This window comes from Emydura macquarii, unplaced genomic scaffold, assembly GCF_026122565.2.
Source record: "Emydura macquarii macquarii isolate MOO-44397 ecotype Brisbane River unplaced genomic scaffold, CSIRO-AGI_Emac_v2 contig_480, whole genome shotgun sequence".
Lineage (NCBI taxonomy): Eukaryota > Metazoa > Chordata > Testudines > Chelidae > Emydura > Emydura macquarii.
In genome coordinates this window covers 933,238-1,509,953 of record NW_027130617.1, presented here as the reverse complement: position 1 = coordinate 1,509,953, position 576,716 = coordinate 933,238, and the positions used below count along the sequence as shown (strand labels likewise).

Below are 576,716 nucleotides of genomic sequence, written 5' to 3'. Positions count from 1 at the left end.
GTTTGACTCTGCCAACTACAAGATCTGTGAGTATGAAGGTCTGCCAGGCAAGACATAAATCTTTTGTCAATGAAAGGGGCACAGTATCTGATACACATTTGTTTCTTTCCTAAATAGCTATTTAGGGTTTAAGATAAATAATCAACATTTTTATTTAAAATTAAAAAACCCATAACACTTTCTCTCATTCTTTGAATATTTATTAGCAGGCATCAATCATACATGTCCCAAGTCAATTTAGCCACTCAGTAATACTGTGAAAGGATTTCTATAGTAGAGAAACATGCTGTAATATCACTTTAGTCCTACAATACCATGAACATTTTGATTCAGTCACTCATGGTTAAGGGGTCAGATTCAGTCATGAGGTAAGTGGGAGCAACTTCACCTAGTCAATGGAGTTGTATCAACTTATCCAGGATAGAATGTAGCCCAAATATGGAGTGTGTAGAAGCTGGTGTATGCTAAAATTATAGCCAAACTCTTTATTTTTGTCTCTAAGAGGGAGAAGAAATTAACTTTGTGACCAGTCAGAGACCAGTAGCCTAAAGGTTCCAGGGTTTACTGGTTTCTTCATGAATCAATTTCCACCTCATTCTTGCCCAGTACTGATTTTGAAGTTGGAGATCCAGATTCACTCCTGAAACAAGGTAACTGCAACACAAAGATGGCCTGACAATAGGTAGAGGTAGTACAAAGCCAAAACTGCAAATGGACGTCTAGATTTATGTGCCCCAAACTGCACATTCCAGCACCTTGCTGAGCAATTTGGGGTATGTAAATTTAGAGGCCAGTTAGAGGCACCTTTGGAAAACATAGCATACAATGTTCAACAACTAACGATGGGTCTGAGCCACATGTTTCAAATTTGTATCTAAACATCCCCAGTGTTTAGGGGACAGTGCCATTTCAGCCTGGATCTACTTGTGCTCGAAACTTAAGCAAGAGGAATCTCTCACATGCCCCTTCAGGACAAAATGAAAGCAACTGAGGTGAATAAGGAGCACAACAAGTAAAAGTTATGGGTAGATTAGGACCCTCTTCTTCATGCTGAATACTACTTGACTTCGTGGAGTAAGGCATTAAGCATGAGTCATTGGCCCAGAGTCTAGAACGTGAAACAGGAAAACTAAACTTCAGTTAAATAAGAGAACAGGTTGGGTGGGACAAGTAAGTGCTTATAGTTTATAGAAGAATACAAAGGCTGAGGCCAATACCTGAGTCGATTACGGGTTCACAAATGAGAAGGCACAAACTAGAGTTAATAAAAAGAGAGAGAAATGAGTTTAGGAGAAAATTTCTTTGCATAAGAAGAAGATCACTAAGAAAACAACTTTTATAGAAGCTGCATATAGGTCCTTTGAAGCAAAGAAAAGCATTTCAGTGTAAAAATACCAGCTACAACAATAAAGTGGGTGGACATAGAGTAGATGGGTCTTTTTATGTACAGTTTCTGAAATTGGAGTTATGTGTATATGATTTGTTGCATTTATGTTATAGAAGTTTTTATATCCTGGTTTATGATTTTGGAATTAAAGAACATTATCCAAGGCAAGCATAAAGGAACAGGTGGTACCGATGCAATGTCTTCCTCCTTGTACACTGATTGAGTTGGCTGACTTGTGGGGAGGAATGATAAGACCCCTATGACAGCACTGTATATCTGTGATATGGGTCCAATGGGCTCCAGTAGGGCCAAAATGATGGGTCTACCAGTGGAGTGGACCCCATAGGAAGTGGTACCAGGGCTCTCTGCAGGGAGTCATAGCTGAGCTGGTAAGGGTGCCTTGGCTGTCTGTCTGGGCTCCTGCCTGGTGGCTGAGATATTGTTGGTACTATGTCTTGAGATTCCTCTGAGTCAGATGATGGTTCCGTTGGAAGTGGCAGGGCCATCGGTATGGAGGGGCCCAATCCAATGGATGTGGAAGGGGCCTCGCCTGTAACAGGAGCAATGGCTCATCCTCAGGAGTGGGGACGTCCTGGATAATGGACAGAACTGAGAGGAATGGAGCCTACAGGTAAGGCAGGAACACCTTCGCTGGTTCAAGAATGTCTCTGTACTTCCCAGATTCCCCGGGGTGCCCATGGAGACTCCAGGAGGGACTTGGTTTGGTGGTCAGAGCTGGCCTGTCTGCATATTGGCGAGGCAGCACTGACAGCATATCCGGAGCTTCACTTCGCTGTGTGTCCAGTACCGAGGTCACAGGCGGTACTGACAGATGCTGCTTCTTCTTTGCTGTACCTTCCAGCCAGAGGGCTTTCAGTGCCAGTTCCACAGGATCCACACATGACCTGGGCAGGAGGGGGCTCTTCCTTCGGCTTCAGTGCCAGCAGCTCCACACCGTAGCTTGTGCTCAGGGGGACACTGTCGGTTGGTTGGTGAAGGCTGCTGTACAGGAGGGTCTCCCTGGCCAGGGTCAGAGTGAGTCCAGGGTCTCATAGCCTTTTCCATCAGGGTCTTGCAGAGGCAGAGCTCACAGGCCTCTCCAGTTTTGGGCAGGAAGGACTTACAGATGCTGCAGTTTGCTGAGATATGCACCTCACCCAGACAGTAGAGGCACTGTTGATGCTCGTCACTGATGGAAAAGGAATGAGGGCAAGGGATGCAGTTAGTCCTTGGGTAACAAGGGATTGTGTCCCCAAACAGGCAGGATCTATACTAGCCATATTACACTACACAACACTATACTAAACTATCTTAACTTAAGCTATAAAAACTATCAAAGATCTGTTTACAGGAGCATACAAGAGCGAAGGAGGACTAGGGGTTCCGACTCAGGCCATGTGTCAGTGAGAAGGAACTGGATTAGGGTTGACCTGCACCACCCCTAATACTCTTGGTTGGGAGCATAACGAGCCACACTGCATGTGTGAGTCAATTTACACTGCTTGGTGTGCATGTGCACCCATGTGTGGAATACACAAAGGGACCATCACTCAAAGAAGAATCATTTGAATTTCCAGCACATTTATCACTTTCTGTTGGGAGTAAGATTATAACAATGATTAGGAAACAATATCACAATGAAACTCTTTATTTTAAACATTTGAGTTAAATATAAAAGATTATACCAAATTCTCTGGAATTTTAGGTTTAAAATCTTTCCAAAGTTTTGTTGAAACTTTTGGCAATTCCCTGCAAATTTTGTTCAAGAAGCATAAAAGTTATCTGGAGTTTCCTATGTTCTGTTAACATTTACATCTTGGTGTTTAGGTTTTAACTTTACACAATATCATTATAGATCAAAGCTAAGATGTTATGTGTTTATTTATAGACCCAGGTCCAGTAGTAATGTACATTTGTCAGGGACACTGATTTGTATTTAATTCCAAACCTTGCTTTGGATAAGGGAACTATGAGTTTCATTTTAATCAGCTCTGCTTTTAATTATAAATTGACAAAAGAAATAACCACATTACCTATTTGATTTGCCAGAATTTTATCCGAGCACCACCTGTTGAGCCCTCTGCACTTGAATCCTGACACATAACAGAGAACAAAATTATGCGGTTGGCATACTGACTAGTGGAGATGCCAACAAAAGCATAGTATAGCCTTTGTACTCAAAATACAACAAAAAATACATTAAGCTACCAACTGCAACGGTTTAAGCAAGCCATATTTAATTATACAAGAACATGTCTTTCTAACAAAGAACCCAGCCAAAATATGATATGGGATTTTTCAAAATACACTTTTTGTGTGGTTGCTTTCGTAAATATTGCAAACTTAAAATAAACAAGATTTCACAGTAACATCGTAGGTTTACATTGGAGATGGCAAGGAGGTAGCCCACTTGTTTATTTGAATTGATGGGTTCAATACAATCAACTCCTCAGTTTAAAAACAAAATGGACCATGTACAGTTCTAACTGCACTAGGATCTAATTAGGGGCCAGTTCCTGTGCAGTGCTGAGCACTCTCAGTACCTGCTGAAGCCAATGGAAGAGGGTACTTAGAATCTTGCAGACACAAGGCTTTTGATTACCCCGATGTCTGGGAGACCTATTACAAAGTAGCAGGGGACTAAGTGTTCCCTGAGATCCATGTATGGAATTCACGTTCCATGTGAGAAAGGCTTTATGGTAACAACATCATGCCCTTCCTTTGATCCCAGCGACAATGCTCTGGAGATCTGGGGCATGTGCAGAGGAAGGAGCGCACAGTGAGGACAGGTGGTTTGAGGCTGGTGGGGATACACATTAGACCCCTCCAGAAGTCAGTGTGGATGTGTGTACAGCTAGAGACTTTATTTATCTTCAGTACTCCCCTTCAGAGCAGGGAATTCAACCCTTAAGTAGGATCCAGAGGACTGGCACTGCCTGTGAGTGAGGTTGGGGGAGCTGCCAGGGTCCAAGTATGGAGGTCATATGCGCATCATGTACATTGCCCTAGCCTGAAAGCTAGGCATCTCTGGATGAAATATATACAAAGCCTTTCATGGAAAATGACAAAATACCCTGACATCTGAATGGATCCTTTCTAGCTGACCCAAAGACGATAGAAGCTATATTTCTATTGAATTGCTGAGGAAAGATATTTTAAAAAAATCTTTAGAAAGGTGGTAATGGCACTTTACAATTGCCTTATTTCCAACCATTGACCCAAGAAAGGAAATTAAATGTAAAATTTATACTATAAGATGTTAAGTTTCTGACTTAACTGGAGTATCTGGGAGATCAGCCCCCTCTCCCTTCTATGCATTAAAGAGGGAGGAATAGTAGCAGGTTAAAAGAGAGTGGCATGTGGGGAGGGAAGGGCTGAGGATCTGCACTTGCTCCCATTGACTTCAATGGGAGCTTTGTCAAACAGAACAAGCATAAGAGATATGGCAAAGGATAAATTGGTGACTGGACTATGGGGAAGGAGAGCACAGTTTGGGACATGAAAGGGGGGAAGAGATTGTAAGCTCTTTACGGCAGGGATTCTCTCTTACTATGGACGGTATTTGTACAACGCCTGGCACAATGGGTTCCTGAGATTGGGCAGGGTCCCTAGGCTCTATTCTGATGCAAATAATTAATAAGACAGCAACATATTTTGATAAGTAATCCAAATTCTAGAGGTTAAATGGAAGCTCAGGAGAATCTGAGATATTTGGGAGTGTAGCCTGACAGTTTAACTGTTAAGAACTATTTTATAATACCAACAAACCAGCTAAATAAACCAGTGAGCAGCCAAAGGATTCCACTTTATGTGCAAACGTCTTAAGTCAGCATTACTTGACTGATCAAATACAGAGAAAGGGAGAATCATGGCCAAACCCACGTGCAAAATATGACCCAATTGCTTAATTGGAACTTGGCTAAAGGATGCAAACAAAATTGCAAATAGTGGAAAATGTTGCTTCACAATTTTGTAGAGTTCATACTGAAGAAATCCATGGACAAATAACCACTAGAACTGTGATTGTACCACATCCAGCACAATGGGACCTTGGTCAATGAGAGGGTCTTCTAGACATTACCACAATACACAATAATAATAATAATAGAACTGCAAAGTCTAGTTATAATATGTTTATTGAATGGGTAACCAGCCCTGGTTCTCCATTGTGGACATCCTTACAAAGGAAAAAGTGTTCTTATACATGAGGATTATAAAGCAAAACTCCAAAATTCTGTGCAATAAAAAAAAGAATAGTGGAACAAATCTATGATCAACTACGCTTCATGCCTGTCACTATCCTGAATACTATGGTTACTGTCTCTTCATTGTGGTAGCTGACATAGAGTTTATCATCCTGTTTCAGAGAATGTATATACATGTTAATGGAGGATCTCTGATAGTTGTCATACATATATGCCCATACAAGCAAAACTGCAAGAAAGACCTTCTTATCTAAGCATGATCCTGGAATTAAACCTTGGATAACTGATTCTTGCATTGTTCATGCATAATCCAGGAACTTTCACCACGAGGATGGACCTCAGATTTCTAATTCCAGCCAGTGGAACTGATACTTTCACGTATCAAACAGATCAGTACTAAATACTACAAAATATTATATTCTGATACACAAGATATAAAAAAAATAACTCAACAAATCAAAAATAATTCTGGCCTAGTAATATTTTTTTCTGAATTGAATTTTGCTTTACAAACCATAACATAATTTTTTTAAAAGATAATTTATTTAAAGTGTCTCATTTGAATAGTGAAGGAATAGAGTTACCAAGCCACGAACTGTTCAAATCAGTGTGCTGGGGTTTAGCTGTACAGTTCCCATTAGTCAGGATTGCTTGGCTAAAACACCTTATACCAATTTGACACTTTACCCAATTTCTTTAATATCTCTATTAAAAAAACAAACTGATCATTGTTCCTGTTAATGAAGAAAAGTTCAGTTCAAAGTTGCAACAACAAGAATAATGAACACGTCTTTAAATGATGGACTGCCTTTAGGAAAGCCAAATTTAGTTGATTTCTCCTAGTCAATTCCAAATTCCCTTTGGGGTCTCCTCATTAAATTAAAAAAAAAAAAAAAAAAAAGACTGGAAAAAGTGCACACATGGCTGATAGTCTGGGACTATCCGCTTCCAATTTTCTCAGATGTCTAATTGCCAAGGAAGGGTTCCAGCATTTAAATTCCTTTTCAAATTGCTGATCCCATGTAATCTGTACGCTTGGTGATGGCTTCTGCTGAAATAGTTGAAATATCCAGAGGATCTTTAAATAAGTCCTACAACAGAACGAATTACAACTCCCCCCTGCCTTTTTTTAAATAACTGAGATTCTTAAAATAACTTGGAGTTTTGATAGTGGCTTCTGACAAGCTAATAGGAGACTATAGAACGTCTCAAAGCTGTTTATTGTCTTCCATTGTCCACAGACTATCATACTTGTATTTTGACTGATTTTCAAAGCCCCTTCTCAAAAGACACTGAAAATACTAGAACACTTCCTTGGCTGTCAGACATGCGAGGATGCTGGCGGTTGGTATATCAGCAGTCTGACAGCTCTGTGAGTGGCTTTTTCACCCTTGACTGTGTTTTCTAGAACATAATGAACCCACCATGGAAGATTGAAGCTAAGTGGGACTGACTGCCAGGAACCACCTTTGCGAAAGGTATTTGGTTAGTTATAGGTGGGAACGTGAGGATCTCATATTTCAACTTTAAATTGAACTTTGCACAAGTAAGTCAGCCAGTAAATTAGGCCAGTTAGTGAGGATTTAAGGACAAATACAGTGAATCCTGTACACAAAACTGTCCTTTTCAGGCACCTACCTGTCTTCAAAGACTACCTTAAAGTATCCCAAATGCACTGGGCATCATCCTCATCCACCTTTATTATCACCTCTATTCCTGACTTTTATTAGTCTTGCACGTCATCACCAGGCAGGATTCATGGCAAACTTAATAAGATAGTAACATTTCAGCTGAATTAATTCTAGCTTACGTTTGAATGAATTTAGGAGGTATTGTACCAGAAACAGTACTTCAGCTCAGTGCCACCAATTTGCAATATGTTTCTCTTCCATTTAGGGTCTTCTGATCTCACACACACAAGCAACAGAAGCAAATGTTTGAATGGAATCCTATTCCCTTAAACTTGAATTCACTTGTCTTGGAGAGGTCAGGTGGCTCAGAGTACTTGAACTATCCCCAGATGGAGACATTAAATTCTCCAAAACAGGACTTTCATAATTTCCCGCTGAGATATAAGTCTCAAATACACAGACTTGCCAAAAGTACACAGATTTGGGCCTCTGTCTTAAGTAGCAGGGTCTGAAAATTTTTTGGGTGCAGTACCCACAATGGCCAACAGGTGTTGCTGTACCAAGCGCTGCTGAGCAGCCAGTACTTGCTTCTTCATCTCCCAGGCAATTCTTCATTGCTGGTCCTGCCAGCTTGCACCATGAGTGGAATCCAGCCAGCCAGCAGGCTGAGTGTTCCATATGATACTTGGGTGTAGAGAGAAAAAAGGAGAGTGAGCCCGTGCAGTTGCCTTGCATACATTCACCCCCCAAAACCACCTCCTATATGCCAGCAGGGAAGGAACCTCTGCAGAGCTGGGTTTTGGGTCATGATCAGGGTGGACATCATACTTACGGAAAAGTCCTACTGAATTTAATGGGGTTTTACAGAAATGATTTTAAAGAATGTGGAAAATGAGGCGTTTTTATAGGTTTTCTTTGAACCACTCAATAGAAATTGAAAGCAGGGATAATATTCTTTATTAAACCCTATGGAATTTTGATTGGGCTGTTCCATAAAGGTCATGCAGGTCCCTGGAGTCTCTGCACATCTTAGATGTTGCCTTGAACATCTGAACTACATCAGCTCTTCTTCAGACTGAGCCCTCCACGGCTTTGGAATCTTGTCGAGATTTGCCCAATATTGTTTAATAAACTGAAAGTGCCTTTCTGTTGCCAATAGACCTACACTGTTGCATTTAGAAGATAAAATAAAGAGTTAAATTTCACCATCACTTCCTGATCTAACACTTAATCCATTATGTTTATATAATGGAGTCTGCCAGTGTGGTGCGTGCTTTGGGAGAGGGACTGCACTAAGTGACAATTTCTCTTGGCAGCCCCTAATAATTACAGTTTGCATTGGCACTTATCCATTTAGGAAGCCAGATGAGGGCAGCTTCATGGAATAGGCAACAGAGAAACATGCATGAAATTACTATCATAAATAGCCTTCAGAATATTGTCTTGATCCCTGATTCTTTTAAAATATACAAACGCATTCTACCACAATGATTTAATCCATTCTGAGATTCCTATCCTTAGTGTGTCAGTAGAAAAAATACTGTGCATCTTGCCAAAACCCGTCAGAGTTTGTGTGTATTTGGTGGGTCAAATGTGGTGGAAAATTATATCCAGTGTTGTGAGAACTGGCCCATGCATCCCCTTACATTAGGGTGACCAGATAGCAAGTGTGAAAAATCGGGTTGGGGGTGGGGGGTCATAGGCGTCTATGTAAGACAGCCCCGAATACTGGGACTGTCCCTATAAAATCGGGACATCTGGTCACCCTACCTTGCATATTAACACTACCACCCTTCCATCCTGAAGTCTGCTAGTTAGGTTTGGTTTTGTTTGGTTTTAATATTACAAATCTATCACATGGAGCAAAATGTTACTTTGACCTAGTAAAATGTAGCTCTCGCTATTGCTTGCTTTCAGTTGGAAACAATAGCTGGGGATTTCTGTGCTGCTTTCCAGCATGCTGCTGCTTTAGGGTTATCTGTTACCTGTAAGATTAATTGCTTCTCACATGCTCCCAAAATAGATCATCCCATGATGGAGGTAGAGATGACACAATGTTATAGTGGAAGTATTGGTACAGTGGCAAAAAACATGTGGCTTGTCCTCACTCACTACCAACTTCATTAAATTTCTTTGTGGTAGGTAGTTGAAAAAAATCAATAGGATATTCCGCTGGATTTTTTTAACTGACAGTGACATATGTTATGTATAGTGGTGACGTCCCTGTTTACCAAAGTGAATTATACAGTAAAGGTAAGTTTAACATTTACAAGTACTTTCCTTAAGATTCAGGATGTGGTGGGGAGAAGGGGAAGGATCCTGTTTTTTAACAAGAACTTTTTAATATGATTTTACCTCACAGGTCTACAAACAAAACTGCTATTGGAAATTATTTGAATAAGTAGACCAGTATTTTGCTACAAAGCAAGTTTATGCACAAGTAAAGGCATTTCTTTGTCTTTTTTAGGTCTGTTAGGGCTACTGATTCTCATATTCAGAGTTCCGGGTCTGCAGGTACAAAAGGGACAGCTCACAGGAGTTATAAGCTGAGATCAATTGTAATTCCTAAAGCAGGTCACCAGACGCATAACTTATAGAAGTGGAAGGCTCATTGCCTTTGACCTCTCTGTTACCTTAACAAATAAATCTCCAAATGGGGCAGGCATACCATTGGCTCAAAGGTTCACAGGAAGATTAGAGCTGTTCTGGAAATTTCTCCATTACTGAGCCCTCTGTGGATAGAATTATAATTCATTTGCTAATTTGAAAGGTACAGAATTACTAAAGGACTTGCCAAAATGTGTGTATATGAAGTATTTGTATGCACATGAAGCCAAAGGGTTTTTCTTGGGTTACAGGTTTGGTGCATTTATGAAGATCAGCACTGCTTGTGAAAATTAAGCAAGCGTGAACTGAAGTGGTCCAAACTGCTGGGAAGCTGGCTCCCTCACGCCTCCCCAAGCAACAGCCAACTCTCTCCCCGAAAGGTCCACTACCTTTCTGAAGACATATATTATATTATATGAGGTATAATATATTATATGAGGTATAATTATATAAGGTATATATAGGTATATAAGGTATATTACATAAGGTAAGGGGGAGTGAGGTATATTATATAAGGTAAGGGGGAGTGGGAGATCCTGCTGCTCATTGGAGAAAAGGTCAGGTGACTGCAGAGGGTTCCATTAGAGATGAGGGTCTGACTAACTTAAACCTTCCAGGTAACCTGCAGGGGTGGGTTAGCTTCCAATAACAAGGTTTGTCCACACCTCGTCTGATACCATTAACATCATGATTCGGAGTCACCTATAAGTAGCTTACACCCAGATTTTAAAAGCTATTTAGGTGTTGCTGTGCTCAGTGTCACGCTGCCTAACTGATTTAGGAGCCTAAATCCTATTCTCCAAATGAATTTGGGCATTTAGGATTCTAAATGCCATTGACTGTTAATGGGATTTAGACTGCTCAGTGCCTAAATCCCTTTTAAAAATGAGATTTAGGCTATAAATCAGTTAGGTATTGTGAGGCTTTGCGCAGCAACGCCTAAATAAATACCTTTAAAATCTGAGCCTTACTCCTTATCAGAGGAATGGATACAACCTTGGAAATCAGTCATCATAAACTAAATATACTGTGTGACAAATGTACTGCTATAGAATGTCACAGACACTTGAGGGAACAGATTAGTGTTGTTACAAGAATTTATCTTTCATTTTACAATTATAATTGTCATACTGACCTTTTGGAAAAATAAGGCAACTGTTCGACACAATGGTCCTGGTCCTGGTCCATGACTAGGGCTCATGAGGGGTTGGATAGTACCAATAAATACATAATAATAATTAGGCTTCATATTCAAAGGACATTGCACAGTATTTAAAAATATTATTCTTAAACATCTTCAGATCTACTGTGCTATTGAGTAGTGCCATCCACTAAAAAGTGCTGGGGCTTCTCAACTGCAACAAGACAATAATCTTTATATCAGAAACACCATAGTGTGCTTTGCAGCTGGCTATGTGGAGTTCAGATATTTTTTGACTGGCATCTTTGTACTTTTGTCTCCCTCTCTTGCTAATACTACAACCAAGGCTATGGTTTCTGCTATCAAATCTACATGTGCAGACCCATCTGTCTATTCAGATTTCCAATCAAGTCCATGAAGCTCCTCCGCACAGGTACAAAGGATCACCCACCTGGATCCCTCTGCAGGATCAGCACCAAACTTGTTACCATAAATATAACTAAGTTATTGTGAAACTATTTGCTAGTGTTTTAAAGGTCTGAAACCTGAACAGCTGCCATTTTGGTAACTTTTAACATAGTGAATGTTTAAGAGGATAATATTTTATTTAACTGTTTAGAGCAAAATGCTTCCACTAACTGCAGTAGTGCTATTTGATGGAGTAACCCAATGATTTGGACCCACGAAGACTGGACAAAACACAAATCTGAACTTCGCTGTAAGGAACTAATATCAACTCACCATTCAGTTCAACCAGGATGGGTTGCTTGATTTTAACTGAGTTCCCTATTCGATCACCGGATATTTCGTGTCATTTCAGCTCTGGATCCAGTAGAGGGCATCATTAAACCTGCTTTAACAATTATACAAAAGTTTGGTAATGGAGAGATTCACGCCAATGGAATGGTTTAATATAAGAAACCCAGCACGCTGATAATTAACAATAATGAAAGACATGAAACTTTTTTTTTAAATGGACACAGAAGCAAAATATTTCCAGTGTTCATACTGAAAAAGTGGTGGCTCTGTATTTATCCATGTAAAACTGCCAATATTTATAAATGGATGTTATTTTGTTCATGCTCATACTAAATGTAAGGAGGCATGCAAGAAACAGAAACCACTACTCAGAAAGCGAAAATATTTAAGCAAGTAATATCTTGTGCTGGGTGATCTAGCTGGCTCTGTAGCTGTAGATTTAGAATGACCTTAGAAACATTTTTCTGAGGGTGACCATTAACTGTTGTTCTGAGAAAAGTGAATTTCCAGTCTTGAATTCCTAACATGACTGTGGTAGAGGATAGATGTGCAAAAGCCATCTTTATGCTTTTATCAGTGGTTTTGTTTCCTGGTTTACCTTTGATTCCCCCTTCCCCCTCCTCCCAAATTGAGAGCTTTTGTTTTTATTGAATGCAGTGGACATAATGGGCCGAAAACTTAATCAAGGTTCTTCCTTTTCTTATTATTTGTCCCAGTTCTCCTTAATTTCTTAATTTCTGTTCTATTTTTGACATGTATATGGGGTGGGGGAAGTTTGATCACTATCAAGAATAAGAAAAACATACTAATTGGGTTACCCACTCAAACACTTCCCAGAATTTCATTTTCTTCACTCTCATAAAGAGAATAAAACATTTAACATGTTGCCAGTTTACTGTAATACCAACACTAGACGACTTGGTTGTCCAACTTTTTTATTTAATAAGCTACAGCCTGATTCTGAACTCTTTACTCAAACAAATCTCTCACTGACTTGAGAATTAAAGCTCCATACTTGGGAACAATCCACAAGGAGGAAAGGAAAGTCCATGATTTTTAACCCACAGAATATCCTGCTTATTTTCCTGCTGGTGTTTTGCCTCTCATGTGGAAGTAGCCAGGAATCCCTTCACTCTAGAGATCAGCAAGAAACAAAGGGAACAGACAAGAATTCCTTCCCCCCCACACACTCTGCTGCTTGCCCTACTGGCTTATACCCACCCTTGGATCGTAATGCAGGTGATCCTGGAGTCCCCATTGAAATGGAATATCTGAGAGTTGAGAGAGGAAAGCAGACCAAGTTTATTAACATGTGCTGCTTTCTCTCTAGGTCTGTAAACTATACTATTGTCTCTAGTTTTGCACAAAACTTTGTATCATTAATGCATACATATAATAAAATCAACCACTGAAACCTAAGGTCAGATGTATTATCATACCTGTTCTTGGATGCCTTAATGTGAAAGGATCTGAACCAATCAACTCATTCATTTGGATTTACCTTTCTGTGGTTAAAACAATAATAGAATATGACATTTTATGGCTTTCTGCCTCTGGATGGCAGTAACTCCTTCTTAAATGTTCATGACCCATAACTGCAATATCCTACAGCAAGGGATTTCCTTTTCTTTGTCAGTTTGCTGTCCAAAAGAAACATTTAATTTCATTCACTCCAGTGTTTATTTTAATCCAAATCTGAAAGCTAAGTAAAAATAAGGAATCTGTTTAATGTTAAATCCTGATAGCATAAATCCCATGTATAAAAAAAGAAAAGAAACAAAGGAGAAAAGAACTGATGTATTTCCATACATTTATATCTGATTCTGTATTTTTATATAACTAATGTTGCTGAGCAAATCAAATGCCTTGTCTTGGGACAATGAGGCAATATAAAGGATATTGAAATATCCTGGGCTTGGGATGTACTGTACGAATGTCTGCCACTGAAAAGTGTTCTAGTTGTTACATGGTACATCTGGAGATCTTGACTGTGTTTTTCATTGTAATGCAAAATTTTAAAACAACTTTAAACAATATCATACATATGGTAAAAGTATTTTCTAAAAATTCACTGTGAAACTAAATAAGCTAATATTGAAATGGTTTGACAGGAAGATAAAACAGGCAATCAAAAAAACAGACCACCTGACTAAATAATATTTAGCAATGATATAGCATATTTTTCACCAGTAGATCTCAGCCTATATTATCAAGGGTCACTTTTGTTATCCCCACTTTACTGATAGAGAAACTGAGGCAGAGAGTGCTTAAGACAACATTTTCAAACTTGTGCAATTACATTTAGGTATCTGATCCATATTTAGGGCCTGGAACCAAAACCTGCTGAATGACTTCAATGAGCTTTGGAGCAGACCCTTATGCACCAAAATAATCAGCTTGAATATCAGAGGTGCTGAAGTAATGGGAGCTGTAGATAGAAATCAAAAATCCAATTTTTTTACTGTAACGTGGCTATTACAGATTTCTCTTTTGTACATTCTTACATACATAGCTATTGTTTCGTACATACTTATAAGCCTCCTCAGCTTAACTTCCTTTACAATTCAGTCACAGGCAAATATAGTGCCCGTCTTCCAAAAGAGGAAGGAGGAGGCTCCAGGGAACTTCAGACCAGTCAGCCTCACCTCAGTCCCTGGAAAAATCGTGGAGCAGGTCCTCAAGGAATCTATTTTGAGGGACTTGGAAATGAGGAAGGTGATCAGGAACAGTCAGCATGGATTCACCAAGGACAAGTCATGCCTGACCAACCTGATTGATGAGATGACTGGCTCTGGGGATGCGGGAAAAGTGGTGGATGTGATATACCTTGACTTTAGCAAAGTTTTTGATATGGTCTCCCACTGTATTCTTATCAGCAAGTTAAAGAAGGATGGGTTGGATGAATGGACTATAAGATGGATAGAAGGCTGGCTAGATCATTAGGCTCAACAGGTAGTGATCAATGGCTCAATGTCTAGTTGGCAGCCGGTAACAAGCAGAGTGCACCAGAGGTCGGTGTTGGGGCCAATTTTGTTCAACATCTTCATTAATGACCTGGAGGATGGGGTGGATTGCAGATGACACTAAGCTGGGCGGAGTGGTAGGTAGCCTGGAGGGTAGCAATAGGATACAGAGTGACCTAGACAAATTGGAGGAGTTTGGCCAAACAAAATCTGATGAGGTTCAACAAGGACAAGAGTCCTGCACTTAGGAAGGCAGAATCCCATGCACTGCTACAGATTGGGGACAAACTGGCTAAGCAGAAGTTCTGCAGAAAAGGACCTGGGAGGGTTATAGTGGAGAAAAAGCTGGATATGAGTCAACAGTGTGCTCTTATTGTTGGGAAGGCTAATGGCATATTGGGCTGCATTAGCAGGAGCATAGCCAGCAGATCTAGGGAGGTGATTATTCTCCTCTATTTAGCACTGATGAGGCCACATTTGGAGTACTGTGCCCCAGTTTTGGGCCCCCCACTCTAGAAAGGATGTGGACAAGTTGGAGAGAATCCAGTGGAGGGCAACAAAAATGATTAGTGGGTTGGAGCACATGACTTATGAGAAATGGCTGAGGGAACTAGGCTTGTTTAGTCTTCAGAAGAGAAGAATGAGGAGGGATTTGATAGCAGCCTTTAACTACTTGAAAGGAGGTTTCAGGGAGGATGGAGCTAGGCTGTTCTCAGTGGTAGTAGATGACAGAACTAGGAGCAATGGTCTCAAGTTGCAGTGGGGGAGGTCTAGATTGTATATTAGGAAAAAAATTTCACTAGGAAGGTGGTGATGCACGGGAATGGGTTACCTAGGGAGGTGGTGGAATCTCCATCCTTAGAGGTTTTTAAGGTGTGGTTTGACAAACTCTGGCTGGGATGATTTAATTGGGGTTAGTCCTGCTTTGAGCAGGGGGTTGGACTAGATGACCTCCTGAGGTCCCTTCCAACCCTAATCTTCTATGATTCTTCTTCTATGATATGCTGTCTGGTTAACCAGTGAAGGATCGGTTTATCATGTACTAAATTGTGGCTATGGCCAGAAAAGCGACTATGTAAAATAGTACCTGCTTACTCGGCATATCGATATGCCATAGCGATATGTCTGCTCACTTTATTAATGAAAAATTTTTTTTTGTGATGGTTAACAATGCACATCCAGTATGAGTATGGAATTGTAAGCTGTCTTCTATTGTACACATGAAAAAAAAATCAGGAAATTATAGAATCTTGTGTTATTTATGATTATTGTATTGTTCTAGTTAAGCCCCCTATCCTCCACTTGGATCAGCACAGCCTTCCTCTCCAAGCACATGTCAGCAATAATTTGCCCCATGTTCACCAGCATTTTAATACATGCAGAACACATTTGATTTCTGAAGTGGTTCTCAGGTTAAAATGTCCTCCATCCCTGGAAGCAGTTATAATGGCTCAGTAAATAATATTGCTATTACAGGAGGAAAGAAGAATTTTAGATTTGGGGGAATGTTGAGGGGGAAGGCTTGGGGCAAAAGTGCCATATAAATTGAGGTACTCTTTGCACAATTTAGGTCTAATGAGCTTGTTTGCAGGCCATACTTTTAAATCGTTATATAAATTCATATACTGCAGTAGAAATTGTACTCAGATATCATGGTGGTGGGTGCTTTAAATATACATACATACATTAGATACCATTATAGTTCTAACCCTCTATTTCCCCTGCCTTTGTTTGCAGGGGGAATTCCAATGAACAACACAGAGTTCCTGTTAAAAATACTCCAAATTTCTGTAGGGAAGAAAGACTTAGGTGGACAGTTCAGCATGTTCCTAAGAAAATTCTCCCATACAAATACAAACAAATAGCAAGTCGTGTTAGCTGATCAAGTGCCTGAAAAAAATTGCTGATTGAAGCAGCACTGGTAAAGGACAATGGACAATCAGACTTATTGTTGGGGTGGAAGGAACCAGTGCAGCCTTTGTACAACACAACTGTATAATATCATAATTGTAGTTTGGGACTGATGGCACTGTACAAATGTACTAGTTTATGATGCAATTTCCTCAGATTTGTATTTTTATGTGACTGAGGATATACCATATAAGGGTTCCATCCAACACCTACTGAGGTTAATAGGAGTCTTTCTCTGAAATTAAATTTCTATTAAGGTTAAATAATCCCTAGGAAGTTTTACAAAAGTAATTTAGTACTTATGAAAGATGCCATACTCACAGTCTCAGGCACTCATATCCTTTAGTTATTCATAGTGTGGAGGCAACGTGCACAGTGGCAGTGCAATTTCCTAGTCACCTGGCAATACATTTCAACCCTGTTTTGGTGGAACAGCCTGTTCTAGTCTAGGGGGTAAGAAAGGAGTCAATTCTCCATGCTCATTCAGTCCTTGATCCTTCTGTTAAGACCATCAGCAAGGGTGCAAATCAGTATAATGTCTTGGTTTTTATGATGTGGATGCTTGTCTGCTAAGACCTGATGTCATCAACTCATTTCATATAGACCACCAGGGCTGCTGGGGGTAACAATGACTTTTCACCACTACTGTCCTGGGCTAGAATACTGCGGGTGATTTAGAAGAGGTGAAAGGCTCTGTCCACTGAGCCGGTCATGCTTCCCTGAGGATGATTTACTTAAACAAAACAATTTAGTGCTGAAACAAACCAGTCTTGTTAAGGCATCTAAGAGCTTTCAGGCAAAGCCCTGCACTAGGCTGGGGTGGCATCACTTGTCCCAGCAGAGAACTGGAGGCAAAATGTTAGTGACCCAACTAGGTACATAGCCATGGTCTCTGTCGGGCTTATGCTACCCACTCTGAAGTCTGCGCTGTGCTATCTTGACTGCTATCATTACGTGCATTGGCTGGATGCAGGCTAACTTGGGCAGGCTAACCCATGCACAGCTTTTGCTGTGTAGACAAACCCAATGTCTCCTGGAATTCCTAAGTGTGCAAGGGAAGAAGTTCTGTAGCCTGGGAAGAGGTGGACCTTATGCTCTCCTATGGGTCAACCAGCTCCCAAGTGCAGACAAATGGAAAAGAGCAATGTCTCATCATCTCTAATCCCTTTTCAGATGGCTTGTACCCCACACATTGCCCTGGAGTAGCCTCTATACTCAGCAAGGTGCAGGGCCTTCAACTGTGGCCAGCTTCTGGGTGGAGGAGTGGAGTGGAGTGGAAGGAAAGCTCCAGGAGACCTTTGTGCACTGGTGCAACATCCAGCCCTATATTTTGGTCTATAATGAAAATAACTCTTTGGAAAATCATTGTAATCTACTTTAGCCATTGGCCAGATCAATTTTATGGAATTCCTGAAAAATAACAACCCCATCACAGATAAGAAAGAAATCTCCCCAACTAACCACAAAGCGGAGCTTACCTTAGCCTGTCAAAAGAAAAGCAGAGGAGAAGAAATCTTTGTGAATGATCACTTGTTATACTGAGAGGCAGTACAGTTGTGAACTTTCTGATTTTCTGCTGCTGTGCTTACCTCTAAGAATTTCATTAAGTTATGGACTCGGTACCAGTGGGGAACAGTAGACAAAAGGCTTTTGAAACTTTCCAAAATGTTTTCTCTTTAGCACACCTCTTGAGGTTGCTTATTGTGCAGACTAACTTCTGTTTTGCTCCAAAGAAATCCACAGAGGAAAAATGTTTTGCTAATGAGGGAGTCATTTTCTGTCCTAGTGAATATAGTTTGCCACTTGTGTTACAAGTTTGGGAGTGTTTGGGAGTTGAAGACATGCAGAATTGGAGCTGGACAAATGTTTTGTCTGGAACTTTTTTTTGGCTGAAAAATGTTAAATTTGTTGACACTCAAGTGCTTTGCAAATTTGTCTCTGTTTTGTAAAATTGTGTTGGGGAAAAACATTTCAAAATATAAAAATGTTTTGTTTTGACATTTTCTAAATTAAATGCTCCAATTTTTCTATTTGAAATGACTTTTGGTTTAGAAATTTCATTCAAATTTAATTTAAAAAAAATTAAAGCTGGAAATTGAAACAAAATATTGAATCAATATTTTTCCCATTTTTTTTGTAACTGTCAGCAAACCAAAAATCCACTATCCCCACAGCGCCACTGCATAGCCTTGCAGGCTTAGGTCCCTGGGTAAAATTTTAATATGTGCACTGAAAAGCACTATGCACTTGAATTTCTAATTGGCTAGGTTATATCTAAATCATTCTAGCTCAGAGGTTCCCAAAATTTTTGTCACGATGACCCCATTTTATTTTCTGCTGGGACCCCCAGACAGGATGGAGGACACCATTTTGCACCGTGTGACCTCACATACACCATACATACGTCATGCTGTGCGGAGCAAAATGGCGTCCTCCACATACTAAGGATTGCTGTGTGACCTTATCTGCTGATGACATGACCCACAGTTTGGCAACTGCTCTGCTAACTGACTCTGCTTACCTCAGTTTTGAAGTGAGATTTCAAACAGATTTTAAAGTCCTTTTAATTACAATTTTGTGAGGCCAGAGATTATCTGAAAAATGCCTTTTCTTTCTTTCTGTCATCCTAGTTGTTCCTGAAATTATGCTTAAAGTTTGAGAACTTGCTGGCTTGCTCTACCTGTAATTTAGAAAAGCTTGGGCCTTGGGCTTGCAGTGTTTACATCACATGATTATGGAACCAATTGTCATTCATCATTCAAAAAGCTCAGTCTCTGTTAGCTTTGAAATCAAAAGTGAAAAAGAGCTGTGGGGGGACCACACACCCTAGACCCGGATTGGGGTATATGTCACCCCTATCGGTCCTGATGCCAGTACTGCTGCATAAAGCTTACTTACAAAAGCTTTATGCGGGTGCAGGGAATTGCACCCTAAGATCACCTGGGTTATATAGTACCTGTGTTATTTCTCTGGCATTCTGTGTCTTCCTTCTTTGGCTCCAGTCCTGCAATATGATCTGTACTGGCAGACCCCGATTTATGGGCCTCCCTTCAAGTGCGGGAGTCTGCTCAAACAGATCCAGCTGCAGGATTGGGGCCTGTTTTTATTTATTTCTGTTTTTTATATTCAGGCAATAGGAATTTCACCTAAACAGCCTCCTATTGGTTCCTCTTCATGGGAAGCATCAACATATCTACTCTATCTGTAGGGAATGTAAAGAGGCCTCTCTGCTTGGGACGTAAATTTGTTTTTAAAAGAACTGTCGCATTAAAAATGATGTTCTCTGAAATTTCCTGAGGCTGACTTGTCATTCTCATTAACGCATTACACACAATACATCAGCATGTTACAGACTCAATTGTTGCTGGGTTGACTGTGCACTTTTGCAGAGCACTGAACAGGAATGAGGTAAGGTATAAAAGGGTGCACAGTGGTGATGTATTGTCTGTGAATGATGAATGTAAGGGCATAGGAGACACAAGCACAAGGTCAACACCTACTATGCAAGCCATGCATGAGTGAGCAGGATAAACGTTCAATACAAAGGGCAAGGTGATCAAGGGCACATACAAAGAATTTGCACACATCCAAAACCTCAGCCCAGTGGCCAGTCCAAATTTCTGGGCTGGATACTGGGCAAGTGTCCTCCCTTCAGGCCATGGAGTGATGGACCATTGAAGGATGTTCAGCTAATTGGCACAACTTCTGTGGTTTCTTACCCAGGCTCAGAAGGTTCCACTGGCCTTTCCATAACCTACCCATGCCCCCCTCACCTACTATTGCATGATTTCGTTCCAACTATGCCTGCAGAGCGTCCTGTGCAGCACCCTAAATCTTGACCTCCCCCCCCCCGAGCTAGACAGTTGAACCACGCTGTCCATGGCCAGGGGCTGCAGAAACAGGGGCAATGGTAGGATTAGTCCCTAGTGAGCATACCTCCCCAAAGAGATATCAAAGCCATATGTGAGGCTGCTTTGAATTGGTTTCTTTGTGCTTTTTAATACAATGCCTTCAGTAGAAGAAATATTTTGGGGGATAATCTGCTGGTTTTACAGCTGCATACAGCAAAACAGTTGGAACAAGGGCCAAAATTTGGCCTTATGAGGCAAAGAAAAAGATCTTCGGAATATTATTGTACCCTATCATCTTTTTATACGATTCCTAGCTTTTCTCTAAGATTAAGGACTCTTTTTTGGTAGTCTTTACTGAGGAAGCAGAATTAAAATTGTCATTTTGCATAAACTAGAGAAATGTGTATTTTTGATTGATAGGAACAGTTTGCCATGACAGGAGCTGAACAAGTGACAAAGAGATTTAATTAATAAGAATTAAAGTAGGAGTTTAAAAAAAAATGAAAGGATTGTCTTTGTTTTCAGAATCTTTAAATGACATTAAGGAAAAGCTGTGTCTAGTAAGGAATGAGTATAAAAATCTTGCATGCAGCTTCTTGCTGAAGCCCAGGATCAATCATGCCATCCAAGAGGACATAATTACAGTTCAGCATTACTGCTAAGTCTTGTCCTCACTTCACTTCTTCTGATGTGATTTATTTGCCTGAATCCATTTGCTCTTCACCCTCAATATCCGGGTGATGTGTTTAATTGCAGATAGCATCTGAAAGGCCTTCCAAGGACTCTGCCTTTGTGTGTGCAGCAAAACAAAGAGGCTCAAAGAGCTCTAACTTACTCATGTCAGTGAAGCAGATATAGAGGAAAAAACATGATACCACCTGGCATTTCCTTTGCTGCATCTGTTCGTCATGGCGAGATGGGCATGAGTAGCGAGGGATGACAGGCAGTATTGCTTTGAAGCTTTAAAACTTAGCTCAGAAAAGATTGCTTCCAACAGGTAATGAAATGAAGACAGAATGGGTCTCTTTTCATATTGATAAAGCTACTGTAATCATGAGCATTCATGTGAGTGTGTGAGCTTCAGATAAGACTTCTATTAAGTGCATATGGCATCAACTGGCAACGACACTGCTCCCCTAATCAGCTGGTTTTCCTAGCACCAGTATGTAGACAATGAGAAGAAATCTCTTTAGCAAGCACTTGATTGGCAGGGGAGATGCTGTTACAGTAATTCACCTATGAGATCATCAGTAGTTTGGAGAGAAAGTCAAAGACAGGCCCAAACTAGAACCTCAGATTTGAATATCCCTAGATGTCAATGGACTGAAGATGTTAAAAAACTAGATTAGGTCTGACTTTTGCTGCTTGACCCCTCACATCTCTAAAAGAATGGTAACTTACTGAAACAATTTAGTGTGTGGGATGGGGGAAGGAGTAAAGAGAAAGAACTGATAATTAAACACGAACATCTGAGACAGCCCCTGTTCAGGTAGTCTTTTCTTATAAAACAGGAATGCATAATTCGGTTTTCATAAACTTTCTTCAACTCTATAAGGATCTTGCATAAAATCTCTCCGAGAACACTCTCTTTTCTCTTGAGACACAGTAGAAAAAAATACCGTTCTAGTAGAGAGAGAAAGCTGATGTACACCATACTTTTGTTAAAATGAGATAAAACTTACTTTAAAAAGGGTAGCTACATTTTCTGGGATCATACTGGGGCAAACTTTGGGCGACAATGGACTTTTAAGACTCCAAACATACTGTTGTTCATACCTGGAACAAGCTATCAAATGTCAGATGACCTTTTCTGTGTTAAAGTCCACAGTCTGATTGTCCTATGACTTACCCCAGAGTAACTCAGGATTAATTCCACTAAATCAGTGGAATAACTTGACTTCAAGTGAATTATTCCTGACCACCATAAATCATAACAGAATCAGGACTCACATTGTCTGAAACCCAACATAAACACTGACCCCCTTCAGAGAAAATTGGTGTACGCTGCAATCAATATCCATATACCTCATCTGAAATAAAGTTGATAATTCTTCCTGGGGTCATTCTGAGACAATTGTATCTTTGTGGCTTCTAGTGGCACACACATTTTTATAATCAAGGCAAGGGTCCCACTGGCACCGTTAGGAATAATCCTTTAAGAGTTTTCCAAGGTATCTGTTGCTTAACTTCAACAGGGAGCTAACTAAACACTCTACAGATATTTTTCCCCCTCATGAACAACAAGAGATTCCTGTAAGCTTAAAGCAACGGTCATATACAATCAAATACAGTGGCATGAAAGCAGTCACGCTTTCACTGCAATAAAAATAAATGGCGCCAATAAAGACATGCAAAACATGTAAGAATAAACCTTTTGTTTTAAAACATATATAGCTAAAGAACATTTTATATGTTATTCCTTTTTATTCATCAAGACTCAGGACTTGGCTGTTTTGAAAAGCTTTCTCAGTGACTGGAATCCCATCTTATCCCAGATCTTAAAATTCTCTGGGAGTCTATTTTGGATGAATTTTGCATTTTCATGTTTAGACCAGGGAAAGAGCTTAGTTTGCTTGAAACTGAGTCCCACACTTGTAAAATTGTCATAGCAAGGCAATGGGAATATATCTATCCTGGTCTGTACTTTTAGTATAATCAGATCACTCTATTCCAGCTAGAATCAGGGTTGGCATGCTGCACCTAATGTTTCTTTTTCCTGTCTTGGGCCCAATCCCAATATGGGTAAAAGACCTTAGTAAAAGACTAGATGGGTAAAAGGCCTTAATAAGGCTTTTTTTAAATATTGGACACTGCTTTTTTTATTGTCCTATATAGAGCTTAATTCAGACTGGGGCTGTGTAGGGACATAAGATGCTTTCCCCCACCTTGTAGGTGTAGGTGTCAGCCACAACCATAGCAGTGAGCACAAGTGCTGCCACCACTAGATGCCCTGAAGTGAGAAAGGGCAGGATAGAGCCATGATACCATCTCCCTCCATCCAGTCAGACCTTTGCCATTCATTGTACCTGCTTCTCTGTTCTTTGCCTTGGACCTTTCGTCTCTCCTTTTCCGGTTCCTTTGCTCTTAGAATGAAGTTGTGACACACAAGAAAGCACCTCTTTATATCCTGACCCCCCAGCATCTGAGGGTATGTCTACACTGGTGACGGCAAAGTCGCCGCCCTCAGATCGACCTATCTGGATCGACTGAGTGGTCACTGAAGACCCGCTCAGTCGATCCAGAAGTCGATGTTGTTAATCCACCCCCTCAAGTGGCGTAGCGCTGTGTCGACAGGAACACAGTTTCCGTCGGCGCAGTGCAGTGAAGACGCCGCACAGAAGAGAAGCACAGCTGTGTGTAGCTGGCGTAACTCCCATCGACTGCCACCGAATTGCCTGGTAAGTGTAGATCAGGGCTCACATGGGTCATAGTTACTGAGTTGTGGCTATCTGGTTCTCAACCCCGCTCCTTTGCTTGGGCTCACAGCCCAGCTCACCTTCCTTTTCTGGAGATCCCAGGCCCCCGTGTTAGGGTTCTCTCACCCTTTTTTCCCTGCAGTTGCTCCAGAAGTAGCGAGTGTGATGCTGAGGGACTGGCCTTCCCACATCACTCCTTCAGAGTTGGGGAGGTATCACAGCAGCAACGACGACGTCTCTTCCCTGGCACAATGTGGCAGTACCACAGGAAAATTAGGGGCTTCCATGGGAGGGAGGGGCCTGGTGGAGCATGAGGATTAGAAAGAAGAGCTACCTGAAAAGGAAATGGAGGAGCAGGAGAGGAGCAGCAGTAGAGAAAAACTGCTTTCCAGATGACACTACCAGGTCAAGCTTAAGCAGCACAGCAGGAGCACTAAGCCATTTATTTATATGGAGCAGAAAGGGGTGACCTGTTCACAAATGCTGACCTCACCATTCACTTGATAGGGGCCTGCTTATCCTTTGCACCTTTGCTCAGCTTTCATTGTACACAGAGTACAGGGAGTGGCACTTTATCTGCTGTTTCTGTGGTGTTGGGATATGTGCCTTTAAGGGGCTGAGCTTCCCAGACAAAAGGGGGTGGGATGGGGTTCTGTGAAGCTGTTGTTATTGTTCAGCAGAGTCCCTCTGAACTGGACTCAGGATAAAGCAGAGCTCTTGCAAGCGCTTTGTGTGATCACTAAACACAGCAGTTTCCATGCTAGGAATTGAATCAGTCCCAGTTAAGTTTACTCCATTGACTTCAAGAAAGTATCTTTATTCATTCCTTGATATTCCTTAGTGATCAAGTTAACTTGCCACATAGTAAAAACTAAACAAATCCAAAACAAAGCAAAGAAAAAACCCAACCAACCAACCCTCCCTTTCTATAAAGCAAGAGCCCAACCCCCCTTCCCAACACAATAACTCTTTCTCTATACTGCATGTACGGAAAGTATAAAGTATATGGGAGTGATTGTCTAGGAAATGCAATTATGAAATAAATCACAAATGCCCTATGTGTGGTATGTTTAAATTATGTCTAATGACACACGATGTGTTTCTGGTGATATGAGACCAGTCCAGTTCTGAATACATTAGATGTGTATGGTTTGTGCAAAACAATTGATGAGATCAATGATAATTTACAGGAACTATAGAGCTTCCCTCCAAACAAGGTGAACAAGCTCAGTGGTATGGTTCATATTTTTCTGGTCTCTTGTATTGCTCCACGGGAAATGTTCTAAATAATTTGCGTGAGAGTTACAAAATTATATAGCAAGAAGAGGGATTTTTTCCCCCATCTAGATCATTTTATATATAATACAAATGTCTCTGCTAGGTAAAGTCTGGCTAACCTATTTGCAGCTTTATGCTGGACAAAAAAAAAAGAAGGGATTTTTGAACCTGAAATGTACATGAAAACCTTTTTCTGCTGCAGTGAAAGGTATGTTAAAAATTCATTACATCACCTTCTTGCTGCAGTGGAAGTATCATAGGAATTGCCATACCAGAACACACCAGTAGCCCGTCTAATTTGATATCCTCTCTCTCAGAGCAATCAGTTACAAACAATTCAGAAGAGGAGAGAGAATCATCAATGAGATAAAACTGAGGCACAATTCTTGGATCCAGATCCAACTTTTCCACAGAGTGTTTGGATTTCGGTTTTGCTTGTTTTTAATCTCAATAATTAGGATTCATGAACTATAATATATGGTGGAAATTTCCTCCTGATTATAGGCTTATGCTTGAAAGTATAAAGGAGATTTTCTATACTTTATAGTTAGATACATTTTATAAGGTAATTGAACTCTAGTGTGGATCCCTCTTACTGTACAGAAACTTGAATATAAAACTCTCTTTTAAGGGAAGGAAAATATATATTATATAGTTATATCAGAGGCTTCATCCATGGAACCCATTTGCGCTAAACCTAAGAGCTCGGGAGCTGGGTTTAGCCCTGTAATCCCATTCCATTCTCCATATAAGAAATATAAATCGAATAGCTCTCTTTACATTTGTATCAATTGCATTTTTGCCTTTATTATAAGGCAAATCACATATAGTATACAATATGGGGATGGGACATGGTGAATCTTTTCATGTGTGTTATTAGCATTTTTACTAAGAGCAGGTGGCTTTTTGCCATAGGTATCCATAGTCCATTACGTTTAGGGCTGTGAAAAATCAGCTGTTTGTTTCAGGGAAAAAACCACAAACTCCCACAGCTCAGTGATTTATTGCCCCTATATTTGGACCATCTGCGTTACTCTGAAGCATTTACATTAATATTACATATTTGAAAAGGCCTTTTTATACTAGAAACATTTAGCTCTAATTTCAGTGTGTGAATGAAAACTTCAACTCATCTGAAGCTCTTCAAACAACACGAGCCAGTTTGCATTTTTTTACAAGCATAGTGCCCTGCAGTTTCGTTCTGAGATTCATTCTGAGATTTCAGATTAAAAGAAATGAATGAATAATTTTGTTAATCCTTTCTTACCTTCATTCCAGTATTTGTTTTATGCTTGTAGTGATAGTCTCTCTCTCTGGTGTTAATTGATAGTAGGTTGACTACATGAGGCTGTGATGATTTCTTGGTTCTCTACATAACAAAGAGCATAAAAATGCATATACAGTTGGCAGTAATATGTAGTTGATATATAGATAATATTTGTGGAATTTTTCATGAGAATTTTGTAGGTTGGTTGTATATAATGACCCCCTCATATTGGCACATTTTAGGACTCTATGTTTTTTCCTTCTGGGTCTAATTTTGTGGGGGTGTTCTTTGTTCTGTTAGAATATGTTTACTAAATAGATTTACATCATTCCTCCAGATGCTCTTTCCTGAAATACTACAATTTAGTGACCAGATCTTCAACTGATATAAATCGGCATAGCTCTATTAACGTCAGTGGAAAATTCTTATGGTAGCTTCAACGATCTCAAAATATTTACAACAACAGAGCTACACTAGTTTACGCTAGCTGAAAAACTGGCCCTTAGCATTCAGTCCTGCTATTATTGGATGCAGGATTAAGCCCCATTTTAGTGTAATTATAGCTTATTTGAGAATATTCCTTGCCACCATTCTGTACCATAAAATATGAAAGAACTAAAGTTTAAAATACATTTTTAAGAATACTTTGAATGAAGCTGTCAAAGAATTTTTCTCTTGCAGCAGTTATTTTTGAAAGCCCTCTTTTATCATTCAGTAGCTTTCTTCACCAAGGTATAATGTAACGTACAGCTTGCTCAATTAACATTAATTTCATTCAGCCTCTATATCAGAGGTTCTATCCACAAGCGCAAGTCAACATATCACCATTGATTTGAATGGAGCTATGCTGATTTCATTATCTGAGCATCTAGTCCATTATTTTAAGATGTTTGAGGTTACCCAGGAATGGGAAAGAAAAAATGCTACTTCTTTTCTTCTTCTTCTGTTGAAGAAATGCTCAACTGAGAAGGTAGAGATTAGGAAAAGTAACAATTAGACCTGAAATGTTAATAACTGGGTATCTTTTCCAAACACATAAAAGTTTTTACATTCTTAAAGACACACACATACAAAAGATTTAGGGCAAATGGAAAATTGTCTTTTATGTTGTGAGTGCCTAGCTCACTTAGCCGCTCCACCACGTGACAACAAATAACTAAAGAAAACCATTATTATGCAAACCATTCTGGCACAAAAGGGCATTACATATCTCATACAAAAGGGGATTTCTTTAAAAACACAGCACACTCAGTGTTTGGAGTTTGCAGTAGAAATTCATTGCCTTGCTTGCCAATATTATCATACAGCTGGGTATTATGCTATTGCGTTTCTCTGAGGGGAAAAAAATCACAACAGAGACATTCAAATGGTCTCTGTTGTATTCAATTTAATATGCTGTCATATAACTTTTAGCATCTCTTCTCTCAGTACAAAGGTCACTAGAAATATTACTCACAGAAACTTTGGTTGCAAACAGAATATGTCAAAAATATATTTATTTTGATGAAAGCTAGTGTAAGACAGTATTAGACATTATTTCAGGGCTGGAAACCAAGCCACCTTAGTGGGATTGACTGTATTGTACTTGTCTCATTTGACAAAGAAATAAAGCAAGACATTAAACAGAAGTACCCTGTGCACTGTCCATCTTTAGCTATAGAAGAGATTTCGTAACAGTTTCGCTTACTTTAGTGCTGTCAACAAAACAGGATGTAGGCATATTTCAATTTTCAGTTCAAGGTTATATTTTTCCCTGCCAGAAACACCTTCCCTATTTTAATAAAACAAAAATCAAGCAACCAAAAAGATTTTAGGTGAGTAAAAAAGTCAAATGTAGTTTCTCTCAGACAAATTATACTCTTTAGAATCCAATCCTTCAAATACTGATTTGGATGGGTAAAGTACATACGTGTTTGCAGGATTAGGCCTGTAACACCACATATTTCTAACATTTTCTTATTTTAATGGTTGTTCCTTAGTTTGCATCAATATTTCCTTTATTGTTCCAATTCTCTTTGTATGGAATGGAATTTACAAAATAGAAACATCACAACAGCTTTACAGGAAACTGCTTTTAAAAAAACATTTAAAAAAAGAAAAACTTCTCCCTCTCTTTTGTATTTTTCTTTTCTTTTCTCTCATATATTTATGCCTTTAATTCCATTTTCAAGAAGCCATTCTTGGCAGGGTTTTTCCCTCTGATTTGTCCCAGCATTGGTTCTTCTGTTCAAGGCAGATGGTTGAAAGGCGTGTGCTATGTGGTGATTTTATCTACTGGGAAACAAAGGAATGGCACAAAATGAACATTTCTGTGGGGGGGGGAAAAACATGCTTCTGAAATGGTTTCTTGGCATGGATTAGTACAGAAGCCAGATTTTCAGACACTGAGCACACTGTGGCATTCAAACCCTAATGCAAACTAGCCCGTGGTGCACAATAAAATTAGAAACAGAAATGCAGAGCTTTGGAAAGCTGCAGAGCAATGAGCATGTAGCTTGAATGTAATTCCAAACCCTTCAAATAAATCTGAAGTACAAACGACACCACATAATATTGGTCCAAGCTCACTTGTTTATCAATAAATACTCTGTGAGTTATATGGAAGGTCATTTAATAGTAAACAAGTACATGCTTTTCTGTTTTGATTTGCTAATTATGGTACCTCATGTATCAGTATTAACGGGCAAGCCAATTAGAACAAAAATAATGGTGAAGAATAATGAATAAAATATATTAGTGTACAGATAGGAACAAGTTGTGAGTGTTTAAACTGCACTTTGGTTTCATAATTTGTAGAAACTGGCACTTCATTTGAGCTGATTATGCATAAACCATCATGGAAAAATGTCTCCAAACAAGATATTAGAATAAAACATTTGCAAAAATATAAATGTGAAATACAGATTGAACTTAGATGTGAATGCTTTCCGACCATCAGTGTGCCCCAAACACATATTCTCATGGGTGCACTGTGGTAGGGTTCTCTGAAGTTCCCACTTTTGAGACGTGGGACTGAAAGGAATAATTATCTGGGATCAGTAAATCAGCTTTGTAGATCATGTATCTAAGTTCTCCAAAGAAATACATGCAGGAATAGGACATCTGGGGAGAATGTTAATAATGGTAATATCTGCAGTGTTGTTGTTGTTGTGACCTGAAGAAGACCTCTTGAAGGAGCTCAAGAAAGCTTGTCTGTTTTATCAGCAGAAGTTGGTTCAATAACAGAGATTATCTCAGCTACCTTGTCTGGTAATGCACAGATATAACACTTTCTATCTCAGGGCTCTTAATCTTTCAATCTGAGTGCTTTAAAAGTAGACAACTATTATTATCCCCATTTTGCTGCTGGAGAAACTGCCATAGAAGCATAAAAACAAACAAACAAAACAAAACAAAAAAACAGTCCCAAAAAACCAAAACAAAAACCCCAGGAGACTCACAAGAAGTCTTTGGAATCACAAGAATTGCCAGGATAGATCATGGGCTACCTTAGGGCTGCTTTGCACTATTCTCCTGGTGCAAAGATACCCTAAAACCAGCTTATCTGGCCACTGAAGGATTCCCTTACTAAGGGGATTCTCAGGTGATGCAGAGTCATTGTAATAATTTTCTGCAACCCTCCCTGTCTGATGCCATAGCTGGGCGAGTGGTTGGTGGAAAGAAGATGTGTGGGTCAACCCTATCTCCCAGCATGCTGGGACCCTCAAGCTGCTATAAGTTGCCCTGTGGGGCTGGCTTGGCACAGAGCAGCCCTAGGTGCAGGAAAGCAAAAAGGTAGCTTACAGCAACAGCTGGCTGCAAAACAGGGTTTCCGTTCCATGGGAAATTCTGACATTCCAAAATTTGTTTTTCGTTTTAACAAAAAGTTGTTTAAATAAAAAGCTGAAATTTCGAAACTTCCCATGGAATTACAATGCAGAAAACAATTAATTTGGCATAAAAGAAATGTTTAATTTTGACAAGGTCAAACATTTTGTTTCAATACTGTCAAAGCACTAATATGAACTAGTAAAATGGATAATATAATACATATAAACATACTATTCAAATTATGTTAACATAAAAGTCAAAACTAAATGCATTGAAATGAGAGTCAAAACAAAACGAAACAAAATGTTTTGATGTTATCGACATGAAAGGAAAGAATTGAAAATTATTCATTTTGACTTTTCCCTGACCAAAATATTGGCGAAATTGACATTTTCACAAAATGTTTAGATTTAGATAAAGCTGTATTCTTATGGAAAATGTTCCGTCAAGAAAAATTCAACCAGCTACCTTTGCACCCCATGCCCCTGAGCTTCACTAAGTGCCCTTCAGAGCCACAACTCAGGATCTTGGGCTCTGACTCCCTGCCCTGTGTTCATGAACTCTAATGCACAATGTTTGTTAATTCCACAGCAGCAGCCCCTCAATTCCTCTTAAACATTAATTTGTTCTATCACCATGAAATACCCTCATTCTCTCTCTCTGTCACACACACAACACTTGGTGCATAACTGATAATACCCACTGACATATAGTTAATAAATATTTTTTACAGTGATTATTTCCCATCCCCCCCTTCCCATGATCTGCAGGTGGTTTAGCTGTAGTCCCTGGGCCTCAGCTCCCACAATGCTTTCCATGTGGCCTGTATTAGAACCTTCTTCCTCTTACGTACCTGGGAGGAGGCAAATTTGTAGTCAGTGTCAGGTGCTCCTGTTCTTAGCCCTCACCTCACTGCAGCCTGGGTCAGTGGAAGGGTGCAGGGAACATGCACTGCAATCTAATTAATGCTCTTTTATGGGGGGAGCTACAAGCAGCTAGTGGCAGGGCAACAAAACAAAATATCAGGCTTCTGCAAAATGACACATTCTGTTGCAAAAATGCTGAATTCTCTAAAATCTTGGGAAAAGTGCCACATTCGAACATTGTGAAATCACTGAGCACATGAAGCACTCATTGAGATGAATGAGGCAGTTCATATCTCTCAGACCCATAGTTTCAGACTGTATACAGACTCAGGCAGGCATCACTGCATCAGTTTATTCTCATTTTATGTTTTCAAGGTTATCTCCACAGGTGGGAGTTAATTGGACTCCAGTGCAAGGAGGCAATGGGCTAAGAGTACAAACACAATTTTTAAAAAAATGAAATGCTGAGATACTGTTGCGCAATTATGCACAATTCTTTGGCAAGGAATAAATTCTGCAGCAAATTCGGTGGGTATGGAACTGCAGATTATATGGTGTCCTGATGTTATCTGTTTCTACAACAGTCTTTTAAATTCCATTTCTTCTTCTTTGTTAAATCTTGAATTAGATTACTTCACTTTTTTCATGCATTATGCTATAGTTGAGGAAAGTAAATGTTATCAGGAAACAAATGTTTTATTTGCATATAAAGAAGTGGTATTTCTAGATGCATTACATTTTTGGTAAAGACACAGCATTTGCCCTAGCTGCATTCTGATATCCAAAATCTCCAGTCCCTTTTGTTTAACTATTCCACCATCACTGTTTTGCAAAGAACCCCGTATTCACTTATCTGGAAGACTTCATCATATTTCTTTTGAAGCATTGCTCATTTTTTCCTCCCTTATTTTTTGTTTGTTTAATTCTTGAAATTCTCATATAAATACAAATACAAGCAACAATACAAAATGAAGAAAATGCTTTAAACAAGACAAAACAATTGTTATCTGTCATTAATTAGTAACCATGAGCCTAAGTGGGTGGGCTTAATTGATGATGAGTAATTTATTTCAAAATACTTCCAGGTTTGTTGTTTTAATCCACGGGTTACCTTCTCCATCATCAACATTTCCCAAGCTTTGTTAAACCAGGATGTAGTCACTGGAAGACCTTTTTTAATAAAGTGATCAGCAACAGAAAATCTAGCTGTAGTTAATAAGTGAGATTTTATTCTTTATAGACCAAATTCTACTCTCATTTATGCTGGTTTAAAACTGGAGTAATTCAGGAGGACTTCAGTTGAGTTATTTTGGATTTACACTGGTATAACAGGGACAGAATTTAGCTCTGTGTTTCCAAACATTCCTCATTTTTAGTGACAGGAAATGCATCAGACCCTTTAGAAGTCTGGAAAGTTTGCAAAACCATACTCTGACATGCTTTCCTGGGAACCTGGCCTACTACATTTCCCATCTTAAAGGACCCACAGCTTAAAATCCTCAAGGTTATGCTACTCTTTTGGCATTATTTTAAAGTTCACTTAACTCTTCATCATTGCAATTCCTCTTGCAATTTTTCCAAGGGTCAGTTCTTACAGAAGTATATTTGTATTCAATACTCCACAACTTGAAGCTCACTATAAGACTGGTGAACACAGGTAAATTGTATGGTGTCTTCTTCAGTTAACCCACCAAAACATCTTCAAAACCTTTTCCACATTTCAAAACAGAATTGTTTAGAAATCCCAGAATGTATATAGATCACAAGCTCTTTTAAATGTTTTAGAGGTGATCACTTTCCTGTTCAAAAGCTCTTAGTTTTTACATTCTAAGTCTCTCAAATGAGAAAGCAACTGTGATTGATTTACATTGAACAAAAAAAGCTTTTCTTATTTTTCAGTCCAACTTCCTCTGAGATCCCATGGAGCTCTGAAGCTCAATTCTTTCCAAGAAAGGTTTCTTTAGGATTAACAGCGTATAGCATCAAATCATTGTATCGGTGCCATTAACACTGCTAAGGCTGTATCAGCATTTCCATATAAACTCTTATTTTCAAAGCTTTCTAACTTGGATACAAAAATCTATTTTATTTTGAAACTTGGCAAAGAAGAAACCAGTCTGGGAGTGATTTTATTTTATATTTGAATTTAGAAAAAAACCCCTCCATATGTATATTTAGGCCAGGGTTTTGAAAGAGGCCCTGGCTGTCAATGGGACTTGGGCATCTAGCTTCCACAGGGCCTTTTGAAAAAACCCAGACTTAATTTGTAGGAGCACACCAAATGTCTGGTTTCCGATGCTTTAAGCACTGTCAAAATTCATAAACCCCTGTGTTTTTAGAAACTAGAGTGAAAAGAATGATGTAAAAATGGCATGCCCATTCCAAAGATCCCAAATCAATTCTCATCATTGCAGCCCTGGAAAATATTTTGTTCAAATTAAATTACAAAAATCTTGGAACAGTGTGGTCTTCTCCCATCAATATGTATGATGAACTAGTGTTTGTGTGTGTGTGTGAGAGAGAAAGAGAATGAAAGGTATTTCATGGTGATAGAAGAAATGAACGTTTAAGATGAATTTAGGGGCTGCTGCTGTGGAATTAACAAACATTGTGTCTTAGAGTTCAAGAAACACAGGGCAGGGAGCCAGAGACCAAGATCCTGAATTGTGGCTCTGAGGAGCACTTAGTGGAGCTCAGGGGAACTGAAGTGAATGTTAGAATCCTGATAAAAATTAAAGGAAGAACACATTAGTCCTTCTGCAATTGGGGGTGGGGAGGGGGAATGAAAATGATCCCCGCTGGGAGGCCAGGGAAATGTGAAGGGCAGCCTTTGTGGCATACTTCCCCCTCCCTTACCCAAGTTCCCCAGGAGCTATGGGGGTTCTATGGTGATGTGGATCTGTACCTGAGATGGGGTAGGTCAAGGGTGGGAGTGGGCAAAGCTTGCAGAGCAGCATGTTATCCTCTCCTGCACCCCAAAGTAATTCAAACTGCTTGAAGCAACAATTACTCAAGCACTTCCTGTACTGCTGCACTGTGGAAGCCCCTTTAGGGGAGTTCCGGAGGCACCATCTGGCAGGGAACTATGCCAGGGTAACTCCATGGAGTTTCCAGTTCCCTTCATAGGTAATTTCTGCAGAGGGAGGATTTGGCTCTGAGTCATTGCCACCAGGGACTGAGAAAATAAACATGACACCACACGCCAGTATATTTGGTTCACGGCAACAGACTGCAACTTTAATAGCATCAAAGAAAAATGTAGTAACCCAAAATGATGACCCAGCTGAATAAACTAGTTTCTGTAGTTATTTGCTCATTCCACAGCAACAGCTTTAGCAGCCCAAAGGCAACAACCTTTGCCCGGTTTCCCAAAAGATTTGGCCCCAAACCAAAAAATGATGAACCAGTCCTTTCCCCGTGGGGGGATAAAAAGGGCGCATACATGGGTCTGTGCTCAACAGTAGGCTCAACATTTCTCTTCTTATTTAATGTATGCAAGACCAGCTCTTTAGGAAAAAGGCCCAAATCATCCTACAAACATAACAGGGACTCTTGCCATAGAAATGACAGTAATTATCATGATCACTACTACAAATCAGGTGGGAAGCCATTGAGTCTAGAACCTCATGTCAAGAAGAAAGATATTGGCCCCAGCAACAGACGGACAACAGCCTTTTAGAAGAGACCTGAGCCACTACACACAATTTGCTTGTGTGATCACAGGCCTGTCAAGTTTAGCTATGAACTGTTTTCCTCAGGAATGCTTCGCCCAGCTTGTCTTGGAAAGCATCTCACTAGACGTTTTGTGGGAGCAATTCAATATAACCCTGAACTACTGTAATATAGATTCTGGCCTCTATTGTTCTCTGACTCAAATGCCAGGCATTCCATAAATAACTGAAAATTCTAGGACTGTGCTAGAAAGTCTCATACTAGGCAAAAATCACCATTTTTCAAGTCTCATTATGAACCTGAAACTCAACCAAGGTTCAACAGGTCTGTCTCAGAATCCTTTTATGAACCCCAACTTTCCACCCTCCACTCAACAGGTCATGTTCCCCCTTACGTTTGAAGAAGACTTCTGGAGGCTTCAACACCATTTCTTCTCATGTTTATGGATTAAATTTTGCTGGAGCCTTTCTTGGATCTCTAGGGAGTTCCATCTATCTGTCTTTGGGAGTTGGTTGGTAACTACTGTCCCATCAATCCTGAAAAATGTTTTGTGTGGTGGAGGTGGCTGAAGGTTACCGAGCCCCATTGGGACTAGTGGCCTGATCCTAAGCCTGGGGCCTGAAGGATTTCTCAGACTCCTTTGAATGACTGCAAAAGAGAAAATCCCCAAAGTTTTGATAGCTACAGTGAAGATTTCCTTTCTTGAGAGTGATATTTCGAAGTCGCTAATACCTAAAGGAGACTGATGCTTATTTTAGGAAAAAGCAACAGCCAAGCTCATTTTAAACGGACCATATCCTGCTAACCTACAGTATCACTGCAACAGAAGGAGAAAAAAACTTTCTGCCACAAGCTGGAGACGGTTTCTGAGACTCAAATTTTCAAAGATGTATTTACCTAAGTTACGAGATAGGCAATAGTGAGATACACAGATGATAGCCAAAAATAAAGATTATGCACCACCAAGTATTATGGTTATGATTAGGATGAATAGCTGTCCCAAGTTTATAGGGACAGTCTTGATATTCGGAGCTTTGTCTTATGTAGGCACCTATTACCACCCCATTTTTCATACTTGCTAACTGGTTACCCTAGTTGTGACGTCTTGTCCTAGGGAAAGAATCTAATGTGCCAGTCCTGCAAACACATTTTGCACTTTAGCGCATCTGGGAACTGGGAAGTATTTGCAGGATTGGGGCCCAAATATGTATGTGGTGAGTTAGAACAGAAGATGGTACAGTAAGAGTTAAAGTTAGAGATACTGTCTTTTACATGAACTTATGCAAGAAGAACAGTGAATCTCTTGGGTTTTCCAGTTTGAAATATTGAGAGAAATACTTGCTTTCATGTTTACTATTTTGCTTAATTTGATGAAGATGTAACAGAAGGAGCCATTTTGGCACGCGTCATAGACAATGTCATTTGCCTTAGGAGACTAGTAAGCAGGGACCTGAAGTTGAACTGCTGAATTTGCTTCAGCTCGTACAACATAAAATAAGAACTGAAAAGTGAGGCTGTCTCTGACTCACTGTGTGTTCCCTTTGAAGAAAGAATTGTGATTGTTGGCAGAGGAAGGAAGGAGCTCGGACAAAACAAGGGAAGGAAGAAGTTGTTTTTTCTCTCCACCAGCCAGCTTCTTGGTTCCTGCTGCCAAGAATATAACTTTCATTTACAAAACAAACATAAATCTAATTATATATTATTTTAAATTTAATTTGAATTAGAGAAAATGCCAAGTCTTCAGAGTCAAGCTCTGTGACTGTTGTTTTTTGGGAGCACAGAAAGGAAACGTATACACATAAGACAAAGGAGAACATTCTGATATCAAGAGCAAGTGTTCCCACTTTCATGTAAAAAACAAAAATACATTTATATTTAATATACTTTAGCTCTATACAGAATTGCTTTTCTGTACAGTGCTACTTTTGATTAAAGACTAAACCCACCTACAAATAAAAGGCATTTATTATTTAGTCCCTCTCTAAAAACTAGATACATTTTGAACATGTGCGTACCCACTAGGAGGCGAAGAACTCTGTTAATGATCCTAAGAGAACTGCAAATTGCCCCTCTTCAGTTCAATGGAATGTTAACTCTTAAAACTAACAATAATTATTCTAATGTTGTTAGCTATTTCATGCTGATCTTTTCAGCAGAAATATCCACCTCCCCAACTCTTGTGAGCAGAGCTTGCATGTACAACCACTTTCTGAGCCCCAATTGCTAATATGTAAGGTCTATATAAATTCATCTTCTTCCTATTCCTAACAGAAAGCAAAAAGGAGACAAAGATGGCCCCAATATGAATTTCACTCATTTTATTATTATTTTATTCAAAAAGTGAACTCTGTCTAATATGGGAGAAATGAAAGGAAATAGCTAAAAATAATCTTTTGATTGACACTTTTCTGCCTTCATATTATTGGTATCGGTTTGGGTGGATAACAGCAGAGTTAAGGATGTTAGATGTAAGTGTAGTCTCCAAGACTACTCCATTTCATGGGTAGCCATGACCTACTCTTACTAGAATGACAGAAAGAAACCACATTGATGAAATAAGACTTCCATACAGTAAAGTTACTATATCAGAAAGGACATTGCGGGGGGAGGGGTGGAAGGAAGGGCAAGGGCAAAATCTTTCTTGGGATACCATTAAAAATGTGTAACTATTTAATTTAGCTAAAATCAAAACACCTAAACACAGGAAAGTATTTGGCTCAGTTCCCATAATATCGTTTCTTACTGAAACTTACATTTTAAGAACAATAGAACCTTCCATGCCATATATTTAAGTGTGTCTTTCCATGTCTTGATCAAGGTACTGATTACAAAGCAAATCTCCACTCTGCCTTGCTGGCACATGGATGGAGAAATGGGTCCACACCTAGGAATACTGCTGTGAATTATTAGTAGAAAGAACACAACCTTCCACATACCAAAATCCCTCTTCACTTCTTTGAATTTCAAAAAGAAAGCAACATTTAAAGAAAATACAGAACGAGCCCCAGTCTAAGTCCTTGACACACTGATTTTAGTTATAATATTTAGTTATAATATCTCCGGATTTGGAGTAAGCAAATAAGATGGAAAATTTTTCACATAAGATACATATATAAGCGTAAAGAAAAGCATGTCCCATTCTCACCATCAAAGTGCTAGTCAAATGAATGCTCATTCAGTTGCTGCATGGCCTCTTTGTCACTTTGGGCCCAGTCCTGTGAGTTGCCAAATGGCCTCAATTCCCATCAATTTGAATGGGACTGGAGGGCGTTAGACACCTTGCTGGATTGGCCCTTCATTAGGAGTGTGACAGATCAGGCAATCTCCCGCAATATCTTTGGGAGATTTTACTGTATTAGGTTTATGTATCATTGTGGGCTAGGGATGATATGTAATTCCATGGTGGAGGGTGACCACAGCTCCTCTAGAGAAGTATCACCATCTGGAGACACTCACATATACTAGTCCAAATCGGATTCTCCAGAGACCAAACAAAGAGGACTTTTGGATAAATAATCTAAGTTTCAGCTGACTCAGGGTTTTTTTTTTTTGTTCCAGCAAATGGACAGGACCTTTGACCTGCTGAGGCCCCATGACACTATTGGGTGATCCCAGGTAAGCTTGTAACACGCATATACGAACTTTTATTGCATTTTGTATGTTTTCTCTGTAATGTGCTTTCCCCTTAAGAAATGTGTTAGTTTATAAAGAGCTGTGTGGTAGTTTATAACTGCTAGCAATTACATTGTTCATTAGCCTTTGGAGAGAAAGCAAAGCACAGACGCTGGCCTGTTTAGGCAATCTGACTTGCTGAGAATGTGGCAGTATTTGCAGGAACTGTGCATCCTGGAAAAAAACCTGTCAGGAGAGAGAAAGAAGTGGGTCTCTGCCCAAGAGAAGTGATGGCCGAGGAGCCAGGAGCCTAGAGTCACTGCCCTTGAGGGACCATGGAGGGGGAAATATAGGTACAATTGCCATAGTGTGTGACAAGGAACTGGAAGAAATTTAGCCCTCTACTGCTTCTTCAGTGTGATCCAATTACCTAAGACTCATGATCTTCATTTTAAAGATTGTATTCTCTTTAACGTCTCTGATACCATCAAGTAGTAAGGCTTTCCATGATCTTATTCCTGTTTCAGTTCCGAAAGTGAAGCATTTTATACGATCAACTCTATTTCTGGAGGGGAAGAAAATGGAGGATATTTTGTTTTGTTGTTTTTTCTTTATTGTATTGCATTTCCACTTGACTGAAAAGGACATGAGGACATTTTAGGAGTTTTAAGCTTGATTTTGAAGAAAAGTATTAATGCAAATACTTCTAGGGAGCCTTGCAGACATCCAGATCCAAACTTATACTTTAGGAGTCTCATGACCCCGGTAGGCTCATGGGTGCCCTCTTGGCTTGTGGGCTGTCCAGGAAAGAGTTGCCTACAGCTCCTAGAAGTGTGGTCAACCTCAGTTCATTTTGTTTAAATCCGTGATCTCATGAGAATTTACATATTGTGGAAGTTCAGTTTCCACAACTGAGGACTTCCTTTGTGTGCAAAAATGCAGAAAACCACAATTTTTTCCCTCCTCCAACCAACACAGTCACATTTTGAAACATTTTTAAGGGTGCCAATTTTTTAATGAAAATACTAACTGTTTCCATGTAAGGCCAGGATCTGGTATGCCTTGTAAACTATATAAGCTCAGGGGCAAAGAAATTCTGAAAGGCAGCAATCTCTGAGCGATGTCATGCCTCTTGTTAGCCTGGAGGACTTGCATCCAGTGGCATGTCCTGCAGGTTCCTTTTAGCAGGTAGTTTGTCTGGGAAGGAGTTCACTACAATGACCTTACTTCAAATTACTGGGGAAAGCAGTGTGGGCAAGAGGAAATGGGGTTAGTTAACTGAAAAAGTGGTAGGCTTATTTTAAATTCCTGGTCCATTAAATTTGAAATTCTCTTTTTTTTTTTCTTAAAACATTTCCTAGCTTAGCCATAATCACCATGAAAAATTGTGTTCTCCGTTAACCGTGGCAATTTTTATTTTCCACAAATTCCCAAAATCCCCACAAAGTGAAAAGTGTAACTTTGATGCAGTCTGAGCAGGTTAATAGGGCTGGATATTGGGACTAACACTCATGTTCATTATGGATATTTGAGGGCCAACACTTGAATAAATATTATAAATATTAGCCTCCACTTGGCCAAAATAACATCCATCATCTGGGTTCAGTATAAATCCAATGGACTTTGTGTGCCCAGGCACCTCACTCCTCCAAAAAAGGAAAACCTTTCCAAAGGGGACTTACATCACTCCCTGATTCTGTCTGATGACAAAACATTTCCTGAATCCCTGAAGGCAATTCTTGTTGTAGTCAAATTGAATCCTTCACTTTAAGTTGTGTGAATCTTAGGCCTGGTCTACACTACTTATGTCAGTGTCTACACTACAGCCTTGCTCCTGCCGATGTAAGTATCCTACCACGCAAACATAATAACGCCACCTCCACGAGAGGGGTGGGGCTTATGTTGGTGCAGTTAGGGCAGTATCGGCTGTTGGCTGTCATTCTTGTCAACTTGGAACTTGACAAGAAAGCTGGGCAGCTAGAGCCCAGATCCCCCTACTCCCCTGGAGAGCTGGGCAGCAGGACCCTGCTCCTGACTGGGAGCTGGAGGAAGAAGCCTGAGCAGCCGGAGCTCACTCCTCAGGGGGGAACAGGAGATGGAGGGGTGGAAGCAGCCTGCTGGGAGCTCTGGAGCCCGTGGGGAAGCCGGGGTCCCGGCAGGGAGCTGCAGCAGAGCTGAGAGAATGAGTAGAAGTGCTCCTGGTGAGGGTGCACACCACCGACCCAAGGAAGGTTGTGTGGATATGCCCCACTGCGGTGGCTGTAAATCTACCCAAAAATGGTTGGCTTACATTTCTAGTGTAGACATGCCCATAGAAAGCTTCCTTTCAGGTACACAGACCAGCCAAATGATAAATCAGACAGCCATAACATAAAATCGGAGATTTACTGGTGCACTTATCTGGGGAAAAGGTGGCATCTAGAGACTTTCAGAAACCTTAAACAGAGCCTTTGAATTGGCTTGGGTAGTCAGCTAATAAACATAGCGGCTTAAATTGCAATACATATTAAACCCTGGAGACTCTTATTGTAACCAAGTGCTGATTTACATTGGCTGATAATCTGGCACTGGATAGGCCAGGAACTCCATATCCTATTTGGTTGGGAATGGATTATGATCAAAAGTGCTGTTAAATCAGAAAGAATGGAAATGAGAGTGGCCTACAGAACACTCATGCTAGTTTTACAGCCAGTGGTAAACAACCATTCCCCATTACCCGTGAGGGCCAATAGAAACAACAGCACAGTGGTAGTGCTTCAAGGGAATTCCCTGATAGGGAGTGCCCTCACAGGAAAATATGATTGTTGCCATAAATGAGATGTTTAATCAACTCCATTTCTGATACCAATATTAAATTAATATTTGGACACTCTTTTTTACATGTAGCTGCAGGCTACACATCTTACTGAGCAGCCATGCTATCGTCAGAACTGTAAAAATCAAACAGAATCCAGATAAATGACTATTCTGATATATTTTTGAACTCTCTTTTTTCAATAACTATAAACCATAAGTATTAAATAAGTACCATGTTATTTTCTGTAGGGGGCAGACTGAGCAAAGCTTTTTTACACTGAAACAAATATCAGAAAAAACTACTTGGCCAAACCAGTGTGTTCAACGCTAATCATCAATGTCCAGAATGTTTTCATTGTTGGTTAACTAGAATTATTCTATAATTTATCCAGTGGAGTATCCACAGTGAGTCATTTAGAAATGAATATTTGTGTTCCCTCTGACTTCAAATAGTCAAAACCCTGTCCAGGGTCACATAAGGAAACTATGGAAAACTTCCACGCAATTTATTTGCAGATAATTTCAATCCTTAGTTCAACAAGCTTGGTATGTGATACATGCCATATGGTTACTAGTGAGATTCATAATCTAATTAAGTACTCAGGCAATAGATTTTATAGTAATTTAATTAGGATTTATGATACCTGAAATTATCGAAAAAAGTCTGGGAGAAGGAGACGAATTACAGTAGATGGCATGTTGTCGCTGCTGCTGTTTAGTCTATTTTTAAATCTGGCTGTGATTCAGTTACCACTGCATATTTTGTTTTTCCCAGGCCTGGATTCTGAACACGCTGTACAGTACCAAACTACAGTATCCTGGGTCTGAGTATTTCAGTGAAATGACATGCAAAACCAGCAGCCCATGTCTTGAAATCTGTTATGAATTTTATAAGAAATTGTTTATTTTGGTCACGGTGTCATCTAGAAATATATTTAATGCCTACAAAATAGTACGTGGTATAGAGAGGAAATATCTGAAGAGCATATGTGGTAGATTAATTTATTTATAGATAACTCCAACTACATACATGGCAGTTTTTGACGTCAGTCACAGGCAGAATTTTACTGGCAGCCAAAGGTTCTTCAAAATTGTAATAAGGGAAGTTGAGCTCAGGCTGAATAAATTGTTTGTATTGGGAACTGTCATGCTACATAAGAATGTAGACTAGCAAGCAGAACCTAGTAAGTTGAAACGCCAACAACATAGAACATAGCCAGGTCTGGGATTCTACCTATCAGCAGACAAAAGACCCTACAAAAGATCAGAATTCTCAAGTTTTGTACTATATTTCAAAGGCCAGACTAAAAATCTGATAGGAATAATCCTTCATATTGCAGTATGAATCTTGAAAGACATACCTTTGCCTAAAGTGGGAATAATAGAAGCATCAGCAGACCAAACATTTATGGAGTAACAAAACAAGATGGGCAGTCCTGAAAATTACAGTACTCAGACAAGATTAGATGTATATAGAAAAGGCTGGAAAACACTGGTTCACCATATGTTAGCTTGGAGCACAAATATAAAAATGTTTATTTATTAGGTTCCCTTATGATATTTCCTTTGTTCAGTTAACCTGAGACCAGGACAACATACAGGCCCATTCCTCTTACTACCCCTGGAGTTGACATTGATGGCAATGTATGTTCCAGTGGAAATAAAAATCAACATTTTAAATTCTGACATTCCTGTGTTGAGCTAAAAAGATGTTTTTGGTCAATGGAGCTGTGCCAATTTGCACCAGCAGAGAATTTAGCCCATTGTTCCAATAAACAAGTCAACCAAGACTCTTTTTTAGTATTGGGAAGGTAAAGAAAATTCTATCTTCATATAAACCTCTGCTGGAACAACCTAAAAAAGAGAAACATCAGGAATGCAGTGAATATAAGTTTGATATTTAAATGACGACATCTGACATTACAGTAGGTTACCTATGGCATCAATATGTCACTTTGCAAGTATCCTTCTAGGGGGAGATGAATAAGGCAACGAAGGCCTGAACCCTATTTCTATTGAAGATAATGGCAAAATTCCCATTGGTTTTAGAGTGAGCGGGATCAGGCCCAAATCAGTAAATCAAATTTGGGGAAAGTATCTTTAGTCATAGAGAAAACAGCAAATAGGGGAACTTTAATATTATGTTGGATGGCTCAATTACCTTAAAGACGCCTTTGGGTTTTTATTCTTTCATAAGATCTGAGAACATCTATTATCCAACATCCTGCAGAAATAACTACTTTGTGTCCCAGTGAAGGGGGTCACTCACTTCAGGTGCTGCCTAGTAATCAGGCAAGGGAATAGCAGGCTCTCTTATTTTTTGGCAACCCATTGCCAGCCACTCCAGCTCTGTAGTGGTCTGCCCCTTCCATATCTCAGCCCTCTGGCCAGGCCACGAGCTGTCCATCCCTTTCAGAGTATACAAAGAGTCCACTGAAGGATGGTCCTACTGTCAGGCAAGGGGTTGCAGGCCTCACTGGCCAAGGTCCTAGTGTCATGACTTTCCAGGTTATAGCATCTTCCTAGTCTAAATTCCCTGTATCCGGGGTAGGCTTTTCACCTTCAGTCCTGTCCAGGGATTCACAGAGGAACATGGGTACGCTCTCAAGATGGAACAGGTGCAGACAAGAGCTATTAGGATGATTAGGAGAGTGGAGAGCCTATTTTATGAGAGGAGACTAGAAGAGCTTGGCATGTTTAGTCGAGCAGAAAGAATGCCTAGAGGGGATATGGTTACTTTCTATAAATATATCAGAGGGGTAGATATGACGGCGGGTGAAGAGCTACTTAAGCTAAAGGACAATGTTAGCACAAAACCAATGAATATAAACTATCCATGAACAAATTCAGATGTTTTCTAACCACCAGAGGGGTGAGGTTCTGGAACAGCCTCCCAATAGGAGTTGTGGGGGCAAACAACTTAATTAGTTTTAAGAGACAGCTGGACAAATTTATGAGTGCGATTGTGTGACGGCATTGCTTGTGATGGCAGGGGGAAGCGCTCATCATCCCTGGGGCTCTTGTCTGGTTTTTGTCTTATATTCCTAAAAGCTCATGCTTCAGGGATTCAGTCACTCACCTACAGGGGTCAGGAAGGGATTCTCTCCTTCCCGATCCCCAAACTATACTTGGTTGTTTTGGCGATTTTCCCCCCAATCTCCTTCCACTGAAGCATCAAGGATGATCACAGCTGGAGATGGGACATTGGATAGGGTGGACCTGTGCTCTGATATGGCATCAAGCATTCTCTCTCTCAGGTGCTTGGCTGACTGGTTCTTGCTCACATGCTCAGGGTCTAACTGATCACCATAAGTGGTGTCGGGCAGATATTTTCTCCTGGGTCAGATTGTCAGTGACTGTGGACTGTAATACTTGGATCTCATTTCAGTGGGTGGGTTTAAGTGTGCAGGTGTTGGTGACCTCTGATATACAGGAGGTCAGAGTAGATGATCCAGTGCTCCCTTCTGGCCTTAAACTCTATGGGTGCACCCACACAGTGAGTCTCACAACCCAGATCGATGGGCTCAGCCTATAGCCTGTAAGGAGGGTGCAGATCTCTCTTATCTAGCTTGTCTCGGGCTGCTGGCATTTGCTGGGCAAAGACACCATCCTCTACTGAGAGAACGAAGGTCTGTCCTTTCCTGCGCTTTTTGCTCTGGCCCACTGTAATGCCGCTGGGTTAAGGACCACCCTGCAAGGAGGGTGTAGGTCTCCTTTGCCATGCTGATTCAGCCACAGGTCACTTTGACATGCCAGGCAAAGCGATTGCCTTTCAACCAGGGTGTAAGGTTATACACCTCTCATTCTTAAACTAGAGAAGCCTTTTTCTGCCTGTGGCTGTGTGACCCACCTCCTTTAAGATGGGTTGAGATTCTATTGCTGTTAGTCACCGTAAATTCCCCCACAACGATTTTTATTTGGCTTTTTGGAGATCTGAAGTGAAATCTTATTTGTGACCTGTGTATTTGCTGTCCGGGTCAGATGGCACATGGTGTGGTGAAAGGGCAGCTGTAAGGGGATGGTGGAGGCTGTGAAAAAAATTTGACCCTTTTTTCAAAAAAGCTAAAAAATCACCCAACAATCCAAATGTCACAAAGACTGGAAATGAACAGGTGAGGTAAGGGGCTCCCCTCAGATCCTCACTGCCCATGTAATCCTTCCTCATTGCCTCTTGTCCTGCCCAGTTTACACTGCCCAGCCAACCTCAGCTTTGACCCTTTGTTTTATTCTGCACAAGAAGGACTCTGCTGGAGTTATTAGTGTGAATTGTATAGATTCGGAGAGCTGCGTAAGTTGTGTCTGAATTCCAGGCCTTTTGTGTCTTTGGTGATAGACCGAGGCCATTCCTAGGGCTATGTTTGAAAGGATTGCTGTGGCTCTCCTTTCTGAAATGTGGTAATGCTCAGGTGGCGTAGGTACATGTGGTGGTATTCAGATCCCACATGTGGATGCACTTAACCTTGTTAACAGAACTGTGTCGTTTTTAGTCAAGGTTAGAGGGTGCAAAGTTGCAATTTTTTTGGTGGGGCAGAAGGTAAGTCGGGAAGGGTATTGCTGAGGAATAGAGCATTTAAAGGTAATGGGACACTCAGCAGGATTCCTCCCTTCCCTGTTCATTTCCAGATCTTTTCACATTGGGGACTTTTCCCCTCTCGATGAAAGGAGGAGTATTTTTATAAAGAGAGGGTGACCGCCCTGTAAGCAGGGTTCAGGTCTCTTTCCTTTTTCTCCTCTCTGCATTTGCCCTCTTACTGCCAAAGGCCAAAGTGAGCTCCCTCTAACTAGGGTGTGGGTCTTTCCTTCCCTTTCTCAAGATTACACTCCCATTTGAAAGGCAACCAGCCTCTGGGGAGGGTTAAGGGTTTGTCCTAGCTTGTCCTGTGCCCGTGCCCGTGTCCTCCTCACCCGCTCAGCCATTCAGTGTAGACATTCAGGCTTGGGCTGGAGCTCAAGCTGTGCAGTCTAGGGAGGGGGTGGACTTCAGAGCCTGAGCTCCATCCCTAGCCCAAACATCAACACTGCTGTTTTTAGTGCCATGGCCTGAGCCCTGCGACCCCATGTCTGTTGACCCAGGCTCTGAGACACACTGCCGCTTGCTGTGTAGATGCATCTTTCACCTGGTTCCTGTTGGGCCCTGTGGTGAGCAGTGAGTTTCTGCACCCCCAAGAGGTGCTGAGCTGCTGCTCCCCGGGACTGCTTCCTACCATTTTCCTTACGCAAAAAGGCAGAGCAAACATCTATAAACAAAATAACTCAAGGATAAATCCCAGAGCTTGCAAGTGTACAGAATTCTTTACCCCTGAGCAAGCTGGGTAGATTCTCAGAAATCAGCGACCCCGGGCAGCTAGATCTCCCATAGTGCTTCCTCTGACGAGGTAAGAGTATAAGTCTGCTTACCTCCACCAGTAGCCTGCTCCTGAGCTGTTCTACTCACCTGCTAAGCTCCTCCTTCAGCACATGCATGCTTTGCAGGTGTGGTGGGCTTGGGCTGCCTGGGCACAAGGTAGTTTTTAACCCCTTCTTTTCCAATGCGGGGTTTGTACACTCACTCTCAGTCCCTCATTTTGGGCTTTCGTCACACACTGTGTCCTGTATTTGAGCCTTGGCAGGTTGAAACGTATGTTTACAGGAATACACAGAACTGCAAGAAGAGAGTGGTATATGGCTGGTTATTAATGGCAATCATCTCATCAGCAATAACAACTGTGACCAAAGATCTTCTGGTGCCAACTGGCTGAGGGCATAGGGGTGCAGAAGGGTTACAGGGATCCCCCGGGTCCAGCATCTATCTACTAGTTCATACAAGAATGTCATGTCATGACCCTATTGAAGGCCTATGTCACATTGGTCCTCATAATCTTTGTATGTGCAGATAATATGTACAGAGATATGTGTATATGTATTAGAAAAAATCTTCTTAAAGCCTCGAAGTTAAAGGCAGGTCACGCAGAGGTAACAAGCCTTAAGACAGGTTCCACCAGATAGAAGGTGAGAGATACTTATCTCTCTGGCTGACCACTGTGTATCTTACAATGGAAGTCTATTTTTATACTGAATCAAATGCTAATGAAGAGATCGTGGGGACTTCAGGAAAAGAAATTAACAGAAAGAGGTCCATGGGGCAGGGTATGGGGGAGAAGCGTGCAGAACTCTGTTTACAGGTGAAGAACAAAGGGTTTGTCTAATATATCTAGGAGTGTAGAGAGATGTCCTGACATCCTTCATATGGGGAGACAAGCTGCCAATAGACTTGTTCTTATGAAAGGAGAGTCTCAGCCATCCAAGTTAAAAATGCTGCGAGAAGGATTTTGGGTAGGCAGTACCTTGTTGGACAAAAGGGCACCTTGTTAGTTAAGGTTCAGCTCTAGAATGGGTGTTAGGATTTTATTTTATAGGTTACCCTTTTTTCCATTAATCCTACTTGGTTCTTCTCAAATCTCTATTCTTTGTTAAATAAACCTTTTCTTGTTTTCACTATACACACATCTAAGTGCTGCATGTTAAGCAGTGTGGTGAAATAATAAGCTGGTGTGTACTGTTCCTTTGGAAATAGCTGATCTGTGAATTCTGGGGCTGGACCTTCCAGGAGGATGCCCAGAGGACTCAGGGATTGGAGTGTGCCTACTGCTAATCTGCAAGAGGGTGGCAGAGCCTGCATAGGCTGAGAGGAGAGTGCTTGAATTGCCTGTGGCTGGGCAAGTCAGAGAGCTGACTCTTTGGCAGACACAGACAAGGTTTCTTCATGCTAAGGACAGATGGTAGCAAGTTGCCTCACAACAGGAAATATTATGCAGCTAAAATGCTCCACTGAAACATCCCTATTGAGCTTAACATCATTGCTAGTTATAATGGCCAAGTTCATCCCTGGTATAACTCTAATTTTTAGAAGCTAGGGCTCTACATAAACCTGACTATCTAAGAAGAATGCTATCAGGTGCTGGCCTTCTCCTAGGACACAGCTTTCATTTCCCATAGATTCCCTCAACTCTCAGCACCACCCAACCTTACATATCTTCATGGACACAGGACAGAGCTGAAGTCAAGCCCCCAAATGGAGCCCTCTACTTGCCCTCTAGTGTAAATGCCCTCTTAACATTTGCTGCTCCTTCATAGCAGAGGTCTCAGGGACTGCCAGGCAAGTGCAATGGCTTCTCCCATTTCTAGAAACACTTGGAAAAGTCCTATAGGTTTAGTAGAATTAAACCAGGTGGACACTACACAAATGTCTCTAAAAGCCTATCAGAATTAACAGAACATGCTAATCTTCTAATAGAAGTTTTGACCAGCCCATAAAATTCTAACTGCATATGATGATTAAAAAACCGTATAGGAAAACAGAAATAAAAATATTAAAGGCCATAGTATTTTTCCACAAAAGAAAGTCATCGGAACAAAAGAAAATGTACAAAATGTGCTGACCTAAAACAGCTTTTGGAGCTGGGAAACACTTTCTTCCAATAAAAGCTCAACTAGGACAGTCTCTCCTGCAAACAGGATTCCCAGGACATATGTCACAAATGCAAAACAATTCAGTGATAACCTGAGGAGTTTTCTTGTTTACAAGCTGTTTTCATCCTAGGTTAAGGGTTTGTCTTCACTTACCTCCGAGGTTCGGTGGCAGTCGACCGGAGTTATGCAAGTTACGTAAAAAACGTGTGTAACTCCCGTCGACTTCTCTGCTTCTCTTCTGCGTGCCATCTTCACTGCACTGCGCCGACGGGAACTGTGTTCCAGTCAACGCTGCGCTACACCACTTGAGAAGGTGGTCTTAATCCGTCAATTTCTGGATTGACTGAGTGGGTCTTCACTGACTGCTCAGTCTATCCAGAGAAGTCGATTTGATGGCAGTGAATTTGCCGCCATCAGTAAAGACATAGCCTAAGTGAACTGACAGACTAAAGGCCAAGATTTTTATTTGTCTGGGATATTCTTATTACTAAGTTATCAGGCAGCACAAGTGGTTGTTGTAATACAACCAGATCAGGTCTATTGTGTACATCTTCCAGGAAAAATGGCCATCAGGTGTCAGTAACAGTACTGAGTAGATCTATCAAAGCATGACAGCCATACTTACTCAACATTGATAAACCAAGGAGAGTTGCCGATTCTATCTCGTAAGGAAGGCCATTAAATCACTCATTACTTCAACTGAACAACACCTTTGTGAGAGACTGCAAAATGGGAAACTAAAGACTGGAGTGTACTTGAAGGAAGCTTTCAATCAAAAACGGTGGCACAAAAATCAAACCAAATGGTAAAATCTTTAAAGACCTGCATCTGCCTACTATCAGCCTAGAAGAATTATTATATAGCACAGGCAGGTGAAGAAAAAGCTGAAAGATGAGAGTGTTACACCATTGTCATCAGAGTCCAATGAATATATTTTTCTCTTCTATACTTGTGCTCAACTTTCACTAGCATAAATGGGAGTTTGCATGCATGGTAGCGGTGCAGATGAGATGGCAGTGAAAGATGGGCAATGGTCTCTAAATAATAAGAGTAGGTATCACAGGCAACATGTCTATATGAGCAGTTGGGATCAATTTGCAAAGGGCATGGCAGTCCACCAATATGTAAAGAGAAAATACACTGCTAGACGAAGTCATAATTTGATGAAGGTTATGTGGCATAAACATATTATAGTCCCAGCCACCTCTATTATTAAATATCTCTGTTTACTTTTGTCATCTTTAAGTTAGGTGAAGTACATTGTCTAAATCTACAGCAATCCAGTTTTTCATGTTTTGTGTTTGTGGATCTATAACTACTGAAGCAATTGAATATTTGGAATCAGTTGTAAGTATTTCAGTTGCATTTTAAAAACAGTAAGAAACCTTTCACACATTATTTGGAATTAGAATTCATGCTAATTATACTTTCATTAACTGCATACTTTAAAAAAAAAAATTTGAATGCACTAAGTTTGTTAAATTGGGCTTAGTAGCTCGCTAATTGAAGTTCATTTCATTAATTGGAAGTTGGTATGTGTGTTTACTAAAGGATGCAGTTACTAAGATACTAATTAAATAATTGGAAGTTGACAACACATGTGAGTTAAGGTCATAAGGGTTGCATTCCAGCATGGATTTGTAAGTTTTCAAACCTTTAGGTGAAATGTTTTGAATGGTGATCAGAGAGAAGCTGCATATATTTGCACAGATTTGTCACAGGGCAATGGTGTCATCTAACTTTTTACAATGTTTTAAGTAGTTGTGCTATGAAGTACTCTTTTTAGTAAGGAAAAATTCATCTTTTCAGTTAAAACTCAGATTTATTAAGGCAGCCCCTGGCTTTGCCTTAGCAACTCTTGAATAATACTGCAGGCTACAATTGAGAAGGGTGCATACAAATGTTGAGGTATCAGGTCTTAGGTACCAAACTTTTGTCAATTGGGGAGTTAAATGGACAGATCATTTGGAAAACTGCTTCTCATAGACAGATTTTCTAAATGAAATGGAAAACTCTTAGCTGCTTAAAACCATAAAGGCAAAAAACCTACCAGCTCCACATTTTCCATCCTAACATTTGGGTTTCATTTAGAATATCTGCATCAGACATGTTTAGATGTATCCAGAGTCTTTGAAGTTTCTTTGGTTTAGTTATAGCAACAACTGAAAATGCTTTATCGTTTCATCTCTGGGAGGAAAATATATAAAAAATAAGAAACCAATAGGAAAAGGTCCTTATAAAAGTCACTTAATTAACTCTTCCTATTAGAGTAGCTGAATGCATAACATAAAAGCCTTTAACCCTTTTTCATCTGATTTCCCGAAAATGGCCATGACTCCAGAAAACTTTAAACCTGTGGAAGGTAAGTGAAGACAACACGAATGGAAATTTCATGACTGGTCCCCACAGAACACTGTAGCATCCAGAAATGGCTCATTACTTTTTAAAAATGTGTTGTAAATTTAAATTTTGATATTTTACACTGCTAACATGTTTAATAAAAATAGTTTAGATCAGTTCATCAATTTTCATGCATTAATATCTGCTTCTGCATATGTTGCTGGAATTAAATATTACAACAGGATTAATATTAAATTTCATTCTATATATTATTCAAGATGAGACTGTCTGAATTACTCATGGTCTAATAGCAAGGAAACAATCCTGGGTGCTATTTTCTTTTCCAGGTTTATAGCAGAAATAAGGCTCTTTCCACATGGGGTAAAGAAAGGGATCCTATGTGTTTCAATATAGAGTGTAATCAGGATTAGTATTTTATGTAGTTTGATTAATCATTGGCTTCAGATGGAACAGGAGCAGGCCCCTAAAGCAGAAAAATTGTACAGTTACTCTGTTAAGGGACTCTCCCTGCCCAGAAAAGCTTACGATCTAAATAGGCAAAGAGTGGGAAGAAAGAAATATTACAATCCCCATTTGATGGATGGGGAACTAAGGCAAAGATAGACTAAATGATTTTCCTAAAGCAACACAAGGCATCTCGGGCACAAATGGGAATTTGAACCTATACAGAGTCCAAGTCCAGTGCCTTGACCACAAGACCATCCTCACTCAAAAAGAAGTCTTAATGGCACAGATGAAGCATTATTGTAGCAAGCATTCCACAACGGTATGAGGGGACAAATGGGTGTTTTGCCCACGGATGGGGAACAAGGCCTGTGGGTCTGCACTCAGCATGTCTATGGACCAGATCCTATGTAGGGGGCTGTGTATGTCCTCTGCTCAGACCACTAACTAGTAGCATGGAAACTGCTACATAGGTTCCTTTAGAGCTGCAGAATATTTCTTCCTAACAGGATTTCTTCCCTTTTTGCCACTGTTTAGCAGAACTTTTCCATGGGAGAAAAGTGAATTTGAGGTTTCAAAATACAGGCCCAAATTTAACTTCTTGAGCCAATTTCTATCAAAACTATTAACATTTTCCTAAAACGTTCAGTAAAACAAACATTACTTCTGTGGTGTATTGAAAACTGTGTTAAAATCACAGGCTATCGTTTTAAATGGCAGGGGGCCTCCTGGCCCTGTTTGCAGGCTAGGAGACTCAGAGGGAAGTGTGCAATCTGGGTCTTGCACTGTCAGTCTGTAAAAGAGCCAGACTGGAGCAAAATGGGTTGAATTGTGCCTCTCTGCCTCAGGGAAGAGTCTGCTGTGCCTCTCTCTGTATTTGTTTGTTGCAGGTTAAAGTTCTGGGTTCTAAGAAATAAAGTAGGGTTATGTTGCAGTGATTCAGGAAGAGTATTTTTGGTTCTTTCCTAACACTTTGTGTGTATGCTGTGAACATAAATTCCCTATTGTGTCATGGATATTGCACTGTGTGAAATAACGCCGTACTCTAACAGTGACCTGGAATTATAGCTAATTACATCATGTCACCAGAAGCCAATTAAAAAAGTATGTGTGAAAGCATCCCTTTCTTAAACGTCTTAGACAATTAATGGTTTGGCTGGGATAAAATCTAGGGCCTGGCTCTGCCATGGTTAGTAACGTTAAATGAGTGGGGCTATCGGTACAGTAAAGTGCTACTCATGTGAGTAACTGTGGTAGAACTGGGTGATGAGTACAGTAGATTTACGACCTGGCTTTGGTGTCACTTTATGAACTCCAGATGAAAAATATCAAAGAGCATATTTGCATTATATTATGAGGGATTAAGCCTATAGATTTTATTTCACATCTAACTACAAGCCCTGGGCCTGTCAAAGGATACACTTTGATTTTTGTTTAATATAGAATCTGTGTTACACATTTGTGCCACACTAAAAGCCTTCAGAGCAGAGGGAAGCCAGGCCTTCCTGGGGGAGCTCAGACAGCTCACTGTCATGGGGAAGGGAAGACATCTACTGCTACACCCGTTCAGGGAGCGTGTTTACTCCCCACTGCACCAGTACTAACCCTCAGTCTGATGTAAAAGGGCCATAGCTCTGCCTCCTCCTCACCCCCTGTGCTGCAGGTCTTCATGGTTGGAGTAGGGAAAGAGTGCCAGGACTTCTATTTGCTCTGGCTTTTATGTATATTGTGCTAGTGGGCTAGGGGTGGGAATTTAAGCTTGCTGTCAAACAGTCCAAGAGGTAATGTCAATGAGACAACAGCTATAGGGCTCCATTGGGTTCCCCTTCTTTGGCTGCTTTTTAAATTCCTGCTAAGCAGAAAGAAAGTTATCTTTAATGCCTATTGGAGATTCTCCCAGCTTGAGGAAGTCCAAGGTGGCATAGTGGCTCCTACACTACCATATCTTGGCCCTCATCATAAAGGGTATGGCTGGAGAGTTTCTATATCCAGGTGATCTGCAACTGTTGCAACATTTGGAGGCCGTTACCAGCAAATGCAAGTTAGAACAGCCATGATGTTACTCTAGATTGAGGCACTGGACCAGTCCTTTGTGTTCGCTCCCTATACCCTCTTCTCGAAACAGGTCTGCCCCAAAGAGGCATAGAAAAACCAGTCCTGAGGTCCTAGCCCATACATTTTATATTAATTACATGAAAACAACTATGTTAATTCCATATTGCAGTTTCACAGAAAAATAAGCATGCATGAAATTAATAAATTTAGGTTCTTATGACAATATAAACTCCAATACATTGTATATATGCCACCTTTTCTATTCCTGCTTTTCTGGTTAAATGCATAGCTTAATCTTATTCCTATCATAAAAAATATACACTGCACCCTTTAGGCAATTTTATCTTCAAGTAGGAATCTTAACTTTTGTATGTTTTGATTTCTTGGTCTTTTGGCTAAAATCAAGTGTATTAACCTAGTTATTTCCTAGATTTATTTTAAAAAGAAAAAAAAAGTATATGCTTGATAATGCTAACAGTCAAATGCTCCCAATTAAGCTATGAATTTAACACATTACTGAGACAGAGAGCGCAGGGGCAGAATTCATTCCACTTATAAGTAATAGCCTGGAGTGTGTGCTGATGGGTGATAGTATTTCTGAACTGTGCTGCGGCTATATCTTGTCTGGAGACGGTGTTCACAAGGCTGGGTTAAACAGCAGCAGTTCATTTATTTATGTTGCAATAGTTGTGTCTGGTCAGTAAAACAGAAGCTTAATTGAAGTAAAAGCTTAGTATTTGCAAAATAATTCAAGAAAAAGCAAAAATTCTAGAGAGCTGCTAAAAACTGTGGGGTCTGTAATGTTTCCATGACAGTGATTTTCTCCCTTTTTTGTATAGGAAGGATGATCTTGTGTTTAAGGCACTGGTTTCAGATGCTGGAGATCTGAGTTACTTTCCTGCTCCGCCACAAGCCTCCTGTATTATCTTGCGCAAGTCACTTAATCTCTCAGCATTTCTTAAAAAACAACAACCTCTTCCCCCACCACACACACACACACACACACACGCGAGCGCGCAGAGCAAAATTTCTGAGCATGCTCAGTAGGCATCTCTCTGAGATTACGGGCCATATTCTCAAAAGAGCTGAGTGTCCATAATTGGGGTCAGAATTTCAAACCAGCTCAGAACCCATTTAGAGCAAGGTTAATGGCAGTTTTTCACAAGAGCACAGCACATTATGCGAATATAACAGAATGGTAATTTGTAACAAACTGGGTTGCATCCTTCACTATTGTGGTCACAATCAGGCAATGCCTAAAATAAAAAGGTCAAAAATAAACAGATTCCTTTAGGTGTGGCCCAGCCAGATAACATAAACAGAAATGGATTTTCTATCTGCTCTCCACTAAGCCATACCAAAAAGAGTTTGTGTTTATTTATAGAATTATAAGCAAATCATGGAAAGGAGGACCAGACAGTGTGGTTTCCTAAAGCAATCTGCTGATCACTCCTTTTGGGTAAGTCATCCCTCATACAGAGTTGTTATTTCATTGCACGGTGAGCTCCTTGGCTTTGCTTCTTTTTAGAGGTCAGTAAAATGCTTCTTCATTGGTTTCCAACAAAGAAAACTAACGAACAGGGAGTGCAGATTTGGGTTAGCCCACGACAGAATGCACAAAGCAAAGTCCACCACAGGGAGGATCCTTTGCACTTGCCATGCAGGACCTGTCACAAGTGTCGTCCCTGCACTTTGCTGAGCACCCCCTCCCTTTGGACGCAAGCCACCTCACAAGGGGTGAGGAGGAAGGGGGAGGAAGCAGAGACGTAGCACAGCCTCATCTCCTCTTTGCTATCCCAGCAGAGCTCTAGAAGGTTATGCATCCTCCTCCTAAAGGGTGGTACATCAAGTATGTTCCCTCCTGTATTGTGGAGCTATAGGCGGAACCCCATGCGACTTGGGGTTCCTGCAGGGGCGATGGGGCTCTACACAGCTTCTGACACAGCCAGTAATCAACTGCCACAAAATGCCCCTGAATATTTAGTGCAAAGCCAAACCCACAGAAACAATGAAAATACAATCCTCCAACTCTTCTGCTCACGGAACTCCCATTGAAAGGGCAGGTGTGTTTGTGTATAGAGGACCTGAGACTCCCCAGGTTTGTCACTCACTGAGGAAAGAGATTGGTCAGGTAGTCCCATTGGGAGAAATGAGCTGAGACAATGGGCTGACAGTCACTACTGCCGCTGCAGGGGCTCATCTGTAAAACTGAAAGAAAGCCCGTTGAGACACTGCAGAATTTAAAGAGCAGAGGAAAGCACAGTTATTTTTCTTCGGTTGGTCATGATAAAAATCCTTGTTTGTTCTCCAAGAAAATGAATTTCGTTTCTAAACAGTCAATAGCAATATGAATGTCTTTTTGGCCAACTGCAAGCTAATGTAATGTACCCTTCTAATGTCGTGTACATTTGGGTTATTACTGAGAGTCTCAGTACACAGGCTATCCTAATTTTTTTCCCTCAAAGCAGAAGAAACTATTATCTGTAGTAGACATGGTATTTGTTGAAGGAGAATTCAATAGCTAATAAATAAACCAGGCTACAAAACGAATGAGTCTAGGAGAACAAGTTGAAATAGTGAGTGAGATACATCATGAAATGTGATTAATGACACCACAGGAAATATAAAATAACATGTTGCCCTGGAAATGGGCTGTAAGTGCACAATGTCTGAACAATATTGTGCATATGTAGTTCTGAGTCCTGCCACCTAATATTCAAATTGTCTGCCAGCATAAACACAGCTGCTAAATGTCTTCTACAACTGCAAAAATAATGAATCTCCACTTTCTTCCCAGCTATTGAAATATATATTTTACAGAGACAAATGCTATGTGTACTCTTGTTAAGAAGAAGATGACCTCAATGGCCAATATATGTGTCTTATTAACACATGTTCAGATTCAAATATAGATCAAAGGATGAGAATGGCTATTTTGTAGTATCCAAGGACAATTTGGGTTTTAATGTTTTTTGGCTTGAAGAGGCTCTCTCTTGATCATATACAGACAGTTACCTACTCCTTCAGCCTAAGGCCACTTGTTTTCAGGCAATTCTGACCCTCCTTACAACTTTCCTGGATTGGGAGAGGAGGATATGGGACTTTCTTTATGTGAACACCGCTGTCACATTGTGGATTGGCCTGCAGACTCTGCTTTATAAACACTGTGATCAGTTTCTACCCAGCCTGGAGACATGAGTCAGCACCAGCCTGGGGCATGGGAGACGCCAAGTAACAATTTTCATTGTATTATAATACCAGCCTGTGCTTTAAGAAGTAATTTAATATAATTCACCACAATGCATTCACTTTAACAGTTATTTCAAAAAAGATAAAGTGGAAACTGATTGTCAAAATTTTCAAATATTCTATTCAGCTTGATTTTTGCCTAGCTAAAGAGAGCCTGAGGAGTGAAAATATATATATTAAATATATTTTAAAATATAATATATATTTATAGTTAAAATATATTATATAAATATATATAAGAAAGAGACTTCATAACTTTAGCAAGGATACCAGTCTATTTATATACTTCCTGGAATGCTCAGAATACTTAGTCTTTCTTACTGGTCACTAGAAACCACTGTTGTTGTGCAAAAGGTTTCACATGTGAACTGAAACCAAAACTGGATTTTTTTCTTTCTTTTTTGTTTGTTTGTTTTTAATGGCTCTGTGGGAAGGGAAAACAAATTATGGTACAATGTTGGGAACTTCCAAATAGTCAAAAAAAAAAGTTTGTACCAGCAAATCTGCTTGATGAGGGCAGGAAAGGTGAAAAAAAACCCTCCTTCAAATCACTTCCACAAAACTCACCTTTTCTATAATGCAGAGAGAAAGTTGGCATCTGATGAAGCTGAGGCAACTGTCAAGTTGCAATTACTTTTTCCTGCTTAGCTAAGAACAGTGCATTCCCTATTTCTTTTTCCACCCAGTCTCCCCCAATCCTGGTCTGCTTTATTATGTCACCCATCCATTATGTCTTATCAATCGTAAGTTTTCAGTGGCGGGGGCAGTCATTTTCTATATGTTTGTACAGCCCCTAGAACAATGGGAGCCTGGCCTGATGTGCCTCTGCACACTGCTTACATTATGAAAAACACTCTTATGTTTATTATAATTATTTTTAAATGTATAGTAATCTATAGCACTTCAATAAGAGTACACAAAACATTAACACCTAACTTTTTCATGTAGGTAGATTAGACAGATAGAATAACATGCCTCTCATGAGGATGAGCAAGGTGTAATTGCTCTGATTTTCTTCCTAGTTTCTTTAATCATTTCAAAGGCTGTTTAATTTTAGGGTTATCGTGAGGCAGCATGTGTCCAGAATATATCATTTCACTAATAATCATTAAAGTCTGTGACCCAAATCCATAGCTCGTATCACTCCATGACATGTAGTCAGTGGATTTACACCTGCGGTGAATTTGGCTCTTGGACTTGTTAGAACATATCTGTCTACTTTTAATAGCATTACAGCATGTGAATATGTTACAAGAACGGTAGGCCTAAATCCAAATCCCTGAACTTTGAACTTCTCTATGAGGAGCTGAACTGAAGTCTAGATCCAAGCACTCTCTTGCCACCAAACTCCGAAGAACTTCAGATCTGGCTCTGGACTTTGCAACTCCAGCCCATATCTATATTAAACTAGCGAGTGGTCCATTAGGTAAGAACTTGGAGTTCAGATCTCTGTTTTTCTTAAATAGTTTCACATTTTAAATACATTTCAGAGTTGAAATGAACTGTTGTGCCTGCTGGGAAGCTCAGATTAACTAGGCCCCTTAGTGATTGCAAGATGCTGCAGAGCATGCCTGACCAGAACAGTCAGTAGGAAATGCACAGATTTGTAATAATAAGATATAATTGAAGTAGAATAAGTCCTGAGGCCAGATCCTGCTGCCATTTACATTAAGTAAACACAGTATAATGCCATGGAAGTCAGTGGAGTTACAGAAGTCCACATTTACACTCGTGTAACTGACAACAGGATATATGGAGCATTGTATCAGGATGAGGCAAGAGATTAGAAGCATATGGATACACAGTGCATTGAGTATTTAAATAGTGAAATACACCCTCCTTTTAAAGTGCCCATTCTCCAAAAGTGGTAGAGGGAGGAATGGAGGCTAAATAACTGCCCTCATCAAAATACTGCATGTCAAGCCTCATGAAAAAGAACATTTGAGACAGTTCCAGTATAGACAGGAGAGCAGAATTCACCTCTTTCCCTTTGTACCTAACACGCATCATCATATGGTGTAAAAACAAAAACAAAAAACACAAGGGTCATCAAAATGTAGAAGCCATCCACCTCCCTCACCTTCTTACTACTGCATTTACTTCAATTAACTCTCCAAGGCTCATGGATCTACCATAAATGTAGAACTGTGATGTAAAAAATCAAGTACAACTGCAAGCAGTCAAGGTAACAAACGAGGCTCAGAACAGGACTCATGTCATTGACAAAGCAAATGAAACACAGCATCCTGCTGTATATATGGCAGTCCTTTACTATGAAAGGTCCTTTGATTGAACTGAGGCACAGGCTTGCCAAAAACATTAGAAAGTCAAGGACACTGGCCATCCCCGGAGATTTGTGTATGCAATTCCTCTTGACTTCAATAGGAGTTGCTCATATGCCTCTCCTATGATAGTAGGGCCCAATGGATTTTAAATAACCAAATACAAAGGGATGAATTCTGCACCCATTTATACCTCTTGTGCAATGCCATTGACTTTAGTGGGGCTACAGGGAAGTTGCATAGTTTTCAGCGTATCTATTTTATTTCTGTCCTGTCAACATCTTGCAGGTTGCTAACACAAACCAAAATGAAACAGGAGGCAGAGACAGACACCTCCCAGTAAGCCTGCCCACACAGCTGGTTTAATAAATGTGTAGGTTTGTAGATGATGTTGAATGGGTATCTCAGCTGAAAACATGACAAAGGAATTGCGATGAAAAGGAACCAGGCCTGTATTAAGGGTGAACATAGACAATGCTTTCTGAAAGGTGCAGTATACTTGCCACTGCACAGCATCTGGCTATGGATGTGGAGGAGTGTAAGGGGTTGAAGATAAGACTCTGTCTATTCTCTGCCTCTCCCGCACTTTCCAGGGAGTTGCTCTCCAGATGGGAACCAATATGGCAACAGTTCCAGTCCTCCTCCAGGCATGAGAGTAGAATCCTAGGTCTCCCTTATGCAGGCCATGCAAAGTACAGGCAGCTCCTTCCTCCCCATTAGTCCCTATCTAACCCTTCATCCTCTTAATAAGGCCACTTACACGTGCAGAATTGTAGCGAGGACATCTTTCATAATAGTAAATATAAGTAGCGGTGCTTTTGTGAATTTAGGTCAATGCATCACTCTTAGAGCATATTATAAATTCATCACAGTCACAGCCTGAAGAAAATTTTATTCTCTGGCGTCAGCTGCTCTGAGCCATGTTGCAAATATCTAGCAGAATTTAAATTCCAGATTAAGTATTGATTGAGTTTAAATAAATTATAATATGATACAACTGTATAAGTGGGTTCTGACTGCTTTGGATGATTTCCCTTTTTAACCTCTTTTCTTATGTCAAATATTAGCAGGTTGATTCATTTTGTTGTGACTGGAATGAACAACCAATTCCGAAAAGCACAATACTAAAGAAAATAGTAAATGGCACCCTTCACCTCCTCTATAAAAGCTGGGAAAAGAGTTGTGAAATGGGACCGGACAAGCATATCTACTTCAAAGGATTAAATGAAAAAGAGGGAATTTTTAAAGAATTAGCTACAGTGGAAAAATGGCCAAACTGGAGATTATATTAACCTCTGATTACACATGAAATGTTTTATTCCTGTTTATGAGGTTGTTAAATTTCAAAATATATAAAAGCTATTGAAATAAGGTGTAACACCGCCGTGCATTTTTATGCCATGTTTAGTAGCATCAGCTGTTCATGTATCCAGCACATTATTTTTGGATCACTGACAAATGAACACATCATTTTGAACTATATTTAATAGGAAATGAAATCTTGTATATGAGCAGGTATTCAGCATATAAACAAGATACAGTCAGTGAAGGCAATTAAGAAACAGAACAAGATTAAACTTTATGGAGAAAAAACAACTATGTTCAGTACTGCTAAAAGGGGACAAAAGGATACTTAAGGACATATAGTTCTGTGTTTGACCTATTTTGGTTGATTTAATTTTCAGATTTTGTAAGCCAAGCTCCAGTGAGTTCCTGAGGAAAAAAATTCTAACTGGCATTTTACTGTGAGTCAGACCTCACACAAAAAGTGCTTTGTACATCAATATAACATTAGTAGCTGTCTAGCTGCACGTACCAAAGGGCCAATTTGAAGAAAGCTAAATAAAACTCTAATGGACTTTATAACACTTTACACTTTTATTGCACCTTCCATTTGGGTATCTCTAAGTGGTTTACTGTTCATGAAGTAAGCCTACCAGCTGCCTGATTAGATAGGGAAATGTTATCCCAATTTTACAGATGAAGAAACTGAGGCTCAGAGAGGTTATGTAACTTGCACAAGGTCGCACAGAAAGAAGGTGGCAAAGCCAAGAGCAACACTCTCAAGTCATGACTTTCAGTTCTCTAATTTCATGAGAGGACCAACCTGTGTGTCAGTCAATTATATGCTTGGTTAACTTATATTTTATAATCAATAAAAGAAGAGAAAATCTCACCTAAAACGAACCATTCCTCATTGCCGTCTCTCCAAACCTGAAGACAGGAACTTGTTCCCTTTTAATGTTAGACAGACAGGGTCACATACATTTGGATAAGACCCAGTACACCTTCAGAGAGTGACTAAAATTACACATAGACATGCATGATAATAGCCCTTATTCCAGCTGACATGGTGAACACTTCCCCATTGTAAGGGGAATTCTTACAATTTTAGCACACATATCCTCCCTTCAGGAAGGGCTGAACCATAGGGGAGTCTCTGGACATCATTTCCCAGTTAAATGGCTCACAATGAAAGCAAATATCATATTTTGAGTTTGTCTGGCCTTTCTCACACCAATGGACAGCTAGTATCTTATGCCTCCCTTCCCTCTATCCCACAACACAAAGAGGAAGGATTTGGTATTTTTTTATTCTGAAAAATACAAGCCAAAGCAGGTAACTCATTTTGTTTCCCTAATAGGCCCTCTGTCTTTTGGTCAGCTCTGACACTCCAAGTTAAGTAACCCAGCTTCTCTTTAAGGCACTAACAGAAAGAAGCATCAGCTGTACCTAGTTAGCTGACCGTTTGGAATGCCCCCATTATACGAAGCTGACACTGAATTAACCCCCAAAAACCTAGGCCACTGTCTGGACAGAAACTAGCAGCACCAATGTAGAAGGTGCACAAGAACATGGAGTCTCCTCTAGAGGGAACCAAGAGGGCTGGACAGCCCACAAAGAGGCCATGAAGCATAGCATTTTGCATCTACCCTCATCCTGAAACTTTGCCTGCCTCGTGCTGCTCTCTTGCATGAAACTGACGAGCAGTAGCCGAGGTCTGAGGAATAGGGCTGGAGATCAGGCAGTGTGTAATTCTTACATAGATTGGCAGTGAGCTTGGAGGGTTTTCTCCTTTCTTTGGAGCATGTTGGCGAGGGTCACTTGCCAGGACTAATTGGATATAATTTGCTTAATCATTGACCTGCCATTGTGAAGGCCTGGGGCACTGGTGCCTATTCTCTGCCTGTGGCACATAATGTCTAGTGTGCTGTGTGTTGTGATACTTTGGTCTCATTGTGGTTGTTGGATTAGCATGCGGGTGCTGGGTGGTGTTGGTGGCCTGTGATATATACAGGAGGTCAGACTAGATGATCTAGTAGTCCCTTCTGGCCTTAATCTCTAAGACTCTGATTCCAGCTCAAACCAACATTTACCCTTAAATCTGTAAGTTTTTGCTGCAAGGCTCAGTGGTAAACAAAAGCACAGAATATGGCACAGTCACAATTATGGATGTAATGCAGTAAAACAGGCAGAATTTCTCTATTCATAAAATGATGGAAAGGTAGGTCTGGATGGGAAAGAGTGGAGGGAGGGAGCGTGGTCATCAGTTCAGGACAATTGCTTATTTTTCTTTAGGACCAGGGGCTACTAAGGATATTGGATGCAGCCACTGAATTTTCCAGGTGAAATGGAATCAAACTCAGGCTGCTACCTAAGAAACTAGGCCCTGATTTTTAAAAGTATTTAGACATTGCTGTGCTTAGTGTTACAACTCAAAACATGATTTAGGAGCTTACATCTCATTTTCAAAAGAGATTTAGTTACTTAGGAGTCTAAATCCCATCTCTTAAATACATGATTCCCTTTTGAAAATGATATGCAGGCTCCTAAATCAGTTAGGTGTTGCAACACTGATTTCAGCAACGCCTAAATACCTTTAAAAATCTTGGCCCTTGTGTCTAAGTTACACTACTCCTGTGTTGGCATACTTGAGGGGTAAGAGAGCACAGGAAGCCATAATGTACCTGCAGGCAGTTGGAAATGCAGGGGAAAGAGTAGGTAATGGTGCTGGCAGCATTAGTGAACTAAAAGTAGCATGTCTGAGTGGGGTAAGGGCAAAAGCAATGGCTTCCTTCCATTCAGGCTATCATGGCACTGGCCACACCTCTTCCTTCCCAATCTGCTCCTCCACTGCCAAGAGGCTTTATGTTTTTGAAAATACCTGTGGAGCACTGTACTGCCTCCCCCTTTCCTCAGCATGGCTGAGACTCCTTAGAGGTATAACTGCCTTCTATGGCTGTTACCAGAGAGTGAATGCATATGGTATTCTATGGATATAATCCATGCAGTTCTTGAAAATATATATATGAGATAAGAAATGTCCCGATGCCCATCCTTTCAGGTCTTTCAGGTAGTTTTATATGTATATCCTTTTATATATGTTTTACCTGAAAATAAGTTAGATTTTAGATTAATAAAAAATAATATTGAGACAATGCCGAGAGAGTTATGTAATGATGCTGGCTAGTTTCAAATTAAAATTGTCTAGGCCGGAAATCTGGAGAGGAACTGAGGAAAAGTGTTAAGAAAACCTGACAGAAATCCCCTGCAGTGCTTAAGAGAAAAAAACAAAACAAACCTTGAAACAAGGTCAATGCACTAAAAGGTCTCTGGAAGAAATTTTTTATAACTAAATTTCCAAGGGAATTTCTCAGTGCAGTAAGTAAAAAAGCCACATCCCTAAATAAATGTAGCTGTGAGCATGTAACCATTTCCATTGTCCATTGAGGATGAATCACATCAGTCGATGGAAGACGGCATGCAGTTTGCGTTTGTTGTAATACACTGTGCCACTGCAGAAGGACAATATTTGTCTCTGGGTCAAAATGGTGATCTGAGCCTTGATTTGGCAAGGTACTTATGCACACGGCTATTGTTAAACCTGTGAGTAGACCTGTCTACATCTTTGTCCAGAAGTGGTAGATCGGAGGGAATACATTTTGAGGCCTATCCAGCTGATGCCAATGGGGCTCCATGTGGGAGTCAGAATCCACCCAAGCAGAGCTCATGGCAAGCTAGGCGCTTTGGTTACCATTCTCTTGATAGGATTCTGTTACATCCAATCTCTGGTTATTTGAAATTGTATCATGGATAATTTCCACCTCAATGTCCTTTTTACCCATTTGGCCATATATTGTGTCACTGTGTAGTGATACTTGAAAAAGAAACTAAGGGTCCAAAACTTCTCCCACTGATGACAAAACAAAACTCCCATTAGCTTCAGTGGAAAGAGAATGGTGGACTAGATTACATGAATCTTTCACTCTAAGTCTGACCAAATAAGGATTGGTAGGGCATAACTCCCTTCATCATCCTTCTCTTCGCGGTAGATAATATTATAGGGATTTTACATATTGTTATGTAATAGCCAGGGGAGGCTTTGACATGGCTCAGAATTTCTTTTCTTTTGTGAATTGAAGTTTCACCCTTAATATTATTTAAATGTAACTCCTCTCTCCCTCTATTTTAGTTTTCCACATGGAGATTACTTTTTGCTTGCTTGAAGAAAGGCAATACAGCAGAAAAGAAAGATGACAAAGTCACAAAGCTGTCTATTTTCACTGGATCTGGGCTCTTTCCCCTTAAGTAGTAGAACTTGCCTAAAGGAATTTTTTTTGACTTGCTCATAGGAAAACATGTAACAATTAAGCCAGAAGATGTAAAGCAGTCTAAAAATTTCACAACTGCTCACCCGCCAATAACACCTTCAATTAAATGAAGAGGACATCAATATCTTGATATTTTGAGGGTCATTTTCTAAGGTTTCAACACAGATAAAAGGCTTACAGTGCTATAAAAGCATAACCTGACTTTCAGCTCTGCCACTTCCATTCAATTGGGCTCCTTTCTCTCTTTCTTGGGAAGCTTCAGGGTCTTTACAAGGAAATTATTATTTTGAAAATACAGTAAAGGAATCTCCATGTTCTAATGCGGTTTTCAGAGAGAGACTATGTGGACTATTCCGCAGGAGCAGAATGAGAGGTGGAGGCATCTGGCCAGTTTAAAATGTATTAATAAAAGGCTGTGCCACATATTAATATATGTAAAAAAGAACTCATCTCTCAAATGAGCAAGACCTATTGAGACTCTACTACTTACTCCATATCTACAAAATATATTAGAATAACACTACTTATCTTATAAATTTACTAGGGTTTTTTAACTTACAAAATTCATTAAACCAATAGATCATGAGACCGTAGGGGCAGGCAATATGCACTGCATGTCTACAGCACTTTGCATAATGGAACCTGATCCTTGACCTGAATGGGAGCTGTTGAGTACTCAGCATTTTTTTAAAAACTGCTATTTATTCAGTTGCCTAATTATGGATTTAGGACCCAAAAGCTAGGCTCATATTTTTTTGAAAATCTTGGCCAAATATTGTAAAGTAGGTGAATTATGGAGCTAAATTAATTGATAATGTTCCTTTAAGTGGAATATGCAATTAAGACATTAATGGTTTCCCATGAATTATCAGTGAATACACCTAAAGGTTGAAAGCTGCATAACTTTGTTGTCTAAATCTGAGGATGAATAGCTCCAATTCAGTGACCTAGACCTCGAGAATGGACAAAGAGGCCTCAGAGACATTTTCACAGTGTAAAATATCCTATGGTGCACAGTGTCACAATTCTCATGTTTGGTGTAGTCCCTGGGCATTCTGTCTAAAAGCCACATGCCACATATGGTCAGGGATGATAGGCAAATGCCAGGGGAGAGTTTAGGAGCAAAACAGAGAGCCTGATCTGGTATTTTGTATATATTCCCAGACCTGATTAAGGATTAAACTCTGTGTTAGGACCTGTGGAACCATTTCCCCCACCCCATACAATTAAAATATACAGACTTTTCCCACGTATGTCGTCATACACCTCTCTGAACGGTTCCCTTTTGAAACATAGATTTTTCTGATTAAAATACCTTTAGAAGTTTTAAATTCAGAGGTAAAATATATCAAACCTTTCCTAGTCACATTAAGGGACATTTCACCCATTTCAAATGTTGCTTCTTTCTGTGTTTTGTTTGTTACCAGAAACTGGGTCAACATTTTCAATCTTTGAGGTTAAAAATAATGGATGGGAAAAAGCAAAGTTACTTGTCATGTTACAAACTAAACAGTAAATAATTTACATGGAAGTAAAAAATATTCTCTTTTTTAAATTTTAACAGAGAGCATTGTTAAGCTATGATTTATTATTATTACACTGAAATATGTTCTCCATCTATGACTTCTTTGGGGTTACCTGGAGTGTTCAGGGTGAATTGCTACTACCTGCTTATAACATGAAAGAACTTTCTTTGTGCCCACCTGGGGTAACCCTCTCAAACTTGGTAGCTCAAGAGCTCCACTCTGGGCTCCATCTGCCCTGCTCTCTTCCAGTGCAGGCTAGCAATTTACACATCCCACTCTGTTACACTCGGGTGCCCAGACCTTTGTCTTCCGGACCGCCACAATGTACAACAATTGGCTGCCTCCGTGGAAGCAGTGCACCCCAGTTTACAGGTGTCCCCTCAGCTCAATATTCTCCTTAGCACAAGGAAATCAGATATGTCTACAATAAAACAAGACTGAAGGTTATTTAACAAAGCTTGAGTTAAGGATTGGAATAAAAGCAAGTAAAAAGGATTTGGAAACATAAGATTACATGTAAAAGGAAAACAAACACAATCTATAGCCTATACTTATTAACAAGTTATTTTCCTGTCTAATAAGGTATTTCTCACCCAACAGTCAGTCCTTACTGTGCTTGCCAGTCCAGAAGGCTGGGATGCACCTTTCATGACACACTCCCACTTGCAAAGTGTCTCCTTCATAATGGATAACATCTTGTGCCCTTTGTTCTTCTTTTATATAGTTACAGACTATTGTCTTTTAGCCCAGGGTCCCCTAATCAGAGATTTTTCTTGGGTTCTTTTGTGTTTGTAAACACGCAAACCTACACCTGGAGACAGTAAATGCAGGACTGGTTACATGTATGCTGATTGTTCTCAGAGGCGACTGATTCAGCTCTGAGTTTATCCCACCTGAGGAGACATGTTTCACTTCCAGCTGTTTTGGATCACAATAGTCTACCTGTTACAGAACTCTAAACTTGCTTCCTGCAAACATCTCTCAATAACCCAACAATCAGTAGTTCTTAGCTTTCAGCAGAGAAGACACATGACCCCTATCAGGGAAATATGGAGAAGGTGGTTGGCCGCAAAGGTAATATACCTGCCTGGGCCTGTCTGTGCCACACCATCCTCTCATCCCTTAGCTCTGATCAGCTGCTGTAATTTATTCTAGTCTGACTTGTCACTGTCCTCAGAACACCACATCCAGATAGTCAGAAAAAACATGGCTACCACAATTTTGATTCCTTCTAACCTGTACCATTAACTCCACTTCACCTCAGGCTTCTCAATATAGCATTCAAGCTTCTCCTTGGACTTGGTAGAAAGTCTAGTTTCTGACTCCCTTCTTCCCCCTAGCCACACACAAGGAACATTGTTATTCATGTATTTAATGTCTGGTGTGTTATGGTGAGAGAAGGAAAGTAACAGGGCTGGAAGGGGTTCAGAAGTTGAATTGGGCATGGCTGGAGTATTCCAAGACCAGTAGCCAATAAGAGTGCAGGGATTTACACATTTAGTATACAGTTGTTGAGCAACAGCCATAAAGTGATTAGGCAAATTCTTTGTTCTTTGGTTGCTTATAGATCACTTTTAGCTAATCAGACTCCAGAGATTTTTGTACTGTACAATTTCAGAGACGCAATTGTATATTCATTATGCAAATAAGACCTCAACCAGTAAGAGTATAGGGAATACATAATTGAGAAATAAGTGTAAAGTTTATGGATCAGTAACTGTAATAGCATTCTTGCACTTTGGTTGATAAATTTTATTAATACATTTAATAAAATATGTCTGTAACTGATGTGGCAATTCTCTGAGGTGAGGCAGATCAATATTTAGTATTGAACTCTGTCCCTCCTTTCATAAAATCTTCCTAAAAATCCCTCAAACTATGCCATAAGAACATACGAATAGCCATATTGAGTCAGACCAATGGTCCATCTAGCTCAGTATCCTATCTTCTGATATTGGTCAGTGCCAGTGGGCATGTCTCTATCATGTGCTGACTTCTATTGAGAAACTTCTTCCCAGCATCATCAATAGATGTCTGATCTTTAGGGCCATATTTACTAAGACAAGCACACTAAATTAAAATGAAAAACTGAGTGTTTACCAATTGTCCCTAAAATACATGACATTTGTGTGGGAAAATTAGTACAACGTGTGGCTTTAGTCAGTAGAATCAATGGATCCACACACACCTGTCAGGTGTAAACTTTTATAATCTTGACCCAGGTTATGTAACAAGGCCAGGGGAAAAATTCAGAATTCCTCTGTGTCATGCCTTTATTACACAAATCCCTGATTTACATGCATAAATTCCCATTGGTGCATTCAAATGCAGGGTTTTGGGGTTTTTTTTAAGACGTTGGAGCCAATTAAGACTGTGCTGCCAAATTTATAGTTACAGGGGAACCCAAATCAATAAGGTCCACACCCAAACACTTTTTGAAATGCAAAGTATTCTGCTCATGCTCCAGTGTCACATTGTGTGGTGCCTCAGTTGATTCATGCTAACTCAAAGCTTTGTGGTGATAACTTGAGTCCTAAGGGAATCAGGCTCTCTCTCCTGGCTCATCAGGTTTAGCCAAGGCACATCACAAGTTCCCATGCCTGTTTTAATGCTAAACTTCTATCCACTATTCCCCTAAATCTCTCTAAAAACAACCACTTCTGCACATATTTTCTATGGCCTCCTCCCCCCCCTGGTGGGATGGCAAAGCTGTCTAGGCAAATGGGGGAGGAGGTGGTCATATATTGAATTTTTACTTTGAAGTGTGGTTCCTGACTAAACAACTGCTGTCCTTGAACCAGTCTTCTTTCAGATCATCATATTTTTTGGAGGAACTCTCATTTAAAAATTTGGCCCACTAAATTTTTTAACATCAGCTTCAGGAAAGGCAGAATCTGTGTATAATTCTAAATTTCTCAACAGCCTGGGACTGGAGAAATGTGAAGTGACTGGTCTGTCAATGATTATTTATTAATTATTATTATTTTAACATTTCCTATTACTATTTTTTTGTTCAGTACAACATCATCTCATTTTACTACACCTTGCAGCATGTGAATAGTCTACCAATATAAAATACAGACATCACAAAGTCCCTTCCAGAGTTCAAAAAGTTAAGGTATGTCTACACTACAAGTACTACAGTGCCACAGCTGCAGCTCCCTGCTGTAGTGTAGGCACTTACTACAGTGATATAATGGGTTTTTCTGTCATTGAAGTAAAGCCACGCACTCAAGAGGCAGTAGCTAGGTCAATGTAAGAACTCTTCTGTCAACCTAGCTGCATCTACTGTGGGGTTTAGGTCGATTTAACTATGTTACTCAGGGCATGAAATTTTTCACAGCTCTGAGTGATGTACCTAGTTCGGCCTAATTTTTAGGTATAGACCAGGTCACAGTCCCTTTCCTGAGGAACACAACAAAGTCCTTACTTCAATTTCAAATTAATTTTGTATTAATGTCATGGTGACTTCCTTTGTAGAATGATAACTGGATATCATCTCAAATTGATGTGCTACTAAATGGTTTTACTTTTTTCCAAGAATTGCCCATTCTGCGAGAACCGTACAGAATATGACTGGATTGGCCTTGCCAGGACTACAACAAACACACCATGACATACTATAGAGCAGGGTCAAACTTACCCTTCATTCATCTCCTTCATATTGTATGACAAAAAAAAGAATCTAATTTGCTCCGGTCTGCATGCCTTTAGGAGTTCCTACTGATTTGATATTTCCTAATCTGACCTGGTTTCTATGTCACCAATTAGATTTTTCACTGCTTTACAGTCTTTACCATTCTCAGTAGTTGTATTCCTACATTGGAGAATTCTAGTCCTGTCTTCACTTTTTCTGTTGACCCCTACAAACTAAGCCTCCAGAATTTTTATCCATTCATTAATGTCCAAATGGTGGAGTCAAATCCATCTCTCCCAATGGTGCATAGTTAAAGAGAGATCTCTTTCAAGTTTCCCTTCAAACAAAATTTTGAATCTTTAGAGATTAAAGTTTATTAGCCAAAGGCATTTCTACCAAGAGCTAAAAGTAAATCATCTCCAAGTAGCATGCCTTTAAAAGATATCCAGTATCCTGATTTGACCGTGTAAATCCCTGTCATCAATGATTTCTCTTCTATTTCAAGACCTGTGAGGGTTATATACACTCAAAAGGTCCCCAGCCCTACCCATCAATTAAAAGCACCTTGATGTGGGTGCTGAATATGCCTGTTGTGATTTTCAAAGCCACCAACGTGATTTTAATTCTCAGTTTCCATTAATATTAATTGGCACTATGCATCCAAATCCCCTAGGTGGGATGGAATATATTAGCCACTATGCTGGTACTTCAGAGAATAGGATCCTAGTTATTCATACCTAGCTGCTGCTCTTTCTACAAAAAGGGAGGTTAAAAAAAGAGATACAGAAGGTAAGATCTTGGATTCATACAAAAGCCTTCACCATTTCATATGCATTTTACCCTCCTGTCAACAAAAATAATTCTCTCATCTCACCATCATTCTCTGTAATGTACACATGGCTTAAATATACACATTTCAGGGGTAGGGGGGAAGAGAGTGAGAAAAGGGTGGTGGTGGTAGTGGTGGGGGAAGAAACAAGGCAAGGATGCTACCAAAAGGCACCCATCCATTGCTCATTTCTTTTCTTGTCCTTTAATATATATGAAGGATAATTTGTATTCTGTCTACATGCCCGTTATGATGGTATTCATTAGAAAATGTCAGTGACCTATACTACACCATCTTTGGAAGGCTTTGGCCTTGATCAGAAACTTTGCATATCAAGGTAGCCATTTTTGTTTTCACCATAGTAAGGATCTGCTGTAGACAGACAAAGGGATACATGTTTCATCAACTGACTCAGCTCAGTGTGGTCAGTTATTACAGTGAATACCATTTCGTTTCCTTCTTGAATGTAGGAGAAAAGATTGTGATGGTTAAACATGCTTCTTCTTCAACAGCTTTTTTTGTTGTTCTTGCCATAGATGTTATGGAGCTTGATAATTTGTTTTTTAAAGAAAATATCCATGAATGTTGACATTTGGGGATGTTTACATAAGGGAAGGTGAATGTTATAGTAAACAGCTGCATCAATTTCACATAAACCATTGAGAGCCGCAAACTTTAAACCAAGGCTGCCTGAGAGGCTAAGAAAGAGCAAACGATGTCTTAAATCAGGGTGAGTAGTTTGTGGCACAGGTAAAGAATGAGATCATAAAGTCTTTGATTTCTCTGAATTTTGGGTGAGGAAAAAAGGTGATGGTGCCTGATTCTCGATTATACTATGGTCGCTTTACACCACTCTGGCAGAGCAAAAGGGTCTAGAAATGGATATACATGAGCTTTAACCCCTCTAACGTCCTTGTACACTACTAGAGTGATGCAAAGGGGCCTTGGTTAAAATAAGAATGAGGAGCATGTTGCTTATGTAGCTGGTTCAAACTGCATCTGCGCAGCACGGTTTTATTTGCTGCCTTTTCAGGAAAAGCAGCACTGAAACAGAGGTAGCTATGACTCTTGACTGCCTGTTTTCCTCCACTTCTGCTGCTGAAGGACTAAACTGCCACATGGGTTTGAACAGGTTCAAGTTATGACATGGTTGCTCACTGTGTTTAAACTCTTGCACAAAGAAGATACTTGATTTAAAATAATGTAATCAGTGACTCTTATACGTTTGTGATTTTTACCCAGGAGCAGACTTTAGGTCAGAGCCTCCACTGCTAGCAGCCAGTGTAGTGTGAAGTGTGTGTGTACGTGGGGGGGGGGGAACTGAGTGGAAAATTCAGATTTAGCAGCATTATATGTTCACTTTCCACAAGTTCATAATGTGACACAAGATGCAAGGCAGTGCAGAATGACTAAGAAATTCTATGACTTTCCATATAATTTACCGTAAATTATTAGCCCTAGTGATGATCGTTCACTGGGGGGAAAAGTAATGTAAGAGCTACGAGAGAAAAATGTTATTGTTTTTACATCACAGGCTCCTAGTTTTTGTTTTTGTCCCACTGAGATAATAAAATCTTTTCTTTTCCTGCTTCCTATAATGGACAACTGCCTCATTCCCAGGCCACAGTATTTAGGCGCTTACATATGAAAACCATATTTAAACCAGGAAAATAGTATGAACAAATTTCTGGAAAGTTCAGCTTTCTTGGAATGAGTTTTCGCTGAGCTGTGAGGGGGAGGGAATCTAAAGAGGAGTGCACATTTAAGTAAATGTTAAGAACATTAACTTTTCCTTGTGTAATATCAATGGAGTTGAAAAGGGGTAGAAATGCCCTAATGCCTCTGGCCTGTTATACCTGAAGAAGAGCACTGTGTGGCTTGAAAGCTTGTCTTTTTCACCAACAGAAGTTGGTCCAGTAAAAAGATATTACCTCACCCACTTTGTCTCTCTAATATCCTGGGACCAACATGGCTAAAACACAAACAATAATGCCTATTTTTAATATGAAGATGTTTTGTTTAAGCTCTAGCAGGAAGCCAGCAACAGGGGGTATGGAGAAGGTTCTAGGCAGAAGCTCTGATGTGAAGGAGAGAGAGACAGAGCACATGCAAGCATCTTTAGCGGTAATACTGTTTTCCTTATTCTAATGAAGTTCCTTGTAGAGTAATAGAATAAAGTGATTCTTTCTGCAATTGTCATTGTCACATGACATTCCACACACTTCACTGACTCCCAGTCTGCTTCCAGATGTACTTCAAGGTGTTGGTTACAGAGTTAGTCTACATTGTGCTCTGTTGGCCAATTACAGGATGTGGATGGCATTACCTTCCCAGGAATTTGTATATTAGTATTTAATGCTGCTGAATGGTCATTTTAGTTTTACATTCATTGTTTGGGTGCCTAGAACCTTTTTGTATGATCATGTTGTATCACTGCTTCAACCTAAAGAAATAAAATAAATGTTTCACCTATTTTTTAGAACGATTGTTTTAGAAATTTAAGACAATTTACTGGTACTAAATTCTAGTTCTTTGAATACAAGCTAGGAACATGGAAGTACATTGTAAGAAAACACAGCTTTCAAGTTCATGATGAAGCATGGCCCAAAGTGAAAGCGAGCAGGGACTAGGAGTGGCTCTTTGTGCCAGTCATTCCAATGCTTGGTCTGGAGGGGTATATTTCTGTGTAAGGAACAAAGTTCTGTTTTGTCAAGGCAGCTGATTGGAATCCGCCTACTATGGACTGGGGATGCAGTTGACTAACTGGGCTACACATGAGAACCCCCACGTGCCATTCTCCAGCACTGGGTTTAAAGGGAGAAAACTGATCATCATCCCAAATGAATGAAGTACCCAGAATGAGATCTGTGAAGCACAATACACAGACTGGCAGCGAGCTACAAGAGGAGAGAGAAATATTGCCCCACCAGTAACACTGAGCCATACGGCTGATCACTCCATGTTCTTGTTGACTCCTCGTTGCTGCAGAGGTGAGATTGCCTTGACAACCAGCTTTCTGAACTTGCTGGCTGCTTTCATCTCCCATTTCAGAGAACAGTTTCCCTGCTGCAAAAGTCAACGAAGTGCAACATCCTTAAGAGCTACATAAACACCTTTTCATTGTGTGAACACTTATGTGAGTCATTTTCTACCAGGCCAGACGGCTGATTCATTGGTCATGAAAGAGATGAGAAGCAGCATTGGGGGAGTTGGTTTTGCAGAGTGAAGAACTGGAATGGACTCTGTTGTATCTCAAATCAGGTGTTCCTTGAGTCCATGGTGGTATAGATGTGTGTGCATCTTACTTTTTATGGCAGCTTAGCAGATGAGGGTCTGTTTCAGCAGCCATAAATTAGAGAACACCTGGTATCAGAAAACAAACAGTAATAATAATATATGATTTTTGGGGGGTTTATTATTAGGTCTGTGCGCACACATTTGTGTATTGCAGCCATAGAGTGTATATCCCATAACTAAGATTCCTCTTCCAGCTCAATTATTAATGTCTCAGTGAATGTATGTGCAGGCAATCCTGTGCGAGACAGCAGCAGCAGGGGACAAAGTGAAGCAAAGAAGATTGTATTTGACAGAGCTGTTTAAATAAATTGTTAATTTTCTTGGAATACTGGGGAACCTGTCTACAGCTCCAAACCTCTATAGCTCCTGACAGTTTACTCTCGCCCATCTGTTTTCATGGATATTGGTGAGGGTTGAAGGCTTGGGGAAGATGAAATATTGAGTGCGGTTGGGACATTTGGTGCTTGATCCTGCAGGGTGTTGGGATCCTGAGCCTCCTACTGAAGTCAGCGGGAACTGATGGTGTTCAGCACCTTGCAGGATTGAGCCCTCTCAGACATATATTTGGCAGATTGGTTCAATTTTATTGTCAGTTGGGCTGATTAAATTCTTTTGTATTTGTATATTTTTTATTTTTTCATACGATTTAATATTTGAATTGCTCTGAAGATACACAAGGCAATTTGATTAGGCTCTTTTTGAACAGTAAATCATGATAAACAAATAATCTGCATGGCCACTAATCTGTTGACTTTCCAGGTCATGCTGCAAGACCTCAATCTCTTTACACAAGCTTTCAAGAAGAGGATGGATGAGAGAGGGTGGTATTTATTAATGGTGGTTTATTAATTTTGATATGGAAAGTCAGTTCTGGGTGAGGGGAATTCCTATCTTGTTATTGGATTATTTAGTATATTTCATTCATGTGTTAATGTGCATGCACGCAGGGCAAAGTGAGAGGCCTTGTTTTTAAAAGTATTCACAATATATTAAACCAAAATTAATCATCAAGAACAAGTGAGGCTGGTCTATGGTATTTACATGAGATTGGCTATATCGCTCCTTCCTGAAAAGCACTGAGTTTTGTGACAGATTAATGAATGCCTGTAGTTTAGAAGCTCAGTCTGCTAACCATTGATAGGCTCTGGAATACAGCAGGCTGCAACTAGTTTGGCTTTGCATCTCTAGTGAGTCAGTATGAGTTAGTGGTAAGAAATGAAAACTGGGCATCAGGAGATCTGAGTTAAATTCCCAGTTTAAACCTTGATATTCACTTGCTTGAACTTTTGCAGGTTCAGGGACTAAATCGGGTCTGGCATTGTGACACTTTGTCTCAGTTTCCCCATCTGTAGATTGGGGATAACAACCCTACCTGCCCTTGTATAGCACTGTAAGGATGTTGGATGAAATGTGTTCTATGTATACAAACTGTTATCGTTATACTGAGATCCATTTTACATATTACTTTATTATAAAGTATAGAGTGCGTCTCACAAGCTTTATAAGTTGTTATAAGTCATTAAAATATAACAAATATCAAAATTCAAATCAGAACACAACTAAACATAATGAATTAAAGACAAACAGCTCTTCTCAAACCACAGAGTCCAAGGATAAATGATCCCAAAGCAACAACAGAAATCACTCAATTCATTATCAATAACCCTCGTTGCCCAACATAACCATCTCCTAGCGCATTCTTTGATTGAAAACCTAAGGGGAAAAAATGCTTCTTGTCTTAGCCCAGGCTAGTTAATATTGGTAATATTGATTTGGTTTGACTTTTTTTATGTGCTTCCCACATTTGGCCATCATAATATTTAGCTCTTATACATTTGTCTCTTCCATTTTTACAGTGTGACTGTCAACAAACTTCTATATACAGGAAAAAAGTCAAAAAGCTTTAAGGACACAAGAAATAACCAATTTAACATAATGTCAAAAAGACACAAACAACCTTACTGCAGCTAAAATCTCATCCTTTCAAGCTAGACCCTTAAGACAGGCATCAGTGAAAACATGCCCTGCAGTTTGCCTGGAATGTCATTAGACTATTATTATTATTTATATTATAACAGTGCCCACAACATGCTAGGTGTTGTCCAAGCATAAGGGATCAGAGCCCTGTTTGAGTGGCCTTTCCTTTTCACAAAGCCAAGTAATGCTATTAAACCATCAGAGTGGATTGCCTACAAGAAAACACAAGCTAGTGCACTTGACATTTCAGATCAACAAAAGTCAAAGGATATTGACAAATTCCACCACATGGTGTGTGATACCCTTGCGCTAATGCTTGCTTCCTGAGCACAAAGCGTAGCCAAGTATCAGATTTACTGTAGCCTCCACAAATTCAAAACTGAGTGATGCTAACATTTACAAGGAGTAGGTGTCACACTTTAACATTTTAATTATCTATAGGGCTTGAGTTGTGTGACTGCCATTGGCTAAAACCTTGCACACAGCTTTGAAAAGGTACAAGTAAGTACTTGAGTAGCTTCCAGGGGACACACAACAGAGTTTCCCTAAAGAAAATGTAAAACGGACTTTAGACATTTGTTAGAGAATAAATTACATGCTAATTACTAAACTGTCTGGTTCCCAAGCACTAGCAGAAATATGACAGCAGACTGCAAATGATTCTACTGTACTTCTAAGAAATCCCTCAATTAAAATATCTGTAGGTTACGTGACAGATTAATGTGCACAATCTTTTAGTAAATACAAGATCCCCCTCTCTAAATGGGAGATGGCCAATCTGGAAGAAGTTAACATCTTGTTAGCATTTATGAAACAGTGGACCTTCAGACATATTGTAATGAAGTACAGAAGAACATAGTTCAAGGATCTGTCTTCTCATCTGAATTCAAATGATTGGAAAATGTCCTGAATAATTTTTACTAAAGAAACAAAAACTGGGCACAGTCCAAGAACTGACTAAAGGGACTCTTTTCTCATTTTGAAAAATCCTATACCTTAATACCCTTCCCAGTTGCATGTATGGGGGCTCCTCTTTTCAATGGGAAAACAGAAGAATAAATAGATTGTTTTTAATCATGATATTTCAGCCTTGATTAGCCAATACTTAGCTCCAAGATACACTTCTCAGCTACATTCATGTTATGCTACTGTAGGGAAAAAAAATGCTCATTTACAAAAATATCTGTAAGACTAGACCAGTTGAGATAGGGAATTAAGACCAGGATACATAGTTTAACCTCTTTGTCACTAATTCCAATCTGGTCCATAGTTGACAATCAAGACTTGTGTAAACCTCCCCTGTGCCTCACAATCCTCTTCAGATAAATGAGTCTGTTTGCTTCAGTGAGAGTTTTATGGGTATTAAGGTAAGAAAACTGACATTTTCCACCTGCAGCAGTAAGAAAAACAACCAGCCTAGTTTTAGGCCTACTAACAAGATTGAGAAAAAAATTACTGAACCATTTGGGGCCATTTCTAAAAGAAAGTGTATTCTAAAAGGAACAATCACATATTAAAGTACTTCCCTTGACCAGAGCCAAGAGCATAGAGGATACTATATATGAAACAGTGCTGTCCTTTCTGGGATTTATGGTTTCAGGCAGAACATAGCATATGTCACAAATGTTTTGTTGGTTTACTTTTGATTTTTTTTGCTTTGCCTGTTCTTTATAATAGGCACCTCAGTTATCCAAATGGATGACTGACTGTATCTTTATATTGCTATGCTATAATTCTTTTTTAATTTTTCTTCTTTCCTTACATTTTATAGGTAATTCAGTTTAACCTTTAACAGGTACATCAGCCAGGAATATCGTTATTAGCTTTTGTGGACTGTTATGGAGAAGTTTGGTTTGAAAAGTTGAGGATTATCTTTAGAAAAATGTAGATACTCTCCTTTACTTCCCCACCATATGTACAGTAGGTTCTCTTTTTGATATGTCACTCATTTAGGTTTCGCTTCAGTTAAGACATGAACACTGATGTTACAGTGTATGCATATAAGACTATACAGATATGTAGGAATAAAAAAAAAGATTCAATACATTACACATGGCTTCAGCAAGGTGTCTAGTTGTTTCTTGAATAACCTTCAATATCCTTCACCTCATAAACCATGCCCAGAAAGCCATTCCAAACATCATTTGCAGAGTGAAAAAGTGCTTCCTTATGTCTGTTCCAAATGTATTTTTCTTTAATTTTCATTGAAGGATTCTTATGAAGCATGTGCTGAGCTAAAAAAATTAACCAGCATTATCCACACTTATGATTTTGTACACGTTAATTAGGTCCTAAGCATGTATATCATTTAAGTAAGCTGAATAAATTGGAAATTTTCCTCTTTAACTCATCTTTTCTCCTTTAATCTATAGTTAACTTGGCTTTCCACAGATTATTTTATGTTGCACAAATAGCAGTGTGTCAATTAAAATGCTCCACATAGAATTAAATCTAGTTTGCCATGGAAAATAACGTGATAAAATCTAGACTAGATAGACTAGACCCTAGTCTCTCACAGTTTCAGAATGCACTGAGCCAGTTCCAATAATTTGTTGCTACATGCAAGTGCAGATGCTGCTTTCATCAGCCAATCACATGCACATAATAAAAGGAATAGAACTCATGACCTTCTGTTTCAGAAAAGTGCTACAGAAATGCTAAATATTTTATTACAAATAGAAATATAAGTGAAACTTGTGCAAGACACCCCCCTCATTAAGCAGCCTGCTGTCATAAAAGACTTGCCCCAAAGTATCTCCAAATTTCACAGAATAAAATTTAGCCCCACCTTCTTTAGAAGACCCTTTCTGTTATGCAAACAATTTTTGTCAACCTATTTAATGGTAACCCTTGGTAGGTCTCTCTGTGAAAGATAACATAGGCCTGAGATTGAAACATTTCTGCACAGAAGCTTTGTGCAAAACAACCGAAATATGCCAGCTGACAACACCAGTCTTAAAGAAGCTCAGTGCTAAAGATCATCTACTTTTTAATTGTGCAGGCTGGCCAGAAGTCAGCTTTGCTGACTGGCTTGTAGCAAGGTTTATTTAGAAAGGATAAAACTACAAACAGAAAAAAGAGGGCAGTGGAGCGTGTGGGGGAACTCCAGAGATTCTAGTGGCTGGGAAAACACATACCTATATGTGAAATGACAATGCTGTATCACTAGTTTCCAAATGTCATTTTGTAAAAAAATCCACATTTTTTTAACTTAAGCATTGAAAGATTCTTGTCAACAAAGCAAAAAGGTCAATCTTGTTCACCATCATACTGCCCTTTTAGGCTTGGTCCTGCAATCCTTACACAGTAAAAACACCTGATGGCATCACTCAAAGTTATGGCCTTATAGAGATTCCCTGGTATAACCTTGGTGAAAGGGAAGTCTAGAACACACCTTTCATCCATCAGGAATAGATCATCTTTCAACCCATGCATTTTTTTGTCCAGATTGCCTTAAGCCCCTCCTCAGAACAATTACAGGTAATTATATTCTATTACAACAATTATCTTGAAGTTCTGGCTAGTTCGTGATTTGGATTACTTGCCCATGCAAGGGAGTAAAAAATTCCCTTTCCACTCCTGCTTAGGCTATCTGGGTCAAGATGTTTGGGAATAAATGGGGCACTTACCTGCTTACTCTCTTCTTGGAGCAGGCGGGCTGGGAAAAGGGTGACCAGATGTCCTGATTTATAGGTCCAGATATTCAGGGTTTTGTCTTATCTAGGCGCCTATTCCGCCACCAGCCACGTCCCAGTTTTTCACGCTTGCTATCTGGTCACCTTAGTGGGGAATGGGTAGGACATGGACAGAAGCTTGGTTCTATAGCTCTCTATTCAGCAGTAAATTACTACTCCAGACTGGGGGCAATGAAAAACCAAGGGAGGTCCTGTGACTCACAGGGACTGTCTATAATGCCTCCTGGTGCTTACTTCTGGAGTGTTGCAGCCAACACTCTTTGCTCAAAGCTGTGCCTAAAATCGGAGTCTAGCCTTTAAAATATTCCTGTGAACCATCAAAGCTAATAAAGAAGAGAAAACAATGAACCTTTGTAAAGCCAAAAAACTGTCTTTTATTAACTTAACACAATCATTCATAACGGAAAAAAATTTAGAAAGTTTTATATGAAAAGCTCAGTAAAAACAAGAATTTTGGCAGGCTCCTTAAGATGCTGACAGATGCTGTGAAAGATCTCTAATCATTTTATTCTAATAGAAAGGGTATTTCTGTTTACTTGTCATCATGTTATTGGCACATTGTTTAGTTCACTAGCACACATTTTTTAAATAAAAGGTGCCAAATTTTACAGAGAATGCACATTTTTTATTAATCTCTCTGCCCATGGGCAGACACCATTGATCCTGGCTTGTCTTTTGCTCATGATATTTTTTCTGACAGTTGGGGGATTTGTTTCTACAAGGGAGGCTGAAAGAAATCAGAAACATTTACTCATGTCTCAGATGTAGCTGACCGAAACCTCATGGTGTAAATGAGAGAGAGAGAGAGAGAGAGAGAGAGTACAGATTGGCGTGGGGTGGGTGAATGATGTGCTGTATTTTTTCGGTAATTCAGAAATAAAAGAGATATTTAAAAACAAAAGAAATACATAGGAAAATCTTCTGCAATGTTAATTGGTTAATTCAAAGCAAACTGAAATGTAGGAGATCTGCTGCTGCTTAACCAAGAACTACTGTACCCTGCAGGCAGCAAGCACTCTCTCTTTAGCTCATCTTTCCGGATTAGGCATAAACTACAGCAGATGATATTTTGCACATCCTTGATTCAAGTTATTTCCCCCTGTTGATAGGGATAATGCTTCATTCTTTTCCTTTACTACATTTGTAAGGCTTTTAGTTTTCCGTACTAATTTGCTCTGGAGTTCCAAAAATTTTTGGTAAATAATTTTTCTTTTTTTAAGAAGTAATCACTGTGACAAATCGAATACCATAGATGTTAATCCAAACAAATTGCATTCAGATAATGTTAATGGTCTGATTTACAAGTAATAAAGAAAGGATGAAACCATTCTTAATTCACCCTGCTGTATACAGATATTACCGCACATATGGCAGGGGAGATTAACAGTGGTTCAGAGACCCCGGCAATTCTTCAGTCATAACAGGCTGTGGTTGCATTGGTTTACTCCAGGGTTGAATTTGGCAGAGTTTCATCTTTCGTTCACTGATTTGGGTCACAGACTTAGTGTGTGAGGAAAATGGCAGATTCACAGCCTGGGGGACCAAATTTTTCTTTTTAGTGTGTCCCCTATAGTACAGGTTTAAAATAATAAGAGCCAGTGCATGCTTCTTCACCAGTGTGCCGTAAGCCTTCTCTTGACAGAGAAGCTGGGCCAAAATCTGCCTTACATAATGATGGTGTAAATCTGGAGTAGCTCCACTCAAGGTAACAGAATTACATCGGTGTCAAACTAGTATAATAGTGCTTGCCCTCTCTCTATTATCCACATCTATTCCCAAATAAAATCTTTGATAGAGAGGAAATTTATCTTCTATTTAGAGAAAGTCACAAAAACAGCTGTTAATTCATTGGGATATTTTCACAGAAGTGAAATATCACAATTGTCCTTGTACACAACTGATGGCTTATGTGTCCTCACCACTGGGTACAGACATTTTTGGCTGCTTTCTGACCGAAGATAAATTGTGGTTACATTATAACGAACATAAAACTGGAAGGAACCTTCTGGATCGATGAGTCTTGTCCCCTGCTATCACAGGCAATTCTGTCATATAATCTCCTCAATGCTCTTGTGCAAAGTTTCAATTTCAGTGAATATAATAGAAAACGAAGGGAACGATCTTTAAAAATCTACATTACTCCCATTGAATCGTAACATTTGTAACGCCATCTAAAATGGTAAGTGATCTGTAATTTTATATCTAGTTAGACCTTAATTCAAATAGAAGAAAGGTGATCTTATAGATAAAGTGCAGAACTTGGGGCCAACAGATCTGGTTTCTATTCCTGACTCCACACACAAGTCCTGTGACACTTTGGGCAAGTTACCTGGTTTCTTTGTGACTTAGTTTACCAATCTGCAAAACAAAGAAAAATGTACTTCACTGGGTGATTATGAGGTCAAATTCATTAGTGTTTAAATAGTGCTTTCAGATCCTCATGTGGAAAATGCTATGAAAGTCTAAACTATTATTATTATTTCATAAAAACCCTTCTTGGTTGGATTAAAAGCCTACTTCTAGAGCCCAAACTAAAAAGCATCAGGCAACATTCAAAGAAAAAATACCTAGCTTTAAAGTAGCGGAGGGGCACATCCTCCATTAGCTTCACTGGAGCTCTGTTTATTTACACTAGCTGAGGATCTGGCCCAGAGACTGTACTGTCATCTACTACTCTAGTCTTTCCTCTTGAGACATTTATATTCAGATCTGGCTTAGATGTTCAGCTGATAGGGCATAATACTGGGGTACCCAGTAACTGTGGGTTACCCCCACTGCTGGATAATTACTAAATTGCTTGGAGCTGTCATGTTTTATATCACTCCCATAAACACAGCATCCAGGAGGCACCACTCAGAAGGACATCATAACTGTAGCAAACCACGTGTTATCTGACAATGAACATCAGTCACCTGAAGAAGAGCTCTGTGTAGCTTGAAAGCTTGTTTCTTTCACCAACACACGTCGGTCCAATAAAAGCTATGACCCCATCCATCTTGTCTCACTGAATATCACATTCACATTTGAGTGTGCTATTTTGGAAATGACAGCATCCAGATGGCAAGACCACATCAGTTGAAGATACATTATATTAAACAAAATAGCTCGTAGACCTCTGGAGTTCTACATAATCATATATTCAAGAAACAGGGCTGGGCTAGATCCTCGTCTCATGTCAGCATACCTCTACTGTAGTTGTTACTGTAGAGAAAGATAGCTAGCATGGGCTGATGACCTACTTTTCATCTTAAGAGAATTCCATTAAAATCCACAAATAGACATAGCTTTCAATGACCTCATCCTCATCTCTAGCAATGGATGTACTCCTCCCCCATTAAAATGCTGTTGAGTTTTCATTAAAGAAAAATGCCCATTGTAGACAGACACTGCATGAGAATATATGATGGTCAGGCAGACAACATCTATTCACTGTACAATTCAGGAATGAATCCTGTATAGGACCATAGCTGTCTATCTTATTAATATGTTTTGAGGGAGATCTCGCTTTTCACTATATCTAAAAGGGTAGTAACCCTGGTAATCCAGCAGAATAGCTGCTTTGGCTAACAAGAAGGTGGGGATAGAAAAGATTTCAGGAACAGGAAGGACGTGATGGAGGGAGAAAGTAAGGATGAGGAGGCATATTGAAGCGGAGCAGACAGAATCAGTGAAATATCACTGGCTGTTTCTTAAGCAGTCAGGGTTCTTGGAGAGTTTAACGCAGTTCAAGAGAATTGATGCTACATAGGCTGTGATATCAGGGGTTAAATTTGCAAAGAAGTATGCTGATGACTGACAGGTGCTGCTGCAGAGGTTCTTGTGTGCATAGCTGGGGCAAGGATGAGCACTCATGACTCACTTTGCTTTGCTGCTGGTGAGAGGCTGCTTTTGCAGCAGGATCTCTGTGAAGATTCCATGTTCAAAGAAAGAAAGATTTATCAATCCAGGAGATGAGGATTTCTGCAAAACTCAAAATAAATTAATCTTCATAATTGCACATGGAGAAATCCAAATATTTCAGTGCTGTTTTGTGAAGAAGTTCACAGTCTCTGTGCTTACAGGATAAGAAGTGTTCTTGGGATGGACTATATCTGAGAATCTTGTCTGTGGGTGGTCCCAAGTATCTACAATTTCTTATTGTCACTTCATAACCTGCCATAGGTTGAAGACAGTATTAGAGGGAGGTTGACCTTCAAGAGAAATGTGGTCCTGGAACTAAGGCTTCTTGACATCCTATTTAAACAACTGGAAATTAAGAACTGTTCATGGCAATGTACTGATTAGATCATTTAAGTTTATCATAGCATTTATCTCATAGTGATGATGTGCCTTTTGAAAATGAAAATGCTTTAATCTGTTCATATCCATTTAAATTTTTGTGAGAACAAGGGAAAAGTTGTTTGATATTTTACTCTTCACCAATGGTTTCCAAAAGGCAGACGATTGAAACATGGCATAATGTAAACAGCATGTCTTTTTCAGAGAGTCAGATTTTTTGGGCCCATTCCATTCATCATTCTACTCTAAATCTGTATGGTCACTTGCATCTTCACTGAGAATGCATCCATGGCCAAGAGGAACAGGAAAGGATAAAATGGGTACCCCCGATGATTACCTTTCCTAAAGGGAAATGGTGGAGAACTAACACCATTTATTAGAACAGAAGCCATACGACTGCTATAAGATAATGATGTCCATGAAATAAATTCATTTCCATATTCAGGTGCAGAACAAGCATGCCATCTTACCATCAGGTAGAGAGCAACAAAGGAGATGCCAAGAGATTTGAGCAATGTTAATTAGGAACCTACAGTCATGAGTTGAAATCTAGTTGCTACAAAACCAATTTGCTCTGGATGAATGAGAGAAAGAGCACAACATATAAACTATTTGAAAAAGACTTGGTCTAAGATCTTAAATCATCTACACAGTACATGCTTGTAGCCATAACATTCCACTACTGATATTCCTTTCTTTAGTGTAACAAAAAAGTGAACATTGATTTTATCAGTGGCGGTAGTACACCAACTCCAGGAAGTTTTCAAGTAGAAATTTCAAAATGCTATCGGACAAAAATATCCTCACGAACTCATTGGAGGATTGGGACCCTAGTTTTGTTATTGTCACTTACGTGAACATGGAGGATTGTAATATATTGTCTTGGATTAAATATTTTGCAACATGCTCTAAAGCATTTTGGGATTTTCCTATGAAATAATGCTATAAAATATATTCAAAAAGGCTATTATAAATAGCTGCATTATAATGAAAGAACCAGACTATAAACTAGAATTTATCAAGATTTATGTTTATAGTGTTTAGATTAACAAGTTAAGTTAGGTGCAAGAGAGGCATGTTGTAAATATGACTAAAAAGAAATGTGTATACCATATGTTAGTTATTAATAAATCAGTATCCTTTTTAACAGCTATACAAATACCCTAAGAACAGTTTCAAAGTCACAGCCCCTGGATATGCAAAATCAGTATTTAAGTACTTCTCATCAAAAGAAAGAGAAAAATGCAATATCTAAATACAAAAATATGTTCCTATCCTGATGTAAAAGAAAGTTATGCCAACATGTGCATTAATAAGTAAATATAAACACTTGGAAAACAAGTTTGCATTAGATGCATAAGTCCATTGACTTTCAATGAGATTTAGGCTCTTAAATTCTAAATCACTTTTCTAAATGGGACTTAGGCTCCTATATCACTTAAGCAGTTCTGGAAATTTAACTCTGTCTAAAGGCCTCATCTTGTCACAGATTTATGAAGACAAATGAGAAAGAGCTTGCAGAATAGACTAGAACATTAACGAGCTCAGATACAAAATCTACTCATCTGACCACCTTTACCATGATGATAAAAATACTCCTTGTTAACCATATGCAATAATAATCAGTTGTTCTGATTACAGCTCCTAGGCCCCCCATCTTGCAAGCTACCACAGATGAATGAACACCTGGGCCTGTGTAGAACCCCATTTGCTCTGAAGTGGGTCAACATGGCGTAGGGCTGTCCTAGTTCGGAATAGTTTGTAGATTCAGAGCCATAAGCTCCAGCACTAAATATAAGAAGTGTTAGGGCTGGATAGTAAACCTCCCCTGTCAGAACAGCACATAACTATTTTACATATAAAATCCACATACGTCACTGGCATCATTAATCACTAAGCACTATTTTCCTTCAAATCTAGAGTTTGTTATTTATTGCATCATGCACTGGACATGAAAAAAGGGGGCTGTATTTCATTCCACTCTCTCCCATCAGGTTATACTATCCACACATTTCTGATGTATTGTTTAAAAAGACTTTACATAATCAAATGCAATGGAAATCTGTTGCCTTTAAACTGAAATTTCACATGAAGACATGGGACCAGATCCTCAGCCTCTTTGTGTTGCTGGAGCAGCATAAAGGGACTGTAAGGCTGCCCTAACCACCCACCTGAGGATTCTGCCCCCCCATGCTTGGGGAAACTGTCAGTATCCGCTAACCTCCTTGCAGACCCCCGTGTAGGAACTGTATCAGGAACATGGGCTAGGAAGAGGGACATAGCTGGAAATCTACCCTGGTAGTCTCCAGCTGGCATAACAGCTACCTTTGTACCACTGAGTGCCAACTTTGTGTGCCCTAGGATTGGGGCCATAATGTACTTAATAAAACATTTGCGTCCGTATCACTATTTTGCTGATTTTACTGAATTACTGATCCCCAAAGAGAATATTTCATCATTGTTGCATAGAAAATTTAGTTAATATATTTGGCTGACTTTCTTCGTCTTCCTTGCCACTTCCCTATTTGAGGTCAGTGACTTTAATAGCCTACTTTCAAAACTCAAGCTTGTCTGCCTGGTTGTCATGCAAATTGGATTCTTTAATTAGTCCATACACTGAGTCTTTGGCCTCTCCTTTGGTCATCTTCCATCCATGATTATTGCAAAGGCCATCCTACCAATACAACTCTTGGGTCTCCATTGGACCTGTCCATATCAGTGTAGGTTGGCCTCCCTCAATTCATCTTCATTTGGGACAATCTACATTAAGCCATTCACAATCTCATTTAGTTTCCTATCATGGAGTGTCCAACCATTTGACCGTCTCAACATTTTCATTTTCACAGCAGAGAACATACTGATTTCTTGTCTTGTGGTGGGCAAGTTTCTGTTCCATACAATAGGATGGGTTGAATGATAGTTTATGCACTCTAGCTTGTAACTTTATTAGCATCTTTTTATCACAGAGAACTGGGATCAGCTCCACCATTTGCCCCAAGCATGGTAAGATGCTGGGCTTCATTCATTCTTCAAACAGTAGAGTACCATTGTCGGCAACCATTAATCCTAGGTATTTAAGTTTTTTCACTCTTATAAGCTCTCTGCTTGTGTAATTTTTTATTTGTTCAAACTCGGTTTTCAGGGATATATTTTAACTCTCAACTGTTTATACTTTTTTAAACGATTGAAAATATATTTCTTCCCCACGGATATTTGTCCTTTTACATTTGTTTTAGTTTTTTTCTTCTCCTATGTTTCTAACAGAGCAAAAGCAAAGCAAAAGGCAAAATGGGCACAGCTCTTGTCTGTTAGTTTGCTGCTTGCAGCAGAGGAACTTACCCCTTGCATGTGGCAAGGTGCCAATCTGGCAAAATAACTTTAAAATGTCTCAGAATAGATAAAAGAAAGTATGAAGGCAATTTTAAGCAAATATTAATTTGAAATATAGCATAGATAGTACTTTAAACTATACTAGCTTGCTAGACTCATTGTAAAATGAATTTGCAACCATCTAGTGGAAAATGCTGTAATAAGCCCTGATTTAGGAAGGCAGCATTTAAGCAGATGCTTAACTCTAAGCATGAGCTTAAGTCCAATAGAGTTCAATTAAACTTAAACACATGCTTAAAGGTAAGCACCTGTTTCAATGCCCTTCCTGAATAGGGATGTTTTTTTTAAATCAGGACAATAGTTCACTTTTTCATGCAGTTGGCATTACGTATATTTTCATTTGTTTCTGGTTTTGAACTAAAGTTTTGCACACAGGTAGGCCCATCTCCTCATAATGCTGCTGATCTTCAGCAACTGAATTGCAGCAGACTATGGGCACTTCATGGTTTCCCTCAAATTAGGAAGACTTGATCTAGCCCCAATATCTGAAGCATTTGTGGTTTTTGTTGTTGCTGTCCCTGAAAATAGTACCGTAGAAAGCTACATTGCACAGTAGAAGAAAGGAGAAGTGACATGGGAAAGCAATTATGTGGGAAACATGAATCAAGCATTTCCAGATGGTATATTTCTATTGAGAATAAACTGTAAGAGAGCCAAGTTGGAGATCTGTGAAACTTCCACAATTGTTAAAAGGACACTGTCAACTACTTTGGGGCTCCAAAACTACAAGGGGGTTAAAAATGTAATTATATAAAATTGGATCTGAAATATAAAATATCAGTGAAAATAGTTTTTCTTCCTTTAATAGAAACATCCTCCTACAGCACTGGTTCAGTGCTGAGAACCCAAACAGCAGCATTATGCTAGTACACATGAACCGGAAAATGAAATTGACTAGTGACAAAGAGAAGCTGACCATTCACTAAGGTCATTGTCCAAGCTTTTTAAAATACACAGAAATAAAGAGTGAAAGATACTTTGAGAGAGATTTTAAGAATTCTTTCAGTTTGAATAATCTGTAATATCAAGTTAGGATTTTTATTTATTTTTTAAATCCAAGTTGGATTGACCGCAACCCTTTAAAGAAAATTGTCCATTAGATTAAATGTCATTGAAAAAAACTGAGTAATTGCTCAAAATTAGCCAGCCCAGCAGCAATAGCAACTGCAGCAGACAACAGGCTGGGTAAAGTCTGCTACTAAATCTCAGGCCTATTTACTTCATTATTTTGTAACAAAACATTCTTTTTTTAAAACAAGCAGTCATTCTACTTCATTTAGTTATTTTTGGGGGTTTTGGTATAGTCAGGTGAAAAAATTAAGAAGGAATAATTCTAGCCATTTGATACATTAACAACAATTGACTGGCAGCAGATTGAGTAGTTCAGCAAAATAACATTATAACTATTGATTAAACATTTACCAAAGTCCCAGAATTTTTATCTTGATTTCAACCACCCCACACTTCAGGGATGTTCAGATCCAGGTTTTTGTTAATGCTCATTTCCTTTAGAGATGGGAAACCTATACATTTTTTATCTGGATATGTAACCAAAAACTTGGATGCTTATACAAACCTGTTAGCTATAGAAAACTAGGCTGAAAAACTTTCAAGATCAAGCTCTCATGTGCAGTTTTTGGTACTTTTCACTTCCCCCAATCATAGCTAGAATCAAGAAATGCAGAGATACATGAAAATAAAAAGTAAATAGGGAAAAAATATTTTTTGAGATTTAAAGAAAGATAAATTTCAAGTTTCAAGCCAGTTATTTTAGCTGAACTGGTTGACCATGTCTAGTGAGATCTACTAGCAAGGAGGAAGATTTTAATTTAATGCATTCAAAACTAACAATAAATACACTGTGCAATAAGCTGAATGATTAATATAAAGTGTAACATTAAACTATTAAAGAACAGTGGGGCTTGTAAAAAGTGTCACAGACTTTCCCTTTCACAAAGACAGGTTAGGTTATTGAAATAAGTGCAGGTTTACCAAAGAGAAGCTAATATGAAAAATAAGACAAATTCCTAGAAAGCCTAACTATTACATTTTATTTTTAAAGGCGCACTTTAAGATATGTTAGAAATATCTGTGAGCATCTGCTTCTGCTAAGTTAATGTAAACATAAAACTAATGGTAAGCATGACCACATACAATCTCATGGGGCATCTCTAAGGATTCTGGAACTATTACACTCATTTTACCCAACATAAGGGAGTTGAATCTAGTCTAATTTGCATGATGAGAAGTCAGAAGAAAGTGCAAAAAGGTGTAAGATAGGGGCTACCAGGCATGTATCAAAATTTGGTTGGGGTTCCATTTATTTACATCTTCTTCTGCACTGAAGTTGGACCAAAATACACCCCTTTATAATAAATGGGTAGAATGGGTGTAAGAAGTTCTGCGGGGGAAAAGTGGAAGGGAATCTAAATGGTCTAACTTATATAAACTTATGGAAAACGACTGATTTTCCCCTGAATCTTTGTCATTGAATCTGTGTCATTTTGGAAACTACAGTTCATTATCTCTTAAAATGTTTAGTAAAGATTGAACATAGTGGAGAATATATACTCAAATGAAAATTTGACCAGTCATCAGTGTACCGAAATTTGCTAATACAGAAAGCCAGTTAAGTGTAGAGATAGGTCCAGCCACCTTGGAAAAGCTCCTGGGTAGATATTATTTTCATTCCCATTCAGTAGAGAGAGAGATTTGGAATACCTGGCATATCGGAGCATCTATATATTCTGGTGTAATATGGGTAATATGTCATATGTCCATCCTGGCAACCAAAAGCAGTGACTGAATGGATGGTATTCAAATTTATAACTCAAAATGTATTGCCCAGGGTCAGACCATCAGCATTCAGAACCATTGCCACAGCATAAAGAATAAATAAACCACAAAGCCCTGGAAAGCAGAACTAAAAGGAATTCTACATGGTTTTCTTGTTCTCTTTCTACTGGATGAGCTCCCAAACCATGCTAAATCATACAACCAGCATATCACACGTCTGGCAGATAGTGTAATGGTGGTACATACACAGCTGTATGCTTCTGGCTCTTTGGTGCTTCACTGAGTGTTTTTTGGCTAGATGGACATTTGCCACAGTTGGAGACGGCTCAGCAAGAGTTATATAACGGAGAGCAACACCAGACTATCCATGTGAGATGGCACTACATAGAATAAAATAAAATAATAATAATAGGCCATACCCTACAGTTCTCACTACAGGAGAAATCCCATTGAACTCAATAGCCATTTGTATTACTGAAACTTGAGCGAGGCCTTTGGAATATGGTCCAATAATAATATTTCAGGGAGTGATGTAGGAATAATATTTCAGGGAGTGATGCAGTAAAATTAAAGAAAATATGATAGGAAGGTTTGCTATATTCAGACATTTCCTAAATAAGCGACAGGACTGAACTCATATTTCAAATGGTGAGCTTGAGTCTTCTTCAACTGAAACCGATGAGTATTTGCTATAGACTTCATGGAAGCAGGACCTTTAAAAATGAGCCAGTTAAACAGCAAGAGAAGCTGAGGCATTCATATTTTAACCCAATTATTATTTCCAATATGTATTTCTCAGCATTTAGTTCCATCTGCCATCTGTGCTGCCTAAGTGCCTATGCTGTATTAGTTATCTCAAGAGTTTCTCAAAGTTTCCTCTAGTCTTGGCTAATCTGAATAATTTTGTGACATACGAAAATTTTAATTCAAAACTGTTCTTCCTCATTTCCAGAATCTATTAAACAGGTCCCATTATGAGCACTCTACAATTAATCTTTTGCCATGTTGAATGTTTACCAGTTTTTCCCTACTCTTTCTGTCTTTTAACCAATTTCTAATCCACATCAGCATTTTGCTTCTCACCCTTTGATTAGTTTACTTAACTGCCTCTTTTGAGAGACTTTGTCAAAGGCATTTTAAAAGTTCAAATAAATTAAATCTACCAGTTCTTTTTTTATTCATGATTTTGTTGACATGATCAACAAATTACAATAGAATGAGAGGGTTTTTTTCTTTTACAGAAGTTGCTCTGGTTTATCCCTTTCATATTTTTCTTTAGGTGTTTTATAACTCTCTTTCTCATGATCGTTTCAACCAGTTTACCTGGCTCTGAAATAAAAGTCATTGATCTCCAGATGCTAGCATCAACTCTTGTGCCTTTTCAGCAAAATAGGTACTACATTTATTACCCAAGATAGAATAAATTCAGATAATGGGGCAGTTTATCTGAGAAACCAAAACATCTCTCTGACAACAGAAAATAATATATGCTAAAGCCAATCCTAATCTAATTCAGATGCAGCTAAGGGTATTGATTTTACTATGGTAGTAAAGACACCAAGCCAAAATGGTTACAGTGAAATTTATTAACTATAATGATATTGTGATACTATTCTAGATTTATTTTTAATTATTAAAATAAAGTATCATAATCTACTTCTACTTTTAATTATGATTCGAATTCAGCAAAGTTGTTGAAGTCAATGAGCATGATTCTCATTTACGCTAAAGCCCTTTCACTATGCTCTGTCAGTGGAAGAGCGCCTTAGTTTCCATGAGAGCAAAGCCATTTAGATACACATGTACTTTAAGCTGCACACTTGCTTACATACCATGTTGAATGGGGGCCTATGAGAGAAAGCAGTACATTGTTTACAAGAATTTATAGATCTATCATTACTATAGGAGTTTTGCCTCAGGATTTAGCAAGAAGGCTTAAGAAGCTTCACCTAAAATATTGCTGGCTTGAGTTAATGTGGGTTTGTTAAGGAGGAGCAGCGTTTGACAATATGAGATGTGTATTAGAACAATTCTCGCATTCCAGTTAAGACATTAAGTCTGTTGATATAATTTACTGTAGAACAAGTTTTTGACTGTGTCAGGTAAGGTTCTCTCAGGAATATATTAACCTGAATGGCTGATATTCTCCTAAACCTGTGATATGGTTACCTGTGATTGTGGCAGAATTGAAAATTTTAGATAGGCGAGATCTATATATTGAAAGTGACAGGCAGTAATATAGATCAAGAGAGATTAGTATAACTATAGGTTTGAATCAAAATCCAAATTGGCATCATATTGACTTGCAAAATTAAAAAAAAATGCCAAGATCCTCAAAATGAATGCATCTATGAACTGAAAGTGATGGACATTTAATTTTTTAACCTCTGATTTCCCCTGTCCTTATGTCTCAGCATAAATGGGATGAGCAGACAAAGACTTGTGAAACTTAAAGAGGATGATAGCAACCACACATATCATTTGACAATCATACAAGGTACACTATAACACAGTTAATGAACATGGCAGTTGTACATTCTGTTGTGCCTAAAATATCTTTTGTACATTGAGGGGTAGCCAAGTTTATTGTATCTGAATGGGAATGAATTAAAGAATTTGATCAAGAAGCTCATAAATATGTGTTAAAAACAACAAAGTGACTATGGTATCATCTTAACTCCTATATATTTTCTGGCATAGGCACAATAAAACCAACAATTTTTTCCAGCATAGCTGCCAGCAAGCAAGGAATAGGAACAGTACTAGACTAAACACAGAATGCAAAAGTGCATAGAGAATCAGGGTCTGTGCTAAAAGAAATGTGAAACCCTAATGAACAGAGCAGAATGAATCATAGCCCATTCGCAGAGGAGTTATAGGTTCCCACATGGGTAATAACTGAGAAGTTCCATGAGGCTTTGGCAACAGTGCAATTCACAAATGACAAAAAAAAAAAAAAAAAAAAAAGAGTTTACTGAATTATTTAACCATTAAAAATATATTATAAAAAAAAAATCAGCACAGCTTGGAGAGAAAATAGGTAGCATATTACCAGATATCATTTCAAAACCAAGCATTGACCTGGAAAGCTAACTGTCTAATATCTCTTGGTAAAACAGTCACTGGAGGGGAATGCTAATGAAGCTTAGAAGCACTGAATTAAAAGCATTAGAAACTACAGATTAGAAATCAACAATGCTATACCTTTCTCTCTCTCCTCTCCCTTGCGCCAAGAGTAAAATATCAGTGAAACAAGGCCATAAAAATCAGATTAGCAGTTAACAGACAGAAAAATAATTTAATGGAGACTCCCATCAAAAAAAGAATTCATTCATGCTTGGACTGTTTCTTTCTAAAATACAGGTTTTTGAATGTTAGGAATGAGAAAAAGAACCTGCATTTTATAAAGCCAATGAAATGGAGATCTGGTAGATGACAGTGTTGGTTATCATTTGGGGTAACATCTTCAAAAGCACCTAAATTACTTGGTCTCCTAAATCCAATTCTTTCATTTTTCAAAGGTATTTAGGTGCCTAAAGATGCAGATAATTGCCTGGTGGGATATTTAAAAATGCCTACGCACATTTGTCTTCCCATTGAATCAATGGACTCTGTTGACAATCTCACTGAATCTATTGCATCTTTAGCACCGAAGTACCTTCAATGAACTGACCCTGATGTACTTTGGAGCCAAAATCTCATTGACTTCCAATGGGATTTGGACTCCTAAATTACCTTTGAAAATAAAACTTAGATACTTTTGAAAAATTTACCCCAAATTACCCTAAAGTGATATAATTCCAGCTAGGCAGCTCTGCTTGGTCAGACAACAAGAACAAGCCCCCAAAAAACAAAGCCATGCTTGATAAACAAGGAGGTAGAAAAGTTAACTTCTGGCTAACTATGTTGTTGGATGTACTAGTTCCTGTAAATTGTGGCAGGGTCATTAACTAGAGACCAGCTTCTTAGTTGGTGCAAGTCAGTGTAGCTCCACCAACTTCACTGAAGTCCTTGGAACTATGCTAGTTTATACTAGATGAGAATCTGGCTCCAGATTATTAGTTTCTTTTCAATCAAGTAAACAAACACCAGAAATTATAAGTATTTTGGTACATTACTAAATTAAAATTTACAGAGCTAATTCTTGTCCACTATGTTTCACATGCAGTTGCAAAATGAAATCTAAGATTAGTGAGATGTACATTTCAAAAGATTATGGGATTTAAATTTGGTTTGGATAAACCAACTCAGGAATTGAGATGCTTATCTGAACCTTATCCAAACTATTGTATCTCAACCTGCCATATTTAAAAAACTCTGCTGGAAGTCCCATGAAAGGTACCCTTTCTTGTATGTTAGCATTTTCACTGCTAGTGACAGCTACAACCAAGATGTTCAGATGCACTCAAAAATGAAGGATAGCTCTAAAAACTGCTCTCAGATCTAAATGAGTAAATTGATTCAAGTCCATTCCGAATTTTGGCAAAGGATTGAGTCAGGTTTTACTTGATCTAAATCAGGTCAGCCAATATTCAGCTAAGAATATGAATAAAATAAATCAAAGAACAAAATGCAGTCCTGGCCTAAGAGAACACAACTCCACTGAAGTCAAGGTCAACCTCGGAATTGTTTACTGCTGCCTCATTTCCTGCACAGTATTGCAATCTCAGATTTTTCTTCAGGATGGTGGCCAAGGAAGCAAACTCCACTGGAACAAAAGGATGATTTGCAATGATTTTCCTGAGTCAGGGGGTTGGGCAGGGGAAGGCAATATTCTGCTCATACCCTTGATAATAGGATGCTTTTGAGATGGGGAAGTAAAAGTAGTGGACCAGATTGTTCCAAGTGGATTTATGCAGAGATGGTCCCCATGTGGATCTCCTCTTTCCCACATAAAATTAAGGTAGTGCCACCTCTGCAGCTCTGTTCTCTCCCTTGTATGGAGGTCCAAAGACATCAGGGGTAGGCATGATGTAGAAAAGATGTCATTCTCTGCAGTTTTGTGCCCTCCTTGTTACCTAAAAATCCAGATCAGAGCTTCATTACCAACCTATTACTGCTCAAACAAAGGGGGACCCAATGAATCGCAGTGCATATCCAGCTGTAGTTGTCTTCCTAAGGAAGGAGGGAAGAGATGCTAACAGAGCCAGGACTATGAGCCAGCCCCAAATGGCAGCTCCTGTCTTACCATAAAAAGTAGCTGTGGCTCCTAGAGATCTATAGGCTGTTTCCAAAATCTGTTGTCCTCCAAACTTCTCTCACCAAAGGGGACAATTGTAGAAAAACTCTGCAAGATGAAACTCACGTGTTTTTTTCCCATCTCCCAAGGTTTATCTGTCCATTTCTTTCTGTGCAGCACATAGACCTGGTATTGCTTTATCCTCAACTTATAGAAGAGAAATAGCAGAGATGCCATGGCATCATTTGAAATCATAGAGTACATGTCTCAAATAAAATTTTCACAACACAGTGGAGAGGTTAGAACTAAGTGCCTCTAATGACAGAATGTTAATGAAGTATAAAACGCTAAGATTATAATGTTGGATTAAATAATAATTAGATCACTTTCGCTGCTAGATGATCTGGTGGTCACTTCTGGCCTTAAACTCTGTGATTCTGTTTTGAAATAAATGAGTAAAGTAGTTTCCTACTCGGAGAGAATGATTGTAAAAGGAGAAACATGGATTTGATTTTAAAAATATCTCCCTTTTAAAAATAGATATTAACAATATTTAGAACTCATTAGGGAATATTGAGTTATATAATGAGGAACAGAAAAATATGGTGTGCTTAAACAAATGTCCTGTGCAAATATAAAAATTCCTGTCAATCATAAAACAACCCATCTGACATCAGAAAGTCATATTCCACTGACCTGACAGCCAAACAATGAAAAATGTATTTTTTGGACATTTAGAGAGATCATTGAAACTGTAGCAGTCTGAGTGTCTCCACATGAGAGAACAAAAGGGAAGACAAACTGCAAAGAAGCAGTCAACAGGCAATTTAATAATAATATGAAAATAAGCAGCAACAATAGCACATAAATACTTCCACTTTGTGGAGATCAAAATTCTTTCTTGTGGTTTGTTATGTCACCAGAACATAACAAACACAGAAACTCTATTAAATATCTCTGCGCATACTATACACACATATCATACATACATACATTCAGGCCTACACAATAAACACTCTGAGCCTGACTCTCATTTCTATTGAGGCCAATTCACACTACTGTAGTTCTGTAAAGGGGCCTTAAAGTGGGAAGGGCTCTTCACATGATTAGAGCGGTTTAAAAGTGGCCTAGTGGAAATGATAATCAGGCCTTCACGCTATGCTGGAATCTGTTCTCCCATTCTTCCAGCTGCACAAGTCAGTAGGAGTGGGAAATTGCAGACCAAGAGGCAGACAGTGCCACTGCTATTCCTTAGAGTATTAGGAACATTTTGAATTAGGATCTCTGTAATATGAGCTATCGTTTTTCCACAGCTGCTTCCCCTGAAATCCATGATTGCTATTTAACAGTGTGGGAGGAGGAGAATATGGAAATAAACTGGGGGACCAAGGGCATGAGAAAGGAATCATGCAAGAACATAGTATGTTTTGTTTTGTTTAATTCTGAATGACCGCATGGCCAAGAGTTCCTAGATAAGATACATGGGCTGGGATTTTCAAAGGTGTCTAAAAGAGTGAAGTGACTAACTACCACTGCATTTTTAACTCTCTTAGACGCCTTTGAAAATTCAGACTAGACCTACATTTCTGTGTCTGAGTATGCAGGATAAGTGCCATCATAGGTAATACAGCACATAACTGTAAGACATTGGTCTCGTTTCACTGGGAGGTAAGGTAAGGACCTAATTTTCAAAATCATATTAGGCAATCCTAATAGGAACTATAGGCCAATACTTTATGCTGTCCAGTGTAGTTAAACTCCCCTATCATATTTATACCGTGTCACTAAGAGGTTTATGACCTGAAAGACATTATACACTTATAGAGAAATTGTATAATTTTTATAAATTTTTGAATTTGTTTTCAGTTTAAAAGAGCAAATAAAGTACATACAATTTTAGCATGGTCAAGCATAATTTTGTTTTGATTTAGCCCAAAAGTTGTACATTTAAAAAGCAAGTTCTCACACTCAGTTAAGAGTCTTCTCTTGCAGTATATGTACAATTCCTCTTTCAACACCAGACCATAATGTGAGTTAATTGCTTTTCAGTAATTTTCACCTTTAATTTCCTTACCTATCCTTGCATAACCATTAATCTGTTTTCTGTGATGGCAAGCCCACAACAGCCTCTTTCATTATAGACCTTTCCCAGCATGCTTTTCTTCTTTCAGATGGCCCTTTAATATATTCAACAGCAACAGTCAGCTGTGGTCTTATGGGGACCATCTTGGAAGTAAGTGATGGATGTGTACATTGTAGCTCCTCCCACTCTGTACTACACTGAAAAGTATTTTGGTCCTCTTTGCCATGGTTTTTCCTTTCTAGTCTCAGCGTGTATTTCCAGCAACCTTTAGTAATGTTTGTAATCTTTTAAATGCAGCTTAGCTGAATGGTGTTTGATGGCTGTATAACTCCAGTTTGAATCCAGACTCAGAGGTAGTTCTCTCAGATATTTATCTCAACAGAATATAAAAGAGATTATGAGAAAAGATTTACAGGCATGTTAAAATCCACACTTAGGTCCCATACCTGCATAGGCATATTCAGGTGTTTAATTCTATGTATTCTGAGTAGTCACGTGGAAGTCACGGAAAATATTCACAGTGTACAAAGTTAAACACATAGGTTAAATCTTTGCAGAATCAAGGCCATAGTCAGCACCGTATGCCACACCAAAGATTTATGGGCCTGCTAGATTTTACCACTCACGCTGGGTAACGTCAACTTGTTTCACGAATAGCATAATTGGAGTTAATGGAGCCAAAAGTGAACACCACCACCACACGTTAATATTTAACAGCAACATAAACAAAAAGATCACTGGGCTTAAAAATCAGGAAAGCCAAAACGCAAAAATTTTCCCTCTGCCAAAATTTTCACACGTGGGAACCCACAGGTAGGCACCTAATCCATGTCACTCACTCAAATTTAGATTTTAGGTGCCTAACTGTAGGCTCCCACATGTGAAAATTTTGGCCCTTCTCTTTAATTTTTTATTTCAATTTGCTGAGTATACAGACACCACCTATGGATCTTATGCGCTCCCATCTATTTTCAAGGTATTGCAGTTATTTGGTTAAAGTTTATAAACAAGCAGGCTACCAAGAGAGATTAGTAATCTCGGTCATAATTCAGTGCAAGAATAAAGTTTCAGAAAGACAGAATAAGCTTCAATGTTTCACCACAGCATTGCATTGAAACTTTTTTTTTTTAATATGAAGATCTGAATTCAATTAGCAACTTTTAGGCCATGTCAAATAGAGAAAACTTGGGAAAACTTGTCTGGCAAGCAAGGTCTCTTTAGTTGGGAAGCATCGTCCAACTTTCAGTGTCTGTAACATTGAGAAAAGGGTTATTAAAATAAAAAGCAATGGTACACTTGGGAATAAAAAGAATTTGGAGCTAGACTGTGTCATTTACTCAGTCTGCAGTGGGGGAAGATATGGTGGCTGCACTGTTCCAGGGGAAACAACAGTAGGCAATGTCTCTTTTAACACTCTTCTCTCCCCAACCACTTAAGGGCCAGGAACTATCTGGCCCTAAGGTACTATAAGCAGAGAAATGTAACAGATCTTAAAGCCAGAAGGGCTCACATGTTTGTAGAAAACAATTATTCATATATATATAGCATAGTGTGCTCTTTTTCTTTTGCACCTTGTGGTTTTCTCCATTTATTATTCTTTTAAATAATTTCCTCCTTATACTTGAGCTCCATGTGAACATCCTCATTTTCATTAATATTGGGTTTTTAAGGACCATATAGGGCCTGAGCTTGCATGCCTTCCACACATGAAGCTCACAGGGATTGAATGGGAGTTTACATGTGGAGGGTTTATAAGAGATGGCTTTGAGTAATAGTTCTTGGAAAAGGTCCATTCCTTTTTCCTTTAAAATTCAGATTGACAGTACATCACCTAGTTCTTTCTTCTCTGGAAGATGTAAACAGAAAAGAGCTGGTGACAGGGTAATGTCAGTGATAGGTATTCAGCTCTGGACTGTCCTCCTGTAGTTCCAAGGGAGCCTGAATTTGGTGGACCATGGGTATGTTAAAAGGCTTATCTACTTAAAAGTGTGTTTTTGGCCCTTGTGTCTATGGGGAAGTTGGAGTCTTTTATATACACTGAGCCAATCTGTAAATTGTTCTTTAATTAATATTTCGTAAATATTCTATGTGGACTATAGAGCTGGTTGAAAAATTGTTTTTACCCCCATGAACATTTTTGAATGAAAAATTCTCTTTAGCAATTTTTCATTTTTTTTTTTCGGTGTGAAATTTGAAATTGAAACAAAATATTTCAGTTAGTTCTAAGCTGATTGTTTTTGCTTTTGTAAATCAAAAATGAAGTGAAAAATGCAATTTGAATTGAAAGTATCTGTTTAGTTTCAAATTGTAGGGTTTTTTTTTATTTCAAATTGTGTTTTTAATTTAGTTGAATTTCATATTCCATATTTTGTTTCATTTCAGTTTATGATAACCAAGCAAAAAAAAAAAAAAGAAAAGCAATTAAAAACAACACTTTTTGTGTTTAGAATCTTCCCATAAAAATGGAAAAAATTAACTGTAAATGACAGTGTCTCATGAAAAGTTTCATTTTCCATGAAATCTTTTTTGTCAGGAAATTTTTTAGTTGAAAAGTTTTGGTCAGTTCTAATAGACTAAAAATATTTTGACAAATATGTTTTAGAAATCCAAATAGATAAATCAAATAAAGGTAGTCAAAGACATACTACTATATAAAATAATTTCTTTTGAAGGTGACTGCCCCCCGTTTCCTTTAGAAAGGCTGACTCATCACTCTTAGCAATTATACTTTGCACTTTCACAGTACTTCATGTTTTAAAAGTGCTGTACAAATCTTATGCAATCTTTACAACTTTCATATACTGGAAGAAGAGCTCTGTGTACGCTCAAAAGCTTCTCTCTCTTACCAACGGTTGAGCCAATAAAAGATACTACACCTCACCCACTTTGTCTCTGTAACACTCATATATGGCAAGAAAATATTATCTTCCACATTTTACAAATGGGGATGTCAAGACACAGATACTGGGTGATTTTCCTAAGGCCACAAAGAAAGTTGCTGGCAGAGAAAGAATTAGAATTCAGAATTCCTTGCTTTCAAACATATTCTCAGTGGAGCAGTTCAACTCATTTCACTCATTTCTCATCAGCACTTTGCAGGTTTGAACCTCTGTGAGCATACTTGGATGTGGATGTTATAAGCAGAGGTTCAACATCATATTCCCCCCCGTAGGTTTTCAGTTATTGTTGTCTGAATTCTATTGTTATTTATACATAGAACTATTCCCCCCCACTTTTTGGGGGGAGGGGGTGTTGGTTCTTATTTTTGTTCTTTTACAACATTTCTAAAGAGCCTGTGGGTTCAAACCTGCAAAGTGCTGAGCACAGAAGTGCCAATCTAATTAGGCACTTAAGCAAAAAAATATTCCCTTTTGACTTCATCCACAGTTTAGCAGGGCATTAAGCATGTGACCAAACCCAGAAACGTCAATGGACATACCTTGCTAAATTAGAACCAGAGTGTCCAGCACCCTGCAAGATTAAGCCCTAGTTTCCCCTATCTACTTCCTTTTGTTCAACTCATTTCACTATGTTTCTCTCAGCCCTTCCTGTTCTTCCAGTTTGGCAGCTACAGGCAACCCATTGCATTCTCTGTCTCCTCCAGAGATACATAAGTATCCCCTACACTGAAATGTACTTAATCCAATGAGAAAAAGTAAAAAGGGTGAGTACTGTACTTTTAGAGGGGTTTTTTTTCTAACTACTTAGTCAATAATTTAATTGTTACCATGTCTGCGTTTCAAGTCAGCTGAAATCTGGGCTGCTAAGTGGTGCAAACGTTCCCTGGGATTCATTTACAGAGGAATCCTCTTCACTACAATGTAGTCTCTTATCTTCCACTGATGTTGCTTTACACGTCACTAATTCATTCTCTATATCACAAGCTACATTGACACATGCATCTTCTAGATATGAATTCTCCACATTTTCCCCTTTAAGAATATCTCATTCTGCAGTCCCAATCATAAGCTCTCTCAGTTGTACTGAAAGTGGATTCTAAATAAACATTGGAAGGAAGGAAGCTTAAATATTTGACAGCATTTATAGTCAAGGCAAGTTATGAAGTATTACGTATTTCAGAAAAGAGTATGCAAGGACTATGGTCCAGTGAGGTACTACAAGAGAGGTTCTAATTCTTTTTTTTTTTTTTTTGGTCATGTAAGTAAGCCTCTACTAGGGAAGAGGCCATTAATAACTGGAGGTGAGAAAAGGGGCAGATTTTTTATTGGGATAACATTTTGCTTTTTTCTTCTTCTTCCTTTTGCTTGCTTTTTGCTTATGCATATTTCACATGCCTGAATGTTGGTTATTTTGGAATATTGAGCATATCCAAAATGGACACAGGAACGCATGTTCTACAGCAAAATGGTTATCCTAAAGCACCAAACTAACTGAACTGGTTATCTGAAATTTAGCTCAGCTCTATTATTCACCATGTGGAAGAGATTTAGTTTTATAGTGCAGTAATATAGGAATTGGAGGAGGAGCCAAAGAAAGAAATGGTTGGTTTCTCATTAGAAGTACAGTCCTTTCTATGAGGAACTCTGTATATAATGTTCAGATAAGCATCAATAGAACATGAAGCTGTGTGTTATTCTTAAACTTTGGATTAAGGTAGAAAAAATATAATTGAAGGCTCCCCGTTTTAGGCATTTTTTATCATTGTCATGTCCATTAAAAATAACCACCACCAACTTCTCAGCATTACTCTTTTCAACCTCATGTAAAGGTTTATGGTCTCTCTCTCAGCAGGCTGACAAATAGGAATTGTTTGACTGTTACCAGCCTATTTTACAGTAACTTCAATGTGTTCTCTCTCAACCCATTAAAATAGCGGCACGGTCATGAGTAATTCCTCTGGTATTTATTGTATCAACATCAGCCAGGATAAACTCTCGCGGTCCTATTTTGTATAACTGAATACCATAAATTAACCTATATGATTTCTATTAAGAGGTAGCAGTATTCAACTGGGCTTTTAATAGAAATTCTTACTGGCCACCTCCTAAAGCTTGCAAAATCTGACACAAGTATTCCATATTTAAACTCTGATATATTAGATCCTTACTTTGGACCCATTTAGAATCACCCTTGACTCACCTTATGGTTACAAATCAGCAATTATTTTCTTTTTTATAGAACATATCAGTTCATAAAATGACCTCTAACCTTTTAAAGAACTTGAAGTTAGTTGGAATTTGTAGGTCTCACAGTCCAGGTGGTCAGATTCCTTTGCAGAATCAAAGAAATTGTGCAGCATTTAGAGTCTGTCCTGGGTTCATTGCAAGGGCACATGGAATAAATCCCATCATGTTGTCTAACAGAGCCACTAGTCCCACTTTTGGTGACAATGACCCAGTAAGTCCCATAGGAACCAGCACATTTGCACATGGTTTTACTGTGAAACACAACACAGGGGGAACCAGTTTAATTTCAATCAGTTTAACTTGAATGTTTGTACTGCACAGCTGACAAACCCATTAGAACCTGTTTTGTCACAAAGATTTCAGCAAGAAGTTTTGAATTGAATTTGGAAGGATTCACATGATTCTATGGGTTGTCTCCTCTGGTCTGGGTGACCTGCATTCAGTGCGGAACAGAGGCAGGGGACTAAAACAGGTATTAAGCCATCATTACACTCCCTCTCCCTGATCCTGGGGCTGGCCATGAATTCTGTAAATGAAACCAGGCTGCTACAGATCCAAAGAGTTGCTCTGGCAGTCAGGGTTAGCTAGAGTATCACAGAATTCTGGGGCCATATATTACCTCTCACCCAGGAATACCCTTTATGCTGGGTGTCATGGATTTCCAGGACACAAAGGAAAGCTGCAAGTAGATGGCAGTGAAAGCATTGTGGCTGATTGCACCACAGTATGAGGCCCAAGTATTTAACCAAGTATTTCTGTAGTGTAGAAAATGGAACAATACCTTCTTTCTTGTCTGTGTATAATGGAAGATGTTCTGTAACTGGTCTGACAACCTTTCCAATATGCAACCAGTAGAATTGCATTGAGATGGCACTTCCCTCTTTAATTTTGCATAGGTAGATGGCAATGTCATGCAGTTCTCTAAGAATTTTACCAGATTAGGGCAGGATCCAAATCCCAGTTAAGTCAATTGGAATCTTTCCACTGACTTCAGTGGACTTTGGATCCAGCCCCCAGTGCATAAAAAGACTGCAGATTTTGTAAGCATCTGCCAGAATCTTTTACTGTCATTCTGAAGAAAACGATGGAAAACATGAAACAGGTGAAATTACCATTGCATACTAATGTTAACACAATCAGTTTTCAGCTATACTGAAGTAGGGCGTGAGAGACCCGGGTAACAAACCTGCTTATTTATTTGGTCTGTAAGCTTTGCGAGTCCATTAGAGATTAGATTCTTTGCTCTTCCTACCTCCCACTGAGCAAAGAAGGGGGGCTGTCAGACAGCTGATTATGGCCAATTACTTTCCTTGATCTGCTGGCAATGCGCCTACTAATGCAGCCCAATATGCCTTTAGTCTTCTTGGCAATAAGGGCACACTGTTGACTCATATCCAGCTTCTTGTCCACTTGCCTGGGTCCTTTTCTGCAGAACTCCTGCCCAGCCAGTCGGTCTCCCGACTGTAGCAGTGCATGGGATTCTTCCATCCTAAGTGCAGGACCCTTGTCCTTGTTGAACCTCATCAGAGTCTTTTGGCCCAATCCTCTAATTTGTCTAGGTCACTCTGTATCCTATCCCTGCCCTCCAGCGTATCTACCACTCCCCCCAGCTTAGTGTCATCTGCAAACATGCTGTGGGTACAGTCCATCCCATCCTCCAGATCATTAATGAAGATATTGAACAAAATTGGCCCCAGCACGGACCCCAAGGCACTCCGCTTGCTACTAGCTGTCAAATAGACATTGAGCCATTGATCACTACCCGTTGAGCCAAAAGATCTAGCTACCTTTCTATCCACCTTATAGTGCATTCATCCAACCCATACTTCTTTAACTTGCTGATAAGAATACTGTGGGAAACTGTATCAAAAGCTTTGCTAAAGTCAAGGTATATCATGTCCACTGCTTTCCAGAGCCAGTTATCTCATCATAGAAGGCAATCAGATTGGTCAGACATGACTTGCCCTTGGTGAATCCATGCTGACAGTTCCTGATCACCGTCCTCTCTTCCAAGTGCCTCAAAATGGATTTCTTGAGGACCTGCTCTATGATTACCGCACACAGTTCAGCACAGATTTACATGGCCAATGCATTTATCAATCAGCCTTTTAACGTAATAGGAGTTAACTTATACATTTAAAAAAACATGAATTTCTACCAAAGTCTGAACATATATTCAGTACTGTGGACTCAATGTGTGTGCTTTAAATTCTTCTAATTTAATATAGCGGCTCTAAGTACAAAGCAATAAAAGATGATCAGGCCTCAGAATTGTCACACACTTCAGAACAGAGCTGTCTGTTAAACCCATCAGAAATGGAAAAAAGACCACCACCAGAGTCTTGGGAATTTTTAAATTCCTTTCAAATACCAATATAAAGGCTTAATGCAGAAATAAATACTGTAGCTTCAGTTTTATAATTCCTCTGGATTAAAGACATTCACGCCAGCACTTAAATACAATTTTAGAGATCAATTTATGTCCTAAAATGTCTTTTGGCATTAGCATAGCAAATGCAAACTCTTGACATTTTGGGAGTCACAGTATAGCATGAACTTCTCTCTCAGAAAAAAGGAAGTAGATTATCTGTTTTGGGGGGAAAATAGTTAAATAAGTGTGAACACAATTACAATATAATCTACAATATAATAATAATATATCTGTGTTAAATATGTACAACTGTTACATAGTACTGTGTGCTATTTACCCCTTGCACAACCCTATTAAAACAAGTGGCTTTGCAATCCAGTCAGCCCAGGATTTAGCCAAGTGTGTCACAAAAAAGGAATAGATAGAAGATTTGGAAATTATTTCAAACTTCCTAGGAATTTTTAAATATTTGTGCCTGTAGTTTTTGTAGATCTTTCTGCATGAGCATATACTTTGCTTCATCTTAGACAAATGCTTTTAAGTGGTAACAAATGTCATGCTTCCTGAATATAGGTAAATTTTAATCGAATTTAGCCTGAAATTTCTTATAGGCATTTTGCTCCATTTCAGCTTAATCTTTTGAGAGTATTACTGCAAGAACTCAGATGTCACATATAGGCAGCATCTCCATTTTGATGAGCAAAGTGGTGCAGTGATGTCAATTGCCTTCTCCAGCTTTGAAACTAAGAACATTATTTTTGTCTAATCATCTATTTTATATTTTATACCAAATCCTTCTTGAGGAACCTTAAAATTCAGAGCGAGTAGGAACATAATTTTATACTTACAGATGGGTTTTCAAATGGGGATACAAACTAAGTACATCTTTTACTACCAAGTCCTGGATATACACCTGTAGACATAGCCAATTAATAATACAGATACATTTGTCATAGTGCCAGCCCTAGAGGCATGTAATATGAAGCATTATATTAAACTGGCTGCTATATGTGGATTACTTACTTAGATCTATACATATGACAAATATGTACATGGGATGAAATCCTGGCCCCCAATTTGCTTCTATGACATTAAAACAACAGGTGTTAATGCTGATTGATATTATATCCCATTGTTTCCTTGTAATCCCCAGTTTCTTTTCATCAGTTGTCTCTTTTCTTATACTTCGATTGCAAACTGTTTGAGGCAGAGACCATCTTTTTGGTCTGTGTTTCCATGGTGCATAGGACAATGGGGCCCTGGTCCATGATTGATAAAACAGTTGTAATTATAGACCCTGTTTTTACTAACTTACAATTTATGCAAAATTTTCAGACAAAACTGCTGTTCTTGTGCTCTCCTTAGCTCAGGAACTTCTCTGGGCCCCAAATCCCCGAAGACACGTGTCATTGCCTAGTAGCATGATTTCCTTCCTCTGCACCTGGCCGGCAGACCTGGCCAGTGCTGGAAGGCAGTACATGCTGCACCCTCTAAGACAGGAGTGCAGTGGTGAGGCTCCTCCTGCATATGTGCGAAATTGGGGGGAAAAGAATATCCACATCTCTCACCCAAATTTGCTCCCATAGACATTAATTGGCGAAATAAATACATAAATAAATACCCTTGGACATCACCAAAGAATTGGGCTCATAATTCCTGTTGAAACCATTTGGAGCAATATAAGGCAAACTCTGAGAGAATGTCCACAGGTGGTATATTACAGCACTCTCACAGGCTTCTAGTTCTAACTATATTGATTAGCATTTGCCAGCTATGAACTGCATAATTCCCAGTGCTAATAATAGGCAATGTTGGATCACCACCACTAGATGGGGGACATCATGGTACATTAGAGGCTTCTCCTAGCATCAGCATGATTTCTGTGTTTTAAAATCTCATCCAATGCATTTTCATTTTTGCTCAGAAATTCCAGAATAAATGTTTTAAAAAAATATTTTCACAGCCCAATGACTTTTGAGAAATACATTTTTAATTTGCAGCAGAGTAAATAATACTAAATTATTCAGTAAAATTATACACTTCTTTGTAGTCAAAAGTAAGGGTTAATTATATTTTAAAAAGCGTGCATGCACACACACGCACACAAAGTGCTCATGATGTACAGCAAACTAGAGCTGGGAAAGATTAAACAGAAGTTAAGTTGGGTTTGTTGGGTGGTTGTTCCTCAGTGGAACATCTATCTAACGAAAAGGTGATGATTCATAAAAAGAGCTATAATTGCAGGGTTTCCTAAATTTGCTTTATATAAGGAATGTCAGAAAATGCAATCATTATGCATGAATGGAAGGTTTCCATTAAATATTTCAAGTGGGGTCAGAGAGTTGTCTCCCTGAGCTATGCCAGAAACTGAAATGAATCAGAAAAATTTTAAAGAGTTCTGTTAGCCCTAGGATTTCTAAACAAAGAACTAGATAATGCAGACATTTTAAGGGAAAGAAATTCTAAGTCCTCAAGAAAACATCCTGTTTCTAGATGAGAAACCCTACTGCACCAAAATTAAGGTTATATTCATCATCTATATCTGAGCTGGTTTGTCTAACATAAGAATTGTTTTGAACCTCAGTCCTTTCTCTAAACCAAAGCCAAATCTGGCTTATGACTCATGATAGGTTTAGCTGAGTTATGCAATTCATAAACAAAAAATAAAAACTTACTTTCAAGCTGGATGGTCTTATTTTAGCCTAAAGGGAAACAGCAAGGGAAGAAAGAAGAAATGCATCCATGAGAGAAAGTACAGTGTGTCTCTTTCACTCTAAGATTCTCCATTTCAAACTCATTCACATCACTCCCCACAGCAGATAAGCAGTGGGGCTGATAACACTAAAAGGTGCAGTACACTGTACATTTCAATAGCTACGTAATATTTATCGCTTCTCTAGGATTATTCTATTGGGAGGACTATGGTTACATAGTGGTTAGGGGGGAAAGGAAAGGCTTTCTGTACCTTCCTCATTTATTATTTTGAGAGTCACCTTCTTCAGTAACATTTCCATTTACCTCTTCTGGCCAATCAAATGCATCACATTCTCTTTCCAGGTATTACATTGACATCAGCTTCAGTTTCACTGCCTTTTGCCCCTTCTGAACTTTTATCTCATAAAAAAACTAAAACAAGAGATAATGAAGATCAACTATCAGGTACATCACTAGATCTAATACCGTTGGGAAAACCCCTTTTATCTCCCTCCTCCTTTCCTGGTAATTTTATATCAAAACCTCTCAGGCTACACATAAAACCGGACATGAACATGCTGCACGTTCTTTACCCTGCACTCTTTTCCATCCTTTTCTTTTGTTAAATCAGATCTACTTAAATAAAATTCATGACTGATGATTAGGAAATAACTCTGCTAGATTCTTCTGAGTGCTTGACTGTGGTGTAGACCTAAATGACACCAAAAATATGTGCAACATCGTGTTGTTTTTCTTCCAAACTCTTGACATGTCTGAACAAAGTATTGGGTGATGTCACAGATATAGCAGTCTTTGCTGAATTCCTCCTGATGAATATTTAAAAATACTCTGTACATGTAACTATTTCCATAATAATGCCTAGTACCACTTTTTTCTATTTGATTATTTGGGTTTGGTTTGGAAAAAGAACTGTTCATACTTTAAACAAACTGGTTCTCAGTCTTCGATAATCTGTGCATATGAAATAACAACCCCTACCCCTTCCCAGAGTGGCACTGCATACTAACAGTACAGGAAGTTTTGGATTAAAACTCTTCAATAAACTAACTACTCAGTTTTGCTACCTCAAATGCAACATTTTCCAATTTGGTTCTAACCTATTTTGGGTCTGTTGTCTTGTTAATGTGGATACAATTGGAATAGCAATAGTAGTAAAACCATTAAAGTCACCTCAGCTCTGAAACATTTTGGGATACATCACAAATCTCAATAGTGCATGCTTTCATTTTCAATTACTATATTCCTTCTGAATCTATCTTATATCCAAAATAAGCAGCTTGATTATGGAAGAAAGCTGTCTTTGGTTTTTAAACCCCAGAGCTATGTTTTCCGCAATGTTTTCAAAACCTCTTGGTTTGATGGTTTTCAAGAGTTCCTCTGTATCTCTCCCACTTATCACTAAGACAGATGGCATTTAGCTCCTTGGGAACTTGAACCATTATTCCCTGAAATACTGCAAGTGCACTGGCTGTGTCATATGGTAACCATTAGTATCCTTTGTCTGTATTCATAGTAAAGAATGTTTCTTGAATATTTAAAGCTACCTGCTCAAACACGGACAGGTTGAATTTTGTAAACATAACCCCATCCCTCCTAAGAGTTCCAAAATCTGCTGCATGCAGTTTCTACTGAGCATATTAAGAGGAGGGAGGCACAAGGGAGCCAGTTTACACCATTCTGGCAATACAAAGGGGCCTTAAAACTGGGTGTAAATGACAGTTAGACCCATTTTGATGTTTTATCCATAGCTGTGTTCTCTTATTTACAACAATGACCTGCAACCTCTTTTAAGTCAAGGTTTCTTTCCCATTCTCCCACCACTTCCTGTAACCAAAAACAACAACAAAAACCACCACCATTCTAGGGCCTTCTTGCAAGATGTCTATTGGGAAATAACTGGGCAAGCATGGGGTCTGGAGGGGAGGATTGTAAAGGTCTATCACAGAAAAGGAATCACCCTGGATGTGAAGAGACAGTCAGGTAATCATCAGGTACATGCCTGGATGGGAGACAGCTACACAAATTTTGGAGGAACTGAAATAGGTTGAATAAGCATGTCAGGTTTAAATTTTTTGTGTGAAAGAAAGTGTTCAAGTTTTCCCAGAAGATTCTGTGTGCATAACAAACTGCGTTCCTTTGCTTCCTTCTTTGTAAGATGAAGACAGACATAATAGTATTGACCTATTTCACAATAATTTTGTGAAGTTTAATTAATGTTTGTACCCTACTTTGAGATCCTTGAATGCAAGGCACAATAAAATATTAAGGTTCAGTAGAAATGCAAATTAACAACTAAACTAATCTTACTCAGCAGGATGTATACTATTGAGCATACTGCTGGACACACCTATATTTTCTCTTCTCAAGTTTAGCAACATCTTTGCTATATTTCAAAGAACTGTGTAGACTGATGTAATACTTTCTAGAATGTGCATTAAATCTAGTAACAACAGAATTAGTTTAAATAAAATAGTCTTCAAAATTCTAAGATTCAAAAGAAATGAATAGCTTTTTCTCATAATATTTTGCATTTCCTGGAACACAACTATAATCTAGTGAAATGAGAACATAACTTTGACTCAGAAGTGGATTCTATTCCATGATTCTTCTATAGACTTATTGTCGTCCACAACTTGTCATGTGACCATGACCTAGAATTTTTTTTGTTTTCTTTTCAGATCATTGATATAAATATTAAATAGCAGTAGGCCAAGAAACAATCCCTGCAGAACCCCAGTGGAAACAGACCCACTTGATGACGATTCTTCATTTACAATTACATTCTGAAACCTATCTATTAGCCAGTTTTTAAATTAATTTAATGTGTACCATATTGATTTTGTATTGTTCTAGTTTCTTAATCAAAATATTGTATGGTACCAAGTCAAATGCCTTATAGAAGTCTATGCATATCACAACAACACTATTCCCTTTTTTTCAGCCGAACATGTAATCTCATAAAAAATAAAGTTAGTTTGACGAGACTGATTTTCTGTAAGTCCATGCCAATTGACATTGATCAAGAATTAAAAGAGGATAATACAAACAATCAAGTCTCATATTAACCATTCCATTATTTTGCCTGGGATCAAAGTCAGGCTGACAGGCCTATAATTACTCAGGTCATTCAATTCACCCTTCTTAAATATTGGCATAACAGTAGTTTCTTTCCAGGCCTCTGAAATTTCCCCAGTATCCCAAGACTCATTATAAAAAATCAACATTATTGGTCCAGAGAGCTCCTTCACCAGCTCTTTTAAAACTCATGGATACAAGGTATCTGGACCTGCTGATTTAAAGATGTCTAACATTAGTAGTTGCTGTTTAATAGCCTCATATTTAGGTATTGTTGCAACAGAAAGTATTTCCATCAAATGATATGAATTTTTTTCCTCCAAATACAGAAGAGAAGTATTTATTGAGCACTTCTGCTTTTTCTACTTTTTTTCAGTTCTATATTTCTATCTAGTAATGGACCAATACCATTGCTAGGGTTCCTTTTGTTCCTGTTCTAGTTTATAAATGCCTTCTCATTGTCCTTAATGCTGCAGGCCATGGATTACTCATTGTTTACTTTTGCTTTCCTTATTAATTTTCTGTAATTTCTAGCTTCAGATTTATACTAATTATCAACTTCCCCTCCCCCATTTTTATTGTTGTTTTTTAATGAATGTAGCCTTTTTTTCCTCAGTTGTGGGTCTCACAGTGTCCACTCACTGCAGGTGGCACCTCCTCCTGGCCGCTCCTCAGATTAGTTCCTTCCAGGGTGGGATCCCTTTTTGCTGCTTGCTGCTCACCCTACTGCCATTCTCTCTCTTGGTCTCTACAATTCCAGGTGCTCCTGTCTCATGATTTGGCCCTTCTGCCGGGTCACTATGTGTGTTTTCTCTTCTCTAACAAAAAGGCTCAGGCAGTCTTCCTAGTCACTGTCCAACTGGTGCCACTTCCCCAGTAGCTGCTAGGGGAATTCAGGCCAGCCCTCTACTCTGGGTTCTAGCTTGGGAACCCTCTAGTCAGCAACCAAGGTTTGTTCCTTCTTGGACTTTACTGCCTTTCCCCTGAGCCTGCCCTTATCTTCTCATTCTCCTCTCTTCTCTAGGTTTGCCAGCCTCACAAGTCCCTTCTCCCAGGAAGCAACCATAGGCTACCTGCTTCTATAGCCCCCAAACACACCTTCCTTCTCCTAGGGAGGGACTGCAGCCTACTTCCTTGCAGCCCCTTTCTACTATCAGCTCCTTGGCTTTATAAAAGCTCTGCCTGTTTCCTCACAGGTGAGCTCCCCCTAATTAGGGCTTTCCTCTCAGCCTTAATTCTCAGAGATTGTAGCCTAATAGGTTAATTGGCCCATCTGGCCTCCGTTAACCACTACGGGGTGAGGTGGGGTGAACACCCCATCACAGTGGGATTGTGGCTTTTTGGGCATCTAGTAAAGTGTGTGTTAAACAGGTCCCAATTATCAGAAATGTTTCTGTTTAAATTCTCTCTCCCCGATGATTTGGCTCAGAATTATTTATAAAATTGGTCATTTCAAAGCATCAAGTATATACATTTTCGGTTGGGATTCTGTTCTGTTTACACATAGCATATATAAACAAATAATGATCATTTGCACCCCATAATAATTAACTTTTAGTTCTGTCATCAGTTTCTCTTCATCTGTCAAGATATGGTCTGCTGTAGAATTCCCTCACGTTTGATGAAACACTTTTTCAGTTGGGAAATCATCATCTATAATTTTTAGAAATTCCCAGGATACTCATGTATGTCATGGACAGTTTTCCATTCTATTCAGCCAGCTCGATCTTCAGAGTAATTTTCTGCAGTTTCCACACTGGAAACCTGATAATGATTGGATAATTCTGGCTCTATGGAATTCCTTTTGGTCTTCTTCTCTCTGGGGATCACATCTTCATCTGCCTTCAGCTGTGTAGAATGCTGCCTTGTCCTTTTGCCTCTGGTAATTACAAACTGCCTATCCGCCTCTGTAATTTCCACACTTTCTGGTTCCTTGGTGGGGCATTTCTTTTCTTTCTTGAATCTAGGGTCTAGATGCTTCCCTGAATCTGGCTGTACAAGTACTTCTCAGCCTCTTTGATAATCACAGTGTCAGTACGTGTACTTGGAAACACAACCACCAACTTGCACTTCATATAGTGGTTTCAGGCAGGAAAGAAAACTTGGGAGATCCATCGCATGTGATAACCACTGTTCCATTACTGGCCATTACAGTATCGAGCATAGAACTGTACCTAGAATGCAAGCCTCTCACACTCCCTTTCTAAACTCTCTAATTCCCCTGTTTGCTGCTCCTATAGAGAAGTTATATTACTTGCCTAAGGTTACTTAGGAAATCTGGCAGACATGAGAATAAAATTACTTCATTGGCAGTTGCAGCTGCTTAGAAGCTCAGAAAATCAGGTCATAAACCTTTTTGTGTTTCAATTACCCCATCTGTGTAATAAAACTTTCCTGGCCTTTGAAAAATGCTTTGAGATCTGTGAATCAGAAAGCCCTGTATATGCACAATGTATTGTTATTCTTTCCAGTTTCAGCTAAGATAAGAAGTATTGAATTATATATGACAAGTCTGTTCTCTCACAGAATTTCCACACAGACCAAAGCTGGAGAGTTCTAGAAACCTCTAGAGAAATTTTGGTCTTCTGAGATTTCAACCCTCATTTTCTGAGCACAAAGATTCTGATAAGCATTTGTACTTTGAAGGGAGGATACTTATCCAAGCTGAACCTCTGAACTTTTTGAGCATTGCTCATTTGTAATTGAAACTGTCACTAAGTGGACAACTGGTATCAGATAGCAGTCTACATTGTGTTGGTGTTTGGTCAATGATACAAATTACTAAACTATATCTGTTTTATTACCACTGTCTGCATTTTTCAGTATACCACGTGAAGTCTTTTGTTGCATGGAACGTGGCATTTTCAGATCTTGCCAAATAAGTGTGCACATCATTTCTACTCCAGAAACTCATATCTACATTTGAATATTTCACAGAAACATGCACTCGAAAACTTGTCTGCAGGCTAGTGCTTGCCTGTGTAAGTCATATATTTTTAGAACTAAATATACAATTATGCAGCTCAAGTCATGCAGAAGATCTCTGGCATTTGGCTCATACAAGTTTTTCCCCTCACAGCATATGTGTACGTAAATATATCTGAAACCCAGATAAAAAACAGTGTTAAAATAATAAACAATGGTAATAGAAGTCACGTCAAAGGGCTTTTACCCTGCTCTGGTAAAAGTCAGTAAGGACATAAAATATTAAGTTACAGAGGGTTTTTATTCATCACTAAATTGCTGCATTTCTTCAGCTACCCAGTGATTCGGCAAATATGTTTTTCACATTATGCAATTAAAATGTTTATAGTACTGTTGTCTGGCAACTTTGCAAGCACAACTTTAAAGTCACAAATCAAAACATATCTAGAGTAAAATTTATTTTCTATTTCTTTTGATTTTTTCCACTCACAGATCGAAAGAAGGGATGAATTTTCAGCAGGGAGCCTGGGGGTCATTAAGGGATGTGACTTTGATTAACAATAGCATTCTTGGGACTGTGAAGCCACTTCTCCATTCACCCCAATGAAAACGTACCCCAGACCATTTGTTATCGAAGCAGTGAATTTAAACAAATTCTCAGCAAGTCCTCCTTAGCAGTATTTTGAAGAAAAAAAAGCTGTTCTATAAACCTGTATAAGACAGAGGACATATGAATAATATTCAAATCAAGCCTAAAAAAATGCAACTATTTACAATAGTAGAGAGAGGAGAAATCCTATGCTACCAACACCACTGTGAATTGTTGATAACCTCTAGTCCTGAGCACCTTTTGAGGTTCAGAGTCTGATAAGCCATCACCTCTTCTCCTCTCAAGATAACTTTGAAGGTCCCTGTCTCAGATGGTCTTCTCTGCTGAACCATTTGGCCACTCACTTATTAGCTCCTCATTAATAGTACCCATGTGTTTCTGGTTTCCCTGGAAGCCCCAGAACTAGTGATGAACTAACTGCAGATGGTTTGGATGTTTGGTTAGGATAAGCACCCCGAGAGGTTAGAAACTTAGCTGAACTTTTTGATCAAGATTTTTTAAAAGTGAGAGCCTAAATTTAGCTTCTAAATCCATATTTGGAGATCAAATTAAGTGGCATAATTTTCAAATGTATTGACCACAGTTGGAGCTGTTGGGTGCTCAGAACTTTTGAAGATATAGACAATGATTTTAAGTGCCTAAATATAGATTTTAGGATCTTAACTATAGGTTCTCATTTTTGAAAATCTTGGCCTGAAGCCTAACTTCTGTTGAATATCTCATGAAAACAGACTTTCTCTCACAATTTCTGCAGGTGTCTTCTGTTCCCTATTAAGCTGGAACAATAGCAAAAGTCTCATGGACTTCAATGCTTTTACTCTGGATTTTAACTGGAAACTCAAAAATAAAACCTAAATGACAATATCTATTTTTTCCCCTAAATCAAAAAGATTTGGCTCTGGTTTTGGGTGAAAATTCAAGTCTTATTTTATCCCAATCAGTTGACCCATCCTTACCCAGAACTAGCCAAATCCTGTGCCGTCTCAGTAGATTCCTTGATGCTGCCAATGGGGAATCCCCAGAATGGAGTACAACTTAAGAACATTTGCCGTGGAACCTGGCAGAGAGAGTCTGCTGTGAACTCTGTGACTATGTCAGCTGCACTGCAGCTTGTTCCTGCAGGAGGGAGTACTGTACAGTCTCACATCAGAATCCTTCTCTTGTTGGTGTGGTGTTAGCATCTGTATGGAGAAAGTCCCTGATATGCGGCAAATAGGCAGAACTCAAGTCGATTGCTAAGCTACAGCCATTATTATGAGGTTGCATTTCTTTCATAGCTCATACATTTTCTTCAGCAGCAGCATTAGCTCATCTCAGAGATATCTGTGGAGAATTCTCAGTTTTCACTCTTCAGCTTTTTTCCTTTGCCCCTGCCATCCAGTATACTTTACTTGCTTCCTACGTAGCCTCAGCTCTCACACTCCCTTGCTCCCATGCTACTCTTAATTTCTCTCACCAAGGGTCTATCGCAGAAGCTGCTGCAATAGCCAGAAACTTTCTCTTTTTAATGGGTTCATTGAAGGGCTTGGCCTCCGAATGATTTTTTCCTCTTTCTTGTTTTTAGGTCTGCATAATCCCAATATAAGTCTAATGGGTAAATGTAAGACTGGGTCTGAGTTGTTTTTAAGAGAGCATTGAGGGACTTATTGGCTAGGGTTCAATTCTCTGCAGAACAGTTCTAATAAAGACTTGTGTCTGTGTTTCTGTTTATAGGGCTGGAGTAGAACACAGAGAGAGTATGCATTTTCATTTGAAATCAAATATGGGCATGGGGAAATGCTTTCTTTCCTATAGAAATGTTGAGTATAAATTCACAGCTAGCCTGCAGAAATGTATATGCCAGTCCCCTTTTTGGCTGCGGGTAACACCCTGCACTGCAGACACATCTAATTATAGAGCTTGTACTGTTTCAGACTTCAAACCATATGCTTCCTTTGGAAAGCCTGAGTCAAACTCATTCACTTAGCACACCTCCTACTTTTGATAGGAATAAAGACATTTTGGTCAAGTGATGATAAAACTCCAATAATGTAAATAAAATCTAAATAACAAAGCATAAATTAATGGGCCCAATCATTCTCTGAGGTGTGTGTGTGTGTGTAATCCCCCCCCAACTTCAAAAGGAGTTTAATGACTATATCCACAGGAGAGGGGATGATGGGGCCCAATAAAGCTAGGGAAATATAAATGTGAGAGCTACATTGTCATGTTTTATGCATAAACTCCTGCATATTGCTGTCAACATAAGCTCAAAGGCCTTTCCAAGAGTATTCTGATATGTGTTTTTAACCCTATTTGTTTAAGTGTTTGAATTAGGAGGATATAGGTAGTTACACCTGTTGTATTAAATGAGCTGGAGTATTATAGGACCAAGGAGGTAGAGGTGTTAACACGAGCTTGTCACGGTCCAACATTAAATAGTGCTAAACAAGGTACCATCGCAAATAATTCTTTTTTTTTAAACTCTCTATTCATACAGATTCATACTTTACAATTTCAATGCTTTAAGTAAAGCTTTTAGTTTTACAACATCCCTTGTTCCTTTTCCCTTTTGCTGGAGAGTCTTCAGAAAGAAAAGAAATAAAAACCTTGTTTGACAGCGTTTTAGGTAACATTAAAGATGGTAATAACTGTCCTTTTGGGGAAAGGATAAGTTAGTTGAGATGGGCTAGAACTCTTATTGTTATTATAAAAGTCTGAGCCTGCCTCCTTTAAGACAAAACAACACAAACACCCTGCGATGGTCCTCACTCGGGGGTTGGTTGGTCAGCTAATGTCATCTAGTGGCCAAGGCTAAGGCCCGTGACCTGCAGGGAGGTTGTTGGTAGGGAGAGCCCGGGTTTTCCCACTCCACTGGGCTCTGTCCCAGAACCATTTGAGGGTGATCTGCAATATGACAGCCAAGGCTGCTTAAGGCTTCCCTCCTTGGGTCACTTCCTATCTCCCCCCGCGATTGTCCCCGTCATTGTCCAGGTGAAGGTGATGTGAAAGGTGCTGGCTCACCACAAGACACCTTCTGGAGGCGGCATGCAGCCTGGGAGCTCTCTTTCTTAGGTGACAACTGCCTCTGCCTATGGTATGGCACGCTCTCCTGGGCCAGCTCAGTCCAAGGGCTTTCCTCTGCTGGGGTAGTCCAAACAAAAAATAAAAGGGATTACCAAAGTCCAGAATTCATATGATGGGGAGAGGGGAATACTTCCCTCTCAGGCTGTCTCTTGGCAGGTCCTCCCTTCCCTCAAGGAGGGACCTTTGGACAGTTGTCTTAGGGAAAGATTTCTGCCCTCCCTCCGCTCTCCTCTGCTGGAGCTGCGGGTTGCAAGTCTGCTCTCTTCCCTGGGCTGCCATCAAATGAGCTGTTCCCCCGTCTTTTTATCTCCTCCTCCAGTTAGGGTGACCAGATAGCAAGTGTGAAAGATTGGGACACTTTTCCATGTGTGTGTGTGTGTGTGGGGGGTGGTATATTTGCTTATATAAGACAAAGCCCCTAATATTAGGACATCTGGTCACCCTAACCTACAATTGAAGCCTTTGGTACAGGTGTGGTAGGGCAGGGGTGGCTGGACCCAGAGTAGTTCCTTAACCCCTTGTTGCCCAGCGTGGGATTTGTACACCTCATCACACAGCCACAAAGGGGAAGAAAAAAGAACAGCAAAGAGAGAATATGCATCTTCTGTCTCTGGTGTTGACACTCACTTTCAGTCTTACTGTTGATGAAATATTGGCATAAGCACACGGTCTTATCAGCCACTCTGAGACCTGGCAAACTTGTGCCATGATTGTGCTGTTTGGGACATTGCTTTTAGCTGCCTCTTTCTGGTCACCAGCCCTCAGCAACATTGCAAAATATAATGTCTTGTCTGGCTAAGCCAGACTCATATTAGACAGAAGGAAAAAGGAGAGAGATGAAAAAAAAAAAGATTGGGAAGAAAAAGGACACCTTGAAGGTTTGTGTGACAAAGTTTGACATCCCTGGTGGTGTTTGAAATTCAACCTGAGGTGGTGTAGGTAGCAATGTCATTTGGGCCCCTCTCTCTGGACTAGTCAGGTCAGGACATCTCTCAGGATTAGGATGAAGAAGGTCTAGGGTCTCAGGAGACCACAAGAGTGGAAGCCATGATGCTGAAGCTTGTTCCTTCCACTTCTTTCATCTTTCAGTCAGCCAGCATCACCTGGTAACCAGTTTCCCTCTCTTTCCAAAGTCTCTTTTTGAGGACATAAAAAGGGAGTAATAATCAGAAGAGCTCTCATTATTTTGCCCACGTATTAGGCTTAATTTCCAACACATCCAAATTTGGATCATTGATTTCCAGTCTCACACTGTTCTTATTTACCAGTCATGATCTTAACACAGTCCTTGAATTATATCAGTAGGCCTTTTTGTTTGTTCTAATTCAGTCTTTCTGTCTTCCTTTTGCACTTTTTCCCCAGCAACATTTCTTGTTATAGGTTATTGTGACATTTTCTGAGCTTTCCCTCACTTCTTATAGTTGACCTCATAATTATGGTAAATCTGTAGGCCCCATTATTACAACATACTATATATCCTTACGTCTGTCTGCTGCTGGCTGAAGAAATGAAAGATCAGTTGAGAAACTTGGTGCTTACCATCATTTTCCCGTATAAATAAAACATTGCCTGGTCCTAACAGCAAGATTATGACCCTAAATCAAATTTGATAACAGGAACCAAAAAGGGCCCACTTAGAACCTAACATCAAAAGTGAAATAATATGTACATATTTTCAAAATTACCAGACATAGACATTTTAAGTATTTACAACTCGACTTTCCTATTAACAGGTTTAGTACTTCAAATCCTGCTCAAATTAGACAGAGTCACTGAAAAAAAGTATAACTCCATGGTTTTTCCTAATATTGCTATATCACAGATGAATACTCTTGATTACAACAGTGCCATATAGATAAAGAAGATCACTCAGATCTCCCCAGGGCACAAATTGCAACCAAGAGTCTGATTTTTTCAGTTTGCCCTTGAGGTAGGCTGTTTTCCCCATTATTACCCTGACTAAACAGTGACTGAACAAAATTCCCTGACACATACATGTGTGTCCTGAAACTACCTACAATGGGGATTTACAAGATGTACAATTTAACCTCAATTCAAATGTTCCCCCCCTCATAATCCTGCTTAAATCAGGAGCAAAATAAATCACTGTGTGCATTGTTCTCACTGTTTCTGCATGTGACCCCAGCAGATCCTCCTGGAAGTATAAGGAGGCACATAGTTCTGCATTAGTTAAAGGAGTTCATGTATTCATCAGGGTTTGCATGCTTCAGAGATGAAAACCATTATATGTTAACCAAAACTTGGCTGCATTCTTCTAAGAGCTGGCTGAAAAATCTACTTTCCTTGGGATAAAAGTAATCACACATCCTGTTTCTCTCCCAGCCAATATCTAGTAACATTTGAGACACAAGTAGTGAAACCTTCTCCTTTTACATTTAATCAGAACTGGGTCTGTACTGGAACACGAGCTGCAAAAGCACCAAGCTGTGGGGAAGTTTGCAGCCAAACTTTACGTGGTGGCTAATTTCTAAACTTCATCATAAATATACTGAAAGAAGGTTTGCTCTTGTCCCAAAGTTGGCTGAGTAATTTCTATGTATTGTTTACAACAATAATTGGAACATAGTCCACACAGCCATCAGGTAGCAGTTTCTGTCTCATATGACCTAGCTCTCTCTCTCTTTTTCATCATTATTATTTGTATTGCAGTCATACTCAAATGCCTCAGTCAGGATCAGGATTCCCCCTTGTGTTAGGCACTGTAAAACATACAGAAAGATTGTCAGAACCATTTGGGACATTAGTAATTTGATATCTCCTGAAAGATTTGCTACATAACTGGAAAAACATTCCATTTTCCTCTAACAAAACTGACTGACCAAAGCCCTTTCACTGAGCACAATTGCAAAGCAGTCCCTGAATATGATAATGCAGGGGTCCTTACCCATAAAAGGTTTGCTAAATTAAAGCTTGCATTTGATAATCCTGGGATGCCTGAGAAGCATATGCTAACATAAAGTTTGTTGAGAGAGCCTTCAATTCCTCATATATACTTTCAAAAACTACCTCTTTGTTCCAGTGCCGTTGCTGCATATGTAGGTGGCACATATACTTTTTATCCTTCAAACACAAGTTATAAACACTGTTTGGTACTGGTTAGTCACCATCCCTTTCCCAGGGTTACCATTAAAACCTCCCCAGCAAATTATAGCACTTTGCTACCTCACAGCATGTTGGGAGAATAAATACATTAAAGATTCTGCAGTGCTCAGATGCTATGATAATGGTGGTCATGAACAATTCCACAGGAAGGAAGGATAGATAGCCCACCAAACCAGTTTGGTCATAATTGTAATTGGCCTGAACCTTTATGCACTCCCCCAAATCCAACCTGACCTTAATTTATATTCCAAAATGCAGAGAGTAAAGAGGGGTGAAAAGCCATTTACTTTCCTGTGGCCTGTGACTGCTCACCTCTCTATTCATCTCCCATGATATCTAAAAAAGAATATTATGACCCTCTACTTTTGATGGCAGAAAATCCAACTTTGAAGCCATGAAGTTACCTCTATCCTCTTGTGTCATGAACTCCTTTTCAAGGAAGATCACCTGGCTTTTTCCCCGTCAAGTGGCAAAAGCTGGTTGCCAAGGTTGTTGGATTTTCTTCGGAGCACACCTGATGTGGAACCTGAAGAGTTTCTCCCTTGAAAATCTAACACCAGAGAGAGAAGGGAGTGGGCAACACTTATCAAAAAGGTCCACAGAGTGATGTGAAGGAGTGTGGGGTTCAAAAGGTTCAGAGATATTGTTCAGTAAGCAGCTGAACTTCTTTTTTAACTGAACTTCCAAAACTTTTGAGATTTGCCAGCTATTAATCACAAGATTTCTGTTTTTGTTATGGCTAAGGTGGCAGGGATGGATTGAATGCTCTTTCATAGGACTCCTTCTCTGACTCTGTGGGAAAGTGGTATTTTAGAGCACCCATCGAGACAGATAATTAGCCATGAGGATATTTCACTAAAGGATATTTGTACTTGAACAAAATTAGGGTCAGCCCATTGTTAAAAGTCCACTCTCTATGCACTACCATCATATTCATAGAGGTTCACTGCCTGAATCAGACTCTGGCTCAGTTTCTGTAGGTACTTCCTCCTTGCCATTAATAGAAATGCATCTTCTCATTAGGGAATCACTGGAATGTTATTCTGTGTCAGAATCCTATAGCTAAGAAAAAAATCGCTTTCTAAACCAGAGCCTAATCCCATTATAAGCTCTGAAATAGCTGCTGCAGAAATAAACGGAAAAGCCATTTTAAAAAATTAGGTTGGTTATAATAGCCTAAATTAATCTATTTCTAATTTACTGTGTTTCCTAAGTCCTATCCTAATACAGTGCCTACAGAATTTCATGCCAGATTTTTTTTAAATGTATTATGTGTTAGAGATGAGCTGAAGCTGCTCAGATCTGAGCTTCCAGAATGTTCAAGGTTGTGTTCAGATCCAAAAGCTTTGGTTCGATATTTTAGAGAGAGGGGGGCCAGATGGAAAGTTTATACTGAGATCTGAGCTTTGTTAATATACATAACTTTCCCAGAAATGTAATGAGATTTAAGATGATTTTCTTTACAGTCTCTAGAAATTATTAAAAGAAGAAGAACCCTAACCCCCAAAACTCCCCACCCTCTAAAGCCCACACTCAAATGGTCGCAGCTAGCAGTCTGATCCCTGGCACTTTGCTTCTGTGCTGAGGGATGTCAAATGGAAATGAGCATTCATCTCACTTCCTGTGAGCTACAGTAACACAATGGCAACTGATTCAGTAGGCATGGGACTAGACAAAAGAGGTTCCTAACAAGCCATGGCGACTGAAAACATGAGGGGGTACCCTGTAGTACAGGAAGATTGAGATGCAGCAAGACATGCACATTTCAGGTTCAAGAGAGCAGGACATAGTGGGCCTGATTCTTCATCACCTTGCACATTGAGGTACACCCCTTTGTAAAGAGCAAGTAGAATGCTGCAATTCTTATTCAGTATTGTTACACACACCGTGTACAGGCGTAAATACTTGTCTGCATGAGTGGTGTTGCTACACCTACGCCAGGTGCAGAGCAGTTGAGAATCAAGTACGTTGTGTTTATCCACGTAACAGTGAAGGGTTTATGGTAGAAGTAACTATCTTCTATTAGTCTACTCCCTAAGCACAGAAAGAAAGTGCTTCTTCTGATAGAGTTCAGACTTCCTTTTGCTTCTACCAATCCATCTTTCCTATGTAATCTTTCATACAGCTAAACTTTCATTGAGCCGTTAAAAAAAATTTCCCTCTGTCAAAATTTTTGAAAAAAAGTTATTCATAACTTTACCCACGAAATTTCAAAAAACAATGAATATTTTTGTTTCAATTTTAATCAAATTTTTTATTTTGGTTTGCAAAAAAGGAAACCATACAAAATAGTAATTTAAAACAAAACTTCTCATCAAAAATATAAAATAATCAAAAATTACATTAAAAAAAAACATTTTCAGCAAAACTCCATTTTTTCAACAGTAAAAGTTTTCATTAAAAAAATCCAACCAGGAAATTTATATTTGTACGAAAAAAAGGTAGGGGCATATAAACATAAAAAGTTCACAACAGGAAATATTGTACAGGAATATTTCCCAAACTTTTGAAAGATGAACCCTCCCCACTCCAGGGAAATGAAAAAAATCATGCTGCTCTTCAACTCCACCACATATTGTTAAAAACTTCTTAATTTATACATATTCCATGTCTTCTTGCTAGCCCCATGTGTCACTTCAAAGGGGAGCAGCTCACACTTTGAAAAACCTGCTATATGGTAGCAACACAATAAATGAAATTCAGGTAATGTTAACAGTAGAGGCATTCATCCAAGTGGAGCAGCATTGTAACTTAAGAAGAAAAGATAGGTGAGCTTCATTCCATTTGGAGAAAGGAGGTAGAATGAGGATTTCTATGGCTAGAGGATAATCAATAGTATTAGTAGTAAACCTCTTACTGTTTATTAAAGGGACAATCCTTGTCCTTGTGCTCAAGGGCTGTGCCTAAAAGTACCTCCTCAAATCTGAAAGAATTGCTGCAACCTCAAATATAAGGGCATTTGATAGTCAATCTGGACATTCAGTGGGCCATTGGCCCTAGCTGTGCTCTGCTCTGCTCCTTGTGTTCAAAACCCAGCTTACTCTTGATATGTGGGAAAAATTGTTGAAGAGCAGTTCAACCTTCTGTAAATACTCTTCCCCCCCTTGCTCCTAGTTTTACAGTTTTAATCCAAATCTCTTTTACATAGACACAGCACTGATGAAATTGATTTGCAATTGCAATGGGTTTAACATCAGGAGTCTTCCATTTAGTTCAAAATGTTCTGCTTGTCTGGAAATCTGTGGTGATTAGTTGTCAGTTTCTGCATCAGTGGTACAAGAACTAGGGTGGAATGTGGTGAATTATGTGACATTTCTTTGTTCTGTGCTGACACCACTCAACTGCCTGCCTTTCTACACACACATGCCACTATTATGTATTTTTCAGTTTATAAAGTGTGCCTCATCAACAGGCTCTAAGCACATACAGTAAAAAATTTAGAGCAATACCTAACACTTACTGACAATGTCAAACCAAATACAGTCCGAATCCTAGAATAGGCTTGATTTCCCTCATTCGCCTTTCCTCAGGCAAAAGCTTGAGTGAATAGATAAGCCCTACTCTGTACCTTGAAGGTCAAAAGACTGGCTCTGACAGATCATCAAGAGAAGTAAATTCCAGATCTGATAGTCTTCCACTGAGAACCCTCTGCCTCCAGCACACAGATGTACAAATCTAGGGACTCTTCAGAAAAACAACCCATTTATTATAGATTGTCATGGCACGGCACTACATAAAGACGTAGTTTCCCAAGTAATCAAAGCCCAGACTACACGGGGCTTATAGATTATAACCAACACCTTGAACTACTTTAGTCACAGTTTCAACATCCCTTGCTTATTACAATTCTCTGACTTGAATAGCCACCAGCTATTACATCTGTTAACCCTTTCTGTATATTTTGGTGCACAAACAAACGCAGAACAAACAGAAGTGGCAAACCACAACAAGCAGTAGTCCATAATATTGCACATACTGTAGCTTTGTTTTGTGCTTGTTTTTCAATCTTAATTTAAGGTCTTTATCCTTCACCAGCTTTGCAGAAAGCATTTTAAAATTATACACCAAATTCTCTCTCTTGTGGTTATTTAGAATGAAATTCACCTTTCCCCTAGGTCCCACATACACAAAGTTTGAGAAAACTGACTTTGGATAAGGGACTATGTAGTTTTGTCTGTTCAGCTCTTTACATCAACTCTTAACAGGGAGGACAAAAAGCACCCACCAACTCTCCACAGCCCCATCCACTGACCAATAGAACCACACAGTATTACACTTAGTGGCCTTGCCCTTTAGCCCACATCCAAAATCTCACCTTCATGTCAGGCCACATGCTATGTAGGTCCTGCTGCACACAATAGGTATGGATTTTCCTGCATGTTATTTCTGTGGCCATCCTGTCCCACACAGTGGAACCATGGAGACTCTTTTGCCTTTTGCGGTCCCTATGCTAGTGGAGGGGTTTCATCCTTAGAGTGATCTCAAGACAAAAAAAAGCCAAGACACTGCTCTTCCTGACCCAATTGCTGTAGGTTTCTTTACAATGTGATTTTTAAAAAAGCAGCCCATCTGCAATCATTTGGTTCACAGATAGAATCCCTGATGGCTTGTTTCTCAAAAAGTTTTAAAATAATTTTGTTAAAAATATAGTAACATTTAAAGTTTGGGAAAAAAAATCCCCGTAACCTACCTTCCTCTTCACTCATATTAACTCCATTGTACTTTCTTGACTTATTTCATGCAACCCACCTAAAGGCGACAGTGTCCTAGAATGTGATGTAATTCATGACGTTGACCTTAAGCTTTGGTGGTAAAGAATACAGCCTGTGGTCTAAAGTTGGCACAAGCACCTTTTCTCTCTTCCAACCTCTGTCTGTTGTGTGATTTCACAATTTAGCAAATATACGGCCTTGGAATTCCAGGGACCCTTCTTACACAGCAACCATAAATGAATAAAATAAATACTCTCAATATAAGGCTTTTTTCTGACATATGTTTACGTGCGTCTTAATTTTAAAGGTTCAGTAGAACAAGGAAAGCATGGAAAAGGGTTTTTAATTGTGTTATCAAAAGGTTTAGATGCGTTTGGAAAAGTTTGAAAACTTATCTGAACATTTAGGATTTGCAAAATCAGGCCAGAACTGTACCAAGACCAGGCCTTCTTTTAACACAGGTAAAAAATACACTAAGATATAAAAAAAAAAAAAAAACCCTTTTTTTCCTTTGAAATCTAAGATACTACAGCTCTTGACTCTGGCAGAACCAGGAGGTGTAGAAGTGTACAAAAATTATATAAAATGAATATTTATAAAATAAACATTTTTTAAAAAGCTAGTCACAATTATTTCAAGCATTCTATTCAGGTTTGGACTGGGTTTTCTGTGATGGAGTGCCCTTATTTTTCCCTCCAAACTAGTTCACTCATCGTTAATTGTAATTTATTCTTTGGTGCTGGAGGAACTTTAGTTTTGTTTGTAACTGATTACGTCTGACCTTCTCCTCTTAAGAGCATCTCAGGGCACAGAAATCTACATGTATAAGCCTGTCTTTTCCCTTTTCACATGGAATAATTTCAGTGGTCTCTGATCTAGTGGACTGAGTATAGGACTAACACATGATTTCCTGGCTTTAATCCTTGCCCTGGCATTTTCTCAGGGGTCTTAAGCAAATAAATTTTCTTCTTCAGTTTACCCCAGAGGAACAGGGTTAATTATATAAACTCGAGGGGGGGAGGGGTGCGGAGGATTAGTTCATGATTAATTTGGAGCAGGGACTATCATCTATTATATGTTTGTACAGTGCCTAGAACAATGGGGCCTAATCTGGTTGAGGCCTTTAGCCCCTATGGCAATGTAAATGTTTAATAATAATAGCTGCAGAATGCGCTATACAGTAAGTGCCATGTAACCTTCATTGTGGTGCTTGCTTCTACTTTTAGTAGACTGAAAAATAATTTATTTTAAAACAAAAGATGCTGGTCACATTTAGATAATATTGTTTTCACGTTGCCAGCCAGCCTCTGAGGGGAACACTGCCCTTTGCTAGAAATGTTGATTAATTTTACCTGATTTTTTCCAAATGTACAGATAGCAAGTTGACTTGCTGCAAATTTTCCCAACTCTGCAGCATCTTTGGCAGTATTCTTCAGTAGCTCTATACAAGGTCCCTACTTTTTGCAAACATGGTTAAATGAAGGAAGATTTGCTTGCTATTAGCATTCCTTTTATGTGACTCACATGTCTGTTTCCACATTAGCTGATTTTGGTCTCCTTATTGCAAATGAGGCCAAGGAATTAAGGTTTATATTTTTAGTTCTTGGGTAATGTTGCTTATTTTGGTGCCTCTTGGGGTTATTAAGGATACTTAATTTCAGCTGGAAATGTTGCCAGCAGTGAAGATAGTATCTTCCATAATTAAAAGGGAACCATGCCCTTGTACATGTCAACCAATTGCTGTAAATTTATATTTATTTGGGACTTGTAAACCTATATTCATTCTACTTCATGAATTATCCCGCTCACTTCTCCCCTTCAAGAAGGGAAAATTATTTTTGAGCTATACAGCAGTCTTATGGTTTATTTCCTTTGAAGCAGCCTTAGATGTCACATAAATATCACCACATGGATAAATTAATTGTTTCTAATTGTAATACTAACTAATTATTTGGTTTTTAAAAATATTGTGGTTGAGATTTTGAAAGCAGGCTTGGGAATTTAAACACAGGCTGTGTGTCTATGTCTGCAGCTGCTTTGAAAATCTCAACCTATGTATTTCTTTTAATCCTTGAATATTTGGCAATGTTTGCACAGCTCTAATCATGACAGTCAGTCTGTATTGTGCATGGTTATGACAAACCCAAACCATCAGTTTTAGGTTGTACCCACTGAGGTTTGGTTGGAGTTTTGTATTAATTTCTCTCTGCTCCTCAGGAGCTTAGTGGGCCTACTTGCTACCTCCTAAAGATTACTGATGTAGGGCATGTGGGCTAGCCAGCTGCCCTCTGCAAACCTCTCAATGTATAACATAGGCCAGACAGCTGCTTCTGTAAACCCTGGAAGGTAAGAGACAGAAGAACCCAAACTGCGTAAGGTTCATACAGATGTGTTGCATAACTTTTTGTACCATGTTGCACTCTGAAGCTTAATAGGATTGCACAGGGTGTACTGCAATATACAATTTGCCCCGTTCTTTATAAAATCAATTGGTGTTCAAAAATCTATATTTTTCTTAGTTTTCCCCATAACAATATTTACTCAAGACAAGACACAAACCAAGACAATTTAACCTTCACTCCTGAATTTTATTTAATTAAAAAAAAAGAAAAAAAGTAAGAAAGCCACCTACAACACATGGCTGTTGCTCTTGTTTACTTTCCTACTTTCAGTGATTTATAGATGAATATATAGGAGACTGTTCTGTTTATAACTCTGATGTACTCCACACACAATGTTTTTGGAATTTTTCAGTAAAATATTTTCACTATATGAAATCTAAAGCAAAAAAAATGGGGAATTTCACAGTCTCGCCAATTGATACATTTTCACCAGAGACAGGAAGTGACATCTCCTTTCTTGCCAACTTGTGCACTGCAAAAGACACATTGTGGAATATTTTCCACTGCTGCAACCCCATTGCTGAAACACACAAAGCTGTGCTACAGTAGATCAAAAGAATAGACTTCTGGAACTGGCCTTTCTTAGAGAAGGTGTCCTATTGGGTAGCAAATTGTCAGAACAGTGCTTGCAGGTGGGGCCTTGCTCTGCTAGACTAGTGCCAGTTGTAACAGTCAATGTCACTTAACAACAAAAATTATTCTCAGTCACCATATTCAGTTCCCACTGCCTTCCTGTAGCATATCGCCCAGCTTCTGGAAATACTAGGGTATGCCATGGTCACATACACAAGGCCTTCAGACACCATGTTATTACTATTTAGTTACCAAATCTCCATTTCGGACAATGCCAACGTAAGGTTACAAGCAATAAAAGGAAGTTTTTCTTTGTTTACCAGCACTAATAGTCAAGTAATTGGAATTGTGCTAAGTCCACAAGATATCTGGCACAAAAACAGCCCTCCATAAAGTGACCAGCAACCACTCTGCTGTTTGGTATGGTTAGTTAAAGTTACAGATGAGTAGGTGAAAAAAGCCCAGCAATTCTATTCCTCTTTAACACTGCTTTGAGACAGCTTCACAAATTTATCATAATGGGGAAACGAAGGAGGGTAATGGAATGCATTCCTTTCACCCTTACAGGAGGCCAATAGTTCACTCCTGCCCCCAAACACTACATCAAGGATTATTAGTTTCACTCCTCTGTGCTATAAAATATCAAGAGTGGTCATCCAGTTCACCTCCCCAGGAACTGCTTCACCTCACTTAACCTTTATTTTATGTTCTCAGGCTACACGTTTCCTCCTGCTACAGCATTGATTACTCAGGTAGTCAACCTTGGTCAACAACTGGGTAGTAGGAGAAATTGACAAACTCCTCTTGATTCTGCAATGCTAAGGTTTTTTTGTTATGTGTGTGGGGGTTTGGGTTTTTTCACATATTTTAATGTTGTTGCTTAAAGGTTACCAAATTCAAAGAACAATCATGTAATTAAAGCAAAGTTTCATTTAAAGGATAGTAAGTTAGTGAAAGTGACTGATATTAGGTGATATTTGGCATCTTGGTTGAAGAAATAAAAAATAAATCTTACACAGATTTGTATTAATATCAAGTGCTAGTCCTCTGGGGGGGATGGAGAGGGGGGAAAACCATCAAAACTAGGGCTGAAATTCAATCTCACTCACCTAAATGTGCTTTATTATTCATTATTTATCAAGCTCCAGAACTTTTGCCTGGCATTTTACAGAGATATTACCCAATTCATCTTTCTAGCTATTTTAGCACTTATCAACATGGTATCTAACTGTAATAATGAATATGCAATATACTATGTGAGAATGTTTTGATCAACTTTTAATCTAATGCATATGTCACTGAAAAACAATTCAGACTAAAAGAAAAAGAATTCTGTTGTATAAAAATGTTATATTGTCAACTCTCTGCTGAGTGGGAGCCGATTTTGGGGCCTTGCAGGTTGGTTTCCCACTGAAAGAAAAGTCAGTGATTCTGAGTTGGGGTTTGTTACACTAGAAAAAAACAAACACAATTTTTACATGATATGAAAAGAGGTGGCTTGTAGGTAAATCCTCCCTTTTAGAAATCTCAGCTATAACACCACTGCCTGTTCCAGGGAATAACTCTGCCCCAAGAATTGAGTTTTAATAGATTAAAGCAGAGAGCAAATTTACCGGCTGTTTGCAACAGTTGTCCTGAAAGAATCTCCCATCTCTAACACTGCAGCATTGCTTCATTTTAAACACATGAGTAGCCCTAGTGCAGTCAATGAAATCAACAGGATGCCTGAAATGCATATGCTTAACTTTAATCACATGCTTAAGTGCTTTACTGATCAGGGCCAGAGCTTTCAGCACTCATGCCTCCTAGAGCCCCAAATTAGGCCTAATTGTATCTTCTTTACATTTTTCATTTGAAGGCTTAATTATGGATTCTTATGATGGGAGGGGAGGAGTCTCACTGGCTGAGTGGCGCTGTCAGGGGCCATTACACCTTTGAAAGATCTCTTGGGTGCTGGAGGAAGGGGTGCAGGGCAGAGCAGATCTCATTCCGCTAAACATGGCTGTCCCATCTAGTGGTGGAGCAGCATCATGATACAGCACAAGTCAAAGCTTAAAATCATTCTCTCTGGGGTTGGTCAGTTCTGCCAGTTCCCACCTCATCCACCCCTGGACATTGGAATGTTTGATGATGTGGGCATACATTTGGGACTGCAGGTGGGGAGTTTTCAGCCCTCTCCTCCTCCTCCTTCTCCAGCATTTTGCCCGAAACAGCTAAGCCTTTTCTAAAACTGATGGTTTTGATCCCGTGAAAGTCTACCTCTGATGGGTAAAATTCATTTCCATGCAGAGGGACTGACATTAGGTCCATGCACTAGTGAAGTCTTATTTTGAGATTGATGTGGGATTGGTGTGATGCATAGGACTTGTGCTGGCCTGCTGCACAGGGGTGATTTTTTGCCCATTATGCAGATGGAGAGTGGGCTGACATCTAATTAGAGGCTGTATTACACTGCCCAATATAAAACCCATCTTACTGTAAACATGAAGATAGATCTACTGTAACAAGTTAAAATTGTGTTGTAGTGTGTTTTTTTAAAATGGTGAGGACACCCAAAGAATTGGATGCAGGGAGTTGCATGCAATATAAAAATAATAAATAAATGAAAGAGAGCCAGACTGTACCAAATTAAAATTAGAAAATCTACAGCAGAGATGTGAAAGCATATTATGAAATAAATACTACACACTGATGATCTGAAATCGCTAAAATGTTTTTCATACTTAACAGTTAATGGACAGTTTATGATATTTTTGTGATACAAGAATCTGAACGAAATTAAACTTGGCATCTCTGCATGGCATTTAGGATAGCCATGGCCTATCAATATTTGGCATATTTCTAATCTTTTCAGCTCTGGTAGCATCAATTTTTGCTCCATCCTGTCTATAAATACAATCACTCTCAATTTAGATGCACAACTGTTACAATTAACTTATACTGGGTACATTTTTAATTATCCTCAATTTATTAAAAAGAAAAGACTAGATCAGGCAAAATGGATTACATCAGAACCGCAGAGTTAAGGAACACCAGAGTTATGAACTGACCGGTACTGTTTTACATGTAAACTACCAAAAAAAATAAAGGTAAGTTTAAATAAAAAGATTTGACATGGGTAAGGAAACTGTTTCTGTGCTTATTTCATTTAAATTAAGATGGTTAAAAGCACCATTTTTCTTTTGCATAGTAAAGTCTCAAAGCTGTATTAAGTCAATGTTCAGTTGTAAACTTTTGAAAGAACCACCATAACGTTTTGTTCAGAGTTATGAATGTTTCGGAGTTACGAACAACTTCCATTCCCGAGGGGTTCGTAACTCTGAGGTTCTACTGGACTAATGCCATAAATCATTTCTATGTTAAACCACAAAAGCGTCACTGTGTGTGTGACATCAACAAATCTGCTTGAATCTGTTGCATTTGCTCCCCCTGTGCATATGAACCCTGATTATTAATTACATTACAATATATTATTATACTTTGTAATTGTATTGCAGTAATGTCCAGGGGCCCCATTCAGGGATCAGGGCTACATTGCACTTTAAACACAGAACAAAAACATAATATTTATACAATATAAAGAATACTATCGTTGAGAAGAATAGAAATCTTTATTTTACAACATTTAAATGAATTGCTGTAGATGAGGTTTCACTGCTTCAGATACTATAATAGTTAAGCACCGACAGAGTTTTAAACACTGGACTTAAATGGCTTAGAGCCCAAGAAAGCAAACTTAACTTCTTTGTGGCTAGAGCACATCAAAAATTGCCTTACCCGTATTCATGCTTAGAGGGGAAAATGAGATATCCTTTCTGCTTCCTATTGGCTGGAGATCTTACTACCTGATAAAGAAAAACAGGTGTAGTAAAAAAACCCCTCAAACCCTAACTAGAACATACTCCAAACTACTTAAGAGAAAAGATCAAAGCGGGGTAAATGTCTTTGGAATAAGAGTAATCTAAAAAGGAACATAGTTTTAAAATGTTTTCTAAGTTGAGACACTTTTGTGTGAAACTAAACTGTTGTGATATCATTTATGCTGCAAAGGTTTGGAATTCCATTTGTGCAAAGGGGAAAAAAACCCATTATTCCAGACAATAAAACTCAGGGAGGGTTCACTGAAATTAGTGAGGGCTGAAAGTGTTCAGCACCTTGCAGGATTAAGCCTCAAAGTGCCTGATTATGCAGGGTGCTGAGCACCATCAGCTCCCATTGAGATCTCAGATCTATGCAGGCAGTGCTCAGCAACTTGCAGGATTGCACCTTTTAGGGAAGGGCAGTTATACTTGAAAAAGCTGTACTGGATTTTTATTTTAAACACAGATCATGTCCCAACTTATGTGGCTCCATGGGGCCATAAAATGGAGATAGGTTCCTCTTTCGCTCACAGGTACATTGTCCTGGTGTGATCTCTGCCACAGATGTGAAAACGTAGACAGGGGCTCCACACCTGATACTATCATCCTACACAGGTGAGCATGGAATAAAGTGGGGCAGGGAATGGGCAGAGTCTTATCTCCAGCTCCACCCTCCTCTCCCAAATATACCAGACAGTGCAGCTGAGCCATCTAAAAGAGCCGTGGTAATTTGTTATTGGTATGGGCCAGCCACCTTGAAGAGCATGGAAGGAGCTGTGCCTCTCAAACTATATGGCACCACATCAGATAGTGCTAATAGTGAAAGGGATTATGTAGGTTTTCATTTGTAAGGAATGATGGGGGAAATGTATCCCTGTTTCTCTACTAAAAATAATGCATGATATAAAGTATTTTTACTGTGACTTTTCCTTATCAATATGGAAAATAGAAAAGTTAATTCACCAAAAAGGGATGTCTGTGAAAATTAAATTACTAGACATTTACCTTAAAATAACCACCATATTAAAAAAAGGAAGATGCAATGACAAATGTGTCAAAAAGAAAAGCAATTTACCAATTTTCCTAAGTATTTGTGATTGCTACAAACCGGAGGGATATATTTTCACAGCAGAAAACTATACACACTGTACCTTGAGTGAAATTATTCTGTCAGTTTTGATACCATTAACTCATTTCAGTTAATATTGTTCCTAATAGGCACAACCATCAGTGATTTAAATTAAATAAATAATCTAAGATAACTTGTATTCAATTAACATTCAATATACATAAATAAAGCCAGATCCTGCAGTCTAGAATATGAGCTGATTTCAATGGGAGCTTTGTCTGAGTAAAGACTGCAGGATTGGACCCTAAAACAACTATTAAACATGATGAGTACCTCATAGTTAAACACTGCAGTTAACAATCTAACCTATTTCATCAGACGTGTTTGTTAGATTATGATCGTTCGCAGTAAGCTAAAAATTACGTTCATTTTGTTATCCAAGTATTATTTTGTCTATCAAGGTTAAAAAAAAACAACAAAACAACAGTCAGAGTAGTTTCACCTCTTTTGACCTGCTAGAGTGAAACCACTGAGCATGAATAGAGCTTTTGGAAAGCAGCAAAAGCCCTTTTTTTTTTAATCTTCAGCTTTTCCAGGGGCAGAGAAAGGCACAGGCAAAATACTGAGGGTCATGCATGACAAGCAACTGCAAACAACTGTGAAAAGGAATCTTTGGCATCTGAGATAATGGAATTAGATAAAGACAAAAGAATGAAGGGGGGTCTGGAGAGAGCCTCTTTCAGTAAGACAGTTCCATCCATTCACAACTGAAGTAAATGTTCTTGTGAGAATGTGAAGCAAATCAATATTTTTTATGTTCAATATTCCTCTCAGGGTCAAAGAAAGGCCTGCTTGTTTCTGGGGCATTAGTCACAGATGTTAGCTGAATTATCTTTGTTATTCAAACAATGCCACAATGAGCAATTGTATGAGAAAGTATTTTTTAAAATTTGCACCTACAAATTTGTACACTCATCTCTCATTTGAATGTTTAAAGGGGGGTTTTGGATGGGAGGACAATGGGAAGAGGGTGTTCCCTTTAGACAGAGAGCGAGATGGCAGTTGCAATTTAAGTTTTTATGCTTTGAAAATTATTTACAAATGGGGTGAGCTGATTAGAAAGAAATTTTTTAATCTGGAAAATAAGATGGACAACATCTCAATATGCAGATGCAATCCAGTCTATTTTAGTACTTAAAATGGTTTGGTTAAAATGGTTTCACTAACATGGTTTTAAAAATTGTCTATTTTCCTAGCCTAGACATACCGAGAATGTTTTATCAAACAATGAAAATAGGTTGAGCTATAATACACTTTTAATACACATAATACATAATACCTATGTAACTCCAATGAATTCAACAGAGTAAGTGAAGGACAAGTTTGTCCTAGTATTTTAATATTTTACAATAACTACATTTATTTAATATCTACCTTCCCAGACTTACTCACTCTATTTTAAATCAGGGCCAAGCCAATGTTTTCTAAAACCTATTTAAAATTATTAGCATAAAAATGTCACTCAGAATGAGAATTGTACACACAAAAAAATAAGTGTACAAAACAAGTCACAAAGCATGAACAGACAACTCAGCACACAGCCAGAGAAAATCTCTACATACCATACATACATCTTCAGTATCTCAAGGATTCATATGACATAAAGGGATTGTAGCCAAGTGAAGAACAAATGCATAATTCATGAGAAAAGGCTTTCTAACACACACTGGTGCTTTTGATGGTCTAAAAATAGAACAATTAAAGGAAACATGCAATAAAGTGGTTTCTAAAACATACACATTTTAAACATTGTGTTAAATTGTAAAAACTATAACTCACAGGTTATTGCTAAGTTTTCATACTATATGTAAAGCAGTCATGCAATCATTTTTCTCCTGTTGATTTGTATATTTGGCTAGAATGCGTAGCCCACTTCTTGCCTTTACTTTTACTCTATGTAAATGAGTCAGGAAAGAGTACATTTGCTAAAAGGTTTAAAACATGCCTTTGAGTTAATGTATTTTCTAGCACACGGAATAGTTGACATGAAATCACAAAATGTGGGCAAAGGCGTTTTACCTAGTTTCTAACCTCAGTCAGCAGCACATCATGTACCATAAGAAGCAGTTTGGGAAGTATTTATGTTACAGTAAATTCCCAACAAACTAATCAGCCATTCTCTTTTCCTCCCTTCCCCCCAAATCTTTGTTTCTATTCAGTATAGACATATACCATATAGCTGAAGTATAATGTTACTTAAGCAAGATAATCTGTTACCTTTTTTATTTCCGTAGAACATACTGCATTTTATGTTTACTCTAATACATAGTAATGTTACATTCCTTATATATGTGAGAATGCCTAATATTTAAAACAGAATTTTTCTCATAAAATGGTTAATAAAATACCCTCCAACCTGATGATGACCAAAGTTATATATTAGTATTGATGTGTTGTGAAATACCCTGTACTTTGATTTTTTATGAAGATATTGGAGACGTAGAGAAGGTGCTAATGATGGAGGATATAAATGAATGCAGAAAAAGGGCTGGTGTATTTAAAAAAAAAACAAAAAAAAACCCAACTATAGCATTTTAAACAGCAATCATGATTAATTCAATTAAAACACAATTTTCTTTACTGTATTTATGCTTGTTTCAAGAATATAAATTTCAACTAAATTAATCAGTTTAGAAAAGAAGTCAATTTATATTAAAGATTAACATACCCAGACACTTATATATAATACCACAAACTGCCATCTATATACTAACATGCAAATTCCAGTGCTACAGCGCTATGGACATACAGCAGCTTAACCCCAGAACTGTCAGTCTGTATTATTTTCAGTACTGCAATTATTTCACTGACCTACTTTTCCAGTGACCACTATCCTTCCTTCTCTAGGCAAGAATCAAAGCAGAGAGAATTAAAGTTTATTATTATAGTTGTAGATTCCCTCCTCCTTCCCCCAAGTTAAAGAATTTTTTGTTTTAATCAACAATATACTGAAGGGAAAAGTAGTCTGATATGAGTTTCGTTGTTAAACTTGTATTTCTAGTGAACACTGGAAACAAAAAAATGAAAGCCAGGCAAAAACAATTTTTTTCCTGTAAGAAATATGCGTTTATGGAGCTTTTTTCCATCACCAGCTTCTTCCTGTAACTACATAAAATCAATGTAGAGACCAGATACTTAGTCAGAGTTGGTCAGCATTGATTTCAATGGAGGTATGGTAATTTTCACCAACTGAGGATCTGGCCCATATTTTATTAATATACTTTAACATAGGAAACAATACTGTGTGACCTAATCCAACTCATTGTTTCCATTTTAAAATGGACATTTCCTTTGAAGAGAAATATAATAATGAAAATTGATCTCATCTTGATTTAATCTTCTGAGGATTCAAAAATGTATCAAAGTAATTATTTATGTAGGGCTATATTGAGACCTGTTTTCTTTCTTGCTTCTAGGGGAAATAAATCTGCTGTTGGTACATACCAGTAGCAGATTACTTTTCCGTCATGCTGGCTCAGGTCCACTGGCAAGTGAATTGGGAATCAATGCTCTGTCCATTCTCATTCCCTCTCATGGTGTAGGGGAGAAACGGAGGTCCATTGGAGCTTGCTTTACTCCACCCATGTTTAGACTAGCAATACATATATTTGACCTACTGGAATAGGGGATCATCATACACCCCCTTGCTCCCTTTTGTGGGTGCAGAGGTTAAGTACTAATCTTGCCCATATTGAACTCTGTTATGTGGTCTATCATCACTAGCAAGATTATTTAATTATTGTTTACATTACATTTCAGAGTGAAAAATTCTTCAGTTTTATCCACTTTTGAAAATTGTATCTTTAGTCTTTTTTAGAGCATGATGTGGGGCACGTCTCTTTGTTCACACTTTCTACTAATTGGAGGTGCTGAAATCCACAGCAATAAGACTCCTGGCTGCTATTCCTTGATGCATAGATTTGAAGGCCAGAAGGGACCATTATGATCATTTCATCTGGCTTCTGGCATAATACAGGTCATAGAATTTCCCCAGAAAATCCCATGTGAAGCTATAATTTCCGGTTAAAAAGGTTTCGTAGTGGCTGGCATTGTGGCTAACACCTGGAACTGAATCAAGGATCTCCACAGCTAGAAGCATCAGCCTATACAGTTTAAGCTAAAGAGCCCGACTCTGATGATGACCTTTTAAAAAGTTGGTTTGCCCTTTCGGTGGGAATGCAGAGTATATCCTCTCTTTTTGAAAGCATTGTATTTTAGCAGTTCTAAACATGTGAAGAGCACTCAGGTACTATAGTGAAGGGCACTTTATACATACCTGCTCATAAAGCTCATGATGACACCAAGGCCACAAATTTCAAACTTGAGTGCCTAAATCTAATTGGGTACCTAAATAAAGATTTACCTGAAGATGAAGACTCTGTACCCAGGTCTAAGAACGCGCAACAAATTACCAATGTGACATATGGCCTACCTGGATGACCATCATCATCTTGGACATCCTGGTTCCATTTACAGGTCCCCAGCCTTTTTCTCAGCCCTCTTTTAGGACTGTCCCTACCAACAGGAAGACTTTGGTTTCTCATGTTGGAGGGCTAATATTCCACAGGACATGAGCAATCTTTCAGGTTTGCCCCTCAACCATTTTTGAATAATTCTTACTCTAATAACCCCCTGCTCTTCAGTCCATGTAAAGTGTTCATGAGATGAACACATGGACAACACTTCTCCCTTCTTTGTTCCAGTCTCACTGTCAAGGATTATCAACACAATGAATAAATATTTGAGCAGGAAATAACATGCAAAACTCAAGAGATGTATGCAGCTACCTGGCAAGTACATAGCGCTCTTGACACGAAAGAGTATAATGAAGGGAACACTACCCCAACCTTGTAATTACAATAAAATCTGAATAGTAACAGAGTATCTAAGTGGGATGAATGAACCTAAACATACTGGGAAACTCTGGGTACTAGAAATAAAATGTGATGCTGCATATGGTGTCACTACGTACATTGATGGTGAGAGGGAGAGATTTCCAGGAGAAGAACGGTGCCTTATTTGGCTCATGTCACCTAAAGTGGCCTTCTATCAACTAATAATTTGTATCCATTAAGAATTGCCCCTTCAGCCTGAGAACTGCATCAGTTAACAGTCAATATATCCAGTTCAGAGTGTTTTAATGAAAACAAGCTCTATTGGAAATCTTACAGAGAGGAAATTTTAAATATATATATATATATAAGTAGAAATATGCATGCCTATATTAATATCACTTCACTGGCCTTTAATGAGTTGCAGAATATTGAAATATTACCTAACATACAGCATGGTAGGATAATATTCAATTCCAAAGCCTAGCTTCAGCTCAGAATATCTAGTTCCCACATCACCTAGTGATGGAAAAATCCCCTGCTCCCTCTTCACATTCCCCCAGTTCAGATTTTGAAGTCCAAGCATCAAGTATCCATTAACTTTGGGGTATAACACTTCATCCTTTGTCTTAAACACAGGGGTATTTCCTCTGAACACTCAAAAGATATTACCTGAGCCAGTTCCTGGGCTGACATTTGAACAGACTATTAAGAATATGGGTCAAAAAGTTAGCTGCATTGACTTCAATGCAGCCAGAATTTCACACCTGAAGTATAGCACATGATTCTGTATAAAATCTAATACAAAATTATAACATTTACTTCTTGATACCGTGATCGGCAATGCTCTAACATCTTCACATGTTTACCCAGTACCATGTGAAAAAATAAGTTGTCTATATCTAGGGTTTGGAGTTGTAGATTTATGAAGGTTGAAGCCAGTTTGACCAGCTTCTGGTCAACATTAGTGAGGGTTGCAACTAGAGATAGGACTAAACCATGATATCTGCATCTAAATAATCCCACATTTTGGGTGTATCTCAAAACCTGAATCCAGATCTGTTTTTGGTAAATAGCCACTGTCATTATAATGAATCAAACAAAAACATCAGGTCCAAAGCCGTGAATGAATTTTATTTTAACTAGAAATGGGCTCAGATTGCAAAAGGTTCAAAATCTAGTATATTGCATTAAATATAATTCCCCATTTATTTAAATCTGTTCTGTACTGGAATTGTTTTTGCTTGTTGTTTATAGAATGTTTCCCTGCATATCTGCATTTTTTAAAAAATATCAGTGAGGTCTTTCCCCCCCAAAATCATTATGGCAATAGGATAAATAATGTAATTTTATTTCATTGTAATTTCATTTTAAAACTGAAAGTTTGGCCCAGTATATGGCAATGCCTCTTTGGGCTCTGTTTTGGAATATTGCATTAGAATATAAGCCACTGAATCCTGCACCTACATAGGGTCCCAATGACAATGTGAGGTCTGTGTAATGATCAGATTTATGCTGCACTCTAATAGCATGCTAAAATTCTTATGGTCCTATTTTGATCAATAGGATAACAGCCAATATAGTGTATCGCACACGTTAGTGTAAATGGTAAAAATCTTTATAAAACATTGTTGAAATATTTTGTTGTTTTACATATATTTCCCATAACACAAGTGCATGCTTTCAATAATTGACAAGAAGGAATTAACCCTATTTTACCACATTATTTTGTCAGCAATAAATAAAATATTTTATGTTATTTTGGATGGAGATGTAAAATGTGAATGCTGAATGCCAGAGAACTGAGCATCTAAATCTCTTAGGGTATGTCTACACTGTGACAGGAAGTGTGCTTTCCAGTGTCAGTTGACAGACATGCACTTCCTCTGCCTGAACTAGTGTGCTAGAAATAGCAGTGTAGCCAGGGATAACTAGGGCAGTAGCTTGAGCTAACTGCCCAGTGGTGGACTAATGCACAGACCCACGGAGCCCATGTCTCAGGGCCCCAGCCAATTTGGGTGCCTTGCAGGAGTGACAGAATCTGTATAGAAATGGGGCGGATCACCGGTGCCTGGGTGGGGGGGGGCCCAAGGACAGCCCCTAGCCTGTGTCCCCATCCCCCTGGGGCATGCCACCCTGGGCAGACGGAGGATCCGTGGCTCCCCACAGTGGTCTGGAGTCCCTGGGCGGCTCTTACCACAGCCCAGTTCCAGCTTCCACCCTGGCCAGGGACTCAAGAGGAAGAGGAGGAAAAGGGGGTGGGAGCCCCTGGTGAGGGGGTCGGGGGGACTAATGCCCAGCTCAGTCCCCCACCAGGAAAAGGCTGGTGCCTCTGGCAGTGGCTGCACTTTGTGGTGGGGGAGCTTATCAGCTTATTGTCTGCTCCATGCCTGCCTGAGGCTACTATGCCCATGTTAAAAAGTGGACAGGCTTTTAAAAGTGGTGGGGCCATGGGTCCGCTGACCCACCTATCCCCAGTTCCAGCATCCCTGGGCCCCTGGGCTGTGGGGGGCACAAATGTTTTCTGTGCCCAGGGTGGCAGTAAATCTTAATCTCCCTCAGAAGCTGCCCAAGTATGTACACAGGGCATCCAAAAAGACTTGTACTCAGGCAGCTAGGCCAAGCTGCTGACTGTGCTCCCCCAGCTACACTACTATTTTTAGCACACTAGCTTTGAGCGGAGCTAATGTGTGTCTGTCTACCCATGCCAGGAAGCACACTCCTGCTGCAATGTAGACATATCCTTAGGCTGATTTGAAAACCTTGCCCAAAGTCAGGGGAACCATGCACTGCCATCGCCTCTACGCTATAGTAGTTACCATTGAAACCTTGTAAGACTGAGGCCCTAAATTGAAAAGACTGTGTGCTTAGCTATAATCATGAGTAGTCCCATTGAACTCAACAGGATGGCTTCCACACTTCAAGTTCTGCATGTAGGTACATCTTTACAGGGTCAGAGTCTTGGCTTGCGCAGAATTAATTACAAAGGAAAAGCAATATTTTTCCTCACATAATTCCTTTTATGTAATCAACGGAACACCATTGTAATGCTAAATACTTGCACACCTAATTGTAAAGATGTTAATGGTGACAAGCATAACTGTTCTGTTTAAAAAGGAGGATTTCAGTGGTCAGGGCTCTTAGTCCATATGTTGTTTTAAAAAGATCAACCTGTTATTCTTTGGATGATAGGTTGATTTTTTTTTTTTTTTTTTTTTTTTAGAACCAATGTAGAACCACACTTGGCTGGATGACGGGGCAATGAAACTGGGTGAGTGGATGACAAAATGCCAGATGAAATTCAGTGTTGATAAATGCAAAGTCACGCACTTTGGAAAACAATCCCAACAATACATATAAAATGATGGGGTCTAAATTAGCTGTTACCACTCAAGGAAGAGATCTTGGAGTCATTTTGGACAGTTCTCTGAAAACTTCCACTTAATGTGCAGTAGCAGTCAAAAAAGCTAACAGGAACGTTGGGAATCATTATGAAAGGGATAGATAATAAGACAGAAAATATCGTATTGCTGCTTTATAAATCCATGATATGCCCACATCTTGAATACTGCATGCAGATCTGGTCACTCAATCTCAAAAAAGATATATTAGAATTGGAAAAGGTACAGCAAAGGGCAACTAAAATGATTAGGTGTATGGAAAAGCTTCCGTATGAGGAGAAATTATTAAGACTGGGACTTTTTAGCTTGGAAAAGAGATGACTAAGGGGGGCCATAACAGAGATCTATAAAATCATGACTGATGTGGAGAAAGTAAAAAAGGAAGTGCTCCTTCTCATAACACAAAAACTAGGGATCACCAAATGAAATTAATAGGCAGCAGGTTTAAAATAAACAAAAGGAAGTATTTCTTCACACACTGAACAGTCAATCTGTGGAACTCCTTGCCAGAGGCTATTGTGAAGGCCAAAACTATACTGGGGTTCAAAAAAGAACTAGATAAGTTCATGGAGGTAGGTCCATCAATGGCTATTAGCCAGGAAAGGCAAGAATTGCTACTTGTCAATGGCTGAGAATTGCTGACAGGATGGATCACTTGATGATTACCTGTTCTGTTCATTCCCTCTGAAGCACCTGGCATGGTCTACTGTGGCAAGACAGGATAATGGGCTAGATGAACCATTAGTCTGACCCAGTATGGCCATTCTTTATATTCTTATATTCTTTTATAAAAATCCAAATTTTGTTCACGTGCAATTTGTGGTTTTTTCAGAATTTATGGAGCCATAATATACAAATATATGTTTGTATGTTTATATTTGGAGAATTCATTGTAATTATTCTGAAAGTTTACTATTAAAATACTATATATAAACGTGTATTTACTCAAAAAAAAGATAAGATGACACCTCATTCTCCAAGATAAAGGGGGAAAATCCCCCCAAAATACTGACACACAAATCTTAAGTGTTCAAAGAATTGCATTGTCATCCATTTATTTCAATTCTATTGAACAGTACAAATGATATAGTTACATTTACTTACCAGATCAGTGTCTGGGGATATAAATCACCCCTGTTTTGTGTTCAAATATATTTTCTGCAATAGGTTTCCAAACATTTAAATTCATTGAAAGATTCTATAAATAGCATTTGGAGGGAACACATGAGCAAAATCAATGTTTTAGCTGGATTTCTTGTTTACCAATGTTACGATATATTTCACTGTACAAAATGATAGATATTTGGTAATTTTGAAAAGCTTTTGTTTATAAATGTGCGTTTTAGATACATATCTGCTGTTTCACATAGATCAAGTCTGTCACTTGTAGGAACACAGTGTATTGGAAAATGTGTTGTTTTTTTTTTAAACCAGAGAACAATAATTTTCTATTCGGCTACAATAATCACTTTCCACCCACCACATGCATCAAACAATGGATTATGCATTAGAGTAACATATGCAGGAGCTTCCTTGTATATATTCACATTGTCTTCTGCTTGAAAAGAGTTAAATAGAGCATATAAGTGGCAGAAGCAGAGCATCTTGGAATAGAAAAAAACTAAAATGCGTTAATTAGTGGACAACATGCATCTGAGGAGATGATGATTCAATTGTACATTTTATTTTATTTTTAAACCTATTATGTTTGATGACTGTATTCAGGATTTGGGATGCATGTTAAAGTAAAATGTTAATTTCCAAACTGAATGAAATAAGAGAGTTTATTGCTGATGCTAGAAATATTAATTATCTGTACAATAATTGAAATGTAAGCACATAAACTTACATTAGTGAGCTCATTTCTTCTTCATGTTCATACATAAGCAGAATATGTAACTGATCTAGAAACTACTTCATAGTCAATGGGGAAAAGTCTGAGAAAGAAGTACAATGAGAGTGTTGGTTGAATCCATTAGTTAGTGAATAACAGAAAAATGTCATTTAGACAAGAGTATTTGAGCTGCTGAAATCTCCAAGCAATGGCATCAGACACAACGATCTGTGGCAGGGTCATTGTCAGCATTAAGATTGGGGAAAGGTGTACTTAATTAACAGTATTCACATTGTCTCCAACCTATTTGGCAAGGATATATTTTCATTCTTTCTGAAGTTTTTCGATTAATGTCTACTTAGGCTAGGACTATAGCTTCTGTGGTGCCTTGTCGTGTTTCCTGTACAGAGCTGGCCTCGTTGTCATTTAATATATTTTTTTTAAATGAAGTTTCCAGTAGAATAAGCCTCACACAGGCTACCTGAAAATCTATTTTTTTCCTCTGTTCAAGCAGGGCAATGAGTTCTTTGAGGTCAGGGTTTTGGGTTTTTTTCCTAATCCTCTCTCCCCCCTCCCCCCCTCTTTCAACCTCTCTGGCTTTTAAAGGAGTTAGGTCTGGAAGGCCCATCTCCAGCATACTCAGGGAACTGTCAGTTCCTACAGTAATGACAAAATATAACACAGGAATAAATACTTAATTTGGCCACTCCATTTTTCTCACAAAATTGGTGGGTTTTGTAGGTTGAAAGAAATAGACATTGATAGGCACTTAATGTACACAACCAAAGTTACATGGCCTACTTAAGGATGTCAAGTCCTTTCATTTTCCTCTCTGCTCTTGTCCCCAAAAAGTGCTATTTGGAAATTAGGTTCTGTGAAGTAAGTGCCCACAGTCTATCGAGGCAAAAGACCCTTTACTCAGAGCAAGCAGACTTCAGCAGAAACAATCCTCCCGACTTTTCCAAGGCATAGAGTAGTATTCAAAGGGCCACATAAGATAGCTGCAATACATCCATGAAGTCAAAGGAGATCATATTTGGTGTTTAGAAAATTTTGTGTGATGATGAAGTAAAATGTTTACAATGTAATGTACCATAATATAAATGTGAGGTTCTCATTTACATTAATATGGTCAAACAGCTAAATAGCTCGACATAATTTTTAAAAAAGTACCCATATTGTCTATACTCGGACAGAACCTGAAAAAAGCAGACAGGTGCACTGCTGAAGAATCATAACCCGCTAGTGTGTAGAATATGGAAGCTGCTACAATTTCTGATGGTGATCCTGATGTCTGAATGTAATAAATTTGTGTGTGTTGGGGAGGGTGAGCAAAAGAGAGACTCTGGGAATTAGATTTGGGAGAATTGCAGCTAAGGAACGGGACATCAAAGTTGCTGCCAATAAAAAATAAGTATTATCTAAGTATTTATGAAGCCATTTTGATAGAGTTCCGTCTTAGTTGTCTTTTTAATTTCACTAAATTAATGCAAAATACTGTTGTGAAAGAATATTACACATGCTCATAATACAATATTAAAGTCTATTAAAATATGCATGTTTTCAATTTATCTATGTATTTTGGCCAATAAAAATTCTAAATAATGGTTTGAAGAGGATAAACATTGTAATATAAAAGTGTTCAGAAAATGTCTTATTTTGACTAGGATGAGCTCTAGGAAAAGATTTTAAAGCCAGAAAGTTGGAGTAGATTAATCTTTCCTGAAATATGATCCTGTCATACTTACTTCTTAGACAGGTTAAATATCCACAAATGCACATCAGACAGACTCCTAGCCTGATATGCTTGAGGGGGTCTAGGAATGGAAAGAAAATAGATGATTAAGCTGGTCTGGCATGAAAGGGAGTGATCAATATATGGTGAAACTTTTATCTATTTATTTGAAAAATAAGCTCTGATGTTAGCAGTTCTAAGCCATTAGGTTCCTAATAAGAAGCATATATTGCATGTAGCTCTTTTTATTTTCAAAGTGCTGCACAAACATTGGACTTGATTCAGTTGTGCTAATGCAGCAGTGCATGTTGCACTTCCTTTATCAAGGAAGACCACTGCACCCCAGGGAAATGTATCTGATGGGGAAGATAGACAGTGCTTGCACTGCCACAATTCTTCAGGGACTTCATCAAGTGGAGGCAGGATGCATCTGGGGCTCTGTAAAAGACTGTTTGATGGGTTGTACCAAATCAGCACATCCTCTGGTCATGCCACCTTGCCAGCCATTGCTGTACCTCTGTGGAGTAGGCTTTGCCAGCACCTTTGTGTTACCCATGCTCCCTTCAGATGGACTTTTGCCTCAAAAGGTCCTGCAGCCTGGTAATGCTTAGGGTGAATCAAGCCCATTAATTAATTCCCACACTGCTCCTATGAGGTACATGGGTAGGTATTAGTTTCCTTATCTATAGCTTAGAGTTAATATGGGGGAGACTAAGTCACCTGTTCAGGACCACACTCAGTGAGTCAGTATTAGGACAGGGATCAGAATTTAGGAGTTGCTGACTCTCAGACCTGGACTTGGATCATTGAATCATGCCTCTCCAATGGATGGGGTGGAGTAAGAGACTGTATTTAAACTTGAAAAAAGAAATCTGCCTTTTAAACCAGTTTGTTTCTTTAGTACCAATTAGAGAGTGCTTTTATATTCATTGGTCAGCTGTTAATAGTGACACTAGAAAAAAACAAGTATGGTATTTTCTGTTTCTTCTTTGTAGTCAACTATTCTTTCAAACAATGGGGTGCTTACCATTAGCAGGTATTTTAGGTGGCTCCATATGCACCAGTATAATCTAGGCCAGTTCCTGTAAACCGGGTGGCAAGTATGTAATCAATATACTGGAGAAGCTAGCTAACAGAGTGTTGTATGGCCATACTTGCTTCTCTCAGACTTGATTTATTGTATCTGCTAATGGTGCCAAAATATGTTCTCTAAAAGATGGTGGCAGAACCAACCGGCCACACTTTCCATGATGCTCACATTTGCTATTTACAGACTTCCTGTAAAATGACTAGTAACCTGGTGATGTATTGGTAGTGGAGCATAAGAGCAGCTAATCAGAGGTTGAAAACATTGGAGCAATGCTCCCGATTTATTGTGACTTTTGTGTCAGGCTTTGATGTTGCAGTATTACATTATCTTCTGATCACAGCATGTATATGTGGATGAGAAAGGGGACAAGAAAAGAAAGGTATATAAAAGGAATTGATGTCACTCAAGCAGGCCCATAACCATCCATACAAAATTCTGTGCCTACTCAGATCTAAGTAGTTAAACATCCTGGTGCTCTCGGTATCATTTCTATGAATACCATCATTTTCACTTGACCAAGATGCAGAACCTGTAAAACAAAAAACGTAAATGGGGAGTCTCTTTCCCATGGAAAATGTTTAAATTGCCAGTGCAATTTCCTAGAACTCTACAATGTTATAGGAGGAAGAGTTTGTGTCAAAAATATATATAACTGGACCTGACATTTAACTCTAACTTGCTTGAGGCAAGTTATATTCTGTTATAATATCAACAAATGTGCATCAAGCCACCAGAATCTGTGTTCCGCAGCATGTAAAACCAGAGGAAGTTATCCCCTCTCCTGTTTTGTCACCTCATTTATTCAGCAAGTGAATATGGGCAATGAGGGTGAGCTGAGCTCCCCAAGCCAGGCAGAGTAAGGGGAGCTTTCCCTCTGCTTTTAGGAAGCTTCCCAAGTTTCCTCTTACTTTAACCCCTGTTGCTAATGTCTCACACTTTGTCTCACACACATTTTCAGGGCACAAACCAGTGAATACACAGTGATAAATGCAGACTTGGTGTAAGCAAGGGCAACTCCATCAGTGTTAATGAATCTTGCATTTGAACCAGGTCTCAATGTGACCAAGAATTTATGTGCATATTGTAGCCCTAGGTTTATGTACTATGTTGACATCCCCATGGTCCGTGCATGCTAGTTTTGCCTCTGTAGTGTTATAAGAGATTTAAACTTAAATTGCAAAAGGGCAAATCCTGAGGGATGTACAGATTCCATACTCCCACACAAGGGAGTCTATGCGTTGAGGGACAAACAGGAGGGCAGAGATGGAAAATGCTGTCAGAGCACCACAAAATGTTTTCTGGCAAGTTGGGATGGCTCCATGGGCACTTCTGTTCCCTATTCCCATGTTACTTGGGAGTGGGTGTATCTTTCTTTCTATCGAAGGTACTTAGCGAAGGTTCCCCATCATTGTAATATTTGAGTGCCTCACAATCTTTAATGTGTTTATGTTTACAACGCCCATTTGAGGGAGGGTAGTGTTATTATCCCCCTTTTACTGATGGGAAACTGAGAAACAGAGGGGCTAAGTGACTTGCCCAAGGTCACACAGGAAGTCTGTGGTGGAGGTGGGAGTTGAAGCCATGTCTCTCAAAGTCCTAGACTAGTGCCAAAACCACCAGGCCCTCCTTTTTGTGTGTCCTGGTTAAGACCTAGTCATCCTGGACTTCTAGCCCTACGCTAGAACAGTTAGTCAGATCTGGCATTTCAGGGCCGTTCAGCCCCTTCACTTTCTCCACTCCTAATACATGGCAACATGGGGAGGGAGGAACGTATTTCATTGCTTGAATAGGTGAGAGGGGTGTGTGGCAGCAGAATACTTCCAAAGCCATTGCTGAGAAGGGAATTTTCGCTTGGGATCTGACTAGTAATTCTTCAGTGCAGAACCATGCTAGGTTGTGGAGTGGTATCTAAACTCTGAGCCTACAGAGCAGCAAGGTCAGGATTTGGCTCATTGTTATTACTGTTTGAGCTGACTGATACAGTGGCTGACATTATAAACTGACAAGTAATCCAGAGGCACTTGTGACAAACCAGTCATCAGCTTTTAGCCATGCAATTGCATGGAAATGGAGATGTCCCACGTGACTAAAGTAAACTCCCTAGAGGTTAGCAGTAAATGCAGTTACCCTAATAGGCCAACTGCATATTACAGTGACCTGTGGCTACCACTGTATATATACAGTTTAACATTTGGTTAAACATCAGATAGAGAGGGTACATCTACACAGCAAACGCTCCTTCCTCCCCGCTCCCTTCACTTGCACAAAAATATACAGCAGTGAACCTCAAAGCCTGGTCAACAGACTCAGGCTTGGGCTGCAGGGCTAAAAATTGCAGTGTAGACATGCAGGCTTGGGCTGGGGCCTCGGCTCCAAATCTTTCCTCCCTCACTAGATTCCAGAGCCTGGGCTCCAGCCTGAGTCCAAACGTCTACACTGCTGTTTTTAGCCCTGCACTGAGAGTCCTGTGAGTCCAAGTCAGTTGGCCCAGGCTCTGAGACTCTCTGCAGCAGGGGTTTAGGGTTTGTTTTTGCTTTGTAGATAGACCCACAATGACCACTGTCAATGGTGCAGCTATAATGGATCCGATTTCTAAATATGTGGCCAGTTTAAAATCTAAAGGCATGAGGAACAACTGACTTTCTGTATGAATGGCTTTAGTATTTTTCTATCTCCTAGCTCCTTCAATATGGCTGACCAGCCATCAACTTCCTCTTTGTGGGGTGCCCTTTTCCTCCATCCTGCTCCAGCAGAATTCGTTCAGGCTCTTAGCCCGATAATCCATGTAGAATGTCCTTCCTTTTTTCACACCAAGCAACTCCCTCTTCCTCCCACTGCAATGATTTAACCTGAACAGGCAACTCCAGTTACAGTCACAGACCCGCTCACCTCCCCCTGCCAGTGGCCCACCAGACTGCTGTGAAGGGAATCCAGCCTCTAGATCCCTGGGTGTTTTAAGCTTCTGGAATATGAACAGAGCACTGGCAATATCCTAGTCTAGGGGTCCCCAGGCACACTCTTGGAATACAGACCCTCTGTCTAGTAACCCTTCCTAAGAACTATGATCATGTGGCTCAGCTGCCACAGCCCTGAGTTCAGTACTTACTTCTCAGACGCCCCTCTATTTTACACACACCTTCTCCCACAATCCCACTGAAGGTCTGAGGCTCTAGGCTACAGTTTAACTTTCTCAGCAGGCTAGTGGTAGGTGTAGTATATAACACACAGACACTTTGCAAAGAGTTCTATGGTGCAGTTGCCCTTTACTTGATCACATAAGAAATACACAGATCCTTACAAAAAAATAATCTCTACCTTTTCCCTGCCTCAGTTTCTTCACCACTTCAGAGCATTCTGTGGGGGAGGGGTCAGATTCCCTGGGGTTATCCAAAGTCCATCTGCCCAGTGCATGGCTTGTCCTGGAACATGGAGCCTTGGTAAAGAAGCTTGGCAAACTTCCTCTTTCTCTCTCTCTCTGTCTCTCTGTGGGACTTCCCATTACCCACCCAGTCTCTGTGTTCTTTAAAGGTTAGCATCACCATCTCAGGCTATGATTACATTACAGAGCTTACAGCAGTACTGCTGTGTCGCTGTAGCGCTCCTTGTGCAGATACTCTAAGATGAGAGCTCTCTTGTTGACTTAGTTACTCCAGTCCCGTGTGGGGTGATAACTATGTTGGTGGGAGATGCTCTCCTGCCAACATAGCGCTGTCCACACCAGTGCTTAAGTTGGTGTAATTTACATCACTCAGGAGGGTGGTTTTATTCATACCCTTGAGCTACGTAAATTATACTGATGTAAGCTGTAGTCTGTACATAACCTTAGAGTCTTTGTTCTGCATCTGGGGATTTTCCACTGCTTCAAACACCAGGCCCATGCAGAGGGAAGGTGGATAAAGCTAATTTTTCTGGAGATGTATTTATTCTTTTTCTCTCCCCAGGTCTGACTCATTCAGCTGCTAGCCCTTAATCACCTATTGTCCCTGATCTAGCAGACATGCCTTCCGGTTTGTAAAGCTATGGTAGACACACAGAACTAGGCTTTCCGTGATACACCAATTCCATGACAACCACATAATATCAACCAGAATTAATACATTGTACAGTGCCCCCAGATCATCGCACAAATGCACCCCAAAACGAGGCAGCCCTCTAGGAGCTGAAAGCCTACCAGCCCAAAACCACCATCTACTTCCCATACCTCCTTGGACAGCTTAGCTAAGCCTCAGGATCGGAGAGAGGACCCGCAAGTGGAAACAGGTAAATAGCCAAACTTCATGCTTGGATGAGGACTTTCCATCAGACAACTTTGGATAAGAGGTGCTATATAAGGATAAAGTACCAAATTAAGGAACCATACAAGGTAGGCTAAGGTAAGAGTCTAGCAAAGATATTTTGATTAAAAATTTAGACCAGAAATTACTCATATAGTATTTGAAAAATAATAGTGAACACTATTTAAAGCTTGGGTGGCGGGGGAGGAGGCGTCTAGCTAAACCACATGATCATTATCATCTTAAAGATCTGGTTTTCACCACAAACCTTTTATTCCATTTTAAAAAAAATTTACCATTAAAATAAAAATAATTGATTTGCTACAAACAAAAATTCAATGGCATTAAGTTCTTTTAATAAAACAGAATGCAAGGATCAATATATACCACCAGAAATAAATAAACAAATAAATACCACCAGAAATATGATTAAAAAAATAAAAGGAAACAAGATGAAATGTTAATGGCCATGCAGTGCTGGTCTCAGAGTATAGTTTTCTTGTAGATAATCAGTACTCCTGCAATATATAAATTGAAACATTACAAGTCCTGCCACATGTTCCTTAACTATGCTCTCTGCATATTGAGCATGTTGGCAGGAGAAGGTAATTCTTGGGAATCCTATATTTTAAAGTCAGATGCAAATGAGAGAAGCATTTTAAGTTGGGGTAGATATGTAGTATTTGGGAATTAGTAATGGTCAACCATAATCAAAAGCATAGCCTTAAGATGTGTGTTTTTAATATACAAGAGAATTATAAATCAGATATTTAGATAAATGTTGGTATTCTCAATTTTTATACTTAGTCAAGACAGTACATAAACTACAAGTCTAATAAAACATAATAATACAAAAAAAAAAATCAACTACCAAGACATACACACTAGCCTATCAAGTGGCTGTGTAATCTTCCCCTCATACTATTCCTTCATTAGCCAAGGTGCAGTCTAGAAAGAGGCAGAGGTAAAATTCAAGTAAAAGATTTTGCTTCAGGTCATTAGAGAGAAAAATAGGGATCAGCAACAAAAAAAATGAATCTAGTTTCATGTTCCAATTGCCTTCCAATGTTCAGAGAGGAAGGCTACATCTCAGGTCCTACTGCAGGTTCATCTCTAATAATTATGGCCACTTTTCTTCGGTCATGATCCACAAGCACAGACCCTTGTGTCAATGAAGAGTCCCATTGATTCCAGTGAGCCTCCATATGCGAGGATACTTACCCCAGCATTAATCTGATTGCAGGCTTGGCACCTAAGTATTTCTCAAGGAGATCAGTAGGCATTTCCCCTACCCCGTGTGCATGTCATATGCAACAGCCACTAGCATTCTTGGGGAATATGCACCAGCTTCAAAAGGGAAAATACCCTGCAATGTGTTTTGTATTTGATATACTATGTATTTGATATTCTGTGTAGCCTGCTTGTTTAAATATGGTTGATTAATGATAAACCACCTTTCAGAAAGCTATTTATTACATTGTCATATAAATGAAAATTAAATTAAAAAAGGAAAGGTCATTGATTGCATTTTAACTTTATGAAGTGTGAGAGTTATATAGCTTGACAGTAAATTAGCTGTCTAATAATTTTTTCCCCACTCTTCAAATGAAATTATTTTGCTGCCTAGAACATTGCTGAGGGAACCCCAACCCCCATCACACACTGATTCTGGAAGTATCATTTTCTGTTCAGCTGGGTGAACCACTCCAGAAAAGATAACTAACTGCAGACCAGCTTTTCTACCTGAAACTGACATCTGCAAAGATTTTTTAGCTCTTGCAAACTGACCCCAAAGTAAAACTCCCGGAGATGAGAGAGAAGGTGAAAGCAGGAAACACAGCGAGTATATTTCTCTCTCTTTCTCTCTCCAAATCTATGTCAAACTTTAATTGAAACAGGGGATGGATTCCTATTGTCTTTGGACCTGATTCTCAATGGGAGTCAATCCTATCCCGCAAGGAGGGATTTAGGCCTTGGATATGAGTGCAGCTTACACTGTTATAAAGGAAGAAAGGGATTGTAAAACATACTTTGACAAATTTTGCAGGATATGAGCGTGTCCAGAGGGTTTCCAGTTTTGCTTAGTAATTTCATAATGAACTACAGTGTCTTTTATCTGTACTTTTGTGTGCAGCGAAGTTACATCAAAGGAAAGAGCAGCTCATTTTCATCCATTTGGAGGTTGCTATCTACATGCCTTGGCAAAAGATATTGCAAAATTGCTAAAAAAAACCTTCATTAAGAGTTAAGGTTGTAAGCATATATACATTAAACAAGAAGAGCTGCAGGAAATTCACAATTTGTATCCCTGCCCTCCTCCTGGCCATTCTGGGGATTAGCTTCACGAGGCTGATGCCCCTTCCCATGGTCCATACCATCTCTCTGTCCCGCTCTCCTGGTCTGCAGCCCCTCTTTCATTCCATGAGCTGCTACCACCTCTTCATGACCTGGCTCTCTGGTTAGGTCATCAGACGCATTTCCCCCTTCCAGGGTACCAAAGTCCTCCCTCAGCAATCCTAGGCAGTCTTTCCAGTCACTGTCTCATAGTGCCACTCCCTCAGTGGCTGGCAGGGGAACCCAGGCCCATTCTCTGCTCCAGATTGCAGCTCAGGGACCCTTTAAGTCAGCAACCTTTCCCAAAGCCCCGTCCTTACCATCTGGTACTCCCCCCGCTCTGGGTTTGCCAGCCTCACCACTCCCTCCTCCCAGGGAGCAACTTTACTCTACTTGCCTCAGTAACCCAAAACACTTCTCCCTTCTCCCAGGGAGCCCCTTCAGCCTCCAATTTCCTGTCCTTATAAACCCAGCCCAGCTTGTTCCTCCTCAGCTATGCTCCCTCACTCACTCAGGGGATTACTTAGCCCATTGGTTCCCCTCAGCTGTGACCGGTTGGGTTTTTTAGCCCCTTTCTTTATCCACATTAACCCTTTCTGGGCAAGTGTTGGATGAACACACCATCAAACATGGCAAAAAGGGATTCGTAGATTCCGGGGTCTGAAGGGACCATTATGATAATCTCATCTGACCTTCTGTATATCACAGGCCAGAGAACTTCCTGCAGGAATACGTGCTGTAAGCCCATAACTTCTGTTTGAGCTATAGCTAAGGATAAGATTATGTCACAAAGTCACAGCATCCGTGACCTTCCAGAGACCTCCATGACATTTACTGATTGGTGCAGGGGGGTTGGAATGGTCAAGGGTGGCAGGGGGACCCAGAGATCCCTGCTACTGATGGTGTGGGGGGACCTAGACTTCCCAGCCAGTGCAGGGCTCCATAGATCTGAGCTGCCTCTGGCAGTGGGGGTTCCCCAACAGATCCATGCTGCTGTGGACAGCCCCCCGCAGTTCCTAGCCATGCGGGGGAGGAGGGATGTGGAGCTCCCAGATGCCATGGGCAGTGGGGGGGAACCAGAGTTCCCAGCCACCAGCAGTGGCCCTGCAGCTCTGAGGCCCCTCAGCTCCAAGCCCCAGAAGCAGCAGAAGCCTTTCAAATTTGGAGCTCCCAGCCCTCCATGGCATTCTGAGCCATGTGGGCAGCGGAAGTCCCAGAGCTGTCAGCTGCAGGAAGTTCTTACCCATCGCCCCATTCAACACCATTTTGTCACTGTTATTTTTAGTAAAAGTCAGGGACAGGTCACTGCCTTTGTGAATTTTTGTTTATTGTCTGTAACCTGTCCCTGACTTTTACTAAAAATAACCATGACAAAATCTTAACCTTCACAGTAAAAGATATGCTATAAAGATATCCAGTCATGATTTAAAGAATTCAAGTAATGGAGGAATACATCATGTCACTAGCTAAGTCCTCTTAATGTTCACATAACATGAAACTAAGGAAGGATGTGAGGTAGGAATGGATATCTGTACATGAAAGGATGTCCTATCAATTTATTAAAAGTCTAACCAGTTTTAAACTGGTTATGATTATATGTAATCCTATAAGAATAATAAAGGTTAAATACACATTGTACAAATTGATTATTGGAAAAGATATTTGAGGTGTAACCAGGTTAAATCTCAATGTGTTTTAATGATCATTTATTATTTAATTAATATTATTCCTTTGACTCAGATTTTGTATGTTAAGAATAGGCCAAGACATTACTGGAATAATGTATTTGGATATTTCACACAGTTGCAATTGTGTGGAAAAGATAGAGATCCCACTTAAAATGATAAATAAATAACCAATGGGAACACAAACATTAGATCTAGGCTTAGAGACTTTCTAAAAAGGCACTGGACACAGAATCACAGAAGGGTCCTCAACAAGTCATCTAGTCCAGACCCCTGCAGGGCTTAGTAATAACTAGACCATACCCGACAAGTATTTGTCTAACCTGTTCTTAAAAACCTCCAATGACAGAGATTCCACAACTTCCCTAGATAATTTGTTACAGTGCTTACCTACCCTGACAGTTAGGAAGTTTTTCCTAATGTCCAACCTAAATCTCCCTTGCTGGAATTTAAGCCCATTGCCTCTTGTCCTATCCTCAGAGGTTAACAAGAACAATTTTTCACTCTCCTCTTTGTAGCCACCTTTTATGCAGTTTACAACTGTTATGTCCCCCTCAGTCTTCTCTTCTCTACACTAAACAAACCCAGTTTTTTCAATCTTTTCTCGTAGGTCCTCTTTGCTAGACCTTTAATCACTTTTGTTGCTCTCTTCTTGACTTTCTCCAATTTGTCCACCTTTCCTGAAATGTGGTGCCTAGAACTGGATACTCCAGCTGAGGCCTTATCAGTGCAAGTACAGTGGAAAAATTATTTCTTGTGTCTTGTTTACAACATTCCTGCTAATACATCCCAGAATGATATTTGCTTTTTTTGCAAGAGTGTTGCACTGTTGGCTCATATTTAGCTTGTGATCCATTATGACCCCCAGATCCCATTCTGCAGTATTCCTTCTGAGGCAGTCATTTCCCATTTTGTATGTGGGCAATTGATTGTTCCTTCCAAAGTGGAGTACTTTGCATTTGTCCTTATTGAATTTCTTAATTACTTCAGACCATTTCTCCAGTTTGTCAAGATCATTTTGACATGAAGGCTTAAAATATGTAAGTCATCAACTTTACAACCAAAACCAAAAGAAGCTGTTCTAAATTTCACAGTTTTTAAACTAACTTTCTTTGACACTGGGCATGTGAGCAATAAAGAACTCCTTCCACATCATCAGTGTTAAGTTTTTACAATTTTGGAAAGTAGTCATCAGTCTAACTAAAAAACAGTAAGAGAAGCAGTTTGGGTGGAACAGTGATTGTACTGCACACTGGATGTGTATTGACAAACGACTAATTTGGGATTGCTAGAAACAGTGGCTGACTCTGAACAAGATCACCAGTATTCAAACCTCTCAGAACAAGCTTGTTGAAAGCTAGATAAGAGCACTTGAGTGATTTGCACTAGAGACAATTGAACTGGAAGTGATGTTTTGTACAGAAATAATACATTGGGTGGTAGAGCTGTACTTGCACTGAATAAATCCTCAGTTTTACTCACAGTGCTGGAATTTAATTGAATTTCATACTTGATGGAAGTTTGAAGATGCAAGGCTAACAAACTGGTGATCTCTTTAAAAAAAAATGTTTGGAAATATAGTATGTCAACTGAAGAATAATATGGAAAATAGGAATTTCCTTAAGGCATTTTTTTAAAGTTTAACTTAATACTCAGTGGTCTGGAATATGTTTTATTAGAATAAACAAACAACCAACCCAAAAATTCATATGGAGTAAATGTTTAAAAAAAAATAAAATAAAAAATAATTGAGGTTGCAGCTCTGACCAAAAGCAATGGAGCATTGTGAGCTCCACTTATTTACACCAGCTGGAGGATCTAGCCCTGCAATTCCTATGTGGAGCTGATAATTACTGATTGGCACTTAACTGTTCTTGTTTGACAGATGAGATAAACTGAGGCATGTCTCTCTCCAAAGGTATGAGATCCTGTAAGGAACTAGGTTTGTGCATTATTGTATGCATGTGAGTAATCCCAGAGATGTGAAACTAGTCATATGCATAACAGTGAAGAATGTGTTTGCAGGCTCAGGGACAAGATTTCTGTGTCTGGGGAAACAGTCTTCTCACTTGTCCTTCCCTTGGATGACAGAGGCTGAGTCTGTTGAATTTCAGGGCTTGTTTATCTGGGCTTTTCCCTCCTGAGAAGAGGTAGGTTAAGTAGGTAGTGTTCTGTTCTTGCCAGTGATAAGGGGGAAGGTAGGAGGTTTTTTTAGTATTGTTGAGATGTCAGTTTAGAATAACATGCATTTTTAAATTGAGATTTTTCAAAGGTGTGTAAAGGAATTAGGTGTCCTAATCCCCACTGGGGATTTGGGTTTAACGCCCTTTGGCTCCTTAGAAATTACCAGCCTAAATGTATATGCATATTATATGAATGAAAACAAATAAAGACACATTATATGATGACCTGACAGTACCATCACAAAAGAAGAATTCTATAACTAATGTATTATTTGTGTAGCAACAGTAAAGCCTAACTGTATACAAATTGAGAAATTTGCTTGAAAATGAATTAAATTCTCAGTCCCCACTATGCTGTAAAGAAAAATATGTTTTGCAGTTTGACCTCTAATTATTAAGCTTTTGTGGATAGTGTCCATTGTGTAACTGATACAATAATAGTAATATTTGCATAAACAGGAAAGAAAAGTACATACTTTTCTCAGGGCTCTATTTGATTCAACATGATCAGAAGGGACTGAATCACAACCTTGCATCAGAAAGTTTCACAGAGAGGTTGTAAAAACTGCTCATGGCTTCTTTCTTTTAGTTTCTCAGCCCTTGAGAGTAGAGGTGTCAATTTTCTAGTTGAGGGCCTGATACAAAGTCCATTGAAATCAATGGGATTCCTTACATTCACTTCAAGGTGCTCTGGATCAAGCTGTTAGGTGTGGGTTGAAGGAAAGGAGATGTTACTGTATTCCAGAGACAAAGAAAATTATTAAAAATAAAAGCATTAGCCTTATTTTTGGTCAGAAACTGAGGAAATACAGCATTTGTCAAAAGAATTTGCTAGAGAGTTTATAACCATCTGTGATAGAAGTATCTAACTTTTCTTTGTGTACCTGTTGGCAGCAGAGAAATGTATGTGGAGACCTTTTACATTTAGTATTGCACTTCCGTATAACTGCCAGCAAACTAGTAATAATGCACAAGTGTTTTATATGTCTTTTCCCACTTGTTATATGTAGAGCCCAACTAACTTGAACCAGAAGATAGAATTTTTGGTATTTCCTGTTTAGGGCATGATTGATTGATTTCTGTGACTGTATCAGACTGCACTAATGCTGTGCGGTGAGCTGGAAGTTTGTGCAGTAGGGAGCTAGCCCCAATCTAAAGTGCTTGTCTGAAGAACAAGAGAAGAAACGTCTAATACAAGATAACATCCCTTGTGCTATTTTTGCATCACTGCATTTCTTATTCCCTTCTGGTTTCATACAGGGATTTAATCTTATTCTATATTTTCAGCAGATATTAAATAAGTTATCTGATAGTCACTTTCAATATTAGTGTAAATAATCCAAAGTATTTTATACTAGTCATACAATTTAGCACCAAAAAAGGAACAAATTCATATTTATATTTTTGTGAGTGGTATATCTTATAATATTCACTACCTGGTTATTATAATCTAAAAGGGTCACGATGGCTTTCCAAATAACTCCACCCACAAGCACATTTTCCAAATCATAATCATTTATTTATATATAGAGAGAGCACACGAGCTATATTTGCACATATATAAAGATAGCAAACATAGAATGACCTCATTAAATAAATTTCCACAAGTTTATTGCCATGTATAATAGTGTAATAGAGCCATAAGTGGGTAAAGTGTCCAGTACATTGGAGAGTAAATAAATCTACAACTTCAAGGAAGGTCACTGTGTGTTTGACTTTATCACCCCAGCCTAAGATACAACATCAGACATTTAGTAAGGGAGTGGTGTTTTTTTCAGTCTCTTGAGCAATTACTATTTTAGTTATTAAGGATGTTTTTCATTGCATAGTAGATCTGGGTAGATTGATGACATAACTGGTGGAACAGCATGGAGAAGGTGATAGCATGTTTTTCTCATTATAGCTATTTTCACAGATCTCTAGCTGCATTATGCATGTATTAAACAAATATAATTCATCTGTATAATGTTATATTCACTGGTGAGGTGTAATTGCTATACAGAAAGCGGATTGTAATAAAATAAATCGAGACTGGAGCAGGAAGCCTAATCTGAGCAGTATTTTGAGTGGCTTTTTATTTAGATGTAATATCAACATGATATGCTTTTTTGACTCTCTTCCTATGTTTCATGCCAATTTCCCGTTGTAACTCTAATTTATTTACTCTTATTTGTGGGAATACAGCAACTGACAGTTAATTCATTAATTAGGTCCTACATACAGTTTTTGACAGCTGTAGACCTGAATCATCGCATGTCAGCAAAAAGTGAATGTTCTAGACATGCATCAAACTGCATCCAACCTAAATGAAAATCTGAGAGGACTGCTAGAACTAGATTCTTCAAGCCCCAGGAAAATTTAATGTACAGCATGATTATTTCAAAGTGGTTCTTAAAATGTGTCTCCCATTGAGCTACTGCATTCTGATTTTATTCTGAACTAGAATTTGGTATCAGTGTCAATTTAAAAAAAAAAAGAAAAGATAATGGCATCAGAGGAAGTGCCAAAGAAAGGAGAGCACAAGAATGAAACAATTATGCTGAATAAAAAAACCCTCCTCTATACAGAGATTTTCTTTTTTCAATTAAAAAACTAGGGTCAAATTCATTTCTGCTGTCACTCAGTTGACCCAAGTTGCTTCTGAAGCTCTTATTGATTTAATTGAAACTGTTGACATTACTACTTTTGAAGAATCAGTCCTCAGTGGAGTTACAGTAGGAGTGAAATTGGTCCTAGATTGTAAATTATCTGAATAAACTGAGACAGGAAAACAGAAGACAGAGGTCTGATTTTTCTTACAGCAGACAAAAATCTCAATGACGTGTGAGATTATAATATAATGGGACAATACAAGTGAATGAGAATTGGCCCACTGAAAAAGACTTGCCTATTTCTAGGTCACCAGTCAAATCTGAAAGAAAAGTGGCGTGTCTATCTTCTACTGTTCTATGGCTGTGCACTAATGCATAAGTTCACTGTTAGTGAAGAATATCCATCAAAATGTCATTAACACCTCCATCAGAACAGCATAAGCTCTGCACTCAAATACTAGTCTGGGAACAGCAATTTTCAAAACTGACCACTAATTTGGGTGCCTGACTTGAAACACCTAGGGCTTGATTTTCAGAGCTGCTGAGAACTCAGAACTCCAACAATTGATAAAGTACATGTAGGAACTGAAGAGAAACAGTCAAATGAAAAGGAGTTACATCACATGAAGAAAGACAATTAAATATTGACAAATTTTATAAGTGCTTGTATGTAAATACTTGTATAAGTGCTTATATTTAAATGTTCAAAGTCTAAATGCTAACATGGGTGAACTTCAGTGCATGGTATTAAATGAAGAATTGATATATCGGGCATCACAGTAACTTGGTGAAATGATGATAATCAATGGGACACAGTAATACCAGAGCACAAAATATATAGAAATGACGAAGTACATCATGCCAGTGAGGGAGTGACACTATATGTGAAAGAATGCATAGGGTCAAATATAATATATAATAAAATAATATATTTTAAACTATATAATAAATAAAATATAATAAAACAATATAATATATAATTAATTATATTATGTATTATATACACAATATATATTGTATTATATATAACATAACAATAATAATAATAATAATAATAATAATATAAATTAATCAAACAGGACCATAGAATCTGTATGGCTAGAAATTACATGCTTAAATAATAAGTGTATAGGACAGTGAGGGTGACTATGAAATTCTCAGGCAGATTAAAGAGGTTACAAAAACAGAAAACCCAATAATAATGGATAATTTCAACCATTCCCATACTGACTGAGAACAGGTCACCTCATAATGAGATGCAGAGATAAAATTTCTAAACACCATTAATTTCTAGACACCAAACTTCTTGGAGCAGCTAGCCCTGGAACAGGGTTCTGGGCAGAAATTTGCATTTGAATACTTTTGGAGGAATAAATGGTCAGTTTTCACAGGGGAGAGAGGTGAATAGTGGAGTCTTCCAAGGATCTGTACTGGGACTAGCTCTGTTTAACATATTCTTCAATGCTCTGGTAAAGGGGGTAAACAGTGAGATGGCAAGGTTTGCAAATGATTAAATATTACTCAAAATAATGAAGTCCAAAGCTTACTGCAAAGAGTTACAAAAGGATCTCACAAATCAGGGTGACTGGGCAACAAAATGGCAGATGAAATTGATAAGTGCAAAGCAATGTACATTGGAAAACATTCTCAACTATACATACAAAAATGACAGTGGCATAAATTAGCTGTTACCTCTCAAGAAAGAGATTATGGAGGTATTGTGGATAGTCCTCTGAGAACATCTGCTCAATGTGCAGCAGCAGTCAAAAAAAACTAACAAAATTATTATGTATCCATTAGGAAAGGGATAGATAATAAAACAGAAAATATCATAATACCACTATATAAATCCATGGTATGCCCACACATTGAATACTGCATGCAGTTCTGGTCACCCCATCTAAAAAAGGATATTAGAATTGGAAAAAAAAATACAGAGAAAGTCATAAAAATTATTAGTAGTATGGAACAATATCTATTATGAGGAGAGATTAAAAAGACTGGGACTCCTCACCTTTGAAAATATGATAGAGATCTATAAAATCATGGTGTGGAGAAAGTGACAAAGGAAGTGTTCTTTACCCCTTCACATAACACAAGAACTAGGGGTCACACAATGACAATAATAGGCAGCAGGTTTAAAAACAAACATAAGGAAGTCCTTTTTCACACAATGCACAGTTAACCTATGGAACTCATTGCCAGTAGATGTTGTGAAGGCCAAAAGTATAACTAGGTTAAAAAAATAGATAATTTCATGGAGGATAGGTCTACCAATGGATATTAGTCAAGTCAGGGATCCAACCCCCAATATCTGGGTATTCCTCTGACTGCCAGAAGCTGGGACTCAGCAGCAAGGAATGGATCACTTGATAAATTGTTCTGTTCATTCCCTCTGAAGCATCTTGGACCAGCCACTGTCAAAAGACAGGATAATGGACTAGGTGGACCATTAGTCTGACACAGTATGTCCATTCAAATGTTATGTTCTTAACAGACTTGCTCAGCGCTTCTGAAATTTAAGCCCGAGCTGTATCAAAGCTGGGTATCCAAGAACTGAGGCATCCGAACTTGATGGGCAGTTTTGAAATTTTGGCTTTAGTCCTCGTGTATATGAGGTCTTGTAACAATGTTTTAAACATTTCTTAAATACACTTAGAGGTGTAATATGATTTGTACCACACTCAACACCTTTGTAAACTGTATGGTAATTAGTTCTGAACATAGTTGCAAGCTGGAGGCAAGTATGAACAGAAGCCTCCGTCTGAACATCTTGTAAACTTTGGGAAAGCTCAGATCTGAATCTTCATCTACCCTTAGTAGCTGGCCCATGTCTATAATGTGATTCAAAAAGTAAACTCTAATACCCTCACATGCTATGGGGCAGTTTGGATCCAAAGCTGTGGGGGTTGGGCTTGCATAGTTTGTGCGCTAACAGGGAGAGGGCCTAATATTAACAATAGTTCCAAGATGGTGGTGCCATTGCCCTTTTCTCCACCACCATTAAAAGACTAATTGTTTGAGATGGTGAAAAATTCCATGTTTGAATATAAAACCATTGTGTTATGTAACAACTCAAATGTGGGAGTTCACTAGGATTGGAACCCTGGGAACTTCAGTGTTGCATCACAGATCTATTTTGCTTGAACCTAATGAATATATCCTTTAGCTTGTAGCTGTAATAAACTGTTGTCCTTTAGTAAACAGCACAATAGAGATCAATGCACCACACACTTTGCCAATGTATTACACATATTCCTGGGCCTGTGAAGGACTGTTTTTGTTAAATCCATCAGTGTCTAATAAATCAGACTAATCTAAGATTCCCAGGCTGGAAAATTCATTCAGTTTTTAAGGATAATCATTAATAAAGTCACATGAGGTGTTTTGATTAGAAGTTACAACAGTACTGTTCCTGTTAGTTTATGTGGAAGGCTGGAACTGAGGGGGTTGAATAACATGTTCACTGGAAACTGAAATTAATCTGAAAAATCAACACAACAGGAGAAGCCACTCTCAACATCTTAATGAGGTATTGAAGGAAGTGGGTCACTGCAAATCAAAATAAGGCATGAATCTTCAGCCTTGAATTTATTTCTGCCCATGTAAACTTTTTTTGGACCATCCATAGGAGAGAATCCAGTTAGGTATTGGAAGCAATGGAGAATGAGCAGCTAGAGACTGACAAATTCATCCAACATAAATCAATCAATCAATCGACTTCATGGCCCATAATGCATCAACTCATTTTAGGGGCAGGTTAGAATTGTCTGAGTTTTGAGGAGGGAAGGTCAAAAATCAGTTGAAATGTAACATGCTTTTGTTTTTACTTGGACCAACGAGACTAAAAGTCAGTAAATTCAATAGAAATTTTACAGTAGAACAGACCCTATGAAACATAAACCATGAAGGGAACTATATTGAGGAACTGCTTTGTATGTTAATGCTTAATAGAGAATTTGAAATGAAAAGAAGTGTCAAGTGTAAAAAAAGCTGCTGAATTTTAATGTTAATTCTTCCTAGGTGCAGTTAACAATAGAGAGAAGGTGAACACAATAAACCTAACATTGCATTAAACCTTACTGGGTATTAGAAAATTTAAAGCAGGACTAGTATCTGATCCAATAATAGCCTCATAAGAAAGTATGGTATCAGTTAAAATAAACCAAGATTAGTAATATTGGTCAGGTTAAAGTCTGCTTTATCAAAAATTATTTTGAAAGAAGCTGTCTTAAAAAAAAATCCACAAAGATGAATTAAAAAAATTGTGAATTATAGTTAACAATTTACTTTAGCTTTTTACAGGGAGATTACTGCTGGAAAGGGTACACTGAATAGCCAACTAAACTCATTCAATTACCAACACAATGAAACAAAAACAACACATCACAAAGTGATTCATGCACTTTGCTCTACGGACTCTAAGCCCTTTTGCAGTTCCCCATGCTTCATATTCACAATGGCCAAAACCCAGAGTCCAGCAGCACCTGGCCCAGCTACATGGGCTGGGAATCCTCCTCGCTGGATATGGAGCAATTCACCAAAGCCTACTCTAGCCAGGTTGCTTTCCACTTCATTCTCCTCCCTATGGCTTCTCTCATGCCCTGCTTGCAATGACACGAGGGGACTCCACAGGGCTAAACTCTGTGGTATGAAGAATGCTTGCATGTTCTACATTGTCCCTTCCCCAGATATACACCTTTGTGAAGCAGAATCTTGCTGAGTCCCACTGCCTGAGGACCCTCAACATCCATGGAGGCATCCATGGGCTGGATTTACTCCAGTGTATATAGTTACTCAGACCTTATACCTGTCAACCAGGCATGATCCAAATCAGGGTAAAACCCCAAAGGAAGGACTCTTTGAAGATAAGAGAGCTGGGAGTTTCAAGAGGGACTCCATCAACTTGTAAATGATACTTCTCTCTGAAAATTATGAACCTACCATAGTTACTAGAAGTGGAAAAACAGCTAGTGGGAAAATATTTTTCTGTGTGTTCTCAAGTTTTTACTTTTGCATTTGACAGCGCTTTGTGCAGTCTGTTCACTTTTTCCCCTGTGTAGTCAGTTAGCTAGTCAGTTTCTCCCTTGCTGAAAAGGCTCAAACAGCAACAGGAACAGAAAAACCCTTGCTACATTTTAAAAGGAATTTTTAAAAAGAAGATTTTTCAGGTCATTCTTTTTAAAAGGGTGCCCTATCAGAAATTTTATTTTTAAAAAATCAGTTTGACCTCTTAAATGATTAAAAGGATGGATTTCATAATGTTACCTATAACCTCATTTTCAGAGAACCATAGGAATAGATCATGTAATCTACTGCTCTGGCAATGCAGTTCCCGTACAATGTATTCTTAAGCATTTTTTTCTGGTTTAAACAACATTCATTCTCACTATTTTCTCAGGGAAATTTCATGATGTGAAAGAGGTCACCACTATATTTCCCCCTGATATGCAGTCTGTTTTCCTTTGCTCAAATCTAAGTCTAAATCTAAATCTTTTTGCTCCCAGCGATAACCAGGATTCTGATTTTTTGCTTTAGTAATGACACTAATGTATGTGAAATATCGTTTGTTTTGTGGGGCCAGAATTATCTAAAATGAGGGATAGTTTAGACAGATGACCTTATTACAGGAGATGGGAAAACACAAAGCAGACTGCAAACTTTCCTGTTTGTGATAAAAAGACATACATCAGCAGAAGACCAGAGTTACAGTTTCCTGTTGTTTTTTGTTTTTTTTCTGTAAGTTGAGTAAGTCGTTGATAAATATTTAGAAGTAAAATGTCAACCACCTTCTGTCCATTGAGCACTTTCATGTTGTATATTTCCATCACTGCTGGCATTTTAAGCTTGCAAATTTCAATATACACCCATAAAAAGGATCCTGCTCGGAGTTGGATATTTCAATGCTAACTGAACCTTTTTGTACACATATCCATCACATTTGTTCTGCCTCTGTAATGCATACGTTTCTATATTACAGAGATCATTTGCTTAATAAAATTCAAATATCAATTCACTGAATAATAAAACTATATGACCATGCGCTGAGCAGTAGAGCAGCCACATGAATTCAATTTGTGTAGCACCATTACAAAAGATTAAATCACAGCTGTGTTAGTGGTCTATGAAATTTTATATATAACAACCTTTCTGAAAGTCTTCTGAACTGCAGCCTTTGCAATCATTAAATAGGAAAGAGTCTACTGTTAAGAATTGGCAATGTAAGAATAAAGAATAATTTACTTTCATATGGAAAAATATAACTGGGGGTATATTCTTATATAGATCAAATTAATCTCTGTACATATAACATTGATAAATATGTACTGTATGCGCTATTATTTCTATTATGACTATTACACAATAGTACAGGTTAAATAAAGGTTTTCATTCTAATCCTGTTTTCAGTTGCTCATAATTTCAATTTTCACGTTTTCCATGTTTGTTTCTGCCTGAAGGTGATTTTTATGTTAAAGCAAAAATTATATTTAAAAAAATCTGCACTAGGAAAGTTTAAAAACTCCCACACTTATTCCATTATTATTATTTTTTTTTTAAATTGAAACCTACAGTATTTTTGAACATATCTCCATCTGAACATGCTAAACATCGGAAATTTAAACATGGTATGGAAATAGCCCTCATTTGTTGACCTCTTCCATTCATTTCCTCAGGAACTCAGTAGGACTACAGTCTCATCGCTCAAATTCCTTTATTTGGGATACAACAAAGCCACACTAAGTTGATCAGACTCAAGCGTAGAGGGTGGGTACAGGGCATAGCACACATCCAAAGTCAAACAGCAAACCTCTTCCTTTATGTACATTTGCACATTACACAGCATTTACTCTGATTTACTTATTTTGGGTCTGGCTTGGTCATTTCAGAGGAACCAATCCCTGTACAGCATTTTCAGTCCATGCACAACTTATTCATTACCCCATCTTTTCGTTCCTGACATATCTTGTCCCTTGTTATCTTGTCCATTGTAAATGGTTCCTTGTGTGCGCCCCCTTATCTTACCCAGTACAGACATTCTGTTTCCAGCCTGCTGATTCATTTACCTCCCTAATCCTGTCTCTCAAGAAATAAGGCTTCACCCATGTCCAATAACTCATGTCAAGCCAGGCCTACATTACTGAAGTGTTTTGCTTTCTGCAGAGAAATTATTTTTTTGATTTGATGGAATTACAAACTTTTAAAAATTACATACTGAGCATGTGCAGTAGAATCATTTTAACTAGGCTTGTAAAGTGAACATCTAAAGGACAATTCCCTCTGCATGCCTACATGGCTAAATAAGATACATAGAAGAACATATGTAGTGTGTAAGGGCTATTGATTTTGTATAGTGTGAAGGGTTGAAGGATGACTGCTTCGTACGCATGTATTTTAGTCTTCTCTCATTGGGATACACTACAAGTCACAATACACTGATTTTCTTGCCAGTAACATTCTATTACAGACCCAATGAGCTAGAAATTTGGGGGACAGCAATATAAACCTTCTCTTGGGTAACAAATTAAGGACCAGTTTCTGGCTGGCCCTTCTTGTGAAGGGAAGGGCACCTTGCAAAATCCATGTAAGGACCAGCAAGAAAATCATTTCCTGTACTTGAGACTAATCTATAGCTACTGTAGCATGTGTGTGCTAGGGCCATGAAAAGGGGCCCCTTCTCCCCCTCACCTTCCATGCAGGAGGAAGTCAGGGTCCAATATTTATGTAGTTGGAATTAATGGGAGCTGAAGGGCATCAGCACCTTGCAGGATCTTGCCCTGAAAAGGTAAGGGCAGGGACAGCAGTCCCTCCAGTGCACATTACCTCAGAAGCTGCAAATCAGGGTATAGCACAAGCATATCTATGGTTCTTTCTTCCCCTCCCATCACACATTGATAGAGCAGTAGTAGAGAACCGGATACACCTTTTTATTGGCATAGCAAGTGTCACTGACCAGAGCCCTGTAAGCATTATCAGCTACCCAAGAGTGATGCATCCTTCTTCACTACACAGGAAACAAAGGTGCTCTCTTCCCTTCCTCACCCTGTACTTCTCTGGTTCACAGGGTGGGAATATGCTTGATTTATCCCTGTTTGTCCAGCCTCTTACATTTTCATTTATATTTTCCACACTGCTACTGGAAGTATGATATGATACAGTAGCATTTAATGTCCTTCACAGATTGGTCTCATGATTATTGCCCTGAAATATAAGGTAATATTTTCTAAAGAGAATCTCATGAAGACTATAGAAAGTTATGGGTTAGCTCATGTAACATTTTCTTTTAAATTACCTTCCCCCTTTAATTAATTCACAACTCCAGTAAGCATGCTCAAATATCTTCAGTAAGCCTCCATAACCATATTACTGAAAAAATCCATCAATTTAAATGTAACAGTTAAAAATATCTAAAATATATTGATTGCATTTTAGAAGGGGGATTAAACCCTTAACTCAGATTTAGCATTCTATGGGTATTTATCATTTAAAACTCTTTCCTATATGTATTTCTTCAGGAAATGTGGTTCTAGCAATAGGAAACACAAAGCTTTATCAGAAAAAAAAACAAAAAACCTATGCTACACAATCAGTGCTCAACGAAGACTAAATTTACCATGCTGAACTAGTTTTATATAGCAAGACAAACTTGTGACCAAATGAGACTAAAGAAAAGCCCTTGTGAGGAATTCAGCTCTGATCAAGAGAACTTTCCTTGCCAGAAAAGACAGTTTCATCATGGCAGTTAGGGGTTTTCTGGCTAAAAAATGAAAATTGCATTGGACAAACAATTCTGCTAGAATTATATATATTATATTGTTATGACAGTGACTTAATTTATTTTGTGCTAAAGCTATATCATGTCTCTTCATAACAAAAGAAAATATTATGGGCTATATTTATATTCTAGCACTAAAAGGAAATGACATCTTTACATGAAAAGCTTTTCAAGTTGAATCTATCATATATTTTGATTCCACGTTGATAATCTAATACTATAAATTACCCTTTTATTTGAAAAGACCTTTCATTCCTTAGTGTTAAAATAATGGTTTTAAATAGATCCAGACACAAAAACCCATAAAAATCCAAAGCGACCCAAGCTTTGGGGAAGGAATGCCTCGCCTCCTTCTTGAGATTCATGTTTCAAAGGAAAGTATGAGAAGTGTTGAAGGTTCACCCTACAAGGCTGGAGCAAGCATTTGTAAATATTGCATTATTTAGACTGCTAAAGTTCTTTTTTGGTTTTGGACACCTCAGCTAGCCCAGCAGAACAACTTTCGCTTTCTAAGTTCACAGGTTGCATTCAGTTGGACTAAAAACCATGACCTATGTAAAAGTTCATACATTTTTTTTTTAATTGTGGATCACGTAATGCTTCTAAATTCCAAGTTACTGTTTCGTTATGCCTCTATCTTTTTTCTCATCATGGCATACAGTCATGTTGTTTAGGGCCCTATGAAAAATATTTACAGAACACAGGTGAAATAAATGAAATGCAAAAACAGGTTTTTGATCAAGCTGCTCTTAATGGGCCCAATCCTTCTCCTATCATAAGCAGCAGTGAGAGGGTTATTAGTTCTGTATATAGTTTTCAATTAATATTCAGTTTAACACAAAAAATTGGGTTTCTCTCCTCCTCCCTTTTATTCCTTAAGAAGAGTGATATCCACTGATTCCACCTTCTAGCCATAGCCATCTGCCAAGATTGGCCCAAAGGAAAGTAGAGCACTCAATTGATAGTTATACATGCATGTTCTGGGCGTGAGTATCAGCAGAAATGCTACTGATGGGGCTACTCTGGAATATACCTCTCAAACACAAAATCTCTATAGGGATTTGAACTCCTAGAGACCTCAGAAGCAGTTTTCCTCCTCACAGGGTGAATGTGTAACTTACTGGCTCAGTACGTTGTGTCCCCTTCTACTGTCTAGTTGATATACATAAGAGCCTTCTACTTCTATCAGATATTAGAGTTACTCCTTTAGCTCACATGGTAGAAGTCTGTGGTTTGGCACTGAAGGTCCAGGGCTTTATCTCTGCTGAAGATTTGGTTGGGGAAAGGGGTGCATGAAGGGGAAGGAAAAAGGCTCATTACAAGTACATAGATTACAAATTGTTGAAAGATGGGAGGAATATAGATCCTTATTATGGATTTTATTATGACTCAGGAACTTTTATTCGGTTTATATAAAAAAGGAATAATTCCCAACTTAATTACACAGTTCTCCCTCTGTATAATTAGACTATAAAGCAGAACTTCATTTAGTTTTCCAGTGTGTATCATTCTAAATCATTATGTAGAAGAATGTATAGCTGCCAAATCAATGTTTGCTTATCGTGCAAAGAGTGGGGTAGTTTTCAGAACAAAACGCACCTCCAATTGGAGAATAAAGTGCTTTATTTCTGGTCAGAAGTAATTTTGAAAAAGCTTTGTACTGTACTCATGTTTTTCATTTTTGATAACTTATTTTTTTTAGAAGTTTCTTCATTGAAAAAATAGTAGTAAATGTCCTGTTTTATTGCATCTTACCTCTGTATCATGTGTTAATCATTTAGGGCTAACCTATGGTCCTATTGAGGTCAATAGGAATTTTTTTCATTAATATAAATGAGACTATAATAAAATGTGTACTTTTTTTTATTAAAAGACATGCCAGCTTTGTTATAAGTAGACTCTTTACTTATTGATGAATGAGATTGCTGATATGGACCCTGATTCAGCAAACTATCCCTCTTCAGTAAATCATGTAAGCACAAGCCTAACTTTAAGCTTATATTTCAAGTCCAGTTGAAATTATTGGAACATAAACATATACTTAAAGTGCTTTGCTGAAGAGGGATAGTTTTCTGGTTTTCAAATGGATAATCTAGGGTTTACCATTAATTACCCCTATTGTTACCCCTCCCTCCCCACCTTTCTCACACACTTGCTCTTCCATGATGCTGCTTTCCTCCTATTTTACTAACATCTAAGGGTGAAATATAGGAGATTTTCGTCCTCCTTGTTAGCATATAGATCAGCCACCAAAAAGGGGAAAAAAAACAAAAGACCCTTTACCCTTATTATTGAAACTCTTCCAATAAATTGGTGCTAGCTATCATATAAACTGGAATATCATCTTTGTACAAGGCATTAAAATATTGCTTACATGTTCTAAAGACTCAAAACAAGCCTCTTAGTAGATTAGCAAAGAAGCTTTAAAAACAATCACACATTTGTAGCTCCTGAAATATAGGTTGGGACATTTTATAATTAACTATTTTTAGTATTTACGAAAACCTCTATATATACACCTTTAGCCACAGTTGTCAAAATAAAAAGAATAAACTCCATCTTCTCTTTAAAAAACATCTAATCAAAAGGGCATGATATTCCAATGTGCTAAACACTTTCAAATGCCATTGATTTCAGTGAAGGTGGAGTTTTGTTTAATTTTTTAATTTTAACTTTTAGCACTTTGCAGGTTGGCCTCTAAGGTATGTCTTCCTTGCTCTGAGATCCCATTCATTCAATCCCCTCCACTGCTAGGCTCTCAGAGATATCATCATAGAAATGTTGATTTGGGATACATTCCCTAAAGTATCGGTCTTATTGATATCACACTACACCTTTGCCAGGACGCTGGTTTCAGCTTTCTGCCATACAGCAATGATCTAGGAAGAGGATATATTGGAGAGCATCTCTCTTTAAATACTGTGGAATTCAGCATAAACGCACAGGCAAACATGAGGTTAAAATGCTGAGCCAGGTGACTTCCAGTGCAGAAGAAGGGGGGGAGAGGGGCTGGACAAACAAATACGGTTCAGGTATAATTGTGGGATTAGATTGTAAAACTAACAACTGAATTGTCCTTGCAAAGTAAGCAAGTTGCCAGTCGGGGGTAAAATGAAACTTGATCGTATAGCTATACCCTCAGCTGAGTCTGTTAACATTGGCTTAAAGGACTCTCAAGCCTATTAGAGATTTTCTGTACTGATGGAAGTGGGGTGAGGGGCAACACCTGTGCCATAGCTTGGGATAACTCTGCAGTGAAGACATATCCATAGAAGGTTATTGCCCATAGCATATCCATCCTCTGACTTTTAAAGCTGGTAGTATAGTGGTGGTGAATAGCATTTAACTTCAAGAAAACACTTATGTAATTTTTATTGTTATTGCAAGTGCCAATTTCCATCTTAGAAAAATTGATCAACTATTCAGCGAAGTACTTTAAGCAAAGAAAAGTTTCCATTTTCCAGTTTACTAGGCAAGAATTACTATAAGCAAGACATGTGGGCACCAACAAAAGATTTCCTAATATTTTACATTTAGGGGAGTGGAAGTTCAAGAAAACTATATAAAGTTCTACTGGAGTTCTCAAATTCTTCCCTGTGTCCCCCAACTCTTATTGAATATGAGCGTTCAAAGGCACTTAAGTTCAAGATAGTTTATTACAATATGGAGTCTAATGGTAATTTTATTATATTATGTAATTTTTCAGGTGGTACAACATGATTAATACATTTATATCTAATACTCTCAGTCTCCTATTAACTGATGTACTGATTTCAGTACACACTGGAGGGAAGAAGTCTATAGATTGAAGGAACTAACTGGTAATACAGTTGGAAAAAGACTGTTTTTTAACATGTGCACCATAAAATTCAGCATGTACATGTGTCATATTTTGATACCTTTACTCACAGGCTCATGTTGTAAAATACCTTATTTCACAAATGGTCCCACTGATTTCAGTATGATTGTCTGTAAAGCAACGTGCTGTTCAATATGGGTATCAAACTCTGGCCATTAAAATAGACAGATGGAGAATGGAGCTAAAAGTTAGAAAAATTGTTATCTAGTGGAGTAGATTATACTACCATAGTAATAATGTAGTCTAAACAAATGCCGTTTTGGGAAGACCTTGGAATATGAAAGCTGAAGAGAGCTGATCAAATAATGAAAATAAAGATTAACCAATACATTCACAAGAAAAGTAACTCACATGTGATTCATGGATATTCATGGAGTCGTTCTCCAGTATTTACTAACCATTAAACCATTAATTCACATCCAACCATCACTAACCATTAAAATATTCGCAAATTCAAAAAAATTCACAATTTGTGCTGGAAACACATTATTCATAATTTGCCATTCACTTTCACTATTCAACATTTGTTATTCTCCTGTTTTATCCATCCCATCAGGGAGCAGAAAAATATCTATGTAACCAGTTTCACTCCAAAAATAGCAAATAGATTATGAAGAGTTGACAACTCACAATCTGAAGACTATTTGCTTGATAGACTCAGCAAAAAATCATGAATAATGAATACATGTGCAGAAACCACAAACCAGCCACTTCATTCCAAAAACACCTAAATTTATCTAAATTTTTTTTGGGTTCAGTAACTATTTGACAAGCTGCACCGCTGATACTATTTGAAATAAATTAATATAAATTGCAGAAATTGAGTAATCTGACTGAGACACAAGCTACTGTGCTGATCTTAGCATGACCTGTTTGATAAAACTAAGCTCCAACTACTTTTTTTCCCGCTTCCAAATGACAAAATTAGTGGGAAGGAATTCAAGATAATTACCACATAAGTTAACCAGATGGTTTGTTTGGATTGCCAACAAACATAAGCATTAGATTTCTGTTTTAACTTGCGTTCAATATAGTAAGCAGTTAAAATAGCCAAAATACAGCAAGAAACTCTGCATGTTGTTCTTGCTCTTGTTTTAGCAAATGAAGGTATGCCCATAGACTACCATGTGCAATGGCTGACGTAGCATTTGTAGAAACAGCAGTAACTGCAGGATGACCAGAGTGGTCTATAGCCCTTTCAGATACCTCTTCGGCCATTTGGAGCTCTTGTTCTAAATCTGATAGACATTTTTCCACTGACATGCACAAAATTAGGAATTTTAAATCAAGGTTCCAACAAAATGGCAAGATGTGTTTTTAATCCTGAAAGATGGGATCAAGTCTACTGTGAAGTTTTTTTCTCCAAACATTTTGGCAACAAATGAGATTTCTTTTTTGGATGTCTCCTTTTTTGCTGGAAGTCATTCATCAATCATCACAAAAGAGGAACCGGTGCTCTGACTTGGCTCAACCATCCTGTTTCAGCACTTAGCTCTCTAGTGGCCTGTTCAAACAGTCTCAGCACACTCAGAACGCTTTCCATTAGTGTCTGCTCCAGAAGTGAGAACGATCCATCAATTTCATTTTCAGAATGACATTGCATGTAATGACTGCCTTTTTTCAACCAGCTTCTCTAACACAGAGAATGCAGAAATCCATCTGGTAACCTGCATCCTGAATAAGTTTGTCTTGGGGTACAAGTCATTATTCTTGGCAGAGTTTCAGAAGTTTTCCTGCTTTTACAGGCTGACAGAACCCTGGACTGATATAATCTTTTCTATGGCTAAGGCACAGCTGTCCAATGTTGCCAGCAGTCCTTGCCCTACCACCATTGTGCAGAAAACAGCAAGGTCCCTGGCACTTGTGCTTTCTGAGTAGTGCTATAAAACTCACCTATATTTTGTAACAGTGGATTAAGACATCCCAAATGAAGTGTTGCATGGTGCTGGTAATGAATTTCAGCACCATCTGTCAGTTTGGGAGCAGTGCTAGCACACACTCATCTTTTAAATGACCTAGCGACTGCCACTTCGAAAGAATTTCCTCAGCACTCCAGAAACCTCTGTTCTCCATGGTCAACATGATTGTGCAGTGCCCTCCTGCACAGTAGAGAGTAGGTATTTACATGAGCTCCTCACCACTTTTAATGCATTTATCCTCAGAACACTTCCATGAGGTAGGGCAGTGCTATTATCCCAATTTTACAGATGAGGAAATGAGGCACAGAGAAGCTAACAAGCTAAGCCAAGATCACAGAGGAAGTCTGTATTGGCACAGGAAATTGAACCTGGATCTCCTGGGTCCCAGAGCTAGTGCCCTCATCAGAGGACCACCACCCCCTATGATCAGGATTATCCATAGCAGTTGCTAGCCCCATTGTCCCTGACAATCATTCCCCCTACAAGTTGCTGACATGGATCCACATATTCATTTTATGTCATTTATGCTGTCAGAAAGTTGACACCCACTAGAATCATATGGCATATGAAATTGTTTGCTCTCAGAAGTCATTCTGACCGCTGCATTCTCTTCTAGCTGCTAGTACTGGTTTATATATAGCATTAATCTAAAGTGATAGCTGCCCTTCTGCACTTGTGGTTTAACCTAAAACTAGGATGAATAGCTTTTCTGAAAACTGAAAGAATTCTGAGTCTGGGTTGCATGTATTTTTGTGATATATTAAGTCAGTGTAAGAGTGGTTACAGACAAGGGGGGAAATGTCAAGTGTGCCCAAGGGACTTTGGAGTTTATGGCTCATTTTCTAAAGTGACTTGACACTCATTGACTTTTAATGAGACCTAAACTCCTAACGCACCCAAGTTACTTTTTGAAAATAGGATTTAGGTGCATTTGAAAAGTTTCCCTGCTAGGATTATCACATGGAGTATCAATGTCACTAGCATGAAAGGTCTTAGCAATTGAGAATGCCACAAAAGGAACATAGCTGGCACAGGTAGTAACAGCAAATAGTAATAGTTGTAGCTGGTGTACTAGAAGATTTTCTACTTAACATAAGATTGAGTTCACTGGACAGGGAACAGGTTCTTGGGTACTGGATAAACAAACAAACAATGAAAAAGCTACATCATGTAAAAGTTTTGGTGGTCTGAAATTATCCAACTGCTGCTGGTGTCAGTGCACAAGATGAAGATTATTTGCTCCTAGTAACTTTTACAGTAAGACGATATGGAAAATAGCTATGAAGTCATTTTGTCCATCTCGTTAATCCAGAATTGTTCCCTACAGTTCTTGTTTTAGGTGTTTTGTACTTCCCAATAAGATAAAGAATTTCTACATATTTTTTTTAAAAAAATCAAGTCTTATAAGGTTCGCACCACTTGTCTTTCAGAGACTGTTCCATAGCCTAATACAGTGTTTCTCTACCCTTTTGATACCAGGGACCGACATGTTGCCTCCGTAAACCGTGTTAGGGAGATCTCAGGGACCGGCAATGGTCCACGGACAGGTCACTGAGAAACAAATGCATTTCACTGTCAAATATTTTCCTGATATGCATCCTGAATTTTCCCCTCCTTAATTATATGCCATATCTCATGACTATACTCTTGTATGTGCCAAAATAATGATTTTTCCATCTTACGTGTTTTCCCCCTTCAGATATGTGAATTGCTGTCATGTCTCTCCAAACCCCCTTTGTTGATCTTTTAGCATGAAGAAAATTATTATACAGATTACTCCTACATAAAAACAATGTTAAAAGTTAGTTAGCATTGAGCGTGCATATCAGCAGAGGATGTTGTAATTATCCCCTGACCAAAATTAAGTTATGCAAACACACAATTAATGCACCCAGAAAAACCTAAATTCAGTCCTGAAGTGATGTCATAAAATAATCATTCAGCTACACTCACTGCATGATAGTTAGGGTGGCCATATTTAGCTGAACTGAAAACGGGACGTGTGGGGCTGTCCCGATCTTTGCCCCACCCAAATGTTCCTCCTCACCCCTAGTTCAGACAAATAGCAGAGAGGGCGAAGAGGAGGGTATGGGCTGGGATCTGGGCAGCAAAGCAGGGTGTGAGAACTTTTCATCTCGAAGCCAGGAGGTGAGGCTATTGGACTATTAGCAACACAGCCCAGGGTCCCATGGCAGTAACACCAGAATCCATGATACCTGCTGCTCTCACTGAGGGTTTTTACCTCAAGTCAAGACCCCAAAAGAGGAGGAATCCTCTCTCTAATTCACCTTATTACACAATCCTGTCACTCTTTGTTGCCAGGGAGGGGACAAAAAACTGACAGACCCCTGGTTTGATTCCTCAATTTCTGAGGGACTTTGGAAGAAGGACCTTCCCCCACACCTGGGGTGTTAGAGGCATCAAAGTTGTCCAGAGCTCTTAGAAATCACAAGAACTATATCTCACCCAGACTCCTTGCCCCTCACTAACAATATGCTCCACCGCCTCAGTTGGGCAGCCCTAGGCTGATGAGGTGCTGGAGGCTGAACTCCCCTCTCTCCCAAGAGCTCCTGGCTCTTTTCCACCAGGAATTATTGTTGTTATGGTACAAGGCATCAGATGGCCCTGCTTGCTACACAGGCTGACAGGTTCTTTTTCTTAGCATATGAGCAAATGTTCAGTCTTTGGAAGACAACTGAGTTCAGTGATACCATTCTCCTGGGAGAGAAGCCACGGCAGACAGAAGAGTTTGCACTGCTTTATTCTCTGTATACGGAGGCAATTCTTGGCACAGAGTTGCTTCCTGGGAACCAGGCATTGGTGTGTTCTGAGATTTCTGGAGGAGGGGTTGCCTGTGTGCTATTTGCCTCTCCAGGGCAGGTATATTTGTGTAAATAAAGCAAATCACATTCAGATTTAACCTAGACTCTATTCACTGATTTCTTCTTCACTGGGAAGCCAACCCACAAGACTCAGGCCATCTCTCACTTAGCAGAGAGGCAACTTGGCGTCAGGAGGAGAATAAAATAATAACTAACAATGCCATGATTATTATAACAGTGTACATGAGATTGTGAGGTTTCCACCTCCCCACGCAGATAAATAATGCACTCTCTGCCCCCTAGAGAAGAAAAAATAGTACCAGAGCTGGAATTAGAATCTCGGTCACCTGTTTCTCAGTCCAGTGCACCATACACAATGCCCGTACTGTGTCCCCTAATCTCAACCTTAAAACATTCCATTTATAATTTTGAAATACAGTAGTTATTTGCTTAAATTATCTGCTGGTCTGCTTTCTCGCTAATTATATACTTCAGCAAAAAAAAATACAAGCATTCACTCGAAGGTCCTACCGGCAGACTGTAAAAGATCCAGATGGAGCAGCATATTATATCATATAAGTGTTGCTCCAGTGGCCTACTTAGGGGGAGTTCTGGATACTTGTATGGGAAAATCAGTCTTTTTAGTTCCATAGCTGGCAGAGACTGGAAGCATGATCAACTCACGAGTCTGGGGATAAAGTGCCACAAGTCATTCAACCATAACCCTTCCAAAAAATAGAATGACTCAGAACAAAGGAGAATCCTGTCTAGTCCACAGCCAATAATATGGTAGCTAAAACCCTGAAGGAGAGAGCTAAAGCAGGGAGGAAGAAAGTTTACTTAGTGGTCACAAAGGATTTTAAATAGCTATTCAATGGAGATTTGAGTTGCTGTTACTTTTTTGGCAAAGGGATTAATAATATACTGATGCAATACGTTCTACTATAAAACTAAACCAAAATCCCCCTTTCTTTTATTTGAAGATTTGTAACATTTTATTGTAAAACATGAAGCCCATCCTGTTTATCAGAATTGCATATGTACACATCACTTAGAGTTTCCATGCTCTTAAACCAGTCTTTTCCGTGAAGAGACTATGTGCCTTTCTGAGATCTGTTAAATGACTGCAGCTAATCAGCCTTTTTTCTGGAAGGATGCTCTCAGCTAGAAATGAAGTATAAGATGCGTGACTTTCAAGTTCTACTGTGTAAATGGTTCTTCCGCCACAGCTGGAGAAAATGCTTTCAAGAGTTTTATGCTGCTTCCTGTGTGGCGATGCAGCTTTCCCCTAACGACTATTTCTCATCAATACCCACAGACACCTACCTTCTTAACCACTGTTTTAACGGTTTCTTACCACTTCCACCTTTCTGAAAAACACTTCATATGGAAGAAGGTTTACAAATATTTGTTCACCAAGCTGTTGAGGGAGTAACATCTCAAGAGACTTAAAATTAGGTGTACAATAATGTCTGAAAAAACAGTTCTTGAACATGTGCAGGCAGCAGATGTGACCAACATTAGAATATAAAGTTAATTTTTGCATATGAGGTCTACAATGCAGTAGGACATTATTGCCAATTTTACTATAGCAAAACCAGAAATGTTTCTTTTCCAAGAAACATAATCATTAAATATTATGTAATTAAATTTTTGCTATATTACACACACACAAAATATTACTCTAAATGGTGGTGTACTAATTTTCTTTTTACGTTATAAGAAATCTAGAACTGTTTTTATGAGGGAGTAGGGCTCTAAAGCTCGGATTTTCCAGCCAATATATATATATATATATATAGTGGGAGCCTTAAAATATTTGTTTTGTTTTTAAGATCTTCTATGGGTTTAACATCAACAGCTTAAATACAATACTTAAACTGGCAAAACTGCTTCTACACAAACAAAAATGAGATATACACATCCCCTCACACACACACACAAACACACACACACGACTTACAACATTGTTGCCTCTACATGAACAAAAATTATATATACTACTTACAACATTAAAAGTTATCTAACCAAAAATTACATAAGTTTCTTTTTACAGACATTTTCAAATACTAAACTAACTTATGTATTCTGAAAGCATGATTAAGTATTGATTGACTAGGCAAGCACAATGCAAAATCACATTTTAAATATCGCAAAAGCAGCTATTTTAATATGTATATTTTACAGAATCATTCTTAAGATTTAATTGTTTATGATTTATTCTCTCCAACCAACCAAAGGGAGGAGCAGGGAACACTACAGCAAAATGGTCTGCAAGATTTCATGGCATACATCTAACTGTTCAGGATTAATTCACAAAATTCCTAGGACCTGTGTTACACACGAAATCAGACTAGATGATCATAGCTGTTCCTTCTGGCCTAAAAATCTATTAATCTATTTCACATAGATCTATAAGCAACTTCATTTAAAAACTGAAGTTAGATAATTTAAAAATTCCAAAATATCCCTCCCATAAAAGATTTGCTGTTATCAGTGTCTAGATTCTTGCAGTGTGTACATGAATGAATAAATACTAAATACATTTTATTTAATTTGAAACATGCATGTTGCTAATGACAAAAAGGACAACCTATAAAAGTAACCACTTCATGGACAACCTACAGAACTAACTACTTGTTTCTTCACTTATCAGTGTTGAAGCTATGTGTGCTCTATTTTTATTTTGTTTGGTTTATTTGTTTTTGAAAACACAGTAATACCTTTAGTCTACTTTTAGGCATTTAGGCACTTTTAGCATCCTGAATTTCACCAAATACTAAACATTCTTTTAATAAATATAGCTTGAATGGGCTAAAAAGGAACACAGTGCAGGATCATGAGCTGTGCTTTATTAATTAAAAAACACCAACCAGTAATTAAATTCAAAAGGTACTTTTATTTATTTTAAATTAAATATTGCCTAGCTCTCTGCATCTAAGCTGTGGAAACATTTTGACTTGGCTTTTTTGTGGAGCATATTTACAGGTGTTTAAACTGAGCACCATGGACCCCACAGGTCTCAGAACACAAACAGACATTTTAGTACAATCCTTTCACATTCTGCAGATTTCTAAACAGAGACCAAGATTTTTAAAACTGACTGATTTTGCTTAGCTGTCTATCGAAACACTTTAAATGGACCTGAATCCTGATTGTCAGAAGATGATGGAACACTCACATTCTGAAAAATCATATTCCTTTAAGGTTCTCCTATTGTGCAACCAAAAATCACTAGTCAACTCTGAAAATTTTGACCATATGAGATTGGACATTAGAAATGGCTCTGTCACCTAATACTCCAGTAAGCGTGCCTAGTTTGTTGACATCATCAGCAGGAGAATGACAGCTCTATCACTAAAAAAGCAGTCTTAAAGGAGCTTCCCCATTACCAAAGAGATTAAAAATAACTATTGATCAACATGCATATTGTTTGCAATTAAAGGGAAAAACCATTTAAAACATAGTTTTAACATTTTGCCAGGTGGAAACAGCATCCCACTTAATCAAATTAATCATACAGAAAAGTGGATTAATTTCAGGTTTTTTTTGTTTTTAAAAAGTCTTGTTACCCAGAAGGGTCAGTTTGTGGGCATTCACGAATGAGGCAGCAAGCTGACTAGGATTTGGAGAGAACCACTTAAGCAAAGACTTCATTTTGGATTGCCTATATGGCCCAACGCTCACAAATAAAAAGATTTCTATAACCCAGACCCTTGGCTTCTCTGAGCAAGTTAAGCAGGTGCAGAGCCAAGTTGTGTAATCTTTTGAGGCTTTTGCAGAGTTGAAGGGGGTGGATCATTTTAAATGAATAAAGCCAAAAGAGGATTATTGGAGTGTCTCATCAACAAAATAGTTCAGTTTTATCATCATCCCTTGGTTACTGAAAACTTGTGCCGCTCTTCAAGCAGAGCTGTCCAAGTTTCCCCTCCTCCTACCTTCCAAACACAAAGCAATACAATGTTTTTTCCCTAGTGTCGTTTTGCACCTTTTCTTGTTATGTGAAAAAGAGAATGATAGTTTTAAAAGTAATGTATCCTAGCAGGGAGAGCAAGATACTGAAAGTTCAGATTAATCCAGCTGCAACATTTGCTCTCATATTCATAAACCCACATACTTAGCAGTGCTCACACACAACAGGGAAACTGGGGAGAGGCCAGAAAGGGACGTTGCAAAGGAATAGGACTTGCAATAACGCAAAAAAGACAGGCAGGTAGAAAGAAAGATTAAGAACATCCACCAAGCTAAGTGGAAATCCCCAATTTAATTTAATTCTTGGAAGTTTTTTCTGTTGGGAGAAAAACAACAAAGGCCAAGATGACAGGGATTGTTTGGGTGGTAGTCACTGTGACAGGCCAACATAGTGTTGTGGATCTTGACGGGGAAGTGCTAAAAAGAGACAAAGGGATAATAAATCCACTGCTGGAGCAGAAGAGAAGAACAGCTAGAACTAACTTCCATAAAATCTGCCCAACTATCTTTGCTGAAAGATCGGAGATGATCAGAAGGCAATAGTAGTAGTAAAGATTAGCAGTATTTATATTTCTTTGAGAGGTTAAAAACTTGCCCAATGCTGAAACTTGACCCTTATCTTGGATTCATATTTTTCCACTAAAATAGTATGCAGTAATCCAAAACCACATTTCAGTGACCTATTGGATAACTTTCAGTAAAAATGGCTTTACTCCTACTTTTATTGAATCACTTTATTCCTGCTTAATATGACATATTATTTCTATCTCCTTGTTTATAGAGGTGGTTGAAACTCAGCATTTCCATTTAGCAGGAAATTTTGATATTTTAAAATTTGTTTTTACTTGAATACAAATTGAAACAAATATACATTTTTAATTTCCCACAAAATGGAAAATCTGAACATTTTCATTTCAATTTTTTTCCTTTCCAGGGAATTGTTAAATCTCTATAGAATTTCATGAAAAAAATTCTGTTTAATTGAAACAGCTTTTTCCAACAAAAAATGTTTCAATGAAAATGTTCTTATTTATCTATCCAGATTCTTATACTACACCCATTGTTATGGCATCTGACCTCCTTAGAGTAATTTTAAGGTTTAAGTTTTATTTTCTTTGGACATAAAATACCCTGTGTCTACTACATGAAGGGGCTAACTCATTCTTGTGCACAAAATTCTCAGATAGAATGGTATACTAAGAGTATTAGTGAACCTTTCACCCTCAAAAATCAATAAATCTGTTATCCAATATTTGCTGCTCACAAATAGTCAGTTACAATGGTAGGGTTGGCTAGTTCACTATTATCCTTAGCTTTCACATTAGCCAAAGTTATAGCTGAGACTTGAATTTGACTTCAGTTTTGAACTGTGCTTTCACTCATTCACCTCTCTTTAATCCTCTTTAAGCAAAGTAAGCAGTCATGGATCAAGACAGAAAGTCCTCTCCTGGGTCAGTAACTGGTTAAAAGATAGGAAACAAAGGCTAGGAATAACTGGCAGTTTTCAGACTGGAGAGAAGTCCCACAAGGGTCTGTACCAGGACCAGTACTGTTCAACATATTCATAAATGATCTGGAAAAAGGAGTAAACAGTGAGATGGCAAAACGTGCAGATGATACAAAACTACTCAAGATAGTTAAATCCAAAGCAGACTATGAAGAGTTACAAAGGGATCTTACAAAAATGGGTGAGCGAGCAACAAAATGGCAGATGAAATTCACTGTCGATAAATGCAAAGTAATTTATATTGGAAACCATAATCCCAACTATACATATAAAATGATAGGGTCTAAATTAGCTGTTACCACTCAAGAAAGAGATCTTGGAGTCATTGTGGATAATTCTCTGAAAACATCCACTCAATGTGCAGCAGCAATCAAAAAAGCTAACAAAATGTTGGTAATCATTAGGAAAGGGATAGATAATAAGACAGAAAATATCCTATTGCCCATTAATAAATTCATTGTACGCCCATATCTTGAATTCTGTGTGCAGATCTGGTCACCGCATCTCAAAAAAGATGTATTGGAATTGGAAAAGATACAGACAAGGGCAACTAAAATGATTAGGGGTCTGGAGAGGTTAATAAGACTGCGACGTTTCAGCTTGAAAAAGAGACGACTAAGGGGGATGTGCTAGAGGTGTATAAAATCATGACTGGTGTGGGTGAAAGTAAGTGTTATTTATGCCTTCTCATAACATAAAAACAAGTGCTTGACAATATGAATGTGACTTTCCAACTATCAGCCAAACCATGTGTAATTGTACTGGGGAGGTTCCACAACAAGGTGCCTCATGCCCCACAAGAAAGTGCATAAGTGTGCCATGACTCCAATCCCCATTACACAATGGTACTACAGGTTAGAATAAAACTCTGACTAGTACAAACCACAACCAGCAGTCAAGCAACTGAACCTTTGGCCATGCAAGCTGGCAGATATAACTCTCAACCTACACTGAATGAATGAAGCCAGGACAGAGTTGGGGTATATTTATACCTGTTGCTACCATCAGAAGTTAACTTTCTGCATCGAAGTCATAAGCCTCAAATCCAGGGGCATGTAATCCCCACTAAGGAGGATCACAATATTTTTTGCTACATTACTATATATTTTACATTGACCTTTTAGATCAGGCAATTTATTCTTCTTTGGCAAGGCAAGAGGCCACTGATAATGTTTCTATTAACTGTAATACACCCCAGTTACCAAGTTATCATGCACAGCTGACAAAATGAAAATAAAGCACAAACTAAAGTTATTAACTTTGTTTTATATAAACAATCCCTTCTCTGCATATACCATAGAGAAGCAGGTCTTCCATTAATCTTTTTCATAACCCTCTTAAAGCCACTTCAACATTAAGGAGCTTCATAACTGCTTGGTGACTGGCTGGCTGCCAACCAGTTGCAAAAAAACGCCACCCCCTTTTATGGACATTGGAAGGTTCCTTGATCAAGCTCCATAAAGTGCCTTTGATGTTATCCCTACTGGCTGATACCATCTTACTGGGTTTTTAAGGGAAGATATATTGCATATATAAGGCTGAACTAAAAGCCAGAAAGGACATTCGATTGCTAAAATAAGGATGTTTTATGTCTCCTGATTTCAAATGAGCCTTTATAGGTGGGGTAAGATTAAAAAACGTGCAAATGTTCTATGATTCAGCATTCATATCATGTTGAATAGACCACAGAATTTATCAAGTAAAAATTAAAAAGTGGAATTTTCTTCTTTTAAACACAAGTTTAAATCCTTATATTGGCCTGTGGTGTTTTTAGCAGACATATTGAAGTATTCTATGTATCTCAGTCTGTGTCATGAATGCATGTTCACCACTTTTGTGTGGTGGACCAAAGAGAAAGATTCAAACCAAGCCCACAACATTTAAAAGGTGACTCACTCTACTACTTGCTGGAGCACTGAGACTAAGCACCATCGCCAAATACATGGGACTCTAGCATTTTTGTTCCTTAGGAGTCTGTGTGATGGGGAGCACACTTCTACATCATCTCCCAGCTTGCTAAGGCATGTAACATGTAATTGAATTGGAGTAATAGGGCAGATACTATAATGTAATAAGGTGGACAAATACACTTCTTCCCAGCTGTGAACCATGTACATTATGAAGCTGAATTGATCTGTATCAACATTGAAATGGTCTTGGGAGTGCTGAGTTCCTCCGAGCTAAGTACACCCAAGGAACCAAGTCTTCTGGTTCTCAAGAGCACTTTTCATGTTATTTTTCTCTGGTCCAGGCTACATTCTTCATTTTGCATATACTGCAAGTTCTTGGACAAAAATGTCAATAATAAGATTTTTAAAACTTCACTCTTTCTATAAAATAGAAAGGCACTAAAGTAACAACCAGAAAACAATACAATAAAAATCTGATTCTTTGTTAGAAAAGATCCATCTTCTTTTATCAATTAAGTAATGTTTGTAAATCATGAAAAAATTGATAACTTTTGCAAGTTATGATAAGGCAACGGCACTGAATCAACTGGCTTGCAAAAATACATATTTATTAAATCATCCAAAACTCTTAGTTCCCACTAAGATTCTATTTGGATTTCTGTCAATTATTTACTACTTCTGACAATGGAATGAAATATTGCCAGGCTACAAAAATCATGATTCTAAAAAGAGGAAGCAAAATTAAGCTGCAAACAATATAGTTTCCCATGCACATGAATATATTTTCAGTAATACTATTGTAAAAACCAAACACTAACTCACAGCCCTTATTGTATAGAATTAACATCAATCACCCTTCCTTTGCCACTTGAGATGAGTGAATACAACTAGATATTTTCCATGAATTTCTGCTTGCATTTTTAAATTAACTAATTTTGGCCATTTTCACATCCATCTAGTGGTCACCTTCCCATGAATGTGTGTGAAAGTTTCACTAGCATAAATGTTCATGGAAAGCAAGTTTCAAAGGCACATGATGAAATATACAAGTAAATCAAATTCTAGATTTGCATGCACAAGTACTTATAAGAGAAATACTTATAACTTCATCCAGTTGGGGAAGAGAAGTTCCACCATGTGGCTTATCCGACTAATCAAACTAGGATGACCAGATAGCTAGCATGAAAAATCGGGACGGGGGTGGGGGATAATAGGCACCTATATAAGACAAAGCCCCGAATATTGGGACTGTTCCTATGAAATTGGGATATCTGGCCACCCTAAATGAAATTGATCATCCTAACTCCAACAGTGAATATCAAATAGTTGCACAGAATTGTTTAAGATCAATTCATAGAGATAAGAAATTCCAAGAAAAACTTTAATACTTCAAAATAATGAATATATTCTGGTAAATAATGATCAACTCAAAAGAAGGAAAATATAAATAGAAAAGCAAGATGCAAATTAGAAAAAGCTAATGCAAATTATCTACACAGCTCTATTTAACACGAAGATGGGCTCCTATGTGTGGTTCTACAGCATGCATTTGAAAATCCTCATGTTATCATTTCTAGGAGGACGGATAATAATGCTACAATATTAGGTGAACTTCATGTTACTGGCCTTGCTAGGAAAAGTCTATTAGACTTGCTAGGAAAGCATAACCAGTAGATTTCCAAAAACTGCTCGTTTAAGAGAAATTGTAAGAACTGCTTATACCGATAATTGCAAATAAAATAATAGATGTACTTCATATTCTGTTATTCATAGGCAAACGCCAAAATTAGACCAAATATACATGTGTAACTTTACATTAGGGATGGGCAAACTAGTTTTTAAAAAAAAGAGAAACTCCTGGAACTCCTCTGACCCCTTGTGCGTTTCTAAACCAAAGCTAATTCATTCTTGGGATTCCTATGTACTTGGTTAACTTTTTTCAATTTCTTTCTAATTCATGCACTTCTTGACTCTAGTTGATGCTAAAATACTATCAAGGAGATTGATCTTGTAATAATGCATTTGAATCAAGGACTGAATCAGGAAGTGCTGAAAAGTCTGTACTTACGACATTACTGTTTAAATGTTGTTTCAGGAAGTTCAGGTAGTTCAGATGGATGTCACAAAAGCAGATGTAGCCCAACTGAACCAGAATTCTGAATCCTTTGAGATTTGCCTGTCCCTACAGATGCTACTGTACATATTAGGAGTATAACGTGGCAACTTTCACTTCCCTAACTCTGTTTTTAACAGGAGATTTTGAAAGAAATCGTCATTTTCTCCATGACCCAGGTTTTAGAAAGGTATATATTGGAACCAAGTTCTAATCTGCATAGGGCCACTATTGCTTTGCACTCTGTTTATAAAACTGACAAGTGTTAAGAAACAGAAAATAAATTTAGCATTTAATTGAAAGCAAGATGACTAAAGTGCACTTTGATGCACTGTACTGAGCCTGATTTCAACAACTACACAGTTTCTCAATATGAGAAGCTGGATCCTTCCAAGGCTTCTCAAACTTTTTCTGATGGAATCCCCTTTCAAAATATTTCAGGCTGTGATGACTTCTCCCCCCCAATGGTATGCCACCCTGTCCAGTACCTGTGGGGGCTAACAGCTTGCGACCCCCCCCCCACATAATAACCTTAGGGCCCTCTGAGGGGTCACGACCCCCAGTTTGAGAATTCCTGCTAGCTTGTGTATTGCATTTGAAGTTCCCCTTATATAAAAATGTTTAAACTAACATGTACATTTATGTTTGTGAAGTGCTTTGAGAAATTAAAGTGCTAAGTAACATTACGTGTGATTTTAGAGGCTGTCAAACTTATGTTTATTAACACAACTACATTAAATACAAGGACTTAAGCATCTTCAATGCAAGAGGGCCCTTGATTTCACATAATAAATAGTAAAGGTCAAACAGTGTGGGCTTTCTTCTCAGCCTACCATATATTTTTCTAAAATAACAAATTTAAATGTAAAAGATGTGTATGGCATAAAAGAGTCAGTCAACTGGTAGTTTGCCTTGCTTTTTATAGTTACATTACTCTATATTTTCACTAAATGAGGCCACACATGCTATTTTTAAAGTCTTGATGACTCTGGCCTTTTTAATGTAGCCCTGGACCCCTCCCTGCCTCCTCCCAAATCCTCAGACTGTCTGGTGACTTGTACAAAGTTGTTGCTTTTTCTGTGTAAGTATCTCTGTCTTAAGTCAACATTTGCACACTGATCCAACTACCACAGCACCGCCTGTGCCCTGGCCAATGCAACATGTATTTTCCTGTCACAGGATACCCTGGTAAACTACCTTCCCTTGAGAATTCAACAAATCATGTTTTAAGAAATGGGTATTCTTGTTCCCTTTCTGATTTAAGATGTTAAAAATAAGCAGCCACTCTCCTTGCTAAAGCCAGAATCAGATGAGCATATAATGTATAAGATCAAAGACTGCCAGCGCAAAATTATTATTTTGTCTACCAAGTGCAACAACTTCAGTTTAATGTTTATCTATCTATTAACAGGCATGTTTGTATGGGTATATGGCAGATATAGTAATTCATTTCTCCTGTGTTTAAGATGTGCTGTTAGTATACATTTTTTATTAATAAAAAAACCCAAAACATAAAGTTACAAGTCTGTTACACCTTAGATTTAAACTTCAATAATCTGGAAAGTGTTGAAAGCTTAAAAAAAAGGCAGTTGATGTTAAAGGGGTTCAGAGAAAGATGCTTTATGGAAAAAATCAGAAATTTCTGTGATTGCCACATATGTTGCATAGTTTCCACAACTTTAGTATGATGAAAGTTCAACTTCTAATTCCAACCAGCCAGATCAGGATGCCTCTCAGCCCACATTGCTAACAATTCTCAGAATCCTAAAGGTAAATGTTCAAAAGTGCTTGCGGCACACATTTTTGAAAGTGTTTAGGTATCTAACTCCTGTTGAGGTCTCATTTTCAAAAGTGACTTAGGCACCTGGGAGCTTAAGTCCCACAGTCTGGGAGTCTACAAGGCCTGGGAGCTAGATCAGGTCTGGAAATATCTTCATAACACAAACCTCATTTTCATGAAGGTCTTGAAGTTTTAGGTGGAATTCAAAAATAACATCCTAGAGGATCAGATCACTCCCTCCCTTCCTATGGGTACATCTTGGGGAGGGGAGGGGGGAAAGCTGTGGGGGAGTAAACCAATTTTTCCCTGCAGAGTTTTCCCCAAATTCTTCTCTTGGGGAAGTGAACTGGGGAGGTGGGGAGAGGAAGTTTACCTGTCCTCTCTGCAGAATGAAAAGAATGTTCACCCCTAAGCTTTATGGATTCCCCTCCCCCAACCCTAAGATCTGCACATAAACCCTATGGAGACAATCCATATGGATGCTTTGTGACTCTGCACCATCTCAGAAGAAAACTTTCCACTTCTATTCCACCTCTGCCTCAAGGCACCTGACAGCGTGGCTTCCCTTAATCCAGAGTTCTTCAAAATGGATTGGGGCTATTAACTATCTGATAGCCCATCTCTCTCAAACCCTACCACTTCCTATTGCCAAGTGCATGCAGGTCCTTAGACACACAAGGAGCTGTCTTCAGGTCTAGAGACAAAGTGTCTGATCCCTTTTCTTTGTGCATGCCTTCCAAATATAGATTATGGGGCCATGAATGTCTCACAGTTACTGCAAAAGAACTTGGAAGCTTGTTGTAATGTACATCACTCAACATCACTAGATGGCATGGCAGAGTAGTTTTGCATTGGGCTACTAAAAATGTAACTTTAAGCTTATACAGGTCAGACAGTTTCATATACGTTAGTTAAGTTAACCTAAAATTATGTGGGTTTTAGTTCTCTATTTACATATACTTTTTTTTTTTTTTTTTTTTTTTTTAAGTATAATTTGAGCTGATACTGAACGGAATGGCATTTTCCATGAAACTTGAAGCTGACAGAAACAGCAAAAAAGGCAACAGAGTTATTTGAATGAGGAATATTCAGTATCCAGTCAGAATGCATTTAGGATTTGTGGGGAAAAGAAAGGCAGGACTCCAGTAATAGATGATTCCAAACTTAGGGTAAAATGCTCAAAAGTGCCTAAGTGACTTCAGAGTGTAAGTCTCATTTTCAAAAGTGACTTTGACAGGCTACCAGACTCATGGAGCCGGCCAGCCCACTGGCTTCCCAGGGAGCAGTCAGCCAGTTCCTGAGCTGCTGGGCTCGTGGGTCTCAGAGTATGCCTGGGTTTTGAGGACCAAATACTTTGCCACTTTCCATCCCAAAATAGAAGGAAACTCTGCAAATACAAACTCAGCATCTCTACTTCCTTTCATAGGAACACAAGCACACTAACTGCTTTTGTGGCACTAACTCCTCAGATGGAAAAGAAATATGTGCATCAGGGAATGATGAGAGGATTATTTAAATGGACTTCCATAGGAAATGGAGAACACTTCTCATATGGTTCATTGGGATGTTTAAAATCTGGGTTTTGCTACATTGAAACAGTTCATGATCTAAATTTACCTGTCCATCTGACACTTAACATCAGGCCTCCTTTAAATATGCACAACAAAAAGCACAAGTCTTCACAAAAAAATGTCCTGTTCAGCCATGTTCATTTAGGGCCTGATCCAATATCCATTGAAGTCAGTGGTAAAACTGTCATTAATTTCAAGGATCAGTGTCTGAGCTGTTGACAAAAATTCCTAGTCACAGAAAAGGAGTTTTCTTTGATTTCTTCAAATAATCTCATATATATTATATATAACACTAGAATTTGAGTGCAGGACATTCCTTTCTCTGATACCGGATTTCTTTGTGGCTTTGCCACATGCCCTAATTAAGGGACAGCAAACAGTTGCTCTGCCCGAGCATAAGATCAAAAACTGGTCTCTTCTCCCACCTTGCTCCACAGTGGAAATAATCAGCTCCAGCCAACACGTGATGCAGATTACTTTGCCTTCAATCCCAGCTCACTGGTGCTGTCTGCCACTTTGAGGGCATGAGTAAGAATATACCCACTCCCCACTCACCTGCAAGGCAGGCAGAGTAGGGTTCTGTAGAGGCTGCTGTCCTTGTGCTATGACCCACAACATGGGTAGCCCATACAGGGAGTAAGGAAATATCCAAAATAATTAAACAACTGGTCTGTGTACCTTGTGTTCGGTAGTGTAGAATTTTTATTAATTACTATTTTTATTATTATTAATAAACACTAAACTCTGCCAACCATGGGAAAAATGTAATTGTCCCTTATTTTATTATGAATTGAAGTGAAAGGGAAGCATTGCAGTAAAATATAGCTTGTCCATTAAGTTTTTTCTACCTAGGAAAAATGGTGCTATAAAAATTGCAGCCATCTTCACTAATGCAGTGACTGCTGATTTACAGTCATATCAAAGGTGAGAGAACTACATTACTTGAAAGAGGAGGAAAATGCTTGCAGTGTCTTGGAATCAACTTCTCTGTCTCCCCCGTCTCCTGTCCATCCCCCCTACAATTACTAGATTTCATTCTTGGTATTACTACACAAGACTCATGACAGGACTTTGGGAGTGCTAGAGCCTCCCATTGACTTCAATAGACTTTGGCTCAGCCCTTAAATTGGTGGCAGATGGATGTCTAGCCAGAATAGATGTGTTCAATAAAGCTGGTAGTACTTTGGAATTAACACTGGAATGGCTCAATATTAATGAAGACTCCCAGGGAGCTGGGACATAACAGTGGATACAAGAAGTGATCACTAAACGGTTTCATTGATGGATTAATTACTGAGAAATGCATGCTCTCAATTGATTTGATTTAGAGAGAGGCTGCATTTTTAAACTCAGGGAACCCAAACATTTAAACATTGCAACTGGTGTTTATAAACACAGAAAGTTAAAATCAATACAGTTGCAGTTGCAGAGAGATTTCACTCACCTGGAAAACCTGGGGGCTGAGGCTGTAGTCTTATAATTGACTTTGCACTGAAAACTAATTTGTTGCATGGCAAGCACATCTGATAACTGATAAATAAACTAACATTTAGAACTAAGTCTGTGGTTGGAATACTTCTGACATTTGAAGGCTCCTCGAGGTGGCAGTTCTGCAAGGAAACCTGCCTCAGAAATAGACTCCGATCCAGCAAAACACTAAAGACAGTGCTTAACTTTAGCATGTGAATACCCCATTGATTTTAATTGAACTACTCCTTTGCTTAAAGTTAAGCACATACAAAATGCTTTGCTGGATTGGGGTCATAGTGTGTGATCCAGGAACTATCCACCCAAGTCAAGTCAGCATGGATAACTGACATGTCAAGTTACCTCAAGTCATTTCTCTCTGCCCAGGGATACAAATATTTTATACCCAGCACATCTTTAATGATAAACACTATACATGCATCACACTTTGCTTTTAATTCAAAAGCCGCTTTGTACTCTGGCAACTCTAAATGTCTGCTTATTGTGCTAAAATCTTTTCTAGAATTATGTAGAGAATATTAACAGGTATTGGGTGATTGACAAGAAAAGGATACAGTACATAGCTAGAGTAAGCAGAAGTCTATACCGGCATTTCCTATGAGATAATTCAGGATGTCTGCCTTAAATGCTGCTAGCTACATACCAATAAAATCACTAACACTAGTAGCAAGAGTTTCGCAACCATAAATGCTTTTGCATTAGTGATTATGTAATCCACATTTCTGGTGCCAGCAGTCTGGGGGAAAAAAACAAAACAACCCTACCACTGTACAATGCTTACTGTTAGTAGAATGAAAATCACGTTTGTTTTTCTCACTATTTGTAGGTTGTTGGGATGGGAGACCCTACAGGCAGAAACTAAGGGGTCTTAATTGCCAAAGTGTGTTTGTTTCACAAAGGTCTTGACTCTCCACTGACCTGCACATTGTAGTCATATACACCAATGTAAAGTAAGGTCAACATGCGACCATTCTGCTTTGGCAGTGTTTTAGGACCTCTTTGTGCTGGTGTAAATGACTGTATAAAGTACAAAGCAATGGATAGCCAGTCTCAGAATGTTTTAGAACTTCCCAAAAGAAAACTTTATTCATGGGAAGTTATTTAAAAAGGCTGATCACATTTTAAATGTTATTTGATTTGTTTGTTAAAAAGTAGCCTTTTCCTTAAAAATATAAGCCAGAACAAAACAACAAAAACAAAAACAAAACCACAAACACCAAAACACACCTTAGGCCACATGGATTCAGTTCTAAAGCCTAGACAGATTTCCCTAGGTTAGATTGCTTGCTCATGATCTTTCCCCTTGGTTCCCTTTTTGTTCTCCTGATTTCCCTCTCTACCCTTTTGGTCATGTGCATCTCTTACTTTTCCTCTATTTTTCAGGCCTCCCACCTTTCTTCCTATAATTGCTGTAGCTCTCAGACCTCTGGACAAACTATTTCAAGGCTCTCGTTTTTAACTCAATGACATTCCCATTACCTTTAAGCCTCACTGCTTGCGCACATAGCCTTCCAACAGCTACCCCCCAATACCAGTCAACTGTGCTAATTCCAGACATTCCAGATGCCACAGATACTTGCCCATTGCATTGTCTCCCGTCAGCCCAGCTGCTAAAATCAAATTTGCTGGATCAGGCACTAAGCGAATTGGTACTCAACCCCCTCCCTACCCTGCCTCTGAAAGAATTCAGCCAGCTTAGGGTCAGTGACAACAACAGAACTTTGAACTCAGAACATTTGGTCCTGTCAGGAACTGGTCAACCCAACAAAATTAAAATTAACTCACAATTGATCAAAATGAGTCCTTATGTCTCTATTAAATATGATTAAGCTGATGAAAATCTTTCCAGGAATCCATCTTGGAACTATTTTGGGATTTAAACAGCTGATGTACAAGCCCTAGAATGGAATCAGGATTGGTTAACAAATAAATAGTAGCAGTGGGTATTTATCAATGCAGTCATCTTTAAAGTCTTCACTAACCACATTCCTATTTTATACACACATATACTGCATACCATCTGCTGATGTTTATTTTAATTCACTAGGAAAGGCCTGTGTTTAAGTCAAAATTTAAGTGACAGAATCAGAACAAAAGAAAAAGGACAGCAAAAAAAAAAAAAAAACCCTGAATAAATTCCAAAATATGACGTGCAAAGGCAGACAATATAAAAGCTATAATCTTAGTTTAAAACCCACACTTTTTAAACACAGTAATTACTAGACATCTGCTGGTAACACAGCTTTGCTATTGGATAACCTTAATTACCCTGTAATATTTCCTGACACTCCCCAAAATATGCCCCCTGGATAATAATTCATTCACAGTTCAGCCCCATTATTAGCTACTAATTCAAACAATCAAGACAAAGACAACGAACAGATGACCTTGAACAATTACCCACTCAGTGAACAGAATTTATTTCATGCCTTTCAAAGACTTTACTGCTTTCCTGGCTTCACAAACACTTCAAATTAGCAAAACCCAGCAAGAGAAAAGAGCTGCAAAATAAATGCAGAGGTCTGTTTCCCCCTCCCTTTAAATACTGTTTGCTCAGAATTACAGTGATAAAGGCTCCTTCAAAATGTTTCAATTTCTAAGGTTTAAAAAAAAATCTGGAGAATAAGTATAAATCCAGAAATTGCTAAATTCTTCATTATAATTAACGGAATGGATTTGTCAGTTATTTATTCAGCAGTGAGGGGGAAAAATCAAGCAGTTTGGGATCAGTTTCTTTTTGTTTTAATATTTATTTATTTAGGAAGTATTAACAGGTTTACAAATCCTTGCCATGTAAATATCAGAAACAAAACAATCATTTCAACAGTAAGAATTTGTTTAAAGAGACATTGCACAATAATATAGTTATCAGCTCTCTCTATTTAATAGTGCTACAAGTCAGAAAAAAAATTAATGCTTATAGCTAAAGTGAATGGGCCATACGCAGCCCTCACATAGGCATAGCTGAATTAACTTAGTGTGTGTTTAAATGTTCTCTATGAGGTCCCATGCAAGATGTTTTGAAACCACCAGGTCATATTTTGCCCATAATTAAACTGATGTAATCTCATTACACTCAGTACCTTCACTCAGGGCTTGTGTACACTTGAAACACTACTGAGGCACAGTTATAGCACTTCAAGCGTAGATTCTACCTACGCTGATGGGAAGGGTTCTCACCTTGTGAAGTAACTATAGTCCTTTGAAATGTGTTTCCCTATGGGTGCTCCACTTTGGTGTGCATGTATCTCTTGAGCCCTTGACTGGATATTTTTATTAGCAGTGTCTGTTCAGCTTGCTTAAGCATGCTATGCCTTCTCGTGCTGGACACCAAGGCTATAGAAGTGTGCAAGCAAATTGCCCTCAATGTCCGTATAGGTGCTCCACTTCAAGCGATTCCTGAGCAGTAACCCCACAGGGAGCTTCAGAATCAAGTCCAAGACTGAAGATAGTACAGCAGAACCACATGATGCACCAGATCTGATAGCATAGACCAAGCCAGTGTTTAGAAAAGGCATGCACTGAAGTCAACATGGCAGCTCTGCATATCTCAGGTACTGGGATGTTTTTGAGTAAAGCTGTAGTAGTTGCCTACAATCTGGTAGAGTGTGCTATTATCCTTTGGGGAGGTAAAGTACCAAATACTTTGTAGCAAGCAATTATATATTCCAAGATCCACCTCAAAAGTCTCTGTGAAGAAACTGTGGACCCCATGGATCTTTCTGCAATGGAGACTGTCTAGGTGATTTCCGAAATTGCTTGGTTTATTCACATAAAAGGCCACATCTAATGTGTGAAAGGAGGCCTCATGCTGAGATTTATGTGGTTTAGAGAAAAATGCCAGTAGTTGCCACAAATACACTGGTTAAGATGGAAACCTGACAGCATCTCAAGTAAGAATTTTGGGTGTGGCCATAAGGAGACATTGTCCTTGAATAATACCATAAATGGGAGATCTGACATCAAGGCCCTATTCTACCCAAACCTGCGGGTTGATGTGATAGTTACTGAAAAGGCCATCTTCATAAGATAAGTGAAGCAAGGAGCAAGCTGCCATAGGTTGCTGTCCTTAACCTGGGAGTAAAGGTTCCCCAAACCCTTAATAAATCTAGAGAACTTTGGGGGAGCAAATATAGAAAACACCTCTAGTGGGGAATGAAATGCTGATATCGAGGCCAGGTGAACCCATAGATAGATAATTGATAACCCTGACCTCTTCAAGTCTAGCAGGTAATCCAAAATGGCAGAGAGTGAAGGAGATTCAGTCACAAGGCAGTGATGATGACGTCGGTGGTTGAACTTTTTCCATTTCTGAGGGTGAATAATTTGAGCTGACTCCCTTCTACCATTTGGTAATACCTATTCTCCTGTTGAGCAGATGAATTCTAATCTTATGAACCATCTAGGAACCATGCTTGGAGACAGAGGACCCCTAGATTGGGGTGAAACACATGACCTATATCCTAGGAATGGAGATAAGGGATGACCGGAAGCTTGAATGCTGTTTGGACATACAGTTGAAGCAGGTGATGATACAAAGCTTGCCTCAGCCAGATTGGTGCTATAAAGATAATCCTGGCTTTGTTCTGTCTCATCTTGTTCATCACTTTTAGAATAAGTGGTGTTGGAAAGAACGCATAGAATAGGCCCTTCATCCAGGGAAGGAGAAAGGTGTCTCTCAAAAAGTGGTAGCCAAGGCATCCTCTTGAACAGAATAATGAGCAATTCTTGTTGCTGAATGCGGCAAATACGTCTACCTCTGGAATATCCCAAGAAGAGTTTGAGAGTTCACCTCCCATTCATAGTCCCGAGAGAAGCACATGTTGATCATATTGGCTGTTACCTTCTGGAACTCCAGAATGTAAATGGCTGAAATCTGAATTTGATGGGCTATACACCAGTTCAACAACTTCATAACTTCAGTGCAAAGGGAGGAGGATTTTTCTCCTCTTAGTTGATATAAAACACGCAAGCCACATTGTCCATCATGATCCTGATTGTTTTGCTCCTGATAAGGGCTAGGAACTGAAAGCAGGCATTCCTGAATGCCTTGAGTTCCAGCAGGTTGATACAGAGATTGGCTTCCTGAGGTGACCATCTGCCCTGAATTGAGGGCATTAAGGTGTGCTCCCCATTCTATCAATGATGCGTCCATTGTCACAGATATTGTTGGAGCTGGACAGAGGAAAGGAACACCTGCACAGACATGGAGATGATTTTTCCACCAGTCTAGGGAGCTCTTAACCTGTTTGTCCAAGCTGTCTTTGATTAACAAATACATTCTTCTGAATCAGCCCTGAAAGCAGTGGAATCATAGTCTGGCTTCCTGTGTCACTCTACTCAGCACTGATAAGGTCTCAACTGGAGTGCTGTGTCTAGTTATGGGCACCACACTTCAGGAAAGATGTGGAAAAATTGGAGAAAGTCCAGAGGAGAGCAACAAAAATGATTAAAAGTCTAGAAAACACAAATTGAAAAAATTGAAAAAAATTGTGTTTGTTTAGTCTGGAGAAGAGATGACTAATAGTCTTCAAGACCATTAAAGGTGATTATAAAGAGGAGGGTGATAAATTGTTCTCCTTATCCGCTGAGAATAGGACAAGAAGTGATGGGCTTAAATTGCAGCAAGGGAGATTTAGGGAAAAAAACTTCCTAACTGTAAGAGTAGTTAAAGCACTGGAACAAATTACTTAGAGAGGTTGTGGAATCTCTGTCATTGGAGGTTTTTAAGACCAGTTTAGACAAACACCTGTCAGGGAGGTCTAGATCTGTGTTTCTCAAATGCGGCCACCTGGGGGGTTTCCTGTGGCCATGATAACCTCCTGGGCAGAGATGGAAGAGGGGGCAAAGCAGCAGCCTCTTCCTGCAGTGCCCAGGCACTCTGGTCTGGGCTTCAGCCCAGGGTGGCAGGGCTTCCGCAGGGCTGGCCTTACTGGGCACTGTGGTCAAGAGGCAAGGAGTGGGGTGCTGCTGGGGTGTGAGGCCACAGAAGGGAGCTTGTGGCAATGGGAGTGGGGCAAGCAATGAAGCTCTGGGAGGCAAGAGGGGTGATGTGGAGCTCAGGGGAGGCAGTAGGGGCCAGGGCACCAAAGTACAACTGTACATTATTTTTATTATTGAGTCTTCAAAAAAAAACCCTACATAAATAAACTACAATGATTTTGACATGTATATGTGAATATTTATTTGTTTTTCCTAAACTTAATTAAGCATTTTTGGATAGTTTGTCAGAGTGGCCACCAGCAAGAGTTGGTGACCACACCCTGAGGCCACCAAAAATTTGTTGTGAGAACCCCTTGTCTAGATAATACTTAGCCCTGCCTCAGTGCAAGGGACTCTGCTTGATGGCCTATTTAGTTCCCTTCCAGTCTTACATTTCTATCATTCTATTTCCTGCATGCAGGGTATATCTCTGCATGGAAATAGACATCATGCATGTCAAGAACTGAAAACCAATCTTCTGCCTCTAGAGCAGGAATTATAACTGCCAGAGTCACCATCCTGAATTTCAAGGACTTTATACATTTGTTCAGTTGTCTTAGATCTAAGATTGTTCTCAACCCTTTGTCTTTCTTTAGCATGAGAAAATACATCGAGTAAAATTTTTCCTTGTAAGGGGATGGGACCAGTTTTATCACTCCTAAATGAAGGAGAGGGCGCACCTCTTCATTCAGTGTAGCCTTGTGAGAGTGGTCCTTGAAGAGGATGGGGAAGGGGAATGGGAGGCAGTGAGGAAGGGACATAAAATGGATGGCGAAGCCTGATGTTTCTAACTGCCATGACCCACTTGTCTGTTGTAGTATGTTGCCAAGTCTGTTGGAATGGGAAAGATGGTCTCCAAAAGTGGAAAGATGGACAAAAGTTTGCAGCTTAAGAAGTGGAGGTTAGGGAGCAATTGAGCCCTCAACCAACCCATTAAAATTATTGTTACAGTGACGACTACATAATTGCTGAAGGAAGGTGAAAAACTCTTTGGAATTTGTCTCTCTTTAGTGTGCTTGGTGGTTCTATGAAATCCAGAGAATTGGGCCAGGTGCCATCTTTGGCACTGTGCGACCTACTAAATCTCCCCATGTTTAGGGTCACATTGAGGTCTTTGGGTATATACACTCCTATAAAGTCCTTCAGTGTGAGCAGGGACTCATCTGTAGTCCCCAAGAAGAGTTTCTGAACATCAAACAGGATGTCCTCAACAGTATTCTGAGCCTCTCTCAGGAACTCCAACAGCTGGACCCATGACACCATGTACATACTAGCTGCTGTGGAAATGGATCTAGTGGCAGATGGATCTAGTAACAGCTCTGATGTGGACAAGGTGCCTTATCAAAGTATGAGCTCCTGTAACGATACAGTGGGGAACCACGCACTAAGAAGAATGATTGAATGTCTCCTTCATCCTCCTCCAATAGAGAGGATGGCTGTAGAAGAGGGCAAAAAATCATGTGGTACTGGGAAGCAATGATAATCCAGAGACCGAAGTCTGTACCAAGAGTTGTTCAAGTACCCATAGGTAAGCAGGATTTCTGGCTCGTCTACCACTGACAAGTCTCTGGAGCAGAGGAATTCCTGCTGTACCAAGTGGGTCGGTACCAATGCAATAGTTGAGAAGGATGGTACCATTGATCTGGAGTGTTCAGGTGCCAGTGCTTTGATTTTGCTGGTACCAAGGGAGCAGAGAGTGTGAAGGAACTGTCCGTAAGTCTAATGTAGACTCTGCTGTTCTAGAGAAGTGTACATCCTGGGCCTATTTGTCCTTCACAGGTGGTAGTGGGTGTGTGCTGGAGCCATGCTTCTCTGAAGTGCTCTGGATCTCCCCTCCCCACAGATACCAGGGGAAGAATCCTTCACCTCTGCAGTATCAAGTTGAAAGAACTCTGAAACCATAGATTTTGCAGGAGATCAGAGCCTTTTGGGAGCTGGCTCCTTATGGTGGGAGACAGGGTTACTTTTCTTCAGAGTCTTCCCTGAGTCCTCCAAATTCTTCCCCCTTAGGAAGACCTTAGTCAAGGTTGAAGGGGAACTGGATCTGTTCAGAGACAGATGTACTAGGTGGCGGATCTTCTGGCTTGACTCGGAAGTGCATCAATGGCAGCGTTCCATTATCAGAGGCTTCAATTTAGTCTCCCAATTCTTCTGTGCTCTAGATTTGAGAGCCAGACAAAAGTTATTCTTTTGGGAGATATGTGACTTTCCCAATCTATGGATACACAGAGTGGTCATTTCTGAGGCCTGGTCAAATTTGTTGCACCGGGTAAATGGGAGTTTTCCAGCTACATACTCTAGAATGCGTATATCCCATCAACTTACTTATGCACCCTTACCGCGGTGTCTTCACTTTGCTATGGCAACGGAAAATGCCCTTTGGTCAACGCAGTATTACTCTTTTCCAAGGAGTGGAGTTACTGCGTCGAATGGAGAGCACTTCCGGGGTTGATTGAGTGGGTCTCCACTGACCGCTCAATTGATCCCTCTGTGTTGATCCATGGAGCCCGATGCAGCAGATTCAGTCTAGACATATCCTGAGTGAAATAGGCTCCTGACAAGAGGGGTCGAATTGAAACCTGGCAAGCCAGGCATGCCAAGCCAGGCCAGATAAGCTCCCCAGAAAAAAAGGGGAAAAAGGGAGAGGAAAAAATCCAAACCTCTCACTGCTATCCAACTAATTCTATACTAACACCACCCACTAACTAACTACAGAACAACTGCAAAACACACAGAGGCACTCATAAGGCAGACACACAGTCTCAGGCCGAGGCAGTAGAAAAGGAACAGAATGCAGTTTACCCACACAGCCCTAAATACCCTTGGTGTACAGCATGAGGTTGGATAGAGTTCATACACAGGCCAAACAGATGCTGCTAACACAAAATATCTGATCCAGGGCATGAAAGGCCTGTGTGTAGTTGAAGTGGAGCATCCATAGGGACACTATTTGAAGACTAGTGCTGTCTACAAAGGGATTTAGGTCAGCTTAAATATGTTGCTCAGAGATGTGAAAGATCCACACCTCTGAGCGACATAACTGGGTTGATATAATTTCCTAGTGTAGACCAACCCTCAGATTGAACAGGTATAAGTGAGGGTACAATGTGGACCACAAATGCCAGATAAACCTAAACAAGTCTCCACTGCTTTTTGGTTCTCATCATCTTGTTTGAGAATTACAGTTTTAATGAAAAATCAAGATGGGTAATTGATTTTCCTTTCCTTTTGTTACCACGATGGAAACTTTTGGACAAGTTTGCCTGTGATTAGGAATAAACAGAAAAAAATAATCTAAAGCTGTGCGTATAAAACCTTTCCAGATGTACGATCAGCATCCACATTAGAGCACCCCTAGGAAAAATTACATTCTCCTTTTGCCTCCTACTCACTTCACCCTCCTGTGCAAAGCCTAGGAGAATAGCTGTGCCTTACTGCATGCCCTGAAGGTCAACATTTTCATGCTTTGTTGGAACCAAGCCCAGAATCACTGAGCTGGTAGGAAAGTCAGACTGTTCCAAAGCATGGGTGAACCAACAGAATGGAAATGGAAGTAATCATATACTTGAAATAACTGCTTTGTAAGGTGGATCTGGAAGAGTTGCCTTCATTTTAGGAGGGTTTTTTAATGCTTGTGTAAGGCTGGGTTGATGTATTTGAGTGAGAGCAAATGGCAGGAAGAGGATAGTAGAGCATATATTAAGTGCAAACCCACTAAAAATTCTGGTTTCCTTCTAATGCCAAGTCCAGAACTGTCTATGGAGAATTTAACCCCGAAAAACTAGTTTGAAAATTTGTTTTTGGCAGTTCTTCAGTTCCTCATGTGCAGTAACGGTAATAAACCTTCCAGCTCAACTGTCATCTGACAGTTCTGTAAGAAAACCTACAAGTATAGGGCAAAATCCTTAGCTCCATTTCCAATTATACAGCCAGAAAGCAGATCAAAAGTGGGTAGCCAGAATTCTCCTGCCCCCCCTAAATGGAAGAATCCTGGGGAGGCATAGAGCATATAGAAGGGGTATGCCAGGAGTGGGTGGAGGAAGAATAGTGTTCCATGATGCTCCTCCCGATCATTGGCAGATATGCCTTCTCTATGGGACTGATGCAATTGGCACACTTTAGAGAAGGGGTGCCCAAAGTTACTGACCTCCTGAGAATCCCTTCCCTGCTGAACAAAGACCTTTAGCCTTGCCACAGGGCACTAGCTCCGAGCTCCCCACCGCAAGCTGGTGGGTGGAGAAAGACAGGAGGCCATATGGGGCTCCTCAAGCCACAGTTTGGCCACCCCTGCATTAGAGCATCACTTAGGCTAGTCTAAATTATGCTGTGGAGTCATCTCCACTAGCTAACTCAGGATCAGGAGCATGGAAAGGTGGCTTAAAACCACTGTTTCCCTTTCTCTCCTCAGCTCTACTGAGCTGCAGATATGATTGACCCCTTAATCTTCTTACAGAGGAGATCGTTTTAGAAGCTACTCCAGGCTTCCAGTTTAAGTTGCAGCATCCCATGTGATTGTAGATTTAATGTGCAGTTGATCAAGAGACTCTGATAAGGACACACTTAGATTTAACAGTGCACCATAATGCCTAAGGAAACTAAACATGAGATCCAAGTGGTTTTTGGTTTTTTTGGTAAATTCTGTGTCACATTTTTATTAAATTGGAATCTTGTATGTAACTGAAGCACACGTATAAAACTTTCACTTCAGGGATGAGTTGAGCTCATGGCACCTTTTCCTGTATGTTAGTAAACATTTTTGGGATCTAATTATCATAGGGGAGTGACATTGCGCATATTTGCATGACATATTATACTAAATAGCAGCATAACGTTGATTACCACTGTAGGAGAGTAAATAGTTAAAGCTGGATAGGTGGTCAGGCCTAAGCTACAGGGAATGGGGTCAAGTCAAGTGTAAATTTTGATTCTGTTAATTGGTGTGAATTCTAGTTAGATTCTGTTATCTTTTTCTTCTTTTCCTCCCTTCATGGCCATCTGTGCTGGGAATGAGGTTAATAAAATACCTATTGATATTTCTGTGAAAGGCCTTTTGGTGGGAATAAAGCATTATCTTCCTTCTCCCCCTGGTATGCCTTTATTTCAAAGAATGTTAGTGTAAAATTTATAGGTTTTAAGGTGGTGTGCCTGACCTCTGTATGGTAATCCTGTAAACAACAAACAGGGGCGGGTATAATTATATTCATTATGTAGTTGTTAATATTCATTTAAAGGTGTCAATGCAACCAAATAAGGGTCTATGGGGAGTTGCTGAAAATGTATACATGTATATACTGTTATGGATAAAATAATTGTAAAGTAACCCCCTCGTTGCTCACTTGCGGTGTTGAGGTGGAATGAGCAGGCAATAAAGGGTTCTGTCTCCTCAATCCACCCCCAGGACAACCTGTTTGGTTATTTCTAACAACCACTACATGGTGTATTTCATCAGAGTTCCTTTGAGGTAGCGCTCAAGAAAACATCTGATGCTAGAGAACTCCAATCTACCAGAAAGTGGAACAAAACAAATCTAATGGCTGTAGGTTGGAGCTAGTCAAATTCAAATAGGAAATAAGGCATATTTTTTATCAGTAAGGGCAATTCAACTTTGAAATAACTTGTCAAGGGGTGTGGCAGATTCTTCCTCCCTTAAAATCTTTACATTAAAGATTGGATGCCCTTCCAAAATGGAGTCTCCATCACAAATACAAGTACTGGATATGAGGCAGGAGTTACTGGGTGAAATTATATGGCTTGTGCCATGCGGGTAGTTCCTGGATGGCCTCAAAACTTTTCAATCACAAAATTATGCAATAACTTCCTCTCCTCATAGTTACATGCTGATTAACTGATCTGCCATTTTGAATCCACATTTCAGGCTGTACGTTTCTCAATTCTAAACATTCTTCAGGGATAGATATTCAAAATCTCCAACTTCAGAAGATCATTGTTGTCCCCTGGGATCCCAACCCAAAGCCACACAAATCAATAGAAGTCTGTCTATTGACTTCACTGGTTATGGATCATGCCTTGAAAGACTATCCAAGTACCAACTCTTAAAAATATACAGTGTCTACTGGTGGGTAAGTAATGGGGAACAAGATATTCTCCTGGCAACGGATCAGAACAGTTACTTTTTCCTTTTCCCAAAAGTGGAAGTATTCAAAATTTTATGTCTGATGGAAGTGAGTGTGGAGCATTTATGATATTACTGATTTCTACACAGACCAAATTAATGCACTTGCCTGAAGCTCATGTCCTAGTTCATTCAGAAACTGAAATGCCATGTACAGTAAGATAGTATTTTCTTCTAATTAAAATAGTCATGAAACAACTAAGACAAAATATGCAAATAAGGGCTAAAATGATAATACAGAATACTATCCCTCCAGGAAAAACAAACATTCAAAATAAAGTATTCAGTGTTATGTCAGTGGTTTTGAAAGGTCTATCTGTTAAAACTGAGACTATTTTGCTTTAATTACATCTGGTAATTAACAGATACTATATTTTCATTATTTCAGAGATCTTAATTAATAAAAAATTTGGGACTAAAGTTTAGGTTCCAATATGAACTGCATACTTCTGGGTTTTCCCATGCTTTATCTCCGATGTTGAGCCAAACTCAAAATTAGGTTCACATTTTTGTGTTTCAAAGAAAATCTCCAATGAGCTCATTGTGGATCTAGATAATTTCTGTTTAACAAAATCTCATGTAGACAAAAAGGCGTGTCATATAATAGAAGCCCTCATGTTTTAACATATTACCCTCTCTAAATGACTACTACAAAATGAAGTAAAAGCTGGTATAAAAACAAGAAACTTATTTAAATAATGACCCTTTACTATGAAAATATGACTCCAGGCAAGATTACCATTTTACATCAGTGATTCCATTATTGCTGAATATTCAGCATGTTTGACCAAACCTTCAGGAGCATGTAATGCAAAGAGAGCTTTGTGTGATCATTTTATGAAATATTTATTTAAAAAATGAAAGCACAAGTCTGTTTATAATCAGAGCCAAGAAATGATCAGACTCAATTTTAAAACTTCAGATTGTGCCATTTTCTTAGAAGACTAGTACAGCAGGAGGATGGTCTCCGATCTGAAACTGGACATAGTCAAGACCATTAGATCTTAATAGCAAAATGTGGATCTCTCTTCAAAGTTATTACATCGCTGTTTTGAACATAAAATCTCAACATGTTTTCCCAGTTGGATTCCATGGGGGTCACCCCTCATTCTAGAACCATTACTTGTTCATTTCTGTTACTTAGAAAATCAGGTTTGGAACTCTGCCAGCCACGCCATGACATACGCAGATACAGAAAATGTTGTCATCAAAGCAATACATCTATTACCACCACAACCAAAAAAGTAATATGAAATTGATTCAATAGGCATGTTAGACAGAACACAAAGTCAACAATGGGGAATACTCTCACAAAATGACTGACAGAAATATTTCTTTCTTAACCTTGCTGACAAATAATCACCAGGTTCTGGTTCGTAATAGTCACTCAAGCCACATCAACAAAAAGAGTAGAGATGGGTGGTTATTACCCCTGACTACTTTTCATCTCTCCCTACTTTGCCCTTTGTACTCCATCTACCTTTCCCACATGGGAGGAGGAGAAAAACAAGCACCAATGTTCTCTTGTTTTCTCTCATGCTGTGTCTGAAATGACATCCCTCTTCCTGAGCATGCAACCCCCTTACTGTCTGATTTCCTCTCCAAACCTTGCTTGTTCTCCATCTTGCTTCCCATTGTTTTCATTCATTCCTGTGTGGTCTCATCCTTCCCACTTTTTGCCTTAATCTCTCTTTTAAAATATGAGAACTTGTGAGATTCACCTCCGAGATCGTAGAACCACAGGGTTAGAAGGGACCGCAAGGGCAATCCAGTCCAACCCCAAACCAAGATGCAGGATTTGTTGTGTCTAAACTACCCAAGACAGAGGGCTATCCAGCCTCTTTTTGAAAACCTCCAGTGAAGGTGCTTCCATAACTTCCTTAGGCAATTTGTTCCATCGTTCTGTTGTTCTTAGAGCTAGGAAGTTTTTCCTGAGATTTAATCTAAATCTGCTATGCTGTAGTTCGAACCCATTGTCTCTTGTCCTGCCTTCTGTGGCAAGAGAACAATTTTTCTCCACTTTTTTATGGCAGTCTTTCAAGTCTTTGAAGACCGTGATCAAATCTCCCATTCATCTCCTTTTTTCCAAACTAAACATACCCAGTTCCTTCAGCCTTTGCTCTTTTGGCTTGCATTCCATCCCTTTGATTATCTTTGTGGCTCAGTTCTGGATCCCTTCCAGTTTCTTTACATCCTTTCTATACAGCAGTGACCAGAACTGGACACAGTACTCCAGCTGAGGCCTAACCCGTGCAGAGCAGAGCTCATTCTATTTTGTTTGACTCTTCCCTCTTCATCCATCCTTTTGTCTCTTGCTTTCATTGTCCACTTTTATCTATCTCAGATTGAAAACATTTTGGGCAAGGAGCAGTGTATTTTTCTGTGATAATGTGTTAATTCCCTAACTCTTTAATGAGGTACAGAATGTTTCTTAGGAAAATTGAAATAAAACAAAGACAAGTCTCTTGTGCTATCATAAATCATGGAAGACACTGAGAAAGACTTTGAACAATTGTTTCTAATTCTTAAACTGGTTGCCAGTTTTTTGAAGAACATGTATAATTTGTACCTGGGGTTTTGATGCATACACATTTTGTGTCTTCATTTATTCTCTGGTATCTTGTCTGAGATGAAATTCTTGGTACACAGAATGCCCACCATTCTATTTCGTTACATACTTTTTGACTTTTGGGAGTTCGTCTTGATGGGTTTCCATATGCTGATTTCAACACATCTGTTTTATCAGGGACAGAAGAAGACATTTTCATTTTCACATTTTTCTAAGCATGAAAGTGGTAAGAGTTATGACCAAATGTAAGGAGGTATGTGATAATTCCATTATATTGGTGTAAGGGAGGGACTTCTAGCAGAAGCTATGGCTTTTCATGATGCTGCGCATTGAAGCTTAATCATTGCTGGCATCTATGGTTAGAGTAACAGTCTGGCCAACTTAGAAGTGGGCTTCCTGACAACCTAACAGATGGGCACCAAGGGTAAGTAGCCATAAGATCATATATGTGCATTAAGTGTGAAACTTTAGGGCATAATTCCCAGGCTTGATTACCATCTGTCTTTCCATCCTCAGTTTATATGCCTGTTATTAAAGGGCTATGCTATGTAAAACTATCTTTGAACATGATTAATGGTAATGAAAAATAAGAAAATAGCTCCCACAGTGAGATAACTAGTAATAAGATAGGCATGGGGCAAATTTTGAATTAGTTGGAGCAGTGGTAGGATAGTCATAATTAAATCCCCACCCACTCTTTTTTTCTCTCGTGGGAGTCCCCTATTGAGTTTTGTATAAATAAGTGTCTAAAAGATGCAGAAACCTGCTCCTTGGCTTCTCCCAGGCTCCTGCATGTGCAAGGGGAATGCTTAGTTACCAAAGCCAGTCCCTAGGAAAAACTGGGACTTGTGCACTTAGACTCATAATTGAACTGAATCCCATATTTCATAGTCACCTCACCATTGAGCCCTTCTATACATTTTCACAAGGCAAAGGTAGAGTGCCATGAAGTCATTTACATTTTACTTTTCTTGTTCTCATTAAAGATTGGAACCATTTTTTATTTCTCCTGCATGTGCTGCTTCAGACAACTGCCCCTCACATCCACTAATCAAACATCCAGGAATAAACTGGTTACAATACAGTCAGTTGCTTTAAAGTCCCTGTCCAAAACTTCAGTTTTATTTTAAGTAATTTCAGAAATACTTATTTCAGTGTCTACAAACACTACTTCAGTTACTGTTGCACACATCCTGTGAGTCTGTTGATAGAGAATAATTAAAAAACAATAAATACCCATGTGGGTTATTTTGAGTGAGTGCTTGTCAGAAATTTAAAGCTTTCCAAAATTGATGTTTTGGCTTCAAATATGTTTGAATGTTACTTCTGGCATTCAAACATCAATAACACAAAGCTTTACTGTAAGATGCTATTTATATACCCTGATCATGAAAATAATGATCTAATTATACTGAGGCTTGAGAGCAATATGTAAGCTCTGTTTACATGTTAATCTTGCTGTTAAGGCTTGAAGTGCATAAATGAGGTTGTGTTTATATTTTCTTATTTCCGTACAAGTTAGAAAATATGAGCCAAATCTTCATTTGGTCTGACCTAGTATTGGCTTCAATGGAACTGTGTCAATTCATGCCATCAGTTGAGGAGCTGGCCCAGTATATTTTGCTGGGTTTACATGCAAGAACTAGATGAGCAATGAAAACACTTTCCATGAATATTCATTTCATTTTGTTTGCATTTTTTGTGTTTTCTTTTCAACTACATTTGAATGACTGAGTTTTGCTGGCACAAACATTTGCAGAAAGTAAATTTCAAAGTTGCATGTATGGGATTAATGGAAACAGAACTTTTTATATCTGCACTTGCAAGTGCAGAAGTGCTACGTGCCCATCCAGTTAAAGAGGAGAAACAGTTGGCAAGAGAAATTTCACCAGAATGCTGAATTAAATCTTGCAGAGAACTCTTGAATTAAATGAGAATTGGTTGATAAGAGATCTCTTTTTTGTATGTGTTGAACTTTCTCCCATTTTGAAAAGGGAGCTAAATTAGAATCCACTCTATTGGTTACTAAGACTACCAATAGTCTTTTTATATGGGTGTAGATGACTAGGGTCCACTGTGATTGGTCAGGATATTCTCCTGTATTTTTAGAAGTTTGGAGAACCAAAGGATACAAACTAACATTAAATATTATAGTCTTGCATTTCTAAATACATAAGCCCAAGTTACATAGTGATTCATTACATATAGAGATGGTTCCTAAACAAATTTTTTGATTTAAACTTTATAGACTCTCTCTACTGTCTAAAATGGGCCAAACCAAAAATGGCTGCATTAAAACATTCCAGAATTTAGAGAATTTAATTTTCCAGCTCAGGCACATCTATAATTATTCTATATTATTACAACACTTTGAAAATATAAACTACGTGGTGTTATTCATAATAATGATTTAGGAATGTCCTACTATAGGTGCTTCTATTTAAGTGGGGCTTTCTTTTGAGAAGTGACTGTAAAAGTAACATTATTCATGTTTACTGTCTTTCAGTGACTCCCAGATCATATCCACGCAGTTTACAAGAAACATTTTTTTCTTGAGTGGCACCCCAGAAAGTCAGCTTCAAATCTGAAAGTCAAGCTGGATTCTTTCTAGCCTGTGCAACATTAAATGCAGCATAATGCACATTGGAAAGACCAATGGAATTATTCATGCATATTTCTAGGTCTAAATTACTAGAATCTCTGTTCAATGTGCAGTAGTGGCTTAAAAATAATCAAATTGCTATGATGCATAGGAATGGGATGGAAAACACTAATTTAGCAAGGAAATAAATAAAACAGGACATGATTGAGGCAAACAAAATAATGAAATGGGTAAATAAGGTACTTGCCATCTTATCATACAGGAACAGGGGGTATCAAATGAAGGCATCAAATGAAATGAAAAAAATTAAAAGTGATAAGAGGAAATACATTTTAAGTGCATAACAGACTTATGGAACTCACCGCCACAAGATTTAGCTGGTTTAAAAAAAGTCAGCATTTATATGGATAGTTAACTGAGATAGAGTACTTAAGAAAGAAAAGAGGGATACGAACCATCATGCTTCTTGGCATAAACCATTAGTTGATGGGAGTTAGGAAGAAATTTGCCTAATGGGCAGTTCATTAGTGCGACCAGTTATGGAAATTCCTTTGATTGACAATTATAATTCTGACGGCCACATTCTGCCTCAGCTCCATTTTTTTCCCCACATTTTGCTTTCATTTAAAGTTGTTCAACTCCATTGTTACAACAGGGTTGTATACTTTTAACTTAGGATAGAACATGGCCCTGCAGTTGGAGCTTGGTTAAACAATTCCATTGTTCATGTGCAAGCTAGACCAGAATATAACTCACTCTTTAATACCTATGTAGCATCTGTAGCTTTAACTGGAGTAAGTAGTAGTAAACCTATTGTTACTAAAAAAGCTAAAGTCTCTCTCTCTGAATATACTCAGCAAAGAAATCAGGACTATTTTGAGGCTGACACTTTCCAGAAGACAACCACATTTTAAGAATCAAGAATTTACTTTTAAAAATACTCCATTGAAATTGTGTTAAGAGTTGGAAAATTTTAAAAACCACATACACAAAAATGTTGGCCTTTGAAAAAGTCGTAAACTTGTCTTGTTTCAGTCTTCACACCCTGCTGTTGTTTAGATCTTTGGAATATCTAGGATTCGTAATATATATGCAGAATGATTTAAGCCTTCAGTTATTAGGAGGCAAATTGTGGCTTGGCTAGTACAGTGATGCAGAGACAAAAAAGAACATGAGGCATCCACTTATTCTTCTGTGCTGGCTGCTCACATCATGATTAGCAGCACAAGAAAGTTTTCAGAGAATATATTTTCCCACTCCTTATGCAGGGCACAGAACAAGGCAGGGACTGGGTGAAGCCTTGGCTCTGTCTCCCAAATGCCCTGGCCAACATAGCTTTGCCATCATACTGGGGAATGTTGTCAGTAGGCCTAGCCCAGCTTACTTCCTCCCCTGAGAAACCAGGAAATGGGAAGGGCATTTGTGCTTCTGAGAGTCACAATCTCTCTCCCAAGATACTGCTGGAGAAGCACAACAGCATGCCGGTCCTTACTCTGGGCACATGGTAAAACCACCACTGAGCCCTTGGTCAGTCTTTTGTATGCCAATACCAGATCCATAACAGGAAGAGTGTTTTAGTGATTTTTTGCACCAATTTTCGGTTTTAGCAGCAAATCATGCATTATATACAGAGGAATTAGTTGCCTTATGCCCACAGATGTGGAAAATATAAACTAGATATATTTTTAAGAGTTTTTTAGAACTGTATGGAATATTTTCTGATCCCCTGTATTACAGCACAAAATCAACAATAGAGAATACTCTCACAAAATGACTGACAGAAATATTTCCTTCTTAACCTAGCTGAGAAATTACCAAACACCTGCCTTACCCAAAATGTACCTTAATAATTATTGCTGCAAAATGCTAACATTATATATGCTGAGTTTTGAAATTAAGGATGTATAAACCCAGACTTTTACACAGGAAGATATTTCCATTTCAGCTGATCTGCCCCCGGTGCTCTTTCCCTGCCCCATCTTCTAGATGTTGGACATTTGTCCTAAATTTGAATGGACCTTGTCTGAAACTGAAAATTGGAAGGTATAATGTGTCCATCTGTTAGATTCAGAAAGTTCCTTTTTTAGAATCCTTTGAATCTTCGTGTATAATCCTTTGTTAGGCCCTAAAATTTCTTTGATTGCATGCACATTATTTTCTATTGATTGGTTGTGCTCCCTGCCACATGAAAAGAGTGTTAATCCTCTAGTAATTAATGTCTTGCTGAGGTCAGCAGAGGTCAAAACTTTACATTTTTGGATTTGGTGAATTTGGTTCATTGGAACTCCTTGTTTTCATTAGTTCAGTTATTCTATCATTTTCCCTTGGTGTACTTTGTTCTCTCTGAGCGCTGGTATTCCCTCTCTTCTGAATCTGCTTGCTTTTCATTTGGTGAAGGATCCATTTTGCTTTTGTACTGTAGAGTGTCTATGCTGTACACTGTACAGCTGCCTTTATGGCATTGACAGTTTCCTTCTGGCTATTTATATAGTTTGCCAAACTGGAAGCTGATTTTTCATTCTTAATGCCTGTGATGTTAGATAATTATACCATGGGGTTCACTCTGTACAAGAGATCACAATATACATAGAATGCAATTATTATGCAAAATCATTTATAGACAACTGAGTCACAGGACAGTACAAAGCGCATAATTTTAGCTATTGATGGAAATCCTGTAAAATTTTTAAAGGACAACATTTTATTTTGTTTCCCTTTCTTGGGGATTTTTATTCCATCAAGACAGTATATAAATAATTCCTCATTGCCTCAGTTAATTTGAAAACTCACTTAGCCTCATTAGTCTGAGACAATTTTCGTTTCTTGTTTCAACAGTGCCTGTGCTGAGTGCATTTGTACAATCTGTCTTCGCAGTCTCATATGCAAGAGATATTTTTGACACAGTTGAAATCCCATGAATCAGATTCCAAGCATTAGTCTGTTTGTATCTTTTATGATGTCTTTCTTCTCTCTGTACCTGATATTAAGGATAAACATAATGGTCGCTTTCTTTGGGAAATGGATACAATCTGCAAGTATCTTCTCCTACTTAAGCAGAGTTAATGAGAATTTTTCACTGCATTTCAGTGAGCTACGCTTCTGTTTTAAATGACTATACAGTAAAAACTTTCAGAATAGGGCTGAGCTTCACCCTTGCCATCCTATTTGTGTATTTCCTTATAAATTTACCAACCACTGCATTGTATGTCCTTTGCACCTTGCATACAAATATATAAAAGACAGCAAGTGTTTTATTGTGTTCAATTTTCATACAGAGAAAACAATTGTATTTGATGCAATATAAGAAAGTGAAGGACAGTGTAGTGTGCTCAATGAAAAACACCTTACATAATATGACATCTTTTATACTCCCAGCTACAGGAGGAAATACATGATATATCTATACTGCATATGAAACCATAAAAAAAAATCCCCCTACACAGCGCTTTCCACAACAGCTATTATAGCACAGCTCCATTTGCCTTATTTTCTAATACACAATTATATACTAGTGCTTCAAATGGCAACCATTTGACTTTTTGTATCATCATTCTATTTTAAACAAATTTTGTACATGTTTGGTACTGGCCTCATTAAGGGCTTAATCCTGCATTCCTTGCCCTCCCAAAATTCACTAAATAGTCATCTAAGGCCCCAATACACAGAGTATTTAAGCACATACTTAACTTCGAACACATGACTCCCACCTATTGACTGCAATTTACCCTACCTCAGTGGGACTAAGTGCTTTGCTGAATGGGGGCCTGACTCAGCTGGAATGTGGCTGTGCAAGGAACAACCATCTTTCCCTACACTGACTTCTTTTTCCAGATCTATAAACTTTTTGTTCTTCCCTGCTCAGAACACGCTGTTGTGGTGGCCTATCTAGGTATTTACACAGCCCCATCACCACAGTATCTGGGCGCCTCTAATATTTTTTTTTTTTTTTCATTCTTTATGAAAACGTCTTTGTTCCTTTACTTGGGTGCTGCACCGAAACTGAACAATTTGGAGGTTGGATGTTTCTGATTTGACAATACCTTGGTAAGTGACATGAGCACCATGAGCACGTTGCCAGTGCATTGATGTGGCAAGAATACAAGTCAATTACAGAGGCATTACTTTTGCTGTATCATGAGTCAGATAATAATAAAAGCATATTTCAAACCATTCAAAAAAAAAAAAAAAAGAAGAATAAAAGGCGCAGATCACCATGAAGGGAAAACATCAGAAAAAACCCTAATTGACTTAGTTTAAATTAATCTAGGACCACATACTAAATGCATTAATCACAATTGCATGGCTATTGTATGGCATCACTCAGGTTTAAGGTCATTTATCATGCGTGAATTTCTTAAATTTAACCTTATTTTCTGAGTTTGTAAACTTTTTTAGGGGTGGGAAGAAATAATTACAACATACCTGTAATTTCTTCCTTTAAGTTACTGAGACACATTTGTTGGAGAAAATAAATGGGATTCTATGGGACACCCCTAACCCCCCCACCAACAACTAAAAAAGTAAGTGTCTAGGTCCCCCTTCCACATCTATCGTCGGAGTAGTCAGGTGGGTAAATACCAAAACTCAGAATAAAGCAAAACAAGGAACAATTTATTCAGGGGGCAAAAACAAATGAGGAGTCACTCAGGGATTTAACAAGGTGGAGCTTAACTCCAGATTCTTTCCCAACTTAAACCTAAACCAGGCCCAAAGTACTACCCAAGATCTTTCTTCACCCTCCTGGGGTGTTGTTCATGACTCCCAGGATGATGAGCCAGGAACTCAGGATCTGCTGATGAACTCAGGAACCGCTGCAGGTAGGTATGCTGATCTTCTTGTGTGGGGGCTATCCGAGATGTTCTTCCTAGAGGCTTCTCTTCTTCTCCCAGTGACTCCTGAACGTGCTGATACTTTCCTGCCTCTAGGGCAGACAGCCCCGAGCTGGTTGGCTTGCTACAATTTATAGAGTCCTGTTGCCAGGCAGATCACACTCCTTTCCACCTTACCTTTCCCACCTTTTTCCCAGAAAAGGTGGGAAACACTGGGGAAGAAGACCTCCAAGATGGAGTCCTAGCTGTTCTTTCACCATTTAAAATGGCGGTCAGCTTAAACATTTCATTTAATTAACATAATAATTCCCAAACTGAGGCTTTTACTCAAGGAATAGGGAACATAACATTTTCAACCCAACACACTCTCAGCTTTAACTCTACCATAACGTATCTTTTGTTATCTAGGAATATTTAAAACAAGATAGCTTGATTCTTCTAAAATATTGTTCTTTAGACACTGTTATAATAATATACTAGCTAAGTGAATATGCACTATATAAAAAAACTGGGAGGGTTTTGAAATGAACTCTTGAAAATTGTGCATAACTGGGTATCCATTGTGATGATGGGTCACAGCAATAAGTTTGCATGTTGAACTCAGAGCTGAAAACATTTACTCATAACTTTTTCAATAAGTCCCTTTTAAGTTATGTTTAGGAGTATCTCTCATTGTAAATCTTCAGTAAATGGGTAACACTATTTATTCAAATGGGGAAGAAATAATTTACAATCACAAATTGCCTTTGATCCAGCTTTTGCTTCATGAGTAACCTTTTTTTTTCTTGCAATTCCAGATTTTAATTTCAATCTTCAGTTTTTAACTTTTTGCTCCAATCTGTGCATAATGTAAACCACAAGGATAGAGTAATTTCAGCTGTATGCTTCATAGTGAATAATTTTTCCAATTAATTGAGTTTCTTTTTTTGGTTTTTGAATTGTCTGCAAAAGGCGTATGGTCTTATCACATATTTTATTTGAAATTTTTTGCTAAATAATTCTTATTAAAAAAATTGTATCTGTAACTTGGTTACATCTGATAGATGGAACTTGCTCTGTGTTGGTTAGTTTTGCTTGGACATGTAGACAACATGATATCGTTTCTGTTCCCTGAAATAGTAAAAAACTGTGTTGATTAAGCCTACCAAATAATACACACGTAAAAAAGCATTAAAAATATATGTGTCATTAAAGCAGACAGATAGGATTCTGAATACACAGAGAGAAGCCCTGTTAAGAAGGAAGACACCATTTTAGAAGCTTTAAAAAAAAAAAAAAAAAAAAAGGAGAACTATACTCTGCTGGTCTAGATGTATTGCTCTACAAGGCCATCTGTCTTGGGGATAGCAGACCGAGGTGCTACCAATTCTGATTTTTAATAAAAGGTGTACCATTCCTTCCTGAGCACTAACAGGTATTTTGTTCCTTGATCCATCGGGAACAATCAAAGAGCTGCTATTTGACAGATCACCTTTAATAGTTCAGGTGCAATAGTGACTCTACAAGCTGGTATGAAACATGGCCCATTGCTCCCTGGATGATCAGCAGTGTCTTCATCTTGCGGGGCAGTTGCAGGCTGACCCTCCCTTCCTTCAATTCCCTGGCTAGTCATTCCACATGCACACACTCCCTCCCTTTAGCTCCTCCCCTACTTTCTGTTGTATTTTACGCACTGGAGGTGAGGAGGCAAACAGAGAAGCTCAGAGGGGGTGAGTGACTGACCAGAGAAGAAGTCTCTGCCAGCCCAACAAACTACTTAGCCCGCAGATTTCTCTTTTCTGTCTTTGAGACTTAAGCCACAGATGACGGTTGTGAAGGAAAGAAGAAACAATGGGAGAAGAAAGAAGAAGTGAATCAGAGTGCATTTTCTCATGGTCCCTCTCTACTGTTCTGGTGGAGACCAAGGGTTGTAAAGATGGCCAATTATCCTACCAGGGAATATCTGTGGCATGGGGTAAATTCAGGTGGCATAGGGCCAACATAGCCAAGCCTTTCATATTGTAGCCCCATGCACAAGGGATGTGTAGAAAGCACAGGTGAGGGGGAGGGGAGTAAAAGCAGTTAGTTTGGCCAAAGCACCACTGTGCTCTAGATATTCTCAACAGCTGGAATGGTCTCTTGGGGCCACAGGAACCTAGGTTTAAGGTGCTCCTGATGGCTTCTTAAGGCTGCTCTGTCAGGTTCCTGGTGGTTTGTAAACAGGGGAAAATAGAAAGGTGGTTAAATCCACCTTTGCCTCCCTCTTTGGAATTCCTATGTCTAGTGTAGTGTGGCTAGAAGACAGAATCAGAGATCGTTGGTGGGGCAATAAATCAGCTCACAGAAGAAGCCAAATTGGAAGGTAAACTAGAAGGCAGCATGACGGAGAGAAGGGAAATAGAGGAAACAATAGATGGAGACTTCAGGAATATTTGTAGGGAGCAAAACCAGGCTAGAAGATATATGGCTGGAGCAGGGGGGGAAACATATTGAAAAGAAACTTAGCTGAAGAGGGCAGATGTGGGGAATCAAACTTCAGAGGAAAAAGACAGAATAAAAGAAAATACACTCAGAGTGGCAAGGAGAAGAATTTTAGGAGGCAAGAAACCTCCTAAAACACTCCCAGCCCCTCCCTCTGCCAAGGAACAGAGAGAGAAACACACTGGATCAGACCTGAGGACCATCCAGCCCAGTATCAGGTCTCTGGCAGCAGGCAATACCAGAGACTTCAGAGACAGGTGTAAGAACACTATAGTTGGTAGATGTGGATAATCTGCCCCCCAGATAGATTTCATGAACTCTAATAGTTATGGATTGATCATCATTAATTCTGGATAGTCTCATTATTCATACAAATGTTGAATCTCTTTCTGAATCTTGTTAAGTTCTTGGCCTCAATGACTTCCTCTGGCAATGAGTTCCACAGTTTTATCACACTGTGTGAAAAAGTATTTCCTTTTGTCAGTTTTGAATTGGCCACCTTTAATTTAATTGGAATGTCCCTGTGTTCTTGTGTTGTAATACAGGGAGAAGAGTAGTTCCTGATCTGACTCCACTAGACCATTCATTACTTTAAAGGCTTTTATCATGACTCCTCTTACTCATTTCCTTTCTAAAATGAGCAAATCCAGTGTTTTCAATCTCCCTTCATGACAGAGTTTTCCCATGCTTTTGACCATTTTCATTGTTCTTTGAACAATATCTTTTTTGAGATGGGTTGACCAGTACAGCACACAGAGATAAGGCTACAACACTGATTTATATGAAGATATTATAATTTTCTCCATTTTCACCATCCTATTCCTTATGCATCGTTCGATGTTAAATTGCATTTGCTCATTAAGCTCACTATTTACAGTGATCCCTAGGTTTCTTTCTGGAGTTAATATATTCATTTAGAACCCTGTAAGATGTATGAGTAGTTTCAGGTTTTTTTCCCCTCCAGAGTGCATTATTTTACATTTATCAACACTCAATTTCATTTGGTGTCCTGTTGCCTGTTGACCTAGCTTGTGTAGGTCTCCCTGAATTTCTTCACAATCCTCTCTGGTCCACATGCTGAAATAGACTAACTCCTAGGTGAAACAATTGACTTTTCTTTACAGGAATACTCCTAACAAAGAACCTGTTTGTGCTCCCACACACAGTGTCTCCCCCATCCCCAATAAATCTTACAGTAGCCTAGTTTTTCTGTGAATAATGTCCTGAACAAGGGTTATGTGGTCCAGAAAACAAAAGGTCTTAAGCTTTCCTAGCTGCTACCTCACTATGACAGCCCCAGTATCGTCTTCAGGCTCTCCTGATTATAAAAAGTCATACTCCTCAAATTAGGGAACAAAGGCAATACTGTGTGACCAACCATAACCAACCAAACTAGCTCAAATTTCAGTATCTAATGTTCATAATTATGTTACAGAATAAAATAGAATAAAAACCTCACAATAATCTGACAATAAAATATATCTGAGGAAATAAGTGTGCTCATTCTGCAAACAGAAAAAATAGGAAAAATAAGTTGATTACATGATTTGCTGCTAATTATTCATTCAGCTCTATCTATGTATTATTAACAACCCCAATTTTTCTTTTTGACATTCTCAGCACATATACCTTCAGAAGATACTGTTATTGACAGCACTGAAATGTGTATTTGTACTTCAATCACTAATAAGTATATGCCATTCCATAAATAATATCAAGTTCTCAATAAGGCTGGCAAAATTCCTTCTAGTGGGATTTAAAATCTCAGCACTTTTTACCAAGTTAGCCTCTATCCATGGGCATAACTGAAATCACATGGAAAATGTTACATGGATACTCTGTCTGCACTCATATAGAATAAAATAAGATATTCAAACAGAGGAAAGGAAATGAATGAACAAGCTTAAGTAAATACCTGTTAATTATTAATTAAGAATTAGTCTCTTGCATTTTGATAGAGTTAAAACAGAAGCATGTTTATTTACTTCCGATCCTATTATTCTTTTCCCAGAAACCAGTAGTTCACTGTGTTAGGGTGAAATTCTGTCCCCATGAAGTCAATGACAAGACTCACATTGGCTTCAAAGGGGCCAGGATTTCATCCTAAAGGCACTTTCTGTCTATTTCAGATAGATAGACATGTAAAACAGAGTAGACACAAACAATATATGGAATAATGAATGAAACCGAGTCAGAATCTGCCAATATTCATTTGGGAAGGCATTTTTATTGGAGCAACTTGTAAGCAAACCTACTTTAAAATTATTTTAAGTTCGATTTCAAATATATATATATTTAAAATATGATGTTTTATTTCTTCTTTGTGGTGTACATGGAATGAGTAAAGTCTTCATGTACATGATTGCTATTGATATTTAATACATTGTAAGTATTTCAAAGGACGGAGTAAAATATTACTTTCCCTGTTATTATATAAAAATTGGAAACAAGTTACAGTTGCTTAAATAACTGGTAATTACAATATATTGTTCATATAACACCACAAGTACACTATATTTAAAAGCAATGCTAGCAGGAGTTAAATTACAGTGGAAAAGCTTTACATTAAATGATTGATTTTTCTGAAATAATTGTAACTCGCTTTTCACCTGCAGGGGGATAGCAGTCTGATTGGTTAAAAAATAGGATAAGAACAAGGCTTCAGAATTGAGATTACATCATCACTTGAAGATAGAGGGGATTATAAATGGATATTGAGCTGCAGGTCACTGATTCTAATCTAGTCTAGATTAAATTAGTCATCTCCACTACTTTCTGATGATGGTTTGGTGGCCTATCTGAAATGAATTTGTGATCTCAGCTCATTTCCTAGTGAACAGATCTCACAATCACTAAATCACCACAAGAACTGGTGATCCTGTTGACAGTTTCAGCAACAATTTGAAAGCTCATGTTTAAACCTATCGGTGAAGAGTTATGGGAATGGGAAATATGCACTGCTTCCTGCTATGCCATTCTCCCAATCTGTCAAAATTGGAACTTTTCATAAGAACTAAATCTCAAAAATATACACAGAGGAGCCAGTTAGTTTAAAAAAAACAAAAAAACAAAACAGTAAACATTTTAAAAATATCAGAATATTTTTTTCCTGTAGGTTTTAAAATGAATGATTTTTGTTTAATTGAAAGTATTGATATTTTATTTTTCATTTACTCCCCTTCTCCCCACAACCTTTTTTTTTATCTCATTTCCATTTTGCCCAGGAAAAAGAAAAAAAGAGGAATAGGGTAGGTGGGTTGGTGGAAAAGAAATATAAAAACCCTGCTTTAAAAGAAAAAAAAATCCTTTCATTGACAAACAAAAGCATTATATGAAAATTTTCATTTTTGGAAAAAGGACATTTTAAAATGAAAAACTGTTTCATATGAAAAATTTTGACAGTGCAAGAAACTTCTTAGGGTGTGGGAGAGCGTTCTCAAATTTCAAATACATCTCCTCACTTCCTGATGGGAGAATACTCCACCTAGTTAAGAGAAAAGGATTATAGAGGTCTCTCTCTCTCATTTAACACTACCACATGCAGTGTTCACTCAAGAGCTACAGAGTTTCCTGCAGCCCCCAACTGTGTCACACAAAACTTCAATAGAAGATGAGGACATTTAGCTTGCGTTCATATAGTCAGGTCCATGTCCTTTTCTGGGCCATGTCACAAATTTAAAATAAAAATTATCCAATTTAAGACTGGTATCACCTTTCTTTAAGCATTTAATTAGAATTAATTTTAAAATAGATATTATGTTTGCTTTGGGACAGGGACTTTTACAATCCCTGAAGAATAAGTGTAGTTTTAGTGATTCTGTTGCATGTAAATCAATCTAAACTAAAATCTCACTCTGAAAATAATATTTCCAAGTCCAACTGAAAGTTAAAATGGACAATTTTCAACCTAAATCCCCTTTGGCTATTATTTGTAATTAAAAATGTCTCAACAATTCTTTTAATGCAAACTTCTGAAGTTTAAATGCAGACTTGGCAACATGTGTTTGTTGACACTGTGATTAATTACACAATATGTGAATGGTATCTCACAGACAGTATTGCATAGATGAGAGACCATAACACAGTTTACAATAGGAAGTGAGTGATCTTATCCTTTTAAGTCTTGATTAAAGGAAAAATTAATCGTATAAATTGCATGTTTTAAACTGATTTTGTTATCTTGAGCTCAGTAAAATCTTAGCACAGCAGAGGTGATTCTTGATCAAGGAGATGTCTACATATTTTGACAAACTAAAGTACCTCTAGGGTGCTGAAGTTCCATGGCACTTACTTCACATTTCAGCCATTTAGTGGTGGCAAGATGAAGGCTTCCCTGAGGGATCCCTGCATTGTTACTGAGAGCACACTTTCAGCTCCAGTTAAAATAAGAGGTTTATTATCCCCATAATTATTTTTGAATGGGCTATTTTGACAGTTCAGTAAAGGGGATACTTGAACTCTAATTGATGCAAATTTACCCTCAAATCAAAATAGTACATAGATGAAAGAATATATAATTTCTCTTTGGAAGTACCCAGTTTGTATAACTTTAATAAAGTACTTCCAAAGATGTACTACTAGATTATCACTATCCTCTCCTATTTCTAGTATTATTATGGGTGATAATTTCGGTATGTTTATAGATATAATACAGTAAACTGATAATTTACTTGAAAGTCAATTATTTTCTTCTTCTGGCAGCCAAGAGATTGAATTTAATACAAAAATTAAAATTTAAAATGATGCTAAAATTTTAATATCTGAAGCAGTTTCATTATATGAATTCTTGCTTTCCTTCAGTAAAATTAAATTAGGCCAGGAGAAAGAAAAACGTTAAAAAGAGATGATGGTGAATTGTGACAGCAGCCAAGTAAATAACTTAACAAGAAAAAAGCTTTGCAGAATATTGATTTAATGCATCACTTAAGCAACAGAATCTCTCAAATCAGCATTATACATGCTCTATTTCCTTGTATCTTGGACAGTTTGTCTGTTCACCTCTCTCAAAGGAACAAACACATATTTCTCCATGAAATGTTTGTCTATAATGCACAGTTTTTAACAGTAGGATAAAAATGCAACTCTGCTTCTTTGAGAGAGATGCATTTCCAGAAATTCTAGCAAGCTGGAATGCCATATATAAAAAGCTACTAAAATTAAATTTAGACCAGCATAAGATAACTGATATTATCCTATTGAAAACATATCACAGAAAAAGTAAGCATTTTCAATATGCACAAAAGACTATAAATTGCAATTTGACCTCATTGTACAGAATTTCAATAGGCATCTGAAGCATCAAAAGAATTTAAAAATTCTGTTTAAAAGTTACATTGATTCCAAATTGTGCTTTCAAATGTTATGTTCAGTACAAAGATCAGTGTAATAAGGAGAATTGTAGAAAAATGAAGGGCAAAAAGCAGAAATAACTTGTCAAGTTCATTTTTGTTGTTTTAAAGAACAAGCTACCAATTTATACCATTTTGTCATCAAAACACAGGTTTTCTGTTCAAACCTGTAGGACCCAATTTAGGCAAAATTAGCCCTTATGATTGCTGGCCCCTGGAAGATCTTTGAATGACTTAGGCTCCATAGCTACAAAATTGTCTCTTATTTGTCTGGTGGAAAAAACTGTTCTCCAGGGGTTACAAAACACAGAACTGAGCATACTACTGCTTTCCTTTTCTAGGGACAAAGTCTGTGACTCCACCTTACCCAGTTACCATATATAGCTCTATTGCAATCACACTGATTCACTCACTGAGTATATTCTGATAGTTACCCAAAGTCCCAGTTTGGGAAATGAATCTTATGAATGAGGATAGGTTCTTCCACAAAAGACTGAACATTAGCCAGCCAGGGAAGAATTTTAAAGGGTCCCTGGCCCAAGTTATTGGGTTTTCCCTGCCTCAACACTCCATGCCAGACAAAATGGGCTAAGGGATACATTCTTTCTTTAAGCACAGCCCAGAGAAGCAGGTGGTGTATAAGCTGCACCAAGCCAGGAGTAGTCCCAGGAGGTATGATGACTTAGACACACCTCTTGCACTTGTGTTTTGGAATACAACCCCAAATGACAGTACTTTAGAAATGGTGGCATTCTCCCCAAAGGAAATTAAGATATAATGCCAGTTTCCAAAATCTTGAGCAGTTAGAACATCCCCGCCATAACTGAGCTTGGATTACAATTTATTTGATCAGGACATCTTCAGCAGCTTCCATCATTGTAGTCCAACCCCAAAATAGCTCCAGTGGAGCCCAGTAAAGTCCAGTAAGAACTTTAGAGCCAAATTCTGTGCTAGTGTAAATGGGCAAAACCCCTTTTGAATTCAATACTTCTTCCATTTTCAACACAGAGAATTTGTCTGTTAACCTGTAGGTCTCCTTCCATTCCAAGAGAAGATAGCATCAAGCAGCCCTCCTTCCCTTAATTTCTTTTTCCATGATGCAGTAGATATGAAATGGCTCCCAATCCTTTTTAATATTGGCAAAGCAGATTTAAGGAATTACATAAACTACCTCCTGGCCAGTTTTATCCTTCACAATTAAAGGATGCATTAACAGTATCATTTGGAAGCTGTGTGACCACACTTTTAGTTCTCTCAAGCTGAGCAAGGCAGGGAAGAAGACTCATCTGTTCACCTCATGTTGACTTGTCATTTGAGATCTGCATCAGAGCAGTGCCTCATAAGAGTAGAGACTGATGCCACCACAGCTTTCCCTCTGTCTAAAGTAGAGCCGGGTGAACTATTCATTGTGAATAATTTTCAGATTTAGCCCTGTTTTTGCTGTCTCAATTTTCTACAAAGTTTCACTTTGTAAAAATTGGTTCATTATCTGACAATGTTCAAACATTTTACTTTTAGTAGTAGTAGTATATAAGAACATACTGGAAAAAGACAAGGGGTGAAGTCCTGGCCCCACTGAAGTCAATGGAAAAATTCCCGTTGACTCTGTGTGGGCCAGATTTCAACCAAGATCCATGCAGTGAGAAACCTACAATCTCAATTTAAACATAAATGAGACCAGTAATCAAACAATAGGGAAGAAAAGGAGAAGTAGAACAGAAGTAACAAAAACTACTGTGGTTGGCTCTATAGAAAATTGATGGCTACAAAGATCACACAGCTCTCAGTTAAGACATAAATACATTCTGAGGGCTTGGAGGGCAGTTTTGTTTTCTAAACTTCCTGTAGGAAATTGTTTGAACATATTCACATAATAGTAGTTATGTGAACGTGTTTCAATTTGTGTTTTTCATGAGCTGTGTGTTCAGACTCTTTTTTTTTTTAAACCATACAAACACTCTTTTCCCCCATTCTTTACTCAACCCTGATATTAGCTTAGAGAAGGAATTCTTTGTTTTTGGTGTACAAGAATCTAGAAATTCATTGCTAGTTAGAACAACAAGAGTCCTGTAGCACTTTAAAGACTAACAAACTTAATTTCTGCAGGCATAAGTTTTCCTGGGCTGACACCCACTTCATCAGATGCAAGAAATAGAAATCAGATAGGGAGTATATATATTCATCCAAGGGTAAGGAACAACAATGGGGAGGGTAGGTGTTAGCAAACTCCATTCAGTTAGAGTAGTTGAGGCCTATTCACAACCACTGATTAGAAGGTGAGACTGTGAACAGTGACAATTACTTCTTGTAATGAGAGAACCATTCCAAGTCCCTATTCAGACCCAGGTTTGATTGTTTCAAGTTTGCATACGAGTTCCAGCTCTGCAGTTTCTTGCTGAAGTCTGTTTTTGAAGTTTTTTTTGTAGAAGTATGGCAACTTTCAAGTCACCTACAGAGTGGCCTGGGAGATTGAAGTGCTCTCCTACTGGCTTATGGATGTTACCATTTTTATGTCTGATTTGTGTCCATTTATTCTTTTGCGTAGTGACAGTCCAGTTTGGCCAATGTACATGGCAGAGGGGCATTGCTGGCACATGATGGCATATATTACATTAGTAGATGTGCAGGTGAATGAGCTCCTTATGGTGTGGCTGATGTGGTTAGGACCTGTGATGGCGTCACTAGAGTCCATGTGCGGGCAGAGCTGGCAATGGGGTTTGTTGCAGGGATAGGTTCCTGGGTTAGTGTTCTTGTTGTATGGTGTACGGTTGGTGGTGAGTATTTGCTTTAGGTTGAGGGGCTGTCTGTAAGCAAGGATAGGTCTGCCTCCCACAGCTTGAGTGAGTGAGGGATCATCTGCTAGGATAGGTTGTAGATCCTTAAATGATGTGTTGGAGAGACTTTAACTGGCGGCTGTAGGAGATGGCCAGAGGTGTTCTGTTGTTTTCTTTGTTGGGTCTGTTCTGTAGTAGGTGACTTCTGGGTACCCATCTGGCTCTGTCAATTTGTTTCTTCACCTCTTCAGGTGGGTATTGTAGTTTTAAGAATGTTTTATGGAGATCCTGTAGGTGTTTGTCTCTGTCTGAGTTAGCAATCCTATTTTACTATATTCTATGCTGTTTCTTATAATATCCTGTCCCTGTGGTATTTGTGCATCTAGCAAAGGTAGCTTCCTTAAAAAACATCAGAGAATCCAACTATAATGTCTAAGTGTCCTAATATTTTACTAGCAATTTCAAAGTCCTAGTGATTGAATCTTAAAAGACAGACTACTCTGTTTAAATTATTAAATCAATTTAATTTAAATTTTCATAAGATGCAAAGGAAAAATGTGTTTCTGTAGCCAAGTATTGGGCTTGATTTCTTGCAATGAAAGCTATGGTACTGGTATTGCCTCTTTGGGGTATTAGCTTCCCTTAAGTAAAGCATGAAATAATTTCATTTATTAAAGGGGGAAAATGTGCAAGGCACATGGTTTCAAAAGGAGTTTCAAAGAAGTAGCCCAATTTGAGACCACCCAAAAACTGGAACAAGAATGAGGACAGACTACCTAGACTCATCTCCAAAACACAGAGGTCAGAAGAGACTCACAGACCTGATATAGGAGATCTTATTAGAATACCCGGTTCATCCAAAAAATGAACAGAAATAAACCTCAGCGCCAGACTTTATCATATTGAGCACTATGACGCTGCGTATCAGTCTTGCACTGGTATAGCAAGGGTTAAGGACTCCTTGCAGGCTGAAGAAGCCAAGCCCCCCCCCCCACCTTTGCCAGACATGCTGAGCTGGGAAGAGGGTATAAAAGCCAGTCACCCAGCTCAGTTGGGGCAGACTACTGACCAGGGAAAAAGAAGCCACCGGCTCTCTCCAGGTGACCACTGTCGACGTGAGGGGCAGAGCCAAAGGCCACCAAGCCCCGACCAGAGCCCAGGCTGCTAGGCAAGCCCTGAAGAGGGACCAAGCAATAGGAATCACCCAGATGGGGGACCCTGCAGACCCCGGAGGATTGTGGAATGTCACCAACAACGACAAGGTAGGAAGTAGTCCAAGTGGCCCGAGCAGTTTAAAAGGGGGAGCAGCGGAGTCACTGTCAGCTTGTTTTGGGTAGAGCCCTGCTGACTTGGTGGCCAACAACTCCGACACCGACAGGGCCCTGGGCTGTGGCTCAGAGGAGCAGGGCAGGCCTGAGCCCCCCTACCCTGAGTGCCACACCTTTCAAGGTGACACCCCACTACCCCAATGGGCTGTTAGGCCACGCTGCCCCAACAATGAGGCCGCTTTATGGACTCTGGCTAGTAGGCCACATGACCCTGATTACAGGGTTGCCCTGCTAACTCGGACCGTTAGGCCACATTACCCAGAATAAAGGATGACCCCGTGACCCGGACCGCCCTGCTGCCATTCCGGAAGAGAACCTAACAGAGTAGGTGTAAACCCACAGCCTTTTCCCCTCCTTTCCTGCATAGGTGAACTGACGCCTGCACCAGGGCATAGCAGACCCGTGACAAGAACGACTATATAACAGAAGTAAACCCTTATTTTGAAAAAAACTACCATACATTTTAGCAGCTTTACTTTACTGAATAAGAAACGACAGTATATTTACTGGCCTCTGTCCTTGCTGTGGATCACACCATAAGCCAAGCACCTTTCTAGGAGAGACTGCAGATGAGGGTGGAACACTGTAGATAGGGGTCTAATTTACTTTTGTTTAAAAATAATTTGAAAACACTTAAAATTCATTTGTCTGTTTCTTTTATGAGAAGAGAAATTATTCATCCTGAGTAAAAAGACTAGAAACCAATTCAAAGAGATTAAGAAACTAGACCAAATTTCACTCTAAAATTTAAACCAATCCAACTTCCCTCTTTTTTTTTTTTTCCCCCCCCAGGTTTGGAAAAAAAAATCTCATTCCTTCTCCCTAGCCCTTAACATACCTCCTCCTCCTCCTTCCCCCCTCCCCACTAGCTCTCAGGATCTTATTTAGCTTAGTAACCCAAACTAGATATCTGTCATCTTCAAATCCACAACAGAAACAGTCAAGATTTCCACTGGTCAGAAAAAAGGAAATTAATTCTGACGTGCCTTAAGCCTTGGAAACACTAGAGCACCTTACAACAGATGGACAAAGTACCAACCAAAGTACCAACCCTGAGATCTCCTTGACGGGATATCATTAAAAACTGGGATAGTGTAGACTGGGGATGGGGAGACATCAGGTCTGTAGAGATTAAAGAACCTATTTAGAATCAGGGAGACTTTAGTGGTTAGACCAAGGAATTGATGAAATGGGGTCTACTGCTGATCAGTGAGTGGGATTGGGGAAGTAAGGACCTGCTGAGGGATGGAGAGAAGGCAACTGTGTGTGGGGAAAGGACAAGAATAAGAAAGCATTGCAACGTCATTTACTTCTGGTATACTTTTAAGAATAGTGATGCACAGAAAATTTAAGCCTGAGTTAGTTGAGCTTTTAAAGCACTATGAATCAGTGAAATGCTGACCAAAACTTGAATTGGAGACATCAGCCCAGTGAAGCTCTAGAAAAATACCCAATTACAATATCCTGTAACCAGAATCAGGCATGGAAAATGCGAAGCAACAACATATATCAGACATATACGTTTGATGGTGGTAGTAGTAGTGAATTTCACCATATGTAGACATGACTCATTGAATCAGAGGCACTTTTGAACTAAGATGTGATTCTTCGGGTAAGGGTTGGCTAAATTCTACAGCAGGAATTGATCAATGTGGACAGTGAAGGAAAAGATTTTCAATTGGTGCAAAAAGGAGCTAGAACTTTTACTTTTAATGGGAGTTGGGCACCAACTCCTCTTTTGGCCTTTGAAAAATCTCCCAAGTACCTCAAAATTACACAAGCAACTTCAACCACTGTTTAAAACTAGATATAAAACAAACACAGTCACTGACAAAAACCATACAAAACCAACAATTATATCATTAAAAAGTGCATTGGCAGTTTTATTTAACTAAATAGAAACTATGCAGCTGACCACTCATTCCACGTATGCTTGATACTTCATAGGGTGGTTTACCTGATCAGAAGGCATTTTAACAATTGACAGTCATTCCAATAAAGTACGCAAGACTGCCTGCTCTGCATTTTTCTAAAAAGACATCCTTCCATATCTTACTGTAATTCAAGGTTTTTTTCATATTAACTCAGGACTGTTCTTAACCAAGGGATAAAACAGCTTCTGACAGAAGCACAAATAAGCTGTGTCTGATGCTTCCAGTCTGTGCTAGTCTTTCCTGGCTGTACTGACTCCATGATGCCTTCTTTTCTCCCTCTACTGCCTTCTCTCCCATATAAGGACTTCCAGTGACTATGCCTTTCCCTCTGCTGTCTCTTTCCAGACTCCTGCTTAGCTTCTGTTCTGTGATGGCTTCCTTCTTCAGCAATGCAATCCCAACAGAGATTTTAGTAGCAGTGGCCAAGAGGTACATGGATTTAAACTTTAGCAGACACTACTCATTAAACTACTCACGTTTACAACCCACAATAATGGTCAATTATTTTCTTGCTGAAAGATTAAATTATTAAAATAGCTAAAAGTATTGGACAAAATGAAACTTAACAGTACACATACTATTGAACTACATTTGATTTTCTAATTAAAAATGTGACATTTTCAGCTCAATTGCTTCATACAGTACAGCACCCAACCCTACCAGTTCCAACCCTGCTTTTATTCTACATATATCTGAAGGAATGCCATCTAAATCCTTAATTTTGCCCTTCAATATATGACACACATAATTATGTACAGTGGTGGAGGGAAAATTAGGGAAAATATGTACAGCATATAGTATGAACATGCTTATGACATGTTGTCATCATGACTCAGTGCCATCATGTCTGAGCATCAGATTAAAAGTATTTTAGCAAAGCAATGCCATGTTGACGACTATGATAATTCTCTGGCTCTCTGATTCAACTTGGCTCTGTCACACATACATGTTCTCTTTTCTACCTCCCCTTCCTGGTTGCTAAGAGGAAGAAAAAAGCATTATGCACACAGTGTAAAACTGTACTTGTAGTTTAAAAGAAATTAGTGGAGTTGCAAGATAACCACTGAAATGAACACAGGTAAGATCCCCAAGAGAACACAGTGTGTGTACATGTGTATATATATATATATATATGTGTGTTAACTGTGATATACTCTGCAGAGACAATTGTTCATATGTTATTACGATTAGCAACTCTGAGAGCAGAATGTTTGCTTCTAGACCCTTCAGAAGAGTTCTTGGAAATTAAAAGACTCAGAATAATATCTGCATGTGTATCACATAATGGTTTCTCTTCATGCTGACACAGTAGTCAGATCTGGGGCCTGTGCTACAAATGTACAAATGGCACCTCCAAGACCTGGATGTGGCTTGAGAAGTACAGGTGGATTACCACTCCTTTAGATCCCTACAGTTCCTTGAAAATGGTGCCATTCATCCTTGGTGTGTTTGAGGAAAGTGCAAGACAATACTAACTGGAGTCAGATGTTTATTTGCTCTCTTGAAATAACCCCCCACAAAAAATTTCAAAACCAAAACCTGACATCAGTGCTCAAAATATATTTAAGACAAGACCATGTATTAAAACCCAAAGAGTTTACTGCTCTTTGGAGTAAGGTTTCTTTTATAGTATTTCTTCCCACTTTAATTGAATTTTTAAAAGTAACTAAAATTACAAAGACCACCAGCACTGTAAGAAAAAGAAAAAGTCTCCTGGGGTTTGCAGCTCTGCCCCCTCAGTGTTCTGGAGTCCAGATGTGAAAGGCCTATTGGAGATGAACACATCACTGGAAGGAGGAGAGAAAGTTTTGATGCTACTGCTCTAGACTCATTTTATTGCAACCATACACGTACCTGTCCTTATGAGGGCTATTATACTTCAGCCTGTGAGATGGGCAGAAATTATGTTTTTCTGCTATTTTATTGCCAACTATTACTTAGTATTTTTAAAGGGGTACCTACACAGAGAAGAGAAATTGACCTGGCATTTCCTTGTTTATAAGCAAAAGACCTAAAAACTGTCATTGCTATTCCTTTTCTGAAAAATAGATAGAACCACAGAACTAAGATGGAGGCTCTCAGCCCTTCACTGAAAGAGCTGGGAAAGATTTTAATCTCATCTGTTTGTCAAGAATTTGCCTTAAATAGGTGTTTAAAAAAACCAAACAAAACCTACTTTAAAAAAAAAGTCTGAATAAAAATCCTTTCCCTTCTTGAAGGTTCAGATTTCATTCTCTTGGTACTGATATCACAATCCTAATAGTTCTTCAGTCATCCATAAAGACCTCTAGGAAAAATCAAGTAGAAACCACCTGAGTTTTTGGTCACGTGAAAACATTAAAAAAGACATTTTCATTTTCTTTGCGGGTCACTTTCCCTCATGATCTAGTGCCAAATTCTGGCAACACTTACACCACTGCAAGTCCCCCGAAACAACCCCGGCTTGTCTTCAGACCCAAATTTTTCAGTCATTTACATGAATTACTAAACTCCAGCCAGATTTGGCGAGAAGATGATGGGAAAAATGAATGGTATTCATAGTGTTGCAAGCATTCATTAGTACTAATTATTTGCATAGTGCTAATATGCAACAGTCCCAATCGGGAATGGGACCCATTGTACCTGGAGATATAGATCAATACAAGAAGACACGATCCCGGCTTCAAAGATACCATCCTATTGTGCAATCTAATGCATGCATGCATCTTCATCCCTCCTCTCATATTAAATATATCTATCTATTGGTGGAAAAGACTAATTAATCCTATGGTTTTTTGGTACAGTTCATTGTTGATGAACCCATGCTGTCAACAAATTTACTGAGACAAGATGGCAATTTTAATACAGCAGAGAAATGAAAAGCTGCATTTGGTACATTCATTCATTTGGTTTCTGCTTCATTCCCTGATTAAGAGAGAAATGATATAACTACCTCCAACATATTCTTCTTGCATGAAATCTGGCTTGTCAAATGGGTAGTAGCCTTATTTTCACATTCACTGTATTCGTAACATATGAAAAACATATTTGTCGTGGTGGAATCATGTATACATCACAGAGTAAGGCGAGAACAGCCCCACACTCTATATGGCTTTTCTGCCATTACACCTGGAATACTGTATTGAGCTAAAGTGATAACAAGGGTAGACATGATAAAAGTCTATAAATAGTTTAAGAGTGTCAGCACCAAGAAGCAAAAGTTATTGTTCAAAGGTGGCATAAGGGGGCTTAACTAGCAGGAATGAAAAATAAATAAATAAATAAAAGGGTACTGTTAGGCTAAATAGCAGTAAAATTTCCAGATATCAAGATCTGAGTAAGGGATGCTGAACAGGACCAAAAGAGGAGAAATTCAAACTGATTGTGGGTTTGTCTACACTTGGAAATTTACCAAAATAGCTATATTGATAAATTTCAAGTGTGGACAAGCTATTTGATTGCTGAATTGGGCCTTTACACTCAGGAATAGTCTCCCACAGAATTGACAGAAGTGCCATTGTTTAGGATATTTAGAACCAGACTGGATTAAAGCCCTTAAAATGTAGAAGAGGGAAAATTTTGAACTGACAGGAGGATGGACTAGGTAACTCTGATAGATCTCTCCTATCTCTAATTTCTGCGATTCTGTGTGTGCATGCTGGATTTCAGAAAGGTCTTTTTAATAAGGGTTAATTGGAGTAGTATGTCACACATGACTGAATACTGTTTCAAATTACCGCTGATGCCTGCATAACTAAATCAGGCAAATGGGCAGAACATTTAAATAGAGAAGAGTAGATATTCCTCCCCTCCTGTTCAATTCTAATAATTTCTTCATTATTCTTGCATTTACCACATCTTGGCAACAGTGATATGAAATTTCAGTTGCTTACTAAACGTAATAATTTTAGCATAATAATAGTTCTCTGCAGTTGGATAGCTTTGTAAAAGTTATGCTTTTGTTCAATCGCAAGTTTATTGTGCAAGATATAGGAATCACTAGATGAATTTCTATGGTCTGTGTTAGATGGGGGGGTCACACTATTTGATCATAGTGATCCCTCCTGGATTTAAAATCTGTCAATCTATGACACGTGATAATAAGTAGTCTGTTTAGTCAGCTAGAACAACACTAATGAATCTAGTAAAATCACCATACTACAATCTGCAGTATTAAACCTTTATCTAAAAACAAAAATCCTTGCTTGATCCCTGAACAAGAACTTTTAGTTTAATCTACAAAGTTAATTTCCAACATACAAAGCTCAGGCAAGACTGCAGAAGGAGAGGCGCGCGCGCGCACACACACACACACACACGAAAAGCTCAGCCTTCAATCCCCACCCACCAGTCTCAGTCAAAGGATGACTTCAGTCCCTTTCTTAACTAATCCTGTCACTGTAAAATCCTACACTCATTCTTCCATACACACAGGGAAAAGAGACTCACTAGAAGACCTAGTCTTTCAGTTTTAACTATTAACCAATAGTGGAAAAACAAGGATTCCTAAGTTATGCCTTCATAGCCAATAGGGTGGATTTGTGTGTCCCACATGACAGCGTTTCCCCTGTCTTTCACATGGGCAGTATTTAGTTCAATTCAGAACTGCAGATAGTACAGCTTGCACAGCAGCAATGGGATGTCTGAGCACAAGTGGCTGACTTCCGAGTGACTTTATGAAGCACTTTCGTACTTTCCTTCTGCATTAAATTGGGACCTGCATCGTTGGCATTCGCCCACCACACACATCTCTACTGAAGGAAACAGAGTGACTAGCACATCTTTGCAATATGAAGCTGTGAGTATTGATTTTTATTTTCATCCTTCAAATGTGCACTGTAATGGTGTTTACATGTTGCATGCATCATATATTTAAAATATGCTCTTTTAAATTTTTTCCTGGCTATACAGATTGAAAATTATCTAAGACCACTGGGAATCTTTCAGGAATATTTCCTGCATGCTTCAGTAAAAGAGGGAAGGGGGGGAAATCAGTTATCCCTCAGGGCAGTGCCTGCATAAGAGCTGCATGCCACACTGCTTCCTAACATAGCCAGTGTGCTGCTTTGTTCATAAAGAAAAATGAAGGCAAAAAAGCCCAACACATGTATGTTGTTCACTTTTATTTGCACTCTGTCTAATCAGGCCTGATCTGTCCCCAATGGGGAAAGAATAAAGACAAACTTTGCTGTCTCTGTTGGCAAGGACAGTCCAGACTTTCCAGACATTTGACAGTTATTATAATTAGCTCTGAAAGACTGCAAAGACACCATGGGGCAAATAGCTCTTACGTTTTGAACAATGAAATCAAGCAAAGTTCCCATCCCATGCCTTCCAATGTTCTTTTTCTTTTGTGGGGGGGGAGGGGAGGGTGTGTGGAAGAGGGTATATGGTTGTATTTTTTTTAATTAAAGAGGCAATAAATATTTCAATCTGGAATTGTTCAGTGCGAGGAGGGGCTTGGATAGGCTGCTTTAAACATTTCTGTATCCTGCCTTCCATTTAGAAAGAATTCACTCAGATTCCTGACGGCTTGGGCAGGGGTATGAGGCTCTTCACAGCATAATGTCAGAAGGCGGGGGGTGGGAGAAGAAATAAGAAGACATTCATAATGAGATGCATTTTGATAGCTTACCAAGATCTTTGCTCATGAGGAGATCTGGATAGATCTAAGTTGCTTTCTGTGTAAGATTTACAAGAGTTCTCAAACAGAAGCAACAGACAAAGCAGAGGTAGTCCCCCCCTCTCCCCTCGTCCTTCCCTAGAAACAAAATTGAATTCAAGTAGATAATAGCATACTGATTTATCCTTTTGTATTTAAATTAAGAAATAGTCATAGAATCTTTGACTTGAATAGTCCAAATCTTCTTTTTAAAAGTTACATTCTGAGAGCATTTTCACAGGCCTAACAGAAAAGAAAAGGGAAAAGACAATGGAAACCTGATTCAGACCTAGCTAGTCTGGCTGTGTAAGAAAACATGAGGTGAAAACAGATTTTTTTTTTTTTTTTTTTTTAAGTATGAAAAAAAATATTAACTCCAATAAAGAAAAAATGTCGAAAGACTCGGACACTACTAAGAATGGCTTAAATAAATCTTCCTGAGCAGATGTTCATGTGTTCCCATTGTGGAGAAAGGAACCCAAATAATGTATTTTTTAAAAGGAGAACTTGACATGAATTTTCATATAATCTTTTTTACGTACACCATTTTTTTCTTTGTCTGCTCTCCTGTTATCTACACCTCCCCCAACTGCCGCCCACTGTGAGCTGAGACACCTGAAGGCTAGACATAATGATCAACAGAGCGCTATGCTAGCCTGTCTGGATTCCAGCCAGATTTTTTCCCCCCTCAACAATCGAGGAGCCTGCACGCAATGCACGGCAAGCCTATTCCTCTGCTATGTGTAGACTAGGCATAGAAGTCTTACCCATGTTGCAATAACATTGAAGACAAACAATATTTCTTTTCTCTTACTCTGAGTAGACTCAACTTTAAGTCTTGTATTACTTTAAATATATTAAATAAATGCATTTATAAATAGGCGTGTAAATATATTATATACACCCACCCCAATATTTCTATAGCATGATGTACTATATCTGTATGCATGCATTGTACATGCAATATCTTGATTTTTACTTTGTTTACAAATAGTATACTCCTGTACACTATCTATATGTATTGCATTCAGCATGTTGTTCAGATAGATCATACACTTATGTAAACACACTATGTATATACAGTATATTACACATGTATATACAATACACACACACAAATATTAATTCAGAGACCTATTTTTGAAAGTTTGCATATTTAGAAATAGATTAGGTTTTAGAGAAATTAGCAACTCAGATTATTTTGTGCACCTTTAAACTTGATGGTATTCAAACACTGATGGGTAGCCAATGTCCAAATTGACTGGGGGGGAAGGAGGGGGAGAAAAGGGAGCATTTGAGGTAGTCAGTCTAACTATTGGCATCTGGCCTTCCAATAGTCAGGCATTTACTGCACTCCCTAGAGAAACACTGATTGGCTATGTTTCCTTGCTTCCAGAAAGTTTGTCTTTTGAACACAGTACTCCTAAAAATAGTTAGTTTGGTGTGTCCAGGGGTGGGGTTAACACAGACACACAGAGGAAAAGAAGTTTCTTTTATTCTTTGAATCATTTTCCATTTAATTTTTAAATTTTATTCTTTTAAATCCTTATATATTTCATTGCCACTGGTTACACAGTATATGGGTGGGTAAAGGAGATTTTTAAATGGAAGTACTCTGAATAACACTTTAAAAACACTTGCACACAGTATATACATTTAAAAAAACCCAAACATATCACCTGACAAGGTTAAAGAAAGTATGGTTTACTCAAAATATCAGGTGACTTTTGGGGGGGGGGAGGGACTTCTAGTGATTTACTTTATTGTGTCACCACCAGCACACTACAGCAAATAGTATACTAAATTTAGACTTGGAACAGGACCCCAATATGGACATGCCTTATGTTTATTATTTTGGGTGAGCTGAGCAGTTTATAAAACTTTCTAAGTAGTAGCTTAAAGAGGGAAACAGAAAGAAAATATGATTAAGTTGCACCTAATGGCAACAGCATCCATTACCTCAAATAGGGCTACAGGTTTCTAGAGCGTAATTCAAAGAAATGAAGCTAATGAACTTGACTTATTTATTCAAACTGAATAAATACAAATTCTAATACAAATAATTAAACACTTTCCTGAAAGAACAATTTAGTATAGCTTATTTGAAAAGGCATTACATATCCGTAGCTATTTCAATACATTGATGGACGTACCAGTGAGAAATATAGACGTATAACATGCATTTCCTATAATTGTATTATTTGCTCATCTCTTTTTCCAGTATTATTCTTGAAAATAAAATTGTACATTGATATTTCACAAATATAATTCAAAATAATTTTGATAGCTACAGTCTGAAATGCTGATGTGTATTTCTAAAGGTAATAATTATGATTAGTGGAGTGTTTCTGCCAATTCCTAAGGTCTGAAATGCTACAAAAAAATCCCACAATCCTCCTACCAAAAACTCAAGGTATGGATTATGCACGAGTTTTAAACTGGAGTGGATTTTTTCCATCTAGCAAATATATATTGATGTACAGCACGTGCTTAGATTGAGCAATTCATTTTTGAGTCACAGGAAAGGTAAGCCAAAATTTTCAGTCCTGGTATTTACAGTTAGGCCTGAGGTACATATTTAAGTGCCTAAACAAAAGTGTCTCGATTTTTATAAGTGCTGAGTATTCAACAAATTCCTTTGAAATCAGTGTAGGTTGGCAGGTGCGCAGCACCTTTGAAAATGAAGCCATTTTTATTGAAGCACTAACTGTAGACCTGGGAGACTAATTTTGTAACCAAAGAGCCTACATTGAAAATTTTGGCCTGTGTTTTTTGCTAACTCACTTTTTCTTTAAACTTGTAAATAGCTGTTGATGCTGAAACAAAGCAGTCATGAACATTCACACATATTTAGGACTCTAGTCCATACAAAATGAGGAGTTTGATGTCTGTTCCACATGGTCTGCTAAGCCAGTGGACTGCAATTAGTTCTGTAAACACTGCAGCACAATACATAGAAACTTCAAGTTCTAATGAATTAAAAAAATAATATCACCTTGGTATGCCTCCTTTAAGTATAAGTGCAAACCATCACGCATGAATACAAATTGCTCAGGATCAGCAAAACTTTCAAAAAAAAAAAAAAAAAAAAAAGGGTTGCTTCGTTGATACCTTTATGTAGCAAAAGGAAGCTCAGAGCGATTGAAACCTTGCCTGCCAGAAATACAGTCCAGCTCAGTATGGCAATGGGGTCAAATGAGCTCATTCAACACAGATAAGAAATGAACTGTACATTTCATATTCCTAGATAAAAACATTTAGGGTATTTTAATCTAAACAGGTTCCTGTTTGATTTTTTGGCAAACTGTTGCAAAGATCAAGACTACAGCTGAGTTTAAATGACTTTCGGCATGATATAGTTAGACCAGATGGCCACGTGTTCTTTTCTTATTTAGATGAGAATTTTCCTTTCAATAACATCTTTATTCCTGACCTGCTTTAAAATTCCAGCAAATGAAATCAACACAGAATTTTCAATTCTAATTGACCATGTGCAGAGGAAGAGCCAGTAGAGAAATCAGTAGAGCCATTGTGAGGCACGCTGCATCAATCTCCCCTTTGTCTTGTATCCTTTTTAGTGAGAGCTGAAATAATTAAGAATATTTAATTTATATTACTTACACAACTGTAAGGCTAGAAGTGTTCAGGCAAAAATCACTGCAAGTTCCTTTTTCTGTTGGAAGGACAAGAAAAAAGTTCTGTTTTACCCTCCAGGCAAATAGGTTCTCTCCATTTATTCATTGTCCACTATACAAAAACCTAAACAAATACGCATTACAGTTAAGGGAAGGAATAAGTGAATTATGGAATGATGGATTTCTTTCCATTGCCTCTTGACGTTGGAAGATGCAAGCAAGTTGGTATTTTTCCATTTTTAAAAAAATCCAATAATTTTAAAATATAGCAAGCAAACGTAATTTCAAACTACTTAAGTTTTTATAACTGCACACACCAATATAATATCTGAAACATGTAATCATTAGTAGCTTGTGTACATGTGTTACATACACGTCCCTAAGCAGAATTTTAGATTACAACCTTGCAATGTAAGCTTTGTCAAAATTATGTGTGTGAGAATGTGTGCGCACGCGCGCGCACACACACACACACACACACACACACACACTCTACAGATAAAATTGACACAAATTGCACCACAAGGTCTGCCATCAACAATTTAATTTCGGTTTAGTAAGAGATTTATTATGGATGAATATTTATCGAGATTTAACAATTATTGTATTTAAGAAATACATACTATATTAAATCCACAAAATCCTTAAATCTGCAGACAAGCTAAGTGGATAGGATGGACCCCTTAGAAGGGGAGCAAAATTTCCTGACAAACCATTACAGAGCCCTATACAACAGTTAAAGAAATATCAAAGACATTAATACATTTGTTATTGTGACCATTAAATACAAAATTTCTGTACTATTCAAGTCCTAGACTAGTGTTATGCTTCAATCGTCACCCATCACTATGAGCCTGAATCAAAAGGTTTTTCCTTCTAAATCTTTGGTTGCTGATGAATGCATATTTACATGCCACTATGAAATATCCTTATTTTTTTCAGTTGAAGAAAGTTTTATTAAAGCCTCAGTCATTCTTCACATGTAAGATGAATGACACAAAGGGGAAAGACAGCCGAACAGAAATTACCCGGCATATAATACATCTATATATACCATTTAGGAATGATTCAGAAAGTATGAACAAACTAGTAGATATGCCTGAAAACATCAAATGGGAAAAAGACATATTAAGGCCATTCCTGCGTTTTCACAGTCTAGAAGTAAGAGCATGATACTAAGAATCAGGAGATTTTGGTTCTAGTGCCAGTTCTCCGAATGAGTTGTTACATAGCTGTGGGCAAGTCATTTACCCTAACTTTTACAGATGAGGAAACTGAGGCAGAGGTTAATAGTCATCTATCTACCTCACAAAGGATTAATTAGTGCATTGAACATTTAATTATTATTGCAAGCCCAATACTCAAATACCATAGGGAAGGGCATAAGAAGCAGCACTGAACAGAATATGAAGGCAAATTTCCCATTGACTTCCATGTTAGTCTGCACCAGGACTGTATGATTGGACCTAATAATTAAACAGAAGTGTACTTTCTTTAGCTGGACAGGTAGAAAGTGTGCGATTTTAATTACGTACAATACTCCATTTTCATTTAATTTACTTAAACATTTAATCTATTTGGGCATATAGTATTTTCATTGCAGTTAGCAAAACGTTATTAGTATTTAATGAGATAAGTGAGAAAGATTATTACATCTGTCATGATAGATGACTATACTTTATACTGCAGATGAAACTAAGGCCTGATTCTGAAACCTACTCTTGTGATGTAGTACTCTGCAAGTTATTCCACTGATTTCATTGAGAGGACTTAAGAAGTAAGGTGCTACTCAATGTGAGTAAGGGTGGCAGACTGGTCCTCTTATTTTTACCTGTGATATTGATGCGTTTAGGACCTGATTCAGCAAGGTACTTAAGCATATGCCTAAACTTAAAGCGTACAAGTATTTCATTGACTTCAATAGGACTACTCCTGTGCTTAAAGTTCAGCACATGTTTAAGTACCTTGTAGAAACTGGTCCTTAGTCTCTACAAAATCCCTGCAATAGTTCGAACAATTACGTGTCTTTAACCTGATTCTGCTCTCTGTTATACTGAAGTAGGGTTGTACGAGTAAAACTGAGAGGAGTATTTAGCCTTTCTGTTTTCTATTTGGTAACAGATTTCATTACTTAATTGATCTCAATCACAAATTCATGGGTGAGCATTTTTAAAATCACTGCACAGTAACAGAAATGTAATGAGCCTGCAGAGCATGAGACTAAATTGTGGTTTCTTTCAGGCCGCCATTTTGTGGTGAAGTGAAATTGCTCTCTGAATCACATGAATAGGACTGGAACAATTTTATTTTTTTCTAAGTACAACTATGATGGTGCTCTGCACAAAAGAAGAAAACACTCATTCTCTCCAGAGTTATTGCACTAATCAATATTCATGCATAGTATGAAAGAAGTACTCATACACATTCTTTCAAATGTCTTGTCAGTTCTGTTCAGGTTATTAAAACCCATTAGGAAAGTGAAACTGTAGCAGGTCTGTGTCCATCGGTCCTCGCTTCTCAGAATGGGCGGGGTGATGAGAAAGACGCTTGAGGTGAAATATCCTGTGTGGAACTTTAGACTAATGCGCTGAACAGGATAAAAAGAGGAAGTAAGCAAAATGTGTCGGCTAAGAGCTATTGAAGGGATGTATTTCACCAGCCTATTTTTACTGTCAAGGCACCAGACAGTGTTAGCAGTTTATCCAGTCCCCTAAACTATAGGGCATAGAAGATTAGGGATGGAAGGGACCTCAGGAGGTCATCTAGCCCAATCCCCTGATCAAAGCAGAACCAACCCAACTAAATCATCCCAGCCAGTGTTCTGTCAAACCCGGCTTTAAAAACCTCTAAAGATGGAGATTCCACCACCTCCTTAGCACCTCTCATTCCCGTGCTTCACCACCCTCCTAGTGAAAAAGTTGGATATTAGAAAAAACCTAGACATCCCCCGACATCTGCCACCATGGAGAACAGCCTAGCTCCAATGTCCCTGTAACCCCCCTTCAGGTAGTTGAAGGCTGCTATCAAATCCCCCCTCACTCTTCTCTTCTACAGACTAAATAATGTGGATGTGGCTATAATGGACCTGGATAAAATATTAAAATTTTGTCTCATGCTTTCATACCATAAAAGCAATATGTGCAAAACTGAAAGATTTAATTATATGATGAAAGCACAAGCATCACTTTGTTTGTTTTACCTTTAATTTTATTCAGTATATAGAATTATTTCCTTTTGTACGTTTTTTTTAGATGTCATTACCATGAAGTCTTGTAACTGAAATCAATTTATTTTAACCAGGAAAATAAGCTTGAAACGAACAATTTTTTCCCATGAAATATTATGTGAAGCCTTTGTTTAAAATGGCCTTCAAAAGAAGATTGCAGTTAAATTATTTGCAGGGTTGTATGACTGTTATTTCAAAAATCTGGTGATTTTCCAGGATATGTTGTCCATATGCTGAGGTTTAACTTCAACTTTCAAGTATTATTTTTAGATCATTTTAAACCATTTGTCCAGAAGTATAGTTTGCAGAATATAGTGAACAACAGTAAAGGAGAAGATAAGCAGTTCCCAAAGTTTATCAAAAGACCTAAGAGTTAAAATTTCAGATTTTCATATAAGTGGGAAAAATTGAAGGGTTTTTTTTTTGTTTGTTTTTTTTTGTTTTTTTAAAGAGTGAAGCTGTTGGTGACTTGAGTGTATTTATGGGTTACTATGTCTTGAAAAGAAGAAAACCAGAGTTGTAAGATGACACTGCAGGGGTTGTCTGGACTTTTCACTGAGTGTGAAGTCTGTTTAGTCAGTGCCTTAATGCCTAATACTGACCTTTGCCCTTTTCACTCCCCCTCTGCTCCAGGTGCAACATTTTTGCAAGTGCTTTAAGCTTTATTGGAAAGTTGCTGCAGGTTTCTCACACACACACTGCAAAGTGCACAGAGTATTTTACACGGCAACATCAGAAACATACTTGTTTTATATGTCCCTCCTCCCACAATAGCCTATTTATTTATTTAGTGCACACACACTTGTTTTATATGTCCCTCCCCCACAATAGCTATTACCACATTAAATTAATAAAGAGCAAAATCATATTTGAAATAATTCTCCTTCTTGGGTATCTCAGACTGTAGCTCTAAATAGCCAAATACAAGATTAAATTAACTGGTATGACATATTGCTAGTATAGTAAATTAAAGTAGGGCTAAGCAACATATAGCAAAAACATTATTGATCTCATTTAAATTAATTCTCTTTGCTATGGAAATGTGAAACAAAAACCAGAGTACATATTGCTACGAAGCAGCTGAAGCACTTTGGCTAACTGATGTTCTCAGAAGCAAATTGATTTCTTGTATTGTTATTAATTATACCTTAGCTGATATAAATATTGAGAAAAACTGTTTTATAGTCCAGTAATAAAAGGAAACCATATTACATGAAGTCTATAAATTAAGTTTTGGATTTTTAAAAATAACAATGAACCTTTTCTGGTGTACCTTCAATAAAACCATTAAACTAAATATGCCATATATTATACATGACGCATATATATTGCACTCACCATGTAATATTACATATGTATGTACCCCTATGGGGTTTTATAAATAGGTACTGAAATTGCCTATATGCTAAATTAAGCTACAAGTGTCATCATCTTTCATTCAAGATGTAAAAATGGTATCCTAACTGATGTGTCCATAAAAGATTTTATGGTACTTTCTGTAAGATTAGGGATTTTTTTTTCCAGCTGCTTTGGTTAAATTCTGCACACACACCCCCTTCCCAAATCTGTGCCCTGCTAAGATATTGTGACTGTTTTGTTCAGGTGTGGATCTGTCTAAAATGAATCATGCCTTTTTCACCTTCAGATGCAGTTGGTGAAATGCACTGTATATGGGTGTGGGAATTAAACATCATGCTGGAAATTTAAATGGGTGACAGCCCTCTCTTGGTAAGGGGCAGCTATGCAGGCTATTGACCTATAAAGCGTTAAATAGCTTTCTATCAGCCAATCCAAGACACCTCTCCTCTCTCCTTGTGCCAGATTGCTACAGTTGCATTGAGCAGAGGGGTTTGATTTAGAAGAGTGGGTGAGTGGTAATGCTTTCTCTGCCAGGGTCCTTACTCTTTAGAACCTACTCACACCATTGATTCAAAATAGCCCACGTCTGCTGACCCTCAGGGCATGCTCCAAGGCCCATTTCTTCACTCTGATATTTGGGTAGGGTGAGTCTGAGGAGGATTTAAAGTTCAGGTTTTTTAGAAGTCGTTTTTGGCTGGGGGTTGAATTTTGTATTGGGTTAGATTTTAGCTGGACTGTTTTTCTAAACATATCAAAGGTACCTAGGGTAATACAAGTGCCTTTTTTTGAATATTTTGTATTTTTTACAATAAATCTAAATATATCATTAACTTTTTCCACCTATGTTATCACTGTAGTTTCAATTGGATGCAGCTTCCTTGCTCTATGCTGTTGCCTGGTGATGGGTGTGCTGCAGCAGTTGTGTTTCACCCCAGGGGTGGCTGCATTTCACTTATGGGTGGTGTGGTTGAATTCAAGGTTCTTTGGAATTGGTATTCTAGTTCATCCTATTCTTGAGGTAGGGTCAAGTCAACAAAACTTCCCAAAGTTCTGGGAAAGGTTTAAAATCTGTTTTCTGTTCTGATCTCATCTCCATTTGTAACATATAGACTGCAAGAGTATCAGAAAAATATGGAAACTAGGGTCTTGAATGGCATGTTCAAAATCTATTTCCAAAACTAGACAGCGTTTTTTTCCAGCGCAGAGTGTTCCTGTTAACATATATCAATACTCTCATCAATATTGTTTGTCTGAGAATAAATTAAAATGAAGAAACATATTGTTAAAGTGACTTTAAATGTAAACATGGTAGTATACCATGTAACTGGAATTAGTTTCTACCTAAACTATTCCTTTTCCCTCCTAAAATTACATGGCTTGTTTTCAAAACGTAGATTTAATGCAGGCACTCATTTTCACTGAAGGTCAAATATACACTTGTCAAATTGTATTTTTTGCACAGCTGACAATTCAAATAATTTTGTGAATCAAATAATGGATGGATCTTGTCTTTGTGATGGAAAAATATATAGCAGTGAAGAGTTGGTATTGGAATAAAACAGAATTAAGTAATATTATACACTATGTTCATGTAGCATCAACGTGAGATCATCACTAATTTTGGTTTTGCTGTATATGAGAAATACCCACCCAGGCACTAGATTTTTGTTATTGCAGAATTTTTTACACTAAGAAATGCTTGCACATTAATTTTATTTTGTCTTATATCCTAGATGTCTTAATTAAACTTGCAATAAATACTCAACATTACTAATTATGGGAATATTATATTATCTTTCTCCTATATGACATGGATATGCCTAGGACACTTCCCACGACGGGTTCTCTCTCCCAAATGCCACTTATCACCATGGTATCCTAGTGCCTTCCATGTCTGATTGGCAATGGTTTCAAGAAGGCTAGCTGATTTTGCCCATAATGGGAAACAAATCTCTACCCAAACTGCGGACTAGAGAGCACTAAGCTATCTCCAGTTAGTTAACAATATTATAATAAAATAATCCTACAAGAGCTACTATACATTTTTTAAAGAATGAGTCTGATGACATGAAGTTTGCATAAAAGATGAGATTTAAAAGAGTATGATTTTACAGTAATTTGGAACCACCACACTAGAATACAAAATGGAATTTAGCCAGTCATCTTTATTCGGGGGAGACAAGGTGGGCGAGATTATATCTTTTATTAGACTAACTTCTATTGGTGAAAGAGACAAGTTTTCAAGCTACACAGAGCTCTTCAGGTCTGCATAGCTCAAAAGCTTGTCTCTTTCACCAACTGAAGTTGGTCCAATAAAAGGTATCACCTCACTCACCCTGTCTTTCTAATATCCTGGCACCAACACAGCTTCAAAACACTTCAAACACCTTTATTCAAGACAAGCAAATAGGTGCTTAAAAACATTAACACTTGGTCTGACAGGAAGCTGGAATATCAAGGTCATATCATACAAAACTTTGTTTAAAAAAGACTTGTATTAGACTTATGTGTATTTTCTTAGAAGTTTGATTCAGCCCTTATTACTTACTGAACTAGCTATGCAACAAAATTATTTTGTCTGACTGAGGTAATTTGGGCAATAGTTCATATTTGTTATCACAACTATAACTACGAAGGACTGATCCCATGTACACCAATAGCATGCATGTCTGATATATACGCTCTTAGGAACAAACCCTAGCCCCTCTGAACTGATGGGAGTTTTGCCAGAAGAACCAGGATTTTGCCCTAAAAGCTTATTACCAGAGCCCTCGATGGGAGTTTTTCCTGGGGGGGAAGTGTTTCAAGACCAGGCCTTCTCTGAGCAGCAATAAGCATTTAACCTCAGTTCCACATTAACAGAAACTAATCCAATAGTATAGTGGTGAACTCATACATTTATTTCTGCATAAAATTTCATCATACCATATGCTCCAGTATTTCCCTTCACTTGTTCATCATTTATTTTTAATACCAAAAAGGAAGATTTCCCTTCCCCCCAAAAAATAAATTGTTCTGTGCTGAAGCCATGCCTCCTCCCCCTCTTTACTTCCTCACAGAGAAATGAGATGCACATGCAAGCAACAGGCAAGGTTGCAGCCATATGCTCAAGACAGTTACCACATGGAAACATGATAGTGAGCAGAATGGACTAGGAGGAGCACATTTTCTTTCTTTTTAAAAGTAGCAGTCAGGTTTCACCTCATTCATACATTCCACCTCTACTCCCACCAGCCTCCTTGAGCTATCTTGCCTTGTATTATCAGGATGATTCTGGTCCCACTTCATAGCCAACAGAGCTCTACACAAAGGCTGGGGCTGGAAGTGTGTCCCTAAGTTGCAATAACAAGTTTTTGCTCATGTTACCTTGAAAGACCAGGAAAAGTAAGTTTGGAAGGTGTTTTTCTTACTTAAAGTAGCTAGAATTTCAAATGTTTGTAGTACAGTATTTCTGGGCGAGAAACATCAGGGACTGCATCTATGCTTGAACTACACACGTCCAGGTATGTTTATACACGGTGTGCACAAGTACAGAGTTCCCCATGACAATAGTGGGAATCATATAATGAATGTACTAGGCTATGGACTGAAAATTTACTCTTTCAGAGTCTACTAGACTTACAAAATTAGGAGGAAACTTAACTGACAAACAGAAGCACTTACAAGGAAGCTAACATTTAGTCTCACCAAATTTCAATGAGTCAAAATATGAAGCATTCAGTTATCTTAGTCTGTGGGATTAATCTGTCAGCATTTTATTTCTAAATCCAAACTTCCTCTTTTCTCCCTTATTAGTGTCATGTGTTCGAGTTTTTTTAAGTTTTATTTTGTGGTTAAATTCACATTGCAGATCCACCCTTCCTTCATGCCTTTTTTGATAGTTCCCTTCCACATAGCATGAGACACTCTTCCTTCATATACCAAAAATTCATGCTCAGAATAGGAGGACTTATACAACCTCCTTCAGGAGATCACCATTCATTATGGCAGCTCGATTGGCACCGACATTTAAATTCAGTCTGAAGTTCCATCCAGTTCAATATCACAATTTCTGGCTTTTAATAAGACTCCATCCCTTAAAAGCATATTGGATACATTCAGTTAGTAAATGAGGAACAAGCCACGTGGGAAGTTGTCAAAGCTTGTACACATCCAAAAAGCTATTTGCTGGAGAACAGGTTGCTGTAACTATGAATAAATAAAATCAAATCCTTAACTCTCAATTATAAAATGGACCAACCTCCCCCCCCCCCCCCAAAAAAAAAAAACAAAAAAAAACCACGAAGCACGTCCACATGTAGTTTAGGCGGAAGTGCAGGAAAATGTCATGTTTCTTACTGTATAACAAATAACTGTTCTGTGCATCGTCTTACTAACAAAGGAGACCATAATATATTGATGAAAAGGGAAGTATTCAGAGTTTTTAAATAAAATCAAATTATGAGTATAAATTTATTAATTATATTGGTGTATACACTGCAGCCAAAATCACTTTTTACCATGGCGAAAGAAGTTTATCCAGGCCATTTGCAAACTAGTAAACTTAAGCCAACTACATATTAAGACAAATCAGATAATCAAATAGTCAGTTCATGCCTTCTTACAACCACTCTCTTATGAACAATATGTTTTAGCACCTGCTCTTCTTAGAGGACTAAAATCTTCTGAGACTTAAATATCAAGTCTGGAATTTAGTAGAGAGACATTCAAACTGTCTGACGTGCTTTAGGTGCCTCATATTTGCTGGAGTTTCTAATCAAGCAAACCTAGAACCACATAATTCCCCTGTTGTGGAAAAATCCAATCTGAACTCAAGGGTGAAATCCTGACCTCATTGAAATCAATGGCAAAACTCCCATTGACCTAATAGGCTGAGGATTTCTCTCAGGGTTTCCAAGAAATGCATCCATTTGTGCCTAATGGAAGGAGCTTGCTGCATGGCCTTGAAACCTTGTGAACCCTTAGGGCCTCATTCAAAGCACATTGAAATCAATAAAAAGATTCCCCCTCCTCTTCAACTGTGTGCAAAACAGAGAAAAGTGATTTCCAAGAAGTAATCTACAGGGCCTCCAAACAAAGTGGGCATTGCCTAGTTTTCCCCTTTTGCCCCAAAACACATGGATCTTCCAGCAGATTGGAGTCACTGTTCTGCTACTTTAATACATCCTCGGTGGACTTTCTGCCTCCTTTCTCCAGTTAGCATTGCAGAACAGATGGGAACACGCAGAAAGTTGGGACCATTCAACCTCTATTTTTTTTTTTGAGAGAGAGAGAAAGAGAGTTGATCTAATATTTTAAATGCAGAAACATGACTGTGCTAACATTTTGCTGCATTAATGTGAATTAAGTTGAGTTCAAACTCAGTGTGGAACAGATGAAAAATATGAAGAACCTGCTTTTCAACTAATCTATTTCATGCCAAGTAATAAAATTTGCTGAGGAATGTCATCCTATATACAGAGTCATTGGGGCACTTTCATTATATGAGCCCATAACTGAATGAAGACCCTCTGTATTGTATCCCATTTCCTTAAGGCGGCCTCTGATTGTACCAGCTGTCTAAACATATTTCCAGTCTCCATGCATTCTGTTTCAAACCCACTGTAATGGAATTTCTCTTAAGGGTCAAAGGTAGCATAACTGCAATGACTTAGTGTTTTTAGAGATAGGAGAACATAACAGTGCTTTTTAAACAGTATTTTCTATTGAACTCTGTACTTATTTTAGCATTATTTGCTAAATCTTGTTTCAGCTTTGACCTAAAGAATAAAACCCTCTCTGGTTTCTGTTTCTTTTAGCCATGCAAAAATAAACACTCGGGCAGTCATATTTCAGAAATCACTAAATATTACGTAAACATAATATATGCTTTAAAGGAATTCATAAAGATACTTGTCCTTGAGTAGCCTGCTCTTGATCCTTAACCCATTTGCTCTCTGCTACAGTCACTTCCATAAAGACTGAGAAAGAGAGAGAGAGTGTGTGTGTGTGTGTGTGTATACACACATGTACACCATCTGCTAGAATATTCACTTAGTCTCAAGTTTGATTTATGTTTTGTGCGCCCATACAATTAGAAAGTAATGACCTCAGAGGGATGTGTTTATTACCAGTTTTGGACTACATAATATGTTCTATGTCCATATTGAAACCAGGAGCTAAAATCATATCAGGCTAACCAAAATGAAGACAACTGATCACAGGACGAGTGCAGCATATTAATTACTCCAATTAAATATTCAAAGTCCTGTTGAGATGTTTAGTATCTCTTCCAAAAAAAAAAAAGGAGAGTAAATAAGTTTACCCTTACCCCCACTCTGCAAGACGACATCTGGATAATACAAAATGAAGTTTATTTTTGAACATTCCATCTAGTTTCAGGATGTTAAAAAAAGCACAAAATTCTAAGTCATCTAAAAAGCATGAACAATGGATGTTATATTCGATCTAGTGCCATAACAACATCTTATGCATTTGATCTTTAAAAGATGGTGGCTCTTCTGGTTAGAAGTCAAAATTTTTCATATACTGACAATCTCTTCCATAACTTATTATACATCATGGTCTTGGATTTTCACCTACTTTGAATGAAAGTTTGGCACAAAGCACCTCTCATTCAAATGCTACCATGTATCCTCTCAGTTTTGATCTTGTTGCATATTTGGAAAAGAATCAAGGAACACATTTCTTAAAAGGTGATAATGTAAAGCAGCAAAAAGAAACCAAATTAGTCCAAAAAATTACAAAGGTATTTTTCCTTTCCAAATTATCTCAAAATGGTTTAGAAACCAAATGTTCAAATCTCCAAGAGGCAGTCCAAAGTTGGGCACCTGTACCTTCCATAGATGATCACTCTAAATCTCAAAGTTTAGCAGCACTTTTTTCAAAACATATGAACTGTTGTTAAATGCGGTCTAGTCCAGACCAGTGCAAAACATGTCTCTTGTGATAGTGAAGGAAAAAATATGTCTTATTTCTCTTTTCTTTTGAGTGCTCATATTTGCCATTGGAAGGAATATTCAAGTTTCTATTAATGGCTACACCTGGTTCAAAATACTGTTTTTCATTAATTTCTTCACAGTAGCAATAGGACACTAGATTCCATATAGCTGTTTTTAACAGCAATCTCCTTCAAAACTTCAGTACAGCAATTGCCAGGGTCGAATTGTGAGGACTTTCATCATCATTGAACGTGTATGCTCTGAAAGGAATCTTCTTCTACATATTCAATGATTGCCAGTTGAAGAGATGATGCAGTAAATCCACCTATGTAAGAGGTCAGATGGAAGTAATTCAAAGATTGTCAGAGATCCACAGACATTTCAGTCATAGTGAGACCTTCACAAAAAGTTTCCTATCTAGCCTTTGAATAGTGTGGCTCAATTAGATTGCTTCATTTGATCAGAGAGGAAAGTTTGAGTAGCTTTTAATATTTGTGATAAAGAGACAGGGGAAATGTACGCTGTAGGGACTGGAAGAAGGAAAGAGTATTATATTCTTAAGGGAGATGAGGGAGGAATGTATTATTGAAATAAAATCAAAGAAGAAAGTGTGTGATTATGCCAATAGTTAATCTATCTTTTTCTGAATCCGGGGTCACCACCCACATTTCACTGGGAAAAAGTGGGAGGGGTAATTTATGATTAATAAATCCTGGAAAACTGAACTATGGTGAAGCAGTTGGATCAGGAAGAGTGAGTGATTTCTTTCTACTCACATGAATGGCAGTGAGAGATCCACAGACACTGGAGTTGTAATTGGAGATACTGAGGTGGCTGAGGGGGAAAGGTTAGGAAGAGAGTTCAGTGGAGACTGACTAAGGGGAGTAGAGGGAGATTAGATTACACAGTTAACCTTTTCCTAAACTCTAGCTGACTGTATCCTCTCAATGTCAAGGAGCTTGAGGTCAGTTACTGCCCAGGCCCATGGATGAGAGAGCACCAGATTAATTTGATATGGTTAAAAAAAAAAAAAAAAAAAAGGTGGACCACAAGAAGGGAAACAAGATCTTTTTTCTCCAATCCAGGAAGGTTGAAATGAGAATTATAGGTATTGGCCTAGGTAAGGGGGAAAATTTTAAGTGGACATTGATTGTATTGAGTAGTAGGAGAGGAGACTATGTTGGTTGTGTAAATAGTTTGTGCATCCTGCTCACCACCCTCATCTCAGTGCAGGGCTTCAGAGATTGCCATCCAATTCACTGGTTGAGACATATCTGGGAGACAATGAGCATGGTGACAAAAGGACACACAGCAGAAGGCCTGAGGTGATCTGCTTGATGTCATGGAAGAGAGCATCATGGGCATTGGAGCACATTATGGGGGAACTGGAGGTGGATGAATCAAGAGTGAGGGATTATGCTGAGAGTTAATTTAGGGCTTTGGCAAGCCAAGGAGATAATTGCAGATAGATAACATTGATAAGCCCTCTCTGGGACAGTCTATTTGGGAGCCTGACTGCAGTTTTTCAATAGCTAACAGCATGTGCAAAAGGGTTCAACAATGCCCCTGCAAGCTGTGCATATGGGAATACAGAAGGGAGGCCAGGGCATAGACTTGGGCCCCTTAATACATGGTGGACAATAGAAGGACAAGGTCAGTATATATTGTGTCAGATCAGAGTATAATATACATTCCATGGCTTCCATCATCTGAGGAACAGGTGATCAACAGACACAGCCCTGGATCATTTACTCATGCTGTTATAATTTCAAGATCTAATCACTAAACAAATAGTGAATACCTATAATGTGATCATTAACACTCCTGATTTTGCATGCATAACAATTTATCCTGTAAACAGTTCATCCTGTAATACTTCTATTAACTCTGGCAGAAAATGATTGAGTATTAATTCAGCAGTGCTTATGGCAGCTGTATCAGTCATCCAATTCAGGAAGTCTCCAGCACCAAACAGTTCTGATACAGCTTTGTCCACTTAGGGCGAGTGTCTCATAATAGATTTAGAATGGCATCGTGTTGGTGAATAGTTTCCCTCAGTGAAATCAATGCTTTGTAACCTCTCTCATGCAGCTTCTCAGAGTGGTAGCCTTTGAGTCCCTAAAATTGAACATTTTGGAGGACTTCCATGTTCATATGCACAGGGGCTTCAGAATTAAACTTGGATTTCATGTCCACAGACAGATAGTCTCATGGTTATTCTAGGGGGTTATAATTCAAGTCATATAGACAGTGAGTCTGGATCTTGTATTCCTTCTGTCCCATCACAAGAAGTTGAGTGGTTAAGTCTTTGTTTTGGATTGGCCACCAACTTCTAAAGTTAAGAAAAAACACAGATGTGCCATTCCTATTGAGGCAAAGGAACTTCTCCCCCTTGTCCCCCCCCCCCCTTTTTTTTTTAAACTGTTTGTCCTTGGCTACTCATGTACTAATTGCTTTCAAACTTCTGTGAAGCTTCACTTGCTGAGTTTCTGGAAAAGCTAAAACAGCTTCAGGACACTGACTACAAGTTGTAAATATGCTTCATCTGGGACAAGCCAAAAAGACCAACACCAATGACATGGTAGCACATTATAATACATTTTCCCCCTATTACTGATTATTGATACAGCAATTCCCAAGAACCTTCCACCTTGCCTAACTCTTCTCAGGGAACCAAAGAGAGATAGCTAGAGCAGCTGGGGCAAAGCTGCAGACTGAGTTCACATGCAGGAAGTGAAGAGTCTCTTGATTACAGTATAGCGTATGCAAAGCCCTGAAAAATGGATGTGTTCCAGGCAGTAAATTGTTAATTACCTACTATTTCCATTAAATGACATAGGTGAGTATTTCATGCAAAGAGTTTTTGCTGTGCATCTGATATGACTCAGTTTTGGTCTGAGGTTTTGAAACACATAGGGCAAAGCCAGTCCCAAAGGGAGCAAATCAAGGTGTTTTTTCTTTGAACTGCAGCAAATTAAATATACAGAGTTTTTAGAGGATCTAGAATTGCTTCATGACACTGACTACAATTAAGCCCTACATCTGCTCTTCGCTAAAGTTCAGAAGAATGTCATTAATAGAGAGTTAAAGGTGACCATTGAAAATGCATGTCCTTCTTGAATAATGAGTTGAGCAAAACTCAAACTTCTGAAGACCAGAATAGAGGTTAATAGTAAATGCCCACACAACCTTAACTGCACCACTTCCCCCACCTCCCCTGGAAGCTGGCAATAGCAATTCGGAATAATCTGCATGCACTCCAGCTCCATTCACTAGGTTAACTAGCTGTACTGAATGGTGGAAGAATTTGTCAGAGCAGTTTGGAAGAATTATGACAGTGATGTGTGGAGCCCTCGGTCTGAGCCTCCTTTCCCACCCACATGTATGATCAAAGGAAAGAGGTGCATGTGTACCTTGTCATGCTAATCTGCATCCTTTCAATATTGAATTGTGTAGGTTGTCTCAGTCTCAGGGCACTGGGATCTTCTAGCTACGGGTATTGTCAGGAGTGAAATGGGAAAAGAGAGCAGACTGTGAATTAATGATAGGTGGGGGGGACATATGGGTTTAGGTTGTCTCCTGTGTGCAAGTGTGAAGGGGGTAGGAAGAGATTTTGAAGTGCTGGTTAAATTTTTACCAGTGTGGTATTTTGTTTGGGGAGTAGGCTCAGTGATTCAGCATTGGGCAAATGCAGGTAGTGCCTGTCCATTACATGGAAAAGCAGAGCATGAGTATGTGTGTTATGTGGCATTGTTCAGGGAGGGCAGAGTTAAGGTTGTGTGGGCATTTATCTTAATGCTGTATTTCCTTTTTCAAAAGTTTGAGTTTTGCTGAACTCAACATTCTGGAAGGGAGCCAGCTATCATCCATTTAATTTCCTAGTTTTTATAAGACAGATAAACATTTGTTGGTAGGAGTTAGTTAGTGGTTAGTTAGTAATAGTTTTCACTTAGGTTTTCAGTCAATGTGTCACTGTGGCTAATAGTCAAAAGTGTTTTTCATCTTTATATGTCAAATAACTATATCATTATCCCCATTTCACTGATAGGACACAGACAGACAAAGAGGTGAAGTGGCTTGCCTAAAGTCATCTACCTAAGAATAGTCCTAGACCAGTGGTCTTTTTATTAGGCCATATGGTTGCTATGTAATTCTTAAGTGCTCCTCACCAGTCCTATACATTTTCTTGTAATGAAATGGAGATAGCGACCTGGCTTTGAAATTTTTGCTATGTGCACATGCCAACAAAGCCAGTGAGATAAATCTCATCCATGTTCTATGTCCCAAACCCTTGACAGTTACATTATATGGTGGTTATAGTTGCTTTAAGCTTGAGAGAGAATAGAGGGGTCTCTTCTTCTCCAGCCCTGCCTCCCCATTCCTTGCAACCTGTAACCTCCCACATGAATATTTCCAGTTCCCCTTCCCATCTCACTAAGACATTTGCTGGCACTGTAGAAGCCATTAACATGCAGGAAGTTGGACCTAGCTGTATCCTGCTTTATGCTGATGAGTACATATCACAGACAGCAGCTTACTGGTTATGTAGCCTGGGCTGTACGCTGAACTGGGCCCCTCACTCCCATTACCCATCCCCAGCTGGACACCTGCCCCTGCTTCAGCTAGGCTTCCCCAGCCACGCTGCAGGTCTATCCCACTTTGCTTCTCTCCCAAGCTAGACCCTTCCCCACCATACACTGGCCGGCCCCTCTCATCCTCCACACTCAGAGATGATGTTTATTTTAATTATTCATTTTCTGGATTTCAGATGTTTAAATTTAAATTACTTTCAGCCTCCACCCCCTGATTCCAGATCCCAGGGAAAGTGAGGGTGAAGGGCTCAGATACACCGAGGGGTAGGGCTCCCCCAGTCCCAGCAAACACAGAAGGGAGGAATTCAAGGCTGACAAGCTCCCCAACCCTAGCCCCTCAACTTTCTCCATTACCCTCCCATTCTCTCCCCTCCTTCTTACCTGAGGGGAGTAGAGAAGGCCAGAATGTCAGATGGGACCCCCCCCCACCCTCTAGCCCACATGAGGGGAATGTGGGGATGATAGGCACCCCTTTTCCTATTATTCCCCAGTCTTCCAATCACTCCCTGTATATCCCTTCCCCAACGTTCCCCCTATTTCCCATCACCTCACCCCCACCAACCCTTTCTCCCTATTTCTACCTACTCTTCCACCCCAGTCATCTTCCCCTCGCAGAAAGCATGCTTGTTTTCTTTTAAAAAAAAAAAAAAAAAAAAAAAAAAAAAACTACACAAACAGTTTCAGTGCCTTCTGAATACACCTGCCATGCTCAGCCTACATTTCCCCAATGTGAAAAAACACAGGGACAGATTGGAGCAAGCTGCCTCCTTTTATTTCAGATTTCTGCCCTGGCTTAAATTCAAACTCAAAGTCCCTCATGTGGTGCTCTGATTCCATGACCATAGGATCCACACCAGTCCTGTAATGCAGAGGTGGTATTCAAGACAGTTAGATTTTCTCTCTGCACATGCACAGTGTAATCTGCTTGACATGTGAGCCTAATGGGAGAAGCCAACTTTTTCAAACATTTTAATTTGATTTCCCACATAGGGCAGGTGGGGACAGGAATTCTGTTGGGGATAACCCTTGAGCTTCGGAGACCGTAGTGCCATGATTGGGTTGATCTCTATCTGTATGCAAAAAAGTACTGCCTGGTCAACTCTAAGCAAAGTTTTTTTTTGGGAGAGTCCTATATCTCAGGAACCCTTTAGCAAAGTGGCCCCTTAGCAAATCTGCATTACTAACTCTACCCAGAACCCCCATCAGGCACAACAAATTTCAAAACAATCCAAATAACTATATGTTAGAGCACTTAGAATAGTCAAGTTTTAAACAGAAAGTTGGTCTTAAACATCTAGCAAGGACACAATGAGTTAATCAATGAAGGTGATCAATGCCTCTTTTTAGGAGAACAAGGTATCTCCATTCCTTTCTTGTCAAGATGACACTGAGGACAGGATTAGATGATAGCTCTGTCTCAAGTATTCTCTTTTATTGGAGGATGTAGACTGGAAATTGTGGGAAAGTTTTGGTTATGGACAGATCAAAGAGTATTTAGTTTGTTGGACACTGGTTGGTTGTTGGACATTTTATTACTTGTGTAAGTGCACCTATACAATCAGGCTTTAAAAAAAAAATAATTATTTTTGCCCATACTCTTATTCAGCATACCTGGCCATTCTTATAAACAATCCCCCCCACCCCCTTAAAAAAAAAAGGTCGGGGGGGAGGGATGGAGAAGAAGGATAATTTGTTTGAACAAAAGAGCAGCTCCAACTATCTTTAGACCAAGCATGTCCCAAGTGTACAAGTGCAGCTTAATATGAAAGTACCTTCTTTTTCATTTTTCAGTCAGCTTAAAAATCAATTGTGTTTGGTCAACTTTTGGCAGCCTTGATATTTTTATGAGCTTATGAATTACTACCAAATAGCATGTTGAGGCCCAGGACTTACAAATACCACTAGGATTTACAAAAACCCTTTCAATACCCTGGGCCCTGAAAACTTTGGAGGCCACATTTTGTCAAGCATCAGAAATATCAGAATCAATTTGTATGGTAGCAATTCTCAGTTTCTATGCATTGTCCAACAATGAAGACTTAAGCCTAAACTCTGCAGAAACTTATGCATGTGCTTAATTTCACAATGCATAAAGTTAAGCATGTGCATAAGTCTTTGCAGGATCAGGACCTTAAGTCTTTATTTAGAATATCATGAAAAGGTCACATTGCACATCGTAATGCCTGATGTTCTTTCATACAATATTGAAAAGAGATTGAGGATTTGAGAACAAAGACTAACTATTAAGGTAAACTGCAAGTAGTTTTATTGAATACATCATCTCTCCTTGCTGGATATCTACCTAGAACTACAATTAACTAAAACTCTGAACATTTATGCCAATACAGGACTTCACAAGTTCTTTGCTAACAATATGAACTCTTCGATTTTGAAGCAGGCTGTGCTCCTATTATCCCAAATTCCTGCATAGGTATGTGGAAAAGTTCTTTCCATTGCATTATGTTCCAAATAACTAAATTAGGAATTAAATCTCTTTTCCCATCTATCCAAAATTCCTCCCCTATTAATGCAAGAAAACATTTGTGCACCTCAGACATTTGAAATCTCTCAATCCTGCCTTCTTAATACAAATAAATCTCATATTCCACATAGGAGTGACAAATTGCAAATTAGCGAGGCGCAATGCAAAGGAAAATAAGTAGGTATAGCGTATTGTCCAGTATGGCTATAGTGCAAATACTTAAACTAGTCATAACCACAATTTCATTGTTTTAAAGTTTATTGGATTCTGAAAGCTAAGCCTTTTTTGGGGGGTAGGAGTTCCATTTCTCATTACATTTTATTTCATTTATTTAAGTCTTACTTTGTTTTGGCTTTTTTTCCCCCCACTGGCCTCAAAACCCTGAAAATATTTTTTGTGCTAAGGCTGTCACAGGAAAAACATGTCACATTTATAATCAAACAACATATTCAAATACACCCCTACACACACACCTCAAATCATCTTTGTTCATTCTTCTAGCCATATGGCTGAACCTTTTATCCACAACTAGTACACAGTTCCAACATTAACCTTTTATTAAGATGTTTAAATTATATAATATATAGCTGGTTGGAACGTTAGATGAAATTTCATTTTGTCAAAGCTGAATGGTTAAATCAGGCAAAGCAATGCTCTAATCACCACACTACAGAAACCCTTCCTGAATTGAAAAGCTCAGATTTTTTAATCTAAAAATGGACATTGAAAACTCCATTTAGGCAAAAAAAATTGGAAAGTTTTTGGTTTTGTTCCAATGCAGAACACAAAGAGATTTCAGAACCTTAGAAGTTGCTGTGAAATGGAATCATCCTCTTCTGTTCAGCTCTTGTATGTATATATATATATGCATGCACATGTTATAATCCTACCCATGTATTAGATACAAAATGTACTAAACAATTCAAAAAACAGAAGAGGCTACTCCACATCAGAAAAATAAAAGCATACAAGCTTCAGATCCTAAAAACATATAACCAAGTAAAACTAAAGAATATGGATATCTACGGTATTGATTGCATTGGTTCATCACTTATGAAAACAGATAAATACTATTTATCAGGTTAATGCAAATAAAACTACAACATTAGATTTATTTGTCTTTTTTTCCCCCTCCAGTCAATAATGAAAGCAGATTGTAACGAAGTAGTATGGGTTTTATAATCACAGCACAACTGTCCTGGTCCTCCTCATATCACGAAGGACTTGACATCTTGTGCCACATAGCTCTCCATAAACTGCTCCACCTTTACACAGCACTGTTGCCATTTTTCATCTGAGAAAACAGGTATAGGAAGTGATAGGAACTTTCAGAAGAATGTGCACTACTTTTAATTTAACAGAAAATAGCATTTCATCCTTTAGCCTTATTGGTGAACTTGTTAGTAACGTGATGTGTCATGTAGGTTACAGTGAAATCATGCTTTGCAATTCAAGGATCAAATATTACAAATTCAGTGAGAAGCAAGATGTTTCACCCTAAATTCCCCTTTCAATTCATAAGATCTACTCTGGTTTCCCCAGTTGAAAAACATCAGTATCTGGTACATAGTTATTGGTCTCATTATGAAAACTTTCATATTGAACAGAAATCAAACATTTAAGGGTCAAGTGTATTCACAACATACTGGGTCATGTCACTTTATTCTAAGATAACACAGACACTTGTGTCTTAGAGTAACAATTCAATTGCCCATGATGTAATTTTAGTGTTGTAGCCAATCTGCCAAAAGTATCTCAAAGTGGCTTTTAACATAAATTAATAATAGACACATAATTAACAAATCCTGTGTTGCATTGGAATGGAAGCCTCGTGGGGGATTGCAGTGTCACAAAGTATCCTGTGAAGCACATTATTAGATTACACAATTCAGTAACACAAATGCTTTTAGTTGCTGTTCTGGACAAGTGTGCTTCAATTTTATGCTTATGAGGGCTTCATTTTCAAGTTGTAAAAAGAGCTAGTGAAATGAGCTAATAAAGCAGAGCAAAACATGAAGGCACTTTTACATTCATTAATTTATTATAATAGAAATACCTGCCCCTTCCATTAAGCACATTTAGTGTAAATACATTTTACATAAAGTCTAATTATTGCATTTTTGCAAGTAGAATTGGAATTCCATGGCGAAAAAGATATGTAATGTTTTTTACCATACTATATGCAATGATTTTTACAGTGCTATATTTATAATAATTCTATTGCCACCAGAAGATTCCCTTGCATTTAAGAACTGATAGAGTTTTAATTAGAGACAGGTAAACCATTTCATACAAAATAAAAGCCTGCTAAAACTGCAGCCAAATTGGGGGCTGATCTAAAGCATAAACATTTTGCTAAGTACCCCAGTATTCATATCTAGAGCTTCAAGGTCCCAATGTTAGCATCATAAGGAGTGGGACCAAAGAGATATTATCCTTGCTGAAATCCATTTGAGGACATCAGCCAACATGGCAATGCCTAAACTAGCGTTATCTTCAGAATCACATGTCTTTTAGAGCATCTGTGGATCCAGTACATTCTAGGATACTTCTCACATGGGAAAGCCCTGGAGTATGCAGGATTTCAAGAGAGCGGCTGGCTAGAGAGCTGTTCTAGACAACATTACCAGTTTTTAAATGTCTCATAAAAAGAAGGCCTGTTAGGGGTCATGGATAAGGAATTGAGGGTCAAGGAAAGGAAAGAATGGGGTCAGGGAGAAAGGATTTCTGAAAGGAAACTTCTTTGGAGTTAAAAATATATTGTGAATTATGCACCAGTTCACTTCCATAGGCGTTTGATACTTGATGTTAAAGATGCCATTAACTTTAAAACTAAGATGTCTGAGTTTGTTAAAAAGAGCACTCTTAGGCTCACAATATAGTTAACATTAAAACAAAAATCAAAACAAAGACAAGCCCAAGTTCTTACAAAACTCAGGAGCAATAACAAATGTTCCCATGATTAAAAGAGACGACCTACTAGAAACAGACTTTTAAAAAAAATTATATTCATCTTCATTAATTGCAAGCCAAACATTGCAGCGTTATGGGAGTGTATGAGAGCTAGAAAGGAAATTGATTAAAATCTAACTCAGAAGAATGCAAAAAGTTCATCCAAATTCAGAGGAGACAAATTAAAGCATATCAAGAATGAAAAGTACATTTTATTTTTAATTCCTTTTTCTATTTTAGCAGCATGAGTAGCTAAAGATTTTTTTTTTTAAATGGCAGAGGGTCTCTACACATTTTAATGGTAGAAAATTAATAATAGTCTTAAGACGTTATCACTAAAAAGGTACGTTTGACATTTTAAAAATTTCCTAGGTTCAATCAAGCTTAAAACAACAAGTAAATACAGAATAAGTTTCAATTTCAGGGCGTGATTGTGGTTCCCAGGGGATGGCTCATGGAGATGCTCACAAATGAGATTAAAGTTTCCAATTTCAGAATTAACGAACACTTTAAAAAAGAATACCATAAAATCTTGCTTTTGTTTAAAAAACTAAAATCACTGTTTCAGACTCTTTAAATAATAAAATTTAAGAGGCTTTAACAATCCATTTTAATGAACAAACATGTTAGTATAGTGGATTGTAACAGCTACTGTGGTAATAAGACTTGACAGGGTGTTCATTGTTGTACCACAATTGGCTTGGGTGTCTTGTGAAGTACAAGGCCAAAGGCCAACTGCTTTCAACCAACGAAGGGTGAATGTAGACCAACAATACATGCCCTGTAGTATTTTCTTGCCAAATACCACCTTATTCCAGGTGTAGAATGGATTTATGTTCTAAAATAAAAACAAGATGGACAAGAGGCATTTAAAATTATTTCAGCCAGTGTCTGGAGAGTTAGATGCATATCATGGTAGTGTGATTGCAATATCATAATCACTCTGTTATAACTCAACAGAATCCAATCAGATCCATTCGATTTCCTGATAAATTATAGTCTCTAATTAGAATAACATTTCTCAGTGGCATATAGAATCAACACCTTAAAATGGATATAATCTGTGTTAATTATCAAAATGAGGACATTATATGCTACACTGTTTGGAAAAAGTGACAAATTGCATTCACACACACACACAAAAGAAAATGGGATTCTACATTCTCTGAAAAATCTGATTTACAAAAATAGTTTCTCACTGAATGGCAGGATTTATGAACTCATGCACCATGTTTGGCTGCATCAGTCCGGTTACTATATTGATTTTACTCTGGAGAAAGTATTGTGCCAAAAGGAGCTTTCCAAAAGAAAAGAGCAAAGTCTGTGGTTCTCTTATTTAAGAGAGCTCTCTTCCCATGTACATAAATGACTTCAAGCATACAACCTACTGAAAGACAGATCAGCAAAGAGGCGGATGGGGGAGGAAGAATGCAAAACATACTACTCGTGTGAGTGGAGAATGTCTATTTAGAGAAACAGCAATATAGGCAAAAAAGAGGTCACCTTGAGTTTTGTTCTGTCCACCCAGAAGCTTTACAACAAAAGCCAAGATACTTGTGAATAAGGATTGTTAAAACATCACTGAGACACTGCCCATGGGAAATAAAGTGGTCTCTGAAAGAGGGAGGGCGGGGGGAAAGACACCAGTGAATGATATAATGGGGATGTTCTCTTGTCCTTAAAACATTTAAAGAAAATATTTTTGCCCAGGGTCCAATGCCTGGAATCATATTCTTTTCCTATGTAGGATTTTCAGGATACAATAGATATTCCCCTCCACTGGCTGCTTTTCTAGTTAACAAAGATAAAAGTGACATTTGAGGGAGAAGGAATTGTGGCAAATTCAAGCCAGGCATCTATGTTTAATTTGGTATGTTAATTCATATGGATTTACTGGGGGCCGCAGTAGCAAGAATAAAAGGAGCAGCTATTTTCTTATTCCCCCACTGCCCAGAAGGGACAGGGCCTGTGGCTATGATGCCACAGCCTTGCAGCACCTTAGTGCTTCTTTTCCCCCCCAATTGGCAGCAGTCATGCTGATGATGCCAGCCTCCCCATCAGCTGGTCTGTTTCTGTGCTGGCATGAGAGGACACACAAGCAGAGGAACAGCCTCTTTTCCCTCATTCTGTTTATGAGGTTTTTTCCTATATGAATTTCCACTTATAGCAGGGGTATTTATTCTTTGCAGCATTAAAATTTGGGATGGGCCTGAAAAACAAATGTTCATCTTTCTCTGTTCCAGCCCATCACTATTCCTGACCTCAGCCTGTGAACAAGCTCAGTGAGACATTTCTCTGAGGTTCCCCCTGCCATTCCTTCCCCACAAGTTCTCTCACTCCCTTTATACAACAAAGGGATGGAAGCAGATCTAGGCAGCCAGCAGCCTTTTCTACTTCACAAGTGGAGCCCAGCTGCTTGTATTGAGACTCGTACATAATTCTATCCACTGAGACCATCTCCATAGTATCTGGCACTTTATAAAAGGTAACCAGTTGTTACATCTGTCTGGCAGGTATACATCGTCTATCTGTAATTTTCCAGGTGAGAAGTCTAAAAGCTTAAGATAAAAAACTCTGGCCTTGAGTGTCTGAAATTAGGCACTCAATTCTATATGTAGGCACCTAAATTAATGGCTTCTACTGACGTTCCATGTTTACAATGTGGTGTCTAAATATAGCCTTCGGTGCCTAACAGACTCCCAGGATTCAAAACTTTGACCTAAGTGACTTGATGCAGGCTAAAGGGACTCATCCGATCACATCAGGGATTGGAAGCAGGAGTTCTTTGCTCCTAAACCTATTTTATTTCATGCTAACGAACTGCCTCTTGAGCTATAGCGGTAACTAAGCAAAAGGGCCATATCAATTGCAAGTAGCTAGGTGGTAGCATTTACAGTAATCCTCAATATAAGTAGTGGCATCCTGGACAGCACCCTTAATTATGAAGTGGTTGGGGATCCCATTGACCAAATAATCAAGGGACATAGGGCAATGGATTTCATGGGTGTCAAAAACTAGCAGTGTTCAGCTGTGGGGGAGAATCAATGATAAACCAGCAAGTGGTAGTAAAAAGACTCAGACAATAGGAAGCTTTCAACTCTAGCAGTGGTTTTACACTTTCAGGGCTATCTTCACAAGGGGGAACGGTAGAAAGACTAATAGAAATTGAAATTAGCATGGACATTTTGAGGCTCCTCAAAACTTGCACTCTTCACAGGTCCAAAAGGCTGGTTCTGCCTTCCATGAATTAAATTAAAAAAACACCATCAAGTACTGATGGAAAGATGGTCACAGGTGGATGAAAATTCTCAGAGAATCAGGTGTCATGCAATGGAAGGCATAAAAACTGGACTTGCAACCTCTCAGATGTGCTGGTGTGGGTTCCACATTTATGGTTACAGAGGAGGAGGAATAGGGCCCTCTCTTTCTCTTCCAAGTGCTATCCAACATTTGTCATTAGCTGATAGTTGCATGTTCATAAAGCTGTAAGCAATTTCACTATTAAATCAGTGTGTACGTGTGTATTGCCTTTCTGCTACATCCATGGCAAGTGGGGGTAGTTATCTTCCTTATAATCACCATTTTGTTTAAGAGGAAGATGGGCAGGAACACGGTTGCTCAGTGCTGGGACTAAGTTAAACATGGTTAACAGAAAATACACACTATTGTATAACTCATATCAAGTACAAGGATGGTGGATATGGATAAATCCCTTCCCTAAAATGAGAGTCAATAAAAATGGACCCTTAACAAATACCTGAATAAAAATAATTGTAATGTGATTAGAAACTCCTGAGTTCATATTCTGAAGCTGGATATACTTTTATTTCACCTTTATAGTACTTAGTCCCTCTTTATAGCAAAACAGCATATCACTGAATTATTAAAAATTAAGCATATCTTTCTGCTTGTGGGTAGATTGTACTTTAGAGAATAACATTTAGGAATGGTGAAGTCATGCATGTGTCCTGCTAGGAACTTCATGGGTTGGATTATCACATGAAAAAAAAAATATGTACACAAAACTCAAATCTCTTTAGGATTTTTAAAGGCCATGAAAATCATAGGAGTCTTCTCATTTACTCCAGTGAGCTTTGGATCAGACCCTAAAATGAGCTGCCTTCATATTTTTGGAAGATAAAATTACAGTACAGGATTGTATTGCCAATTCCAAATAATTAAAAAAAAAAAAATCATGGCATGTACTAGGTACCGATGGAGCTTCACTTCAACTTTGGAATACTTGCGGTTACAGAGTCAAAATATTAAAATGTCAGTAACAGAAGTTGACACAGCTATCTTTTTAACTCCTGGTTAGTGAATCTTTTACAGATATGATTAATCAGGAATATTCTTTATTTTACCTCCTTGTTTGCTAGTTTTGTTACACCCTTTCTTTGGCACATAAGTCCCATCAATTTACACCTGACAACTTATGGCACCATTGACATTTTGAAATTGGACTATAATGCCTGCATTTCAGCGTAGTGCTATGCGGGGGGACAAATCAAAACATTTCAGAATCATGCAAGCTCTGTGAAATAAACAGGTGCTACAGACTGAATAGTGAACATAAAGCTTAAGCTCAATATTTCACTAGCAGATTCCATAATCAAGAAACAAAGCCTTTGAATAAACAGTTTAAGTAAGTTTTCCCCTGTGGTCTGAGAAACTGCTAACTCTAGACAAATTATATGCAATATGTAAAAGTCTCATTATCGGAGATCTCTGATTAAATGAACTGAATTTGTGCTATTATACTCAGTGAAAGATTAACTACTATAGTAAGGCACCTGAAGGGAGAAAAAAAAAAAAACTCTTTCACAGTGCACTTCACTCAGAATCTCTTTCGAGGATAACCAATCATTATGATTCCTAAGAAGCAAATAATTCTGATAAAATGCCATACCAAAAATGCAACAAACACCATGCCACAACAATAAAAGAGTGAGCCTGGAATCATGTAAAAAGTAGTTACTTAAATATCAAATGGGGGCGACAATGGGGCAACTGAATTTATAAATAGACAGGGAGAAGGCCATTTACTGTATTTACTTTTTCTATTTAACTATTTCTTATATGGCTTCTATTTTCTACTACAATAGTCATTCAAATGACAATAGACTGGATTATGAATCCCATACTTGCATTGAGTAGTACCTTACTCTACTTGCAGAGTAGAGTATTAGTCAACATGAATGAAGTTCCCAGAATCTATCACTTAACTGGAAAAATTCAAAGTTGTATTTATTGAAATGGGACTTGGATTGCTTTCTAAATAGTGTGTGTGTGTGTGTATATGTGTGTGTGTGTGTGTGTGTGTGTGTTAGTCCCATTGATCTTAATGGGATTATTCACATACATAAAGTTACCCACGTGTTCAAGTACCTTGTTGAATTGGGTCATTGGTCATTAATAATGGACTATTTCCACCCTGTCTCCTGATATGGCTAGGTAATAACAGTGACAATGTAAACAATATAAGCCAGTTTGTAAAGGGGGCTCGGGGTGAGAGAGAGACTAGGTAAATATTTATTTTGGTTAAGTATTAAAAGTATTCCTTGGTAAGAAAAAAAGGGATACATTATTAGGATGCTTTCTTTGAATCAACTGAATTCCTTCAACTCGAGTGGCTAGTTAGTATTCATCTCCATATTCCTTTAGAGCAATGGCTGTTAATCTTCTAAAAATGTACAAAATGGGAAAAAATAAATGGTTCTACAAGCAGACTGATTTTTGCCTATCTGCCTTAGCGTTTTTGAGGAAAAATATACAGTTCTAATAGTTAACTGAGTTAAATAGCTAACAGTATAAAGGCTTTAGGAATTTATAGCCTAGTGTACCCAAGAATCAGTGAAATCGTATCACTGCTCTTCTGTTTTCAAGGTCAGTGCTAAGATAACATATAGTACACATTATACATGTGTATAGTATACGAGACATGGTAGTAAACTGAGCCATAATTCAGGGAGCTTGGCCCTGAGCTCCTAGCATAAATATTGAGTTAACTGTGCCTACACCTTTCATTGCTTCTGATTGTGTAGTTAACATAGTCAGTCACTTGTTAGCTCTTAGCAAGCAACATAGGAGGAGGAAGGGAAATGGCTGAAGCAGGTTCAGATCTGTTTTACCAGTGTAAATCTGGAGTTACTCCATAGACCTTAATAGGGCAATTAAATAAGTGGAGTTCTGGTTTTATATCAGCATAAATGAGATAAGAATATAGGCCATTTTCTGGTTTAGGAATATACAGAAAATGTGGTTGGTATTTACTGGATGGATTTCTACCACATTCTGAAAAGTTTCCTTTGAAGTGAAAACCATTGCTCTAAAATTATTAAATTAAAATTAACAGAAACCAACCAACCTCCCCCCCCAAACCGTAGCTTTTCCTTAAGTCCTCTTTTGTTTCTTATCTTCCTAAATATATATATTTCACACACACACACACACACACACACACACACTTACTTTGTTCCAGGAAATGTCTAAAATGCCTTCTGGTAGCTTTTAAATAAACATGAAAATCTCTCTTTGAATTCAAAGTGTTTCAAATAATGACAAAAAGGAAGTGTGCTTGGACTATTACAAATAAAAGTAAACTAAGGTCAGGAATCACTCTCCATAATTAAAATGCATTCTCTTTTCTTTTGAACTTTAGTTTTCTATCACATATCTGCATTAGACTTGAACAAGGCTTTAATGTGTTGCACAGTAATCTTTTCCTGTACACTAATACCAACAGACCTCAGCTACATTTCTCAGCTAAGATCTAACATTTCTGGGTATATGTTACTGTTGAAGTTTCATTTGTCAGTAAAACCTTGTTTACTTGCTTCCTGTTATTAATTATGGGAAACAGGATCCCTGCAAACTATAAGAGAGGCTCTTTTAACTCGTGTCTAGACTTTTCAAGGCAAACTATAGAGGAGCCCTTTAATGTTTGTGCAGAGCAAGAGACTGTGCAAAAATACATTGTTACCTCACACAGCTTAAGACTCCTTATCTCTTTTTCACACACACAAAAAAACCCTTAAATCACTGCAGCTCCTACCCTTATTATTAGACACTGAAGTAACATTTTCTTTCATAGTTGGAGACTTTCTTCATCTGTCATACTGATTAATTAACAGCTCACAGTATGAGCTCTGAGCTTCAATAGCCTACTGAAAGCAAGAAAGAAAGATCAACATTAAATATTCCATAAAATACTGAAAAGAAAAAATGCTTTCTTACTACTAAGGGATCTCTCAGACAAAAAAACTAGCCTAATTTCTGTTTTGTTATATCACACACATGCTAATGTCATGTAAGGGGCTGAAAGCAGATGTATTGGGGAGGAAGGGTTAGGCGAAAAATTGCAGTGGGACTTTTAAAAATATATATTTAAATCAGGCTAGGTTTGCTGAGAGGAAATGTGGGCCTAGAATAACAGCCCTACACTAATGGAACAATTCTCATCAGTGTTGTAAGAGGTAGTGTTAACCTACTAGAAAAACAAACCTGTAACACAACAAAAGTTTATACACAGAGATCAGGGGGAAAGATAGATTTTGCAGAGTCTTAACCCACAGCTCACAAAAAAACATTTACACATTTATGAGTTCTCTCTTTCCCCCTCCTCTTACACGGTTACAATTTGGCAGTTATTTTAAGAGTTTTACTTTCACCAGCTATGAGCTCTCTCCCTTTCCTAAGCCCCTCCAATAGTGCTGAGTGGACAGAAATTACAGATGCAAGAAAAGCTGACAAATGACTAAGGCCCCTCCCCAAGTGCCTCGACAGTCAAAGCTCCTGCCAAAACATGCCTGAAAGCTAGTGTGGAGACAAAGACACAAAGATTCCATTTTCTCAGTGAAAATAGATTTCATGTGAAGAACACCAATGAGAATAGAACACTGACACATGCTTGTAGTTTCAGAAGCAAAAATAGGAATGAATATTCCAAAGATGATTGAAACTCTATTTGATTATACAGCAAGCTCAACAAATGTTGTTTAACCCAATAATCCTTTTAGACTGCAAAACGGTGTGATAGGCTGAATAATGTGTTTCAGTAATAAAAAGCCTGAGGTTCAATAAAATCCAAATTGATCCTACACTAATTTACTAAGAATAATCTTTGCTATAGTATCTATGCAGTTAAAACAAAACAAAATTTAAAAAGCTATCACTTGCTCCAATGTTTGGTGAGATATTAGAAACACTCGAAGGTTTGATACTACACACCCCAGCATGCATCATTACTAGAACTGCAAAGAGTTTAAAACCCGAAGCCTCTCCAATCTTGCAAGCTTTGCATAATCAGTTCATTGCTTGTGGCTTATTAGGCTCCGTGGCTAGCATTCATCAATGAGCTGGATCTGGTCCGCCTTCGAGCTGTACAAATCAGCGGTGCGCTGGATGCAAAGTAGTGAGGTGGAAGGGAGAGGAAGAGCTTGATTTCTCTTTGAAAAGAGTGTTTGTTTGTTAATCAGGAATTTGGGGTGAGGCTATGCAACTGAGAAAGGGGAAGATTTTAAAGTGTTCAAATTTCAGTCTAATTTAAAAACATAAGAAGACTATTTACATGAAAATACACCAGGTTAAGTGATTTGATTAAAAATATTTGGATAGGACTGATCCCACTCCTTTATCACTTAGTAGCACAAAGTAGCCATGATTAAAGGAAGCGTGTAAGCTCCCCTCAGGCTGACAATTTTGAAGAACTTTATTGGGGGAAGTGGGGATGTATAGCTTGCTCGTCAGTTGGGCTTTTCCAAATGCTTGCAGCTCTGATTACTGTTCATCAACATGTAGCACTCTTGCAAAGCATCTACTTATAATAGCCCCCCTTTTTATTTATTTTTTAAATACAGGATGCCTACATGTCAGCTGCTATTCGATATACCCTCCCCAGTTCAATAAGCCAGCATACTTTCAGCAGAAACCTTAAGACTTAAAAATCCTATGTGATTAACAGGTTAAAAATGTCATTAAACAATCCCTGTCGGCAGTAATAACCTAAGACATGGCACTGGGGATATTTTAAATTTTTATAGTTTTTTAAATACAAATTCAAACCACTCCCTCACCTTCTGCTCCCCGCCCCCCACAAAAGGAGTCAACGTAGAGCACAGGTTTCACATGTCAGGCTAGATGGTGACTGCCGCAAACCCCGCGTAAGGCATGGCACATTGCTGTGGCACTTGGAGAAGCAGCACAAGGAAGGAACTGTTTACCTTTAAGCAGTCGCCTCCTTTCTTCTCCCTGGCTTGTACCATGAGCTATTATTTGCCCAGGAGGGCTCAGCTGTGCGGACCAAACCAATTGTGGAGGCCGGAATCAATTTTCGGCTCACTCTGTACTCCTTCTTTGTGCATACAGGTGTGCAGCAATGGTTACCTCCTGCATACCCAAATCTAGAGGCTAGGCAAGTCATGCTGGAGTGTAAGGGACGTTCTTAGTTCCCTTATTGCCCAGCGTAGACCAGTGTTCAGCATTTTCCTTTTCTATATATTTCTGTATCAAGAGTAAGTTTTAGAAACATTGGGCTTGAAGTTTGAATCCTCCTTATAGGTAACAATAGAACACTGAACATTTGTGTTACACTAAGTTTGAGAAAGGTACTCAAGAACAGAAAATGGTGTTGAGAGATACTGAATGCTTGTCAAATATGGGCAGGCACCGTCCCTGCCCCATAAAAATAAAAGACAGGTTAGAAATGGAGAAGAGGGACTGGTCTTCCCTTCCTGTCCCCCATTACCCATCATCTCTCATATGTTATCAAGAAGTTGACAACCACATCTGCTCAGCCAATGATGTGAGCCTTTATTGTCCACTTCTTACATTTTCAAACAAGCACCTTAGTGCTTTCTCCCATGCTGCCTTGCACTCATGGTAAGAGCTGTTTATAAACATCCACAAAGCCCCTTCATTATCCTCTTTCAAATCCCTCTTTGAAATGCTCCATTGCTGTGATGTCAACAAACAAATCAACAGTTAGGGAGCTGGTGGGCTGAGACTACTGGCTATGATTTAATTATTTTCCTGTGCCTGTCTGTCTATCCTGTTTTCTCATCCTAGACTTACATCATAAACTCTTGGGGCAAGAACCATATTTTTATTCTGTTTGTACAGCACCTAGCACAATGGGGTCTATGACTGTCAATTGGGATCTTAGGCACTATTACAACACAATACACACTTACCCTCCTCCAGTCCTTCCTCCACCACAGAACACTTTGGAATTCTCCCACAGCAGTTCCCAAACTCATTCCAGTATCCCTACATCCCCTCTTCTAATGTTCAATCCCTTCTACCCCAGCAGAGTGAAGTGCTCAATTTACATGAAAGGATAAAATAAAGTCGATAACTCAGCTAGTTTTCCATTGTGTTGCAAAGGTAGTGGGTCATCATCAGTGGCAGTATTTTTGTGGACTAACTGTGGAAGGAATTGAGAGCAGAGGGTAGGCAGCATGGAAGAAAGCAGAGAAACCGAGCATGGAAGCTGGCATTATTGGCTGGGTGAAAGGGACAGGGAAGTGGAGCATGAAATAAGAAAGAAGACAAGATCTGTAAGCAGGAGAAGCAGAGCTATGCTTTATCTACTACAATTAGTAAGCTCACTTCTCCGATAAACAATATAAAAGAGAACCGTTTTAGAGAATAGTTAGCTTAAGGAAGTAAGTAATGTGTAATGTTGTTTCAGTCGTCTAAACAGACTGAGAAATACTTCCCCTTAAATAGACATACACTGGTCTTCTTCCATTCAGACCAGACTATGTATTTATATTCAAATGTTTTATATAAAAGAAAGATTATCAGTTCATCTCTTTAATATTATTACTATCTATAAAAGTAACAAAAATTGAGAATTAAAGACATATTCTTTTCTTTAATTCCTCTTAACATGCCTGAATCTGTTGCAATGCTCACAGTCCTGGCAATAGAAACTACAGGGTGAGCAAAGCAGAGAAACATCCTCTACTCTGAAGTGACTTCGTTACTGTAAAAAGCAAGCAAGACAACTGTAAGTTTGTCAGATCCTTGGGGTAAAATGTATTAACAGTAATGGGGATTGCATGATTAAATCACTGTGCACCACACTGAACATTTAGTAGTTAGTAATGTTCTTTCAACATTTTTTTTGTATAGCAATAAGGGGGGGAGGGGAAAAGGCAAGATTTTTCAAAGCCATCTAGGGGATTTAAACATCATCTTCCATTAATTGTAACAGAAGAAGAACATCTAAGTACCCTAAATGGCTTTGACTATCTCAACCAAAAAGTCTCCCATGAAACCCATATGAGAATTAACTTCACAGATTTTACTAGCCTGTGAAGTTTATAAGAACATAACATCACAATGCCCATGCTGGGACAGACCAATGGTCTATCTAGCCCAGTATCCCGTCTTCCAACAATGGCCAATGCCAAGTGCTTCAGCGGGAATGAATAGAACAGATAATCATCAAGTGATCCATCCTGTCAGCCATTCCCAGCCTCTGGCAAACAGCAATCCCTGCCTATCCTGGCTAATAGATCCATCAATAGCTATCCTCCATGAATTTATCTAGTTCTTTTTTGAACCTTGTTATAGTCTTGGCCTTCATAACATCCTCTGGCAAGGAGTTCCATAGGTTGACTGTGTTGTGTGAAAAAAATGCTTCCTTTTGTTTGTTTTTAAACCTGCTGCCTATTCATTTCATTTCTCCTAGTTTTTCTGTTATGAGAAGGAATAAACAACACTGCCTTATTTACTTTTTCCACACCATTCATGATTTTATAGACCTCTATCATATCCTCCCTTAGTCATCTCTTTTCCAAGTTGACAAGTCCCTATCTTATTAATCTCTCCTCATATGGGAAGCTTTTCCATACTCCAAAATCATTTTAGTTGTCCTTTTCTGTACCTTTTTCAATTCCAATTTTTTTTTTTTTTGTTTTTGGAGATTGGGTGACCAGATCTGCACGCAGCATTCAAGATGTGGGCATTCATTTATAAAGAGGCAATATGATATTTTCTGTCTTATTATCTATTACCAACATTCTCTTAGCATTTTTTTTTTTTTTTGACTGCCGCTTCACATTGAGTGGATGTTTTCAGAGAACTATCAACTTTCCACAATGACTCCAATATCTCTTTCTTGAGTGGTAGTCGCTAATTTAGACCCCATCATTTTATATGTATAGTTGGGATGTGCCATTGTGTTGCCCAGTCACCCAGTTTTGTGAGATCCCTTTGTAACTCTTGCTTTGGACTTAACTATCTGGAGTAGTTTTTACATCAACTGCAAATTTTGCCACCTCAGTTATCCCTTTTTCTAGATCATTTATGAATACGTTGAACAGTACTGGTCCCAGTACAGACCCGTGGGGGACACCACGATTTACCTCTCTCCATTTTGAAAACTGACCAGTTATTCCAACCCTTTGTTTTCTATCTTTTAACCAGCTACTGATCCGGGAGAGGAGCTTCCCTCTTATTGCATGACAGCTTATTTTTCTTCAGAGCCTTTGGTGAGGGATCTTGTCAAAGGCTTTCTGAAAATCTAGGTACACTGTATGCATCGGATCACGCTTTTCTACATGCCTGTTGACCCCCTCAAAGAATTCTAATAGATTGGTCCATCACAAACATCACAAAATAAAGTATTTGAATAAACTTTTGTTTGTTATACCATAACAGTTTAATGCGAGCCCTTACCATTTAATAAAAATAATTAAAAAAAAAAAAAAAAAAAGCTTAATAAAGTGGATTTTTGACAGAAAAACTCAAGTGCTTGTCACTGGGATCTGTTCTGGAGGCATGACACTCTGGCAAAATTTTCAAACTTGCATGCCAAAATTGAGGCTTCTTTAGGAATCCCAGCGCTGAGAGCTAGGCACCCAATTCCCACTGAAGTTTAATAGGAGTTGAACATTTAACTTCCTTAGGCTCCTTTGAACTTTCCAGGCAGGCTTCAAAATCTGTATTTAGGCATCAAGATAGAAGCATGGCCTGATTTTCAAAAGTGCAAAGAATCTGCAGCTTCTATTGACTTCAACAGAATTTAAAGGGGCCTCAGTTCTTTTGATAATCAGGCTATTTCTATTTAGCTGTCTAAAGGTGTAGCTGGGGCGCTAAAGTTTGGTTCTCAAGTTTTTGAAGTTTGGCCATAATGTGCATAGCAAACTGTACTATGAAAAATAGTACTACACATATTTTAGTGTTTTTAAAATTACCAAAAAAAGGATCTTGACAACATGGTGACTGGCACCATTTAGTTAAAAAATAAAATAAACACGTCTCACTTTGATTGAATTTATTATTTTCTTTCCCCCAATAATCTAACAATTCAACAAAAACAGCAAAAAGTGTAAAGTGTTGAATTACAAAAAACCAGCTATTTATAACCAGCTATTTATAATATTTTATTAATAAAATTTTGTTAAATTTTCAGTAAAGTTGCTCCCAGTTCAAAATCTTGCATACTTAGTTTTACCCAGAGCAAACTGTCAGTCAAACATAAACCACTTGAAATCAAACAAAAATTATATATTATAATATATAAAGAACAACAACTCTGACAGACCTTTAACACTAGTGGTCCCTGCTACAAAACTGCAGTAGCACTAGTGGTTCCTGCTATACTAATGTCAAGATAAATTTTCAGCTGATGTATTTAACATGTCCTAAGCTATCACATAAAATCTCGTTTCTTTGTCTTCCAGAGAAATTGGAGCAGAATTGCAGACCAACAAATGAAGTGAGCTGAAGGCAATTTGACCAAACGTCTTCTATGTGAATTCCACAGAAGCTGATGAAGCATAGTATCAGGTCTCCAAGGTACAGCAAAGACATTAGTCAGTTGGGCCAAAAAATTAAGAAATTATTAGAGTAAGCTGATTTCTTGACCTAAATCAAAATGCCAGGGATACAGAGAAGTATTATACTCTGCATTAAAATGCATCTTTCTTATCTGATGTCTGGTAACATTTTATTAAACATGCCAGCTCTGTCAAATAATGAGGAAGTGTAGGCACCTCAATACCAGGGAAGAGACTGGATTTTAAGAAGTTCCACCTGTCTCATACAGGCTGGTATAACTATCTCTGTCACAGAGTGCATCATAGTGTTTGAATGATAGACAAAAAAAAGACTCAGATGAAAGCTATTTCAAAGCAAAACCTGTTGTGTAAGCTTTTTTTGCAGGAATCAAAACAATATGGAGACTGAAATAAATGGACAAGAGTTTGAAATAGGCTATAATTTATCATGGCAATTTTATTTATTTATTTTGTGGAACAAGAACCCAGGTAAATGATGCCTCCTAATAAGGCACATGACAATCTCAATTATGAAAACCATTATTCTATGCACTGTGTGCTGTTTTATATTCCCAGCAGGATGTTTTTTATCTCATCAAGAGTTTCCAAGGCTGTCTAGTGTCTGTATATGCAAAGCATATTTGAACCCCCCTTCCCTGCCCCAAAGCTTCACTAATTAAAAAAGCCCTGTCAAGTGGTCAGACAGACTGGAACTAGAGGATTATAGGTAAGAGGGATGAAATGAAGGGTTGAAAGCTATAATTTCTCTTTCTGTGGTCGCAGCAGAAGTAGCTGTTATAGACAGGCAAATTAAAGAAATGACTGCCTAGGCTAAACAGGCTTTGTAACATCTTGTTTCCCATCTGAAAAGTCATCTGTACCTCACTTGTAAAACGCAATAACTGCTGGTTGTTTCTTTTTCTCCCTCTTCCCATTTCTCTCATCTCATGCAAGCACTACACCCTCCGGCTGGTTTCCTTCCTGTCCTTGCTCATGGATTCATTCCTTCACTTTTTTTGTCCTGCTGCGTTAACAGTAATTCCTAGGCCTTTGACTAGTGTTCCATGCTGGGAGCTGCCAGCAAACAAAGAGAGAAATTGAAGTGAAGAGGGGAGATACAGTCTCAGCTCTATCCATTTTTGAATTCACAGGGTAAAATTGTGTATAAATAACCCCTCGTATTGAACAATGTTAACCACGTCTGGTTAGTCAAGCAGATACTGAACATTCCTTCGCAAAATTCTTTAGGAAAGGATAAATCACCATATTTCTTACATTCACATTAGTTAAATAATTATCTAGTTGAATATTTTCTGACAAAAAGGACACTTCCTGCCTCCCCAATCCATTTTCCAGTCTATTTACTCTGAATCTCACAGAAAGAAGTTGCTGTGCTATCTTTTAAAGCTACTTGTGACATGATGGAGTGTGTGTTATTCTCCAGCACTGCAATTGCTAGAAGCTCTGGGATACTGCCCCCAAAGAAAGGTAAACCATTATAAAAAACAAACATGCATACAAGATTCAGACTTTGGCCCAGATCCTTAGTTCTACACCAGTTGCAGATTCCCCCAGACTAGTGGAAACCTTGGCTGCCCATTTAGGGCAGCTTTCAAGTCCCTTGTATCAGCAGAGCCAGGATTTGTCCTCTTTTGTGTCTGCATGTTTATATTGTGACATCATCCCATCTGTCTTGTCAGTATGTGTGTGGGGGTCTGCAGTCAAAACAAATTCATCACCTCATATTTGCTATTGCTATGTTGCCTAGGAGCTGGGGTTTCAAACATTGCTGTAGCTTTTGATTTTTTTGTTGTTGTCATTGTGCTGCAACTCACATGATGCTTTACATCTGAGGGTCTCAAAAGCTCATTGCTAACATTATGGAAAACAATCTTACAGAGGAGCTGTGAGGCAAGTATCGTATCCATTTTACAGATGAAAAAACTGAGGCACAGAGGTTAAGTGATCAGTCCTGGGTCATACAGGGAATTAGTGACAGTAAAGCCAGCACTTCAGGTGGGACTGTGAATGTTCATTGGCTCCCCCCCGCCGCTAACATCAATTGACTTGTTGTCCACATTTCTGTACAGGACCAACCTAAGAATATGGGGGAATATATAGTCCAGTCATTTTAGAGGGAAAAAAATACAGCTTTGGTGAAGACCTTTAGGTTTCTTCCCATGGATCCTGCTTCATAAACTGACCCGGCTTCTTGTTCCTCTCAAGTCTAGTGATTAGCTGACATTTAGCATCAGTTTCCTAATTTCCAACATATTGTTATCATAAGGAAATGGTTTACTTTTAAGAATGGGAGATTGTCTTTTTAGATTTCTAGTTCCATCAAATTAGAGGGATCTATGGCCAGGACTTTGTAGTGGGTGGTAAGTGAGGGGACAAAAGGATGGCTCCAAGAGCCAGAGCAGGGAACAGTATGCAAGAGTCGTGACTTCCACACCACTGTTCTGTTCTCTAGACAACACTTAACTTCAGCTCGATTAGCAATGCTGATTTTTGTTTGCATTTCACCTTTCAATATCAGCCTCAAAAGAATGTAGTTTTTAAAGTTATGATTACATTTAGGACCTGTCAAACTTAGCGGCATTCCTTTAATAAACTCCATAAGCACTATTTAAAAAAAACAAAAAACAAAAAACACCAAACAACCTTGCATTTATACCAGTGATGTACTCACCCAATGGTAGAGAGGAAGAGATGCACAGAAAACCCTTTGGTTCTTGTAGTGTAAGCAGGAAGTGAATTAATGGAAATCAATGTCTTTCAGAATGAAGGCCCCAGTCCTGCTACTGACTGCATGCAGGAGCACTCCTGCACCAGCACGGAGCCCATAAGTGTCAGTACATGGAGAACAATTGCCAGACCGGGGTTAAAATCAGAGGAATACATTCCAGCCTTAAGGTCAACCTCTGTCCTCAAACAATCACATTTGCATGTGATCTGTTCAGTTTGCCTTTTTAAAATTTGAATTTTAGGGGGTTTTCTATATAATTTTAAAAATGTATAAAAATGCTTCTTATGCTACTGCAAAGAGAAGGTACAAATCTATTATTTATTAGCACAAAATTAAATGAAAATAAAGATCTTTTCATCAGCTTTTAGAAGTGAAGAATAATTTTGAATGCCTAATAAAAAGACTAAAATTTTAGTCACAGCGGCGTAAGACTACCTAATGAAGTCCATACGTGAGGAATACATGAAAATAAAAAAGGTGATCCGATAAATAAGCAATCAGTTGATCACAAAATCTTAAAGTGATTGTCTTATATTCCTAAAATAATTAAGTAGAGCACCTTCAATGATATATTAAAGCAAGAGGCTCCTGTTCAATTCTACACTAAATGCCAACTCTGAAAAACAGACAGGCTTACAAGGCCTGTTAACAGAACTCCTCAGTAATTATACCGTTAATGAAAAAAATATGTATGTTTCAGCAATAGGCCCAAGAAAATCTAGCAAAGTTCCAAAAATGGTAGTGAGACAGCTTAAAACCATACCCACCGCATTGAGACACTAGCCTTAAAAGCCAATCACTATGTGTAATAGCAACATGTGGAGTTATAATGGACTTCAGCAGATCAAACAGCCAGAGTACATAGAGTTTTATCAGAGTATGCTTACCAACAATGAGCTTTAAGTAGTAGTAACACTAACAGGATTATTGTGGATGATGAAAAGAAACAGAATGCACAATTATTATAAAGTAATGGGCATTATCTGATGTGAATAGCTGCCACTGAAGAAAACCACCACAGATGACAGTTTACTTCAGTCATAAAGTAAACAACCAGTAAATGCCAGACTGTTTTTCTGTTACATTGAATTGCATTAGAAGACATCCATGACTGAATCAGATTTGTATTGATTTTTGTTTAAATCAAGGCACCTATGATTGAATACAAGAGATTGTTATAAAAGAAAAACTCCATCAAACTACCTCACAACCTCTGCAGGGATTGAATGCAGCTGTTCATCACCTGCGACTATATGATAAAGCAGTCAATACCATGTAATATTAACCCACAGAAACAGGTGAAAGCAAAACCAAGTCGGACCAAATAAATAAATAAAGACCATCTCATGGGTGAATGGAACAGAAACAGAAAGCCTTTTCCACACAGCAGAACATACTGAAAATATTAAGGGAAAGAAGATCTACAGCAATCCACAGCAGGCACTGAACATTACTAGCTTATATTATGTACTGCATGCACTTATGGAAGCTTTAGATTTTTTTTTTTTTTTTTTTAAAAAGACAGTATCCAAAACAGTCTTTAAGGTCCAACCAAAGCCAAACATCTGAAGATCATGACAGCCTCAAGAGAATGTTTCAGTGCTATGAGGCTTTCAAGAGACTTATTGAGAAGATCAAACATACACAAACAAGAAACTGCACCACTGCCATCTTCTCAACTAAGCCTTGAATTAGAAAGAAAGATTAGAAAGGGCTTGAAAAGTAACTTGCTAGAAGTTTGATCCATTACAAGGAATAAAGGAGAACGGCAGTGCTCTTTAATCAAGCTGGAAACTCACCTTAAGGTAGATAGCAGACAAGTCAGTTCCTGAGGCAGTTCCTTCTAGCCACAGTTAATATATAAAGGTCCATAAATGCTTCCAAAGAGGATATTTTAGTGACTAAGGAGAGAGAGAAAAAAAAACATGTTGATTACAAAGAGTTAGTAGTATGCAAACAAGGCATGTCCACATAACAGCCTTCCCCTCCCCACAAAATTTAAAGGGAAAAAAAAGCTGTATTCAAATATATATGACAAACTAGAGATACTGAAAATATTCATGATAGGATATATTGTAGCATTTAGAGTGGACCTCCAGTTCCACTTCAAACAGATGCTACAATACCGACCAACAAAATTAAGTCTATTTGAAGTTCAAGGTTTTTCACATTGCATTATGAATTTAAACAAGGGGTCATAGATTAATATAACATATATATTGTACATATACTTTATAAACAAAAGTGGGCCAATTTTGCATTATAGGTAGGCTTTTTCCCCTGCCCCCATCTAAACAGATCTGAGGAAAAGCAACCCATTAGCTTTTTCCACTGAGCAAAACTTAGAATTGCATAATATCATTCTAAATGAAGTAAAGTATGGGGTGCACATATACATGTGCAAAAATGGAACAGTGGGAATTTCTGTGCAAAATTCCATGGAACAAAAAGGTGGATTCCCCCATTCCCTCTCCCATCTGAAAAAAAACATACCATGTTTAAGTAAGTAATGTACTGCAACCAAATCCATACTGTATGTGACTTTAAATGCATTCTCATGTATTTTTATATATATATAAAATACACACACACACACACACACACACACACACACACACACAAAATCAATCACATCACATCAACAAACATTGCAGCAACAGCGAAGTCTAGGTCAAACATTTGTATGTTACTAAATGACAGGCATTAGAACTGTAGGTTAAAATGTCATGTACTGGTGCAAATGTGATTTTCCCCTGCTAAATCTTATCCTTATTTAAATGTGAAAAATGTGTTTCCTAGAAGTTCAATTTTAGAATCTCTTAAAATGAAGTAGTTTGCAATAAGATTAACAGAGATTGTACCTTGGGAACAAACAGCATTGTGTGATCAAAGTTGTTGAGATAATTAGAACACACTGAATAGGATGAAAAAAGTTACAGAAATATTCAAAACAATGCTAATCATTTTCTCTTGCCTGAATCCTACCCAAGATTTCTTCCATGACTATTAATATCAGTATTATTTGCCCTAACCTAGGTTAGGTTTACTATTCTGGTAACACATGAGTTACACTATGCTGTTCTATTACCTTGACTTTAGCAAAGCTTCTGATAGGGTCTCCCACAGTATTCTTGCCAGCAAGTTAAAGAAGCATGGGTTGGGTTGGATGAATGGACTATAAAGGTGCAGAGAAAGCTGGCTGGATCATCAGGCTCAACAGGTAGTGATCAACGGCTCCATGTCTAGTTGGCATCTGGTATCAAGCAGAGTGATCCAAAGGGTTGGTCCTGGGGTCAGTTTTGTTCAACATATTCATTAATGATCTGGAGGATAGGGTAGCTTGCACCCTCAGCAAGTTCACAGATGACACTAAGCTGGGGGGGTGGTAGATACGCTGGAGGGTAGGGATAGGATACAGAGTGACCTGGACAAATTGAAGAATTGGGCAAAAAGAAATTTGATGACGTTCAACAAGGACAAGTGCAGAGTCTTGCACTTAGGATGGAAGAATCCCATGCACAGATACAGACTGGGGACCAACTGGCTAAAAAGCAGTTCTGCAGAAAAGGACCTGGGGGTTACAAGAAGCTGGATATGAATCAACAGTGTGCCTTTGTTACCAAGAAGGCTAATGTCATATTGGGCTGCATTAGTAGGAGCTTTGACAGCAGATCGAAGGAAGTGATTATTCCCCTCTATTCAGCACTGGTGAGACCACACCTGAAGTATTGTGTCCAGTTTTGGGCCCCCACTACAGAAAGGATGTGGAAAAATTGGAGAATCCGGCGGAGGACAACAAAAATAATTAGGGGGATGGGGCACATGACTTATGAGGAGAGGCTGAGGATACTGGGCTTAGTCAGTCTGCAGAAGAGAAAAGTGGGGGAGGAGGGATTTGATAGCAGCCTTCAACTCCTTGAAGGTGGGTTCCAAAGAGGATGGAGCTAAGCTGTTCTGGTAGTAGATAACAGAACTAAAAGCAGTGATCTCAAGTTGCAGTGAGGGAGAGCTAGGTTGGATATTAGGAAAATCTTTTTCACTAGCAGGGTGGTGAAGCACTGGAATAGGTTACCTAGGGAGGTGGTGGAACCTCCATCCTTTGAGATTTTTAAGGCCTGGAGTGTCAAAGCCCTGGCTGGGATGATTTAGTTGGGGTTGGTTCTGCTTTGAACAGGGGGTTGGACTAGATGACCTCCTGAGGTCCCTTCCAACCCTAATATTCTATGATTGCTTCATTAAATGTGTTCAGGTTTATTTTCCCTGTGCACATGGATTTATGCAGGCAAGTCATTAGCATTAATAGAAGTTGTGTGTAGAATCCCTTGGTCTCAAATGAAGAACAGATCATATTGTGCAAGTGGGAGAAACCCCCAAAACAGTGTATAATGATGGAAGATCACAGATCTTAAAAGAATATTACATATCTGAAATATTTACTAGCTAAGCTTAAAACATTAATTTTGTAGCACAGAGAATGGTGATTTGGAGTTTCATGCTACTTTGAAAACTTGACATAAATAAAAAATTCAATTACTTTTGATTAGTGACGATACATCTGACTTCTCCTCCCTCCTCCTCCCCCCCTCCCCACTCGCCTCCGTTTTAATGAGTCATGCCATTTTGCTTTTAAAGAGAGTATGGGACAAATCCCTGTTGAAGAAGGGCCATAGAAGGCACAAAATGCAGCAGAACTGTTATAGTGCCACTGAATGGAAGAGGAAAGAGGCCAGAAAGGAGAACTCCACATCCTTTGTTTTTCACATACCAAATTAAGCTCCATCTTAATTGACTCCACCGGAGTGCAGGGAAGGGAGGGCTATAAGCAGATCATGTTGCGAGAAGGAGAAAGTTAATAAGTTTGAAAACTACAGAGATCCCCCAGCCACAAGGCTCTAGCCACTAATATAGCCAGTTGGCTGTATAATGGCCACAGACTAGTTGTGTGGGTGTCCAGTGCAGTAGCCTCAGACTGAAGGTGGCTATAATCCTCCTTCCTGACTATGCTGGGCCCCCCTTCAAAGCACATTTACAAGGGATTTGAAGAGGGCAGGGATTTGAGAACTTCATCCTGCGTACTTTTCCGCAAAAGATGACAGCAGTATATTATAAACTGTGCTACCCCAACACAAATAATACATAAGAGTTGGGGTTGCTATGTGTAGGCCCCACCTGAGATCAAGGCCCCATTGTGCTAAGCACTGTACAAACACATAGTGAGACCCTGTCTCTGTCCTGAAAGGCTTTTAGGTTAACTAGACAAGATAGAAAGGGTGAGAGGGGAAAACAGAGGCACAGAAAGGTAAAGTGACTTGGCTAAGATCACACAGTAAGCCTGCGGCAGAGCCAAGAACAGAAAGAACCCAGGTGTCCTAAGTCCTTAACCAGAGGCCTATCCAATAAACTACACCGCCTCTGCAAAGTGATGTTTGGTTTATATTTGAAAACATTGCACAGTTAACAGGAAAGTGGAATGGTTTGAAAAGAGTCTGAATTTAAGAGACTGAGTTTGTCGAGTATGGTAACATGGTTGCTCTCTCCCCTCCTTTCTTTGTTTAGGCTAGCAAGTGTCTGGAAAGAGTTAGAATTTAGATAGGAGGTTATTTATCAAATGGACATTTCTCCTGAGACAATGGAGGAAGCTAGAGCAAATGTATTGTTAAGGCAAATGGAAGCCTCATTAACCCAGTAATACAGCATTTCCAAAACTTTACTAACCCTGCCCCCCTTTTCAAAATAATAAATAAAGATACTGATTGAGAGGACAGTTTATCAGAAAGGTCAAAGCTAGAATGAGGGCCTGTTATTCATACCATATCAAGCTTATTGAAGACTGTGGCACACACCAAAAGACAAGAAGTGTGCTGGGGTTTAGTTCCCTGTTCTGGTCACCTCAGCAGGATGTTTGCTGTACATGTCTGAAGTTCAGCTAGAGTATGGGAGATGTACAAGGGAAGAGAAGAGAAGAGAAGCGGCTCCTTCTCCCTAAAACCCTAAAAATATCAGTCTTAAACAGCCAAATCCTGAAACTTGGTGAGCTCCCTCAACTCCCATTGATTTCCATGGAATCAAAGTGTGACAGGAGGTGCTCACCACCTTTCAGGATCAGTCCCATGAATCAGTAAGAGAATCACTTTCCCATAAAAAGCTACATACCCTTTTGCAGACGTTTTTGAGTTGGGATTTTTAACACTACAGTCCTGGCTAATTTTTTATTGCTATAACTTGGGTTTGCTTACATAAAGCTGGAGTCTTTACTAACTAATAAATACTGTGGTTTCAGTTAAGATAAAATGGGAAAGGGAGCATATAGGACTTTGGAGGAGTAATAGCCAATTTCTTAAAACAAAACAATATTAAACAGAAAAAACTCAATTCTCCCTTGGAGACATTAACGCAATTTGGAGCATTCTTTCACAGAACTGTTGAAACAGAATCACTTGGTGTCTCAGTAGGTTTGATCTGATGACTTGCTTTAGTTCAGATAGGGCTTCTTCTTCCTATTTAAAACATGATGCCAAGTAACACACTTTAGATCAGCACACAAAGGGATAGTCTAGATGCAGATTTCCATTCTCCCTATGTAAAAATGGGGACTCCAGTTCTCCATGGAATTTTTATCCCAGACCTCAAGTAGGATGCTTGGAGAGTCGTGGGAGATGTTTTAAAAAAAGGTGTGGAGAAGACAGTTTGTCCTATCTGGGGACAAACCACATTCCCCAATGGAACAGTCCTGGAGAAATCACCGCAACGAGAAATTCACCAAGATTTCTCCCCCTTTAACCTCCCTCGTGTTAGCTTTTCCACCAAAGGAGCAATCAGGCCCATTTAAAAAAAGATGCATAAGGTTGTGAGTGTCTACTGATATGAAGTTACTGTCAGAGTAATCCGTGTGCATCATTACTATGGCCTGGATAGACTTGGAGAAATTCAGGTTCTGCTGTTTGCTTTTTTTCCCAAATTTGGTGGCTATGTAAAGAAACTGTACTTTTACAGATTCCTGGGAAAGCATTTTACCACCACCAAGTTGTTCACTGGAGAGAGAGGTTTTTTGTTTGTTTGTTTGTTTTAAATAAACCACTCACCCACCAGTCCCATAGAATGTTTGGGGGTGGGGAATGCAAGATTACATCCCAGCTGGGTGGTGAAGGTATGCGCAGGATTTGAGTTTCTAATCATCCACTCCTGGCCCAACTTCTGTTACAATTGTATGAAATCTGATAAAAGCAAGGACATCTAGAGCTCAGACTGCCCCTACATTCTTTACTCTATCAGAGTTTAGGCATTGCTGAGTTGCCAACTCATTGCATAATTTTAGAATGCTCTAATACCTAGGCCAGTATTGGAAATACATAATGACACTTTTCATTCAGTTCAAATTTGACTCTAAACATTTTTTAAAATTGCTATTTCCCTTCACATGCTATGCAAGATGACATTCTGTCATACTCCATACTCAGCTCCCCCATTGACTTAAATGGGAATGGTGTGACTTCAAGGCAAATTTTGTCTCACTATATTATGCTTTACTGTATATTCTGTATCTACAGCCACATCCAGGGGGTTTCAATGGATACGACATTTTCTGAGAGCAAAACTGTATCCCTTTCTTCCTCCAATTACAAAACCATTCCATACAACAAACATTGACATCTGGAAACCTACTATCACAATAGCAGCTGCAACTTCGGCTCTAAATCAGGAAGTGAGCTGTACTCTCCTCAGAGTTTCAATTGTTACAGAACATGCTTGTAGCTTTAAAACACAAGAGTAGAAGCCAGTTTTAATCACTGAAGGAAATACAGTATGATAAACAATTTTAATGGAAAAGGTGATGGAAGTAGCATAAATACACCTATGTGGGTTCATTCAATATTGAATGAAATATATTACACACACACACACACACACACACACACACACACACACACAAATATAAAAGCAGTGAGAGTCCTGTGGCATCTTAAAGACTAACACATTTATTGGGGCATAAGCTTTTATGGGCAGAAACCCACTTCTTCGGATGCATCGATGAAGTGGGTTTCTGCCCACGAAAGCTTATGTCCAAATAAATGTGTTAGTTTTTAAGGTGCCACAGGACTCTCACTGTTTTGCTAAAAACAGACTACCACAGCTACCCCTCTGGAATTCAAACATAAAATGATCTTCCCTCTCATGTCAGAAACAACTACATTGTAATAAGTTAATTCATCACTGCTATAATACCATGGAATTGGAATTTCTTGTATTTTAATTTCATTAGTTCAAATTTAAAATGAAGTATAATGGCATAGGCCATGTGCATTTAATTTGTTAATCAGAGGCAGTGTCATACCAAGCCATGAGTTACCAATATTTAGCAGGGTAAATGATTATTTTAACTAAGTGACTTTCTACTCTCCTTTAAAAAGGAAGGCAGAGTAGTTTGCGGAAAATGCTAGTCATTACTTGTTTCATGAAGTCCCCTGGCTTTAAATTTATCTCATTATTACTCATAGTAGTTTTAGGGCAGAGAAGTGCAACAGTAGCTACTTGGATCAGCAGATGTGGACTCTGCTACTTGAGAGGGGATTAACCATTTGTAATTTTAGGAGGGAGTATACAGGTGTAGCAGCGTTGGTCCCAGGATATTAGAGACACAAGGTGAGTGACCACTCACCGCTGGTGAGAAAGACAAGCTTTCGAGCCACATAGAGCTCTTCCTTCAGGTCTGGGAAAGGTATCTCCAGCATCACAGCAAAATGCAAGGTGGGACAGCTTGTTTAGCATAAATAGTGAAGCACATAGTGCAAGGGACCATTCAAGGTAAACTGCCGAGGTGTTCACAGGCCAGTCATAGTAGAGGGGGGGGGTGGATTAGTTATGATTGTTGTAATAAGCCATAAATAAATAAATAAATAAAGTGTCTCTGTTCAGTCCCTGATTTTTAGTATCTAGCAGAGTAATAAATGTAACCTCCCGAGCTTGTCTTTTGAAAGTGTTGTGCACATTTCCTTTGAGAAGGACAACTGATAGATCATATATAAAGTGATCGTTTTGTAAGAAAAGTGTTCACTTAGAGGTGATTGGGTGTTCTTTTATCATGTTCCTATGTGAGTTCATTCAAAAATGTAATGACTGTCTGATTTCACCCACACAATAGTTTTTGGGGTATTGAATGCACTGGATGGAGGTATACGACATGTTGTGATAGGCATGTGTAGGATCCATGGTTCTTAAAAAGGTGTATTGTGATGGGGGTTGATCATCATAGCAGTGGAGATATGTCTGCAGATTTTGGATCTATTTTTCTGGCAGGGTCTGGTGCCATTTGGAGTTGTTGGGTCCTGGTCTGTGGGTAGCTTGCTTTGGATGATGAACTTGGAGAGGTTGAGGGATTGAACCCTCCTTCTGACTTCGTTCTTCAATTAGTTCCCCTGATTTCAATGGAATCATTTCAAGAGTAAGGTACTAGTCAACATAACAGTATCAAAATTAGGTCTTATAGAAACACAATTTTCTAACATTGCTAGATCAGCTTCTGTAGGCAACTTGTCAAGCTGTGTACTTGAAAGATTCCCAGGACTTGTGATTCTTTCATATCTTTCAGACACTGGTTACTTTCTCTAATTTATTTGATTGTTAAAGAATTGTATTGAAAGTATCCAAAAGGAGATGTGACGACAGTTCAAAAGCCACAAATCCTTTAGTCCTGCCAGAGTGCTTGCTCAGCCATGCCTATTTTCTTAGAGCTAGCTATAGGTAGCACCAAACCCCCTATTCATTTTCCATTTCCCAGACTCTCAGAAGTTAAACCAACTTACAGCCCAGATGGAGGAAGAGAGAACCCATCACAATATTCTTCCTTACTATTTAATATGATCTTTCAGTTGGAATTTGTTAATTATTGTCTTATCAATGCTGATGCCAACAACTTCTCTCTCCTCTTTGGGATAGCCTTTTCAATATTTAGATTCCAGAGTGATTATATTCCTACCATAAGATTTTATCACATGTGCATTGTAAAACCTAAAGGAGTAATCTTACATCCAGGAGAATGGGGGAAGGCAAAAAAATATCCACAATCTTTTCCCTCAGAGTTTCCTCCAAACATTTTCAAGGAGGGCAGAATTCCAAACAAACAGCAAAAAGTTAGGCCACAATTTCTGGAGACCAGCTGAAGGCACAGGACCTTCTTCACAGAGACTGCCTCTTCAGCGGATTTGCAGCCTTAGTTCATTAACACTTCTTACCTAATGGAATCATGCTGCCAGACTATACTACTCCTTGAAATGCCCCCATTAAATAGGAGGAGGTTCCAGCAGAGAAGGTGAGAGAGATGTAGGCCAGTTCAACTGCTGTTGTCTTGTGCGAGTGAGGGGATAAAAAATGATGCATGTCCATCTGCAGCTGAACTCTTTCCTGGCTCCCATTTCCAACAGTGAGCTTCCCTGTGTGGATTTTGCAGAAAGGCTATCATGGAAGGAGCTGTTTTCCTCTCTCAACACCCACAAGCGAACAGTGAGAGATTTCTCAGGATTGATAGGACACTTGGTCTCCATTTTCAGCAAATGATACATATTTAATTTTACAAGTACTGTAGCAGTGCACAGGCTCCACTCACCTTTATCCTACATACAGGGCCCCCACATGGGGGTGGAAAAGGGTACAATTTACCAGGGTCTGGAGGCCCTGGGGGGCCTGGCCTAGGCTGCAATCCTCATTACCATGAGGAAAAAAATTGAGGCTAATTGAGGATATTTATAGAAACAAAAATAGCAAAGGGGGGAGGCATTTTTCAGAAATGTAGACTATGTAACAGTAATTTCAGTATTCAAAACTTTTTTCATAGCTCATGAGATTGTATGTATGGGATGAGGGATTGTGCTATGTGTGTGGGAAGAGGCCCGTGATACAAGTTTGTATTGGGCCCGACAAAATTATGCTTGGGCCCTGCCTACATAGATGAGATCATAGAATTCAGACAAACAACAAAAAATCTGAGGTGTTAAAATTTCAGCAGATCTGACATTGTGTGTAATGAATGGTGTCTGCATTGCACCCCAACTTAGCAGAAGACAAATTTGGGACATTCAACACCAAAAAAACACAGGCATCTATCCATTGAGATGAGAGGAGAATTTCTTCAGTAGCAAGTAAATACCAGGCTGTTACAGTCATTGGGGCCAGCCAGCAGGAGATACAATGACACTAAACCAATGCATTTCACATTCAATGGTTCCTATCAGGGAAGCAGCTCTGACCATAGATCTTTCCCTACTAGAGATGAAGATCTGTTTTTAAGAAACCAGCTTCTACTTGTATAAAGAGTAAACATTAGGTACTCAGTAAAGATCAAGATTCATAAAAAAAATGAATAAGTACATTGGCAGAGCAATGACGTGAAAGAGGTGGAAACAAATATGGGGGGAGGAAGAGGAAGACTTTTGCTCCCTTTTTGCCATTAGTTTTACCAAAAGAGTCAAATTTAGTTATTCTAAGTACATAATTTATTTTAGTTGTAACACCTCATACTATCGAAGACAAAGAAAGCAACTGTCTCTGTGGAAGGAGATATGAGGAATATGAAGAAGAGAGGCCCTTTCTCCCATATCTGATGGATGTGTCAGTTCATTTATATTAGTTGGTGGAAGTTTACACTAAAATTATGGTCACAGAATACTCGTTGTCAGAACTTCAGGTCACAATTATTGAGATTCTTGTAAGCTATCCTTATCTTGAAGCACCCAACACCTTAGTTTTCCATCTATTACTTGCAGCATTGCCTAATAGTGTCAGTAATGGACGTCTCTAGCATGTCTCACTAGCTCAGTAACACTTGGCAGGGATGATCTTGGAGAAACTGACCTAATGAAGGCAACAGAAAATATTAATATCTGGTTGTATTAACAATTATGATTAAGAAAACTCTGAAAACCAAAGCCTTTACTGTACTTATGTAAGAGTATTACCACATCCTAGTACACATAATAAGGTTATGAAATAAACTTGAATTATTATACAAAGTGTACAGGATAAATAGACTGCTGTGGAAGTAGCAAAATTTTCAGAGTTTTGAAGAATGATCCTTGAAAGGATAGGTATGGCCAATAAAAAAAAACAAACAAACACCCCACCACACACTGGATGAAATACACCTCAAAGGAGTAACCTCTGTTTTGAATATCACCTCTTTCAATTAATATGGTAGCCTTAATTCTCTTAATTTTGTTTGATGTAGTTATAAAAATATTTGCATCATTGAACACGGAAATAACAATTGGGTTTAGATCTGGTTTATGCAGTGAGGGAAAGAGGCACATGCACGCACACATGCTGACTACAAGATTTGGGGCTTCCTCCAGTTTAATACAGGACTGATTTTTGAGAAGCTGCTTTATTTCACAACAGTTTAGTTTTTGTTTGTCTGTAGAACAAAAATAGGACTTAAATCATGCACTGCATGAATATTTTGTTAAGAGTATATAAACTTAACCATGGGGAGGGAGGCGGGGAAAAATAGTAGCAGAAAACATTTACCTGGTCTGGCAATCAGGTTATATACACAATGAGCTAGTGCATATGAAAAGTGGTATGAGTAACTGCAATTTATAAAAGCTTTATTCTTGTGTTTGGGTTTACACAATAAAAAGAAATAAATCATCTATTATCGTAAGTCCCCCATTTGAAATGTGAAATACTTTAAACAAGCTTAATTTATAGAACTTTTATTTTTCCCTTTTGAAATATGTATTTGAAAAAAGCTTATAACCTACTATACACACTTCATGAGGTATGCAATTATCAGGCCTGTTCCTGGAAATAATCACTAATTTGGCAAACAAACAATTACAGCATACATTACACTAAGGTGCATTAAAAGTTTGGCTTCCATGAGAGTAAGGAATATGAGCAGCTACACAGCTTAAATCCAATGAGTAAAACACATTCTAGTTGTAATTTTAAAAGCATACAATTTAAAAAAAAAAGAAAGAAAAAAAGAAAACTCTGAAAGCCAGAGGGAGTATTACAACAGCTTGGTGGAAACAACCCTGTGACTGTACCCCTGTTATCTCATTTATGTGTAACTCTGTTACAACTGAACACCAGTGGCTGTTTGTAAAAGTTCTCTTTGTGTGCTACTTTAATGAAAGTATAAATAAGCATATTCAAAAGCCAACAGCACAAAGAACATACAGTCATGACACAGTTCACAATAGTGAATTCTGTATTGAATGTCAAAACTGGACATGGGATAGTCAAAATATAAGCAGCTTCCCTTTGCCTTGGATCCTTCTAATGATACAAGCCAAGCAGCCTAAACAGAAAAAGTCTGTCTATGGTAGGGGAAAAGAAAAACACCACACACCTCTTTTCCGAATGGAAGAGTAGTATCTTTGGACAACATCTGGCACCCTTGACTTCAAAAGGGGCTATTTTATCTGCCTTGTACATACAGACCCAAAGAAGTCTCATGTCTCCATGCTATTGCTTTTTTGTCCTATTAATGCCATTTAAATTATAGACCTGATGCAGCCATACAGTCAAAACACCACAGCATCTGATAAAACACTGTATTATAATGTCAGCATGACTGAGTTAATTATTCTTTCATATTCTGTACTTGTCCTCATCAATCACACACTCTCTCAGCTATCTTTTATAGCTATTCTCTGGCAATCTTTAGTGCTCACTAAATTTTTTTTTTTTTTTTTTAAAAACACAAAGGGCCCTAATACTTCATTCATTGCACAGGCAAGACTCCTGTTTATAACAATGGAATTTTGGATATACAAAATGCAGGATCTGACCAAAAATCTTTTATGATGATTTAAACAAGGACTATGAGATGCAGTTAGGGAGCTAAATTAAAGAAAGCACAAAGTTTGTTTTTATTAAATTAAGCTAGATCAAATGTGTTTTTCCCCTTTTAGTATTTAGGATCTTTGCATCTTAGCTACAGAATAGGTTTCAGATAGAAGGAAGCACAATGTTTTCTAAGAGGCAAATATTGGCCTTTATATCTGTCAAGTTATTTGCAATAGCAATTATCCATTAAATACTTCTAAAGCATATTCTAACCGGACTAATTAATTAAGCCTCAACACTGCTTTGTGATAGAGAAATACACTAAGGCTCCCCCTGCACCCTCAACTCCTTCCTCAAATATATATGGCAAATCTAAAAGTAAACTAACAGGGGTCACATCAAGTCAGTGGAAGAGCTGAGACTAGAACCTCTATTCCTGGGCTTCTAAACTTGTATTATAAACCACTTGCTTGATGCTTCCTTTGCAGAGGAAGGATCTAACATCAGGCATGAACACAGGACCTGCTTTCTTTACAATTCAACTGTTTTAAGGCCAGAGAACTTCTTTCGGGGCCTGATCCTGCAAGCCTTAACTTGGGCATTCCACTGAATACAAGAGATTACTCAGGTGAGTAAGGACCAGCAGAATTTAACCTCATTTCTTTTTTCAGATCACAGTTCTCCATAATCCAAATGGAGTATTGCTCAGCAGTTTGGACACACATAAGGAACTTAAGATTATAAGTCACCAGACCCCACATATAAAGTGAAGAGCAAGCACTGAAACTGATTATAATGGGTCAAATTTATCCGTAGTGGGGCCAATTTCCAATAGCACACAACATGCAATGCATTTTCAAATATAAACGAGTAGTCCGTGCCACCAAAGAGCTCACAACCTAAAGTATGAGGACAGAGTAGCGGAGAAGTTACATCATACAGAATGAAGAGACTAGATAGTGTTAGGCCATGTCTTGATAGTACAAAGTATTTATACGCCAGAGTTTTTTATTATCATCATCATCAGACTTTAAACAAAAGTGCACTGTGTACTTCAGACAAATTCAAACAGTTGACAAAATTAAAAAAATTAAATGCAAACAAAAAGCTTCTTAAAAAATCTTGCTTAGAATAAAGCTTTCTGGAGCATTTCAGATATTCAAAGTTTGTCTAAAAAGTTATCTTGTAAACAAAACTGAAGAAGTTTTGGTTTGATCAGCTGTTTTAACAGCTGGTCACGTAAATACCACATTTGCTTCATCATCAGCTTTACTTTACAATGCAATTTTTTTAAATCACAGACCTGATTTTTGACATGAACTTCAATCAAGACACCTTCACTTTTGATATGTCTGGAGCTGGATTCTACTCCTATTGCAATCAATGGGAACACCAATATTGACTTTACTGGGAGCAGGAATAGATCCTCAATTTGAACTATTTAAGTGAATATAATCAAAATTAAAAAGATTTCAGTTTGTTTACCATACGAAATATCACTGAAACAAGCAGTTATGACTAGCCACATAGATGTGTACTCAGTATATTTAATCAACAAAAGAATTTTAATCTTCTCACAGGTGTTGCACAGTTTAACTGTTGAGTCAAATGCTCTATACATATACTAGCATATAATATCTGCTCATTACTAAACTAAGTGGAAATGCATCTGCATGTTGGCTGTAGTATTCCAGTCATGAGGCTAAAACCATCTTCAGAAGAGAGGACTTCATCTCATTATTTATGACTGAGAACACAATACAGTGGTCATCATCAAGTCAGCAGCATTTACCATCTGGCATAGCAAGTTTTCCTTATATGGAGATAGTGTTGCCTCAGAGATAAATAAGACTGTCGTTCATCTTTCTGAGATCTCTTGTCTAATATTGACTTCACCACATTTGTACAAACTTTTAACTTCCAGATTCTATAGTGCTAGGTCATTGACATAGGACAGCCCTTAAAGGCTACAAAGACCTTCATGAAATCTGAATCTGCACTGAGTCACTGCCAGGTGCATTTAGTGTGAATGCTAATTTTGGTCTGTAAAGGTGGGATTTTTTCCCCCACGAGTGCCCAGCATTGACTTGACTGTGCTCTCATTGAAGTCAACAGTAAAACTCCCACTGACTTTGGGAAGAGCGACTTAAATAGAGTTTAACACCAAAATTTAAAACGTGCCAAAAACCAGACATTAGGTTGTCAAGTATGTTCACACAGACTTATAGTTTTTCTGTGCTTCACATAGGGAAATGCACATTCCGAGGCTCAGTCTACATATTTTCAAAAATAGCTTACAAAACACAAGACATTATTGCATGTGAGTGGGAATAAGACGAACAAAAACCTGGCGTAATAATAGTTGGTTTTTTCCTTAGCTGTCCAAAAAGTTTTTCTTCTAAGAACTCAACTGAACTTACAGATATCTTTAACACAAAGGCAAATGATTATTTGTGACCACTTCACCCAAAATATATTTTGTAGAAGTCAGTGGTCTTCCTATACTCAGATAGAATTGTATTTAGTTGTGTTCACAATGGTTCTATTTTGAACAATCTGATAAAAAACCTCTCTATGTCAATCTGTTTTAAGTTATATAAAACCATTCTGCTGCCTGCTGCAGTCAAGCCATCTCTCATGCACTCCATCTTCCTGCACTTACATATAGAAGGAAGTGTCCTAAACTTGCAATGGAGTATGCAATTAATTTTTTTTTTCATTTTATAAACATCCTCAAGCACAAATGCTAATAACTTCCTTGCGTAGTCAAATAGCAAACTGCAGGTTTCAGAGCTCTCTGATGGGAGTCAAGGCGACAGTGAAAGGCAAAAAGCAATCTGTCAGCTCTGCGGGCTGCTTATTTGTTCACTATCAACCGGAACGTGCAGGGAACTGGAGAGGACAAAGTTAGAGCATGTCTACTGCAGCTGTGCTTCCTGAATATTGCCATAGATTTGATGTGCTAAAATTATACAGTGAAGATGAAAATATTTTAACAGACACAGTATAGATAATTTCTGTATTAATTCCAATTACTTTTAATCAGACAATTCACTGCAGATGTTCCCCCAGAGGTGCCATGAATTAACAATCTGTATATCATCATGCTCATCTCAGACAAAAACTCTTTTGAAAACCTGCTTTTGAAAGCTGCAAATTTTAGCAGATTTTTTTGCCTGTCACATGCAGAGAAAATGGTACCAAATTTCTCATGATTTTGTGATTCTGGAAACCTGGATCCGATTGTGGATGAGATCATCAGAAGTATGAATTTGCAATCATCTTCAGTGATCGAGCCAAATCCATAGAGGCCACTCTCTATTTGTGTTTTGGTGTCATATAGATGCTGTCTATTGACTGCCCAATCCAGAACAGGCTGGGGGTTTTGTTTTTTTAAACTAGATATAACAAAACCAAAGTAACAGGCATTAGAATTCTACAAGGAACAACAGCCAAAGCTAAAAGGAATCAGGACGTAAATGGGTATTCATCACAAAAGCCACAAACAAAACCAAACATCAATGAAATATACGTATAATTCTCTCATCAGTTTGCAGTTTCCAATATGCTATGTACCCCAAATTATATTTATCTATGTACATATAAGTAGGGGTAGCAGCTACAATTCAAAAACAGTTGTCATTCCTCAGTGTTTCTGCAAGATTCTCCCTTCAGAGAAAGTGCATGACTTGCTATTGGGGTGTGATGCGGTATGAAGAGCCCAATCAGAAGTAGCAGTTCCAGCAGCAACATTTGGTAGCATGTGGACATCTTTAGCCAGGTGAAAGTCATGTCATATATTGGTTTATCAGCTATCTCTCATCTGATAATCTAGTGAAAAAAGTGTGCTACACAAAAAATAGGATAGCCAGGGTTGCCCCTCCTATTCCCATTTTGGGTCCAGTAATGTTCATTCTGTTGTGATATCTCAATCCAGAGTTTTCAAAGCCAGTTAAATAAGAAGATCAGCAACAATGCATCTGTTACATAGTTTTAGAACTTGTTTTCTGATTAGACACTTGTTTTCCACATGGAACAAGTGCAAACTCTGCCTCTGAGATGGAGGCAAATAACTGTCAAACACTGAACCTATGCTGTGAATCTTGGAGTAAACAATTGGTCAGAGAGTTGATTTTATGTTGTTTTACTAGAGCAAAAAGTTCATGAAATAATACTTCTTTTTAACTGGACCATCCAGCTATTTGCTAGGAGAAATAAAAAGTCTACCATTCCTTATATACCAATTCTATTTACTTATCTTTATTCCTTAGTCTCACTTCAGTCTGATTTAGAATACCTAAGTAAGTTATACTTAGCAAAAAATACTTGAATCCTCAACAGAGGCTTAAAATTTCAGCCCCCATAATCACACACCTAAAAACAGGCAGCTGCATATAATGGATCCTTCGAGTTATCAACTGCAGCAAATGCTCTTTCTTATAGAGGCAGACTTCGTGGCTCTGGCTTTCTTACTGAACCTCTCCCTGGAGGATTGCCCAGCTGGAGACAATACAAACCCCGGAGGACAGATTACTTGGCTTGGTTCTTGTCCACATCACCTGAGAGCTGTCACTTCAATACACAGATAATGAAACCATATGGAAAAAACGTAGAAACAAAAAAAGAGAGAGTCATAACCGGACTGTTAAAATGACTTCTGTTGTTCTGCTTGCCAGAAAATTGATTATTTACATCATAGCTAATTTAATAAGGGGATTAAGGCAAAGGGGAGGGGAGGAACGAGCAAAGTCTCTTGTCCACAGAGGTAGCCCACTGAAGAACTATTCTGTTTATTGCGAGATATCACATAACATGTCTGAAATAGCTAGAAAAATTCAGCCAAGTCATCATAGCTCCATTGACTTGAATTTACAGCAGATGAGAATCAGGCTCTGATCATCATCCATTTTAGTTCACTGTTTTGGAGATGGGATTGAAATTTATATTTTCAATCAGTGGCTAAGGCTGAGAAATGCTAAGAAGGGATACTGAAGGATATTCTCTACTCAAAACTTTATGTGCTCTATGGAATTATCAGGCCAGATCCTCAGCTAGTGTAAATCAGCAGAACTTCCATCAACTCTAACAGAAGTTCTTGGCCAGAAGTTGATCTGCGAAATGATTTTAAACCAAGTTAACGTAGCCTGCTCAGGTTTCCATAAGAATTATTTTGACTTTTTTCCCCCCACAATTCTGAATTACTTTTAAATAAATCATCTGAAATAGCGTAAGTGACAATGAAAGAAAATGCATTCCAATCAAAGGCATGTCTCCTCGCTAGCATGCTGGGCATCGATTCTTCCTGGATTCTGTGGCAGTCTAGCATGGCAACTTGATTTTAAATTTTAAAAATCAAGGATTGTAATGTGAAAGTGTCTCATTTCCATGTTTATTTAACCCCTGCGCTAGTAATTTTGACATTGGATTCAATTATGTTCTGCTATATTTTAAGTTGTCAGTATTCCAGATGGATAATTGCATTAATAACGTTGGGAGGTGGGTGGGGGGAGGATGGAGGGTAGCTGTAGGTTTTGGTAGCTGAGTAGTTTCTTTGGGCTTTTGGCATCTGGGAAGCAGTTCGGAATTGTTGGATTAATACATCAGCTGGACGATTAGGTTGAAAGATCAGCAGCAAAACAGTTAATGCTGACATAAATTTACATCTTTAGGTTCCAGAGTAAACAGTCCATTGAGATGAATAAGGCCATTCACTTTCACTCCATTCAGGCCCCTTGTTTCAGATAGTTTGCAAATTCAGAAGACAAAACTTCGCATTGGTTTATACTTGGTTCCCAGTGTCAAAGTTCTTTGAACCAATGTTAGTTGCTGCTGTTTAAAGAAAAAACTAAATATTTTAATACAACTCTATAACAAGTGATGAATTTTGTGGCAAATTCTACAATGGCAGAATATGTAGGACACTACATGTAATGTATTATATGGAAAAATAAAACATATTCCCTCTTGATTCTGTTTTAAGGCAACTAACTCCCTAATTTATGCAGATTATCAGGGAAGATATTACAAAATGGCAACTTCACGTCATTTTCTTTAAATCATCTACTCCTCATTGAAGTGATGGCAGGATTAGGACTACTACAGATGGTCCTAGACAGGGATTGCATCCTGTAGCCAATCACACAGTGATTCATTCCTGGCACCATTAAGCTTCTCTGATCAAGAACCTGGCAGAGTGATAGGCATTTTATAGAGAGAGACTGGATTCAATACTAACTTTATAAACAGGCTCAAATAAAGTGCAAGTCTGAATGAGATATGCACTGGGTTCTGAGCTCCAAAATTATAGTCTAAAAATTAAAAAAAATTGAAATGCATTGAGATAAATGCAAGGAGGAAAGCCAGAGCCAACAGGATGCAGCCCAAATTCAAAGTTCAGTTTATAATTAAGTATCTGACAAAAATCTAAATATATCAACATTTAGGTGCTTACTTTAATTTTTAGGAGATAAAATTTATGTTGCAAAGTACAGATTTCATCCAACTTTGCTAAAGTGGGATTTTCTTGATTTAAAAAAAAAAAAGTAAACTGACAATACTACTCATTGCTTTTCCTTATTTGTGTTTGTTCAGAACCCTTAAGATTCCAGTGAGAGCCCAGAGACAAAAAGTAGATGCTGAGAAGAGGTTCATTTACCACATTTCACTTAAAACAAAATAAGTCTTAGAGAATTCTAAATGGGTTTTTGGGTCCCTCAGTCCTATCAAAGGAGGCCACCACAATAGTTTTGTTGTTACTGCTGCTGCTGAAAGTGAAGGTGGGATCTATAAGACAACCTATTCAAAAAAGTTGGCATAATAGGAGCTTGTTTGCGCTTTACAGCAGTTTGAAATTCAATACTTTTTTTTTTTTTTTTTTAAATAATGTTGCAGGCATACAATTTGCAGATGTAAAAATGGAAGCCACTGCTCAAATGTTTGATCTGATGTTCTTGGCGGGAAAAAAAATCTGGACACGTGTGCCAGGTAACAGTTACAGCAAACTACTATACTTTATCTTTGATTCATACCCCTTTTTACTCGTGTTTTACAAACGTCTGTTATTCTTCAATAGTCAAATATCAGAAGTGCTCTCTATACCCATTCCCAACAAGTTTGTTGTACAGAGCACAGCCCAACTCTTACTATAGCTTCTCAAAACCACGGAACACCCATTTTAACATTCACCTCATTCATTTGGTTGATGGATGTATTTCATGCCTCCCCTTTTTCCTCTAAAAGAAAGTCACAATGTTCAGATACCATTTGGCACAGCTAATGTTAATATTGAATCACATTCAAGTAAATTAATGATCTTAACAGGGAAGTTGGAGAGTGCTTATATGCCTGCTTCTGTAGTCCATACAAGACGGTCCTCTGTCCCCCTCCACTCCACATCTTGGGCTTAGAGAGCTGGGTCTTTTGGCTCAGAACATAAAGACTCATGCTGCTACATCAGGCGGTCCCTAGGTTTGAGCTCTATTGTTGATGGTGTGTCTCACTCAGGGGAGTTATGTAACATTCCCAAAACCAAATCAATACATAGGGAGATATTCAGGGGGGCAGGATTCCTTTAAAACTAAAAAAACAAGACCGTCTCATGTTCACTGCTCCCTAGACATTAAAAGATTTTTTCACATGATGTGCCCACCTCTTCTGAGCATGCAAATCAACAAAGGGCCATAGAACATGTCTTTAGAACTGTGGCAATTGATGCTCAGCTGACTGTCAGTCAGCAACTTATCATAGCTGAGCATGCCACATCTTATGACTAGAGATGGGTATGGATCTGAACAACCCAAACATAGGGGGAGTTCAAAAATGTTATCTGGCTCTGCATTTGTATTTTGCAAATGGCACCTATCTTAATGGGCTGAACCAAAACAGGCCCAAACTTTAGGATGTTTCAAATTCAGATGGAATTTTATGCTTTGAACCTTCCTCTACATAAAAGCCCTTGTTATGAAGCCCATCTTCCAAATAAAACTCATTGGACATATCCAAGTCAAAACAAAGGGACAATTGAAATCAAAGAAGAATGACAAGAAATAAATATTCATGTTGAAAAAGAAAAGTTAAACACTGCATCTAAAAACCCTGTCATTTATCAGGGATCCTATACTCAATTATAACTACCACAAGAACCTTACAGTTTACACTGTAAATTGGAGTCAGTCAATGGAACCAAAGAATCCCACTTTGGACTATTCCACCAATGCTACTGTTCAAGATAGTCAAGGGAGGCATCGATATATTGAAATTAACACTCTCTCTCTCCCTCCCTCCATGTGTAATTTCAAGATTAACGCATGTATTTCAACAATACACAATTTTTATGGAAAACAAGAGCTTTCACTGAATCCTCTCCCCTTCTTTTTCTGAGCAGCTCTCATATTTAGATATTCCCTATTTCAGTGCTGCCTAATAGAGTCTTTGGCTGCCTACATTTATGCCCATCTGTTACAATGGCCCTATGCCAAGTTTGAAGTAGTTTGCTCCATTTCTGGAAGACAAATGCCAACCTAAGACTGGTTTGGATGGACAGATGACACTGCAGTGCCAATTTGCTACAGGAAGGTCTTCTCTGAGATGGCTCTGCCATATTGGTACGATGTTTCTTTTTTCATGAAATTATATCTGCTGACATGTATATCAAAACTGTCCTTTCACAGTTACCCATGATCTTACCCTTCACTGTATTTCTATCTATCCGTGAAATAGCTTGTATCACAGCCAGAACTGAGAAAACACAGCAAGAGAACAATATGTCAGACTCTTCAGAATACATGCTATGGAGACAGTCTCCACATACACTATGCAAGAAGTCTGATAAAACCACCAAGGACTGAATCTGATGCTATCAAGACTCAATGGCCCCAATCTTGTTTGTCAGCTGCATTATCAGGCCCCAGCCTCACGCTCTCCACTAATGGTTCCAAACAGCTTTGCTACAAGTGGGCAGCAGAGCTCTTTGAAGCTTATCATATTTTGAAGGTAGCAAGAGGAGGAGGCTGAGACAGCAGTGGCAGGGAAGGATAGAGAGAGGAAATATTGAGAGGAGAGGAGAGAAAGTCTTGACAGAAGTCTTGAATAAATAAGGTGGTATCTGCTTGAACAGCCCTTGCCCCTCATCTTGTGTTTTGCTAAGCAGCAATGAGAAGTAAGCATGGGTAAATGACCCTCACCAATACCCACCAATTTGTTTACTGAACAATAAAAAAAAGATTTGGCACTTCTATAGTACCAACGTTCTAAAACATGTTACATGCATTAGTGACTGAATTTCTTAACCTCGTCAAGTAAGTAGAGAGAGAGAGCAAAGGCTGCCAGGACATCTGCTCTCTCTTGTAAATACTGCCACAGGGAATACGGGACAGTGGAGAAATGACAGCACTGCTGCATGACATCTTGATTTCAGAGTTTTTGTAATACACTTCGTATTTTTCCTCCACATTTCTTAAAATTGTTGAGTGAAATCATGCCGTTGCAGTAAGTGGCAAATCCCCTCCTGATTTCAGTGAGGTCAGAGTCTCATCTTAAATCACTTTCTTGATAAATTTATAGGTATATTAAGAAAACGATAAATCTCAAAAATCATCTGGCTCAAGTTTCAAAATATTTTACCCCATTCCTTCCTCACCCCACAATTTCTACAGAACACATCTTTCACAGCATACAGTAGTACCATTAACACCTTGCTCTTACACAGCACTTTTCAGACACAGCTCTCCAAGTGTTTTGTTAAATAAATGATTTAACCACACTTTATCAAAGGGGAAACCGAGGCATAATCACAGAAGGTGATTTGTCCAACATCCTCCAGCAGCTCTGAGTCTGATCTAGAATGGAATTTGAGTTTTTGAGAGTCACAGTCGAATGCTCTAACACTGCCTATTAGTAATTCAATTAAAAACAAAAATATTTGAGTTATATTGAAAGAAAGCAGGAAAATTACGTCTCCTTTCTGCCCCTCCTCCCACCAAGTGCCTGAGGTCATTTTCCACAACAGAAATAAAAGCTTTCTTGGTAGTGTCTTTTGTCCTAAACAGCAGTGGTTAAACTGCTTGTGGCTAATTAGTTACTCAAGTGAAAGTGTAATAATCCTCCAGTGTGACAGAAAATGTTTAGATTGAGTTTTCTGCAAGCAGTGTACTCCTGGAAGAGATGCCATAAAAATCAGCAGGATTATGGAATTCTAAACAAAACTAATGTACTGTGGGAACCCATTACAGATTTAACTATATAATATTTATGTACCTAGCTGACCTGTGTTTTTAACTTAACACTTTTCAGCCACAGATTTTTAGCACTTGGATCACATTCACCAAGAAAGAAAGTCACTCAGTATGCAGAGTCAGCATAAAGCCTCCAATATAGGGTTTGCATATGATTTAAGTGGTTCTTGGGCCTAGTAATAGCCCTCTGCACAGAGATGAATTTCACCTCAAGCTTTGAACAAGAAAGATATAAAAAAGTATCCGTCACCTGTTTACCTATACAAAAGGATAAATCCATGAAGTAGACTCCCACATTTTCTACTATCTATGAAGATTATAGATTAAAATATATAGAAGGTATAGATTAAAATGCAGACAATCAAGAAAAGTTCTTATTCCAGAGAGGATTTTATGCAAAAGCAAGACAACAATAGTCAACATACAAACATATTCGATAATGGCTGTGGACACTGAAGACTAAGTTTGAGTGCCCAACATGAGACACTTTTTAGGGGTCTGATTTTCTAAAAATCAGGCCCCTTCAAGGAGTCACAAGTTAGGCACCTAAACTCCCTGTTGAATTTGTAAAATATAGGACCAGTTGTCCAGGCACATTCTGAATAGCTGGCTTAGCCTTAAAATCTTATATGCATGTTTCTCACCCACCCACCCACAGTCTATCTTTCACCACTTCCTTTCTAGCCCCCATTTGGCCTAATGATCTCAGGGGTTTCTTTTTAAATTACAGACTTTGTCTGCAAAGTGTCACTTCACCTCTTTGTGCCTTTGTTTACCTTCCTACCCTGCCGGACTTGTCTGTATGGGGGAAGAGGCAATCCCTCACTAGGTGTTTGTACAGTGCCTAGCACAACAGCCTTGATCTCTCTTTGGTCCCCACTGCACTATCATGATACAAATAAATGAAAATCAAGCTTGTGTCTCCCCCATGCTCTCACACTCCTCCTTTGCCAATCCCCTGAGAAATGGAATTTGGATCCTTAAATCAGCTCTCAGTCAAGTTCCCTAAATGGGATGTTAGCTTAAATCCTGACTATCACTGCACTGGCTGGACCTGCAAGGTAAAGCACCACTGCTGCTGGGCTGGAGAAGCAGCTGGGCAGCATTTAAGCAAAGATTTAAATTAAGGACAAGATTTAGGAGCTGCTCTAAGGAACCAAATTCAGTTTCTCAGGACTTTTTGCTTTCTCCTCTCATCCTGGCCTAGAGAAAAGAACTAGAGGTGCTGGGAATAGTGAGGAGCCGAAGGATAAAGAAAACGAGACACTCCCCCCCCAAAAAACCCCACAGACGAACCCTTACAGCTCTTCCCGACACCCCAATAAGCCCAGCTCCACTCAGCACAGGTTGTGGTTCAACAATCACTTCCACCTCACACTTTCTACTGGAAACAAATAAATTAGGAGTCCTGTTTCATTTTGTCAATAGAAAGTGAGACAGTGGTTACTGGACCATAAAGTGCTCCTCAAAAGGGCAGCCACACTCACTGGGGACAGGAAGCAGGACACTGGCTAGGCAGAGAAGACAAAGCTTTAAAATATAAGAAAACTTTTATGCAGGATACTAAGGAGAAGGCGCTTATAGCCTTTGATCTACTCTTTTACCCTTCTATGGGTAACTAATTTTCTTCAGTCACAGATACATTGCACAACATAGACCTGCTCATGCACATAAAAATATATTTTAAAGGGGTGAAAGAAGACTAACAATAAGCCACTGTACTAATAGGTTGCTGGTCCACTTCAGATGGCTGAAGCCACTGGAGCACGTGCCAATGTAGAGTGGCCCTTGCTATATTAAACATGTATATTTTGGGCCCAATCTCTCAGGTGCTGAACACACAATTTACATCAAGCTCAGCACTTTGCAGAATTGAGCCCATAATTAGCATGTTTGTTTTGAATGGATGTAGCTGTGTGCTCAGAACTTTTGAAAGTTTGGTGGTTTATTTAGGAGTTTAGCTTCAAGTCTTTAACCCCTCCCCCCCAAATTCTTGTCGCCGTGTAAATAATTTCTTAAAAATACCCACAGACATTATGTAATGCACGAGGTGTTCCTCATGACTGTAAGTGGGGAGAGGTGATAGTCCATGAGTCTCTGTTAAGACACCTTACTTAATAGATTGGAGTCCCTGACACAGATAGTACCTGCATTGCAGACGTGGAGGTAAAATTCTGAGAAGTGATACTGAAAAACAGATTTACTGAGAGAACCTTTACGGTGAAATGTCTCCCATCTTGTTTTGTCCTCTGTGAATGTAGGGCAATACAGCAACATTTCCCTTCCTAGTGGGTAATCTTACATTACTAGTAACTATTTCATTGATCATCAGCTCTATTCTGTGCATGCTGTACTAATGTAATGCAATCCTTGCTTAGTTTCTAGATCCACAGCTTAATTCTATTACAGCGTTTGAGGGTAGCAGACAGGTATTTCAAACAGCAGTGGCTGGGGGTGATCTGCCAGCAGGAAACCTCGGGAGGCACTGGAGCATACTCAGGAGCAGCAATTGCTATAACTTTGAAAAGGACACAGCATGAGTTCCCTTCACTACAGGACCCCATGGAATTTACGGTGGCATTGGTGGTGCTAACTCCCTCCTCCCCCTTCAAAATAGTCACTGTGCAGAAAGGCAAAGGAGGTAGGGCTGGATTCCACCTGTATACAAAAGGAGCCAGAGTAGGACCCTTGATTTATTGGTCAGTTTCCCATTGCATTGGAAAATACAGACACTGATATGATAATTATAGAGTCCTGTAGCCTTTAAGTTGTTTCTGACTGTGAGAAATTGCCTGCCCTGCAGGGCAAGTTCTACAGAGTCCCTCCCTCCATTTAGGATAGGTAGGATTTTAGGGCTATGGGTCTGCAGAAATAAATACCTGCCTAAAAATACATTAAAGGATTCATCTCGATTGTCAAATGCTACTTAAGGGCCTGATCCAGTTACTACTTGCCTCAATGCACAGCCATTTATTCATGGAAATTTCACCACTCTCCCAAGCTCTGGAGACGAGTTTGTTCTAGTAGGCTCTAAGAAGAAAATTCTTTCTCAGAATTGTAGACACATAGCTCCTTTCCCAAGATGATCATTTCTGACATTGTTCTAGAAACTGGGCTGTTGAGAAAGCTCTTGGGGGAATCCAGTGCACCTGCTTAGGAAGGCTGAGCATCTTAATACTTGGTGCACAGGGAAGGAGTTACTCTCCAGTTGCCTGAACATCAACAGCTGATTAAGATACAAGAATGAAAGTGGGTTAAACTTACTGGGCTTCTCAACAGTTGTCACTCTTTAGCTGAACAGTTCTTCTGACTTCTTTTTAGCCATCTGTAGTCACTAAGTTTGAGAGAAATGGATATACTAAGAAGTCAAGATGACAATATTTGTAATGCCCAGAATGCTGTTTGTACTTGAGGGGAATAACAACTTTGCATCTTCAAAGAATGCTAGAAGTCTTAATTAGTCTAGGCCAAATCCTCCCTTGTGATGGAGCATCTGAGTGGTGATTGAGGTAGAGGGGGCCTGGGGAGTTTCCCCATCCCCCCAAACCTGTATGCCATGCAATTGTATTAGAGGAGTCCTACTAACGTACAAGACAGGATCCTCTGTACTGCAACAGTCCCAAGGGTGGTGATGGGGCCATGATTTGTCAGCTGTGTGTGTAATAGCCTTCAGTCGTCTAGTGCGCACGCAGAGGCTGGCAACAGGCACTAGCAGTAAGATGAACAAAGTATTCCAACCAACCCCTTTCAACCTCAGTTCCACCCTAATGAGTCCTGTTGGTGCTGGAAGACAGTCCAATACTAAATGCTTAGCCGGTGCCACTCCACGGTCTCACTTACATGGACACATCTCAAGAGCACAATTTCATCCCATATACATACACAGGATCAATTCATCCGCCATTGAAATGCTCAGTGTCTGGTGTTGAAGATTGCTTACGGCTGATAGTTAATAGTAACAGTCATATTTTAAGACAAGAAGTGAAGTAGAATGTTACGACCAGTTAAAGTTACATTCTTCCTCACTAAATGCCCGATGTAATAACTATGCTTGGATCTTGGTCAGCACATATTTTTTCACAAAAGTAAGGGTGTAAAAGCACTGATATATTTACTGCCAAAACTATAAGGTTATCATAATAATTTACTGCGCTTAAGACTTCAAAGTCACAGTTCTGAGTGGAGTGCCATTTCTTTCCTTGAGCTCATTTCCAACACAAAGCGTATATCTGAGATGCATGTCTTATTTGAGACCCTACACAATGTTCAATGTCGTATTTCCTAGAAGGATAAATTCCTTGTGCCTTCTCTAGATTCAGACACACTAATATGCTGATAACTTGCAAGTTGTGTGAAATAACACTATTTAGGGTTTATATAGTATTTTAATGTCTGTATAGTGCTTTGAACATGTAATCACCACTACACCTTTATGAGGTAGGTAAATGTTATCCATATTATAGACCAGGGAAATAGACACTGTAGGGATAAAAACATTCACCTTGGTTGAAAGTAACTAAGTGAGAGAATGGGGAGTATGAGAATTTGGGGGTTCCGAGGGTTCAATGCTACAGTGAATCAGAAACAAAAAGGGGAATGAATTTAAACCCTATTGTTACTCCACCAGACTCTGAAGGGTGACAGAAGCACACATATCTTAACCATTAAACATAATTTTTGCTTTAAAATAAGATATTTAAAGAAAAGTTTAAAATGTCCTTTTCTTCCTAATTAGCGATTCATTTTGATTTTACACTGTGAATAACCTGAAATATAGCCATTATAGTCACTCAGTGCTGCTATCTGCAAACACACACACATAATATGCAAAATGTATTAAAATAAGTCCTATATGATAAAACCAAATTTCAGGGTTAGGTTATGTTAGGTGCTATACACACCCATGTGAGCAGGTACAGTTTCTTAAAAAGACAGTTTGTAAACAAGGCAGATCAAGGGTAGTAGAAAGGAAGTAATAGTGTGTCCACTTTACAGGTAGAGAGCCAAGGCACAGAGATTAAGTAACTTGCCCAAGATCACACAGGAAGTCTGTTGGAAGCAGGAATTGAATACACATCTGTAGAGTCCCAATCCAGCACTTTGTCCTGAAAGCCATACTCTTTTCTCCAGGGTGAGCAGTTTTTAGAACACAGGCAACTACCCTGCTCTCTCTTCATCCAAGCAAACAAACTTTCATCTGAGCTTTATATAAGCCCCAATCCTGCACTAGCTACCAGATAGGTGCAGGATTGGGGCTGCAGTCTGAAATTCAATTGCTACAGAGACTTGAAAGTTAATAGGTTTTTGTTCATGTGAAATATCAGCACTTTGCACTATTCCATGGACTATCATGCAAGCACCTTAAAAAGGTGCTTTGCAAATATTTATGAAAACAAGCCTCCATACCATTCCTGTGAGGTGGGGAAATATTATATTCCCATTTTACAGTGCACTGAAAGAAAAAAAAAAAAAAAAAAAAAGCCTTAGCACTGAAGACACTCAATGGACTTTAGAACTTCAACAACAATTACTTATATAGCGCCTTTCATCCACAGATTGTAAAATGAATTACAAGAGCAGATAAGTATTATTACCTCTATTTAACAGATGGACAAAAGGAGGAAGAGCCCTGAAGAGAGCAAGGACACAGCAGAACCAGCAATAGAGAACTCTGATTTCCTAACTCCCAGTCCAGTATCCTATTTACTGGGCATCACTGCCTCACATGTATTTTACCCATTTGCTTGTGTGCAGCCACAACTAGGAGGTGCACCATATGTTTTATGAGTGCAGCTTTAAAATTATTGGCTGTAGTGGCTTGTATGCAAAAATCTAAGAAATTATGTGGCAGAGTTGGGACTATACAATACAGATCTCCCAACTCATCATTCTGGTCTTTAACCACTAGACTATGTTCTACATCAAATAAGGAAAGAATGTCTGCCTGAGGCAATCAAGACAGGAGTCCTGATAAGAAATTGCTTTCAAAAGGTGATAGTGAATACAGAGAATTAGTAGCTGAACTTCTTGTGCTTTTAGCATGAGCTTATCATGTTGCTTCTAATTGTCACCCCATCTTTGATGATTTAGTTTCCACTTGACATGTTTTGAGCCTGGGCCACACACAACTCCATGCCAGACGGTTTTTATTTCCCACCGTTCTGCCTTGCCTTGCCTAGAAAGTTCGATGGCTGAAACATTTGCTAGAATAATAGAGGCTAAGTGTGAAGTCAGTAGGTGAGTTTTGCTTCATGGATATTGATGTAGAAAGCAGTTGCATACTATTTTGACTGATCTAAAGAACAAATGCTTATATATGATTTATTAACACAAATGTGTATATCTTCCATAAACAGTAACATGTTCCAGTAACAAACTGAGTAGAAAATTGTAGCCCAAGAGCACTTGGAAAACTGCAAACAGTATTTGAAATTGTCCATTAATTATTGGTTTTAAATTAAAGCACAGACTTTAGGTCCAATTCTGTAACCTTTTCACATTTGAATAGTTCCTCTGATTTCAAACAGAACTACTCATTTAAGTGTGGCATAATCAGGCCTGATAAGTTTAAGATAATTAAAACAAATAACGGACGTATTCAATATACAGTATGTGCACTTTGAAAACCTTGCAAACTAGGTCATGTTAATGTATTTTCATCACTATAAAAATTTTAGCAAATTTCCAAAATTAAAAATTTATCCTGAAAGCCTATAGTTCTTGGAATCATTTTTGTAAGAGTAATCAGGTATATCACCACCACTGATCATACTTGCACTGGTCCTAAACTACTGTGGCTAAACAGCATCTCTTTCCCAGAAGGATTATGTTGCATACATGTAATATTAGCTGATAGGTTTAATTAAACTGTGACAGCACAGTTAATTTCTGCATAGCAAGTTTACTCAAAAACCATCTTCAGTAGCCATCAGAGAAATCTTCTAGAATGAGAGAAGCTATGTATTTATTCAGCAATTTGTCTGTGTCATGTATGTTTGTCATACAGTTTTTAAGAAGAGTTCTATAGCTGCTATTTCACTTCAAAACAGGTTTTCTACTATGCCAACATTTATTCTTTAATGACATGGAGAATTACACCAGGAATATATTTGGTCTATAGTATAGTTTTGGTGTTTTGTATACACCATATCATTAGAAAAAAAGGCTCTGTAAATGGCAGAATTTACACAAAGCCATATATTATTCATATTGAACAGAACAATGTTTTCCCTTCCTGTATTAGACTAGTATGTAGTATTACTCTGACATGTTACACAGCTGCTACTCTTCTCCCCAGAGGAAGCTGCATTTCACAGATGGGTGCAAGTATTCCCTAGAACAACCTTTTGCTCCAGTACTGCACCATTATGACTACCTAATCTGATCTCCTGCACACACCAGCCTAGAACTCCACCTAGTAATTACTGCATTGAGTTTAGGAATTGATTCTGCACTCCTAACACATCCCAACTTCCATCCACTTCAATTAGGGTTTGTAAAAATATTGTGAGAACATCAGATAAAAGTGAAAAGTAATATTTGGTTTTATTGTTGCTTTTTATACATGTGCTGCAGAAAAGTAATGCTTCCCTCCCTGCCTGCCCTTTCTGCCACCAAAGGACTTCATTCTTTCAGAGTCCATAAATTTTAATTTCAATGTTGACATTAAACTTGTGTTATAAAAGTGACTTGTATTGGACAGCAAGCCAAGAAATAAAATAAAGCTTCTGTTGACAATGGTCAAGTAGATTTAATTCCTTTAAGTGAAAAGAGCACACTATCAATATTTAATGGGATTCTGTGTGTGTGTGTATTAATTTATTTCAGGTCTGGTGTCAATAAGAAGATGCAGCATTGAGTTTTTTATATTTCTTAAATGGAAGAACACCATGAAAAATGGAACAGAAGAACAGGTAAACTAATTTTAAAAGGGAATAAAAGGAACCAGTAATTATGCCTCACTCTACTTGCAAATCATGCTCAGGACTTCATATGGTGTGAACTGGCATAGCTCTACCAATGGAGCTGTGTCAATTTATACCAGCTGAGGATCTGTCTGAATACCATTTTTAGACACTGCCACTGGAACTCACTTTACTGTCAAAATTTTCTCGCTCACACACCCTCCTCCCCCCCCACCCCCATTTCTTCCTGTCCCCAAGTGTATAACTGAAAGTTTGTTGACTATGGGAGATTGGCTACTTCCACTATTCCAATAACTGAACACAAGTGATTGTTCTGCATGTGTCGCAAACTCTGTTTTTGCTCCTTGCTTCTAGACAAATGAATATCTATACACAAAACATCATTTTCCATATAGTAACAATTTAACAACATCCAGGGGATGCTATTAACTGTTCAACGTTGTCAATGCAATTTAAAGATGCTATAAGCCACTCAAAGCACTGAGCTACATTAACCATCTTTCAATCAATGCATAGAATTTAAAAAAAAAAAAAATGAAAAAGTGTATCCCTAAAGAGATGCTAGAATTTAAAACTTCGAACTGTAAATACTTGCAAGATACCTCCAGTTCCAGACTATTTGTACAACGAACCAGGTGCTTTTCTTAAGAGTCTCACTGCCTGCAAGGGCAGAGAGATTGATTAAAAAGGATGTTGAATGGCAACATGGATCCAGACCTATTTGTCATTTACCATTCATTCCCCAATGGATGGGTGTGTGGTGGAGGGAGAAAAAAGAAGAGGGGCAAAGAAGAGAGCAGGGAAGTAGAGAAAAGAAGCCTAAATAACTGTCCTATATAGGGAAACTGATAAACATGAGTGGTAGTGAACAATGAAATCTAGTTGCTGTTATTAGCCAATATTATGCAGTTAAACCTTCTTTGATACATGATAAAAAAATAAAAAATGTGGAAGTCTGTTAATTGGGAGTACAGATGTAGCTTGCATAGCAGCAAAGTAATTGTTTGTGCAGCACAACACCCATATCTTCAATTTAGGTCAGCCATCAAGAAGAGGAAAAGGATTGGAGACTGAAGATGAGATGCTCTATTTCACACAGTTGCCCTCTGGAAGGACTGGCAAAGGCAGTCACTTAAATTAACTGCAGGTCATCAGACAAGATATCTAATCTATTCCTAAAACAGACAATCTCAACAGCCCAAATCCCTATGGCCTTTACAGCGACACAATGAACTACTTCCTCCTGTACCTCTGTCAATTCACATTAGGTTTCTACTTTTTAAAAAGTGATATTTCATGTACACTATGACCCTATTGCTCATAGCAAGGAAAGTGCTTTGGTTTATTTATGACCTACTAACCTTAAATTAAAAAAAAAAAGCATACATCCAATCTGAATGTTCTCATAAGCCTGGAGATTTGAAATAAAATTTAAAATAAATTTGGCATTTGTAGCACAGCCAGCTAAGCTATATTTGCCTAGTTGGGATTTTTTTTTTTTTTTTTTTTAAATGAAAACCAGATGACAGAAAAGGAAAGCATTATTACCCTGCACAAACTGCAAGTTTTGAGCATCAGGACTGCAGCTCATAGGTGCCTGGATTTCTCATGAACCTCCACTTCCATCAGCATAGAGTTAAATAAAGCAACATTGTGGTTTTACATTTATCGCCAATCTAGAAGACTAGAATGAGAAGCCAGTTGTAGTTTTCAAAGTAGAATGTAACACATCCACAGCACCTAACAAACCTATTTTCAAGGTTATCAGCCAGGCAAGATAGTGCATTGAAAGAGAGTGACAGAGAAGGAGAATAAAAAGGAAACATTCTTCCACTTCCATGCTAAACATGAGTGACCCTAAACTGTAAAGTCTATTCATTTCACTGGGACAATATTGAACACATACAGACAGGAACAAAAGTCTATCGAGTCCAAGAGTCTGATTCTCCACTCACTCATGCTGATGTAAATCAGGAGAAACTCCACTGAAGGCAATGCAGTTACACTGGAATAAAATCAAACCAAAAGACTATAGTCTGCTACATGTGGATAGATCACAAGTTCTTGGCTGTATGGGCAAAACAAGTTCACTGCTGCATTTACTTTGAGTTCTGAAGTTGTCAGAATTGCAAGCGATGCATTTCCCAGGCCAAAAAAAGAAGCACCCTGTCTATAAAGCATACTGTAATCCACAAAGGAAAGATGACCCCAGTTTATGCTACTGTAATCATGCCTGTGCGCATCAATATGATTTTCTGTTGGATAAAAGGACAGCAAGTCACTTATCTTAATCTACTATTCCATGGTAAAATATTGAGGCAATCAATTCCAGTATATGCAGGACAATCAATCAGTTAAAAGAAATTGCTATGACTTAAAGTCCTTGCCACGGAGCCTTATTTACCATACTAATGCAAATAGCACACACTCACGGTATGTGGTGTCTTTTAGCTTTGAGTACCCAAATATTAGCAGGTTTAAAACAAGAGATGCTTGAAGTGATTGAAAATCAACTATGCATTGATCTGCCAAATATACCACACTACTAGGAAACAAGATTTCATATGCTGCACTTAATGAAAACCAATGAATTGTCAGTTTCATGAAACTAACTCTACTGCACTGCAAGATAACAACTATCTAGTTGAACTTGAACCTCTCAAGGGAATTCTCTTCTGCAGACCAGTTTTGCTTGCCAGTGCAGGAAGTGAGCAAAATACTTCTCTATCACTTTGTCCTCCCCTTCCATACCCTTCCTATTTAATAGCCTAGGAAGACAAACCTTTGTTGTATTACACATTAATTGCAATACTACATATAGTTCAGTTTTTCTAAAAATCAGTTTTAATAGAAGAGAAAAATCTAAATGAACTGGAAATGTTTAGAAGAAATTCAAACAACTTTCATTATTGCTGGAGCCTTATCTGAACGAACACGTCACTAAGTGTAATAATCAAGTCCTTGATAGGGACAAGACACTTAAAAAAAATAAATAAATAAAGCCCACCACACTTCAAGAAGGAATCTCCATGTTAGAATGACCCAGATAAGTTCACTTCATACTCTCATGAAAGTTAGTGTAACAGGGGGAGGCAACTGAAATGTACCTTTAAAGAACATCTAACACTGCAGCATACTGAGATTTGGTTTCCTCTAAAGTAGTATAATGGGATTTCAGTTGACCTCTTAGGTTAGGCAGATATGTGTGGTGGATAGTCTAATTTACAAAGCCCTTCTACATACTTAACTGCATGGGTTCTATATAAGCCTTTGAAAACACCGGATGTTCCTTTTAGAACAGATACAAATGTATTATTTAACAGTGCTACTGGCCTATGGCAATTTAGAAAGACTGAAATAGTTCTACCTCCCCCAAGAAGCTTATTGAGAAACAAAAACTGCTTAAAACAACATTCAGTACCCAACAATCCTAAACAGATTCCGATTTGATTGAATTCAGCAAGCAGAAGAGCCTTTCTTGGGACTGGGCAGTCAGTGACAGTGCTGGTTCATGGTGCTTTTACCCAGTTGTGTAAAAGTATGGGATTGCATTGACTGACAACACTAGATAATTTCAGTCTCATTTCCCAACCTAGATAAATAAAACTCTTCAATAAATGAAACAGACCTTTTCTTTTCATAGGATCAAAGCCTGGAGAGTTCCTTGCTGGACAATTGTCATAGGATGGGCAAAGGAGGGTGCTGGTGGTGGTAAGTGAAGAGTGGCAAACTGCATAAACTGTATGATTAAAACCACTGAGTCAATTTTCATTTTTCCCCCCTTTCAGACATTAAAGGAAGCTGTCAAGTCAGTGGAGTTCTGTTTTTAGTGGTTGCTTCAGTGAACATTCAACGCTGTCGGTGAGTTTGGAATTAAAGTGAAAACCATCGACCGTTGATTGTACCCTCCAGCTAACCATCCTCCTCCTTGCTTCATGCTTTCAGGCCTTTCACTGAAGACAGCTACCAAACCAGCACACAAGGTATCTTTCATCCTCCCCACCCCTTTTGCAGAGCTTTACTTAAAAGGTCACAATCAACATTCATTGCTGTCGGTGGGTTTAACTATGTGGACAAGCTCACTGAACAATGAATGCAACTGTGGCCCCACTTTTTGCAATCACAGTCAAGAGGAATATCAGCTCTGAAAGCAGCACTGAAAGTAGAAGTATTTCATATATTAAACTTTTCTGATCAAAAGACGATTAAATATATTCAGGGTTTTTTGTTTTAAACTGGTTTAATGCAAAAGGGTCGAGAGAACAATCATTCCTCCCTGGGGTTCATTACAATGTAAGGGCAGATCATTCTGCCATTAATAGCTCCTATTTACTACATCTATTAATATGTATAGAAAAAACTTCCCAATATGCACTTCTGAGGACTCACTCTGAGCATAGGAGGAGAGATGGTTGAAAACTCCTCTTAAAAAGAAAAAACAAAAATCTATTCATTGTAACATTGCACACTGAAAGAGATGACTGCTATGCATGTCCTGAGCAAAACAAGACAAAACCATCACACAAAATTAATGGGAGCCTTAGTTAAAAGGATGGTGATGATATTCCTTATCTTGGTGTAGTACAATTCAATTCTCTGTGAAGTTTATTTTAAACACCTAATAAACATTAAAACACAAACCTTATTGACTTGCCTCTTTGTATTATTTTGAGATAAGCCAGAAAGAAATTACTTGTATGGCTGGTAACAAAATTCAGCTTATTGTTTCAATTAGAAGATAGAGCTGTGAGTGGTCATACCACATTCCTACTTCCCTGCTGTCAAGGGTAAAGGGAAAACAAAATAGAAAAGGAAAAACTGAAGAACACCACCACTTCCCCATTCCCACCAATGCTTTGCCCACAAGTCTCAGGCACCAGCCTAAATGTCTAATACCAGCTGACTCAGTACTGAAATGTCATGTAATTCTCCAAACCACTTTCAGCCATTAGGTTCAGTTTCTAATTTGAGAGTTTTTGCATAGACATTACCCCCAAAAGGAGAGGAATGACAAATCATTCTGTTTGTCTCTCTCTTGTGACACGGATTCCCACTAACAAGGTCTTCTTTTTACTATGCAAATAAATAGAAGCTTCAACACATTTCACCTAAAATTTCTTACACTAATATTTACCTGTTTAGTATGTCTAGGTTTTTATCTGGCCCTCATCCCTGTGCTCAGATACTACAGATAGGAGCGTCAGACAGAATCCTGTTAATAAAATGGTATCCATAAAATTTATACATAAACATTTTCACCTGGACCAGGTCATACTACCCTCCTAAAGAACATGCCCTCACAGCAGCAGTGGATTATGAAATTAAACATAACATGTAGGCTGAACCTATGTGAATTTCAAGAGACACCATAAATACATGGGTGTAAGAGCATTTGACCAGATAAAGAAAAAACGGGTGGGAGGGCTGTGGGGAGGAGGGAGCGCTAAGAATCTTTACATGACCTTAAGAAGGACAAGTTTAATCTCAGATACAGAAATTCGGAGGGACTGAGTTTGGTAAATGTGTGGATACTGTGTGACTCATCAAGGATTATATCTCAACCACCCACCAATCGCCAGATTTACTGAAATATTTGTGGTATTTCCACTGAAAGTATAGGGAATGCTAGAAGTTACAACACAAAAGTAAATAGTATGGTTTAGTAATCAGCTAGGTTTTGATGTTACCCACTGTAACATCCATTCACATTCCTTTAATAGGTATCATCCTCATGCATCAACTTAACCCTGTTCAGTGCAAACACAAGATACCTCTTTATACTCAAGACATTGTATTGTATTTCTCTGACCAGCTAGTTCACAAACCACTTTTAATGATAGTACTATATGCAAATAAAAAATGCATTAGATAAAGTATTAGGCTAGGGGCCGACCCTTTTAGTAATGATTATTCTGAAGTCCCATGGAGGGGTCTCATTGCTATTTTAATGGTCTGTTGATATTATCTAGAGTATCAAAGCTACAGGGAACGCAATGGATCCTGTCTAATAGGAACACTAGTTTTATTTATTTTAGGATTTGTCTTCCTTGTAGAAAGAAGGAGGTTAAAAATACAGTCCTCATTTTATAAGCCACTGGCTGTTCCCCGATCAATGGTCACAACAGCATGACTGGAATTACAGCACAGTCAGCTCATAGCAGTGGACTATATTTAAAGGTCAGAGGAAACATTACGAATCTGAGCATTTCTGCAGCTAGCCTGACCTCCTGCATAACAGGCCAGAGAATGTCACCTGAAAATTTCTGGATCAAGCCCTTAATTTATGTTTGAGTTGATAGACTCTGACTTTAAAGACCAGAAGGGACCACTGTGATCATCTAGTCTGAACTCCTGCACATCACAGGCCACAGCACCCCATTTAGAAAAACACAGTTTTGACTTACAAGACTGCAAGTGATGAAGAATCTCTGATGTTCGCTACCATATAAGGAAGAACACTACAAATTATTACTTATGCTACATCTACATTACACCCCCATAGTCTGTGCTCCTGGGCAAACTGCAGTGTACCAAGTTGTTATTCTCTAATTGCCTCACACGGCCACTGCTGGCATCAACTAAAAAGGTACCTAGTTTGTCTTTCATCAACTGGATTACATTAATGCAAACTAGGTACCTTTTAGTTATGCCTGCAGCATCCACATCGGGCAGTCACAGTGCAACACACTAATGCATTATGGAACTCCCATAGCGCAAACGGAGGGCATTCTTTGTCTACATTCACCCTTAATCATCAAACTCTGCAAAGAAGGACAAGGAAGATGCACAGTTTTCTGGCATTCCTCTATATCCTTCCCAAACTACAGGTACCAAAAATTCAAACAATATTCCTAATGCAGTCAAGCCAAGGCTCCCTAAAATGATGCTGTTGTTAACTCCCATCCCTTTCAGTCAAGCATAACTGCGTAGTGCCATTACAAATGCTAACATTTACATTTATCTAGGATCATCCCCTGCTGAGTTTGAGATACAAAGATTCAAACTGGGAATCAGCTCTTTCATCTCACCACATTGCAGGACTTGACATTTATTGAACTTAGAAATTTCTCCAAAACATAAATTTCCCCTCATAGTTACAGACACATTTCTCTAAGATTTTAAAACTTAAAGAAAGTGGGCAGCATGTATCAGCAGGCATAAACATAAGCAGCAGTCTCTTACTGGTAAATAAATGGTTTTAAATGGCCATAGCACTTGACCACCAGCCCTTAAAAAGAAAAAGAAAAAGAAAAAAGTACGTGGGGGAGGATCCCTTCTCCTGCAAACAAACCAGGAAATTTTCACAGGCCCTAAAGAAGAATAAAATCCATCCCAGACACATAAATAAGAATAGTCTTCAGAGTGTGCACACATGTACCAAGAGAGCCATTAAAACCTGGACATTTATCACATAGTATACAATCAGGAAGCACTGGATATCGTGGTAAGTCTAATTTAAATAATGAGGATTCCAGAAATTCTATTGTAAAAGTAAACAACCCAGCCAATATGTGTTAATATGGCACCACCCATTATAAACTCTAACATTAAAATGGGAGATGGGGAGAACCTGCTGCATAGGCTTGTGGCCTAGTTCTCTGCCCATAAAATGGAATTGCTGGTAATTCCCTCAAAAGTCGGTGAAAAACAGATGCAAACAAGATCACTTTTAGACAAAACTTTCTATTCTATTTCAGAGAGATCAAATGATGAAAGAGAAACAGTCATGTTCACAAGCGCAGCGTTGTATATTGACATACTACTTTCCTCCAGTATTTCACTTTGTCACAACTGGTGATCGTCTCCTGAGGACTACAAATGCAGACAAGCATGGCACAGCCACATAGCAATTTGTATTATGAGACCTTCAGTTTCTAATTTTGGATCAGATTTAAAGCTGGGATTAGAGTTTTTGGTGTGATGGAATCAAGGCCAGGGTTTGCATTGGACAGCCTGGAAATACTGAACTGTTTTCAGAATATTTAGACAGCAATAGTGGAAATTTCACATGATCTTTGTTACGAGATTTCAGCCTGACTGGAATTGAAAATATGTGCCCCCTTTTGGGCTCATATCTGAACTGAGGTGAAACCAAACAGACAGATTCCGATCTGGGGATTCTAGTCCCTAGCCAGTGCAAGTCAGAAGGGCTCAGCTTTGAAATCCTCCCTTTTCATAATTAAAAAAGAATGATACAGAACCCAATATACTTTCAAAGGATAATTTCTCTTAGGCTCTTGTGGCTTTCCCCACCAAGCAATAATTTTTTTCAGCAATATGTACAATAAAAAATGAACTCTTACCACACAAATTGTGATTCAGCAAGAGGTGAGCTGACCAACAATCTATGAAGTCAATGGGAGTTTTGCCATGCACTTCAAAAGAAGCAGGGTTGGCCCCTTCAGTGAATAAATAGGATATACTGAGAATACATATCCTAAATTCCTCCTACGTTGTTTCATGTACACATAATTACATGCATACGGACATTAAGGCTTGTGAATGATGCATTGTGTTAGCAAACAAAAACTTGCACTTACGTTATTTCAAATAACGGCTCCTCACTAAAGCTGTAAGTTCTAATGACAAAAACTTCCTCAAGATAAAAAGTTTGCTGCCATTAGTCTCTCTGGTCTGCTCCTCATCATGAAGCTTCAGAGTTTCTCATTAGGCTCTGATGATGGAGCACAAGCCTGAATGAGCCAAACTGTATGCCTCTAAGATGACAAAATTCAGAGATTTCAGGCATAGGAGACAAAGCTGAAAAGCGACGTTCGGATGAACATCACAGTTATGATTTTACTTTGTATTAGAGACACCTAAAGAATGGAGATTACCCCCAAATTATTTGAATAGCAGGATGTGCATGGTACCTGAGTATTTATGGCAAAAGAAACAGTTTTAAAATGTTTCTCATAAGCATTTTGTACCACTCAATCACAAAAAAAAAAAAAAAAAAAAAAATACAGAAATATTTTGGCTAAATTGAGTTGGGTCCAGGTGGTTGCTCTCAAAAGTCAGCATCTCCATCTGATGTGTAAAATATATTCCTAATTATCATAAAGTACACCCAGTGCTAATTGCTGTATTTGAGACAATATAATGAGCCACAGCTCATGTTGGTGCATCTACATTGAAATGCCATCCAAAAGCAGTTTATCAGTGTCAACATGATGCTGGTTACCATGAAGACAGAGAAGATGAGGCTACCAAGTCCACTGCCCTTTCCCTCCCATGGACTGTGGATACTGTTAAAAGGCCAAGAACTGCTACAGAACAAACAGGAACTGAAGAATTTTAAGTAAGATGTTGAAGATACAGCAATCTGCCATATTGTGGTAGAAATGGGGGGCAGGGAAGAGAAAGGACACAGATAATGACAGTGACAATAAGCAGCATCCGTAACCCTGAGAATATTGAGGAAGATTAGCAGTGTCCCTGGAAAGATCTTTGTATCCTCCCCTCGCACCTCCCCCAGAAAAAATGCATGAGCTCATTCCAGACGTTTTAGCTGCTGCTGATCTGATAGCTAATTAACAAACTAGGGGTCAGATCCTCATCTGGTTTGAGTCCAACATACATCTACTGACTTCAACAGTTATGCAAGTTTACACAAACTGAAGATCTGCAAACAAACTGCAGCACCACTTGCAAGAGAAACACAGCCCTGTGTGTTCTGCAGTGTGTTACACTAAATGCAAAGTTTTTCAGCCGCAGGGTACATAGGCTGGCTTTAAACACGGCATATGAAAAACATGTTCTCTCCTGCAGACACAGACATTTCTACCAGCAAAAGAGTTGTGGGCGTCAGTTTGCAATTGGGCACATGCACTTGGAAGCCCAGTTACTCAGACTGCCTATGCAGATGACTTTTGCAACTACATGTAAGAGGCTTTAGGATACAATGTACACTTTGCAGGTACAACCTCTACACCCACATTATGCTAATCTGGCTTTATCAGCCACAAGGCACTCTCTTCAGCTTTGTTCAGACTGAGGTATGTGGGTGGGGAGAGAGTTCACAGCATTAGTTACATCTGACAATGGTTTCCCACAACATTATCACACTTGATGGTGGCATGTTTCCACAGACACACACACATACACCTTTATTCTCTTCTGCTTTTATATGCTAATTATAGAAAGTAAGCTGGTAAAAATAGCTTCATTTGTTGCATTTGAACTACCAGGAACTTGGAAGAATAAAAGTCGCCCAGGTTTTTCCATCAGGTCACCCATCACCGTGCCATCTGTGTGCCTTCCTGGTTCAGAGCCCATGCTCAATCAATCATTTCCTCAATACCCCAGTTCCACACCCCACTGAAGTTATTAGGAGCCATTCAAATGACTTCAAAGGGCTTCAAATAAAGGGATTTATTTAAATAAAGGGATTAAGTTTCAGACATTGCACATGGCTTTACACAGTCCTTACCAATAAGTGCTGCCATTTCTGGAGTCAGATACAATACAGTAAGCAGCATGACAGCTAAAACTGAACCAAAATGCAGGGTCTGGCCTACTCGGAGGAGGGAAGGGTTGGATCACAATGGACCCTTCAGAGTTAGTTCATAGGACAGAGGTTACCACTGATCCCATTGCTGAGTCTACAAGCGTGATTACTCACCTTCCTCCCTTACCATTTTTTATTCTTTGTAAAGGATACCTTGTACTGCCATTACCCCCTTGGCCCCATTAAGTTCTTTGCAGATTTAGAAGTCTTCGTTGTGGGTGCCTCCCTCATAAAGCAACAGGTAACAGACTAAGCAGCAGGGTTATAGACACCTCAGTGCTTGGTGCAGAAGCTAGTTAACTTGCTAATAGACTACATGGTCAGAAGGGACCATTATATTCATCTAGTCTGACCTCCTGAACAATGCAGACCACAAAACTTCACCCAACCACTCCTGCAATAGACCCCTAACCTATGATTGAGTTATTGAAGTGCTCAAATCATAGTTTAAAGACTTCAAGGTACAGAGAATCCACCAGCAAGTGACCAGTGCCCCATGCTACAGAGGAAGGCAAAAAAACCCCAGGCCTCTGCCAATCTGCCCTAGGGAAAAATTCTTCCCGACCCCAAATATGGTGATCAGTTAAACCCGGAGCATGTGGGCAAGACTCACCAGGCAGATACCCAGAAAGGATTCTCTGTAATAACTCCGAACCCAGCCCATCCAACATCCCATCACAGGCCACTGGGCATATTTACTACTAGTAAGCTAAGATCAGTCAATTGCCAAATTAGGCTGTCCCATCATATCATCCCTTCCATAAAGTTGTCAAGCTCAGTCTTGAAGTCAGCTAGGTTTCTTGCCCCCATTACTCCCCATTACAGCTGTTCCAGAAGTTCACTCCCCTGATGGTTAGAAACCTTTGTCTAATTTCACATCTAAACTTCCTGTTGGCCAGTTTATATCCATTTGTTCTTGTGTCCACACTGGCGCTGAACTTAAATAACTCCTTTCCCTCCCTGGTATTTATCCCTCTGAGCTACCGACTAATTGCTTGGAAACCTCAGCAGGTTCCTTACTGTTTTTATAAGCTTTATTGGGCACTACTGCTCCTGCTGCTTTGTCTATCAGGATCAGACAGGAATAGTCCAGGTCTGTCAAACTTGTGTACCTGGACTAGAACCTGAACTCACCCCATTTGCAGATAGTTTCTTGGCTCTAGGCAAAGCTTGTGCATAAATAATTATAATGATAGATTCTGACAAGATTATTTGAGCCATTAATGGCCTTGCCATTATTTTCAATCATAAGAGTAGAGATTTGTTTAATCTCTCCATGCCCATAATATTGTTTGGAAGGAGGAAATACTAACCTTTGCTAAACAAAGCAAAAATGAATACAATTTGGTGTATTGGGGTGGGGGAAAGAAAGATCCCTGCCAATTAGAGTTAAATGATATCTGTAGATTATTGTCTTGTCCTCAGATACAGATAGTGGGTACAACCCATTTCTTTCCTCCACACTGCATCATTGAATCAGATGGGTCTATAAAGGATCAGGAGATGTCACATTGGAATTTCAGTACTTATCTCTGTTTCCCTGAATTGTTTACCTAGCTTGGTGTTTTTTGTTTGTTTGTTTGGTTTTTTTTGTTTGGTTTTGTTTTTTTTTTAAAAACACACCTTTATCATCCTCTGAGGATACATTTTCTCAGTACTTTAAATCACTGTAAAGATCTCTAATCACTTGAATTAAGATCCCACTAGTTACAAAATTTTACCAGCTCTTAAATAAAGTTGCTTACTAGTCTGATTTTCCATTCCTTCACATATGCATAATTTCCTTCATGCACTAGCACAAATTGCACAGGCAAAAAAGCCCACCTGAATTTTCATTCTAACAAGTTTTCCACTGAAAGTGTTTTGAACTAAACTGTTGGTAAAGCCTCATCTGAAAAGTTAATGTCATCACTGTTTAATTGTGTTTGATTAAAATGGAATCCTTGAGCTTTCCCTTGCAGTATTTAAATATTACTAGCATTCAGGAAATTAACGTGGATCATTGCCATTTGGCCACATTATGTAATCTTAGAGAGCTGCATTTTCAGCCACAGCCTCTGAATTTTGGACACATCTTGAAGGACCTTTGATTTAAGGTGTCTAAAAACATGGCATTTGCTCCTAGAAATAGCCTGTGATTATGTGCATGTAAACTGGGTAGACCTTTAACTGCTCATTTTGTACAGAGCTCTTTGCACAAAAGTACCAAACCCAAAATTAGTTCTTGGTTAGAGGCTGCTTTGAAAATTTGGTTCACAATGTCAATAAATAAACCTTTATAAATATAGTTCTGAGTCAGCCCCAGCAGTAGCAAAATAAATAGATTGCATGTTCCTTTCCTACAGGAAAGGGATTCCAAAAATATAACTGTCACTTTTCATCTTTAGAATAAAGTTAGCTATTGAAAAAAAGATCCACAATGAGCAATTATGTTTTCAGCTTTCATGTCATTTTACATCATTCCACCATCAGCTATGCTAGGAAGCTTAAAGGCATCATTCTAGGTCAGTGAATTTTGTCTACAGTGTATTTGTTATTTTAAATAACTAAATTTTGAAACAGACAACCATAAAAAAACCACATGACCTGCTGCATCTCTGATATTGTTGACACTGGGTCAAAATTTATTAGAGATACTGAAGATTATACATTTAAGGGTTATTATATAAAGGCTCAATAGATCAGCAAATCATTGCAGAGAAAAATATTTTAAAAATCAAATATCTAAGAGTCAGAATGATCATTTGACCTACCTATAACCATTTCTTTGCTAATTCAAGTTTCACAGACTGTGTAAATCCAGGCTAAAAGATGAGCAAATAACTGTTTTATATTCCTTCTTAATATGATTAGCAAAATACTGGTTCTGATCAGGAAATGTCACAAGATTATTAATTTAACCACATCACATAGAAACTAGTACTGCAGTGGGCATGTGGTTATGGACCCATCATTCATGCTGGATCACAATTTCAGTACCAAAAAGCGGATTTGAAAGATATTTTCCGTCTCAATACAGAATTTATGGCAGATATACAAAGCTTAAGTCTCCAGGCAAGTTTATTTATTTTAAGGCTGCATATTCCTGTCACAGGTCTCAGAGTTGTCCATTTCACAAGATCTGTTATGTTCAAGTTTCACGCTAAAACCTCCCCCAAACATTAACAAAATAATCAGAAAGTACTTAACAAGCACTGCAAGGTACAAATCTATCTCCATTCCTCCAAGAGGACACTCCTCCCCCCACCACTCTTTTGGAAACCTAAGCAGTTTTGAAATCAAAGCAATTTAGATTGCTATTATTCCAACAATCAATATAGTCTGCTTAATTTTGCAGGAGTGTATTCTGTTTTGTAATAGAAAAATAATATTGGTTGGCACAGTTTGGTACACAAGAATTTCAGACAGAAAATAAGTTGATTGATATATACAGAATGGTCAAAGAAATGAAAACATATTACCAATTATTTTCACTGTAGATAATTACACAACAAAAAAGAAAAACTATGTGGGTCCAGAACTTAAAGATTCTTGGTTCCAGCTCCTCAACTTCCAAGTTCAAACCCAGTCTGACACAACTAAAAGCTATTGGCAGGTGCTCAAAATTCTGCCACTGATGTGGTGTCCATATGTTGGTGGAGCACAGACCTAGCATAGCAGAGTTCCTTCATGTTGCTACTGCAGCCTCAACATAGCTTCTCCCTCCTCAACACATCTGAAGCTCAGATCTGGAGCCAGCACAGTTGTCCATCAGGACGTCATCATGTGGTAGGAGAATTCTCAGCTGCACATTTGTAGCCAAGTTGTGGCCTTTTTACACCAGCTGAGCACAAGATCTTTTGAAATAGATTTTATGGATCAGATTCTTTATAGTAAGGAATAGATGCATGCTAGCACGCAGGATTGTAATACTGATTGTAAAATACCAAGTGGTGGGTAGAGCTTAATTTTCAAGAGTCTTTTCTTCAGATGAAACACACTTAGGAGTCTCGCCCCAGGAAAACAGGCAGATTTATTGCTATTGTAAAAGTTAGACTTAAAGCTTTACTGTCTCCATTTCCGTGCCACAGGGTGGCAGGTTTGCAGCAGTGTTACTCTCAGCTGCCAGCAGGTGTTGCTGCATGTGTCAGTCTAAAAGTTCTATTCACTATATTTTCCCACTGCCATCATTTCAGATACTCATTATAACAGGGAAAACAGGAGTAAACAGACAGGCTGTTATACTGCTTAGCCTAAAAGTCTTCACAGCCTGACCTCAGCTATGTTCTTAAGGCTGTGCAGACCGGAAGGGAGGCAAACTTTGGCCAGGCAGAGATATTTTTGGTTCCAATAACCTGGACCTTGTAAGTAAGTACAAGAGAAAATTTTAGAGACTTTTTTTTTTTTTTTTTTTTTTTTTTTTTTTAAAAGTGGCACAGGTGCAGTAGTAGCAGATATTTGTTAGTCAGATTACTAAGTTTTACACAAGCTTTCAGGTTCTCATAAAGATTTCCCTTATAGGTCAGAGAGTAATCAAAAGTTTATACACAAGTACTTCAAATATCAGTGCACTGGAGGATTTAGTAGATATTGGTTTTCCCAACGTATAGTTCCTCCTGGAGTTATCTTCCAGTTGCACCAAATTTCCTGTTCACTAGAAGAAAATCTTTTGAGACCCCAAAAACTTGTGTGCAATATTTATTCTATTTATCTAAATTAAAGATATTACTACGTACATATATAGTTATTGGATCTGTCCCTGAAGGCACCACAGATCACATACAACAAATATGAAATGTAGTCCTGTTGAGAAAAGTCCTAGTAATCAACTCTTCTATACATTATCTACTGCTTTGCTTTATCACAACTCAAGTTTCCTTTTGAGACAACCTAAACTACCATTAAAGATGAATTTGATATTAATGTCGAATAATTAAATCTATTGGAATTGCATAGGTCAGCATATGATTATGGTTACTCATACTTATACATTAAACTAACATGCAATTGTGAAAGGTCTATTATGGAAAAGTAAACAGTACTAGATTTAAAAAAAAAAAAAAAAAAGCAACAAAAAACCAATACTAGAGATTGTAGAATTCAAAGACAGAAACATTCATCCTAAAGTTTAATGCTAAGAGATTTGGTCCATTATAGACATAAGGAGTAGCCGTAATACCGGCTGCATTTGCTTCCCCTGTCCCCACTCCAAAGTTTTGGAGTTTTTTACCTTTGGTTTTGATTTGAGTCCATCTCTACTAAAATATATAGACCTTGCATCTTTTTTCAGGGGGGAGAGAGATGGAAGAGAACAGAGGGAGAAACTATATGGTTAAATTCTCCTTTCACATCCCACACAGGAGATGTCAGCTTCAAGGCACCACCAAAAAGATACAGATCATCTTGTGGTTAAGATGTGGACTGGGAGACCTGGATTCTGATCCTGCTGTGCTAGACACCTGTGAGACCTTAAGTAATTGTCATTTAATCTCTGAACATTATTTTTCCATCTATAACCTGGAGATCGTAATACATTCCTAACTCATCAGGGTTCAGTAGCACTTGGAGGTGGTCTGGGACTACAGAAATACAGGCAATAGAAAAGCATCCGAAATAAAACAGAAGACAGCATTGTTGAGGGGGAAACAGGAAGAGGTTGATGCATTTTCTATGCAGCAGGTATATTTTTATACTCTAGGTATAATGAATACAGCTGTTTTTATTTTTAAATATGTAATTTTTTTTTAAGTCACACTTGTTTCAGGCACTCATCCAGCAAATAAGTAACCTCATTCAGGAGGACAGCTCATGTGTCAAGGCCAAGCGTGTTTGCAGGATCAGGGCCTAAGTGAACATCCTATCGGCAAACTAACACCCTTTCCTAAGTAGTTAGTTACCTTAAGTCTGCGTAGAGACACTTTAATAAATACTGTATAAAACACAGTTGTATATGATAGTATCCAATTGTCTACTGTACTCCATCTCCCCCAAACAAATGCTCTCTATATACTTGGAAAAAATTCAAAAGATTTATAAAATTATTTTGAAAGTCCTGCCATCATTCAATTCGATCCTGTGGTGTCAGTCTCACTAGTTAGACTGTGACCAATAAAGAGAACACTGAGCAAACTTGGAAGATATTCATACAGAAAATAGCTCTTACTTTTAAAGAAAGTTCATGAAGCTTTTGGTCAGTGGGGGCCAGCAGTGAAGTAGCTAAAGTAACCAAAAATGCATTCTGTATCTTAAAAAGAATTCAACTGACAGTAGTTATGTAAAGGAGTGATAAGGGTAAGTGGGAGGTCACTGCAAATTTTGTAAAAGCTTCTACTTGAAAGAATGAAGGAGGCATGGGGGAAGTTTTAGGAAAGAACCAGAGGGGGTGAAAAGGTGACCAGGCATGGAGAGTAGGACAGTGGAAAAAGAATGATGTGTGAGCAGGAAGGTGGCAGAACTGGAGGAGGAGAGTATGAATTTCTAGGAGAGGAAATCTACGTGACCTTCAATTGCTAAAAGATTGACTTCTCTCTCAGTGGAAGGATATATTAACATGGACATCCTGACTTACCACCACCGTCAGGCCTATGGCTATCTGTACAACTGTTGAGGACTAGATACTAACTTCTCTGGATCCCCACCTGAGGTGCACTACAGCTGGAGACCTGCCAAACTATCTCAGCTGTCTCTGTACAACCACATCTAACAGATGAGATGGGGGAGCAAGATAGATCTACTCTCTCACTCATCTCAGACTCATGTGCATCCAAAACACAGGCTATGTCACTCACCGATCGTGTGATTTACATGTGAGAAATAGTTTGGGAGTACACAGCACATAGAGAATCTTTTCTAGAGATGCCTAAGCACACTATAGCACAGTTCAGATCCTACCAAATAGAAGATTGCCTGCTTGCATGTGTCCAAGCACGGGATCAAGCCCTTAAAATACATTTGAGTCCTCCTATTTATTGTATTCTTTTGTTTTTTAGTGGATATTTAAAAATTAGTGCCTGGATCCTGTGAGGGTAGATGGACAAGTGGACCCATAAAGAGCCACATTGACTCAGCAGGACTCCTCCTAGATCAGCAATCCACACAGACACTTGACATTACAGGATAAGGGCCCAAGTTATTTTGTTACCATCTCCATTGCAGTTTATTGGTATTCTTGGTTTATTTTTTCAAACAAGCATGATATCTGTTTTGGATTGCAAATGGAATAATTGTAAAGTGTTGTACAGATAAAAGGCTTCTCTTGTAGTTGCTCTTTCCTTCAGGATTTATTTATATACAAAAGGGCTAGATTCAGCCAAGAAATGCACCCCGTGAAATCCTATTGGCTTCAGAGCACAAGACACAGAAGTAACTGGCCAAGTCCTTTCAACATCTTGAAATACCATTTTGAAATGATTGTTTCCTATGATACCACAAGTACTTTAGAGTCTCTAACTGCTGTTTCTTTCTGGTAAAAAAATTAAGAGAATGTGGGAATGCAGGAAAAACTAAGACATGTACAATATTCTCACAAGCAGTGAAAAATGTTTTTCCAAAAGACTTAATTCTTTTCTGATCTCATTTTTCTTTTTTTTGGCTTAAAGAAAAAGTATTTTTGCAGGCTGCTGGAGTTCATAGAAAGATTTTTGGCTTCAAGCAAATGTGTTCTCCTTTCACCTAGAAAAGTACAAATGTACTCAGCCAAATCTACAGTGCTCACTGCTGCTTGAAACAAAAACAGTGTAGCTCTTTTACACCACCATTTACAGTTATTTACAAAATTCAGTACACTAACCACAGCAGCAGCCCTCTCAACCTCTCTGTACACATCACCTTCTAGCTATTATGCAGTAATAGCTAGCATCAGTTCTGTGGGGCCTTTTCTGAACGTGGAATCAAAAACACCTCTTTAACTGCAGTATATGAATATTGAGTTTATTTTGTCACCGAAAGACTTTCCAGAATTAGAAATACAAGGGGCATTTTTGTTGAGCTGAGTGGTGCAAACACCTTTCTTCTTGTGAAAAGTCCATTTGACATGAGTGATGCCAGATTTAACATTTCTGTATGTAACATGGTGAAGAAACGAAACCAAACCTGTATGTGAGCTCTCAAATTAAGGCTTTCAACATATATTGAGATAATTGACTTGGTTTCTCAGGGCAGCAGTGGGAGAGCAATTTGGCAAGAGGGGAGTGGTCACTTACTAGGATACTCCCCATACAATGAAGTCAGGCCACACTGCTCGCCTCCATCCCCAGTGCAGATGAATTCAACTGCCCATTGCCACCCCTTCCTGCACCACTCTGCAGGGTTCTACGGTTGTTGCCATAAGAAGGTCCTGGCTGCTGCTCCTGGAGTAAGTTCTGGGCCTGTAATCCTCTTCCCTACGCCCTCTGAGGAGTAAGTGCAGCAGCCCATTGTTTTCCTGGAGCAGAAAGGAGAGGTCAGAGAGAGCAGATGGGGTTGATCCATTTTGCTCAGTTTGAGGGGGAAGGGAAGAGAGGGGAGAGGAGGGAATATAGCCCCCTCCTGTGCCTGTGAAGAGCCCAGTGCCTTCTCCTGCGTTTGCGTGGTCTTGGGAGATAAACCAACATTTAATTCAATGGATTATTATTTTAGGCTAGGATTCAATATTTTAGGATGGTAACTGGCTTAAAATAGTTTAAAATCCCAGTCTTAATTCAGCAATGACTGCATTGACACTGGTGTAAATCTTGATTTTCACAATACATTCCTTTCATAAAGTTGTGCCATCATATCAATCCAGAGCACCCCACAATAAGTTTTCCTACTAGCAGAGGTATTTGAAACTTGGCAACAGATTAGTTCCTATACAATACTGGATGAGCCTGTGTTACACCAGCTGAGCTATTCACATTTAGTTATAAAGACAAGATATACTCTCCCCAAATTTATTCCAGAGCTGTTACCCTCCCTCAAGAGAGGAAATTGAAATAAGGTCAGTAGACCTTTTTTCTCCGCTAGTTGTGGGATATGATGGGTTCTGATGCATAAAATCCAGCACAGTGTTCCCTTAACAGTATTCCCCTTTCTTAATATGCAAAAATCCAAAACCTGTAAGAAAATTGAGCAGATAAATCTGTGTGATAAGTCCATTTGCATGACCAGCTAGATACTGGAACCTGGAGCACAACTATCAGAGGTGATAGGTTTCCCTTATCTGAGGAAGGACTGAAAATATTATGGTATTGCGAAAGCAAAAAAAAAAAAAACCCATACATGCATAATGTCAGTTTACAAAGACTAAAACAAAAGCACTATTCCTTTTCACATCAGCTGAAAGCTGAGTGCGCAGCAACTGACAATAGTGGCATTTAAAACCCCTTTGCAATGAGGGATTTCAGTGCATCCCATTTGTTATGTGTGCTTATCTTGCTTGTTACTCGAATTATCCAAAACTACTCAAACTTACATAGAATAAAATTTTAGCTACCAAAAAAATAAAAAACCCCACAACCCTCCTCCCCCCAAAACCCCAAATTCCATTGTTTTCCTCTGTTATTCATGCTCCCAAAGATTTAATGGCCAGCTTTTGCTACAAGTGAGCATGTTTACACTGATGTCAGTTGAGTTATATCAATTTACACTAGCTGGGAATCTGACCCTTAAACTAGATGTTGTGAGGCAAAGGGTAAACACCCCTGGCATTTGGGGAAGTGCAGGTCTCAAGTTTTGCAGATGGGGCCCTTCTCTCTCCAATTTAAACAGCCTATTCAACTTGCAAGAGAAGAGAAACCATGCATCAGTCATGTACCACTGTGCAGGGGGACCTTAGAAAAGCATAGATCAAGAGAAACAGATATAGATGTTGCTATAAAGTGGCATCCTTTATTTTATATATATCTCACAGCTCTTAGACATGACAGTAAAGAGTTGTGCATGCACATTGCATTAAATAACCCCAGTGGTGAGAGTCAGTAATTACTTCTACTTGCACAGAATTCAATTGGACACTTGGTTCACAAGCTGCAACAATATTATACCAGTATTTGGCATTTCTGTAGAGAATCTCAAAGCTCTTTCTAAATACTAGTGTAGAACACTCCTGAGGTAAGCAAGTCTTATCCTCATACATTCAGTGAAATTAAAGCACAGACGTTTAAAAAGAAAATGTAAAATCAAAATGTAGTCAGTTTCAAAAGCTGAGTAGTACTTTCAGTTACGACACCTTCTTGTGAACTACTCTTTCAGTCTTTATGTCTGAAGTTATTTCCCTGGATCCCCACCATAACAAAATTCTCTCTCTGTGGCTGCTGTACGAAAGGCCCAATTAGGCATATTTTACCTGACAAAGGAAACAAGCTGCTAAAAACAGGGAAAGTATCTTCAATCGGTCAGTTACAAGTAATATAGTAATTTTAGGTAATACAAGAGAGTAAACAAAATTCAGACAGAAGTTTGATTTAAGTTGACAACATCCATTTAAAATGATTTGCTCGAAATCACTAGAGCATGGGAAATAAAATCTATTGTTTGAGACTACCAGACTCTGATAATCACTACACCAGGCTTCCTCCTAAAATTAGATTACCATAGTTTGTCTGTTTGTTTAGGAGTTTCCCTGACTGCTAAAACAGTTTAGAAAAAATGACCCCACCAAAACATAATATATGGTTTTGATTACCAGTTATTCAAAATTACGTAGATTCATAAAGTACTAGACTGACAGGGAGGATATGGATGGGCCAGATTTTTTTTATACTAGAGATGTCAGCCAGCTCTAATATGGGTATAACATTAATGTAGTTCAAATGATAATACTAACATTTCATGACACACTGATTTATCAACCAGATTTATTTTTGCAACATTCCTTTAAAAACTTTTTTATTCAAAAGCTTGCAACTTCATCATTCAACAAGCATGTGGAATTGTGTGATAATTAAGGAACACCAGATAACTGGAATGCACAAGAGATATTACAACTTGAATTATATTATTTAAAGAAAGAACTCTCATTTGGGATCTTTAAGCAAAGATTGAGTTCCATTTCCAAGTCAGTCTTCTCAATAATTTAGAGACACAGCAGTTATTTCAAATTACGAAACTGGAAACTGCAAAACTTAAAGCACTCTTTCACACATTGTTCATTACTTCCATACTAGTCTATTAACGTAATCAGTTCCCACAATGGTGCCTTGCTTTCTACCGGAAACTACTCAAACTGTGAGATTGTCAGACAGTCTGATTACTTAAAAACAAAAAACACACAAGCAATCAAGCTTGCCTGATTTCACCAGTTTTATGTCAGAATATCTAAATTGCTCAGCAACCCATGTATCTTTATGAACAAATATTTGCCATAGCAGGAAACATTACAGACGTGTATTCCAGATTCCAAATAGAAATTGTCTTCTCAATCTTTCAAGATGCACATAATATAAATTATATGAAAAGAAATGTCACTAATGCATGCCAAAAATTACTAGAGTTGGCTTGAATGCAAAGTTACCTTCAGCAACATAGTGTCACATCTCCATCAGAAAACAGTTACTTAAGAAAACAAGTATGTGGCAGAGTTCTGACTCCACCAATATTGCCAGAATACATGTATAAAACCTGGACTAGAATGAAGACTAGCAACTGTAACTGCATTTCTGTTCAAATACCCAGTGATACCATATTTAGTTTTACTTCATTATACTTACCTCATCTCTAGAGGGAATAGTCTTGATTTTGTTACATATAGTTTAACTGTCCATCTTTATATCTTTCCATATCACAAGCTTCTATTCAATCAGAAACAAGATCTGAGTAGCTCTCCTTATGCAAAAAGCCCAATGAAAAGCAAAGATGGCTTAACACTTCTTAATGGACTGATAAGAGAACCTTGGAGGACCTTCTGTTAATTGTTCCAAACTCAGTTAATGGCAGTGGGAGTTGTGAACTCTCAGCAACAGGCCATTCATTCCTGACCTGTTTCTACCAGAAGCAAAAGATCAGAGTGACATCTTCACAGGCTATGCTGACATAGGCAGAGGCCATCTCACTTGTGCTGTTTGCTAAGACAAGCTGTAGGAAAATGTTACTGGGCAATCAGGCAGAGACCCTAGAGTCACATAAGCAGAGCTGAATTCTAGCCTTTTACTTCTTGCAGATGGCATTTAAGAGAGGCACCACCTGTTTTCCCTGATATTAATTAGTCATCTTTTAAATGATCAATAATCTAAACAAGCTAATCAGTACTGCTTATGTTCCAAGAAATTTATAATTAATGGATACCTTAAATGAAAAGTAAACACAAAACATCTATCCACAGTACAGTTTACACAACTTTGTGAAAATATTACAAAAACACTACAAAATTTTTAGGAAGAACAAATCTGGATCAGTGGCTGTTATTCCATTTGAAATCAGTGCATAAAATAAGGTGCACTGATGGAACAGAGCAGAAACAAGCCAGTTTCTAGTGTGTTTCTATGTCCACACTATTTCATAAAAGCACCATTAAAGAATTCAGCCATCTCTCTTTAAATGGGTTTCCTGACACCAGGAAAATAAATTCTCTATGGACTCAATTCTCTTAGCACTGGCACTAGTATAACTCCATTGGACTTCAGTGAAGACATGAGATTTTGAACTTCCACAACCAAAAGGTTTAAATAAAATATAAGAATCTTTACATGGCTATTTTATTAGCCATATCTCCACCAGAAGCTTCACTGAATCCAGGACATCACTATTAAAAAAAAAACAAAAAACACACACCAAAGTGGGATATACAGTGCATCCTACCATAAATTGATATACCTTATTAATGATTTGCCATTAATATTTATTATCTTTTGTTTCATATTTTCAAAGAAGGAAAAGAGGGCATTGAAAAGCAGTCATAAAAGGGTATTTCTTAAGGCCCCAGTCCTGCAAAGACTTTTTCATGTGCTTAAAATTTATATATTACAAATATTCCTATTAAAGTACTTAAGCACATGCTTAAGTGTTTGTAGGGTAAGGGCCCATATGATGTCACTTCCATTGCATAAGAAAAAGAGAGAGGAAATAGATCAACTTATTTATTGGACCCTACCTGTGTATGTTTATTAGAAAATTCATGGACAATTGCTTGTTTATCCTTGTAGTCATATAGGATCAAGCCAAAAGCTTTTTAAGATTGGGATGAATTCCGTTTATACACTTCACTGCAAGTACACACTATGAAGCTTGCGATGAACATCAGTCCAAAACCAAATGAATTTATATAACAATTTCAATTTGTATTTCTTTATGTTACTTCACATGCCAGTTGCTACTACCAGATGTAGTGCTATACATTCCACAGATACCACCCCAAGTATTTCAGCAAGAGGCAGATAATATCATGCCACACACTGGAAGGGATGTGGGATCTACCACATCACCTCCTGACCATAGTATCCCTTCTTATCTGACATAGGCACTTCAACCTTAAGGCAGACTGAAAGAATATTGATGTACCTATAAATATTTTGCAAGCAAATGCACAGTAGTATTTAAAACGTGGTTTTCTAGTTAAAATGAAGCCTGTGTTGTACATTAGATATGAGAGACACCATCCCTTCCCAGTCTCCAAAGCTAGACTGCCGCATGTGGATACCAAAGTTACATAAATATATTTTCCATTAGATTCTGTGCCCTCCTTTTTTCAGTCTTGTTTACTTTTTCTACTGTGCTGCTGTCTATTCCTTTGTCTAGCATCTCCCAAGTAGAAAGCAAACCCAGTTATTACTGCATTCAATTTAGACTTCTCAAACCCATGATGCTGAAGAGTTTCAGATTGACCATACCTAGTAGCTTATCACCAGCTGAAATACACATCAAGCTCCCAGTTAAAAAAAACAAACCAAAAACACAAATAAACCATCATACCTCTCAGTACAAACACAGATACTAAAGAGCTGTTTGGGTTTGATGCATCCTAAAACAAGAGATTTTAAAATACCTCACTCAGTACTATTTGCTCTTGTGAAATGCACCTAGAATTTGTTGGCAGACAGTGCACATAGCTGCAACAGGCAAAGAGACCAAGGATCAAGGTTCTTCTCCAGCATCTGATGCTTCATGCATAGAGTTTCCACTATGGTCAGTTAGTTATACAAACATATTTTGTTCTCAAATGCCTATCACTAGCTACTACATTTGCTGGGAAAACAGTGAAAAATGAAATAGTGATGGGCTAGAGGACTAAACTAGCACATGGCTAAATCCTAATTCTTAAACCCTCACCTTTAATATTTGAGGCAAAAGATGAGTCAAAACATAGGTGTACTTTCAGTTGGGGAGGAGAGGGGAAGAGATGGAATTACGCTGGTTGTGTTAAAAGTGGCTGCTGATGATTGATTTAAGGAACAGCATTGATATTTCTGTGAAAGGAGACCCACTGTTTCTAAACTCCTAGGTGATAGGGAATCAGATGGTAAGAATTTTGCAAAACCATTAGGTATCCTTAGCCCACTAGGGAAGAGTTTATCAAGACATTTGTGCCATTAATAGGAAGAAATTACTTATATAACTGAACTGATTCATTCTCAAAGTATCAGCATTGTCTCTGCTTCTCCTTTAGAAAGAGAGCTCTCCCACTGACGAATCCATTTTTCCACCCCAAAATGAATCATCTGTTAAAACCATACAGTCTATTTCAGATATACTGCTAATATTGCAGGACTTCTCCTTGAGCAAAGCTTTTAGCCTCAATAAGAATAGCACCCATTCTCTCTCTCACCCCCCCCCCCCCACCATATACACAGAGGAGATAGACCTAGTACAATGACATGGGAACAGTCTCTTAAAAGTTCCCGATTACACTAGTGTGAATTATTATTATTATTCACATAATGCAGAATTGAGCCTTGACAATTTAAAGGGAGACCATGGAAGATCTAGAAACTAGGACCAATGAAACAAGCAAATCATACAACCTGATTTTTTATAAAAGAGAAAATCCTAACTAAGGTTCATGTTTATTTTTGTCTTTTTAGATGACTCAGAGCAATGATTTCCTCAAGACACTAGTCAGTGTTTTTAAATGACCAGGCAAAGATTGCTTCAAGAAACTAGCCAGACATTTTCCTTGTATTAGCACATATACAACAAAATCTCCTAAAACAATAAACTAATTTCAACAGATAGCTTAAGTCCATACCTACCTGCACCCAGGAGATTTTTATATGTCCCCCCCACTTTGTCTGAATTACTTTTTTTCTTGAACAAAGTCCAACCTTATATATCTTCTGATGAGGCTAATGAGACCCACGTGTTCCAACTAACTGGGTCAGAAACACAGCTGTCTTCCTTCAGCCCAAACAAGTTTGGAAGTGAGGAGAGCAGCTATAGTTTCATGACTATTGTCAGTGTTCAGGACCTTTTCTACAGCTACTTCTTTTCCCCCTAGGGAATAAATTTAGGGCCCAAGAGAGTTCTCCCAAAGGGCTTGTAAATGCCATCATAACCATCCTTAGCAAGTATAAGTAAAACAAAATAAAAACATTAAACTGTTATACTGAAGTCAAAACAAGTATGTTTGGTTACTATTTTTCTAATATCCCTGTGGTACCATCTCTGTAGAGCGTGGGGAGGTTTGGTGAAAGAGTCCTGAGGTACTGAGCTAGAGATGTGGGATTTGTTTAAAATAACAATTTATGTAAATTCCCCAACTACAATTAAACCAAAGCAATACATAGTAAAATACACACCTAACCCGACTTTTCAAAACATTGTCATCTTCCCTCCCCAGCTACAGATACTCTAAGTAGGTTGCTACTGCACGTGTGTAGCAGCACTATACTACTAAAACTCTTAGTCTGTCCTCTGATTTGATACATTACAGCAGCTTTCCCCATCTCTTGCTAGAGAAACAATAAAGGAAAGAAAAATCAGTATTGTAAGGACAGGCAACAAATTACAAATGTGGGAGTGGCTATGGAATGAGATGATGTTAGCATGGAAGCAATGGTACTAAGTCACTTGATGAGTTTCTGAGCAGTCTCTGTGAATTAGATGTTTCCAGGAGCCTGAGCAGATTCAGGCAGGGCTGAGTTTTTACATGCAGTTAATATGAGCATTATGTCTTCTCTTAAAGAACGGAGTGCCTGAACATTTGTTAAACATTACATTGACCATACCCTGTTAGGTCAGGACAGGGCAACCATTGACTGCCTAGCCCTACTCACCATGACAGGCATTAGCCAAATAGAAACCCTCAGAATGGAACACATGTTTAAGAGGCATTAATCAATTTAAGGGTGTGTTCCCCAGGCATATATCATCTGGCTCAGGAAAATGACCATCTGATAAATGAGTGTGTTAAAGTGTTAACTGCACATACTGAGTTGGTTGTGCCTTGACATGACTGAAGTAGCAGCATCTGGCTAGGCATGTGAACATCCTTTGGGACCTGAAAAAAATCCAGCTTTAGTGCTTCAGTCTTTGCTCACATCTATATGATTTGTTTAGCCTCTAGAGCACCCATGCTCAAACAGATTGTTTCTGAAAATTTCTGGAGTGGACAAAAAACCAAGTTAGTTGCCTATGCAACCTTTTTGGAAAAGTTGGTCTAGATACATATGTATAAGAAGCTTAATTAAAGGTTGTGAGTGTCTCTCTGCACTTGTTTGCTTTCCAGTCTTTCAGCAGATATGTAAAACAGACATTTTCAGTGCTCCTACTCATTAAAGCCCTCATGGTACCTTTTGTAAGAGCAGGTGTCAAACCATTGCCCTTTCTAAGTTCCAAATAGTCTAAATGCATTGTGCCTACCTGCATTCCCCGCTGCAGTTTCGGTTGGTTATATCACTCTTCATTTGTTGATCTTAACTGTTGTGCACTGCTGCTACGTTTCACTCTCAAACCAACTTATAAACAAAGTGATTTGTTTGTACAATGAGCTGATAAAAGTTTTAAAGAACTTTGGGATCTATGAAGTCAGTGGAGTTGCACCTGCTAACAGCAGGTCTGAATCTGCCGTCAGTTATACTCTTATGATTGGGAAACATTACAAAAGTGAGATGTTTGAGGAGGATCAGTGCCTTCCACTAACTAACACAGAAAGAAATCAAGTTGCTCCGAAGGTTAACTATTAAAAACATAAATTGTAGGACAACTTCTAGGCACAACAAATCTTTTTTTTTTTTTTTTAAATTCAATTTAAAGTTTTCAAGCACTGAAAAGAATTCAAAAGGGTTCTGCTTTTAATACTCAGCATCTGCCTAAAAACATATCAATCATATGATCACAAACAGCTGTTGCATTAAACTTTTAATCAGGCATGATTTTCAAAAGAGAAGAAGAATGTTGGAACAGATGATGGAAAATTATTGCAAAGAATGCCCTACTTAGGAATTCCAAATTCCAATTTCTAGGAGACAAAACTTTATTAAGCATTGTAAAAATTGCTCATGTGTAAAGTACTTTGTTATAAACAGCATAAACCATCCCATATGTATGGAAGTAGAATACATGGAACACAATATACATTAAAGTATTCATAGTGATATGTTTAATGTGCATATAGGCAAATGCTGCATATAGGCATTCTTTTGTATCAGATATATGAGATGTGTGTCTCTAACTACAACAAAGGGCAAAGAACAAAGTTGTTGGTTAATAGTGATATATTATCTCCTCAATATTAATAAACTCTACTAATGGGAGTTATAAACCCATGCTGATGGATACATTTATCCCTTAATCTAAACAAGTTTGCTGATGTTCAATAAGGGCCAAATGCTGCTCTCAGTCAGTTTCATTGGTATGAATCTGGAATAACTTCAATGAAGTCAGTCATTCCAGATTTACACTTGTGTAACTGAAAACATAATTTGGACCTATGTGATTGCTCCTACTTTTTATTAAAATGTCATTTTCTTTGCGCTAGCAGCGTGACAACTCTGTCACTTGACTTTCACAAGAACAAACTTGGGGGAAAAGGATATTTGTAATGGAGCTACTCCCATAATCTCTTAGACAAAGGGTTAAGAGCCAATTAGTGGACCTTTGATTGATTGCATCCTAGTCTGGGGGCAGAGCTAGGTAAGAATCATTAGGCAGCTTGGCCTTAGAAGGAAGCTGAGGGAACAAACTTCTTCTGTAGAGAGAATCCCACAGAGAGCAGGTCAGCTCAAGAGGGATGGAAAAATGGTTAGCTCAGCAGAGAAAGGAGCATGTGGGAGGAACCAGATGCCTGAGAAATAAAGGGAGGCTATGTTAAGCACAAGCTGTAAGGAAGCAACCCATGGAAACAGCAGCACACCTGATGAAGCAGACCCAGTTGCTTAATACAAGGTCCCTGGGCTGCATCTCAGATTAGATGTTGGGCCTGGGTTTCCTTACCAGCCCTGAGAAAGGTACATGCAAGCTTAGTGAAAGGAATATTGACCCCAGCTGAAGAATGACACTCATGGTGGGCTAAAAAATAGCTCAAGAGTGGGTCTGAAAATCAGGGGCAGCTCCAGACTCTCCCCAATGGGGGGGCTGAGGTGGGCTAGACAGAAAATTGGGGGTGCGGTCTGCATTATACATCTTGGGGGTACACGTTTTTTCTAACAATATACACTTAAATGTGTGTTTTATCTAGGTTATCCTCAAAAGGAGAATATATACAGACAGATTGGTTTTAAACTTCATGTAGGGCAGGCTCACTGGTGCAACAGTTTTTTCCTATTGATTTTCTGTGAATAAATAAAACAAAATACTACTACTACTAACAACAAACAAATGCAGACTTCTGGAAAAAAGTTACTGTTTAAGTAATACTAATAGCTAATTACTTTAAATTGGAGAATGTACTGGATTATATTTAAAAATTAGCCCTTTGCATAGTATGATACTTGGCAAATTTGAAGACTCATAGCCATAATACAACAACTCACACTGCAATCAATCTGGTACAGGGGGCCACAGCGCAACAGAGGGACAACTGTGCACAGGTGATGTAGGAGGCATTACCCAGATACCTTCTGCTCTGTCCTCCATCCTTAGCAGCAGCTGGAGGAGGCAGAGAGTTGGAAGGGGGATGGATGTTTGGCCTATGACACTCCAGCAAACTATTCCCAATCCGAAGTCTTGAGGTATCAATTCTGGAGCCTTAACACAGATATCAAACACAAGTTTGATACTTTGCACACTATCTTTAGTAAAGATAAATAAAATCCACTTGTTTTCACTAACAGACACACTGTATTACTGCCATTATCTACTCTATTTTAGTCAATTTTTTTTCACTCCACTAAAAATGTATTTACTCAACCTTAACAAATGTGATTATTTTTTTTCCTCTTTTTTTAATAATGGGAATTTTTCTAATTATTTTGGCATTTGACTGGTGAACAATCACGTATGTGACTCACTAACATTTGACTCCATCATTACTATTAGTAACAGACTTGGAACTGCATTTTTGTTCACATTTTACATTATTTTACAGGTATAATTAAAGATACAATTTGAAAATAAGTGACTTTCATCTGCACTGTCTAAAGTTGTTTAGTTCTCTTATTTTATTTTCTTAATTTTGAAACTAGCACAGCTAAAGTGAGTATAATCTAAATTTACATTCTAGAGAGATACTATTATTTGATAGTACCACTTTAAATAATGAATGACAAAGCAGAATGTAGTAATAAAATGTAATAATAATTTCTCCAGACAGGGATAGATGAACCATTTTAGAATTCACTACTTAAAGAATTACATTTAAGCATAACAGAAACAAAATTATGAAATGCACAGACCAGTCAAAAAAGTAACAGTACTGTAATCCTTAATGACTTTGAAAGCATAAAATTACAGAGAATGTGTGCGCATTTGGACAAAAGTAACAACAAGTATGAGCGAGAGACTGTATGTGTGGGAGAATGAGTGAGTTTGGGGGGCGGGGGACGGGTGGAGTTTGAGGGAGACTGTGTGTGCGCTTGAGTGAGTGTGTCAACATGCTGTCTCTTTAAACCGAGCACTCGGGAGCCTGAATGCTTGTTCAGTACAGCTGCAGCTCCCACTCCTGAGCCAGAGGCAGCAGCAGAGACAGGCTCCCTGTCCCCCACCCCAGCTCAAAAGAGACCCATCTCGGCATGACCACCTCTAGCATTAGGCCAGCTTCCCCAGTGCCCTGCCAGCCATGGTTCTGCTTCCCAAAGAAGGGGAGGCTGCGGCACCAGTTGCTGGGCTGCCATAGAGCACCAGTTGCTGGGCTGGGCAACTAAGGTAAATTTTGGGGTGGCTATAGCCTCTGCAAGCCACCACCCCAGTGCTGCCCTGGCTGAAAGTTCTCTTGTGTTGGTATGCTTTGTGAACTTTCAAGTTGCCTCTTTTTGTTACCCTGGAAGAGGACTTAACTGTGTGATTTCCTGGAGAGCCGAGTCACAGATCTAGTGAGAGTCAGATGGCCTGCAGGAGGTAGTGAAGACAAGGGCCCCTTAAAGCATTGCATCCTGCCAGAAGAAGCTGCTGTGTTTGTGACTACATAACCGGATGCTATTGTACAATCCTGTTGAGTAAAAGGTAGTAAAGTCAAGCACTTAAGTGAGGAAATGCCAGAATGAATGTTGCCAGTACAACTTTATTTGGACCCCCTTCTCATATGTATTATGATACAGCCTTTAATTACATGCAGAAGTAACTACCTGTGAATAGTTCCATGTAGAGACTTGCCCAGCATCACAGAACTGGATGGCAAAGGCAGAGAGAGAATCCTTATTATCAGGGTGTTATTCAACTGCCCTAACCATGAGTCCATCCCTTCTCTTCCTCAAGTCCCCTGCCTCATTCACTACAGATCTTGTAACTTCCGCAACAAATGAGGCAGAGGTCTGACAGAATGACTCCACTACACAACTTCAGTTAATCCCCAGAGCAGATCTGTCCTGTACACAGAAGGAGGCAGGGGTCTTGTGGAAAACATAGTATCTGATCATGTAATTAGAGATGGTATCATAATGCATACACACAAGAGGCCAGAATGAAGGTTGCATGGGTGATGTTCATTCTGGCATTTCCTAACCTGAGAATACTTGATTTTGCAACCTTTTAATCCTTAACTTTTTATGGTTTAGTTTTTTGGATGATAGCAAAGTTAGGCAAAAGTTTTTGTTGTTAGTACTTCCCTTGAAATCTTATGTCCCATTTAAATAAAGCACAAACATTTCTTAGCTTAACTGCTTATTATTGCCATTACTATCTTTGTGAAGCTCCATATTTCACCACTCAGTGCCACCTTGACCAATATAGTGAAAGTAATTACATTCTTTTAAAAAAAAGTTGATTGAACAATGCAGCTTCTAAATTACACTTTTCTAGTCGTGTAACAGAAAACTGAGTCAGGACATGTAGCTATAATTTCCCACCTTTTTTATAAGGTAAATATTCCAAAGGCCACAGTTCCCACTTTGCAAGGCCTATAAACAATATACAGGAAAAGGAACTGGAATTGTGTCTTATTTTCATGTAACCGTTTCTGAGAAAAGCAATAATTACACTCACTTTTAAAGGGTAAGTTACCCCCATAGAAACACAAATGAACCAAGCAGCTTCTCCTCACCCAGTCTGCTTTCATTACAACAGCCCCTGTGCCCCTTCTTTGTAATATCAGCTGCGGTAAATCAGTTATCAAAGGCAGCTATTGCCATGACAACCAGGGCACTAGTGACTCCTGCCCTCCCCTCCCCCCCGTATGCAAATGAAGTGGAGGAAGGGAGTGGCTGATTACGTCACAATGGTGCTGGTGAGACACTGAGGTACAGCCCCTGTAAAACAAAAATTCTGACAACAACCTGAATGACATTCTTCACTACTGCAAGGCCAGTATACATGCAGTCAAACATACTACAAAGTTCATTCTCTTGCAACCCATAATTGTCATAGAGCCTTTGGTGTTTATTTATCTCAGAAAATTAACTTTGGAGTCTTGTCTGTAAATGTGGGTTCACCCAATTCCCAGCATAACACATGTCAACCTGGAAGCATGGCTTGGGGGTTTGTTTTCATTATTATGGCATTCGTTTAAAGAACACACAAATAGAGTTTCAACTATAAAATTGTTGGGTTTACTGGCACGCTGGGTCACTATACTGCTAGCTAGGGAGAGATTAGACTATTGCGTCACCATTTTACGTGCAAGTTCTAGAACAGACCCTCAATCCCTCCTAAATCCCCTTTGTACCAGTGGCTTAAAGCTGCCTTAAACAGGTAGCACCTCAGTTTTTTCCTGTTGTAGGGGAATCTTCAGCTGGCAAAGTACTGGCGTAGCCAGCCCTTATAACAACTGCTCCTGACCTACCTCTCTCCCATACGCTCAGAGTAATGTGCCCTCCCTTGTGCACTGGATCTGGAAAGGGCTATAATACAATGCACTCTAGTGATCCTGACAATGACAGCGCCTCCTTGTGACCTCTTATCAAGTAGCATAACTTAGAACAAACCCCAGTCCCTCCCACTTTCACTGGTTCCCCAAATGGGTCTAACATTGCTGTGTATAGTATTGGTTAAAACCCACTATTCACATCACCCTAAATCTGTACTGGCTAAAAACCCCCCACCCACAGATGCTTCATAAAATCATGACATATATTAGCAGGACAATCATGAATTTTTATTACAGCAGTGCCCAACATGTGCTAGGCACTGAACAGAGAGTAAGAGACACTCCCCGTCATGAAGAGTTTACAGTGTAAGGCCCTGATCCTGCATCAAGCTCCACACAGGTGCTGAGGTTTACTTGTGCAGCCCTCACTGCAGGATCAGAGCTTAAACATACACTACAGAAGATATGGGAAGGGGTTGGCCATACCAAACAAAATGTTGGGTGACGTTAGATACACTTCTGGCTAGTTCCATGAGTTTTAGTTATATATTTTATATGCACACAGGGATAGAGCAATCCCTCTCTCCCACTCATGTGTCCTGCTGCCAACCATGTTCAATACCATGGCCTTCTTCCCATCTTGCACATCTCACACCAGAGATTTAAGGCTGAGGTAGACAGAAAGAGAAAAAAAGTGGCCAGTCCAGAAAGTTGCATATGTTCAAAGGTGGGAGTGAGCCACTTAGGCAGTGCAATAACCTCAAGGCTAGTCAACCCTCAAGTGCAGAGAAGCTTCCACCTCCATGAGGACTGAAAGGAGAGAATGACAGGGGTTGGCCACAGTTCCTAGCTGTAGAACTAGTCATGAAGGCAACCAGATCCTCAGAAGGACATCCTGCACATGCACGCATTGGGACTTAGGCTTCTAACTCATCATGGTGCTTTTGGAAACTTTACCCTTTTTCTAATGGAGTTTTGAAAATACAGCACACATACACCCCTACCTCTTGGAAGCCCTAATCCATGACTTTTCTCATCAAGGGTTAACTTCAGCTAAGCCTAGGAGCCAGTGAATGCCTTGGCAGCTAGTACCAAGTTCCTAGGATTCGAGGCAACAAAAGTTAAATGTGACTTGGTTTTATTTACACAGAAGAAACAGTGTCTGTTTGCTTTAGTAATATAATTTTGTTAGTTTTTTAATTTGGGAGTAAATGTTGGTAAAATTTCAGCACTCATAAAATTGAGATATTAATCCTGGCGGGAACAAGGCACAGTGAAGGCAGGCCCTGTGTAAACTCCCACACACATCTCCATCAATGCACTTCAGTCATGAGTAGCAGCAATACATGGCTGCTGTCCCAGAACTGGACCTCTCCCGAGGAGAGAGTGCCAAGTGTGCTGAAATGCGCAATGGTTTTGTGAGTGTAACTGAGACCACCAAAATGGCACATTTAATTACTTTCCCTTGTGCTTAACACTGAAACTGCCACAAGCGCTGAATGTAGTAGGAGGGAACACACTTCATTGGCCAAGAGCAACGCCAGCAAAGAGGCAGTAGACATTAAACATCAATCCATCATATGGTCATTTCTGGTTGACTGGATTTGATTTCAATACACTTGAAACCACTTCTAGGGGCAATTCCTACCCCTTCCTTTTTTGGTCCCTCTTACAGAGGAACTGGTGTAGTTCTGCTTTGTGAAGAGAGGCAGGATTTTGGAGGACAGGTGGATACAAGACTCCTGAGCAGCACAACACCCAGCTCTGTGGGAGTGTCCCATGTGCTACTGTAACCCTTTCCCTGCTAGCTGAGATACGCAGAAATAACTGCTTATAGTTTCCCCATGCTAGCTATAATGTCAGAAATCTTGCAACTAAACTGTGTGTTAGCAGGATAGTTTGCTATTAGGCAACTTCTCAAATGCTGAGCAATATAATAAAGATGAGCACACTCAAGTAAGATTTAATGAGGCCTGTTTGTTTTGGTTTTAGACCAACTGAACCATTCTGCATTAAATTACACACAAACCTACCTTATATCGTATTACAGTGTGCAACAGTTATAGTTAAATAGAAGTAGGGTTAAAGTATTAAATTATCTTATTACGCTGCAGTGAGTCAAGTGCAAATCCTCTACTGGTGTGTTCTCTTTACAATGTTAATCTCGGGGGTGCACATGCAGAGGGTGGAGAAGACTGTTACAAGAGTTCCTTTCTGGATGGAAATGTCATTTGCCAGCATAAATGTTTGTAGTATTCTACGTCTAAAGAGTGATTGAAGGTACTTCATGGATTATGGTGTGTTAGGGCTCAATCTACTTCACCGGCCAGTCAATGGAAAGGCTCCTATTGACTTCAATGACACAGGACAGGGCCTGACTCCTTAGAAAGGATTGATAGAACTGGCCTCACTAGAAATTTTTAAGAAACGCTACACAGGCAGTTGGGTTAGGGAACCTAATTCCTCAGGTTTAAAACATGCCCCATGTATGAAAACCCTATACAAGGAAAAATCAGAGTAAGGCCACAAACTCCATCAGTGTTAACTTTGGGGCTTGCATACACATTATCCCACTGAAAGAGGTAGTTCCCCACCTTAATGGAACATGAATATGTTTAGCTTCAAGACACCATTGCAGGTACAGCAGGAGCCAGAGGGAAATCTATACAGGTGTGTGTTATAAGCATAGGAGGGTAGCTTCTTAGCCCTCTGTGCCCCAGATGGCATGGCTCCTTCAGATATTGTACGGTCAGGAGAACCCACCCTTGAGCTGTTAGCTACATGCAATGGAGAGAATTCATCAAAAAGAATGATGACACCAACATTATCTTCCTCAGTAAAATCCCCATGGGGGTGCCTTCCACCACCCATTGAAAGTGGGGGAAAGGGGATGATGCAGCTTGCACCCAGCTCTCCCTTCCACTCACACTCTCTGGAACTTTTGGATGATACTTGGATGAGATCGTGTCCTCAGTGACCTCATCCCAACAGAAATATTTAGTTCTCCCTTGCTGACAAGCATTACCCTCCTCACTTCTTAATTGTCTGAGTCATCTGATCCTGCACAGCTATAGCAATGCTCGCAACCGCCCCACATGCTCAGGATGTTTGCTTGGCCCTCCATGGATCATTCTAGAATGCAGGCACCTTTACACTGCGGGACAGTAAGTTTGAAACAACTATTAAAAAGCTGAAATAGGAAACAGATGCCTTCCCACTACACACTCCTACTGGTTTTGCACTGAAGATGGTTTATATGTTCCACCTTTATGTAAGGTTTTGCTAAAATTCTGCTAAATGCATATAAATGGCTGTAACCTCTTTGTTGTTTAATCTGGCCCACCCATTTCCCATAGCTATATATTTATACATGACCAGCAGCAGAACACCTGCACACATTTCTTGTGTTAACCCATTTCACTAAACTGAAGACACATCCTGTTCTTGCTTCTGTGCTGTATTGCTCATGCTGCCTTATGACAGCCCTGCATATGTGGTCTTTGCCCCCAAACCACTTGACAGGAGCCTCATCTGCACAAACGAAGGCTGTTTGGAGCAGCTGCCATCACATGGTTGCGCCGTCTGTTTGTCCCTGAGCCAAGAGGTGTCAGACTGCAGGCTAAAGGTATCCGCCTGGACGCTTATTGCAGATCAAACTCTTGCCAAAGAAACCTGAATACACTTTATAAAAATATTATTTCCCCCTCCCTCTTCCTATTTATCTTAGATTTTGAAGTTCTAACTATTTAATTTATCAAACTTGATTTACTGCAATTATTTACTTTGGACCCTTTTATATTTGTTGATTTTTGAGCAAAGAAGCATCTAATTCCACATGCCAGTTGTGAGGAAGAAAAATTCAGTACCAGGAATTAAACTAAATAACTCTTGATTTACTTATATTTTTAGCTACAAGTTAACACTTGAGGTTGAGCCATTGAAATGTGAGGGGCAATTTTTAAAAAAATGGCAATGTAGAATGAATCCAAGGCAAGAGAGAAAAGTCTATAGCTATACGGGGATATGCACACATGGGGCATTTTATTTCCAAAAAAATATTATCAGGGAAATGGCTCATGAGGGGTGCTACACTGGAAATCCTGGGAAGCTCTGTGTATATACACAACAGGGGCAGTACCCGTTATAAGCTTTCTTCCCATCCCCAAATGCCTCCCACAACTACCACCTTGTCCTGGAGACACCACCCTGAGTGTCAGTTCTGTCCATATGCCCATTCAGTCCTCTGTCAACAAGAATGGCAATTGTGCTATGGACGCTGTTGAGAGCTCAATGTATCTAAAGAGTTGTGCAGAATAAGTCATTTTTATTGTACAAGTATTACTGGTCTTATAAAACCAAGCAATTATGCTATGTACACTTGAGCGTCATCTACTGGCATCTTGTCTTAACTGTACGTATATAGCACTGTCTCATTAGTAGATCACTGCTATAATAGACTTCTCCATTATGAACTGAACTGAGGATGCCACCAAACTCATTTCATCAAAGAGCAATCAGATGGTCATGCCTTTCCACTAGTCTCATCTTTGCATTGCAATTGGTCCTAAAGTATTGAGGACTCCAAATCCCAGATACTTAAATATGTAACCAGAATATAAATACACTTAGGATGTATAGTTGTGTTGCTGAACAAGGGGGGGGATAAGAGAACCTCTGGTTCCTTGTCTAGGTGGAAATGGGGAATAAAGGAGTAGTATGGGGAATCTCTGAGCTCACCCTTTTCTCAAAAAAACAAAAGTAACCACATCACCACATACATGGGCATGTACACACACACACACACGAGCTCCCTCTCCTTCTACTTCTTCACTGACTGGTGCAATACAAATTCATTACGTGGGAGATTTTGGATTGCAAGTCACAGGGCTGGTCCCTGTCTGGGGAGTTTGTGGGTCCCCAAGTTTTTCCTGTCAGTAGGGCAGCAGCAGCACCAGCACCAGCACCACCACCACCTGATGGAAGAAGAATTGCTCAAGCTGGTAAACTGCTGACTGTTTTCTACAGAAAGATGTGTGTTTCTCCCTTGGTTGTAGGCGGCAGAGAGGGAAAGTGGAAGAATTTGGTGTCTCCCTCTTCCCTTTCCATGGGAAAAGGGAGGCTCTGCCACTGGTTTTCTGAACCCTAGCTATAATGCAGGGAAATTCTGTTTCTCCTGTAAGTTCCTTCTCCCTTCCTGATTATCCATAGATGTGGGTGGGGAGGGTAGAGAAGATGGTCACAGGGCAGGGAGTATATCCCTTACACAGTTCCACATTCTGCATCTCTATAAAAATCATACACCTTTATTTGATTGTCTGTCTGCCTGCTTACAAACAAGGACACCTTTTTAATAAATTTATTTCCATGTCCCATCAGATAAGATAATGTAATGCCACATCATAACATAGCTTCAGTATGTCATAATAAAACATACATAACCACTGGAATTAGTGATCTCCCTCGCGGTTTTGATGTACTTTAACCATTGGTGCTGAGTTGGTAACCTCACTGTCACAGATTCACAGGATCAGTGCTACAATCCCAACTTGGGACAGTGTCTTGGAGGAAGCCCATTTGATGTGCCAGACCCACAAGGGGTCTCACTGTTCCTTCAGGGTAAGCCAGGCACCTCCTGAGACTGAACCTATGAGGCTTCTGCACTCATTTTTCACACCAAGATCTCTATTCATGGAGTCCAACTGAGCTGGACTCCTGGTAGAGACTTATACACTCTTCAGATCTTAATGCACCTCACCCAGTATTTACAGTGACATTTAATTAGGGTTTAGTTGTCAACCTAAGCAGGGTTTAGCAGTCAACTGAAACAGTACTGGAAGTCCATTTCTCTATGCTAACAAAAGAATGTTATGCATAGTCCATTCTGATCAGCCAAGAGCATCAGCCAAGCTGTAGTCAACCCTACTTTCAGACTCTCTCTCCGACTTCCTTCCTTACTCAGTTCCCAGGAGAGCGAGCCCATACTCCTTCCAGAAGCCAACCCTTTATTCCCTCACTGCACACCTTGTAGCTCTTTGTTCTGAACTTGGGGTTTCTGCTTAGCTTTCTTTCTGAGAGGCAGGGAAATCTATAAGTCATTGGAGCTTGCATTGTATCTCATGCCCCCTTGTTGATCTGGGTTGGTTTCAAACAGTTCCTTAATAACACTTCATTCCACCCAGATAGGATGGTGTCTCTCTCTCTCTCTCTCTCTCACACACACACACACACACACACGCACACACAGGTCTCAATCTGCTCTGAGAACAAACAATCATCCCCTCAACCCCAGGGTAGTGATGCAACTGATAGGGGAAACTGAGGCATACATAGGACTAAAAAATACTACAGAAAATTCCCCATTTCATCACACCCAGAGGACTATGCCTTAGCGTCAAGTTAGTAAACAAGTGTAAATAAATCAGTGAACTCAAAAAGGTCTTTACCTAACAAATCAGCAAGTGAAAAATGAGTCAGTAATATGACACAGCCTTGTTCGCTGATAAGAGACCAGGCAAATAGTCTGGTACTAAGTCATTAACCTCACGAAGACTTCAGCCCAGTCACATAAAGCTGATAAATAGTGCGAGAGAGAGACCTAAGCCAAGACATCAGACCAGCATGCTTGAGATGTTAAACCAGAAACCTTAAAAATCAACCCTACAAGCTAGAAGTGCTGAGCTATTGATCTCACAAAGGCTATGGCTGTCATAGCAACCAAACATCCTAACTTCTCAAGAACTTTGACTTGGGGTCATCCCAGAAAGCTTAAGGCCATGAGACAGGGGGCCTCAGAATTAGCACTTCAACTCAGCAAGCTACAGCTGCTGAAGCTGTAACCATAGAGACCTGTGTGCCTCGTTATCTAGGATGACCAGATGTCCCAATTTTATAGGGACTGTCTCAATATTCTGGGCTTTGTCTTATATAGGCACCTATTACCCCCACCCCCTTTCTTGATTTCTCACACTTGCTGTCAGGTCTAGAAATTCTGAAGCAGAGACCTGGCAGAATTTTTTATTCAGAATAAGTGGTGCAAATTAGAGGTGCTGAGCCAAATATCCCACAAAGGCCTGAGTCCTCACATCAACCCAGAAATCTAGAGCTACTGACCCAGCTATAACACCACCGAGTCTTGTTCCTTGACATGAGGCTAGCAGGTTCAATGTGAGGAGGGAAAAGCCTGAGCCTTGACACTCATCCAGCAATCAAGAGCTTGATATCTGCCACTAAGCTAAAATTGATAGTGACCTCGCTTAGGCCAGTGCCTTCACAGTAGACTACCAAAGCAGAGATGCTGAACCACTGACCATCACTGAGCCAAGTATCCTAGTTAGCAGCCTATCATGCTCAAGATACTTAGCTAGTGACCTCTCAGTAACTTGAGCCCCACAAAGTATAGGTGTTGATCCAAAGGCCTTACAGAGACCTATATGCTGACAGCAGGTCAGAAAACTAGAATTTTTAAAACAGTAATTTTGCAAAGGTTCTTGCCTTACCTTCAGCTCAGCTAAGTAAGGGACTCTACTTAGGCATCATCCCAGCATACTAGAGTTGCTGAGTCAGTAACCACACAAAGAGTGTTGAGCTAGGCACCTCATATAGGCTTGAGACATGGCATCAGTGCCACGGACTTTAACTGCTGAGGCAAGAGGCCTTACAGTTGACCTCAATCCAGTAGATAAAGTTAATCAGCTATTGACCTCAGAGGCCTCTATTTTGTCATTAGAACAGCCAGCTAGAGATGATGAACTAGCGATCACACAGAAGTGCCTTCACATTTACTCAACATGATAGAGTTGTGGTGTAAACAATGCCAGAGTCCATTGAGTTGCCATCAGGCCAATAAGCTAGAGATGGTTGATAGGAGTTAAAATGCAGGTTAGTCTATGTGAATGAAGAATCTCCTCCTCTCCTATCAATGAGGGAGAATTTTGTCTCCTCTCCATCTCCCGGGCTTGGGGAGCTCAGCTCATTCCAACATCCCTTTCCTTCTCTCTCTTAACCGGCTGGCAGAAAGAGAACTAATTACCCTGAGAATCTGCAGTAGAAAAAGCAGGTGCATGGCTGGGCAGTTTATTGCCAGTAGCTGGAAAAGCACAGTCACTTGAGAACAGAGGAAACATTATCCAATTGACTGGGGAGCAGACCCACTTCCAACATGGAGAAGAGAATATGGAAAGCTGAGGGTATCCCTGTGTGTCCATGAAAATGGTAACCCCCCAAAAGCCATATGTAGCTCAGAATTTATTAATTTATGGGGGGAGAAAAAACAAAGAATAAGGGGTGGAGTCCACAATTAATTTATTGGGATAGGGACAAGGAAAGAAGCCAGTATTTATTAATTGTGGGATGGAAGAGAGAGATGAGGAAAAGTTGAAAATTCACTAATTGAGGTATAGAGATGAGACCAGAATTGATTATTTAAGGACGAGGTAAAACTCCGTGACTATAGGGTGATGAAAAAAAAATAATTCATATACTGGAGCCTGTGACAGAGGAAACCTGAGATGATTCATTGATGCTAGGAACCCATAATTCACTTAGGAGCAGAGCACATAATTTCTTATTAATTAGGTTGTGTTAGAGATGGTCAGAAAACAGAATTTTCATTTCATGGGAAATTCCAGCATTTCAAAATTTTTCATTCCAAATCAGATGGAAAAAATTGAAATTATAAAATATTTCACTAGATGGAAATTTCTCAAAATTGATTCAGAAACAAAAATGTTTTGTTTTAATGTTTAATTGTTCTAGTCAAAATGTTTCATTTGATAAGGTAAAATGTTATCATATAGAATATAAAAATAAATATGTTATAAGATTAAAGTCTACATGAAATGCAATAAAATGATACTGAAAACAAAATTTATCTTTTTAAATAAAACATTGACATTATCAAAATGAAATGAGAAATTATTCATTTCTACTTTCTCCCATCAAAAATGTCATCAAAATTGAAATGTTCCTGTGATGCATTTCATTTTCAATTAAATTGTATTTTTCCAACAGAAAATTTTGTTGAACATTTTCCCATCACCTCTGTGTCTATATGTGATAGGAGAGCTTAATAAATGATTTTACTTGGGCTGGGGGAGAGTTGATTAACAGTTGTGTTTTGAGGAATGGTGACGGTGTCGAATTATTGCAAGGGGAGTGAAGCAATCTCTGTGTTGTTTTAAGTATAGCACCTCACTTGTGTCAGGTAAATTCACTTTTTGAAGAAAAATGCCAGAAAAATCGGTCACCTTGTACGGCAATATTCATTGTGTTAACTGTCCACTACCCATGGAATGTGAATGAATAGTGGTGCTATCCTGAGCAGCTACGCAATGATCCCATTGCAAGACATTACTGAGTGGTGGGACCATGACCTCATAGTACGGGTGCTAAGAGATGCAGCAAGGGCAAACAAACAAGTAATGCTATTATATATAGATCACAGCTATACACACTGATGCATATGCTTACATACTTACAGGTACACACATACACTGTTACATAAACAAATGTCACATGCGTATTACCATATTGAAGAGTACTACATTAAATAAATACAGTAAAGCAATAAACTGCAGAATTGTCAATTCTGTTTTAAAACCAATGTATTTGAAATGTTTCAGCACAGCCTGGTGGACAAATAATATAAATGCGCTTAAACCAATTCAAATGAATGTATGTAGCTTGCAATGTTAATTAATATGCAAATTGAGTGTGGCCCTCAAGGTCCCAGGAATTTGGCAATGAGGCCTTAGATGTGGTCAAACATTTTGTGACTGAACACTTTCGTAGGGAGTTAGGCATCTGGGTGCAAGCCAAGAAATTACATTTCTGTTCTCCCAAAACAGAATTTTCCTTCCACAAGTTTTAAAAGTTTTTTCCCCCATTTTTGTCCTATTTTGGGATTTTTTTTCCCTCTGAAAAATCTAAATTTCTAGGAGAACGAAATTCTATTTTCCATCCAACTCCGGCCCTTTGTGTCTCAAAGTTTGGAGAATAATGATTGTTGAGGTGGGCCTGGACTGTAAAATTCTCATATGGATTTGAGTTAATCTTTCCAAATCTTCTCACCCCTCCACCCCCAAGTTCAAAGTGTTCTGATTTGGTGTACCAGATCAAACCCAGCTGGTTTTTACCTGTGGGACATCCATACCTCTTAAATGTCCCTCATTTAGAAGGATGTCACTCATTTTACTCTCAAAGTTATCTGCATTCAACACAAATATGATGTCCCCTCACTTTTATTGTTGAAATAAAGAACCATGATACATCAGGTCAGTGGGATAAATGAATACTTACAAATTATGGCTGGATAATTTTAATGGCCATTTTACACCGTGAAAATAAAAAAATAAAAAGCCAGTCAAATCTCATGCTTCAGGGTCCTCTGAGCTTTAGAAAAGCAACTCACCTCACTATATCCCATCCCCCCCCTCACAGCTTTGCACATGTGGTGGGATATTTGGGGGGTTCACTTTCCTTCCAAGCAACAGATCTTGGCCACTGTTGGAAGCAGATTACTCTACTAGGCAGCCCAGTGATCTGACTTCTTAAGCTTTTTAACTCTAAGGTCTCTGTGAACCTTCGCTCGGCTATGCAGGCTAAATGCAGAAATCTGCTGCCTTTTACTGGTGCATGTTTCAAACTTAATACTGTTTTGATATTGTTTCCTATCCACACCTCGTTTTAATAATATTGGTATTTAATGTTAGTGATTATTTAGTTTGATATTAATTAACACCCAAGGGCTCAGTTATCCTGCTGTGAATAGACAGAACATCACTCCCAAAGTGGTTTACAATAGGCACCTGAGATGTTTGAATGTAATTCCATTACCCATTCATTAAGATAGTAATGTGGGTGTGAATTGGACAAATTTAGCAAGGAATCTTGAATAGGAATCTCAAATCCAAATTTAAAACATGAAAGCTGTCAATAAGACATTTCCAGGGTGGATCATGAGGAAGTCAGTTGTAATTCCACCCCGGACAAACTTAGCAGAGTTGTGAATCTCTCTTTGCAAGTGTCTATACAAAGCAGGTCACAGCCTGCCATGCATTTTTGCAATAAATACATAAAAGTCAGGAGACCACTAAATCACTTGCAGAAAGCAACTCAAGTAATAAGTATCTTCCAGAATTTCTACAATCATACCCTTGCAAGAATGTAAAGGAACTAGGGTCCAGATTTCCAGCTGTTTTAAATTAATGGAGTCACACTGACTTACACCAGAAGAAAATTTGGCTCAAAAGGTATTTAAGATCCTAACTTCCATTGATATGAAGAACTTAAATACCTTTTGAGGATCTGGGCTTGCGTATCTACTAACTTGGGAGATATTTGCAGTTCTTCCGTTAATTCTGACTGTTCTCTGTTTTATGCATATATGCTGTATAACTGCATATCACTCTTGGTATTTTTAGGTGGATGACACCATAGGAAAAAACTAGAGAGGTTTGCTGAAGACCAAATCTTAGCAAAGGGAGGAAAAAAAGACAAACTAAGAGGATTGCATGTTTCAGGGGCAGGTCAAGCACCCTAGTTGTGCCACACAGAGGGGTCACTTAACACAGGATCAGCCTGATCTGTACCCCATTCACTTATGGAGCATTCACATTTTCCAGAAGACTCCTCAAATTGTTGGCTGTCTTTGCCTCTGAGAATACCGGAGTAGGTTGGATGTCTTCAGCCCTAGAGGTGCCCCCTACATTTGCAACTCTGCTACACTACTCTCCTCAAAATATGCAAACAGGTTTGGTGTCCTAAGTTTTTTATTAATCTGGGCATTTTTGCCTTAGTCTTTCAAGCTACAGGTGCCCTTGTCTTCTGAAAGGATTAATCAGCCAATGCTGCTTTAGCTGGAAAGAAAGGACGGTACAATTTGCAGGCCAGGGAGGTCCCACTTTGTGCATTCTTACTGCTCTTTCTTCAGGGGGACTGCTGAATTGTGTAGGCAGAAAATGAATGAAGCATCTGACTTAGAAAAACTGGAAAATTAAGTGAACCCCTTTACACTTGCATTATTTGGCTCTTGGGGGATAAGTCACTTTTTGGGCAGCTTTCAAAGTCAGTGTTTTTTAATCAAGTGTACTTGTAGACTATGGGCATAGCTGCCTACCTAGAAGCTGGTACAAATGTGTAGTCCAAATTAATAGTGCATTAGAATGGAAAGTTAGGAGTCCTGGTTCTGCTACCTGTTCATATCACTCCTTTATTCTTTATTCCCATGTTACAGATGAGGAACCTAATACTTACCTGCCTTCATAAAGTCTCTGGTCTTTTCAGATGAAGTGAGTGATATAAGAATTAAGCACTATCATTGGTTCTGCTGCAATCTGCAGATACAGGGAACTACAAAACCATGTCCGGAGCGTAAATAAAAGCAACCAATAGGCACAGTCTACAAAGACCAGGTGCATTCTCAAATCCTTTCTTTTTTTTTTTTTTTTTTTTTTACATATAAGTAACTTTACACAGACTTTTCCATATTTTAGAATAATTCCCACTGTGCAATTTATTAATTGTCCTTTTTATTTGGCTTTAAAAGATTAGGCTGACATCAAGTAAGGCAATAGTAAAATAATCTGAACTGAAACATACAAATCATCATCATATTATGAAAATACTAAATAAAATCTACGTGTTGTAGAAGTAGAATATATTATAAGTAGCAGAGTATTTTGGAACGCTGAATATACATAACAGGTACAACACTTTTGCAGAAGCATTCTCTTTAAATTAGAGAAAATTAGCACACGAAGCAATTGTGGTATACATGGGATCTCAAGATGCGAAATGTCAATTCAATTAACTTTCCATCAGAGTTTCTGCAATCAGTCAACACTCCAAGTTCTGGACTTTCTTCTTTCAGAGTCAAATATTGAAGCCTCAGACGTATTTGTGTGGAGCAATGGGGACATCTTGAGGCCAGTTAGAAAAATACAAAGCTAACATTCCTTCTAGATAGGTAAGGATGTGTGGGGCCAGTTGGTGTAAGTATCCATAGACTTCAACAGAGCTATAATAAGATCTGGCCAAATGATTGTTTTGCAAAACACCTGCAAAGTAAGCACAGCCTTAACTAAAGTCAATAGGAATTGCATTTCTGAAATTCAGGTCCATATTCCTTACCCACTAAGTCAATTTAAAGATACTAAGACAATAATTAGTTCCAAGAAAACTCAGATTTGCAATACTTCTAATTTTAAATTTATGACTGTACATTATTAAAGATGCAGGTCCTGGCTACTTACTTTCTTATAACAAAAAATAAGATTGAAAAAAGGTAGCAAGACTTTTCTTTCCACTCTTCAACAGCAAACCATAATTAAAATCAGCATTATACTGTACAGATTTGTAAAAAGGTAAGAAATAAATCAAATAATCTGAAAAGAATAAAATGCAAATCTACACAAAAATCAGATTTTCACAGTGCATTACATCTATCCACAAATTTCAAGTATTCTTTCCATGCCGTACCTCTGAAAAATTAACTCAAGATAAAATCTCTACTGCTTATTCTGTTTAAGATTCCTTTGTACATCCACAACAAATTTCATACATTTTTTCTATGCAATCTCAGTTAAAACTGGAGTTGTGGGTCCATTTGCAGAGCTTCCTGTTCCCTGAGTGCCATCTGCAGATTTGGAATCTCCACATGCTTCCATATCCTTATTGGCCTCTGCCTCCATTGAGTTGATATCTATAGTAATCAGATCAGCTTCCTGATCTTTTTTTTCTACTTCATTGTCAATTTCAACTGTATCTTCTTGCTTGCTGTTTTTCTTAACTTGTCCATTCTGTGCAGGGTAGATGCTGGCAATAGTATCATACAGAAACTGGTATTGTTCCTAATACAAAAAAGAAGGGATTAGTGTGGATGAAATGCCATGGGATTGAGACAGGATGGCTGATTTTTATTTTATTTTATTTTTTTTTGGTCTTCAGTGTTGACAATGTGGTGCTTTCCATCTTATGGAAACATTCAGCATAAGGCAGTCTCCATGGCTGCTGGCCCACAGAAAGTTGAAGCATCTCCCTGCTATGCTCTATTTTGAGTTTATGATGACATGGCACTGATAGCATCCCTAATTCCTGGCAATTCAGGTACTAGGTCACTACCTATAATCACCCCCATTCCGCTGGCAGAATCACAGGATCCATCCCTTTTGATTCACATGACAAGCTATCAAAAGTATGTTTAAAAGAGAATCAAACAGGTGGATGAAGTGTATGGTAGTGACCACTGTTCAGTTCTCTAATAAACCACACCAGAGTTTGCAAATCTAGATGATTCAGATGGATTGTCAGAGAGAGAAATGCATATTGCATGTAAGCAGGAAAGCAGCTCCTCTTGTGCACTTTTCATAAAATAAGGAGGGCATTTTCTAACCTGCCTAATGGAGTTAGGTATCTAACTCTCACTGGAATTCAAGGGAAGTTGTGCTCTTAACTCCCTTAGGCAGTTGCCAAAGTCTCAGCCTAAAAGATTAATGGTTTACAACATGTACTGTTGACCTTTTCAGTTTCAAGAAAGTGACGTTATTATAGCTATGGATAGGTTGCAAAAGAGTTCCTTCTTTTCATCTATAGCTAATTCACAATTGCTGATGACTAATTAGGGATGTGATAATTATAATTTATGTTTCCTACACAGAAACAATGCCAGTAGTTATTAGGACATTCATAACTAGGCTAAGCAAGTCTATTACATTCGGTGGTTAATTAATAGGATTTACTCACAAAAGAGGAAACCATTCCTGGCCTGGAGCGCCGAAGAGATTTCACTACTTGGAAGATATCTATCACATCTTCTGTTTCTGCGCTTTCCAAAAGAGTCACCAAGGCGCAAAACACACCACTTCGTTCAGATCCATCACTAGAAGATATACATTATTGGAATGCAAAATCAGTACAACCTATGACTAGTGATTAGGTTTATTTTAAAGATTATTGTACTGACAACAGTCACAAAGATTCCCATCTCTGAAATATTTCTAACTGGAATGAGATTATAATAATCAGGAATACCGTTAAGATGCAAACAGGACATCTGATTTTTACTGTGCTAGACTCTATATGGTACTCATGTAGCCATCCAACAGGAGGTGAGGGGGAAACAGCCTCATCTTCCTTTTTGTAGCTGGGTAAGAACCAACCAGACTTAGCTCCTGACTTTGGAGACTACAGAGCTCCTCATATGATGTTCTCCCTGTGGTGCATGATGTTTATATGTGGGTAGGGAGTAAATGTAGCTATAACTCTGACCTTCCCATCCCACCCCCCAGTATGCTCTCAGTGGCCAGAACTGCTGATTGGCCTTACAAGATGCGTATGCTGCCTCCCAGTCAACAGAGAGCTCTGAAGAGGCACTATGCCACTGTTTTGGTGCTTCACATCACTCCCAACTTAGGGCACATAAGACTTGGCCCATACTGATGTTAACAGCCAGCCATGGGAGAGGCATACGAGTCAGCAAAGGAACCAGATTCAGATCCACTTCTCTATGCTATGTTTGGTGAAATTTGCACCTCTCTGAACAAGGCTGGCCTTTCCAAGTGGGAGGTGTGGCCGTACAGTCCACTGTGATCTTCAAAAGGACCCCTGCCAACAGAACGCTGGAAGAATGTGCTGAGCTGACCTGCCTCCTGGCCATGCCTTTGTACCAGCCAGCAGCATCTACTTTTTAGATAGCTCTCGCCTTCTACCCTCATCCACGTCTCAATGGAGGGAAGGTCGTGGCTACGTTGCAATGTTGCATCATACACAGGTGAACTATCTGCCCTGGGAGCCTTCTGCTGGGAGAAGCTGGCATACAGGCTTTAGGAAAGGCTTTGCTCAGGGAGCAAAGGTAAGAATTATGAAACTGCTATTGCCAACTATAACCAAACCCTAGAAATGCACTAAAATATCTGCAGAATCCACACCCACCCGCAGTGGACGACAATTGGAATGCTTCGGCTGTATCTGCTGTCCTCAGTCACACTTTTAGTTGCAAGTTTTTGTTTGAGGTTCAGAATCATGGTGACTAAGTCTTTGGGATTTTCAGGAATGTTCAAGCCATTCCACTTGTGGTACTGGTACTGATACACTTTTCGAGTCTCTTTCCTCTGAAAAACAGAGATAAACATATGGTAAATTCAAGGGATAACATAATGATCCATATTATATTTATTCCACATGTATTAAAAAAGATCCTGATAATCACTTAGGCCTAGACCGTGACTTGAACTACACCTGTGCAGGGGGATAACATTTGTGCACTCACAAACATCCATCCACCTAGCAGGTGGATAGGGCATGGGTGGAGACTTGGCTGAGCTACCTCACAGTGTGTCATAATTTGCAGCTGGTCCAGGGCACTGGAGCAAGAGGAGAGCAAGAAGGGAACTGTGCCTCAGGGACAGTGATCCCTTTTTTTACTTACGTCTGATTTTTTAATTCAATGGTGACTGTAAGTTACATTTTATGAATATTAAATCTTTTAAAGCAAGGAACTAATAAAAAAATCAGCTATCAAAACACAAACAGATTTGTTCTTGTCTTTTGGTTGTTCCTTATTTTGTTTGCACTTTACAAAAGACTAAATTTAAAATAGAAAAACAAATGTAAAATTCCCATCTGTCATTTTTTATCTTTTACCTTCACATTTGTTACATCAAATGCACGTATGGTGTAGTTAGAAGACTGGTTGACATCTTTCATTTCAACTTCTATGCCTTCATATGTTTGTTTTTCTTCTCCCCAATATTGTGCACAAGGTTGCTAGAAATGAAGAAAGTATAAATCAGGCCTTACTTTTCCATCATTGCTTCTGCTTTTCTTTCCAAATCAATTTATAGGATGTATATATTTTATAAATATTCAGTTTCATTGTATTATAAAATACATCACTGATGAACTTTTACTTTGTAATCAAAAATTCATTTCAGTTATTGGAAATATTTGATAGGTTGAGTCACTTTCTGACAGATTCACGGTTTTGGTTTGGAAATTAGAATTCTGTTGCAATTTAGAGATTGGAATTCTGTGCTTTTCTCTCATAAACAGTATCATATCATACTTTACTTTGAAGATGACATACTAACCTTGTCTCCTTCTTGCAGCTCTGTCAACATAACAATGACTTTGACTTTTCTTTGAAAGACCATTTGCCAGAAGTCATTGATCGTTTCTAGTAGCGGCCCTTGCGTTGCAATAATTTCTTTTGTACCCCAGTAGCCCTAAAAAAGACATTTGATCGTGTGATTTATTTTTATTAATTCATCTGAAAGGCAGTTGTCATGTGTAAAGAAGTATTTACCATCTGAAGGCAATTTGGTACGGCTACGTGAAATGAGTTAATCATCTCAGTATAGTTCCTAGAAGACAAATATCCATTTCACAAAAACCATCATCCCAGTTGGCAATAGTTCACAGTCTCACCAGAAAAGATAAAAATTGGTGGTCACATGACAGACCTTCCCTAACTAACAGTTGTTTCTCCTTGGCAAAGTTGAGACACATTTCCACAGCCGTATGGAAAAGCTTAGATTGCCAGTATCTGAGGCAGCATGCATTTTGAGGTTAAAAAGAGTTTTGCTCTCCAAAGCTGGTATCAGAAATGGATATTGAGTGAAGCCTCTTGCAACATCATAGAGTTGGCAAGCCATTCAATGCAAACTAACATTGTAGATATGTTCACTGTATTATTGTCTACAGAGTTCAGACAAATCCCATTAATTGAATAATTTTATAAGCAGTTATATCCATTAGTGTCCAAAAACTGCTCTCCAAAGATGGTATCTTTTAGCTGTGAAAGTGACAGTAAAAGCTTGCTTTTCAGTGCTGGCTTCTGTTTTCAATAGTACAAATTTGTACCCACAAATAACTACACACAATTCACTTGTGTATACCTGGAAATCACATAGGTGGATGTCTACTCATATATTTGCTTGCAAAAATTACAGGTAGCACCAAGACCTAGCTGGAAGTCAGGTTTTAAAAGAACAAACTATAAAAGATTTTAAAACTTTACCGTCACTGTATTTATTGCAACATTCACTAGACTTATGGCTAATAAGATTGAAATATTTAACTATTTTAGGTTGCATAGATTAGGACAGAATAAGGTAAGAGCTTTGACTTTCTTCCATGGGATAGCAAATATTACAAGATCTTTTTGATTCAGTCTATTAATGAACATCCAGATAAAGTGCCAAATCTTGATTGCCTTACTCAAGTAATTAGCACCCTGCTAATGAAGCCAATAGGACTACTGGAGAGAGTAAGATGAGTAGAAGTTGGTACATAGCTATTATCAGTGACTATTAGTGGAAAGCATATTAGATACAAGCAGTTTATCCTCTAAATACATACAGTTATAAATGACGCATTGATGTATCTGCTTGCTTCCTCGCAATCACTGTCCTCATCTGATGATTCCTCTGAATCATGTTCACTCTCTTTGCTTTTTTCCTCTTCCTGTTTAATTGGTACTCTGTTAAAGTCATCTGGAAAAAAGAGTGTCACAACAATAGCTTCTAGTGGCAGGAGGAAAGCCAACCATCTGCCTTTTAATTTTATCACAATGGAAAGGGAATGTAGAAAAAGTGCAGTTATTTAGCAGTTATGCAATGGAATAGATTGCAGGCATGCCACAATGGTTGTTTGGGAAAAAAAATCGAACACTTCTTACAGTTTGTATTTTCACAAATAATTCATGTCCTATATTTTCTAGAGTGGAGTAAGTTAGTTAAACATAAATACATATCAATATGGTAATTTATTGTCCTGCTTTATCTGTAATCCTTTGTACGAAGCCCTCAATACAATCAGAATGAATTGATTGCAGACATCAGCGCAAATACTCACATGGAATCATTTTGGAATTCCGGTTTTTACTTTTATTTTCCTGTCGCTTGCCAGTGTTCTGTGTCCGCCATCCCTTGTAGGATGGTAGCCGCTAAAGAAAGACAGCATACAAGATTACACCATGTACTAAACTATCATAAAATAGTGATTCCCCTCAGAGGCCCATCTCTTCCCTTAATATCTCAGTCCCTCATTGTTTCATATCATTCTGTGGAGGTGCCTCAACCACAATTTACAAACCCTTGCCCTACTATGTGCAGTACCACAAGAAATTATGCTGATGTAAACAATTAAAAACATTGTGCTGCTGTATTTTATGAACAATGTTAACATAAAGAAAGGAATAAAATTGCTATTTCTTTAAGATATTTCATCACTTTAGAAGTTTTTCCATTAAAGCACAGTTAATGTATTAAGCTAATTATGGTACACCGAAAATACATCTGTGTAATGATCTACCAACTATGGCACCCTCTCTTTGCAGGCATCATAAGCAAACTGATTTTTTGTTAAATACATGGATCATTAGTGGTAATTTGCACCCTCAAATCCACATTGGTACAAAGACATTATGGCTACAAATAAATTGATAACCTTAGGTCCTGATCCTACAAGCTATTCTACTCAGGCAGATGCTTGTTCTGCATTCATGTGGAAAAGCTTACAGGATTGGAACCTAAATATTTAACTTTATACACACTCCTGGTTCAGCCACAGGAGTTTATACATTCGTCCATTATATTTTGCTTCTATTTTCTCACAAGGAAAATGAAATAAAGCTACAAAACTTTAAGGGCAAGAACTAAAACAAACCAAATTGCCACCCTTTCAGTAAGATTACAAAAAAATTCAAAAATACAAAATATCAACTTACAATCAGAAAAATTGGAACAGGTAAAACTCAATATGAATACTCCAGGGATCAGATTAGTGTAAATTAGCCTCGCTGAGCTGAAGACAATGTAACTATGCCAATTTACACCAGATGAGTATCTGGCCCCATACCTACTCCCCAGCAACCAAATATAGGATCTAATTCTGCCATCCTCGCTTTGAACAAGTTCCTTAGTCCATTGATTTCATTTAAAATAAAGACAAAATACCAGTTTAGTTGGCAGAATTGTGCTCTGAATTACTGGATTTTTTCTATCACTTTTTTGTTTAAAATCGAAATAGAGAGTCTATTAAAATACCATTATATTTACCTGGAATTCTGCTTCCAGCAGAGTTGGGTCACTGGAAGAATCTCTTTTCTTCAGATTATTAAGATAGGTGTGCAGTTCAGAGAGAGTGACCTCTGTTTCACCAAACTGATTGTATTCCACCAATGCTTGATGTATCAGGATGTACTGTGCCTAATGTTCCCCAATTTAAGGATGAGGTGGATTTCAAAAATTGCAAATAATAATTAGAAAGAAGATATTTTTCAAATTGCTCTTGCTATCTAAAACATTATAAAATGTAGTAATATTTATGTACTCTTATTATTGTTGCTATAGTAAATTGGCAGTAGATATGGCTACTACTATGTCAATTAAATACAATTGGCTGTGTTAGTGCAACATTTAGTATTTTTGATAAAAAGTGCTATATAAATAAAATGTAAGGTAACTTAGGTTATACAACTAAGAATTTGGGGTGAGGTTTTCAAAAACACGCAGATAAGTTACAAATGAAATTCCCATCAATCATTTTCAATGGAACTTGTGCTCCTAGGCACTTCTGAAAATTCCACACTAATGACAAAACAAAAAACAAAAAAAGTGAAAATTCAGGTTGAATATGCTTAGTTAAACTTGCCCCAAAATGTTCATACTTGGGTGCCAAAAGATGACAGGCTCCTATATATTTTTGTACCCCTTTTTTGTTTTTTGATTGCAATTCTAAATTTCAAAAAAAATTGTGGAAATTTCAAAATTTGGAAAATGCTGATCATCCCTACTTCACAGATGTTTTTCTCCTTCTGTTCTTTCATAGTTTTATATTTCTTTGGACTGCGGCAATGGAAAATCATGGCTAGCTTATTTTTTACCTAGGGTTGAGCTAGCTAGGTGTAGCTTCTCCTGAGAGAGATTAATAAATGAAACAAAGCAGTGAGTTCTAGAAACATACCTCTACTTGAACCATGAGGCATCGCTGTCGACGGAGCTTTACAACATAGCCATAAACATCCACTCTGCCTTCTACCTCTAGCCCCTCCAGCATAGCGTCGATTCCAATATAGGTTCCAGTACGTCCAACACCAGCACTGAAAAGTACAAAGTGATAGTTATTGAGAGGGACGGGTAACTATCAGTCATGTTCAGCAAGGTGATGTAAAGGGCAGGATGTACTGTGCAAAGAGTGTGTCTTATTATAAATTAATCCACAATTCAAACTTCCATTTTAAATATCTTTTAAATAAATAAGGACAATATTTTCATAATAAATAAGTGGCTGCTTTTCAAAGTTGCAAACATCCTCAGTTCCCACTGATTTGATTGGAGTTTGCAGACTTTTATTACCTTTGAAGATCAGGTCTGTTATTTAGGTCTGTAAATATGGAATTAGGTACCTTACTTTAAAGCAACCAAGTTTGAAAATTTTGGCTAAGCAACTGTTGCTAACCTTTCCTGACTTGCTTTTCAGAGTAGCTCGGGCTGGCATTTATTTACTATCAGAGTGTTTTTGTAATATTTACCTGCAATGAATCACTATTGGACCACTAAAAAAGTTGCTTAAAGCATTAACTCTGCGACGTAATTTGAGGAGAAGATGCGGATCTTCAGGAACTCCATGGTCTGGCCAGCTAGTGAACTGAATGTGAGTCACGTCTCTCCCAGGTGTCTTCTCCTTTTTCTGGACAAGATGGGATTATTTCATTAGAACTACATCAAAATCAAATGTAAATACACAAAGTATTGAATAAAGCAGAAGAAAATAGGTACAGTCAGCATCTAATATTGCAACAGTGATTCCAGTCACTGTACTGTCACATGGTCTTTCCAAGGTTTCAGAACTTGGAACATTTTTCTTATCCAATTTTAATAATAAAAGAGTGGTCAAAAATAAGAGCCATACATGTGGAACATGCCATAACTTGAAGAAAGGCTATAATGACAATCTAAGAAGGTTAATTCCAATATTACTATCATAAGAATACTCTATTTTGCAATGATGTATAATATACCATGCATTCTCCACTGCACTTGTAAATCATTTAGGAAGTAGCATACAGGTCTATGTGCTGCCAGGCACATTTGGTGGTTATGTTACCATCTATACTGTTAGCTACCTGCTAAGGTCACACAGACCCACAGAGAAATGAAGGAAGTCTAAAAACAGCAACTCAGAATAGAAGTGGGGCAGTCAAACCTGTGACAATCACTGAGGCAGCTCATGATTTCTAAGTCACTGTATAAAGGGCTTAAAGCATACCAATTCACAGGGTCACCAGTGGCAGATTAATGCATGGGCCCATACGGACCATACTCCAGGGGCGCTGGGCAATTTGGGGGTCTCCACAGGAGTGCCAGAACCTGGGTAGAAATGGGGGTGGCCACCAGTGCCGGAACTGTGGCCCTGACCCAGCTCCTCCTTTTCCCCCTGGGACTCCTCATAGCAGGGCCCAGGCTCCCTGGGTGGCTCCAGGGCTGGCATTAGGGGTGGGCCACCCAGGCGATCAACCAGGGCACTGTGGTTGGGAGACTCCATGTGGCAGCACAGAGGTGCATGCTGCCGGCTGGCAGGGGAGCACCGCAACTTGCAAGGCAACGCGTGGTGGGGGCACTCAGATTTCTCCCTGCTTCCTCACAGCGGAGGAACGAGGGGCGAAGGGGAATAAGGGAAGTGGCGATGCACAAATATTTCTTGCTTTCCCCCACAAAATTCCCCCGTACCTCCTCAGAGGGCTGTGAGGTGGGGAGCGAGAGGGCTGTGAGATGGGGAACACCACCAAGCGCTCCAGGCATCCTGGTCACTTTTCCCATCTGAGCTGTGCTGTGAGGCGAGTGTCAGGAGCTGCTGCTCTCTGCCCTCATGGGGGAAATTAACATGGATGCAGGGAGCCCTGACATTGCTTCTCATTCCCCCCCTCACAGCCCCCTAGGGGAGTGCAGAGAAGCAATGTTCGAGGGGAGTGTGCAGCAGTGCCAGCTGCTCCGTGCATCCTGGTCAATTTTCCCATGTGAATGCAGAAGGGGAATGCAGGGGTTAGAGGCACCGGGGACACAGTGCAAGGGTTGGGGCACAGGAGAGGGAGGCAGGGGTTAGGGGCAAAGGGGGCACACTGCAGCACAAAGTAAGGGTGGCAATACACCATATACCATCCACCCTTATTTCACTGCTGCTGCTGGCAGCTGCACTGCTTTCAGAGCTCGGCACCCAGCCAGCAGCCACCACTCTCTGGCCACCTAGCCAGTGCTTAATTTGTGGCAGGGCCTGCTGGGGCTGAGCCCCGGCACTTCTTTCAATACAAATTGAGCACTGGGGGGAGGTAGCAGGGCCCCGGAGAATGCCCCAGGGAGGAACCCGTGGGGGTCAGGGGAGATGAGGGGAGCACAGGAGGAGCAGGGGCAATGGGGGGTGCCCACAGGGGCCAGGAGAAATGGGGCGAGCACTGTGCCCACAAGAGTCAGGGGTACCAAAATACAAGTTTGCCCAGGATGCATATTCTCTAAGGCCGGCTCTGGGAAGTTCTTGCCACAGACTGGCTCCAGCTTCTGGCCTAGTCAGGGAATGAGGCCCCACGGTGAACAGGCTGTGGGGAGCCCAAATGTTACTTTCTCCACACCAGTCATGATTTTATAGACTTCTATCATGTGCCCCCTTAGTCATCTCTTTCCAAAAGTCCCAATCTTATTAATCACTCCTCATATGGAAGCTTTTCCATACCCCTAAAACATTTGTACTGCCCTTTTCTGTACCTTTTGCAATTCTAATATATCTTTTTTGAGATGAGGCAACCAGATCAGCACGCAGTATTCAAGATGCGGGCGTATCATGGATTTATAAAGAGGAAATACAATATTTTCTGTGTTATTATCTATTCTTTTCCTAATGATTCCCAACATTCTGTAGGTTTTTTTGACTGCCGCTGCACATTAAGTGGATGTTTTCAGAGAACTATCAACTTTTCACAATGACTCCAAGATCTCTTTCTTGGAGAGCTAACAGCTAATTTAGACCCCGTCATTTTATATGTATAGTTGGGATTATGTTTTCAAATGTGCATTACTTTGCATTTATCAACACTGAATTTCATGTGTCATTGTGTTGCCCAGTCTTCCAGTTTTGTGAGATCCTTTTGTAACGCTTCACAGTCTGCTTTGGACTTAACTATCTTGAGTATTTTTGTATCATCTGCAAATTTTGCCACCTCTCTGGTATCCCATTTTCCAGATATTTATGAACATATTGAACAGTACTGGTCCCAGTACAGACCCTTGGGGGGCACCACTATTTTCCTCTCTCCATTCTGAAAACTGACCATTTATTCCTACCCTTTGTTTCCTATCTTTTAACCAGTTACTGGTCCAGGAGAGGACCTTCCCTCTTATCCCATGAAAGCTTATTTTGCTTAAGAGCCTTTGGTGAGGGACATGGTCAAAGGTTTTCTAAAAATCTAAGTACACTATATCCACTGGATCTCCCTTTTCCACATGCTTGTTGACCTCCTCAAAGAATTCTAGTAGATTGGTGATGCATGATTTCCCTTTACAAAAACCATGTTGACTCTTCCCAGCTAATTGTATTCATCTATGTGTCTGATAATTCTGTTCTTTACTATAGTTTCAATCAATTTGCCTGGTACTAAAGTTAGGCTTACCAGCCTGTAATTGCCAGGATCACCTCTGGAGTCTTTTTTAAAAATTGGCATCACAATTGGCAGTCATCTAGTACAGAAGCTAATTTATATGGTAGGTTACATACCATAGTTAGTAGTTCTGCAATTTCACATTTGAGTTCTTTCAGAACTCTTGGGGTGGATACCATCTGGTCCCTGGTGACTTATTACTGTTCAATTTATTAATTTGTTCCAAAATCTCTTCCAATGACACCTCAATATGGGACAGTTCCTCAGATTTATCACCTAAAAAGAATGGCTCGAGTTTGGGAATCTCCCTCACATCCTCAGCCGTCAAGACCGATGCAAAGAATTCATTTAGTTTCTCTGCAATAATCTTATCTTCTTTGAGTGCTCCTTTAGCATCTCTATTGTCCAGTGGTCCTACTGGTTGTTTAGCAGGCTTCCAACTTCTGATGTACATAAAACATTTTGCTGTTACTTTTTGAGTCTTTGACTAGCTGTTCTTCAAATTCTTTTTTGGCCCTCCTAATTACATTTTTACACTTCATTTTCCAGAGTTTGTGTCTTTCTATTTTCCTCAATAGGATTTAATTTCCACTTTTTAAAGGATGCCTTTTTACCTCTAACTGCTTCTTTTACTTTGTTGTTTAGCCATGGTGGCACTTTTTTGGTCCTCTTACTATGTTTTTTAATTTGGGATGTAAATTTAGATTGAGTCTCTATTATGGTGTCTTTAAAAAGTATCCATGCAGCTTGCAGGGATTTCACTTTTGGCACTGTATCTTTTAATTTCTGTTTAACTACTTCCTCATTTTTTAGTAGTTCCCCTTTCTGAAATTAAATGCTACTGTGGTGGGCTCTGTGGTGTCCCCCTCGCAGGGATGTTAAATTTTATTATGCTATGGTCACTATTACCAAGCAGTTCAGTTATATTCATCTCTTGGATCACATCCTGTGCTCCATTTAGGACTAAATCAAGAATTGCCTCTCCTCTTGTGGGTTCCAGGACTAGCTGCTGCAAGAAGCAGTTATTTAAGTTGTCAAGAAACTTTATTTCTGTATGCCATCCTGAGGTGACATGTACCCAGTCAATATGGGGATAGTTAAAATCCCCCATTAAAATTGATTTTTTAATTTTTATAGCCTCTCTAATCTCCCTGAGCATTTCACAGTCACTATCACCATCCTGGTCGGGTGGTCAGTAGTGCATCCCTACTGCTATGTTCTTAATCTGCCTCTGAAGGTCACAGACCCTGCTTTAATATGCTGTTGCCAGGATCAGGCAGGTAGAGGTTTATGTAGTTGGGAAACCACATTTTTATGGTTGGGAAACTATGATTGTGAAATCAAATAAGAACAAAAAATATTACAATGGGGAGCACTTTGCCATTGACTGAATGATGGAGTTGAGTCACAAGGACTAAACAACAATACATTTTGACTGTTTCCATTCTCTTGTTGTGAATGGAGAGTTGGGGATAGAGATCTAACAGGAGAAAAACAATGAAACCTGTATTGTTGTCTCTCAGGAAGTATTCTGCAGTCAGAAGACTATATCATCATTGTGGGAGTCTGAATATACCATGGGACATGTTCTCATCTTGTGCTTAGTTAGATGATAACCTGAAGCCATGCTTGTTTAGGATGTACTATACTGAAATTGAATTATCTCACCCAAGCAGAGTGCTGGGATGCTACCACTGATTCATAACTCTATGCTTATCTCACACTCAAGCAATACTCTGCACTCTGATTAGCTGAGGTCTGATTTATATAATGACAGTCTACTTATTCCCCAATAACTACTCAATAGGTGAATCTCCCAAAGGTGACTGACTGAGAGGCACAAGTAGTCAATCAGAGCACAGAGTTTGCAAAATTATTGTATGGTTGCTTCAATAACTAGCTACTAGGTTATAGGCTTTAATAATATGTCTCTAGAAGCTTCAAAGGGTGTCTGAGTTGTTGGGTTTTGTTTCCACTCTTAACCTACATAAAAATCAACTGATATTTTACAGTACTTTAAAAGATAGTCAGCTGTGACAGCAGTCACAATGTATTTAATTTTAATTTTTGTTAATGCCATCTTACTGCCAAGCAAGCAAGCTCCAAACAAATTGATACATATAAAAAAATCAATCTACATTACTTCTGACCTGCAACACCTTAGCTATTGTAATCTGGAGTCTCTCCTATGCATGATGCCACAGAGTTTTATTAACACTTAAGTCTGAAGGGGTTGGTGTTGCCACCTTACTCACAGTAAGTGGTAACTTTGTGTTAGACTTAGTGGGACTAATCCCAGAGCAAGCTTCTACTCAATTTGAGGAAAGGTAGCAGAATCATGGCTTAAAGATGCAAACATGGGAGCAAGATGGATTTAGACTGGTGCTATACTATTTATGTTTCAAGATGACCTCAACCTCCAGCACATTCACTCTTTAAATCAAATGCAACAAACAACAAATTGTTCCCTGACTAACACTCTATGTATCCCCACTGAAATAAAGCTGCAAGGGGTAAATGGGCAAAACTTATCCCTATAGGACAAATTCTGTGCTTAGTTACATTCTAGCAGCTAGTGGTGCTTCACTGGTGTAACTGAGATCAGTAATTGGCCTAAAGATCTTGAAAACCCCCTATTGACCACTGATAGCTCTAAAACACAGAAGTTCATAAATACAATAGAGGTTACCGTAAACTGTAATTGTCCTCCTGTCCAGATAAGACAGGGACAGGCAATACAGTTCTACCGGCCACATTTTTAGTGAATTTATCAGGGGAAAATAATATTTAATGTGGTGGTCTCAGTATTAATTTAAACATATATTATTCTATGTTCATAAACCAATAACAAGTTTTCTTAATTTAAAAACCACAGTAAATTGTATACAATTTTTCCAGCCTTGTTGTCAGCAGGTTTATGGAACAGAATGTTACTGGTGTTTCTGTTAATAATACAGGGCTTACAGTAATAAGGGAAATCCTAGATGAGAGATAAGTTTCCAATTCACATTTGTCCTATGAAATTACACACCATCTACAAGGTGTTCTCTTAAGCTCTATGTTGCTTGTTAGAAACAGGGAGAAATGCTAACAACTGCCGCTGTTGCTCTGGAAGAATCTCTGATAATAGTCTCTTTCTACCATAACTATACCGACCAATTCAAGTTATTCTCACATTAATAAGCCAACTCACATTTGTAATATGCAGTTTCTGAACAATGTAGTCAGGACACATTTTACTTTCATTGCTCTTCACAACAATGTCCCCAAAAGTTGCTGTGCTATTCTCCGTTGATGGCCAATATTGGGCACATTTGTTCTATGAAAATACAAAGTTAACTGATTAGCAGCATGACATCAAAGTGACAGTGAAATTAGGTTCTGAAGAAAGTTTGAAATAAAATAAAATCAATGCTTCAAATAAAATACACAACCAATAATTCAGTACAATTTCAGTTTCCAATAGATACTATAGTTAATCCATTAAAGAGATGACTACAGCATTAGTTAAACATTCAAAAACCCAAAGATCCAGCTTCTGGTCTCATGCAAAAAAGCCTGAAGGCTTTTTCCATGGGATTTACATAGAGAACGACATGGGAAGGAATCCTATCCTCCAATCAAACTGCATGGGCAAAACGGCTGCACAGTCCATACACAGTCATTGTCACACTGCCTGAAGACTACAGTAGAGATTGCAGCTCACTCTGGGTATGTCTACACTGCCAGCAGCATTGTCGGCAGTGCAGGATCGATTCTGCAGGATTGATTGAGCGGCAGTGGAGACTTGCTCAATCGATCCGGAAGTCGATGGCATTAATCCAACCCTGCAAAAAGACTAATGCTGTGATGACTGGACCGAGGGCATTACCAGTTGGCAGAGCATGGTGGGGACACTATGGTAAGTAGAACTTAGGAAGTCGACAGGAGACAGGCAAGCTAGTCTACGTAGCTTGCGTATCTCCCGTTGACTGCCACTGAAATTCACCGTCAGTGTAGACCAAGCTTCCGTGACTCCTACTTATGTCTCTAGTCAGTGAACATTCAAGCTGCAGATGCAATAGTCATGCTCCAGTCCCTCTCGCAATTCATGCCCAAATTCCCTTTCACTCTTGGTTGCAGTGTGGCTATACTGCAAACATATATGCTGCTAGCCAGCTTCTCTCCTTAAAACAATCAGAATATCAATACTCCCATCTGCATCTGAAACATGTGGCCATAGCAGAGAGATGAGCATTCTACTAATCACTGCTTCCAAGTTCGGTTTCAGAAGTAGGAAAGGGAGGGCAAAAAACAAAATGGCAGAAAACTGTCTAAGCATTTAGTGGAAGCATTGCCAAGACATGAGGAAAGGATGCTGGAGGAGAGAGGAGGAAATCCCCAAATATAGAACACCCCCTCTTTCACTGAGAGTTCTGACGGGTCTGCAAATGTGAGGGGGAGGGAGATTTTGATTTTGATGCAGATCAGCCAATTCTAACTCAGGGAGTTTTGGAGAAAGTTATATCCTTTTATGGGTTTATCTGCAGGAAGGTGGAATGTATCTCCCTATTCCTTAGGGCTATATTTCAGATGATATTATTGAGACTGCTGATGATCAAATAATCTAAAAGACAGAACCACATAGGGTTGTTGATGTCATTCAATTTCTGAGATTCTATCGCAAATAGAGACTAAAAACAAGAATGTACAAGGCCTCAAAAGAAATACTTGAACACAGAAAACACATTTAAAAGAAAATAACATATTTCACCATAGCAGAGCATACCTGTATACAGCAGATAAAGGATTAATACATGTGTGTGTGTGTGTATATATATATATATCTCCCTCACCCTATTCATTTCTTCACAGCGAGTCACCATAACAATAATTGTTGCCTTCTGTTCCCAGATCATTCTCCAGAAATCATCAGTGGTCTCATCCTTGGGGCCTAGCAGATAAGGTATTTGATAAGAGATTTTTTCCTAAGAATTAGGAAACATAGAAAGGCTAGAACATAGTTACTATGCCTATTATGGCTCAGAAGCCATCCAAACGTCATGTAATACCAGCCACAGACTGAATGATTTAATTATGATTCTGCCATATTTAGCTTGAATAATTCTAAAACTTTATTGGTGTGACTAAGAAGGGCAAAAATTCTCCAGTGTAAAAATAAAGTAAATACTTGTAGCCAATATGTATGAAGCATGATTTGAAAAAAAAAATCTGCTCTCCTCAAATTCCCCTCTGTAGCTGGTCATAACTCCTCAAACCTAAACTGTCTAGCACTCCTTTATTTATTATGTTCCACATATGCTAGTCATCTAATTTTTGTTTAAATATATTAATACTGTTTGACTCCACTACTTTGATTAGAAAATAATTGGGTAAAGAATGAAGCAAAAAAATAAAGTAAAAATTTACCTTGTGCAGCAATGTACTTTCTTGGTTCTTTGAAACCCTGTTTTAAAATATACATCATTATTATGCATTTAAAGATAGTAGGTGAACATTGTGAAAAGATTTGTTACTTCAGAAATGTACCTAGTTAACACGCAGAATAATGTGGACACCAATCGTGTAATACCAAACACAGCAGAAAGAAAGAAAGAAAGAAAGAAAGAGAAACAATCATTTCTAGAAGAGTCAGTCAAATGGATTTGGTTCCTGAAATGGGACACGTATCAATCATTTTTCATTTGTGCATCAAACATTTTACTGAGGAAAGTCACTCACGTCAATATGGCTTGCATTTATATAGTCTGATCCTGGGTCTCCATTTATCTCTGAGAGTTCAACTCGGTTATAATCATCTGTTTAGATCATTTAAAACAAAGTAATGGAATAATTAACCAAGTTGCCTCAATATACTGATGTAAGAGAAAACAATGAAGTATTTACACAATAGAATTCACATTCACTACTTACAAGGGAGAATATCAATGTAACGGTTTTTGTTTTGGTTGTAGTGTTTGCGTGCTTCCTTTATTGAGAACTTGGAGAAAACTCTGGGAATGCTCTGTAAAATATAATGCTTCTTTTATTCATAAAACTCATTTTAGATGACTTAAACTGGCAACAAAATTCACGTGTGTGTTAATTAGTTCTTAATACAGTTGGAAGATAACATTCTTTTAGTCACATTATAATGATTCATGTTGATTAGCTTTTTTTAAACAAATATTAAGTTACATAATGATTAATAACATAAATATTCCATATAATCAAAAGATGATTCTCTCTCCCTCAACGGACTAATAAAGAAGCTCTGTGTTGGATTCTAGCCTGAACAGAAATTAATAAAAATACTCTGTAACATAAAGAAGCCCTGGGTCCATGACTGAGACTCCTATAAACTACCACAAAAAATAATTAATAATACAGTTCTAACTTCAACTCATAAAAGTAAAAACTTTTGAAACTGGGGGGTCCTAAAGTCCACCACAGTTGTCTGACCACCTTGGATCATTTTAAGGTTATGTCTACACTTTGAACTGTGGGTATAATTCCCTATTTGAGGAGACATACCAGTGCTAGCTCTGATCAAGCTAGCACACTAAAAATAGAGGGTAGCCATGACAGTACAAGCGGCTAGATGCCCTGAATACATACCCTCTAAGATGCTAGGCATGTACTGGAGCTGCCTGATTCAGAGCAGGGTCTCTCAGATCTCAGATAAATGCCTTATCCACCAGGCTGTTGGCTATTCTGAGGTGGGGGTAATGGGTTCTTAATCTAAGATGTTTTGTAACACAACACACAAAGGGGGTTGCTTATTGAATGTGACAGATTCTTTTTAATGTTTGGGATCTGTGTAATATTTCTGACTAGGCACACACCTGAAATTCATCTAGGAAAAGTCTTCCTTCGTCAGCTATTTTTCTCTTGTAGGTTTCCAACAACATTTCAGCAGGAATTGGCTCTACGTTCATCAGTTGCTTTTCATCATCTTTAAATATAGAGACATATATTTTATATTTATTTTATTGGTTTTAAAAATGTACATAAAATTTCAGTAATTACATTTATTAAACAGTAAAATTAGCTAATGAGAACAGAAACATTCAATCAAACTAAGCCATATATATTTATAGTACCAAGTCCCGCCCCCTCATATGTCAGTAAAAAAGCCTCCAAAGCAACTGAACTTCTCCAGCTAGGGTTACAATGGGAGGACAGATCAAAGAAACGCTGCAATCAGGGACTGTGTCCATTTCTGGACACCACACTTTAGGAAAGATGTGGACAAATTGGAGAGAGTCCAGAGGACAGCAACAAAAATGACAAAAGGTTTAGACAATCTGATCTATGGGAAAAAGTTAAAAAACTGGGCAGGTTTAGTCTTGAGCTAAGAAGACTGAGGGAAGACCTGATAACAGTCTTCAAGTATGCTAAGGGCTGCTATAAAGAGGACTGTGATAGTTCTCCATGTCCACTGAAGGTAGGACAAGAAATAATGTGCTTAATCTGCAGCAAGGGATATTTAGGTTAGATACTAAAAAAACCTCTAACTATAAGGGTAGTAAAGCTCTGGAATAGGCTTCCAAGAGACACTGTGGAATCTCCATCACTGGAGGTTTTTAAAAGCAGGTTGGACAAACACCTGTCAGGGATGGTCTAGCTTTACTTGGTCCTGCCACAGCGCTGGGAGCTGAATTTGATGATTTCTTGAGGTTGCTCCCAAACCTACTTTTCCATGATTCTAGGACTCCTGTACCTCCCGTGCATGGAGAAGCAGCACACTGAGTGCACAACTTGTGAAAGTGGTGAGTATGGCCAGTAAGGATAGCAACATCTGAACCTGGCACAAGACACTTCAACCAAAACAGACACAATAGTTACATTGTACTGCCACCTACATTTGAGTAATAAGTAACCATTTATTAGCTGTAATAAAATATATGACTGTTCTATGCACAGTAGCAGTAACCATTACATTAATGTCAGAAGCTAATGTCAAACACTGACGACCATTCCAAGTCTTCCCTGAGCTGTTATTATCTTTAATTACAATGTTAAGCCTTTGTTCATGTTGATTCCAATTTAAATGACATGTTCTTGCTATTCCATATAGAAACAGGACAAATGGATGTAATTGTGAAAGTGCCATCATCCCAGTAATATAATTAATTTCATAACCAGAAATAAGTTCATGTTCTTTCAAAATGTCCATAGAAAAGTGGATTCTGTTTTTTTTTAAATCAGTAATAAGATTATATCAGCTGCACAGAAAACAACAGAATGTGTACAACAGGAACTCTGGTGCAATTCTTCATATTATTGCTTCTTCTAAGAGAAATTTCTGAGGGTGCTATATCTGAAGGAAACAGGAAGAGCCAGGAGGGTGCAAAAATGGGCAACCTTGTCAAGTTACCCTTTGTAAATTAAAAGATTGAATTGAAACCATTAGTTCATGTGAGACATTTCCCCAAATTTATTACAGATAATTCCAGTCAACACAGTAAAACTACTTTTCACCATCTAATAAGAACAGCTTCCCATACTACCTGGAGCAATCTCCTGACATATCTGTTTTTAAACTCTTTGACCATGATATAAAAACTATTTGTTCCCAGTGAATTAATTTGAGATTAGTTGGTACTGTCTGTCAAACCAATGACTGGCTCTTCCTTTCCCATTTTTCAGGGGGATGAGGAATTGACAGTAGGCTAGGGGTGAGCAAGATACTAGGCATAAGGTGTCTTATTATAAAGGACACCTATGTCATTAAGCACAGATTTGAGGCACCTCTTGTTTATATTCAATTCTTGGCTCTTGCCAAGGTCTGTTTGGGATGAGTTCACTTCAGAGATTAATTTTATGTGATATTCTGAAGCCCCTGTCTGCATTCAGCCTATGGGCATTGATTGAGATTCTGAAATAGTTTTACTGTCAAGATAATAAATATGAAATTTTTCATGAATTTTTTCATAAAGTTACAGTCATTCACTTAAATAACATGTATAGAGTATTCACTGACTTCTACCTTTGGCCTGAGCAAGGCTTGATTGTATTAATATTTAATTGTTACTGTATGTAAATTACTTAGACTTTAGCCATCTAGAGTATAGATTGCTATGAGCTGGAATAAGACATTTGGCTAATATCTTATTTCCACTTGCTAAACATATCTTATAGTGAAAATGTACTTACCCCTCCTCACAAGCACCACATCTTCACCTGAATTGCTGTAAAAAGCAGAAGTGTTTGTTAAGGCTTTGACTAATGCAGCATCTGTATGACAATGAATTCAAGGATACAATTAATTAAATTGAGTTGGGAGGAAGGCTGAGAGATCTTCAAACCAGATTAAATTCCCTTTATGGCACTTTGTTGCCCGACAGGCACAGCCAGGGATTCTTATGTCATATGGGGGTCCCACAGTGGTCCCACGATCAGAGAAGGTGGAAGAGCAAATTATAACTACATTTGCCTACCCATCTTTAGTCAAGCTGAGCATGAGCTTGGCATAGCTGAAGACTGAGACCTCAGTTTTAGAACACTAATGCCATTTCATAACTACAGCTGTGTCCCATGCCCTCTGATTTTCCACTAAGTGTCTGAGGTCAAACTTCTGCATAAGAGCCCAGGTCCCTTAACTTCCTTCTGAAGTCTTTTGTTTTAGCATAGACCTGGAAGATGTCTGTATAGCACCCTGATCACTGTGCACACTAAAGAAAGCTAGATACAAGCTAATATACATATAAAAACAAAATATAAATGCTGGATATTCACTACTCATGTTTTGGCAAGAAATCTGCTTTTAGAAAACCTTTATAGACTCATAGATTTAAAGACCATAAGGGACCATTAGATAATTTTGTCTGACCTCCTTTATAACAGAAAAATTAAATCCAGTTACTCCTATAGTGAGTCCAGTAACTCATATTTGAAGAATCCAGAGTTACTCTTTTTATTCAACAAATTTAATGTGCTGGCTTGATGAATTGCCTTCCTGCCTCTGGGAGAGAATGAAGCTCTTCGTACCAGCTATACCAGCAGCAGAACTGGATTTGCCTTTGTGCACATTTATTTGTGAATTATCTCACCAGCTCTTTGGTAACCTGAATAAGAGTCAATCAGAGATATTCTGTTCTCTTATAATAGATTCTTATATTGTGCCTGCTACCATGCACCACCTAAAAATATCCACGATTTAGCTTGTCTTGGGTTGTTTTAAGGCAGAAACATTTCTTTTTCAAATATCAAATGAAATAGCTTACCTGTATATTTAAAACATCATTATATTTTTTTAAATCTTCAAAATGATTTTTTCCTATTTAAAAAAAGAATGTGGTAGAATAGGGTGAAACTCACCTTGATTTCTCTCGGTGGAGATCATAGATTTTATATAGGACAACAAGTAAGGCAATCGATGTCACAATAATCAAGAATGCCAAGAATATAATCAGGGCTTGAGAATTGTCTATCGACAAAAATAATAAGAGAGAGAGTACGTTAAGTTATTTTTGAACAAACAATTAGAATTAGCAGAGCAGTTTTATTCATTTTATATTTGTGCCTGTTCACATGCATTTAGAAGGTGTGGCTGGAATTTAAAATGTATTTGTGTGAGAAATAATTTAAATTTTTGTTTCATTTTGTTTTATGAAAAAATTTCAAATAAAAAATTCTGCTGGAAACGGGGGAGGAAGAATGGGAAAGGAAAGGGAAAAACTCTGTAAAACAAAATAGTTCTTCTCAAAATGAAATGAAATTTTTCATTTTGTTTTGAAATTTTCACCTAAAAAACACATGTTGACCAAAATGAAAAATTTCCATTAAAAATTTTATTTTTGTCCAACAGCTATTTTACATTGAGAAAAATTTGTGACAATTTTTTTTAATTGACCGGCTCTAGCACTTATATGTATGTCAGGCCATGCTCCCCTTCCCTGGAATATGCCCTATGATGACTTGATGCTGTGCACTCCCAGAACAGCACAAAGAAGCCTTAACAGAGCCGATAATCTGACTCCCTACTCTTTTCCTCCAATAATGGTTTCCTTTCAACTGCTCCTCCACTCTCCTGTCCTGGTACAAGTCCTACCCTCTTTAAATACACACTTTTTATTTCTAAAAAGCACTTAATCTTCTACCTCCTTCACTATGTAATTACCCATTGCTTTTCTTCATTAGGATGTCAGTCTTGGACATCATTTTATCTGGATAGCATCCAACTTTGTATTTCTATTGACTGACCCTCTGATCCTCTTATTCCTATATATCTGCCTGTCGCTTTTCTGTCAGCTGTTGCCAATGTGTTCTGCTACTGAATACTCCAAAGACTGAGCCTTTCTTCCAGTTAAAAAAAAGTTTATCCCTTGTCTCTGATTCAGCTATCATTCTTTTTAAATTTGTTCGCAAAGTCAGAAACTTGGATTTATTCTTGCCACTAACATTTATTTTTCCTCTTACATATTCCTTATCTGTATAGTATATCTGATTCTCACTGCTCTTTTGTGTTTTTCCATTATGGTTTGGACAGATCACTCATTATCCTTCAACTTTATTGGCTTCCTAGTAATAGTAACAAATATTAGATGTGCTCCACTTTATCCCTCTGATTTCATAATTGGCATTCACTAGACTCCTAAAATCTTGTCTTCCTTTCTGTTTCCCCCTCTACCTTCACAATAACTCTCAAGTCACTCTTTTAGTTCTGATACCCCTAGCTGTCTGGAGGTTTGTCTACTTATGGCATTTCTTATATCTCTGTCACCACAGAATCTAAGCACAAATTCTCTCAAGCTACCAAGTTTTCTTCTCCTCTGCACATTTCATCTTAAAATGCAGTTCTACTCTGAAAAGTGGTTTGATTAAAATCAGTACTTTCTTATTCCTCAGAACTGTTCCCTGTGTGTATTCTGAATTGTGTCTCTACTTTGGTGACAGAATTCAGTTTTGACTGCCTTTTGACAGCACTGCAAAGTCAATTAAGTTAAGAAAGTGAGCTGGATTCTATCATTTCTTGTGCCTCATCAACAGAATTGTTTACTGAGGGCTTGTTAATTACACCTGTGCAGCCACATACTTTGAGGAACTGGGTAGCATGGTTGTCTCTGATGGCATAATTTGAAGACAATGGAGTTGCACAGAGTTGATTTGGCTTGCATAACCTTTAATGATGATATATAAAAAGGAAAAAACTCAGCTTGGCATTCAGAACTCTGACTCAGTTTTCAGGGCTTGAAGTTATAAAAACATCTTTGTACTTGTAAACTGAAGACAGCTGGTAGGGAAGGCTTTGAGAGACGACAAACTTATGCTGCCATTTTTACAGAGTCACTTTTCAGAGCAGAGATGCAATAAAAACTTTTAACCTACATCACCTTGGACTCTGAGTCAAGTTTCATAAACAAGCAAGGATTTGTTTGAACAGTAATTTTAGGGGTGAGTGCCAAGAAGGAAGCAGTGTACAAAGCATTTTTGTGATTCCACTGTTGGCAATCTTCCTTTTGAGCCAGCATTAAATCAATACCCCCTCCGCATGATGCTCCAAGAGAGCTATGCTGTTGGAAGTGCCATTTTTTCACTAGGACTTAGAACCACAAGTGGTTAGGTCCTTTGTCATTACATTTCTTTTGACGTTTTTTGTACAAATAGAAATATCAATCATAAAAGTAGGTGATGCTAGAGAAATTTACTATGCTAAGTACCCCTAAACAACAATTGTAACACATCATATGCACCAAATAGTTAATAAGTGTGCTAAAAACCATTTGAACCTTTTCAGCCTGAACCATTTTATTGCCAGTTTGAATGCAGACTAAATTACATGATTCAACTAGTGCATCTGCTACTGTCTCAAAATGCACTAGTGGCCTTCTCAAATCTCTCACAATACATTGTTTCTTGAAAGCGTACCAGAACTTTGGGATAGATACTCCTAGGACATAACAAGTGAAATGGTTTAGGGCAGTGCTATTGTGGACATAGGAAAAACCCTATAAGAATTCTTAACATGATTCAGCATGGCTAGTGTGAACACACTGAACAATTAGTGCTTTAAACAATGTCATACAATTACAATTCAATTACAAATGTTTCAGTAGACAAGACCATAGTGTCTTAGCCAAATTCCAACTTGAGTAATTGCATTCTGCCTACTGAAATTCCCACCATAATTTCATTTGTATAAGATATTCTTCAGTTACTTACTTAATAAAAATGGTGATGGATCTGAGGCCTGGTCTACACTGCCATCAATAGGTGATACGCAAGCTAAGAAAAGTGGCTTGCATATCTCCTGTCAACTATGCCGTACTGCGGCTTCTTCACTGCACTGCGTCGACCAGAAACATCCTTCGGTCGACACAGCCTCACTCCTTTCAGGGAGATGGTTTAATCCCATCAACCAGAGACCACTTCTGGGATCGATTGAGTGGGTCTTCATGACCCTAAGACAAAGCCCCAAATTCAAACACACCTGAATTTTGTGGAATTTTGGATCCAGAGCTCAATTTTGTGCCTTGCACCTATCTCTAAATAAAATGGTAGTGTAATGCTGGTGGCACAGAATAGCTTCTGCATTTCATCACATAGGTGGGCACAGTGATCCCACACTATATGCTAATAAATCACTTTTCATTATTAAGTCAATTGATTTCCTCTGTGAAGAATTAACAAAGTACATATAAAAATAATTTGCATTGTGCTGTAAGACCATAGTGTTGGAGGCCCAGTGCAATTTCAGTTGGCTTACTATGGCTTTGAGACCTAGCATAGCTTAAAGTGCTTGCTTGACCATTTTGGCCCTTGCCAACCTAAAAATGTCACGCTGCAAAGACAAAGATAAATACTGGTAACCTTGCGGATACCTGAGTTTCTGCATGCCACAGCGCATAATAAAACAAAATATGTAACATGTATGCTTGCAGCTGCACATAAATAACAGTAAAAAAAAACCCAAGTTATCTTTAAATGTCTGGAAGTACACTTTTCCACTGCCCAGGGACATATTTTCTCACCTCCCCTCCTATCACCAAATGTTTTAACAACTCCAATTATCATAATAAAAATAAATAATAAATAATAAAATATATAATAATTAATAAAAATAATTAAATAACAATTATATAAAAATATATAAAAAATCACCACTTTTAAACAAAAATGTGTGCTCCATCAATGCCTAATTCCACAAAAAGTGTTGCCAGTCAAACCAAAAAATACACTAACTCCCTGGCAGGACCCCTAAAAAAGCCATTCAAAGTATCAACAATTGGCGTCCCTGGGTGGGCTCCATCAGCTGTGCGCGGGACGGTCTTTCAGGTGTATAGTGCAAGGATTTCTCTCACTGTGTGTTAGCAGAATAACAACATGCCTGGCACAGTTCTCCACGAAGCTGTATCTGGCTTCAAAAGGAGGCCATTATGTCCTCTACAAAAAGGTATTTTGAATCAGGTAGTCGAAGGGTAACCACTCCCACCCTCCTTTCGCTGAAACCAGTCTCAAATATGAAAGCTTTTGCAAATGACCTTAAAAAAATCCCATTGTCTAAAAAAGCTTTTAACAGTAAAACGGCATATGCAAACTTAATGCTTCAGTAAAAAAAAATTTCATAAAAACAAAGCCTGTCCAAAACTAAAAAAATAAATAAAAATAAAAATTCCTGGCTGCTTTACATGGGCTCCTATTAGTTTCTAAATCCCTTAATAAAAATTTTTAAAAGCTAGTTAAAAAAAACAAGGAGCTGCATAAACAACTGATGGCATGCCAAAGTGAAATACAAAAACTAAAAACACAATATAAATCTGCGGTATTTGACTGCTTCGCTCATGCTACTTTGCTTTCCACCTCTCAGTGCAATGTAAAAGTATACCAAAAAAATTAAACAGTTAAAAAAACCAATTCATATCTAAAAAGCAAAATGTAAAGACACGCAAACTGTGATACACATTGTCCTAAAAAAAAAACCAAAACAGACCTTAATAAAACTGGGGGCCAAACCCATGCAGTCTGTCAGCAACAGTTGTCTCAGTGTACACAGCAATTGTCTGCTGCTCAGGGAATTTTTACTGCCATGCAAGCAAACGAAAATCTTAATAGTGCAAAATGTGTTAGTATGCAGGACTTTGATCTGTCAGCTTTCTGTTACACAGCAAAGGCTGTGTAAAATAAAAACAAGTCAGATCAGAGTGTAAGACATCGTTCTCCCTATGCTCCTCTCAAACAAATAGTAAAACAGCTGGGCAAAAAAAAAATACCCCATGAGCTAGTGCTCCCATGGCTCCTGTAATTGTAAAAACAAAAACAAAAACTATTAAAAACCAAAACCACCACTCACACTACCACCAAAGTAAATAAAATACTGAAACCTAAGCAAATGCAGGCATGAAAAAAAGCCTTGGTTGCCTAGTTTGCACAGCTTATCACAGTGCCTCAGTTAAATTAAAATAATTATGCCTTCCTCTTAAAAAAATGTCTCCCATTAAATGCCATCTTAAAACCTCCCATAAATATATCCCCCCCCCAAAAAACCCACAAAAAAGTATCCTTATAAAAATTGTTTTTAAAGTATTAAACCCTAATGAGCATATTAAAGTGCCTTTCATTTAAAGCAGCAAGCCCTAGGGGAATGCCCTAATGTCTATTTACAGCGTAAAAAAATCCTATGCCAAGCTATAGAGCATAAAAAAAGAGTCAAGTCTTTTCCAACTCATTTCATAAAAGGGCTACATCCAAAAGTAAAAGTTGCTTTAAGTACTCTAAATTTACCAACTATAACATAAAAGGCACTGTTACAAAGGGTTTGGCAAGCTCATTTACTAGTAAGCCAAGCACACAAAAAAGCTGCTGCACAAACAAAAAAAAGTAACTGCCCAAATCACCTTTGAAAATTAAAAATAAATAAATAAATGAATAAGTAAATAAATAAAGTAATTCAGTCCCCAAAAAAGTTAACAAAATGCACGGAACGTAAAAAAATCAATCCCCTGCACTAAGTACTGAAAATCAAGCTCTCCAATATGCCCCTAACGCCCTAATTAATAGCAAATCAAATAAGCATCTATCTGACCTAATTTCCAAAAAAAAAAAAAAAAAGTCTCACACTCAAAAACAAAAAATGTGCTAATAAGGGTCAATGGCCAACCCCATCTCCTAAAAAAAAGCCTTCAAAGGCATATGGGGCCAGGTGTCCCCGGGTCCCCTAATATATGCAGCACCTTTAATATTTAAGAAATAAAAATGGCCCACTATCTAAGTAAATTTTGAACAGGGGTCGTTCAAACAGCATATGTTTGTAAATACTGGTGCCACTATATCATTAATTAATGACCACTTAGTATCTGCAATTGCCATGTTAAAAAAAAATCACTAGCAAAAAATTTAAAATATTCAAAAGGTCCAGTGTAAATATGCCACTCTTTTGTCCCCTTACTTACACCATTATAAAAAAAACATGAACAAAAATCTTTAGTTTAGCACGTGCTAAAAAATAGCTATTTTCGGCATAAATTGAATGTCTAAAATGCAGGCTGTTGTTAATTTAGCTAATTAAGTATTATAAATTAAATTAAAAATTCCTAAAGTTGTTGCAGCTGCGCATAAAGTAGCGACTCAAAGTGCCAAAGCCAGTCTCATTGCATCAAAACAGTATCCCATAAATGTTGCTAACATAGTACAAGCACACCCACAAGCATAAGCCAAAAATAAACTAAATTGTGGCCAAGTACATGCCTGTATTCTTATTGTAAAACCTAATCCACAACCCCAAGAGCAGTACGCATACCTCAAAAAAGCTAAAAACAAAATTGCTACCCATGTTTTATGATTTCTTACAACAAAAAATATTAGTAAAAATTAATAGCATAAATAATTCCGCCATATGGCCAGTCTGTAAAGTAAACAAAAAAAGTGGCGGTTTACAGTAAATTACAAAGCTTTAAATAAATGTACACGAATAACCGCCTCTGTAGTGGCCAAATTACAAAACATAATAGCTGCAATAAGTGTAAAAACTAAATAGTTTTTAGTATTAAATTTATCAAATGCATTTTTTTGCTATTCCACTGCACCAGAAATGCTAGTATAAATTTCCTTTTACCTACAAAAACCATCAACTGACATTCACTCGTGTTCCACAAGGGCTTTGTTGCACATCCATAATTTGCCATGCTCATGTTATTAAATTATAAAATAAGTGCATAGCACCAATGAATGTTATTTCTTATGTAAATAACATTCTCATTTAAACTGTAACCCCAAAAGCCCAGCTGCTTTTCCTCACTAAAGTAATCTCCCTAATTAAGCAAGATTCCAAATTAATTTAAAAAAAAAGCCCAATTGTGTCAGCAAAAAGTTCAATATCTAAATTCAGTGCTAAAACAAACAAAAAGCCCACCCCAACCAACAAAAAGTAAAGCTAATTTGTAAACTGTCCAGCACCCACTAATGTCTCTGCATTGCGATCCTTTTTAGGACTCACAAAATAGCTCTGCAACCAGGTAAAAAAAATTGCCTTAAAGGCACAGCCTTTACTAAATTACTAAAATAAAAGAACTCTAAAAAGTGAGACCAAAACAAAATCAGGTCTATTAAAACTAAAGCAAGCGGTAAACTCTGCCCCTACACTAACAAAGCCAAATAACACTAAACTATTTGTGTCGCTGTTAGCACATTCCCCTCCCCCCAAATAAAAGTTATTTTAAGCCAAAAAAAAAGGCCCTCTAGGACAGTGTTTCTCAACCTTTTAAGTAGCAAGTACCCCCTACTTCTGAAAATTTTAATAAGTACCCCAACACTCAATTTTCTATGGGATTTTATATTTACAGACTAATGTGAGCCAGATGTTGGAAGAAGGGCTGAATATATAAGGCCGTGATATGACAGATGTCAGATCTAGTGTGGGTGGGGTTACCACCTTTACACCAGGGGTGCACAACTCAAGTATGTACCTGGGCTAGAGGTGATGTTGGCCAAAGCTAAGAGGCTTTGAGCGGTATGTCAGTGCTGGAGAATATAAAGCACCGAGCCAAATTTTTTGCCGTAGATTTGAGAGGAGGAAGGGTTGAGAGAGAGACAGGGAAAGAGGGTGAGAGAGAGAGACAGGAAAAGAGGGTAACTGGTGAAATCTGGGGCTGTCACAGTTGTCAATTTCACTGCTCAACTAGAGCAGTGAAATTGACAATTTTTCAGGGCACTGAGCCAGGGAGTGGGGCTGCCACCTGGAAAAGCTGCAGGTGGCTGCTGCCTGGCTGCCAGCCCTGGAGGTGGGCGACTGCCACCCAATCCAATCTGGGGCAGAAGAGGCTTCCACGCCGGCTAGGACCCAGGGATGTGGGCAGGCGGCTGCTGCCCATCTTCAAGCCAGGCGTGGGAGGCTGTCCCTCAGCTCGGAGCCGGAGCGTGGGTGGCTGCCACACAGCTGCGAGCCCAGCTCACAAGATGCAGGCAGCTGCCACCAGGCTCCCACCTGGGAGTTGGGACCTGGTGGAAAGCAAGGGGATGCCGCCCACTTTCCCCAGCTGGGAGCTGGGGGTGGGAAGCTGCTGCCTGTCTCCCTCAAGCCAGCTGCCGCTCCTTCCCAGCTGCACCCTGGCTTCCTGGGACTGTAGCGGCTGGCTGCTGCCTGCCTTCCCCAGAAGCTGGGGGCTGCCACATGCCTCCCAGCTGCGACCGGGTGGGAAGCGGGGGGTTGCTGCCTGTCTCCCTCAAGAGCTGGCAGCTGCCGCTCACTTCCCAGCTGCACCCTGGCTTCCTGGGACTGTAGCGGCTGGCTGCTGCCTGCCTTCCCCAGAAGCTGGGGGCTGCCACATGCCTCCCAGCTGGGAGCTGGACCAAGTGGGAAGTGGGCTGCTGCCGCCTGGCTTCCCCAGAAGTCAGCAGCTGCCACCAGCCTCCCCTTCACTCTGTTTTTCCCCGAGTACTCCCAGCCTGTGTCTCGCGTACACCCAGGGCTACGTGCACCATAGGTTGAGAAACTATGCTCTAGTCAAAAGCCCCTAAGAAACCCAAAAACTACCTTTACCCCTTATAAAAAAAAATTAGCATTTGTATAGGCCTTAAGGCACTGGCAATACCTTATTAGTTCTGTCTCAATTATTTCGGAAATGGCCCACACCCTGCTTAAATATATAGTATCCACGCAAAAAAAACTTTTAAAGCATGTGTCCAGCCCTAAATTAACTAAATAAACCATAGCTTTAATAAATAAAAATATAAAAGTCCATTCACCTACAGGTTCCAGCCATGCCCCATATGCCCTAATAATTAAAAGTGAACTAAATATTTTAACTAAAAATATACTATCCACAATAAATTTTAAGAAATCCCTCTACCAATATAATAATATACATAAACACCTACCAAAATGTAATTATATATTATACTCCTAAACCCAAAAAATATAATATTAAAAACTTAATATTAAGAAAAAATATAAAAACCAAGTACTAAATCCCCCCCAAATACACCTTATAAAAATACATACAAAATATAAACATATTTCGCCTAAATCCCCATTGCACAATGTTTATAATGCCCCAGTACAAAAATAGCTGCACTAAATAAACACACAACACTAAAAAACATACACACCGCAAACAAAACATTTTAAAAAAATTAAAAAATATAAAAGCCATCAACAAAAATAATAAATACAATGAATAAAAAAAATTTAACAAATAAATTAAGCATCCTAAACAAAAGCCTTAAAGCCCTATCAAATCCCATAATATGCACACATTTAACCTTAAAATATAAAAAAGCTACTTAAAATATATTAATACCCTAAAAAATAAATAATAAAAAACACGCCTAAACCTATTAAACCACACAAAAATCGTAATAAACTCTACCTCCAAAGCTTTAAACTAAAAAAATGAACCAAAGTATTATTCAACAAAAACTTAATAAAATTCTACCTAATAAAATAAAAAAATTAATTTAAAATAATACCTCCACCCAAAAAAAACCCCTTAAGCCATTAATAATAAATATTAAATGTTACAATAAATACCCAAACTCAAATAATTACAACATATATAATATTGTCTAATATTCACATCATAAACATACACAAAATAATCCTCCTAAACCTCAATACAAAAACTAAAATATTATAACCTACCAAGCACCTAACATAAAAGTTTTTTAAAAATTCCATTAATTAATTTACAAAATTGCACACATAAAATCATATTAAAATATATTTATAAAAAACCACTAATACAATTTACATATCCCTATAAAAATTAAATATATAAAATTATCAATATACCTTATTACCCAAAAATATTAATTCTACCATTATATATATATTAAACAAAATTATATTTATATACACACAGAATATTTCCACATTATAATTAATAACATTTATTTTAAAAGTATTAATCCTAGCCAAAATACATTTTATTATTATATCACTATATTAAAATTATATAATTTATAAAATATTAAAATATAGTTCAATTAATAACAAATATTAATACTATAAAATACATTCAACCCATATTAAAAATCAACACTAATTTAACACCATACATACTAACACACTGAAATGTAATAGCCCTGCTTACATACATTCAAAAACAATTACAAACAATAAATTTAATAATAAAAAATAATAAAACTAAAATAATCAAAATCCTAAGTGCTACAAAAACTGCCACAAAACATAGTTAATAAAAAACCTTACTAAAATAGTCTCCACTGCCACTAAAATATTAAATCTAGAGCTGCATCCCATTGTGCTCATATGTGTATTACAAGTAGTCTCTATAATAGCTGCAGTGGGACTCTTTTACAAAACTAAAAGGTCCCTAAAACAACTCAAAAGACTAAAATATCCCCACATACAAATAATGCAACACTCTTCAATATACCCTGCCAGCAAAAAAAACCCTAATCGCTCAACCCCAGTTAAAATGCTTTAAGCCATAATCAAAAGCGTGCGTCACAAGGTCGTCGTAGTAGCCTATTAAATTATAACAACCACCAAAAAGGGAAATGTTGGAGGCCCAGTGCAATTTGAGTTTCCTGACTACGGTTTTGAGGCTTAGCATAGCTTAAGTTGCAGAGGCCAGAATGGTCAAGCAAGCAACATCGCATCTTCCGGTTGGCAAAGACAAATAAAAATACTGAGTAACCTTGCAGATACCTGAGTTTCTGCATACCACGGCATGTAATAAAACAAAACACATAACATGAATGCTTGCAACTGCACATAAATAATGGTAAAAAAAAACAAAACAAATAAACAAAAAAAACCAAGTTATCCTTAAATATCTCGAAGTACACTTTGCCACTGCCCAGGGACATATTTTCTCACCACCCCTCCTATCACCAAATGTTGTTTTAACAACTCCAATTATCATAATAAAAATAAAATATAAATAATAAAATATATAATAATTAATAAAATAATTAAATTAAAACTATATATAAAAATATTAAAAATCACCACTTAAACAAAAAAGTGTGCTCCATTAATGCCTAATTCTGCAAAAAGTGCTGCCGGTGAAACCAAAAAAATACACTAACTCCCTGATGGTGCCCTAAAAAAGCCGTTCCTGTATACAGACTTCTAAGTAACTGCTTAGCTCTCCAAGTTTAATAAGTATAATGTGTTGTAGTTAATTTTAGGCTTTATATTTAACTAGTATATTTATAAAAAACCTTGCACATTAAATCTTATTAATTTGCAAATCAAGAGTATGGTATCTCACTAATATCCACATTAATCACTAAGCATTCAGTATCAACAAATAGTATCTGATCCTGTCATGTGTTGATTATCTCTTGTATGGTGCTGAGGGCCCTTGACTCATTAAACTCAAAAGGAAATGCTTAGGGAAATGGTTCTAGTGTAGTGGTGTTTTTCACCGGGGTGTTTTAAAAATAAGCAAAGTCTTTCACACATTCAGTAAATAGTTAGACTAAGTAGTTTGCAAATACTTATTCACATGATTAGTCAATGCAACTTTTTATGTGACTAAGAACTAGTCAACTAAATAAAGAAATTATGACAACACCAGAGTTTAAAAGGCACACAACATTGTGTGCCATCTCAATGGGACTTAAACAAGTCTGTAAATAAAAACATCAACTAGTCCATTGAAAAATATTTACTTACATTTTGTTGTTATGTGGCCTTCACAAGGATCCCCAGTATACATGTGATTCGTCACGTAAATCTGAATTGCAATAAATGAAGATATTCTTCTAGTTAATTTCTGCTAAGTAAAAGTACTTCCAAAAAATTAAAATATTGATTTCCAAGGAGCTATGCAGATTCACACTAGCTGAGAATCTGTCCTCCAACCTTTTTCAGCTTTTAAATGTGGCTGCCACTAAACTGAAGCAGTGCATTGCAATACAAACTATTTTAAAAAACTTTTTTGCTGATACCTCAATAGCATTTACATTAAAAAATCTCTGGAAAAAATCAGTTAGAAATAACCAGTCATAATGAGGGCACATTTTGCATGGATATATTTAATATGAAAGTAGATATGCAATATATAATAAAACATTATAATTTATTTGGTTATTCAGTAAATATGACAAGTATATTTTATAAAAGGGATCATAATCTAATAAATAGTCTAATGTTTTAATGCAGTTTTGTACATATAAAGTACACAATGTTAAAAGCAATTTAGAATCTCTTCATGTGCTATTAAAGACAATTCTAAGAGTACAGCTTCCATACAGGATTCACTCTGCCAAATTTCCTGCATATGCAAAACTTCTCTCCCATTTATGTACCAAGTTAAAAAGCAATATGTGCATCTAATTTCCAAATACTGTATCATTTTACATTTCCTTTTGTGTATGCATTTTCTGATTTTAAGGCATTCTTATCCAATATAATATTTTTAAATGCAGCCTTTAGTTTTACAAAATATAATTGGTTTCAGTTAAAACTATAGCGTCTCCCAACAGAGAATCTCAAAGCACTTCATAAATATTATTCATTCATTTCTAGGAATTAGGCAGCCAATCCTATAAGATGCTTCGCCTCCTCAGAAACTATTGATGTCAAAGTTGAGAGTGCTCAGCACCTTAGAGGATGAGGCCTGAAGTAAGCATTTTTCCTATGGTACAAATAGAAATAGGTGTTGGAAATGGATTGGCCATGTGTTTCGGATGAAAGCTGATTCCATCACCAGAATAGCAATAAGATGGACACCTGAAGGCAAGTGAAAACAAGGCCACCCAAAAACAGCATTGGGAAAAGCTGTGGAAGCTGAGCTGAAAAATCTGGGGCACAGCTGGGGAACCATTGAAAGACTTGCCAGAAACAGACAGGCGTGGAGGAGCTTTGTCACTGGCCTAAGTGCCGGAGGCAAAATGGAGGACTAACTAACTAACCAATAGAAAAAGTGAGTCACAGTGAGATTTAGTCACTTGCCTGGAGTCACAAAGTCTGTGGCAGAGCCAACAATTTCAACTGACACTGGTGCCTGCTGACCATGAATGCAATCCCCTATCTGCCTTCACACCATGGCTCCTCACAGAATTTTTCCTCTTGCAGGAAGTAGCACTCTACCTTCCTGTGTTCGCATGCCTTGTTTGTATTAGCAGAAGCATTGTAAGCAAGACACAAAAAGTAATTCTTCCACTCTACTCAGCTCTGATAAGGCCTCAGCTGTGTCCAGTTCTGGGAATCACACTTAAGGAAAGATGTGGGCAAATTGGACAAAGTCCAAAGGAGAGCAACAACATTGATTAAAGATCTAGAAAACATGGCTTATGAGACAAGATTGATAACAATGGGTTTATTTAGTCTTGAGAACAGAAGACTGAGGAAGATATAACAGTCTTTAGGTATGTAAAAGGTTGTTATAAAGAGGAGGGTGATAAATTGTTATCCTTAACCACTGAGGAGATGACAAGAAGTAATGCTCTGAAATTGCAGTAAGAGAGATTTAGGTCAGACATTAGGAAAAACTTCCTAACTGTCAGGGTAGTTAAGCAGTGGAACAAATTGCCTAGGGAGGTTGTGGATTCTCCATCACTGGAAGTTTTTAAGAACAGGTTAGACAAAAACCTGTCAGGGATGGTCTAGATACTTGGTCCTACCTCAGTGCAGGGGACTGCACTAGATGATCTATCAAGGTCCCTTCCAGTCTTGCATTCTATAATTTTTCAGCTTAATAGCTGCTAGACAGGTATTCTCTTGAGCTGCCTCAGTGCTAAGTGGAAATGCTCTAAACTAGAAAGCCCAGGCTGCAACTAGAAAGCCCAGTGGGCTACAACAAGTGATAGTATATTTTTCACTTGCATTGAGTATTAAACTGTTATGAAGGGCCATGGCATATTATGTTGGTTATTATAATGGTATTGTTCAGGATCATTAAGGGTTCTTTGGTAAATGAGAAAAACTGGGTCAGCTTGAAATAGCATAAATGGAGGATCCCCACTGACTGTAGCCACCTCAAATTCATATATAAAGCACCATCTGTTTCGGTATTCAGGACGTCCTTAGGGCTAATGTTGACTTTTAGAGGAACAGTGAAGGTCACTGGGTGACAAGCCAGCATCCTAGAGATTGCATATGAGGTAACACATACAAAAATTTAGTCTAGTGACAGTTAAGGTTGCATCAGAGCACACCCCACCAACTCAAAACCTGAAAAGAGTAGAGGAGGAGATTTTAAGAATCCTTGCCACATGTACTTATCTGATAAGGACATTCCCTCCACAGCAGACACCTTTCTTGAAGAGACTGGTATTTCTGCCTCTGCACCATACAATGGAACATCTCCATCCTCACTGTCCATGTGTACTCTCTAGACTGAACTTCCGGCTTCCGACCACTTGACCGGAAGTTCAGTTAGCAACTGGTCAAGAAACTAAACTGTCCAACGCTCCAGTTTCCAAGGTAACTGGAGCGTCGGGCAGCTTAGTTTCTCAGCAAGTCGCTACCAGAAGCAGGAAATTTGAGTAGCAACTGGCCAAAAGCTGCCTGATGCTCCAGCATAGCATTCGTGCTTGGCGAGCCAGCAGGCTGGACAGAAAAGTTAGATGAGCCAGATCCGGCCCTCAGGCTGTATTTTGCCCACTCCTACTCTAGACTAAGAGAACGAAGGTCTCTAAAAGACCTAGAGTTCCTGAGTTTTGGAGCTAGGAAAAGAACTCCTCTTTGGGCAGGGAATATACATAGTAAGTGGGAATTTGATGAGTGGCAGTAGAAATAGCAGTGAAAGCAAGGTAGGGAAGTTTACTGGAGAGAGAAGCCCAAAAGGCTCTGTTCTGGATCTAATGAAAATCTAGTTAAGCCAGATAAATAGGAAACTGTTCCTTTTATTCTATTCTGAATGGGTCAGGAACGTCCCAGACAGAGGCTGAATTGACAAAGCCACAACCAGTTCTATCATGTACCAAGGACTGCGGTGGAATAGCATGCTATGATTTTAAGAGTGGAGGGAGGAGTGTCCCTGTTCTTGCTTGTCTGCTACAGACCTCTGTAGGGAAGCAGGAATCAGCTGCAGACAGACTGACTAAAGTAAGGTGGGATAAGTTGTGCCTCTCTATTTTAGGGAGCTGCCTGCTTTCTCTCTCTCTCTTTCTTTCTTCAGGTTCTGGTGAATTATTCTGAATTTAAGAAATAAAGTGGTGTTATGTTGCAATCTTCGAGTAAGAGTATTTACATTTTTATACAACTTCTTTGCGAGCATGCTGGAAACCTAAGCTCCCATGACTCTTGAGTAGATCCAAAGCCAGAATCCTACTATTGTTGCCTAGGAGACCCTTCTGACCCCAGTGAGGATTCAGCTGAACAGGCTAAATCATGGAACCTCCTCGGAAAACCCATCAGAAGCTGAGTCCATGTGTAAACCAAGGGGATTAGTGCAGGAGGAGGTGAGAAGAGACCTGCACTGTGCTATGACCATCAGGGAAATTTCAGGCCCTCTTGTTCTCTTTTTAGGGACTGCCTGTGAGTTCAAAGTATAAAATGAGTGACCAAACACCAAAGAGGTTAGCATCCACTGTCTAAAGCTGCCTTTCATTAGCAAGGCAAGAAGGCAGGAGAGGAATGAAGAAAAATGGGCATATCCTGATTCCTGAAAAAAGCCAAACTCCAAGCCTCTTACTAGGCACCTTCTTAGATCAATTAGCATATAGGAGCAGCTATCAGAGCCTGAAAATGCTCCAGAGAAGGGCATATATAGTATACAGGTTTTATAAGGAGAGTGATAAATGCTGCAAAGACAAAACGCCATGAGGGGATCTCCATCCATGCCTATAGTGGAAGGAAGGAATACGGGGTAGGGAATTAGAGGGAGGCATTCAGGAGAAAGAAAACTTTACCTGCGAGAGAGCTCAGAAGGGGGATATGGTTAGACCAGGAAGATGAATGTTTCTCTGAAAGATGAAGGCTCAATGGAGAAGTCTGTCCCAGGGTCTGTGGTCTGATGTTTTGAGTGGGATCTGATCCCCGAGTCATCTTATTCAACCCCAGAGTGTAACAAATATCAGGAATATCTTGAGTATCTCAAGAGTCCAGAGTGAAAAAATAGTAAAGAATCTAAAAGTATGTGTTTGCTAAGGATTACCTGCATAATCTAAATTTAGAGTTTAATTTGTGCTGCGGCTTGCTGAGGCTCCATCCTTGCACTTCTTTTAATGCTATAATGCAGCCTCAGCACCTTTTTTGTCAGTGGCGTGCAAGATAAAATATTGCATGTGAGTGGCGTGCAAGGTCACGTTGTGCAGACGCCATTGTTATTGCTTGAGCCCCAGCACCTCTTTCTTTACCAATCAAGCACTGCCTAAGTTCTGACCCAGACATGTACCTTTCAGCCTCCCACAATGTTGATAATCATGAAATTCCATATGTTAGATATTACTCAGTCTGAAATGTAAAATAACCAGTGCAGATTAGTCATCACTAATCATTACGTTTAAAATATTTAAAACTATAAAATATTAATTTTACTAAGAAAAGAATGTACCACGGCAGAGGAATTTTTGATAAAAACATGAATAATAAAACAAAAAAACTGCAGCTACCAATAATTTTGTGGTAAAATTAACTCTCTCTCTCTCTCTTTAAATATATATCTTACCTCAAATTTGTATTCTGTCCAATAAGAAAGATCTTCTAGTTTAAAGTTACATTTCTTCTCTTTTTTCGTCTCCCCATTCCATTTCAGTGTGAAATTTTTAAATTCACCATTTATAGATTTGTTCTCACATGTAATGGAGACAGCATTATTGGATGTCAGAATTGCTTTGATATTCTTCACTTTTTCTGGTTCTATTTATAGAAAACATGATACCATGTTACATTTCAATATTTTGGTACCGAACATTTTAACCATTATAGTTTCACCCATATTTTTTACTAATCATTACCTCTCTGTACCATTGATAGATTTGTTATATTTCACCACCTAGAAGAACTCCAGTCCTGATTCAGCAGAGTCAATAATAAGCACGTTCTTAAGTGCTTTGCCAAACTGGTACTGCCATAAGCTGGAGTGAGACTGTGATAGGAGACTGTGTGATAGGAGAGCTCTGCCTGTGATTCTCATATAAGGATAAATTACACAGTAATGCATCACTTCCTCTTCATACGATTCTCCATTTAGGATACTGTTACAGACAAGAGCTTCACAGACAAAGACATTCTTCATGGGCATGCAAATGAGTTTGATAACTCCCATTTATAAAAAATACTTAAACTCTCAGTAAATACTCTGTGATAAAGTGATGTAGAAAAACATGGCAGGAAGTCTGTTTTTTTTTTAACCTGAATTTTTATTTTTTTCAAAAAGTGGATTTGGTGTGGGGGTTTTTGTTTGTTTGTTTTATTTTTTGCTAATGAAAGGTTGCAGAAATCTTCATTCACTATGGATGAAATTCTGGGGTGTGAATGCTCTGTGGGAGGATGGGAGAAGGGAGGGCTGCCTAGCTGATAGCACAGGTAAGCAGCTGGGGAATCACGCAGCACTGCACACACCATGCTTGTTGTCTGGAGCTCGGTATCCAGCACCTATCAGGGGAGGGGACTGAGACCAAGACCGAGTGCCTAGGTCCGGGTCCTGCTGCCCTCCCGGGACAGGGAATCAGCTCTGACTGACCCCCAGAGCAGTAGCCAAGTGCTTGTGTTATGTGTGTGAACAAAGCCTCATGTGGATTTTAATTTGACATGAGAGGCTAGGTACAGAGAACAGGAGAGTCAGCCCAGGAGGCACCTCCAGCCCCACACCAATGCCGTGCCAGACTCAGGTCCACCACCCTATCCTAGATATTTGTTGGAAAGAATCGATGGAGCAGCAGAGGGATCTGGCTGGGAGCCCTGCCTGTCAGCAGTGAGCTTAGCACCGGGAAGGACAAGCTGCCTGAGGGCACAGGGACAGCAGAGGCTGGGGAACCAGCCTTTTTATCTAGGGAGTGGTAGAGGGGCTGCTGGGAGCCTGTGCTGCTGGGGGAAGAAGCAGCAATTTCCTTTGTATAGCAGTGTTGCTCTTTTGTCTTGGAGGGTCTGGAAATTTGGAGCAAGTGACGGATGCGGTGATCCCTGGAGCCTGAGTTTGCGGATGGAGGTGAAGATTGTGAAGGTAAGAGTTTTGGTGGGGAGACTTCCTCCCTTGGAGCTCTGGAGGTGGTGGTATCATCTATGTCAGATGGAGGCCTGATAAGTGTGACATCTCTCTTTCCTGGTACGAGTTCATGAAGCTTAAACAGAACTTTGATTTTGAGAGGAGCTCACTCTCTCTCCTTTGCAGGGCTCTGCAGTATCACTCAGCGAACAAGCTGGGACGGTGCTCTCTCTCCCACTCTTTAGGGAATAGCAGGGTGGCTCTGATTTGAAGGCAGAGAGCTCCTATCCTCCCTTTTCCCAGTGGGAGCTTCTGAAGCATAGAGGCATTTGCCTGGGAGATTGTTTGCACACACCCCCCCCCCCCCCCCATCTTGCCAGATGTATCCTCGTCCACTGCAGTCTAAATGCTTCTTCTCCAAGTAGCAAACTGCAGCCCTAGGTCTGGGACCCTCCCACCTCACAGGGTGCTAGAGTCCAGGCTTCATTTCAAGCCCACATGTCTACATCATAATTAAACAGTCCCTTAGCCCGAGGCCTGTGAGCCTGAGTCAGCTGACATGGGCCAGTAGAGGGCTTTTAATTGCAGTGTAGACACACCCAAAGTGTCAGGGATTCAAGCTCTATTTTAAAATTTTTCTCTTGATCTCCAAATTTTAGTTTGAAATGTTCTTCTTCCTTAGTACCCTCTCCATTTTATTCTCGTCATTATGGGAACACGTGGATGAGAAAATTGATATGGTAGGTCTTCATTTCCAAATGGCTCATCTAATTATCTGAGGAGATTTTAATGCTCAAATAAGTCCTCCAACAAATGTAGCATCAGAGGAAGAAAACATTGAGGAGATTTTTGAACTTCCCCCTCAAAACAATAGGGGTTGTTTAATTACAGTGTAGACATCTGAGCTTGAGTTGAAGCCTGGACTCTAGGACCCAAGTAGTTGTAAAGACTTTACCTGCAACTCATATGATTTATCACAAATGACTGAGGATTAGCTCTGGACAAATATTAAAGGCTTTATTACATAAATCTAATCCAATACCTATACATGGAGGACATGTAGGGGATAGAGAAGGACATTTTACCTATATTTCATTGTGGTGGTATTATTGATTATATTATTATCCCTATAATTAATTGGTCCTTCCACAGGGATTTCTTTTTACTTTATTGCTCAGACAGTGACCACCAAACTCTCTCTATATAATTATGAATGATGTATCCTTTATAGAGAACATTATAATTCTGATGGGTGAGGGTGCCTTAGTTACCCCTTTGGAAAACATGGTTGTAGAAGACTAAAATGGGCCTCAGCCCCTCGTGATAAATTATCAAGAAGATTGGAGGTCTCTGATATTAGAGACATAATTATTAAGTAACAGAATTCATCTCAACTTTGAGAATCATATGAGTTGCTGGTAAAGTCTTTACAACCACTTGTCTCTAAATAAATAAATAAATAGATTCTGGTTTTAATTATCTCGAAAATGCTTTAAAAGATAAGATAAGCATGCTTGGTTTGATGCGGATTGTGTGAAGGAAAAGTCTGCTTTAGAGTGAATAGTTAATAGGGTACGATGCAATCCCTCTCCTAACTTACTTCAATATGTAGTATCTGCCAGAAGAGGATATAAAGGGTTACTATACCATAAAAAACAATAACATTTTAGATCCTTGTGGAAAGATTTTGAAGTGGCAGCTAAAGCTAAAAATTCTTCCATGTTTTGGAAGATGGTGGCTTTCAAATATATATACTCCAGTTGAGGAACCCCATATTAATGATGAAGACTGGATAGCACATTCTGGCCAGGTCTTTAGTGATTTCTCCCAAACACTTTTTTTTTAATCTAATTCTACCATAGTTCAACGGTTCCCAACCTGGGGGGGGCAAGACCCCTTTAGGGGGGCACCAAAGATTCCAGCGGGTCCATGAGGCCTTAATAATATTGGGGTCATTTAGCCCCCCGAGCTCCATGCTGGCCGAGTGCTGCCCTCTCCGAGCTCCGTGCCGGCTGGAGTGGAGGAGCAGCCTCGAGCTCCACACCAGCAAGAGCAGAGAAGCAACCCCCCAGCCCCAAGGGAGCTGCAGCTCCAAGCTCCACTCTGGCCGGAGCAGAGGAGCAGCCCACCCTAGCCCTGCACTGCCAGGCACCCCATCACAGCCTGCCTCCATTACACTCAGTTCATGAGGAATGGGAAGAGGCGGGGCCACATGGAGAATGCGGTAGTGGCTGCACCAGGGAAGGCTTAGCTTCTTACTCAGGTAAGAGTAATTTATTATTATGTAATTTATTGTTGTTGTTATCATTATATGTGTTTATAGGGGTTACATGTGTTTATTGCCTGTGAGGGGGCGGGGCAGGGGGTTGGTGGGGTGGTGCATGTTTTACCTAATGTTAACTAGTGGGGTTTTCACTCAGAAAGGTTGGAAACCACTGCCATAGTTGATGCAATGAGGAGTATTCTCTTTGATATACCAGTCTGGACTTCAGTAACAGACAGAGAAGACCAGTCATTTATTGTAGCTCAACCTCAGATAAAAGCTCTAGGGGAAGATTTTCCTCCCTGCTTACGTTTTGCAAGAAAATCGTGATTGGTGGTCCCCAGTCTTGGCTAAATTATTTATGGTCATTAATTATACTGAATGGGTTCCATCTGGCTGGCAGTTCAGTATCATAGTTCCTATTTTTTAAAAAGGGAATGGAAAGAATCCTGCTTCATGCAGACCTACTAGTCTGTTAGATGTGGCAGGGAAAATGATTCCAGATTTTTACTATCTAAACGTGAAATACAGGCTTTAAAGGCTGATTTATAACACAAAGAGCAGTCCAGCTCTATGGCTGGTAGAGCCACAGCTGATAATTGTTTTATTTTATCATATATGATTTATAAATATATTGTGGTTAAGGGTATTGCTTGTACGCTGCCTTCATAGATCTAAAGACGGCACTCGATTCTATTAACCGAGACAAACTTTGGGCAAAAGTAAGAAGGATGGGTATCAATCTAAGACTTTTGCATATTTTGGAGGTTCTACAGCAGGGCAATATGGATAAGGTAAGAACAAAAGCCATGGACAATGTACTAGCATTTTCCCTATTTCTAGGGGAGTACACCAAGGATGCCTTCTAGCACCTCTTCTTTTTAATTTGTATATAAGTTGTATGAAGCAGTAGTTCCCAACCTTTTTGAGTGAAAGCCCCACTAGTTAACACTAGGCGAAACATGTGCTCCCCCCAACCCACCTCTCACTGACCATAAACACATATAACCCCTATAAACACATAGAATGATGATAATAACAACAGTAAATTACATTAATAATAATACATTACTTTTACCTGAGCAAGAAGCTAAGCCTTCCCTGGCACAGCCGCCACTGCATACCTCGTGTGGCCCCACCTCTTTCCATCCCTCATAGACTGAGGGAATGGAGGCGGGCCCAGGTGGGTTGGCCAAGGCTGCTCCAGGCCCCACTGCCAGGGGGCTGCTCCTCTCTGGCAGCATGCCCAGCCTGTGCAGGGCTGAGGGGGGCTACAGCTTCGCTTCGGCCGGTGCAAAGATCAAGGCCACTCCTCTGTTCCAGCCAGCACGGAGCTTGGGGGGAGGAGGGGGCAAGGGCTGCAACCGGCCAGCTTGGAGCTCATGGGGGGTGGGGCTGCTCCTCCACTCTGGCTGGCATGGCACTCGAGGCTGCTGTGCCCAGCACAGAGCTCAGGGGGCTAAATGACCTCAATATTACTGAAGCCTCGTGGACCCCCCGTAATCTTTGGCACCGCCCCAGGGGGTCCCGCACCCCAGGTTGTGAACCGTTAGTGTAAAGAAACAAGTTAGAAATAGTGAAACAAAAGTATATTTTTCTTCTCACATACTAATTCTTTGCATTTTCAGTACAAGTAAGTAAATATATAAACTTACTTGCAGCTGCTGTGCGCTCATGTACACATTCTGCGTCCGAATACATTGGTGGTTGTGATTCATTTCTGCTATTTGTATATACCTTTACCAACACAAGATACCATTTGTAAGGATTTAATTCACTGCAGGTACAAGTGGTCCCAAAGAAATCATTTTCGTCTATAAAAAAAATTGAAAGCTTATGTTAAAACGTCATGGTAGGAATTGCTATTCCGGATCAGGCCAAAAGTCCAGCTTCATCCATTTTCCTATGTCTAGCAAAGGTCAGTACTAACTTAGTGCTTATCCTTTGCTCTGAAACATTGGTCTACATGCCTTATATATGTTTTTGTTCTATTAGTATACCTAGGAATGTTATCCAAATTTTTCACCCAAATTTGGCCAAGTCAAACTTTTGAAAAAAATCTCAATTTGCTCAGTAAAGCTTTGTTAGAGTTTAAGAAGGGGTTTTGTGGGAAAATAGCATGTGACCATGTAACTAAAGACTAACATAATGCATACACACACGGGCCTGAATTAAGGTTGCACCGGCAACTATAATTTTGGCATTTCATAACTTGAGTGTTTGATTTTGCCACCTTAACACTTTTTTTACGATAACTTTTTTGGATGTAATCGATTAAACATTTAATCCTTTTTTGAATCCTGCTTAACTTATGGATTCAGTGCTTTATGGCAACAGATTCCATATCCTAATACTTAATTTATTTGAATTTATAAATAAATTATTGATGTGTGTTGTGTAAAAAAATATAAAAACAAAAACTGGGGGAAAAAACTATTTCTTTTTTGCAGTTTTAAATTACTTACCTTTCAAATTTATTGGCTCTCCCATTGTTTTGTAGTATAGGAGGGTGAACAAGAGTGCCTGATTTATCTTCTTTTCATTATCCATTATTTTATATACCTCTATTATATCCTTTCTTATTGTCTCCTCTTTTTGTTCCAGCACTTTTGTTCTTTCTTCATGGTGAAATCTTTCCACGCCTCTCTAAATGTTTTCATTGCTCATCTAGGAAGCCCTTCTATTTTTTTTTATCTGAGATAGGGTGACCAGAACTGAACGTAGTATTCCAGGTGAGCATGCACTACTGGTGTGTATAATAGCATTAGGCCAGCTGCCCTGGAAGACCTAGGAGCTCTAACTCTGAGGCAGTTCACCTGGAGCTACAGACCCTGAAAACCTGGGTTGCCAAGGAGCCCCGAGCCTGGTAGTTTGGGAGCCAGAATTTGTGACCTGGAAAATGGAAAGATTCCAAATTCAGTTTTTCAAGAACTGAAAGCAGAAGTGTGTCGGGGGGGGGGGAGGTGCAGGGGAAGTGGAGCAAATGGGCTAGATAGACTGTGAGCAGTCCTCAGAAATCTGCCACAATTTGAAAGCTGCATGCATATCCAAAATGATCCATCCTATCCCTTTATTCTCTTCCCGCTACATGGCGGTTCAGCAGCCAGAGGGAGAATAAAACAACGGCCTGCTTACCCAGCCAAAGCTCATTGGAAGCCCCACAGCAGTTGTGGGGATAAAAGGGCTGCAAGGCAAGAGAGATGGGGGACTGCAGAGAGAGGATCCCTCCAGCAGACCAGTGAGAAGCTGCCTGACAAACCAACCCACCAAAGAGGGAGAAGCAGGGGAAGAATCTGGAGAAGAACACGGAGGTAAGAAGTAGCTCAGGGAACAGCAGGGGCTGAGGAGGACTGGTTCTGGCTGTTCAAAACAAGAGCCCTGAGCTGGGACTCAATGATGCAGCTGAACCTGTGTTCTTCTACCTACCCCAACCAGGGACTGTTGGAGAAGAAGCTCCTAAACTGAGGAGAACTAGGGCTGTTTAGCTCCCCTTGGAGCCACAGAATGTCTGCTTCCCCTTTACCCTAAATGGGACAGAGTCTACTGAGGACCCAACCAGGAGGGGTTAGTCCTTGACAAGGACTTGACAAATAGAGTTGGGTGTGACAGCATAGGGAAGGATGTTGCCAGGTTGTCATGGCTCACCATTCTGCTACAAGGGGATGCTAACAGATAAAGATGCCCATATTACACACACCTTTTATCCCAACATCAGTAATCCACTCCTTATTTTCCTTCCTTGCCACTGCAAATACTCTCTCTCTCACACACTTGGAACTGTTGCTCACTTTGGTATTCCAGAACAACCAGTGACAGATAACAGACCGCAATTCACTGCAGCAGAATTTAAGTCATACCAACTGAAATATGATTTTGACCATATTACTAGCAGCTCACATTACCCACAAGTGAATGGAGAGGCTGAGGCAGCTACACAGACAGCCAAGGAAATTCTATAGCAGGAACATGCATTCCTTGATCTTCTGAGTTACAGATTAATAGCAGCTACTAGATATACTCCAGCACAACTCCTGATGGGAAGACAATTCAGAATCAACTCTGGAAAAGAATCTATCTCCAAAGTGGCCAGACATGAAAAGAGTAGCCTAATCAGATTAAAATGCTAAAAGATCTTATGAACACTTTTACAACAGACATCACTCAGTTGAGAACTGCCAGGTCTAGAACCAGATGACTATTCATGTCAAATTGGATAGAAAAAAGGGATGGACTATCCAGCTGTCATAAAGAAAAAAGAATTCAGTGCCCAGCTCATGTGTGATCAAGTCTGACTGTGGAGACCTCAACAGAAACTGTTGACATCTACAGTTTGTTGCTCAGAAAGAACAATCAACAGAGCAAACTCTACAATGGCAGATGCAGAGCAAGAAGAAGATGACTTAGCTATTGCAAACCAATCACAGTTAGTCGTTGCAACAAATTGACATCCAGATGACCACGTTGTTACATATTTGGGTTATGTATATAGAAAACCAGTATGATTCAGAGACACTTAACAGACTGGTATACACTAAACTTCAAAGACAGCAGGATAGTATAAAAATTGTAAATGGGTAGGAATGTACAATTTAAAGGGGGAGGATGGAATGGAATGCTAATCTGTATTATACTGTTCAGCCACTAGGTGGCAGTGTGTATAAAATACTTTATTTGAATCATCTTCATACCTGGGACAGCATTAAAGGATCTTATGAAGAACACATCTGGTGTGCATAACCAAGCTCTATAGCCAGTCGATGAGTGTTTGGCACCATGTGGCAGTGGGGAACAATGGCCTTTCCTGGGCTCCTGCTGGCAATTTAAATGAAGACTCTCCAAAATCCCAGACTGTACCCAGGACTGGGAGCACACCAGACTTCCAGGCAGTCAGAGAAATTAGCTCACTGAGCTAGTGTCTAGTGACACAGTGGCCAAATGCAGGTCTGGAGAGAATGAACTGGTGACTCCCGGCTTCCTGCTCCGCTGCCCTAACCACTGCATCAGAGGGCCAGACCCCTGCTGCCCTTGGCACTGGGAGGAAGTTGGTATCAGCGGAGCTGGCGAGGCAGGCGCAACATGTGAGGCGAGTCACGTGGGAAGACTGCTCCTGGGGGCCCCTCCGTCTGGATTCGAGCTTGCAAGCCCTGGCTTCTTGGTCCACTACTCTAACTGCTCTGTCCTGGGGCTGGGCCTCCACTACCCTGGGCACTGGGAGGAGGTTGGTTCCACTGGAGCTACTCTATGTATGGCAGGAGGGAGTGCTAGCCACAATTGGAGGATGGAGGCCAAGTGCTATCTTAATCCTCTCCTCCAGAAACCTGTTATATTATGGGGTGGAGTTAAAAATATAGCAAAGAAAGAGTAGCTAACAGTTTCCTTACTATTCTCCCATAGCCTTCTCCTGAGATCTATTTTTTCCATATGGGAAGGATTCCTTTTCCCCCAAACTTTTTAAAAAATTACATTTAAAATTCAGATATACACTAATAGGAATAAGTCACTCCAGAGACTGCATTAGTTAGTTATTTGATGCATTTTCTGATGGTGGAAAACACTCTGCTCACAACTGACCACCCACGGTGCGCACCTCTTAATGGGTGTCTTCTGAAGTACTGCTAAATTACTTCTCTAAGATATGAAATGACTGATAATCTAACCCAGGGTTAGAATATGAAAATATAATATATGAAATAATGTAAAATATGAAAAACCCTGAATATTAACCTAAATAAATGACATGACTGAACCGAAGTAAGTTTTGAGGGGAAAAAAGTCTTAATAGGGAAACGATTGTGCTGGTAACTATTATGTTACTAGGTGAAAGTCTATGCTCTTGTACAGGTGTATTTTGTAAACTGTAAAACAGAAATTTCCTGAGAGCTTAAAAAGTGGACAGTAACAGACTGTGAATCCCAGTGATGACTGAACTTGCTGATATGATAAACAAAAAAGAGCTCTCAACCATACTTGTACATGTTTTCATCTCTTCACATTGTTTCAACAGACACTGAGGCTTCAAAGAGACACAAACAGAGAGACAATCTTGGAATTATGTAGATTATTTGTACATATAGTAACACCAGTTGACCCATTGGTATCAAAGCTCCATTGTACTAGTGGGGCTATATAAATACATATCAATCTATCTCAGTGGTTAATATTAAAGAAAAATATACTTACCATGTGAATCACATTTACCATCTATTACCAAGTGTTTCTGCTTTTCCAAACTAAATTCTCTCGTGGAAGTACAACCATTCACTTTAAGGTTCTCAGGTTTCTCTGGTTCTGTTTAGAAAATTGGGAGAGAGAGGGAATAACACTGTTTTAATGAAGAAAATATTATTTTTCAAATGATAATAACTAGAGTTCATTAATTAAGGAGAAAATGTGCAATAAAAAGCCAGTATACTCCTGCTTCTCAAAAAGTATTTGGCAGAATTAAGATTTCATTGGACATTAGCATAAGAGTCTAGCAGGAGATACTATTGTGAATACTACTACAAACAGTCAATTCATCTCTAACTCACTTTACACAAATACTAATCCAGTGCAACCAAAAATAATTTAACACACAACTGGGGAAGGCTAATCATAGGCAGGGCTGGTAGCACTGTCTGTTACTGAGGGTGCCTGATGCTACCCATTATAAGATCATGTTTTCAATTGCTTATAAAACTCAGTTATCAGTTGCTTACAACTTTGTCAAACTTTGACCCTTTGAGCTAAAATTTTCTATGTTGGGTTTCTGCCTCAAGATGATTTTTTTTAAATTAGTTCAGCTGAGAATGAGGCTATAGAAAAACAGGTTAGTTTGACCATGTTAAAAAATTCTGGTGACCATATTTTTGAGCCGCTCTATTGTCCGGTGCTTTGGAGAAAAGTCTTGCTGGATAATCCTGCAGCACATGTCCCAGAGGAAAATCAAAGGTAGCACAGGAATAATTTTGACATATCCTACTAGCAAGAAAAAAAAAAGTGGGATTGCTGCCACCAAGCGACCTGCCTGGATGACACAATATTCCTTGCAAGCAGAGTTGGATTGTGGGATTGCTGCTAGACTTCTGATCCAGGTTCTCTGTTCAAGAGGGAGGCCACTATCAGCCATGACTGCAAGGGGACATCAGAGGATCCCAGGGACCCTAAAGAGAAAGGAACCCTGTAGGCTGCATGGTTCAGTTGAGGTGCCCAGGAAGGCTGGAGGTAGAAGAACTGAATCCAGGAGTAGGTCCCCCTGTTGGGTTTGGTGCTGAAGAGGCGAGGTCTGGAGTGAAGGGTTCCCTGACTAAAGGGAAGGAGGGCCCTGCAGTGAGAACTGTGGGTCCTTTATTATATTTCTTCTGTAGACAGAAGGTCATGTGTACTATTTTTGCCACACCATGGTATATGATTATGCCTGAATTCTGCACCTCAGAGGCAGAAGTGTCCCATGGTCCAGAAGTTTACATGATGACACAGTAAATGGAGCAGAGGTCGTAGGTCTGATGCACTTGGCTCTAGTCAGACATTCGTGCAGAGCAGCTGATGCACCACCCTGAGATTTGGCAGGTGGGGAAGTGTCTGCACATAGGCTGTATCCCTGGGGACATCCAGCCCTACCCCACAGTCAGAATTAGCTTATCTATAGGCTAGGCACAGATATTATTAGCCAGTTATTCTGGTGGTGCTGGGCTAAGACTGGGTCCCATAGCCACACTTTGGTGGAGGCAGTTTGGATGGGCTCAGAGCCAAGTGCCAATATCTGGGGTGAAAGTCAAACTAAAGCGGTGTTTCCCTTTTGAGATCCAAAACGTCTTGGTGTCTGGCCCAGGAATGACAGGGGAATGTTATTGTGCCAGGAAGGAGGCCTTTCTTTCTCATAATAACCCAGGAAAATGGGCTAGTGAAGATATCACTGCAATGAAATCTGGACCCCTCGGAGATGTTCCTACAGAGACCCTCCCTCTCCCCTCATAAACCCTGGAGGTAGATGCCCAGACCATCACGAGTGGGTTAGATTTCATTCAGGATGTTAGGGTGTTTTTTAGGGTCTTTGAGTCTCCTCTCATAAGGCACATTTTCCATTTCCGTATCATCCTAGTAGCCCTTCTCTGCACCTGTTCCAGTTTCAATTCATGTTTCTTAAACACAGGAGACCAAAATTGCATACAATATTCCAGATGGGGTCTCACCAGTGCCTTGTACTAACACTTCCTTGTCTCTACTGGAAATGCTTTGCCTGATGTATCCTAGGACTGCACTAGTCTTTTTCACGGCCACATCACATTGACGGCTCATAGTCATCCTGTGATCAATCAATATGCCCAGGTCTTTCTCCTCTGTCACTTCCAACTGATAAATCCCCAGCTTACATAAAAAATTCTTGTTGTTAGTCCCTAAATGCATATTGCACTATTAAATTTCATCCCATTTCTATTACTTCAGTTTACAAGGTCATCCAGGTCTTTTTGTATGATATTCAGGTCTTCCTCCATATTGGAAACACCTCCCAATTTTGTGTCATCTGCAGATTTTGTTAGCACATTCTCATTTTTGTGCCAACGTCATTAATCAAAATGTTAAAAAAGATTGGTCCCAAGATCTATCCCTGAGGAACTCCATTAGTAACCTCCCTGCACCCTGTCAGTTCACCTTTCAATACTGTTGTAGTCTCCCCTTTAACCAGTTCCTTATTCACCTTTTAATTCTCGTATTAATTCCCATCTCCTCCAATTTAACTTATTATTTCCCATGTGGAACTATATCAAATGCCTTACTGAAATCCAGGTAGATTAGATCTACTTCATTTCTTTTGTCTAAAAATCAGTTATCTTCTCAAAGAAGATCAGATTGCTCTGGCACAATATACCTTTTGTAAAATCTTGATAAACATCTTTGAAAAAAACCTCAATTTGCACATGCTCAGTAGAGGTTTGTTAGAGTTTGGTCTCTAAATTTGCTGAAGATTTCATCTGCACTAAGCATCCAGCCTCTCACAGTTCCCACATGTAGACCATACCGTGCATGTGCCATCCCCAAAGAGTGGTTGACTCTTGTCCAGCCTAGGGCTTCACTAGTTGAGCTATTGCTGCTGCTGGGCACAGGAACTGAGGGCACGGAGTGTGTTTGTCCTGTTCTCCTAATGCTCTGCTTGCTGGGCCAAGGCACACTGAAAGAACTGAGGAAGCTACCTGGATCCAGTACAGAAGGATGTGGAGCAGGGAGAGAGGGGGGAATATTTGCATGGCACCAGGGACAGAGGCAGGAGCTCCAGACAGAGATGGGATAGGAGCCTAGGGGGATGGGTTAAGAATCAGGAGCCAGAAAGTGGAAGAGGACAAAAGTGAGAGGGGAAGAGGGACAGGGGCTTGGGCTGGGAGAAGATAGCAGTGTGTGGTGGGGGGTAAATGGGCAGGATCTGTGGAGTCGGAAAGAGGAGAAGGAAAGGTGGGAGAACATGGGCAGGAGCAGAAAGGGAAGGGAGCAGGAGCTGCGGAAGGCAATGACAGGGGGTCGGCACTGGTGGGGAGAATGGGGGAATAGTTGAATAGAGAGGAACAAGCCGAAGCCCGGGGAGATAAGTGAGGAGGATTCAGGGGCAGAAGCTGGGATGGGGGGATAAGAGCAGACGGGGACAGGAAGAGAAGATTCTATAACCACTTGAGCACTCTCATTTCCAGAACCTGGAAAAAACCCTTTGTTCTGGAGTCTCAGCATTTCTCTCTTGTCTAGCAAATAGCTATAAAACCCACTGGAAAAAAGTGTCTCCATCTCTCTCTAGGGATTGGTCCATATTTAAGATAGCAGCCTTCTAGTGCTACTAGTTACTCAGTAAGCTTGTGCTAGAGGACTATACTGTAGACCTAAATAACCTAAACCTATTTATAACCAGGGCGGTTTGAAAATGTTCCTTCAATACTGTTTTGTGAAGGAAAATTGGGTTTTTGACTAAATGTTTTTTGCAAAAAAGGGTCTGGTTTTTCATGGAAAATTTCAATATTTAATCAAAATGTCAAAAATTGAAATATTTCAGACCAAAGTAAGTTGTGATTAAAAATGACACTACAGTGTCTTATCTGGACTGTAGTTTAGGTTCCTTATGCTCTCATTCTGCTCTATAGGATGGGCTATCTGGTTGGACTACATCTTTCATGATACACCACTTTCCTCCCTTTTTGGTGAGGGAAGTGAATGCATCATAGGAGCACGAAACTCCCAAACTACATCTCGCATGAAGCATGCAGCACCATTTTGAATAGAAATAATTAAAGTTTTTGGCCAAAATGTTTTGATTTGAGCCAAAATATTTTGCCAAAAATTCAGACTTCAGAAAAAAATACAAACCAGCTCTATTGATGACCAATTTGGGGACTCAATATGGTTCTACATGATGAAATTTTTATTGATTTAATTTTTTAAGTTTTTAGAAAACCTAAGAAATTACAGCTATCAAAATTACATTAAAAGAATGTTAATGTTGTAAAAATCAAGCACTCAAAGGTAGGAAATGCCAGAATTAAAGTGGCCTGTTTAACCTTAATTTGGCACCATTATGATATAGTCTTTAATTACATGATCACATATTTTTTCCATGGGACCTTTATCCTATTCAGTGTATAGGCTGGACAGTGATGATGAAGGAATGAATCAGGACTGTATAGTGAAGAAGATCGTTGCCTGTAGGATCCATGCCCCCATTTGTTGCAGAAGTTGGATGGCATGTGGTGAATGATGCAGGGAATTGAAGGAAAAGAAAGGATGGTCTCATGGTTAAGGCAGCCAAATGTTATTCTGCAGGACTGGATTCTATACCTGCCTCTAAGAGAGTTTCTATGTGATTCCGGGTGTGTCATTCAAACCAAAATTTCCACAGGTGTTCATTTTGTGTTCCCCATTCTCTGGGTGGCCAACCTGAAACACCTGGGGTCTGATTTGCAAAAGTGCTGAGCACTCACAACTGTGACTGAAGTCAATTGGAGCTGTGGTCTGAACAAATTAAATACTATAAAATGACAAGTTATCTGATAAAATTATGTCCTATACTTTTTAAATTGGGCACCCGACAACTTGATGATGCAATTAACTATTTTAGCTTTAATCTCTGCTATCAGTTTCCCATGTGTAACATGGGAATAATACCACTTCACCTACAGGGTTGTGTGAAGATACATTCATTAATGTTTGTTAAGAACTAAACTTCAATGACAGCAACACAGAAAAGCCCATGAGAAAATAAAAAAAAAATTATTCAGTGCAAGGTGTGAATGGTGTGTAATGAATATGGCAGGCAGCCACACACTGAATGATAAGGATAAAAAGAAACATGGAGCACCATTCACTAAGCACCATCCATCCTGTACATTGAATTAAGAAGGGGTCTTGTGGGAAAATAGCATGTGACCATGTAACTAAAGACTAACATAATGCATGCACACAGGGGCCTTAATTAAGGTTGCACCGGCAACCATAATTTTGGCATTTCATAACTTGAGTGTTTGATTTTGCCACCTTAACATTTTTTTTACGATAACTTTTTTGGATGTAATCTATTAAAAATTTAGTCCTTTTTTGAATCCTGCTTAACTTATAGATTCGGTGCTTTATGGCAATAGACTCCATATCTTAATACTTAATTTATTTGAATTTATAAATAAATTATTGATGTGTGTTGTGTAAAAAAATATAAAAACAAAAACTGGGGGAAAAAACTATTTCTTTTTTGCGGTTTTAAATTACTTACCTTTCAAATTTATTGGCTCTCCCATTGTTTTGTAGTATAGGAGGGTGAACAAGAGTGCCTGATTTATCTTCTTTTCACTATCCATTATTTTATATACCTCTATTATATCCTTTCTTATTGTCTCCTCTTTTTGTTCCAGCACTTTTGTTCTTTCTTCATGGTGAAATCTTTCCAGCCTCTCTAAATGTTTTCATTGCTCATCTAGGAAGCCCTTCTATTTTTTTATCTGAGGTAGGGTGGCCAGAACTGAACATAGTATTCCAGGTGAGCATGCACTACTGGTGTGTATAATAGCATTAGGCCAGTTGCCCTGGGACCCTGGAAGACCTAGGAGCTCTAACTCTGAGACAGTTCACCTGGAGCTACAGACCCTGAAAGCCTGGGTTGCCAAGGAGCCCCGAGCCTGGTAGTTTGGGAGCCAGAATTTGTGACCTGGAAAATGGAAAGATTCCAAATTCAGTTTTTCAAGAACTGAAAGCAGAAGTGTGTCGGGGGGAGGGGGGAGAGGTGCAGGGGAAGTGGGGCAAATGGGCTAGATAGACTGTGAGCAGTCCTCAGAAATCTACCACAATTTGAAAGCTGCATGCATATCCAAAATGATCCATCCTATCCCTTTATTCTCTTCCCGCTACATGGCGGTTCAGCAGCCAGAGGGAGAACAAAACAACTGCCTGCTTACCCAGCCAAAGCTCATTGGAAGCCCCACAGCAGTTGTGGGGATAAAAGGGCTGCAAGGCAAGAGAGATGGGGGACTGCAGAGAGAGGATCCCTCCAGCAGACCAGTGAGAAGCTGCCTGACAAACCAACCCACCAAAGAGGGAAAAGCAGGGGAAGAATCTGGAGAAGACCACGGAGGTAAGAAGTAGCTCAGGGAACAGCATGGGACTGAGGAGGACTGGTTCTGGCTGTTCAAAACAAGAGCCCTGAGCTAGGACTCAATGGTGCAGCTGGACCTGTGTTCTTCTACCTACCCCAACCAGAGACTGTTGGAGAAGAAGCTCCTAAACTGAGGAGAACTAGGGCTGTTTAGCTCCCCTTGGAGCCACAGAATGTCTGCTCCCCCTTTATCCTAAATGGGACAGAGGCTACTGAGGACCCAACCAGGAGGGGTTGGTCTTTGACAAGGACTTGACAAATAGAGTTGGGTGTGACAGCATAGGGAAGGATGTTGCCAGGTTGTCATGGCTCACCATTCTGCTACAAGGGGATGCTAACAGATAAAGATGCCCATATTACACACACCTTTTATCCCAACATCAACAATCCACTCCTTATTCTCCTTCCTTGTCACTGCCAATACTCTCTCTCTCACACACTTTGAGCTGGGGGTTGGACCAGGCTTCCCAGCTATATTCACACTAGGAAGAGGTTGGTGGTGCAGGAAGTCCCAAATACCTTTCAAACTGTTGGAGGCTGGGGAAGTCAGCTGAATCAGGTGCCCTGCAGGGTATTTTCCATGAGAAGGGACTTGCTCTGCTCGGCCTGTTAGTGGGAGGGGGAGTTCTGTCCTACTCGCACTGTGCCTCCCCTGTGGCAAGTTTCTGGCTTGTTTGGCCCCTCTCCACAGCAGCTGGGACCAGGCAGGGAGTGGAGGGTAGCAGGCCACTGCCACCTCTGCATCTGGGCTCTCTCAGGCAGCCGCCACACTGAAGAAGCAGCAACCTGGAGCAACCACCCTCACTTGGCAGGAGCAGTGGCTCCATCCTGCCCCCCCCTCCATTCCCTGCCTGGGCCTGACTTCTGGGGATGGGGGCTGAGTGAGCCAGAAACATGCTGGGGGGAGACGTAGCATGAGAAGGACAGAGCTCCCCTCTCTCCTGGCAGGTAACTCTGGCGGGATGAGAAAAGCAGGCGGCCCCGGGCCAGGTGCAGGGCGGTGGGTCGCTGGTGAAAGTGACGGGAACAAGTTCCCTCTGCTTCACCTGAATTAGGGGCATTGCCTGCCGTGCTCCCCCACCTCCACCCCTTGGGTAGGCCGAGGTTGTCCCAGAGGCATGTGCTCCTGGCTCCTGTGGCCCTAGCCCCTCAGGAGCTGATGGGATTGGCTTCCCTGTTAGGGAGGTGGGGTGACAGGTTTCTCCCAAAGGTGACGCATGGGGTAGTCACATGCCCCCCCACAACCTTTGAACTGTGCCTCCTCCCCAGTATCATCAGGTACAGGTCATCTCTGCCGGCACAGCATTGAAGACCTTATGCCGAACACATCTGGTGTGTATAAGCAAGCTCTGTAGCCATATCTGGTGCGGAAGAACATGATGTGGTGCCAGGAGTAAATTAAGAACAGGAACAGAAGGAACAAAGCAACAAAAGTTGCAGGATCTCATCAAGATTCCAGTCTTCAATGTCCCAGAAATCTTCAGCTTTGAAAAACATCCACAATGGACAGCTGGAAATAATATTTTGCAAGATTTTGCATTGCTACCAAGCTGCACAAAGAAACTGGAGATATACCGGTATCACCTTTAATTTATGCTTTGGGGAAGGAAACAGAGCATATATTTAAATCTTTTGGCTTTACTGTTGTTTGTCACAAAGATGACTATGGAAGGGTTCTGGCTATTTTTGACGAATACTTTATACCTCAGAGAAATGCGGTTTATGAAACTCTATGTTTTGATCAGAGAATTCAAAAACCAGGTGAAAATGTTGAATGTTTTCTAAGAGCTCTGCATATATTGTCTGAAAACTGTGATTTGGGAAATGCAGAACATGAATATACGAGAGACAGGCTGGTTACTGGGTTAAAAGCTAAAAGCCTTTTACATCAGCTACAATAGAAGAGAGATTTAATACTAGCCACAGCTACACAGATAGCAAAGCACTCAGAATTAGTCAAACAACAGAAACAAAAGGCAGGAGCAACTTGAAAAACCTGAAACTATCTTAGAAGCTATAAACAGACACTTGAGTGTTAAAAGGCATTATCGTTCAGCCTCTGAGGCAAGATAGAGAAGTCCCAGACTAAGACCTTGTTTACTCTACCATTTACTTTGGTATAACATACATCACTCCGGGGTGTGGATTATTCACACCCCTGAGCGATGTAAGTTATACTGACCTAAGCAGTGGTGTGGACAGCACTATGCTGGTGGGAGAACTTCTCCTGCCAACATAGCTACCACCTCTCATGGGAAATGGAGTAATTAAGTCATTGGAAGAGCTCTCTCGTGTCAGCTTACAGCATCTTCACCAGAAGCACTATAGCGGCGCAACTGCACTAATGTAGCACTTCTAGTGTAGACATAGCCTAAGAGAAATAAATTCCAGCCTATGTGCACAAGGTGTGAAAAAAAGTCATATCCAAAGAGATGATGCATGTTCAGCGAGAGAGGCGCAGTGTAATACAGGCATGAAATATGGACATTGTGCAGCTGTTTGCTGCACCAAAATAGTCAGGGAGTCAACCAAGAGCCATTGTTTCTGGGATCTATCACTCATGATGACATAAAGCCTATCTGGAGAATGAAAATGAATATTCATGTCAAGACTACTGATTTTAAAATTGATACAGAAGCTGGTGTCACAGTCATCTCAGAATCACCTCCAACCTGTACCAGAGCTGAGTAACCCTGGAGGTATTTTGCTCTGAGTAACCCTGGAGGTATTTTGAACTGCTTGGGCCAGTTCACCACAGAAACAACTTACAAAGCTATGCATTCAGAGTGCATGTGATCAAAGAATCAAAGACCAATAACCTTCTCAGCTGCAGCATGGCAGCCAGGATGGGCTTTGTGAGAAAGATGGAAGAACTGGATGATATTGGACTTTTGAAAGGTGACCTATTATAAATCAATTTGAGACAATACTGAGCCATACAATTTACTGACACCTCTACCAGAAAGATCTTGGAAGAGACTAGCTTTAGATTCATTCAAATTCAGAGGACATCATTACCTGGTCATCATGGGCTATTTTTCCAAGTATATAGAAATAATGTACTTGTAAGACATAGCATGTCACAGTGTTACTGAGAAACTGAAGTGTGCTGTTGCTCGCTTTGGTATTCCAGAACAGCTAGTGACAGATAACAGAAACAATTCCCTGTAGCAGGATTTAAGTCATTCCAACTGAAATATGATTTTGACCATATTACTAGCAGGCCACACTACCCACAAGTGAATGGAGAGACTGAGACAGCTACACAGACAGCCAAGAAAATTCTACAGCAGAAACATGCATTCCTTGATCTTCTGAGTTACAGATCAACACCAATAGCAGCTACTGAATATACTCCAGCACACCTCCTGATGGGAAGACAATTCAGAATCAACTTTGGAAAAGAATCTATCTCCAAAGTGGCCAGACATGAAAAGAGTAGCCAAATCAGATAAAAACGCTAAAAGAGCTTATGCACACTTTTACAACAGACGTCACTCAGTTGAGAACTGCCAGGTCTAGAACCAGATGACTATTGATGTCAAATTAGATGGAAAAAAGGAATGGACTATCCAGCTGTCATAAAGAAAAATGAATTCAGTGCCCAGCTGATGAGTGATCGAGTCTGACTGTGGAGACCTCAACAGAAACTGTTGACATCTACAGTTTGTTGCTCAGAAAGAACAATCAACAGAGCAAACTCTACAATGGCAGATGCAGAGCAAGAAGATGACTTAGCTATTGCAAACCAATCACAGTTAGTCGTTGCAACAAATTGACAGCCAGATGACCACGTTGTTACATATTTGGGTTATGTATATAGAAAACCAGTATGATTCAGAGACACGTAAGAGACTGATATACACTAAACTTCAAAGACAGCAGGATAGTGTAAGTATCGTAAAGGGTGGGAATGTACAATTTAAAGGGGGAGGATGGAATGGAATGCTAATCTGTATTATACTGTTCATCCACCAGGTGGCACTGTGTATAAAATACCTTATTTGAATCATCTTCATACCTGGGACATACCTGGGATCTTATGAAGAACACATCTGGTGTGCATAACCAAGCTCTATAGCCAGTCCATATCTGGTACAGAAGAACATGATAGGCAGCAATGAATTTCAGGAGGAGAAAAAGGAGTGAAGTTACCACACTGGCAAGTGTGCAGCGCTGCAGATGAATTTTTGGTACCATGTGGCAGTGGGGAACAATGGCCTTTCCTGGGCTCCTGCTGGCAATTTAAATGAAGACTCTCCACAATCCCAGACTGTATCCAGGACTGGGAGCACACCAGACTTCCAGGCAGTCAGAGAAATTAGCTCACTGAGCTAGTGTCTAGTGACACAGTGGCCAAATGCAGGTCTGGAGAGAATGAACTGGTGACTCCCGGCTTCCTGCTCCACTGCCCTAACCACTGCATCAGAGGGCCAGACCCCTGCTGCCTTTGGCACTGGGAGGAGGTCGGTATCAGCGGAGCTGGCGAGGCAGGCGCAACATGAGTCACGTGGGAAGACTGCTCCCGGGGACCCCTCCGTCTGGATTTGAGCTTGCAACCCCTGGCTTCATGGTCCACTACTCTAACTGCTCTGTCCTGGGGCTGGGCCTCCACTACCTTGGGCACTGGGAGGAGGTTGGTTCCACTGGAGCTACTCTATGTATGGCAGGAGGGAGTGCAGGGCCACAATTGGAGGGTGGAGGCCAAGTGCTATCTTAATCCACTCCTCCAGAAACCTGTTATATTATGGGGTGGAGTTAAAAAAATAGCAAAGAAAGAGTTGCTAACAGTTTCCTTACTATTCTCCCATAGCCTTCTCCTGAGATCTATTTTTTTCATATGGGAAGGATTCCTTTTCCCCCAAACTTTTTAAAAATTACATTTAAAATTCAGATATACACTAATAGGAATGAGTCACTCCAGAGACTGCATTAGTTGGTTATTTGATGCATTTTCTGATGGTGGAAAACACTCTGCTCGCAACTGACCACCCATGGTGTGCACCTATTAATGGGTGTCTTCTGACGTACTGCTAAATTACTTCTCTAAGATATGAGATGACTGATAATCTAATTTAGGGAGTTAAAATATGAAAAACCCGGAATATTAACCTAAATGAATGACATGACTGAACTGAAGTAAGTTTTGAGGGGAAAAATATTTTAATAGGGAAATGACTTTGCTGGTAACTATTATGTTACTACGTGAAAGTCTATGCTCTTGTATAGGAGTAATTTGTAAAGTGTAAAACAGAAATTTGGTGAGAACTTAAAAACTGGACAGTAACAGACTGTGAATCCCAGTGATGACTGAACTTGCTGATATGATAAACAAAAAAGAGCTCTCAACCATACTTGTACATGTTTCCATCTCTTCACGTTGTTTCAACAGACACTGAGGCTTCAAAGTGATACAGACAGAGAGACAATCTTGGAATTATGTAGATTATTTGAATATATAGTAACACCAGTTGACCGATTGGTATCAAAGCTCCATTGTGCTAATGGGGCTATATAAATATGTACCAATCCATCTCAGTGGTTAATATTAAAGAAAAATACACTTACCATGATGAATACATGTAACTTCATAGCCATGTATAGGACCATTTGATAAGTTTTTCGGCTTTTTCCAACTAAATGATATACTCGTGGAAGTATTACTATTCACTTTAAGGTTCTCAGGTTTCTCTGGTTCTGTTTAGAAAATTGGGAGAGAGAGGGAATAACACTGTTTTAATGAAGAAAATATTATTTTTCAAATTATAATAACTAGAGCTCATTAATTAAGGAGAAAATTTGCAATAAAAAGCCAGTATACTCCTGCTTCTCAAAAAATATTTGGCAGAATTAAGACTTCATTGGACATTAACATAAGAGTCTAGCAGGAGATACTATTATGAATACCACTACAAACAGTCAATTAAACTCTAACTCACCTTACACAAATACCAATACAGTGCAACCAAAAATAATTTAAAACACAACTGGCTAATCATAGGCAGGACTGATAGCACTGTCTGTTACTGAGGGTGCCTGATGCTTCCCATTATAAGATCATGTTTTCAATTGCTTATAAAACCCAGTTATCAGTTGCTTACTACTTTGAAAAAGTTTGACCCTAAAAGTTTGACCCTAAAATATTCTATGCTGGGTTTCTGCCTCAAGATGATTTTTTTTAAATTAGTTCAGCTGAGCATGAGGCTATAGAAAAACATGTTAGTTTGTCTGTGTTAAAAAATTCTGGTGAGCATTTTTTTGAGCCGCTCTATTGTCCGGTGCTTTGGAGAAAAGTCTTGCTGGATAATCCTGCAGCACATTTTCCAGAGGAAAATCAAAGGTAGCGCAGGAATAATTTTGCCATTGTAGTAAGAAGTGAGAGCTTAAGGCCTGTAAAACAGGCTAAGGCCTAAATGGAAAAAGCCGAGTGAACAGAAGTATAAGGGGTCACTCAAGTTAACTGAAACTGGTATAGGAAAGTGCTGATTCTGCAAGGTTGTAAGACTGCCAAAATATTACTAAAATATGTAGTAGGTATAAGAGGTACCAAGATACTAACTCTCTGAAATGACACTTTTATGGGTAGAAATGATACATGGGGTGGCGGTGCCCAAATCAGCCAATCAACGGAAAAAGGTGGTATTAGACTACGTCAGGAGGGTGGCAACTACCTACGTGAAAGGGGGCAGCCCGAAAGTGTATGTAACAGTGTATAAAAGAGGGTGTCAGAGGGAATATCGGTGTCCGGTCTAGGGGATAACGGAAAGTCCCGCCGTTGGGCCGAGACCATTGTAACGCCGCCAATATGAAACTGACCCAGACATACTCTGTAAGTCATTTCTCATTGTGCCGCACGCAATAAACCTCGCTTGGGCGCCTTCGTTACTCAGCTAATCTGTGGTCGTGTCGACTCATTCGATCGTGAGATGGGACAGCATCTACACAGGGACACACGCACGCAGCCTACACTGATAAATACCGGTGACAGCATCTACCAACGCACCGAGTACCACACTGGTGACCCCGACCACTGATCTGGTAAGTAAATGAGCTGTCCTCTGAAAGGAATCGCGATCTAACATGACAGAAAACTGCGAGCTAGGTAATCCCCTTATTCCCTCCCTTCGCATACCCATAGAGTTTGATAAATATTGGACGCATTGGGTAGCAAATAAAAGTGGTCCATATGAATTTAAGAAACAGAATGGGGAAACATGGACAGGAATATGTAGGTCAATGGCTGAAAGCGTTGCCCTAAAAGAGAATAATAAGAGTAAAAAGTGTAGAGTACTCCAAATAATGGCCAGGGAACTGAGACGGCTCTCACGATCGAATGAATCGACACGACCACAGATTAGCTGAGTAACGAAGGCGCCCAAGCGAGGTTTATTGCGTGCGGCACAATGAGAAATGACTTACAGAGTATGTCTGGGTCAGTTTCATATTGGCGGCGTTACAATGGTCTCGGCCCAACGGCGGGACTTTCCGTTATCCCCTAGACCGGACACCGGTATTCCCTCTGACACCCTCTTTTATACACTGTTACATACACTTTCGGGCTGCCCCCTTTCACGTAGGTAGTTGCCACCCTCCTGACGTAGTCTAATACCACCTTTTTCTGTTGATTGGCTGATTTGGGCACCGCCACCCCATGTATCATTTCTACCCATAAAAGTGTCATTTCAGAGAGTTAGTATCTTGGTACCTCTTATACCTACTACATATTTTAGTAATATTTTGGCAGTCTTACAACCTTGCAGAATCAGCACTTTCCTATACCAGTCTCAGTTAACTTGAGTGACCCCTTATACTTCTGTTCACTCGGCTTTTTTTGCGAGGGAACAGCAGAGGATCCCAGGGACCCTAAAGAGAAAGGAACCCTCTAGGCTACATGGTTCAATTGTGGTGCCCAGGAAAGCTGGAGGTAGAAGAGCTGAATCCAGGAGTAGGTCCCCCTGTTGAGTCTGGTGCTGAAGAGGCGAGGTCTGGAGTGAGGGGTTCCCTGATTAAAAGGAAGGAGGGCGCTGCAATGGAACTGTGGGTCCTTTAGTATTTTTCGTCTGTAGCCAGGAAGGTCATGTGCACTATTTTTGCCGCACCATGCTACATGATTATGCCTGAATTCTGCACCTCAGAGGCCAAGGAAGTGTCCCATGGTCCAGAAGTTTACATGATGACACAGTGAATGGAGCAGAGGTCCTAGGTCTGATGCACTTGGCTCTAGTCAGACGTTTGTGCAGAACAGCTGATGCACCACCCTGAGATTTGGCAGGTGGGAATATGTCTGCACATAGGCTGTTTCCCGGGGGACATCCAGCCCTACCCCACAGTCAGAATTAGTTTATCTATAGGCTAGGCACAGATATTATTAGCCATTTATTCTGGTGGTGCTGGGATAAGACTGGGTCCCATAGCCACTCTTTGGTGGAGGCAGTTTGGATGCACTCAGAGCCAAATGCCAAATATCTGGGGTGAAAGTCAAACTAAAGCGGTGTTTCCCTTTTGTGATCCAAAACGTCTTGGTGTCTGGCCCAGGAATGACAGGGGAATGTTATTGTGCCAGGAAGGAGGCCTTTATTTCTCATAATAACCCAAGAAAATGGGCTAGAAAAGACATCACTGCAGTGAAATCTGGACCCCTTAGAGATGTTCCTAAAGAGACCCTCCCTGTACCCCCACAAGCCCTGGAGGTAGATGCCCAGACCATCATTAGTGGGTTAGATTTTATTCAGGATAATAGGATGTTTTTTAGGGTCTTTGAGTCTCCTCTCATAAGGCAGATGTTCCATTTCTCAGATCATCCTAGTAGCCCTTCTCTGCACCTGTTCCAGTTTGAATTTATCTTTCTTAAACACAGGAGACCAAAACTGCATACAGTATTCCAGATGAGGTCTCATCAGTGCCTTCTACTAACACTTCCCTGTCTCTACTGGAAATGCCTTGCCTGATGCATCCTAGGACTGCACTAGCCTTTTTCATGGCCACATTACATTGACGGCTCATAGTCATCCTGTGATCAATCAATATGCCCAGGTCTTTCTCCTCTGTCACTTCCAACTGATAAAACCCCAGCTTACATAAAAAATTCTTGTTGTTAGTCCCTAAATGCACATTGCACTATTAAAGTCCATCCCATTTCTATTACTCCAGTTTACAAGGTCAACCAGATCTTTTTGTATGATATTCAGGTCTTCCTCCGTATTGGAAATACCTCCCAATTTTGTGTCATCTGCAGATTTTATTAGCACATTCTCATTTTTGTGCCAAGGTCATTAATCAAAATGTTAAATAAGATTGGTCCCAAGACCGATCCCTCAGGAACTCCATTAGTAATCTCCCTGCACCCTGTCAGTTCACCTTTCAATACTGTTGTAGTCTCCCCTTTAACCAGTTCCTTATTCACCTTTCAATTTTCATATTAATTCCCATCTCCTCCAACTTAACTAATAATTTCCCATGTTGAACTATATCAAATGCCTTACTGAAATCCAGGTAGATCAGATCTACTTCATTTCTTTTGTCTAAAAATCAGTTATCTTCTCAAAGAAGGAGATCAGATTGCTCTGGCACAATATACCTTTTGTAAAATCATGTTGTATTTTAACCCAGTTACTGTTCACCTTGAGGTTCTTAACTACTTTCTTTTTCAAAATTTGTTTCAAGACCTTGCATACAATTGAGGTCAAACTAACAGACCTGTCATTTCCTGATCACCTTTTCCCCTCTCTTAAGAATAGGCCTAGCAACTAGGCCTACTCACAAACCTCCTGGTTCTTTTCCTGCTCGTTAATATCCCTGTTGATCATATTGAGGTGGACCTGGTAGGACACCTAAAGCCCAACATTAGCAGCTGCCACTATATTTTAGTAATCATTGATCATGATTATGATTATACTCAGTACCCTGAAGCTATGGCCTTTATGCTCCGTGTTGGCGCACGCAATTTCTCATCTAAATTTGATGCCTATTTCAGGCCCGAGGTGGTTGAAATGTTGGACAAACTGGGGTAGGGCAAATTTATAACTACCCTCAACCTCACCAAGGGATGCTAGCAAATACCATAGACTTCAGAGACTGAGGAGGAGATAGTACGTGTCACGCCTTTCAGACTGTACCAGTTGCAGGCCCTTCCATTTGGGCTCCAGCTATATTTCAGCATTTGACAGACCAAGTGTTGCATGTTTATCAGCCTTATGCTGCAGCCTACTTGGACAATGTGGTAGTCTATTCAACCACTTGATTGGAACATCCCAGGAGAGCTGCTGCAATCTTTCGGGAACAAGGGGAGGACTAATATCTAATTCCACTGTATTGGTGCATGGAGACTAAATGTGAGGATTACACCAGAAGATTTGGAAAAGTCAAAATGCCTAGGTAGTAAAGTGAAGGGCCTACTAGACTCCCCATTTCATATCACAAAATGGCAGATAAAATATTTCATGGGGTTGGCAGGATACTAACACTTTGTGCCCCAGTTTTCCACAATAATAGCTCCCCAGGCCAACGTTTTGCTTGGTCCCAGAAAGTCCACTGTTGTGGAAATCACACGTATCCGCTGCAGTGAGCCTGTGCTATACGATCAGGATTTCACAGAAAGAGTTAATCCTGCCAATGGATCCCTTTGAGCTGGGTCCTGAGACTGTTCTCCCCAGGAGCTGGAAAATGGGGAGCAACCTGTGTTATACCATCTGCAGAAAACGGTTACCCTGAGAGAAAACTTTTTGATGATTGAAAAGGAGCCTGGGCTATAAAGTGGGTGGTAAAGTGTCTTTTACTTTGGTCATCAACCATACTTCTTTGAAATGGCTGCAGACAATGAAGGAGACCAAACCTTGGCTCACATGGTAGTCATCTGACTGTACAGGCCAATGCCTTCACAATGCTCCATAGACCAGGTGCAACCTATGAGAACATGGCATTCTTTTTTCTGGGGGTTAGGGGAAAACTTACTGATCAGAGAGCATGCTCTGGGCCACTCACTCAAAGGTGAAGGTGCTGTAAAGGATTAACAGGCTCTGCCTGGTCACATGGCTAGTCAGGGTAGAGTATAAAAGGAACAGAGGCCACTCAAGACAAACTGCCACCCTAGGCAAAAGTTCAGTGTGCCCTCACCCGCCCTTTGCATTTTCAATATTCTCACCAGACCAATGTTTTCTGTTATCAGAGGTTCCCAACTGGGGGGAGGGAGTGAGATGGAGTGAGGCACGCTGAAAGCACATTGGACTTTCGAGGGAGGTCCGGCAAGCCTTCTGGTGGTTTGGTGGGTATGGTAGAAGTTGGGGGGGCCAAGCATCAGATGAAAACATTTCACTCAGATTTGGTCTGACCACCCCTCCATCATGAAAGGGGGACTGTGAAATCTGAGTGATGGTGCTGCAACCTTGTGCATTATCAGACATTCTCTCAGATATCTGCTGACCTAGGCAGCTGTCTTGTTTGCCTGTAGTTAGAGCGACCCCTGTAAACAAAGGGAAGCTGGGTCAGAGGGCAAGGTTATACTCTCTCTCCTCCTGGCTGGTGAAACAGGGAAAGCCTTTGAGGATTCTTGCCCACTGTTTTCTATTTGTTTGTTTTGTGAGCATTTTATGGATAATAAAACAAGTCCTGAAAAAAGGATATAAAAATGCTCAGAAATGTATTTCCCTTACCTGGCTGGTGAAACTGCCCCGCACCTTCTAGCACATCTTTAACACTAATTAAATATAAATAGAGCATTTTCCTACCCAGGTGCCAATTACTTCTAAATATATAATTTTCTGTTCCAATCTGTCTCCTTCAAGATCAATATCTGGGTGTTCTCTAACCCTTGCCCATAAACACACTATCCTCTTCCACTACCATTTGCTCCTTCTTCCCATCTCTTTGAACACCATGCTCTCTGCTCCCTCCTCTAATCTATGGGATTTTTACTACGCCAATATCATGGAATCTGGGTACCAGACTTCTTATATCCTTCATCCCTTCTCCACACATCCTTTTCCTTATCCAGGACACATAGCTGCTATGAATAAAGAATGGATATGCATCCGAAACATTAAAACACAAACAGAATTATACTCACTTCCATAATCCGTTGTTACATTGATGGTGTGCTCCACAACCGTGTTCTCAAAAAAGAGTACTCGCCCAGTGCATGTGTAATTCTTGTTGGGTGATAAATTTCTAAATATTCGATGTTTGTTAATCTCTTCATCATCGTTCCCTAGTTAAAATGAAAAGATTCATTAACACTTTTTCATAAACCCAAAAATTCTGGTTATCATTTTAGGTGGGATTTTCAAAAGAATTCAAAAGAGTTCAGCACTGGCCTAATTTGACATTGAAGGTTGACTTCAGCAGGAGCAATGCTAGACTAATGCTTAGTGCTTTTGCGAATACCACCTTTAAATATTTTACTGTCTTACATTCATAGTCTATTCCTTTTACCTTGATAGGTATTAGATGAAAAACTTGTGATTCGTTTTCAGAAAGGGAGCTAAATACACAATTTACATCACTTGTTGTGCTTTACCGCCTTCATTTAAGATTAAAGGCTCTGTTTTGGCTGTGGTGATTTACGCACTTAGCATTCCCCTTCTTCCCCCCATATCTCTCCCCTGCGGCTGGAGGTGTTAGGTGGAAATAATAGTTATGTTTATGCGCCCTTCTGTTGGTGACAAATAGGATAAATAATAAGGGAAAACTCCATCTTGGATTTAGAATCCATTTTGGAATTAGCCTCAGACAGGCAGGATGCTAACGCTTGGCAGGCTGCCAGCGGGTGAAGTCAGCGAATTGGTGCTGTGTGCAAAGCCGGAAAATCCCAGCAGTGGATTAGCTAAGATCAGCCCCTGGGAAGCTATTCAAAGTAGTGAGTATCGGAACAAGGAACTGCCCAGTAGTTTGTGCTAAGTAGGAATCGTGTTTCTGACACGTCCCACAATAAAAGCTGTTTCGTTGCACCTTACTGGGTATCAGTTTCAAGTCAATTCACCCAGTGACAGATCCGGTAATCAGGTAAAACGAATTAGGGGACATTTTGACTAACAGAGGGGCATGTTCTATTCAATGTATCCTGCTCAAAGATGATCTAGATACACAACCATGTGTACACCTCTTCCTTGGAGAAGAAAGTCTAGACAGTATGAATGTGAATCTGGATTTCAAGTACAACCAGTTATTTTCAAATGTGACCTCCAAGGTGATTTCTTGTTTTTTTGATTCACTCAACACTATGAACTGATTGACTAAACTGATGAAATGCAACATAAATTGTAACGTACAGCAAAAATTACATTTTTTGTCGAAGTTGTCCAAAAATTCTGGCCCTATTAAAGACAATGGGAGTTTTGCCATTGACTTCAATGGGTCTAGGATTACACCCATAGTGTTCCATCAAAATCAAAGAAAACAATACAACAAAGATTTCCTGTAAAAATTGTTTTGTTAATATCAACTAAAATCACATACAAAGCCCAGTACACTATTCAAAATCTGGAAGTGTAGAGGATTTTTCTATAGTCTGCTTTCCATTTGAAGAATTGTAATTTAATCTGCATAACAGCTTTATTTTATCTTTGTTTAGAAGTTCCCCAATCCCTCAATTAGTTTACCATGCAAGTCACAGGAAAATTTAATAAAGCTGGTTGGCAAAATTCCAATGAAACATTTTTTTCATCAGAATTTGTTGAAATCAAACATTTTGCTGAAATGATCTGATTGAAAGGAACTTCTGGTGGAACTCAGGCAGGTTCTGAAACCTACCCATTGGAAACCTGCCTGGTTTCCTGTCAGTTTGCCTACCTGGTGCGCTGCTGGGGATCCCAGGCTTCTAAAGTCTGTGGATCTGAGGCAGCCTTTCATTGTGGACTTTCCCAGAGTTGGAGACTCCAGGAATGCCCATCACTGAATAGCAATGGGGAAACTCTTGTTAACTTGACAAGAATCTGGTCAGCCGTTTCATGGTTACAATTCAGTGGTGTGCAGCCAAAAAACTGATAAGAATTATGTCAATTTCAGGCACCAGATACCAGGGCTGTCAGGACCTCTGCACTGCTACAGCCCACCAGGCAGGCAGCTAGGTATCCTGGGGAGCATATTTCATTTCAGAATTGCTACTATTTTCATTGTTTCCAAAATGAAAAATTGTGGGATTTCATTTCTACCAAAAATTTCAAACTTGCATTTTTTGTCCCAGCTGACAGCAATTTTTTTTCTGAAAACTTGAAAATTTTCACAGAACTGAAACTTGGTTTCCCACTAGTTCTAGAAATTAATTATATCTAATGGGATAATTTAGAAGACAAGTTTTCTATGTGGCATTTTCTTTACTTTCATAACAACCACTTGATCATTAGTTAACATTCTCTCTCAGGTAAGGTCCAATAGTATACAGAACAGTATATTGTTTTTTCAGTTCCCATGCAGTATCTACCATTCATCCTCCATCCCACTTCTCATATTCTATCTATGAAGGAATGTTTTCACACCTCTATGTTTTTATAAATATTCAATCTACTCTAGCATCTCAGTTTATGCTGACACTTAGGATAAAAATGATACTCCTCTGTTAAAATTGCTTAAATCTGTCCATTCACCATCAAATGAAAACAAAAACATATAACTTCAACTTATAAAAGGCATAAAAAGTTTCCTACCAGTTTTACACGTATAACTGTGGCTCGTAGAGCAGCTAAAACTTTTATTCCAACTCAGTTCAAAATATGTACTGTTTATATATTTGGGTTCCAAACCATAGCCAGATCTGCCATCTGTGAAGAAGGATTCATTTAGTATATTACTGTGATATTTGCTGCCATATTAATTTTTCACACTAACTCATTATTTTCTTGTTTGGGGACCCTACTGTAATATAAAATATATACAAACAAATGATACAAAATAATACATTAGGAAATTTAACCAAGGATTAAAGGATTAACCAAAAAACACAGGGATTAAAAAATAATACACACGTAACTGAGTGAAGTTACTGTTGGCCTTTGAAATTCCAAACCACTAGTCCTCATGGAACACAAGGGATGTGACAAATTCTAAATTTCCAAATTCCAGGTTTCTATTATACCATATTCAAAGATAGTATGGTTAGAATTTTTTTACAATGGCAAACATTTATTTTTTACATTCTATCTTAACTCAAAAATGTTTTGCTGAATACACAAAATCTCTTCTAGACAGAGACCATATATGGAGAACTTCAGCCCAATTTTTCAGAAAATTACAGACAGAGACAGACTTGGAGGCCCATGAAAGAGGGACAATAACTTTACAGTAGCTCACAAACTGTCAGTGCCAGCCTTTATGTGGGTGCAGAGATGGGAGAAGAAGTTGCAAGGAGCTTTACTTGTCCCCTGTAAGGACCAGACACTCTCTGCTTGAGGAAGCGCCACATCAACACATGGAAGTGAAACTGGCACACAAGGAACAGTTAGCTTCACATCTTGAAGGGGTGTAACATCAGGTGCGCTCCCTTGAAGTATTAGGGATCTTGAGAACAAATCTTCAGGACAGAGCACCACCCACATTGTCCCTTACTTTGGATTGTACTTAATGCACAAAATTAGTCCTGAGTAAATTTGGAGGCATGGTAAATCCTTTCTAGGAAGTTCTAGTGTTTCAGAGACTTTTTTTCCCCCCCAATGTGTGGAATTTTGTGCACTATAATGCATTCCAAAGGCAGAAATGATTTATTATTATTAGCCAGGAATGAAAGGGATTTATCCTATTACACTATCAACAGACAAGCTGAATTCCACCAGAAACAAAAACCTTTCCATATATCCTCCATTATTTTTTTAAAAAAAACACTTTAATTGTAACATTATTATTCACTTCTCTATTGAATATTATTTAGTACTATTATTTATACCAATGTTGATTTTGTTTCTCTTTTCATTTTTTCCCTTTTGAAACATGAAACCAGCTCCCATTCTGCCTAACAATTCAGCAGGATGAGAAATAGAAAGCAAAGATAAAAAAATTCAGAAGGCTCTATGGCCCAGATCTTCAAAGGATCAAATAATTTCAATGGAAGTTAGGAGCCAAAAGACCTTTGAGGATCTAGACCTAAGTGACTTAGGCACCTAACTCTCATTTTTCCAAAGTGGCTTAGGCACTTAGAAACCTAAATCTCATTGAAAGTCAATGAGACTTAGGTTCCTAAGCCACTTATGTACTTTTGAAAATTTTATCCCAGATTAAATCTTTTCCCTGTATGGGTCTCAGGACTGATGCAGAGTAGACTGACCCACCAAGCCAATATCTTGGTTATACCGTAACTACCCCCATCCCAGTTATAAGCATGTGAAAAATAGTGCTGGCTATAAAGGAAACTGTTTTGGGAAACTGAATTGTAGTGGTCACTCTCTATCTCTGATTAGCACAGAGATCTGAGGGAAGAAGCAGGAGGATTTAAAATAGGATTAAAGGGGAAGAGAAGGATAGCAGGAGATGAGGAAAGCTTCCATTCCTTGCTCCCACTGCAGATAACTCTGTACAATTGGATCTGATATAAAGGAGTCTTATAACTTGCAGGTGCAAGTCTGCAGGCCTTCTTTTCAAAACCATGCCTATTATGTACTGTAAATCTGAAGGGTTTATCAAGTAGAACTTCCCCCACCATATCATGTCACTGAAGAATGTCTTTGGTCTTCCTGTACTCTGAGTCCAGAGAGGAATGGGTATTATTTGGCAAGCTATATAATGGAACGTAGAACACTAAATAAAAATATATTACATGCTACTCACTCCTTTGGTCTGCAAAACACCAGACTGGACTACAGATAATGTAATCAGGGTGGAAAGAACTACATCCAAAGAAGCTCAATACACATTTTTCCCAGGAAACATAATGCAGAGTTCATTTTTTTTATCTTGTTTCTAAACCACACACCTTGTGCAAATAAATATTTAAAAAATGCTTGTGTGTGACCACCCAGAGCTTGGAAAAACTTAAGCCTAATCAATAACCATGTGCATTTCAAATTAAGATAATATTTAAGGTATTTGAGGCAGCAATTTTTCAGGATTCCATGTATAATATACTATTCGTTCTTTGAGCATGTATTATATCATTTTCATTGAATGGACATGGGGAGAGGTGCAACCTTATGCATTAATCAAGGATTAATAATACCAAAACCCAGAGTCTGAAGTCTGAGGGTATAAGAGAGAAGAATTTCCAGCCCCAAACAACACTTGGAATCCACCCAATTAAGCAGCAGATTTCTGAAACTCTTCAGCAAGAACAACATAACACAGTGTTTGCTAAATAAAACTTTATATTGAACAAAAAGCTGCACTTACCAGGTGGAACATGAATTACACGTGACGTATTGAGGCATCTGTCAGATCTAATTTGAATTTCATATGTCTGACATTCTTTTAGTCCTTTAATAGTTTGGCTTTCATTTTTCATTTTATCAGAACAGTTGCAGAAAATATTGTATCCTCCCTCTTGTACAATAATGTTCAGCTTTGCAGTGACATTGTCACCATTGTAGGTATAATCCACTTTTCCTAATTTGTTTTCTAAAAGAAGGGGAGAAAATGTTAAAAATGGATTTACAACAACAATTTGTCTTACTTCTTTTTTTTATACTTCAGCTAGAGGGTTATTGGTCCAGCACTCTATCCTGCTCTCTAGCACACTCTGTACTTTAAAGATTCCAAGAGAATATATTAGAGATGACTGAATGTTTTTGACCAAAAAGTTCTCTTGTCAGAATATGTAGTTTTGTCAAAACAGAAAATTTCCATGGGAAATGTCAATTTTGATTAATTTGTTTTCAATTTTCCAATTGGAAGAAACAAAACAAAAAACAAAACAAAAAAATCATTTTGAATTGACATTTTGAAACTAAAGGAATTATTTTATTTTGAAACATCAATTCAAAATGAACATTTTAATTTTGACATGTTGACTCATTTTTTTCTTATCAAAATGACTGAATTTTTCATTTCACCATTTCTGATACAAAACTTTTCATAGTTTTTCATTCTGAGAAATTTTTCAATGTTTTGATTTTTCATTCCTAATCTGAAGGGAATGCAGTTTTGAAATGTTGAAATTTTCATTTTTTGAATTACTCCCGAGAATATCTATTTTGGTGTATGAAACTTAGAAATGTATTTTTCTATTCCCCAGATATATGAAAAAAACAGAACTTCAGTCTTTTGAAAACATACTGTTTCAGTATCAATGAATAACTGCAAAAATGTTATACATTCCAAACTGTCTACCAAGTAATTAGATTTGGACTCCACCTATAAGTTGGGGAGACCTGTCTAGTTTGAATTAGTGATCAGCCACTGACATTTGCATTTATCATCTCTCTCACATGGTGTAAAATAAGATTATTGCAGAAAAAAACCCTCAGTATTTGAAAGACCTTTTTCTCCTTTAGGCAGACTCTGCTCCAGGACTGATGTGTAATTAATATCAGCAGCCTAGTGCATGGTAGGATGCCTCAGGAGAGTGGGAAATGAAGAGCAGAAACTCAGCAACCTTGAGGAAGTTTAAAACAACTATTTTAAAATAGCAAGAAAGTTTAAAAATCAACCTGAAATAGGAGCTGATTTGGTTTATCTGAGCATTTAGCTGATATGAGTGATGTCGAAGAGTTTCTTTCTAGTTTAAAAAGTTTCATTTCACTTTTATTAAACATAACTTACCACATGGTTTTTGAGTTGTCACTGTAGTAGTTTCTGTAAAAGAAAAGAAGAGAAAAACAAATGAATATCATAAGGCAGCTTTCTACATTCAGTTGTAGAGGACAATAGCTGATAATGTGCAAAGCTCTGGTATATTCAATGCAGATTTGCATTTAGATCATCTGGAATATTTGAAAAACGGGGAAGAAAATTCAATGAAATTTCTGCAATAATTCCCACCACTTTTAATCAACTCTATTAGATACTATGTGTTTCATTAATCCCCAATGATATTGTTAATTGCAGATTATACTGTTCATTATAAATGTTTCTTAATTCTATTTCTACAAGTATGATATGCTGCGTCAGTCTCCCATGTACTCAGAACTAGGGAAGACCAAATTCAACAGTTTCAAAAGTTTAGTTGTCACTAAATACACAGAATCAACCTGCTGTGCAGTTAGTCAAAGTATTTTTAGCTTTTTCATTGTAAGCTTCTTGGAAAGGTACTTGTAGCATCCAGAAAATAGATTTGTGAAATTGTACAGGCCATTTTGCTGCTATCATTGGTTATCAATTAACTGAATAGAAAGACACCAACTAAGAACTGTGCTCAATAGTGGGTCACAGTAATCCTATTTCAAATTAAGCTCCTGATCATGCAAACAAGTCATTAGATTCATAATTCATATATTTTTAAATCTGAAGAGACTCTAATCTTGTTTTACCTCCATAACACAACCCATAGATTTCACCCAATGAATTCCTTTATCTGGTCCAACAATTTATGACGTAACACAGTGGTTTTCAAACTTTGTTCATTTTTGGGCCCCTAAAACATTTCAAATGAAGGTGTGGACCCCTTTGGAAATCTTAGATATAGTCTGTGGACTACCAGGGATCCGCAGACCACAGGTTGAAAACCACTGTTCTATGATAATGACAACCTTTCGCAGACCCCTTAGACAGTCTGTGGCCCCCCAGGGGACTGCGAACCACAGATTGAAAACCACTGAACTAGCCTATATCTTTTTAGAAAAAGATCTAATTTTGGTTTTAAAATAGGTCTATCCGGAAAACAAAAATTGCATTTCACAAATTATTTTTAAAAGTTTCAAAATTTGATTCAAAATTTGTTTCAAAATTTGCCTGTACACAAAAATGAGTCATTTTGAAATTCTTCACAAAAAACACACACAACACCCACCGGCCCATCCCAGAATAGGCAATAGACCAGTGTTATAGAGTCAATCTCAATCTGTTGGACCTGTTCCACATTCTATATATAATTAAATATTCAGTGGGCCAGAAACATGGCGACACTCTAGGCCACTGATTAGGGCACTTCCCTAAGATGGGGGAAGAACCAGGTTTGAGTCTCTGATTAGCCTGATGTGCAGCAGAGATTTGAAATTGGATTGCCCACAGCACAGGTTAGTGCCCTAAGCCTCAAACTATTAGCTGGCCTGAGTGTGGTGTCTGTCTATCTCTCACCCTCCTATCCCTCAGAAAATTTCAGCCTGCACTTGAGAAATCTTCCTGACAATTTTTTTTGACCCAATACATCCACAAAACAATTTTTACAAAATGGCATTTTTTTTAACAAAAAAAGTTTAGTAAAAAATTAGCTCAGTCATGTCTATAAAAAACTCAAGGGATGGAAGATTTACCATATTTCTTGGTAATCTTTTCCTATGTTTGATTATCTCACTGTTAAAAGCTCTTGTCTTAGTTCCGTTTGAACTTTGCTGACTTCCACTACCAGCCCATATTATTGTTATGCCTTTGTCTGCTATGTTAAAGAGCACTCTACTATGAGATATCTCCTCTCTCTGTACGTGATTATAGACTTTGATTAACCTAAACCTTGTGTTTGATAAACTAAATAGGTTGAGCCCCTTTAGTCTCTTGTTGTAAGGCATGCAACTCTTCTCTGAATCTGATCCAACTTTTCAACATCCTTTTTAAATTTTGGACAACAGAACTGGACACAGTATAGTGGTCTCATCAATGCCCTATACTTGAGGAAATATCACCTCCCTACTCCTGCTTGGTATTTTCTTGTTAAATCCAAATATTGTCTTACTCCTTTTTGGCATAATATTGATCTGGAAGCTCATGTTACAATATGAATATGGCCATACTGGGTCAGATCAATGGTCCATCTAGCCCAGTATCCTGTCTTCCGACAGTGGCCAGTGCCAAATGCTTCAGAGGGAATGAACAGAACAGGGACATTCACTGAGTGATCCATCCCATGTCATCCAGTCCCAGCTTCCGGCAGTCAGAGGTATAGGGAAACCCAGACCATGGGGTCACATCCCTGAACATCTTGCCTACTTGCCATTGATGGACCTATCCTCCATGAACTTATCAATCTTTTTTAACCCTGTTAGACTTTTAGCCTTCACAATACTCCAGCAGTGAGTTCCACAGGTTGACTGTGTTTTGCGTGAAGCACTGCTTCCTTAAGTTTCTTACAAAGCTGCTTCCTAACAATTTCATTGGGTGACCCCCTGGTTCTTGTGTTTTGTGAAAGGCTAAATAATACTTCCTTATTCACTTTCTCCACACCATTGATGATTTTATAGACTTCTGTCCTATCTTCCCTTAGTTGTCTTTTTTCTACTATGAACAGTTCCAGTCTTTTTCATCTCTCCTCATATGGAGAGATTAAAGTCTTTTTCTGAGTCACTGATTTCCAGGATACAATCCCCCATTCTTATAACAACAGTGTATATTTTTTTGTTCCTAAATGCAGAACCTTGCATTTGGCTGCATTGGAATGCATGTTATTCAATTGGGACAAGCTTACCAAGCAATCTAAATTGCTTCATCGGTGACCTGTCCTTGTCCTTCTTCACCACCCCACAAATCTTTGCATTACCTTCAAACTTTATCAGCAATGATTATATATTTTCTTCTAGATCATTGATAAAAATATTAAATTTAATTGGAGAGAGAATTGAGCCTTGCAGACACAGTTAGTAACACCTTCCCTAGTTGAAAAAAATCTCCATTAGCAATTATGTTTGCAGATCTATCAGTTAGGAGTAGTAAGTATCCTAAGAGATTTTAGTTTAATGCAATTTTCTGCAGTTGCATCTGTAAAATAAACACGTTAGATATTAAAAAAATAATCAAAATCATTTCAGTGCCCTCATTCTAACATGTTTCCCATGCATGAAGTATTAGGAGTGCAAGAATTGTGTGCAGGTTTGTCACCTTTTGTAAGAGTGGGAGTAATCGAAGTGGAGTTTGTGGAAGACGAAGAAATGTTTGCTGGAGTGCTGATTTGACTAAGGCTCACGGATGGTGAGGTGGTGTTGTGCATGGTTGGCTTAGTGGGAGCATCTGCAAGAACAGAACAAATTAGTGTTAGAAAGTGAGTTCACTGTCTTGTGTAATCAGATCATAAATATTTTGGACTATGTGCTTCCTTCTTGTAATTATTTTACCAAAGGACTGAACAGAGCTACAAGTAGAGTTTTGTTAGTATTTCCATTAAAGAACAAAATCAGAATTTTTACCTAGAATGCACAATATCAGGACTCTTCGTTATATTAATCAGTTCCAAAATATATGGACTGATATCTACAGACATTACTTAGGCATAACACAGAATGAAGTCAATAAAAGCTTTGCCGGAATAAGGGCTGCAGGCTTTATCTCATTGTGTGAACATAGCTTTGACCATCGTTCTTGTCATTAGGCACAACTCCGTAAATACTACTAAGCATAGTGCTTACACACATTAATGTGTAAGCACAACCCTCAGCAGTATGTTTTGTCAGGTCAGGTATGCTACTTACTGTGCCTTGGTATTTATTTCATTGCTTAGTAAACACTCACTGTTTGTTTGATCAGTTCTGTATTGGGCCAATCCTGCATTTCTTGTTTTGGCAAAACTCTCATTGACTGCAGGAGGAGTTTTGCCTGAATAATGACTGTAAGATAGGGCACCAGATTTCATATTCTGGAAATAAAACACAGAATCACCTTCTAGTCTTGCCTCAGTTGTGAAGCTTAGGAATATTTTCAGTTTGTTCAGCAGTAAGTGTGATAAGAGTTAACCCTATTGCCAAACCAAAGATTTTTCTCCATGTACAAAAGTAATTACATTATTGACAGCCTGGGGAAGCTAAAGGAATACAGCAAACCTGATGAGTCATGTGGCATGGTAGCAGGAGTGAGTGAAGTAAGGGCAGCAATGCTGCTGTGTGGCTGAGTGCTGGATCCAAAGGAAGAGTTTGAGTCTGCATGAGTGGTGAGGTTTGTGCTGCTTGCTGGAATGAAACCTGGAGTAAAGAAGTACAATAGTTCTGTTAGTGCTTCCTAACATATCATGCACGGACAATGACCACAAAGTCACATGTGAACAAAGCATCTGTACCTGGAGAGATAATGTTGAAAAAAGGAAAATTTAGAACGTATGTTTTCTATTCCAACTATAGTTCCTCTCATATTTAGGCAGTTCTACAATTTCATTTGCTTTCTTACATGTAAGGCCAAAAGCAAAAGTAGCAAAATGCATTCTACAGGAAAAGTAACCTGAGGTGCAAAGCTTCTCTGAGCAGAGAACCTGAGGTGTTCGGTGCCCTCAATTCTCACTGGGCCTGACCCGGCTGCAGCTGAAGTCAAAAGTGAGACTTTCATTGGGATCAGGACAAAGCTGGTTGATTTTCATGGTAACTGAGGGTGCTCAGCCCCTATAGGTTCAGGTGCTTTGTGTTTTATGAAATGGTCATTGTCATGCATAGAGCAAGGTTGACACTAGTAATATTAATAACTGGTCCTCAGCAGTAAAATAAATGTCACTCAGTCTTTTATATTCTCTTCTGTGTAAAACCAATGTAAAAAAGTAATCAGTCTGTCTTTTGTCCCAACTCACTGGAATAACTCAATGAGGATCAGATTCTGTTGGTAAATATTTTATAGACATTTTACAGGTAGGACCAAGGTCGTATATCCCAGTCAGTGGCAAAACCAAGGAACAGAACTTGGGAATCCTTGCTCTCAGTCCCCTGCTCTAACCAACACACAGCACTCTCAGAGGAAATGTCATATGTAAAATCTGCCCCAGGATCCTCAAGTGATCAATATTCTTTAGAATTAGTTAGTGGGACCTTCAAGTTTCACCTGAACATCCAGTATACCTTGTATCTTTCAATGGATCTTGTCATAGAAAAAAATGATTGCATGTGGATAATAGATGCCTCTCTGGGAAGAGGAGGAGGGACGGACACAGTTATGCAGGCAAACAGCTCTTCCTTCATTTCAGAGCGAGATTTTCAGTGTGATGAAAATACCTGTGCAGACATTGCTTTGACATTGTGGCTCTGGTTGGAGCTTGGGATCTCAAGTTCTACCCCTCCTCTGGGCTCGAAAGGTTTAGTGCACTAACATGAGCCCTGCTAACCCAAGCCTGTGGATCTGGCTGGGCAACTCGCTCCCACACACAGTGCAGACATTCCCAAAGAGAGGAAACATTGTATGGAGGAGATGGAGTTGATTATGACTTGAAGAAGGTGCACCTCCCAATTCAGGAAATCATTTCTATTCATGACATTATTTAAACAATGGGTGGCAGCCTCAGCTGTGGTGGTTATAATAGACTCCTGTGTGGTTTGCTAATGAAGACTTCTGTTGAACATTCAGTAGGTATACGTATGTATTAAACTCAGAACATGAGCTATGCTTGCAGAGACATGTTCCCTTTCAGGATTGCTTGCAGGTGAGAGTGAAGTTAATGTAATGTGCAGGTGTAACTAAAGGGCCACTACAGAGTGGAAGACTTGCGCTTCCCCTTGTGAGGGAAGATGAAAAAGACGGTGGTGGAAGACAGCACATAAATGTTATCAGTTAAACAGAGAAAATGTCCCCCTTCTGAAGTTGTCTTGCATCCAGACTGATCACAACAATGCAGTATGATGAGGCTGTTCATCTTCCTCAATCAAACCTGACTCATATTTACTGGGTCAGAAATTTGGGCCTGTCTTTTTGGCACCAAGTCCAGCACAGGAGGGTGGTCTTTGATCGTGGGTCAGTGGGTGCTGGCCATGCAACCTAGAAGTAACCTAGAACAGCCTTGAGGAAATCAGACGTTATTGCTATTAGTACTATTTATACTATTAAAATAAAGGACCAATTGTGGTATCCTTGCTCACACTGAGCAGCGCTTTACTCCAGGGATATTCCCACCAAAATAAATGCATACATCAAAATGAGTAAGGGTAATAGAATCTGAGCCTATGTCGATAAATATCACGCAAAGGCTCACACAGTAGCCAGTTGAACAGACAAATCTTCCGATGTATGAGTCCACAAAAAGCCCAGTTTTTAAAAGAAGAATATGTTACTCTTCAGTTTTTGTAGTTGGGAATTATAGATTCCACTAAGGAAATCTAAGTCTCTACTTCATGGGCTGTACTATATTTATATTAATGGTTTTTCACTGTATAGGTCTAGTCTCAAGCCACAGAATTCAGTGGAAAAACTTCAGCTGACTTCAGTGGCTTTGGATCAGTCCCTTGATGACTAAATTCTACTTTTAATTCAATCTTCTTCTTCTTCTTTTTTTTTTTTTTTTTGGTAATTCTTGTAAAAGTTTAACTCTTCCGAGAGGTAAGATAAATGTGAAAATGCTATCTGGAATTAACAAAACCAAACAATTATGAACACACTTTCTGTTTAAACTAGCACACAATTCAGAACCTATTGTGTTCTATTATTTGTATTATTAATAATTTGTATTATAGTCATGTCTGGAGGTCAGGGCCCCATTGTGCTAGACACTGTACAAACATATAACAAAGATACAGTCCCTGTCCTGAAGAAGTTACAATCTAAATGAATGTGCTAAGTGTATGAGATCTGCTGTACCTGTGAAATACATGTAAACCACAAACTGAGACAGAAGCAAATTGGTTCTTTTGGTTCCTCCTTTTTAAACCAATCTCTATTATTTCACCTGTGATCTGACTATTCTAAATGTAAAGGCATTAAGCACTCTAGAAGATAATAGTTGTATACACAAAGCATTTGTCTTATTAGAAGTTAACAATACCGCAATACAGATATATTTCATAAAGAAGTGACGCAGTTCTGTACAGAAAATAAAATTTTTTCTCTTACTGAGTGTGGGAGGTGGCTGAGTTTGCCCTGAAAGGAATAAAAACAGGAGTAAACACAGTATATCAAGAGGAGGTTACAGAGACTGATGCATCCTGGAGGTAAAAGCCTGGCTGTGAGGATGGTGTTGCCAGGAGGGCTTTGGCTTCCTTGACCATGGGATGCTGTTCCAGGAAAAAGGACTGCTAAGAGAGATGGAGTCAGAAAGGGGAAGAGCATATTCGGATACAGACTGGCTAACCTAGTGAGGAGGGCTTTAAACTAGGTTCGAAGGGGGTAAGTGACCAAAGCCTACAGATTTAAGTCAAAAAAACCTGGGAGAAGGGCTGGAATTTGGGGGGAGCATGAGCTGTTGTAACAGAGGTAGGGGAGAGACAGGACAAAACTGGGCGGCGGGAATCAAATCAGTATCTTAGATGTCTGTATACGAATGAGAGACATATGTGGAATAAGCAGGAAGAACTTGAGATGCTAGTAAATAAACAAAACTATGTCATAGTTGGCATCCCAGATCTGACTTGGTGGGATAATATGTATGACTAGAATATTGGTATAGAAGGGTACAGCTTGTTCATGAGGGACAGGCAGGGAAAAATGAGAGGACTGTTGCCTCATGCATTAAAAATGTATACACTTGAACTGAGGTTAAGATGGAAATAGGAAACAGACTTGTTGAAAGTCTCTGGATAAGGATAAAAGGGGTAAAAAACAAGGGTGATGCCATGGTAGACCTAATGACCACCTAATCAGGAAGAAGAGGTGGATGAGGCTTTTTTTTAACCAGCTAACAAAATCATTCAAAGCACAGGACTTGGTGGTGATGGGGGACTTCAACTATACAGATATCTGTTGGGAAAATAACACAGTAAGGCACAGACTATCCAACAATTTCTTGGAATGCACCGGAGACAATTTTTTATTTCAGAAGGTGGAGAAAGGTACTAGGGGTGAGGCTGTTCTAGATTTGATTTTGACAAACAGGGAGGGACTGGTAAGGGAATTTGAAAGTGGAAGGCAGCTTGGGTGAAAGCGATCATGAAATGATAGAGTTCATGATTCTAAGGAATGTTAGGAGGGAGAACAGCAAAATAAAGACAATTGATTTCAAAAAGGCAGACTTTAGCAAACTCAGGGAGTTGGTAGGTAAGATCCCATGGAAACCAAGTTGAAGAGAAAAAACAATTGAAGACAGTTGGTGGTTTTTCAAAGAGACATTATTAAGGGCACAAGAACAAATATCCCACTGCGTAAGAAAGACAGGAAGTTTGGCAAGACATGAGAAGTAATTCTTCCGCTCTACTCTGGGCTAATTAGGCCTCAACTGGAGTACAGTGCCCAGTTCTGGGCGCCACATTTCAGGAAAGATGTGGACAAACTGGAGAAAGTCCAGAGACGAGCAACAAAAATTATTAAAGGTCTAGAAAACATGACCTATGAGGCAAGACTGAAAGAACTGGGTTTGTTTAGTCTGGAGAAGAGAAGACTTAGAGGGGACATGATAACAGCTTTCAAGTACACAAAAGGCTGTTACAAGGAGGAAGAAAAAATTTTTCTTCCTACTCTCTGAGGACAGGACAAGAAGCTATGGGCTTAAACTGCAGCAAGAATGGCTTAGGTTGGACATTAGGAAAAACTTCCTAACTGTCAGGGTGGTTAATCACTGGAATAAATTGCCTAAGGAGGTTGTGGAATCCCCATCATTGGAGATTTTTAAGAGCAGGTTAGAGAAACACCTGTCAGAGATGGTCTAGATATTACTTAGTCCTGCCATGAGTGCAGGGGACTGGACTAGACGACCTCTCGAGGTCCCTTCTAGCCCTATGATTCTATGATTCTATGTGTGTGTCCATATATTAAGGTCCCAATCCTGACCTTAAGTACATGAGTAGTCCTGGAGAAGGCATTGAATTAATGAATTAAATGAATTAATAAATTAAGCTGCAGCATACAAAAAGAACACGCATTTTAGACTCCTTAAATCCTGACCGCTCTCTATGTGCCCCACATGGTCGGCTATACACACCTCAGAAGTGTGCAACTGTTAAACAGCAATGAAAATTGAGAATTGGAAGCACATAGATCAGGAAATGGGCCCAGTCCTTAGCTGGTGTAAATCAATATATCTCCACTGAAATCATTGACGCTGGGTAGATTTACACAACCTGAGAATCTGGCCCAAAACTACTGGGTGAGACTAACTGGTTCTATAGCAAAGAGTGCTTTTCAGTTGTCCATAGGGAGAGAAGAACCATTTTTTTCTTCCATCCTCACACTGACTGCTCCTTGGTTTCCCCTATAGTCTAAAAAGCTTTTAACCTTGTAGGTCATCCAACCTATTATAACTAGATTTATTTGGAGAGTTATCCTGAAGTTTGAGGTTGGCGGTGTGGGATTCTGCTGGAATGGTCGTGGGATGGAGATTTCCCCAAGAAGATGTTTGTAACTAGAGATGAAATGGTGCTCCCAGGTGTAGATGATCTAAAAAGGGAGGTTGAGTACCAGAATAAACAATACTATAACACATAGTGATACAGAACTGACAGGAACTTAACTATGAAATGTATGGTATGTATAGTAATTATCTTTATGCTGTAGTTCTTTCTTTAAACCAGAATGTGATTCAAGGCATAAGACACTGCGTTCCATTCTTTCATCCAGGCGCTTAATGATCTGTCATGCAGTGAGTGCACTGTCTACCACAGAACAACATGTACTACACAAAAAACAGGTGAAAACTAGAACAACTAGTTTAATTTTTTAATTCTCTGTGACAGGCTGTGACAGCTGAGCCAAGGAAACCTCCACATCTGGGCTGGAGTTCAAGCACTTGAGAAGCAAAGGTAGAATGAGAAACTAAACAATGGCTTATGCCTTTAAGGCACTTTTTGTCTAACTATGTATTTCAAAAAGGCTTCCCTCAGCTGTGGGCCTCAGATATAGTTCAAAGGTATGAGGCTGAGCCCAATCCCTGCCAGCCCCTTGGTGAGTTCCCTTCACCATGTCACACCCACATATTGGTATTCTTGGTAAACAACCCACAATGAAATATTACCAGTTCACTATTAGGAAACGTAACTTTAGGGACATCAGGACTATGGGTCAGATTGTATAATATGGCTGCCTAAATTGCACATGCACCTGCACATGCACAAACCTTTAGGCATGCAAAATGGATACTTATGCATGCATTTCCCGGTTGTTCACATGCAAATTCTGTGGATACAATTAGCAGTAGATGCCTGTGTTTGAGAATGTGGCCCTGTGTTTCTAAGAAAAATAATCACATTAAACTTTAAGGGTCTGATTCTCATCTACCTAAAGCCTCTTTTCATTTTGTTCTGGCAGTAGCAAGGGGTTTTAATGTAAATGAGAATCAGGTTGTAAATATACCGAATATATATAAAACTGTGAAATATTTTCCTAATTTTATTTTTTTATGTAATATTCTTCTGAGGTAAGCCTGTGTTAACAACTTTTAAGGATTGCTGTAATATCTGTATGGTGAAACTAGATGTCAGTTCAGGAAAAACCATCTGAGACCAAAACAGAGCCTGAGGTTTCACTTTTACCTTCATTGTCTCCTGCAGGTGAGTGTGGAGTGGAGTGTGCAGGTAGAGGTGAAGTGCTTGTGGGTTTGGGAGAATTTACAGTTTCTTCTGTTCCATTTCCTGTTGCATTATAGAAATTAAGGTCAGAAAGGACCAATATGTTTATCTAGTCTGATCTCCTGCACAATGCAGGCCACAGAACCTCACCCACCCACTCCTGTAATAGACCCCTAACCTATGACTGAAGTCCTCAAATCATGGTTTAAAGACTTCAAGGCATAGAGAATCCACCAGCAAGTGACCCGTGCCCCATGCTACAGAGGAAGGCAAAAAAATACCCAGGGTCTCTGCCAATCAACAGTGGGGGGAAATTCCTTTCTAACCTCAAATATGGTGATCAGTTAAACCCTGAGCATGTGGGCAAGTCTCACCAACCAGACACCGTGGAAAGAATTCTCCGTAGTAACTCAGAACCCACTCCATTTAACATCCCATCACAGGCCATTGGGTATATTTATTGTTAATAGTCAAAGATTAGTTAATTGCCAAATTAGGCTGTTCCCTCATGTGATGGACTCCATGAGACATGTTGACTCGCTAGGCCACTGCCTAGGGCACTTCCCTAAGATAGGGGAAAACCAGGTTTGATTGTCTGCTCAGCCTGATTTGAGGCACAGATTTGAATCTGGATTGCCCACCGCAGAAGTGTCTCTTAAACCCCAAGCTATTACCTAGTAAGAGTGCTGTGTGTCTCTCTATCTTTGAATCCTACCCCCAAAATTTCAACCTGCATTTGAAAAATTGACCATTTTTTAAAACCAATAGATCAACAAAACAATTTTTATGAAATTACATTTTTAAAAGAAAAAGGTTTAGTAAAAAATTAGCTATGTCTATTAAAAAACTTACGGGATGGAAGATTTACCACATTTCTTGGTATTCTTTGCCTGTGTTTGAATATCTCACTGTTACAAGCTCTTGCCTTATTTTCAGTTTGAACTTTGCTGACTTCCACTACCAGCCACTGATTATTGTTATGCCTTTGCTACATTAAAGAGTACTCTAGTATGAGATATCTCCTCTCTCTGTACATGATTATAGACTTTGATGAAGTCACCTCTAAACCTTGTGTTTGATAGACTAAATAGGTTGATCTCCTTTAATATCTTGTTGTATGGTGTGCAACTCTTCTCTGAATCTTATCCAACTTTTCAACATCCTTTTTAAATTTTGGACAACAGAACTGGACACAGTATAGTGATCTAATCGATGCCCTATACAGAGGCAATATCGCCTCTCTACTCCTGCTTGGTATTTTCGTGACACATCCAAATATTGTCTTACTCCTTTTTGGCATAATATTCATCCAGAAGCTCATGTTACAATATAAATATGGCCACATGGGGTCAGATCAATGGTCCATCTAGCCCAGTATCCTGTCTTCCGACAGTGGCCAGTGCCAAATGCTTCAGAGGGAATGAACAGAACAGGGAAATTCACTGAGTGAGCCATCCCATGTCATCCAGTCCCAGCTTCCGGCAGTCAGAGGTACAGGGAAACCCAGAGCATGGGGTCATATCCCTGAACATCTTGCCTACTTGCCATCGATGGACCTATCCTCCATGAACTTATCAATTCTTTTTGAACACTGTTAGACTTTTAGCCTTCACAACATCCCTGGCAGTGAGTTCCACAGGTTGACTGTTCTGCGTGAAGCAGTGCTTCCTTATATTTTTTATAAATCCACTACCTAGCAATTTAATTGGGTGACCCCCTGGTTCTTGTGTTTTGTGAAAGGCTAAACAATACTTCCTTATTCACTTTCTCTACACCACTGATGATTTTATAGACTTCTGTCCTATCCCCCCTTAGTTGTCTTTTTTCTAATATGAACAGTTCCAGTCTTTTTCATCTCTCCTCATATAGAGAAATTAAAGTCTTTTTCTGAGTCACTGATTTCCAGGATACAGTCCCCCATTCTTATAACAACTGTATATATATATTTTTATTCCTAAATGTAGAACCTTGCATTTGGCTGCACTGGAATGCATGTTATTCAATTGGGACAAGCTTACCAAGCAATCTAAATTGCTTCATTGGTGACCTGTCCTTGTCCTTCTTCACCACCCCACAAATCTTTGCGTTACCTTCAAACTTTATCAGCAATGATTATATATTTTCTTCCAGATTATTGATAAAAATATTGAATTTAATTGGAGAGAGAATTGAGCCTTGCAGACACAGTTAGTAACACCTTCCCTAGTTGAAAAAAATCCCCATTAGCAATTATGTTTGCAGATCTATCAGTTAGGAGTAGTAAGTATCCTAAGAGATTTTAGTTTAATGCAATTTTCTGCAGTTGCATCTCTAAAATAAACACTTGTTAGTTTTTTTAAAAATAATCAAGTCCTCATTTTAACACGTTTCCCATGCATGAAGTATTAGCAGTGCAAGAATTGTGTGCAGGTTTGTCACCTTTTGCAAGAGTGGAAGCAATCGAAGTGGAGTTTGTGGAAGTCAGAGAAATGTTTGCTGGAGTGCTGGTTGGAGTAAGGCTCACGGACGGTGAGGTGGTGTTGTGCATGGTTAGCTTAGTGGGAGCATCTGCAAGGACAGAACAAATTAGTGTTAGAAAGTGAGCTCACTGTTTTGTGTAATCAGATCATAAATGTCTTGGACTATGTGCTTCCTTCTTGTAATTATTTTACCAAAGGACTGAACAGAGCTACAAGTAGAGTTTTGTTAGTATTTCCATTAAAGAACAAAATCAGAATTTTTACCTAGAATGCACAATATCAGGACTCTTCGTTATATTAATCAGTTCCAAAATATATGGACTGATATCTACAGACATTACTTAGGCATAACACAGAATGAAGTCAATAAAAGCTTTGCCGGAGTAAGAGCTGCAGAACATAGCTTTGACCATCGTTCTTGTCATTAGGCACAACTCCGTAAATACTACTAAGCATAGTGCTTACACACATTAATGTGTAAGCACAACCCTCAGCAGTATGTTTTGTCAGGTCAGGCATGCTACTTACTGTGCCTTGGTATTTATTTCATTGCTTAGCAAACACTCACTGTTTGTTTGATCAGTATGGGGGGTGTGCCATGAAGGCCCTTAAATTCCACCCCCCACACACATCTAAAAGATGTGAAAAAAGGCCACCTTGATTGATAGATGAAATAGAGAACACACCGCTACTCATTCAAATGGGGTTCTGATAAGTCCCCACAAGACTAGATTGAGATCCCATGTAGGAGTTGGTGCCCGTATTTCAGGGTAAGTATTACGGATGCCCTTAAGAAATAATTTGGTTATTGGGCAAATGAATATGGAAAATCCCTCCACCTTATCATGGAATGCTGTGATGGCTGCAATGTGTACTCTGATTGAACTTGTGAAAATTTCCAGTTTTTAAAGTTCTAATATGCAGTTCAACACTGTTGGTAAAGGAGAAGATGGTGGCACGTTTTGTTTATTCAGGCACCATGTATTGAACTGCCTCCATTTGTGTATATATATATTAATATATATTTTGTATATATTTTATACGGTCTACGGCGTTAAGTAAGATGTCTCTTACTTCCTCCAAGCAGGTCATTTCATTTTCTCAAAGTCATGGATTAGTCAAGTCTTGAGGTGGAGTTTTGCCAGGTTGGGGTGATGAACTTGTCCCGAGTCTTGGGAGAGGAGATGAGATAGTTTTGAGGTGGACACACAACCATTTTTGAGAGGTATGGGAATCATGTTTGCCTGGGCAATATAGGGTATAATAGGATGACTCTGGAGTTGTCCATTCTGATCTTGTGTAAGGCCACTTGTCTGGGGAGATTGTGATAGACCAGTAAAAGGGCCAGGGATCACTTGACTGATTATCATGCTTGTTGCTAACAGCAGCAAAAATTGGTAGGCCTTTCTGCAAGCCTGTGCAGCAGCCCTAGCCTTAGCATGACTAAGCCAGGAGGGGATGGGGGTTTGGGCGATCAGAGGAAGGGAGTCTCTTTCTCAGCCTTTGCTTGACCCTGTGCCCCTCCCTGATGAAGTCTCTATTGGATCTGCTGGGATCTATCTTTTAGGAAAAAAGCAAGAAGCTTATCTATGCATGCCTTCTAGGAGATGTTTGTCAGGGCCTCAAGACACGCAGATTCTCCAGGAACACATCTAGTTAATTAGTACTCTGAGGCAACCTCTTGATTAGTTTTTGAAACTTCCTGCCCAACAAGTTTTTTTGGGTGATGTATTATTGTCTACTAACAAGGATAAATGGGGTAGGGGGAGAGGTTTGGACTCTTTAGGATTTCTTCTTGGACACAGATTTTGGGGTCCTCCAATGGCAGCAGGAAGACTGGCCTATCGGAAAGCTGCTGCTGTACCACTTGAAAGCCACCACAAACTTCAGTAATTATTGAGGGTTGGGGGTATTTTATTAACCTGTTACGGACATGTGTAAGTGCTTGAAACTAAGTAAAGTATAGCTTTTAATCAAGAGCACACTTGTGTTATACTATTTCTACCAGTCCATCTATTGGCTGGATGGCCGTGCCTCTATTTAATTTATTTCCTAATACCACCTCGCACAGACTGTAAAGTTATCAAGAGCTTTGCGCTGGCAGAACCCCAGGTAACATCAGGATATGAGAGGGGCCGGAGGAAAGGAATGCATTAGTAGTATGTCCCATTTGAGAAGGGTATTGCCTAGGGATCAGGGTCCCAATCCTCTTCTGGAGCAAAACTGCGGGCACTTGTTGCAAGGAAGTCTATAGTTAGGAGCCCCAAATGTTTGAATATGTTGTGTAGAACTCCGGGATCCATCTCCCACTCATGATTCTGGGAAAATCTTCTGCTTAGTGCATGTGCTGTGGTGTTTTGACATCCTGGAAGGTAGGACACTGAGATGTCTATGTTGTGATTGATGTACCAGTTCCAGAGCAGCATGGCTTCCGTGCATAGGGAGTGCAATTATGCCTGCCCCTCCCCCTTGCTGGTTTATATGAAACATGCAAGCTATGTTGTTTGTGAGGATCATTATAGCTTTGTTTATTATAAGCAGTAGAAAATGGATGAGTATGTTTTAGACTGCTCTCAGTTCCAGTAAATTTATACATAGACTGGATTCCAATGAGGACGATCCACTTTGGACTGTGTGGTTGAGCAAATGTGCTCCCCAACCTATTAAGAAGGCATCTGTAGTGATTGTCATCACTGGAGGTTTTTGTACAAAAGGAACTGCTGCACAAACTTTATTTGGTTGTGTCCACCATTGTAGGGAATCCTTTATTATTATGATGAGATGACTGACTCTGTGAATGTGAGGAAAGACATGGACGTGATATATCTTGACTTTAGCAAAGCTTTTAATAAATCTCCCACAGTATTCTTGCCAGCAAGTTAAAGAAGTATGGGTTGGATGAATGGACTATAAGGTGTATAGAAAGATGGCTAGATCATCAGGCTCAATGGGTAGCGATCAACAGCTCGATGTCTAGTTGGAAGCCGGTAATAAGCGGAGTGTCTCAGGAGTCAGTCCTTGGGCCAGTTTTGTACAACATCTTCATTAATGATCTGGAGGGTAGAGTGGATTGCATCCTCAGCAAGTTTGCAGAGGACACTAAGCTGGGGAGAGTGGTAGATAACTGGAGGGCAGGGATAGGATACAGAGTGACCTAGACACATTGGAGGATTGGGTCAAAAGAAATCTGATGAGGTTCAACAAGAACAAGTGCAGAGTCCTGCACGTCAGACAGAATCCCATACACTGCTACAGACTGGGGACCAACTGGCTAGGCAGCAGTTCTGCAGAAAAGGACCTGGGGGTTACAATGGACAAGAAGCTGGATATGAGTCAACAGTGTGCTCTTATTGCCAAGAAGGCTAATGACATATTGGGCTGCATTAGTGGGAACATTGCCAACAGATCAAGGGAAGTGATTATCCCCCTCTATTTGGTATTGGTTAGGCCACATTTGAAGTATTGTGTCCAGTTTTGTGGCTCCCACTACAGAAAGAATGTGGACAAATTGGAGAAAGTCCAGAGGAGGACAACGAAAATGATTAGGGGGCCAGTGATAAGTTTCTTGGTCTGAGGTTTCCTCAGTCTCTTCGATCACCTCTTTCTGGAACTCTGAAGGTTCTGATATAGATGGTGATGGGGAGCGTCATGCTCTCAATCTCGGTGGGCTAGGGGGCTTGTGATGTTGTGCAGGCCACAGGGTCTCAGTAGGTCCACTGTAGTGGAAAGGCCTGGGAGATGGCACCAATGGGTGTGCCTAACAGCTCTGTGACTCTGAGCCTGAATGGTAGCCCCTTTGTTGAGGTGGCCTTGGTCTGGCGGATGAATGTGTTGGTGAAGTGTGTTGTGATGAGTATATCACCCCTTCATCCTCCTCATCTTCACTTGAAAAGGGAGGGGTGGACCTGGAGGTATGGTCAGTCGGTTCGGTACCGAGCCAGCTGGAATGTGATCAGTACTCAGGAGCAGGGATTCTGGCATAAAGGAGACCATCAAGTATTTGTGCCATAGAAATGGTTGCGGTATCAGGAACAACAGTGCCAATGCCAGTGTTATAGGCGGTACTGATATCTGTGTTGTAGTTGTCGGTGCCTAGGGCCTTGTTGCTGTACGCTGTAGATGCCAAAGGTGGTGCCCCTGTCTGCAGTTCTCTCAAACTGCTCGATGCAGAGTACCTCTTTGGCTCCAAGGGTACCGAGGCAGAGAGTTTTGTTTTCCCTTTTGTGCCTCTGTCTGAGCTAGCCCACTTAGATTCTTTCACTCCTGAGGTACCCATGGTACCATATGGTCCCAGTTCACAGGAGTCAGATGTTCCCAGTGCCGTCGGTACCTTGGGGTCTCCATGATCAGAGAGCACCGTTTCTTCACCAGTTCTTGCAAAGGGGAAGTTGGAGCCCGTTTTTTGTAACCATCTTTGCAGAGTGCTTTTGTATGAGCCCATCAGAGGCTGCTGCTGACGACTGTTGGCCAGGGGATATCCACGACTTGGGATCCAAGGCAGGCCACGGAGACTACTCCTTCATCAGTAATTTTAGTTAGAGACCTCTCACCTTCCTGTGTGTATTCGTCAGAGACATAAATTGATAGTCTGCATATTACGCAGCATTTGAATCCCGGGCAGCCGAGCATGCCAGAGAGGTTTTTGTCTGTATTGGGGCGTCAATTAGCTATTCTAAAGGGTAACTATGGAACTGAGACTTAATTTTCCAATAAGAGAAAATTAAAAGTTTAAAAAAAAATCAAAATAAGGTAAGTAGTAAGGGTAAGTATAACTAACTAACTGACTGCTAAATTGTAACTATTAACAGTTAAGTATCCTAGATTAACTTGACGTAATAGGCGCTGCTAAGTGCTCTGACTCAAGCCAAAAACGGTAGAGAAGGAACTGAAGGATGGTTGGTCACACAGCACTATGTAACGGCCTGAAGCAGCGCAAGAGAGGGACAGCGCATGTATGTCCCCACCACACACTGCTGCTTCAAATCTACGATGACAGCCACAGGACAAACAGACATCTAAAACTGAGCACTCACAGAGACAATCCTCGAAGTAGAACTACAGAATTTTTCCCCATGTACAGCCCGAGAAATTGTATTATTGACAACCTGGGGAAGCTAAAGGAATACAGCAAACCTGGTGAGTTATGTGGCGTGGTAGCAGGAGTGAGTGAAGTAAGGGCAGCAATGCTGCTGTGTGGCTGAGTGCTGGATCCAAAGGAAGAGTTTGAGTCTGCATGAGTGGTGAGGTTTGTGCTGCTTGCTGGAATGAAACCTGGAGTAAGGAAGTACAATAGTTCTGTTAGTGCTTCCTAACATATCATGCACAGACAATGACCACAAAGTCACATGTGAACAAAGCATCTGTACCTGGAGAGATAATGTTGAAAAAAGGAAAATTTAGAACGTATGTTTTCTATTCCAACTATATTCCTCTCATATTTAGGCAGTTCTACAATTTCATTTGCTTTCTTACATGTAAGGCCAAAAGCAAAAGTAGCAAAATGCATTCTACAGGAAAAGTAACCTGAGGTGCAAAGCTTCTCTGAGCAGAGAACCTGAGGTGTTCAGTGCCCTCAATTCTCACTGGGCCTGACCCGGATGCAGCTGAAGTCAAAAGTGAGACTTTCATTGGGATCAGGACAAAGCTGATTGATTTTCATGGTAACTGAGGGTGCTCAGTCCCCTGTAGGTTCAGGTGCTTTGTGTTTTATGAAATGGTCATTGTCATGCATAGAGCGAGGTTGACACTAGTAATATTAATAACTGGTCCTCAGCAGTAATATAAATGTCACTCAGTCTTTTATATTCTCCTCTGTGTAAAACCAATGTAAAAAAGTAATCAGTCTGTCTTTTGTCCCAATTCGCTGGAATAACTCAATGAGGATCAGATTCTGTTGGTAAATATTTTATAGACATTTTACAGGTAGGACCAAGGTCGTATATCCCAGTCAGTGGCAAAACCAAGGAACAGAACTTGGGAATCCTTGCTCTCAGTCCCCTGCTCTAACCAACACACAGCACTCTCAGAGGAAATGTCATATGTAAAATCTGCCCCAGGATCCTCAAGTGATCAATATTCTTTAGAATTAGCTAGTGGGAACTTCATGTTTTAGCTGAACATCCAGTATACCTTGTATCTTTCAATGGATCTCGTCAATGAAAAAAATGATTGCATGTGGATAATTGACGCCTGTCTGAGGAGGGGAGGAGGGTGGGACACAGTTGTGCAGGCAAACAGCTCTTCCTTCATTTCAGAGTGAGATCTCAGTAATCTTTCAATGAGCACACGATAAAACAAGAGTATGAAGAAGGATAAAGAGAGAAAAACCCAGGGCATCAATCCGACGCCAAGTTGTCCTTAAGGAGAGATAAATTGACAAGGTGTTTTATGTGGAATCCGTATCACTGCTATCAGCAGTGTAGTAGGCCATTCCATGGTTTTGAGACTAGTTTGAATGAAGCTATGAATAAATGAATGTCCAAAAATGGCATGTAATAGGTATTCATTGCTTCGTCTCTTTGAATAGGGAAATGGGAGCTAAAATTCATCTCTTGAAATACCTGAATGTTATATATACCATATATATCTGTAAATAACCTAAAGGACCACTGGATGTCATCACTGCTTCACAGAAGGAAAAATAAATAAACCAGGTTTATTTATTTATAAACCTTAATTTCTAACTTAACTGCTATTTTTTTTAATTTCAAGTGATTTGGCATCTTGCATTGGTTCCACTTTTCTCCAATGTATTGTGTTTTTTGTCTTCTGCATGTCCATAGAGCAGAATGGTACGAACCTCTCACTGTACTATTCTACTGCTATTTCAGTCTCCCTGTAGTGTTTCTCTGCCTTCAGCCCCAGTTTCACTCTCCTCTCCCTCATTCTCAGCTGTAATCTCTGAACACTTTGTTTAGAGATAAAGATAAGATGGTTGTGATAAAGTGCTACTAGAGGATAAAGAACCTGAATTCTCTTACCCAATGGTCAGAAGGAAATATATCAATGACATATGGTGAGTACCGTTTGCAAATTAAGATGTTTAATCACCACAACTTCATCTTACACTTTTTACTCACACATAAATACTAGTTAAATCGATTGAAATTTTGCCTCAGGATGCACTGAGAACTTTCCAGAGCACTGAGCCACTGGAATTATTCATCTGATATAATGTTAAAACAGTACAATAAATCTGAGCACTCAGTCTGATTTTTCAGTTTCTTGTCAAAAGCTAGTCCAACAATTCACCGGGACTGTCCCTTTGGGAATTGACCTCAGCTTCTTCCTTTTGGCCCTTTGGGCCAGCAGTGATGTTGGTAATGCAGCTGAGGCAGTGAACTTATCTCTTGTGGAAGCATGGAACAGCTTGAGCTACCCTGCTCTAACTCTTCGCTTAACTCAGGAGTGGCATTGAACTGTGTAGTGAACCACTCCAGGCCCTTATAGAAAGACAGTCAACACATTTTGGGACATTAGACAGTAGAGTCCTAAAGGGTACATCTGCACCACATCTAGAGCAAGTCTCCCAGACCTTGTCCACAGACTTGTGTTAGAGAGGCTCACACTAGTTTACTGACAATACCTGTGCAGACATTGCTTTGACATTGTGGCTCTGGTTGGAGCTTGGGATCTCAAGTTCTACCCCTCCTCTGGGCTCGAAAGATTTAGTGCACTAACATGAGCCCTGCTAACCCAAGCCTGTGGATCTGGCTGGGCAACTCACTCCCAGACGCAGTGCAGACATTCCCAAAGAGAGGAAACATTGTGTGGAGGAGATGGAGTTGATTATGACTTGAAGAAGGTGCACTTCCCAATTCAGGAAATCATTTCTATTCATGACATTATTTAAACAATAGGTTGCAGCCTCAGCTGTGGTGGTTTTAATAGACTCCTGTGTGGTTTGCTAATGAAGACTTCTGTTGAACATTCAGTAGGTATACGTATGTATTAAACTCAGAACATGAGCTATGCTTGCAGATCCATGTTCCCTTTCAGGATTGCTTGCAGGTGAGAGTGAAGTTAATGTAATGTGCAGGTGTAACTAAAGGGCCACTACAGAGTGGAAGACTTGTGCTTCCCCTTGTGAGGGATGACGAAAAAGACGGTGGTGGAAGACAGCACATAAATGTTATCAGTTAAACAGAGAAAATGTCCCCCTTTTGAAGTTGTCTTGCATCCAGACTGATCACAACAATGCAGTATGATGAGGCTGTTCATCCTCCTCAATCAAACCTGACTCATATTTACTGGGTCAGAACTTTGGGCCTGTCCTTTTGGCACCAAGTCCAGCTCAGGAGGGTGGTCCCTGATCGTGGGTCAGTGGGTGCTGGCCATGTAACCTAGAACAGCCTTGAGGAAATCAAACGTTATTGCTATTAGTACTATTTATACTATTAAAATAAAGGACCAATTGTGGTATCCTTGCTCACACTGAGCAGCGCTTTACTCCAGGGATATTCCCACCAAAGTAAATGCATACATCAAAATGAATAAGGGTAATAGAATCTGAGCCTATGTGGATAAATATCACGCAAAGGCTCACACAGTAGCCAGTCGAACAGACAAATCTTCCGACGTACGAGTCCGCAAAAAGCCCAGTTTTTAAAAGAAGAAGATGTTACTCTTCAGTTTTTGTAGTTGGGAATTATAGATTCCACTAAAGAAATCTAAGTCTCTACTTCGTGGGCTGTACTATATTTATATTAATGGTTTTTCACTGTATAGGTCTAGTCTCAAGCCACAGAATTCAGTGGAAAAACTTCAGCTGACTTCAGTGGCTTTGGATCAGTCCCTTGATGACTAAATTCTACTTTTAATTCAATCTTCATCTTTTTTTTTTTTTTTTTTTTTTTTTTTTTTGGGGTAATTCTTGTAAAAGTTTAACTCTTCCAAGAGGTATGATAAATGTGAAAACACTATCTGGAATTAACAAAACCAAACAATTATGAACACACTTTCTGTTTAAACTAGCACACAATTCAGAACTTACTGTGTTCTATTATTTGTATTATAATCATGTCTGGAGGTCCGGGCCCCATTGTGCTAGACACTGTAGAAACATATAACAAAGATACAGTCCCTGTCCTGAAGAAGTTACAATCTAAATGAATGTGCTAAGTGTATGAGATCTGCTGTACCTGTGAAATACATGTAAACCACAAACTGAGACAGAAGCAAATTGGTTCTTTTGGTTCCTCTTTTTAAACCAATCTGTATTATTTCACCTGTGATCTGACTAATTCTAAATGTAAAGGCATTAAGCACTCTAGAAGATAATAGTTGTATACACAAAGCATTTGTCTTATTAGATGTTAACAACACTGCAATACATGTACATTTCATAGAAAAGAGATGCGATTCTGTAAGAAAGTAAAAAATAGTTCTCTTACCGGTTGAGGGAGATGGCTGAGTTTTCCCTGAAAGGAATAAAAACAGGAGTAAATACAGTATATCAAGAGGAGGTTTTATATATATAGATATGTGTGTGTCCATATATTAAGGCCCCATTCCTGCAATCAAATTCAGGCAAACAGATGTTTGCCCACATGCAGATCCAACTGCAGGAGAAGGACTTAGGGAGGTATGTGAACTCATGACTGATTTTAAGTATGAGTAGTCCTGGAGAAGACAATGAATTAAGTTGCAGCATAAAAAAGCACGTGCATTCTAGGCTCCCCGATTCCTGCAGTGTACTTGGAAAGCAGCTGATTCACTCTCTATGTGTCCCACATGATCGGATGCACACACCTGAGAAGTGTGCTACTGTTAAACAGCAACAAAAACTGAGAACTGGAAGCCCATAGATCATGAAACGGATAAGTGAAGCATAGTGACAAAAACCTATAATTATGTTGGTTTTGTTGTGTTACCTGTCACTTTGCAACTTCATTTCTATGCATTTTTTGTTTATACTAAAATTTGGAAACATGAATTATATTTTATTTTAATTTAGGCAATAAAAACTAAACAATGTCTCCGGAACGTTAACAAATAAGGTTGTAATATAATGGGCCCAGTCCTTAGCTGGTGTAAATCAATATATCTCCACTGAAATCATTGACACTGGGTAGATTTACACCACCTGAGGATCTGGCCCAATACTACTGGGTGAGACTAACTGGTTCTATAGCAAAGAATGCTTTTCAGTTGTCCATAGGGAGAGAAGAACCATTCTTATCTTCCCATCCTCACACTGACTGCTCCTTGGTTTCCCCTATAGTCTAAAAAGCTTTTAACCTTGTAGGTCATCCAACCTATTATAACCAGATTAATTTGGGAAGTTATCCTGCAGTTTAATGTTGGCGGTGTGGGATTCTGCTGGAATGGTCATGGGATGGAGATTTCCCCAAGAAGATGTTTGTAACTAGAGATGAAATGGTGCTCCCAGGTGTAGATGATCTAAAAAGGGAGGTTGAGTACCAGAATAAACAATACTATAACACATAGTGATACAGAACTGACAGGAACTTAACTATGAAATGTATGGTATAAATAGTAATTATCTTTATGCTGTAGTTCTTTCTTTAAACCAGAATGTGATTTCAAGGCATGAGATACTGCATTCCACTCTTTCATCCAGGCGCTTAATGATCTGTCATGCAGTGAGTGCACTGTCTACCACAGAACAACATGTACTACACAAAAAACAGGTGAAAACTAGAACAACTAGTTTAATTTTTTAATTCTCTGTGACAGGCTGTGACAGCTGAACCAAGGAAACCTCCACATCTGGGCTGGAGTTCAAGCACTTGAGAAGCAAAGGTAGAATGAGAAACTAAACAATGGCTTATGCCTTTAAGGTACTTTTTGTCTAACTATGGATTTCAAAAAGGCTTCCCTCAGCTGTGGGCCTCAGATATAGTTCAAAGGTATGAGGCTGAGCCCAATCCCTGCCAGACCCTCGGTGAGTTCTCTTCATCATGTCACACCCACATATTAGTACTCTTGGTAAACAACCCACAATGAAATATTACCAGTTCACTATTAGGAAACCTAACTATGGGTCAGGTTTTACAATATGGCTGCCTAAATTGCACATGCACCTGCACATGCACATATCTTTAGGCATGCAAAGTGGATACTTATGCATGCATTTCCCGGTTGTTCACTTGCAAATTCTGTGGATACAATTAGCAGTAGATGCCTGTGTTTGAGAATGTGGCCCTGTGTTTCTAAGAAAAATAATCACATTAAACTTTAAGGGTCTGATTCTCATTTACCTACATCCTCTTTGCATTTTGTTCTGGAAGCAGCAAGGGATTTTAATGTAAATGAGAATCAGGTTGTAAATATACCAAGGATATACAAAACTGTGAAATATTTTCCTAATTTTATTATTTTATGTACTATTCCTCCGAGGTAAGCCTATGTTAACAACTTTTAGGGATTTCTGTAGTATCTGTATGGTGGAACTAGATGTCAGTTCAGGGAAAACTATCTGAGACCAAAACTGAGTCCGAGGTTTCACTTTTACCTTCATTGTCTCCTGCATGTGAGTGTGGAGTGGAGTGTGCAGGTAGAAGTGATGTGCTTGTGGGTTTGGGAGAATTTACAGTTTTTGCTGTTCTTTTTCCTGTTGCATGATGGAAATATTATCAATTGAATAGTGTACATAACGGAAAAGTAGAAAAAAGTCAACTGCCCTTAGTTTTCCAGCTAGAATCATATTTCTTATTACAGTGTTAATTACCGTGAGGTAACTTCACAATGATCTCTTATAGTATATATACACATTAAGAAGACAGCGGTGTTTAATGCCTATTTTTCTTCAGTCTTCACGAAAAAAGGCAAATTGTGACCAGATACAGAACACAATATTGACAACAAGGGAGAAGGCAAGCAAGCTAAAACAGTGAAAGGATAGGATAAATAATATTTAGATAAACTAGAGGTATTCAAGTCAGCAAATGTCTGATGAAATGCACCCTGGGGTACATCAGGAACAAGCAGAAGCAATCTTGAAATCCGTAGTGATTATCTTTGAGAACTCATGGAGGACAGGTGAAGTTCCAAAGGTCTGGAGAAGAGCAAACATAGTACCAGTGTTTAGAAAGGAGGGGAAAGAGGAGTTGGGGAATTGTAACCTGTCCGCCTAATTTTGATACCTGGAAAGATACTGGAACAATCAATTTGTGAGCACCTAGAGGATAATAGGATTATAATAACAGACAACATGGATTCATCAAGAACAAATTATGCTAAACAACCTAATTTCCTTCTTTTATAGGGTTACTGTACTAGTGGATGGGGGAAAGCTGCAGACACAATGTATCTAGATTTTAGTAAGGCTTTAGACACTGTCCCATGATAGTCTCATAAACAAACTAGGGAAATGAGGTCTAGATGACATTACTCTAATGTGGGCACACAATTGGTTGAAAGACTGTACTCAAAGAGTAATCATCAATGTTTCACTGTCAAACTGGGGGACATATCTAGTGGGGTTCCATAGGGGTCTCTCCTGGGTTCAGTACTATTCAAGATTTTCATTAATGACGTGGATAATGGAACGGAGAGTATGCTTATAAAATGTATGGATGACACCAAGCTGGAAGGGGTTGCAAGCACTTTGAAGATCAGAATTATACTTCAAAATGACCTTGAAAAATTAGAGAACTGATCTGATCTCTGCAGGATGAGATTCAGTAAAGGCAAATTTAAAGTATTACACTTAGAAAAAAATCAAATATACAACTAGAAAATGGGGAATAACTGGCGAGGCAGTAGTACCGCTGAGAAGGATCTGGGGATAATAGCGGATTACAAATGGAACGAGTCAAGGTGATGTACTGGTGAGTCCTCAGCTGGAGCCCTGTGTCCAGGTTGGGGTGCCACACTTTAGAAAAGGTGTGGACAAACTGAAGAGAGTCCACATGTCAAAACATGTTAAAAGGGCTAGAAAACCTGATAGATGAGGAAAGGTTAAAAAACCTGGGCATGTTTAGTCTTGAGGAAAGAAGGCTCAGGCGGGACCTGCCTCAGTGCAGGGGGTTGGACTAGATGATCTCTTGAGCACCCACATGTTTTTTTACTTCATTGGGAGCTGTGGTCACTCCGCACCTCTGAGAATCTCCCAAGGAGGCATTGGCTCTTGCTTTGAAGATACCAAGAAATGGACACTCCACCCCTTCCCTTGGTAGTTTGTTCCAATGATTAGTCACCATCACTGTTAAAAAATTGTGCTTCCTGTCTACTTTGAATTTGTCTGGCTTCAGCTTCCAGCCAGTGGGTCTTATGCCTTTTTCTGCTAGACTAAAGAGCCATTTAGTACCTAGTAATTTCTCCCTGGGAAAACACCTATCCACTGTAATCAAGTCTCCTCTCAATATTCTTTTTGACGAGATAAACTGATTGAGTTCTTTAAGCCGCTCACCATAAGGCATTTTTTCCAGCCCTCAAATCTTTTTTGTGTTTCTTTTCTACTCCCTCCCAAATTTTTCAACATTCTTTTTAAAATGCGGACATCAAAATTGGAGAAGTATTGCAGGACAGGTCTCAGCAATGTCATATACAGAGAACACTGCTGTCTGTAGGTCCCTTAGGTCTTTAGAAGACCTAAGAGCCTTGAATTCAGTAAAATTAGTATTATGAGGATGGGAGACAGAAATAAATGACCCTGGCTGTCCGAGCCAGGCAGTTAACAGGAGCATGAGCACACTTTGGAGAAGTACAATAATGACCAAAGTGTCACTTAAGGCTCAGTCCTTCACATCTGAATGCTTTATTATCTCCTACCAACACACACACATTTGTTGAGTTGTCTTCATCACTGAACCTCTCCCTCTATTAATGTTCTGTCCCAGAAAATACTTACGAAGCTCCCACGCTCAACAGAAGTCCTGGGACACATCACGAAAGAACCCCTGATACTTTGTGATATCTCTAGCTCTATTATAGGATGCCATACTTTTGGCAAACAGCAAGACTCCATATATTGAAGATTTCTTTGCTGGCAGCTCTCTCCCTTCTTCAACAAGTGCCTCTCCATTTCACCACCGCTCAGTTACTTTGCTGACTGCATTCAATATTTCTCAACTAGCAGCTCACTGCTGCTTATCTCTTCTTTACCCTCTCTGCAAGACGCTGCATAACTATGAAGTCTGTACCTCTTTGAATACAGACTCCTTCAACCCTTTAAAGCAAAGCTCGAGGCTGTATCATCACAACTGAAATGGAATACAAGAATAACATAAGGGATACACATGCTTTCGACCTGTTGACATGCCAGGGTCAAAAATCAGTCTCTCATCTCCAGCACAGAAGCTCACCATAGGCACCTTCAGGGACTCCAAAAAACTTCTCATCAACTTGATGAGTAACACCATAATAGTTCACTGCTCAACAGATGTCACAGGTTCCACAATCCATCTAGACAGTTTAAAAAAAACCCAAAAATCAGAGCCACAAAGTTTAAGTAAGGCACCCCAGGATAATGCTCAGTTTCAGAGTTGCCAAAAGCCCGATGGAACTTTGAAAAAGTTCATGTAAATATGAAGATTGAAACTGAGATAGAATGAAACCAGAGGTGAAATCCTGACTTCAGTGAAGTCAATGATAAAACTCCCATCAACTTCACTGGGGCCAGGATCTCTTTTTGCTAGCAACATTTGTAAAAAGGCCAATAACTTCATAAATTAGAGCAGATGTATTGGCTGAAACTAAAATAAAACTGGTACAAAGATACCAGTTGTTGTTGAGCCCGCCATCCTCCTACTAGTGTATGAGAGTAGGGGTTTTCTAGTGCAGTGTTTCTCAACGACTGGTCCATGAACTGGCACTGGTCCCTGAGATCTCCCTGACACAGTTTAGAAAATCAGCAAGCCAGTCCCTGGCATCAAAAAGGTTGAGAAACACTATTCTAGTGGGTTCCTTCCTAGTATCTACCATACAGCTCCCCCAAAAGTACTCTAAAGCCACCTACACTTCCCACAGCTATCAAGGCAGGAATTGTTGAACCTCAGAGATCAGGTACTGACAGGTATCCAAAAGTACAGATGCTCATCTGAACTATCCAAATCTCTTGAGCATATGTAATCTACTGCGTATGGATAGGCACCTCGCTTATTAGCATTTGTATAAATGCAATTACACAAACAAAATTGTGCTGGAAATCTTTGAGATAAGACAGCCAGTTTGGATCTTTAGATTGGCCATGAATCCTTCACTTGAAATATGCCTTAACATTTTTTAAATTAAATATTTGAACTTTCTGGCCTGGTCACTCAAGTTCCATGGTCTTATTTTGCTTTCAACCAGATTACTTACACTTCATAAACTATTCCCATTTATTCCCAAATCTAATTTTGTTTCAGTGCATTAAAGATGTCCTGGCTTTGAGCCCAAAATTCACTTTGTACTTTCATAGTGAAGGTGAAGCTTCACTTGAATGCATGTTTGCAGAAACTGAATAAGAAACCAGCTCAAAGTGAAATTTTATTTAGAAGTTACTGCAATGCTCAGAAATTATTCTCGCAATTCATCCTCTCTAGTGTAAATATGATGAAGATATAGTCAGAGATTCTAAGATGTAGTGCTTCATTAGAGGTATGCTCTGTTGGTCTGAGCACAAGGCAGAACCAGAAATCACTGAACTCTAATCATAGCTGTGACACTGACTCCCTTTGTGACCTTGGGCAGATCCCTTAACTTTTCCATGCCTCTGAAAAATGGGGAATAAATGGTACTAACTTAACTATTATGCAGGGATGCTTGGAGGATTCATTAATTGTTTGTAAATCTCTTTGATGATGACTACTGCTAAATATCTCAACAGATTTTGTGGCAATTTTATGCCATAAACATTCCATATGTCTCATATTTTCACTTTAATTTAATTTATTATATAGAAGCAGAATAAGACGCAGTTAGTATTAACTCAGTAGGTGGCACCATAACACCAGAAAACTCTCAGACATTGTGCAGACATATCTCCTATTATAATAATCCTGTTGTGAGATACCAGACAAACTGAATAGTTCCTTTAAAAAGATGAAAATGGCACTTGATCTTCAAAAATCACATTACTCCAATACATGTATTGTTACCATTAATATACTTTTCCCAATGTGTCCCACTCCAATTCAAATTTGTCAGTCACTGTATTAGTAAAATCACCCGTGAAATCACTACTTTCTGCTCATGGTCATATCAATCAGGCAGCATGTTTCTAAAATTTGTAGCTGGAATGAAAATCAAGGATATCTCCAAACTTTGACATGTAAGCAGTTCTGAATACAAAAAGTATGGTATGTTGTAAGAAAGTCTGACAATCATTGAGACATTTAGGGATGGGCAAACCACTCTGGATGAAATAGGGAGCATCACAAACCTTTACTAGAACCTCAGACTGAATCGAACCTTAAATCATTTTTGAGATGACATGGATATAAATACACGGAGTCATACATATAGCTCCTGGAAGGGGAGGAAGATGTAAGGTATGCAAAGAGTTTCTTCTAATAAGACTTGTGTAGACCTCCCCCTCTTGGCTCACTTGATAGACTTGCAACCTATGAACCATGAAAGTCCAGATTATAAATTTATTCAGGCAATTTTCAGAAAGCACATTCATAGCAAGTCCAGTCCCCAGACTGGAGACTGGGCTAGTTCCTTTAGTTCACTGCAACGTTTGGCCACCACTTGGTGGACGCAATTGCAGCTTCTGCTTTTGGTAAAGGTTTTAGATGGAGAAAGCAGACTTCCAAAGTTACAAACCCAAAACAGCTAAGCTGACAGTCCTTTCCCTTGGAAGGTGTTGGACATCCAGGCCCGAAAAGGGAAAAGTAGGACAACTGTATTTGAAAGAGACCTTTTGAATGTTAAACAAGATGAATAAATTCAAGGACTGCTGTGAAGAAACCAGTCTGAAAAAAGTCAAGAGTTTGAAATCCCTGGAACTTTAGGATGTTCTAGCTACATTCAGAAAGAGAGCAGCAGCGGTGTTCTTCCAGGAAGCATGACTGTGGACCTGATATACTGTACAATGGTCACTCGGAGAACCTATTTATGATCCTGTCACTCCTGTCCATTCAGAAAAGACTGAATGAAAAACTCTGCATCAGGCCAACATGACTGGACAGAACACATCATAAGAGGACAATTCAAACCCAGAAAGGTTGAAAAGATTCAGTATACTCTCTTTAACATGTTTATGAATTAATCTTGCACAGTTCAGATGTGGCGTAGTGTGTGTATGTGCAAGAGAAATATAACAAGCAGGACAGAGATGCAATTCTGCATTAATTCTGCAATTCTGCTGGTTAGCCAACAGGTTACTTTTAGCACTTAAGCTCCTGGCTCCCAAGACTTATGCATTCTCCACTCTCTTTTTTACTGTACAGACACACAAATGGCACAGATGGACTGAGATTTACTATGGTTCTATGCGAAAGACTATGTCCAGTGCCTAACATTACTGGCACCCAGGATTATCCCCTCAGTTCATGTTGCTGAATTGCAACAAACTCACGTTCTGTGCTGCACACAAGCACAAGGATCCAATTGAGTTAGGCCCTCCTACACCAATGGCATATTTGACTTTTAATTACTATACTTTAATCGAGTTCCTTGACTCTTTGGAAGCCAAAGTGACTGGGCTATGCCCTGTGTTTCTTGGGTGTGGGGGGAAGGCAGGGGAAGTTATCCTTCCCTATAGGCTTTGGAGCCCCTCAGTCTAACGGCTGAAATATCACTGGTAGATCGTTTGATTTCTCCCTCCACAGGGGAAAATGACTCTGCATAGTTGCAAATCCACTGTCTCCACCTCTGTCCTTCCATAGCACCCTTTAAATATCCAGCACATTGGAACACAGGAGACCCCACTGAGAACTCCAGAGTGAGTCAGGGTGCAGAAGCTGAGCTGCATTAGTTCCTCAAGGTTAGAGCCTTCCACATCTGCAGAGGAAGCAGCATGATGTGACCTACTTGAAGGAGTGAGTGAAGCTTTGTGTGGGTCTTCTAGAAAATAGAATAGATCTGGACATTAGTCAGCTCAGCTGCATGCCAAGAGTGAATTGCAACTCAGAGAGGCACAACTGGTGGGAGGAAGAGGATGACTAAGGCAAGGAACCTTAGAAACTGCTTCTAGCAGGCCTCTTTGCTTTGAATCATTTTTAAACTTCAAGTGGGATGGGATGTAATTTACACCCACTTTAAACCCCTTCACACTGCCAGCCTGGTGTGAAGGGCCTTAGTGGAAGTCAGAATAGGCCCCTGAGACTTTACTGTTTCTTTGGCCTGATATACACTTACCTTAAAATTTGGCGGCAGTCGACAGGAGTTACTCAAGCTACGCAGAGTAGCTTGTGTGACTCCTAAGGACTTCTTAACTTCCATTGTGTGCGGCATCTTCACTGCGATGCACCGATGGGAACTGTGTTCCCATCAACACATCGCTACGCGACTTGAGGGGGTGGTTTTAACATGTCAGCTTCCAGATCAATTGAGCGGGTCTTCACTGACCGCTCGATTAATCCGGATAAATCAATCTCACGGTGACGAATTTGCCGCCATCAATGAAGACATACCCTTTCTGAATGAAATTAAGAGATTATTTGTAAAAAAGCAACCAAACCTCAATAAACACAGGCCTTGATCCTGCAAACACTCACAAATGAGTAACTTTATTGCATGAGAAATCCCATCAAATTCAGTAAGACTAACCATGTGTGTAAAGTTACTTGCATGCAAAAGTGTTTGCAGGTTCAGGGACTAAATAGTTAGATTTTATTCTTTATCATGAATTGTTTTGAAAATTATTTTCTATTTTGTTCCAAGCCATTCTGTGGTCAAACAAACCTATTGCCAACTGTTCGAAAAACACTGTGTAGTTTCCACTTAAAAATGTGAAATTTTGCATGTTTTGATAGGAAAAATTGAATACCATTAGAATGAAATATCACATTTCACTTATTAAGTAGGACATTTTGGTGCATGAAAATTGGATCATTTTCAAGAAAAAGTATACACTTTGGAGAACTTTTTCAATGAACTCACTGAATAAAATGCACAAACCTTATTTATTACAAGATTGTATTATTTTGCTGTGAATATTCCACAGAGCTCACATTCCACGTGGGCAAAGTATTTGCAGGATTGGGGCTACAACATCAGTGTTATTTAATTCAGGGCAGGAAAAGATTGACTTGTCCCCTTACAGAATTTTTACAAAGTTTGTTGTTTAGGGGTCATGCTGCCATTTCAGCTTTGTTTTCATCACAAATTGGGACAGAAGCTGAAATTTTGAAATTCTCATTAAGGAAATTTCATTGTGTTTCATTTTGACATTATGGTTGAAGCAAAATATTTTGACGTTTCAAAATCGAAATGTTTCATGTTGGTTTATTAACTGTCCAAAACCACTTTGTTTTGAGTCAGTTTGATATTAAACCATGTTTACCCATAGTGGGGCATTACCTTATGGAAGTTATACCCCTGGAGCCTGATGCTGCCATTCACCCCTATGAACCGGAGATATGATCTGCTGGTCTGAGCACAACTTAGCCAGACTGCATCTCCCATAATGCACCCAGAGTCGTGTTACTCCCATGAGGAACAGCACAGCTTGGACCCACATTGCATTATGGGAGCTGTCCTCCAGCAATCCTGGCCCATAAGAGATAATGGGGATCCAAATTACCTCTCTCATATGGCAATATTCCACAAGAGAAATGCTAAATTAAAGTTCTGTTGAACTGATCCCGAAATATTTCAAGTCAGTTCAAAATATGAAAGTTGATTCCAGTTGACCCAACCCATATTGAAACATTTCACTTAGAGTTTCCAGATAGAAAATCAAAACTTTTTGGCAAGAATCAAAATTTTCCCATAGAAAACTTAAATTTTACAGAAACAAAATTTTTTAACAGAAAATCATTCAATTGGAAAATTCCCAATCAGCTCTCCTGAGAATCTTCTCCCAAGCCTCCAAAGAAATAAAAAATCTGAATGCAGCAATCCTAATTTAAGTTTTGCCACGCACATAATTGCTCTGAACTAAAAACTAAGCTTTGCTAGAACCATAATTACTTAAGAATCCCACCTATTATCAGGTATACAGGAAAAGCAAGGCCGTCAGTTGTAGTATACATTAAACTTAATGTCATCCATCATCTTCACAGGCTTAGAGCAAGTATAGTAGACTGCTTGTATAACTACAGCTAACAACGCCTTTGCTGCTCTGTGGTTTTTCTCATTCTGTTTACTTCTGTTTTTCTTCTTCAGAACCCTACTAAAAGGAAGAGGGTGCAGCGTACTGTGGTTTAGAGCTTCAGCTCTTCCAAATGGTGAAACTGGGTTACTATAGCACCCGCATGCTCAAGTAATCAGCCCTATCTTAGTGCTAAACCACAACTTCTCTAGGGCAGTCATGTAGTTTCCTGATTAACTTCTTTTCACCAAATTTGCATTTCTAATTATTTTTAGTTGTACAGGCCCATTTATATGATAGAAAGCAAGGTTTCCTATATGAAGATATTGGTAATCTTTGGAGATACAATGAAGTGTTTCTTTCAGAGAATACTTGTGAACACATGAAATATACCTGCAAGAGGGGAGCAGATTAAATTCTGGCTTAATATTTATTACAACTGCAAAATGCTGGTTTTTGTCCATATTCATAAACATCACCTGTATGGGAGGAATGTGATAAAAAGCAATGAAAATACTTAGCTAGGAAGATTATCTTCTTATAGGCTGCCATCTGAAACCTTTACAGTGTTATTTATTAGCACTGTGATGTTTACTTGACAATTCTATGTTGAATCAAAAGAAAGACTACATCTTTGTTTGCTTTTTCCTTTTGCATATGTTCAGTATGCATGAAAGTGAGCGGCTAAAAGCTATACTTAAGTAGATGTAACGTTAAACATTTGGTTTGCAAGTCTCACCACACAGCTTTAGCTATGAATCTTCCGGTACTGCTATGCTCCTGATCTTCCTTTCCAACATATACCATGAGCAGACTAGCATTTCTGCCAACATGATGGTTTTGAGGACAGAACCACCATGGAGAGTGGATTGAAACTACCAAGAGCCTAGTGCTTGTGACCAATGGAGGAAATGGGGGAAATAATTACTAGCCCTCCCTCCCCCCAGTATTCTCATTGCTGCTTCTCTTAGCACCATTGGGATGGTTGAACAGGTGAAGGAGAGAGCTCATCTATGGAGAAGATAAAAGGGGTGGGAGGCTGTAACAAACATTGACTTGTAATTGATGAGAATTAGAGTCAGGAGTGGGGTTTTTCATGTCAGACCATCCCATTGGAATTCCGGGGTCTTCATGTCTCAGATTTCTTTTCTAACTGTATTGCACTGAGTTCCATTACAACTGAAGCACTGCCTGTGACATGTGAGAAACTATTTCTGCCTGGAAGCCACATTCCAATAATTCTGGGTATGACTGGTCAATATTTTTTGCACAAAATGTTTCTCTTTCTTTTAAAAAAATGCCATTTTACAGTTATTTTATTTTTATCTTTTTGCAAAAATTAACATAGACATGTTCCACTTTTTCCAAAATGTTTGTGGTATTTTTGATTTTTTACCAAAAAGTGTTTTCAGAGTCATCAGCAACTGTTTTTGTGTACTGAATATTGCAGAAAATGTCCCCAAAGACAGAAAATGGATCCTTTTCCCTGCAAAAGAGAAACATCTTTGAAATGTTTCACAAAATTGTTTTTTCAACCACGTCTAATGCTGAGCCATGAACAATTTAACAGTGAAAGCAGTTACAATACTTTAGCCACTTGGGACATGATCCAAAGCCTACTGAAGTCAGGGAGCATCCTTCACCGTTAGGGCCATTATCCTTGTAGATAGTGGCAGTTCTGCCTAAGAAAGGACTGCAGGAATTGGCCATTAAAGGGATGTGGTTAAAATCCAGCCAATTTTTTTTAATGAATTAAAAGCAATTTCAGGAATTACACTTCCCCTGAGTTCCTTTTCCAATTATTGTATCAGTACAATCATATTTTATTTATTTATTTATTTTTTTTCCTCCTCTGTTGCTATGTGAAAGACCCAAACCAACAAAAGGAGAAACTGACTGACTGGCCCTGTCAGCTCAGGGAGAGAGAGAGATCTAGACCAGAGATAAAGGATCTGCTTTTCAGATGTGCTAACACCCACATCTCCCATTGAATTGACTTCAGCTAAAGTTGGGAAGACTCATCTCTTCTTAAAATCAGGCCCCAAGGTAGTAAAATGCACAAAGTGAACATGCTGGAAAAAAGGAAAGAAAATAACACTTTTCTCTAATCTCTCACATGCACTGCAAGATTAGGTACTATTTGTAACAAGAGTAGGTAAAATGTTTCAAATGCAAACATGACTTCTAATGAGATGGTGTTCTTTTCAAACTTTATTTGTTTTTATTACAGCGGTGCCTACAGGCCACAACTGAGATCAAAGACCCGTTGTGCTAGGTGCTGTACAAACAAAAAAATTACCATCTCAATAGACAAGATGGACAAAGGATCAGAGAAAGGAAGTATTATCCCAATTTTATAGCTGTGAAATTGAGGCAAAGAGAGACAAATTTGCCTAAGTTTACATAAGAAGTCTGGTAGAAACAGAATCTAGACCTACTGCATACCAGTCCAATACCTTAACCACAAGTTCATCCTTTCCCTAGCAATAGGTTTCAGCCTAAGGGATAAAATCACTGTTTCCTCCTCTTTATTTGTGTGGGGATGTTTTTGTTTTGTTTTGTATGAAGATATAAAATTTCTTATAGTTATTTAAAAAAAAAAAAAAGTGCTCACACTAAAATTTCTGGTTATTGGATTTTTGTTGTTGTTGCCTGTATATTTTGTGTGCTTTTTAAATGAAGCCATAACATCCAGAGTGTAAATAAACCTAGTATTTGTCTAACATACTAAACTTCCCACATTGCAGCACTTCCTTCAGACATCTGTATAAACTGTTAAGTACATTTAAGGATAAAATTGGTAGGCAATGATACAAAGAAATAGATGCTGTGAGTCTTCCAATAAATAATGGATAAAGTAGAGCAGCACAGTACAATTTTTGAGTCTTTCCTAAAACCCCAGTGAATCACAACAAGCATTTATTTAATTGTGTAAGTAAATGTGTGTGCTAAGCACAGTACTTCAACAGAGTAGGGTAAGTCAGCAAACCAGCTTGTGAATGTACTCATTTAACAGACTAGTTTCATTATTAACCTCTTAGCCCTTCCTCCCAGAAGGCTATGAAAAGTGCACATTTCATGGGGTGCACTGAATATGCAGTTACCCATGGGTGCAAGTTATTATTGCATTTCATACTGCAATTGCAAAATCAAAATGATGTCATTTGTACTATAGATGTATGACAGGTGGAGGTTAAAAACTGCTTTCTATCAATAGAGATTATAACTATGGGCCAGATCCTGATCTGGAGTATATCAGCATAAATCCATTGACTTCAAAGGACTGCACTGCACTGATTTACACCAGCTGAGGATCTGGTCCTAAATGTGGTTACTCTAAAATTGCAGAGTCTAACTTACACCTCATTGATTTCAATAGAGTGGACAGGATTTCCGTGCAGCTTTGACTCCATGGAGGTCTGTTGAAATAAATGGGACTAGAGGGGGTGTAAACCAGTACAGAACATCCCCACATATTTCGACAAAAGAGATGAAGATGCTAGATACCTCATTTGGAGTAATAATTTGAGAGTTGCAATGATACTTTACTATTGATGGAGAAATCCTCAAATTAGGACCCGATCATGCCCTACTGAAGTCAATGGGAGTTTTGCCATTGACTTTTATGGGAACAGAATCGGAGCTTTTTAGAAGATACTTGAATTTTTTCTGAATCAGTTAAGAATCAAACTGCACCTGACCACTTAGATGACAAAATGGATCTGTATAATTCCTCTAGGGCTGTGCATTTAAAGCTTGGGGGAAAAAATCTGGCCAAATATAGCCATCTCATTTCAGAATGGGATGAGTATGCCATTGCTTTACATGTGTGACATGCAGTATTGTTTTTATTATACTGCTACTCTGCCTGCTGTAGCCCTAGGAGGGCTTTGAAGAATCCTTAACAACAACAGAGGTATCTGAATCAGAATAAAGATACAATTACATCAAGCCCTCCAAAAGAACTTTATTTGCCAGTGAACTGTCACTTGTGATTCTACAACTTCTTGCTCTGAGCCTAACGGAGCCTTCAGCAGTTCTTGTGCTCTCTGAATCTGAATCCCTGCCCTCACAACACTAAGAAACTGTACTCTAAACTGCATTGCTAGTCTCATTCATCTTCCATGACCCAGATTCCTTCCAACATTAAGAAGAGTAGCAAACCAGCATTGGCTGATAGAGATCCAGCATCTGTTTCTTAAAATGTAGAGAGAGAGCTTTAAAAAAATCCTTCCAGCTGGGTAGAAAAGCTTTACCTCATTTCAACTTCATGCCTGATGCTTTGGTTCCTGATCCTCCCCAGATAATCAGTTGTAGCAAGCTCTACTTCCCTTATTTTTTAAAGAGTAATTTTTAGTATGTTAGCATCTTTTTATATATATATATAAACAAATCAAAAGGGAGACTGGCCATTTGGTGGGTTGCTTCATTGTAAAGTTGATTGAATACAATTAATCAAGTACATTGTTTAATTAATAGTTGTGGCTATTCATAAACTAATTTGCTCGACATATATTATTCAATGACCTGTAGGAGTGGATAAATGATGCAAAAAATTATTTGACAAGTAAATTATTCAGTGAAACTAATATTTGGGGGTGGGGGGAAATAATTTACAAAGATATTTTTTTCTGGTATGCTACCAGGTGTAGTTCACTAGATGAACTAATACAGACACATACAACTTTCATTGCAAAACATAAGCTTGCCAACTGTAAAAAAACCAAAACAAATCTTCCTATATATTGTCTGTTCTTACATTCATTTGGAATTCTCCTCTCACTCATATGCAGAGAGGAAGAAAGATCCAGAAGTAAGATGCTGCCCTCGGACTCATGAGATCTGGTTTCAATTATCTGCTTCACCATAGACTTTATGGGAACTTGGGCAAGTCCCTTGGTTGATCTTTGCCTCCATTTCCCCATCTGCTAAATGGTGATAATACAGTAGCACTTTCCTGCTTCAGAGGGGTGTTGTGAGGATAAATACATTAAAGATTGAGAGGTGTTCAAATAGCAGGGGCCCTATAAGTACCAAAGAGAGAGAGAGAGAGATGAAAGACTGTAATTGCTTATGCATCTGCTTCTGCTGCTCTTCCAATGGATAGTACACTCTGGCCCAGAATTTGCCTCTCTCATTCATGCTGAACTACCTTTGCAGTACTTGATAGACCTTACTCCACAAGTCGTGCTGCTGAAGAAAATGGGACAATCACAGAGTATGATATTACTTAATGTCAGCAAGGGTGGAACTATCTTAAGTAGGAGACTATTCACACTGAGTAAGGGCAGGTGGCAGAACCCGGCCTTTATATAGATTAAGATCAGCTCCATACAGTATTAACATATGATTTATGGTGCAGAACATTTGGTATAAAAATGCTGCATCACAAGTTGTCTAGAGTCTGATAAAAGATATAATAGAAAAATTATTGAAAAAGGCTAGGTGAATGAAACACCAAAGAAAAGTGTTCAGGGAGCTCCACCAGCTTTTAAATTACTTGCTATTCCTAAATGGATGATACCAGAAAATGAATCAGACATGAAAAATGGTTTCTTTTGTGCTAGTTCCTAGGGACAGAGCTATGAAGGCATTTGGCTCTTGGCAGAATGATTCTCGAGAGCACAATTCATGTTTCAGTCTTTTTTTGTGCAAAATTAAGACAAGATTCATACATGACAAAATGTAAGGCCTGATTCAGAGCCCACAGAAGTCAGTGGGAGTCTTTGCATTGACTTCGATGGCCTTTGGATCAGGTCCTACGTGAATTATTTGACAAACACACCCCAATAGATTTTTGTTTCTCTTTGTTCATCTTGTCAGGGATACTTGACAGTCTTACTTTAAACAGAATCAGATTTAACCTTCCTTTCCAATCCCCCACTCTCTGTATTTTTCCAGACTCTGTTCAGTTCCCATTTTTCCATACATTGCTGCAGACAGTGATGCTCAATGCTTAGAGAAAACTAATTGCCCTCCTAGCACAAGACCTCAACAAGTTCAGCAGTGTCATTTCTACTCTCTGCAGTACTCCTCATTCAGAGACCTGGAACCCTCTTCACTTCACTTCACTATAAGGACATTCTGGAACTTTACTGCAAGCATGGCCACTGCGTGTCCTTTATAACCTAAGGGCTCTGTTACAGAACAACCATATCCACATTGTGGAGAGCTCACATCCCTCATCCCATTCCCTTTGAAGGGATTACTCCTGTAAGGAAGCACTTGCCAACAGAAATATAATATCCATAACTGTGGCCTAGAGATTTGTTAAAATGTAGGTGCAAAATAAGAAGCTGCCTGAATCTTTATCCAAAACTCAACCCAACCCTGTTTTCTAGGATATTTAAAAAAAAAAATCTCCCCCATTTTTAAAAAATGTCTTGCTGTTTCTGCATTCACAGCGGACCTTCCAATGTCAGACGGACTTCAAAGGAAAGGATGAAAGAGTTCTTTCATGGAGACCTGTTCCACACACAGATTTTGTAGAAGTAGAACTATTTTGGTTAGGGTGTGATTATTACATTGGTACAACCCTACCATGGGCACAGCTATATTAGTAGAAAAGTGCTTATACCAATATAATTTATTTCCTTTATATTGGTATAACTGCTTCCACACAATTTGTGTAGACAATTTGTGTACAATTTGTGTAGACAAGGCCTTAACTTATATTCGCTGGCATGTACTTCTAGCATACAAATTAAGAAAAATTGAGTTGTTCTGAAGCAAAATAGGAAGGTTAAGTAAACTATTAAAATGCCTGGGCATAAATGCAGGCAATATGGGAAACAAGCAGGAAGAACAGGCAGCAATATTAAATGATATAGTTGGTGTAACAGAACTTTTTAATGACACATATAACTGAATATATAGATGCATATAACCATTAGAAGTAGCAGAAATTAGAAATAGTAGAAAGAAAGGAAGGAAGGAAGAGGTGAAAGGATGGTTCTGTACAGCATGTCAAAAGTGCTTATGACAATAAGGCACTACAGCTACTGATGAGTGTGATAAAGGAATTCTTCGAGTAAGGTTGGATGAAGAAAAAAATAAAAGGAAACAAAGGAACAAGAATGGTAGGACAACTTCTCCAGAGCATTAGCACAGAAAGATACAATACAAATAATAAAACCAAAGAGTAACAATGACCAATAGACCAGTTCTCAGAGCATACTAAGATGGATGATCATGTACTCTCAAGAAATTTTAACTATCCAGATAGCTGTTGGATAAAAAAAGCTGCCAAAAATGCATCGAAGCATTTTAGAAGATAATATTAGGATTCAAAAAGCAAGGAATCCAACTAACAGAGAAGCCAGTCTGTATCCACCTCGGATGCTTAGTTGATGAGTTTGGAATGGGAGGTAGCAAGTGTGAGAATAGCAGGGAACCTTAGACAAATTGAACATGAATTACCTGATTTCAGCATTGTGCTGGGTGCCCATATTTTCCAATGAAGTTAGAGAGAACTGTGGGTACTCATCCTCTCTGAAAATCAAACCAGCTATTTAAGGTGCCTAAAGACTGATATAGGTGCCTAATTTTTGACACTTAAGTGACCCCTAAATGCTTTCCTTTCTCTTCCTTGCAGGCTATTATCAAATGTTATATGAAATGTCAACTTTAATTTCAATATGAATGATGTATCTAGAAATGGTAAATAAAATGGGGGAAAATGGCTCCTCTGATTTTATTTTAACATCTAGCAGGAACACGTCTGTCCAAAAGGAAAATTTTTGGAGGAAGTTATAAGAGAATGAAAATTGGGATTCAAAATGGAAGAATTCTATCAATCTGTATTTCTGGGGATTGTAACGTCCACTCACCTTGACAAAGAAATTGGGTGGTCAGAAGTTCAGATTTCTCAGGAACTTAATGAGAACATTTAAATTAATATTACTTAAAATACTTCCTTTAAATAGACTATTTTTCCTTCTTTTGACTGTAACAAGCAATTTTTAAAAGTTTTTTGTAAAATATTTGCACTTCACTTTTAATGCTTTAAAATTTGCAACATGGAACCTTGCAAAAAATTGGCAAAGAAAAGTGAAAGCAAAGATATCAGGTATAGAATGTGACACAGCAATTTATTTGATAAAAGTATGTTATAAACTTTTAAAAACATATGGACCCAGGTAAAGCCCTCAGGCCATAGCTGGGAGAACATCTGATTTCATGCTCCAGTTACCCTCACATTTCTTCTCTTTCACAGGCACAGCAGTGAGGTACACAAACCAGGGACTTCAGCAGACCTGTAAACATTTTCCTGACCTCCACAATAAGACATTTCTGAAGCATGCAGTGGCATTTCAGATAATACCAGCAAGAATTCACAACCTAGAAAACAAACTCTTACAAGTAGGAAGACATCAAAGCTGCTTATTTTATCAACAAAACAAACCTTGATTCGTAGTCACAAAAAATAAAGATGTTTGCTAGCAGAATGTATAATACTACTTGTGGGGCTGTGAGAACAGATGCAAATGCTGGTTTAAGCAAGGCTTGGTACATCGAAATGTGGGTAAGACTTTAACATTTCAAGGACTAAGCTCCACAAAAATCTAGTTGAAATTAATGGGGAATGAATATATGACAGAGAGAATAATTTGCTACTCTTTTAAAGCTTTTCAATCCATTCATTGTATTTTTCTATAAACAAATGGATTGAGAACCTTTTAAAGAATAGTAAGATATAGGTGTACGCTGCTGTATGTAAACTGTATACCATATATGTAACACGGAGGACATGCAGAGATAGGGAGCGCTAATGAATGTCAAGGAAAGAACTTTAGCATTCATTTTAATCACTGACTTCAACAGCACTCAGGTATGTTCTCTATTGAAGAGGGATACTTTCCATCTTACTTGAATCAGGACCGCTGTGAGGATTGCTTAAGACCTAATGTTCCTAGTATCATCCCAGCAACAATTTCAGTACTGTTATTTGGGGAATCAATAAAGCATTTCATCAACGTTCATGCATATTGGCTAACAAGTACCTGTGACCCACTACTCTTGCCTCCTACTAGATGCAAAATAGATCCATTCCAATGTTTGTAACTATCTGACATTCTAAGGGCTAGCCTGCAACAAGGGTTTGCGTAAATCAGGTTGACTCTGCTCAATATCCTGTGTAATCTGAAACAAACTAGACCTAAACTCTATGTCATGGCCCCTGGCGTCTGTAGCACCCTGGCGTGGCAGACTGGAAATTCTGAAGCAACTTCATTGAAATTAAAAACTGAGGAAGCCAAATTGGGTGACATGCCCCTTTAGAAGCAGTGCACAGAAGGTGGAGCTCTGGAGGCAGTATGGGATTACAGGACTAGCACTTTAGCAACTGAATGTTTCTGCTAAAATGTTGAAATTTAAAATACCATCTGTAGTTTTCAAAGTTAATGACATTTTATACTGGATCAGGCAGCTCCTACCTCTGAGGGCTATTGTTTCAGGAGGTCTGCAGACTCAGACCAACCACATTTACACTGAGTTCATATTTTCAAAGTCTTCTACATAGCCAGAAGAGCTAGAAACACCCTTTACAAAGTGAAACCCAAGATTCTGGAGCACGGTTCCACTGCAAAGGGTGGATTCCATGGGAAATTCCACAGTCACAGTATACACGAGGCCCTCCTTGTATCTGTTGAAGAATCAATGCATTGTAACAGAGACTATAGACTCCATTACAAATGCAGTGTAATATTTCAGCTGCGTACAAAGGGACTGACAATCATCAGGGCACAATTCGGGCAGATTCAGAACTTTTTCCTGGGGTGGTCTGGAATGCTGTAAGCAAAAAGTATAGCAGGGAGCCCCCAGGCCTTCACAGGCTGACAAGTCCAGAAGATACGTGAATCATCAGGAATGAGGCAGATCGGTAATAGACCACCAAAAATATCATATCTGGTACCTGAGTTATTCAAGGACGATGAGCCAAGGAGTGGAGGGAACTGTTAATTATCTGGGAACCTGGCTGGGGACAAGGGGGAGGTGGCCAAGCTAATCGCTGGTGCCTATTTATGGCAGGTGTCGAGTGCAAGTATTTGTTCCATAGGGTCTGGTTCTCTGATAAACCAGACTGGGAAGGGGACTTAGGAATGGCATCCCATAATGAATCTGAGGGACCATATTGGGGATCCTAATATCTGGAACAATGAGGAGACAACCTCTTGCTTCATCCCTTAATGCTTATGCAAGGGGAGAGTTCTGGGGTCATAACAATGGATTGGGTACAATGGAGGGGTGGAAACAATTAAGGAGGGAATCATGATTGGCATTGTAACAGTTATTGCAGGATAGTTTCAGGGGAGATAAATGAATAGAGTTGTGGCCCAATTAAATCACACCCCTGGCATGTTGTCTTTCTTCTCACATGTCTGGGAAAATACATGGAGGCCTCGCCTATGCTGTGGTGTCTGCTGCAGAATTAATGTATTGCAACAGAGCCCATAGACTCCATTAGTAATGCAAACAGTATACAATCATTAAGCATTCTAAGATGGCTAATTTTTTCTATTAGTGACAGTTAGCTGATAAAGGTTGTCCTATAACAGAAGTATCGGAGATGTGTGTTGATTGGCCAGGATGATCTATGTCATATGCTGCAGGTACATTATATTTAGTTGCTGAACTTGGTCTTTGCATGTATACTATGGGGCTATCATTACAGTTAGTCTGTTACATAAGTAAAGTACAACTTCCGTCTAGGTTAACCTTATTACGGATCCTACAGACCTAACAATAGGAGCATTTCCCTTTCTCTGGTGTATCTTCGGGCTCTGGGCCATATGTGTTGCAAAGGTGTATGGCTATTGGTTGGCTGTAAAGTCAAACTCCATCTTGTGGTTTGATGGTTTCGTGACAGTAACCAGGGCTGTAATGTCGTATATAAAACCCCTGTAAGCCAGGACCTGCTTAAGAAGGGTTTGAGTACTTGAAAACAAAAATAAAATTGTTTGTTAAATGTATTTCATAAGTAATGGCAAAATTTGTCAAATAATTTATTCACTACACTATATGCAATCATCTGTACTTTTTCATTCATAGCTTCTATTTCTTTTGCTACCTAGATTGACATATTAGAGTTCTGTACAGTATTAGGATGATATTGTGAAGGCTGTATTAAGAGTTACTTTCTGTATTTTTCTCAGCTGATTACAGCTCCCAGATTCTCTGCCTGGCCCATTACCCTGGAGCAGTTTTGGTTAGAGTAGTGGGTTGCACCAATCTGCACCAGCTGGTAATGGTCCTCAAGAGACCATCTGAGCATACCCTATTCTGGTCATGCATCTTTTCCATTTCCTTTCACCCCATCACTTCCTACTCTGAAGCAACCAGCAGAAAGGATGGCCTTAGGAGCCCACTGGTGATTCCCCCACAGCAAGGAAATCCCTAGCTACTGGGATGTGTCCAGTGTCCACTCCCTTTGTACTGCTTAGAATAGAAGAAGGCAGAAATTCTGCCCTGCAGAGTCAAATGCTGACCCTTTTCTATGCAGAAACAAGGGACATGATAGGTGTTTAGAACTATTACGTTAGTGTGAAGGTTCTGGGCTGCTTGGACCATTTGGTATCTCCCAGCCAGGTTTGTTCCTGCCCCATCGAATTAAAAATGCTAAAGCTACAGATGTTGGATTGAGATTGTATGTTCAGAAACCTCAGTATTCAGAAGTGATCAGATCTAGGATTTTGACTCAGCTTGTTATAAAGGCAGTGGTTTAGATTTCCAACATGTGGCAGTGTCTGACTCAAGCGACAGGGTTTCAGCCTATTTTAATCCCCACCTCTGACCAACTTTCAGGTCAGTTCAGACATTTTTATTGTTTGAGTCCAAATGGAAAAGAGATGTCAAAAGTGTTTGGAGTTCCCTCACACAAGACTCCTAAATAGAAGTAGCCTGAAGAAAGAAAATCATCCCTGAGTTTAAGAGGAATTTCAGAAATAGCTTCTGTTGACCCAGATTGAGTTGACTTGCAATTTACTGAGAAGAATTACAGACCTTCAGCTCTGTCAGACTCCTGCCCGCCACAAATATCCATGCTTGGTAAAAATGGATTCCTAAAGTACTGCCCACACGCTGGACTCTATCTCTTCAGAGCATATTGCTTTTGCAAACTTGTTCTTACCAACCACAGTGAAAAGGAAGTGCTGATCCCCTGCCCCCAGTGTAACCAAAACTTCAATTTTATATATTCCAAAGAGAGAATATTTACCTCCCACAGTTGTTCTTTAATAATGTAGGTGTTATACTTTTTGCTTCTTCATAAGTATTCATCAGAACAGACACACTAACTAACAACAAATAATGTTGTTAGGAAGATTAAGATAGATACTTTAAAAACAGAACATAAGAGGAATGTTAATGTTCACAAACAAAACTAAAAAGGGCAGGTAACTTGGCACAAATTTTCAGAGCTCCACTGATATAATGGAGTTATTTTGATTTTCACCAAATGAGGATCTGGGGCATGATATAGATTCAACTGTACATCATATGTAAGAAATCAATAATAACTTTTTCATACTTGAATACTTTAGTAGTGGCTGGAACTAATAGATTTCATTTTTATTTCCGGATAAGGGACAGTAGCTAGAACAATTTAGAGTCACCGGATGTGGGTGCCTTAATTTTATCTCAGTTTTGCAGCACGCTCGGTCGTATTTCAGCAAGCAGCTAGCCCTTGGCTTGCATTCTATTGCAAGCACCCTTCCCGTTCCCATGGCCAGGGCTGCTTGTAAACCCACAAGTGAATAAGCTTCCTCACTGAGGTACAGTGAACTGTAGCAATGTACTAACACTTCAGCCTACATGGTTTGAAATGTAGAAGTTTGCAAATGTAAAACCCCAGAGAGCATAATTAACCAATGACTCATCTTCCCTTTTAACATGTTTACACGGCTACAGAGCTATATTTAATTGGCTTTCAAATTGATGGAGGCTTAACAGAAGATTCCAATCTAGTATATAGGCAATTATTGCACAATAATGTATATTTTTGTAATTTAATCTCTCGAGCACATTAAACTAACTTTAAATAAAGAGAAAATTCAGTGAATGAAGAGTACTTGCACAAAATTATCATGATTTTAATGGAAGTACCAGTTTCCCCACATCGTCCTGCCATTGTACTTCAATCTTGACCTGTAGAAGCCACCTCAAAGTTCAGGCTTTATGCCCATTCAGTTCTTGGCCTCTTAGATAACACTGCCAAATACTGCAAAAATGTGGAGAAGGTGTGTGATGTGGATACCTGACCAATAGGAACTGGATGGAGAACTCCAGATCAGCACAGCATTGAACTGCTGTTCAAGGATAGAAGTGAAGACACAATATAGCATGTTGTAGCATTTTTTTCCCAATTTTTCACACTTTTCTTTAAGGAAAATCCCTTATTTACAAGAAGTGTCAGCCAAAAGTGATACATGTGATATCAACTGAGGCTGATACTAAGACTAAAAAAGGTGGCATCTGAGCAGTCACAGCAGGTGCTTTAATATGGTGCAACACATCTAGGATTGTTTCCTATTTCCATTAAATGAGAACTGAACATCCAAATGCCTTACACAATTGAAAATCTCAGCCCTAATGTGTCAATGTATAGTAATCAGGAAATCAGACTTACACATAGTCATTTTACTTTAGTTTCATTTCCAACTACCATACTGTTCTAGAATATTGTGGGGGGGGAAAACAAACATTTTGGTACTATTACAAGCGAGACTAATTATGAATAATGGTAAATATTGCTTGATATTGCTCCCAAGTACAGTACATATATTTAGGTAGATAGATTTTCATGATTTAACATGAACCTTTATCACTCCTTTTAATAGTTTGCATTATTACCATTGAGAGTTTCTTTTTAAAATGTTCCTACTTATGAAAATGATAATTTTAATGTAAAATAACTACAAATGTGGACACTTTACACTGTCTATTTTGCGAAGTTAAGAACATCACAGAATATTACTTAAGATAAGTGTAATTTGCTTGTGCATATTATTTTAATAGGAAATACTTTCAGAATTAAATTATCATATTGTTGGTTTCAATAAGGTTACATTGTTGAGCTGACCTTAAATAAAATAACCATTAAGAGCCAAATTCTTCCTCGGAATTAAAATCAGTGGGATTTAAATTTAAGCAAAATGAGTTTAAAATACCTCAGCCCATTTCTGCCTTGGGATACTTATTCTTAAATCTGCTGATACTATGCACTCAAGGCATGATTCCTGCGGTGGCAGTTAGATTTGAACATGGTAAGTTTGGGGCATTGCTGGAATACAGAGGAGGATGGGCCATGTTCTCCCAAGATAAATGTGCTTCTAATACAACCCTGAAATCCACAGGATTTGGGGGATCTGTAGGGTTTTGGAATGGAAACCTCTGTTTCTTCTGTGGAGAGAGGGAAATTCCTACCCAAATGAAAAAACATCAGAGGAAACTTTGCAAAGAGAACTTTGGTGAGTTTTCCTCCCCCCAGAGCTCCATCTGCAGGGAAATATCAACTAAGATGGTAGTTCCCAGCTTTTCTGGTCAATAAAATGCATCAGAAACAGTATTAAAAAAGTATGAGCAAGATTGCAAATAAAGGGCATTAGAATCACACAGGTGCTAATAGTGAATATGAAATCTGATCATCTTTGGCAAAGAAACATTTAAAAAGGTCAAACGCAGAAAATGTCTCAGATTTTACATCAACAGTTGCCAGATATGTGCACAGTATAGTGAATATCAATGTTCAGCAAAACCAAGCTATAGTCTGTCTCCAGGCATATTTGACTTCTACTTAACAATTGCTCTGTGAAAGTTCTGGACAGAATGTATGCATAAGGAAACCAAGATGCAGTGCTTCAAATAACCATCTTACTTCATTCATTCCCAATATTCTTCATCACAAGAGTAAAATCTCTTGTATCTGTATGGAAAAAGTCTTTTTAGGGAGGGGAAGGGGAAGAGAGTGAGGTTGTTTTTAAGCTGAAAGCCTTGAAGAATTTTTTTTCCTGAAATGTGACACTACAGGAAATTGCGTGACATATTATTTCCCTAATGATCATATTTCCTGTAGCAAGACTTCATGTATATGTCTATTCCAGCATGAGTACTGGGTCCATACACTCTCTAGCTAAACTCCAGTATCGAATGGAAATGGTATTTTACACACTTAGGTTTGATAGTTCAATATCATTGGAAATCAAAGACATGCTCTGTCATTCTATGACTCAGGGCATAACTTAAGATACAGGACTATATTTCAGCAGCAGCACCCAGCAGAAGTCTGACAACTAAACTACCTAGAAAATCATAGAACTGTAGGATTGGAAGGGACCTCAAAAGATCATCTAGTGCAGTCCCCTGCACTTATGGCAGGACCAAACATTATATAGACCATCCCTGACAGGTGTTTGTCTATTGCTCTGAAAAATCTGCAATGATAGAGATTCCACAAGCTCCCTAGGCAATTTATTCCAGTACTTAACCCTGACAGTTAGAAAGCTTTTCCTAATGTCCAATCTAATCTGCTCTTGCAGCAGCTTCTGGTCCTATCCTCAGAGGTTAAGGAGAACAATTTTCCCTCTCCTCCTTGTAACAACCTTTTATGTACTTGAAAACTGTTATCATGTCCCCCTCAGTCTCCTCTTCCCCAGACTAAATAAACCCAATTTTTTTTCAATCTTCCCTCATAGGTCATGTTTTCTAGACCTTTAATCATTTTTGTTGCTCTTCTCCAGAGTTTCTCCAATTTGCCCACATGTTTCCTGAAATGTGATGCCCAGAACTGGACACAATACTCCAGTTGAGGTCTGATCAAGGTGGAGTAGAGCGGAAGAATTATTTCTTGTGTCTTGCTTACAAAACTCCTGCTAATATATCCCAGATGATGTTTGCTTTTTTTGTAACATTGCTACATTGTTGACTCATATTTAGCTTGTGATCCACTATGACCCCCAGATCCTTCTCTGCAATACTCTTTCCTAGATAGTTATTTCCCATTTTATGTGTGTGCTTTGTTCCTTCCTAAGTGGAATGCATTGCATTTGTCCTTATTGAATTTCATCCTGTTTACTTTAGACCATTTCTTCACTTTGTCCGGATCATTTTGAATTTTAATCCTATCCTGTCCTCCAAAATACCTGCAACCCCTCCCAGCTTGACATCATCAACAAACTTTATAAGTGTACTTTGTATGCCATTATTTAAATCATTGATAAAGATACTGAATAGAACAGACCCAGAACTGATCCCTATGGGACCCCACTCAATATGCCTTTCCAACTTGACTCTGAACCACTAATAACTACTATGTAACTACTATGTAACTCCATTATGGAATGGCGTTAATATCATGTTTAATAGAGTTTCATAAAACTTTTTGCAGACTGCTACACTATCCATATCTTCAGGTCTTTACTCACATTTTCACAGAACTTTCATTGCCTTTAATAGGAATTTGGCCTGAGTGGGTATGGCTACATGCTATTAAGCCCCACAACCACTAGTCAGCTGACAGGGGCCAACCACATTTAATTACAATGTAGACATACCCAGTAAGGGCCAAATGCTCAAGGCCTATCTTTATAGCTCAGTTCATGCTAGTTCTGATTTGCTCTTCATCTGCTTTAGTAGATGATTTGTTTCCAAATCACAAAATGAACAAAAGCTGGTGTATCTGTCACAATATAGAAGTGGCTGACATTACATGTGTTGTTTCTGTTTTTCAGTTTATGATATACGCTTTGTGTTTGCTGATGCTCCTGGATATTTCAAGCAGGTTCGCCCTTTGATCTTATTCACCATTCCAAGACAGCCAAATGACACCCCACCTTTGCTTGGAAAAAGGTAGAGAATTTCTGTTGAAGTCAACAGCAGTCTTCCCCCAGCAAGATACGTGCTTACTGAGCCAGCAAGAAATATTAATACCTTTTCACCTTTCCCCAGTATAACAACCCTCGTCTTTGCTGATCCTCAGGATAAGTTCTTGCACCCATCGTCTTTTAGGTTGTAATTTACTCCTATTCAGAGAGCTAGCATAGGACTTCTGCAAAGCCACTTGAGTGGTCCATAGGCCTTCTGTTCGACCCCTGCAAAAGGATGAACTTCTTTTGTGACCAACAAGCACTATTAAAATGAACAGGTTGTTCTGTTTAAAATGCCCCTATCTTTTTACACTGTTCAATTTTTTTTTTTTTTTTTTTTTGGACTTGGTTTTCTGACAAAATGCATCCATTTCATTTATGAAATAGTCAAAAATTGTCCCAAACAACTTTGAAGCCTGAGAATAAAATATTTCCTGTCTGTAGATCTCCCACCTTCTACTCTTTTAAGAAAGGCAGTGTGGTCACATCAAAATGGCTCTAGTCTAGGGTTCTCTTCCTCTGCTGGTGACCTTCAGTAAGTCACTTAACTCCCTGTACCTGTTTTCATCTGTAAAATGGGGATAATTATACCTACTTCCTTTGTAAAGCACTTTGAGATCTATGGATGAAAAATGCTCTGTAACAGATAGATATGACTATTAGGGGATCCTAAAGTCCAATGACATTACATTTATTAAGCAGCAATATTTTTACATCCACTGTGCATGAAGTAACAATCGATAATGATGAATAGGTGCCCCACAGCTATTTCTTTTGTTTTTCATTGCAAAACTGATGTTTAACATGTTTAATTACAACAAATATGCAAGCACAAATTAAATAAATAAATGTTGTCCCCTCCAACTAAATGAATATGCTTCAAGTTAATATAGTAATATAACACATTACACTTGGGAGGAAACTGCTTGCATTTTTTATGGTAGTTCTCTAGAAGATTAAAATGGTGTTACCTTTGAGATTATATCTCAAAGATCTTTCCTGAATGAAGAAATCTATTCTAAATCCATGTAGGAAAAGACCCACTAACTTGTATGAAGGTTTTTTATATTTTGTGCTTATTGCACTAAGACTTGAATCTGGTGAGAATGCTAATAATCATATTAACTTTATGGTAATCTTGAAATGTAATACCACATGTAGTTATGTAATGGAGTAAATATTTTGAGTTGTAATTATTATTTTTTACGTCTTGTATTTTTTTACCCTGTTACCAAACATTTAGGTTCTGAACCCACAACATGTCGTGCACATGCTTAGCTTTATTCATGTAAGCAGTCCCACTGAAGTCAGTGTTTAAAGTTAAACATATGTGTTAATGTTTGTAGGGTTAGGGTCATAGACTGTAAATCAATGTAAACTCTAATCTCTACTGTTTTAGAAAAGGATTAGGAGACCAGCCTTGTCATCCTTTCTTAGGTTATGTCTATGCTACAGAGACTATACTGGTATAGTGACATCGCCATAGCTATGCCAGCATAACCCCAAAGTGTAGCCGCAGCCTATACCAATGGCAGGGGTTTTCCGTCTATGTGGGAACAGCACCTTCTTGAACAATGGTAACTATGTGAATGGAGTCTCTGAGGGTTAGATCAGCATAGTTATGTTATTCAGAGGTGTAGATTTTTCATACCCGTACGTGATGTAGCTATGTAGACCCAACTATTAAGTGTAGACCAGGTATTAGACAATCCTTCCATAAAAGTGAGGTGTACTAGCGTAAGGCCTGTAGGATTGAGAGATTTTTTTTTTTTACTGAATAAATGCCTTATAGTGATAACCACTATTAAGATATGAATAAAATATACCAGTAAGTGGGAACTAATCTGATTTTCTGTTACATCACTGCTTCTAGCTAAAATAAAAACTTGTGATTATCTTTAACGGAGCTGTTCATGACAATCTACATTTATGCAGAACACAACTATATTTTCTGTATTTGGAAAAAGTTATATGGTGCCTCTGAACTGCTTTACTGAGAGATTCCATAATGTGTCTAAAAGAATTACCTATTTATTATTATTATTATTACTATTGTTAATAAAGCAGGAATGGTGCCATTCTGCCTACACTTTCTGAAAACAGATAATAGGCCTGTATGCCTGACATTATCAAAACATCCATCAAAGGTCGGGTAATTTTCCATACTCATTTAGAAACAAAGCTACCTATTTTGATAAAACTGTTCCAGGTTTTCAGTGTTCGTGCCTCAGATATGAAGCAGATGTAATCAGTTAGAAAATAAAGGCTGTTATTTCCATGACAACATCAGCACAAAGGTGTTTGTGTTTATTTAGTCCTATACTCAGAAATGCAACTTTGCCTGTCAGGAGCTGAATCCTGAGAACCATCAAAATCCACTGAGCCAAATGTCCCACATCTTTACAAAATCATCCCCCATCCATGGGTGCCATGAAAGGATCACTGCAGGGCCCAGGAAAATTTGTGGAAAGGCAGAAGTGGCAGGGAGGTCTGGGCATGAAATCAGGGGACATACAACATCCTATCTGGCCCCAATGATAAAGCTAACGAAAGAATCAATGTTACCTGGATTATATTAACTCTTCCCTAGTGTCCCACACCTTTATGATGGGGGAAATCCCCTGGGAAAGGATTCCAAGGGCATTTGCTGGTAAGGAAAAACTCTGGCATTGGTACCACATTCAAAGCCATTGTGAAGGCACAAAACCTCAACAAAGACCCATCCTGTAGATCTAGCGGAAGATCTGCACAGATCTTAGGGGGTAAATGGGATTTCAAATATTTACTCTTTAGTGAAACGATTCTGGAGAAACTCCACAAAAGGAACATCTCTTACATCTCGTACAGAAACGGGTGATCAAGTTCTCAGTGTTTACTCAGTCCTTAATTAGGCAAAAGTTCCAATGACTTATAGGAACAAGCTCTAATTTATTTCTACGTAAAGACTGCAGTTATCATAATGAAATCTGGTATGATAATCAGAGTTCTTTTCAGAAGCACCTACAGTAACTTAGGAACCTAAGTCCCATTTTCAAAAGTGACAGATGGACACTTATTATCCTTAGTGCCTAACGGTACGTCTACACTGCACACACAGCCTGTAAATTACTTACACTACACATACACACACACATCCCCCAACATAGTATAAATAGCAGTGTAATCAATGCTTAGGAGAGTAAAGAGACACCTGACAACTATGGTTAGGTACCCGGGTATGTACCATACAGAGCTTTCTACTCACCCAAGCCACATCTCTCAGTCTACACTGCTAGTTTTATCAGCGTATTGTCCCACTGAAACCCAACTGCTGGAGCCTTTCCCTGCAGTAAGGAATGGTTCTGGCAGCAGGGAAAGACTCCAGCAGCATGGAAAAGCTCCAGTCGCTCCCTATTACTAGAGCCTTTTGCCACCTCAGGAAATTGCTGGAACTTTTCCCCACCACAAGGAAAGGCAGCTGTCTGTTGCAGGGAAAGACTGCAGCAGTGGGGAAAGACTCTGGTGGGGGGAGTCAGCAAAGAAAGTGTCTGGCAGCTCCTTGCTGCCAAGCTTTTGCCTGATGTCTCCCCCTGCCAGACCCTTTCACCGTGGTGTGGAAACAGCTCACTTTTCACTGCAGCATGTATCTATATATACCCTAAACACTATCACACAGCATATGCGGTGTAGATGTAGCCTATGTCAGCTTTGGAAATGGGATTTAATTCATAAGTCACTGTAAGTGCTTTTTAAAATTTTACCCCGTGTGCCTAGTAAACACCCTAAAGGAGTACACCATATCTACCCAAAATACTAGCCTATCCAAAAAACAGAACATCAACTGTTCCGGTGTAAATTTTACTGGCATAAATCCAGGGTAATTCCATTGAAGTAAATTTTTACATCAGTGCAGCTAAGATCAGAACTTGACACAAAGTAACTGAAATATATTTTAACTATTTTATACACTTTTGTGTCATTAAAATCAGTAGCATGAAGTATGGTAGACATTTTCTGAACAGCTTTGAAATGTTATAAACATTCAACATAACACTTCATTCTCCTTTTTTTGAAAAGCTTTTACACCAGAGCAGATGAAATATTTTCTAATCTAACGTTTTGCATTTGACTGTCCTACCAGTGCACACTTTTCAAGTGTGGGTGGTGCACTGGGGCCAATAGAGTGTATAAAAATAAGAGTTTTGTATCAAAACTTATCAGGTGAGAAGAATTTGATCAGAAAATATTTTTAAAACTTAGTGGCCTTCCATTTGATTTTAATGTGCTAGCAAATTGGTGTTATATTATCCTTAGTCCAATTCAAAATTCAAACATCAAAATTCTAATTCTATCTTGCTTGGCAATGTCTAAACCTAGCAAAGTAATTCTTTTATAACACAATTGACAACACTGCATTATGTCCATTTTTAAAATATGAGAAATGTTTCTGGTTTTGGGAAGCAAAATATCTCACAAAACACCATTTAAAAGACATATATAGATATTGAGAGAGATAGATATGTAGATATAGATATCTTCGGGTATCGATCAATCAATGAATAGTAGCAAATGTAATAGCCACATTGACAATCCGTAACAGAAGTCATATGAAAACAGTGGAAATGAAACACTGATTTGCTGCAAGGCATCTGAGAATTTCATAGGAACACTCATTTGTATACTCATACAGACAGGCCAACATCAGAAGGGCTGTTCTTTGCCTTTCTTTTTGATGACGTTAGTCTACAGGCCCTGAGCCAGCAAAGCCCTTAAGCACATGCACAGGTTTAAGCTCTTAAGTAGTACTACTATAGTTAAACCACTTTCTGAACTAAATCTTTACCAAAATATAAATGTATGGGAACAGTTTGAAAATACCATTAAAATAAATCTTTTGTATTCAACAAAGACTGAAATTGTGTGAGATGTAGATTAGATGATGTATCACACTTTCAATCACTGTGGTGTCTCTCAAATCTCAATCTACAGTAAAGATTTTAAATGACTTCAAAATAGACTTCATGGTTCTGCCCACTTCCTGCTAGCTAGTTAATATGCCAGTACTCATGAAGACAAGTTGTGGGGCAATTGTGAAACAAGCTAATGTGACAGAGAGTATTTTCAGAGAAAGCATATGGTTATGATTATTAAAGAATTTCTATATAGACCTGAGCAAATTATGTGATTTTTTTTATTCTGGGGCCGAACCAAAAAAATTTCCTAAACTTTGGTTTAATTCAAACTGAAATTGATATTTTTGAAATTTTTCACCAAAATAGGGTCACACAGAAAAATTATTTAGAACAGACTTAAAACATTTTGGGCCAACCCAAAATGAAATTTTTGGCTTTTGTTTGTTTCGATGTGGTTGTTATGGGGCAATTTTCAACTTTTTCTTTTTTTTTTTCTTTTTTTTTTTTTAAATGGAATGTGAGGTCATCCCTTGCACTCCAGCAGTTAAACCCCATATATTTCCCTTTATACATACATTCTGTGAATATTTGTTGTGTAAATAAATCTGTTGGGGGCAATGACATGTCTAATGTGAGAATTAATTCCTTATTATGATGATGTTTGGTTTCATGGATACTCAGAGCCCAGTGATGAATGTGGGAGAAGATTCTGAATAGAATAGAATAGAATATTGTTCCTTCTCTTAGATATGTGGGTGCCATCACATACTTGTACATTTTATGTGAATTGCATGTCAGGAGCATAAACACTGTAGATTTTCATACTCTCTGGTATCACTCACACACACACGGGCATATCCATATTGTACATAAAGTATATTCAAAACACAGCAATCTGCACAGTTATATTAAAATACATTTATTTATATGATTGCTACCTAGTTGCTATACTGTTGCAAGTGTGAGAACATAATGTGATTAGGATTTGGTTAAACACTTGGGCCAAATAAATAGTGCAAATAAGTACTTTTGCATATATCTTTATAAATTTCATTTACAGAAGAGATGATAAAAATAATTACATGGGTGTCTAAATCTGGTCTTTTAGCAGGGCTTTCTTTGAAAGTGTTCCCTACCAAGTTCTGTGCTGTATCATATGCTGCAATGTAAAATAACTGCAAGGATACAATGAATAGTGTGAGAATAACCTCTAACATGTAGGCCCATGAACTGTTATTTTGGGTGCAGAGAATGATTCATTAGTCAAAGGTGAATAAGAAAACACCAAGTCAGTTCCTCAGAAGAAGAAATTAATTGCATAGAGGATTATGATAATGATATGGGTGTGCACATATGCTCCTACTGCTGTTTCCCTCATCTTCGCTCCATTGTTCCTTCCTTTTTAACAAAAAAGCACTGTTGCATTTTGTCTTAAATTAGATTGTAAGCTCAGGGCGGTATTGTCTTTCATTCTGTGTTAGTACAGTGCTAAGCACAATGGAGCCTCGCTGATCTTTACTGCAGTCATTAGGTTCTACGGTAGTAATAATAAATAACAATACTATAATATTCATGGCAAAATATACAAGGCAATAACAGCCACAGTGTCAAAAGAGCTAATGGTCTGATTTTACGTGTGCTTAGTACCCACTATTAGGGTCAAGGTTTTCTCTCCCCATTCAGCACCTAAATAAAGGCCAGAGTTTCAAAAAGAGCTTAACACCCGCCTTGCTGAACTGTTTTTGAAAATCTGGCCACTTATTCTGATGGCTAAATGATCGCCAAACTCTTCTGAACATATTGACCAATTTGTGGGTGCTGGCCCTAAATAGCTTGTGTGGGCAATTCAATGCTGAAGCAAAGCTGTAGCATTTGAGGACCCAAAACCCACGTGTTGTGAGTATAACCTAACAGCATGGACATTATTTTCCTACTATAAGATAAGGCTAAAGAAAATTCAACAACTACAGCAAAGAAAGAAAGAAAGAAAGAAAGAAAAACCACAGAAACAAAATAACACTTGTAAGTTTGAATGTGTTGCGCTGCTGCCTTTGTGGACTTTCCATTGACATCACTGTGGAGGTGAGACTTAGGTGAATAACATTTCGAGTGGGGAGAGAAATCAAGAGAATTAATACGAGAGGGAATGGCTGCCAATGGTGTGATGTAATGTGTGGGTAAAAATGTTGCTGTTGTTCAGTGGAAAGTCATATTTATAGGCCGTTGTTTGCTGACAATCCTTCCCTTGACATATAGGGCAAAATCCTGCTGCTATTGAAATCAGCGACAAAACTCCATATTAACCTTTAGGGCACAGGATCATGTCTATATATGCCCTCCCCAACATTGCCACATGTACTAAAATCCCAGATAGTAGCCTATGCAGGATAGACCTCTTCTACAACTAAACCGGGTAGACCTTCATGACAAAAATTAATCATGTTAGCGAGACAAATGCAGCTGGTGCATCTTTATCTTTGTTTTTCTAACAAAGCACTCCTGAACTCTTGTAGTTTTTGCTATAAAGATGTGAAATTATTTCCTGAACTGTACTGTGACGTGCTAATGATTTTAATATATCCTATGTTCAAAAGAAGTCCACGGGCACGTTTTTCATATGATAATGAGTTTCCCTAAAAATCCACCATCTTTCTTCATATAAAATACTTTACCTTTTCATTGACTCTATTTTGATGGTCAAATAGCCCAATCTCCCTAACAATGTAACATGCCAAACTCAGGAGACCAACAGCTGTACTTCACTAGAATTCATTAAAGTTTTACCTCTGTCTCCCCCAAAACCTTGAGTCCACTGGTATAAAAAAAAATTCATTTTTCCACACTCCAGTCCTCCACCTTTAACAGTCACACTGTATTTAGACTTACATCTATTTCAGGGCTTCCTCACTCACAGCTCTCTCTCGTTTACCTGCCTTTGTGTCCTCTCAAGCACCTGAGTTCACCTTGGCTTAAGTTAGCATAAAAACCCTGGCATTCTGTATGGAACAGAACATCTACTGGAGAGCTCTTAGCAGGTTTTATTTCTAAGTCCTTTTATTCACTACTAAGGCAATCATAATCACCTAAGAAACACTACTAGATGAGGAGTAGCACTGATCCAGAACACCCTTGTAGCTATGTAAATTTATTGCCATTTCCTAACTTTCACCGAAACCTAAACCACATGCCATGCTTCTTATGTGAAATGTGAAGCAGATGCATATGCAGAGGATATAAAAATGCCTTTTGATTCTGATGAGCCAACACAACTGAACACAGAAGCATTAAAAAAACAGCAAACAATACTAAGCCTTACAATAGCTTATCTATTTTAAGACCTATTCCATATATCAAAATGCCCCCAACTATTGCATTTTTTCTACTGTATATATTCTACAGTTCTCTCCACTGATTACCAAAAATTTAAGATGATATTCTATCATTGTAACATGGTACCAAACACAAAATTATTAAAATTATATATAAATTATAAAAAGCAAATGTGTCCCATTAACATAACAAAACAAATCTTACAAAGACTGATTCTGAGAATAAAATATCTTTGGTGTATCTTCTCCAAAACACTATAAAACAAAATGATTCCTCTGCTATTTGCATATGTTACCTTGCGTTCATTTTTGAATCATCTAGAAGTACATATGGACAAAAGATTGATACAGAATGAAACTGCAGTAGCCAAATCAATAATTGACCAATGGAGAAGAGTGCAGAAATAAGAGTGGGAAAACTTTCTTTTACATTTTTTTGAGGTCTGATTTCTACAAGATCCATGGCCTGATTTCCACTTTTGCTTGAGCAATTGATTCCTGAAATAATTGGTACCTACAGATGTTACCATTTAAACATCTAAATTGCCTTTCTCAGTTCAACATTTTTATGGTAACATTTACTCTGACAAAATGGAGAACACTGTTCAGAATCAGGCCTTTTATATCTACGGTTTCTTGAGGGAGATAGTTTTCTGGTTCGTGCAATGGACCGGAAGCCAGGAAACCACATTTCTAGTCCCATGTCTGACAGTGACTCACTGTCTGACTTTGGTCATTCCACTTAACCTCTCTGTATTCCAATTTCCACATCTGTTAAAATGGAGACTATATGTAATTCCCAGGGAACTAGAGAGGCTTAATCATTTATGGCCTGATTCTACTACTTTTTGCTCAAGTTGAGTAGTTCTTTACTCTCAGAATAGTCCCATAGATTTGATTGCAGCTACACAGAATTATTATTATTATTTGCATGAATAGTTATGCTGCAAAAAAGTATCACTTTCATGTTGTCAGCCCCTATGCTTCAGGTGTCAGAGCAGAGAACAATCCTGAGCAATATATTCAGAAGTCACTTGTTTTACACTTTTTGCACTTCTTGTGGATAGCTCTATGTCAGATGACAATGTTTCCTGAGATTAGATAGCTTCTTCAAATTAACTCCTTTGTCATAATTTAAGGATTGTCAATAACTTGCACCTTTTCAAATGTTAATGAATTGTGGCTTAAAATATCATCTTGGGTAGGTATTACTATCCCCAAGTTAGAGAGGGAGTAACTGAGATTTAGAAAGTTTACATGACTTAACCAAGTTCACACAATATGTCCATGGGACAAGGTAAGTGAGGTAATATCTTTTATTGAACCAATAAATTAGTTGTTGATTAGAGAGAAGTTTTCAATCCACACAGAGCTTTTCTTCAGGTCTGTGAAAAGTATTCTGAGCGCCACAGTTAAATGCTCAGAGCAACTTTCCCAAACCCGAAGAAGAGCTCTGTGTGGCTTGAAAGCTGGTCTCTCTCACCAACAGAAGTTGGTCCTATAAAAGATATTACCTCACCCACCTTGTGTCTAATACCCTGGAACCAACACAGCTACAACTATATAGCATACAACATGTCTATGACAGAGCCTGGCATAGAACCCACATAATTTGACAACCAGGTCTGTGCTCTAGCCACTTTGCCATGCTCCATCATTTAGCGTCCCTTTTTAATTTCTAATCCACTTCATTCCTTCTTAACTCCTACCATTTAGAAACAGTTCAGAAACTAACTACTGCTTGAGGTAACCTGTTCACAATTTCAACTGGGTGAGTACCTATGCAGTATCTAGCTAATTATCTGAAAGTGTCTTAATATCCATACGCCTATACACCATCTCTGCTGAGACTGAGATCATTGCTATTTTAGTATATTGCTTTATATTTTCCTGATGATAGAACCCTGCAGGTGTTAGGAGATAGCTAATTTATTTAATGGTCTGCTAGTTGCTAAACTTAGTACAGAAATATTCTTTGATTTGTCCTCACCCCACCGCCCACCCCCTACCCCACCTCCCGTCATAGGGCTGTTAGTCTGATTTGTGTGTATGTCCTGTTTCATCACTTGTCAGGAAAGGTCTATTTCAAAGGCAATTTCAAAAATAGCTTCCACAGAGTCCACATTTCTGTGACAAAAAAGTCCTCCATTCACTATGAAATATACCGTTAGAGCTGATGAGGAGCGCGAAGAGAAGTCTTTGAATTTGCAAAACAGAAAACCTAAGCAAGCATACCAGCTGAAGATGCATTGACACAGAAAGAATCACTAGGAGCACAGTACTGAGAAAGAAAAGAAAAAGATTCTGTAGCTATATAACACTATGGATAATGTAAGCTAGCACTGAAATGCTCACAATGCTAGTTTTTAAAACTCTGATACTAAAGCCCCCAATCTGTTTTTATTTGAAAAAGAAAAAAAAAAAGCCTGGAAATAGCTCAAATGGTTTAACAATTATTGAAACACCTGTGAATATGACCTGTCTGCAAGTGCATAAATAACCTGGAAATGTATCTAGACACACAATGCAGCAATGAATCTCCATTGCAACTGAGAACATTGTAAAGCTGTAGTAAAGGAAGTATGGTTTGTTTTTGTTGCTGTTGTTTAATCTTGATATTTACAGGAAGAAATTAGTGTTTTATCATTTCAGGCTTTTACACCATTATGTTGCATCAATTTGATTCCAGGCCCATTTGGTGCTTGAATTCAGCTATTCAGATAGTAAATATTCCATTCAAAAACTGCCTACTAGCTCAGAGTGGTTTTTCCAACTGAAATTACATGAAATAGTTGAAATCAAACATCCTCTTGCTTGCTAATCAGACAAGAATGTAAACAGCCATTTGTGATAGTGGACACCCTGAAGTAATGGAAAAGTTAGGAGGCTATCTAAGGTTACATATTTGTAGACTCTACGGCCATTCATTTCCTGGATAGCCCTGGCAATCCAATCCCCATTAAAAAGCTTTGCTGAGAAAATAACTAAAGCTCTGGGCACAGGTGAATGGAGACTTAAAAGGAAAGAACCATTTAAGCAAAGGAGGTGGCAGTGGCAGAACTATGGAAAATTCACAATTAGATATAGTATATCTAACTAGTCCATTAACAGCAAGCGAGGGCACTGTGGGTTTAAATGCTTTATAGTCCTCTTGTGTCCCCGCACAGTCTGCATGGTACAGACTGTATCTTGATGCAGCTCCTCAAGAGAAGAAACACCTATTAAATACTCCTTCGGAGACTAAATGAGTTAGTGATTGAGTATGAGGACCTCCAGGTCATTTAATACACAGATGTAATGTTGGTGATGCAGCAGCGTCTAGTAGACAGGGTTGTGGACAAGAAGTCAGGATACCGGGGTTCTGTTCCTAATTCTAACCTCAACCTCTTGTGAAACTTTGGAAAGTCACTTCACCTCTGTTTCCTTTTCTCCCATCTCCTTTCTCTGTCTTGTCCAGAGAAGAACTGTGTCTCAATATATATTTGCATAGAGTCATACGAATGGAAGGGACCTCATGAGGTCATCTACTCCAGTCCTCTGTACTTATGGCAGGACCAAGCATTATCTAGACCATGCCTGAAAGGTGTTGATCTAACCTTCTATTAAAAATCTCCAATGATGAAGATTCCACAACCTCTCTGGGCAATTTATTCCAGTACTTAACTACCCTGACAATTAGGAAGCCTTTCCTAATGCCCAATCCAAACCACCATTGACAAAGCCCTGCTGACTGTTACTTATCACCTTATTATCTTCTCGGTGTTTGCAAAATGATTGTTTAATTATTTGCTCTATTATCTTTTTGGGTACTGAAGTTAAACTGACTGGTCTATAATTCCCTGGGTTATCCTTATTTCCCTTTTTATAGATTGGCACTTTATCTGCCCTTTTCCAGTCCTCTGGAATCTCTCCCATCTTCCATGACTTTTCGAAGATAATCGCTAATGGCTCAGATATCTCCTCAGTCAATTCCTTGAGTATTCTAGGATGCATTTCATCAGGCCCTAGTGGCTTGAAGAGATCTAACTTGACTAAATAATTTTCAACTTTTTATTTCCCTATTTTATCCTCATATCCTACCTCATTTTCACTGACATTCACTATGTCAGACATCTAATCACTACTAACCTTTTCGGTGAAAACTGAAACAAAAAAGTCATTTAGCACTTCTGCAATTTCCACATTTTCTCTTATTGTTTCTCCTTCCTCATTGAGTAACAGACTTACCCTATCCTTATCTTCCTCTTGCTTCTAATGTATTTGTAGAATGTTTTCTTGTTACCCTTTATGTCTCTAGCTAGTCTCGTTTTGTGCCTTGGCCTTTTTAATTTTGTTCCTACGTACTTGTGCTATTTGTTTATATTCATCCTTTGTAATTTGACCTAGTTTCTGCTTTTTGTAGTACTCTTTTTAGAATTTCAGATTTTTGAAGATATCCTGGTTATGACTAGTCCTTAATACATTGGATCCTTAGTCTATATTGGAGCCTTTGGGATACAAATATATATACATAATAACATTAGAGAAAAATTCAGAGGTAAAGGGAATGGCTGCAGTGTGACATGTTCCAAAAAGGACTTTCCTTCTAATCAATCTCTACATGGCAGCTCTGTGATTGTAGACATATATTGGTAGTAAATTCTAAATGTAGTTTTCTGTATTTCAGGTTGTTAAATATAAATGTTTTGATGAAGAAATCTAAATGAATTATATGTTTGGAATCACAGGTGTGCTTGCACAGTGTAAATAAAACCTGGTTGGCCTTAAACCAACATTCCTTTCCCTTTGTTCCGTAGATAGCCACCAATACACCTCAACAATAATCCCATCACATTGCATGCTCTTCGCTGTTCTCTCCCTCTCTCTGTCTCTTCTACCCTCCACTGCTCCCTCTCTTGTTTTTTGTGCTCTGGTTCTGATCTATCATCATATTTTGAAGTACCAGAAATGAGCACAGCACTGAAAAGTGCGTGATTTGTCACAAATGAGGTCCTTGCCTCAGAGAACTTCCTGTCTAAATGCACCATTGAAAACAACACAGTAAGATACCAGACACAACTTCAAGAAACAGGTGACTATTATAAGTGAAAAGTGGCACAGAACAGATGGTATTTCAGAATGTTCTGTCTTTTCCCCTCTTCCTCCTCTAATATCTTCCTCTTGTTTTTGCAGTTCTGCTTTTGCTAACCACCCCACCTTCTCCTCATTACCATGGCTTTCAATAGGTATTATTTTATAACTATAACATGGCTCCACTAGATCTTTCCAAAGGGTAACCCGAGCTGCACTCCACCACAATCCTTCAGGCTCCAACTGGCATTCACGAGGCCAAAGACATAGGGTGAGCTCTGTTGAAGATTGTGGACAAAGCACAGAAGAAAAAGGCATTTAGATAGAGCTCATTAGCTGTTAGGGTTGGAAGTTTCTTATGCGGTGATTTTCCCGAGGCTGAAGAAGCCTTTTAATTTACAATAAAATAAAACTAAATAAAATAATAATAATAATAATAATAATAATAAAGAAAGTCAAACCCAAACCATTAAGTGGGACTTGGAGTTTGTTGTGAAAAGGAAGGGGCTCAGTGATAGGTAAAAAGCTTGTGAAAACTGCCTTTGTGTAATTCTTCAGCGGGGGAAAGTAGGACTTAATGCAGTTGGAAGAGGGGATGTTCGGACAGTATGCATTTAAAAAAAGCTGAGAACAATTGTAGCATTTCATAAAGACATGCTTCAATATGCACTGCAGATAGACCCAGGACATACAACACTTGTATCTGATTGATTGTCAGGAAACTGAGTTAGAAGAAAGAGCATATTATGACACTGATCACTATAAAGCCCCATAGCACAGACAGCATTAGGCCCTAATATTACAAGTTGTTCTGTGTAAATGGACATGAGAGAGACACATTGCATTGAAAGAGTGACCTCAATGGGATTCTTCCTGGATGCAAATGCCTCCCTTTGCAGATTGAGTTGCAGGAATGGAGCCTAAGATGGTGCACTTGGTACCTTGTAGATGTTTTACTTTGGGATCAATATGGAAGTTTTCAGTGTTCATTAGAAAATGGGTACTGAACATCTACAAATAATATTACTTCTATATTCATTACTGATACTGCAGATGGCCACTTATATTTCATTTATTAAAATTTCTAGCAATATACTAAAAGGCATCTTTTTTAAAAACTTAGCTCAAGGTTCTTAAATGTGACTAGTGATTCTAGATGCCTCATTGTTTGGGTGCCTAACCTGAGATACTTTACAGGGGTCTGAGTGGCAGAGGGTGGGTGTTTGGCACTTTAAGAGAATCAAGCCCCTTTAAAACAGCTCAAATTGGGCCCCATAAATTGAGCCCTCCCCCGGCCAAAATCTCTAGGCATATTTGAATCTTGGCCACAAATCATAATATAAAGACAAACACAGCAATAAACTCACCATTGACTAGCAATAACCAGCAAACTATTCCTGCAGCAAGATTAGAGCCCATTTCCTCCACTCCCAGTATAAACCCTCTGGCAATAAACTACTCCAGAAAAGATCTAGCACCTAACTCCATCCCTACCAGCCAACTGTAACCAACACAGGAAATATCAAGTCCACCAATACACCTGTCCTGACAGAAAGATCAGCCCCCATCAATCCCTTCCCTTCCCAATTACAGGAGAAATAGATAGGCATTGAAAGTGTCTTGAAAGTCAAAATTTTAACTACTTCAGACAAAGTGGGGAGAGGGAAGGAAGGTGACAAAGACTGATCATAATTGTGGCAGAGAGGCATGTGGGGAGGTGTTTCGCAAATAAGCATGTGCCAAATTATATAGGGAAAAGCCACGCCTTATATGGTGGTATACAGTGCAGATCCCAAAGCCATGGTGTTCTGTGCTCCCTCTGAGATAAACCCCTTGATTTTATAATGGATTTAGAAAAATATGTTATGGTTAATCACAAGCAATAATAACTCGCTCTTTGTACAGAGCTTTTCATCTGTAGATTTCAACGTGTTTTACAAAGATGGTAAATAGCTTTATACCTCTTTAACAAAAGCAGAGACACAGGAACAGAGGGGTGAAGTGACTTGCCAAAAATCGCACAGGAAGATAAGGGGAAAGAATTCCTTTCAAAATATGGAGACTGAGTAGTTATTTTAAGCCAAATATTTTCTCCCCCATAATGCTCTGATATCTTAATGTCATTTCAGTATTTGAACTCTTGCCGAATGTATTCGGTCTTGCTGCCCGCAAGGGCGCCTACAACAGTTGTATTAGCAACTTGATAGGGAGGAACTGGCCCAAGCCAGACCACTCTGTGTAGAAAAGAAGATAAAATCTGTCTTTTGAGTAAAAGAAGTGCTACCCCTTCTCCCGCATCCAGCCTCCTCTGTTAGCCACTGCATCAACTCACAGTGGGGGTGGCCACAGAGGCAGGCATTGACCTGCCCTTCCAGAAGAAAAGGGAGCAGCGGGCAGCTGTAGATGTGAGTTATAAAAATGAACAAAGGAAGAGCGGATAAAAAAAAGAGAATTCTGCTCTTTGGCTTTGTAATGCAGTATTCACGTGTTTTCATATAATATCCAACAGCTACTGACCACGTCTACTTAGTGTCTGCTCTCCATAGGCTCCCCAGCATTACAGAACTAATACCCGGACTCCAAACCAGCTAGAAACATGGTAGCAGCTAAGGGTCTGATTCCTTTCTCACTTACACCACGGTAAATCAGGTGTAACTCCACTGAAGTCAAGTAATAAAATAATAAAAATACAAAAGAAATAATAATAATAATAATACACCAGTGTAAAACTGCTGTACATGAGAGGATAATCAGGCCACGCATGTCATTTTCTGCTATCTAGAATTATGTAAATTAAGGGTCACTTTTAGGATGAACATTGCTTAAGAAACAGCTGTTATAGCTAACATGAATGTGCCAACATCCTCAGTTATAGAAACTAACTAACTGGAAGGGTGACTAGAAGGGGGGCAATAGTGCTACAACATTGTGGCTTCTTTTATTGAAAACTGTATTACGTAAAAAGTACACATGCTGATGGCCATTTGTAATACTTACTACTGTAGGTAGTATTAAGAACTGCCATGGACTTAACTGACTATGTACAGTAGCAAGCACTACACCTAGCTGTCAGTTTTGCAGGATCAGACTCTTAGACGGTACCATTTTTTTTCAAGTCTGACAAGTGACTATTGATCTAATTTCACTTATAGTGGAAAGTGGCTCCACACAATTCTAAATTCTAAGTCCTCTAATTAATTTTCACTAATTACAAAGCTGATGTCCCAATAAAATTAGTTTATTTCCTGAAAATTGTCAGTGGTAATTACACCAATTCTACAATTTCCCGTCACCCCAGTCAGCCTTTGGACTTCTTCCTAGACTCTTTACAATACAAATCTAAATTTGAGGAACTGTATGCCAAATCTGAATCAGGGAGTGGCTTAAATGCAAAGAGATTTTTATTTTTTAAAGACTCCTTCAGTGATACTTTTAATGCTTTTAAACATTAAAGGAATAAAGTGTTGGCTCATAAAAAAATGAGCAGGGATTCCACTGAATTGATATTTCTGAGAGCTCCAAATCAATTATTTTTTTCAAACAATGTAAATAAAAGGCAGACAATTAAAAAAAACGCAAAGTTTCATTTTAAAAAGTTTGTACTATATTCACAGATGGCTACACAGGAAACGTTTTTCTCTTGCACATTCTAAGACTTGTCTTCCTGTTCTAGTGTAGCCCTGGCCACATTACGGCTGCAGCACCATTATATTATAGTTTCTGGTCAACGTTGTCAGCTCTCCACTTTGCAAAGCTTCAAAATTCTGTTTTGCTAAGAGAACTTTATGGTACCCAATTTAGAAAATGAAATATCAGTTGCAACCTACCTTTGACAAAAACATTCTTGTCCAGAAGGGCAAAGCCAAATGCCAAGAGTTTAAGCCACAAAAACATGGTTATATCTGGAAACCAGGCGTATCCTTATGAAACAGCATGTGTCTCTCTCTGGAAAGCAAAATAATTGTTATCTTTCTGTAAAAGTATTTCTCAGCAAAACTTGAATCAAAAACAGAATAACCGTGCATATACATTGCAGTGCCCGCTTATCAGTCAGGGAGCAGTTTCCTCTGTCACTCAAAGACTAACCACTCGCGATCTCACTATATGGCTAAGTGATGTCAGAGACAATCTTACCTACTACTTTAAAACACCACTCTTTTTTTTTTTTTTTTTCAGTTTCCAGGAAGTCAAAAGAGTTTCTCTTAAGTTGCTGCACTAATATTTAACTTCCTTAATTCAACCGAATAGATCATTTTTAACCATTTCTACAGAAGAACTGAAGAAGAGTTTAAAGGAGCTTCAGGTTTCAAAAGATGAGACAGTAAGGAAAGACCTTAGTATTTCTAATATTAGCTTTTCTGTAACTCAGCTCCGTTCCAGTGCCTGGTCATTCATGGACCATGTGTTCTTTCAAGCTATACCAGGAAAGAAAAAGTATCCTTCTGAGGACATCATGAACCAACATATTAAATTGACAATGTGGCCACAATAGAAATACTCAGTTCCTATTAAAGTGATTATTGGTAAATGAATAATATTTGAAAATTGATCTAGAAAATACTTTTGTTAAAAGTCCCTCTGCAGAAATGCAATTCCTAACATGGCAGTACTCAATACCAAATGGCCATGCCTGGCCTATATTCTATTTCCTGTGCTGTTTTATACCTAGGCAGTCAGCATGCTTTAGTTCTCTAAGGCTTTCATATCACCACCTACAATATGCTGAATCTGAACGTTGGCATAGTCAGTTCCATAAAAACTCGACACATCTCTATGATGGAATATTTATTCCCTTTCTAGTATTTAGCAGGGGACAGCATGGTCCTGGAGGACTTTGGGCTCTCTTGCGAAGTAGGCAAGGGACTGCAGGTGTCTTCCCTCACTGCAGACACTGGACTGGGACTCAACAGCTGACTAGGGTCCAGTTGGATGGTAAAGAGTAGAAGGGAGGTTAAAGGGGGAGAAATGTTAGGACTGCCTCTTTCATTGGGGGTTTGAACCAATTGCTACCAGTTTAGTGGTCAGTATTAAGATAGCTAAAAAAGGGAAGAAAGCCTCACTTGTTTGTGTTTATTACTCATATACAATAAATTCTTTAAAAACTGTCCAAATATCATATTATAGAACGGTGTACATAATACTGTGAATAAATAATATCTGAGATATCACAGGTCTTTGCTATATTTAACACTGGAAATAACGGTACTATCTCAAATACTACAGTGTGATAACTGTTGGCTTTTTACTGGAAACCAGTGCACCAGGTGCTCCATAAGAACAGAGCTGGATTAAGGCTTAAAGCATCTATACTGCTGAGACTAGGACACCTGCTCCTGGAGTTACATGAAGGCAAAATCTCAGCTTCTATTTAAAGAAAACGTTATTTCTAACCGATATGGGTGCAAAGAAAAGCTTGAAAAGATGACCTGAGAGTAAGTGATGTGGTAACATCTACCTGAGTCTACAGTTAGCCTGATATAGTTACCACTTATCAAATCTCCAATGCATCTTCATTATCCCATGATGAATTTGGGCTACAGCCACAAACTCTCCTCGACCCTGTCATCTCCCTTCTCCCATCCCTGAGCAAACTTCAATGTTCAAAGCTTGTCCGGCCTGGTGTATTCTATTCCATACATGTTCTCATATATTCTAATCATCACGATATCTGACGTCCTTTTCTGTGGGATCTCCACTGGCAGGTTACAAACAAGCTCTGGACAAATTTTAAAACTTCCCTCCCCAGCAGAATCTGCACAAGATGGTGCTTACCATTGGACCTTCCCCATCTGTCTATACACTTATAACCCCCATCACTAATACCTGAGAACACATACACTAATTAATACTCACTACACACTGTGTGGTAGGTAAGTGTTATTATCCCCATTTAACAAATGGACTAAGTGAAATGTCCAAGGTCACACAGGAAATCTGTGGCAGATTCAGGAACTGAACCCAGATCTCCTGAATCCCAGTCCAGTGCCCAACCATCTGACAACCACAAGACCTCCCCTTCCCTGGTGTGGTGTCCTTCCTCCAGCAAAGCTATTCCAGTAGATATGAGAGCTGCACATTGCAGGAACGAATCTAATCATTGGTTTGTACCTGAGAAGGGATGCATTAGTATGAAAATTTTTCATTGCAATTACAAACTGTGTCTTGGCTCAGTGAGTAATCAGTAATTCTTAGCTCAACTACAGTGGTTGTAATGTTACATCAGTTTGCACTGCAGTTAAATTTATATTGTCAAATACAAATCTCAGTACAATTTGGCTATTGCGTGGATACCTGCAGAAGAAATAAAAATTCTTATCGTGCTAACACAAAAGACTTTTCAAACAAGCTAACAAATAAGCTGTTGCTTTTCTGTGAGGTGCTGACTGCACATCAAGCTCAAACCCCTTACAACAACTACCTTAACTGGTCTAAGAATGAGGAAGGAAGCACATGACAGGAAGTGAGCTCGTATTCCATCCCCTTTAATAAAACAGTTTAAACCTTTGTTAGCTGAAAAATATTTAGTGCTTACTTAATACAAGTTCTCTAAAAGAAGACATGCTCTGATCTGAGCTCAAATTATAAGAGGAAGAGAATGGAATCAGTATAACCCTGAGGGCATGTTCAGGAACCAGAAAAGTCTGTGTTGTACTGTATGATGAAGGATATAAAGTGGTGCCTGTACAAATACACTGATGTTTCTAGGCAAAGTTCAGTAGCTCTACATGGTGGATTGAAATATAGACAGGAGTCTAGTAGTACTGGCCTTTGCTACTGAAAAAAGGAGATAAAACTGTTTATCCAAACACCTTGTGACAGGGTACAGAAGCACTGCCTACTCACCAGCAACAGGATGTCAACTCCAAGTCTGGTTCTGCCCATCCATATGAGTGCTCAGAGAATGATGATGGAGCCTGCAAGCCAAAAGGTTCCCATTGGGAAGGAGGCTCTCTATAAGAATGGCTGCTTCAGAGATAGAGAGGGACGATGTCTTGAAGTGTCAACTTCTACAAAACCAGTCAATGGCCATGACTTAGGTTTCCTGCTTTAATTTTCTGCCACCATAAGGCCAGGTTTTTTGTTTGTTGAAATTATTGCACTGTGAACAGCTCAAGGGATACAAGCTTTAAAGTGCTTCTCTACTCTAAAAAGTGATTCTGTAAAAATGGCATTGTGGTGGGATTGCCTGTTTATTGTCTTTTAATTATTTCCATATCATATGTGCTCTGTTCACAAACCGGCCATGTGAACTCAACCTCAAATATAAGCATCAAGCTGGGTTCAGTCAGAAGGAGATCATCTATCAGCATGACCAGTGCTGCATCTGCTCTGTTTTCTGGCCTGAACCCAATAGAGAAGGGTCCAGGAAGTGGACAGGTATTTGCCTGATTGTTGTTTACCTTGCTTAAAAATGAATGTTTAGACACCAAATGATGGAGGGTGAAGTCTATTTTTTGAGTATAAGGCAGGATATACCAAGTTTTAGGGTGACTGAAGCACACAGAAGAAAGCAAGATCAAGTCCTTACAACTAGAGTCCTTATTTTAGAGAGTCATTTATTCTTCAAATGTTTAATTCCTGCAAAGATGCGTGTGCACAACCACAGGGTTGAACAGATCTAAACCAAGGGGTTAGCTGTTGATAATATTGTGTTGTTAGAGTGGTGTGATTTTTTTAATGTCACTTAATGCATTATGCCTTATAAAAGACTAGTCTGGATGCATTTAAACCACTTATATCTTCTTGCAGGGTTAATTGGGAGACACGTTCTTTAGACGTTAGGAGGTTGACAGAGATATAAATGGCTAACATTAATCTCTTACAAGTCACTAATATGGTTATTAGTATGGCTCTATACAATATGCTGTTTGTCTCTCTCCCCCTCCGCTTCTTGTAAAAAAGTCTTTAAAGGTGTAGTCCTTGACAGTGGAGGGAGAGAAATAGTAGTAGTCATGATAGAAAGGATTTTAATAATATGCCCATTAAACAATTTTTACTGACAACAAGTCTTACCTATAGTAATGATTCAGTTCTTTGTTACATGACAATTGAGTTGTTTGGGTTTTTGTTGCTGGGGTTTCTTCATCATTAGCTTATATTGGAAAGAACTGGAATGTTAGTGAAAGTTTATTTTATATGAAAATTCACCATAACTGTGTCCCAAAATAATTTATTAGTTTAATTTTATTTTCAATAAATTATTTTGTTGGACCTGGAGTGGCAAAGAACATATGAAACATACCATCAAATTAAACCAGAAATTCTGAATTGCCTCCCTGTTTACGATAATATACGAGGGGAACATACACGAGCTACACACCTCAATCATATTAGGATTGGGTGTGCAAACAGAATAATACCTTGAATCTACTTAATCAGAACTGATATCTGATCAGATATCATGTTAAGACAACAGAGCTCTGTACTTCCAATAGATCCGTGGAACAGATGCAAGGTAAGCAGCAGATAAATCAAATGGTTCCACACATATAGGCAGCTCTTCCAGATGCTGCCATGCTCCAAACAAGGATTTCCACATCTTTAGCAACACATACACACTAGTTTCAATAGCTTTCAGATGGAACATATTCATGTCCAAAGACAGTACCTTCGACTCTACATCACAATTCTGCTCTCTTGGTAACTGTGAAAATAAAGGTAATGTTTTGGGTTGAATCTCTGCATGGAAAATTTCAGCCCCAAAAGAATGGAAATTGGAACTCAATCTACCTAATCACAAATGCTAAAGTAATCCAAAAATATCCAATCCATATGATCTAGTAGATAAATTTTAGTTGACACCACTCCTAAGCTTCTGCAGGGTTTCTTATTTTGGGTGGGAACCTTCCTCCTCAATGTTTCTCTACAGGTCAAATCAGGTCAAATCAAGAGAAAGAGAAGAGAAGAGATACACACCATTGGAGCTGAGTTTTGTACAAATAGTACAAATCAATCAAAATGCATGAAAATTCATTTAGGGTGAATGTATAGGAGTGGATTTCGTTTGTATTGGACTAGATTTCCCCTGCGCATCCTGAGTGCAGCCTTTTGAGGGCAAAAAAAAATGTTTTTTTTGTTTTTTTTTAAAGAAATACAAGTCCTTGGAATGACTAAACTAAAAACACATTTTAAACTCAAACTCAGCACACATAAAATCCAGCCCCAGTTTAGGGGCCAGTGGGAAACACTGTTTCCTGAATTAAGAACCTAGTTAAAATTCTCTTCAATGACTACTTGAAAGCACTGAATACAGCATCTGGAAATCGGAGTTCAGGGATGACAACAGGTGAGAACATCTTGCCGATCATTACACGGCTCACTTAATGAACATCAGTAGACTGCTAGAAGCATGAAACTGTATCAAAGGAAAATGGAAAGAGTGCAGTGTTACAGTTGGTTTATGGCTTTTAGCCACTGGCCTGTTTGGGGCAGTGAATAAAGCAAGCACCAGGACGAAATAGGCATCTGGGAAGCACAGGCCCTGTTGGGGATGTGGAGCAGGCAGGCCGAGGCTGGCTGCCATGTCAAGCCTTGAGGCCCTTCCTGCCAGCAGAAGCTGGACACAAGCTGGCCTTTATTGATAATGCCTTTACATTTTTCCAAAACACCATTTGTTTTTATCTGAAAGCCAATGTTAGTACTTGTGAAAGGCACTAGATGGACGGCTCTGTTGAAGGAAGACTTCTGCTTATCCAGAAAACAAATATTAAAAACCCTGGCAGCTGCAGAGCTATCTCCCCTCCTTTCCCACCACTGGCCAGCCAACGAGCTTCAGTCTGGCTCCTTTCTTTTATCTGCTCTGCCTGGGTCAGAAAAACTTCACTTGCAGTAGATGGGCAGATCAAAGAGAGGAGGAGCTCTGCCTCTTACCCCTGTGCCCCTACCTCCCTCCTCTCTATAGTTCTGGTGTATGGACAGAGGAGGGCAGCTGGGGACAGATTTGCTGCCCGATACCTTGCCCCTCTCCCACCAAGCCCCTCCCCTCCAGGGGTCAGAGCCAGGGTTCTGCACTGACTAGAATAGATTACCAATTCATTGCAGTGATATTGCAATCTTGTAATCTGGCACATTACAGCAAGTTTTGGCCTTGCATGGTGATGGCTGCAAAACACACACTTGTGATGTGATGAGAGTGAACACAGATGTACATGACATTTTACATCAATATAGCAACCTGCTGGCTCCTTACTAGGGACTTTGTTAACCCACAGTGCAACATCCAGCCAAAAGAGCGTACCCTCATCCCTAGGAGGGGAAGCACTCACATAGGTCAGTATGGGACCTGGCTCTGGAGGCAGCCGGCTGCAGAGAGAAGTATGGGCAACGTAGAAGATGAGACTGAAAAGGTAAGAACTGGATTGGAAGGCATTCTATTGCTGGCAAGGGGCATCAGTGGTAGCCATGACGATGGATGTTTGGAAGAGGCCTGCAGACAAAGGGACTATGCAGACAGGTCTAAAGAAGATGGATGAAAAGACTGGACTCTGGCTGTTGGATCTGCAGGCCAGTGCACAATTGCCTTCAGGACAGGCAGTAGGCCCGAGGAGTGCCCCTCCATACTTCCATACTGGACTCAGCTTGAGGGCTGGCTTAGGAACTGTTGGTTCATCTTTCCTTCTAGCTTGAAGTCATTGTGCCAAAGTAACTGCAATGTTTATTTCTGGCCACTGTAGTAAAGCAACCTTTTGTTTTTCATCAGACTCATGTTTACTCAAGTTATTGTAAAGCCAAGCATACTCTTTGATATCTTCAAAGCACCATGCAGGCCCTAAATTAACAATAATTATGGGCTGAACCCTGAGATTGTAGCTATCATTTCTCATTCAGTACCAAAAAGTCAAGTCCCACCTCCATCACCTATTTGTTTGATTTTCAGAACAAGCATGGTCATCCTTTCTGTTACGCTGTCCCTCACGCTTGGGAGACGCTCGCCATAAACATCCACAAAATTAACTCATTCTCCTCCTTAAATTTCCCCTCCAGCCTGAAGCCAACAAAAATCTTGATAACAGGTAGGCTGTTGGTGAGCAACAACCATTACCCAATAATGCCTCACTATCAGGGCCAGCCCGAGGTACAGGCTGATCGGGCAACAGCCTGGGGTGCCTGATTGCATGGGGCGCCAAAATATTTTACCTTCCGCCACCGAAACGCAAGGCTCAGTGAAAATTGAGGATCAGCCCGATTTTTCAGAGGAGGGTAACATGCGGCGGGAAATTCAAATGTGAAACTGACAAGCTGCCGCAGAAATTGAAGGAGCGCACACTTATGGGTGCAATTATAATGACTCAAGAATGGCAAGAATGGCTCGGGCAAGAATGGCTCGGGCTGGTCGTGCACACCGTTTCCTTATGCTCTTCCATTTATCTGTCTATATCCATCTGTTTTTTCTTGTCTTATACATAGACTGTAAGATCTTTGGGGACGGGAGTGTCTTTTTCTTCTGAGTCTCTACAGTGCTTAGCACAATGAGTCCAGGTCCATGACTAGGCACACAGGTGTTACGGCACTACACAAATAAATAAAGCAGCAGCAGCTGTTACAATTTGAGACCAAACCCATTACATTCAATGGAAAGATTCCCATAGGCACTGAATATGACTCCTGCCGAACTCACCACTTTTACTGACTTCAAAGGGAGTAATGGATGCTCAGTATTTCTCAGGAATTAGCCCTGTGCTGCTGGAGACATACACAATGAACTAGTTCATTTCACATTATGCAAGAAATGACCAATGAACGACAGACCTCAGTTCTACCTTCAGCCTCTGTGCTCACAAAAGAGGGAGAAAGAAAAAGAGTGAGATGGAATATGGGAAATAACTTGTTTTTTTAACTGCGTAAGGAATGGGGAAAAGGGGAGGAGAGCACATAATGGAAAGGAAAATAGGAATAAAAGAAGAGATTAAAGGAAAAAGAAATGTGGATAAAATTACAGCAGACATTCTATTTCTTGACATACATGATATCTTGGCTGCCTATGTCCATACCTTTTTGTTAACAGTCTACAAAGACCCTCTTTGTTATTGCCTACTAGTTGTTCAGACTTTTGTTGGAGGGCATAGGTGCCAGGCAAAGATGGGTTTTGATGCGAAGCCGACATAATACTACAAGTGCTATCTCTGCTGCAGGAAATCTTCCCTCATCCTAACAATGCAACATCAACATTATGCTACTCCTTACATTTCACTTTTTTGTTTGTTTGTTTTTTAATATTCCCAGCATGTTCAGTGAAAGAAAGGCTTGTCCTCCTCATTTTGTTTTTTGTCATTTTACTGTCCTCTCTATTGATACTACTTTGGGGAAAATTGTATATATCGATTAATTTAATTCAAGCGCTGTTTAACTACAGCACCTTGGTGTGTCTCCTGTCCTTCTTGCTACCCACCCAGAGCTGGATGCATTGTCATATAGCATTATCTTTTGGCTACAGTCCTTTAGGTCTTTTCAACCTGTCATACAACTCTGCTCATAACCAAGCCTATTTGCATTCATTTTGCAATTCAGATTTCATAAGGCTTTATCATCGAATGCTTTAGTAGCATCTAGACGGTGATGTAACCAGTGGATAAAAATGTATTCCCAGAGCAGGTTACAACCATTATGGTGCAGAGGCAGAAAATGCCTGTTAGAGTACTTACAAGCACAAACCATAAGTATTTACCTAGAAGGATGATCTGTTTGAGGTGATGTTGTTGGTCAGCCTCTGATAGCTCTTCTCTGTGTTTTGACATAATTGTTCTCTAGGGGGATGTCCAGCTGAGTTAGACAGATCTCACCAAAGATGGGTATGTTTGCAGGCATTACTTCTTCCTCAGTGGTTTGTTAAGGAAGTGTTGTTAGAGAAGTACAAAAAGTGCAAAGGCTGTCTACAGTCTGAATTTAGGATTTGCCTCGACAGACTTGAATCAATGAGGCTGCAGCAAAGATCTATAATGTAAATCTTTGAGAAGAAATTACAGAGTCTATAGACTTAGACTGTAGTTAATCAGAACTATAGCGCTTCTGGTAATTCACTTAACCTCTCCTTGCCTCCGTTTCCCCATCTATAAGATGGAGATAATATAGTTTATGTCACAGGGCTGTCCTGAGACTTAATTGGCTCATAATATTTGTGAAGTGCTTTGAAATCCTCGGATAGAAGGCTATAGAATTGTAAAAATGTATTATTATTATTATCCCAAGAACTAATCAATCTGTGATGTTAAATATTAGTTTATAACTTCACTGGAAGATCAAATGAGTGAAGAGGGGTTGGAAGCTGCTGTGTTGTGACCATTACTTACCGCACTAATCATATCTGTTTACTATAACTTTGTGGTCCTCTGCAAAGGGGACAAAGAAGAGTGCTGTTCGCTTATCCTCAGAGTTCCTAGATACAGGGATTGTCTTTTTAGTGCGTGTGCACATGTATATGTACAGTGCCTAGCACAATGGAGCCTGAATCCCTGCCTGGGACCTGTAGGCACAAATAAATAAATAGATAAATACCAGCAGTGAAGGAGGAAGTCTTTGTTTAAACAAAAAGAGTGTATAATTAGCAAAACAGTGGAAGTGAAATTATGAAAAAAAGACAGGAAGTGTAAATGGAGTCTGATATAGCTGACGTTTTCTCCAGTATTAAAGGTTCCTTCTAATGGGCAAAATCCCAATCAGCGAAATGCTATGAAATCTGTTTCAGTAGTAATTAATATTGGTTTCTCTAACATCATTGATTCATTTTCAGTTTATAGTTTATAGTGTCTTCCTTGCGCATTTGTTTCATCAGTAGTAACAATTACAACTCTGAATAAACATTTATCTTCTTTGGCTGTCTCAGACTGGCTTATTTTATTTACTAGATGACCACTTGAAGTTCCTTCCAGTTCTACGTATCTATGATCCTAAAATAGTTTTTACATAGCAGGTGACAAATGGGGGATGGGAGGGAGGAAGAAACAGCCTATGACATACAAGGCAGTAGAAAGCAGCAGAGCAGTTATTTCCTTTTCCTGTTAGATGTGCTTCATCAGTCTCCATATTTCAAGTTAGCTGATTCCCAGCAATCATAGCCAACTGGACTCAACAAGCCGTTCACACTGTATGCTGTTCTCCACTACCTCTGTAGTAGCTTGATTGTTGTCCCTCTTACTCCAAGGTTTCCAACACACCATTTCTCACTGCCATAACAAACTTTTATTATAAATTGCAGTTGTTTTCCACGTTTATGGAACTCTGAAGAGGGCTGTATTTTGACTAAGCAGCTGCTGCGAGATGTCAAATACTTCCACAAGGGAAAAGCAGCACACAGGTTTCCATGGATTATCATGACATAAGAGTGGACTGTGAATTGTAAACAGAGGCACCCATTGCAGGCAGTAGGGAGATGCATCACTTGACAAGAACAGTATGAAATTCAAAAACACATTCAAAGTACATTTAAAGAAAAGTAGCTACAGATTCAGGGGAATTCCCTCTCACATAAAAGAAAAGGGAAGGCAAAGGCACATTCTTGGCAAAAGGTGACCTTACAGTTAGTGGCTGCCAAATTTAAATGGGAAGTGCAAAGCTAAGCAAAAATGAAAAATAGATAAGAAAGTCAACTAAGCACTTCAAGCCAAGATTTGGTTCAAGTGCTGAGTGATGGCTCAAGTCACTCCTTATTGAGAGTATGTCTACACTACAGCGGTACATCTATGGTGCTGCAGCCGTGCTGCCCTAGTATAGATTCTTCCTACCCTGATGGAAAGGGTGTTTCCATCCATGTCATTAATCCTTCTCTCTAGGTCAATGGAAGAATTGACCAGCGGATAGGTCAACCAAACTACAGTGTTCAGGGCACATCATTTTCATATTCCTGAGCAATGTAGCTAGATCAATCTAATTTTTAAATTTAGACCAGGCCTTTATCTGAACTAGTTTGCCTATTGCTCCTGGTAAAGAAGGATAATTACAGTCCTCTGTTCTGTTAACCAAAGATAGGAAGTTTTAGATGAAAAATAGAATAAGTACCAGGAACAAAGTGTTAAAAAGTAGATGCTAGTGTGAAAGGTAGATTATAGCAAAGAGCCAAGAAACTAAAAGGTGATTTAAAGAGATGTGTAAGAAAAAAGACAGACCAGAACTTGGGAAATGAAACACTTGGAAATGGAAGGGTTTGCTTCACAAATGTCTTCGTTTTATGTCTTGCTTCTGTTTTATTTTTTACTATTTTGTAATAAATGTTCAAACAGTTCTGGTACAAATTAGCTGATTTCATTTTAGCTGTGTCAGAAAATACTCAAGAAACATATACCATGAACTCTTGCAAACAAACATACACAATTCCTGAATAGAAAAATAAAAGCCAACTGGATTAAAACAAAAACAAACAAACAGAAAACTATAACCTATAACGTACGAACTGTTCAGAGGGTACTATGCTCAGAACAATGTTTCATGATGCCCATAAAGAGCTATTAAAATTGTACAAGCCAGTGTACTTCCTTACTGCATGTAAGACACACACACACAGACACACACAGGAAGTTTGCATAATTCTGGAAATCCAGCCTCTGTGCAGAGTCTGGCCTAGAGTTTAGTCAATATCTCTTTCTATTTGTTTAAAAAAGATCAATTAAATGTTAGTAATTTCACTTCTGATAGAATAAAAACAAATAATCTTTCCCATCTCAAGCTGATCGTGCTTACACTGAACTAATTGAATTGACAGATCACTTGAAATTTGCAGAAGTCTGATAATGTATGCCCCACTCCCACAAGAGATCAGAGTGTGATATTTGCATATCCTCTTTCAGCCTCTGACAATATTTCTTGCTTTACCTAGGCAGTGAACAATACTGTACAAGGTGAAGCCCTGCACAGTGATTATTTAGCAAGGGGCTCCACCTCTCTAGTTATACCAACGTCTGCCATTATAAGTTATGAAATTCTGTGTTCAATCACAAATGTGTCATTAAAAACTGACTTTACATACACACACACACAACCTGTTGACTGAGTCTTGCCAGTCCCTGAATCAGAGCTGTGTCTTACCAGTTCACTATAATCAGGCCTGTAAACTGCCTGGTATTCAATTCTTTTTCCTGTCATAGGCAAACAAAGATACAGTGAAGTCAGCCAGGTAACAGCATTAGTTCCAACTTTGACCTCCAGACTTTGTGGAGCCAAATTCCTCTCCACCAATCAATAATGAGCAATGAAGGGTAGTGGCTGTGGGTTTGTTTTAATACATTTTACCACGTGGGCTGGAACTCCCTAAACCAGGGGTAGTGAGGAGAATATTGTTTCACAAATAAGGTGTTGTAAGAAAGCTACAAATCTACTGTTCACTGTTTTTTCCCCACAAAAGTGAGAATGTGTTTTAAGGATGCATGGACGTGTTGGAATAAATAAGAACATCCTCCCACCATTACCTACATCACCCCATAGGGTATGTTTACACTGCAATAAAACACCTGTGGCTGACCTGAGTCAGCTGACTTGGGCTCACGGGATTCTGGCTGCAGGCCTATAAAATTGCAGTGTCGATGTTTGGGCTCAGGCTGGAACCCAGGCTTTGGGGACCCTCCCCCTTGTGGGGTACTAGAACCCAGGATTGAGCTTGAGCTGGAACATCTACACTACAATTTTATAGTCCGCAGCCTGAGTCCCGTGAGACGAAGTCAGTTGACCCCTGCCAGCTGCAAGTGTTTTATTGCAGTGCCGACATACTCACACGTACACACATACACTTTCTTCCATTCCATCCTTGAATTCTTCATTGAACTGACCAAGAGGACACCAACATCTTATATTTCAAATCCCACGTAGGCCCGCAAGAAATGTCTGCAGTGACTAGGTAGAAGGACAGATGGGTAAACATGAAAACTTGCACTAAATGTTTCATTCACCACCCTTCATAGATTGTTTTCTCAAATCATAATCTCTTCAGGGCAGGAATTGTGTTTCCTTATAGATGTGTACAGTGCCACTTGCATTTGGTGTGTTGCTGCAACACAACTATTCAAATAATAATGGTAGCATATAACAAATCTTATTAAAACAGAATCCAAATCAAGCTTTGAGGTATAAAAATGTTCAGTTCACTTATGTTTGCATGTGCAAGAGAAAGGAATGGAACTGAAAAAAGTGCTAAAATAAGACACTGTTCTTTGCTGCTTCTCAAGGTAGATTCTGTTGTGTTTCTGGCCTGAATAGAAACAGAAAGCCTGTTTTAAAAGATGTCTAAGCCAAGTGCTGCAAACCCCAGGAGGTTCAAATTGTTGATATGATTTGGATAAGCATCCAAACACACGGAATATCTGAGCTGTTTGAAGAATGCCCATCATTACTATCTTTCTTTAGGAGTTTTATACATGCATTTAAAATCAAGTTAATTATTAAAAGAACAAAGATTTTATCTGGTCTATCCTCAGCTTATTTCAGTGACAGATTGTTCAAATCCTGTTTTATAAGTCTCTTATACCACATCTCAAAAATGTCTATTGTTTGGTTATTGACAGGTAATATACCAAAGATACAAAGAAAACAGCTAGGTATCCTTATTTAATATGAATCTAGTGAACATATATCCTGCTAGTCTACTGTACTGTAGACACTCTTTTTTTTAACTACATACAATAATGGCTTGTACATAAAAACAGACTTTTGTTTCATTTCATTTAGAGATATGTTTAGTATCCTTACTATTAGCTGCTACCTAAGCACCTAAGGCAGACAGTGTATTTTGAAAAGTTGCGAGTATACAGTTTATTTAAAGAGACCCTGTCAGATTAAGAAACCCATTTTCAAACCAAATTTCCTTCCCTGTGATATACCTGAGGTTATTCTAATTGAATGAATATTAAAAATTTACTTTTCACCATTAATACTGTTTACTTTATGCACTCGACTCTATTTGGGCTTTGAAAATACACTAGTCATACCATTTCAAAGGTTCCATTGTCTGCTTCCTGTCGATAATTGAGCACAGTGATGCAATATACAGTCATAGGTTTGCAATAGACTAAACTGAGGGCCTAGTTAGATCTTTCCAAATGCTGTTTTTCCTCACATTCCAGATGAGAAACTCTACATTTGTACTTACAGGGTGAAATACAGGCCCTATCAAGTCAAGGCAGATTTGCCATCAACTTCAATGGAGCTACAATTTCACTTGCAGTATTTCCCTCAAACCATTCCTTCAGGGAGATAGCTCTTCATCCATTCCTTAAAACAGATACGGGGTTTGTACCAAAACAATTGTTGATCTCCTGGTGCTAGGCGTGTATTGGTAATGAATGACATTGCTGTTCTGTCTTTTTCTCAGCATAACAGATTTAAAGTCTGGGAGTCAGCAGCCGATCCATATCCTCTGGAGAGGTCTCTATGCTTTTGGAGTAGTCGTTTGATGGAGGGATCAGTACTCTTGGGAAATGGAGGACTTACTAGGCCAGTTTCTCTAATTTCTTAAATTACAGATCACAAAATTGGTTGCCATCAAACCAGCTCAGACCTGACAGGCAAGTGGCTCAATCTGCTACAACACTAGTGCAACAGGAGCTAACATATATTATAGTTATTATAATTGGTATCTCTCTCCACATGCAAATGGCTGCATTTCCCAGATCCCCTCATGGAATGTCATAATGCACAAGTTGCTGGAGTGAGGGACAAGGTAACTGACAAGAGGAAAGATAGCTATAGCCAATTACTACCCACATTTTCTGGACCCTGATCTTAGCGGGGTGCAATGAGTGGGCTCAGCACAACCTGTTCAGTGACTTGCCTCAGGTTCTTCTAGATTGATGAAGTGGTTCTCAGCTCTTATCAAAATGCATCTGACCAGTTCTTGGTTTGCACTGGACTGAAGGGCGCGTGGTACTAACCCTCAGGTTCTCTAAACCAACTAAACCTGCCCTCGGGCAACAGTGAGGCTGCAAGTATCTGCAGAAGTGTGGAATTGTGAACAGTCAAAGTGCTACAGACACCTCTCTCTCTCTGACCATCTGGCCTTGGGCTGCTGTTCCGGCACGTTGATGGCTCCCAACAGATAAGACAGCACTTGAACAACAGTTTTAAAAGATAAAAAGTCTTTCTGAGGCAGCATATGAAAGACTTTGGAACCAATCATTAAGCATAAAGCAGGTGGTTTTTGGTCCCAGTGCATTTGCACCCTTGGCACTCCATCCACCAGAGATCACAACTGCACATTCCTCCCTCCTTCCTCCCCTCAAAGCAACAAGTTAACAGGTAATGAGGTCTGAGTTTGGTTTTCCTCTTTTAAGACCCTGTGCTTTAGGTTGTTGATTTACAGGCATTTCTGCAACACTTGTTACCATGGTTTCTGAGCACCTCACAATACGAAAGATATAGCACATTACCTCAAACGGGTAGACCTCGCACGTTTCTCCTTTTAAGCTGGTATCACACAGTGATAGGAGCTGATAATTGACGCTCTCTTCCCTGGGTGTCACCATAGTACGGTTGATTGGAGCAGTGCTCGTTGCTTAGCCCAATTTCCTGCAAACATTTGTTTAATAATTGTGCACCTTTCCTAAGATGAAACCTATACTCTGTGTGCTCTGGTGTTCCAGCTGGGTGTAGAAAGCCTGGTGGGGAACAGAGAAAGACAACAGACTTTGAGGTAAGAAGGAACTAACCCATTTAGAGGCAAGGACCTTGAAATAGTCTCAAATTTAACATGCAGTCCAGAGCACTGGTGTGATGCGTTCATGACAGTCAGCCCCACTTAGGAGGCAGGCTGCTGCATTCAACAGCATTTGTCACACTGGCACAGCCCATTAGGTAAAGCTGATTGCAGGAGTCCAGACGTAGACTGAGCTAGCAGGGCAGTAAGGGGAGAGGTGGCAAATTCCTGTAATGTTTATATTGACAGGTTATCAGGCCGTCAGGATCAGTTACATACTTCCCCAGTTCCTCGGGGATGAAAATGTCCAGCAGTCTGAAAGCAAGACAGGTATCTTTATACCAGGCCTCTGGGTTTGGAATGAGTAATTCACATCTCCTCAGCAGGGGGAAGGCATCATTCATTCATCCTTATTGCTGAAGTTTCTATGGCTGACATCCAAAGAGCTCCTTCTTGGAGGCCTTGCCGCTAAGTATCAGAAACCATAGATGCAGAATGGGAAAAGAGGTGACTTAAATTTTAAAGCTTGACCTTGAATAGAGGGGGGAAGGATTTTTTAACTATGCAGAGATTTGTGGTTCTCCTTCATGGGTGATCCTGAGAGAAAAAGAAAATAGTGGCTACGTGGTGAGTGGCTTGGGAAGGCACTTAGAGTTTTCTTTGCATAGGGATGGTGTCCTTGATGGTTTGGGCCCAAACAACCATGTTAGAGTGGTGGGGATGAAATTGGAGCCAGGCAAGCATTTTGTTAATATTTATTCAGATTTAATCAACTTGTAACCTATTGCTTTAAGTCTAAGCTGATGTATGTTTTTCTCTATTTCCCAGACTGCACAGAGCCACTGAATTAAAAACAATATGTAAATGAAATCAGAATTTTTATCAGGAAACTCTTTTCTAGCCATATTCAGCTTTACACAACCTTTGTCTCCCCCTAAATTTCAGGCCTAAATCTAGATAAAAATAAACCTTAGTATTTCTGGTATATCGAATTATGATATCAAACAAAATACCACTCAATATCAGTAAAGTGAACTTCAATAGCTCAATATTTGTTAACAGTTTGAGTCTCAGCCCTTCATGAGATCCATGCAGGTGGACCCCATGCCTACACAGAACCCAATGAAGGCAACAGGGGTCTCCCTGAATGGTTCTCCGTCAGACAATACTTAGAGTGAAATATGTTTTCTGTTTTGGAATCAGCACATTTCCCCAGGTTATAATTTATCTACTTTACACATGGGTGCATAGTTATTCATGGTGGGAGATTATACCTTTCTCAGAACCAGGGCACTGGACTGGATGGGGTGTTGGTATGATTTAGGATAGCAATTCCTATGATTTTTTAAAAAAAAAGTGAGAGTCCTGTGGCACCTTAAAGACTAACAAATTTATTTGGGCATAAGCTTTCGTGGGCAGAAACCCACTGTGTCAGATTCATGAAGTGGAAACTTCAGTTAGGCAGGTATATATACACGTGCCAGGATGGGTGAGTTACGCAAAAGAATAAATGGACACAAATCAGAGATCATGAATGGGAACCAGATCATGAATAGGAACATGCAAAAACCAGTTGGAGAGCACTTCAATCTCCCTGGACACTCAGTAACAGACTTGAAAAGTTGCCATACTTCAACAAAAAAACTACAGCACGAAATTGCAGAGCTGGAACTCATATGCAAACTTGACACTATCAGACTAGGTCTGACTAGAGACTGGGAGTGGCTAGCCCACTACAAAAAATAATGTTCTCTCATTTGGCATTCACACCTTCTCATCAACTGTTGTTAATGGGCCTCATCCACCCTGATTGAATTAACTTCGTTAACACTTGTCCTCTTCTCTGTGATGTAACTCACCCATCCTTGCATGTACATATATGCCTGCCTAACTGAAGTTTCCACTTCATGCATCTGACAAAGTGGATTTCTGCCCATGAAAGCTTCTGCCCAAATAAATTTGTTAGTCTTTAAGGTGCCAGAGGATTCTCGCTGTTTGGTTAAAAACAGGCTAACATGGCTACCTCTCTGGTACTCATATGATTTTAAAGTTGCACAATATCTGTAACAAACAATATTGCATGAATCTGAATCACAAGACCTTCATGTTTCTTTCAGTGACTGCTACAGTAATGCACAGTTTATCTTAAGAGGAATGCACTTTCTATTAATTTTCAGGAAAGGCCACAGATTATTGCAGAAGTTTATTTATACTGAAGATACTGCTAAAAAAAACCCACTTCAAATTAAGTGAGAATTTCTCTTTCTGATGTCATGAACCTTTAACTGACCAAGAAACAATTGCCCTGCGGTATTAAACTTATTTGTTGAAATTCTTATTTAGGTTTTCCTCCTGTCCCTTCTGTTTATTCATACATGCTGTTCTTTTATGAGATTTCATTCACTTTACCGTTCAAGAAAAACACTTATTTTTCCATAATATACCTCCTTTCACTGGAATCCCTGGTGAATAAGATACTCTTCCAATGGAATTCTTACCAAGGGAGATTTGTGACAGGGAATCTACAAATAATATTTTAAAAGGAAAAAAAAAAAAAAAAAAAAAAGCACTGTATTTAAGAGACATGGGATTCTTCAAAGGAATTTCTCCTTCAGAAGGCCGCACCCAGTAGACGTGAGGGCTTTTTGAATAGTTACTGTAGTTATACACATTTTACAAGTCTTTCTATTTTATGAGGCAAGTACCCCCAAACTCTGATGTGCTGAACATAACGTCACAATTTTCTCTCCATTTTTTAAACAAATGTGATATATTCCTTCTTAAACCATAGGGCCCAGTGTTGCAGTCCTTACTCAGCCAAAGATTCATTTTCCAAGATGACTATAGAATAGGGTCCATTATAGGCAGGTTGTGGCTGGCTCCTCTGCAGATGTTCAAGGAAGAATGCACTAAAAGCTTTGCCCCAGTCCCCCACCCATGCAAGTCAGTATAGCTGCCCGGCAGAACAGAAGAGTTAACTCTGCATCTCCTGAAGAAGTGTAGTGATGAATGCACTCCCCCTGCATGGGTGGGAGACATAATGGTTTCCTAGTATTCCCACTAAGGTGGTGTAGTTGTCCATTCCCCACCCCACCATACACAATTATTGCTAAATGCCATAAGGCAGCTGTGTGCTTATTGGGTGATATTCCAATGCAGAAAAATGTACCTGATTTCCCAATTCCTGTGCATTGAGATATAAAGTCCCACCTAGGCCCTTAAAATAGGGCTTAAATGAGACTTTAAATGATGCATAGGTTTTGTGCTGGATCTCTACACAGGGGAGCATATACCCATTGGGAGGAGTTTAAAAGACAAACTAGCCATCTCCAAATAGAAAGGAGATAATACTAGAAACTTCAGACAATGAACAATAAAGACCTTTCATACTGTATTTGGACTGCTTTGAACTTCTTACCCAGCTATTGCTGACATTCAAAGAAGTCTAAGTTTTTTTGTTTTTTGTTTTTTTAAAGAAGGACAATTTTTCAAGTGTACCTATCCAGAATAAAAAGGCCAACCCTGTTTGATTTTAATCGTAGCACCCCCAGTTCACCACATCCTTTAGCATCATTAGCTGAGGGCCCTCTGAGTTAGCTTTGTGCAGTCTTTTACTGCTACATGCTCCATAATGCCTTTGTGAACACATTAAAAATAGTATTTCCGAAAAAGAGAGATGCCAGAGATAAAGGATGTAGATGAACAGCAGTTTCTGATTAAACCATTCAGACATCACGGCATCTTTTGTTTTTATAAAAGCAACTAACAACATTTTTTTTGCTGTTTATACCCAAATACTCCTGTCTTCTGCATCCAGTATTTTATGTTTCTCGTTTTCTATGGGTATTGCCCAAGAACATTTTTAGGGGGGGGGGGGGGGGATAAAAAGAAAGGAAGAAAGACTTTTGAAGGTATTATTCCAGCACTCAGTAGGACTCCTAGAACAGTTCCAGCAGCCCCAACAGCCAGAAACATGCGCACACACACCCCAGCAGTATGCTGCATAATTACACTTTTTCTGCTGGGGCCTCTCCCCTGATGCGTAACTGCCACTAAGGCTTGAATAAAGAATATCTTGCTGAAAAACAAGTCAGAACAAATGTATCATATTTCCACATAATGGCTACAGTTTCTCCGTGTTACCTCTAGTAAGTCTCTTGCCATTACCATAAGCACAAGTATTGTTCATTTTCCTTCTCAAAAAGTTTGATCTACATGCATGAATATTTTACACTTTTTGTAGAGTAAATTTTTGTTTGTAATCTGTGATTGCCCTAATAAACATGCCAATTAAACCTATCACATTAGATACAGTTACCTCAGTATGGCCTGGTCTACACTTACCCAAGAATTTGGAGGCAGTCGATAGGAGATACACAAGCCACATGGAATAGCTTGCAGAACTCCCGTTGACTATGTAACTTTAGTTTTGTGCACCATCCTCGCTACGCTGCGCCAACGGGAAATGCGTACCCGTTGACACAACGCTATGCTTTTTCTGGAGATGGTTTTAATAGATCGACTTCTGGATCGATTGAGTGGGTCTTCACTTCCCCTCAATCGATCCGGATAGATCAATCTGATGGTGGCGAATTTGCCACTGTTAATGTAGACATAGCCTGTGTCTAGTATTTATTTCCTTTAGGTTCCCTACACTTAATATTATCATTGATTTGTATTATCATAGTGCCAAGGCACCCCAGTCATGGAAAAGGGCCTCATTGTGCTAGGTGCTACATAATCACAGAACAAAAAGACAGTTTCCTACAATAAGCTCGTTGGGGCAGGGACTATCAAGATTTTCAAAAATTGGTTCCTAAAATCAGGCTCCTAAATCCTTATTCTAGGCACCCAAATAAGTGGCCTAATTAATTAATATTGCTGAGCAGCGTTTCAGCCCCAGCTGACGTCAATGGGGGCTGCTGAGTGTTTTTGAAAATCAGGCTACCTATTTAGGCACCTAAGTTAGGGTTTCAGAACCTAAATTTTATTTATCCATTTCTGAAAATTATGCCCAATCCCTTGACAGCCACAAATACCGAGTTCCCCTAACGGCAAATATTTAGCTATCTATGACAATTGGCCACCAGGATAGAAAGCCTACGGATTCTTTCCATTTGCAAGGCAATAACCATTCACATTCCAAAGCTAGAATGATTCTTTAAAATGATTTTTAACAAGTTAATAGCTTGAACCCTCAAGTAATGGGGAGTTGAACTGACATTGATTATGGCGGACACGGATGGTGAGTTCTGAGGATAACAAATCAATTAGTGAAATCAATTTATAGTTAGTAACCAGAGCTTGGGGATGTTTGCATGAAGAACAGTACCTGAAACGGTGCACAGTTAACACAAATTATGCAAAGAATTGTATGTGGAGTTAAAGTTGTTTCGAGTAATTTAACTCTGCACTTCCATACTTTCAGGGATTTTTAAAAAGGAACCTGTAACAAAGGCTGTTCACTCCAGAGTGCCCTCTTCCAGCAGGCCACAGAACAACTGTGCCTGCCTCAGTTTCCCCTTTAGGATCCCCAGAAATCATCCAGTCATTTTTAGTGCAAATGGCCCTGTGGAGTTAATTTATGACAAAAGAAAGCCCCATGCACATAAATCATAACAAGAGTCCCACAATCAGAGTCCAGAATTCACCAGCATAGTCCAAATAGTCCATGCACCAACACCCCAGCTCTCCAGCACAACCCTGGTGTACCTTGCCAATGCCTCAGCTCTCCAGCGCAGTCTTTTCCTGTTGTTATACCAGGATAGCCACCCCAGCCCTTCCCCACTTTTCCCAGTGGGAAGCCCCACAACATTTCTGCTGGCAGCATCCCTCACTCTCCCAGCCCCTTCAGAGTTCCTCTGCTTCCAGCTCTCCAACTCTGGACATGTCAACAGGTAAACTCTGCCTTTGCTTCCCTGCCTTCAACCTTCTCCATCCCTTGGCTCCAGCTTTGTTGCTTAGAGCCAGCAGACAATTCCCTCCATTGCTGCTGCTGCCTTCAGCCCTGGTGCTCTGACTTGGGGACGTCAGCCAGCAAACCCATCTTGCTGCTCTCCTGCCTTCAGTCTTCTCCCAAGGAACACCTTCTGCTTCCTTCCAGGACCTTCTGCAGTACCCTGGCAACTCTCACCTGCCCTTCCTGACTGAACCAGTCTGCTCTGAGTCACTGGGCCCCTCTTTCTTTCCTTCCTTCAGGGACTTCCTCTCACTGGGCCTCTCCTTGACCCTTTATTAGTCCACAGGTGCTGCCTGGCCCTTTTACTTGGCCAAATGGGAGCACCTGCTCGGCCACAGGGGCACTGGACTCTCTTCATTCATAGGGACCAGCCACTCTGCAACATAATGGTTAACTCAGAATGTCATGGCTTCCTTATTTTTTCTCAAAGTAGTTTTCTATTAAGATATTTTTCTCAAAAGGTATGGATACATATTTACAGCCTTAACTACAGCTTAATGATATTTTGGTCTGGGAATTAAAGTATATTCCGCACTTGTTTCCAAAGGTAACACACTTACAGTGTTACTATTATTATATTTGTCTTTTGGTAGCATCCAGAGGCCACAGTCAGGGCCCCACTGAGCTACACAGTACACAAGTAACAAAAAAGTTAGACCCTGTCCCACCATTTACAATCTTAGCATAAGACAAACAACAATTGGACACAATAAAGAAACAGGGAGGAGAGGAGAGGACAAGGTTACACTGAAACCATCATGGTCCTTCTTATGAAGAGCAGTCACAGCACACCCAGGGCAAAATCCTGGCCCTGCTGAGCTCACTGGGAGCTCACCCCAAATACCAGGTCATCATGGAAAGTTTTGTAGATATCATGGCAGGAGGTGAATTAAGGATAAGAACACTAAGAAAATACTTAGGACTTCTGGTTTTCAGCGTTTATTCATTTCATTTTTCAGGATTCCTTTTTGGCAATGTTTGAGTTTTATATAGATATCCAGGGACGGGGGGATGTTCTGGGCTGTCTCTTTGTACATACTGTAGTGACTAATCCCTCTGTAACGCTCCCTAGTGCACATTAACGGAGTACTGTTTCAAACAGCAGTACATTAAAGCACACGAGGGAACTGTTAGCACACACCAGCAGGGTCCACGAGGACCAATTAATGCACAACACATTAGTGCGCTTTAGAAATCACACCCTCGTCATCCACATACTGTTCCATGTAGACAAGCCCTTAGATACAAGTAACTATTTCCAGTGTTTATTAGATAAACACCTCTTTTAAAAAAAAATCAGGGGTGTTTTATTGGTTAAAACCTAAAATCAGAAGCCCTAAATATACTCTACAAGTACCAGGTGACTATTAAAACAAACTATTAATGCACGTAGGTCTTCCAATAGATGTAACTTTCAGTGCTGCCTTCTTCTTCAACCTTCCCTCTGCTCAGAAAGTGAACTGTATGTGGAATATTTCTGTGACAGGGACTGAGATTTAATAAGATCACGCTGACACCATAGGAATGGAAAACATTAGCTGGCCTCTGGGCTGATATATTAGTAGGTAACACATGCTTTAACACTTCCACATGGATGACCTGGCAATCTGAAGGAGAGATCATGGCCAGAGTTCTGCATGGTGTGGGATGAGAAAAGCACAAGAAGCCTTTATACCCCTGACTGGGGTAGTGCAACTGTGCAGCATCCTGTGGCAAACTGCTGCAGGCCCCTGGCCATTCTGGATCCTCTTGGCGGTATCCCCACTCCAAAACAAATGCACTCGCAGGCTTCACCCAGTGCAATCGCCTGTGCTCATTTATTTACAGTGTACAAATGCAAATCCCACTCCCAAACCAGGCCCACTTGGCCACGAGGCTTTGGGCTATTCACCTGTCTTTGGCCAGGAGACAAACTGAGTAGGAGGACTCCTGTCCTGCCTTCCTGCCACACCTCTCCCTTGGTTTCTCTCTAGCTGGCTTATATACCCCTTCAGTTAGAGGGTTCAGTTCAGCTGTTCCCCCTTTCCTCATTAGGCATGGTGTGCTCTGATCAGCACCTTCAGCTGTGGGTTTCTTCTCTGCTGTCCAGGCAGCTGGGGTGAGAGTAGAAGAGGCACTGAGAGGTTAACCAACCTCTACTCTGCCACACACCAGTACAACAGGAAACTGTGCCAGATAGGCACAACTGAACTGTTAGCAGATAAAGACAACAGTGTGTTCATCCATAGGTAAAGAACAGAGTGTGATGCATTCACAACATGATCTTGTACATGGTCTGTGAGAGCAGAAAACAGGCAGTGTTATATTGTGACCACAAATAGTCTCAATTCCCCTGTAAGCTGCTGATTATTTTAAGAGTCAGTCTACTGAAAAGGCAAAGTCACTTCCTCATTAATTAAACTACATGAAATTATTAAGAACTGTAAGTCAGAGTGGCATAAACTATCTAGCCTATTGTGCTACAGACGTCTAAGGTCAGTTTCAGGTGGGCTTTCTGGTTGTTGGGAAGGGGAAAGGCACACAATTCAGACACCCCCTCTATGTCTTTGGCACTTCAAAACAGCTACAATGCAGCTAGAGGAAGTCAGAATTAGTGTTAAGTATTATATTTCTATATCTATTCTTGCCATCTTCCCTCCCACCCATTCATTCACATACATACCAACACAACTTTCTGTTCTGTTGTTCCGGAGAGCACCACCACAGACCCTTGTTAGTTCCTCAGTAACAGCACAGCTCTAATGAACTAGTGTTTCATGTGCTGTAGCAAAATTGGAAGAGAATAGAACTGATAGCATAAGAGGAAATGCTACTCTCTGATGACATTACAGTGAAATGAGTGACGGGGGATCACTGCAGAGGAGAGGCGGTGCCTTCTCTGCTTGTGGGCAAATTCCAGCACCCCTGAAAAATGTAAGGATGCATGTACCTGGATCTTTGTGGGGCTACGTAGGTTATATACAGGAAAAGCATACCAGCCTGTTGCCATCTCAGCCAACTTGATCAAACATACTGTGGACATGACTCACCATTTTAACACCACCACAGTGGTCGCTTGTTATCCTACAATAAACATAGAATTATTGTTTCCCTCTCGTTCTCCAGTAAAGTTCACTAAGCACACAAGGAACACCTCACCAGGAACTTAACCTTCTGCATTAGTCATGGACAGGATTCCATGTGTGCCATGGGGATTCATATAAATACAGCTGGGACGATGGGTTTGTATGCAGTGTTATTGTAGCTGTGCTGGCCCCAGAATATTAGAGAGACAAGGCAGGTGAGGTAATAGCTTTTATAGGACCAACTTCTGTTGGTGAGAGAGACAAGCTTTTGAACTGCATGGAGTTCTTCCTCAGGTCTGGAAAAGGTATGCAAAGCATGGCAGCCACATACAAGGTGGAACAGATAGTTCAACACAAATAATTAGCACATATTCAAAGGAACCATTCAAGGTGAAGTGGCCCATTAACACTCCTGTAGTCCTAGGACAAAAAAGGAAGGTTAGTGGGTTACAGATCATTGTAATAAGCCATAAATCCAGTGTCTTTATTAAGACCCTGATTTTTAGTGTCTAGCAAAATTATGACTTTGCTTCCCCACAGACCAGGATAATGGGTGGAACAGCTTTCATTACTGTGTCTCATGGCTGCAATGGTCAAAAGGCCATATTGAACATGGGGGTCTGGACTTCAGGGATCAAAGAGGGAGCTGCTGGCAGCAACATAGCGCAGGTTCCAGTGTCGTGGTGTTTGAGATGTGTACTGCTTGAATACAAAGAAGGTAATAGTTAAATCCAAGCTCTCATTGTTTTAATTGGAAGAATGAACCACAACATCGGGAGCGGACAAAACTATGAATGTAGGCAGAAATGTTATTTCTGGAAATACAAATATTTTGGAGCAAAATCTCCACTCCTGCCTGGCAAACAAACAAGTGAAATGCACAATTAAATAAATCCCAGTTTGCTATATGAATTCTAGGATGAATGTCTATAATAACCTGCATTAGCTGTAAAGACTAAGAGGAGGAGGAGGAAGATCTCAATGAAGGTTAGAAGAAAAGATTCAGTGGGGCAAACTGACACCATAAAGAGCTGTTACATTTTAGGCCTTTACAGAGGAAGTATTTCAATAGATTTAATTTCATTTCAAGTGGATTTCAAGAGCCAGCATTGTGTAGCCTTTTATCAAGGGTCACCTTATCATAAGCATAAAGCTTCTTTTTTTAATATCTCTTTTGAGCTTTTTCAAAGCACCCAATTTCCTTTGGAAAGGCTTCCAATTTCAGCATATGCCATGCCCTGTGAGAAAAGGTTTAATCCGCGCTGCTGCAGCTACCTATAGTGTCAAGAAAGAGCAATGCAAATATTCATGATATTCTGAAAGAGGAGCTACAGTGCAGAGAATGACTTCCTGGTTGCATGGTAACCACCCTAATATGCGCACACACACACACACACACACAGAAATCTTTCTAATAATTTTTGGCATCATATATTTCAAAGATTGATTGGGCAGTGTTTTGCCTGAATGGCACTATTAATTTGTCACTGTTGTCTGTTCCTTTCAGGTACCTTAGGTTTTGGTTTATATTAACCTGAGATCCTTTTTCATACTATACTTCATGTTAATGGAGTTCAGTTGTACATTAAAGGGCTATTTTGACCACGTTTGACTTTGCTATGGCCTTAGAAGTCCATGCATCGATCATGAGAATGTTCGCTATTAAAAAGTCAACATTTCCCAATGGAAATAACATTCATTCATGCAGAGCCAGACTGTACTCCTGTGTTTCGGGAGAAGGAGGTCCCCTCACAGAGCAGTCTCCTCTTCATCTTTCAAGGTTAGCCCCTGCAGAAAAATGCAAAGGGTCGGGCCACAAATCTCCAGGAAATGTCCCCGTGCCTCCACATCTTCAGGTCCAGCTCCCCATAGTGTAGCTCCGTTGGAGTCATTCTGCCTTGGATGCCCTTGACTGCAGCTGCCCAAGCCCCTCATTTAAAAGCAGGATTCCCCACCCGCACAGAGGGCAAAGCAAAGGGGACCTTTGATTGTATTACACTTCCAGGGCAAATCTCCACTGTGAGCATGGAGGGGAAGCCATGCACATCACCTTGGCCCCATCTCTGCCCTACCCCTTCTCTTGAGCTCCCTGCTGCAATTTCCTATCCCATGTGGGTTCCCATACCCAAAACCCCTCCACCAGGTCCAGTCAAAGAAGAGGATTTCTGCTTTTTATATGTGGTGGGTAAGATGTGCACAGAGGGGACCCTCTTCATGTGGATCATAGGAGGACCATTTGGAGCACATTTATTTCCAACCTAAATACAAGAGAAGACTGTGACAATCTCAGATACCCCTCAACAGCGACCACTGGCTAATACTCACTATCTAATTACAGCTGCTGTACCACTGCAAGGTGGGAGCTGATATATTTTTTCATCTGGAAAGTGCTACTCCTAAAGTAGTGCTTCAAAAAACGGATGCCCCCATTTTAGTAAGACTGATTGGCTAGCGCTGCTGTGATGTCGGTTCCCTACATACTACTTGCCAGAAGCAGCTTTGAGACAAGCATCAGATCATAGTGCTTTGTGCCAGCACGCATGAGAACACCAGGGCAGTCCATGCAGCAGGTCCCTGGTAAACATGTATGCCTTGTGCCATTAGTTTCATAGTACCAGTCAATAAAATGGCAGTGATGTTCCTGTTTTATGGCATTTCTCATGTTCCTAGCTTTTTGGGAAAAATGAGCCTACCATATTACATTTCAAAACATGACACTAGAAGTTACTGCATGTTCAGTTTGCTGCAGCTTCCTGCTGCTGTGCAGAGGTTAGCTAAGCTCTGCAATGACTTCTTGTAATTGGAGCTAAGTAAAGCAATTTGCAAGGAAGGTGAAACTGATCATGAATTTGGGCTTTTGCCAGGTGTATAAAAGGGCAACATTAAAAAAAACAAAAACAAAAAACAGGTTCCATGTATCAAACCAAGCAAAAACAAATCGCTAAAAGTTACTGAAAGACAGAGTGCAATGTGTGTTCCTGCAATAAAATCTTGATAATCTGAATTAAGTAATCCCCTCAAGACAGGAACTATCCAATTTGAGAAGAGGAACTTGCTTTCATATGTGAACCAAAAGAAACAAAACAGAAATGCTAAGGATATGATGTGAAGAGATAAAGAGGCTAAACTTAACTAGCATTCTTACTTGTTCTGAAGTGTTTTTTAATTCTTGTCTTTGTTTTGTTGAGGAGCCCGGAGGGTACCAAATTAGCACAGGGTGGAGGAGGACAGCTATTATAAATCCAGGGATTCCCTTTCTCTCTTTCTTTCTCTCTTTCTGGTTTTGGTAACATCTTCCAAAATGAGGTCCTGTAAAAACAAGCATCACTTCAGGACTAAGTTTCCTTTGGGTCATTTCTGCTAACCAAAGATCTGTGAATGACATTTTAGGAGGAAACAAAAGGAAAGACTAATATTCCAGGAAACTGAAACCATGATAGGGGCTGGCTCAGCTGAGGCAATAAAGTCTCCAACATTTCTTAGGGAGCTTGCAACACCAGTAGTATCTCCTTATCATTCTAATGCAAAATAAGACATGGCTGATGTTGGAGGGTAACATTATCCCTTTTCTATGTATTCTCTAATAAAATCAAATGAGTGGGAACCCAGTCACCACCCAGACTAGGTTTTTTCTCAGCCTCTCAACATGTTTTTGATTTGTGGAGACTATGCCATTTCCTTCCTTCTTCCCTGTTGCAATATTGAATGCCCCCCTCTCCTCCAACCACTTTAGTCCCATTTTCTTTTGAAAACCAGGGAAAAAATGGAAAGGTGATACTTCTCATCAGCTACTGTCCATTTTCAGTTGTCTTACAATTGGTGCTGCTCAAAATTTGCAACATTTAAGTGAAATGCATGAACCACAAGCAAAGTTTTTGTCAGGGGATGGAAAATTAATTAACTGTCTTTTGAGCCACTGGTAAGAAGCACATGAACAGAACAGTATGTAAGAGTTCAGCTGGGCTGCAAACACAAAGCTGGATTATTTTCTCTACCGTGCCATTGTTGCTCTCAGCAGAGCAATTTATAGTATGCCCTGCAATTTCCCAACATACTTTGGATTTTGCAACAGAAAAGAGGGGGAAAAAGTTTTATCATCAGCATAGATCTTCAATTCATCATGAATCCTACATTAGAAAGGTTTTTTTCTGTGCATAGGAAGGAAGCAAAGCCATGCATTTGTGGGATCAAGAGGTGTGTCAGATGGAAGGAATTTGTTGTTTATGGGGAACATATGTGTAAAGGCCAACCTTCACTCTCCATAATGATCCCACTGTCTCCACCTACTTTTCCCACCCTCTCTACAGCAGTTCCCAAATTGTGGGTCGTGTCCCCAAGTGGGGTCACTTCATCAGCAGATGGGATCACGGCAATCCTGAGCATGCAGAAGATGCCATTTTACAAAATTGCCTCCTCCACACACCGTGACCTCACACGCACCATATGCATGAGGTCACGTCGCACGGGAGGAGCTATTTTGCTCTACAAAATAGTGCCTTCCATGCAGCATGACCTCGCACACACCGTATGTGTGAGATTATGCAGTCCAGAGGACACTGTTTAAAAAGCAAAATGGCAGCCTCCTTGCGGCGTGACCTTGCATGTACAGTGCATGTGAGGTCACTCTGCAGGATGATGCTATTTTTAAACTGCAACTTCCATGCTGTCTGGGGTAGTGGGAAACAACACATCTGAAAATGGGGTCATGCAGGGAAAATGTTTGGGATCCGCTGCTCTAGATGTCTAATTGAGACACAGACTGCAGACACATACCACGCAACATGTAGGTTACTGTTACACAATTCGACAAAGTTTCCCACGCTGTGGCCTGTGGTTCAATGTCCAGACAGCATTTCCAGTCAGTCTGTAGAGAACAGACTGGTTGCAGGCTGTTGGCTTTTCTCTTTGTTCCCACATGCCAAACTGAATTTTTTAAAATGCTAAATTACATTAAATATTTCATGAGTAATTGGCAATCGTTGTAGTGCCTGCCACAGGGATGTCATGTGCGTGTAAATGGGAGAGTGAAAGGGTCCATTTGACCAGAAATAAGAGGAGAGAAGGTCCAAAAGTCAATCTCACCATCATTGTGATATAATATGTGACCCATACCCATGAAAAGTTTTGAGAACCCCAACAATAAGGGTCTGATTAAGTTTGATTAAGTGTTTTTCTATTAACTCAAATAGGAATTGGATCAGGCCCTAAGAGATGAGGAACAGTTTAATTAAAGAGAAAAAGAGTTCTTTAGGGTTGTGTGTAATAATTGTATGATCAGTTCCAAGGTCACTAAAGAATCTATTGCAATTAACATTAATCCCAAGTTTACAAGTAGAAACCAACAAAATCTAATGTACTTTTTCTTCAAATGAATGTAAATTTACTGCATGAATGTGAATTAGTAGTTGCCCTAGATAGCTTAAAGGGTGCTTTATGATTTTTCCCATTCTTGAGTAAAATTTTCAGTTAGTGCGAGATTTAAAAGTTCAGTGATAAGGTTACAGCCTCCCTTTGTGCAAGGTAGCACTGCTGAGAAACAAAGAAAATAATCATCTCCGAGTCAAACAGGATGTGGTAGGAGTCAGAAAAAAGAGCAGGCGTGTTATAGGCGGAAAAGGGTGGGAAATAAGACAGAAGAGAAGGACTGCACTAGGAAAAGACGTATTAATCAAAATGAAACTTTAAGAATAAGAAAGCATTAAAAACAAGCACTTAGCTGTTAAGTAATTCAGAACTTATACAAAAGAAAATTAAAAATGAAGATTTCAAGACTACCGCAAAATTCCCGATAACAAGAATTTCATAAATCTGATTTACCCTCTGACTACTGAAAGAATTGTCAGCTCTCTTTATTGTCCATCTAGATGGGGAATTTGGATGATGTTGGTGGAGATTTTCAAAGGCATTAAAATAGGAATTAGGCATTCAACTCCCACTGACTTTCCCTGGGAGTTGGGTATCTAACTATCCTTCAGGTCTTTGAAAATCTCCCCATTGTCTTTATTTTCCAGTATAAGTTCACATAACACAAGGTCAAAATGACAGTATATATGATTATGTATGAAATGAATGGGTCATTTCAAATTTTCTTTACATATACAGGAGATATGTAAAAAGGCTAAACTGCAGAAATCCGTCCACTATAAAGTTGTTCAGAACATTTTCAGTAGGACTGAAACCCAGCTAAAACTGCAACCATAATTTTTCAGATCCAGATTTTGAATACATAAAAGCTCAGATTTGGGGAGGCAAACTGCATTTCCACATGCAAATCAGGCAGTCAGCCATCACACTTCCCATTTTCCATATAAGAGTCCAGTTGCACATAGAATTTACAGAATTTGCACCTGAAAATTTTTGAAGGTAGAACTGTGTATGAAAATATACGACTGGTGGGCAGTTATAAAAGTATTTTTGGAATTTGCAATGTGTTATGTATGTATATTTAAGAATTTTACATGGGTATATTTCAGAGATTGTATACTCTTATATTCTCTTAACTGTTCATTTCTGAACATGTGAACCCTAAGGGTAAAATTCTGGGCCATTGATGTTAATGGAAAAACTCTCATTGACTTCAATGGGGCCAGGATTTCATCCTTAGGGTTTTTAACTAATACTCTCTAACATGCAGTCATAACACAGGTTTTTCTCTATTCATGTTTGTTAACCCATTTGTTTTATTATGAGAGAAAATTAAATTCATGCTTTTGCTAGAAGCACCACGGTTTCCAATATCTGTTGTAAAGTTATGCACAAGGTCCCCCTGACATTAGTTGCTGATAGAAGCAGCAGAATTTTGCAGCCTCTTCTCTCAATATATGATAGATCTTAACCCATTTGAAGTAGCTCTGTTTTTGTCTGAACAATATTCATAGTGGCCTCGTTCTGGTGTAACAAGGCATGCAGGTGTGCACGGTGCTTTTCTTTGCTTAAACCTTTTTAAACAACAAAACTAAAAAGTGCACATGCATGCACACAAATTCATCCAGCTGTCCTCTTTGACATGCTGCTGATTTTAGCACTTCATCATTGTATCAAAGCTGTTGCTTTGAAGCAGAGCCTGAACAAAGAGTGCCATTTGGTAGCCATGGTAGCAGGGTTTTTTTAATAAGCTTTTTTTAAAATAATTTTAAAGGGTGACTTTTTTTTTTTAAGATGCACATGCTCAGGGAAACATAGCCACAACAGACAGACAATATGTCAGTGACTATCAGCCCAAACACACGTTACCAGAAGCGTTGCCTGCCACCCTCTTACATGTGGAATGGTCTGTGCATTCTTGGACCACATACAGTAAATGAGTGGCCTCGTCCTAGCTGCCCCCTTGTGGTAGGCTGCCAATGACCTCTCATCTCAGTTTCCCTTTTGGGTCCCCACTAACTGCATATGAATTTACACTCCACTCCATCATAGTTTGTTAATAAAAATATAGGACAAAATCCCCAAAACATAGGGACTATCTCCCCTTCCCCCCCTCCCCTCCAGAGTGTGTCATCTCTAAAACCCTCTCACCATAGTTGGGCTCTGTGCCAGTTGTCCTCTCTCCCCCTGCCGGGACAGCCACCCCCACCCTTCCTGCTGGCATACAGCCCTGCTCTTCCCAGCGGGAACTCCCATGGCCTCTCAGCTGGGAACATCCTTGCCAGAGGAGCATCCCTCACATGGTTCCTCTGGGACCCAGCTCTCCATAAGGAGACATCAGTGGGTAAGCCTCTCCGCTGCTCACCCTTCCCTCACAGCCCTCTCTGGACCTGGGCTCTGCCGTGCTGACTTAGAGCCAAATGGTATCTCCCCCCTGTGCCATTCCTCCCTTCAGCCCTGGCTCTGGCTTGGAAATGTCAGCCAACAAACCTCTCTTGCCTTCAGCCCTCTCCCAGGAACCATTTTCTCTCTCTGGGAGCTCTCATCTCCTGCTCTTCCTGACTGAACCTCTGGGTCTCTTTCTCACAATGGCTCCCACTGCCCTCCAGGTGCTGCCCCATTCTCTTAATTGGCCCAAACAAGGAGCACCTGGAATGGAACAGGAGCGCTGAGCAAATGTCAGGGGCAGCTATCCTGCTACAGGTCACTATAAAAGGATGCTACTGCCCTGACTTTACGGCTCAGTGGGTGTCAGGGCGGTAATATTGAAAGGGTGTCATTTTCACATTTGTAAAGCTCAGTTTGAGTTATAGGCTAAGCCCATTGCTTTTGAAAATTAAATATTTGTAACCATCTGGAGCGTAACTTACAGCCTGACCTCTTCAGATACCGCAGAACACATCAGTAGCACATCCTGTGTTTACACTGAAAATGTCTAAGTTAGAGTCTGTTGCTTCTGGCTAAACTGAAGATGAGCAGAGCATTCTCTGCAAGCTCTCTCATCCCACACGTAACTCTTCATGACTGGGTCCACAGCCTAGGTTTGAGGATGGGGAAGTGCTAGAATTGGAGCCAGTTACCGTCCTTGTCACCAGGGAGAGCCAAGCACAACTGCAGTAAGTCCTGTGGGCTGAGAGAATGGATGAAAAGGACTCACATGGAGAGAGGAGTCTCTTTTTAAAACTAAACTTCCCTCTGTCCACAAACAGATGATTAATCCACACAGCTACTTCTCTTTCTCCTCTCCCTTCACCTGAGAGCACCTGGAATCCTCTCTGTGTTGAAATGGGTGACCATGGCTGCAACACATAAAAGTTTCTCATTGGATATACTCATTAAGTTGTGGTTGATAAACATGTTTTATTTTAATGAATTTTCAATTAATTAGAATGCATGGATGCACACGCTCGAAATAGTCTGAATTTGTCATCACCATGAGGTAATCTTTGGAATTTGCAATGCAGGTAGTTCTGGAGAGCACATGTTCAGCAAGGTTTACCTGCAACCAAAGTGTAAAACCATTATTGGTCTCCTCTTCTCACAGAGCTTTACAAAATGTGAAGATGGTCTACGTTAAAAGAATTGTGAATATATTACCATTGTAAGTTGAGAAACTGACACTATATTAATTAGTTGTTAGCTGCATGCATTACAGTGTAAATTAAAAATTGTAATATATAAGTCAGGCAAAACTTGAAATTTTTGAAATACTTGAAATTCACGCTTCAAATGATCTACTGAAGAAATTTGTAAATAATTATGAAGAAAATGGCAGAATTTTGTCATTTGTTTATAGAAGGATTTTCAAATGGAAAAAAATGAAATTTATCAAATACATTATTTGTTGTGAAAAGTTCCATCATTTCTAACTAATGCATTTCTAACTAAGCTAACGCAGTTGGATCACTTTTAAATTCAAAGAAAACATAAGCTAAAACCCTGAGAAATCTACTTAAACTCACGGTGGGGAGGGGACATCACTGATGACATTTTTTGGTTGAGCCCATGGCACTGTTTGGTAGTTCAGCTTTGTAGCAGCTTTGCAGCATTTTTTCGGCCTGGTCTACATTGCCGGCAGATTCTGGAGGCAGTCAATGGGAGATACACAAGCTAAGTAGAGTAGCTTGCATATCTCCCGTCGACTTACTAGCTTCTACTTACCACTGCACTGCATCCCCACTGCGCTGCGCTGATGGGAAATGCCCTCCAGTAGACGCAGCCTTACACTTTTCGCGGGGGTGGATTAACGGTGTCAATCAGAGGGCACTTCCAGGATCAATTTAGCGAGTCTCCACTGCCGCTCAGTCGATCCCGCAGCATCGATTCTGCACTGGCGACAATACCGCCAGCAGTGTAGACATATCCTTATAACTATAGAGATTTGCTCATCCAAGATCATTTGCCCAGGATTAACCTTTGATTTCAGAGAGCAACTTGACAACACTCCCTCATCTTGTTTAATAGAAAAAGTAATTATTTCAAATTTTAAAAACAACTTTCATTTACCCATAGAGGCTAACACTTCATTTTTACCTTCTGCTTTTCTCTCCAGTAACATCATCTGTGGCATGACTCTAGTGGAACAGCATGCAGGGTGAACCTCAAATGTGTGCATCATTTGTCCAGTTGATCAGTGCGTCCTATTTTTTTTATCTGAACAAGATACAGCAAACTTTAAAAATATGCACCTAAATCCTCTACAAATAGTCTGAAGAGTGTTGTCCTGAACAGCTATAATAGGCTTGTGATTTCAACAACTGATATGGGCAATCGCCTCATGAGATTTCTGGGAGAGGGAAAAGCAGTAATAGATGGGCAATATATCCTTCCCCTAGGTAGGATTCAGTGAGCAGACACACTCTACGCTATTGCAGTGACAAAAGAAAACAACCTCCTTTTCACACTCACCATTCTCCTGCCATTTGGAGTCCAGTTGAAGAGAGAAATAGGACAAGAGGTTTCTCTCTTTCCATTCTCCCTCAAGCATGCAGCCACTTGGAAAACAGAGCTTCACAGCAACAAGAGGCAGTTTCTCACAAGGGCCAGGTAACAGCCTTGCAGCATGCAAGCAGTACAGAGCAGCTGCCCTAGGGAGTACCAGAGAAGAAAGGGTCTTGGAGCAAGAGCCAACGGCAGAGAAAGTCAGAGACATTAATTTCAGCTAAATAAAACAACTGACTCACAATGTCAAATGAGCCCCAGTCCTGTCAGAGGTGAATGGAGGTAGCATGAAAGGATTCATTATTAAAATATCTTTTCAAAGACTGTACAGTGCTTGGCTGTAAATAGTCAAAATTTGATCTATGCTGCGTGTCTGTGAGTGGTGAAATAGGGAAGAGAATCAAGGGCACTGAACTGAGCAGATTAGCAAGCATGCACTATTGTCACTCACGGGTTTGACGGTCATGTTGCTTGTTAGCGGGAATCAAACCCAGGACCTCCAAAGTTATGAGTATAAACCTCGAGCTTGAGCTAAAGGGCTAAATCTCCTCAGGCGTAGCTGCTGCAGACTCCTGTTCTCTATGGATCAGACACAACTGCGGATACAAGGCAGCCACTGAACACATGCTTGTTTAAACTAGTTTCTGCAAATTCTTGTGCTTGGAAGTCTGAAATTCATTTTTTTGCCAGTAAGACTCAAATTTCCAGGGAAAGCAAACATAAAGAGAGGCTCAAGCACAGTTCTATTTATTGGCCCAAGTCTACTTTGTTGGCCCTACTATTCTGATTGAGGACCCAGGGAAACTGCTATTGAAAGAAAATGGAAGTAGATCAAAAAATGTTTTGTTCCTGATCCCACTAACAAGAGTCTAACAACTAAATTCTGCTTCAGAGGGTTTTGTTTTGTTTTTTAAAAACACACCCCCTAAAATCATAAGCAGTTTGGAGAGTCACTCCCTTATTTTCTCAGTGTTCTAATCAAGTCATTATAGGGCTGGTGTGAGCTAGAGAAGGAAAGAATCTCTCTTTAAAACCCGTCAGTGTGGTTTTCCAGATTCAATCCTGTCTTTTTCTTACATAGCAACAACCTGGCTAAAGCAGGCTGGATTGGTGCAGATTGGATGGAGCTTGTACTGAATGTTGACACAACAAAATGCACAACAAAGAGGCAGGCGATGGTATATAATTCCCTTGCATCCCCAGTTACTACAGAGGCACACTGGACCCAACAAATCAGCATGACCAGCCAGTCTCAGGGAATCCAGCAACTTTTACAGGCAGAAAAACGTGCCAAAGACAAACTAGAAGATGCCAAAAAGAGTAAGTATCTGGCCTGGGTTTACTGTATTTTCCTGCTGAATTCTCATTAGATAAAAACCACAATATTTTAAAAATAATAAATGTTGAGTTATTTTTACTGGCCAACACAGCTGAGCTTCCCTGGAAGGTTTTGTAATTTGCTTCTGGTTTATCAAAGATGCAAATTGCTATCCCCCAGAGCAACAGAGAAGCGGGAAGGGTATTGTACCTGTCAGCGTTACTATCTAGCCCTAAATGAAGCCATAGAGAGCTTTGCCTGACTTAGGGCTGCAGAGTCAGGCCCTTGACTCTGGTGACTTGAAGCTGATGGTCCCTTTTGATTTGGGTGAGTTTTTTAAAAAATTAGTCAGCCAGAAGGAATATTTCCAAATCAGGAACCCAGATAATTGATCAGTATAATTATATCCATGCACTTAAACTATGCCCATACTTAAGAATCTTGCAGAATCAGGACCTAAGATGTCAGGTGCACTTACTCCTACTGTCATCACCTCAACCACTGCCACACCACATGGGATGCTCGCAGAGCCTTTATAGCTTAAAGCACCTTCCAAGCCCTCTGGAACCAGAAACTGAAATGAGAATGCAAAGTGCTTCTCACAGTGCTGCGCTATAGGGATGAGAGTCAGGAAATACAGAAACCCCGCTATTGAGTGTTTTGTCCAAGTTACAAAACATATTTATCAAGTACCTGCTTCATCTATATTGTTTTTAAGCATATTATGTTTGTCTCCTGTTCAAGAATTACTGGTGAAGGGGAAACAAGTAGAACCTGTCTTGAACTATTTTATTCCTTAGTATCAGAACTAGGGGCAAGAGGCAAGACCTTTCTCTAAAAATTTGGCATACCAGATTCACTCACAATCTAAAGAACCTGAACAGATTTTTGTGTGCTAAATATTGCAATCTGTTCCCATTAGTATAAATGACAAAAGTCTCAACGACTTAAATAAAGGAGGTCAGGCCTTAGCAAGTTTCCCATTTGACCTTTCTAAGAACCAGTTTACACACAGATTATGTACTGGTACAATATTTTTAGTTAGGGGAATGCTTTTTTGACTGTAATAATTATACTGGGACAGCCCCTGGTGTGCACACATTTATACCAGTATAACAGGTGCCTTATATTTGTATAATGTATTCTCCTTCCCTTAGAGGAATAGCTATACCAGTGTAAGGTCTAGTCTACAGTAGAAAAGGTTGCACTATTAGTGTAGCAGTACTGCAAAACCTTCCTAGTGTAGATGCAGTTTTTACCAGCAAAAACGTGCTTTTGGCAATACAGCTTATAGCAGGGCCCATAACAAAATAAGGTATACCAGCAAAAGGATTTTTTTGCCAATATAGCTGCATCTGCACTAGGGCTTTTGCTGGTATAACAGTGGTCTATCCATGGTATTTTCAGAATTCTTCTATAAACCATAATTTAAAGGATGCCAGTTTATTATTGATTGTTTGAAGATCCATGTTTCACAGCCGTAATTTAACACAGACCAGCTAGACTTGTCTACATCTAGAATAACTTCAACAACTTCAAAAGAATCACTCTGCATTTAAATCAATGTAAATGACAGCAGATTTTGACTCATAGTTGGAAATAAATAAAATACAATGTAAACAAAAAACCTCAAATTTTTCTGAAAGTTTTTTTAAAAAGAAACATAATATATCTGATAAAATTATCATTTAACAGGTAACCTGTGCACATAGTAATTTGTAAAGCAAGTCAAGCATGTTCTGTTTCACTTCAGAAAACATCAGCTTTAAGCCAACTCGTACCAGTTAACATCAGAAGATCCTGCTCAGAGGTTGGCAATCAGCAAATCTTAGTTGCAAAGTAAAACAGTGAACTTGTCCTATCTGTTCTAATGCAGTCCTTTCTATGTTAAACAGTAAATACGACCTATATTATCATTGGAAAACAGCTGTTGTGCAACTGCTCCAGTGGATTTTGCAATAGGGATAAACAAACGACCTCTAGAACCTAGGATAAGACTGCCAACTCACTTCATACATTGCAGAAATAACCTTTGAACCCAAATATCCCTTTAAAATTCTTGCCTCCCCTATTTTCATTAAGAATTGCCCAATCTCAAAAATAAACATGCATTGTCAGAGCAGTGATGTCAATCCATCAAAGTTCCTTTTGGCTAGAACAAGAGAGAAAATAAAAACTGATAGAAACAAGATTTTAAAAACAAAATGATGTATTTGACCTTTTCTTGGTTAATATCTGGTATATATTTCATGTAATATAAAAACTTCAGATACCGATCCACTATATTAAATTTTTATAAAGTGCAATATATGCTACTCAAAATGAGTATTCCAAATACCTACATAAACAGACAATTTAATATAATCTTGAAGGACAACTAAAATTATTTTAGTTCTTATTTTATTTAAAATGTCATTTTAGTGCTTGGCAAATTACCATTATTATGTCATTCACGTGTAGAAACTTAGCAGAGAAGCCTGGGTTCTGTATTTGAAATTTCAAAGCCTATTTGACCAAGGCAGCTTTAGTTTAATGGAAAGTGAGATGCCACATTTTACTTTTTGATCAAAAAATGTTGTAATGACCGATTTACTTTGATTTTTTTTATTTAATTTTTATGTATGACCTCACAACCCTACAGCAGTCCTAAAATCTCACCAATACTTTACTTATAATCAAGGCTAGTATATTACTATTAAAGAACTACTGCACCAAGAGTACATTTTTTCTTGACACTATTTAACAATGCTTTCCAGCTGGAGAGAGGAGATGATGACTAGTAAAGAGCTATTAAATCACAAAAGTTGAAATTGCAGCATGGCTAGCATGAGAGCAGTGCAGAAGTATAGGAGAGCATGCCCCTGCACCAGCATGCCCCTGCACCACATGTGGGGGGAAGGGGAATGGGGACATCACAGAAGGGGAAGCAGCTCCAGCAGAACTGCTATGTCCCTTCCCAGACAGGTGGATGAGAAGGGGTGGGGAGTGGGCAGAGCCAATGCTCTGTTCTGCTGCCTACCCCTCTTGCCCTAATAAATGTGCCTTTTCAATGAAATTCTCTTGGTATAAGATCTGATAGTTGGTGCTGAAGCTGGTGACAATGGTTTTTGGTCAAAACTCCATGTCAGCATAATTACACACACACACACACACACACACACACACACACACACACACACACACACACACACACACACACACACACACACACACACACACACACACACACACACACACACACACACACACACAGGTAAAATGTATTTTCACTATATTCACTGCTTATTTTTGCCCCTCCTGAAATGAATATAGCAAATCTTTCTTTATCGTCAGGTTGGCCTCCCTGCCCTTCAGATATTTCTAGCTGACACTTCTCAGTAGTCTTGGCTGAATTTCAGTTTTCTGCCACCACCAGATATATAGGGCCAGATCCACTGATTTGAGCAAAAGTGTACTGATTTACACCAGCCAAGAATCTGGCACATACAATCAGCTGTATCCATGAACAATGGACCTAACTTTGAAAAGCAACACCTTGTGCAGATAAGGTAGCAGACAAGAAGTTAATGTTAGCCAACCTGATTCACTAATTTTGGTTTGCCTCTAGTGAAACAGCAGGTTTAGATCTAGTTAATACTTAATCAGGTGCAATATATGCACAATCACATACTTGGCAACTGCTGATTCTGTCCCCAAAGCAGCTACACTAGCAGTAATTCACACCCAGCTCTTCCATTTAATTAAATAGAAAAAACAAAGTCACGGGTGTGCCATGACCAATGGTACCATGGAGAAACCAAATGGCTGCCCCTGTTAAGTGACAACCAATGCACAACAGCAGATACAATATATCTTACACACCTTACTTACTAGAACACAATAAAACATTTCAGGGGATTTTTTTTCTTCATCAAATTAATTACCCAAACCAGAGAAATTCAATTTTGTAATTCATCTTAGTTTATTTAATATGGGGGCAGGAGGGATTGTTTGTTTATTTGTGTGTGACCAAATATGTAACGAATGTACTAGAGATGGGCCCCAACTGGAACTCCAAACCAGAAACTCCCTCAGGGCTTGTCTTCACTTACATCCGAGGCTACATCTTCACGGATGGTGGCAAATTCACCGCCATCAGATCAACTTCTCTGGATTGACTGAGTTACGCAAGTTTGATTCGGCGGCAGTCAACCGGAGTTACGCAAGCTGTGCAAAAAACTTGCGTAACTCCCGTCGACTTCTCTGCTTCTGTTCTGTGCGCCGTCTTCACTGCACTGCGCTGATGGGAACCGCGTTCCCATCGATGCAGCGCTACGCCACTTGAGGAGGTGGCCTTAATACGTCGATTTTTAGATCGACTGAGCAGGTCTTCACTGACCACTCAGTCGATCCAGAGAAGTCGATCTGACGGCGGCGAATTTGCCGCCGTCATTGAAGACATAGCCTCAGACTTAAGGGTAGCTTGATTTGTTCTCGAGATCCAAACCCAGACTGTGAGCTGATGTACATCAGTACAGCTCCATCAAAGTCAATTGGAGCTCTGTTGGTTTACATCTGCTGAGAATTTGGCACCCTCATTTCATTATTAAGAGGTAGTTCTATACAAGTCTTAACTGGAAACCCAGATCTTAAGATCTTCAGATTAGGGGGGTTGTGTTTCAAAATAAAGACCCAAACCCAGCTCCAAATTCTGTTGCTCAGGCCATACATGAGGCATTCAGTTTGTGCTTACTGCTTCTGGAGATTTAGAGCCGTAATGGAAACTGATGCAGCAAGGTCTGATTCAATAAATACAATCTTTGGAAAAGAATGTACTTTAAATCTCAGATGGGTAAAAGATTGTCCATTCTCTGCCGTTCTCCACATACTCCGAGCAATCCCCAGTGACATGTAATTAAGTAAACAGAAAAATATTCCACAAGATGGAGTGATGTTCAGTAAATCCACAAGGTTCTAACCACCTATTGCTCCTTCTGTGTAAAGGCTTTATATAATCACACCTGATCTCTCCTGGAATTCCACAATAAACACACTCAGTGAGCCATGTAGCCCATAAATACTAGGCTTTAAAAGGAATTTAGTGTGGTTGGTATTTCTCGGCTTCTAAATCCACTCACTGAAATGCTGGCACTGACTTTGTATTGGCCTGCCCACTGAGCAGATAATTTACCCCTGGATCAGTCATTTTTACAGAGAATTTTCTTGAACTACAGACCCATTTAAAGCACTTATTTTTCTTTACACAAAGTTCAGGTTCATTTCTGAGCTATTACTAGGGGAGTTATATTACTCTGTTACATCTGTTATGGCTTCATTTGTGCAGAACAACTGAAACCAATCCACAGTAGCATGCTGTAAAACAGAAGAAATGAACAATTGCCTCAAGTCTGTTATCTGAACTAAACCATGTAAAAAAAGTGGATAGTGAAGGCCTTATTGTGTTCTCACTTACCCCAGTTTTACAACATTGATTTGAGTAGCATTACTCCTGATTTACAGTGGTGCAACTGACATCAGAATTAGGCCTTTATTGTCTAGCAGACTCTGTGAGAAATGGCATTTGCGGATTACGTGCACTTTATATATTAGTGGAATAGATTCAAAATGTGGCACATCTCGTAGCAAGTTTCACCGTAAGAGCAGATTAAAACTGATCTGCAAAAGGCTTAATAATGTATAAAGGCCAGTATATTTAAGAGTGGTGTGGGAGGGGTCAAGGGGTTGGCTTATTTAATCATAGAAATATCAGGAATGTCAAAACTCTTAGCTGTCTGATTTTGCTGGAAAACTTTTCTGGGGGTTTCAGAAAAAATATTTTTAACTCTCACACTTTCATTGAAGGAGTATGTATGCTGAATCATTTGCTCCAAAGTGTTAATAGTCATTAACGTTGAATAGGTATTAACAAAAATTAAAGGATCTTTTAAGCAGACTAAGACTCACTCTCTTAAATGCACGGCATGGCTCTTGTGATCAAGGGTGTCCGAATAAATTATTTTTTTGGTTAATTGGCCAAAACAAAAATTGGGGGGAAAAATTGGTTCAGGTCAATGCAAAATAAGTATTTTGGGCAAACTGAAGAAATCACTTTTGTTCAACCTGAAACAAAATATTTAATTTGAGGAGTTTTGCCTATTTTTAATAAAGTTGAAGTAAAATTTCAAATTTAAAGTCATTTTAAATTAAAAAATCTAAACATTTTGTTTTAAAAAACATCAAAATGAAATGTTTCAATTTTTTGGATTTTTTTTTTTAAACCAAAACAATCCAGCAAATCCACAAAATGTTTTGGTTGACAAGAATCTGCAAATTTTGGGGGGGAAAAAAGATTCATTTGAAAAATTCCACCATGCTCTATTTGTGACATCATAATTTCATTAATTCATAAGTCATCATAGAGTCTTCCAAGCATGACAAGACTTAATATAAAAAATAAATAAATAAAAAACCACAAAAGTGACAAACCCATTTCTGTTTCCTCATTGCAGATCAGCTTTAAATCTAGCATTTTATAGCTCCATCAGCTGAAAAGTGCTGGTTTCCCACAAAATAGTTTGTGGAGAATTTGCAGGGTCCTGTAAGGATCAGTGGGATTTTGCCCAGATTCTATAAAACAAACAGACATAGAAACATCAAATTCCAGCTGTTATTACAAGTTCAGGACTCGTTTCATGTTCCAATACCACAAGAACCATGTTTCTACCAATTTTTTCTCCCTCCTCCTACACATAACTTCCTGCCAGACCCAGGAGTTACATATTTTATATACGTTCCAGTTCTGCAATGATTTTACACACTACTTACTCATTGAAGTCAATGTGACTGTTCCCAGTGTGTAAAGTTAAGCACGTGCAGTAGTCATTTCAGGATCAGGGCCCTAGTCTTTACTACAACCTAATGGTCACTTAGCAGAATAATAATAAATAAAATAATAAAAATAAAAATCTCTACTTTGTAATCACTTCCATGTTTCCACACATTAGTACACAAAAGCTGCTTTGATGTTCTCTGTGTCTTAAACACCCACCTGTGTATTTTACAAATGTTAGGAAGAAAGGGGGACAGGCAATACAATGTAAATGTTGCAACTTAGTTTGCTAGTGGCCAAGCTGTATCTTTGAAGTGCTTTGGAAATTTGCCAGCATTAAATAGAATCCAGTTGGTGTGGCCTGAAGGATTCCTGGCAGCAAATCAATACAGCAAATTTTACAGAATAATGTCTCTTCCAATCAGTGACAACTAATATCTGTTCTCTGGTTGCTACCATTGCCAATTAAATAAAGAAGCATTTTATTTAAACATGAAGCAGTGATAAGAAATTGTCATTTATGTTGTGATAAAGAACCCAGTTGAAAATGCTGTATGCTATAGTTCACAAACCTGCAAACTTTTTATGGTTGTTGTGTACCTGTAGATAAAAAGGGCCTGATATCATAGGTTGGGCACTTTACTGATTAAGGAGCACAATTTCTATTGGCTTTCAGTGGAACTTGTGTTTCCTAAATCATTTAGGCACTCCTGAAAATCTTACTTGCAGTCCATACACAATCAAAACTCCCATGGACTTTTACTGGAGATTTGGCACATGGAATACTATGCTGTGTAGAATAAGTACTGTGTGGAGACAACCAGCTCTTCAGGCATAATGCTAATTTCAAAGTAACCCTCTATTTCCTCTCTCTGTCCAGGAAAGGGAAAGAGACTGAAGCAAGCCAAAGAAGAAGCCACAGCAGAGATAGACCACTATAGGTTACAGAGGGAGAGGGAATTCAGGCACAAACAATCTAACGTAAGTAAGAAGCTTACATACATATTTCACAGAGGCTCTGGTTCAATATGCATGTAAATCAAAAGAGAAGAGCGGGAGGGAATGATTCAATAAGCATTGTATTAGGTCCTTACTGTAGATCCTTTGTGTACAGTACACTATCAGAGCAGGCCAACAATTCATAATGACTACATTCACGTATTCACTGAAAATATTAGTGATGGGGCTGGACTGCAAAGTTTGGCTCTTTTCACAGGCTACAGGGACTTAAGGATCTAGGACTGTGGATCTAAACTTTACTAAAATTCAGGACTGTTTTGATGCCCGTCTCTTGGGATATATATAGATATAGATATTAATGCCAGGCAGATTTTCTGTTAACATCAGAGCAGAAGCTGGAGCAAGGTACAAGTTTTGATTGCCAATTAATATATAAAGAGTTGAGCTGCAATGAATATGAATGTAGCCCATCCCCACAGAAATAAGACTATTGAGTTCAGAAGGCTTTGGGTTAGGCCCGTTTAGAAGCCATTGTGTTTATTCATTTATAGTGTTAGGCAAAGTTTTACAGACAAAACTTTTTTTTTTTCAGTGAAAAATGCAGATTTGCAACACCAAAATGTTTTGCAAATTTGATGTCATTGGTTGCAAAAAACAAAAACAAAAAAACCCCACAAATACAAAAAACACCCACCACAGAATTCTGACAAAATGTGAACATTTTGTTTTGATTTTTTCGTTTGAAATTACTTTTCATTGCAAAATTTCCTTAATTTGTTGATATATCTCCAAACTGTATAAAAAACATCTTGATTTTCTCAAACACATTTCATTTGACCCAAAATGATCTTTCCTTCAACTTCTTGATTCACCAAAAATTTGGGACATTTTCATTTTTGGTCCAACTCAAACAGGTTTTTAAAAAATGTTTAAACTCTCAGTGAACTGAAAAATATATTATTTAACTAGTTCTGATAATTTAGTCTGATCTTCCAACTATGTACGCAGCAACATCTGTTCAAAACTTATTTTTTCATGACATTTTCATAGTAAAACAGTCATCTGGCTGACATTTTTGTACCTAAATTTCTGAATTTTAGTGTATTTTAGATACGTCCTTTTGCAATTTTCTCTGCTGTTTTCATGAAGGGGTATCTCAAATTATTCTCTTTTCTTTAGTGAACTTCCTTTTTGTCTGATTCCTTGCAAAGCTACAAAAACCACATGGGGAGGAGAAGAGGAAGTCAAATTTATCAGCTTGTCACTTCAGCCACAATTCATATAAAACATGACTTTCAAGCAGAGATCATAACCCCTAGGTACAGATATAAATACAGACAACACCACTAATACATAATGTCAGCTCCAAGAGATAATGTCACAATAAAGCAGGCAGGCTTGTCCTGCACATACTATTTCAGAATTTTACTGACAATAAAAAAAAAGTAACATATCTTTCAGATGTGTTCAACTTTACATTCAAGCCAGACAGAGAGAATCTGTGGTCTGATGCCTGAAACAGCAAAGGAGAAAGAAATTTCTCTGTGCATCATTTTGAGCGCAATCTTCTCATTACACCCACAATTAGCATAATGAGCTAATATTGTAGACTGTAGATTGAAGTAGTTTATACAAGGTGACAACAGCACATATAGCTCTCCCAATGCCAGCCTGTTGTGTAAATAATCATTACAGGCCTCCTTCACTTTCTCCTGACCCCATTATGTCGGACATTTGTCTGTCCCAGAAGAATGACAACATTATTAACCTAAGTCTGGAGGGCAGAAAGGAGGTCAGTGCCAGAGCAATGGTCCTTAACTAGTTCATTGTGCTGGCTCATATATTCATATGAAAACTTTATAATTCCACAGTTATTACAGACACACTTTAATGTGTTTCATTAGAGATGTGTTGGCTTAAATTCTGTGCCGACTCACACCCCAGCCACACCAGATCAGACCATAATAAACAACAACAACAAACAACAATTAGTGTTGAATAAGAGAGGCAATTACTAAGATCCACCTCAGCAGTGTGCAGAATTTGAGCCCAGATCTGGATCCAAAATTTGGCAAATGGGCTCATCTTTGTAATAGACTAAGCCAATCCCCCAGATGCTATCTTTGGGGTACAAAATCCATTTCTGAATTTTGAGACCACCTCTAATAGTGAAATAATACTATGCTCTACCACATGAGGTCTCAGAGAGCTTTATAAACATTAATGAATTAAGCCTAAGAAATGGGGTGTAAATGCATAATTTACACTGGGTTAATTTAAACTAGAATGAATGGATTGCACACGGCATTAATGTATGGCACCTGCCTGTGGAGATACAAGGCCTGATGCTGATCTCATTCACACCAGGTGTAAAATTAGGAGCAACACTACAGAAGTCATTGGATTGATATAAAATCCTCAAAGTCAAAACAGCTCATAGCTTAAATACAGCATTGCATGAAATTCAGTAATATGAAGGGTTTGGGACTCCGTAGTAGAACAAAGGACACGAAAATATCCAGGCAGAAGTTTAATCTTTAACTTAAATTACTGTATTTTTTCTTAAAGTGTTAATTAAGGGGGAGGGGTCCCTGGTGTGGCAGAGGCTCTGCCTAAGGGCGCAGTAATTTTCTTGAGTATTTTCCATGGGGTTGGTTTGGAGACAACATAGCCACCCTGAATCTGCATAAAGTTCTCTCCATGGAGATGCTCCCCATTTGGAAGAAGTCAGATCTGTCCTAAGTAAGGCCCTCAGGGTTTGGCCCAAAGTTAAAAAAAAAATATATATATATATATATGCTAGTTAATATCCTCATAAAAATAATTATTACAGATAATAATAATCCCTTCCCAGCATTTAACATTTTGTCTGTTTCCTTTCTTTCTTTCAAACTAGCAAAAGCTTTAAATCTATATTATGGACCAACTGCTTACTAGATGCAATTTAGAAAATGAATATAATTTCAGTGGAAATCCTTCTAAAGGATGATCTTAAGTTACTCACCTTATCATCTTTAAAGTCATGCTGAAGTCACAGGAAAATGAATTTGGTGATATTAGGTGAGCAGAAAGAGACCCACTGATTTGGTTGACTTCATGTACCCTCTCTATACACACACAACATGCATCATTTGAAAGCTTTTTATGTCTACTTTAAGATGAGGTATGATGTGGAGCTGTCACCTTAGAAATGGGAGTAAACAATGACACTATCAGCACATTAAAATGACCACTTTGAAATATTTGCATTTGTTTCTGTTAGTTTAATGACTCTATGTATTATTTCAAAATATAAAATCGTAATTCTTTATGGCCTCAAAGCATCACAGAAACCATCTAAAGGGTAAAACAAAATGTAATAATAAATTTGTTTAGAGCACAAAGGGCCTCAAATACTAAAGTCAAGCCAGGTCCAGCATATACAGCAGAATCAACAAGATCTATCCTGCACCTCTCCAGAATTTCCCAATACATGCTATAAAACAGCACAGGGTGTGAAAACCTCCCAGGCAAATCATATTGGTACCAAGTTCATTTGAGAGAGTCCATTTAATTTGCCAAGCAACAGCATACAGCTGCTGATCCTTGGTCAGAATGGCATGCTGCTGTCCTACAGCTGTTGACTTTTCCTTACATTTCAGCACTGTAGGACAGATTCTGGCCCTGTCAGCTATTTTGGCATCCACAATAGGTGCGCACATACAACTTCTTTGTTGCAAGCTTGTGGCTGAAACCAGTCCAAAATGGAATCAACTGAGAGCAAACAATATCAACATCATTTGGCATTGGTAGAACGTCACAAGATGGTAGTCTTAAAAGTTTATTTTCTCAAGTACTATTTCCATGGCAAGTCGATTCTGGACATGTTCTAGTTTTTCAAATGCTGCACACTGCATCAGAGACTGATTACCTGGGGAGAGTAAGTGACTTCCCCGCCCTCCCCCCCATGATTCAGTAATATTTCTTGTGATGCTGGACTACCTGCAGTCTATTCTTGAAATAGCACTCTAACCACTGAAAGGAAGGTATTCCTTCCATCAGTGGTCTCCACGCTGATGTCTATATTATCATCTCCTTCATGGATGAGATTTCCACCAGCATGAAGTGCTTCAATTCCATTTGGAATAAACACACCTCCGTAGAGTCTTTCCTCTTCAGTTTTTGTAGCACAAGCAATGAACCACCTTAGCTCACTGTACTTGATGCAGAATCCCTGAAGGTGTAGTAGGCTAATTAAATTGTGAGACCCAAACTCAGGGGTAGCTATGCAGCAAGGCTTATGTGCAGTGATGGGATAATTTTGAAAATGGTAAATACGATGCATGCCACAACTGATAGGCAACTCCTCTGCTTGCCTCCTGAAGGACTGACACTCATTGCTGGCTGAATTATATGCCTCTTTATCTATCAACCAAAGGACAAACTCCTACAGTAATTGGGTAAAAAAAAGTAGCTACCCTCTGTAAACTACAATCTCCTGGCTTCGGCTAATATGCTGAGGCTTTCATTTTGGCTATTTCAAACTGAAGGATTCAAGCAGCATTATGCAAAACCACTTGTTCACTGAAAGCAGTTCATCAGCCTTACTCCCCCCAAAATATCCACAAAACCTTTGGATGACTTAAGTTCCTTCCTTTGATTACTAGCAGCTTGCATACCATCAGCTACTGTCACTACAGTGCACAGAATAATGGTAGACTTGCCTTGTCCAAGCTACACGTGAAAAGAAATTGCAGAACTACAATGTTTTTCTAATCTTGTCTGTAATTTGCTAATGGAATAGTTTGCAGTTTCTACACCAGAGAGAAGTAGAGCTTTATATCTTTGTAGCGGTTTGGGCAGGAGAAGAGCCTTCTTGTTTTACAAAAGATGATTGTCTATCTCTTCAATCAACTGATAAACATAAGGTAGACCTTATTGTTGCAGTGTAACTAGATGGTTTTGCTTTAAGATTTATTTGACATGGGTAGGAAGAAAGGCATGCTGAGTGATAAACTGCATCCTTAGCAATCAAGTCTTCCACAGGTATTCCGTCCAACATGTCATCATCTCCTCTTTGAAGTGCTGACTCACTCAGATTGGCTGCTCTCTCAAATATTTCTAATTCACAAAATTTCTTGTCTTTCTTATGTGCTGCTCTCAAGCAGACAGTGCACCAGGACCAATCACTGGAGGATGTGCTTGCTCTGGTGGCAGTAGAAGCACGTGAACATGATGCTCTCTGAGCAGATTCAAATTTTGTTTTCTTTTCTGAGTTCAATACATCCCTGACATGTGCCAAATTTGATTTGCTTGTATTTTTCCAAAAGCAGCCTGTGAGATAGAACATCTAAACTAAAACACTCACCCAGTAGCCACCAAAACAATTGATCTATCCTGACTTCTGCCACCACAGCATCATGGAATTCTATCCAGCACTGGTGGCTTTTGAAAGTTTTGCATTCTTTTGATTTTTTTGACAAACAACACATTTTTCAAAGTTTGTGGGGAGTCTTTTTATCTTTGAAGTAAGCTTTCAGAGACGGATATCCTCCATGTCTTCATATACTTCTCTGTAGCAGTAAAATTCTCAAAGCATATTGTTAGCATTATCACCACTACCACCACCATTTTTCATTTTGTAGTTTCATACTTGTGCTAAATTACATATAAATTAGATCTGTTAGTATCAAAATTGCCGTTTCTGCTTGATTCAAGTCAGTTTGAAGCTGTGTACTGTCATCTCTAACACTGATACTGACTGTGCATAAGTATCACTGAATTAAAAACCTAGCGTCTAGAACATTTCATTGGCTCATACTACATGCATAGGCACTTACAAATTAAAACCTTCAACCAGACAGACTAGATGCTACATTGTATGTACAAAAACTTACAGATGGAGGAGCATTACATTAGGGATTCACATGCATTTTATATCTACCTACGATGTAGTACAAACCGTTGGCACGAAATCATCTGCTACTGGTGCACAGCCTTCAGCATGAGACCGATCTGGTCAGCAAATTTCAGCTGAAAATATAGAAAACTATTATAATCACTTGTGAGATACTTTGACTATTAAGAATACGCAATGTGAAACATTTCATGTTAGTATACTGCAAAATGTTGATATTTGCCCTTTTTGTCACATGCTACACAACATCACCATTTCTGAAAAGAAAAAAAAATGACCATGCAAAAACTATTTTTTTTCAACAGACTGTCGTTTGGTAGCTTTGACTAAAAAACAACACATTAAGGTGTTGAAATTAACGTAAACAGTAAAAACTATAGTCATAGTTAAGTTGCAGTATTTTTGGAACTGTGAAAAAATTGACACTCTTATTTTGCGTACTACTGTTTCACTTCGCCTTCAGACTTACAGCACAACTCTACATCATACCTCATCTAAACATACATAAAATAAACTTTCCAATAATATATGATGAGAGTGTTTGTAGGATGCATACATTACATTCCAAAAATATGGCCCTTTTGGAGAATTGCTTTTGGAGAATCACCTAGATCATCCCTTGTAACTGTGACCTTTGGCCACATCACACAACCGCCACACAATTTAACTCAGCAACTCTGCTTCAGAGCCACAGGACTGAAACAATGGTAGGGTTGTAACTTGTCAGGACTAAATTGCGTCGGAACCACAGAACCTACCCCTACTGTATTTTGTTCCTTTATCACACTTATGGGGTATTCTCTTTAGCTAAGGATAGCTACAGTATATTGAACTATTTTTTTTTAATTATTGTAGCACTAGCCCAGAAAAAAAATGGAACTCTTACGGAAAAGCCCGATAGAATTGAAGACTGATGACAACAACTAGATTCTATCAAGATCTAACAGGCTATCGTTCTCTATTCATTTCTTTCTCCAGATATTCTGAGCCATCATATAGCAGGGAATATAATTTTCAATTAAATTCTTTAGGACTTTCCATAAGTGAAGCATGCTCTCAAGAAGTTGGGGCAGTGGGTGGGGGGAGGGATGAAGTCACAGATTTAGAATGTGTGCATCTGTTTACAACATAACTTTGCTAAAATATTCCGCTAGTCTAGAAAGAAAGGAAGATTCAATTAAATTCTAAGCGAATGTCCTGATATTTACTGTGCCAGAAGCTGTCTGGTATTTGGCCAGATAAGAAAATTAACATTAAAAGGCCTAAAATGAGGCCTATTGAGGGTTATACATCACTAACGACTGAAGATATTTCAGTGTTTTGTAAACATAAAGGCTTCGTTTATTTTATTTATTTATTTGAAAGCATTTCCATCTTCCACACTTCAAAAGCCATGCTGGCATTAATTCCATAGGGTCAAATAAACCTATCAGTGATCAAAAGTAGTAGATAGATTAGAACAATTAATCAATGAAATGAAAATATTTTAAAATGTTATAGAAGAGAAAAACTCTTTTTTTGTAGATTACACATTGTATGCAAGAGTGACATTGGAAATCTGCACTATGTGGGGATGTACCATTGCTAACAAGTTCCAAAATAGTTCCCACTAATCCTGTTTATTATGTACGTGGTTTAATCTAGTTTAAACTTGACTCTTAGAGAGCATTGTGAAAGGTCTGTATAATGTTTATGTTTGGGGACAGAAAGTCATTCTTAGAGGCTGCCTCAGTTACAGAAAACACATCTGTGATGTAAGCCTTTATTTTGCTCACAAGGTTTCTCTTGTTTTGCCTTTGTAGATAATGGGATCCCAAGGTAACCTCTCCACTAAAATAGAAGAGCAAACAACAGAAAAAATCCAAGATATCACCAGTAGCTTCCAAAAGTACATGGAAAACCTGATGAAACAACTTTTGAACATGACATACGACATCAAGCCTGAAATCCACCCAAACTACAGAGGCACAGTTTAATTCCCATTGATGTGTGCATGTATCAACAGAAGGCATGCTGCTTTCCTGATAACTAAAATGATCTTCACCTTGATTGGATTGTCTGTATGTGAAAGAGAAACACTAAGCCCAAAGCACATAGCCAAACACAATTTTTTTATGTGACAAAATTCTACAAGGTTTCAGTAGCATTTGATGGAATGGAATTGTTTTTCCTATCAATAGCTATTACCCAGTCATTTAAATAGGGGCCAATCAACAATAGCAGAATAAGTGATTGTTTGACACTGACAGCTTTTTAGTAGGTGTCTTTATTTCTGTTCTGTACTACTTGGGGTGTTGCATGAAATAGATTGTTCTAATCCTTAGCGCATTTAAAATTATCAGAGATGTGATAAAATTTCATTTTACTTAAAATTAAAGAACTACTCTCTTGTTTTGAGCAAATGGAGTGGGTTGGCTATGGTGATTATAAAGGTAGGCTATTTTAGTTTCCTGTATGCATTTGCAATGATCTGTCTAGAATAATGACCTTTAAATCACAACACAATTCAGACAAGGTGGGTGACCAACACAACTACAACAACGCTGCATGTAATAACATGACCAACACGATGACTGCAGTAACGCTGCATGTCATATTTCCATAGTGGTGGCTGTTCATAATTTGTAAAGTGTAAATGCACAATCTAGTTGTGACTGATTTTATATATTTGCCTGCCCATGCCACTCTCAAAGAATTGTCCTACTATTAAATTGCACTATTTACCCTACAGACTTTGCCTTAGTCCTGAAATCGATATAAATGATTTGTACTACTAATAAAATAGCTTTAGCTCAAGAAACATAATAGAATATCTGTCATTATCTATTTTATATGCCTTGAAGTAAAAAAAGGGTAGGGCTGGTTTCTGCAATCCTTACATTGATAGTACCTAAATCCATGAGACGTTTCACTAAAGACAAATTATTTAGGTCCAGATCCTACTATTTTTACTTTGGGCCAGATTCTCCCATCTTTGCTCCCCTGGAGTAGTTCCTTGGTCCTCAAATAGTGCCATTGATTTTGAGGAGTAAAGCACTACCCAAGATGAGAATAGCAGAATCTGGCCCATTTTGATCCAGCCCCTGAGAAGTCATTGGAAAGACTCCCATTAACTTCAATGGGATTTGGATCAGGTCCCATGTCATGAGCCCAGCTGAAGGCTTGTTTTCATTAGCAAATTATGCCAGTTTAGAAAATAACCTTAAGGAGTTGCATTAACTAACAAAATAATGGCCGTGACTTTTTTTAGTCCATGTTGACTGAAACAAGTTGTGTTCCACTTCATGTCAGTTGGTCACAGGCAAATCTTTGTTCCAGTTAGGTTTACCCTGATGACATGACGTTAAACACAGCTTGTCTCTGTGCAGAGTGACTGCACCACCATAGTAAACTGTGTCAGTTAATAGGACTTCTCAAGGTTGTATCCTAATTCTATATAACCATCTAGTGAAAAGAAGCCTTGATTATTTCATTCTTCTGTGGTTGCTCATGCTCTGTGTATACAAGCACACTTCAGAAGTGAAATTCAAGTCTGTTCTGAATTCCACACCAAGAGAATATTGAGTGTCAAGGAAAATGTTTTGTGGGTGGCTTTTTAGCATTTGCCAACAGAGCACTTATTCTGATGTTTCAAAATGAAAAATATATGATTTGCTACTGGAATGAAGATACGAAGTGAGTTAAAACAATTCAGGGAGAATGGCATAAGACAATTTCTTGTAATGGTTGCACTTTAAAAGTGTAGAATGATTGTTTTCAGAAAGCTTTACAGCTTTTAAAACAGAGGATTGTCTTCTGATTTCAGTTACACTGATGTAACGCCAAAATAAATACAGCAATTTTAGTGGAGGTACTCCATATGTACACTGGTTAACTGAGCCTGGTCTACAATGTAGAGAGGATAACTAACTTCATTGTACAACACTGGACTGTAGGGGACACTTGTCCTCATCTTGAGTACAGCGTGATCCAAAGTCCATTGAAGTCAGTGGGAAGATCAGGTCCCTGAAGATCAATTGTGAAGCATGTTAATAGATTTTTTTTTTTTTTTTTTTTTTTTTTTTTTTGAGTGTTTCAGAGATACTTTGAAAAGTGAACCTTCTCTTCAGGAAACAAGCACCGAACCTAAAAGTTTCCTATACAAGCAAGCACACTGACAACAAGAGCACCTCACCTGAGTAAATAAATAAATAAATGTTAACAGCCCCACAGCTGTGTGGGATGTGGCACTAGGTCAGATTGCATCATGCATTCCCACACAAAACACTTATGCACCTGTTTAGAGAAGTTTATTGAAGTATGCTTTGAGTGTCTATATGCAAATGATGACAAAAGTGATAAATGTCTAAAGTGTTAGATGCTGCCAGACGAGGATGAGTATAAGTGATGAACAATTTAAGTAGATTGAGTAGGCTTTGGAAGCATAGATGTAAGGTGAAATGACCCAAGAAGGAAGCATGCACTAGTCCTGCAGATGTTTTGAAGGATACATCAATAATATTAGCAAAAAAAGTATATGTTCTCTTCATGCCTTGCCTCACCCCTTTCCCCTTTGGCTGTGCTGGTTTTTAAGACAAGAGGAGAAACTATTTAAATTGATTGATTACCCCCCCCCCTTTTTTTTTTTTTAAAGTCATTAAATTTTTCTCCAAATGCATTTTGTGATACATCTGGCCACTTGTGTCCAGGTTCAGGATTTCAAATTTGAAACCTCTGCTAATGCTCCCCTAAACAGCCAGTCATCTCTCCCTGACACTTGCCATTGTGCTCCTGGCTTTTCCCACATCTCCTTGGGGGTGCCCCGTGGCCCTACCCACTGGAACTATGTACCTTCTAAACAAATAAATGGAGCTTTTCAGAGTTACAGAGTCAGATGCAGAATCCAGAGTCACACAATGTTATGTCTATTTCGAGTAATATTTAATTGTGATACAAACCTATTGCATGGAGAGTGGAAAATTGCCATAACTCTGTGGATGGCAACTTGGGAAACAAAGCAGAAGTAGTTGTTCAAAAGGCCTGCAACCTGACATGCACAGAGTTAAAGCTCCTGGTCTTCACTTCAAAAGCTCTGCACAATTCTGCTTCTGCTTATAACTCTGCTCTCATTTCCTCTTACTCCCATTCTTGCTGTACATGCTCTGTCCATGCCTCCCCCTGCCTCCTATTTCTCCCTTCAATTCCACCACTCAGTTTTGTCCTATGCTGTCCCTTATGTCAGTATATGTCCTAATTGACACCCTCCCATTCTCTCTCTCTCTCTCTGTCTCACACACACACACACACACACACACACACACACTTACTTTACTCTAATCTCTACTTAAATCACACTTATTTTATGAATCTACCATAGCCACCAATAATCTACTATAATCTTTAAATTTGGGTCTTCATTCAGGCAACTGGTATATTTTGTGTGTATCCTATATTGTCTGTCTTGCTTTAGATCCAAATCCTTCTTGGCTTACTCAAGTAGTAGCAATGATGTCTATAGGATTGCTTGTGTGAATAAGGCATAGAATTGTAATTCCCTTGGGACAAAATTCTTATCTTTCCCTGTGTATCACACAGCACTGAGTACACAGTCAGCACTCAGTAAGTGTGAGGCTTCCCATGTAAATGATACAGCCACATTGCTGCTCCTCTTTGCCTCAAGGGACCATTGACATTGAATATGTTCTTTTAAGGTCTGATGGACTCTGTCTTGAGATTGCCCCTCCTGACTGCAGATCACAGATTGTTTTCAATTTAAAAAAAACAGCTTTTTACTAAAAAAAGAAGTTTTACCTCTAAGAAACACAAAATTTGCTCTAGGGACAGTGGGAGATTAATCCCAGAGGCCTCAATTCAGAAAAGCATTTAAGCAATGAATCAGCTGAGACTTAAGCATGTGCTCAAAAGCTTTCTGAACAGGAATCCTTTCCTGGATCAGTGAAAAGAACCATCCGTCACATAAAGAGATGAATTCACAATGACTGACTAACTGTTTGACTTTTGAGAACTCTGAACCTTGGAAGTTCATGTGCATTCTCTGTGAATTTGACCGAAATTTCCATTTCACAGGAAATTCCATGATTTTGAAATTTGTTTTCATTCCAAATCTTGCTCCTACTGAAGTCAATCACAAAACACTTATTTCATTGGGAGTAGGACTGGGTTTACAGTAGCACAGCTGCCATCATATAGCCTAAGGAATTGGTTAAATCTTCCAAAGGCTTGCAATATAAAGTTATAAAATGCCTTGGCTGTCTCAAAAGGAAGAGCTGCACTATAAATATGATTTAAAACCAAACTAATTAAGTTCCCTAGAAAAAGAGAACTAAGAAATACAGTCAAAAGCTAAGAAGGAACTGCAGTGGCTGATTTGGATAACTCATGACACAAACCATTATTTCCAATTGTTTGAATTTGTAAGTTTGTGAAATGATATCCTGCTGCCACAGTTTCTCTAGCTGACTACACTTAGAGAAAAATTTTCAGTTATGATCCATATGGATATAATGGCATGATTCCTATACATGGGAGATCTGTGATTTCATCTAACTCCCTTTGTGCAGGGTAGATAGTATATCCATACGGGTGTCTTCCCCAATTCAGTTTCATTTCACATTATCACTTAGAGAATGAATTCTAAGGGGTGTTTTTCTGACTAACCATTATGCAATTTCCTACAAGGAAGGAAACCAAGATTTTGGGAGTTGGAATCAGTGTTAGCTTATAGACTGAAATTGGCTCCATTCCCCTGATTTAGATTGCAACAGGATTTATATCAGTGGGATTTTCCATAATAAAATATATTCTGAAACCTGGATTATCAGTACAGTATCACCTGCTGTTATAGATGATCATTTATATAGCGTGACAAGAGCATGCATGAGGTTCTTTGCAAAAGGGTGTAAGACACAGTCCGTGCATAAAAGGCCTTACAATTCAAGGGATCATGAGTAAAATCTTTGTATAAAATGGGGTGACCTGACCTGCTAGGGATCTATATCCAGAGGAGCACAGGCACTGCTAGAGAAAACATGGGAACAAGCAGAAACCTGGCACAGACTGTGAGACCTCTGAGCCATTAACTACTATGGATGGGAGTACAGCAGCCAAATGGACCATTGAAGCACAGTAGCTAGTGTACAAGGTGGTTTTGGCCAACAACTCTGGGACAAACCCCTCATTTTACAGAAAGTGCCAGGGGCCTTTAGGGAAACATTACCAAAGGGGTCTCTGCATGACCACCTGTGTACATGGTTTTCAAGATCTGATTTCTATGCATGCAGACATGGAAACTGACACTTGAATGTATAGGTGTGAATGCTTGAAAAACGAAAATGCAAATTTACACTTGCACAAACAGGCCTTGCTCAGAAAAACTGGCCTTTATTATATACACAAAGCAGAAGGAATCTTGGCTTCTAAGGATTGATCCAAAAGACCACTGCACAGGGGAACTGCATGGATCTTAACGTGTCTACCTCGGAAGAATGAGATTTCAAATCCTGAGATCAGACATAAATCCAAATCTGAATCTTAGACCACTCAGCCATCCTTTCCAACATTTCAGAAATAACCGCCAAAGATATCTGAAATAAGTGCATTTCCAGTGCACCAAAAGGTAAGACATAGCAGAAGCCATTCATCTCCCAAAGGATTAAGTCTAGTAAATAAAGGTATATTCTGCAAGCCTAACTCCAATACATTTCATTCAGAGCTGGCCTAGAGTTCCATTCAACATCTATTTAAAAAAAGACATATTTCTGTTTTTTCTGATGCTCTTTAAAGTTATGCTATTTAAAGGCAGAAACAAAATCATGAGGCTGACTGTCAGTAATCAATCTTTTTTTAACTCTTCTGAAGTACCATGGGTTTCATTTCTGTATGTGTCTGTTCCGCCTCTCTCTCTAAACTAATGTGACCTAATTCCCACTCCGTCCCACAAACACATCCTCCTACATCTGCCTGTCTCTCACAGCAAAGGAAGAATATTCCTGGAGTGCTGTCTGGAAGAAACCACGCACAGGTAGTATCATGCAAGCACTGCCCCTCATCCCCAAGTTCACTACAAACTTCAGAGATTATACTTCAGCCATTTGTTATAGTCAGGGTCCGGTTATGCAAACACCACTTAAAGACACAACTCTTTTGACATAATATTCAGCTGAAAATCTCATGAGAACCATCCGGAAGTTTAGTTGACCTTCTGCTTCCAGACATGGGCAGAAATATTGTCATGTGGTACGAGCTGCAGCAGGAAAAGAAATGTTTTACTTTTCTCTCTGCCCTATGCAGTCATAAATGCCAGTTTTGGCTTCTTCTGCTTCCCAACCCCTTTGGATTTGCATGACAGAAAGGATAGGCCTTATCTAGCAGTAACCTCACCTGAAGCTGGAAGATGGGAAAGAGATGAGGGATGGTGCTGAATACTAGATTTAAGAAGATGTCATGATGGGAGTCAGACCACAGATCCTCCTTCCCGACAAGAAGATAAAAAATAGGGATAGTCAAAAAAATTCTGTCAAAACTGTTTATTTACAGAAAATTGGGGTTTTGACTAAAATGAAAATGTTTGCACAAAGGGTCTGCTTTCCAGAGAAAACTTCAGTAATTTATCAAAAACTTGAAAACTGAAATATTTTGATTCAAATTGGTGGGAATTATAATTCAGATAATTTTCCTCCCATCCTCCCCCGAGCTTCAGGATTTCTGACCAGACGACAACTCCCATGATTCAGCACTGTCAGGGACTCAGATGATGCACCTCCTCCCCTCACCCAATAGGGGAAGAAGTAGCTTATCCTGGAAGGCATAGTCTGACAAGAGACCCAGACCCTTAGAGGTCAAAGATAGCATAAAGTACCTGAACTACAAGTCCCATAAGGCATGATAGCACCGGTTTGAATTGAAACACTTTGTTTTTTGGACAAAACATTTAACCAAAAATTCAAATTTTTCTGTGGGAAAAAATGTTCCTTTCCAACCAGTTCTAATTAACAACAACAACAAAAAAAGATAAGAGAAAATTTCTGGAACCTGGGTAAAGTTGGGATAGCTCAGGACTGTGCTTTAGGTGACTCACCTTGGACTTTCCATTGAGGTTTGGGTTCTATAATACCCTTTGTACAAATAATCATTGGAGCAGGGACTTGAATTTAGATCTCTTACATCCCAGGCAAGTGCTCTTACCACCAGACTATAGAGTCAGTCATTCCCACCCTGGTGCACTGACTATTCAAGTATTAACAAAATGGAAAAGATTCAGCAGGAGAGATCGAGAGCCATCCACCGCAGAATACCCTCTAGCCCAGTGGTAAGGGCACTCAGCTCAGAGGGAAGAGAGATGCTCCAGAGCAAGGATTCAAATCTGCCTCTTCCACATCCCAAATGAGTGTCCTAGCCCCTGGGCTATTGAATATAAAGGATAACCGCAGTACCACCATTCATTTCCTTTGGTTTTTTAAAAGGTTAAAGAATCCCAGAAACAAAATGTTTCATTTGACCCAAAACAAATTTCTGTTAACTCTTTAGATTTGCTGAAAATTCAGAAAAAAAATTGGTTTGGGTTTGAACCATTTACGCACCCTTCTCCCAGAACTGCCAGCAAACTGAAAAACCAGTTATTTGCCCAGCTCTAATGTTCTCACCAGCCTACCTCACTCAGAAAATGGGCAGCTGTATCTTGAGCTAATCAGAGCTTTTAAAGTGTCATTTAGCAGCTAGTCCCAGTTCTAGTCCCTTGCAATACCCAAGCATAATCATGCTCTAATTAAGTAGCAAATAGGAACGTTATGCAAAATTTTACACACTTATATGGTACATAAACACACACTCCAGTAGTGCTTTATTAATTCTGTGCATATACAAAAATCAAGCAACTGCCAATAATACAATACACGAGTGTCATATTTTCCTGCCATTTTCATGGTGGCCTATCTTTTTTACATTTGATTATCCCTCATTTTAGGATAGCAAAAAATCACTTCAAACTCTGAATCTTCCCTGAGGATTGTTGACACTTGTTATGAGTACATGACCCAATCAGTATTATTACAAAACACCTGGAAAATGTTACACTGCAGTATTATTTAATATGCTCTAGTGCACTTATAGGACACAACTATGTGTGGAATTTCATGCAGACTTGCAAGCTTATCATCTTACTGGAAGTACTAGGTATTTTTATGAAGGATGTGCTGAAACTAAATTACTTGACCTATGCAGATTTCTGCAAATCCCCCTTCCCTCAAATATTTGACTTACCCATAGTGTATACTTCTCCAAGAGGCTACTGTGTTTCATATCATTCTTGGAAATATGGCCATTGCTGCTCAGTACCGTGCTCCATAAATGGTTAGTCTGACTAAAACAAAGCTTTCCAGTGAAATGAAAAAGCATGCCAGAACACAAAAGGGAGACCAGGCCACGAATTGGTATCAAGTATTAACTGGTATCATAGCATTAACAAGCTTATTACATTCAAATTCACTTGTAAATCTCTACAGCTACTATGCAACAATAGTAAAATAAAAATAAAATAAAATTAAAAATAAAATTAAAAAAAAAAAGCAAAATATGTATAGCGAGTTCAATAGAACCTAACTTACTACTTATCACCTGAGTTAAATATTTTTTCCTCTATGTATATAAAATACTTGTATAAATTGCTATATATAAATGTATATTATATGTCTCTCTATATATCGAGGTATTATATAGGTAGGAGATAGGAACAAACACTTGAAAGACATATAGTGTAAATGTTGTTCAACCATGCTGCACACATGCCTTGTCTGAGTAAACACTTTTCTTTCCTCTGTTTTGCTGTCTCCTTCACTGCATCATGTGTGAAATTAGATTGCAAGGTCATGGAGGAACAGACCATTTTTTCATTATGGGCTCAGCTCTGCAAAGTTCTATAAGAGTTTGAGATTTCAAACTTTTTCCCTTCCCAAATCTGGATAAAAAGTCAGTGTCTCAAAAATATTCGCAAAAGGATGAGCCAAAAAAAAATCAAATTGCATCAATTGAAATGTTTTGTTCTGATACAAAATAAATAAGGTTAACATTAACTTTTTAAACTACAAATTAAAATTTCAAAATTAAAAGTTGTTTTCAACCAAAAAATAAAAATGTTAATTTGAACAATTTTGAACTCCCCTCCCCCGCCCCCCAAGAATTTTTTTTTTTATTCAGGAGATTTATTGACACCAACTCTTTCCCATGTACAGTTTAGTTTTTGTCAAACTGGCATTTTCTGAGGAAAAATGGTTTCACTGGAAAACTCCCAACAAACTCTAATTCTGACCCTTAAACACGTGTGAAATTAGACTGCAAGATCCGTGGGGACCAGACCTTGTCTGCATTATGGGCTCGGTCCTGCAGAGTGCTGAGCATTCTGACAAGAGCTGGGTGGCAAATAGTTTTTCTGTTCCATGAGAGTCATCAAGATTTCATATGTTTGAGTTTAAGCACAGTAGCAATCCCATTAAAATCACTGGGATTATTCCCATGCTTAACACTAAGTATGTGCTTTAGTGCTTTGCTGGATTAGGTCAGAGTGCTCAGTACGTTGTAGGAATGAGCTGCATCAGTACTTTGAGATGTCCAGCACATTTTGGGGGCATTATAAAATAACGACAGACCTGCTAATATTGCTGTCCTATATAGTGGTCCATACACTGCAGTTTCTCTCCACCAGCCATTATTTCCCTACTAAGGTAATTATTCTTAACTCACAGGGTCCTATATTGAGGTCCTTTAATTACCTCTGGTATTACTTTATAACCTACGTATCCCTGGCTCCTCATGTGTAAGGGAATGAATTTTACATTTTACTAGCGGTTAGCCAAATTGCAGCTGGCAGTAAAGAACGTTTAATAAATGAAATAATGGCAATTTATATCATTTTAACACTTTTAAAAACATCTCTTCTATTAGTTTCAGAAAAAAAAAGTTAGCCATCATTTCATATTAACTTGTAACTGTTCTGTCTGAGAGTGCTGTGGGAAAGACTTTTTGTGGCATGTGCTGCCAAATCTTTTCAATATATTTTACCTAATGGCTTTTCCATTAGTGATTAAGCTCCATGGTAAGTAAATTAACATTCAGCATCTTTTTTTTTTAAAAAAAAGACAAATTTTTCTTCTCTAATATTCCTTAAATACCCATTGGAGCCACCCACACAACATGGTCTAAAACAACCATTTACTCCAAGATATAGTAAGTAGGCCTGGACAAATAATTCATAACATTTATTCAACTCTTATCACTGATTGTTCTGTTGGCAAATTGTCTGCAAGCAGATCAAAATTTTCTCAACTGTATTTATCATTTGACTGTATTCACTAAATAATTTCTGCAAACAATTCTTGGTCCATAGCTCATTTTTCAGCATTTTGTTGTTAGTATTCAATATTTGAAACTTGAGCAGTTTTGATTGGACACATGGAGTATGCCTACACAGCAAGCACACACCCATGCCTGACCCAGATCAGCTGGCTCAAGCTCCAAAACTGAACCCTCCCTGACTGAGCCTGAGCGTCTAACATCACAATTTTACCGCCCTGCAGCCTGAGCCAGCTAACCTAGGCCAGCCACGGGCGTCTAATTGTTGTGTAGACTTACCCTTAGGCATCAGGGTATGTTTCTGTCTCTGGATGGGATAAGCATAACTCTCAGAATCATGTTGCCAGTGCAAATACGTATATGAATTCAAAATTCATTTTCCACAAATATTCTGTTCACTTCAAATTCACTGTTTGTTCCCACAAACATTGTTGCCTGTGAACATGTATGCCAGAATATTCACAAAAAAGGTTAAATCAAAGAGTTTGAACTCAAGGAATTTGCTTTAGAAAAATAAACTGAACTAATATTCACAGAAAATCATTTTCATTATTTACTCTACTCTAGTTTTGACTATGATGATTCATTCATAATCTTGAATCCTTCCTAAAGTGGATTGTAATGCATTTTTATCTATGCTAAAGTGGCAATAATCCAAGTATTAATCAATTCTTATAGTCTCAATGCTATACAATCTTTATGGGGCCCAACCCCATTTCTGTTGAAGTCAATGGTAGTTTTACCATTCACTTCAAAAGGGACAGGATTGGGTCCATAATCTTGTCAATTATGTGAATGTTAAATTAATAATTAATACATATTTTTAAAAGTCTCTACATACAAAATGCCAATTTTTTCCATATACATACACCTGGCTTCTCATAGTGTCCCCAGATCCGTATTTATCTGTATTCCTCAGTGTTAAAACAATAGCTTATCTTGTTCAGTATCCTGTTTCTGAAGGTTTACATCCCTCAGTTGTCCCCATAATGATCAGTTATACAATAACATGCGTAAGGGGAAGTTTTATCTAATCCCAGGCAGTTAGCAGTTGGCTTGAGTCTCAGTATAAGAATTTAGATTTTTTTAATCCTACCTAGTGTCACTACAGGTGTGATTCCTCTAAATATCTAATCCATTATGAATCTTTCTAAACTATTTACATCAATAATATTTTGTAGAAAAGAGTGCCACAGTTCAGTTCTGCATATATTACAATTTCATTCTGATTTATATTACAGCAATGGTTAGCAGGCCTAGTAATGAACCAGGATCCCATTGTGCTAGGAGCTGCACTAACATAGAACAAAAAGACAGTCCCTGCTCCAAGAAGTTTATACCTGAAGTATGAGACAACAGATGGATACAGACAGAGGAATACAAGAAAACATTGCTCAGCGTGACAGACAGTGATCGCAGCACACCAGCAGCCTAACCATGGTCAAGATTGTTTTAGGCATTATGGGAAAGGAGAGTTTTTAGCAGGGTTTAGGTGGAGGATAATGAGGTAGCTTTGTGGATCTGTATGGGAAGCACCTCCCAAGCACGAAGGGCAGCAGAGCAGAAAGCACAAAAGGGCTTGTTTGAAATTTTAACAAGTGGGCAGCGGAGGTTAGCATCACAGGCCATGCAAAGGTGGGAGTTGATATCACGATATTGTAAAAGAGATGATAGGTAGGGTGGGGATAGACCATTAAGGGCTTTGAAAGCAAATATAAGCAGCTCTTGTCTAATGTGATGGAGGAGGAGGAGTTAGGGGAGGGGTGCAAAGAGACGGGTGACAGACTAGGTCAAACTGACAGACTAGGAAAATGATCTTAGCAACAACATTCTGAACGGATGAGTAGGCCAAGATTGCATTTGTCAAGGCCAGAAAGAGGGATATTGCAGTAATCAAGATGTGAGCTGAGAGCCTGGATGACAATTTTAACTGTGTGGAAGGATAGGAATGGCTATATCTCAGAGATGTGATGCAGAAAGAATCAGCAAGATATAAGCATAGCACGGACGTGAGGACCTAGAGAGGTGTAAGTCAAAGATGATGCCCAGGTTATGGGCCTGAGTGACAGGCAGGATGGTTGCATTGTCCACCATGACAGAGAAAGGAGATAACTGTTTTAGCCATGTTTAGCTTGGGCCATTCGTTAGACATCCAAAGGAACATGTCAGAGAGACAGGCTGAGATTTTAGTTTGGACAGACTAGGGAGGTAGATGTGTGTGTCAGCAGCATAGAGACGGCAACTGAATTTGTGTTTGCAGATGACATTACCCAGCAATGAAGTATAGAGGGAGAAGAGGACTAAGGATAAAGACCTGTGGAACACCCACAGAAAGTTGAAGGGGGGATAAGGAGAATCCTCCAAAAGACATGCTGGAAACACCTATTGATAGATATAGCCCAATATTTCTGCTATGGTTTTGAGTCCTGTCCAAGTGTCAGGGTTTTTTTGTCTTTTTGTCTTTTTTTTTTTTTTTTTTAAAACACAGGTTGTTACGCTGAGTTAAATGATCAGGATAACGTGTTATAATCATTCTGTAATTAGTAACTCAGGATTAGAATAGTTCTGTTATGAGGTTGAAATCAGTTCAACTTCACCTTTGTATTCAACCTTTTAGATTATTTAAATGATATTATTTAAATTATTTAAATAAATTAAATTTTAATTTAATCATTTAAATTTAAATAAATTAAATTATAAAATTATTTAAATTATAGATATATAATTGTTTTGACTATTTAAAAAATCAAATAAAATTTGAATTACAAATCAACTTAAGATGAGTTAAAGAAAGGTATTTTAACTCTGAGTGGCTATGATTTGATGTTATTTTAAAGAAGATTTGCATGAGGAAACAACATACATGTTACCAATGATGCTTTTATCGGATGCAACTAGATTTTCACCCTAAAGGGAGTGTCATTTTGACATTGCCAGACCAGCAGCAATAACCATGGCTCAAATCCAACAGTTTAACTCACAGAAGCTGCTGTTTTGCCAGAACAGATAGAGATCTGTGTGAATGGGGACAAGCTTTGTATAGCTGGGAGGCTCAGAACTGCAGCCCAGCTTGTTTCTTATTAGAGAAGTGGATATATGCTAAGGCCCACAAAAGAGAGCGATTACATGACAGCACTAAGCAGCTGCTTCTGCTGGTGTAACCCACTCACCCACGTATTCCCTCTCCCGAAAGCAGGCCTGATTCTGATACCCAATGTAAGTGTAATACGTTACACCTTCAGTTGTGCAACTGATTCCAACAAGACTAATGAACAAGTAAGTTATTGCTCCACAGGAAGATGGTGAATCTGTCCCAATGTAAATTTGCTCTAAGGAAATTCCCTTCACAACCCCTATAGGTTTCCTGGTTTAGACTGCAGTGTTTCAACTGAAGTCAATGAAGCTGCACCATTTACACCTGCTGAGAATCTCATCCCTTTTCTGTTAGCATCTTAGGCTTGCACTATAGTATTCCTCTGTCAGTCACTATGGTGAGCTAGTCCATTTTGCTCCCAACGACTCAATAGGTCTAGTATGTGGTATCCAGTATCTGGGATCAATTACAATGAGAAGCACTTTTACATGGAGGGAGGAGCTGGCAGAGAAACAAGGCACCAGATAAAAAAAGAAGGGGATAATTACTATTTTTTCCTGAGATGATGGCATGCCACATGAAAAGCTGTTTGCAAGTTTCAAGACTTCCTTGGGCTGCATTCAGGTCTGTGGACAGTTATGTCGTCTCTAGCACAGAATGCCAGCACAATGGAACTGAGTGGGATATTTCACACTGGAGCATTTCAAAGGGACTTCACCAGACATACCCAAAAAGTAAACATGCTATAAACTGAATAATATGTGAGCAAACTGCTCCCTTTTTAGTTACGTGCATATATTTTCTAAACTTTCGTTCTGAGATGCTTAGCATCGCACCTGAAAAAAAACGTGGTCATGTTTTTCCAGATTTCAATGAATATATTTTAGATCTCAATTTAAAACTTGCACTACTCCCACCCCAGTCCCTAAGTACCTATGCATTGTGCAGTACTTTGCTACCATCACAAAATCATAGGGGACAGCCTGTTGCTTCCTATGATCAATAACTCCATTCATTATTAGTAGCATTTATTTGGTGTCCATCACAAAGGAGCCTCAAAAGACACAAGCTAAGACATTCAAGATCTCAGTAAGAAAGAGTAAATTGCATGTTCTATGTAGATTTTAGCATTAAGATTTGATGCTCGAGCATCCGGTTGAATTAATGATTTTTAAATGTATGGCAGCACGACACAGGCAAGTAAAGGTGTGGATGTAACAAATAGAGATGGCCATGTTCAGAGGTGTGGGTGTTTGTCACATCTTTAATTAATCTAGTACTTTAATATCACTATAATGCAATGCTTTACAAAATGAAGTGCACTTGTTTGAGACTGGACTAGTATAACCATTACTTTTTACTGCATGAGAACACCATTATTTGTATCTTTAGACATACTCTTCATGGTTAATAAGGTGTTATATTCACAAGGAGATGTGTGCTGTACGTAGCCATGTGAACAACCCACTGCCAAACACCACGGTCAGTCACTTAAGAGTACTATATTGTTAGTTTTCTTTATGGCCCGAAAATACACTCTGTCATGCTTTGGAAAAGGAGATCTATGTTTCTTCATCATTTATTAATCTTCATTAAATTTGTCTCACCCAAACAGAGAGAGACAACTCAGTGTACCAGGAGAGCTTGTGAAATGTCTATGTTGCATTTCAAATGGCAAAAAGCATGATCAGCTGCACGCTAGTTACAGTCGCGTGTCATTAAAATTCAAAGAAATGAAAAAAAAGCAGTAGGTTGGTTTAAATTTGAAAATGCAAATATAAAGTTTAATGAGTCTCTTTGTTCTCTCTGGGCCCTCTGACCTGTTCTAGCTCTTTTTCCCTCTGCCTTGTAAACTTCAGGTCCACGGAAGGTGAAGATCAGTTTGACTGTGTGTGCAATATAAACAAGCATGTCTGCATTTATGTTATATTGCCTGACTTCTGTTTTGCTGGCATTAGGAGAGAGGAATCTTGCAGAGATCTAAGAGCAATCAAGTTCAAAATTCAACCAATTTGGTACTGGAGTAGGTTGTTATAAAGATTTTTGCAGAGAAGATCTCCATGTATGCTCAAACATTCACTGACGTTTTAGACTGCCGCCCGAGTTCAGACGTCAGCCTGAGTTTGACACAGATTATTCTTCCAGTTCCCAGGTGAGTATGACATGCAAAGGAACACACCACCAAGGACATTTCCTCAGTGCAGGGGCTCATGCATAGCCCTATACACCATTACTGTAATGCCATAAGTAAGTAATGCAGGGGACAGTGGGGCTACTTTCAAAAAGCAAGAAAAATTATGTTTAATGTCATTAGACAACCCCATGCTATTGGAAGTACGTAGAATGTGGGCTTTTGTGAAAAATCTATCAAAGATACTTATATGACCCTCAGTAGCATAATATCTGAGCGCCTTGTAATTTGTCCTCACAACACTTTTGTGAGGCAGGGCAGTGCCATTTTACAGATGGGGAACTGAGAGCTAAGTGACTTGTCCAAGGTCACACAAGAAGTCTGTGGCAGTACAGGCACTTGGAACCCCAGTCTCCCAAATCCTAAGCTAATCATTAGACTATCCCTTTCTCTCCAAATCCCATCCTATATTATAAGTGGCTACCATCAAAATGTGGATGCTAGTCAGTTGTCTATCATTAATATTAAAAACATAATTCTGATACTTGAACCAGTTTCGTTTTGAAAGACCTTATTTGATGTCTACAATTCATTAATCAGAGGAAGTAGAATCAATTTATGCAAGTCAGAAAAGTTTAGTAAAGATAAATCTGGATGAATAATTTATAACAGTTATTTGATGAAGTTTGCTTTTACTCTTCTATTTGCAAATCTGTGTAAAATATTCAATATTCTCAGTTTATTCATCATTTGAAGTCATTCACAGAATAATTTTGCAAAGGATTCTTGATCAGCACCTTCTTTGCTTGTCAGTGTTTAGTTGCGTCAAGTATTCGCATTTGAAGTTATTATTACATGTGTATCGATATGCACCCATGTCCTGTACAGGGTAGGGGTCCCATTCATATAATTGAAGGGTAGAAGGGACAACTTTGATCATCAAGCTTGACATCCTGCATTACATAGCCGTAGAACTTACCCAAAATAATTTCTGGTTGAACTGCAGTATAATTTTATTAAAAATATCTAGTCTTGATATAAAAAAATGCCAGTGATGGAGAACCCAATACAACCCTTGGGAAGTTGCTCCAACAGTTAATTACTTTCACCGTTAAACATTTACACCTTATTTCCAGTCTGTATTTGCCGATCTTCAACTGCCTCCCATTGGATCTTGTTGCACTTTTGTCTGCTAGATTGAAGAGCCTACTAAATACTTGTTCCCCATGCAGGTACTAATAAATTGTGATCAAGTCACCGCATTGGATTAGGCAGCGTATAAACATCCAATGGCAAGATGATCCCTCCCCCACTCAGTTTTGCCCATGTAAGTCACATGGTCTGTTTGTAGCCGAGTGCTGCATTTAGAATTAATTTTACAGAGCGGATACTCACAATTACAAATCTGAAATTCATTTTCTTCAATATTCTGCAGTATTTGCTCCCAATCTGCCATTCTGTGAACCCATTTAAGTAAATTTGTTTACATATTTGAATGAAATGTTTGCTCAACCTGAAGTAAAATTCAGACAGATTCTGAACTACTCCATCCTTTAAATTTTTTGAATAATCCATTAGTGGACACTTCTTACCTGTTCCTCTTACAAATAAAGCTCCCAATGGCAACCTTAATGAATTCTAGTTACTCTTCTGCTCCTAACTTTTCATCTTACATTTGCTTCACTCACAGTAAGAGCTATACTTTAACCTGGGGGTAGGTTAGATATGGATACATGAGTATACACCCTATAGCCCATCTTTCTGGCAGAAGGCAAGGCTATATCTTACCAAATGAGAATGCTGCCCCCTACTGGGTTTAAAAGGCACATAATAGTTGAGGGAAAAAAACTAGAGTCATTAACTAAAGAAGGGTCATGTACCTTCCACCTTCAACTAAGAACGCTGACCCCAAAGTCTTAGTCGAAGGTACATGACACTTCTTCAGTTAATGGCTACATAAACAATTAATTTCTTGTTGCTAATTCACAGTGTACTTCAAATAAGTTCTTACCCAATAGCTGGCTTTTAGACAGGTTTCTCAGTCACCTGCATTTAGGAATTGTACGTTATTGAATATAACTACATCAGAGGAGGGATTACCACAAAGTCATTCCCCAATAAAGCTATAATTCATCTTGCATAATTATAGTATGTCCGTTTCTAAACAAGCCACTTCACTGCTGTTGGGCAGATTCTTCTATTAGATCTGCAGGAAAAAGAGGAACCTATTTCCATGGGCTATTGCCATTGCTGGCTAATTCCATTGCTATAACACCTACAGTAATTAGGCAGTGACAATAATAGCTAAGGCTCTATTTCTGATCTCACATTTCTTTATTTGAGCCACTATTTCAAGGTCAAATGATCCAAATGACCTCCAATTGTGACCTTTATCAGATATCCCTGAGTTCTGCACCTCTGCTTTTCTAATTTTTCTTTGATTTCTATTCCGTGGCCACCCTTACAAACTTCCTTATGGTATTTTCTAGACTAAGTACCAATACATGGAACACTGCAACTATTAAGGTAACATTATTAATTTAAGGAACATTGAGATCAGCTATTATGAGCAATCACTTTGCTTAAAGAAAAAGGACATGAAAGTTTAAAATGTGACTGCAGAGGTTATTTCAGATTGCCAATACAAGTAGAATAACCAGTAAAATTAAATTCTGCATATTCTTTTATGAACCATTTCTGGTGGAGACTAATTTATTCCAGCCAGACCCCTGAACTACTCTGCTTTAGATGGAGCACTCTGAATTTTATTTAAGTTGCTCTATTATTCCCCACCCCACTCCTGCTTACTCCACATTTTCTGTGGCCTAATGCTAGGGTGACCAGATCACAAGTGTAAAAAATCAGGACAGGGGGTGGGGGGCAATAAGTGCCTATAAAAGAAAAAGCTCTGAATATCAGGACTGTCCCTATAAAATCAGGACATCGGGTCCCCTACCTAACATTCATGGAAATGTCTGGAACCTTCCTCACACAGAAAGCCATTTGGGAGTCAAGATTCAAATGAAAGCTGTACCAAACACATGCTTCCGTCTTCTACAGGGGCTTCCTGGCTCTGAGATTGGTTCTGCTGCCCATCTGCCAGGAAAGAAGGAGAACAGCTTTGTTAGAAGCTAGGAGGGGTTTTAGAGTATGCCATGGTGTTTGGAAGAGGGGGGAGGCCAGGATCCGAAAAGCTGAGCAACTATGGTTGGGAAGAGAGTAGCCATGCTGGATTCTTTTCTGTTAAGATAATATCTAGACCTGGTTGACATTTTCTACTTAGATGTGTGTATGTTTCAATATGACTGTTTTTCAAAAGTGGAAATGCACAAAAGCATTTTCTTAAAATTATCCATGTCTTAAAAACTGTCATTGGAAACTATTTTTGTATCATCATTTAGTCACAGTAGAAGATTGCTTCCCCCCAAAATTGGGTAAAAAATTAAAAGAGATTGATATTTTTTTTTTTTTAAAGATGATTTGAAAAATAACGACTTGCTGTAGATTCTGACCTTTTACTCTCTGGAGCTCTCCGCTATAAATTTGGGGCCAGATTTCAAAAGAACTCAGCTCTCATTTAGGCACCTATAAAAGTGGCTAGATATTCAAAAATGTTCAGTGAAAGTGCTAGGAGCTGAGCTCTTTTGAAAGTGTGGCCATTGGTGTTCAGAAGATTGTGAGCTATTATTTAATCATATAATGAGATCCAGCATTCTGTCCTCCCCCACTCCCATGCTTTCGGAGAAAGAAACAATAATTCTGTTTTAAACACTAGATGGCACCATGAATTCATCAAATCACATAGAAACCAGCAAGTGGTGTAAATTTAACCAACGAGAGAAAAAAGGAAGAAACTATACTCAGATTTGACATATATAAATCAGGAGATGAATTTATATTGTGAAACATTCATGTTACTCCAAGAAAAAAAGTCCACTCTGGAATAAACTGTATTGCACATTAAAGCACAAAACAGCAGCTTTGCTGAAGTGTACTTGACCTTGCCCCTGCCGTGGGTGACCTATATTGTCTACTGACCTTTCAGGTTTAAAAAATAAATCCTGTTTCTCTGTCTCATTGCTCCAGAATAATAAATTTCTTAGAGAAGATTTCATTCCCTCAGATTGGAGTCAGAATATAAGGGGGAGACCCCTCCAGGAGCTCAGCATGGAAAGTTGGCATGTGGACCAAAGCAAGGTTGCAACTGTGGCAGCAGTGCAATGATTAAATGACAGCAGTGCTGCCTGTAGCATGGAAAGCATTGACCTCTGACATTTGTTCCACAAATGAAATGAGCCAAATCCTGGTACTTCAGCATTTATGTAACAGCAGCAGCAGGGCCTACATGCCCACCCAGATATGGGTACTCAGCTTCAGTCTGTTCTTTGATAGCCACACTTAGGGCTGCATCGTGCCCTGTGCTGCGTGGTCACGATAAGAGGGTATAGGGGTTTTCTTCCTCCTGTGCATGCAGCAAAGCCTAGTGTCCAGGAGCACGCTAGGAGGCCAACCCGCCTTCCACACTTGCCAGTGCTCAGTGAAGGAGCATGTTGAGCCTATTGGAGCAAAAGTTAGTGCTGGTTAGTGCATAGATTGCCATCTTCAGCATGTGCTTGCTGGGAGGCATACACTGCTCCTTTGAAAGGAGGAGCACAATGCATCTGGCTGCTCCTTCGTACCCTGGCCCAACCAGAACTTTCCTAGCCTGTGTTGGCAGGATAGCTTTTTTGCTGAACATATAACTGGCACCCACTCTGCTCTTCCTCAACTCACACAAGCCTCAGCAGGATGCTCCCTGCTTGCTGCTTAGTGCAAACAGAATTCACATTCCCATAAATGTGCCAAACAATGTGGAAGATGTGTTCACCCACAATAAAAAAAATGTGCTGTCTTTAAAATGGGATTGTAATACTTTTACATACATGCAGTAGGTGTGTGAATCTTGTCTTTCCATCTGTTATTTGAAGGTCTCTGTTTACTGCTAGAATTTTTCCTCAAGTCTTCATCAGTGGCAGAAATCACATCAGTGACATTTATAGGCTAACTAAATCCCTTTACTTTTCCAGTATTCTCATATCATATAATTATTATAACAAGCACTTTTATATGTTCCCTAGTTATAGTTTTAACCCTATGGACTTCTAGCTCCTCTCAGTGGCTGTTAAAACCTACAGTAGCAACAAGCTCTGAGATAAATGTGTTCACACTGTAGAATCACTTATATTTCCCTGTGTAACAGAGGCTTCATTAAACTTTCAATCACTATTAACTGAACATTTACAAGCTACGACCACCACGGCCTCCACGAATGGTTCAATATAAACGCAGAAATGAGAACTCTGACTTTTAAATGTTTGGCCAGGAAATATAAATGGAACCAGAAACAGACAAGCCCATTTGTAGTACACGGTGCCATCTAGTCACTACCCTAAGTAAGGTCCACATGGCAGGTCGTTGCAAAGTGACTTCACTCCCTGCACATCCCCTCCCGGATTTCTCAGACTGCACAGCACGCTTAGCCAAACCATCACCAACCTCACTATTTTAGCAGGACCACCAGGTAAGTATGAATTATACCAGTTTTGTGTTTTCCACTCCATCAGGAGTTCCATGGGACTCATTTAAATAGAGGCAGAGGGGACCTTATGCTTGCTTGGGGGTGTGGGGGGGAAGAAGTGTTCTGTATCACTTTTCCATAGAGCAGGACACCATGATGCTTGATGAAGATACTATCACCCTCAGAAGGCAGAACGCTTGAGTTAAGTGACAGTGCAGAACCATGGAATCAAATCAGCACCGTGTGATGGCTCAGGTACTCCAGACGTCCATGTCACACTGGCTAAAGAATCCTGAGCCAGTCCCTGGGGAGGCTGCTTCTTTCACAAATACACAGAGGACAAATCTGCAAAACCTCGCGGCAGCTCTTTTTAAGAGCACAAATTTCACAGCTTTGTAATAAGTCCAGATGCTCACTTTCCCTCTTATGGTTTTCTATAGCACCCAAGCATGTAGGGGCTTTAAGTTTGAGGTCCTGCATCTTTATGTGCAGAGGGGAATTCCAGCCCCAACTGTGCATCAAAACATGGGGAAATATACAAGAGGCGTGCTGAGTGAGCCACCATGAGGCTACTGCAATAGTGGAAGAGACTAGTGCAACTTTGGCAGCATAGGTGGGCATTGATAGGAGCACAATGAAATCTAGTAAAGACAGCAAAAGTCTGATGGTGCAAGATGGCACTACCAGATACTGGGTAGTTCAGCTGGCCCTTCCTAGATAAACAAAAAGAATGCTGAGTCACAAGGGCACTGGCTGGCTGCTCTCACAGTGACCCAGCTGCCATCTCTTCTGGTGCCATAGCAACAGCGGGTAGGTGAAAGGTGTCATTGCAATGCCTTCCCAGCAGAATCTTACTCTGCAGGAGGGAAAAAATGTGCAGGGGACATGAATTCTGCACTTGTGTTTCTTCTGTTAAAAAGGTGGGGGAGCCATGGGCCCCTGGCTTTCCTGGTTCCAGTGCTGGTGGCAGCCCCTGTGATACAATCACAACCCAAATGCACTTTGCTGAAGCCATCCAGCTTTATTCATCAGATCCTCTAGCCTTTGGGTCAGAAGCCAGACTCCTGGTTCAGAGAAACTAGGTGACAATCTCAAGACCAAGGTTACACAGAGTCTCTGGCAGAGCTGAGAATTGAACCCAGAGTTTTTTTAACCTAGTATTAACTATAAAACCATAAGAAGTAGGGTGGTCAGAGGTGCTAAGACAGCAGTAGCCTCACAAAAGCAGGCAGAGATGTGAAGAGCTTCAACATCTTGTGGCGGATTTGCCCTCGGTGTATTTATAAAAGAAGCAGCCTCTGCAGGGACTGGCTCGGGATCCTTTAGCAAGTGTGACATGGACGTGGGGGAGTGCATGAGCTGTCACACAGTGCTGATTTGACTCCTTGCTTCTGCACTGTCACACTTAGCATGTAACTCCCCCCGCCCACACACACCATTCCTCAAAAGAAGATAGTCAGGACTACAGAGGATTTGGTGTCTTTCACTGTTCCAGGATGGGTCTTGACCATGTTTAGCATGTAGTGCTCTTAAGTGCACTTGCCCTCTTTTGGATTTTCATTGGTAATTGCTTTGCTCTCAATTCCATTTAAACCTAATATGCCACGCTTGGGCCACTGGCTCACTAGCTATTAACACCTGACTGACTATCTCATGCAGAGTAACGTACACCCATAATCAAGGCCTAGTGGCAAGCTTGACCCAAATTCTGTGGCAAGAACCTTGGATTGCGTGGTACCAGTCTGCATCAGTTTCAGATCAGTTTTAAAATGAGAAGATTTTTTTAATTGAGTGAAATATGCAAAATACAAGTTGCACAGCATCCTTTAAGTTAATTATCTTGAATTCTCTTTATGTTAGGGCTGCCCCAACACTCTGAGTTTTCAAAAGCCTACAGATATTTGTATCGACAATGAATAAATGCAGTGCAGAAGGTAAAGCTGAAGGCCTTAGCAACTGGAAAGGGATCAGTTAGGTCTTTCAGCCCCTATGAAGCTATAAGAAGCAAGTTTGGGATTGTGAGATGAAAACATGGTCTGGTTATTTCTGCTAAACTGATCAGTAGTGAAATAGTTAACAATGCTGCCATAATTTGATTTCAATTTAACACCCCATTGCAATGAACGGGGTGTACATTTCTCAGAGCTAATGCTTCAGCCTGTCTTCAGATTCAGGAAGGCAACGCTAATCATTTGAGGCTTTTCTTCACTGGAGCACAGGGTACATGGGTTTCGGGCTATAATGAAGGGGAGAGGGAAGGAAGAAAGAAAAGAAATCTCAGTTCCTCACTTACTACTACCTTCTCTTGAGTTACTGCTGTGTATGCTGAACTGTTGCAACTGTTTGTCGAGACATTGCTGCCTGTGTTCTAACAATTTCCATTGGCTGCCATTCCATGCCCTGCCTTTCCTGAGCTATTTGTGTCTCCTTGTTACCTTTGCTGTGGATTACCACACGGACGTGCCTACTAATGGAAGGCCACCACTTTAGCACTCTGCTTGCCCGCTTTCGTGAGACTATTGCTGTCTTAGCACCTCTGACCACTCTGCTTCATATGGTCTTATGGTTAATACAATGTTAAGAAGCTCTTGGTTCAGTTTCCAGCTTTGCCAGAGACTCCATGTAACCTTGGTCTTGAAATAGTCACTTAGGCTATATCTACATTAGCACTTATGATGGCAAGATGTGTGTCACTCAGAGGTGTGAATATTCCTCCTGTGTGGACAGCGCTATCTCAGCGGGAGGGCTACTCCTGCCGATATAGCAACTGCTGCTCATTGGGGGTGGATTAATTAGATCAATGGGAGAGCTCTCTCCTGTCAGCATAGAACAGCTACGCAAGGATCTTAAAGCTTTCTAGTGAAGACACGGCTTTAGTTTCTCTGAACCTCAGTTTCCTATCTGTAAAATGGGAGTAGTAATAATAGTTCCCTAACCCTCATAGTTGTTGTGAGGCCCAGTGCATTGGTAACAATGTGCCTCACATACACTACAGTAATAGGGCCCCATAATTGGAGTCAGAAATATCTGCGATCTAAGACCACATATCCCTTAATAAGAGGAATCCCAAACACAAGCACCTGATGAATCCAAATATTAGCTTATTGGACTATGCTTTCAAGAACAACTGCCTTAGGCAGTAACAACTTCCAAATATCATTGGCCTGGGCTAGATTCAATTCAATGTCATAGAAGAAGGATGTTTTGAGGATTAAGGCATTGAACTAGGACTGAGGACACCTGGGTTCAATTCTCAGCTGTCTCAGACTTCTTGTGTTATCTCGGGCAAGTCACTTAATCTCTCTGTGCCTCATTTCTCAATCTACTTCTTGCATGTTGAACCTGTTCTCCCATCTTTTTTCTGTCTTATCCGTTTACACTGCAAACAGTTTATGGCAGGGACTGTCACACCCTGCGTGACTAATCTTGCAATCAACTCAACACAGCAAAACCCATGGGCCAGCAGGGAGTCCTGTGAAGTCAAGGGGGTTCCACGTGGACACAGGGTCTGTACATACACATGCATTAGCAGGATGTAGGCCAATGTTTGTACTGTGCCTAACACAATGGAGCCCTGATCTTGGCTGACACCTCTAAGGCCTACTGTAATACAGATAAATAACGGATGTGAAAGCATTCATAATCCATTCCCTATTCCATCACCCAGCTGGTCTCCTACCCCTGGTGAACACCAAAGTACAAGACATAAATGAGAAACAGTGACTTGCTTAATCATCAATCTAAAAATGCAGCAGCCTGATATTCCTACCCAAGTTAAGCAAAAAACAAAACAAAATTAAAAAAAAAAAAAAGAAGGCTCAACTCTACTCACCATTGTGGGGCGGTGAAAGTGGCAAGCAACATCATCAGATAGTTGACTTACTTTATTTACATTTGTACCATCTGTTATTGATGTAGTTTTTCTACTCCTATTCAGAGTGGATTCTTCCTTGCCAGACAAGTTGTCGTGTATTTTTCCCCATGTACCTGGAGTTAAGATAATTAAAACACTATTTGTTAAAGGAGAGAGAAGCATTCCCCTTCTTCCTTGCCCTCCCCCCATTATTTAGGAGCATATAGGGGAAGAATACCATTAAGATTGCTTAGCCAGTGAGATGTGGAAAGAAGTGAAAGGCCTGGATTCAGGCCTCAGTGAGAGAGAAACTTAGGTGATATTTCTGGTGTTCGGTTTACAGTGACACACATGTCATCAGATATCATTTAGACAGATTCTCTATGATAGAAGGAGCAGCAGCAACTGATGGAGCTAAGGTTCATATGCTACTTTCAATACAACTCCTGCCCACAGAGTTCTGTTACTTATAACAACAGCTGAGTGAGTAATTTACAATCAATCAACAATTTTATTTGACACATTTACCCTTTTGTGTGCAACTTTTTCCACAAGCAGTTCATGGTTCTCTCCAATTCATTTGCTTTTCTAAATGGTTCTTCAGCTACCGTCAGTGAATAATTTTTGGTTTTTAGATGTGGATGTGCTGTGAATATATAGTCAAAGTTAGAAAATGTTGTTCTTGGCCTGTATGTGTCTTGGTTTCCCACTCTAAAACAGGGATGTTAACACTTACTCCCTGTCACTAGCAGTTCCCTGCCCGGGGCACCCTCTGGACTCTAGGTGTGGCCCTTACACTCACCCAGGCTTGTGCTGCTCTGCAACATCCAGGTGGTTCTCCTCCTCCAAATCCAGTCCTAAAAGGCTCAACTCTGGCTGGGTCCCAGAGAGTCCACCCCTTCAAGGTTGTCAATGAATAGGGAACAAAATGGAAATAACACAAACAACCTAAGGCTGGGCTGAGGCTCTGTTTCTTCAGAGGACACTCATCAGGCTGTGACCCTAAACTGAGTTCACAAGTAAATAGAAAGGAACAGGCCCTTCTCAATGTGTGTTAATATATGGACTTCCTTTCCCACAGGGAGGGACCATTAGGCAGCAGCCGTTCGACGAGCTCCTGCCTTTAGTCAGCCCTCTCTCCAGGAGAGGATGGACCCAGGGTTTGTTTTCCCGCTTGGTCTGCCCTCAACTGAGCAGTGTTTCTCCCTTTTAAGTGCTTCTCTCCAACTCTGACATCTCTCATCGGTGTCTCAGGGCAGAGTCACCTGAGCCCACATTAGCGCCTAAACCCCATGTTTCCACTTGTGGGATTTACATAACCCATCAAATGCCCTACAGTATTTCACAGGCTTCCTAAACCCATGGTCCCCTTAGCTGATGCAAGACTGGCACCTAATTCTCTGTTACTCGTTAGCTGCGTTGGGGATGTGTGTGAAAAACAATCCACCTCCAAACAGATACATGGAGCAGGGGCCAGTCTGCTGCCATATGCAAGTCTAACGTTGGGCCCATGGGTAGCACATGACTCCTGCCTTTGGGAAGACTAGGCGGGAGGGAGCCACTGGTGCTCAGACCATGGCCTCGCCCCATGCTCCATTCCCTCCCCCAAGGTTCCCACCCATACTCCGCCCAGGGCCCGCTCTGCCAAGCCCCCGCCCCACACCCACTGCTCATGACTCTTAGGGGAGAGGGCAAAGAAGCATGAGCAGTGGGCAGAGGACGGGGTGAAGAGGCGCAAGCAGCGGGCAGGGGAGCAGGTGGCGCATGGCTGGGGCAAAGAGGCATAGTGGAATCTTACAGCGACAGTTGTTTAGGGAGGCTTACCCTCCCCACATCGCTTATACCCACTGCTTATGACCGGGCCTATCCCCCCATAAAAGCAAAGGAATCTTTTCACCAGCTTAAAGAGTAAGTGCAAAGCTCACCACATTCGCATAAACTAAGGATATATGATCAACAAGAGGAGGACCAGTTTGTTATTCTGTTTAGAAAGCTGCCACAGGACAGGCATCCTGATTAGAACTCCATTTTTACATTCTCTGGAGCTCAGACAAAAAACCTGCCTAGCTCTGTGGCGAGACCCTTCTTTGCTCCACAGAGGAAGAAGGCCTTAAAAGGAAAGCTGCCTCCATACTGCTTAGCCCTTCAGTATGAAAGTTCACGAGGTACAAAGCAATTTGCACTCAGAATAAACTGTGAAATACATTTTTTTTTAAAAAAGTGTTTTATTACCACTGGAATTTCTGAGCCTGGCACTAGAGGTAGCCATCTTTCTCCGACACACAGCTCCTTGTGCTACTAGCAATGTGAGAGCTCAGGGGAAAAGACTGTGAATTGGTTTCCAAGCCAGCTTTAAGAACAGTTTAACAGTCAGAAAAGAAATTCCAATATTTAAATTAAATAGCAAACATTTAAATATTAAAGGCCAGTCTATGGCTGGCCCTGTACTAGTGTCGTATACGGTATTGAGGAGAGGATGCAAACTTCCCCAGGCTGGGCTCGGATGCAAGTGCAAGAACCATGGGCCTGATCCAGTGGATAATAATCTACACCAGGCTTAATTTTAAAGAGCCCAGTCTTCCAACTGCTCTGCACAGGCAGTGCCATGCACCTGCATGGAGCCCCACTCAAGTCAAAGACTCTGCACAGGCGCTGAGGCCTGCACTAGGCACAACAGCTTGCAGGATGGGGACCTAACTCAGTCGTTAGCAGTGATCAAGTGTCTGCCTGCCATGTTCACATCTACTCCATCCCAAACGGCTTCCTACACCAAAGACATTATCTGCTGTGCAGGAAACAGTAACTTTACTGACTTGTTTGTCAATACACATTGATTTGTTTGTCAATAATAGAGAAAAGTTTCTCAGCATTTCTAGTAAACTGATTTGTGTAAAGGAGTTTATCATTCACTTGTGAGGGAAGGCAAACTGGATTTTAAGGCTCTTGCCTTCAAATTCAAATGGCCACACCCTTAGCTGGGGTCTAACAGCACAACTACATTGAAGCAAGTGAACTTATGCTGATTTGCACCAGCTGAGAATCTAGGCCCTAAATAGCTTCTGGTTTCAAACTGAAATTTGCAGGCGACACACTCTGAATCAGACTAGTTTGGTATAAAAATATTAGATGTCCAGAAGTGGTGAGACTTAGAAAGCATTTAGTATGCATTCATAATACATATTTTTATTTTAAAATAGATCATGCATTTTGGATGATGGATTTAAAAAGCCAGAATACAACACATGTGGAATGTATTCATCGCATAAAGCATAGTCACACATTGTTTTGGATACGTATGCATGTATCATGGGTCACTTAATCTCATCAAAAATCCACATTTAAAAATTATGGCCAAAAGTCTGCTGTCATGGATGGGAAAAACTTTTGGAGTTGAAGGTCTGCCAACCTCTCCAACTGTTTTTCTGAATTGCCAGTTGTAACTGGGTGGCACCCATCTCTCACAAACCCACCCTTGGTTGGGGTGTGTCTGCATTCCTTTGTCTGTGGTGACCGCCCCCTTCTGACAATTTCTCTGGCAGTTTCCAGTGACTCAGCCTCCAGCCGAGTCACACACACTCTATATGGAACACAACTCTTCTGGGGTATTATTCTAACAAAATCTTTAAGCACCCTTGGCCCTGGGAGGGAGCCATGCCCCTGGGGCTTCCTCCCTGGAGACTCTTTACCCATTCTGGTCTGCTCCAGCACCAGCTCTCCAGGGGCCTCAACAATTGAGATCCCCTTCTGGGGGTTATCCCTGTCCAATTGTAGGCCACTTCTCCTGTTGCTTATGGGGGGGCCTGGGCCCACCCACTACTCTGGGTCCTGGCCCAGGAACTGCTAAGAGTAGTAGTCATATGCTACCATGTCCCTTTAACTAAACTGCTTTCAGTTCCCTGGGCCACTTCCTCATGACCACAGCCTTCACCAATGCTTCACCCTTACCTCAGGGCTCTTCTATGTTCAGGCCCAGCAGCCAGCCAGGAGCTCTCTCTCACTGCGGGGTCCCTGCCAGCACTGAGCTGTCTGTGATGCTTCAGTCCTTCAACTCCTAAGAACACTGTTTTCACTCCTGAGGCTCCAAGCAGCAACTGCTTCTGAGCTGCACTGCAGCTCCTTTTATACTAGCCCGCAACCCTCTGATTGGCTAGCCCCTTGCAGCATCCCCCTGACTGGCTGCTTTCCTGCAGCCTCTCTAGGCCACTTGGAGGATTTAGCTCCACTACTCCTTTCCTAGGACAGTTACGGCAGGACCCTGAGGCCTCCAGCAGGGAGCCCCTGGGCCTACTCCACCCCATAACACTTATCTACCTGATTTTGAATATCTTTTTTTCTTTGTAATTTAAATCCATTCCCCCTTGCCCCACCCAGGATGATTCAATGCTCTGAAATGCATTTAACCAATTAAAGGGAAGCCTGTGCTAATAATGTATGTCTAAGTGCTTGTCTACCACAGGAAATTTACTGGCATACCTACACTGGAGTCAGACTAGTTCAACTCTCTTCATGGACACTCTTGTTCCAGAATATGAATGCCTTTTTGTGGTTTAATTTATACTTGCTTTGAAAGTAGTATAATTGTGCGAGTTTAGTTATACTGACAAATTTCTGTAACAGAAAAACTTCCTTTTCCTGCAAAGACAAGGCTAGCACAAGTGAATGGGCTATATATGGTATTTCATTAGCATTTTTCTTTCACCACATCTGTTTCTTTGTTTACACTCTACATGTTTGAGAAGCAGCACAGTCCAATAGATAGGGCACTTGTCCAAGAGAACTAGCTTCTCTTCCTGTCTTGAGACTTTGACTTGCTGTATGAAATTGAGCAAGTCACTAAACTGCTTGTACCTCAGTTTCCCCATCTATAAAGTGGTGACAATACCCACCTTTGGAAAGCAGTTTTTCTTTGAGATCAACAGAGGCAAATATTAGTTTGGTAAGTTTCATATGTTTTTCCCTCCACCACTGATCCATTTTTCACTTTTTTTGAAGTTAGGTAAAATAAATTCACACATCCACAACTCTGGTTTCTGCTCCTACCACCATCACCACCCTCAATGTGTAGAACTCCACAGCACTGTTTACCTGCTGCCAGTAGTTACAGCAGTTCTGCACATGGAGGAACAGCAGAATATCAGAGTTGAGATCCATCTTGTGGATCTAACCAATATCATTCCCCATTGACAGATGAGGAAGGAAGAAGAGATGTATTTCAATATTAGCATCTGAACAAAAGCATGGAAGAGAAAAGAGTGGTTCCTGGACAATTTTGATACGACTCTTAATTTTGTATCAGGTGCAGAAATTCCATGGTGACTGGTTGCTTACACTTCCTTAAAATAGAGGTGAGGGAAAAATTTCCCCCGGATATGTTAATAGAATATAACAGGACAATGATATATATTCTAAAAGCTCTTAAAAGTACCTTAACATATAGGTCGGCAGTGATATGACCTCAAAGATATACAGTATATTTACCTTGCAGTCTGGTGTATTAGATTAAAAATAATGTCTACATCTAACTCTGTGATAGGCTAAAAGAAAGTAAGCAACTCAAAAGATCTACTAAAACACAGTTATAGGAGTTTCATTACAAAAGCAAGATAGTTCTACTGTGAAGTTGAAAATCCAGTCTGCCATTCTGCTTTTCACTTCTCCACTGTACTTGTGAGGGCAGAGGCCTTCCAAACGTGGGGGGTCATTAATATCATGGGTTTGACTATTCCTGGACACCAGTCTTAACTTCAAGCTTCCTTACTTTCAGGGTGATGGTTAAGTCAGACCCCCACCATCTCCACCTAACACAGGTCTTGTTTGATTGATTGATTAGCCGACAGGCTGAAGCTGGTTGCAATTTTTTTTTTTAAAGTGCCCACAGCCACATCGTGACATCACACGCATCTGCCTGAGGCACCAGAAGGTGCTCTGCTGCTGAAAGGAGCAGCAAAACAAATGGCCAAGTATCTCCATGGTAACAGCCGTGCATGCCAGGAAATAGAGCCATGGAAAGGACAGAATTGCATTATACCAGAAATAAGTCTCCATAACAACAATGGAGCACTGATGAGGAAAAGGAAGTATCAAGCCATAACTGCAATGGCCCATATAGAGAAGGTGGCTGCTCAGATAGAATGCTACTTGTCTACTTTGCTTTTAAAGGCTATTTGAATAGATATGATGTATAATTGGTTACACACAATAAATTTATCACACATGCAGAACATACTGGGTACTTTACATACAACATGCCATGGAGAGCATACAGTCTAAGTACATAAGGACAGCTAATTAAACCAGTATGGTTTGTAAACAAGGGAAAGAGAAGGCACCTTAGTACCAGAAGAGCAAACAGAAGAAAAACGAGTTAGTGCCATAAAACACAACAATCACTTATTCAGGGATTTCATTTGAAGAGACAACTTCAGTTTATATACTGGAGCATCAGGCAATATTACTGAATACTGTTTGGACTATGCTGCTTTTTATCTTTGCCGATTGCTTCTGGCAACAGAAAAGGTAGGTAGTTTAAAAAGAAAATGAAGGTCTCTCTGAAAGTGAGTTCATCCATCTAATTGGGCACATGCTAGAATCTGTCCACCACCTAATGACCAGATAACTCAAGTATCCCTAAAACACCTACTGAAACAGGGCCATCTACTATGGCGTTTAAAGAAAAAGATAAAAAACCATGCTAAGGTGATAACACGCAATTATTTGATATTCTCATTGCACAGCATTGCCATTTATTAAGACTTCACATGCATCATGGTCTTTCAGGTACGTTAGATAACAGGTCACCTTTTTAAATATCTCTGTATGCACAATTTGTAAAGCATGCTGAAATACACAAACAAGTGAGCCAGAGCACACCTTGAGATGAGTGTCAGGCAGCACCTTAACCTGGGAAAACTCCCTCCACATTGCAGACCAGGACTCAGTAACAACCAAACAG

At 39.1% G+C, this 576,716-nt stretch overlaps 3 protein-coding genes and 5 long non-coding RNA genes across 10 annotated transcripts; 2 read left to right on the top strand and 6 right to left on the bottom strand.

Moving 5' to 3' along the window:
• Positions 1 to 119,635: 119,635 nt before the first annotated feature.
• On the bottom strand, positions 119,636 to 131,875 carry LOC137146743 (uncharacterized). The gene is made up of 3 exons (XR_010918028.1): positions 131,808 to 131,875; positions 120,748 to 120,893; positions 119,636 to 119,940 (listed from the first exon to the last, which is right to left on the bottom strand). It is a non-coding gene; the product is annotated as an uncharacterized lncRNA (long non-coding RNA).
• Positions 131,876 to 205,407: 73,532 nt separating this feature from the next.
• On the bottom strand, positions 205,408 to 346,321 carry LOC137146744 (uncharacterized). Of its 2 annotated transcripts, none has more exons than XR_010918030.1 (4): positions 346,231 to 346,321; positions 275,818 to 275,919; positions 235,914 to 235,965; positions 205,408 to 205,541 (listed from the first exon to the last, which is right to left on the bottom strand). It is a non-coding gene; the product is annotated as an uncharacterized lncRNA (long non-coding RNA). The 2 variants fall into 2 exon arrangements; XR_010918029.1 differs by lacking the exon at positions 346,231 to 346,321 and adding an exon at positions 301,300 to 301,371.
• LOC137146742 (uncharacterized) lies at positions 231,256 to 305,948 on the top strand. The gene is made up of 6 exons (XR_010918027.1): positions 231,256 to 231,428; positions 268,399 to 268,490; positions 271,174 to 271,288; positions 288,292 to 288,431; positions 294,695 to 294,787; positions 305,863 to 305,948. It is a non-coding gene; the product is annotated as an uncharacterized lncRNA (long non-coding RNA).
• A 4,920-nt stretch (positions 346,322 to 351,241) lies between the features above and the next one.
• Positions 351,242 to 424,182, bottom strand: PTPRC (protein tyrosine phosphatase receptor type C). Its single transcript, XM_067538295.1, has 26 exons — positions 424,027 to 424,182; positions 421,359 to 421,472; positions 418,784 to 418,924; positions 412,291 to 412,419; positions 400,308 to 400,415; positions 395,783 to 395,941; positions 390,386 to 390,576; positions 385,444 to 385,504; positions 373,680 to 373,788; positions 372,516 to 372,550; positions 370,202 to 370,311; positions 369,291 to 369,381; positions 369,099 to 369,175; positions 368,787 to 368,823; positions 368,213 to 368,310; positions 366,571 to 366,696; positions 360,264 to 360,421; positions 359,696 to 359,831; positions 358,789 to 358,938; positions 357,584 to 357,674; positions 357,089 to 357,222; positions 355,819 to 355,953; positions 355,373 to 355,495; positions 354,662 to 354,840; positions 353,474 to 353,609; positions 351,242 to 352,581 (listed from the first exon to the last, which is right to left on the bottom strand). The coding sequence occupies exons 1-26, from the start codon at positions 424,136 to 424,138 to the stop codon at positions 352,300 to 352,302; spliced, it is 3,222 nt and encodes a 1,073-aa protein (XP_067394396.1). The 5' UTR covers positions 424,139 to 424,182; the 3' UTR covers positions 351,242 to 352,299.
• A 1,183-nt stretch (positions 424,183 to 425,365) lies between these two features.
• On the bottom strand, positions 425,366 to 492,973 carry LOC137146789 (receptor-type tyrosine-protein phosphatase C-like). Its single transcript, XM_067538271.1, has 5 exons — positions 492,897 to 492,973; positions 492,695 to 492,812; positions 447,961 to 447,987; positions 428,599 to 428,727; positions 425,366 to 425,427 (listed from the first exon to the last, which is right to left on the bottom strand). The coding sequence occupies exons 2-5, from the start codon at positions 492,759 to 492,761 to the stop codon at positions 425,366 to 425,368; spliced, it is 285 nt and encodes a 94-aa protein (XP_067394372.1). The 5' UTR covers positions 492,762 to 492,812; positions 492,897 to 492,973.
• Positions 492,974 to 520,653: 27,680 nt separating this feature from the next.
• Positions 520,654 to 527,945, bottom strand: LOC137146741 (uncharacterized). The gene is made up of 3 exons (XR_010918026.1): positions 527,773 to 527,945; positions 527,398 to 527,517; positions 520,654 to 520,809 (listed from the first exon to the last, which is right to left on the bottom strand). It is a non-coding gene; the product is annotated as an uncharacterized lncRNA (long non-coding RNA).
• Positions 527,946 to 529,030: 1,085 nt separating this feature from the next.
• ATP6V1G3 (ATPase H+ transporting V1 subunit G3) lies at positions 529,031 to 545,575 on the top strand. The gene is made up of 3 exons (XM_067538228.1): positions 529,031 to 529,125; positions 536,812 to 536,912; positions 544,590 to 545,575. The coding sequence occupies exons 1-3, from the start codon at positions 529,044 to 529,046 to the stop codon at positions 544,761 to 544,763; spliced, it is 357 nt and encodes a 118-aa protein (XP_067394329.1). The 5' UTR covers positions 529,031 to 529,043; the 3' UTR covers positions 544,764 to 545,575.
• Positions 545,576 to 564,180: 18,605 nt separating this feature from the next.
• LOC137146740 (uncharacterized) lies at positions 564,181 to 573,846 on the bottom strand. 2 transcript variants are annotated; one of them, XR_010918025.1, is made up of 5 exons: positions 573,710 to 573,835; positions 570,567 to 570,662; positions 570,293 to 570,410; positions 569,744 to 569,898; positions 564,181 to 564,910 (listed from the first exon to the last, which is right to left on the bottom strand). It is a non-coding gene; the product is annotated as an uncharacterized lncRNA (long non-coding RNA). The 2 variants fall into 2 exon arrangements; XR_010918024.1 differs by lacking the exon at positions 570,567 to 570,662 and having other exon boundaries at positions 573,710 to 573,846.
• Positions 573,847 to 576,716: the final 2,870 nt, after the last annotated feature.

Excerpts from the sequence above, each read along its gene's own strand:
- PTPRC (XM_067538295.1), bottom strand. The coding sequence starts at position 424,138 with ATGAAAAATGAAAGCCAAACTATTAAAGGACTAAAAGAATGTCAGACA. Across the intron at positions 369,382-370,201 it reads TTTTCCTAGATGAATTTCAG|AGCATTCCCAGAGTTTTCTC; the intron begins GTGTGTGCCTAG and ends TATATTTTACAG. Across the intron at positions 359,832-360,263 it reads CCAATAGTGATTCATTGCAG|TGCTGGTGTTGGACGTACTG; the intron begins GTAAATATTACA and ends TGTACTTTTCAG.
- LOC137146789 (XM_067538271.1), bottom strand. The coding sequence starts at position 492,761 with ATGTTTTTGTGGCTTAAACTCTTGGCATTTGGCTTTGCCCTTCTGGAC. Across the intron at positions 447,988-492,694 it reads CAAGAATGTTTTTGTCAAAG|GGAAAACTCAGCCATCTCCC; the intron begins GTAGGTTGCAAC and ends TATTCCTTTCAG. Across the intron at positions 428,728-447,960 it reads TCAGCCATCTCCCTCAACCG|ATGCTCCCACTAAGCCAACC; the intron begins GTAAGAGAACTA and ends CTGTTCTTGCAG.
- ATP6V1G3 (XM_067538228.1), top strand. The coding sequence starts at position 529,044 with ATGACCAGCCAGTCTCAGGGAATCCAGCAACTTTTACAGGCAGAAAAA. Across the intron at positions 529,126-536,811 it reads ACTAGAAGATGCCAAAAAGA|GAAAGGGAAAGAGACTGAAG; the intron begins GTAAGTATCTGG and ends CTCTCTGTCCAG. Across the intron at positions 536,913-544,589 it reads TCAGGCACAAACAATCTAAC|ATAATGGGATCCCAAGGTAA; the intron begins GTAAGTAAGAAG and ends TTGCCTTTGTAG.